This window comes from Chlorocebus sabaeus, chromosome 12 (genome assembly GCF_047675955.1).
Source record: "Chlorocebus sabaeus isolate Y175 chromosome 12, mChlSab1.0.hap1, whole genome shotgun sequence".
NCBI classification, from domain to species: Eukaryota; Metazoa; Chordata; class Mammalia; order Primates; family Cercopithecidae; genus Chlorocebus; species Chlorocebus sabaeus.
In genome coordinates, this window is record NC_132915.1 from 56,952,634 (window position 1) to 57,529,349 (window position 576,716).

Consider the following 576,716-nt stretch of genomic DNA (forward strand, 5'->3'; position numbering starts at 1 on the left):
TAGGGATTTTATAGTTTTGGGTTTTATGTTTAAGTTTTTAATCCACCTTGAGTTAATTTTTGTATAAGGTGTAAGGAAGGGATCCAGTTTCAATTTTCTGCATGCGGCTAGCCAGTTTCTCCAGAACCATTTATTAAATAGGGAATTTTCCCCCCATTGCTTGTTTTTGTCAGGTTTGCTGAATATCAGATGGTTGTACATGTGTGGTCTTATTCCTGAGATCTCTACTCTGTTCCATTGGTTGATGTGTCTGTTTTTGTACCAGTACCATGCTGTTTTGGTTACTGTAGCCTTGTAGTATAGATTGAAGTCAGGTAGCATGATGCCTCCAGCCTTGTTCTGTTTGCTTAGGATTGTCTTGGCTATATGGGCTCTTTTTTGATTCCATATGAAATTTAAAGTAGTTTTTTCTAATGTGAAGAATGTGAATTGTAGTTTAATGAGAATAGCATTGAATCTATAAATTACTTTGGGCATGATAGCTATTTTCACAATATTGATTCTTCCTATCCATGAGCATGGAATGTTTTTCCATCTGCTGGTGTCCTCCCTGATTTCCTTGAGCAGTGGTTTGTAGTTCTCCTTGAAGAGGTCCTTCACTTCCCTTGTTAGCTGTATTACTAGATATTTTATTCTTTTTGTAGCAATTGTGAATGGAGTTCATTCATGAATTGGATCTCTGCTTGTTTATTGTTGGTTTATAGGAATGCTTGTAATTTTTGCACTTTGATTTTGTATCCTGAGACTTTGCTGAAGTTGCTTATCAGTTTAAGAAGCTTTTAGGCTGAGATGATGGTGTTCTATAGGAGTAGGATCATATCATTTACAAACAGAGACAGTATGACTTCCTTTCTTCCTATTTAAATACCTTTATGTCTTTCTCTTGCCTGATTGCCCTGGCCAGAACTTCCAATACTATGTTGAATAGGAGTGGCCAGAAAGGGCATACTTGCCTTGTGCTGGTTTTCAAGAGGAATGCTTTCAGCTTTTGCCCATTCAGTATGATACTGGCTGTGGGTCTGTCATAAATGGTTCTGATTATTTTGAGGTATGTTCCATCAATACCTAGTTTATGAGTGTTTTTAACATGAAGGGATGTTGAATTTTATCAAAGGCCTTTTCTGCGTCTACTGAGAAAATCGTGTGGTTTTTGTCTTTAGTTCTGTTTATGTGATGAATTGTTTATTGATTTGCATATGTCAAACCAGCCTTGCCTCTCAGGAATGAAGTCGACTTGATCGTAGTGGATAAGCTTTTTGATGTGCTGCTGGATTCAGCTTGCCAGTATTTTATTGAGGATTTTGCATTTTTGTTCATCAGGGATTTTGACCTGAAGTTTTCTTTTCTGGTTGTATCTTTGCTAGGTTTTGTATCAGGATGATGCTGGCCTCATAAAATGAGTTAGGGAGGAGTTCCTCCCTTTCAATTGTTTTGAGTAGTTTCTGAAGAGATGGTACCAGCTTCTCTTTGCACTTCTGGTAGAATTTAGCTGCAAATTCATCTGGTCCTGGGCTTTTTTTGGTTGGTAGGCTATTTGTTTTTGCCTTAATTTTAGAACTTGTTATTGGTCTATTCAGTGATTCAACTTCTTCCTGGTTTAGTCTTGGGAGGGTGTATGTATCCAGGAATTTATCCATTTCTTCTAGATCTTCTAGTTTATTTGCACTGAAGTGTTTATAGTATTCTCTGATGGTTGTTTGTATTTCTGTGGGGTCAGTGGTAATATCCCCTTTATCAGTTTTTATTGTGTCTATTTGATTCTTTTCTCTTTATTATTCTAGCCAGTGGTCTATGTATTTTATTAATTTTTTTTTTCAAGAAACCAGCTCCCGGATTCATTGATATTTTTTGAAGGGTTTTTTGTGTTTCTATCTTCTTCAGTTTCACTTTGAGCTTGATTATTTCTTCTCTTCTGCTAGCTTTGGAGTTTATTTGCTCTTGGTTCACTAGTAGTTTTAGTTGTGATGTTAGGATGTTGATTTGAGATCTTCCTAATTTTTTGACGTGGGCATTTAGTTCTGTAAATTCCCCTCTTAGCACTGCTTTAGCTGTGTCCCAGAGATTCTGGTACATTGTCTCTTGTTCTCATTGGTTTCAAAAAACTTCTTGATTTCTGCCTTAATTTCATTATTTACCCAGGAGTCATTCAGGAGCAGGCTGTTCAATTTCCATGTAGTTGTGTGGTTTTGAATGAGTTTCTTAGTCTTGAGTTCTAATTTGATTATTTCTTTGCATTGGGTTAGAACATACTCCTTTAGCTCAGCAAAGTTTGTTATTACTCATCTTCTGAAGCCTACTTCTGTCAGTTCATCCATCTCAGCCTCAGCCCAGTTCTGTACCCTTGCTGGAGAGGTGTTGTGATCATTTGCAGGAGAAGAAGCACTCTGGGTTTTTGAGTTTTCAGTGTTTTCTTTTTTTTTTTTTTTTTTTTAAATCTTCAGTGAGTTTATCTACTTTTGATATTTGAGGCTGCTGACCTTTGGGTGAATTTTCTGTGGGGGCTTTTTTATTGATGTTGTTGTAGTTGTTGCTTTCTGTTTTTCTTTTAACAGACCCCTCTTCCATAGGGCTACTGTGGATTGCTGGGGGTTTACTCCAGACTCTATTCACCTGGGTCCCTCCTGCACCTGGAGGTGTCACCAGTGGAGGCTGCAGAACAGCAAAGATGGCTGCCTACTCCTTCCTCTAGGAGCTCCATCCCAGAGGGGCACTGACCTAATGCCAGCAGGAATGCTGCTGTATACGTTGTCTGGCAACCTCTGTTTGGAGGGTCTCACCCAGTCAGGAGGCATGGGATCAGGGACCCGCTTCACAAGGTACTCTGGCTGCCCCTTGGTGGAGGGGCTGTGCTGGGTTGGGGTGGGGGGGGAATCCTGCTCGTTCGGATTGCCCAGATTCCTCAGAGCCAGCAGGGGAAAGACTAAGTCTGCTGATCTGCATAGACCACAGCCACCCCTCCCCTCACGGACTCCATCCCAAGGAGATCAGAGTTCTGTCTGTAAACCCCTTGCTGGAGTTGCTAAAATTCCTGCAGAGAGGCCCTGCCCAGTAAGGAAGGATGGGTCCAGGTTCAGCCTGTTCAGCCTAAAGAGGCAGTCTGCCCATGATCTGCCAAAGACACTGTGCTGCACTGTGAGAAATTCCTCCTGGGTCCGAACTGCCCAGTCTCCCTGGCACCGGCAGAAGAAAATGGCAGACTGGTACCTCCTCTTCTTTCACTAAGTCTTAATGCCCCATCAACCATGTCTAAAGTTCCCTTTTCCTTTCTTCAGAGTCCTTGAGCCCTTCTAGCCAGGAGGACTCTGGGCCATCTGACTGAGCCCCTGAGGACCCCAGGGTACATGTGCAGATAGAAACCTTGGAAGGCCCTTGTTGCTGAGCTATGACAGATGGGTGTTAATTTGTTTTCATGGCTTAGATGCAGACATGAAATCCATCGGCTAGAGGGACTGATGAGCTGCTTGGGAATAAAATCATTCTCAGAGGAAGAGAGTGAGATGCCCAGGCTTGATTCAGCACAATACTCTCACTGTTGAGGGGCCAAGACCGTTCAATTCAGAATACAGCATGCGTAGTGTTAAATAGAGGCCAAGTTCAAGTGTAAAGTGGATGAAGATAAAAATGTAAAGCTATTTACACACAGGGAGTTCCTGAGGTTTGGAGCATAGGCCAGTGTTGTTTGAGGTCAATTTTAAAAGAGAATAGAATGAAGTTGGGTTGAGGGATTATTTTACTTTTATCCTTGGCCGCCCAGGTACTCAGATGTGGGGGCACCTGGGGTCAGTTAGTGGTGTTTGTTTTCAGAGACACTGGGTAAGGAGGGACTAAAACAGCTGAAGGCCAGGTACAATGAGTGGATAGGAGAAAGAAAAGATCAAGTCAAGAGGCCAAGGGGCAGAATGAGAATGAGAATATCAACAACAAAAGTAATTAGAATGAGGTGTCTGGAGAAAAGTGTAAGAAAAAATTGGAGAGTAGATTCAGGAACAAATCCTGCCAGGGAGCTGAATAGCAGTGTTTCTCCCTTAGTCTGTGATAGGGATCAGATGAAAGTCTTCTAAAGTTAGTAAAAGAATGTTGGTAAAGTTATTTAACTCTGTGCACATGATGGAGAAGTGGAATTAAGTTAAAAGTATTCTAAGAGCATAACGGACAATCATGGGACTCTGAACATGTGACATACTATTTTTTTTCTAATTTTTCCCTTATGACATGTAAAGATCCAATTACACAGAGCAGCAATGTCTGAGAATCTTTGGCTCAAATAAATCAACCAGAAATAAGCTTTTAAAGTGTAGTCTATTTTTCAAGAGTTGGCTTTATTAAGTAAAATGAGAATGACCTACAGATATCTGCCATATCAATTTTTGTGACATGTTTGATAGAAGGCATTTTCTCTCCATGAGGAGTTTTATCTAATCAAATTTTCTTAATGCAGCCCACATTTGTTGCAGTCACAGAGACTCTAAACCCCATCTTTACTGCTTTTCCCCCTCCGAGATTGTTAAACACAGCGCAGCCATCGGCCCTGTAGAAATCTTCATTTGAACAAATGAAAAAACAAAAACAAACAAACAAACAAAAACCAAGGACTGGGAAACCCTAACATATCACATGGGCATTTTTGAGGGGGAGGTAGTTATCACCACAGTCTCTCAAGGAGATCTAGCCTTAGCCCAGCTTGGCCCTCAGATCAGTCATGGACCTAATGAAAACTGACTTAAGACTCAAGTTTCCTCAATGAAAAGCAGAGATAATAATAGTAACAAATGCAGTAATGCATGTACATTGCATGGAACCTTAAAATAAATTTAACAGAAGTTAGCTCTTATTTAATAACTGCATCTACAGCGATTTAAAACATTTCTGCCTCTTTGTCCAAATCAAACTGGTGCAGTTATACCACCAGCCATAAAATCAACAAAAAATTCTACTGGAGAGACTCCTACCTGGGTGGTGACCAATGGTATATATAATTCTGTGTATGTACATGCCTGTGTGTGTGTGAGAGAGACAGAGAAAGAGAGAGCGAGAGAGAGAGAGAGAGAGAGAGAGAATGCAAGTGAAAGACAATGACATCTTTAAAGTACTGAAAGAAAAAAAAACCCTATCAACCCATAATTCTCTGCCCAAATGAATTTTTACTTAAAAAATTCAATTATAACTTTCTCAATTTCTTTGTGTAGATCCTGGCATCATAGTCCTGATACCTGAAGAATTTATCATTTATTGTAGTGCAGGTCTTCTGGCCATGAATTCTCTCAATGTTTCAATGTTTCATTGAGCTGACAAAGTCCTTATTTTGGCTTATAATTGCCCATGGTAACCACCTAGCATGCTCCCTTGTATAAGGGGAGGAAACCCCATCACTACAGGACAGGTGACAATTGACTCAAGGCAGAGCACTATGCATTTTACTCTCTGTTTCTTGTCTCTTAGAATGCCAGGCCCTTGAAAGCAGGAGCAGTCTTAGCACATAGGTCAAGTCACACTTTCCTTAGCAGCTACCACTTCGGCCACTTCTGACTTAGCAGCAGCCACATTCCCTATCACTGTCCGCTTGGCTGCCCCACCATTGCCTCTATATATCCCTGTGTCAGGTGTCACCATTGACCTACCCTATCGCAGCCCTGTTGGTCAAAGGTTGAGGTGACAAGGGCTGTACTATCACATCTGCCCTAGAGACAGCGAAGCAGCTAGCTGGGATTGAGAAGCCAACAGAAAGTGGGGGTGGAGATGAGATGATAGGGTGGAGATATGATAGAGGTGACCCAGGGCAGGAATGGTTGCTTCAGGGATGGACAGGATGGGGAAATGAGTGAGCTGAGGACACCTGTGACTCCCTGGAGGCAGAAAATGCCCTTCAGAAGGAAGAAATATGGGTGCAGAAGTTGGTGGGGAGGGATGGGGACAGAGATGGGGAAGGCTGTGTGTGTGTTCGTGTGCTTAAGTTTAATATCATTTGTTGTGAACTGATAGGCTGGAAAAAGTCTTTTAAAATAATATCAAGCTATTTACCAGCAAAGGACAATTGCATCTAAACTAGTAAGAAACATGTTAGAAAAAACTTAGTTGGAGTCCTGGACCTGCCACTATGGAGCTTCCTAAGCTCTAGTTAAATCTTATGTGACTATTAAATAAAATAATGTATATAATGTCCTAGAACATTGCAGCTACACAGCAAATACTATTACTATTAACCACATAAACTTGGAAATCATGCAGACTTCTGTCAAAATATTATTCACCTGCCTTTCTATTTAAAAAAGAGGTTTTCATATTCCCAACCCCCATGGTTCTTTTGGGGTTTATCTACTCTATGTGAATTCTGTGATATAATTCACCATGATTTTAAGCATGAGCCCCAATTTGCATGCCAGCCAGACATAGATAAATGCACTTATAGAAAAGGCTTGAATAGTCTTCAAAATATTCTAATTATTCTTCTTGGCAATTTTGTTTCATACACACACAAAATTCCTCCAAGGATTAAGCAACATTATCATTTGTCTAAATCAAGTAGACTCAGAATGTTTGGTGGGCTGCTTGCCACTGTAGATACAACTACTGTTGCAGAAATGTCAGAGAGAATAACATAGTCTGTATTAAGTCACCTCCCTGCCTCAGATTTCTCCACTCTCAACATGTGACTTTTACACTTAACCAAACTTGTATTTCCAGAGCACAGATCTGTGCATGTCTTGTCTCTCACCCCAATCCTCCAGGGGCTCCCCATTGTCAAACAGCTCATCTGACATGACTGGGACACATTTCTAGCCTCAACTCTTATGATGCCTCCTCAGAGACCTTATGTTCTAGAAAAACTGAGACATATCTTATTTCTTGTCCCATGCTTTCCCAGTGGGAATGTTTAAATTCTACCCATGCATTGAAGCTCAGATAAAATGGCATGTCTTTTTGAAGCTTTTCCTAATTCCGATGTTTAAATCCAAGGTGATAGTTTTTGTCTCTAAACTATCATGGAACTTTATTTTACCCGTTTTGTACTGTACTGTGCCTACCTGTGTAATTGCTTGCCTTTCTCCCTCCTCTCCTTCCACCCCTTTCTTCCTCAAACACCATGTGCACCTATGCGTTTCATGGGCTGAGCATACAGTGATGAACAACGCAGAAAAGATCCACACTCTAGTGGATGTGACAGTGTCGTTGGGGCAAAGATAGCTACGAATCTCATAACCAAAAAGCAAATTTGTAATTACAAAATGAGTTGAGTACCGCCAGGGAAAGTACAGAGCACTATAAGTGACATGCTTTGGCTGTGTCCTCACCCACATCTCACCTTGAATTGTAATAATCTCCACATGTCAAGGGCAGGGCCAGGCGGAGGTCATTGAATCATGGGGGCAGTTTCTGGCGTACCGTTCTCATGATGGTGAATCAGTCTCATGAGACCTGACGGTTTTGGGAATGGGAGATCCCCTGCACAAACTCTCTTGCCTGCTGACATGTAAGATGTGACTCTTCTCCTCATTCGCCTTCTGCTGTGACTCCCAGCCATGTGGAGCTGTGAGTCAATCAAACCTCTTTCCTTTATAAATTACCCAGTCTTGGGTATGTCTTTATTAGCAGCATGAGAACAGGTTAATATAACAAGCTAGCATAACAGAAGATGGAATTTAGATTTTGAGGTAGAGAAGAAAGAAATTTTGGACAGAGAAATGGTGCGGACCTGTCATAACCTATATAAAGGTACTAACAAAGGACAAAAAACAGGCATCACATATTCAGGTAGCCTAGCCTAATTCACAGTGAAATGGTCAAGCTTTTCTGGAGAATTCGTAAGAAACTGACAAGGTTTTCCTTGATGCTTACCCAGCTGTCTAAGAGCAGACACCTTGATTAGCCTTTCTTCTAGTTAATTATCAGTTTACCCATTTATCCAAATTATCAGTTTGAAAATTATCAGTTTTCAAACTGTCTTTGGTTTTTCCTTCTCCTATCCTCTTTTTATATTCCTGGTTTTGTTAAATAAATTAACAATAAATATTTATTGTTGGTTTTCACTGCATATAATAAATAATATGTTAATAAATAACAATATGCCTGTCAGTTGTTTTTGGCAGAAGTTAGCATTTACTGAGATTTTGTTATGTGCCAAACATGGTGCTAAGAGCTTTAAATTGTTTCATTTGATCCTCATAACATAATTCTAAGATCAATTATTATTCTTTTATCATCAAAATGGAAACTAAAGCACAAAAAGATAAGTCAAGAAAATACCAAATTTGATTCTAGTTCTTTTATTTCAAAACCTGTGCGTCTACTCACAAATCACCACTCCAAAGCCATACCACTTTTTCAAGCTTCTTGAAGGGAAACATAATGTTTCATCCATAGTGAGTCTTGACTGGTGAGATGAAAAATCAGGTAGATTAAACACACCTGGTGCCATGGTATTACAGAACTATAGGGGCTTGTGCTGATCTTCTGAAAACATGACTCTCAAATTTGAGGACCCAAATCAGTCCAAAAGTTAAATGCCAATTTTCCACAATAACATCATAAGTCGGCTCACAAGCAATAATTCTATGTGATTCTCTAAGATAACTGTTAGATGACATTGTGAATATATTATGTTTTCTTTTTTTTTTCCGGCTCACTTTTATCAAATGCATTTTATTTTGTTGTATTTATTTTATAAGGATGTTTATTGCACAGATTTTAATCTATGTTTTCCCTTCCCTTCCCCCCTTCCTTCTTCCTTATTCTTCTTTCTCCCTTTTTATCTTTCTTTCCTTATTGCTTCTTTTCCTCCTTTTGTATTTTCTTTTTTCCTTTCTTTCCCTTCCTTCCTTCATCCTTTCTATTTATCCATGCATCCATCCATCCATCCTACTTTCTCATTCTATAGTAGCAAAATAGTTGTAATTTCCAGAAATTGTAAACATCCTTCTAACAAGAATTGTTCTCCATGTGTTAGCATTCTCATAGCTGAGTTCAGAAATTGGCATGAGTTAGCTTACTAGTGCAAGCATCTCTTGTTGAGGGCGATTTGTAACTTGATTTGAAAAGGATTTTTATTTTCTAAGCAATATTCAAAGGCACTGCTTGCTCCCCACCACAGAGAATTTCTAAAGCTTTCAGAAAGCATTCCACTTGAATAAAATATCAGGCTATATGATAAATAGGTAGACCTTGAAACCTTGAACATTGAGATACTTACCTAATCCTAAACTATGCTTCAGTAGAATAACTTGATTAACTTCCAAGATTTGACACTGTTTCCAGTTAAGCCAGAATGTCTCTTAGGGACAACTACTTAGCTGTCATATTGGTGCTGTGCTTCAAAAAATCAAAATAGTACAGATGATAGAAAGTAATTTTTAAAATTTTGTAATGTACACTTGTGGGTTTACATTTAGATATATGCACTCAGGATTAACCTTAGATATGAGGACATGATGAGCAGGCTAATAATTTGGTATCTCCTTAAGCAATATTCTTTACATGGTTGTTCCAAATTGATTTAGTGGTAAAGAGGAGGACCTAGTTTTCTATTAGTAAGAATTGTATTTTTCTACTATTCTGTCATAAAAAGGAACAAGAGCATTCATTTGCAGGGACATAGATGGAGCTGGAGGCCATTATCTTTAGCAAAGTAAGGCAGGAACAGAAAACCAAATACTGCATGTTGTGGCTTATAAGTGGGTGATAAATGATGAGAACACATGCTCACATGGAGGGGAACAACACACAATGGGGCCTTTAAGAGGGTGAAGGGTGGGAGGAGGGGAGGATTTGGAAAAACTAATGGGTACTCGGCTTAACACCTGGCTGACGAAATCATCTGTACAACAGCCCCCATGATGACACAAGTTGACCTGTATAACAAACCTGCATTTCTCCCCCTGCAGTTAAAAGTTATGTTTTGTTTTTTTCTTTCTAGATTCATGTTGCCTGACATTTCTAAATGTATTGTGTCTCTAGTTCTTTCTCTATTTTTCTATTATTGTTTATCTGAAAAAATTTATTGGAATGTACTTAAAGGTTTTAAATTTAGATTAAATAGTAACATTTCACTACAGCATGCACTACATCATATTTCTTTTCTTGTTTTTGTTTCAGATTTTTCTTTGATTTTATTTCCTTTCAATGGCCTACTCTCAGTGTTGGTATCTGAGCTTGCTGTGTGTGGAACAGAAGATTTTTAAACCTGTAGATTTATAGCAAACAACGAATCTTTAAATAGTTCTTCACATCTGGAAGTGTTCCCACTTATTAATTAATTTGAGAAGGTTTTGCCAGATCTGAGGGAAATTTTCATATTTTTTCTTCTCACATGACAAAGAAGTTCTCAGGCCTATGAATTTATAGAAAGGAAATGAAATCTGGCAAGATCCTCAGAGACTGTTTAATTGGAATTTTTGTGCTTCAGATATAAAGAAAATCAAGCTCAGAAATGAAGTCAGGTCTTCCAAACCTCCCGAAAGGAGTCTTCCTGTTCTATATTCAGGAAGGCATTAGTCACATTGAGGTCCTTTTGGTTTCTCTAGTTTTCATGTTTCAGTGGTAGACAAAGGAGTGTTTGAAGTATCAAGAGCATTTTCGATGTCGCTATTCTCTGTCTTAATTCTCCTGAAGCACCAATTATGATCAAGCTTGCAGTCTGAGAGTAAGATGTGGGAGGAGACAGAAATGAAATGCAATTACCCAAGAAAGTATTTAAATACAATTGTATTAAATACTATTATGGAGAGATACAGGCTACTGTGAGAGTGTACATAAAAACAGAGCGTTCTGATCTGGTCAGGTGGACTGGGGAAAGCCTCCAGGAGGAAGACAAATTTAAGCTGAGACCTGAAGGGTGATTAGAAATTGTGCAACTGAGGAAGACAATTCTATTAATAGCGCTATCATAAAAACATCCCCTAGTGACTGGAATGTAGGGTTTGAGACCTTGGGCTCAAAGACTGACTGCCTGAGCAAAATTCTCTCAGCTCTGTTTTCTGTGGGCAAGACACTGAGGTTTTCTGTTCCTCTCCAGTCTTTTCTGTGAAATTAGGAAGCAATACTATTAAGGTATTGTGCTCTTATAACCATTATCACACAATTTTTATAATCCCATGTGAAACTTAAATGCAATAATGCATATAAAGCATTTCAACACAGTGCCCAACACTCAGTAAACAATCAACAAATATTGGCTATTACTGCAGGATTCTGCAGCTTACAAAACATTTTCATAAGCATCATGCATTATCTCATCACCAATGCTTTCCTATAGTACTAGTTCTCGGGGCACTTCCTCCGCTGATGGTACTATGATTCTATTTGGAGAAAATAAGCAAATGCTGTGAACCCCTTGTTAGCTTTATCAGCAGCTAGGAGTGTTCTATAGGGAGAATCGAGACAGAGCTTGGGTCTCAGAGTCCCCAAGAATACTCAAGAATCCTATGTAGACTGGAAGTTTGCCAATACTTAAAATTCTAGCAGTGTCTTAGACGAATAGAAGCACACATTTAAAGGACTAGGTTACATTAAGGGTTTTGACAACATGACATTTATGGTTTAAGTGCTCCTCAGGAATCATGTCCTCAAACTGTTCAATAATGATGTAAGATGGGTGAGCAAACAATTTAAGCTTTACTCTAAAATAATCTCAGCGGGAGCACAATATTGTAAACAGTCATTGCTGCGTCTCCATTCTGTGAAGTACCCTTTCATTGTTGTCCATTTATTCCTTTAAACTAAAAGTCTTTGACCAAGTTACTTAGCATCTTCTAACAATTCTTAAAAGTTCTTCTAAAGAAATTCAATGTAAGGCAGTGTGAGCTATTATCCTGACTATAAAGAATGTCATTTTTATTGAAAAGAGCAAACTTTCCACTATACACATTTGACCTCCTTCTACCTGGTATTGTGGCTCATCTGAGAATAGGGATGGTGGCTGTATTAGTTCATTCTCATGCTGCTAATAAAGACGTACCTGAGACTGGGTAATTTATAAAGGAAAAGAGTTTAATTGACTCACACAGTTCAGCATGGCTGGGGAGGCCTCAGGTAACTTACAATCATGGTGGAAGGGGAAGCAAACATGTCCTTCTTTGTATGGCAGCGGCCGGGAGAAGTGCAGAGTGAAGCGGGGTGGGTGGAAGTCCCTTATAAAACCATCAAATCTTGTGAGAGCTCACTGTTATCACAAGAACAGCAGCATGGGAGAAACTGCCTCCATGATTCAATTACCTCCCATGACATGTGGGGATTATGGAAACTACAATTCAAGATGAGATTTGGGTGGGGACACAGCCAGACCATATCAGTGGCATTTATTATTGTAATTTGACAGCATTTAACATTGGTAAATTATTTTACAGCTTGCAACATACTTTTCCACATTTGGTCCTCTCAGCAGCCTTTCTCAATTTTTAGTTAGTGAAATTGAGACCCAAAGTTAAATAGATTGCCCAAGTTCAGAGAGCTGGTCAGTGACACAGCCAGGACTTGAACCAAATGTTTCACTTCCAAATAGAAAGCTCTTGCCACCAAATTTTGATTTTTGTTTCATTTTCAAAGCTTGCACATGAACACAAGAGCAAGTATTTTACAGTTCTAAGATTAGTAGAACCCAGAAGAGGATCTTTTGCTAGTATGTCACTGAGGACCCCACTGAACTACATTCAGTTCCCAGGAAGTATTAGGACTTCGAAGACCAGGCAAGAGAATATTACTGTGTCACTGCCAAGCAACAGAGACAAGGTCGCAGCAGCCACCTTGGGGAGAACTGTTGGGGATACAGAGTTACAGCAGGCCATTAGCCTCTGTGACACTTTCTATACCTGAGAATTCCCCAGAGGCCATGAGGGACTAATCCTCCCAAGGCCTCTGGGAATTTTCAACCCTGTGTGGAAAAGACAACCTCCAACCATTTAAGACAGCCAAGAAAAGTTGTTAATGATTCCCTTAGGGTCCCTTGCTTCAGGCAGTTTAAGAATTGTTTCATTTCAACCTAAATCAGGATATCTCTTTAAGAAAATCCAGCTTGCTATTTTACTGCCTCCTTTGGGATTAAGTTAAGGAAACTAAAGCCATTATCTGCTTGTGGCTTTGCTGAATCAATGAATTTTACTCACTATAAACCCACATGAAGTGATTCTTTTTCATGAAAAGATGGCATAGGCATTTTTTGAGCCTTGAGTTTTGAAGGATACACAGAAGGCTCTCTTAGTCTGATAATTAGAGCAGACATCATGGCAGTGCACATGTACAGTGTCAGGGGCTTTTCCATATTGGACATGCTGAAAGACAGAGATACAGATTCTGTTTAAAGTAAAATAATAAAAAGAGGGGCTAAGAAGGAATTTAAAATATTTGGAAATCATAAAAAAAAATGGTTTGTCTTTCTTTGGATGTTGCTATCTAAATTGTACCTTCCCTTTAGACTTTTGAAACATCTTTTGTTAAAAGCAGATACAGATACAACAATTTTGCTTCTTTGGTACAAACCTAATGGACTGGCACACGTGGCTTAGGGTCAACAGTCACAGCTTGACAAAGCTACCATGTTTTCTTAAATCTAGGACTGCATTGATTCAAAAATGCATCGCAGTATTTTTATGCACCACTAAGAAAAAAAAAATACCAACAGCTGGTCACACTAGCCTCTTATGGCTTTGTATCTTGTCTTTTCAATGGTACTGGTGATTTTTCTTTCCTTCATTTCATTGCCTGGCAAGTGAGAGGCACTGTCTTTTGCATGTGCCCCAATAACACAATGTAACACATTTTCATCTACATCTATAAATAACTTGATTGTTGTTTTGCAAGAAATTAGGGAGTTTCAATCATCACTTGGACAGTAAGTATTTATTTCCCTAGTAATACCAAGTTTACATGCAGTGGCTCATTTCAACAAAATGACTTTGTTTCCAAAATGAATCATAGCACAGTCTTTCTGAACACTGACAAGTTATAATGTTTGGTATGTCACCACTGCCACCCAGACAACAGCAATGGTAATAAGACACATTTAAATTTTGGAAAAGTTAAAATGTGAAAAACAAGTGTGATTTAGAATTGATGAACTATGATAATTCATCAGCCTAAACAGCCAAGAGATGAGGAAACCGTCCAGATGTAGGAATTTCCTGTCCAATGATGAGGAATTGAAGAAGTAACCTAGTGACAAAGGACTTAATGTTCCCTTCAACATGACTAAGCTTTAGATAGGTTTCTTCCTGACCTCCCCCTTTCCTTAAAGCATTTACTTTAGCAAACTTTTACATTCTTTCTCTGCCCCTCTGAGGTGTAAATCTTCTATAACTCAGAAGTGTTATTTCTTACAGTTATACATTCTTTCTCTGCCCCTTTGAGGTGTAAATCTTCTGTAACTCAGAAGTATCTTTCTCAAGGTCCTGGGAACCACCCCCTTTAAATGCAATAATCTAAAGAGAAGGGGCCCCTGTCTCCCAGTCTCTGTGGGAGGGTAGGAGCCTAACTTTGATGGGCTCTCATTAACAAACACAGACGGCTTCACACATTAATCAGCCTTCACTCCTAATGTCCTCTAGTGCTTTCCCACTAACTCACTCCAGCATTTACAAATCCTCCCCTCTAGCCTTTTGTTTCAATGGAGTTGAATTTAATCTCTCTCCCCATTGCAACAGTCTGGAATAAAGTCCTCCTTGCTTGTTTACCTGGTCCAGCGCAACTTTTCTTTTACACTAGCAACCCAGTTGTAGAGAAATGGTCAGCGTTCACATGATACTGCTTACACACTTAGCATGTGTTATTTTGAATTGTGATTTTCTCTTTTTATGCATAAGTTTTGGTCTCCCAATTAGCTTATATAGTTTATTTTCGGAGAGTAAAATCCCAGCAATATATATTCCCCTGTAGTATTTTCATGTTGTAAATGCTGAGTGAAAGTGAAGGTGTGTCGAAAATCATAATTTATGATTAGAACTGGTCATTTTTGGCCCGGTGCAGTGGCTCACGCCTGTAATCCCAGCACTTTGGGAGGCCAAGGCGGGCAGATCACAAGGTCAGGAGATTGAGACCATCCTGGCTAACAGGGTGAAACCCCGTCTCTACTAAAAATACAAAAAAATTAGCCAGGCGTGGTGGCGGGTGCCTGTAGTCCCAGCTACTCGGGAGGCTGAGGCAGGAGAATGGCGTGAACCCGGGAGGCGGAGCTTGCAGTGAGCCGAGATCGCGCCGCTGCACTCCAGCCTGGGCGACAGAGCGAGACTCCGTCTCAAGGGGAAAAAAAAAAAAAAAAAAAAAAAGGATTGGTCATTTTTATCGTTTAGAATCATAGGAGTTTAGAGGTGAAAGGAAATTCTAATCCAAATATCAAATTTTTCAGTATAATATTCTGTGACCTAGAGGGATAATATCTTTTTCAAGATCACACAATTAGTTAATGGTTAGCCAAAAACAATCCAGTGCTGTTTTCACTAGACCAGTGATGCCCCACACTGAGCTACCCGTTGAAGAGACCTATGGAGCCTTAAAAAATGCTGACGTAATTTTTTCATCAAGATCAATTGATTAAAAGTCTCTGGTTGTGAGCCCTCATATTTGTGGTTTGTAAAAGCTCTCTAGGTGATTATAAAATGCAGTCAGGTCATGAAACTACTAGAATATGCTTTCTCTCTATGTGTAACCTAAAAAGAAACTAGTTCTTAGTTTGTGGTCCTGCGCTGAGTGGCAGAGGAATAAATTTTTAATGCTTTTAGCACTTCTGAGTGGATTCCCATTTTAACAGCACTCATCATTTATTATTTTTATTCCTTCTGTTGCTTTCATGGCTAGAAGTTTATAAAGTTGCGTGTGTTACAACTGCCTTGCTGGTTATGGTAGCTCACGGAGCCTGGGAAGGTGGCCTTTGTACTAAAGCAAACAGTACTTGATGTGCCTCTGGAGCTGGTCTATGTGCAGATTGGGCTGCTTGGCAGAGGGAAAAAATTTTCAATGAACATTTCTATAATATTACCAATCTATTAGACTGCTGGCCTACAAATCTGTACCAGTGATAGAATTTTTGTAGGTCAGTAAGATATATACACTTCATAGGACTATGAATGCCAAGGAAGAAAGAAATTGGATAAATGCAAATGATTATTTTGGTTATACAAATAAGTGAGCCTAATATAGTAATAATTGCAATTAAAAAGAAAGCCAGGTTCCATTGCACTAGAGAACAACACCTTCATAAAGAAATTTAGCAAAGAAATTATTACATGCCTTAGCTGTAAGCTTTGAATAAGAACCACATTTTTAAGGTTTTTATTTTTAATTCATTAGACATAAATTAAACCAAATCAGGAGATTGAAGTGTCTCCTCCCTCACTCCCACACCATCGTGGGCCTAACCTTAATTTGCTGATGTTCGCAGTATCCGTATAGTACTGCTCTTCTAGAGCAATGGCAATGCTACTGTGATGATTCAGGGAAAGAATTAGAAACTATATATTTTGAAAATTTCCCTTTTATGAGCAATTTAAATTGGCAGGGAAAACACAATTAAGCAATTTCAAAGGTATAATTTCATGGAGATTTAAACATCACATATCCAAACAGTGTTTTTTAAAAAAGAAATTTGTAATTAAATTTTCGTATTATTTATAGTTCTAATCTTTGGGAGATAATGGTGAAGAAAATTACCAAGAACGTGATTTTTACAAAGAACTATTTACAAAGTCCCAGCCTAAAATGTTGAAACAGAAAAAGGTGAGTGACTGGTGATTTCTGAGGCAGAAAACAGTGGAGCCGTCCATTTGGCATTGCTCTAAGGTCATTAACTAGGGGAGATCTGCAGGCTCCGTTCCTCAGCTTAGAAGCCAGTGGCTCATGGAAAAAAGTCCTCCCAGCAAATAAGAGACTGCGCCATAGATACTGCAAAAGGAACAGGGAATTACCAGGTATCTTTAACCCTTCCATTTTTACATCCTATGTTTGTAATCTTCAAATGCAAGGTTTCATTTTACAGTTTTTTTTGTTTGTTTGTTTTGTTTTTTTTTTTCTGACAGCATCAAAGTTTGCTTCTATTTACGTAGAGTCTTGGGAGCCCCTAGTTTTTGAGCAAGTCAGTTCCATTGCACAGCTTTACTTGTTTGAAAATTCTCCAGTGCATCAATAAAAATCTGATTCCAAATGTTTTTACCTGCTAGCCTGAAGTTGCCTGTCTTTCTAGGTCTACATTTGGTAATATCAGGTTAGGGCTTGAAATCACCCACAGTATGAGTATTTATACGGAAGAAATCTGCAAGTGATACGAATCAGGAAATCTCTGGAAAGAGTTGGTTGTTAAACTTTACCAGCACACCGATACTTCTGGAGCTGAGCAAAATAAGTCTACCCCCTCATCTTCACAACAGTCTTTCAAACATATGTAAGGTTCCTTTCCCATTCTCTCACAAGGTAGGAAGGACCCTGGGAGGGGCTCTTGCTGGGCAGTTCTAATTTTGAGCAAATGGTATGTATATTTGCCAGTGTGTGTGTCCTCATCTAAGATACACTGCTTGCTTCATTAAACTGTTTCAGAAATTAAAATAATGTCTGCAAAGTGCTTAGCATGGGACCTAGCACGTCATAAGACCTTGGACATTTTTAGCTCTTATTATCTTTAGTGCAATGGTTTATTGAGCCAGAGAACAGCCTTTGCTTACTCTTTTCTCCCAGTCAAGGAGTTTAGGGAAAAGTGCATCCTAACAATAGTTTTTACTTTTTTCCAAATGGCTTTATTTGACCCAAATTTGTACAATTTTGATTAGGCACCAAGGCTTACATATACATTTACTTTCAACTTCAAATTTAATGTTGCATCCTATTAGCACACTTGGATTGTCAGAGTGGCTATCCCAAAGCCTTCTTTTTGTCTTACAAAGAGAGTGCCAAACCATTTAAAATGTTTGCTTGAACAGGAGCATACCCTAGGGTTTGAGGAGAGGTTGTGGAGTGTGTGGTCATTTCCTATACTATCAACTCTTCTCTGGTTCATCATTCTGTCTCTCAGAGCCTAACACATTTGTCCCTTTGTGCATGATTACTTACTCTTCCTCTCCTAATGTCTTTAAGGCTCATGGTACTCTCCACATGAAAAGGGGAACCCAGCTGTTGTTGTGGCATGCTAAGGTGGTCACCAAGTTTCCCTCCTCCTCATGTACATGTCCTGTATAATCCTATCCTCTTGAGTGTGGGCATGAACTGTGAACATGATGGGATAGCACTCCCTTGATTAGGTTATTCTGTAAGGCACAGGTGGTTTCAGAAAAGGAGATTATCCTTCTTGGGACCGGCTTAACCTTTAAAGGGATTGGATTTTTGCTGAAGTGAGAGATTTGAAGCATGAAACACATTCTGCGTGAAGGAGATTGTCTGTTTCTAGCTTTGAATTATGGAGGGGGCCAATTTGTAAGCACTTACGAGCAGCTTCTAAGAGCCTTCAGCCCACCAGAAATCAGAATTTCAAACACACAGCCTCAAAGAATTGAGTTCTGCCAATAGCCTGAGTGAGCTTTCCCCTATCCTATAAAAGTGAACCCACCTGACACCTTCATTGTGAGACTCTGGGTAAAAGACCCACTTTAACTAGACTTGACTTCTGAACTACACAACTGTGTGAAAATAAATGGCTATTGGTTTTGGCTGCTATTTTTTGGTCTTTTTTTTTTTTAATGCAGCAACAGGAAACGCATGTACCAGCTATCATGTGCCCTCAGAATTTTCTTCTTCAGTCTAAACAGCTTTAATCTCGTCACCATATTGCCAGACTCTCTCAGCAGCCATGGGTGCCTCCTTCTCGATTCTTTCTGGTTTCATCAAAGTTTCTTCTAAATATGGGCTGTCTTTTCTCTACCTCTGGCTCAATATTCACTTGAATCACAGGTAGAATGTCTTAAAATGATCCAAGAGATGTTCCACAATGAGGTAAATGAACTAAGACATAACATTTTGAGGAGGCATGTGTATGTTATATCAACACAGAAAAATGTGAATCTGTTCTGAAACAAGGCAGAGAAATCGAATAAAAAAGCCTCTGACCCATTCCTCTACTGAGGCATTTTTCACACTGCCATGTGATTATTTCCATCTGGGTCTAGTCTGTGAACTCATTGGGGCTGAGAGACTGTACTATTTTCATCTCTAAACTCCAAGGATAGGTGTTCAGTGAATGTCTTCTACATTTACCTGAAATAGAAGCACTTGCAAATGATAGGAAGTACAGCTTGCTTAGATTGATTGAAGATATTCTCCAAAGTTGAGAAGCAGCAGAGAGAACTATCCGTTTGCAAAGATGTGAGCGACTGAGGAATGCACCATGAAGTAAATGCTTTTTCAGGAACTGAAAGCAATTTTAATGAAGCAGTTGTTGGCAAGCTCTTCCAGGGTGGGAGATGAAGAATTGAACAAAAATAAAAATGAGACACCTTAGAATTTGCCATAGAACAAACAAGACAGGATGTGATAACACTGGTAGTTTAGAGCCACTCTCAAAGCATATTTTCTCTAGTTCAGAAGGGCACTGTCTTTCTTTGAGAGAAACTGGGTTATACACACAGACATAACCAGGGGGATTTGTCCAGGGTAAAATAGCCAAACTAATATTAAGAGAAGAAAATCTACTCACAGTTGAAAGATAAATGGAATAAAGAGAAAGAAGCTGAAGAGCCTAGCCTTCTGTAGGGAAGTCTAGGCTCCCAACAGGGAACCCAATTAGTTCTCTCTCACTTGGGTTGCCAGTTCCTCAGAGCACAGTCTGGGGAACAATCATCTGAAGGAAGTAAGCAATTGAGAAATAGCAACAACCAAAACCTAAATTTATGTTGTTACTTGGAGTGCATATGCTGCATGAATACATGTGAGATCAGTAACAGTTTCACCATTCCTTAGTTGGGGAAACAGGCCCAGAAGGTATGTGACCTGCTAAAGGTTGCACAGCTGATAACTGGTAGGGTCAGGTAAGGACTAGAACCTGGTCCAAGAATTTGATGCCAAATCCTGTGCTCTTTCAGAACATCAAATTATCTCTCCAAGGAAGAACAAAGACTAAAAAAAAATTATGTATTTTGAGATCAACACCCAGGTTGATTTTTTTTTTTCTTTTTTGCGAGTTGTAGATGAGTTATGCTCCTGGGAAAGTCATTTAATTTTCTGGAAAAAAAATCCAATAACCCATTCAACTCTAACATCTTTGATTGCCCGATTCTAATAATTTATTGAGCACCTAAAATGAATAAAGTTCCAGGACTGAGACTTTATAGGAAATACAGAAAAACTATGACTCTCTGTTGTTGTATATTCATTTATTTAACAGACATTTATTTAAACATCCTTCTGCCAGGCAGGTACTAGGAAACAATTCTAGATACTAGTATATTTTCCTCCATCAGCCAATTATATAAAGGTTTGCATTGAAAGTTGGCTCATAAATTCCCGCCTACTTTGATATCAATCCTGCATCAGCGATGTTCCTACAAATGAATCAGATGATATCTATTTTATAGATTTCTTTCTAAAAGCAGTTACTTTCTAACTCAATGTTAAAGTGTTCCATTTACCTTGAAGGTACAGATAATGTTTGTTATTTGTTTTCGATAGTTGCTAGGTAACAGAACACTGCCCACCACTTTTCATCACAGAAACTATCAGTCAATTTATTTGTTTTTTATTTTATGTTATATTTTGGAAAGTGAGGAATGTATCTAATTGAGATCCACACCATTAAAATAAAAAGCTTTGCTAGGTAATTAACAGTTTAACAAAATAAACTGTTATGGTTACTCACTATCTCATTACAAGGTATTGTATCATTTCTATCATTTGAAATAGAATTTGCAAATCCATTTAACAAGGCAGACATGAAGTATAAAACAACCCAACATGCTGAAAGTGAACAAGTGAACAAGGATGACACTCACTGTCACCCCCCTGTCTGATGGAACTCTCAAGATAGTTGGCTGGCTGTAAGTGATCCATATTTCTCTAACATAAGGATGAGAAATTATAAATAGAAGTTCTAATATTTTCTCTCATCATTTTGTTCCATCTTATACTATACTACAGTCACCACTGCCCATCTGCCATTGTCCTCCCTCCTCCCAGGTGACTGCAGCTCATTTTGGAGGCACCATTTAAAAACACATGCTAATTACAAAAATATTTAACACACATATGTGTAAAGAAGAAATTAAACATAACCCATAATCTACTACCTCACGACAAATGTATATTACATAATTGGAAGTTTCCTATTTGTGGCAGTTGGTTGTGTGTGTGTGTGTGTGTGTGTGTGTATGTGTGCAGCCTTTACATTTTTAAATCTCAACACTAATGTTAATAACTGGAATATTATTTATGTTGGCTTCTTGTTACTATAAAGAAAAGCTATTTTAAACATTTTATGTTGACATTTCATTAAATTTACTAAATTCTCTTGTTATTTGTAGCAGGTTTTTCTTTTTTTTTGAGAAAGGATCTCTTTCTGTTACCCAGGCTGGAATGCCATGCCATGATAACTGCTCACTTTAGTCTCAACCTCCTGGCTCAAGTGATCCTCATGCCTCACCTCAGCCTCCCAAGTACCTAGGGCTACAGACATGTGCCACTAGGCCTGGCTAATTTTTGTAGAGATGAGGTTTCACCATGTTGCCAAGGCTGATCTCAAACTCCTGGCTTCAAGCAATCCTCCTGCCTCAGCCTCCCAAAGTGCTGGGATGACAGGTGTGAGTCATCATGGCTGGAAGTCATTTTTTTTTTTGTTCGTTTGTTTTTCCACTGGAGTTTCTTGAATTAATTTTCTTGGTGTACAGTAGAATAATCAGCAAAATTTTTCTTTTCAATATTTAAACCAATGGAACAATTCTTTTGTTATATATTATTGAGTAGAAACTTCAAGATAAAAACAAATAATATAAATATATTTTGCAATTATAGTGTAATTGTATTACCAAACAGTCTGTTAGTATCTATTGAGTTTCACTCTCTGTCCTGGTAGTTTCACTGACTGCTGTTCTGTCAGTTTTTCATCTTCCTCTGTCTTGAGATTCCTGTTCTGATACTTTTTTTGATTGGTCTTTCTTTTTTCTTTTTTTTCCAAACTTTTCTTACAATGAGTAACCATTAGGTGTAATCGCTGAATCTGTAATGGTGATAGGTGAATCATACTTGTCTAGGAATAGGTCTTGAGTTCCACTCCTTTTCTCTCATTAGTCCATAAATGTTATTCCAATTCCAAGTGTTCCAGATAAAAAGTGTGATTTCAGCCTGATTCTTTTGCCTATGTAAATAGATTGTTCTGTCTGAAAGCTTTTAAGATTTTTCACTTTAAGAAATCATGAATTTTAATGCTAAGTGTGTGTCTTCAACTATCAAACCTTTCTGGAACTCGGTTAGCCATTTCAATCTGAGACTCAAATATTTCTTCTGGAAATTTTATTATATTATTTGTTCAATATAGCCTCTCATTCATCTTTTTTTCTTTTCTTTTTGAAACTTTTTTTTTTTTCCTTTTTGGAACTCAAATGTTGGGTTTCCTACATCTATGTACCAAGTATCTTTCTATTTTCCTCCTGATATAAATCATGTATTTTTGCTGTGTACTTCAGGAATTTTCTTCCACTTGGTCTCTCAGGCCTCTAATTAAGGCCTTAACAATGACTATATTCACTTTCGATGTATGATAATTTTAAAATATTTTTTTTTGAAATGGGGTTTTACTGTGTTACCCAGTCTGGTGTCCAACTTCCTTGCTCAAGTGATCCTCCTGCCTCAGCCTTCTGAGTAGCTGGGATTACAGACGTGTGCTACTACCGTGCCTGGCTTTTTTTTTTAGTTCTAAAATATATTCTTGACTCTTAACTTGAACCCTTGACTCTTCCTAAACATCTTGCTCTTTCTCCTTCCTCTTCTCTTTCATCTTCTCCATCTCTTCCTCCTCTTCTATTTCTTAAGTAACCCATTTTGGCTAGAGTTGCCCAGATCAGAGTGTTTTACTTCTTCTTCATCTTTTGCATGGCATGCTCATTAAATGCAGCATTTTCTTCCTTAACTGTAATCTCATGTCCACCTACCAGTGTTCCTTAGTAGCCTCTCGTGTGGTCTGGCAGCATAGCAGCAGACAGGTTTTCAGTGCCACATCAAGGCCCTGAGAGAAAGCCCCTGACTTTATCTTCTCCAGAATTAGGGATAAGGAGTTCAGTGTTCCTGTTTAGCTTGGTCCTGGATCCCTGGAGAACAAGGTGATCAGGCACATTCATACTGGCTGAAGTCACCCTTTCCCTTGTGGTTCCACATCTGGCCCAACAAAGAGAAAGTTCACCAGCTTTGTGGGGACTCTGGCAGACCCCTAATGCTCCTGTACACTTTAGTAGCCTGTCTGGCTTAAGAAACGTTAGAAAATGAAATGGAATTAGGAATGGAGGGAAACAAAATTCTACTTAAACCTTCATCTTCCAATAATTCTCTCTTAACTTTTTTGTTAGATAAAGCCTCCCTTATGAAACAAGAAAGGGTAGTGGAAGGACACAGTTTAGTTGAGGAGGGACAGGTCATTCAGAAGTCCAGCCCTTGTCTCCTGTGGTTTCTAGTGTGCCTGATGTTCTCTGATGTCAGCAGCTCACCCATAGCCCCAAGACTCTTACTTGGATGCTAAAGAGTCTCTGTTTAAAAATACAGATTTGATTATTACTTAGGTATGGCAAGACCAATAGATCAGGTGACTGCCACTGGAAAGAGAATTTGTTCTTCTCACAGATCCCAAGAGAAGAGGGAACACTACACCACAAGGGGCTACTAGGAGAAGCCTCCGGGTCAGTCAGGAGACCACGGGAGGCGGTGAGGGGTATGTGGGCAAGAACTTTTATTGTATGGGGAGGAACAGTAAGGCAAGGTAGGTATATTTAGGATTAGCTAGTTTGAATAATCTCAGGGGAGCTCTGGGGCATAGGACTGTCCTTAGTTGTCTGATACTTGTCCCTTGGGTGATTAGGGCAGGGGATAGTGGCCTGAATGTGTGAGCTGATAAAGGACATTGGGAGTATGGGCACTGGTTGGGTTGCTTTGCATTTGAAAGACACGCTCTGCTCTCTAGCTAAGTTGTTTTTACCACTAGGTATTGGCTAACCCTGGGAGGGCCAGTCCCTTCCACAGTCAGCAAGACCCAAGAGGTTGAAGTCTCAGGTCACAGAAAATAAAAAACATAGTTAAATTCAGTCTCCCTCCTAGAACTGCTGACCAGCTGTAGTCAAAACCTCCTTGTCTTGATTTTTCTCAGCATGCAGTTTAGAACATCTAAACAACAGCACGACAAAATGCTTTTCTATGTACTAGAGGAGAGAAACAAAAACAGTACTATAAACCATAGAGAATACTGAGTAAAGGCAAGAATTTTGATCAGACATGGATTTGAATCCAAACTCAACTCTTAGTAACTCTGCTCTTGAGCAAAAATGGGAGAATATTACCCACTTTATAGAGTTGTCATGAGGAAAAAATTATCCTACATGTAAATGATTGTGGTTGTTATTATTAGAAAAATGAACAAATAGGATCAAACTAGGATATTATCCAAAATGGTTATTTTGGGTCTTATTATACCTAACTTTTGTCCTCACACAGTTGGTATAAATTCCTAGATGCCTGGCCTGGTGTCCGTCCTTCACAGATACTGCCTTTGTCAGAGGCATTTGAACCAGGGCAACTCCAGTTTGAGTGAGGACTAGAAAAATGAGGCTGAGACTTGCTGGGTTGCATTCTCAGAAAGTTGGGCATTCCTAGCCTCTAGATGTTTACGGTTAAGGGAACAAATTAATAACGTTTTCTAAATAGACCGAGACTTGGAAGTGTCCAGATATCTCAATATCTGGAGAACAAAGGCATTCCTATATTTGCTTTAAAGATAATACTGATTTCTACAAAATACCATAATTAAGAAAATTATTTATCACAAACCCTTGTAGCAGAACACATATCCCCATATATACAAGCATTGTACCTAGGGTGGATGTGTTCCTCCTCTTACTTTTGGAAATGTTCTACTCTATGGAGTAGCCATCCTTTTATTCCTTTGCTTTCTTAATAAACTAGCTTTCACTTTGCACTGCGGACTTGCTCTGAATTCTTTCCTGCGCAAGATCCAAGAACCCTCTCTTGGGATCTGGATCAGCACCCCTTGCCTGTAACACCTTCAGTCCTGATCTTATCTCCAAGGTAGAGAAGGTACCTAGGGTTCCTGTCCTCTTCACTCACAATCTCAAAGGGGCAGATTCCAGAGCCTCGGACCCTTTGGATCTTTCTACCCAGTTCACTGAGAGCATTGCCTGTATCCTTGGTGAATGTCAGGACATAATGACACGAACCCTGTTTTCAGGAGAGATCTGATCTCTAGTTAGTTTTGTCTCTTAAAAACCCAATAACACAACCTTAACCCCTGAGTAAACATCACATACTATTTAGTGAAGATATAAAGAGTACTTTCATGTTTCTATAGTTTCAGTATGTTATGCGTTTATTTATGGATTTATTATGTATTAGTTCTTCTATTAGTTCATGTATTTATTCATGCAACCAATGTTTATTAACTTTCTACTATATTAAAGCACTGTTCCAAGTCCTGAGGGTATAGCAATTAAAAAATGCTCTATCCTCAGGGACATTCAGTTGGGACTTATAGCTAAACGACATTGAGTAAATTATCACAAAAATTAAAAATGAAATTGCTACTTTAATAATATGTACTATAAAGAAGAGGTAGGGTAATTACATCTTCCCTAAAAAAGCTAAAAATTTACTGGAGATTTAAAAATGGAAAGAAGTCATGTAGGCAAAGGGGACTGGAGAGGGGGAAGAGTAAGAGAGGAACAATAGCAGTGTTAATACTTTGAGTAGTTGTATGGCTGTTAACATAGAAGCTTCTGGAAGGTGGTTGTGGGATTGTTTACTTAGTTGAGGAAGAAAATTTAACACAAATCTAGAGCTCATGTTTTTCCAGAATGATACCAATTAAATGAGATTATTTAATGTTTAAGAACAGAAAAAAACACACTTTATGATTTACAGATGGTCTTTGACAGAGTGGCTCCTTCTGGGGTAGTAAAAAAACCCATTGAGATGTACTATATATATTGTTTTCTTTTTTCTTTTTTTCCTTTTTTTTTTTTTTAAGACAGAGTGTCACTCTGTTGCCCAGGCCAGAGTGCAGTGGCATGATTTCGGCTCACTGCAACCTCTGCCTCCCAGGTTCAAGTGATTCTCCTGCCTCAGCCTCCTGAGTAGCTGGGACTACAGATGCTCGCCAACATTTCCAGCTAATTTTTGTATTTCATTAGAGACAGGGTTTCACTATATTGGCCAGACTGGTCTCAAATTCCTGACCTCATGATCCTCCCACCTCAGCCTCCCAAAGTGCTGGGATTACAGGTGTGAGCCACTGTGCCTGGCTGTATATTGCTTTCTTTAGGTATACTTTCACATGCAGCTTAGCTGACAACTGTCCTGCACCACTTCTTGAACTTAGCCTAAGTTACTGTAATACTCTGTCTTCAAACTTGGAAACACATAGTGAGAAGTTCTCTTTTAGGGCCTCCATGTGAGACTCTGTGGGCTTCCTTGGGTGCTGCCACACACTGGTAAGTCTGGTTCTGGAGTTATATTGTCTATATTAAGAGAAAGAAGGAAATGACTGAGATGCAATCATGAACATATGTCACATAGAATGAATAGATACAAGGATGCACACATGTAAAATATTAGTTTTAAAAGAACCTACAGAATTAAGAAATACAAATATATTACAGAAAAATGAAAACATTTCGGAGGTTCTCAATAGAACTTCCAGGGGATTTTCAGAGGTTACTAGTATTGTTTGTTTGTTGTGTATATCAAGTATATTGTGAATTTTCTATCATTAAAGCAATAAATATTCATCATAAAAGTTTTTCAAAAAAAAAAAAAAAACTGGAAAAAAGAGAAAGAAAGCATTTCCACCACCCAAATATAACCACTATTGGTATTCTGATGTGTCTTTCAAAACTATTTTTAATTATAGTCATGTATGTGTAGTTGTAATCATATTCTCTACATGATTTTACATCCTGGTTTTCATGATCATTTATTATATGTTCCTGTATAATATGAAACTATTTATAAACTCATTTTAGTTGCTGTATAATGTTCCCAAGTAGTGATAGCATGGTTTAAATTTTCCAAGTGATAGATTTCTTACCATTTTAAGTAACAATGCATTAAGTATCTTTGAACATTAGATTTTTTGTTTCACTTTTCAGATTACATACATAGCATAGATTTACAAAAAGCTAAAATAGTGAAAACAACAGTATAAACATTAATAATGAAAAAAGTATGCACATTTTAAGACCTTGAATTACACTGGGAAATTAATTTTACAGAAATTTTACATCAAAAGATTCATGTAAAGCTTAAAATATTGGAAGAGCATGATCTCTCTATCCTCAAAGTGATTCAGGATAAATAGTGGAAAGCCAATGTAAATATCAACAGAGAGAGAAAAATTTAAAATCTGTGTTCCCAATTCTGCTTTTGTGTTCTATTCTGCTTTTGCCTTTGTCCAGTGAGACGATATTGAAATCTCACACACAAGTAAACTTTAGCTCTGCCATAACTAAATGTCGCTGAGTTATTTCCTGACAGTTATTCATGGAACTTCTAGTGTGTTCTGTCCATCTAAGTCCATTCATCAATGCCAAGAGAAATGTAAAACTCAGGAATGTAAGTGAATACTTTGAGTCTCTCCATTCAGCAGATAATTCTTAAATTGTGTGAACTGAATCTGGTTCCTGGCCCGGTCTAGTTTTGTCCTGATTCTGATTTTTGCATAGTCACTCTACTCCCTTTGCTAGTAGTATTAATATAGAAAGTATTGTTTTGCTCTCATCAATTGGTCTTTGTGATTAAGTGGTACAAACACAGGGAATCTGATATCTGCGAAGTGGCACTAGTCAGGAAACCCGGATGTCTCTTAATGCTTGGACTCCTGCATGTTTGTCTTAGTGATTCTGGTTCTCCTGACATTGGAGACACCCATCTCTTTGCACTAAACTTATTACATTTATTCAGGCCTTTGGCTGGTGGTCTCAGTCACAGGGTTGGGAAGTCACTTGTGTCACTTCCTATACCACTGACCATTTGTTTTTCCATTGCTGTTATAGTTTTCTGTGTTGTCTGTCTGATCTGTATGAATCCTGGAAGCCTAGATATGATGTCCCAGCCATGTTATCACTGTTTATATATGAAAGTCTATGAAATTCTCAAAAGGTGAAACAAAATGATGGGCTCACAGGTGTATTTTCTTTTGATATAAATGTGTAAGTAAAGCTCTCAGTTTCCTCTGTCGGTCTATATATGAAAAAAGTTTTTTTTCCCCTTAAAGAAGCCATGTTCAATTGTCTGTTCATATTTATAGCCCTTTTTGTTTCTGTGGCCAGATTCTCTCTCTCTCTCTCTCTCTATCTTTCGGAAGTTAGTCATAATAATATGTCATCATTATTTGCACTGCAGGGATATCTTATTCAGACCAGATCAACTATTCAAAGAGAAGAAACGTACTGCATACAAAGATCAAAGGAATCAATGAATCAAATTACTTTATATGGTTTGGAAAGCAAAGAGATCTGAATTCTGAGCTTGTTTTTTATAATCCTTATATAAAAGAGCATGAATGTGTGTTAAAAAATGCAGATTGGGAATATTACTTCTGGCTTTTTTACAGTTTTGTGTCCCCTCATTAAGTTTGGGGAAATATGAAGTATTCTTAGTGCATGGCCTTTGCTCAACTCCTTGAAAATAATAGAACAGTTTTATAGAAATTCACCAAATGAGCTAAATCAAAATGTGAGAAAAACCTTTGAGTGGCTAGAACTAAGTATAAATAAACCTTGGAGTCACACTTCTATATTGAGTTGAACAAGTGTTAGAGAAAACTGCTTCTCTGGAAGAGAAAGGAACAACCTCTATCTATAAACTTCTTATAGTGGAGTTAGAAAACTATTTCTGGCCGGGCTCGGTGGCTCAAGCCTGTAATCCCAGCACTTTGGGAGGCCGAGACGGGCAGATCACGAGGTCAAGAGATCGAGACCATCCTGGATAATACGGTGAAACCCCGTCTCTACTAAAAAATACAAAAAAAACCTAGCCGGGCAAGGTGGCAGGCGCCTGTAGTCCCAGCTACTTGGGAGGCTGAGGCTGGAGAATGGCGTAAGCCCGGGAGGCGGAGCTTGCAGTGAGCTGAGATCCGGCCACTGCACTCCAGCCTGGGCTACAGAGCGAGACTCCGTCTCAAAAAAAAAAAAAAAAAAAAAAGAAAAAAAAAAAAAAAAAAAAGAAAACTATTTCTGCACTAAGCTACCTACCCGAGAATCAACAACAGGGAAAATGGCTTCTATGCTATAGAGGATAACTACTCCCCAGTTTTCCTTCCTTGATCAAGGGATTGATAAGTTTCCTTTGCTGTGTAGTGTACATGGTTTTCTAGCAAATACATTGAAATACATTTACCTATTTTGAAGGATATTAATAAATCACATTATGAAGACTCTTAAATTCAAAGGAGTTCCTATTTGGACTGGCTTACAGAGTGTAATAAATATTTTTATAAACCAAGGATAGGAAAACTCAAGAATTTTTGAATACGAAAAAAAATTAACTCTTTATGTTTTAAATGCCCTGGCTCTTTCAGAAAGCTTCATGCCCTTGCAGAAGATGTAACTGAAGGGAAGAAAAACTTGGCTGTGAGTTAAATTAATGGATGGTGTTAAGTTATAGCGAGTGGTCCATATAAAACTTGAGGCCATTTATCATACTTTTCTGTCCTCTTTTCTCTGATTTCTTTCACTTAAATTCTTCAGACTCTCTAAATGCACCATTTTCAAACAATTGCAGTGGTTAACAGCAGTCTCACAACTGTTGGGTTTGATATTTGACCCTAGACTCCTCTGGTAAGAATCATATAGCTATGAGTACTGCCACATTCCTTTTTATAGTCAATAAAGAAACGTGGTTAACCACAACAATTAGCTGCTATTATTAGTATCTTGCACAGCCTTAAAGAAATTCAGAAGACAGAGATAAAAATGGACATGAAATTAATGATGCAAGCTATGATCCAATTATTTTTTATACTACACAGAAATCATGACAAGATTTATTAAATTTCACCCATTTGTTTGTCTTTCACTATAGTCAAACCCATTAAGGCCAGAGAGTGATGGACAGAGCAACTGATTATCATAAACAACACATTAGTGTCCCTTCAAGATGTACTCTCAGGCATGCATATGTGTGTATGACTGTATGTTCAGATGGTTCTCCTGTGCTTACAACATCAAAACCTAGCCTACACTTTTGATATGGCCATCTTCCCTTCTTATGTGTTCAAAAGCAACTCCCCTCCCCAATTAATACTGCCTGACAATAATTTACCAGGATGCATCTGCAACACTGGATAGCACCCATTGTATGAGCATTTCTCCCCTGTTTAAGAAGTTCAAACGCTGGAATATGTATCCACAATTTAAGGCTGACTAAGGCCCAGGGAACAAATAAAGCAGCTCAAGCTTTAGAGGCCCAATTGACCAGTAAAAATAGCCCTGGGTCATAGATTTTCTCTTGACTATTTACTGGCCAATCATGATTAAAGTGTGTACAATGACTAAAACACCTTGATACACCTGGGTATATACTTCAGGAAAAAAATGAAGTCATCACTAGCTTGGAGAAAAGGCTAATTGATTATCTAAAGATGACTGCCATTATTCATGGATGTTATTCTCTTGGTTACGTTTAGGCTGAAGAGTAAACTACATACAAATTGGGTTCTAAGTGTTTCTAATGAATTTTTGATTGCCAATAGATTTTTTGGCTTCCTCTTCTAGCTGATATTGTTATTTGTATTTTACTATCATTAACTGGATATCCCTGTGGTCACTCAAGCACCTCATTTGGGATCTGAGGTGGACTTAAGTGGGGACCGAAAAACCATGAGAAAATGGTGCAGACCTAACTTAACTAAACTGCCATGGGTAGGTTACCGGCAGCCAGAACTGAGACAGAAGCATCACGCTCCTGAAATAGCAGTATTTTTTAGAAACTCATCAAATAATGGAAATTGCCTTCCTCCCTTACTCCATCTACTGCTTAAGGGCAAGCTGTCCTCTCCTTGGTAGATTTTAGCCAATTAGTTTTGCAAAAAAAACTCTGTTCAAAAGAATTTCTGTAATGTTTGCTTTTAAAGCTTTGCCTTCGCCTTTGTTCAGTGAGACAATCTATGCATGCTTGGTCCCCCTTATATAGGAGTTAATTTTAGCTGTATTCTAAATCGGGGTGGGGGGTAGACTTTATTCTGTAAAAGGCCAAGTAGTAAATATTTAAGCTTTCCAGGTCATATGATTTCTATTGTAACTTCTCAACTTTACTGTTGTTGGCAAAAATGGGCACAGGATATGAAAATAAATAAGCATGGATGTTTTCTGATAAAAATCTATGTATGGATATTTACATTTGATTTTTATCTAATATTCTTCTCTCATATAATAGTTATAAAGTCAAAAGGAGAAGAATATTTAATATCTTTATTTTTAACCATTTAAACATTGATAAAATTCTTAGCTCGTGGACCATACAAAACAGGTAAAAGCTGGATTTGGCTCATGGGCTGTGGTTTAGCCATGTTCCAATGGAATATTTCTGTGTTGTCCTTTGCCAGAGTGTGACATGTGGACAAAGATAGGGAAACAAGAAGAGCTTAAGGGGAAAATCTTTAAAATAACCTGATTGTGTGAAAAGACAGTTTGCCTCCTGGGAAATGTTAACCCTGAGGACATTCCTGGTAAAAAAAAAAAAAAACAAACAAGAAAAACAAAACAAAAACACAAAACAACAACAAAAAAACAAACAAACAAAAAAAACCAAGAAATTGCAAGGAAATGAAGTGAAAGACAGCTTAGATATTTTTCTCATGTCTTCTTTTCTTTTTTTTATTTGGTGGATTTCAAGCTTCACAATGGAAACCACTATTGCCTGCTTATTTCATAGACTGCAAAGGAAGGAGTTAGAAATATTATTTTGAAGTCATACAACTCCTCTGGTATGCAAGGGCTATAACATATTTATATCTTCCTAATAGGTTTTTTACCTCCCATGCTAATAGTGAATTGGCTTTTTGTTTCAAAGAAGCATAACTGCATAAACTTTTCGGAGAAATTGGAGAAAACAGGGCCAATGTCTTGTGAGTGATTTGTTCAGAGAACTTGAAGGAAGAGGAAGAAATAAATGGACATTGTTGAGTAACTACCATAAACCAAGCATTATGCTAATATGTTCAGGATGCCTAGTATAGTGTTTAGCAGAGAAGGCACTGTATAGAGTAGGCACTAAATACATTTTAATAACTCCTCTAAATACACTGTAGTAGTTGCAATTGCATAGTGTTTTTTTTATATGAACAAGACAATCATGTGCATTAAGTACTCATGTCTGTTTTGCACTTAAGATAAAATACAATTTATGAGATTAAGCATTTTTCTTATGTTACATAATTAGTAAGTGGTGGTAAGGGCTACCTAGTAGGCCCTCAATAAATATTTGCTAAATTTTTATATGAATGAGCCTACTTGGGGTGAAGCCAATTTGCAGTTTGCTTTCTCCTACCTGGCACAGAATATGGTCTATCCAGCTGACCATTTTAATGCTAAAGTGACTCCTTGATGTGCTGCTGAGATCATACCTGATGAATCCAAAAAAAGAAATTCATTAGCAGCTAAGGGAGCGTGAACTCCTGACCCAGAATAGATGATGCTGTTAAGGGATTAGCAGTGCCATGCATAGAGTTATGATTAGCTAAATAATTGGTGACACTTAACACAGGGCTTTCTCCAAGGGGGAAAAATAACACTATTTGTTGTTCGTATAATTAGATTTTTCACCTCAAGTGGAAAAGTAAATTGAGCACAAAATGCAAGCAGGTCTGAAGTGACTGCTCAAAGTTGATGTGGGTCTTTAATTATAGGACTCATCAGATGTAGTACTTTAAACTTACAAGGCTGTGCTGATTTGAACTCAGAAATGTTAAAACCTCTGAGACCACAGATTACTGGTCAGCTCTGCCACTGCTGTGGCCGCCAGGAAATGTGAATCATTTATACTGGCACTTCATGACGATGTGCAATCAAATCCCACTTGAGGTGCCTTTAAATAATTCTACTGCTTTGCTCTGGAAACTCCTGTCAATCAGTAATCGGGGCTGCCATTTCTCCCCCCATTGCTCTCTCCGGCTTGGCAGCGGATGAACCTTTGTGGCCAGAGATTTGCTAATGTATCAGCTGAAAGGCACACATTTCATGTTTCCTGTGCCCTCTCATTTCCTGCCTCTCAAGGCACTACCTCTCCACGGATCCATTTCAGTGTTCCTAATAATTACCCTACTCCTGAGACAGTGACTGTAAGACAGATTTCAGAGTGACTGGCCTCTCATTTTCTAAAATATGATCTTCTATTGCTTTGTCTGAGGGTCCTGGAAAATCATCTCTCTACTGTGCTGTACAATATGACCCAAACTAAGAGGAGTGAAACATTACGAGAGAGCACAATTTTTGTACCTGGGGGAATGAAGTGAATTAAAGGAGTGTTTCGTGTTTCTTTTAAATGTGACTTTAATAACAATTAATCAGACAGAGTTTCCTATAGCTTCTCAATAAAAATCTATTTTCTGATGGAATAATCTAATTCTAACATGCCACCTTTTCCAGGTCTCCCAACTAACTAGAAACTAAAGAGTAAATTCTTTTTGTTGACATTATGATATTCTTTTTGGCATTGTTCCTGAATTTCTACTTCTTAAATTTTATTATTTTATTATTTTTAAAAATTCAGGTAGAATTCTTTTGCTCCCTGTACTTCGTGATATTCCTGAAGTTTAAGTTATCTTGTGAATATATGTTCATATTTTAGTGTGAGCTGCCTCAAACATTTTTCGGAAGTGGGAATATGTAAACTGTACCTTGAAAATGGGTAAATGCCTCAGGCTAACAACATAGGATATAAACATTCAAAATATATATAAGAAGCCTTTCTCTAGTTCGGACTTAATGCTATTTTTTACAGCAAGCTCTGACTAGTTCTTGAATAGTGGGTTTATATTTAACAGCAATTGGATAAACCACAATTTGGTTTACATAGTCCTAAGTTTTAGTCTAAGCAAGTCTACTTGCAGAGATTAAGGTAAAGGGAAGCCTGGCACAGCAGGTCATGTTATCAGGGAAGTGGGCCATGGGCTGAGAAGACACCTTAAGGGAAGCTGTTAGAGATAACCAGATGGAAGAGAGTCCAGCATGGTCCCTTTCCCCAGAGCTCTGTTAGAGAGGATTGGGAGAAGTTGTCTGGGGAAGGAACTCCTCTAGGAAGTATCCCTAATGGAAGAAGAACTTTTTGTTATGAAAAATGTTGCTGTAGCTATTTTAATGCTAATATTGCCATATACATGGAGACCCAAAAGGAAATGGTTTCTTTGGTGAGATTAGTTATACTGTGATATAACAGATCTTAGGAGGAAAAGAAAATGAGGATTTCTTTCTCTTTAAGTTTAATATCTTGTTTTTCTCTTGATTGCACGTCCCTTCAATCTGTCAGCCTTTGTTTAAATTCTGTTTTAATCTACAAATTCTTCTAGGTTTGCCTAGGAGAGGTGTAGTTTATTCCTGTTTTCCTGGTATGATTATGAACAGCATCCCCTTTAACTCTCAAATTTGGATGATAAATTATATATGTACCTCAGTTACGAGGTAAAAGGAGTGGTTGGTAAGTCTCTCCCCACACAGAAAGAGATCTAAGATAGAGTGCATGTATATGGGAGCACTGTGTAGGAACCAGTCTGCTGTTCAGTGGATCATGGGATGAAGAAGGGGAAAGACAAGATGGAGGTGCTTTGGTCCACAGAGCTGAACAAAAGCAGGAGGGCAGGAGCCCATCCCCAGGGGGAGCAAAAGCAGGCTGATTGAGGGATAGGTCCTGGCCAAGCAGAGCAGCAGGAGGGCCTGGCTGATGAGGTGAGGCCTCCTGGGTGCTCTTTTGTCCACTGAGTTTTGTTTTTCCTTTTGTTCCTTTGATCCTTTGTTTTGGTAATTGACTTCCTTGCCATTGCAGTAAGACGTAAACTCACAAAAATTACACATATCAGCAAGTTGTAGAGGTTTAAGAAATCTTACAGAATTGCCGTAGCCCTTAGACTTGCAGCTTTTTGTAGACCTGGATCCCTTGAAGTCCTCTTGAATTTTTGTTCTTATCTCTTATTTCTTAGGGTGGATCTCACCTGATTTCTCTCCTTCAGATCCCACCCTTTCTATGACACATTGATTCATTCCTCCTGATAGCATACTCCCCTGCTACGATGACCTTAGAAGATAATTAGTCCTGAGTCATTGACATGAACATTAATTAGTCCCATTAAGTGCCCACTTTTATCTTAGGGAACACCAGACATAGTGCACCCAATCCCAGTGAATCCTGGTATAGCTCTTCCTGATTTCCCACTTTAGTTGCGAAGGATAATTAATCACTCTAAGCGGGGCACTTTAAGCTGGAACATTGAGAAATGCCAAAGACCTTAAGGAAACTTGCAGGTATCGAATCACCTGCTTAACAGGGAAGATTAGGGAAAAGCAGACTTCAAGAGTTGCCTAGACATATATTTATTTTGATACTCATCACATACATTTATTCTTTTATCATGAATTCAACAGATTCATTGATCACTTATTATGTCCAGCACTATGTTGAGTGTTGGGGTCACAAAGTTAGATACAGTTTTTAAACTTAAGTAGGTCACAGTCAAGACAGGGTAGTAGAAAAAAAAAGATTTGTTACAGTATCACATGATAAGTGTTTCAAATAAAGGTATATATAAAATTCTATCAAAAGGGAAAGGGGGTATTTAGATAAGTTTTGAATGCTTCAGAGAATGACTGTATGTGGAGATTTTTATCCCTGTTATATTCATGAAAGACTCTGATTGAAGCCTTACCACATTTAATTGTTGTGTAATTTGTGTTTTGTAATACTGACAACTGACACTGGTCAAAATCAAGGTTCTGACAGGCTGTTATGACTCCCCAGATCTGATTCTGTAACTATGAAAAAGAAGTAGTAGTATTCTATTCCAATCTGGTATGCTATTATTAAATATTAATATGGGTGTCCCATGAACACCTCCCTGTTTTTAAGACAAATTTATATAAGGAATAACTAGTCTACCTGGCTTGTAGATAAATTCACACAGAAACTTAAGGCAGAGGTTTTCTGGCATTCAGTATGAGCTCACATTTCTGGTATTAAAGAAAGAAAGGAGATGTTGAGGGATGGAATCAATGGACTAGTACAGCAAGTCGAGTTATCGCTAAGAATTTACAACTGCACCTCAAGCAAATCTTACAGTGTGCTTTCTGAATTTGCCCAATTGTGATACTTTGATTAAAACAAAATTGAGTTATTAGTTAGTTAAAATGGAGACCTAGTACTTCAGAGCAGTTGGCTGCATTTCAGAAGGAAGGAGAGGAAGAACATATTCAGAGACATTTACCTGAGGAAAGTTGTGTTTATCTAATTGTTTAGTTATTAATTGTTGGGAGCCCAAACTCTTTGGATCTAAGGGCATTTTTCCCCTCATGAAATCACCAGAAATTTTAATAAAGATATTTAAGTATGTAGCATTTTGCCTGAGAGGATTGGTTGTTATCTGTGCCTAATTGGGAAAATTTCTAAACTGAAATGACTTACTAATTTAATAATCACAAATAAGGAAGTTTGTTTCAGATTTTACCTTCAAGACATCCTTGGGGATAGATGACCCAGGCATCCTTAAGCAGTAATAGTAAGTTGGTTAACACATTCACTAAACAAAGGGAGCCTCCTGTTACAGGCAGCACTCTTAGTGTGAAGTTCTTTTATATGGGAAAAGGAAAGGAGGACATTCATTCACATAACTAGTGTTATTGAAACAAGCCATATGTGCCAGGATCTGCATTCAAAACACTGTAGTAAGACTGAATAGGTCATGATCTTTGTCTAGAAAGATATTACGGCCTAGGGGGAAGTCAGAACTATAAACAAAATATACTGCAATGTCTTAAGTGCCCTAAGAAGGGCCAAAAAGAGTACAATGAGGCTCAGAGGATTGAACTACTAATTTGAGGTTATAAAGTAAGTTCCCCAATGAGCTGGCATTTAAAGGAGATAGAAGAGGATGGGAAGACTCTGAGGAAGCATCAGAGAGAGCCATAGCCTGGCCTGCTGAGTTGCCTTATAATGGTGACAACAGCAGAGATGATGGTGGAGGGTAAGACAGTGGCAGCTCTTGTGTGCCAAGCTAAGGAGTTGGGCCTTCATCCTGTATATATAACAAGTGCAATTTTTCCTTCTTTAAATATAGTTATTGAACAGGAGGTCCTCTTTAGGGTATAATCAGGAAGCCGTTTAATTCCACCATGTCCTCAAAATTGCTCCATAAGCTGAGAAAATTTCATAGCTTTTTGTCACTTTCAGTTATAAATAAAACTTGTTAGAAAGGCCAATGTGCCATGGGTCAAAATTCCAAGTTCTCATTCTACTAAGGACATCTTCCCCTCACCACAGCTAAAACCTGAGCTGGGTGCAGAAGGAGGAGTGGGGAGCGGCATGATTTCTGAGCCGGTTATAGGATGAGTCCCCCACCCCCTTAAATTTTGGTCCCTAAATGCCTCACTTGCTTCACCCTAATTTCTGCCCTATGAGTTGTTCTAATTTTTTCTCCCATCTCCTGCACTACCCTCTTCTCCTTTTCACTATGCCTGTTACTTCCGATTTTGAAGGAAATACAGGTAAAGAAGCGACAGAGAGAAGTGCCTTTTCACTTGGCTGGTGGTGGTTGTTTTCTTGATGGTTAATGCCTTATGTTGCAGCAGACATTCAAATGCTCTTCATGGCCTTTGGAGGCCTCTGACCTGGGAAACTGGCAGTTCCCTTATGTGTGTTGTGCATTCTCCAGCTGACAACTTTGGGCTCCACGCTCAGTCCTGTGCCAGTTGTATAGCCCACACACAGAAGTGGATTTACCCTGAAGCTAATGACGCTTCAACTTCAGCGCCCCTCACTTGCACAGGCTCCTACCAAGGTCCCAGGAAGACCCGTAGCAATGTGTCTGTGTGGTCATATACTTTTGTAAAATTTGTAAGGATAAACTATTTTAACGCAGCTAAGACTGAAGTCTCTTTCCTTTCCAGTTTTTCCTTTGAAATAATTCTCCTTATGTTTGGTGAACTTAGAGTGTCACTGGGAATTTGGGGAAGGTGATTTGGGGATCCATTCAATTAGGATTTGGTGGGATCCATTTGTGTGGTTCCTAAGTCACAAGATTTTGCTATAGATTCCAGAAATATTCCTATCACTCACTATAATAAAAAGGTATAGGGGACAAAGCTTTGTTTTTGTTTTTGTTTGTTTGCTTTTGTTTCTGTATTATTATTATTATTTTTTTGAGATGTAATCTCACTCTGTCACCCAGGCTAGAGTGCAGTGGTATGATCATGACTCATGCAGCCTTGACTTCCCTGGGTTCAGGTGATCCTCCCACCTCAGCCTCCTGAGTAGCTAGGACTACAGGCATGCGTCACCCTGACTGGCTAATTTTTTTTGTATTTTTGTAGAGATGGGGTTTCGGCATGTTGCCCAGGCTGGTCTTGAACTCCTGGGCTCACGTGATCTGCAATTACAGGCATGAGCCGCTGTGCCTGGCCTAGGACAAAGGTTTTATTGACATGAAATGTCCTATGGCATCTGCCCTCAGAAGTATGTGGATAATGAAGAAGAAATAAAGTCTAAAACCTATGAGGCTCAGAGCTAGTCTGTGAAAAATTCTTCCAAATATTACAAATCAGACATGATAAAAACTGGTCAGAGTTTCCTAAATTTGATAATAATCCAAAAAGTTTATATGGCATCACCAAAATAAGATTTGAAGAAAAAAGAAAGTTTCTAAACTATGAAAAACCAAAAAAATTGATTCAACCTTACCCAATGAAAGACTAAGTGATTTTAAAATTTTCTCTACTATCATTGTCACATGAAGCAGGTATAAAAAATATGGAGCCAAAATTAGGGGTAAAACTATTACGAAGAAGTGTCAGACAATTAATTATTAAAAATGTTACATTATCGTGGGGATTTGGGTGTTTATGGCATTTGTCAGCTTTTAAAAATTTGTATTTTGTTATTTATTTTTTCATTCTAAAGCAATATTTGCTTTTGTGATGTAAAAGTATCAGAAAATTTTATATGTGTTGAAGAATCATATATGTTGAAGAATCAGGCCCACAAAACCTAGATTCACGCTTTGAAAAAAAATTCAGCATTTATTTCAAGTTTAGGGAGTACACATGCAAGTTTGTTACTTGGGTTTATTGTGTGATGCTGAGGTTTTGGAGTATGATTGATCCCGTCACTCAGGTACCGAGCACAGTACCCCATCATTGGTTTTTCAACCCTTGCCTCCCTCCCTTCCTTTCCCCTCTCGTAGTCCCTAGTTTCTATTGCTGCCATCTTTATGTTCATGAGTACCCAATGTTTAGCTCCCACTTACAAGTGAGAACATGTGGTATTTGGTTTTCTGTTCATGCATTAAATCACTTAGGATAATGGTCTGCAGCTGCATCCATGTTGCTGCAAAGGATATATTTCATTCTTTGTTATGATTGCATAGTATTCCGTGAGGTATATGTACCACATTTTCTTTATCCAGTCCACTACTGATAGGCATCTAGGTTGACTCCATGTCTTTGCTATTAGAGTCATCCTTTTTGATAGGTGCAACTTTTCAGGTAGGCATTCTCTTGAACAGTAAGCTTTCAAGATGATTTGAGCTTGTTGACTTTCCATGATGCCAGCTGGGCCACAGATATGTTAGCATCCATGCCTTGCCAAACTCTGGAAAGATGGGTTGCTTCAAAGAGCACATTCTCACTTTCCTCAGAGAGCCAGGCCAGTGGGTGTGTGTGCTCTCTCAGCAAACCTCTAGCCAGTCGTGGGAAGAAAGCAGCGTACTCTATGGCAAGGACTCCTCTACCCTTTTCCATTCCGATAAATACAGTGTTGCTTTTGAGGCTTCCTTCACTTACCTTGAGGCAGAGAAGGGCAAAGGGTGGGAGACGCCTCATCTTTGCAGGTGAATACCTAAATCCCTTCAATTAAATCTGCCCTGATTATTCTTCTCAATGATTCTCTAGCTTTCACTTATGTATATAGTGGACGTGCATGCTGAACAAAGGTCTCATAACTGGTTTCACTTTCTCTGGGCAAGTCCTCTAGGGCAGCAGTCCCCAACATTTTTGGCACCGGGGACTGTGGAAGACAATTTTTCCATGGACTGGGGTGTGAGGGAGGTATGGTTTGGGGATGAAACTGTTCCACCTCAGATCAGGCATTAGATTCCCCCAGGGAGCTCGCACCTGGATTGCTCATGCACAGTTCACAGTAGTGTTTCTATTCCTATGACAAACAAATGCCGCTGCTGATCTGACAGGAGGCAGAACTCAAGTGGTGGTAACGCTGGCTCTCCTGCCACTCACCTCCTGCTATGCGGCCTGGTTCCTAACAGGCCACAGACTGGTACTGGTCTGCAGCCTGGGGGTTGGGGACCCATGCTCTAGGGTATCTAGCACCTCTTGTTAGAGAAAGAGGACAATTGTTATCCATTGGCCTCAGCTGCAATTTCAAAAGAAGCACATGTTGGCATAACCACTTTTGTCCAAATATGTAGTCCTTTTTATTTTTTTATTTTTTTATTTTTAGCTTTTGTGGATACATAGTAGATGTATATATTTATGGGTTACATGAGATATTTTGATATAGGTATGCAATGCATAACAATCACATCAAGGTAAATGGGGTACCCAACACCTCATTTATCATTTGTGTTACAGACAGTCCAATTATAATAGCTCTTTAGTTATTTTTAAATGTGCAATTAAATTTTTTTGACCATAGTCACTCTGTTCTGTTAGCAATTACTAGGTTTTACTCATTCTTTAACTATTTTTGTATCCATTGTAATTATTTCTTTGACTTCCATATTTTGCCAGCAATCAGGTCAGTGATCAAACAAAAGAAAGGAATTCCAGGCAAATGAATTGACCCACGCAAAAGCATTAAGGATAGAAACAAAGTGGCTGTGGGATCCATGGGATGTTAAGGCACCTGAAGCAGAGGACAATGTGAGATGAAGCACAAAGAGATGATGTTAGAAAAGGGTCATGTTGTGACTACCTTTTTTAGGATATTCAATTGTTTCCTCAAAGGTCCATGTTTAAATCTGAGGCATCTTTTAAGCCTTCAGGACATTTTAGCAACCATCTCTTTCTTTTATAATTCCCTTAAGTTTTTATTTATTAATCCCTGGTGTCTAATTTTCTACTTTCACAAAAATTTCAGGAATCTGCTGTTATCTCTGGGTAATTGATAGCTAGAACATGTTTCTTTGCCTTCCACATCACTTCCTCTCTGATTTTTTCACAGATTCTGACTGCTTCAAACTCCAAACCTCTTTTTCTGTATGGAAGAATTCAATGGTAGAGAAATTAAGAGACTTTTCATGTTTTTCTAGGAAAATACTAAGAAGTGGATGAGGAAATTGGAATTCTAATGATTGAATTGTTTTCCGTGTTGTGGTAGGAATGTCACCCTCTAATGCTGCAATTTGTATATACTTTTTGGTTAAAGTTCAGAGCAATATATATCAGTATAGATGTTTTAAAGCTAAAAGATACTGGCAAAAAAGTGAGAGTACTTGCACCTGGCACACCATTGTTTTCAGAATGCTATACTGAACCTCATTTTGTTGGATTTTCACAAGGATCACAGGAAATGGGATTCCGACTACTACATATGGGGAAAGCCAGACACAGACAGGTAGAGTAAATTGGCTACATAGTGACAATGTCAGGACTATAATTCTAACCTCTCAATTCTCTTTTATATGTGGTGTTCTTTCCCTGAACACACTGAGGCTGGACAAGGAAACAGAAGAGATCAGAGGGAACAGAGAAAAGGGAAAAAGTGAAGTGAGTCAAGGACAAGTGTAACGTGATGCCTGTCTTGCCTCATGCTACATGAATATCCTGGGTAGCTTAAGGCTGCAGGTGTCAGTTTTGGCCTAAAGGAAACTGCTTGGGGAAATGACACAGTGCATCAATCCACAGAAGGTCCTCCTTAACTAAGACAACAGAGATGATTTCCTAAACAGATCAGACATGTTTAGGGATATAATCCTGCAGGAATTTGTGGGAGCGTTTCAGGGGACTTGGTGTCCTGGTGTGTGTGTGTGTTCTACAAATGGTATTTTGTATCTTTAAATGAATTCTTTTGTTTTGTAAATACTCCCAATATCATGGTTATGTAAAATGATTTTTTCTCAGTGTCATTAGATAGAATAAAATGCCTCCTATTGTATGTTGTTGAAGAAAATGACATCTGGCATGCGATTTTTGCCTTTACTTTTTCTTTCCTACCTGTATGTTGGGCTAAGTGAGCCATAGCAGAGAAGGTACAAAATGATGTAATTTGGCTATCTTTTTGAGACCAAAATATTTGAGGATGGCACAACATAAATGGAGTTTATATTTTGATGACTTGATATTTGAATTACTCTTTAGATATTTATTTCTCACTGCATTTAACAGTCTCAGGGACCATGCAGACTTAGCATCTCACTCCGAGATTATGTGAGTGCATATTCTTTTATATTTATTTTGTAATTATTAGAATGCATATGGCCTGAGCAAATTTAACAAATTATTTTTGTTGCTCCACTTATAAATATCTGAAATCGAAAGTTTCATGAAGCTACTGTTCTATTAGCTATTCTTAGTTATTATGCAAAGAAATGATATTTTATATACTGAGTGAGAATAAAAACTATTATAAAGCATTTTCAATATTTATGCCAAGCTTTTTTCATGAAAAACGATTATATCATCAATTTGCATCATTTTAATAATTTTTATTGGCATATAATATAGTATCTTGGCTGAAATATAGCAACAGATGGCTACAAATTTTTGAGTTATTGATTTATGCATATAGATATTTAAGAACAGGAAGGGAAAAGGGTTCTAGGACACTCATTCAAATGAATGCTAACAAGAATGGAGTTTTAAAAGGAAGGGACTTTAATCTCTTGACTGTCAAATATTAAGACAAAACTAATGAACTCCTGACAGGTTTGAGTAAATTGAACAAGTATCTTTGAGCACCTACAATCAGTGTTTTATTGGAACAGTCATTAGTTCAGGATTCATGCAGTAGGTGGGAAAATTGGTGGATAAACCTCTGCATAGGATAGAGCCTTATGATAAGGGCCTCAAACATCCTGATGTTATTCTAAAGGCAATGAAGAGCCACTGGAGCCATGCAAACAGGGAATTAGAGAAGAGAGAGACTGGAGGTAGAACCATCATTAGTATATCCATACACTATTAGTGTAATAGTACTATAGTCTAGAACTCTAGGGAAGAGAATCCAAGAATTAGAAGAAAGGCAGAAACGTTGCACATTTAAAGGATTGGGTGGGAGACACCAGAGTTGATAGGTACAGAATGTAGCAACTAATTAGTGGTAAATAGACATATCAAAGTTAAATCTAAGTTTTCAAGTACCTGTAATTGGGAATACACTGATCATATTATAAAAGATAGAAGTCAAAGGAGGAAGCATTTGGGAAATATGGTGAGGTATGGGGTATTCATGTAAGGTTATCTAATAGGTGGGTAAATTGTTATTTGTCTGGGACTTAATTAAGAAGATGAGGTATTAGGCATTATACATAATATATAGGATTAGGATATGTATTTGGGAATCATTTGGAGGCATTTGTGGTATTGTAAAAACAAACAAACAAACAAAAAAAAAAAAAAGAAAAGAAAAGAAAAGAAAACCCACGAGACTTAAATGGTAGAGTTAAGTTTACAGACTTTGCCACTTTCCAGCTTTGAGGCCCTGGGCAGGTCACTGCACCTGAGTCTCAGTTTCCTCTTTTCTGAAATAACGATAGGTTGTTGCAAGTATTAAAGGAAAGGCTATGTACATTTTGTAAGTGTCTAGACAAATACAAGGTACAATTACACAGGGAAAGCTGATAGTGAATTTGTGAGAGGAGAGCAAATGAGATTGCCAAGGGAGTGAGTGCAGGGAGATAGGAAAGCTTTGAGAATGCTTACACCGAAAGGGCTTGGGAAGGGGCTACTGGCAGAAGAGACAGACGGGAGTGTCAAGACTAAGCATGAGGTCAATAATGCCAAAAAGTCTCCAGGAAGGATGGGAAGGGGTTTCCTGTTGAAAGGCACCCATCAAATTGGAAAATTTGCTGTTCACCAAATACTGAACCCTCAGAAAAACAGTTTCACTGGCGGTGTGACAGCAGAAATCAAAGCGATAAATGAATGGGAGGGAACATGTCTCTCTGGTAGAACACCTTTCCACTCAGCATCAGCATAGGTCCTCAATGCGTACAACAAGATCAAGATGTTCCTCTTTCTTGCTCCCTGGACTTTTATGTCTTGATACCCTCAGCAGTCAGGTAAGAGGTTTCAGGAGAGATGCTGGGAGGAGCAACAGAACAAAACCTTCATAACTACTTTAAGGATGTGGTACCGTATTTTTACCAAATGAGTTTGCAGTACCATTTATTTTGCCTTTACTATTGTATCTGTAATTACATGAATGTTTCCTTTACTTCTCCGTGTAAATAACCATACTAGTAAATTTATAGGAGGCCAAAAGCCAAGGATAGAGTGCACTGCAATTGCCATTTGTCTCATTCTGATTCTTCACCAAATTCCTCTTTCTGTTTTCTACATGGCAGTAGTCCTTCATATTCTGGATAATAGTTTTTATAAACTTCCCGAGTACTAATAGCCTTCATTTTGATTATTTATGCTCCTTAGTAAATCTTTGAATACCTTGCAGTCTGTGTGTATGTGTGGTAGTAGTGGTGGGGCTGGGACTGCATGTAGCTCTATCGGATTCTCCACTCCACCTTCCTTATAATATTTCTGATTCTTCTCATAGAATGCTTTTCTTCTATTAAATCACAGTTTTAGTGAACCTGAAAGCAAAAAGTTACCTTCCTTTTTCCCAGCAAAATTGTATTCTAATGGAGGAAAATAAATTCTAGTTTTCAAAATTGCCATAAATGAAGATTAAAAAGAATTTCCACCTTACAGTATGATTTTAGTAACACTTGCTGTAAATGTGGTTTAAACAGTCTGTGTTCTTATGTTCTGTTCATAATGTTTTATGAAATATTTGGGGGTCTGGATGTTTCCCACACAATGGCTGGGTTTGATTTCTTGGTGGGTGACAGTCCAATAAGCACAAGTAAGGAGGATTTAACAAGGGGATTTTTATAACTTGCAACAAGTAAGGAGGACACTGGGAATAATTCCCCAAAGCAGTGCCTCTCTGAACAAAGGTGAAGACAGGGCTTTTATGAGGTCGGTTTGCTGAGTCATCCTATGCAGAGGCGGAATGAAGGCAGAGCAGGCACAATTGTCAGTGATGCTTCCACACGGTCGCATGTATAGAAAATGGAGAACAAGCTCCTCCCTGGGCAGGGTTTTTAGCACCATAAAGAGGAGAGTTTGTCAAAGTTCATCTCCAACTCAGGCATTCTGGATTCAACTGTTTTTTGTTTTCTTTTGTTTTGTTTTTCCAGGGATGGGCTTCTTCCTGGACCTTTTTGAAATAGCAAGAACTTCAAGATGCGGCAGTTACAAATGGGTACATTTTCTTTTTCTTTTCTTTTTTTATTATACTTTAAGTTCTAGGGTACATGTGCATAATGTGCAGGTTTGTTACATATGTATACTTGTGCCATGTTGGTGTGCTGCACACAAATGGGTACATTTTTACAGTATGTATTCCAAACCTCATGGACCCTGGGTTAGGAATCCCTCCTGAGACATTCCACTCCTCATTCCTGAGGGTTGAGAGACAGAGTTCATGCTTCTGTATCTATTTCATGCTGGCCAAGTGTGTTGAGTACCCTAAAGTTAGAGGAATGAAACTCCTGGGCTGCTGAGATCAAATAAGTTTTTGGGTCACCTGGAGTTGCTTGAAGGGGCTAGTATTATTGTAATAAAGCTGGAGATGAAACTGTTTGAGTCTTGAGGACACAAAGTTTACTACTGCATTGGCCTCCCAGAGACTCCTGGCAATCTAGATCTAGTGTTGGAGGATGCAACCTAATGGGTTTTTCTTGAGGATTGAGGTCTGGTTTTCCCTACCCTCAGACACCACCCTCAGGATCTGATCCCAGCTTCCAAAAGATTTAAATATCAGGTTAATTATTATGCAGATGTATGATAATCGAGGTTTTCCTCTCAAAAAGCATCTCTCAAAAAACTCTCTAAGGTGTAGATCCAAAGTAAACCAATGTGTGAGGGTGACCCAGTGGTTCCCTAGTATAGTCCCATGAACTTCCCTAAAACTCTGATTGCATCACTTGGTGACCCTCCTGGGTGTCAAGTGAAGCAGCTGCTCCTTTTTTTGAAAGCTGATACTTGAGAAGAACTCACTCAGGTGGTCCAGGAGTGCATTGGTAAGAGCCTCTTCTGTTAAATTTTTCCCAGCCTAGCTGTCAAGACTGAGGGCTTCCAGATGTACCTGGGTCCTTTCCCACTTTGGAAAATGCCCCCTGAATCTAAGGATCTTAAACCTGTGTCCTCGGAAAAGTTGATTTTCATGGTTAATCTGGCTAGGAATAGATTGCTCTTTACTGTGACAGGGATGCCTCCCAATCCTCCAGAGCACAGAGTGGCCAGGGATCAGGATTGCCAATTGCCATGATTGGAGTGTGTCTTAATCCTCCAGGGCACCAACTGGCAAAAGGTGGAAACTAAAACAAGAGGTGCATTGTGGTTAGTCTGGAGATCCTGTTGCTAGATCCAAAGATTTTTCCCTTTTAGTCAGTCCACAGGGTGAAGTCCACTTACCTCCCTGAAGGAGCACCAAACAAAAGGTCTGGACCACTGCTTCCACTCTTTTGGGCTAGATACAAGTGATGGCCTAGTGGGCTCTACCCCAAGATGAAGATCTTTAGGAATTGTACCCAACCCTCTCAGGCAACATGAGCAAGTTAGCTAGGCCAAGCTCCCGCTGTCCGCTTCTTTGCCCCATAGCAAGCCTTTGTGAAGTTAGCATTAGAACTGGAGTCTTTGTCTCATCTGGGTTGCCAGGGTTGTTACCCACACAATGAGTGTGTTTGATTGCTTGGTGGGTGATAGTCCAATGACCACAACAAAGAAAGATCTAACAAAGGGATTTTATTACTTGCAATAAATAAGGAGGGTACTGGGGATAATTCCCCAAAGTAGTGCCTTCCCAATTAAAGGTTCAAACAAGACTTTTATTAGGCTAGTTAGCCTCTACCTCATATGTAGAGGTGGAATAAAGGCAGAGCAGGCATAGTCTCCAATCATGCCTCTAGATGGTTGTATGTATGAAAAATGGAGAATAAGCTCCTCCATGGGCGGGATTTTTAGTATGGTAATTGGGAGAATTTGCCAAGTTTACCTCAAACTCAGGCATCTCTGAATCTAATCAGTTTTTGTTTTGCCAGGGATGGGCTTCTTTCTGGAACTTTTCTGCAAGGATGAGAACTCAAGGTTTAATAGTTTCAAGTGGATACTTTTTCACAGTGTGTACCCTGAAACCTGGAGAAACTGGGTTACATGTGCTTTGAGAACCATGAGAAGTCAAAATTTACCTTCATGTGGAGAAATTTGAATTTCTGTCGAATTTGTCTTTGGAATTTATAGATGAATTCCAAAGAGAAATTTATCCTGGTAATGTTAAAATATCTTATGCTAGGAATTGGCTTGTGATCATGTCAACATCCTAATAATGTTTATTAGGATTCTACACGTTAGTAATCTTTACTATGGTTAAATGCCTTATAGTGTTGATTTTTTAAAATGTCCATTTTGCAGCATAAGTCATATGCTGTTATAGTCTGTTAATATGCATGTTAGTCTGTCCAATCACATGCATTATCACTAATTGATTTTTTTTAGTTAAGACAGGTGATGTAATGCTAAAGAGATAAGATGGACTAACGCATGTGGCATCTCTGATAGTATATTATCTCTCCTTATCAAGTTTTACCTTTACAGTTAGATGGATTTGTGGCACGAATTAAAATGAAAGTGTTTTGCACATAATATTAGACTAGAGGAGGTGACCTAAGGGTTTTCATTTCAGATCTATCATGAACCAACCATGTATGTAACTTTGGGCAAATCACTCCATCTCCTCTGGCCTCACTTAGTTTTCTCAACTGTAGAAAGAAGGTTTGATTAGATTATCTCTAAGGGCCTTCTAAGTCTGTGATCCCAAGTTTTCTTTTCTTTAGAACACATGATTTTATGCATGCTTGTCTCTCTGAAAGAGTTCACAGTATGAGATTCAGGCCCTGTCACCTTGACACATTTGTGTTTGAGCTGGCTCCCTGGTGCTTGTGTCAGCTCTGGGCTTTCCTTCACAAAGAGTGCCTACAGGCTGAAGTACTCTCATCTCTCAAGTGTTTGAACATCCTCTGAATTTGTAATCAGTTTTCCTTTTTTTAAGCACTAGTTCTCATTAAATGAATTAAGTCACCTCCAGTGGCTATGGACTCTTATGTTTCCTTATATACCCAGTGATCCTACAGGAGTCCCATTCAGATTGCTTCAATTCATGCAAAATTGCTCATTGTTCTACTGTGTCCATTTTTTAGTATTATTTTCTTTGTCCAAAGAATATTGATATAGGAAGGTTGTGTTAATTAGGGTTCTCCAGAGAAACAGAGGTCAATAGCATTTATAGAGATAAACAAGAGAGGTTTTATTGTGGGAATTGACTCATATGATTATAGAGACTGAGAAGTCCCACAATAATGCTGTCTGCAAGTGGGAGAACCAGAAAAGCTGGTAATGTGATTCTGAAGAAGGCTTAAGTAAGCAAATTCTTAAGACTGGAAAGCCTGAGGACTGGGAACTTTGATGTCAGAGGGCAGGAGAAGATGGATGTCCCAGCTTCAAGAGAGAAAAAGAATTTGCCCTTATTTTGCGTTTTGTTCTATTTGGGCGCTCAGTGGATTGGGTGACACCCACCCATGTTGGTGAGGGTGAATCTTCTTTACTTAGTCTACTGATTCAAATGCTAATCTCTTCTTAAAACAGCCTCACAGGCACACCCAGAAATAAAGTTTTACCAGCTATCTGGGCATCCCTTAACCCAATCAAGCTGACACATAAACCACCACAAGGATGTTAATTCTTATGCAAAATGGCTTTATTCTTTGCCATCTCATCTTAATATTTTTTCTTTAAAGGTTCATAGGCTCTTCTACCCTCAGTCTTCCAAGGTCCTTCATCCTCTATTCATGACATTCAGGAGACTAATAAACTCATTTCTTTTCAAGGGATAGCTATATTCCTTTCCTTTTTTAGCTGACTTTGTCACAGAGGCACACCAGAGCCCAAGATCTTTAGCATACTCGCTTCTGCTGTAAGTGACCCACTCTCTTAGAGCACCTTGGGCTCTGATATAATTAAGAGTCAGTGCAAAAAGATCAGGTCAAGCAAGGGATTTCTAAATCCTTTTTCCAATACCCTGCCTTCACCTTTTGGCATTTTCATTGTCAATACCCATTAATTTTTGTACTCGTTCAGACTACAGCTCTTTTCCTGCTTCCCAAAGAAGCTGCCTCCTTTTCTTATGCTCTCTTTTGCCTTTCAAGCCTTAATTATTGGGAAGAAACCAAGAAAAGACAATACCCATTGGATGCAAAGGAGATATCTGTCCTTAGTCCTGTCATGGATTCCTCAGACATTCCCAGAAAAAATCCTATAAGTTCTATAAATCTCATAGTAGGTTTTGCCTTCTAAGTAAGCTCATGATGAAGGCAATCCCATGTTTTAGTTATACTCTTTGGAATTTATGATGGTTAATTTTATGTGGCAACTTGACTGAGACAAAGGGTCCCCATATTAAATATTAATTCTGGGTGTGCTGTGAGGGTATTTACAGGTGATATTAACATTTGAATCAGTGGACTGAGTAAAGCAGATTGTCACCTGCAAGGTGGATGGGCACCATCCAATCTGTTGAAAGCTTGAATACGACAAAAGGAGGAGGAAGGGGGAATTGCTGTCTGCCATCTGCTTGATCTGGGACATCGGTCTTCTGCCCTCAACTGCGACTTACACCATCAGTCCTCTGGTATTGAGAACTACTACATCATTGCCTTTCCTGTGTCTCCAGCTTGCAGACAGCAGATCATGGGACTGCTCAACCTCCCTAATCAGTTTGCCAATTCCTTATACTGTAATACATTTTTTCTCTCTGTCCATCCATCCTCCTGGTTCCATTTCTTTGCAGAACCTTAACAGAGTAGTCTTATTTTTATCTGATAGTTTGTGTTTGCCTCTTCTCCAATTTCATGGCCCAAACTTTGAACTGTTCTGGGCTTTAAGATTTATACTGGTATTTTTCCTTATGGAACTTTCCCCTACATCATAAACCATAAGGCATCTGCTTCTAGTTTTGGTAAAAATGTTGACGATTTATGCCTACCATCCCTTGATACCTTGCTTTGCCATAATGGGAATTGACATCTATATTTGTTAATTGTAGGCAGGACATTAGCTGGGTCCCTGGGCTCATCTCTGTCTTCTTAGGTACCTTGCTGGCCAGATCTGTTTTGTGGCAATGACAATGAGCTAAGAAAGGCAGCTGTTTGTAAGCTGGTGATAGATTCCTTAGGAACTTCCAAAGGGTACCACAAAGAAGGTAAAAAGTTCAGCCGAGGTTTTACCTTCGAGAGTAGCTCATTGTAAAGTCTTTTGTATGCCTAAATTACATGCTCAAAGAGAAAAGTTGGTAACTTTCCCTCCTTTGCTTGCAACATATTAGCTGAAATAACACTAACTTCTTTGTCAGACGGAATCTATCTTTTCTGTCTGTGTTTCTTTTTCAGAACATGCATCTCTGATGGGCAAGGTAAATACATGCTATGCTAGTGTTCAGACACTACAAACGAAGAGCAAATATTTCTAAATGCGTGTTTAGACAATATGGTCTCTAATGTCACTTAAAATTTGTAATGTTCTCTTAGGCTTTAGGGAGAGAAAAGAAACATGTGCAAGTGATATGTTTTGGATTTGTGTCCCCACCCAAATCTCATGTCAAATTGTAACCCCCAGTGTTGGAGCAGGGGCCTGGTAGGAGGTAATTGGATCATGGAGGCAGATCTTCCCCTTGCTGTTCTTGTAATAGTGAGTTCTCACGAGATCTGCTTGTTTAAAAGTGTGTAGCACCTCCCCCTGCTCTTTCTTCCTCCTGCTCTGTCCATGTAAAATGTGCCTCCTTCATCTTGGTTTTCTGCCATGATTGTAAGTTTCCTGAGGCCTCCCCAGTCATACTTAATGTATAGCTTGTGGAATTGTGAGTCAATTAAACTTCTTTTCTTTAAAATTACCCAGTCTCAGGTAGTTCTTTATAGCAATGCAAGAATGAACTAATACAGAAGGTAACAGAAGTAGCCCATACGGCAATATCAAACCATCCATCTCCTTCATGTTAGATGAGTCTAGGCTCCCAGGAAGCCCAATGGCAAACTCTAGAAAAATATATCTTCCTTAACTGTGTGAATTCAACCTCTACAGAGGATTTAGGACTCTAAAAACAAACTGAATCCCCCCTAGGCTCCACAAAACATTTTCCTTGGGACCCATGGAGAGTTAGAACTTTATAAGGCTGGTCAGTGAGATTTCCTAAATGGGAACCTCTGGCTTGGCCAGACAGAACATGGAATTATCTTAAGTCTTATTACAAGTAGCCTAGAATTAGTATGCTTCTGTGACATATACTACACTTAAACAGCTTAAATGGAGTGGTACTCTGATCTGTTCCTCTTTTGATTACCTCCAAACTTGAGCCATGTGTGGCCATATCTCAGATTGCAAAAGAAAGCAGGCTTATTACATTCAGTACAAAGAACGACTAACAGAGAAAGAACCACTGCAAGGTAGATGTGTACTGAATAATTCCCAGAACTTAGAAAGGATTGAGAGACATTTGAATCTGATCAGCCAGAGGAGAGAGACTTGGATGAACCTGGAAGTCTTAGTAAACACAACAGAAGGATTACCTTTTTTAAATTTATTTTTATTCATTTTTATTTATTTATTTATTTTTTGGTAGCAGTGCTAAACTATTCCTACAGTGGTATCCTAGGTCCACCTTTAAAAATCTTAAAATAAATCTTAAAAATATCAAGCTGAAATCTGTCTGCCAAAAAATAAATTAAAAAAACAAAAAACACACCAAAAAAACCCAAATGCAGAGCAATAAACCAACACTTAATCCTCTTTAAAAGCAGATTACAAAATCTTGACACTTAAATGAACTTAAAGAGCAATCAAAATAATTTAAACCAAAAGACACATACAAAGACACAAGCTGAAAAACAATGTGAAGAGTCTCAGTGACCTGTGTGACAATGTCAACATGAAATGTATAATTTCTATTGTACAATACAAAGTCATTAGATATGCAAGAAGCAGGAAAATATGGCCTTATCATGAGGAGAAAGCACATTAATAGAAACAGACCCAGGAATAACAGAGATTATGGAATTATCAAACAGGGACTTTAAAACAATATTATAAAAATGTTTAAAGATTTAACGGAAATTATGTATAGGAGAAAGAGAAGATATAAAAAATAACCAGTGGAACTTCAGAAATTTTCTATTTCAGCACTTGAAATAGAAAATTCATTCGCTTTGCATGACAGTAGATGAGATACTGGAGAAAAATAGATAAATGAACTTAAAGAGCAATCAAAATAATTTAAATCAAAAGACACATACAAAGACACAAGCTGAAAAACAATGTGAAGAGGCTCAGTGACCTGTGTGACAATGTCAAATGATCTAACATACATTAAACCTGTGTTCCAGAAATAGAGAGTGGCAGAAAAATATTTAAAGAAATAATGAGCAAAATTACCCTTATTGATTAAAAGTATGTTCTAGAATTCTGTGAAGTTAAAAGATAAATACACACCCAAAACCCATACCAGGACACATCAGAATCAAATGGCTGAAATTCAGTGATAAAGAGAAAACATCAAAAGCAGCCAGAGAGGGGAGAAAGACTTTTTATAAAGAGAAGCAAAGATAGGAATTATCACTGACTTCTCATCAGAACCAATGCAAGCCAGAAAACAATGGAATAGTATTCAAACTAGAATTCCATATCATGCACAAATATCCTTTATAAAAGAAGGCAAAAGAAAGGAGACATTTTAGAAAAGCAAATTATGAGAGAATTCATTGGTAGCAGACCTGTATTACAAGAAACATTTTAAAAAGTTCTTTTCACAGAAGAAAACACCAGATGAAAACTTGGATCTACCAAAGAGTTGAAGAATAAGATCATAAATATGTGAATAAATTTAAAAAGACTTTTCTTCACAAGCTTTTGTTTTTTAAAATATAATGAATTGCTTAATTCAAAAATATGTATTGTGCAGTATATACAAAATGTGGAAATAAAATCTGTAACAACTGCACAAATGTTAGTGGAATGGTGTGATGGGGTTATGGAATATGCTGTTGCAAGATTCTTATATTCAGTATATATGCAGAGATATGATATTAATGAAGGAAGACTGTCATGAGTTCAAAATGAATCTTATAAATCCTAGAGAAACAAATACTGATATAACAAACTAGTAATTTTTCCTCAAGAGGAAATTCTTTAGATGTAAAGTTGATGTAGCCACTTAAAAATAAGTTGTATAGCTAATATTAAATGTACTAAATTAACATGCTACTCGCCTCACAAACACTAACAAAGAAGAGTAGAAGGAATAAGAAACACGCAATGGCCTTTCTTTGCACGATGAATTTGGAATTCTGGAGAGTGAGTTTATCTTCTGTGGACTTTTTGAGAAAGTTGTTAAAAAGAATGGGAAGGGAGAAGAAATATTTCTTCATATTGTAAGGGTGCATCTGAAGATGGAGAGCATGTTTGTGGTTACATTAGTCCACATAGTTGTGCATTTTTCTCCAGCAGTGATTAGCCATTTGAAGGGTAGGGAAGTCAGGTGATTAAACTGATATAAGACTGGCATGTTGGATAGAAAGACTGTAATAAAATTGTGGGAATATATGAGTTCAAATGATAGGTGAGATCTAATCCAAATGTGGGGGGAAATTATTTCACTATGGGGTTGTTTGGAAGAATATAGTTCAATGGACTAGAGGTCTTAATGTCAAAGAATAGGTATAATTAGAGTGATAAAAGGAGAGCAGTGAAGGCACAGAGATTTAGAGTAGAAAACTAGAATTAAAGATTTCAGAGGTGGGAAAGTTTTAGGTGACATCAGGAAGTGAAATGCAAGTGTTGATTGGTGGGGTCGAGGAGGCTGTTATTGATTTTGTGAAACTGGCATGCTTGGTGGGCTGTCCGTAAAGATTTGTATCTTACTCAAGATAATGGTGGGATTTGAGATTCATAGACCCTGAGCCAGGCGACAATAGCCTGTGATCAACAGTATTTTCAGGGCATAAGAACCTTTTTTTACACCTAATGAGGTCCATGATTTTTGACTTCCCCATGCTTTAATTTAGTCAGCTGAACTAACCCTGTGCAGTCCTCAATAAATGTTGAATATTTATGATGAGAAAACTAGGGGAATATTACCAGAAGTGTCCTTGTGGATAAAATCCAGTAGCTACTAATGTTTGTTTATACTCTTTCCAATCATATGTTAAGAAATATAAAAAATAAGTGAATAACTTCTATGCATTATTTAGAAACTTTAAGGAAGGTAGGATTATAAATATCAGCATCTATATTCAGATATTATATTGCATAGGTTTGTATGTGATGCAGAGGAAAAGCTGAGAGAAGCACCAGTATAAGCTGATTTCTATCTGATGTACTTTCTGTATGTTTAGTGAGGTGTGAACTCTTATAATTACTTTATAGATGAGGAAACTGAGGCTCAAAGAGATATCAGCTCTCTGAGTTGAAATTCATTTATAAATTAATTAGAGTTCTCAGACTTTAATGTAAACAAGAGTCAACTGTGGTGTTTGATCAAATGCAGATTCCTGGACCTGACTCCAGACCTCCTGAATGAGAAACTATTGGGATGGGTCACTGATAATGATGGTGTACATGGTATCTTTAAAAGACAAGAACCAAGGAAAAAAAAAAAAATGAAATGAAGGCATACCAGGTTAAAAAGGTAAAATTAATTTTCAGTTTCTTCATCAAATGTTGAATCAACTAACGGAACCACTGATGCCCTTCTGTTCAGGCTATGCTTGGGGCACTAACAATTTTTAGTGTGGTCTTGTGGTGAGTGAGATTAAGAAGTTCTGAGTCATCTTTCCACCATCAAAGCGGCATTAGACGACATGGCCACCTGGCTCCAGGCCTCTGCTGCCTCTCCTGGCCAAGTGCAGTACTGCGCACACCTTGACAGGTGACTGGAAGCTGTTGGAACTTTGAAGAACAGAACTAAGGTGATAAAGCCAGGATAAACTTTCATTTTGTTTTGGAAAGAGAAGAAAAAGGGAGTAAACAAGAGGCTTACTGTTTGGAGCTGGCGGTGTAATATAAACGTATGGTGAAATGGAAGCCATGTCCCTCAAATCCTAAACCTCTTATTCCTCCATTAAAAATGCGCTACAGATTATAGGCTGCAAAACTAATATTATTATAGAGGTAGAGTAGAACAGAGCCACCCCAAAGGTTTTTACTTTCCTGATCAATATTTAATAACTTAAGAGCACTGATGGAACTTTTACGAGAAATTTCTGAACAATACTTTCAATCCAGAGAATATATGTGAAAAACAGGAGAGGCATCAGAAGTAGAGATGGGACTATGTCTTCCTGGTTTTCCAAAAAAGAAACATAGTCGATGTTGTAAGATGACCCAGTAACATTGATTGGATTCCTAGAAAAAATTTTAATGCGGTTTCTTCATTTAAATTGTTTCAAATCTACTTAAAAAGAAAAAACAATCACAACACCATTGTGTCAGGAATGAGGTCAGATATAAGTTTATTTCTTTCTTTTATAGGCCTACTAAATTAGTAGTTCCAGAGAAGCATAGATCTAGGGCATCTCGTATGCACCACTGCATTTGAATTAAACTCTCTAAAGTCATAGGCCTCAAAAGTTTTCTTCTTGGTTTACTTAATTCCATAATTCTTCATCCATCTTCAGTTAGCTCAGGAGTTGTAATGATGAGAAAAGTAGACTGTTCACAGGACAAGTGATCATTGCAACCTTTTTAGGATGCTTGTCTATCAAAACAGACAGAAGGGTCAATGGTTACCTAAGTATAAAATCAATAGTTCTGACATCTTGGTCAGAGATGTGCATGAAGCTGTACAACCTGAGAAGTTGTTGTTTTACAGTATTTTTTCCACTGCTATATGCTTATCAACTATTGTTTCTATTCTTAAAAATAAAATTAATAAATATGCAAGCTTAAAACATTCACAAACTTCATAGAGCTTCAAAAGAGACATAGACTCTTCAAAAGAGACTCTTCAAAAGAGACATAGACTCTTCATAGACTCTTCAAAAGAGACAAAAATGTCACTGGGTCCAGTCACTACCTCTTTTAAGAAATACCACTGTTAACAGTTTCTTTTTTTTTTTTTTCCCCAGAAAAAAAGCATGTATTTCCCTATACACTTATATACACTGGATCATACTATATGTACTGTTTTACGTCTTCCTTTTTAGTATTGAATAATATGCCTGGGCGATCTACACATATCTACACATGTAAAAAATTTATTTTATTCTGTTATTTAAATTTATGAAGTATTCCATACTTGTGGTCTTCAATACCTTAGCAACTAGTCACTAGCCACTAGCTACTGGTTCGATACCTTAGTCACATTAAGTATTTGAAATGTGGCTACTGCCAATTAAGATATGCTGTATGTGCATTTCACTTTGCAAATACATTGTATTTGTTTTCTATTTGGTGGACATTTGGGTTGTTTATAGCTTTTTTGTTGTTATTCCTAGTAGTGCTGCTATGAACATTCTTGAACATATTTCTTCATGTGTTTAAAAGTTTTTCTTGGATGGATATTTTCAATTTTTATTTTTTTATCATAACTCAGTGCAAAACACATCTTACGATATACAGAACATGTGCACACATACAGATATGTCATCAACTCTCCTCTCCTCTTTTTATTTTATAGTGAGGCAAATTCCATACTTCAAGAGTCTGATGGTAATTCTTGACCCTTTACTGTTCCATATAAATTTCATAATAGGCTTGCCAACTTCCACAAAGGGCCCTGTCAGCATTTTGATGAGATTCCAGTTGAGTCTATAGTTTGATTAGTAGGCAATTTATAAAAAAACAACACAAGGGTTTCTGGTCAAGAACATGATATATCTTCCCATATTTTATATATTCATTTTGAGTTTGAATGACAGAGTTATGATCTTTTGTAAAGTCTACTCTTAAATTATCCCTTATCTTTTACAAATTATTTTCTCTGTTTTTGGCATAAATTGATATTTATATGTGCTTGATATTTAAATGTCTCTTGTATACAGGAACCACAAAAAAATTTTAATCATTTTCTTTCTTAAAATGTCAAATCCTGGCTACATTGATATCACTCTGATGCTTTGAAATTTATCCAACTTTTCTAGTTTTTCAGGCTACAAGAGGTGGTCTGATGCAAAATAAAATGACTCAGGCAAAACAGAACATTTATATATATATATTCATAATGTTTTTGTCTGGTATTGGTATAAAGGTTATAGTAGACTCTTAAAATTATTGGGAACGCTTCCTCCTTTCTCTTCCTTAACAAAGTTTGCCTTAGATTCGCTAGAGGTTTCTGAATGTTTGGTAGAACTTGCTTGTAAAATCATGATGGCCTTGTTTACTTTCATGAAAATAATTTATAACTATTTTTAAATAGTGTAGCAGTTATAGTATCAATTATATTTCTTTTGAGTCAGTTTTGGAATTTATACTTTTCTAGGAGTTCCTTGTGTTTCATTTTTCACATTTATTGGCATCAAATTACTCATAGTATTTTCTTTTAAATCTCTACTTAATCTCCAGTTCCTTCCCTTTTAATCCCTACTAATATCATTTCCATCTTCTCTTTTTCTTTTTCAATTTCCTTCAGAAATTTGTCTATTCTATTAGTTTTTTTTCCCCTCAAATAATCAGTTGTTGACTTTGTTGACCATCTTAATTCTTTGACCTTTCATTAGTTTTCATTGTTGGCATTCATTTTTACTTTTCGTATTTTCTAACATGAGCATTTAAAGCTTTGCTGCATTTCGAGGCTGTCGATGGCTTGCCACAGCCCAACTACGTGATCTTCTTACCTGCATCTTACCTTCCTCTTCCAACAGACTGCCAGCCAGGCTGTTCCAACAAAAGCATGATTGAGTGTGTTCCTTAAACATAGGTGCTGACACAATTTTCTCCTTTTTCACCTTTCATCTTCCTCTCATCTCCTAGTTTTCATTTTAAGCTAAGAAATATTTCTCAATTACTTATAAGCTAGCTATATTAAATACACATGTTAGCATCGTAATACAATGCCAAAGTTCTTCTAAAAATAATTGATGTATCTTTCAACATCAAATGCACATTTATATTAAAAAGAATAACATAGCAACTGAAGTTTCTGGTTTACCTTGGCCTCAGAAGAAGTGTATGTAGGTGTAAAAGTCTCAAAACTCTGAAGCTATGATGTGCTTTTGAAAGTTTGAATTGGCTAATGGTGAGATAGCTATTTTTAAGGCTAGAGTTGTTCAAATCTGAATGTTGCCACCAAGGGGAAAACAAGAGAGCCCGGCTCTGTGTATTATTTTTGAGGAAGTATCCTGAAACTTATCTTCAGGTCCTTTGCGGGAATAACTTCTCTTAATATAGTTTCAGAGCAGGCTGTTTCTCATTCATTTAAAATAGTTTAAAATTCTTTATCACAGTTTGATTAAAGAAAAAAATTTAGTGCCCAGGTCGAACATTGAGTAAGTTGATTGAATTTGTTTCTTAAAAATGTATTTTTTCACCTGGTGTGCAAAAGATAAGTTTTCAAACTAAATGCTGAAAAAGTCTGCGCTGACCAGTCTATGCTGAAGTCTGTGTGCCAAGTTTAGATGGCCTCAATTAAGTTTCTGGCCCTATAGCACCTGCTGCTCCTCTGCTCCCCAGGATCCTCCACGCCCTTGCTCAGGGGTCATTTGTCTGCTGCTCTCACTTTGTTTAGGGGCCTGGCCAGGATCTTCCTCAGAACTATTTCCTCCTCCCCACCCTTTCCTCAGTAGCTCAGGGAGTTGGGAGTTGGTTAGGCCCATGGGGACTCAGGACCTGAACTAAATGCCTTATCCAGACTGGCTAAAGTTTCTCTAGGCACCAAGACAACTTAAATGTATTTATCCATAGATAAAGCTATACTTAATTTGGAAATGTTAGCAGCTTATTTGTTAGAGGATTGATGATGTGGCCATTTTCTCATTTAGATAATTTCTACTATTAAATTATATTATTATAATAAAAAACATGTTTGTGGATATCCTGACAGGAAAAATCAACAGATGCTACTTAACTCTTGGTTCATCTCAGCAGTCAGAATGAGTGGGGATATTTATTCTGTATAGCCACTTTTCCTTTTTGATTTATAGTCCAGGGGCAAGCACTGGGAAGGCCCTGAAGAAATAAAGAATAATTCTGCTTTACCTGATATGCAGCTATAGTGTGGGAAGAGGTTAAATTTTGGTCAGATGTCTGGAAATAATGGGGCTAAAGATCCTCTGTGGCCTGATTGAGTTGATTCTGGATTTGTTGAATGTGCTTATATCCCCAGGAAGCCAGTGAATCCTGTAAAGTCCTTAATGGGCATCTAGCTAAAATAGCACTTCAGGTTAACTCTGACATTTGCTGCTCAGTTCAATAAGAGTAGGGAATTCTCATGCAGTTTTTGACAGATGTAGATAGATTATTACAACCACTTATTCAAGGCTTGAGAACACAATAGCATTAGGAAAAGTGAGACCCAAGTTTTAAGAGTTTTCAAGATCTAATGGATTTATGACCTGGAAGCAGAATAATAAAAACAACATCTACGTTAACGTTGGAATCCTTTTCTGGGAAAGAAATGGTGATGGCCTGGGTGTAGCTGTCCCTGTGAAGGAGGCCATAGGGATAACCTGGAATGCACAATCAATCTCATGGTAGAGTTTGGAAGAGGTGGAAGAGGTAGAGAAAATAGTGCTATCATTTTCTTTCTAGGTTATCTATATGTGCCTGTATGCTGAAAGACCAGCAGATGTCCTGGTCTCTGCCTTTTGAGATGCTCTATTCCAAAGACACCTAAAGCCATTCAAAGCTTGGGCCTGGGAAACTTATTAAAGCCATTTATTTATCTTTGGTCATTTCCCATGTTTGATTTACTGCATGTCATCACCAAGGGAGTAAATAATATAATTAAAGACTATATTGTCATCAAGTATTTTCCCAGTCCTCCTGTTTTTTTGTTTTGTTTTGTTTTGTTTTAAAGGTAGGATGGAGGCTCAGAGAACTTAAACTCTAAGGACCAGCAAGTAATACCATTTATTGAAGGGCCTTTTTTTTTTTTTTTCCTAATATGATTGTTTCGATGAGATGGTGTAAAGCAAACCAAGGTATGTATCTCAGCAAAGCATCTCTTGGCGTTTAGTCAGTAAGTAGCTATAATTAGGTTCAAAGTCTCCAGAGGTCATGAAAAACTAAAATGTACTTCCTATTATAAGTGATATAAAAAAGAGTGGAAGGGTAGTAATTGGAGACTAGTACCATCCACCATTCTCAATATATTGAAGACATGGGAAACTTGTGAGAAGTTCCTGTGGACTGTGTCCAGGACCAGCATTAACCCAGATATTGACCTTTCTATTGTGAGTATGAAGGCAATGAAGAAAAATTCTTCATGAAATTTGCATAATTTGAGAGAATATTAAATGTGTGATATTTAGAAATCTACTTAGTTAAGTAAGTCTTTGCATGGAATTGGCCAGATTTCTTAGGAGCCATGCATAGCTTTGTGAGGTGATCTATTTTCTTGCAACATTTTTTCTACCCTACATCGTTGATTCTTGAGAATACATTTGAGACTCTCTTATTTAAACCAAAACAGAGGAAAGAAACATTTGCTCTTAAATTTCAATCTTTTTCAAAAGATCTTTTTTTTTTTTTTTTTTTTTTTTTGAGAGCTAGGCAGGAAGACAAATTCCTCATCCTCGCAACTGCAATAAGTGAATAGAACCAAACCATGACTTTCCTTGCGCAGGTGTTAAAGTGAGATATGGCTGGTTTGCTACAATATTAAACTGTCCCTGAGGTTTTTAGTGATAGGATTGAGAATTTCTGTGGATGGGATTTGGGAATTTTGTCACCAATGAGGGATTCCATCTTTTTATGGTTATTTCGCAGCTCTTGAGGTTTGAGGACAGTAGTGTTCTCGAGAAATCTACAGGAATGTGGGGCCACTCTTAGGGAGATGAGTCTGGAAACTCAGCTAGAATTCTTACCAGTGTTCAGCACTCATGGGCAGACATTGGATCCCACAGGCTTAGCATTAGTTAGAATCTCAAAAAGAATGGAGATATATATCCATATATATCTCCACTTTCCTTAATAAAATCTTCAGTTGGCAGCAAAGAGAATATCTACAAGTGAGAGCTTAGCCAGACTCTAAAACCAGGCCTTGTTTTCTTTTTTCTATAATTTTTCTTGCAAATTTTCATTACCACCATCTTGGAGATGACGGCATGAGTATATGGCATTGCTCCCTTTGAAGTTTTTTGTCTGAGAGACAGTCCATTTTTCTATTAACAGTTAGGCCAAACTTGAGATATTTACATTATTTGCATAAGACTTCTCTGAAAGTTGGGGAATAACAAAAGAGAAGTAACTGGAGAAGGACATGCAACTATGGTTTACAATGGATGACTGGCTTCTATGAGAATATGTTGGATCGCCTAAATTTCAGATGTAAGAGATGAAGACATAGAAGAAAAAAGTCGTTGTCTCCTCCCTAGATAATCAATGACAATTTCTAGGAGTGAACATATCTATGTACAATATTAGAAAACCACACAGTGTTCATCATTTCATGGAAGTCATTAAATCTCAGAGACTGTGACATCTTCCTGTATTACTTAGAGATACTCTTGATTGTTAGAGAGAATAAGTTCTAGCGCTTTGACTGTGCTATTTACAAAAGTCTCTGAGGCTGTTTCAATGTCCAAAAGAGAAATTCTACAATATCTTTTGCAGAAAATATTTGAGACTCCAGAATATTCCAAAATGAGGAAATAGGAGAAGCCAAGGCTTAAGCTGTAAAGGGTGTAAGAGCATCTCCATGCAGGAAAATTTGCTTAAGACCAGGATAAGGAGACTATGGAGGTTGGCATCCAGAATATAAATAATTATTGTGGATTTGATCTTTATCTCTTGAATCTTATCCAGGCACAAACTTTGATGAGAGAGTTACAGGGTTCCTGGGTGAAGTCTAAGAAATATTCTGGTTCTTAAAGTTACATTCTAGCAATGAATGGGTTACCCCAATACTAAAAATGTATTTCCTCACAATAATACGGCTTTTCTTCCTTGCAGCAGAAAAACAGAGGGGAAATAAAGAAACAACACTTGGCAAACCATGACAGAGATCTTACCTAGATATGCTGTGTTGACATCTTTGTTTCTTCCCAGTGGGGTACCATGTAGTAGAAATCAAATAATGTGTAAATGAATCTTTAAATGAAGCTGTAGCTTCTGTTCTATTGTCTTCTGTGTTTCTAACAATAGAGTATTGGGACCCAATTTCTCTGTGGACATTAAAGAAATTGGTGCATATCTAGCAAAAAAAGACAAGTGTAGTAAAGGGCAGTATCAAATGAAAAATGTTTGGAAGTATTAGGAGTATTTAAGTTAGACAGATGAAGACTGGAACTCATGATACAAACAGTGTAAGAATTTCCCAGTGAAAGAAAAGTTTGTTTTATGTGAAGCCAGAGGGTGAGTTCTATACTCATGCCTTCTTAGTCAGATTGAAGCAATTATAGATAGCCCTGCACAAAAGAAACCCAAGTACTTTGCAGCTTATCTGAACTCATCCAGCATACATAGCAAGAACTAAGAATATAGAATTTTCCTTTATTTGTACACCCAATGTATCAAATTATTGACAACAAATAATTATTCAATAAATGATTTGTTGACAACAAATGGTTATTTTGTGCCAAGGATGTGTCAGCTCCGTAGTGAACATAACAGCCATGGTCTCTTTCCCTCACACCTTTGTCTGATAAAATCCAGAATGCCTTATAAATATTACCTCTAATATCTCCTCCCTCATGATCCTACTCATCTCTTTTAGTCACTCCTTTTTCCATTATATATGCCTGTATTAAATATTTTTTCACATCACATTTTATTTTTTATAATTACTCAAGTATGTAAAAATTAATTTTTTCTTTAATTTTATAGTTTTAGCTCCTGACAAATATCAGTTGCTTAATAAGTGCTGTTCACGAAAGAATGGAATTGTAAACATAGTTTTCATGTCCCTGGAAGCTGGGGTTACTTAAGGGGCATCTCTAATGCATTATTCTAAAAGGAAATTTAAATGCTTCCTTTTCTCCACGCCTTTTGCAATCAACGTAGATTATTCCAGTGTCAATGCTGCCAATATCAGCGATAGAAGGATTATAGTGAAAGAGAGCCAATCAAGATTGTTCTTCTTGGCTATTAAAATTAAGTCTTGATCTATACTTGTTTACTTATACTTTCATTCTCCAATAAGTTAAATACAAGGTGTTTTCCAAGCCATGCCTTATGTAATTTAATTCTCATAGCAACCTATAACGTTGCCCATTATTAAAGTGTTAAACCAAATTGTCAGAAACTAAATTGATTGTTCCAATTTTTACTTTTGATATGGCTGCTAGAGTAGAAAATTATGTTGTATCACTGAACTGATGTATCTGAGTAGACAGCTTTAACTGGGACCATAAAGCTTTTAAATGGGACCATCAAATAATTATTTACCATCCCATACTTATTGCATTTTAGTTGGAGTGTGATAATGATTATTGTTGACCTACTTAGATTTTCCCTATAATCAGATTTATCTCAAAGCCTACCAGTTGTTCATATTTGACCAAATGCTTCTCTTATTGGTTAAGATGGCTGTTCTCTGTGGAGTTACCTGAAAGATGTATCCATGTCGATTTCCAAGTCTGGCATTTGAGTCTTCCAAAATGATTCTGTCAGTAAATGAGAGCTATTTCTAGCTCTTTAACCTCTTAATCTGCATCTTTACCAAGGTCATTATTTGTTGGGAATGCATGGGATGGGTAGAACCTTTATTGTTTCCAGTTATTTATGTATTTACGGTATTATTAAATGAAATAAAGACCAACATCAATTTTATTCCAATTTTTCAATTTTATAGATGTCTGAGAAATATTATTTACTGAAAAGTAGATGGGAATGGAAGGAGTTTTGTTATAGCAATGTCACTCACTTTGAAATTCTTCTGAGATACATGACAAAAATTGCATAATGATTAATCATCAAAAACATTTTTTATGAACAGCTGTCAACTGATAAGTTCTTCAATCAATCTCTTTGAAAGCAAATAATTGGATACCCCTTGACTGAAAAGAGGATTTTTAAAGATCCAGTCACTAAACTTCTTCATTTTCTCAACACTAACACCCATATTTAAATCATCCATTTGTTTGACATCCCAGACTGTTAAAAAAGAAGCAAGGAAACATGGTAAAATTGAGATGGATGAGAAGCAAGACTTTACCAACTTTTCTGAGCTTCAGTTTCTGTGTAAAATTGGAATAACAGTGTATCTATCTCTTATGTTTATTGTGAGATATTATAAATGAGTTATGTATCTATCATAGCAATACTAAGAACCACCCAAGAAATAGCTATTACATGATGCACTCAGGCCTGATTTAGGCAGTTAACCTTACCTTAACTTACTACAGGTGTGTGGGGCACACAATGGCCACATATAAAACAGGCAGCACAATCAAGATTTTGTTATACAGTACATTTTGAGGTAGAATTTTATCCAGTGGTAACATCTAATCTCTTTGGGCAGGAGATTGGCTAAGGGTAGGTTAGGTGTCAGGACTCTAGAAACATGGGCTTAGGTAAACCGAAAACTCTAATTTCCAGCAGGAAGGGAGTGAAGGAGAATCTGTTCCAGACTTCCCTCCTATATCCTCAGGCATCTCTTGGGTTGTAGATGAGTTCTCCCTGCGTAGAAGTTCTCTCCTCTTCGTATTCCTTCTGTATATATCTCTCTATGTGTCCACATTTCTCCTTTTAATAAACACATTAGATACAGGCTTACCTTAGTGACCGCACCTTAACTTGAACCCCTCATCTATGAAGCCCCTATTTCTAAATAAGGCCATATTTACAGGTCCTGGGAGTTAAGAGGTCAACATTTTTGCAGAGCACACAATTCAACCCATAACAGTGATATATCAAGTAAGAGATAGGCAGATCTTAGGGACATAAAAACACCCATGGATTTTCCTGGAGAGTAGAATACTGATTAGGAATTAGAAGCATTTGTTGAAGCCCTGCGTTTGTCACTTACTAGCTGTAGGTGACTTTCCTTTAAAAGTCTTAATCTCAGTTTTCTTATCTCTACAGTGGGAGTAAAGCTTCATAGTTTTGTCTAAAGTGTTATAATAAAGGAGGACATGTATGTAATAATGATTTGAAAACTGTGCTACAAAGATACTGTATATAATTATAGTTGTTATTAATGCATTTATTTATTCAATTTCTGGAAAAATCTAGGAAACACAGGACATAAAATAAAGTTGAAAGATCTGAAGTAGCTGAAAGGCAAGTAGAGGCAGGGACCATTATCCATATGATCAGTTTTTGAAATACCAATGAGTGATTTCACTGTAAACATTAATGTGGTTTAATAACTGGCTATCACAAGCATAATTTAAAATATGTTACATGTTTCACAGTTTCCTATATGGAGTTATTTCTTTATTAGCCTATAGAATATTGAGAGGCAGAACAACTTTAAAAATATTTGCTATTGTTTGGAAGAAAAGCACTGTGCTGAATGTCCATGATGGGAGAAACATACCAAATATATATTAAATATATATATATATTACTCTGTCAAAATTCCTCTGTCAAAACAATGCTGATGTAAGACTCTGCAGGGTCAAATTGGATTCTAACTGCTATGAGTTAAACTTCTATCTTTGGCTAAATGAATTTCCTCAGCCTTTTATTCTGCATTCTTGGTAAAAGTTTTGGGGGCTGACAGATTGCTGTTATGACCACTTCAGACATTGAAAAATGACTTAGGAGAAACAGCCATGGCTTGGGAGAGACAAATAGTTTCCCAGAAGAGAGCGATTCATGCAGGGGTCATTACCACATATTCAACTACGTGAACCTCAAATGTGTAGACAGTTCAGTATTTGGCAGAATCAGTACAGAAGTTACCTTCTAATCCCTTCTATTAGGCAACAAACAGAAACCCAGAGAAAATGAGCACAGCCTTTTGAGTAGTCCATGTGGCATGTAACTTCATGAGCACATTCTGTTCTTTACATGGCTCAGATAATTATGTGTAAGATAACAGAATATAAATGCAGATTATATAAACTGGTTGACATGCAGTAAATAATAAATAAACGTGATGCCTGGCACCATTCTAACCCCAGAGACCAGAGCCAGAAATCAGATAAGTAGCCTTTAAAAGATTTATGATTTAGTGAAGTAGTATAATAAGCAAATAACTATGACATGGTGTTAAAACTGCAAGGATTAGGAATCTACAGGATGCTGCTATAGGAGTATTCAGGAGAGCAACCTTACCTGGACTGGAAGATGGGTGTAATAATGGTAAAAAAGATTTCCTGTGGAAGAATTTTTCACTTTTACAGTGTGTTGAAGGTGTAAGCATGGCAAGATTTATTATCTACCTCGTTATAAGAAAGGAGGTGAGGAACATTCCATTTTAAACCGCTACTGAGAAGAAATATTAGGTCTTAATTTAGTTATAAATTGAACACATTCTTAAGGGAACAGAAACTCCTCGCTCTTTCAGTTAATTTGCCTTAGAAGCCAAGTAGAGGTATAACTTATGTGTGAAATGCTGGTATTCTGAGCGGCTAGGACCTGGTGGTAGAGTTGTCGTACTTCTGGAACAGACTTCCACCTGAGAAAAATCTCTCAACAGAGTGTCGGATAAACCCACAGTAGCTCCATATGTCCAAAGCACACAGGACATAATGTAAGGCAGCTGGTTTATTTACATGTAAAACAAAACATTAAATGTAGTAAATAATATTGACGCTTAGTAACTCAGGGTCCGTTGGAGTATCTGTACCTACATGGATTAAGGTCTAACGAGACTTGCCATCCCTGGATGAAAGATTGTATTCACAGCAGAGGTTTCTACCAACAGGAATACTACAATGAAGCCAAGTGGACTCCTCTTTTCCTAGAAGGGTCCTTCCTCTGGAATTGTTGACATGGGGCCCTGCCTCTCTTCAGCCACAGCATGTGTATCATATATGTCAGAGCAACGTATGGGTCCCAAATGATACTTTTCCTTCCTATAGAACTCCTGTAATATTTATGCTATGCTGTTTGAGTGAGGTCAGCCTGAAGTGGTTTTCACTGCTATGAAGATTATTATTGGTAACTTCTCTTGTCTAGAGCCACGTGGAGATATAGCAGGAAGTGACCTAGTTAAAAATAAGTCACAGTAGCCAGGGTAAAATCACTCTTCTTTTTCTCACTTATTCAGAATTCCACTTTTATTTTATTATACATTTTCCTAAAAACAGACATATATGTCTTGCCTTTTAATTTTATTTACTTGTCCAGTCTTTAAACTAGTAACATGTTGTTTCAAATATTGTGTTTTTAAAATACTTTTTAGTAACTTAGTAGTAAAAGTCCCTCTTTATTACTCTTCTATTTTGTATTCTAAAGAATGTCAAACTATTAAAAAGTAGGGGGAACCATGTAATACCCATGATCTCGCTGCCCAAATAAATGTATTAACATTTCTTTATATTTACATTAATTTTAAAATATAGGAAATAAAATATTATAAAACATTCTTTTTGACTACTATTCCCAGTTATCTGACCTCCCTACCTTTTCCCTAAGGTAAACACCATCATGAAATTCAAATGCCGTTTTCTAGGTCATTTAATTTTTTTTTCATTCTTAGGCTTATTAATTTTTTTTAAGAATAGTTGCTAAATCACTTTATTTATTTATTTTCCCATAAGTTACTGGGGTACAGGTGGTATTTGTGGTTACATGAGTAAGTTCCTTAGTGGTGATTTGTGACATTTTGGTACACCCATCACCCAAGCAGTATACACTGCACCATATTTGTAGTCTTTTATCCCTTGTCTCCCTTCCCTCCTTCACCCCAGGTCCCCAAAGTTCACTGTATCATTTTTATGCCTTTGCATTCTCATAGCTTAGCTCCCACATACAGTGAGAACATACGATGTTTGGTTTTTCATTCCTGAGTTACTTCACTTAGAATAGAATAATAGTCTCCAGTCTCATCTAGGTCACTGCAAATGCTGTTAATTCATTCCTTTTTATGGCTGAGTAGTACTCCATCGTATATACATACCATAGTTTCTTTATCCACTCATTGATTGATGGGCATTTAGGTTGGTTCCATGATTTTGCAATTGTGGATTGTGCTGCTTTAAACGTGCAGGTGCAAGTATCTTTTTCATATAATGACTTCTTTTTCTCTGGGTAGATACCCAGTAGTGAGATTGCTGGATTAAATGGTAGTTCTACTTTTAGTTCTTTAAGGAATCTCCACACTGTTTTCCATAGTGGCTGTACTAGTTTACATTCCCACCAGCAGTGTAGAAGTGTTTCCTGTTCACTGCATCCATGCCAATGTCTACTGTTTTTTGATTTTTTGATTATGACCATTCTTGCAGCAGTAAGGTGTTATTGTATTGTGGTTTTGATTTGCATTTCCCAGATCATTAGTGATGTTGAGCTTTTTTTTATACATTTGCTGGCCATTTGTAGATCTTCTTTTGAGAATTGTCTATTCATGTTCTTAGCCTACTTTTTGATGAGATTGTTTTATTCCTTACTGATTTGAATTCATTGTGGATTCTGGACATTAGTCCTTTGTCAGATGTATAGATTGTGAAGATTTTCTCCTACTCTGTGAGTTGTCTTTTTACTCTGCTGACTGTTCTTTTTTTCCATGCAAAAACTCTTTAGTTTAATTAAGTACAAACTATTTATCTTTATTTTTATTGCATTTTCTTTTGAGTTCTTGGTCATGAAACCCTTGCCTAAGCCAATGTCTAGAAGGGTTTTTCCAATGTTATCTTCTAGAATTTTTATAGTTTCCAATGTTACCTTCTAGAATTTTTATAGCCTTTTGTTTAGTAAAAACTCAAGGACAGAAAGCTGGACAAGATTGCATGGTTCTATTCTAGCTGCTTTTTATGAAGAGGTGTGCTTGGAAAAGAGAGGTTTTTGGTCTTTTCTTCTGCTAACCAAAGCTTGATTTTCTGATTGGATAGGTCACACATATAACCAATAAATTGGGGACTCCTTTTCCTTTTTGCAGAGCATAAAATCCATAAGGAAACAGGTCATTTATTTGTGGTAAAGGTAACCTTCAGCTGTAGGTTGTTTGTTCATAAGGACAAGTCTGTTGTTTATCACTGGCACAGTGATGACAAAGGCAGGAAGATTAGGCCAAGCCTACACTTTCAGGAGAGTCTATCATTGGATTGACTTTGGTGTTCAGAAGCAAACTTTCTCAAAAAGCAGGCAGGGAAGGAGCCAGTGATACTTCTGGGCTTGTTGCAGCATATATCTTCCTCTCTCAGGATGGTATTTGTCCATTTTGATAAGTCTCACACGGTACTATCTATAACTTGTAAGATCATTTCAAGTTAGTATAGGTCAGTAAGTTCAATATTTACGTTTATTTGTGCCCCCCAAATCATGACTTCTATGACCTAGGAACATCCCTTGTCCACATTTTTAATGGCATGAAATCTGTCCTGCAATTTGATCTTACAGCATACACTTGGAATAGATTTTTTAAAAACTGTAAGCTTGACAGTAGTGGCTATGCTTCTGAACTTGTACGGGTGATCAAATGATTTATTTCCTTGTGGGATTCTATGGTTTATCTGGACTTTTATTTTGATTCAAGTTGTATTTATCTATAAGCACAAGCAAATTGGACTATATCAAGGGGTATTTTCTGCTCCATTTGCTATGGCTTCTTCCAATAGTTCTTCCAGAGTGTCCTCAGCAGAACCAAGATTTTCTTGCTGCTGGAAATGCTTAACAGAGTCAAACTTCATAGAACGAAGTACACTGATTGTGTTGTCATCAAAAGTTGGTCTGTTAAGCATTTGGGCCATTTATATCAATTTTAAGATGAACTGGGAGCATGAAGAAAGAGAAGATGAGTTTCTCCTCTCACTAATACACAAGTTTTCCAAATGGAAAGAAGCAGGGAAAATACGGGGTAGAGGTTTAAAGAGAGGTTAGGAAAGAAAGTAAGTTGCTCCAGACTTATTTTCCCCAACTCAGAATGGAAAAAGTGGAAAATAAGATCACAGAAAGAAGGAAGAGAAGGAAGGAAGAGAAGGAAGGAAAAGAAGGAAGGAAGAGAAGGAAGGGAGGAAGGAAGGGAGGGAGGGAGGGAGGGAGGAAGGGAGGAAGGGAGGGAGGGAGGGAGGAAGGGAGGAAGAGAGGGAGGGAGGGAGGGAGGGAGGGAGGGAGGAAGGAAGGAAGGAAGGAAGGGGGCATTGAGAATGCAGTAAAGCATATGAATGTGTACAGACATTCAAATATAGGATTGAAGTTCCAGCCTTGCTACTTTCTAGCTGTGTAACCTTGGGCAAGTTACTTAACGGTACTAAGCACCAGTTTCTTTATCTACAAAATGAAAATAACAATAGCACCTTTCTTATAGTGTTGTTATAAGAATCAAACAAGATACTACATAAAGTGGGCTTAGTTCATGGTAAATACTAAATAAATAGTGGTCAGGATTTCAGTTATTACCAATGTTTTCTTTTTTCCACAACTGTTTTGAGATGCAGTGAAATCTTACATATTTGGCCTTTACTGATACTTAATTACTCAGACAGAAATCAAGCTGAAGTTACCTTGCTGAACAACCTTTCCTGTGAAATTAGCATTAGTCAATTAGTATAATTAACATAGTTAATAGACTAGACAAAATTGAAGTAGATTTATTTGTTGAGAAATACTGACTCAACAAATGTCTCTTATGCTTACTTAGCTTAGTTAGCTAAGCTTCAATTAATAGGTACGTCTGAAAATTAAAATACTTCTCCCAAACTGAATTTCTTTTAAAAAATCTACATTTTATACTGTTCAATGAATTAGACTTTCCTCTCCAATTAATTGAAAAGAGTAAAGTTGTAGAGTCTAACAAAATTTTCTTGCCTAAAAAAAAAAAAAAAAAAAAAAAAAAATTCCGTGGGCAGCTCTCTTTTCAGGACAGGGTCACTCTAGACCATGGATAATCGAATTCTGTTGAATTTGCACAATGATCTCTTTAGCCTCATTCATGATCGTAAGCAGTCTGTGAGTGATGACCCAAAGACTCCTTGAGGACTCTTAAACCCTAATGAGGAATGAGAATTTTACCGAGAATGAAACAACTTCCTTAGTACATCCTTCATAAAGTCCTTTGCACTCTCAGAGAGTCTATGTAAAAATACTAACTAGAACTCAACTGGACTTCAATTATGGCAATATGTCATCGAAATATATCTTCCTTCATAAAGTATATAAAAATAATAACTAGAACTTAACTTTGTGCTGCCATAATGTTTGTCATCAAAAGAACAGTAGATGAATGGCCTTTATTCTAGTCTTGGTTTTGGCCAAAATCAACAACAAGACCTTAGGAAAGTCATCAAACCAATCCAGGTCTCAGTTACATCATTGTAAAATGGGACATACCTCTAATTTCCTTTAGCTTTAACATTAATCAAAATGTATCGAGCCACTCACAAACTTCTTGTTTGTAAAAGATACTGTCCTGTACAGAGCAGTAATATACTCCCTCTTTGTGTCTGCAAAATTAGCACAAGGTTATTGTTCTTGGGATTATTACATCATTTTATATTTATCATTTCTCTCTCTCTGTAGACTTTACTGGGACAGACAATTGTATTTTTTAATCATTTTTAAATACTAGTCTTGTGAAGTTGGCCAGATAAGAACAACCTTACTCCATGAACCAGGGACAACCTATTAGCAGTCCTAAAATTGGAGCCATGCAGATAATCACACAAAGAACCAAATATTGTTATAAATGAAGTATTTGTGAAAGGAGAAAATGACAAATAGGGAAATTTTCTTGTGCTCCCAGAATAAAGCAAATGAGGCACGGTCTTAAGAGTTACATAAATTAAAATTTCCGTACTGATCAAAACCATTTCCATCATGAATAATGAGAATGGTACATACACCATTAGGCCAGAGATTGGGGACTGGGAGTCTGAGGAGGCAACTAGCTGGAACAGTCTTACAGTGCGATTCTTTAAGTCAGGGATAAGATCCTAGATTTCAGTCCAAGAAGTTCCCATAATGCATTTCTACAAAGCTTAAAACATACTGGACATTAAATTAGTTAATTTTATGATTTGTACACCAAGAAGGGAAGGAATGGGCACGCTCCTTGTTTGCCTGAGTAAGGAGTGCTCGTTCACATAGAAGCAATGTGATATTCAATGTTGTCAGGTAGGAGGTGTTATTAACCTTCTCTCCTGGTCCAAAAGAATATTAGTTAGCTCAGGAATTCAGATGGATTTCCTTAATATTGCCATATATATATATGGATATATGTATAGCATTACTCAATTAGTATGATTAATTAACATAGTTTATAGATTAGACAAAAACTGAAGCAGATTTATATACTAAATATATATATATACACACACATATATTTACTTAGGACTTTGTAAAGATAGCGAAACAATGTGGAAGGAATAGGACCTACAAAATAAACTAAACTCTGCATATCGAACCATTAAGAAGTATTTTATAATGTGCAGTTATTCCTTCTCATTAGAGTTCGGGTGACCCACTATTTTTATGCAAACTACAGTACAGTCACTTTTCTGGTCTGGTCCTAGTCTCTATCACTTATATTCCATTGCAACCACATTCTGTGGTAGTCATCAATGCTTCTCACAGAATACATCCAGCTTTCCACTTTCCAGACAATGACAGACATTTACTATTTGAATATCTTGTAGTATTAGGATTGTGGCCAATTCTAATGAAGGAGTTTTGAGCAGAAGGGACATGTGTTACTTCCAAGTGAATCAAACTACCTGTGGGAAATTGAACAAAGTATTCTTTTTTCTTAGGGATGACTATTGGATCAGCAATACTCCAGAGAGTGACTTCACCAGACTGGGTCCCTGGATGATGACAGAGTCCCCCTGCAGTACAATAAAAATGTAGTGTGAATAAGGGATACATCTTTGTCTTTTGAGCCACTAAGATTTGAGATATAGTTACTGCAGCATAATCTAGTCTTTTTTGATTAATATCTATGCAGTGTTACATTTCACTCTGGTAGACACCATTTCTTATCAGACAGGTCAAATATATTTACTAGTTATGAAGTGTTCCCAGTCTTTGCTGCTCTTATTTCAAGTTCCATCTTTAAAGTACAGAACCTTTGAGTTCAGACTATATAGCAACCTACTAAATGAATTTTATTCCCCAAGGATTTTGTTTACTACTTGTTGTTCCACAAAAGTATACAAAATACACAAAATGCTAGCAATATGTGTGAGATTATATATTGTCCTCTAAAATAATGCCCTCTGAATCCTAAACAAAGAGGACAAAGCTCAAGGTACCACACTAACTGACCTCAAACTATACTATAGCGATCCATAACCAAAACAGCATGGTACCAGTACAAAAACAGACACGTAGACAAATAGAACAAAATAGAGAGCTGAGAAATAAAGTCACACATCAGCAAGTATCTGACCTTTAACAAAACTGACAAAAGCAATCAGGAAAGGATCCCTGTTCAATAAATGTTACTAGGATTACTGGCTAGGCATATGCAGAAGATTGAAACTGGACCCCTTCCTTACACCATATACAAAAATCAACTCTTTAAAATAGATTAAAGACTTAAATGTAAAACCCCAAAGTATTAAAACCCTGGAAGACAACCTGGGCATAGAAATGAGCAAAGCTTTCATGACGAAGATGCCAAAAGCAATTGCAACAAAAGCAGACATTGACCAATGGGATCTAATTAAACTAAAGAGCTTCTTTTGCACAGCACAAGAAACTCTCAGAGTAAACAGACAACCTGCAGAATGGGAGAAAACTTTTGCAAACTATGCATATGACAGGGGTCTAATATCCAGCACCTATAAGGAATTTAAACAAATTTGTGAGGAAAAAAATCAAGCAACCCCATTATAGAGTGGGCAAAACCCATGAAGACACTTTTCAAAAGACATGCATGTGGCCAATAATCATATGAAAAAAAGCTCAACTTCACTGACCATTAGAGAAATGCAAATCAAAACCACAATAAGATACTATCTCACAACAGTCAGAATGGTTATTATTAAAAAGTCAAAAAAAAAAAAAAAAAAAAAGAGATGCTGGTGAGGTTGTGGAGAAAAAGGAACATTTATACACTGTTGGTGGCAGTGTGAATTAGTTCAACCGTTGGAGAAAACAGTGTGTCAGTTCCTCAAAGGGCTAACAACAGAAATATCATTCAACCCAGCAATTCTATTATTGGGTATATACACAAAGGAATATAAATTGTTCTATTATAAAGACACATGCACCTGTATGTTCACTGCAGCACTATTCACAATAGCAAAGACATGGAATCAACCTAAATGCCCATCAATGATAGACTGGATAAGGAAAATGTGGTACATATATACAACGAAACAGTAGGCAACCATAAAAAAGAATGAGATCATGTCCTTTGTGGGAACTTGGATGGAGTTGGAGGCCATTATCCTTAGTAAACTAATGCAGAAACAGAAAAACAAATACCCGAAGTTCTCACTTGTTACTGGCAGCTAAATGATGAGACACATGGACATATAGAAGGAAACAGACACTGGGGTCTACTTGAGGGTGGAGGTTGGGAGGGAGAGGATCAGGAAAAATAACTAATGGATACTGGGTTTAATATCTGTACAAAATAATCTGTACAACAAACTCCCATGACACAAGTGTACCTATGATATAACAAACCTGCATTGTGTACCACTGAACTTAACAATTAAAGAAATTAAAAATAAAACCAAGTAATGCCCTATGTAATAATCCCATAGCTTTGACTGCATAGGTGTTTCATAGGCCATGATGATATGTAGAGGAGAAGAGAAAAATGTTTGGACTGAGTGCATTCTGGAAGACTGTCCCATTTCATATAAAACCTTTCACCTACTGTTGTTCTGTCTCACACCAATAAATGAACCTTGACTATAACTACTGTTTGTGGCCATCCTGTAATAACAAAAAAGTAGATTAAATATCTACATAGCATAATGTAAACAAGATTGAAAAAATTTTAAGACCATCAGATCTTCTTTGCTTATGTACAATTTGGTAATTATCTTTTACTGTGCTGTTTTTTCTATTTTTGTAGACACCCTCAAAGCACTGGAAAATTACCATATGCATCAGTAGCATATGTAATGATGAAATTATTAAGATACTGAAGTGACTGTCTCTCTTGAACATATACCTACCACTTGCTGTTTCATGATGCTAGTAGGCCTATATTTGGAAGAAAATGTCTTGCATTCGATAGATGCTTCCAACAGATACAATCTTGATAGAGAAAAACCAAGAGTGTAGTGAATATTTCCAAGGAATTAGGAATCGTCATAGTAAATAGAAAAAAAAAGAGACTAAGACTAATATGAGGAGGTAAAAAAGGCTAATGCTGACTACCTATAGTTTTTCATATAATTTTTTTTTTAAATAATAAAATGGAAGACTTTGGAGCAGTCATTGATGTAACTACTAATTGAAAGTGAAACAGGAATGCCATTCTTAATATCCTAATTATGAAAGTCATTCCTATGGAGCTGCCATTTTTTCTTCTCTTTGTATCATTAGTATCTTTTCCATTACCTCCTACAACCAAGGATCATATCTTTAGCTGCTTGTAGCCTCCATGAACTCCCCTCATGCTTTCCATACAAGAATGGGTCCGGGTGATTCTTACACTTCCCAGCCAGAGTCCAGTGGATTTCTTCACAATATTGAGAAGTATGTCTATCATTTCTGGAGTATTTCTGTTTTACCTAATCCATTTGAGAATGAATGATTTTTACGTACTAGTATCTTCCTTTTTTTTTTTTTTTTTTTTTTTTTTTTTTTGAGATGGAGTCTCGCTCTGTCGCCCAGGCTGGAGCACAGTGGCGCAATCTCGGCTCACTGCAAGCTCCGCCTCCTGAGTTCACGCCATTCTCCCGCCTCAGCCTACCGAGTAGCTGGGACTACAGGCACCCGCCACCATGCCTGGCTAATTTTTTTGTATTTTTAGTAGATACGGGGTTTCGCTGTGTTAGCCAGGATGGTCTGGATCTCCTGACCTCGTGATCCGCCCACCTCGGCCTTCCATTCTATTTTTGGTTGTTTATCATGAATCAAATGAAACACCCATTGGGCATACAACTGACTTTTATTGGTGACCCCGTGTTTTTATAGGAGCAGACCTATGAACAAAAATTTGACAAATTCAACCAAATTATTGTTGTTGTCTTATTATTATCATACAATCCACAACTACAGGATTTTGGGGACAATATTGTGTTTATCTAATTATTTTATTTAGAATAATTTATGTAACTTATTACATTAGGAGGTTAAAACTGGTTTGGGCAAATAATGAAGGTAAACTTCTATTTTTTTAAGAGAAATTTTAGGTGCATCACAAAATTAAGTGGAAGATACAGATATTTCCAATGTAGCCTCTGCCTCTACACATACATAGCCTCTCCATTATCACTAAGCTCCCACCAGAGTGGGTAATTTTTTTTTTTTTTTATAATAGATGAAGCTACACTGACACATCATTATCCTTCAGAGTCCATAGTTAACATTAAGATTCATTTTTGTTGTAGATTTTATGGGTTAGGACAAATATATAATGACATATACCTAGAATTGTAGTGTTATAGAGAGTAGTTTTACTTCCCTAAAAATCCTGTGCTCTGCTTATTCATCCCTCTCTCCCTCAGAACTTTTGGCAACCAGTGGTTTTTTTTTTTTTTTTTTTTTTTTTTTTTTTTTTTTTTTTTTTGAGACCAAGTCTTGCCCCGTCGCCCAGGCTGGAGTGCAGTGGCGCAATTTCGACTCACTGCAACCTCCACCTCCCAGGTTCATATAATTGGAATCATATATCACGTAGCCTTTTCAGATTGGCTTTTACTTAGTAATACATATCCAAGTTTTCTCCATGTCTTTTCATGGCTCCATAGCTCATTTCTTTTTAGTGCTGGATAATATTCATTGTCTGAATGTGTCACTTTTTTTTATTCATTCATCTACTGAAAGACATCTTGGTTGCTTCCAAGTTTGGGTAATTATGAATAAAGCTGCTATAAATATCTGTATGTAGGTTTTATTGTGGACACTCATTTTCAACTTATTTGAGTAAACACCAAGGACTGTAATTGCTAGACCATATGGTAAAAGTTGGTTTTGTAAGAAACTGCCAAACTCCCTTCCTAAGTGGCAGTACCATTTTGCATTTCCACCAGCAATGAATGAGAATTCCTGTTGCCTCTCATCCTAGACAGCATTTGGTGTTGTCAGTGCTCTGGATTTGGGCCATTCTAATAGGTGTGGTATCTCCTTGTTGCTTTAATTTGCATTTCTATGATGGCATATGATGTGGAGCATACTTTCATATGCATTTTAGCCATCTGTATATTTTCTGTGATGAGGTGCCTGTTCAGGTCTTTGGCTCAGTTTTTAAATTGGGTTGTTTAGTTATTATTGGGTTGTTGACTTCTAAGAGTTCTTTATATATTTTGTATAATAGTCCTATCTGATATATGTGTCCTGCAAACATTTTCTCCCAATCTGTGCTTACCTTTTCATTATCTTGATGGTGTCCCTTCAGAGAAGAAAGTTTTAATGAAGTCCAGCTCATCAGTTCTTTCACGATTTATACCTTTGGTGTTGCATCTAAAATGTCCTTATTAAACCCAAGATTGTCTAGATTTTCTCCTATGTTACCTTCTAAAAGCTTTTATAGTTTTGCATTTTATATTTAGGTCTCTGACTCATTTTGAGTTAATTTTTGTGAAGATTCACAAAAGCTTCACAAAAGATTCTTTTTTTTTGCATGAAGATGTTCATTAATTCTAGCCATATTTTTGGAAAAGACTTTATTTTCTCTATTGTATTGCCTTTATTGGTCAAAGCTTTCAGTTGACTGCATTTATATGAGTGTATCTCTATGCTCTTTATTCCGTTCCATTGAATTATCTGTCTGTTCTTTTGCTAATATCACACTATCTTGATTGCTGTACCTTTATAGTAAATCTTGAAATCAGGTAGTGTCAGTTCTTCCTTCAACTTTATTGTTCGCCTTCAATATTGTGTTAGCTGTTCTGGGTCTTTTGCCCCTCCATAGAAACGTTAGAATCACTTTGTCAATATCCACAAAATGACTTGCTGGAATTTTGTTTGGGATTGCATTGAATCTGTAGATAAAGTTGGCATATTGGCAATTGCTTTCATCTGAATGTTTGTGTTTCCCCAACATATACATTGAAAGATTTCCCTTATGGTGATGATATTAAGAGACAGGGCCTTTGGGACATGATTAAAAATAGAGCCCTCATGAGTGGGATTAGTGCTCTTACAAAAGGCAGCTTGTTTGCCCATTCCCCATGTGAGTACACAGAGAGAAGTTACCATTTATGAACCAGGAATTGGGCCATCACCAGACACTGAATCTTTAACCTCCAGAACTATGGAAAGTAATTTCTGTTGTTTAGAAGCCTCCTAGTTAATAGTATTTTGTTATAGTAGCCTGAAAGGATTATGGTAACAGTACTGAAAATTCTTATTCATGAACATACACAATCATGGCATCTGTGAACAAAGACAGTTTTGTTTCTTACTTCCCTATCTGTACCCACTTTTTTTCCTTTCTTATCTTTTTGTATTATCTAGGACTTCTATAGTATGATGTTGAAAAGTACTGGTGAGATGGATTTTCCTTGCCTTGTCCCTGATCTTAGTGAGAAAGCTTGGAGTTTCTCACCACTATGTAATGTAAGCCATGAGGTTCTTTTTCTTTTTTTTGTTTTAAATAGCCAGCCTTCCCTCCCTCCCTCCCTCCCTCCCTTCCTTCCTCCCTCCCTCCCCTCCCTCCCTCCCTCCCTCCCTCCCTCCCTCCGACAGCCCACTGGAGTGCAGTGGTACAATTGCAGCTCACTGCAACCTTTGCCTCAGGGGTTCAAATGATTCTTGTGCCTCAGCCTCCCAAGTGGCTGGGATTACAGGTATGTACCACCACACCTAGCAAGTTTTTGTATTTGTAGTAGAAACAGGGTTTTTCCATGTTGACCAGGCTGGTCTCAAACTTCTGGCCTCAAGTGAACTGCCTGCCTTGGCCTCCCAAAGTACTGGGATTACAGGCTATCATTTTCTTTTCTTGTAATATGTTTGTCTGATTTTAGTACAATGCTAATGATAGTCTCATAGAATGAGTTAGGAAGTACTTCCTCTGTTTCTAGCTCCTAAAAGAGAATTGATATAATTTTTACTTAAATGTTTAGTAGAATTCACTGGTAAATCCATCTGGGCCTCATGTTCTGTTTCAGAGAGTTATTAAATATTGATTCAATTTCTTTAATAGATTTAGGTCTATTCACATTGTCTATTTCTCCTTGTGTGAGTATTGGCAGACTGTCTTTCAAGAAGCTTGTCCATTTTATCTATGTTACCTAATTTGTGGGCATCGAGTTATTCACAGAATTCTTTTATTATCCTTTTAATGTCCATGGGATCTATAGTAATGGCCCCTTTTTGTCTCCCCTTGAGGAGGGCTTCTCTGTGAATAAAGCCAATAAAGGAATACAGAGTAAAGAGAGATAGTTTACTAATGTACCACTTAAGCACCTATATCCAACCTTTACTGAAGTTTACTATCTGGAGTATGTGAGTAATAAATTCAATTTTTTGTCATCTAAAATATTTTGAATTAAGCTTTTACACCTGCAGACAAAAAAGCCCTAAGTGATATACTTTATTTTTTATACAAAGAATCTAAGAGCCAGAAAAAGTAAGGTTTACAACCCTGGGTCAGAATCTAAATCTCAATCCATTTAGTCTACAACTCCTTCCATTTCACACCCTCCCCCTCTTTAGAAGGGGTCTCTTAAACTTGCAATTTGAATAGCTGACGTTTTCCATCTTGCTACATGTTCATTTTGCATTCACTGACTTTATCAACTTCCTTGTGTCACATACAGAATGAAGTTCCCAATCATTCATGCTCCTGACACGGAGGCAGTAGAATTGACAGATTCAGAAGGAATAAAAAGATGTCCTTTATTTCTGGATGTTTGTCTTGTCAGAAATAAATAAGGTTGAGCTTTGATAGAATACCCTGTAAATAATTCTTAGGTGGAATATTCAGAACACTCCATTTGCCAAGTCTATGACAGCTATTATAAATGGAATGTGTGCTTTCCCCTATCTAAATGAACTTTATAAATCAAACTTTTAAATTTTTCTAATATGAAGACTTAAAAATATTTCCCTTAGAAATTCTAAAGCAAGGGAATTCTATACAAGTTATTTTGATAAAAATCTGACCACTATGTTTAATTATGTAATTCTGAATTTTAGAAAACACAAACTACTATTCCATAAGTAAAAGGCATATGAAGCTTAAAACAGTCTTTGATTTCCCAGTATGTTCCTATTTTTGTATGAATATTGATTTAGTAGTTTCAATCTCCCATCAGGCCAACTCAAGAAAACCATTTGGCTGGTGGAACTCTGAAAAAGTTCATCTTGACTTAGAGATAAGTATTGCTGAGGATTCTTGTTGCTACATTTTTGATCCAACATAACAACTTGGGGAGGCACTCTGAATATTAAAGTGAATTTGTCTTTTATAGTGCTTGTAAATGAAGCTTGTTCTGCCAACAGCAAAGGCAAATGCAGTTGCAGAATTTCCTGCTGGTTTTCTGCTTTTATAGCGTCATAATCTTCAAGGTGGCTTCAAGATGGCACAAGTGTGAAAGGAGTCAATTGCCTGTGAATACAGCAAGAGTGCCCCAAGCAAAAGAAAAAAAAATCAAACAATAACAAATCCAAGCAACATGAAACACAAAAGCAAAAAATAAAAAATTCTGATTTTAATTAAGAATTTCTATTTCCCATCCCATGTATGGTTGATGGAAGACAAGAAATGACTTTTGTTCCAACATTTTTCCTTATACTTCCATGAATATAGCTTCTGTTGTTTACTTCAAATGCCATTTAAATTCTTTTTGAGATTGATGTTTGGTGTACTTGTCACTGTTTTTTTAAAATAGGGCTGAAGCTGTTCTGCTTTCAAATTGCATTTGTTTTTTATATGAATGGTTTTTCTTTTTGAACTAATATGTAAATCTTGCCTTCTGAATTGGATGTAACACTTGGGGGCTGGTACTTGGCTGGTAACAGTTAACTGGGGAAGGAGGAGTTCATCTGGCATTCGGATTACCCAAAGTTGCAGTCAATGGTTTGGCAGAGGCAGACCTAACCATACTGCAGATGTGGTAGTTTGTTGAGCAGAGGGGTGCTGGAGATCAAAGTGTGCTTTCAATTTACAGATGAAACTCAGTCCTCAAATGAAGTTTCCTGACACTACTCCTGTTTTTGTATTGCCATCATCCTCCGAGTAACATTTGGAATAAGAGTATGGTAGCTTTAAGATTGACCTGGGTCCCATTTGAGCTTCAGAATGAGGGAGTAAAGGCAGCCACATCTTAATGGTTCCATCAGTTTTACGGTTTGGGGAGTCATAGAAGCAGGTGCTCCTGGATTGCAATTGCCACCTTCTGTGAGCTCATTCAGTAGGAGGGGTGAAATTAGAAGAAATATTCCATGGCACTTGAACCCAGTTACTTTGGTAGTGATTAAGAATTGCTGGAGTGTGTGTGTGTGTGTGTGTTTGTACATGTTTGTATGTGTTTTATGATAGTTAAGAAATTTTGATGGAATGGAGAGAGAGGACCCCAGCAAGCAAGCCTCTTTTTTTATATATATATATATACACACATATATATATATACACACACACACACACACACACAACACCAACGTTAACATGTATGTGTATGTATATATATGTGTATATATATTACATGTGTATGTGTGTATATATATAGAGAGAGAGCTCTAAAGATACCTTTTATTGAACATTACCAGCTGGTTTGAATTATTCCTTTTTTCTCTAGAAGTTCATATTGGTTCTCTAAGATCTTAAAACATCCTAAAGGAGTATTGATATGCCTAATTAGAGAGGTAGAAGAACTAATATACAGATAGGATGGAGACCTTCTTTGTCATTGATTGCTTTGATGCCTAGTAGCCAAATCAGAGGCTGCACTCATTTCAGAGATGACAAAATGCAAATCATATGGAAGGAAGAACAATCTTTTGTATTTTGATCCTCTTGTGAAGTGCAGACCCTAAAACACAAAACACCAACCTTAAGCAGGACATACGAAAGGAAATATTTTATATGTGTCTGAGCGAGGAATAGCACAGACCGATTTTGCAAGATCTGAAGAGTAGGCTTGCTCACTTTGATGCATCACTTTTCCTAGAAAAGTGTCGATTCAGGAGATGCTTTGGAGAGTGCAGGAGGCAAAGTCTATGACTTACAATGAAATCAGATGAACATTCAGGCTCGAAAGGTTTAATGAGATCTTTAGAATGCCTTTCTTTGCTTTGGGCATGATGTTGCTGAAAATTATCTTCAGCTGTTTGCTGATATATGCAGGTCTTTGTTAATTCTGGGTAGCTGGCATCATGGCAAATTGGGAAACTGAATTGCTCTAGTAATTTAACATTTTGGCCAACAGTTAGACACCTGTTTTCTCCCAACATTAGGATCACCTCACTCTGTGTCTCTGTCTCTTTCTGTTTCTCTCTCTCTCTCCCCTCCTCCTTCTCTTTCTGTCTTACCTTGCAGGTTTTTCTTTTGGGATGTCCATAGGGAACAAGAACTTTGGAAGAACAAGGTTGCTTGACAAGAAGGACACCTTAGCAAAAATGTATGCTATATATTTTGTAGATGTTTCACAGTCCAATTATAGACCAAAAGAAGAAAATAGATCAAGTAGAACTTCTCAGCAATCAGCAATGAAATAGGCTATCCTAGAAGACTGGGAGTTCCCCCATCACTGGAAGTTCAAGTCATCTACAAGACATTTTGTGGACATGTTATCTCACGTCCCTTTGGTACATATATATATTTTTTATATATATATATATATATGTAATTTATATGAGTTCTATTATTAGTTGTTGCACACTCTCTTCAACAATTGGAACTGTTAGTCTTTTTAATTTTAGGCATTCTGGTGGGTATGGAGTGGTATCTCACTGGTTTTAATATGTATTTCTATAAAAAATGATTATGTTGAGCCCTTTTTTGTGTGCTTATTGGCCATTTTAATTTTCTTCTCCAAAATGTCCATTTAAGATGTTTCTCTATTTTCTGAACTTTTTTTTATTAAAGTATAGGAGTTTCTAATTTATCTTTGATACAAATTCTTTGTCAGATATATGTTATGTGAATATTTCTTTCCCAGTCTATCACTTATTTACTTAATGATGTATTTTAAAGGGAAATTTCTTATTTCAATGAAGTCTAATACATGATTATTTTCTCTCATGATTATTATTTCTGTGTCCTGTGGAAGAAACATTTCTGACATCTAAGTGATAGTCCTATCTCCTTTTAGAATATTTCTAATTTAATCACTGACATTCAGATTTATAACCCAGCTCAAATAAATTTATGAGTATGGTATAAGGTAGGGGTCAAAGTTCATTTATTTCCTTTGTGCTCGTACTGGTTTTTGTCAAGACTGATTTTCTTATGGATTGCTTTGGTGTCTTTGTCAAAAATCAAATGATCATATAAATGTGGGTCTATTTCTAAATTCATTATTTTGTTCCATTTGCCATTGTGTTGATCATTATCCAATACCACACTGTCCTGTAACTTTATAGTAAGGCTTGGCATTGGACAGTATTTGTCTTCCAACGTTATTCTTTTTGAAGATTGCTTTAGCTGTTCTAAGTCATTTTCATTTCTATTTCCCTATAAATTTTAGAATTGGCTTGCCAATTTCTACAAATAGCCTATTGGAATTATGATTGGTATTATATTGATTCTATAGATCATTTGGGGGAGAACTGATATCTAAGCAATATTGAATCCTAAAATTCATAAATGTGGTTTATCTCCTTTTCTATTAAAGTTTTAATTAGTCGCTCTCAGCAGTTTTGTAATCTTCAATGCAGAAGTCTTACAGGTATTTTGTTAAATGTATTCCTTAGTAAGTATGTTCTATTTTTTGTAATAGAAATTGTAAATGAAATTATTCTTTTAATTGAATTTTCCAGTTGAAGATACTGATATACAACAATGTAATTTATTTTGAATATTGACCTTAAATCCTGCAACTTTGCTAAACTTAGGTATTAATTTTAGTAGTCATTTTATATATTTCTTAGGATTTTCTGCATAAGCAATTATGCCATCTGTGAGAGAAGTTTTACCTCTTTTTAATGGTCTATTTAATTTCATTTCTTTTAGCCTTATTGTACTACTAGGATCTCCAGGAAAATGTTGAATAAGTATGTTGAGATTGGACATCCTAGCCTTGTGCTAAGTTTCAAGAAGAAAACCTTAAATATTTCCCCATTAAGTATGATATGAACTCCAGATTTGTTATAGATGGCTTATTTAGAGGAAATTCTCTTATTTTTGTAATAGTTTAGATGTTCTATTATGAATGGGTATTAAACCTTGTCAAATATTTTTTCCAGCATTTGAGATAATTATATAAATTTTCTCCCTTATTCTATTAATATGATGAATTATATTGATTGAGTTTTGAATGTTAAGCCTACCTAGCATTCCTGGGACAATCTTGCTTGCTGATGATGGAATACCATTTTTATATATTGCTAGATTTGAAAATATTTTTGGGCAGTTTTTGTTCCCATAAATTTATTTTTCATTTTAAAACTCCTTTAAGAAAGTGAACAGTTAAACAAAAACAATTATCTGTCATGGGATTTATGACATATATAAAAGTAAAATGTTTAATAACAATAGCTCACATAATGAGGTATAGATGGGACTATAAACCTGTAGAGATCATACCTTTTATATAACATAGATTTAAAGTAAAATTGACATATAGTAAAGATGTATATTACAAAGCACAGCGTAACAATTGAAACACAAAGAAGTAAAATCAATTAGCCAATAGTGGAGAACAAAAACAGAATTCTATTAAATACTTAACCCCAAAGAAGGCAGGAAAATAGGGAAAAGTAAAACACACATGAGTAGAAAACAAAAAACAAAATAGTATATTTAAGCCCAATGAAATTGATATTTATATTAAACACATATAATCAAAACATTCTAGCTAAAAGAGATTATCAGATTAGATAGAAAATACCAACAATATGTATTCCATAGGAAACCCATTTAATCCTTATGGTAATATGTTGTAATTTTTACTTTAAACAGTCATATATCTTTTAAAGAAAAAAAATTCTATATCTATCTAGATATCTATATAGATATCTAGATAGATAGATAAGCTGAAGTTTCTACTTTTAGTGAAGTCCAATATGTCACTTTTTCTTTTTTGGTTATTGTGTCCTGTGTTCTGTTGAGGAAACATTTGTCTATCTCCAAGTGGCACCCATCTTTTAGGGGGGAAGACATATTTTCTGATTTTAACTCCAGCCTTGTCACTATACCATGATGAAATTCTGCATATAGTAGTGCTGTGTTCACTGTCAAGTGCCATCACATTACTTGACTTCAAATTATACTACAAAGCTACAGCAACAAAAACAGCATGGCACTTGTCTAAAAATCAACACATTGATCAGTGGAACAGAAGAGAGAACCCAGAAATAAAGCCACAGACCTACTGAACTTTGAGAAAGTTGACAAAAATATACAATGGGGAAAGACATCTTATTTAATAAATGGTGTTGGGATAATTAGAGAATCATATACAGAAGAATGAAACTGGAACCCTATTTTTCACCATAGACAAAAATTAACTCAAGATGGATTAAAGACTTAAATGTAAGATCTAAAACTATATAAATCCCAGAGGAAAACTTAGGAAAACATTTTCTGGACATTGGTCTAGGCAACAGATTTATGATTAAATCCCCAAAAGGACATGCAGCAAAAACAAAATAGAAAAATGGGACTTAAACCAAAAAAAATTTCTGCACAGCAAAAAAAAAAAAAAAACTCAACAAGAAGAAAACATAACTACACCATTAAAAACTGAGCAAAGGACAGACATTTTTTCAAAAGAATGCATACAAGCGGCCAAGAAACATGTAAAAAACTGCTCAACATCACTAATCAGAGAAATGCAAATTAAAACCGTAATGAGATACCATCTTACACCAGTCGGGATGGCTATTATTTTAAAAAAAATCAAACAGTAAGAGATGCTGTTGAGGATGCAGAGGAGAAAAGGGAACTCTTATACTCTATTGGTGGGAATGTAAATTAGTACAACCTCTATGGCAAACAGTATGCAGATTTCTCAAAGAACTAAAAATAGAACTTCCCTTTGGTCCAGCAGTTCCACTACTGGGTATCTACCCAAAAGAAAAAAAAATTATTAAAAAAAAAATACCTGCACTAGGCCAGGCACAGTGGCTCACGCCTGTAATCCCAGAACTTTGGGAGGGTGGATCACCTGAGGTCGGGAGTTTGAGACCAGCCTGACCAACATGGAGAAACCTCATCTCTACTAAAAACACACAAAAAATTAGCTGGGCGTGGTGGCAGGCACCTGCAGTCCCAGCAACTCGGGAGGCTGAGGCAGGAGAATGGCGTGAACCCGGGAGGCGGAGCTTGCAGTGAGCCGAGATCGCGCCACTGCACTTCAGCCTGGACGACAGAGCGAGTCTCTGTCTTAAAAACAAACAAACAAAAACCTGCACTCATTTGTTGTTTGCAGCATTGTTCACAATAGCAAAGTCATGAAATCAACCTAATTGTTCATCAATGGATGATTGGATTAAAAAAATGTGGTACATATACGCCACGGAATTCTACTCAACTATTAAAAAAAAGAAGATATGAAATCAAGTCTTTTGTAGCAATATGGATGGAACTGGAGGCCATTATCTTTAAATGACTCAAATAGAAACTGAAAAACTGGATGTTCTCATTTGTAAGTGGGAGCTAAACAATGGGTGGGTACACAAGGACATACAAAGTAGAATAACAGACACTGAAAACTCCAAATAGTAGGAGGGGGAGAGGCGGTGAAGAATGAAATATCACCTATTTGGGTCCAATTATTTGTGTATGGGTACACTGAAAGCTGAAATTTCACCACTATGCAATATATTCATGTAACACCAGTGCACTTGTACACATAATTTCATAAAAATAAAAATTTCAAAAAAATTTAAAAAAGGAAATGTGACACCAGAGGCAGTGGCTCACACCTGTAATCCCAGCATTTCCGGAGTCTGAGGTGGCTGGATCACGAGGTCAGGAGGTGGAGACAACCCTGGCTAACATGGTGAGACTTGTCTCTACTAAAAATACAAAAAAGTTAGCTGGGCGTGGTGACACGCACCTGTAGTCCCAGCTACTCGGGAGGCTGAGGCCGGAGAATCGCTTGAACCCGGGAGGTGGAGGTTGCAGTGAGCCAAGATTGCGCCACTGCACTCCAGCCTGGGAGACAGAGCAAGACTCTGTATTAAGAAAAAACAAAAAACAAAAAAACAAAAAACAAACAAAAAAACCCCACAATAAAAGGAAATGTGTAGTTCTTTTAAGGAATCTTACAACTTCCAGTCAGTGGTCACTAGGAGATTAGGAATCATATCGTCAGCAGCTAGGCATCCTTGCCATGAGAGAGTTTCAGTTCAGGTGTCTGACTTCTATGAATGATGCCTGCAGCCATTTTTCCTGTCAGGACCGAGTCTTCAATGGCAGATGCTAAGACTATTTGCCTCTCTCTCTATTCTAGGCCTGTTCCCCACAGACACTACCATTTCACTAAACAATTGATAAAAACGTACTACGTACATAAATGTTTACAGCACAAGTTTGAGTTGGTGTGCTCTCCTCCATCAGGGGAGTGAATATGAGCTGGACCACGATGTAGGAGACTGGGAGTAAGACAAGGTGATGGTAAATGGGAAAAAACCTTCCATGAACAGCTCTTGTAACTCAATTTGGCTTTAGAGTGAACTGGGGATGGTATCATCCGGTTTTCTAAATCACAAGTTAATGGAAGCGAGTTTCATTTTTCCCCCTAACTTAGCAGCATTTTTTTTTTTCCAAATGAATCTTACACAGAACCCTATTACTAGAAGAGATCAAGTCTGACCTGCTCTGTAAAAGAAGGTAGATGGCTTAGAAGCCACTTCTTATCCTTGGTGACAGCCTTGAACGGTCTAAAAGGATAGCAAAGATTCTTCTTTGACAAGGTATAGAAAGAAATCCAGTTAAATCTACATTGAGCTATGTTTAACCTAGCTGATGAGCTACAGTAAAAACAGCAACCAATATATCCCTAAACCAAAACAGAAAAGATTGATAAAGTCACTCACCTACATAAAGTTTCAAATTGTGTAATGGTAACAAAAAAAGCTAAAAGACTACAACACTCTAGTAAAACAAATTTTCAACATATAAGACAATGGACTAACTCCCTTACTTCACTAAGTGCTAATAACAAATCAGTAATAAAAAGATGAGCAACCTTAAAAAACAAACAGGAAAAAGCGGAGAAAAGGTAATTTACAGAAAAAAGAAATTCAAATACTTAAACATGAAATGAAGCTCAACTTCACTTATAATTAAGGATATGCACAAAGTAACAATGAGATATCGTTCTTCCTCTTCCCCATCAGATGGGAAAATATTAAACTGTTTAATGATATCCATAGCTGGTGGTAAAAGGGTTAATAAAAGGGTAAAAGGGTCAAACTTTGTTGCTGGGAGAAAATTGACACAGTCTTTCAGGGGAGCAATTTAGCAACATCTATGAAGATAAAAATAATCCAGCATTCCATGTGCTAGGTATTTATTCTATAGCTATGTTTGAAAAAAAAAAAATTGCAAATACATATCTTTCCAAAGAGCATGTGGATCCTTTCTTCTGTACTTCTCATGCTTTCTCCCATGTGAAGGGACCTCTGCCAACATAAGACTCAGGCCTTTCCTTGTTCCTTCATTCACTCCTCCCCAGGGAAGATGGAGCAATCTCTTTAATTTGTGAGCTTGGAAGGAGAAACAGACATGCGAGTCTGCCCCTGCCTTTCTCCCTTTCTAAGGAAGTTGTCTAGCTGAGAACAGGCATGCCACTCTGCCTCCTCCATGTTGTAATATATGTTTGTGTATGTGTGTGTGCATGTGCTTGTGGGAGAACAAATCTTACTGGGTGGGTAAATCTTCTGATTTGGGGTTGAATTATTAGGAAGCCCTTTGCAGATAGATTTAAGCCACATTCTCTAATACCAGCTTCACAGTATTGAAACAGCTTTTGGCCTTTGTATGCCTTAGTCTTTTTATCTCTTTCTTATTTGACAGAGAACAGAGAACAAGGGAGGGACAAAAAGGTTAGTCCTTGAGAAATATAAAGGAATGAAATTTCAGGTGCAAAAGGAATCAAAGTTATTTGTCTTGGCAGATTAATGTGACCTTCTGTTGGATAATGAGCTGTTTTTCTAGAGTTCTGCCCTATCTTTAATTGCTACAACTGGAATTGATAGGTTTTAAAGCCTATTTTCATGTGGTATTTTAACTTCAGCAAGATGATCCAACTGGTGGCATCTTTGTCCACAGACCAATGGTTATTTTTATATGAGTCACACCAGCCTACTGCAGGCACTTATGGGCTTTAGGGAAGATGCAGGCATCAGTAAACATGCCAGCCTCAGCAAGCACTCACCTCCCTATATCCACAGTCTACCAGAGAGCTAGTTTTGCACAAGAGGGATCATCTTTGTAATAAACCTTGACCCTTTTACAGCCAATATTAATTGAGCATCTACCTGGACACTGGTGATTTGGAAAGTGGTAGGAAAAGAATACAATAGCTTTGGTTAGGAAAGATAATTAACACATACCAGAAACCCTAGTTTACTCAGTTACTTATATGTCTGAGGTGGACTAGACATGGAGCCTAGTCTCCAACATATCTCATCTATGATTAGGGTACTCCTTTTTCTTCCATTATGTATGCCTATGCCTTGTCAGAGCAAATAAGACAATGCTACCATAATTCTGTGTCAGTGTCTGGCTCTGCATTTGTATCACTCTGCCTGAGCTGTCCTCTTCCACCTCTGCCTATCCAGATCTCTGGGATTCTTTAAGACCCAAGTCATATCCTGCCTCCTCCTTGACGCCATTCCTGATTGTTTACACTTGTCTTCTTCTGTGAGCTCAGAAATTCATAACAAAGGGTCTTATATTATTGCTTTAATTTATTATAGACCAAAAATGCCATGGAGGCAGGATTTTATTTTGTATTTCTTACCCTTCTCTCCCTCCACCAACAAATCACTGTGCTTCGTAGCTCTAAGAGTACTCTATGATTATTGGGTATTTTATAACTTCATAATTGAGCAGATTATGAATCAATGATATTTAAAATTTCAAACATAAAAAGAAAATTTTAATTTTACTAGCCCTGATGAAGAACTATTTTTATTTTCCTATACTGTATGACTTACCATTCTTTGGTCCCTGGTCCCATTGCAGATCTACATTGTAGGTAGCAGTCTAAATTTTGCATTTTTCTCCTTAATGTATCATCATCAATGAGTGCATGCATCCCTATAATCTTCAAAGGTATCATTACTATTAGTTGCATAATTTTCTAGCTTGCCAGTAGGTGATAGTCACTATTCCATTCCCGTATTATTGAGTGTAAAGGTTATTTTTAGTTTTTTACCACAGTGCTACAATTAACATCTTCAAATGTGTAGCTTTTTGGTTCTGTTACATTCTGAGGATAAATTCTTAGGGTCTTGTTGGATTCATAATAGATGTTCAATAAATAAAAGCTATTGATTTTGTCCCCAAACATTTTTGAGTAACTTCATAGATTGAGTCAGTATACAAAAGTTCCTAGTTTTCCTTTGGTTGACAACACCATCTACAAAGAACACTTACACTTACAAAGGAATTTTCTCCTCAGCTCTAATTTCCACCTTCTTTGGGAAATACGGAGGCACTAGAATCAAAGTCTGCCAAAATGTGAGTTTTTCCCCTTTGGAACCTTGGGGCACCAGATGCAATAGCAACAAAACCACCCACATTTGACTTTGGCTTGAAAGGATAAAACTTTCATGCAGAAAATCCCATTACCCAAATGCAATTGTCTCTAGACACATGGACAACACAGCTGTGTGTCCAGGGAAATATGTATTGATCCCTCTCGTGTCTCTACCAGCAGTTCAGATTCTGCTGTATATTAAAAATGCAGAAGATTTTTCTGAAATTTATGATGGGCTTACCTAGCTACTTTATTTACAGAAATAATCACAAACTATAAAACATGCAAAGATTGAAACAGAGTGTATGACATTCATATAAAGACAGCTGTGATTTAAGAGGCAGGAAATGTAATTATGTGCTGCTAATATTCTTGTCCTTGCTTATGAAAGGGCTTAGCAAACACAAAGTTCCCATACCCTGGGCGGTGCAAAGTGTTGCTATGGCTTGTTGGAGAGATCTCAAGAATGAACACTGAAAATCACCTCTCCTGACATAGTGCTTTGTGAATTGCCATAAGTAGATTTATATTTATTTTAGGTGTGTGTTGCTGAATTGATGAATAAATGAACCAGATGCCAAAACTGTCTATCTCTAGAACTCATCCAGAGGTAATGTGGTATCTCTGTTCTTTATATACAGGATCTTTGGGTAACGTCTCTTTCTCCTTTTGTTCTGTCTTAAATTTACCTCAATATTTGACACCATACAGACTAAAGGTGGAAAGTTCACCAGCATCAACATATATAATATAAGCAGAGAGAGGAAACAATAGGGAAGAGAAGAAGTAAGGACACACAGGCATATGCATTAGCATGTTCCTACAGTATAAGTCAGGAGGCCATAACTAGCATTTACTATTTTCATGCCCTGTTATATTGGCCTCTCCACCTCCTCCCTTTTCTCTATCCAGCATCTCAGATGGTCAAGATTCTTTGCCTAGTATGGTAACAAATATTTATTTCTGAGAAGGCAAAGTTCATAGTAGTCCTACCTATGTGAAGTTTGAGAGAGTCTGCTCTTAAGGTAAGCAGAGTGAAGCAGGAGGTAGTTTAGGTTATCTTCTGGGTTCAAATTCCTCATGGCCAACAGCAACATTTTCTGCTATTGCATCAATCATACAAAGTCAATCCCATGCCCCCCGTTTTTTATATAAGGCATAAGGTTCCGAAATACCCATAGTGCAAGTCAACTATCATTTAGTGGAAATATTGTCTGTGCTGCGGTAGAAATGTCTCTCCCATGGGAACTAAACCTGTGGACCAGTAGAGTGCTAAGTATGAAATCAAGAGGCAAACACTTTGGATACAGACTATTAAATATAATCTCAAGAGGTACCTTCCACACCTCCACTGTTGAGTTCCCAGGTGTGGTATTTGGGTTGTCAGTGAAAAGAAATGTTTATACGTTATAAAACTAATAATTCAACTTTGTATTTTCTCCAAGCTGGGACTATATCCATTTCTAGTTACTCCTTATAACATTTGTCAATATAGCTGCTTGTGGATGATGAGGTAAGTAATAAGACCAGTGATTATCTCTGGCTTCAGAGTTTAGGATGGTGAGCCTGGTTGTTACAGCAGCCTTCCCTAAAGAATTTACAACTGAGCTGAGAGTTAAGGCATGAGAAGACATTTAATAGATGAAGGAGGAAGGGACAAGTGTGTTCCAAGCAGATGGAAGAGAGTATGTGCAGACCTTGTGGTGGGAGAAATAATATGGAGAAACCTAACATGAATAATAACATAGTGAAGCATAGAGATTAATGGGGAAGAAAAGTATGAAATGAGGGTAGAGATATAGGCAGGGTCCAGAGCACATAGGGCCTTATTGACCATGTCAGGTATTTTTGGTCTTTATCCTAAAAATGAGAAAGAGCCAGGAAAGTGGTTTAAATATTGTGTGTGTGTGTGTGTGTGTGTGTGTGTGTGTGTGTGTGTGTTGGGGGGTGGAGGGCAAAGGGAAATGTTTTGACTTTGCCAAATTTGTTATACAAAATTTTCTCTACCTGTGGCATGGACAACACATTGTTAAGGGTGACAAATAAGATACAGAAGACTAGTTTAGGGGCTGCAGCAATAGTGTGAGAAGAAAAAGGTGGCAGCTTGGTGGCAATGAAGACGGGAGGAGCATATAGAATTCAAGGAATTTTCAGAATGTAATTGAAGACATAGAAATAGATATATTTACCCAAGAAGGAGTATAGACTAAGAATCAAAGAAGGGTTAAGTTTGAGCCTTGAGGGAACTTAAACATTTAATACTGGAACGGAAAAGGATAAGCCTGTAAAGGGGGGTTGATAAGGAGATCATAGAAAGGTAGAAGGAAACCACGAGAGTCTTGTCATGGAAGCCAAGGGAAGAAAGTGTTTCTGGCAATGGATGTTGTTAACAGCATAAAATGCTAGTGAGAGGTAAAAGAGCAGCACTCAAAAAAATGTCCCTTCGATTTTATATTCAAGAGGCATTGGTGATCCTTAGCAAGAGCTGCTTTGGTGGATGAATGTGAACAAAAGAAAGACTGGGAAGTGAGCAAGAGACAGAGACATGGTGACAAATTATTTGAAAAATTCTTCTGTTACAAAAAGGAGAGAGATTAGTTGCTGGGGAGGAATGTGGGTTAGTGGGTGGTGGTGGTGGTGGTGGTGGTGGTGTTTTATGAGAGACCTTGTGAGAAGGGATACTATATAGTGAAAATTTAATTAAATAAGAAAGGATAGGATTCAAATAGGTAGGGGGCTGCACAGCTCCTTTACTGTGATAAGAGGGATGTGAATGTAAATGTGGGGTGTGGAGGTTTGGCAGGAAACTGAGGCCTTCCCATTTGATGGTGCCTAATTTCTCTGTAAAGTACAAGTTATCTGCTGAGAGGGAAGAGAAATAGGGGAAAAGACTGGGCATTGGAGAGGTGAATTTTTGAAATCCGTGTTAGGGGAATGGAAGAATGAGATCATGAAAAGAAGGAAAAGAAACACTAGGACTGCTGGACAGTGAGGATGACTATGCATTTACAGTATCTGAATAGGTAGGCTGAGGGGCAGGTTATGGAGAATTGAGAGCAAGTTCAAATGTATTTATCTTGGCCAGTAACTCTTACACTATATCTAACAGGTTTTCAGTTAAATACCTAAGATATGAATAGATACTTAGCTAAAGAATAGCATGGGGGAAAAGTCCTGTCTACCATCTCCCTCACTTGAAAATTCATGTTCTTCATTTTGCTGCATGGTCTGGAAGAAGTGCTCAAATGAGTAAACTTGCTAAATCGTGTTCAAACCAACTGTCTCAAGAGAGGTCTTCATGATCTGGCCTCTGCTTGCTGATCCTGCCACTTGCTAATCTCCCAACCTACAGTTCCCCTTCCCACTCTCCTGAACTATTTACAATTCTTGAAAATGCCCAGCCCTTCTTTCCTCAAGTCCTTTGCACAGGTTATTCCTTTAGCCTGGAACATCTTTTTCCCATCCACTTTTCATATGACTGTCTCTGGATAGAAATCATTTATGCCAGAAATGCTTCCTTGCATGGCCCAAGCTTTTTTTTTTTTTTTTTCTTGAGACGGAGCCTCACTCTGTCGCCCAGGCTGGAGTGCAGTGGCGTGATCTCGGCTCACTGCAAGCTCCGCCTCCCGAATTCACGCCATTCTCCTGCCTCAGCCTCCCGAGTAGCTGGGACTACAGGCGCCCGCCACCTCGCCTGGCTAATTTTTTGTGTTTTTTTTTTAGTAGAGACGGGGTTCCACCGTGTTAGCCAGGATGGTCTAGGTCTCCTGACCTCGTGATCTACCCGCCTCAGTCTCCCAAAGTTCTGGGATTACAGGCGTGAGCAACGGCGCCCGGGCATGGCCCAGGCTTTGAGTCAGGTTTCTATGTTTATCTGTTCTCCTATTCTGTGCTCAAAACACCTGAACTCCCTGTTTGCTTACCCTCTACCCCACTGCAACTTGAAACATAGAAATACGCCTTCTTCAGATCCCCTAAAGTAGATACAATTATCCAAGGAGGAGCATAGTGTAAGAACCAAAGAAGGGCTAAGTTTGAGCCTTGAGGAACTTAAACATTTAATAGCAGAATGGAAGAGGATAAACTTGCAAAGGAGGCTGATAAGGATATCATAGAAAGATGGAAGGAAACCAGAAGAGACATATCATGGAAGTCAATTACTTAGCACAGGGTTGACACATAGTACACACTTTGTATGTGGCTAGAGAATGTGGCTGAGGAATGAATGATGAATGCCTCTTCCTTTTACCTGGGTGGGGGTGGAGGGAAGGAGGTGATTGCTAGAGATGCTGAATTAGATGAAGATGGCCCTGGGTGAACTTACTTAATCAGCAAATATCTGTGTTAATGCTGGTGTCTTACATTTCTATATATGTGATCGTTACCCTGCACACAATTTGATATGTGTACGTGCTAACATATACATCCATGCATGCACACAGATGTCTATACATACACGTATGTACAGTTTGCACTTCCTATTTTCTCAGTTTTTACTTCCACCTCTTCCATCTGCCCCAGATTCCTTTGGACTCGTGGTTGTTTTCACACTCCTCATGCTTATCTTGATCTCTCTCCCTCCCCTTATAATATTTCCTGTATTCATTCCTCTGGGCCTTTTGGTCTTTCATTTTGTTTTTTATTTCTGCTGCTTCTTTCCAGGCTGCTTAAAGCACCTCCCAACAGATTTTCAATAGGAATACAGAGACTCACTTTGGCAGTGCAGATGTTATACAATGGCAATGTTCAGTGCTTTTTTTTTTTGGTTCCTACAGGGACTGGATGCATACAGTGTTTCACTGCTGATTCTTTGTAATAGTACTGCACAGGCAAAATGTTAATAAATTATAGCAGCAGAACTAATTAAAAGGCATGCATTATACATCTTGTGGACACATTCTTCATTAGCATAAATTCTCAGCATTACACATTCATGTCGGAAGGAATTAAAAGGAAAAACTTAAAAATAAAAAGGCATACATACAGAGACCCAAATGCTTTGGTTTCCCCAAGGCTTTTGCTGAGCATATGCCCTTGTGGATTCAGTAGTTCTTTTAATTTTTGTGTGTTATTTTAAAGGAAATATACCATGTCCCATTTTTATGTACTTTAAAAATCAAACCAGCTTTAAGATGATAAAGTTAATCCTGTCTATCCCCCTTGAAACAAAGTTTAAATAGTATTCAGTGAACAGGTTTCTAGAACTAGAAATAAACTCTTAGTTTTTCCATATTTTCTAATAGGCATTTGATTATAAGTAGCTCAATAACTAGTCTCTCATGTTAGCAATACTGTTGTTTTCAACTCAGTTTTTATTTTAGAGCCGTGGTTGGTAAGACAGATCAAGGGTCACAGGGAAATATCACCATTCAGTTATTCAACTTCTTCCTTAGGAAGATACATTGGTTCAGGCTCTTTGTACAGATCATGCTTAACAATACTGGACCATGCATTGTCCGTGCCAACAGAGTTCCCTTGTGCATTAGCAATCCTCATAAACTTTCTCTACACATAGAAACCAATTTGATAGATAGTGGAAGTGATGATAAGGAGATGACCAGGCATCCTTTAGTCCCTGAGCCAATGGATTCTCCTTTTAAACATGAGTATTCATATCACTTTTAATTTCTTGCCTCCTTCCAAAACAGGATTGAAGGGCTTGAAATAACTAGATGCCTACACTTTTACAAGAGTTTTCCAACTCATCTTCCTACTTCCACTCTTGGCCTCAAGGCTTTTCTCCTCATAACAGTCCAAAGGAGCTTTGGAAAATGTAAATCAGGCCACACTGCATTCCTGTTGAAAGCCCTTCAATGTCTCCCATCACTTGGAAGAAAATTCAAAGTCTGCTAAATAGCCTGCCAGACCCTACTTAATTTGTCCCCTTCTTCAATTTTGTGGCTTACTGTCTTTCTACTTTACTCCAGTAATACTACTGGCATTCTTGCTGTTCTATGAACATGCCATGCTCACTCCTTTTCCAGGACCTCTGCACATTGCTTTTCCTTCTTTCAGATGAAAGCATGGCTTGATCACTCAGTATCTGTTCAGGTGTCTCCTCAGAGGGGGTGTCTCTGAATATCCTATCTAAAACAACAAGTAGCACTAATGGCTACCTGATATTGTATATGTATTAGTCTGTTTTCATACCACTATAAAGAGTTGTCCAAGACTGGGTAATTTATAAAGGAAGGAAGTTCAGTTGACTCACAGTTCAGAATAGCTGGGGAGGCCTCAGGAAACTTACAAAAAGGTGAAGGGGAAGCAAGGCACCTTCTTTACAAGACGGCTGGAAGAAGTGCAGAGCAAATGGGGAAGAGCCCCTTATAAAACCATCAGATATCATGAGAACTCACTCACTATTAGAAGAACAGCATGGGAGAAACCATACCCGTGATCTAATTACCTCCACCTGGTCTCTCCTTTGACATGTGAGGATTATGGGGATTAAAATTCAAAATGAGATTTGGGTGGGGACAGAAAGTCTAACATATCAGTATATCTATTTGCAAATTTTCTTTCTTTTCTATCAAAATACAAGCTCTTCGTGGTTAGAGATTTTATCTATCTGGTTCAATGTTTTCGTATTAGAGTCTAGAAGAGTGCTTGGTGCATTGAAGATACTCAATATATGCTTATTGAGTAAATGAATAACTGAAACTTCTTGCCTACAGTTGAGTGAGTACTGGTATTTTTATTTTACCAGTTAATAAATTAGAAAAGACCTGTTAGGCACATGCCTCTTTAATGCAAGAACTTGAGAGTAAATTACATGACTGAAAAAAACCTTTGCAAACAAATGGTCCAGTATCATTGTAGGGCAATAAATTGGGGTCAGGTGGGATCAAAGTGTGCTTCATGTAAAAGGTAAGAATGACAACGTTTATTATAGATGCTGCTTTCATCAAAATCTAGAATAGTTCATGAGGGGTTAGGGAAGAGAGTCATCTTGTACCCTTCTGGTCAATTTGTAAATTGGTACCTCTCTGGAGGTTAATCTATCACTAAAAAGCCTCAAAAAATTGCATTACTTTTTGACCCAGTAATTCTAATAATTTAACTTAAGGAAGTAATTAGGAGCATGAATGAAGATTTATGTCCTAAGGTATTCAGTACATAGTAAGTTATTATCAGATAAAACATCTGAAACAACCAAAATATCCAATAGTAGTATTTTGGTTAAATTACAATATAATTAAAGAATGGAATTCTGTGAAAGAGATTCACAATAAAATGCTAAGCAAAAATAAAGTATGAGCCCATGAAAAATACATACATATACATATAAATAATAATATATACTTATGTTAATGTAACCATCTAAGTGTTAGCAATGTTATCTCTTCATGTTAGAATGATTAAAAATGTTAATTTTTCTGTTTTTTAAATCTGTTTTTTCTAGTGGTTCTAAAGTAAACATATATTGTATAATTAAAAATTAAAAATATATACCAATAAACTCCACAAAAAGTGAACAATTTATTAAAGAGATACATATAGATAAACTCTTACTTCTTGTCTGTGAATATGATTGGTCACCATGTGCCCTGTCTTTCTAGGTCATGCACCCATTAATCCAGCATACATTTTTTGAACACATATTATATGCAGTGTTCTGTGTTAGGCTCCTCTTCCGCCAAGGGGTTATTGACATCGAGAGCTGTTTACCACCATTGTAAGTAGTTTTATAAGACAGAGGAAGGAATCTATTACATATCACTTTATCTTCATTTTCCAGAAGGTATTTCTAAAATGGAAAGTGTCTGTATCAGCCCAGTCCTAAAAGTTTTCATTTTGGACAGTCTCTAAAGAGACTTTTTGCCCAGCAGAGCTGCTCCTTGGTAGTAAAGCTGAACTTGTGACCAGGTGTTTGTGCCTAAGGTCTTCTTGCTATTTCAAACTGGGCTATGTGCCTGGCCCAGCTTCCCATGGCAGAACTGATACACCAAACTTGTTTTCCACCTTACAAATGTGGCAGTGGCTTGAATAAAAGCCAGTCTGCTGAATGGCTTCCAGATAGAGCAGGGGCTGAAGAACAGGCAGTGACTTGTTGCCTCCTTTTCCAGGTGTCGTGTTTAGTGCAGAAGCCTCAGTGCCTAGTGTGTTAGCTGACAGAGTAGGCACTGAGTAAATACTTGAGCAAATGATTTACAAGGAGGCCAGGTGTCAACCCACTTTCTAATCTCACTGAAAGCACCCAAGAATGGGCCCCTTTCTTTAGATTTTTCCATATACCAACCGGACATGTGAAAATATAAGGAATTTGGAAAAGGTACTTTGTGTGTAATAAGGCTGACAAATGAAAGCATGTGATGGTAAAATGACAGAGATGAGAAGAAACATCAATAATCCATGCTGCACTGTAGAGATTGCAAAAGCACACACGGACAAGTGGCCTTGTCTCTGCTTAACAAGCAAGCGTTTAATTGGAAACCTAAATAATATATTAAGCTTTCTGTGTTGGAATTACTCTATGCCGTTCTGCTTGTCTGTCTCTGAATGAGATGAATTTCCAGTGGCATGCTTGGGTTGCTTTATTCAACACCAGCAGGCAGATATTGTTAATGATCTTTACTCTCCTGGTAGTTGGAAGGGAGTTTCTATCCTCCTGGGGAAGGCAGCTGTGGTGCTTGGGCCAGAGTTGCCACACCGTGTCCATCTGCACCATTAATCTCTGGAGGGAGAGTGGTCTCTATCTCTCTCCTACCCCAATTAACAGAAATTCCCAGCCTTATTCAATACCCAGTCTTTTCTAATTGGGCAAACATGCTCCTTTGTTTCAGTTACTCCAAGATTTACCTCCCTTCTGTGGGAAACTGAAGTTCTGCAGAATGGACAGAGATGATGTCCTATTAAGAAAAAAAAAAAAAGCAGATGTGGTTTTCTCTTCCTATGGGTGACAATCTAGTTTTATCTTTTACTTCAATTCCAGGAAAATTCATTCCAATCATGAAAAATATGTCAGAAGAAAAGCAGACCGCTCTGTTGTATTTGGATTATATGACCAATTTTTCCAAGCTAATAAAAAGGGACTTTATTAACATGAAAGTAGAAGATTTTTGAAGGTGATGAGGACTGAATCTTTTTCCCTGTGTTAGCTGTGCAATCACAAGATGTTAATTTCAGGGGAAGAAAAATGACCCTTTACCCTTCAAGACAGTCAATAGGCTTTTATAAGCAGGCAACCAAAGATTGCACTGTATTAGAATTTAATTTTTAATTAATACTAGATTACAACTGTATTTTCAGAGCATCACCTCCTTAGGCCCACATTAGCAGTAAGAGAGTTCACCTGGATGGATATTATTGCAGAGAACACCAGGGGAATGAATAAGAGATCCACAACTGCTGTCAGTGGAAAGCACAAAAAGGAAATGAATCTCAACTAACAGCAAAGGGAGCTCTGGAAGCTGCATGGCACGTGTACAGCACGATAATCAGAGGCCCCTCTGTGAAATGATTGCAAGGTTTTGTTCTACCTAGAAAAGTTTCAGAGTTGAGAGGCAGCATGGCAGAGTGGAAAGCGGATGGATTTTGGAATTAGACAGCTTGAGGTGAAAATCCTATAACACAGAAAAGATAGTGTGAATGTCTGGGGCTATGGGGAAGATGAACAAGCCAGCTTTTGTAAAGTGCCAGATACATAGGTGTCCAGTAATTGGTAGGTATTATTGCCTCTTGTTTGGATCTATAAATTTCAAAGAGAACTCTAAAGACTGGCCTGAGTAAATTGTGTTAAAGAAAATGAACTTTTAAGGATACAACTCACATCACGATCACTGTAGAGGATTTTCTCAGAACCCTTATTCTGAGGTTCTGGATGAGAAAGTAGGCAAGTAATTTCTGTTTTGGGAGCAGAAGTTACTTTGTTGACATTTTACAAGAGGCATTGGAATGCTTAGTGGAAAGAAGGGGTAAGGAAAGGGGAAAGGGAAGGAGGAATAGAAGAAGCAGGAGGGAGGAGAAAAAGAGCAGAGGTAGGAAGGAGTTGTGGTGTGGTAGTGAAACATTTTAAATCTTGATTTTAAAACCCATTTTATTACTTTGAAAAGACCAAAAGGCATTCTATTATAACAATGGGTGTGATTGCCCTTGAAAGATAGGAGTATAAAATACTTTTTCTGACTTATTTTTTCCAAATTTTCTCATTGAGTAAGCACATATTACTTTTATAATTAGGAAAATCAAAATGGCACCCGTGTTAATTATTTCAGGATCACATGTCTTTTTACGGTCCCTTTGAAAGAGTAATGTTTGAGAAGCTTCATTAACTAATGATGTATACAAATAGGACCTGAGAGGTTTAGGAATTCAAATTCCAGCCTTAGGAATTGCCATCACCAAGGTAGGCCAGGACCCTCAGCTCCTTTCACCTTCACAAAAGGCAAAAGGCAGAGTATTTCATATGAGGGAGTCTAGCTTAGTAAACACAAATAAATCTCTGACAAAGTAAGGTTGTTTTACATGAGGATGCTAACCCTTCCTCCCTGACCTTTCCCCAGTTTCTGGAATTTTTTATTCCAGTGTGTGGGATAAGTCTCTGAACTTGTTTCCAACCCAGCATTTTTGTTCTCCGGGAACTTCAGGGAGCATGAGTGAATTCGACATATGCTGGCTTATCACACTGCGCCTGACACCTGGCTCTGTGCTATCTGCAAAACCAATAGAAATAGCTACAGGGGAACTTGTATGCATCTTGAACAACTTTTAATTTAGGCAGTTATCTTCTTCAAACAGACAGTTTGGGTCTCTACATTTCAATCATCGGGACTCTTCAGGACAAGCAAAAAGCCTCAGTAAACCAGTAAACACCACAGTGCTTATTTAGACATGAACACTTTGATTAACGTTTACATACTGAAATAACCATGGAGAACAACAGCCCATCCCTTGACTCACATAGATGAGACTATTTACATACTGAAAATGGTACAAACTGTCCAGGATAGTGAGTCTATTTGGACCATGAAGGGAATATCACCATGCTTTTTCCCTTGTATTGTGATTGTTTTAGCATGTGTTGGGACATAATCAAAGGAGAACTTGATGTGTTTGGGAGGAGCATCAGATGAGTGATAGGTATTCCAGAAAGAAGTTAGTTGACTAATGATACTGAGTAAGAGAAAAGAAAGAAAGGAATCAAGTGGGAACATAGCCCTGGGGATATGTTGTGAGAAATCAGGACTTTAGTGTTATAGAATGAAAAGTCATATGCCATTGCAGAAAATTAGCAACAACTTGGTCAGAGTCTTGAAGTATCAAGGAGTAATAAAATAAGTACAAAAAAGAGAAGAATATTTACTAGTTGAAACCCTTTTCTATTCCATATTTGCTTGTTTATATTGACTTTAACTTGCCTTCCTTATAACATCCTTCCTACTCATTATGACGTAGCATTTTGATCAATGTGCAGAAACCAATGGCTATGAACTGAATTGTGTCACCCTCAGATCCATACATTGAAGCCCTAACTGCCAATGTTATTGTATTTTGAAATAGCGTTTTAAGGAGGTAATTATGATTAAATGAAGTCATAAAGGTAGGGTGCTAATTTGATAGAATTGGTGGCCTTATAAAAAATGAAACTCACTCTCTCTGTATGCACTGAAGAAAGACCCTGTGAGGACAAAGAGAGAAAGTGTCCATCTACAACCCAAGCAGAGAGCCCTTACTAGATACTACTCACTCTTCTGCTGGCACCTTGACCTTAGATTTTCCAGCCTCCAGAAGGCTGAAAAACTTTTGTTTAAGCCACCAAGTCTGTGGTATTTTACTGTGGCAGCCAGAACTAAGATACCAACAATATTTTAAAGTTTCTCTAAATTAATATGACAAAATCTTGAACCAGAGCACTTAAAAAAATGAAGCTCGGTTATTTTCATCTCATTTCTTAGTTTCTTGACTGACAGAAATAATATCTTGTGGCCATTTCCCGTCACTTATGGTGATATTTTCCACTGGAAGAGTAGGCCTTGGAGGTCCTATTTTTCACAGCCATCCATCTGTCTCAATGCCATTCCATGGTCAGCCTTACATTCAGACCCCTCAGAATGGGTTCTTCATGATTTGCTTCAATTCTACATGTTGAATAACTTTATTTTACTGTTTCCCAAGTTTGTGTAGTAAAGGACTGAGCTATAATAATAGATGTAAGAGAAGGATAGGCTTCTATTATATGATTAATAATGCAACACTATTAATGAAATATTCAAAAGATGAGAGGCATAAATGCTGTTTTAGAACATTCAACAAAATACAATTTTTTAAGAAAGTATTTTATTTTTGTGTCTCGACAGATGAAATTCATAACCTTGTTTTCTGATAAGACAATTCAAACATACAAATCAATTACAACAATGTGCTTATCAGCTCCCCCTCCCACCCCTATATTTTAAAGCAACTGACAGTTTTGAAGGACACCAAGACAATAGGGCTTAGCTAAACAATATGGCAATTAAAAATGGCCCTCTAAGAAAATAATTACAATAGTTGTTGAAAAGAATTTGTCCTTTGAGCAAAACAGACTGAAAAGAATTATCATGAAATGAGAATTATAGCTTCTCTTCCAATAAAGGAGAAAAGGGGATGTATGTTAAAACAATGATACAGAAAGCTGGGGAGTCAGACTGAAAACAGAAAGCCCCAGGTAATAAATGTCTCCAATAAAATGCATCCCCTTGAAGATATCCATTCAAACTCTTGTTTCATATTGAAATAAATAACTGTTCCCCCACACCCAGCACCTGGAAGTGAATCATTTTTATTCTCCTTTGTTAAAATTAATTTAATAATTTTTCCAATCCAGCGTCTCTCTGAGAAAGAGGTGTTGTTATGAATTTTGTAAAAGACAATGACATTAAAGATAACCCAAGCCAATCGATGGCCAACACCATTTTAGATTCTAGCCATTAAGAGATTAGACATATTCTGGCAAACCTGGGGCTCCCAGGGAAAGCAGGGTTCATACTCAATGACATGTAGTTACTCTAATCCTGTAGCACCTTTCTACTAGGTCCCCAATTCTATATACCATTTCCTCATGCTTTTCATGGTAAGCCTCACAGCACCCTTGTGAGGTAGGTAGTGTTATGGTTATTTTGAGAGATGGGGATGCAGAGATGTTAAGTAGCTTGCCCATAAAGAAACATGAATCCAGTGACACAGCCCTAGGGACTCTCACTCCAGATCCTTGTCTTTTTAGTACTTAACTGTTCTGACTCCCTGAGAGTGGATCGTTAAAGCAGGTAGGTCCTTAATGCCAGACTTGTGCCTGGCCAGGTGGACACTAAGGCCTATCTCTAAACCACATGATTTAGATGATAGAATGAGACACAAGTTGCAATCAATATGGAAGCCAAAGGAGTTAATGTGGAGAAACACAGGATTAATGTTTGAACAACAGTTTGATAATGACTTCAGTGATGGGCAGCTTGATTACTATGATAGTGGATACTCAGTAGATGTTGCATAATTAAATGAGTAAATGAATGAAAGGAGATTGTGCTTGGATAAGTGGAAAATTAAATTTTCTGTATCTTTTAAAACAAAGCTAGAGAAATATGATTTTTAACTTCTAATAAAGGATGAGAAGGAAAGAACTGAGTAGATTCCTGAATATTCTGAGGGCATGTATTTAAGCTAATTATTGGTGATATTTAAAAGATATAGACATTTAAAATCATTTTCAATATACAGTGTATTTACTTATCAATTTGGAAACCAACTTAAGATCAATATTAGAGGAAGTGTGATATGTATAAACATCATCCATTTGCCTCTACAATTAAATTCTCTTATATATGCTTATATGATCATTGCCATTTATTTGAAATGCTTGCGTTCTCCAATTCTTATTAAATGTTCTTTTGAAAATATATTCAACCACCAGAACAATGAACTACTCTTCCCTAGACTCACCAGCCAGGATACATTTTTCAGTTACTTTCAGTTTCTGTGAACCCCTTTTTTTTTCCCCAGAAGACTCACAGCAGAAAACAGCTGTCCTGTATTGAAACCAGCCCTACATTAAAGCCAGCAACTTTCTTACAGCAGTGCCATGAAGAGCTCTTGAGACCACTGAAGCACAGACCACTGGATTCTCCAGGTGTTGCTAAAATAGAAGAGCTTATATAAATCAAGGTGGTGGAGCTGACTTGGTAATCTCTTTGCATTACACATTTGTTCTGTGCTCAGTGAATTAATTCCCTGTAGGATGTTTGTACTGATACAGTGTGAGGCTTAAAGAAACTCTGGATGCCACAGTATGGATTTGTGTGTGCGGGTTTGAAGAAGTGTTTGTTTAACTTTTATGAGAGCCCTGCATGTATAGAATGGATGTAACCTATTAGTCTTGTGTACATCCAGCTAATAGCCCATGGCTAAAGGAATAGACTAGATGTAGTGACTTGCCTCTGTGCTATGGTACTAGCATACTTTATCTCTTGTGCTTGGAAATAATATGAATAGTGATGTTGTAGTTAGAAAAGGGTTCACATAAATGTTACTTCTGCCTTAGATGGGGATCTGGTAAAAAAATTTATCTCCCAATATGACAATACAAAATTATTCACTATAGATATAACTTTTACAATCACATAAAAGATTTAGGTATTTCAATCAAAGAGGTATCTAACAGTCTGTTCTTTTTGTAGAGACTCCTTGGATTTTCATCTCTGAGACCCTGACTCTGTAGTGATTCAGGTGAGTTCTTAGTTTTCTTTATTAGCAGACAAACAGAAGTGAGAATCCACATATTTTCCATCTGCCTTATCTTTTCCCTTATCTTTTCTCCAGATGGTTCTTAGTAATATATATGTATATACGTGTCATTCTGCCATTAATACACATATACTATTTTGAGAGTTTGACATATCCTGATTTACCAACGACAGTGTTATGGAATAAAACAATGCCTGCATAGCTATAATAAGGGATCTCCTTCCTAATCCATTTTTTGTGATAGAGGGTCATAATTTTTGCATTTGTTTATAAAAGTTGATGAAAGGCACCAGTGTGACGAGCCCTAGGAAGCCAGTGTTTTCAGATTTTCCACCTATCCGTGGCAGAAATAGTAAGTAAATTTCCTCTCAGGTTTCTCAACTTTCTCCTTAACTTGGCTTTATTCTACATTAATCTTCATGTACTGTGTTTTAGGTCTGATAATGAAGTAATTAAAAAAAGAATATAGGGTTGTACAATAAGCTTATCTGCCTTAAAGGGAGTAGGTATAAACTCCTAATTTTTATTTCGACTGTATCAAACAACACAAAAACATAAACAGCCATCTAGCAAGGGCAGTATGCTCATGACTGAGAAAAATGAAAGAAGAAACCAAACAAACACAAAACTATGATGAACTTCTAAATTTATGAAGTAATACATGACCAGAAAGTCTTTAAAGTGCAGAGCCAGAAGCCAGGCCACTGAGTTAAAAGTATGTTTAGCTTTCACTTCATTATATTATCTTTTTCCCATTGTTTAAGTACAAGTCCTGAAGTATTGGGACCATCTTATCCCTCTGATTGGTGAGTTTACTGGACAAGCTAACTCCTAATATTGATTGGCGAGATGTCTACCCAACACATTCAAAACTATATTTATGGGAGATGGCTCTTGTTTTAGTCTTACTGGTTTAGTAGCATAAAATAAAAGCCCACTGTCAGACATGCAACTCTGACCAGAACAGCTCTGGCCATTAATAGAAAATTTTCAAGAAGAAATTCTCTCTCTAGGGGCAAGCTTTTCATTTTGCAATTAAAGAATAGCAGGCCAGGCGCAGTGATTCATGTCTGTAATCCCAGCACTCTCGGGAAGCCGAGGTGGACAGATCACGAGGTCAGGAGACCGAGACCATCCTGGCCAACATGGTGAAACCCCGTCTCCACTAAAAAAAATACAAAAATTAGCCGGGCGTGGTGGCGGGCGCCTGTAATCCCAGCTACTCAGGAGGCTAAGGCAGGATAATGGCTTGAACCTGGGATGGGGAGGTTTGCAGTGAGCCGAGATCGTGCCACTGCATTCCAGCCTGTCGACAGAGTGAGACTCCATCTCAAAGGAAAAACAACAACAACAACAACAGCAGCAGCAAAGGGACCTTTTCTGATTTCTTGCTAACAGTCTCAGTATTTGTGTGTTTGTTGCTTCCTGGAGGTGAATCCCAGGCTTTCTTGTTATCTGAGAAAGTGATTTCCAGGTACCATGACTGTCAGCTTTCTGCTTCCTTCTCCACCTCCTCCTTCACTGGAAACCATCTAATGAGCCACAAGGAGAGTGAAGATGATACCCTAGATATGACACCTGCCTGAACACATCTCCCTAAAGCCCATTCCCTCAAGTACGGAGGTAAAGAGAGGGCACCTTCACCCGCAGCCCAAGAGGAGTTTAACAATTTTCAATTCATTTCCTCTTTAACACTAGACAATTTTCCCTTTCCCTTTTTTCTATTTGCTTGAAGACTGAAGATGTTTCTCATTTTTTTTTGTTTCTTCTACTTGACACAATGTTTTGAATCGTTTGGCTGAGTGAAGGCTAATTCAGAAAGAAAAACTTGATGGTGGTGTTGTATGTTTGGCTTGCTGAACCCTTCAGTTCTTGCTCAAATAGATTTTAAGCCTTAAGTTATGCCCATTACTTGCTTATGTAATTAATTCACACGAATTTGGATACTTTTGCAAGTGATACATGATTTAGCTCTACTAAAGTAGAATATCTGTAGAGTATGGTTGATATTACATAAATTTGGATGCCCAGCAGGTCGAACTATGACCCCTTTGTAACTTTCTGTAGCTGGATACCCTGTCTTTTGAATCCTCTCTGAGTTGTCTCCACTCACTTTAGCATTTGAATGAGATTCCACTGGACCTGCTTCATCTCTGACAGTATTGGGGATTACTAATTAATACAGTTGTATCTCATGTTCCCTGTGAGACTCATATACCCTACTTCTGCCAATAAGAAAATATTTTTATATGACTCCAGTTGTCTTGTATTGCATTTCATTTCTTATTAATACTTCAATGAATTTAACTGAGATGGCAGCTGCTTAAGCCCTTTCATCAGCAAAGAAAACATGTTTTCCTAACTTACGTTACATGTTAATAAGTTAATTTGTTTTTACATGTTAAAAAACATGCCCACAACAATTAACCAATAATAATAGCTAATGAGATGCAAACCTAAATCAAGATACTTTTGTCATTAGCATCAATTTTTTGAAAACAAAAACTTTCAGGCATTTTTTAGGAAAAGTTTTGCTAGGTTGTTATTAACTTTCAATCATGGGATATTCTCAAAATACCATTTTGATAAAAGACATTAAAGGAAAACACAGATACACATTGTTTTTCTCCTGCTCAAGCTTATCAACTTTTAAAACAGTTATAATTTAAACACAAAAAAATCAAACCACCCTTCCCCACATATTTATATATGTATATATAAACAATAGAAATTATGATTTGGGGCATTCTATACCATAAGGGAAAAACCTGAAGACAACTGTCTTGTGTATGAAGCAACTCAGGTGTTTATGGTATACCTGATTTTATAACTGCGGAGAAAAAGACTATGTTTTCTTCCAAATAGCCTCTATACAAAGTTTGTTCATGATTCAATTCCAATCTCTTATCACACAGATATGTATATAAATCAGTTTGCTGTCGGACATACATTGTAAAGAATGAAAAAATTTTTTTTGCAAGTCTGAATTAATCTCCTGTTTAATTATTTGATTATATTGTATTGATTTTACTGAATATATTGTAGTGTAGACTAAAGATATTAAAGCAATTTAGAATAGGAGGTGTGCAACAAAATAAAGGAAGTTAACATAGCAACCAAATTTCTTTTTTTTTTTTTGGTCCTTTTAGAACAGGCATAAAGTCTTTGACCCATCATCAGTATGGACAGTTATCTTTTGAACTTTATTGGAATTAATTAAGCAATTTAGTAAAACAAATTTGCATTTTTTTGTCTTCTAATGACTATTTTGCATATTAAAAGTAAAGTCTTCTTTAAAATGTGAAGTACTCTCTTGATTATGCCAGCTCTTTTCTCATTCTGCTAAGGCTATAAATAAAGCTTTCTATTTAAGGCTGGCATTATATCAACCCACCTGCTTCTGGAAGGGAGAGGAAAAAAATCAGAATCGCTCAACCTGCACATTGCTGTCAGCTTGTGATTATGTGAATGGTAAGTCTTAACTTTTAAAGTGTTATGTGAGATAGCTGGAGGGTTTTTTTTTTTTTTAAGCAATTTCTAGTTTAACAATTACCCAAGAATCTCAGTTACCAATGAAAGAAGACTTATCCCTGGAGAGAGCATTCATTGATGAGGATGGTAGCAGCTGAGAAGTGACAGTGGTGAGTAGGCAGAACAGGAGAGTGAAGGATCATTTCAATTGCTGCATCAGGAAAGGAGGCAAGTATGTGGGGGAATACCAAAGCTTTTCTCCTTCTGTGGGCTGTCTCAGGGGACTTTAGTTCCTGCTTTTTCTCCTTCCTATTCAGGGTGTTCTCCATGGAGAAGGGGGTCAGGGAGGGAGAAGAGGTATTAAAGACCTTGGTAAACTTGAGAAAGGCAGTCTGGGACGCATGCAAGCTTGTCCTGATCAAACTCCCAAATTTAGAAAGAGTAACATCAGCCCCAGTCCTATTTTAGAAAAATAAGCCTTTTACAAACATCTTAATTATGTATTTTGTTGTTGTTGGAAACATTTCATCCTAGGCCATTTGTTAAAAATCTCACACAAGATAAGGAAGTTCTAGTCCCTACCATTTTTTTGAGAAAACATGCAGTTACACTTAACTGTTCTCCAGACAGACAAACCAACTTCAGAGTCGAAAACCTGTCATTAATTGTTGATTTAAAACCTTGTTTACTTGGCTAAACCTTGCAAGCCTAGCCATATGGCCCCTGAACTCAATGTTTATTAGGTTAATTGAGCTACAGATCACAGCAATCAGCTATCATTTCATCTTGTAGACCTATGTTGTAAAGCTGTCCTTTCCCAGCTGGAGTGTAAATGAGAAGGCTCTTTTGGGAATGGCTTTTGAAGGCGAAAAGGGGAGCATCACTGAGAGATTCATGTCAAGTGTTTGCCAAAGTACCAGAAAACACCCTCTGTTGCCTAACCAAAATAGAAATTCAAAAATCAACAAATCAAATAATATTTCATTCCTCAAGGCTTTCTACACCCAAAGGCAGAATTCCCAAACTCCTCAATCAGAAAAACATCAAGGGTTTTAGCTGAAAGGAACTGAAAGGAGCTCCCAAAGCCAATGGCGGAAAATCAATGGAAATCACCAGGCACATGATGTATGAGTCTAACCAATAGGGAATGTTAATTATAGTAAGAGATAATAAATCTTTACCTAAGTGCTGAGTAGAATGAATGCCTTTGGTTCCAAAGGTTTTGTTACTAGATTCAGATGCCATAAAATCCATTTGTGATAGCTCATGTGAGCTATAGGTTACTGGGTCATAGAAATAAAGGTATAAAAAGGATACCAGTGAAAGTCAAGGAAGAACATAACCTCTGATTCTTCTTCAGGTAGGAGATAATAACTATAAAAATTGGCAAGAAAGAAAACAGGATTAAAATGGATCCTCTAACCTTCCTTAAATTCTTCATATATCTTTATGTTTGATCTTAGACTTCTAAGCTGAAAATTATGTAATTATTTTCTTTCCTAGAAAGCCTCAAAGACATATTCAGTGCTGAATGGCTTCTGAGCACATCCCCTGAAGTTAAAACAAATGTCTTGACACAAAGATGAAGAGAGACCCTGGAAGTAGAAGTTAATTTACATGGGACTCTACTCTTATTTCTCCAAGATCACATTCCCTCTTTTGTTCCTCTGATATAAAAATACATGTGTTTGTACCAGAGTAAAGTGATAAAAGCCAGGCCTCGATGCAAGTGACATTTAAATAATCCTTTTTTAAAGAGTCACAGAAGATTGCAACTTCTAAACTCCTGTAAGAACTGAGGAACACAGAATGTTTGACAGAATAATGAAGAAAAGAATCCATCCTAAATACTGTAGGGCAACTTCTGAATGTGTTTTTCCTAATAGGGAGTTGTGTCAGTAACAAGCAAAATTTCTCAGAAAGTTGAGCAAAACCAGAGTGGAATGAAAACCACTGGGATGAAATGCTGAGCCAAACAACAGTATTTCTTTCTGGGATACTTTGAAACAAAGCCTCTGGGAAGAAAATGACTCAGAGATGTTATATTTAAGCAAGTAAGTTGGCCCTTATGCTGGTATGAGCTGTTATGCTCTACCATGGTCTAGTTGATATAACAAAGAGTAATCAGAAGCCATGAGGGAAAATTCATTAATCCTTTTGTGAAACTGAGTACTAAAGCACCAGCGTTTCAGTCAATGGATACCAGAACTTTGCAGGCACAAAAAGGAACCCAAGATCTGCTCAGATAGTGGGAGTGTAGAAAATTAAATGTCTATTCAATTACCTATTAATCCATTACTATGATGGATGCTTCAGGCAAAAAGGTGCCAGTTCCCCTGAAAATATCTGGTCAATATACTTTTATGATCTAAACACTGACACAGGCAATTTTTTTTTGGTAATCTATCAGAGGCCAATTCAAACAGTAATTTTACTCTTATTAGAAATATTAGATTTGGGAATACTTCAGAAGAGTACTACTCTAAAGTTGACCAATCTGGGTTCTATGGAGCTCTAGGTTTTGAAAATGTTATAGCATGAAAAGAAGTGCTTTCTGCTCATACAAATTAGTGAAGCCCGAAGATAAACAATATTAAACAGGATTCTTATTTACAGGACTTTCCAGAGAATTTATTAGGCTTATATAGATTTTGAATCTCTAAAGGTGGTTACAGAATGCATTTCCCCAATATACTGGTCAACAGGACTTTTTTAAGAAGAATGATTAGAAATATCTGAAATAACTATTGTCCCACAGATCAGAGTATGGGACCTCTAAGAAAATTCATTTTCTTTTCTTCCAATAAAGTGAATAATAACGAAATCTTTTAACTAAATATTTTTCATGGATGGGTACATTTTAATACAATTTCATTTCACTCAGCTGTTTTTGGCCAACTTTTATTTTGCAGTCAAAATCACAAAACCCTCTTGTTAATTGCTCAATGTTTCTCCCTCTTTTTTGACAATTAGTTGAATACTGCTTCACACAATGCTGCCACATAAAGATAGTTTCTATTAACTTTTGGAAGTTTTTTGGAAACCTCTACTTTAACTTTGTTCATTTTCAAATTTGAAAGACCCCATTCCATTTGCACACAATTGGATTTGTGATAGAGTTTGCAGCAGAGCTTGATTTGCATTGTTTGATATAAGGTAATTGGCACAAATGGAAAATAGAATTCTAAAAGATCCGTAATAATCAGAAAAGTCAAATGAAAAATGACTTGAGCAGGCAATTCTTCAATCTTTCATCATATTTTCCACCCTTTATTAGGGGAGAAATTGGTTTAACTCTGTTGCTATCTGACTGGCAAAACAATTTCTGGGCTTGTCCTACTTTTATTGGGATCAATTTAATTTTATTAAAGTTCCTCAAAATTTCAAATTTTCAAATTTCAAACTAAAAAGAGCCAGTCTTTTGAATGTCAACCCGCCAATCCAATATGTCAAGAAGCAAACCCCAGAGACTTTCTACTCCAGCTTACACGTTATTCAAAACATGACCTATTTTCAGATCCCTCTTGAAATGGGAAAAGTATAGATATTTCCTATCAGTTCTATGCTGATTAAATGTGACATTTCATGAACACAGTCCACATTCAATGCTTTCTCAGATCACATAACCATATGCTTTGAAAGTCATTCACTGAACATTTAGCCAAATGAAACTATGCCTCCTCTGAATCAGATCACTGGTGGTCATGGAATGACATCAGTTTTTATAAACTGGAGTGTTTAACTTTGAGTAACAGACATTAATACAAACTGAATTGGACAAGCATCCTTGGGTCAGAGAGAGGAAGAAAATTCAGCACAACTTAACATATTTATAGGGTTATAATCTTGCTTTTTCCTCAGAGGAGAGAAAAAAGAAATCACTAAATGATTTTTAATCCATCTTGTTTTTTCTCAGTTCTTAGAAAACAAGACAAATTTCTCTTTATTACACACGATAATTTTCAAAGTAAAAACCAAAATCTAATTGGGAAGGAAGCAGGAAGAAACCCTGAAGCTGTCTATGCAAGGTAATACTGTGTGTACAGTATTCAAGTAGAGAACATCAGAGTGGCAGTAGTTAGATGTTCCCTTGACTAGCAGCAATCTAGCACGTAGGCAGCTATCATGTTTTAAACAAATCCTTGTTTGCATTAACATGTTATGTATTTATCACCCTGGTTTGTGTTGGCATCTGAGAACTCTTTCTTATTCAGAGAGCTTTTGAATATCTGAATTCTTGATCTTAGCTACTGGTGAATATTATCCTATGGTTATTTGTAACCATTACCTCTTCTTCCATTTTCTATTAACCCGCTAGTAGTGACTGTGGAAAGTAAAATCAAGGAGTGATTAAATGAATCATTTTCATTATTAACACCTACCTTGCATTTTACAGGTACATCTAGTGGTGCACCACCTTCTGGAGAAACCAAGGGCTTTGTTACAGTAAACTGGTCCAGTGTGATATTATCACAAGTATAAAAAATATTCCATTCTGTATCAAAACTAGGCACATGCCTTTATTTATAGTAACAGAAGTTAACAGAGTTGAGCAGTTTTGCCGTGGGTCCTGTTTCTTGGCATCCTACATCAGACAAACACATCTCTCAAAATATCTCCGCCCGTAACTCCAGGGATCTAGTCTCAGGGTCATCTGTAGGTAACGGAAGGTGAAATCACACTTGGATCTATAGTGGTAACTAAAAGCACAACCTCTCATTCATATTGCTTTAAAAACATGTACAGCATATATGTTTCAAAAAAGGAAGAAAAGAATATATTGATCTCTTTGTGGTACTGAACCAACAATATGGTATGATGCAAGGCTTTAACAAATGATAATCATAGATACAAATTTTTCTGTAGAGTATGTTTTAGACAAATGTGTCTTTTAAGTATGTAAATCCTACACTGTAGGTTGTTCTTATTTTTTTCTTTTGTTTTTGCAGTGGTAGAAAATGCTGAATAGTTGTCCATGAGTGTGAGCCAAAGATTCAGGTTCATTACTGAGATCCCCAGAATGCCAATATTTGCAATGCAAACACTTAGTATCCCACTGTGTGAAGGGCTCTGACACATGCCTGCCTGCCTTTCGATGGAGAGTCTCCATTGGAAGTCCTCCTGCTTCTGTAGACCCTGCTTTTGATACAGGGGCAGCTGCACACGGCTGCCTCTTAATCTAGTAATTTACTGTGCCATACTGTCTTACCGATGACCAACATTGATAGAGACAGTAGTGTGAGGGGCGGGCCTTCAAATCATTTTCATGTTGAACCTCCTGGGTCCAGCTACCTCCCCTTCCACAACAGCACCATTGTTTTTCCTGGGCACATACTCAAGGTCAATGCTGTTTTTGTGCTTGCCTTTCCCTCGGCTCCACACAAAAAGGAGAAGAAAACAAAATAAAACCACTCCCAGGAATGTGAAGCAGCCCATAGCTGTAGACACCAGTATTGTTTTAAGGTCCAGGGAAAAAGTATTGGCATTGGTGCCATTGGAAATGGTGTCATTGGAGTCAGTCATGTACATAGGGGTCCTGTTCGCATAAAGAAAGCGATCTGAAGCGAATCCTTTCACAGTTAAGGAGGCTGTGAAGGTGTCATTCCCAGCAGCGTTGCTAGCAATACAAACATACATCCCACTGTCTTGATCCTGGGCAAAGCGGATTTCCAAGGTGCCATCACCCAACACGGTAGCTCTTCCATTGGACTTGGTGGTGATGAAACGCCTTCGGGGTGTCACCCAGGAAATCACAGGCTGTGGGTCTCCATCAGCACTGCATTCTAGCTGGACCGTCTGCCCTTCATCTACTAGCAGATGCTGCAACTTCTTTTCACGGATTTTGGGTTTTTTGCAGGTAAAGTAAAAAGAAAGGGCAGTGCTATGGAAATCCTTGAATGACCTCTCACGGATGGTGTCTGGGCCAGCACACATAGGTTGCTGGCCACCAAACTGCAGGGTGGGTTGTCGCTGCAAGATCCAGAGAAGGCGGCAGTCACAGGCCAGAGGGTTGTTGTTAATGCTCAGGACTTCCAGAGCCCTAGGGGAGGAGAAGACATTCTCTTCCAAAGTTTCCAGCAGGTTCTGAGACACATTAAGCACGCGTAGGAAGCGGAGCCCTTGGAAGGAGTGAGGCTCAATGGTGCGAAGCTGGGCCCCCACTATATGAAGCTCCTGAAGGCGGATCAGGTCAGAGAACATGCCTGCTTCAATAGTGCTGATGGGATTGTAGGAGAGGTTAAGGTGAGTCAGGTATACCAGGTGTTTAAAGGCAAGGAAGGGTACAGTAGACAGATTGGTGTTGGTGATTGAAAGGGACGTGAGGTTGAGACCATAGAGGCTATTGGCAGGCATCACATCCAGTAAAGGCCAATAGTCAATCTCCAGGTGTTTCAGGTGGAACAATCTTTTAAAGGCATACACAGGCATATTGTTGATATTGAGATGCTTCAGATGCAAGCTGATGAGGCTGCGGAGGTGGGAGAGGGCTTCTGTTGGTACTGCTGTTAAGTTGCATTTCTCCAGGGTGAGCTGCTCCAGGCTAAGTAGCCCACTGAATGCCCTATGTGATATATAAACCAAATCATTGTCCCCCACTTCTAGAGACTTCAGGTTATGCAGATCCTGGAACATGTAGTCTAGTAAAATGACAATCTTATTCTCACTAATGTCAAGCTTAGTGAGATTGGACAGCCCTGTGAATACCCCCAAAGGGACCAACTTTAGACGATTGCCTTTTAGGCGGAGGGAACGCAGGTTAAAGAGATTGTTGAATGCTCCTGGTTCCACATTGGCAATGATGTTGTCACTCAAGTCTATCTCTTCCAGCAGAGGATATGATATGAATTCTTCAGGGTTGACACTTTTTAGCCTGTTTTTACTGAGGTCCAAGATTTTGGTTTCGATGGGAATGCCTTCTGGGATGGCGATCAGTCGCCTTCTGTGACAGCTAACAGATTTATTCTGGGCAGAGCACTCACAGCGAGCAGGGCAGCCAATGGTGGATCCCATGAAGATTAACACCACAGCCAGACCCAGGAATGGCTGCCAGCATGATATGGCCGTGTGAAGCATGACTCCACTTCTTAGTCTACACCTTGGTCACGGGCCTGCATGCAAGGGGCAAAAGAAGGGAGGAAGAGAAGGTGAGTTAGGATCTAAATAGGTTAAGGGACACAAATAGAGCAGCAAATGGAATGGAAAGGGTGCTGGATTTGGAATCAATCAGACCTGGGTATAAACCTGAGGGTTGACCCTCTTAGCAACATATGTTCTTGGTCAAGTTATTTCATCTCTCTGTATTTTAGATTTCCTGGCTGTGAAATGGGGATAATGGGGATAATAACAGTAATAGCTTCCCAGAGTTGCCATGACAATTTCAATGTTTGACAAGTATAATGAGATAAAGACAATGTGTGACACAGACTGTGAGACAACACAGTATAAATTTCACACTCAAAGGCTCTATTTTAAATTCAAATGAAAGAAACAGAGGTCAACAGCTAAGAAGAAAGCAGTTCAGTTTGAATCAGTGTCTGCATCACTAATGTTTAGGATATCATCCTCTATTCAAAACAAAGCTAACAGAAGTTTCATTCAATATCAGGCCTTTAGGTGCAACATACAAAACAAAGTTATGTTCAATGCAAGGTGTTGGAATGTTTTTGTTCATGTATACATTTGCTACTTTTAACCTTTGAATGTTAATGTATGTATCTTTCATAATTTAGCAAAGTTTAATTTATGAAGGGATTTTCTTATTTGAGGCAAACAGAAGGTCCTCCAAGTATGCCTGTATTGTTTTTGTGTTTCTCATAGGAATGAGGCAGAATCAAGGTACAGGATGGCTATAATAAAAAATGCCATTTTAAATGATTTTGAGATAAATATTGAGGAATGGGAAGAGAAATAACTTTCAGAAAAATATCTTGTAATGATAAATGAACTATCCCTCTTTCACATTCAAACAAACTCAGTGCACCTGTTAAAGTGAAATTAAATAGGTAGCAAAAGAGATCGGAAATGAGTATGTTTTAAATATGGATAGTTTAGTAGACACTGAATTCAGCTGAATAATAAAAGGTGTATTACTGAGCTCTACTTTTCAACTTGGAGTTCTCAGGGGTAAGCTTTATCCATGAACACCATATTTTAATTAAGGTTAAGTAGTTTGAAACAATACTTTTAGATAAAGAAGTGTTTTATAAACTTCAACATTCATTCCTGAACTATAAAGGAAAAATTAGTAAGAAAATAATTATCCAATTACAGTGTTTACATATATATCTATGTCTACAACCACAGTATGTCTTATATGTAAACAAATTTATGAATAAAAAATAACAAGTAGGATCAAACTTAATGGTGAATCACTAAATCACTAGAAAATTTTCCTACAAATGTAGAAACAAGGCAAAAACCCAGAAAGTGCTAGCATATCAGTTAGATAGGAAGATAAGAGTTATAATTTTTGGAAAATATGTGGCAAAACTATCATTATTCACAGATCAAATTAATGTCTGTCATGAAAACCAATGGAAATCAACTAAAAATGATTAGAACAGTAGAATAAGTGAATTAGCATACTACACAATAAATATAATTTTTTAAAAATTATTTTCTTGTCTACACAAATAAACCATTTAGAAAATACTATTGTAAAAATTATTTCAGTCATGGCATCTCTGAAAAACATCAAATTCCTTAGAATAAACTTAACAAGGAATACATAGAACTAATGACAACTATTAAACCCCATCAAGAATCAAAATAACTTATTAAAAGAGGGATGTACTATGTATTTAGAAAGATTAAATATTATAAAACATTAATTTCTTTTTCCATAGAACACACATTACAAAGAATAATGTTTTAAGCTTGAAAAATTAATTCTAAAGTTCATTTGGAAGAAAATATATATGAAAATAATCAGAAACAGTAAAAAATTTATGAAAATACCTGCCATACAATGCATTCAAACATGAGATACAAAACTAATAATAAATCAGCATGCTATTGACACAAAAATAAAGTCAAGAAAACAAAAAGTAAGCAATTATATCTAAATATATTTGAAAAGTCAGTTTATGTTAAAGGTGGCATTTTGAATCAGTGAGAAAAATACAAATGATTGACTTGATATTTTGTGGGAAAATTTGCATACTAACTTTACTTCTTCCAATAAAGTAAATTCCAGATGAATTAAGGATTCAAATGTAAGAAGAAAACAGGTACTAGAAGAAAATTCAATAATTTTATAATATTAGAGTTAAGTAGCATTTTCTGTGAATAAAGCTAGAAACCAGGAAGAAAGATAATGATTCTATTGTATACATTTTTAAAACTTGGTATAACAAGCAAGCATATAACACACACATGTGATTGCTAAACTGGAGAATATATTTAAAGCATATGTAAGATAACAAGGTGAATGCCAATAGAAAATTAGGAAATGAGTGTAATAAAATTAAAAATACCCAATAAGTATATGAAAAGGTGATTAACTACTAGTAAACAAAGAAATGCAAATTTAAAAATAGGGGTATATAATTTTTGCCTGTCATATTGATAGAGTTTGATAATCATTTTTAGCCAGAATTAACAAGGGTAGAAAATGAACATTCACATACTGATATAAAGAATATAAACTGGACATTAATTGATATACTAGATTTAAATATAAGTTCAATATGTTCATTTCTTTGACCGATTTTATTCCTATTTCTAGAAATGTATCATTAGAAAATAATTGAACCAATATACATATGTTTGTTACAGGTTTGTCTACAATAGAGCAAAATGGAAATATGTAACAGTAGGAATTTAGTTATGTAAGTTATAAAACAGCCATACAGTAAAATACCATCTAGCCAATACACCGTAACCCTTGACTGCTGATATGGTTTGGCTGTGTCCCCACCCAAATCTCAGCTGGAATTATAATTCCCATAATCCCCACATGTTGTGGGAGGTAACTGAATTGTGGGGTGAGCACCCCCATGCTGCTGTTCTGTGATAATGAGCGAGTTCTCACAAGATCTGATGGTTTTATAAGGGGCTTTTCCCTCTTTGTTCATTCTTTCCCTTCCTGCTGCCATGTGAAGGAGAATATGTTTGCTTCCCCTTCAGTCATAAGTTTCCTGAGGCCTCCCCAGCCATGCTGATCTGTGAGTCAATTAAACCTCTTTTCTTTATAAATTACCCAGTCTTGGGTATTTCTTCACAGTGGCATGAGAACAAACTAATGCAACTGTATACTTATTAACATGGAAAATGAAATGATATATACTATACCCATATTTGTATGTATGAACATATTTATATATATATGAATATATATACACATATGAAAGGAAAAAACTGGAAGGATGCAATAAAGATGTTGACAATAGTAACTTTTTGAGCTGATAGGATTAATGGTGATTTTTACTTTCTTTTTATAACATTATTAATTCTGAATTTTTTCAAAAATATACATGTATTACTTTTATAATTAGAAAAATATTTTAATTTTTGAAAATGTTTTCATTGATACATATTTGTACATATTTATGTGACAATGTGATATTTTGTTATATGCATAGAATTTGTTACACGCATAGAATGTGTAATGATCAAGTTAGAGTATATAGAGTATCCATCACCTTGAGTATTTATCATTTTTATGTGTTGGGAACATTTCAAGTCTTCTAGCTGTTTTGAAATACACAATATATTATTAACTACAGTCACTCTACTGTGGAACATTAGAACTTATTCCTTCTATCTAACTGTACGTTGGTACCCATTAACAAACCTCTCTTCCTCTCCTCCCTTGCTCCTGGCCACAGTTGCCAGTGTCTGGTATCTATCATTCTACTTTCAAACTCCATGTTATCAATGTTTTTAGCTCCTACATTTGAGTGAGAACATGTGATATTGCCTTTCTGTGCTTGGCTTAATTCACTTAGTGGCCTTCAGTTCTATCTATGTTGCTGCAAACAACACTTTATACTTTCTCTTTGGTTGAATAGTATTTTATTGTATATAAGTACTACATTTTCTTTATCCATTCATCTGTTGATGGACACTTAGACTGATTCTGTATCTTTGCTACTGTGAATAGTGCTGCAATAAACATGGGGGTGCAGATATACCTTTGATATACTGTGCATTACTCCATTTTCATGCTGATGATAAAGACATACCCAAGACTGGGAAGGAAAAAGAGGTTTAATGGACTTACAGTTCCAGCAGAGGGATTGCTGGATCATATGGGCGTTCTATTTTTAGTTTTTCCGAGAAATTTTCATACCGTTTGCCATAGTGGCTGTACTAGTTTACATTTCCACCAACAATGTTTAAGAGTTCCCTTTTCTGCACATCCTCACCAACGTAAATTATTTTTTGTCATTTTAGTAATAGCCATTCTAACTCGGGTAAGATGATCTCTCAGTGTGGTTTTGATTTGCATTTCCCTGATGATTATTGATGTTGAGCATGCATTTTGTTTTCATATTCCTGTTAACTACTTGTATGTCTTCTTTTGAGAAAATGTCTACTGATGTCCTTGAAATCATTTTGACATTCAACAAGTCAAACATATCCTTCTTCACATGGATATGTTTTATAATAAAAGATAAAATTGCACAGCTTTTTAAAAAAGGTTCAACCAAGTCATTTATTTAAATGTCTAATGCACAGAATAATTCATAGAAAATTATAATTTATTTAGTTACCTTGACATTATTCATCCCTCATCAATTTCTCTACCTCAAAGAAGGTGGACTTTTAGGTATTAAAGAAATATTGTGATCATATTTACCACCTAAATTAAGAAGAAAACTTAAAACATGTCAATGGTTTGATTTCAAGCATATAGCCCAATGAATTTAGAAAAATGTTTATACCTTTGTAAGCACCATCATAATCTGATACAGAACATTACCATCATCCTCTTTACCTCTTTTCAGTCTATTCCAACCTTTGTTACTGGCTTAAAGCACTGATCTGTATTGTCACTATAGATTAGTATTCATTTTATAGAATTTTATATCAAAGAATTCATATAATATATACTCTTATATCCAGCATCTTTCACTCAGCATAATGTTTTTGAGATTCAACCATGTTGTTGCATGTAACAGTAGTTTGTTCTTTATGTCTGGTGGTATTAGGTTTTGTCACAAATTGCTTATTAACTCAACTATTTTTGGAAGGTTGGGCTGTGTCCAAGAGCTGCTATGAATATTAATATAGACATCTTTGTGCATACTTTTTATTTTTCTTAAATATATACCTAGAAATTAGTCTTATAGGTCATAGGGTAGGAATATGTAGAGTATTTACAAGAAACAAGCACATCATTTTCCAAAGAGATTATACCATTCAACATTTCCACTAGCAATGCAAGGGAGTTTCATGTGTTTCATATCCCCTCCGACATGGATACTGACTTTTTTTTTTTTTTAAGATGGAGTTTCGCTCTTATTGTCCAGGCTGGAGGGCAATGGCACGATCTTGGCTCATCGCAATCTCTGCCTCCTGGGTTCAAGCAATTATCCTGCCTCAGCCTCCTGAGTAGCTGGGATCACAGGTGTGTGCCACCATGCCTGGCTAATTTTGTAATTTTAGTAGAGACAGGGTTTCTCCATGTTGGTCAGGCTGGTCTCGAACTCCCGACCTCAGGTGATCTGCCCGCCTTGGCTTCCAAAATGTTGGAATTACAAGCATGAGGCACCATGCCCAGCCAACTGTCTTTTACATGTTATCCATTCTTGTGGGACTGTATTATCTCATTGCATTTTCCTCGTAACTGTGATGCTGAGCATCTTTTTGTCTGCTTATTGCCCATTTAGGTAGATTTTTTGGCATATTTTATGTTCAAACATTTTGCTCACTTTTGTGTTTTTAAATTATTGAGATATAAATGTTATGTATATATTCTAAATACAAGTTCTTTCTTAGATATGTGTATTGTGATACTTTATGCTCATCTATGGTTTACCTTTTTGTTTTCTTCATATTTCTTAAAGAGCAGAAGTTTTAAAATTTAAATCCATTTTAACATTTTTTTATTTATGATTTATCCTTTTTGTGTTTTATTTAAGAGCTCCTTGCCTATGCCAATGTCTTGAAGATTTTCTCCTATGTGTTCTTCTAGAAATTTTTATAGTTTTATTATTTACAATCAAGTCTGTGATCCATTTTGAATTAATTTTTTATATGGTATGAAGTAGGGAAAAAGATTTTTTTTTCCTCCTACAGCTTTCTAGTTTTTTTTTGCAGTGTTATTTCTTAAAAAGACTTTCCTTTCTGGCCAGATATGGTGGCTCACACCTGTAATCCCAGCATTTTTGAAGGTTGAGGTGGGAGGATTGCTTGAGGCCATGAGTTTGAGATCAGCCTGGGCAACAGAGCAAGATCCCGTATCTACAAAAATAAAAAAAATAAAATAAAATAGCCAGGCATGGTAGCACGCATCTATTCCTAGTTACTCAGGAAGCTGAGGTGGGAGAACTGCTTGAGCCAAGGAGTTTGAAGCTGCAGTAAGCTGTGATCGCCACTGCACTCCAGTCTGGGTGACAGTGAGACCCTGTCTCTACAAAAATATAAATAAGTAAATAAAAATAAATAAAACATACTTTCTTTTCCCTATAAAATTACCTGGGGACATTTATCAAAAAAATCAATTGACCATATACGTACATTTATCTCCATTTCTGTTTTTGATTCTGCTCCACCAGAATAGATACAGTACATACAGCTGTACTGGATTACACCAGCACAGCTGTCTTGGTTACTGTAGCTTTTATTTTTTGTTTGTTTGTTGCAAGAGAGTCTTGCTTTGTCACCTGCCTGGCTGGTGTGAAGTGGTGTGATCTCAGCTCACTGCAACCTCCAACTCCCTGGTTCAAGCTATTCTCCTGCCTCAGCCCCCTGAGTAGCTGGGATTACAGGCACGTACCACCATGCCCGGCTAATTTTTGTACTTTTAGTGGAGACAGGGTTTCACCTTATTGGCCAGGAGGGTCTTGACCTCCTGACCTTGTGATCTGCCCGCCTCCGCCTCCCAAAGTGCTGGGATTAAGGGGGTAACCCACGGCGCCCGGCCACTGTAGCTTTTTATCATCAGTTTAATTCTTGAAATCAGATGGTGTTATTCATGAAATTTTTGTCTTCTTTTCAAAAAATCCTTTGGCTTTTCTAGATCATTTGAATTTCCATATAAATTTTGGCATCAACTTGACAATTTCTAAAGAAATTTTCTGTGATATTGACAAAAATTGTGTTGATTCAATTAATAAATCTATGGAGAATAGATATTATAACAATATTGAACAATTTTCCAATCCATGAATGTTGTACTAACTTCATATCTTTAGGTATTCTTTAATTTCCTTCAGCAAATATTTTATCACCTAGAAATAGACAGTTTCATTCTTTCCTTTCTAATTTGTATACCTTTATTTTTTTGTGTCTTTCACATTTGTTAGTACCTCTTGTCCAATGTCAAATAGAAGTGCTGAGAGCTATCTTCCCTCCTTTCCTAATCTTAGAGGAAAATTATTTGGTTTTTCACCATTAAGTTTGATGTTAGCTGTGGGTTTTTCATAGATGACCTTCGTTACGATAAGGAAGTGTTTTTTTCTTAGTTAACTAAGATTTTTTAAAAATGCAAGTGAGTACTGAATGAAAAAATGCTCTTCTATATCTATGGAGATGATCTTATTGTTTTTCTCCATTATTCTTTTAACATGACAAGTAATGCTGATTTTTGAAGATTAAACCAATCTCACACTTCTGGGATAAACCTTACTTTGTCATTTATTGAATATTGTATTTGTAACATATTTTTTAGGATTGTTCTGTGAATATTTGGTCAAGTTTTTCTTCTTTTCTTCCTTTTTTTTTTTTTTTTTTTTTTTGAGACGGAGTCTCGCTCTGTTGCCCAGGCTGGAGTGCAGTGGCCGGATCTCAGCTCACTGCAAGCTCCGCCTCCCGGGTTCACGCCATTCTCTTGCCTCAGCCTCCCGAGTAGCTGGGACTACAGGCGCCCGCCACTGCACCCGGCTAATTTTTTTCTATTTTTTAGTAGAGACGGGGTTTCACCGTGGTCTGGATCTCCTGACCTTGTGATCCGCCCGCCTCGGCCTCCCAAAGTGCTGGGATTACAGGCTTGAGCCACCGCGCCCGGCCCTAGTTTTTCTATTTCATGAGAATTTTTATCTAGGTTTTAGCTTCTTTGTGATGTATCTGTATACTTTTAGTTTCAGAGTACAGTAGTCCCTCCTTATTCGTGATTTTGCTTTCTGTGGTTCATTATAGTGGTCAACTGTGGTCCAAAATCAGGTGAGTACAATAGTTATTTTAAGGGAGACAGAGAGAGACTACATTCATATAAATTTTATTATAGTATATTTTTATAATTGTCCTATTTTATTAGCAATTTTTAAAATCTTGTGTTGTGCCTAATTTACAAATTAAACTTTATCATAGGTGTGTATACATAGGGAAAAACATAGTATTTGTAAGGTTTGGTACTATCTGCAGTTTCAGGCATCCACCAGGGAACTTGGAACTTATACCTTGTGGATAAGGGGTACTACTGCAAATACAGTTCTCACAAAGCCAGTTAGAAAGTATTCCTTGATTTTTGTTCTCTTTTTCCTGAAGAGTTTGTATAGAATTGTTATTATTTCTTTCACAAATATTTGGCAGACCTTACCAGTGAATCCAAATAGAACCTAGAATTTCTGTGTTTGAATGTTGTAAAATACAAATTGATTTCCTTGGCAGATACTGGACTCTTTGTATGTTTCTCTTTCCTTTTGTGTCAGTTTTGGTAATTTGTTTCCTTCAAGAAATTTTGTTATATCATCTAAGCTGTTAAATTTATTGTCTGAAGTTGTCATAAACTTCCCTTATTATTCTAATGGCTGAAAATCTATGTTATCTGTTTCATTCCTGGCATCAGTGAGTTGTGCCTTTCTTTTCTCTTGATAAATCTAGAATTTTTTCAGTTTTATTACACTTTTCAAAAGGACCAAATTTTGCTTGTATTGATTCTCTATTGTGTGTCATTTTTATTTCATTAATTTCTGTTCTTATCCTTGTTATTTCTGACTATTTATTTTGTCTTCAGTCCAGTATTTTAATTCATTTTAGCTTCCTAAGATTAGATCATTAATTTTGGACCTTGCTTTTTCACTGATGTAAGGTATAAAAACTATAAATATCCCTTTCTACATTGCTTTAAGCTACATTTCACAAATTCTGAGTTTTTATAAAATATCATTCAGTCAAAAACGTTTTCTAATTTACTTTGTGCTTCCTTCTTTGTCCCATCTAAATCATGTTCTAAATACCCTCCAAAATTCCCTTCTTTAGGATTTAGTTGGTTTATTCTTAAATATTTAGGTCTTCTTCTAAATATATTATTATTTCTAATTTAATTCTGTGAGGTCAGAGAATACACTATGAAAAATTTCCATCTTTTGAAATCTACTAAGATTGCTTTATTAGACCAGCATATGATCCCATCTTGCTGCCAGGCCATATGCACTTGAAATGGACATGAATTTGTACTTTTTGGGTGAAGCAGTCTTTAAAAGTCATTAAGGCTAATGTGGTTGACTGTGTTGTTCAGCTCTTCTAAATCCTTATTTTTTCTAAGTTATGCTGTCAATTCCTGAGAAACGTGTATTAAAATCTCTAAGAAATGGGTATTAAAATCTCTATGAATGTGAACTTGTCTACATCTTCCTAAGTTCTCTAGGTTTGGGTTTCATGCATGTTAAAGCTCTGATATTAAACACAAGTTCAATTTCTGATGTATCAATCACTTATCATTAGGAAGAATCCATATTTGTCTCTAGTAATGCTCCTTGTTTTTAAGTCATCTTTGTTGGGGTAATATATTGGGGTTTATTTCATTTTGGTTCATTCTTTAATTTTCAGAAAATAAGATATTAAAATATATGAATAAAAGGAGAATATTCAAGAGAACAATAGGAACAACCAGCTTCCTTCCATTTTGAAATTAAGATTTAAAAAAAAAAGCTGTTAAAATCTGGTTGCTCTTCTAGTCTAATATGTTGAGAAACAGAATCCTGGTTAATAAATCTAGAGCTGAAATTATTTTCAAATAATTATGTTTCAGTATTCACAGTCCACTGGAAACACACTTGAAGCCAAATATTTCCTGGCAGCAGAGGCGAAATGATAATATTCAATAAAACATGACCTGAGAAGTATCTAAAAGACAATATTTGCTTTGCCATTGAGGATTCCCTATCTTGCAGCAATAATTTCCCCACAGCAAGTACCCTTTGCCTGGTTCACAGTATAGCTTTCTGCTGTTTTCCTTAAGGTGTGATTCAGTCATCTGTAACACTCTAGCTTTCTTAATGTTTTTGTGGTGTATCTTTTTTTTTTTCTTTTACTTTGTACATACATGTGATTTTGTATTTAAAAAGCTCTCTTTTTGACAGCATGTAGTTATTTGTTGCTTTTGAATCTAGTCTCAATCTCTGCCTTTTGTTATATTGCTTAGTCCATTTAAATTTAATATAGTTATTGATATGGTTGCACTTAGGGATGCCGTTTTGCTATTTGGTGTCTATTTGTCCCTTGCATTTTTTGTTCCTGTCTTTTTCATTTCTTGCCTTATTCCCTCTGATTTTTTTTTAGGTTTGTACTTCAATTCCTCTTTTGACTTTTTAATTTATATTATTTTTATTTATTCCTCTAGGGATTAAAGTATACAGATGGTCTCCAATTTATAATGGTCGATTTATAATTTTTCAACTTTACAATGGTGTGAAAGCAATATGCATTCAGTAGAAACTGTATTTTGAGTGCCCATACAACCATTCTGTTTTCCCATTTCAGTGCAGTGTTCAATAAATTACATGAGATATTCAATACTTTATTACAAAATAGGCTTTCTGTTAGATGTTATTGTCCACCTTTAGGCTAATGTAAGTGTTCTGAGCACATTTAAGGTAGGCTAGACTAAGCTATGGTGTTTGGTAGGTTAGGTATATTAAATGCATTTTCAATGTAATAATATCTTCAACTTGTAATAGGCTCCTTGGGATGTGATCCCATCATAAGTCATGGAACGTCTGTATATCTTCATCACAGTCTACTTCAATATTGAATTACTTCAAAGTAAAATGTAGGAGCTCTGCAACAGCATATTTCCATTTATACTCCTCCTCTCATCCTTGGTGGAGACAGGTACAGGCATAGGGAATAGTGTTTGCAAAGACATGGAGACAATAAGAAACACTCTACAATTGGGGACACAGTAGTTCAGAATGGTTGGAACAAAAACTGAGGAGAGAAAAGAGGCTGACGAGGTAATGAGAGGAATGATTTACAAGGGGCTTGTAAACTGTGATAACCTGTTTACACTTTATCCTGAGAGAAATGGCAAGTCATTAAAGTGTTTTATGCAAAAGAGTGGTATGATCAGATTTACATTTTGGAAAGATTAATCTGATTCCAACATGAAAAATAGACTTGCAGAAAAGAAAGACTTGAAGCTGATAACTCAGGAGACTGTTGTGTTAATTCAAGTCAGAAAAAAACAGTGGTTACTCTCAGGGTTATGGGTGTAGGCTTAGGTAAATGGACAAATTCAAGAGGTATTCTGAGGCACGACAGAAATGCTTCACAGCTGATCCACTGTGGAGGGTGTATGAGAGGATAAGCAAAGATTATTTCCACTCTTTTGACAACTGGGTGAGACCTGGTGTCCTTCACTGAGATGGAGAATTGAAAGCAGCATGAGGAATTCCTGGTTCCCTCAAAGGTGTCCATCAATAGACTAGACCAAAATGTGTGGGGTCCCTGGGCAGATTTGATTTTTCCACTCCTTAAAAAGAATACTTTTTTGTAATAGCTTTTAGAATTTCTTTGGTAAGGCAGGAAAATAGATTTTCAATTATAATCAGATGACTCTATGTCCAACATAAAAGTTTTATGATATACTTCATACTTTCCAGTTCGTTTTTGAATTGATGGTAAAGTGTGAGTCATATTTTATAAATTCCACTGGAGACTACTGTCTTCTTTGGCAGAATTTGCCCAATCTGCCCATCACCAGTTAAATAAAATAATTGGCATCTTATTTGATTTATTTCAATAGTGGTTAAGAGAAAGTTTATTATTTACATTCCTTAATTTTGCTGTAAGTATGTCTGCCGTGGAAGACAGTATCTAACTAAATCATGGGCAAAACTTAACTGGAAAGGAGCTCAACTAAGGTGGATCAATTTCAGCTCCAAAGTGAAGGACTGCCAAAAAGAAGGGTGGATAAGTACCCCGCAAGCCTGCTGTAGACGAGGTCCCTCTACATCTGGAACTGTTCGGCCATTCTACTACTGTCCTTCAGCTAGGCAAAAGTGGATAATTTGGGGCCATATCTCGTCAGCTTTTTGAGTAGCTTAGAAACTGGGGAGGAATGATGTGCTTTATTATTCTCCTCACAAATATTTCTCAGTTTTAGCCCAGAAGGCAAACTGCTGACTCCATTTAGCTTTCACTGTCAACAGAAGTCTTACAATCAAAGCTTGCTCATAATGTCTGACTGTGACCAAGGTTTGACAAGATGAACTTTGTTTCTTTAGGAATAAAGCAGGAAGCTAAAATCTAGAGGGAGTAGACTAGGGTCTTTCCATTAATTCTGATCAAAGGGATTCTCAAAGTACAATGGTTAGTACCTTCTAACACCTAGCATGTGAAGTTGGATATTTTTATACTTACATTTTTTGTATGCTGAGTATTTATTCCCCGCTTATTCTATTCATTAAGAAACACAAATCAAAGCATCAGGAAGTGGACTTAAAGAAGCAACATAAAAGACTAAAAATAGCAAAAATTGGAGCTCACTCATACCTGGCCCAAATTCTGATTCTGACATTTGTTAGCTGTGGGACATATTCATCTATGTCTATGATTCTCACTATTTCCTGTTAATTTTTGATAATAACACAGAATAACTGAGCATTAACAGTGGTATATATGGTGCCTAGCACATAAATAATAGCTGTCATTGTTACTTTTTATGGATAATGGTTTGGTTTGTTGAAGAAGTATTTTTCAGGACAGAAAGCAAACCAAATAAAGGCATAGATTTCCTCTGCGACAGGAGGAGTACATTTCAGAAAGATGTCCTCAAACAGATGATACAGTGATAAGGAGAGTGAAGAGATTGGTAAAATGGAGAAAGAGAAATGAATTTTAAGCAGCCATTATTTTTAAAAACACGAGTAAGAAAGGAAAGAGATCATGGTTGTTGTATGTTGTTTAAAAAGAAAGTTTAGGAGGAAAGAGCTGCTTTGATGGATAAGGTAATGATAAATTGCTTAGCCTGGAAATTCTATGATTAATTTAGTTCTCTGACTGGCAAATGGACAAGGCCACAAAACAATAAATGGATAGCACAGAAATCTCTGTAAACCTTCCAAAGGTCAGTAAAGTTATTTCCCAAATTGAGAGGAATGGGTGAAGAGTGAGTTGAGGTAGGGTTAAAAAAAAAAAAAAAAAAAAGAAAGCAAAAGGTTTTAATGAATAATGGTGTCCAAAATACATTTGAGGCTATAATTTCCAGGTATCTAAAACTGTAACTTCAGAAATCCTGGTCTCCACGAAAATCGGATACTGAAGAGTTGTGAAAGTTGTATAAAATAGTTTAAAACGAAAAGAAATCAATTTTAGTATGAGCAAGTCTGGAAAATCACCAGGGTTACCTAAGTTCTTTGAAGGTCCCAAACCAACTGGAGATGAAGATTAAAGTCCCAGACCTGGCAGGAAACATTGGATTTGAACTCTTTTTTTACAGAAATAAAATATATCTTTATACATAATTTCTAATTATCTTCCAAAGCATTGCATTTTTACCTCTCTCTACTTATTTTTGGTAAGGAAGGAATGGAAAATTTCAATATTGAGGCTCAACTTGGAGAATATTCAAGGGAAAATGGAAACAGCCAGAATGAAAGCCAGACTCGGAGAGCATCAACTGTATTAAATATTATAAAATATTTTGTTTCCAAAAGTTTACAGGTGTAATGATAAAATTATTGAGTAGCTCAGGCAAATAGGTAGACAGTTACCCACTATTGTAGATACCTTTCAATTAGCTATATGCAGATGACCAATTCTGGGGGTAACTGAAGATAGTATTTTGGTCTATAGTTACTTGGCTAGGGACTGATACGTGCTGGCAATTATTATATGGTTTGAAGCCTATAAAGACAATGTAAGATTCTGTCTGTATAAAAATTAGCTGAATTAGCTGTTAATACGATTTAATGCAATGAAATTGATATAAAATGGGCATACGACTAGTAAATCGAGCAGGTGATATAGTCAGATAGCATCTTTATTCTTTTCCTCTATTGTCTCTCTTTATAATTTATTCAGGGAGGTAAGAAGATCAAGAAAATTGTTATTTAATTGGAACTGTGCTATAGACAACTTAGTGTCCTCTGGGACTGGGGAATTTTAAAGCTCACTCCTTTTGTGTAGGGATTTCTGGGGGTTCTTCAGGATCCACAATCAAGAGTTATCCTCCATGTAGTTCCCTTTCATCTGGATGAGTAAATCTCCATTCTGGCTTGTTGAGTAGTCATTCTACAGTCTCTAGGAATATCTTACTTGTGGAGGTCTTGTAACCTCTTCCAGGTGGCCTTGTTATAAAGCAGCTCCCTCGTGTATGTTGCCTTCAAGGACATGGAAAAAACTCATTTGCCCCCCCAAAAAAAACTCTGGAAATGCAGAGCAATCCTAATACAGCAGCAACTTTCTTTACTTTCCCACAAGCCACAAAAAGAGAATATCTAGCTTAATATTTGTTTTCGAGATTTGCCAGGAAGGAGTTAGACAGAAGTCATAATGTGTCTTTAACTACAGGCAAAGTAGTTAAAGATTAGGTAGTTAAAGTAGTTAAGGATTCCAGATAATCCTGTTGAAGCAATTTTCTCCTGATTTCAGGAGAAGGGGAAAGAACTTTTCTTGCTTGATGAGTCATTTGCCTAATGTTATAGTCTCAGTAAAGGAGCAAGTATTTCTATCCAGGATTTTTTGACTCCCAGTATTTTTTTTCAATCCAGGTTTTTTTGAGCTCTTAACTTTTACCTTATACTTCTCCCATGCTTTCTCAAACATTATCACTGAAATACCTCTCATTGCAAATAGATAGCAACTATATTTTAAAAAGCAGATTTTTTTCCAGTAACACTTTCTTTTAAAAATAGAAAAAAAACCACCACACAATTTTCTCATCTTTCCTCTGGGCTACGCTTTGGTATCTTGTCCCCTGATTCTCAATCAGCTCTCCAATGGACTGTATCTATTTGAAAACATCAATTCATCTTGTATTCCAGCGACTAGTGAACAATTAGCAAAGCTTGTCCTAAGTCATTAATTAATAGTTACTGTTTAATCTTTCCCGAAACTGGAGAGCCCTCTGTTCTCATGTTTATTTTGATCTCTTTGAAATGCAAATTATTTGCTCTTCTACAGTTCTGAATCTCCTTTTGGCCTATCATAGAAATACTTGGACATATATAGTATGCCTATTCTACTTAAATTTTTTAAAGATGAAAGAGATTTTTGTCTAGCTTTGAGGTTTGTCTCTTTGAAATTAATATTACTAATTAAAGGGTAGTTGGCTTAAGAAGCCTGTTGGCCTCACAAATGTGATGCAAAATGCCTCTAATCTGTAAGGCAGTCTAAGGTAATGGCTAAAAGCACACATGTGCAACCATCAAACTGTGTTTAAATCTTAACCTTCTATTATTCTCAGTTTTCTTACCTTTAAAATGAGAACAATAGTAACTATCCTACAGGGTTATTGTGTGAATGAAATCTCTCAACTGAAGGAAGTACTGAAAATCCTTTTTGATGTAAACAGCCACAGAGAGGATATGCAATCTGGAGACAACGGATTAATCTATTAAGGTAGATGTTAAACTCTGTTAAGTATTTTATATTACAGCTGAAAACAAAGGAAGTAATCATACCCAGGGCAAAAATTCCTGCTAAGAAGTTATTTAAGTTCCTCTAAAGATACATGCCTCAATACACACCATGGAATACTATGCAGCCATAAAAAAGAATGAGTTCATGTTCTTTGCAGGGACATGGATGAAGTTGGAAACCATCATGCTCCTCTAACACAGGAACAGAAAACCAAACACCGCTTGTTCAGTTGAACAGTGAGAACACATGGACACAGGGAGGGGAACATCACACACTGGAGCCTGTCAGGGGTTGTGGGGAAGGGTGAAGGAGAGCATTAGGACAAATACCTAACGCATGTGGGGCTTAAAACCTAGATGATAGGTTGATAGGTGCAGCAAACCACCATGGCACATGCGTACCTATGTAACAAACCTGCACGTTCAGCACATGTATCCCAGAATTTAAAGTAAAATTTTAAAAAGAGAAAGAAATACATGCCTCACTTTGTGTCAAAGAAAGGTTGGCTGCCTTCTGTGATAATTGTTCAGGTTTCAAAACCCACCCAGGCCCATCTAGATAGAATGTGTGCCCACTGAGAACAACTGCCCCTCCTTCATAAGGTTATTAAAGTTTACTTGGGAAATATCAACTGGAAGAGAATTCTGTTAAGTAGTTTCCCTTTCAGATTCTTGAATTTTATCTATTGTTCCATGAAAAACTGGATTCTTTGAAGTGTGGATATTCATGAACAAAAGAGAATCTCTCTGGAGATTACCTGGTTTTAATTAGTTGGTGCTGAATGCACCTAGACATTTTAGCCTCTTACTTAAAGCTGTTCAGACAAGATAGCTGTCTTAAATCCCTTCTGGAACACTCTGGAAATGAACAAATATAAATTTTTACCAGCTTCTATAACAGATAAACCCTTAAATCTCAGTGACTTAAAACAATAGAAGTTTATTAGTTCTGCTCCATGAAGACATCGAGGGACTTGGGCTCTGTTTTGTGGCTCCTCCCTCTTCTAGGTCTTTGAAGCCCTTTCCATTTGATATGAAAAAAAGATGAAGAGGATAATTATAAGGTTTCATAAACCAGACCCAACAATAAACTCATAATATCTATTCACATTTCATTAGTCAGAACTCAGTCATGTGGGCAAACCCAACTAAATGCAAAGCAGGCAGGAAAATGTACTTTAGCTACGTGGCTATGAAGAAAATAAGGCTGGTAGGTAGCTAGCCAGTACCTGCCAAAATAAATACAAAAATTGATATTAATATGAATCTAGTATGTATGCCTAGATTTATGCTTCTATTTTTTATTTATAAGTTGTTTCAGAGAAGACACAGGCATCTGGAAAATGACCTATTGTCTATTTATCTATGAACTATCTAAATGATCACTGATGCCATTTTGTATTTAACTGTGTGTGCATGTTTTTACACATTAGAGAAACACATCTTGCCGTAGTAAGATTTAACTCTGGCCTTTGTTAATGTAATCCTTTTCCAGATAGAGTGCTGCATCTAAAATTCTCATTTGCATGGCTACTCTTAATTCATACTAAATTATTATTAGATTCCTAGGTGGTATAAATGCAACCTTTAAAAAAATTATATATCAATCAAGCTGAGCAAGAACATGCAATTCTTTACATTCCAAAAATTGTAATAACTTATTTTTTGCCTGTAACTTTAGCAGATATTTGGGAACTTTTATCTACTGATGGTTGCCAACTAATTGCTTGAGTTCTGTCCAAAAGAGTAGAAAATTATCAAAGTAGGAAGTATATTTAATTGAACTCAATAAACACCTTCCGGCTACCTTTTACATGCAAAGCAGAGCTGGAGACAGATGGACATATGCAATACTATTCTCAGCTTATAGTCTAGTAAGGAAACTGTCCAGTAAACAAACTAATGATATTAATTTGACTTTCCCAAATTTGAATCACATAACTTTAAGCAGGAAGATGCACTTTATTATATTATTTAATATATTGAAATACTTAGAAAACAAGGTCCAGCCATGGAAAGATAATTGTATTATTCATTATTCATGACTCATGGTTCCAATGGACTATTATGCAGGAATTAAAATGATGGCTATAGGAGATATTTAATAATTTGGAAAATGTTTATATAAAAAAGATATTAAGTGAAAAAATATACATCTACATCATGAACATAGTTAAGGAAAAATACCTTCATGCATAAAGCAAAAGAATGAAAGGAAATATGCCAAACTTTCAAGTGTTAGATTATGCTATAGGTATTAGTTACTTATTCTAGGAGTTCTGCTTTCTCTTCATTTTTTATTTAAAAAATGTTTTCAATGTGCATTATATTGCACTGATTGAGGAAACAAATGAAAAAAACATAAAAATACAATAAAAGTCCTTCAAAATTCAATCTGTTCTGAATGAATAATGTATATAGATAACTTGCTACATCTTTAGTCAATTAATTGGTCACATTATAAAGTTAGGGAAGAAGATAAGTCTCCTTTTCTTTACTACTTCTATTTTCCCTGTTATGGTACTTTATCTCTACCTTTAAAACATTTATAATATATAACTGTATATAAAATTATAATTTCCCACCTGTCTGTCTACTAAGGAAATTACATGCAGGAGAGGTAGAGAGAAGATAAAATGTGTATATATTCCAGTTTATTTGTATTTTGATAAACATTTTTGGAATCATAGGAATCACATTATTTTAAATACTTACATTTGTATAATATACATGCTAATTATCCTCATCTGAATAAATTGTATTGAAAGAAAACTAATAAATGGCTCAGTAAACTGAGATTTTCATGATTCAAAATGAAGGTGAAAAACAGATAAAGTATGAAAGAGCACAGATAGAGTATAAAACAGCTTACATAATGAAATGAATCCTGGCAATTTAACTTTGTTTTATGGAAAACAAAGTCATTTCAGGCTTTTACTCAGCCACTTCAGGAGTATAATTCACAGGTTATGTTTATGTGAAAGCTTCATTGAGTATATACAACTAGGTGAACACTTAGTTCTGTTTTCCAGTAAGAAAATTGGTTTTGAAGTAGGCCTGTTAGTGTCTAACAATGTGTGGCCAGAAAAAAATATTAACAAAAATTTCTGCAACAAATCATTTATACGGCTATTAAATATATTTCTGTATAATATTTTGAAATAGTAAAATTACTTATGACATGATTATCTGATATCCATTATTTTATTGAGTCCTCAAAACAATCTCCCCTGAGATAGAAACTGTTCTCATTACCATTTTATAGATAAGAAAAGCGAGTCTCTGGGTTAAGTTTACTTGTACAAGGACTTGCAGCAAATAAGTGATAGAAAGGGTATTCAAACTCAGGTCTTTCTGGCTCTAAAGTCCTAGTTACTCTAGTGAAACAAACAAAAACAACCAAAAATTCCCTGAGTGGTAGGTGGCATTATTCCTATTCCCTTAACAGAATAGGCCACTGAGTCGCAGGAGATCTGGGCTACTATATCAAGGTCACTTAGGTAGTGTGACAGAACTACGGTTCCAATGCAGATCTGTCATTGACCTGGCTGAGGTCCCTCTAACCCATCTTTGAAAAGCTGTAGACCTGCCATAGCAGAAAAACTAACTGCTCTCTCTCAATATACATTTTGTAAATGAAACAAGCAGCATTTATTATATAATTTACTAGTTTCAGCTTTATCAAGGTCTCATAATACTATATTAATACATTATATTAATATTGCATGTTCTCAGCATGAAAAATCCAAGGTGAAAGGGAGTACATTTGTATCTGCTCTGGTAATGTAGGTTTTTCTATAAGTACAGTGACCATAGACTGTACCACCCACACTGGGATGCTTCTGTAGGGGTGGGGGCACTGTGTGTAATAATGCTGGGCAGCAGTGAAACAGAGACTGCCTTAGTCAAAGGAGGACATATGGCCACCACTGTTCCTGGGACATGTAAACCCTCCTCCCTCTTGAGGAAAACCAGTCATTGGCTGGTTTTCCCCTTAGGCTCGGGGGTTCTGTTATAAATATTCTTGTCTTTGATATTGCTCTGAAACCAACTGAGAACTTTCAATGTAAATATGAAGAAAAGTATCTTTCTTTGTTCCTAATTGATTAATCTAGTTTTAGGAAAAGCATATTTAAAATCAAGTAAGAGGTTTTGTACTGGAATTGAGCAGATTTTCCTGCCTTTTGGGGGCACTGTCATGTTCACAGCTAGAGAACTGTTACAGTAAGGGGTTTGCATTTTAACCCTGATTTTTGCATTTTAACATTGATTTTTGTGTTCCATTTTTGCTGTAGAAAGAGTGATGCTTATGAAGTCTATTAACACCAAAGGAAGTAATGTTGCCTTTGACTCTCAATCCTTGTTCTGATCTCCATTGTGAGAACTTGGACTAATAAGAGTGAACTATGTTATTTTCTTATCAACATCGTTATAATTGGCAGCCGACTTCATGATTAAAAACTTGGAACTAGCAATTGATTATCAAGACATCAAAGATATAATGGTATGCTATGGAAACAGATATAACCATGAAAATAAATAACATGGAAAGAGAATAGGGCATTTTGAATAGCCATATCTGACACCAATTTCTGATTTTGTAAATGGTGATAACTATGTTAATCACCAGTATGTAAACTCATAAGGCATGAGTTTCCCAATGTCAAGGATAATATCTACATCTTTCTATTATTTGTTTTGATACTTAAATGAGTTGAAAGTACATAAAGTAGCAAGCATAAAGAAAGCCCTTAGGAAATCGTGGTTCTCTATTTTTATTTAAAATAGCAAAGTCATACCCCAAGTTCTATAGCTACACGCTATACCTGTATTTTTCACAATAAACATACTAAAAGGTCACAATCTATCCTTTTTCTTCCCCTCCTATTCCCTCTATTTTCCCTTCTCCTTTCTTTGTCTTGTCCTTACCCTTTCCATCTTTCCTTCTATTTCTTCTAATTTTTTCTTATTATGCCCTCTTCCCTTCCTTCTTCCTTCCCTTTCCATCTTTCCCTCTCACCCAAAGTCTTAGGGTGGCCAACATATTATAAAATGAACATACCATACATCTGCACTTGAAAAATAATTTGAAATTTAACTTTTTTTTTTTTAGATTGAGTTCTGCTCTGTCGCCCGGGCTGCAGTGCAGTGGCCACGATCTCGGCTCGCTGCAACCTCTGCCTGGCAGGTTCAAGCAATTCTCCTGCCTCAGCCACACAAGTAGCTGAGATTACAGCTGTGCATCACCATGCCTGGCTAATTTTTTTTTCAGTAGAGAAGGGGTTTCACCATGTTGACCAGGCTGGTCTCAAATTCCTGACCTCAAGTGATCTGCCCACCTCAGCCTCCCAAAGTGCTGGGATTACATATGTGAGCCACGGCACCCGGCCTGAAATTTAATCTTTTTAGAAGTAATCATTATCATCAAAATAATTAGCCCTTTAATTAAGCATAAGTCAGGTTTGCTTATAAGGCCTTTGGGGACAGATTTCAATGGCATCTCTTAGAAAAGAAACATGGGATGTGTAAAGTGCTGACAAAATTTTTCCTCTGGAGGATAAATTTCTCTGTAGCAAACAGACACATGAATATTACCATTTAGATAGAGTGCTCTTCAATATTAGTTTCATTCCTTAAAACAAAATGGAAAATGTTGATATATGTAAATATGTAAAGCCTTTACTATCCTTATAAGATTGAAACTTGTTAGTGCTCATGTTTGTTGACATTTTTTTCTTTGATCGTCTCCCTGAGGCCTTCAATAATGGGTGCTGGAATGGAACCAAAGTCACAAAATGACTTATAAAAAGGAATTAAAAAAAGAAAGAGAAAGGAATGAAAGGTACATAGGTAAAAGAAAGAGGGGGAAAGTTGAAGAATCAAACTTCTCTTTCTCGGTTTAGGAAATGGTGAGGGCATCTAAGGATTTATTGTATGAATCTGATTTTTCAGTACTTTTCAGCATCAGCAGCTGGGTTCCGGTAATTGAAAGCTGATTACTGTATAAAGGAGTGAAAAATAGATGTTAATTAGATAAAATTGTCTGAGGAGAATAGCAACATTTTGGAAACCTGGGATATAAGAAAGCTAGACTTTTTGCAAGTTTGTTTAACAAGGGCGAGTTTCCCCTTCTTATCCTAATCTTCCTTTCTCTGTCCTAAAAGCCCTCCTAAAAATCCTCCCACAACCTCCGTCTGTCATGAACAAGTCACAGATCCACAGTGCAGGGTCTGGACTAGTGCTGACCTTGACAGTGATGGACACCTTGTGATCTGGACTTGGCTCTCCACCACATCAATCCCAGGTCTATTTAATGTTAGACCAATTTACAGAAAAAAGGGCTTAACTTTTTTGTCCATGCAAGTAGAAATTTCTGAGTATTCCAGGCAGGCTGGTATTGAGGTTTGCCGCAGGAGTCAGAAGTTATTTTTCCACAGGGACTGCTCCCTGATTTCCTCACCACTGCCACAAAGGACACTGATGTTTAATTTTATATGTCAATTTGAATATAACTAAGAGATGCCAAGATGGTTACCAAAACTTTGTTTCTGGGTGTGTCTGTGATGGTGTTTCTAGAAGAGATTAGCATTTGAATCAGTAGGCCAAGTAAAGATCTGTTGTTACTAATGTGGGTGAACACTGTTCAATCTGTGAGGGCTCAGAGAGAACAATAAGGCTGAAAAAAAGCAAATTTTCTCTCCCTTTCTTGAGTCGAGACATCCATCTTCTCTTATTCTCTGATATGGGAGCTCCTTGTTCTCAGGCCTTTGGGCTCCGTCTGTATTATTTCACTGGCTTTCCTGGTTTTCTGGCTTGCAGGGAGCAGATGGTAGGACTTCTCGGCCTTCATAATTGCATGATCCAATGACCATAATAAATCTGTGTGTACGTTTGCGTGCATCCACATCTTATTGGTTCTGTTTCTCTGGGGAATTCTGACTAAGACACCTTAAATAAATGCCATTGTTGGCTTAAAGCAGTGAATTCTCCAGTTTTAGTGAACTAAGAAGTCATTCTGGAAGAGTATAACAGGGAAGAATATTTGTTCTGACTCATCAGGTCCAGGGAGGTACCCATGAGTCTTCACTTTTAATGAACAATATTAGGTGATTCTCATTCAGCTGATGAATGGACCACTCTTCCAATGGAATAATGTAGAACAGAAACTCTGTTCTAAGGAATTCACACCTCATAGGAAGGATTGGGTCAAATTCTCTTTCCGACTTAATAGCAGTAGCTGTGAAACTGAAGCTCTAAAACATTTAAGGAAGGATATGTTTCCACAAGAAAGGAAGAGAAGCCAGCGTGGTCAGTATGTTTCCTAGGGAAGAGAGTCACGCGATGAGATGGGGATGGTCACCACTAGCTTAGCCCAGCCTTTGGGTTTTCAGATGTAGCTTCTGAGTATCTTTCCTGTGGAAAAAGTACCTGGGCGCCCTTGAAGACAACTTGAAGATCCTAGTATTGCCATTGCAAGAAAGAAATGTTACTTTAAAAATAATCAAAGGACATGCTGGTTCATTCATCAATCTTTTGGGTTTTTATTGTATTAGTGTTTTATCAAAAGCCAGATAAAGTGGCAGCTCTGTGTGTGTGTGACCAATGACATTTATATATAAGGCACATTCCTAGATTATGAGTTTGTGGGATAGATAAAATATGTTGATTAACTCCACCCTTTTCACTTCTACTAAAGAGTACAAATGGACTCAGAAGTAAAATGATGGTGTTATATGGAGAGTCAGCGGTTCATTCTGCTTGTTAATAGGCTTCATTTCTCAAACTTCCACACTCAAGCTGTTATTGATAAAAAATGACTTTCATACCCATCACAATTGCTGTGTGAACACACAGTTGGGAACTGTGATGAGAGAGGTGGTTTTCTACTTTATGGCCCTGAGAGGATAAGGATCACATGCTGGCATGTTAGGGGTTCAGGAGAGATGCTACCTCAAGCTGCAATCCTCCATGATGGGTCCTCTCCACACTTCCTGGGATTGCAGAAAAGACCTGTAATTGAAGACCATTTATTTTTCTGCACTGTCTTATTAGGGGTCGTAACAGGTCTTTACAGAAAGGTTTTTTAGGGGGCTTTTGAGTGCTATGGTGTTGGTGTAGTTTTGAAGGAGGTAGGAAAGTCTGAAAAACACAGGGCACAGTCACATTCCTATTGAGTCACCAAAGTCCTGCAGGTACTACTTGGATAATGTGGATTCCCTCGAAGAACCTGCAACACAGTCCATGCAATGCTAGTCACCATGACTGTGTTCATTATCGCCCGGTATTGCATGCTTTTATTCAGGGCTTATCATAACTTCAAGTGTTATCAGGACAAAAGCAGCCAGTATTCCTTCTGATTACTGAATGGACGTTTTGACCATAAACATTTCGGCTTAACAAACAGGGAGAAGGTAATTAAAATACCTTAAAGTCATTTAATTTACTCAGTATTTCAGCCATCGCTAAGATGAGAAAAGAAAAAGTTAAAGTTTCTTATCACATTAGAGAAAGAAAGGGTCGACAGGGCAAGTATAAGAATAATTTCAACCTGTTTGAGGAGTTCCAAGCCTATTTAAATTCTAGAAAATTCCAAAATGCTACTTGGTTTTAGGAAATGCTTGCTATAAGGGTTAAAGACAGGCAGGTTAGAAGCACAATGCTAACTTATCAAACCTGCCTCAGACATACTCCACATTGTTCATTCTGTTGCCAGAGGAGTTATTAAAAATCTAGACCTCTGATTTGCATCCTAGGAATATCACAGTGAGGACTTAGAGGCATTTTTTTCCTTATGATGTGTTTAGCTTTAAGGACTATGCAGAAATCAATATTTAGATCCTTAATAGCAAAGGGATGAGAGATAAATTCTGTGTCTAATTCACATTTTTTGGTTCCTGGCAAGAATTTAGTGATTGAAGTTAAGAACTCAATACTGCGATTAACATGCTATTTAATGTGCCAGTCTTAGTAATGCACTATTTAAAGTATCTTTCTTTTCTAAAAGTCCTTACTATGTAGAATTTGGTTTAGGATTCAAGACCTGCTTGGAATAGTGGTAAATACTTAACAACTGGCTTTCCAAAGGGTGGGGTAAATGGGTGAGCAAGGGCTGAGGAAGCCCTGTTTTCTATCTTTTGCTGATTTCCATGATATAAGTATTTTCTACCATGATCAATTTCTGCCTGACAATATGATATCAGCACATTTATAAAATTTGTGAAAAATTAACAGTTGACTCTTGCAAAGCTGATACAAGTTGGATCCAGCACACACAGTACCTGGACCCTACTGCTGTGAATTAAATAGCTCCATATATATTAGGACACTTTTATATAATGTATATAATTTTGTACGTAAATTTTATGTAACCAAATGTAATACATACATTGTACTGTTAAACCTTGTTATTGGGTTACTGTTAAACACTGTTATGTCTCATTTCATAAAACTGTTTGACAGTTCTGAAAGGCTGCAAGTGCATAGAAAATTTCCTAAATTCATTATAGGTGAAATCTGACACAAGTTTTATTGTCTTAAAAAGATTTCTATTTTAAAAAGTACCTATTTGTCTTCTGTGTTATATTTTCACATTTGATAGTTGCATAGTAAAGAAAGGCAGTTCTCAATCAAACTTGGTGCTGATTATATGGAAGCCAGTGTCTATTAGGCCTCATTTTGAGGGCAGGAAGGTGGCATAGACGGATGGTTAAGTCCATGGGTGTGGAATCAGGCTGGTCCTAGCACTTACCACCTGAAAGAATTAAAATGGGGCAGTTACTTAATCTGTTTGCCTCAATCTTACCTTTGTAAAATGGGATTGTAACAGTACCTACTTCATAAAATTGTTGCAGGCTTAAACAAGTTAACATATGTAAAGTGCTTAGAGCTGTGTCTGCCACTTACTAAGTACCACATGATTCTGCTTTTATGGCTACTAATATATTTTAGAACAGCAATTAACTTAAGCCGTTAGTGTAGAACTCGATAAATGTTGCCTTAGACTAGGGTTCTCAAAGTATGGGCCCCCCCAAATCTGTGTTTCAATAAGCATGCGGGTATATCTGATGAACTCCTGTGTTCTAAAAGAGTGAATGTTCTTTCTGGAGGAGTTGAGTGATCATTTGAAGACTGACTGTGGAATCGTCTGTAGAGGCAGTTTATAGTGAAGATTGACATTTATGTAAAATATGAAAAAATACTTAAACACGTCTTTGCCTATATGTGAATAAAATAGTTTTTGAAGAATACAAAGATGATATTGTTTACTTGACTTAGTAGTAACTCAGTTCTGTTGCCAAAAAGAGAAGAAATCACTCTGCTTCAAAATTGTGGAAGAATTTAACGTCTTCTGAGAAGAAGTGTATTTTCCTTCCCCAAAGGCTTTCAGGCAGGAATGTTGAGTATAAAACAAGATAAAATTCACAAAAAGAGGAAGCAGTTGGGTAGATGGGAGACAGAGGTGGAACAGAAAAATGATATCTAATTTTGTGTCTTTTGAATTTTGAGCCATATGTAACAATATTTAAATATTGAATATACATTGTAAATATATTACTGTATAATATATATTATATATTAAATGTATGTAAGTATAAAGTGCAGATCTGTGGATTTTACCCAAAGCTTGCTTAATCAGAACCCAGAATATAATTTCCCAAATCAGAACTTTTGTGGTAGATTTCCAAAATCTTCATGGAGTTATCATAAGGAGTAGCTACTTCTTAGTTACCAGGAAGACACATAGGCAGAAATCTACCTGTCATAAGAAAGACTTCTGGTGGTTTGATATTGCCTGAATTGCTTTGTCCTCTGGTCCGAGAGATAAGTGGAGAGTTTTCCAAATATGGGACATAACACTGATGGAAGGATTATGGCTTGTAAAACCTGGAAAGTCTGCACATACGGGATATTATTGGGACTATGAGTTAGGAAGACTTGCATTTAATCTGGCCCTGCCACCTGCTGGGTATCTCTGGGTAAGACCCTTAACTTTTTGTCCTCAGTTTCCTTCCCTCTCAAATGGGAACATTAATAACTGTCTTACTTTTTCGCTGCGTCAAATGGGACAAGATCTGGAACTGTTTCTCAAGTTCAGAGTTAGTGTAAAAGGTAATTAAAACCTGGCTTTGCTAGATTGGTTGCACATTTATGACACTTCAGTGACATTTAGGATTTAATTGGGATGGTCTCTTATACAGGGAATGGGATACAATTTTTAAATAATTTCAACATTGTACAATACTTATATCTTATGCCCCTGAAAAGAAAAAGCAGAGGAGATTAATTGCTTGCCTTTAATCCAATTCTGGTTTTACAAACGATGTGGATTTTATAGTCTCTCTAATTCTGTAAAAGAGTGTATTATTCCAACAGAACTGGATGTTTTTGATTGATCTATAATGCCCTTGTGAAAACAAAAGCATTCACTTTATCTGAATTATTAATTAGCTTCCCACAGGCTGTAAGATTGCCACATGTAAATCTGCCCCAACATAAGATGGAAGTAAGTGAAGTGATGGGTTAAGCAATGAAATAAAACAACACAAGGGAGGCGCTTTCCTTTCCTCATCCACAGCCTGTGTCACTGCCCTCTTGTTAGAGCAGGTAAAGCTGGTGTCTGGGTTTGAGTGTTACGCGGATAGCTGCTCGGCCTCCACACACAGGATGCTGTCCTCGACATCTCTGCCTGAAAGTCAGTCATTTGGGAAGAAAAATAGACTTGTTCTCATAAGACATTAAATTTTTCTCCAGTTTTGAAGCAGAGTTATTTCTTTTTTTCTCAACAACAGAATTGTTATATTACTACTAAATCGAATATTCCTTTCTACTTAGGCATGTTCAGAACTTGCTTTTCCTTCCATATTATAGTTTTTGAGACCAAATTGCCTGGATTAAGCAAACTGCTTAATAATTTAAAAATAGCTGTAATTTTATATGCCAAGCATAATGCTAGGTTTTTTTTCTGTATATCATTTACTCTTCACAACAACTCTAGGAAGGAGGTACTGCTATTGTCCTTGTTTCACAGATAGGCAATTGATTTTCAGAGTCCTTAAGACATGTACCCAATGTCATAGTCTAGTAATAAGTCTGGTTCCATCATCTCTACTTTTGTCCACTGCATCATATGGCCTAATATTTCTAAATAGGAACTATTCAGAAATCTCAACTTTCATTTTTTTAAGAAATTAAGTTTTAGGAAGGTGATTCATCAAGCTATAAAAAAGTACAAAATAAATGTTACATCCTTCATAGAGTTTCCAGTTGAGTAGATGCTAGGCTGGAAGTCAGCCTCGCTGGAAAAGAATAATTTGTGTGATAAGAATATTTTTAGGTAAATGGGAAAAAAAAAGTGGAAGCAAACAACTGAAAATTCATAAGATGCTATTTCTCTATAATTATGCAATGTTATGGAAATAGACTCTAGACAACATGCTAAAATTTAGACTTTATCTATGTTTTTTTGCTTTTTCAAAGCGTGGAAGACCAGGAAAGAGAAAAGACACTCACGATCACAGACCACAGAGATAAAGACAAGAGGAGGCATTTCAGGGTTACTCCTAATGCTAAGTATCTGAGTATTAAACCTCCCAGAGAAGCAGGAAGGCTTCAACTGCTGGGAATATTCACACCTTTTTGGATGACTAATTACTTCAGGTGATAGAGAGCTTGAAGGGCACTAAAGAGTTTGTGTTTGTGTGTGTGTGTGTGTGTGTGTGTGTGTGTGTGTGTGTGTGTGTGTGGTGGGAGAGGTCTTACCTTTATTGCCTCAAAACAAAATTACTTTTTGCACTTCCCCAGGTTACCACGACTCCCTGACTACTAGTATAAATAAAAATAATCTATTCAGAAGCATCTATTACAAACAATATTCTAGGGAGAGCTCTTGACTGCATATCCTCAGAAGACAAGTTTTATTGGAAATAAAAAAGGAGTGTGAGCATACTGAACAGCAGCACTATCACTATACACATTTTAAATATTTTACTACTGTGTTAGTGAAATATTTAAAAGTGATCTCTAAACTTTTCTCCCCCCATCACATGGGAGCCTGAATATGTCACTATCCAGTGCTGTCTGACAACCTCACATTGGCACAATGCTTCCCAGAAAAAACAAAAAAAAACAGAAAACAAACAATTCTTGTCAAAGAGTGACTGCAACTGTTTTGATTTTTAATAGGAAAGAAATAGATCTCATATTAAATAAGTGCTGAGGCTAGGCATTAAGAGATGTGGCAAGCCGTTTGTCCCAGATTCTGACTCTGCAAACAAGCCCCGGTAGGCTTCAATGAAACCAATTTTTGGTTTAGTTGAGGGTGTGGCTCGACTGCTCTTAGCTCCCTCTTGCTGAATGGTGTCACTGGAAAGGATATCCAATCAAAGAGCCTCTTGGACCTGCTTATATCGTGTGGCTTTTTTTGTCCTTTGCAGCCTTTGCTCCTGGGATGAAATGTAAGAACACTTCAGCTCCAGAATCAGCTTTGGCACTGATCCTATCCTGAATTCTAAAAACTTTTCAGCCTTCTTTCGATTCTAAATGAGCCATCTTTAGCCGAACTGCAATTCAATGCAACAGATGTTTGGAGGGACACTGAGCATGTGGCTGAAAATGGATCAAACAGATTATAATAACTAGATTTATGTCTAAATGGGGTCTTGCTATAGAGAGAATGTTTGCATTACTGCAGAATTTATATGTTGAATCCTAACCCCCAATATGATGGCATTTGGAGATAGAGCCTTTGAGAAGTGTTTAGGTCATGAGGGTGAAGTCCTAATGAATGAGTTTAGTACCCTTATAAAAGGGACCCCAGAAAGCTCCCTCACCCCTTTCCATCATCTGAGGACACAGGAAGTGGGCCTTTAGCAGATACCACATATGTTGGTGCCTTCATGAAGGCCTTCTTACTACCCAAAACTGTGAGAAATAAATTTCTGTGGTTTACAAGCCACCTAGTCTATGGTATTCTGTTATAGCAACCTGAAAAGACTAAGACAGGTCTCTCCTAGACCAATTTATACTTACCTTTAATATAGAATCTAGCACCAAGGCCTAAGACATCATCAGATACCTCTGTAAAACTCTCCCCACGCACATTTTACTACAGCTAATGTTGCAATGTCGAAAAATGGAAACTACAGAAAAGCTACTGATTCTTTTGGACCAGTGGATTGATACCATTGAGAACTTACTATGTGCTAAGCACTGTGCTAAGCACTTTACATACACTAACAATACTGGGAGAAAAATAGAGTTATCTCTGTTTTATAAAAGAGTTCAAGGCTCAGAGAAGTTAAGTCACTTATTTAAGGTCATACTGTTAGTCAGTGTTAGAATTGGAATTTGAACATTGGTCAATCCCATTCTAAGCCATATATACTTAATTGCTAAACAAGAAATAGAAAGTATGCTTTACACTGTGAGCTGTGAACAGTAACACATGGGAATGGCCACCTGAAGCCACTGGGTTGAGATGACATCTAAGGCTGAGTGTGTGGGCTCAGAAGGAAGGAGGATCAGATCAATCAGCAATGCAGGGGTAGTGGCAGCTCTTGTGCCAGGATTTGCCATCCTTAATTCTATCTTACTGGTCCTCAGTTACTAATCTCTATCTTTTGTTTTTCTATTAGCTTAACATGTATGGGAAGAAAATTCAGTTAAATGGAAAGGCCTAGGGTTGGTATACTCCTGGTAACTGCTTCACTTGGTGATCCAGGAGCAGTCAGTTCTTCCTTGTTTTTCATATATGACCTAAAGGAACCAAACTGAGTAGCCTCTGGAATTAAATAATCGTGTGCATAAATATATATATATACACACATATTTTAATAATCAGTTTTTATGTTATCTTGCAAATTATATTTTATACTGTTTAATATTCTCCTCCCGCTAGTAATCTACCTGAATGAAAAAGGAAACTAGAGATATGGAAAAGTATGTAATCTTCACATAAAGCAGAAGCCTATATTTACTTCCCCTATAGCTCACCCCTACAATGTCACTATAATTTGGAAGGGCATTCCACTGTGATCCTTTGATAACAAATGCCAATGATAAAAGGAAAGATGTATTGTTACTAGAAATGGAAAACCACTATTATTGCATATTAAAGGAAAAACCTTTCAAAGGAAATAGTTCTTGCTCAGAATTAAGCAAACTAAACCCTTAATGTAAATGATAACTGAGAAAAACCAGTGTCATTTTCTGTCCAGAAAACAGAGGAGGAAGAATCATATCTCATATGGGTAGTACCATCTCTCACCTATTATGGAGGCTGGATTCCAGGCCCATTTTGTATTGACATATGAAGGGGACAGGACTTGAGGTGCATAGTAACTATTTCCAACACCATCTGTTCAGAGTGCTTTAGTTAGTACCTCACTTCGAGGCAAGAATTTTGCCTTGATACTGAGAAGCAAAGGTGCAAAGGAAGGATCCTGCTTAGTCAGGAGAAACAAAATAATGTATAGTAATGAAGCCAGTCTGAAACACAGATTGAGAAAGACACAGCTTTAGCTATAGGGCCCTCAAACTTTCAGGATGCTAAGTGCCTTTCTATGCCATTTATTCATTCAATTCCCTGGCAAAAAACTGGTAAGAAAATCTTTAATTAATAATGCATTTTGCAGGTTGAATCTGAGGACTTGAAAAGAGAACTTTCCAGAAAAACATGGTAAGGCACAGCAATTGGAGGCAAACTGTCCAAGCTTCTGACCGTCCAGTATTATACATTTATTTAGTGCTTCCAAGTTCAGGAGGCAGAATATATTGCTACTACCTTTAAAGGGAGTATCTTCAATGTTTTAACTGCCGCTAACAAGATGATTAGCATGTCTTTAACCATCTTTATTAAGCATATGTTTGCCCTGGCATTTTTCCAGCCCTTCTTGTGTCATCAAGCCTATTCTCTTTTCATTTGTTGGTATGCTGTTCATTTCTGGTCCTCAGTGAGGGGACTGCTCCTTGACCTCGTCGTGCAGATGGTTTAGATTTCATATGTGAGAGGTTGGCCTATCTGGGATGGGTGAGGATATTCTCTTAGCCCTTGCACAGGTCATCTGTGAAGCTCAGGCAGCTTGAGGGGATAAGACAATAGAAGTGCTTCTTAAGTGGTACTTTTTCCTTGGTGAGGACTTTGTGTTTACATTTAGTTTCTAATGTGACATAATGAATTATGAACTAAAGGCAATTTGAAGATTTGTGCCCTATGTGCAGAACAGAAATTTAATGTATGAAAGCAAACCACAGGTCAGTTAGGAGAGTTGATCAATATTGATATTGCTCTTTAATGAAAGGAAATAACCCTGGGGGATTTTCCTTGGGATTGCTGATGAGTATGTATTTGTACTCAACACATGGGACTTTTCATTGATCTCAGTCAAATTAAAATTTTATTAACAAGTCAGACACCCATCTGTATTTTTCCAGAAGTTCCACTGTTTCCAAAAGCCAGTTAACACTCCTGCTTTTTGTTTCTCTCTCTCTCTGAATTAACATTTAAATATCCATTATGTGCCAAACACTTTCCCATGTTTTATCTCACCTAGTCCTCTTAACAACCTTGTAAGATAATATTATTTCCATTTACAGATAAGAAAATTGAGGCAGAAAGCAGTTAGGTAACTTTCCCCTTATCACAGATAATAAAAAGCAAAACATGGGCTCAAATAGATTTAGTTTTCTTTGACACTAAAGTTCCTGTTATTTCTGCAAACCTCACACTGTTTCCCAGTGGCAGAATGAGGGTTATTTTGAAGTATGGTTTTGTTTGAATGGAGATGATATGAAAGGATAAATGATGAGGATGGAAAAAAAAGTACCTGTACCAGCAGTTCAGGAACCATTGTAACCCACACAGGAGGACCTAAGGACTGCTGTTGCTCCCCTCTTATTCAGAGAGCAGATCTTCATGTCCATCTAGGTTGGTGAAGGGCCAGAAAGTCCTACCTGGCACCTCCAAGTCAAGTGATAGAGTTTAGCACATGTGACCCTAAAGCCTTCTGAGACCGTTTGGTCCCTTGGTTTTTAGAAGCTATAGTGCAAATACAATAGTAGTTTGAAGTTTTCTACTCCCTATTTGGACATAGTCTTCTCATTTTGTTCAAAAGCTGATTTTAGACATCCAAGCAACATGCACCAGGTTAGATAGTTTGAGGTTTAATCAATAAATTGACCAGAAAAGAATTCAAAAGCTACACCCTCTGATTTCATACTTCATATATGGGGCAGACACCAAGCTCTTGTCTTGTGTTTAATCTACAGAGTGTCTGTGAAAATTGACTTTTCCTTCCTGCATGAAATTTTAAATTTCAACCTGCCTTATATTTAGTGGGCTGTAGGGTTACTGTGGCAATCAGCTCCTGAAGTGTAGGGATTTTATCTGAGAAGCATTTTAGTGAAGATTACATTAGAGGTCAGAGGTTTGTCTCTGTTCCTCTTCTACACATTGGGATCCTTTTCCCAAATGGATGGTCAGATGCATGCTCTCAATCGCCTCATGTCATAAATATATCACACATAATTTATGATCAGCCAGACACTAGGAATGGGCTCTTTTGTATAAAGGAAATGAAATATACTTCAGAAGTAAATGTGTGAGAGATTTCTAAAATTGGGAGCAACAGTTCAGTGTAAACACACACAGACATACATATAAACACATACACATGCATGCATGTGCATACAGGTAAACCCACAGTAACTAATATTTATTAAGTGTTTCTTACATATCAGGTTCTAAACTTCACATGCATTAACTCGATTCCCTTAATAACCATATGTGGTAGGTTATATCCTCATCCCATTTTGTGAATGGGAAGCTGAGGCATATAAAGGTTAAGTAACTTGCTTTATTTAGCTCACACAGCTAATAAGTAGCAAAACTGTGAAGTTAGTACTGAGTAAACTGATTAAAGAGGTTCTTCTGAACTACTCTCCTATACTGGTTCAAGATTTGTGCTGAGAGCAGAGAACCTGGATATGAATCTTAGCCGTAGCTTTGTGATCTTGGATGACAAGTCACTTCAATGATGCTCACTTAGCATCAGCTTCCTATTAGTAAACTGTGGTTAATAATAATATCAACCCTACAGGATGGTTGAGAGGAATTAATGAGAAAAATGTATGTAAAGTGTTTTACATATATTTACTAATTGCAAAGTGCTATATACATGTCATCAATCCATTGTAGAGGTAGCACACAATACTTACTCTGCCTTTCCTACTTATACTCCCCAGTCACCTTGCCTTTCCCCACAACGAACTGAACACATAAAAACACAAAATACGGAAAAATAATTTCCTATTAAATACATTCAAGTAGCCCTTAAAATATTTTCATAAATCCTAATGATTAATAATTGTATACATATAACATTTTATGCCTCAGAGAAAATGAATAATTTCAGAGCAATGGGTACAAATTTTGCCATCTAGTTATGGGAAATGCATGCATCTTAGAAGCTCTATGAATTTATATGCTCACACAAAAAGCATTAGTTAATAGTAGAGATGTTACTGCCATCAAGACAATAAGACTGGTGTAGACTGGTGTTCTGTATCATAAATATACAGACTAGAAGTTCTCATCAATAATTTGAAGTAGGTGGGACATTAACAGAAAAGAGGCACAGTGAGGAAGTGAGACACAAAGTAGGACACAGGGCATTGACCCTGGATTCAGAAAACCCAGATACAAGTCATCATCCATCCAAAAGTCATTGAATTCCTACCATGCGCCAGGTCCCTTGTTAGTAGGTACCAGAGATGCAAAAGCATGTAAAGACAGGATGCTTTCCTAGAGCCATGCTGCATGTCCACTGTGTGACCTTACATCTGTCATTCTATCTTACTATAAAAAGCCTTGATTTCCATATTAATAAAAGAAAGCAAGAAAAGAATGAGAGAGGTAAAATCACTGTTCAAAATTCATACATCTAACTGGTGCCACAATGAGAATAAAACTTCAAACTTCCAATTTGGTACTTTCCCTGACCAGATTTCATCATTCCTTTTGCAATTTCCACCATGGTTTGTTTCACATACTTAAGTTTGACTGTCACATGCCAAGATATTCATTGTTAAGTTTGGAGTTATCCCAGAGTTTCTCTGCTTTCCTACCAGAAACTTCTGGCAAGGTCTACATCAGAGTCTTCCTTTTCTTGTCCTCCAAGATGGGTGTGGTCTTGCACAGTTCCAGGGCTGTGCAGTGGAAGAATGATAGAAAAGGGGCAGAGTCGAGGACAGAAAAAGAAAGAAAACAAGGGCTGTGGAGTTTTCATGAGTTGAGAAAGGCAGCTATATACTGTGTGGGGCAGCGGACTGGGAAGAACAAAAAGAAAAACAAGATTTTAATATTACCAGAGATTTGTTGTCCCTTTCATAATATTGAGTAATGCTAGCTTGAGTAGTTTTGAAATTATTCTTGGTTGCCTGAATTGTAATCATTTAAAAGCACAATTGCTCTGAAATTGATCTATGAGGGTAACAGGTTTACGAGCCTTACAGCAACCATTGGCTTCATCTTCTTAGCAATGGAAGGCTGCATGTGGACCTTGCCAGTGTATCTCATATGTGAGAATCAACCAGGTTTTAATAGGTGAGCAGTGAACTGTAGCTCAACTGGTTGAAATCTAGTGGGGAAATGGTATCAGCAAATGGAATTGGGTCTTCTAGACACTGTCTTGTTAAGTACAAATATCTACATCAAAACCTCCTTCAAAGCTCTGAGTTAGAAGGACAACACACCTGCTGTAATTTATAAGCCTGAGCTCTGGGCTCTGGACTGTGGTCTGAGAGGAATATAGAAAGAGCATTGCTTTTTTATGGATTAAGGAGATGGAATTCTACTAGAGATCAGCATAATATTTAATTCGCTTTCTGTGTTCCTAGCTCTGGAGTAGGGGTCATAGCTGGCTCTTGATCTTTAGAATTTTACATTCTAGAAGCAGAGTAGGGTAAGGAGATTGGCTTTTACTGAGATCTAACATGTGATAATGAGTTTATATTCATCATCTATTTCTAAAAAATCTTTATAACACCTTACGTGATGGCATTAGTATTATCGCCATTTTATAAACGGGGAAAATTTTGAGTTTAAATGACTTGCTCAAAGTCACAAAATGGAAATTGTCACAGTATATTTTAGGCAGGAAAATAATACAGGGTATTTAATTATAAAGTAAATGCTGTAAACAATAGTTTTAGGGGAAGAGGTTGAACTGAAGTAAGCACTTCTGTTTTGAAAAAAGTAATTAGACACATGTTTCTCTTTGGACTCTGAATTATTTTAGTTTAACAGTTTAGGTGTGATATAAATACATGGAAATGAGACAACAGAATTGTTATGACATTCTTCTTTTCTGAATTAGGAAAGAGGGTGTATCTACCAATAGTTCCTCACTCTTCAAGATGAGTGTCATAACACATCAACCACGTGCATCGTGTATATGCAACATGTATTTTTCTTCCACTTCTTTTTGGTTCATTTCTTTGATGTGAAAGTAATCATTTTAGTCAATCAAAATAGTATTTGAAATTAAGCAGCTCCACAACAAGGGATCAAACATAAAATTTACAGTATATATCCAACATAGAAGGTTAGGATATCCAATTTTCTCTTGTTTTCATATTCAGATAAGACATTGCATTTGGATTCAGGAGCCCTTGGCTTGAATGCTAGCTTGAACAGTTGAACTGTGCATCTTTGAGTAAATTAGTACCAAGTTCCTGAATCTTTGTTTTCTCATCTGTGTAATTTGAGGATAATTTTTAGGGGGGATTTTTTGACATTAATTAGCAAAACACAAGAAAAAGTTTAGTACAAGATAAGGCATATAGTAGGTGGTAAATGTTTATGATTTTCAATTAGTGTTTATTATTACTTCTATGATGATGATGATTACTATGATTCTATTGGCTGAGAGAAAAAGGTAGCCAAAATAAGGAAAATAGCCTTGAAATTTCCCAACACTTCCCAAGCCATCCAGCATATCCCAGCAAACAGAGCAGAAGAAAGGTGAATGAGATATCAAGTGCAGACAGACTCCAGTGAGGTGAAAATTGCAATGGTGAGAGGTTGATGGTAAAATCAAACTGAACTTGTTATTTTGTCATTCTGATGGACTGGAACTGAGGATTTTCAATTTCCTCTCCAACCCAAGACACTTCTCACTGGAAAACTCGCACAATCACATTTATAACAAAGGAGAGACAATGTTATTCTCAGAAATTTCTTTTAGAAAGGAAACCCCCTTGTTGGGGAAAGTATTTCTTCTGGGAGGTAGATGACTAGACCCTGAGGAAACTGATTTAGGCAGATTTCTTACTTACAAACCTTGGGGTGGAGCTGGCTTCTGGAGGGGGAACAGGAGAAAAAAACAAAACAGCCAGAGAAGACAGAAAAGAGACAGAAGATGGTCCATTACCCCATGTGACATTTTCCAGCGACCACATCCCCCCTACCCACCCCCCCACCAGACACACACACCAGCTAATCTTCAGGACATCTTTAAAAGAAAACAAAAAAGAAAAGGAAAAACAAAACTAAGAAATAACGGGCAAAGGGACTGAGTACTTTTGAAATTAGCACCTGTGACCTGTGGAAGCGGGAAGTGAGGTAAGCTGTCCACAGCCATTACAGGAGTGAACAGAGTTTGGGCACCATTTAGGAGTAGGGTGTTTAGGAATAGGGCTTCCTAGTACTATTTATTCATTCAACAATATTTCCTAAGGACCTAGGTTAGGCCAGAAAAACTAACAGCCTCTCTCTGCTCTTGCGCGAGAATGCATAGGAAAGAAAGGGACTGCAGGTCTGACGTTGAGGGAAGGCAGGTGTAAACAGATCATGAGATCATGGCTGGAGTATCAGGGAAAGTTCTCATCCCTCCTTGAGCACTTTCTCCACAAAGCCTATAAAACTAGTTTCCCTTAAGATGTAGAGGTATACATTCCAAAATCGACGAGGTAAAGGTCATTTGTGACATGATGTTTAAGACTGGCCAAATGAGCTACAGAAGGCTGGGTTATGCAGAAAGGAGAAAGTACATGGTATCTTTTTGGGGATGTTCTCCTATCTAAGAAGAGCATAAAGAGGAAGTACATAAAGAGGGCTGACTTCCTGCATGTCAGTTCCTCAACTCAGAGTCAGCAAGATCTGTTCCTTGGTCTATTTCCTATGGAGATAAGGTGGGGAATAGTAATTCCTACTTTTTCACTCCATCTCACTTATGGTCGACCTTTTTTGTGTGAGTTTCAGCAGTTGTTAACCTTTCTACATCTCAGTCAACTACTCAATAAATGAAGCTAAAAAACCAACCTTAAAGGGGTACCTATGAGGATGAAAGTAGATGTCTTCTAAAATTAATAAAATTTCTCCCATAGCAGATATTCTTAATAAGTAGCTATTAGTTTTGAGTCTTCCTGGTCAACATTTGCAATGTGGCTAAATATGCCTCTAGTCAGGATATTTCCCTCCCTCCTTTCTTTCCTTCCTCTTTTCCTTGCTTCTTTCCTCCTTCCCTCCTTTCCTGAGACAGGTTCTCACTATGTTACCCAGGCCAGGCTCAAACTCCTGGGCTCAAGTGATCCTCCAGGTTTAGCCTTTTGAGTAGCTGAGACTACAGGTATGTGTCACTGTACCTGGCTGACTTTAAAAGCTAGTTGCTTTAAGTATAGACTTTCAATTCTACCTTTGTAAGTACTGTACCCCAAACAGCTAAGATAATAGCTCTAGATCACTGTTAGATTAAATAAGATATTTTGTTTGAAGTCGTTAGCTTTGTATGCCAAAGTAAAGCATTCCCTCCATCTCACTTATGGTCAACTATTTTCGGCCATGGGAGAAGTGGGGTTGTATATGTAGGTAACTCCTTGGCCTCGTAAGTGAATGCTGTTGTGTTTCTCAGATTGTGACCTTGGAAGGATCCAATAAACTCATGTGGAGCCCTAAAATTCCACTTAAATGAATCAGGTACCCAGATTCATTTAGACTCTTTGAATATATCTGTGTATATATATACACACACACACATACACACATATATATACATATATACACACACATATATACACACAAATATATATACATATATATATACACACACATACACACACACAAATCCCAAACCAAATTGACCTTCCCACAAACCTGTTCTCCCTATCTTCATAACTGGCATCATTGTTCATCTGACCTCCCCACAAACTGTTCTTTCTCTACTCTTCCTATCTCTATAACTGGTACCACTATTCATCCAGTTGCTCAGAGCAGGTCAGCAGCTATCCTTGATTCCTCTCTCTTTCTCATACCACCCTCTTCCAATTAATCAGCAACTTGATTGCTTCATCTTAAAAAAGAAAAAAAAATGAAACTATTACTTCCACTGATACTACCCTAGTGTTCACGCCATAATTATCTCTTGCTGGAATGACTGCAGTAGCCTCTCAGTTTTCTTCCTCTACCACTGCTCACCAACCCGAGCCTTCTATATTTTCCATAGAGTAACCAGAGCAGTCAGTTCACCCAGCTTTATTGATAGTTTCAAAACTTGTCCAAATCTTTTCCACCTTGGGAGATTCGCAATCCCTCTTCTTTCTCCCTGGAAAGCTCTAACCCGGGTCTTTGCATGACTTTTTCTTTCACTAAGTTCAGCATTCCCGTTAAGGGTCTGCTCATCATCCTCCAATTTATTATTATTCAAAGCCTCTGTCACTACCTGGAATTTTACTGCATGCTGATTTGTTCATTTTTGATTGCCTAGTTTCCCAACAAAATATAACATACATTCAGACAGGGATTTTATCCTACCCATTGCCTCATTTTCAAAGCATATAGTTTGTGATAAAGAAGTACTTATTTAATGAGAAACAGAGTGAATGCTCTCTGTGTGTGTGTGTGTGTCTGCAGGCATGCACAGGAATACAGAAAATATGGGAAGAACTACAGAAGGAACTACATCATGAGTGGAAAGTTCTGGCAGGCACTATGGGATGAAATGCTCAGGCAGACATTAGGTCAATCCAGAAAGCTAGCATCATCACCATATATATAGCAACTGCATTATGATTATGCACAGCTGGAACCAAAGACCTATGTCCAGAACTAAAGAACACAGAAAACTATGAGTTAAACACTGTGCTACACACTTTAATAACACATTGACCCATTTAGTTCTCATCCCAGCAAGACTGGTTATTTTTCTCATTTTGGCCAAATGAAGAAACAGAAACCTGGAAAGGTTAAATGACAAAGTTCATGCAAGAAAGTTGTAGAACTGGGATTTGAACTCAGGTTTTATGATTTCAAGTCTTTTGCTCTTCCCCTAAAACTGTTGTTCTATGTTCTTAATAGTTGGAAAGCTCAAAAGAAGGACAAAGAAGAGAAGAGAGGAGGAATGAGAAGTGGTTCCAGCTCTAGGAACCTCAATCAAGCCACAAGTCTGCATGGATCGTTCCCTATTGCGCTAGTGTGTACTAAGCAATCATTCCTTTGAATGAATTGTTAGTATTAAAATCATTCACCTTCAGCAAATAGCACTGCTTCATTTTTACTGATCATTTTACATATACATTGTCCAAGTGTTATGCTGAATCTTATGAAATTGCCAACATTCTACCATTTTTGACCTACAAAAACAGCATTTCAATAAGATTCAACATAATAGAATGAGCATCCCTCGAAGGCAGGTATCACATGTAATGTAGCTTTGCTACTACTAGCTTCTGATTGATTAAATATCTGTTCATGATTGATGATTATACAGAACTCTTACTTAAACAGATAGAGGATAGACACAATGGCTTATGTTCCTCAGCCCATTGGATATATTTTAGAAATGTTCCTGGGCTTCAGTATCTCTGCAAAAAGCATCACTTCAATGGTCTCAATCCCCTTTTTTTAAACTTCAATAGAGAACTTTACCCATCAAAGCTTCCACCCAAAGGAATATAACATATGAAGTAGTAGATTTTAAAAATTTGGAACAAAGGCGTTAAAAAAAGAAAAACTCATAATAAGCTACCACTTAACTGTGTTACAGGAACCATGCTAAACACTTTATTATAATATCAAAATGAGTCTTTTTAACACTCCTGTGGGGAGAAAAAATAATACCCTTATTTCACAGTAGAGGAGGTTATCGCATTCAGTAGTTGAGTAGACTGACCAATGTAAGTGGAAGAGTCAGAATGAAAACCTAGATGTGCCTGACACAAAGTCTGTGTGGTTAACCACTCTGTTATACTACATCATCTCTGCCAAGCAGGCATCAAGGGCTTTGCTCCCTGTAAAAAGAAGTCATTAAAGGTGTCATGAAAATAGGCACACTAATTTGGTATCTGGCATCTATTTTCTCCAGCGTGCCTAAATGCCAAGAGCTGAACTTGCTCTCCTGAAGAAACCAGGGAGTTAAGGATCTCTGGTGTAAACAGCCACTTTCCACGGGGTAGGCAGCCTCTCTCAGCCTAAGTCTTACTAAATACAGCTGGGCAGGACAGGGCCAGCACAGACAAACCTTATACTACACAGAAAGGCCAACAAAAAAGGGAATGTTACTCTAAAAATGCCAGCATTGAAAATCACGGAAAAATTATACAAACCTTAATTATTCCAAGCTGTTTTTCTTTCTCAAAGCACTTAGATTCAGGTACTCACACCACTACATAAGAAATCTGGCTGAACAAAATGAACAGCAACAACAATGACAACACAAAACGATCTTTTCCGTACTGGGGTGAGTTATTGAGGGTTTCTACAGCCTTCTCTGAAGAGCTGAGAGAGTAATTTTTCTCTCCCAGATGATTTGCTTTTGGTCTTTTTACCTCAGTGCAAGCAAGTGGATAGGTGACCCTTCAGGGTTATTCCATAAGCCCTCATGATCTGTGTTCAGATGATAAATCAAAACAAAGACAGTTCAGAGCTTCACTAGAGCTCTTTAGTGGCAGCCATAATTAGCATAGCTCTCTCAAGACCTGGCAGATGCCAGGTGTCAAGGCATTCTTATTTTTAGAACATTGGAGGTGGTTGCCCCCAAAAAGGATATAGACAGAAAGAGGAGCTGACAATGTCAAGGGCAACTTCAAACACATAGCAACACAACTAAAATATTGATCATGCAAACATAGGGACTGTATAACTTTACATTTGGCAGCCATTACCACTAGCTGTCTCTCCCATCTCAGAACTCCTATGGATAGAACATTTTAGAAGACAAGAAGTGAGAAATATGCATTATTTTCTTTATGTCAGAGGAAGTCCTGGTAGGTGTTTGCATTATTTTGTGAGAAATAGGCAGTCATATTAAAATATTTGTTTCAATGCTTGTCACTATTCAGCTGAGCTGTCTTTCATTTTTAAAAAATATGCCTTTGATCCCATTTGCTTTCACCTGTCTCTCAATTTCCACAAGATTCTAGTTGTCACCAACATTGTATGCCCATTTTCACTTCTATCTCTACTTAAACCCATACCCTGACTATGGGAAATTACTACTCTGGGTATTCGGACATATTTCTTCAACTTTTCTGCTTCTGTCAGGTGTTAATGACAACGCTGCAGGCTGTGACCCCCAAATAACTCACTATCAGGTTGATGAATTTTCACTGAAAATACCCCTGCAGTCCTTTGCCCTAACCTATCACTGACAACACTTTGACTTTATATATGCGTGCTTAAATCCTTATATTTTCTAATATTTGGATGCTAATCCCAAGAAAGGCAATGGATAGGTGCAAAATAATTGAAAACCATTTAAAACATAGCCATAGATACAATGGCTACATAAATCATGACGTATTGGTTCAATGTAATGTATGCACTTACATCAAATTATTCAACATTTATTGAGACAACAATTATTTATTGAGATGTGCCATATTTTATGCAAGTTGTTACAGCAGAGGCAAAGAAGACTATCTCTATATGGAAATATTCTCACAGGTAAGGAAAAGAAGCCAAAAAAATTAAAATAGTAATATAATGCAGTAAATGTTATAATGAAGGTGAGACTAGGATGCTACGGGAGAATAGAGGGAGTGATCTGTACAAAAATAATTTAATAATATAAAGAAAAAAAATTTGTATCAATATTATAAACACATTACGCATGCATATGGACAAACATTAGGAAGCAATGAGGGAAAGTGAAGTTATGTTAAGGTGGTGGATTTCTGGTTTTCTATTTTTTCCTTCTATTTTTGTAATAAATGAAAGTTCGGTGAGGGAACATTAACTAAGTAAATGGTGCCTTGTGAAGCATCACTTATAAAATGGATCTTACCAAACTAATAGGAGATACAAAAGGAAACTGACAGACTTTCTATACACAGACACATGAAATTGGTGTGCAGACCAATCCCAATACCACTGAAAAGGCAACTCGTGACAACTATGGGAGCTGTTTTTTCCTTATATTAACTAGAATATATTGTCATTAGATAGGAAATCAACTGCAGAAATCAATCACTGTCTGGATAAAAATCACTTGACCATGGTTAATGCAAAATATTGACTAATATGCTAATTTCACAGATGATGCTAACATTTATCTAATTTTCTGGAGTTTGGTAAGGCTAGCATTCAAATTGCAGTTGAATTTAGAGTTCTTTTATGTCATATATGAAATTGGTAATTTTTCCCCGTTTTTCTTTGCCATTTCACAGGTATCCAAAGTTAAGAAATAGCTTTTTTCTTTGTTGAGGTAGTATTTTGAACTTGGATGTGGATAATTTCAGTATTATTGTTGGTTTCTCATGAACAACTATATCTAAATGAACTCTTCTACCTGTTGAAATCCTATCTATCAATAAGAGCCCAGGTTGGGCATGGTGTCTCATGCCTATAATTCCAACATACTGGGAGGCTGAGGTGGGAGGATCACTTCAGCCCAGGAGGTTGAGGCTACAGTGATTCATAATCATACCACTGCACTCCAGCCTTCCAGCCTGGGCAACAGAGTGAGACGCTGTTACACATACACAAAAGTCCATTATCTAGTCAACAACTTTCTTATGAAATCTTTCCTGTCGAAAACAAATGCTAAATGGATATATTTTCCTCTTTGTTTAAAGAGGCAAGCATTAAAAATAGGTTAATAATTGGTAATTTATTAGTGCCTAAGTATTTATGTGTGCTAGTCTTCACTACTTTATTTATAGATTCCTTAAAGAAAGGTAATCTTATATTTTAACACTTACCCCTAGTACCTAGTAAATGGCTGCAAACATATAAGCAATGGAATCAAACCAACACAGAACATTTTATCCAACTGCTACTGATATACTGAATATGCATTCTTTCTGTGAGCACCTGGAACATTTTGCAGTATGGACCATATGTTAGGCTGCAAAACAAGTCTCAACGAATTCAAAAAAATCGAAATCTTATTACGTGTCTTCTCTGACCACAGTGGAATAAAACTAAAAATCAATAAGAACAACTTTGGAAACTGTACAAAAACTACAGAAATTAATCAACATGCTCCTGAATGACCAATGGGTCAATAAAGAAATTAAGAAGGAAATTTAAACATTTCTTGAGACAAATTAAAATGGAAGCACAACATACTAAAACCTATGGGATACAGCAATAGTAGTACTAAAAGGAAGTTTATAGCGATAAATGACCACATCGAAAAACTAAAAAGACTTCAAATAAACATCCTAACAATGGACCTCAAAGAACTAGAAAAGTGAGAACAAACCAAACCCGAAATTAGTACAATGAGATAATAAAGATCACAGCAGAAATAAAATTTAAACAAAAAAGGAAAACTTGATTTTTAAGAAAAAATTTGACAAACATTTGACTAGACTAACAAAAATGAGAAAAGAAATAAATAAAATTGTTGGAGTGGGCAGATAGCTAGATATGAGCAGGAAAGGGAGTCCCTGAGAAAAGAGAGGTCTGGGAAATCTCACACCCTAGGGACCACCGGAACTAGCATTCTGGATATGAGGAGGGAAAGTACCTAGGCAGAAAGGAACACCCATTAAGAAGCCCAGTCATCATTCACTCTGCATTTAACCTGTCAGAACATAGTTAGATGCATGCCTAAGGAGGGGCAAAAAGGGCAATGAAGAAATTCCTGAGAGAGAATGCAGGAACCATTCATATTCAACATTGGCCCACGCATGTGCACCAACTAATAGTAACTGATGGTCCTACAAGCCTGAGGCAGGGACTAGGCAGGGGGCTGGTGGGGAGAGAAGCAGGGCACTTAAGGCAGGGCTGACATCATAAAATCCCAATGTAGAACTCCCAGGGTGCTGCTGGCCCAATGCCTTAAGCAGCTTGCTTTGTCTTATCTTTTCAGAGTGTACTGTTTCTCTTAATAAACTCTCTGCTCTCTGTTTTCCTTCAATGAATTCTTTTTTGGCTAAATTAGTCACTTGGCAGAATACTTTCTCCAAGTAACACTAAGAACCAGGATTCTTGCACCTCCTAGTAATGAAATTAAAGACAAAATGGAGACATTTTAACTGTTACCACAAAAATACAAAGAATCATTAGAGACTATTATGCTAGCAACACACCAATACATTGAAAAACCTCGAATAAATTTATAAATTCTTAAACACATGCAACCTACCAAGATTGAGCCACAAAGAAACAGTAAATTTGAACAGACCAATAACGAGTGAGATAGAAGTGGTAATAAAAAGCCTCCCATCATAAAAAAGCCCAGGTCCTGATGGCATCACTGCTGAATTCTACCAAATATTTAAAGACCTAAAACTAATTCTACTCAAACTATTACAAAAATTTAAGAATACTTCCAAACTCATTCTGTGAGGCCAGCTTTACCCCAATACCAAAACCAGACAAAGACTAACAACAAAAAGCGCTACATGCCAATATCCCTAATGAACACAGATAGAAACATCCTAAACAAAATATTAATTTTATAAATCAAAATTTGCTTTGCTAATGCAAACCAAATTGAACAACACATTTAAAAGATCAGTTACTATCATCAGGTGGGATTTATTCCAGAGATGTAAGGATGGTTAATCACATTAGTAGAATCAAGGACAAAAGCCATATGATCATTTGATCATTTCAACACATGCCAAAAAAGCATTTGACTAAATTTAGCATCACTGCATGGTAAAAACTTTCAACAAATTGAGTATAAATTTAGAAGTAATATACCTCTAAAACAATAAAGACCATGTATGACAAACACACAGCTAACATCATACTGAATGGGGCAAAATTGAAAGCCGTTCCTTTAAGATTTGAAACAAGACAAGGATGCCCAATTTCACCACTTATATTCAACACAGAACTAAAAGTTTTAGCAACAGCAATTATACAAAAGAAAGATAAAAGGCATCCAAATTGGAAGGAAGTCAACTGTATTTTTCTGCAAATGATATGATCTTACATTTAGAAAAACCTAGACTTCAACAAAAATCTGTCAGAACTGATAATTCAGTAAGGTTGCAGTAAATGAAAAAAATGCTCACCATCATTACTCATCTGGGAAATACAAATTATAACCACAGTGAGATATCATTTCATCCCAGTTAAAATGGCGATTGTCAAAAAGACAGAAAATAACAGATCCTGGAAAGGATGTGAAAAAAGGGGAGCACTTGTATATTGTTGGTGGGAATGCAAATTAGTGTAGCTACCATGGAAAACAGTATAAATGTTCTTCAAAATCTAACATAGAACTATCATATGATCCAAAAATCTCACTGCTGCATATATATCAAAAATAAAGGAAAACAGTATATTTTAGAGATATCTGCCCTCCTATGTTTATTGCAGCACTATTCATATAATAGCCAAAATATGGACTCAACCTAAATGTCCATCAATGGAAAAATGGATAAGAAATGTGGTACATACACATACTGGAATACTGTTCAGCCATAAAAAGAATAGAATCCTGTCATTTGCAGCAACATAGATGGAACTGGAGGATATTATACGAAGTGAAATAAGCCAGGCACAGAAAGACCACTCTCTCATGTTCTGACTCATATATGAGAGGTAAAAAATATTATCTCATGGAGATAAATAGAATGGTGGTTACTAATGACAGGGAAGGGTAGTGGGAAGAGGAGATTAAAAAGAGGGGGTTGGTTAATGAGTAATACACTTAGAATGAATAAATTCTAGTGTTCAATAGCACAATAGGGCAATTATAGCTAACAGTAATGTACTCTATATTTCAAAATAGCTAGAAGATTTGCAACATTCCAAACACATAGAAGTGACAAACGTTTGAGGCAATGGATACCCCAGTTACCCTGATTTGATCATTACACATTGTATGCTTGTAGCAAAATATCACGTCTCCATAAATATGTAGAATTAGTATGTATCAATAAAAATTAAAACACAAAGAGCCCAATAAATGCTTTTAAAAAATTTTCACATACACACATGACATACCTACTATTTTCAGCTTTATGGCACAGGTTTCAAAAATTCTTATGTAAGCATATGTCTAACTGAATTTTTAAACTCCAAAAGAGAAATTTAATATTCATATACACACATTCAGCAAGATTCCTTGCAATACCATCAGTTACTTCTGACATATAATGACTCTTGCTGGCTTTATACTGAATTTAATCAAAGCCCACTACAACTTTCTGCAACATCTGTAACTGGGTGAAATGCATAGGCCACTCAAAGTCAGGGCTAATTACCTACATTTGCACCTACCTGGCAGATGTGAAAGACTTAACATGTGCACGTGCTCATTAATTGAGGGTCAAGCTGTTCTCTGTAGAATTCGGCAAAAACTCCAGTTGAAATATAATGTCATTCATTTTGCGGTAAAATTCCCAGGTTATTAAGCACACTTTGAGATGTGACTTTTTTCTGTCATAAGTGAGAAATCTGAGTCCAGATGAACTTTAAACCTGGCTCTGGTCCTAAAAGCTGTGTGACCTTGGGCAGATCCCCGGCTCCTTGCTGGGTCTGAGACTCCTGCCTATAAGATATTTTTTCTGATGAATTACTATTTTTATGGTCAGATTGTAATTCTTTAACTATTTAATTGAATACTTAGAGCTCATTTTTATTGTGTACTTACTATGTCAGGCAATTTGCTTTTATAAGTTTGCACTCTGTATCAGGCTGAAATTAAGCCATCTTGGGTTTAACCACAATGGAGATATCTTTGCAAAAATATATCTTTTTGCCTTGTCTGTGAACCAATAAGCCAGTGATTTGTTCTCTTTAAGACTAAATGGGTATGAAGCAAGTTCAATACTAATTTAATGCACTTATTTTCCAGTCACCAAGCAAATTATTCATTCCCAAGTCATGTTTGGTGGAGCAGGTGATATCCGTTTCAAAATGTAGGTTTAACTGGTGTATCCACTAAATGGGTTTCAGGAAGGGGATTCACACAATGGGTTCCCACCCCCTGAGGTGGACACCAGCCTGTGAATTAGTTGCTATTTTGAAAATTATAATGTTTAGTTTAATATAATGAACTTGATACCCACTGAGGTAGCTTGCCTCCAAGAAGACAGCCATCAATTCCTTTCTTCCCTGTACACACAGGCCCTTGAAAGGTAAGGTCTATTTCTCTTGCTACTTGAATCTGAGCTAGCCTATGTCTATATTATTATGAGGTGGGTTGTTCTGTTACACCACATAAATTTTAAAAATACTCTAAACTCAGCCTTAAGTGCCTAGGGTTCTACTAGAAGGTGCAGATTAGAGAGTCAGACCCAGAGTTGTCTCTCACTTTTGGTATCTGGTTAAAATCTTGGCACAGTAGAGAATTTATGCGCACCTAGGAATGAAGAATCAAGAGGCAAAAGATTTATAGACCCTAAACTAAAATATACCTGGAAGAAGAAAGGCACATTGGGCCCTGGACCTCATACGCCAGGTTAGTGCACAGAACTAAAAATGAAAACAAACAAAAAACCAACACTGCCAACAACAACAACAACGACAACAACATACTCTCTGAAAAGCCAGGACAGAGAAGCCAAGAGGGTTTAGGACAGCCATAATCAGAAAGCATCAACCACAAAAATTATAATAGAGGAATGCCTGGGTAAGAGACTCAGGTGGAAAAGAGAAAGAGATGACATTTTGTGTGTAGGTGTAACTTGCCAGCTGGCCGACGAACTGCAGATTTGACTTCATAAACCTCTATGACTTAATCACAGTGTCTAATCTTGAGACAGTGTGTGCCTGTGTGATGCACATGCATTTGCATGGATGCTTATGTAGGGAGCTGATAGACCTTATATATAAAGGATACTCACTGGGCTTTTCATCCTTGAGACAATATGTTCATAGTGGGTTACTTCTTTCCTCTGCTGCCTCCCTGGAAGAGACTGCCACCAGGTTTCTGGAGTGCCCTTCCAGAAGTCTTCATTTGAAATATTAGAAGTCAGTGTACATGATAATGGATATCTCTAAGTCCAGTGCAAGACTGACTGTCCAAAGCACTTCTATAGATTAGGAGAGAGGTAGATGCTGACCTTCTAAAGGACTTGGGAACTCCTAAATATATATTATTTAACATAGATATAAATAAAAATGGTACATGTATTAGGTCGGTGCAAAAGTAATTGCATTAAAAGTAATGGCAAAAACCACAATTACTTTTGCACCAAACTAATAAAAGGCAGTAGAATGGATTTTAAATAACAAATTCTCCTGTGAATCAGTATTAGCTCCACTATACATGATGTCAAATAATTGTTGTTACGGTACTTGAAATAAGCTTTTGAGGGGATTGGATTGTTTTCTAAAACCTGTTTCTCAGATATGCAACAATGATGTGATATTGATTTTAGATACTTAACAGGATAAACTCAGTGAAAAGACTAGACATGAGTGAAACAACCTGAATGCCTCACATTCACCGAAGCAGCTCTGTGGAGGGTATTGTAGTAAATTATGAGAGGTGGCAGCAGTACTCAAATTGCAGAATGGCACGACTCCAAAATCAACTTGTAAGCTCTTTTTGGTAACCGGAAATACATTTTCCCACTGAAAGAACATTCTAAAGGATTCTAGCTTTACTGGGAAGCCTTTAGAAACAGATTCCACACATCATGGAGTCACAGAGTGGTATTAACAAGCCGAAAAGGAGGAGGAAAAAAAGGAGGGAGAAAAAGAAAAGGAAGATTGAGGATTATTTTCCTTCTGGCTCTTTCACTATAAGTTTCAAAAGCCTGAGTCAATAGAGTTGGATTAAATTCTTTAATAAAGATATCATGGAAAATTCTTTCTTTAGGCACTGTACTTTTATATAGTTCTATGCTTATCAAATAACCAACTTAATTTACTAGAATACAATCTCTCCATTCCTGACTCCCTAATTCAATCAAACATTTATTGAGCAGTATCTGAATGTCTGACACTGATAAGCTCTGGAGAGCAATAGTTCTGACATTTTTGGATTTCATAGACTTTTTAAAAGTGGGGGCACTCCCATAAAGTTGACTATAGTTTATTATTTGCTAAGAAAGTACACATAAAACAACTGCCATATATTCTCATAATTATTCTTCACTGTAGCCTGGTAGAAACTTTATTCAGACTCTCAGTTGGGAGCCGCTGTACTGTGAAGTACCTAAAATTAATACAAAACATATTCCCACCTGCCTAGTCTCCTTATCCTGACATGGCAGTTCAATTCTTATTCCAACAATGACTAAAGCTGTTATTTCTATCAAGACTATTCCAGATTACTTTTGGAAAATATTTTCAACTAATTGATTACTGCATAGCAATTCAATCCTTCTTATTTCTAGACATCATCTGTTTGGGATTTATAATCACCATCAACGTGTTTTCACACATTTTTACAGGAATTTTCTTAATCTAGTACAGAAGTTTCCAAGCATTTTTTTTTTAACCGTTGAATCCTTTCTTCAAATGAAATCTTATTCAGAAAGACCCATATCTAAAATAGATCAAAGTGAGCTGTTCTGATTGAAGCAGCCAGCTTGGCTCCCCTTGCCCCTCTTCCACATGCCACAGTAGCCCTCAGGGCACCTGCGCACAACCTCCAGGGATCCACAAAGCAGTCCTGAATAGCTACTGATGTAACAGAATCAGACTTATAGAATTTCTAAGTCAGGAGATATGTTAGGGACTATCATAAATTATACAATGCCGATCAAGAAGAACCTTGGAGCTCAACTGGTTTATGCCTCTCAACTCCCAGATAAGAAAACTGAGGATCAGAAAGTCTGCAAAATATGCTCCCAGTCTTCTGTCCCTGTGTTACATTCAGTGCTACTTAATGGCAGACATAACTGCAAATCAAGATTTCTTTGCCCAAGTCCAGTGTTTTTCCTATATTGTCACAAGTCTTTTGGAGGCATTGTGCAGGGAAAAGGATAGGACCATTTGGAAAAGAAATTTACTTAAAGCAGAGAAAGTATCAAGTAGAGAAGAGAAAGCAGGTGGCAGGAAGGAAAAAAAAAAAGGACAAGTACAGCTGAACTATTATATTAGTTTCAAGTTCAAAAAATCTAGGAATGAAATCACTGTTTACAAGAGGCTTACAATCTAGTTAGGTAAAAAGGTGATGCACAAAAGGATGTTTACAACTTCTGTGATGCTCTGAGATCTTCTCCAAGCAGTGACAAGTATTTATCAAAATTTTGATAATTGCTACATTGAAAATTACACTGAGATATGACAAAAACTTGCTGCACCATAGTCACAGTTGAAAATTCAAGTTTATACCAAAATTTGACATTAAATTTCATAAAAGCTGCCCTATGGCAAAACTTTCATACATTTTGGGAAGGAGCACTTACTATTTCACAAGTCACAGCACTCAGGCTAAACCTAGACGGATCAATCAGATTGAATATTACAACGTGAGCACCAGCAACATGACCAATGAACATAAATGGGTCCTGGGAGCAGACAGTGTAGACAGATTTATACACCCATATTTTCTTTGTCCACCATGAACTCACCGTCAGTGCTCAACAAATTAAATTCTCTTTTCCCTTCCCCTCCCTCTATTTCTTTTTTCTCCCCTCTTGTATTTCAATTTGTTTCATACATGACAAACCCAAGCCTATAAAATTCATCTATCAGCAAGTGGTTCTAAATTAGAAAGTACCGCAGGCCGGGCATGGTGGCTCACGCCTGTAATCCCAGCACTTTAGGAAGCCCAGGCGGGTGGATCACGAGGTCAGGAAATCGAGACCATCCTGGCTAACTCGGTGAAACCCTGTCTCTACTAAAAATATAAAAAATTAGCTGGGCGAGGTGGCGGGCGCCTGTAGTCCCAGCTACTCGGAAGGTTGAGGCAGGAGAATGGCGTGAACCCGGGAGGCAGAGCTTGCAGTGAGCCTAGATCGCGCCACTGCACCCCAGCCTGGGCAACAGAGCGAGACTGTCTCAAAAAAAGGAAAAGAAAAAAAAAATACGGCAACTAAGAAGCCGACTTTCTAATTGTGCCAATTTATTTTTCTATTGTTGAAAACCACTATAGTAATATTAAAGGAACGTTTTCAAAAAAGAAAAAATTCTCATTTCTATATTATAACTGTTTCCATTTGTCCAGATTCCTATTCAATCTGTTAATATTCTTATTTTTAAAATAGTTCAAATCACACTGTGCCACATAATTGTGCATTCTTGTTAATTATTGCCCTTTGTAAGAATTTGTGTATGTTGCTACTTAGTCTCTTTGACAGAGACCCTTAAAGTCAGTGTTATATGGAGAGATTTAAGTACAAGTCCTTGAATAATCCCATTTCAGTCAACATCACTTCATCATAACATTGATGAGAAAAAAAATTGATTCCTAACTAGGGCCACGGTCTGTGTGGAGTTTGCCCATTCTCCCCTTCTGCCTGGGTTTTCTCAGGCTACTCTGGTTTCCTTCCACATATTAGAGATGTGCACGTTAGCTTCGTTCATGTGTTTAAATCGTGTGGTGTGTTTTAATCCCAGTGTGAGTGTGAGTGTATGCGTGAGCGTGCCCTACAATGGGATGCCATCCTGTCCATGGTCGGTTGCTGTTTTGAGCCTGAAACTGCCAGAATGGGTTCTGGCCACCTGTGACCCTCAAATGGAAAAAGTGGATTGAAAAATGAATAATTATAAAGTTAAAATTTGTAAAGTATATGATAATCATACAAATGCATGACAATAAATGATGTGGTAAGAAAGTGTTAGTGATCCTGCCATATTTGTGATTATTTGCTTTTGGATTGCATGGTGGTAGGAGGAGCTCCTTAAAATTTCTGCTTTGCAAACATTTATTCCTTGATTTCACTCACTACCACAACAACTGCTGTCACTCACTGATTCACAAAAAATTGAGTAAATAATTATCTCACTTGTTTTTATAAGTTTTTCTTAACCATACATATAGCTCACATTTATTTCAGTGTTTACTATTGGGGTGTTTTGGGTTTTTAGAAGTGCGATGATTTTTTTTTTTTTTTTTTTTTTTGAGACGGAGTCTCGCTCTGTCGCCCAGGCTGGAGCGCAGTGGCTCGATCTCGGGGCTCACTGCAAGCTCCGCCTCCCGAGTTCACGCCATTCTCCTGCCTCAGCCTCCCGAGTAGCTGGGACTACAGGCGCCTGCAACCATGCCCAGCTAATTTTTTGTATTTTTAGTAGAGACGGGGTTTCATTATGTTAGCCTGGATGGTCTCAATCTCCTGACCTTGTGATCCACCCACCTTGGCCTCCCAAGTGATGATGTTTTTGTAACTAGAAATATGCCAGAGAAACTTAATCCTTGATTATATCAATTGGTCTGTGGTAAAATCGGTTTTGTTATATGTCCTAAGTTGCAGTTTCCAGGAACTTATCAACAACATTAGGTGAGGATTTATTGCATATGAATACTAGTCATCTTGGTTGGGACCGAGTTTCTCTTTTGTTTGAACACCGCTATGTACCAACACTGAGGAAATGCAAACATTGCTGGTTGAAATTTTTTTTAAATTAGCCATTTGAAAAAAGTGAATTTGAACCCACTGAATACATAATTTAACCCAAAGGTGACATACTTTCTTTTTAAGAATAACGAAATAATCAAACTAGCCTTCAGTATGAGAATTACAATTTGTATGATATCTGTCTTGGAACAACTTGAGTTGGCTCCTTATTAATCTAGCTTTGACATAGTGGTTTGTATTAAAAATGAAGTATCTACCTAATCCTCTATAATAAAAATTCATCATTTCCCACGATAGGTTTTTGAACTCTGGGTATTTTAAAGTGTATAAGAAAAACAAAGTAAGATATATTAAAGAGTATTATTTAACTTTAATGTATGCTTAAATAGATGACAATAGCCTCTTAGTTCATTAAAAGGTAGAGATTTTTATCTGATTCATTTTTGTTTCTCTCACAGCTTAAAGCACAGTTTTACAAATAGTCTATGCTCAATAAAAGTTAACTGAATTGATCTTAGTTTCAAAATAATTACTAGAAGACATACCCTTCTTGATAAATGTAAGCCAGTTTGTAACATAGGTTCTGAGACTTATTAGATGAGTCATTTAGGGTATTTATCATTTAACTGTCTTGATGGTAAAGAGTGTGATATATTAGTTGATGATATATCAACTAATAGTTGATAAATAGTGCGATAAGTAGTTTTATTCCCAGAGTTTGAAAGTCTCTTGGCTTGTAGTGGATACTCAACAAAGGCATCTGAACAAATTAATAGAGTTCAAGAGAAAGCAGAATTGGGCTGGGTTTTGAAGACAGGTAAGAGCTGATGTACCAGAATGAGAAAGACACCAAAATAGAGTGATGATTTGAAATGGAGGTATGGGTAGAGACAGAAATGTTGGAGAAGACAGCGGGGATCTCTGTTTTGGTGGCAGGTATGTATATAAGAGGAGTTCCTTCCAGAAGTGGGTTTGTGTTTTTATCTAATATGATTTTTAAAACCATCAACCAGCCCAGTAATAATGAACAGTAATGAATATGGGAGGTTTTTTTTTTTTTTAAAGACATATACAGTGAGGCTGCCTTTGTTATGCAAGAAGAGGAAATGTCCCTGATGCCCGTAATTAGGCAGTATATCTGAAAGTGGCAGGATACAGTTGATTCCTTTCCTTGGACAAAGGGAAACAATTAACTAGCCCTCCCAGTAACACATGACTCTCAACTGGATAAACTTTCTACTTCCTGCATGATGTGATTGGCTGAGATCATATCAATCCAGTGATCTTCAGTCAAATAATCACGTCAGCCATTTCCCACTATTCCATAGTGTTATGTGCCTACTGTGGACACTTTAGAAGATCATGTGTAGCTGTTTTAACCTTAGAGCCAATTTGTTTATCATGTTTTTTAACTGCTCTGGTGAGGATGTAACCATATTTGCGATTCCCAACTTCTCTGAGGTGATTCGAGAACAAATAAGACAGGACTGAAAAAACTTTTCTTAGGGCCTCATTTTATTCCTCTTTCCCTTTCCCATTCTCTTGCCAGTCTGTTTCCCTCTACTTTTCTTCCCCGGTTTCTATCTAATTCTCCACATATCCTAAGACATTTGGTATTCAGTGTTCCAAATTGATACTTATTTTTTATGTAAGAAGTTCAATCTTTTCTTTTTAAGTTTATTTAAAGAATTTGGCTGGTTCCAATGTCTTGTTGGGCTGTAGGCTTGTTTCTTTTGAGTGTGTTGTGCTGGGGGTGATTTCTGTCTGAGATTCATTTCAGCTGATGAGGGAAGTAAAAATGGCAATGAGTTTGAATATATTTTTAATATATAATCTTTTATTTTGATTGCAGCTTTGACAGAATTGCATTTTTAAAATCTTTCCTTTATAGGGCCAAGATAGAGCAGAGGAAAAACAGCTTCATAAGAAAGCATCCAAAAATGCATAGATGGCCTTATCATTTTGAGAGAGTCAAACTGGCCCAGTATTCCTTCTTTGTCTGGTTTCTATTAAAGCCATTAATGGATTCAGAGCACTGCACTTTCTGTCTATCTTCCTAAAGATGTAAACCCCAGTAGCATCAGAATCATATGAATAGGCCTGTATGTACTGATAAGCAATTATCACTGGGGTAAAAGGAATAACGATAAGGTCTAGGCCTATCACAGGGCAAAGACATTAAGATTTATTTCCAGTGTTATCAGGAGAGCTTTGCTTCCCATGCAAAGCTCCTTCTGGAAGAAAAAAAAAAAAAGATGGAGAAAAGCATAAGGGGAGATTATATTTCTTGCAAACATTTATCAATCAAAACAAACTCTGAATGTGAAATTGAAACACAATCACAAAGTCAATTTTAAATGGGGAAAAGAGCCACAGAAAACATGGGCCTTCTGAGGATTAAAAAGAAATGCTTACCTAAGATTTAAAAAATCCTTACCAGAGATCACAATAGTGGGGCTATCAGAGGGAGGAATAGTGGAGATTGCCTTTATAAATGATTTGGGATTGAAATAATTTATATGGCTTGTATTCAGCCACTGAGAGCAAGATGGAAAATTTATAGAACTGTATAAAATGCCTTGCATTAGATGAGAACTATAAAAAATAGAACACAAGCTCAACTCCAGGGACACAGAATTTTTTTTATTATGAAATCTAGGTTGGCCATGGAATGTAATTTTAATCATGAACTCAATGATGATGCATATTAATTCCAAGCCAACCCTTTTAACCATGGCATATTTTGCTCCAGTAGGACTATGATAATCTCTCAAGGATAGATGAAAACTCTATTAGGGAACACTTCTCACTACATGTCCTTTCTTAAGGCATCCTCTCAGAAATAAAAATTTTAAGGAGTCAGTCAGCTGAGGAGCTATCTAGCAGATCATGGCATGCTAAAATGATGTATCGTACATTAACCTCAGTGTTGCCGTATCTCAGAAATGCCTTCCACTAAAACTGAAGAGCAATACCTAACAAATGTTTATGGTTAAACAAGTGTAGAGTGCAGCTAATCCGCATATACTGAGCTAGTCTAATTCATTATATCTATTCATGTAACAATTATTTATTGAACACCACCTAGTATGTGTTAGGCACCAGACTAAGTACTAGGGATGCTTCTGATCTGGACTCTTGTGACTAGCAATGGGGCAATCTTGTGTTTCACTAGTCTGCTAGTTTGCTTTTAAACTGTTTTATAAAGCTAGTATCTCCTCTTTAAAACAAAATCACTTATGCAGCATAGAATAGATTTGTACAGATAGAAAAACTCAGAGGCAGTCATCTAGCCCAACTCCGTAATATAAGAAAAAGTTCTATAGTCTATTGTTGACAGCCTCATAGTGCACGTTACAAAGTGGCCCCAAACCCAGGAAATGGTGATATGTACAATTAGTAACAGACACTTTGGGAGAGTCATTTATAGAATAGAAAACAATTGCATGGTAGAAGAGGAGGAGAGGAGGAGAGGAGGAGAGGAGGAGAGGAGGAAAGACAAAAAGCGCTACACATAATGAAAACTGAGAAACAGTCCAGTACCAAGTAAAGGCTTCCTAGCAGAAGTTACTATTTTACTACTCCAAAAATGAACAGTAAACCTGACTGTGAAAATGTCCTTTTAATTGTTTTATCCACTAAGATGACCTCACTTATCTTTGTTTCTGAAGCATTAAAATGGCTCTATTGATAATTAAAATAAAATGGTTATGGTGAACCCTCTCAGTCACCAGATGCCCAGACAAATAGAACGAAACATTGGAGAAAATATAATGGGATTATTTCTATCAGTTTTACAGATAATTCCATCAAACGGACTCTCATACCTTGGAGCTGCAGAACCATCATTGGTTTCCTAAATGTTATTTTTTATTTTCATAATAATCATCTGACCGTTGGATGACAAACATACCAATTTTTATGCTACAGGGAGAACACGTAAGTGACCTGGTGAAAGTCACAAAATAAATCAAGATTACGGACTACATTTTTCTGGCTCCTGGCTTGGTTTTCTTTCCATTTTACCAAGGTATCACTCATAAGCAGTCTAATGTTCAAAAAGTTCAGCAGGTGAGCTCTTCCTCTGCTCATGACAGCATTCATGTGGCATCTTCCACCGAGCTTGGATGGTAAAGATGACCAGTGCATGTTTACTGAATGGTTACTTTTTGTTGAAATCAGGGGCTTTTGTTATATGTCCTAATGGAGCTCCCCGTCTTACATCGTTTGTCATCAGAATCTCCTTCACTTTCAGGAGAGGTCTGCAAAGGTGAGTGGGTTTTCCATGAAAAGTCATAAAGTAGGGAGAAACTCAAAGATTATGTTGCTGAGTTGCAAACTAATGGAAAATATTAAAGGCTAATATGATTCTGTTATGTTTCTCAGCCTTCTGGCATTTATTCCTGTCATAACTTGTGTGTTAAAAAATATACATCTGTTAATAAAGATGATATCTATAAAATATAATGTGTAAAAACTAGGAGGCACAGCTGTATCCTTCTTAAATCACAGTGAACATATCCATTAAATGTAACTCCACTCTTACAACTTCTATTCACCATTGCACTGAAGCTTCTACTCAAGACAGTTACAGAAGAAAAAAAGGGAGACTCCCAGATTGTAAAGGAAGAATTAAAAATCTTTTTGTTGATGACATATTATATATAAAAAATCTAAAATAATCCACTAAAAATTATTAGAACTAAATGAGTTTAGCAAGATTTCAGAATACAAGATCAACATAAATATATAAACACTGAATGTACTTGAATGACCAATCTGAAAATGAAATTTAAAAAAATTTCAATTTCCAATAGCATGAAGAAGAATAAGATACTCAGAACTAAGTTTAAAGACCAAAGTATATGGAAATATATCACATTCACCTATTGGAAGGTTTAATACTGTTAAGATGACAGTGCCCCACCAAAGTGATTTGCAGATTTAATGTAATACATATCAAAATCATGATTTTTTGCAGAAATAGAAAAGCTGATTTAAATTTCATAAAGAATTATAAGGAACCCAAGGTGCCAAAACAATTTTGAGAAAGAAGAATACATTTGGATTATTCACACTTCCCGATTTCAAAATTTACTGTAAAGCAATAGTAATCAAAACAGTGTGGTACTGACATTAGGACAGACATATAGACTAATGGAATAGAATTGAGAGTCTAGAAATAAATTTATTGTTTTTTGACACATAATTGAAAGGGAAAACAGTTTTGTTTCAACATATGGTGCTGAGAAAAATGGATATCCATATGCAAAAGAATAAAGTTGAACCCCTACTTCAAACTATACACACACAAAAAATTAACTCAAAATGAGTCATACACACAAACTATAAGGCTCTTAGAAGAAAACACAGGCATAAATCTTCACGATCCTGGGTTAGCTAAGACGTTCTTAGGTACAATATCAAAAACACAAGTGATGAAAAAAAAAGATAAAATGGGCTCTATCAAAATGAAAACTAGAGATGCAAATACAATTAAGAAAATGAATAGTCAACCCACAGAATGCAATTAAACATTTGTAAATTATAAATACATAATAAAAACTTGTAACAATATATATAGAACTTTTATAACTCAATAATAAAATAACCCAATTAAGAATAGGCAAAAGATCTGGATAGATGTCTCCCAAGAAGATTTAAAAATGACTACTAAACACATGAAAAAAATATTCAACATCATTAGCCATCAGGGAAAGACAAGTCAAAGCCACAATGAAATACTACTTCACATCTGCTAGATGGTTACAATAAAAAAGACAGATAGCAACAAGTGTTGACAATGATATGGAGACATGGGGACTCATATTGCTGGTGGAAATGTAAAATGGTGCAGCCTCTTTGAGAAAGTTTGGCAGTTTCTCAAAAAGTTACTATGGTAACATAGGTGTACCACATAACCCAGCACTTCTATTCCTGGGTACATACTCAAGAGAAGTAACAATAAATATCTGTACAAAAACCTGCATGTGAATATTCATAGCACCATTTTTCATAATAGCCAAAAAGTAGAAACTTCCAAATGTCCATAAACTGATGAATGGACAAAATGTGTTATCCATATCATCATAAACTGATGAATGGATGAGTTATCCATATCTTATCCTTTGACAATAAAAGTGAATGAAGTACTGATACATGCTACAATTGGAATGAATCTTGATATCATTATGAAAAGTGAAAAAGGTCATTCATAAAAGATCACATATTACATGATTCCAGTTATATAAAATGTCCAGAGGAAGCAGAAAGTGTACATCATTGTGAATATTCTAAAAACCACTGAATTGTACACCTGTGTATCTTTAAATTTTAGCAATAAATGTTGTAATTAAAAAGAAAATTTAAGTATAACTGATTTACATAGAGATAGTTTGAGTTGTAACAGCATTGAGTCAGCATGACTCTGCCCTAATATAGTTTGTAACCTAGACACCTGGACACTGAGATCTCACTCTGGGCCCCTTTCCTCACCGATATTATACCACTTGTTTTTTCAAGCATTATAATCCCTCCCTTTTGCTCCGAATAAAATCTTACATGGAAGCTCAATGTATAATGCAGAGAAAAGCCCTGTTTTTCTGATTCAAATAGGGATGGAGGTTCTAGATCCTACCCAGTCAGGCTTATTTTCCAAGTTGCTCCCTGCAATATCCTCAAATAGCCACAGAACACCATGGACTCAGCAGCATTCCCTAGAAATACTGTTTTAAAATCAATCAAGGCTGGACACAGTGGCTTACACCTATAATCTCAGCACTTTGGGAGGCAGAGGTGGGAGGATTGCTCAAGGCCAGGAGTTCAAGAGCAGCCTGGGGAATATCGTGAGAACCTGCCACTCCAGAAAAAAAAAAAATTTTTTTTTAAATTAGCAGGAATGGTGGCACATGCCTGTAGTCCCAGCTACCGGGGAGGCTGAGGTGGGAGGATGATCTCCTGACCCAGGAATTCGAGGCTGCAGTGAGCCATGATCAGGTTCCAGCCTGGATGACAGACTGCCTCTAAAATAAGATAAAGCCAAATGGGTTTAAAGGTACCTTCCAATCTTATCATCCACAGCTTATCACCATGTGGTTTAGCAGTCAAGTAAGTACAACAACATAGGGAACAAAAAAATAGGTGGGTGAAATTGAGCGACATTACATTAGTAAACTGGTCTAGGGAAAGGGGATGCGAGTAGAGAAGGGTTTGAGAGAATGAGAAATAAAGTCAAATATAAGAGGCCAGGTCAAATTGATTTTTAAAGTCAGCAGTAAGGAATGAAGGCTGAATTTCTGTGACATGACAATTCTGGTGCCAGCAATTTTTTTTTTTTTTTTTTTTTTTTTTTTTTTTTAAATCGTAGGGAGGGAAATAATGTTTGTTTGGAAAAATTCCTTTACAGGTTTTTTTTTTTTTTTTTTTTTTTTTTTTTTTTTTTTTTTTTTTAGGAGTAGAAGGTAAGACAGGTCTGGATATTTGGAGAAAAGGAATCAAATACTGTGTACATCGTTTTGCATTAGGAAATAGCAAGAATAGAGAGTACGGGGTGCAGGGGAAAGAGTCAACATGCCTCACTTAGGAACATGGAAGAATAGTTGAATAACTTTTAAGGACAGTAAGCAATTTGAATTTATGTGATATAAACCCCTCTTCATTGTCCTCAAATCTTGACTTCAGTGTGCTGCACACTCAAATATATGGTACTTTAGCAGTAGAAGGTCAGGCAGATGGGTGAAGTTATATGGGCCACTTTTCTACTCCATTTCATTAAAAGTGATGGAATTTTATTTGATGTACATGTTAGTTAGAAGCTTTTAGGACCATAGGGATTGCTGAGTTCTGTGCATTTTCATCTTACTGCAGAGTTTAAATACCCTAAGTGTGGTCACAAACTGTGAGAAACCCTCAGGCTAAGCATTTCTAATGTTATTCCTGGCAAGAGAAGTGGCCTGATAAGGAAGATGCCTCCTGCAGTGGACAGTCAAGAAGACACAGGCAGGGCATGAACTCAGATCCACAGGTATGCCACCAACTGCCCTGCATGTCAAAGGGAATGTTGGTTTCAGCTGTTAACCCCAAGCCTCTGAAGGACAGTTACATTGTGTGGGTCATTCTTATAACCAGGATTAACGAATGTATTTCTTCATCTATGGTGCAGTGGAACTTGGTGATTATGTTCTTTTGCCAGCTTTGTGTCAGTACAATCACACCTTTATTTTTCCCCACAAGAGTTGGTTTAGGACTTTATAAAAGGGAATGAGACTCCTCTTACCACCGAGCAAAATTGCCTTCTCTTTCATTTTGCCCACCACAGGGTAGTGGTTGGGAAGAGTGGAGGGAAAGGGAAACTGAGAAGCATGGATAAGGTCGCATACATGTGAACCACACATGGCGAGGATGTGAAGGTGGAGAGGAGCTGGTCTCATGTGGACTTTATGCCTTCCCCACTTGCGAGAGAATGGAGAGTTTGAAAAGATTCTGGCTTACCTTGCTTTTTTGCATGTGGCCAAAAGGGTTATAAGGCTCCTCATGATTTCCACTCAAGGGTAAAAAATGTTAATCAAAGTCACAGTCTTCTAGGTTCTAACCTTCTCTAATGCCTTTTCTCTACTGTCTCTACTGCCAAGGGCCATTCAAGGGCAGTGAGAGGAGTGTGATGCTAATCATAGTTTTATAAGATGTAGTCTGACTTTCTGTTCCTGAAATAATCCCTTCAAGCCACCAGCCCCTTCTTTACTCACCCTACTTTTCTGATTGGCAATCCCTCCATACTGTCTGGCCAAGACACTTTACTCCAGAAGCCATTAATCTACCATCAGTTATTTTATTTCTTCTTTTTTCTCTTTTTTCTTTTATTATACTTTAAGTTCTAGGGTACATGTGTATAATGTGCAGGTTACATATGTATACTTGTGCCATGTTGGTGTGCTGCACCCATCAACTCGTCAGCACCCATCAACGCGTCATTTACATCAGGTATAACTCCCAATGCAATCCCTCCCCCCTCCCCATGATAGGCCCCGGTGTGTGATGTTCCCCCCTTCCCAAGTCCAAGTGATCTCATTGTTCAGTTCCCACCTATGAGTGAGAACATGTGGGGTTTGGTTTTCTGTTCTTGCGATAGTTTGCTGAGAATGATGGTTTCCAGCTGCATCCATGTCCCTACAAAGGACACAAACTCATCCTTTTTTATGGCTGCATAGTATTCCATGGTGTATATGTGCCATTATTTTCTTAATCCAGTCTGTCACTGATGGACATTTGGGTTGATTCCAAGTCTTTGCTATTGTGAATAGTGCCACAATAAACATACGTGTGCATGTGTCTTTATAGCAGCATGATTTATAATCCTTTGGGTATATACCCAGTAGTGGGGATGGCTGGGTCATATGGTACTTCTAGTTCTAGATCCTTGAGGAATCGCCATACTGTTTTCCATAATGGTTGAACTAGTTTACAATCCCACCAACAGTGTAAAAGTGTTCCTATTTCTCCACATCCTCTCCAGCACCTGTTTCCTGACTTTTTAATGATTGCCATTCTAACTGGTGTGAGATGGTATCTCATTGTGGTTTTGATTTGCATTTCTCTGATGGCCAGTGATGATGAGCATTTTTTCATGTGTCTACCATCAGTTATTTTAGTTGGGGTTTGTGACTTTCTCAAGATGCTCATTTTTGCTCACAGCTGCCACCTCCCTGGGCAACTCCCAGTTACAGTCCCAAGGAGCCTACTTTTTCTTCCCCTTTATGATACCTCCATTCAAAAACTGTCCATCTGAAATTGACTATTAAAAGAAACATCACCTTCTCTAAATTCCTGTTGTTTGTTCTCCATCTTTGGAAAGCATCAGAATCACTTGCAGGGCTTAAGATAGATTCCCGAGCTCCACCCTGATACTGATTGTGGAATGACAAAGAATGCTGCCTGACACTGTTTTTCTAACAACTTCTCCAGTAATACTGATGTTGCTGGTCTAGGGTTAGGATGTTGAGAACTACTGCTTTATGCATTTTAAACCTACAAAATGTTGCAATGATGTTTTAGCATAGGGTACCCTGGGTGTATTTTCTGAGCACTGGGTCCTCCAGTAACAATCATATTTTTAGGGATGATGAAAGACATTTTGACACATAGAATTCCCTATTTCTACCTTCCACTTCTGATCATCTTATTTCTTTTTCTTCTCCTTTATATATATATTTTAAATTCTTCACTTTTATTCTCCTTTTCCTCCTGTCCCAAGCCTGCCTTAGAAGAGTCTCATGATCCAGATGACTGTAATATATAATAGGAGTAGTGTGAGAAAGAAGCCCAAAGGTAAAAGGAATCTGCTCATCTGCTATACTCAGGGAAATCTCGTTGTTGTTAAACTAGTGTTGTCTCTCCTTCCTCTAGCATAGTTATTCAGGAATCAATCAAAATTATCCAAATATCCTGCAAAAATTTGGCTTAAAACTTTTATCAGTATTTTCAACAATTGTCAAATGCTCTTGTACAGAGGAATGTGGCAAAGACGGGTAGTGAATGAGAAGAAGCTGATGGTAAGTAGCTCTACTTTTAGTTTCTTATTGTCTACAATGGCTCTCCATCTTGAAGCCTGAGCTTTGCTTTATGGTTGGTTCCTGGCTTGCTAATAAGGCACAGATGTTTCCCACAAAGAAGGGATTTCTGATTTTTTTTTTTTTCCTATACCCCTACTTTCTACTTGGAGTTGGAAATCAATAAGTTCAAGGGAATGTATTACTTTTATCCTCTTAGCACATAAAATTGGAAGATGATAGGGTTTTAACTAGTTGTCAGATTGTTAGGTGAAAGGATATTTCTGGCTAAAGACTGGGGCTTTCATTGCCCTTACTTTCTTTTCAGTTCCTTCTTCAGTTCCTAGAAATGAAACTAGTTACATTGCTAAAGTGAAGAGGTACATGCTCTGGTATTTTTGCAGTGAAGTTCTTCAGGCCCCGACCCCTCTTCTCAAGCCCAGATGTCAATCATTTCTAGCATGTACAGCCTTTTTTTGCCACCACTATGTAGGATTTGGTTACCACTCAGAAATTATGGCAAGTTAATCTGCAGGCCTTATTAAATAATTCTTAGAAACACATGAACACAGTTGGTGTGCTCGAGCATTTGGAAAATTATTCTTTAGAATTAGCCCACTGAGCTGGAAGAAAATAAAGAACACTTACCAAAGGGAAAAAAATGACAAAAAATTCTAATGACTAATGGTTTTTAATTATAATTACATAATAGTCTCTTGATACAAGTGCTACTCATTGTTTTGATAATTCACTAATCCATTAGGCCTCTCCATACATATGCAAGTACCTAGATTAGAAAAAAGAATAAGATTATGTAATTGCACTCAAGTGCCTTAAATTAGATCAATTCAATGGCACTCTTAACCATCCTACTATTAGCAAATGCTGAGAATATGAGAAATGATAAGCAGCTTCCAACTGATATACTAGATAATTGTCTTATCCTGGATTAAAAAAAGTAAAATTTAACAAAGGTAACATTTAGTTTATAGTAACTTTTAAATTTATGATGATTTATGCATAGTGCTGCCATAAACATTCATCTACTAGTTTTTATGTAGACACAAGTTTTTATTTCCCTTGGACATACTCCTAGGAGTTGAGCCACAAAGTAATTATATTTTGTGATGGTCTGACCTTGAAGGGCCCACATAAGATAATTCTGTGTTGGTGGTTATAAGAATCTAGGTATATGTTAGTCCTCATAGAACTGTACACCAAAAAAGTGACTACTACCTCATGCAAATTAATTTTAATAATTTAGAAAACTCTCCAAATAATCTGTATAGATTTATAAATTGCATCAAACTAATTATTACATGGAACATTAAGATGCTTCTAGTGCTTCAAAAAACTAAAATTTGTACAAAAATATGGTGATAAACAAAATAGTTCCCGAAGTCAATGATTTTTAGTGGGTAAAGTTACATATCACATATACCAAAGTTATATCTCAAATTGAATGTCAAGAGAACTGGAAATTCTTTGATCCAAAAGGCAACCAGGTTGTCCATGCTACTCTAAGTCCTTATCCAAGATCCTTTAACAAAATGGAAATATATTAGTGCGAAGTAATTCTTGGATACAAGCTGGGATAGCAAGTTCCTCTTATTAAACCTACCGATTTCATTCTCCTGTTCTCACAAGGTTTAGCCAAGGCAGGTCTTACATTACAAATTTCTTGTAGGATTGAGAAAAGGTTCCACTTCTATACATGGAGCCTACACATTTATCCAATGGAGAATTGTTAAAAAGTTTTGTTATAAAAATGCATAGAACACACACATAGGACAATAATGTATTGAGAAATTTCAGTTAAATTATAATTTTTACTGTCAAACCCACAAATAAATCATCAACGTAAGAATTCTGAGGTTCAATGTTTAAATAACATAAGTAAATTAGTAATCTTCCCTCTATGTTTAAATTCCATGTTTAACATTGTCTGGAAAAATTTATGTCAATGTTACTTGTGATATTTTCAATTTTAAAAGCAATTATTACATTAGGAACATAGGTTTTGGAAAGAATCACAGCTAATGTCCATGGAAAGGGCAAGATGCCAAGGATAGTTCTGTTTTTAACAAAGTAAGTTAGAATGTACGTCATGACCAACTAATAAATCACAAAACTAGAGCTATCTTTGTCCCTTTTCTACCGTCAAAACAACCTGAGACTCAGATGATAATCCCAGTTTACCTTAATGTTAAGAATTTTTAGTTATTTGTTCATTTTACAAATATATATTGGATAAAACTATGCACCCTGAACTGTGCTGAATGTTTCAGATGCAATGGAGAACAAAACACTTGAACTCTGATTTACAAGAGGAGACCAAATAATCACACAAATACTTCATGAGAAACTGCTAGCCATTATGAAGGAAAAGTAAAAGGGACAAAAAAAAAAATCTCAGGGATATATTAAGGAAATGTATCTATTCTGAAGTTTAATCGAGGCTTCCCTTGGGGAAGTAGCATTTTGATCCAAATTTTGTGACCAATGACCTGCATTTCCTGATTCCAATTTCTTTTCCCTACTCGTTCCAGCTAATATCCAAGAATAATCTCAGGGTAATTGCTTAGGTTCCAAATGGGACCTAAAATTACATTAAAACCTGGCAGTAGATATAATGGCAGTGGCCTATGTGGGACTCTGAGCACACGCTTGGCATTATGTCCAGGGTTTCTGTTGCAGTTCCCACCACTTCCAAATATTTAGGTCAGACTATCTGAGGTACAACATGAGCTGCAAACCCTTTTATCTTTCTAGGATATTTTTATCCCTTGAAAGTCTGAGTTCTTACATGAATTTAATATTATCAAGAAATAGGAAGGAGAACTGTATCTGACAAATATGACGTTTCAAGTCAGGGTCAGAAGTTCTTATATTAACAAAGACAAATTTCTCACAGAAATAACAAAAACTCCTAAGAGACTACTATGAACACCTCTATGCACACAAGCTGAAAAATCTAGAAGAAATGGATAAATCTCTGGAAATATACAATTTCCCATAACTGAACCAGGAAGAAATTGAATCCCCAAAGAGTTCCAAAATTAAACCAGTTAAAAAAAAAAAAAGCCTACCAACCCACAAAAAGTCCAGAACCAGACAGACTCACAGTTGAATTCTACCACATGTATAAAGAGCTGGTATCAATCCTACAGAAAATAGTCCAAAAAATTGAGGAGGAAAGACTTCTCCTTAACTCATTCTATGAAATCAGCATCATCCTGACACCAAAACTTAGTGGAGACACAACACCACCACCACCACAACTTCAGGCCAATATCCTCGATGAACATAGATGGAAAAGTCCTCAACAAAATACTAGCAAACCAAAACCAGCAGCATATAAAAAAACTAATTCACCACGATCAAGTAGGCTTTATCCCTGGGATGCAATGTTGGTTCAACATACATAAATCAATAAATGTGATTCACCACATAAACAGAGCTAAAAACAAAAACCACATGATCATTTCAATAGATGCAGAAAAGGCTTTTTGATAAAAGTCAACATCCCTTCATGTTAAAAACTCTAGAACTAGGCATTGAAGGAACACACTTCAAAACAATAAGAGCCATCTATGACAAACCCACAGCCAATATCATACTGAACAGGCAAAAGCTGGAAACATTCTCCTTGGGAACTAGACCACCACAAGAATGCCCTTTCACCACTCCTATGCAACATAGTACTGGAAGCCCTAGCCAGAGCAATTAGGCAAGAGAAAGAAATAAAAGGCATGCAAATAGGAAGAAAGGAAATAAAGTATCCCTGTTTGCAGACATTATGATTGTATAACCTAGAAAACACCATAGTGTCTGCCCAAAAGCTCCTTGGTCTGATAAATTCAGCAAAATTTCAGGATACAAAAATCAATGTACATAAAACAGTAGATCATAAATCAATATATAAAAACTGTAGTACTTCTATATATCGGCAACATCCAAGCTGAGAGTCAAATCAAGAACACAATCCCATAAGCAACACACAGTAAAATACCTAGGAATACAGCTAACCAGGGAGGTTGAAAGATCTCTACAACGAGAACCACAAAACACTGCTTAAAGAAATCAGAGATGACACAAATTGGAAAACATTCCATGCTCATGGATAGGAAGAATCAATATTGTAATAATGGCCATACTGCCCAAAGCAGTATGATTCAATGCTATTCCTATCAAACTACCAATAACATTCTTCTCAGAATTGGAAAAAATTATTTTAAAATTCATATGGAAACAAAAAACAGCTTAAATAGCCAAGGCAGTCCTAAGCATAAAGAACAAAGCTGGAAGCATAACACTACCTGACTTCAAGCTATACTACAAATCCACAGTAACCAAAACAGCATGGTATTGGAACAGAAACAGACCCATAGACCAATGAAACAGAATAGAGAGCCTGGAAATAATGCCATATGCCTACAATCATCTGATCTTTGACAAAGTCAACAAAAGCAAGCAATGGGGAAAGGGATACCTAGTCAATAAATGGTGCTGTGCTGACTGGCTAGCCATATGCAGAAAATTGAGACTGGACCCCTTCCTTACACCATATACAAAAATTAACACAAGATCAATTAAAGACTTAACCATATAACCTAAAGCTATAAAAATCCCAGAGGAAAACCTAGAAAATACCATTCTGGACACAGGTCCTGACAAAGATTTCATGATGAAGATGCCAAAAGCAATTTCAACAATAACAAAAATTGACAAATGGGATCTAATTAAACTGAAGCACTTCTGCACAGTGATACAGAATGAAATACATTCTCCCATACAGAATCAGAATATATTTGCAAACTATGCATCCAACAAAGGTCTAATATCTAGATTCTAAGAAACTTAAATTAACAAGCAAAAAAAAAACTTCATTAAAAAGTAGAGAAAGGACACGAACAGATACTTTTCAGAAGACATACATGCAGCTAATAAGCATATAAAAAAATCAACATCACTAATCACTGGGGAAATGCAAATAAAAACCGCAATGAGTTACCATCTCATCAGTCGGAATGGCTATTACTAAAAAGTCAAAAAATCACAGATGAAGGCAAGGTTGCAGAGAAAAGGGGGCACTTACACATTGCTGGTGGGAATGTAAATTAGTTCAGCTACTAGAGAGAGCAGTGTGGTGATTTCTCAGGGAGCTTAAAACAGAATTACCATTTGACCCAGCAACCCATTATTGGGTATAATGCAAAGAAATACAAACTACTATAAAGACACATGCACACATATATTCATTGCAGCACTATTCACAATAGCAAGATGAGGAATCATATACACTATGGGATACTATGCAGCCTTAAAATAGAATAAGATCATGTCCTTTGCAGCAACATGAGTGGAGCTGGGGGCCATCATCCTAAATGAACTAACACAGGAACAGAAAACCAAATACTGCATATGTTCTCACTTATACACGGGAGCCAAACATTGAGTACACATGGACACTAGGAAGGGAAAAACAGACACTGAGGCCTACTTGAGAGTGTAGAAGGTGGGAGGAGGGGGACTGAAAAACCTACCTGTTGGGTGCTATGCTTATTACCTGGGTGATGAAATAATGTGTACAACCAAACCCCTGTGACATGCAGTTTGCTAATATAACAAAGCTACACATGTACTCCTGAACCTAAAGTTAAAAAAAAACAATCAGTTTCTAACTATGGGACCTAGGAGAATATATATTTTCCACTCCTTAGTAATGGATAGCAAACACATAATAAAAGCTCACCCCAACTAGTGAGCGCTGGGTAAGGAACCATGGAAAGAAACAAAGGAAGATTAGAACCCTGATTTGGTCTTTTGTTACTCTGGGGAAATACAAAACTCACCAATGAAACAAACTGAAGGCAGTGACAAAGAACATTGTAGGTAATAATACAATCAGGCTTTTAATGAGTAAAATTATAGTAAATAAAAAAAGTGGTCAGACACATCAGAATTTAGCAGTGTTTTAAGTGGCAGGGTCATGGCCTATTCCCAATTTATTCTTTTTGCTTGTCTATGGTTTCTGATTATTCTACCATTCTATTTTTTCATTAGGGATGTAAAAACTTTTTCTAAAAATAATGTATTATATTGCTTATCAAAATTCAGGGTTTAAGCCTCGGTTCTTTCACCAATTTAACCAACTTGCTGAGTAACCACCTTTCGCAAATCCCCCCTGCCTCCTAGACTCAAGTTCTTCCTACTTGTCAAATGAGGAGATGGGCCCGGTCTGTTTCCTAAACTTAGCCAATCTTCAGAATCCTTTCAGCCAACTGTTAAAAATAAAATCCCAAGAGCACCTGAAATCAGCCAAATGAGACACTCCAGAGAGAAGCCTGGGAAGATGTGTTTTACAAGTGCCCCCAGGTGATTGGTAGAAATAGCCAAGCTTGAGAAATGCTAGAGTAGATGATGCTTATGGTCACTTCCAGTTTGAATGGGCTATCTCTGCGTTAACCTTTAGCACATAGCATGCAATCCCTCTCTAAGTGGGAAAATGACTCTTGTTGGAACTGGGCAGGAGCACTCAGAGCACAGCCTTATGCTGGGCTTATACAATCAATTAGAAAATGTTGTTTGGGAAGCTGAGGAGGGCAGATCATTTGGGGTCAGGAGTTTGTGACCAGCCTAACCAATACGGTGAAACCTCGACTCTACTGAAAATACAAAAATTAGCCAGGTGTGGTGGCAGGCACCTGTAATCCCAGCTACTCAGGAGGCTGAAACATGAGAATCATTTTAACCTGGGTGGTGGAGGTTGCTGTGAGCCGAGATTGCACTACTGCACTCCAGCCTGGACAATGGAGTGAGACTTGTCTTATAGAAAAAAGAAAAAAAAAAGAAAATGTTACCCTACCCTCTGTTTCTATTTTGAGGAGATTGTAGAAAATTAGTATCATATCTTTCTTAAATCTTTGGTAGTATTCACCAGTGGAACCATCTGGGCCTGGTGCATTATTTTTTGAAAGGTAATTAGTTATTGATTCAACATCTGAAAGAGGTAAGCCAATTCAGATTTATCAATTTCTCCTTGTTTTGGTAGTTTATGTCTTTCTAGGATTTGGTCCACTTTAAGGTGTCAAAATTGCAGGAGTAGTTGCTTGTAGCATTTCCTTATCATTTAAACCTCCTTGGAATCTATAGTAATGACCCCTCTTGCATTTCTGATATTGGTAATTTGTGTATTTTCCTTATTATTTTTGGCTAGCCTGGCTAAAGATTTATCAGTTGTATTGATCATTTCAAAGAACCAGCTTTTGGTTTCATTGCTTTTCTTTATTGTTTTGTTTTCCATTGCATTGATTTTTGCTCTAAATTTTTTATTATTTCTTTTCTTCTGTTGCTTTAGGCTTAACTTGCTCTTTTTAAATTTCCTATAGTGGAAGCTTAAATTATTTAGATATTTTTTCTAATATATGCACTTGATGCTACAAAATATTTCTAAGGACTGATTTTTCTGTATCATACATTTTAATAAGTAGTATTTTCATTTTCATTTAGTTCAAAATATTTTAAGTTATTCTTCAGAGTTCTTTGACCCATGGTGTTATGTACAAGTGTCTTGAGATTTTCTAGCTGTCTGTTATTGATTTCTACTTTAATCCTATTGTAATCTAAGAACATTGTATGATTCTTAAAGTTTTTGAGGTGTTTTATGGCCCACAGTGTGGTCTATTTTGGTGAATGCTCCATGTGAGTATCAGAAGAATGTATATTTTCCTGTTGCTGGATGGCATGTTCTATAAATGTCAATTAATTTGATTGGTAGTGCTGTTTGGGTCAACTATATCATTATTGATTTTCTGCCTGCTTATCAATTATTAAAACAGAGCTGTTAAAGTTTCCAAACAATAGTGAATTTGTCCATTTCTCCTTGGAATTTTATCAGCTTTGCCTCTTATTTTGATGCTTTATAGTTAGGTACACATACATTTTGGATTGTTACGTACTCTTGGAGAACTGACCTATTTATGTCATGCTTTTTAATCCCAGATAATTTTCCTTGTTCTGAAGTCAATTTTGTTTAATACATTACTTCTGCTTTCTTTTGATTAGTATGAGCACAGTAAAATTTTTTCCATCTTTGTTTTTAAGCTGAATCTTGATCTTTAAAGTGGGTTTCTTGCAGAGGACATGGAGTTGTGTTTTGTTTTTATATTTTTAATTCACTCAAATTCTCTATAATCACTGCATTTAACCATTAATAAAATAATACTGAAAAAACTGGATTAATTTCTACGATATTTGAATTGTTTTATATTTGTTGCATTTGTTCTTGGTTCTTTTCTGCCATCTCTAGATTTAGTTGAATATTCTATATGATTCAATTTTAGCTCTTTTGGAATATCAGTTATATCTTATTAAATTTTATTGAAAACTAAATTTTGAAATATACATAATTCACTAATGAAGTCCACTTTCAAATACCACTATACTGCTTGATACGTGGTGCAGACATTTTAACAGAATATCCTCGAAATTTCTCCCTCCCATTCTTTGTGACATTGCTTTCATTTCACTTGTCCTATGTGCTATAATCACTCAATAAATCATTGCTACTATTACTTTAAACAGTAATCTTTTATATCAATTAAGATTAGAAATAATAAAATTTTATCTTTCCTTATTCCTTCTGTTACACTCTTTTCTTGATATAGATCTGAGTTTCTGACGTATATCATTTCTCTTTCCCTGAAGAATTTATTTTAACATCTGCAGAGTGGTCTTCTGGTCATGAAATCCCTCAGCTTTTGTTGGTCTGAAAAACTAATTCTCCTTTGAGGTTGAGTTTCACTGGATATTCTATATTTGTGGATTTTTTTCCCTTTCAACACTTTAAATATTTTTTTATTTCATTCTGTTCTTACTTGCATAGTTTGACAAGAAGTGTGATGTAATTCTTATCCTTGTTCTTCTGTGAATTGTTTCTCAATCCTCCACTCCCCAATTTCTTTCAAATGCTTTTTTGTCTTTTGCTTTCTGAATTTTGAACACAGTATGTCTAGTCTAGGTGTAGTTTCTTTTTTCTTCTGTTTTTCTCTCTCCTTCCTATTCCTTCCCGTTTTGATATTTATCCTGCTGGTGTTTACTGAACTTCTTGGATCTGTGGTTTAAGTATCTCAATTTTGGGAAATTTTTGTCATTATTACTTAATATTTCTTCTGTTTTCTCTTTCCTTTCTCTTTTAATTATGCTTATACCTTTTGAAATTGTCCTACAACTCTGGATATTCTCTGCTGCTTTATTATTTGTTTTCTTTTTCAGTTTGGGAGGCTTCTATTGACATCTTTAAGCTCGTTTCTTAGCTGTGTCTGTTCTACTAATGAATCCAAAGGCATTTCTTCATTGTATTTCTTATTTCTAACATTTCCTTTTGATTCTTAGAGTTTTCCATTTCTCTGATTATATTAATCATGTGTTACTGTGTATTTTCTACACTTACAATTAGAGCCTTTAAACATATTAGTCAGCTATTTTAAATCCCTTATCTGATAATTTAAAAATCTGTGTCACACAATCAGTCTGATTCTGATGTTTGCATTTTGTCTTTAGACTTTTTTCTTGTGTTTTACTATACCTTGTACTCTTTTGTTGAAAGTTGGACCTGATGTTTCAGGTAGTAGGAGCTGAGGTAAATAAACCTTAATCCATAAGTTTAATGTTTATCTGGCTAGGAGTTGAACTGTTTAATGGTTGCTGTATTTGGGTACCCGAATACAGGAATTTGAAGCCTCCAATTCCTCTAATATCCCTGTTTTTCTCACCTCGTTAAATAGAATCTATGCCTGGCAGTTCTTTCATCTGTAACACATTGTTACTATATTTGAATCCTGTTGATTTGGTGGTAAGGTGTAGAGAGGGGAAATACTCTATACTCTTATGAAGAAATCTCAGTCTTTCAATGGGCTTGTATTTTGTTGTGGTTATGACCTTTCAAGTTTTCCTAGCTTCTCCACAGCCCAGTTGAAACAGGAAAGCTAAAGGATGCTGAAGTCAGAGAAATCTTTCTCCTGGCAGGATAAAGCCTTATTTTCTCTGGAGTTGACATTTGTTAATGAAGAATGCTCTTGGCATATTTCACAATGGTAACTCTTCTTCTCCCCTGGCAAAGCCAAGAAGAGATCTTTCCTAGGTTTCTAACATGAGAACCTGATGAGTTTCCTAGAGATAAAATTCAAAGTATGGGGCACCCCCTAAGATTATGCCACATGGGAATTTCTTTAGCTAGTCCATACTCAGCCTCCAACAATCCATCAAATCTACCACTGAGGTTTTTCTGCCCATTTATGGTTCCAGTAGCATCTGTCAAGGGAAGCAAATTTCATTTTTGATTCTCTGGATTCACCTTTCTGTTTAGATTCTGGGATAGCAGTTTGCCTTGTATCCTCAATTCTATGATGAGTCCAAGAAATGTCACTGGTTTTTCAGTTTGCTCAGATTTTTCTAATTTTAAGAATAAGAGTGACCACTTCCAAGCTCTTTATGTGTGGGAACTGCAACTGGAAATGGTCCTTTAAAAAGAATAACAATGCATTTCTAGTGATACCTTTAAGCAAATCAGCATGATTTTAAAATATTTAAGTACTTTCAGGGCTGCTTCCTAACAGTTGTAAAGGTTGTGCTCTACACAAGGACAACCAGGCTAGGAAGCAAAAAGAGGTGGCATCTAGTTTGTACAAAGGTGCCCGGAGGATGGGTGGAGGGTGGGTAACAGCTGACCCTGTTTTGCAAGGTGGTGCAAGGGAGACTGAAGTCCGAGCTCATCAATTCCAACCATTTTATGAAACAATCCAGTGGCTCTTGTTAGCTCAGTTTGTGGGGAACATTCAGAACTGCTCCAAGAACTCCTTCATCTTGTCGAGGCTTTGATGGAATAGGGCCAGTAGCAGAGAGTTCTTTCAGATCTTCAGATGTTGCATTCATCTCCAGCCTCACTCTTTGAGAGCGCCAAAGCCTCCTTTTGTAATACCTTTACCTTGGATTGTGCCTCCAACTGCCTTATGCTTGCCTGGCTGCCCGGTTTGACAACTTACATTGGTAAGCAACAAGTGAGTTACAATGTTCCAAAGTCATTGCCTCTTCATGGACATCCTCATTGTTCTGAGGAGCCACATGGTGAATGTGAACTTGAATTCTGAACAGTAGGCTTGTGCCAGGCAGCCAACTTCCCCAACGTGGAGCCAAATGTGTTGCATCTGAGCAGCATTTGAGCTGCATCTCCCCAGCCCCGACAATGAAATCGGGTCCTTACTAGAGTAGGGGATTGGTGACTGTCGACTCTGGTAATGATTCTGGCACTGCACCAGTAACAGGCAGCCCTCATTTGTTTTCCTGCCTAGCACCAGGGCGAGATCATTGTTTATTATGGCTCAAAGGCAGTAATCATTTCACATAATGTGAGGATTTTTTTCACTCAATTACTTTCATGCTTTGGGCTGATGAGAATAATAATCATGTGTTGATTACCGGTATCTTGACAGATGATGCTCAGAAATGCAGGTCACTGCTTGCTCCTACCCTTTTTTCCCCTTAAACATTCAAGGTTGTGATTTGGAATTTCATTCAGTCACCACTATTACCAATCCCAAAGTTTCTGATGCTGAGAAGACCAGGACAAAATATATCTTATAGGGGCCCTCAATTCCTGCAGTCTGCCTTATGGGATAATTTATGCTGATTTGTTTTAAAGAGACAGGCATACATAATTCATGTCCTGTGCATTTCGGCTTTTGGCCATTGAAAATACTATCTCTTTTGGCAGCGCTTGCAGGAACTAGCTACAATAAACATTTCATACCTCAGTGGACACTTTTCTCAGCTAATAGAAGCCTGACTTAAATGTAGACTCCATCATGAGAGGTCTGTATTTAATGATGAATTCAGCTGAGCATTTTTTCCTTCCAAAGCATAAAATAAGATTATCTGTATCAATAGTTGGTTTTTCTCAAAAGGAGTCAAGGTGTGAATGGGCATGAAAGGGAAATTAAATTGAAACTCTTGGTGGTTTCATGGTTGGAGGCCAGTTTAAAACTCAAACTCTAATAACTGCTTTTGAACTAAGTCAGGAGAATTGTTAGGTCAGAAAGCATCCAGATTTGAAGAGTGGCATCAGGGCTACGCTTCCCATACAAAAGGCAGAGAGCCAGATAAACTGGAGACTTTTGAAGATATTGGTTCCACTGCTGAGGATGGCTGGGTTCATACCTGTGTAGATTATAGGGGTGTTAAATAGTCTACACATGTAGTGCCAAAGTAGTAATTTAAAAATGCAAATCTCATCAAGCTGTTCTTCTCTTCAAATTCCTTCAATGGCATTCCATTTCACAGAGGATGAAGACCAAGGAGCCTGCATGATCATTTGGGTCTCCAATGCTTCATCCTCATCCAGTCTCCCGTTGCCTTTCCTTATTGTGCTCTAGCTACTGAGGCCTTCCTTTAGCTTCTCTACAACTGTTTGCTTTTACTTAAACTCCTGATTATGTTTCAGGATTCATCCTAAATAAATACTTCTCCTGGGAACTTCTATTTATTCTGGCAAGTTTAAATCCCTTTGTTAAGTGTACTCATGCCCTTTTTGTTGCTAAGGTTTTATTACTTGGGTAATTTTTGATGTTTGCATCCCTACTAGACTGTAAACTCCTTAAAGGCACCTGGATTCCACTTTGCAAATGTATCCACCTAAGGCATTATAGATATTAAATGAATGAATAAGTTAGTGCAGGGTTTCTCAAACATTTTGAACATCAGAATCACCTGGATGACTTGATCAAGCACAGGTTGCTGTGCCCCTAGAGTTTCTGCTTCATAAAGCTTGGACCAAATCTGCATTTCTAAGGAGTTCTGGGATGGTGCTGTAGTCACACTTTGAGAACCACATAATAATGAAAAGTATTTTAATTACTGCACTATTGCATTCTTACTATGGGGACCCCAAGTTAGAAAGCTTGCATCTCAGCAACTAAATGCCTGAAGTCCTTAAAGCAAGTTCTTTTATTTTCTTTCAAGTCAGTCAACACATCATCTTACTGCTTTATTTTTGAGATATTCCCTCCATTTCTTCCCTCTGCCCTGTTTCTAGATGGAAGCATTATAACCTTACATTTGAACTACTGTAACCACATCCTTATTCTCTTGGCTATCATTCTCTGCTCCTTGAACTATTCATTTTTTATTGCCAGTTATAAGTGCCTCAGACATTATTATGACTAAACCTTGCCCTCATCTAAACATCTTGCTGAAAATCTCAGCATTCAAGGATTTTTCACAACCTGGATCTCCTGGTGTGTTGCTCACTTCTAAATTTGCATGCAACTCTTCATAGCTTATTGTAGTTATCTAATTATCCATTTTTCCCGACAGACTGTCAGTTGTATAGGGGCAAGCACCATGACGGTCTCATCCACTTAACATAAACTTGACCTATTGTTGCATCATATTACTAAACAGATGAAAGTCACTGAACACTATATTTTACCTCTTGTATAACAGTAACACTGATAACCCTAGAAGCACTTAAATGGAGTTACTGTATGCCAGAATTCATTCTTCAAATAACTTTACACATATCAATGTACTTAATTCTTACACCGAGTATTCACATTTTATGGGTGAAGAAATTGAGGCATAGAGAAGTAACTTGTCCAAGGTCTCATAAGTGGTGGTTCAAGGATTCAAACACAGGAATCTGGCTGTAGGAGTTCATGATCTTACCTACCATGACTGAGGCATAGTCCAAATAATGCCTAAAATTACATGAAGCACTAAATCTCGTGTGTGCGCGCCAGTTTATTGAACTATACATAATCACAAAAAATTGTTCAGCACCTTTTATTTGTAGGAAGCTACGGCAAATACTGCTGAAGCAAGCACGGATGGAAGACAGCATGTAAGGTGCGAGTCTAATCCTACAGGTGGAGGCAGACAACCCATGTTTCACCACTTTCTTAGCAATGTGACCTTGGGCAAGTTACTCAACCGTTCTGTGTTGTTTCTTTAAAATGGGGAAAATAAAACATTTTACAAAGTTTCTGGCAAGATTAAATGAGAGGTGGTATATGAAGTATTTAGCACAATGACAAACATGTCGTGTCTACTTAGTAGATAAGAGCTATCATTATTCTAGCCGTGCCCTTGAGGAGCTTCCCATATATTCATCAGGAGACAGGAATTGGTAATGATGCTCTTGGATTAAGAATTTAGCTACCATAAATGTTTGCCTCAGCATATCCAAGATGAAATCTCATGTGTCCAGGGTTGGTCCCAAAAGTATATAGGAGTGGTGTGTAATATCCAATTAAAGAGGAAATCAAACTTAAGTCATAAAATGATTCACAACTGGAGGTTTTTTCTTGACCATTTAACTTATTTATTGAGCAGTAGGTGTCAGAAACTGCTAGGCATCAATAATTCAGAGAAGAAAATAGTGTTTGTTTTTTTCCTCTCAAAACTGTTTTCATCACTCATGCTATATTTGAATTTCTGTTATTGACTCCCTTGACCAGTGTTTTAAGATTATGAAGCTAAGTTTAGGCTTATATAGAGCTTACATTGAACAGAATTAGAAGGCTTGGGGTTGGTAGGCACTTAACATAGCCTTTCCACAACTAGGCAGGTGCAATGCAGCCATATCAAATCTATATTTCATTGATTCTCATCTTTCACTTTTAGCTTTTCAAGCTACTCTGCCTGTCATAGCAATAGCGTTACATTATGAGTTGGTAGGATATTACAGACATCTACACTATAAAAGGTGGAAATAGGATTTAGTTTTCTATATATGCTATATTCGCTTATATACAAATGTATATACATAACTCACAGAAGATAACGATATACATTAATCATTGAAATTAACATCTGTATATATATAGTTGTCTTTGTATCTTCAGGCGGTTGTTTCCAGGACCCCCCATGGATACCAAAATCAGAAGATGCTCAAGTCCTTTATAAAATATGGCATAGTATTTGGATATAACCTATGCATATCCTTCCATGTCTCTAGATTACTTGTAACACTAAAATATAAATGCTATCAAATTGTTATACTGTATTTGTGTTTTTTGTTGTTTTTCTTTTTGAACATTTTTGATGAGCAGTTGGTTGAATCCATGGATGAGAATCCACAGATACGGAGGGCTGCCTACACTCATATAGGTAAAGCATATACACCAAGTATACAGACACACACAAGCACACATTTGTAATCATCCAAAATTTACCTCTTCTGAGCCTATGGAACCAATTTAATCTTGGTGCAGCAGGCCCCAAGGCAACCATCAAACACTGCAGACAAGTGCTTATTAGGTGCTTACTAGGAAGACTCACAGGAGCTTTTAGAAATAGGATAGGCGGGGCTAGATGAGAGTGAGTATATAAAAGGCCATCTATGAAGAGAAATTTCAGCACTGTCTTTCTCCCTATGAAGAAATCTGCTTTATCCATATTTTGATGGTATTTAAATATCAAAAAATAAGGTCCCTTTAAGAAGCCAAGTGATAAGAATTTTTCATCTAGAACATTGATTTTCAAACTTTAGTGCATATCACTAGATGCTAGTATAAAACGCAAGATCAGTTCCACAGAATCATTTCTTGGGAGTGGGATCCAGGAATCTGAATTTTAACAAGCATCCTACTGTTCTACTGCCTTTGATCTGTGGCCAATATATTGAGAAACACTAAGGTGTAAATTAAAAACAGGCAGGGTACTTCTCAGAGATACTCAGATAACAGAAAGGAGAATGAAGACGCAAGGCTTGTTGATCTGTTTGGCAAGAGGGATGGTTAAGTCACTTTGAAATTGAAAGGCAGGTGGGGAAATTTAGCACTCTGAGTACCAGCAGCAGGAGCAGCTATGAAAGGAACCACATTTATAACAAAGAACAGTCAAAAGATTATGTCAGATATAAAAAGTGACCCGAAATAGGCAATAACGACAGATACATTTAAGAATTTGAGATAGTCAAAACTAATAATTAGTCAAAACTAATAGAAACTATGAAAATTGTTAGCTGTTTTAGAAATTAAAGATAAATGTCATAGGGTGCTGAGATTATATAAAATAACGTGTGGGAAGTTCTTAGAATAGTTCCTGGCATGTACAAATTCTTCAACGGTTGTATCTCTTATTATTAACGTGCAATTATATAACTTTGAAAGTATTTGTTGGTTGGATCAAGGTTATAGGTCAGAACAAAACTTAAAGGCACAATAATTGCATAGTCCCTAGAGAAATAGGAAAATTCCTACTGAAGGAGAGGACAATTCAAGTGAAGAGCATAAGAAAATGAATCTGGAATCCCAGAAATCAGAGAAGATGATGCAAGGCCACCAGAGATCAGAATACAGAAGTAAAGCTGACCCCAGGGAGAAGGTAGTCTGACTTGTAAGAGCTTCCATATACTTCAGACAGTAACTGGCTATCACTGACGATTCAGGTAAAGCCAAAAATTATAGGGAAGAATCAAACACTGCACAGACAAGTACTTATTAATGGAATGTGAGAACTTAGGCACAAATGACTCATGTTCAACACTAACTTGGAACATGAGAAAACACTTAAGTGAGGCCTTTGAGATTGAGATAGAAAAGTATAAAATGAAGTGTATATTTACTTTTATGTAGATATATTTATCACAATGTAGTTTTTATTTAATATTTATGTGTTGACTAACAAGTCAACATCCTAAGCTAAGACTCACTGGTATTTAATGCAATTTACCTAGAAAAAGTCCTACAAAATTCCTAATAAAAGGTTAATGTTGCACCACAAAGATGAAATTTAAAAAGGCCCAGGGACACTTCACTCACTTATAAGCTAAATATCTGGCAATCCCAAATGTATAAAATGGCTTGGAAGTGGGAAATAATAAGTGTTGGCCACTCAATGCTTTAAGTGTCTAACAGCAGATATTAAGTGTCTGCTCTAGGACCCGGTATCACAGTACTTGCAGTAATGCACCATCCTTTCAGTTTGAGTGACTGAGTTACTCAGATATTTTCTCGGAAGCTAATTAATCTTATTTGAAATAAAATTCTAACATGTTGTAACTATACCATATATTATAAACAGCAGACTACATTGTAGCTTAAGAAGGTGGTACTGTTAAGAGCAAAAAGTGACAAAGTGAATCCAATAAGGAAATGGAAAAACAAAGGCAGACAAAGATTCAAAATGAGACTCTGAAGTCATTTAAGTAAATCCTGTATTCACCCGCATACCGTTGACAAATTGCTGAACTCCCCAAGGCCACATTGCACTTTGAGAGACAGAGACAGAGACACAGAGACAGAGACACAGAGACAGAGACACAGAGACAGAGACACAGAGACACAGAGACAGATTTCCTGAGAACAAGGATTTAAATGATACAATCTTATTATAGAATATTAGAAAAGTATAATTAATGGAGTCTGGATTAATGAGACTTTATAGTGTTAGGCCAAGCTTTCATCATATTGAGGCGTCTCCTTGGCTATAAATGAGCCTTCAAAATGGGAGAAACACTAACTCTTCTTGGAGGCCAGGACTACATAGAAGATGTGATTTCTCCGATATATTAAAAATATCAAGGGTGGGCTTGTGTTAGGCTTTGGAGATACTCACTAAACAAAATGGGACCATCCATCACGTTTTGCTTTGTTTTGCATATATTAAGCAATCTCCATTTCTACTTCAGTAGAAAAACAGGATGGCCAGTGGGTATTTTTTTTAGTTTATTTTAAAAAATTTTAACATTGACATAATTATATATATTTATAGGTTACAATATGTTCTTGATCTGTTTACATTGTGGAATGATGAAATCAATCCAATTGAATCCATCACCTTACAAACTTAAATTGCTAAAAAGCTGATGGATTTTGATGACATCAGATTACTTTAGTAGGAATCTAGGGTCTGCCACTTACTTGCTGTGTGATCTTAGCCACTTCTCAAACTCACTTTCCTCATCTTTAAAGTGGGGACAATCTGGTGTCTGCCACACAGCATTGCTCTTAGGATGAGATTAGTTGAGATAATTATAATCTTCTCTATGTCGGCTATGATTATTGTTTGTCCAGGGCTGATTGGGAATACCTGGGAGAGCTCTGCCAGTTCCCTTTCAGTGCTGTATGGCAGCAAGCTCTCCAGAACACACTCATCTATCAAAGGAAAACAAATCATTACAGAGATATTAGTGATTCTATTCTTCAACTGTTGAGTAAAACCACACTTCACCATAATCTTCCAAATCCTCCTCAAAATACCTTCAATCTGGTGTGTTATTGTGACAGCCAACTGCGTGCCAGCCAGGCAGTACCTATTAAAAGTTGTTTGGAGATTAGGGCTCAGAACAGCTGGGTACCTTTGTTACCGGCAGTCTGCTGACTCAAAATGAGGGGGAAAAAAAGCCTCACTGGGATGAAGAGAGCAAAGAAAAACCAGAGCTGGGGGAAAAATAAAAACAGCTTTGGCCTTTGAAAACAGATTGCTCTGCTGTCCTGTCATGAAGTAGGTATACGGACATTCACAATTCCACACAAGATCTAATTCAATTCTTTTTAAAAAAAATACATGATAAAAACCCAGGTCCAGGTGCAGGCTCTTTTCTCTTGGGACTTTGAGGAAGCATTTGTTGCCCTATTATGAAAGCACCCACACTGCCTGCCCTGGCTGCCCAGCACCCCTTTCAGTCTCCAGGACTACAGGAATGCTGACCACAGATGGGCTCCCACCGCGTAAGTAGAGGGGCATCCTGTCTTTGTCAACAGTAAATATGATTCACGTAAGTAACCGCTCATGCCTTATGATTCCAGGCAATCAATGGTGAATTGACCTACAGCTTAAGAGAACCAGGGGCCAGAAATACCTTCCATCTCTCAGTGCCTCTGGGCATTCTTATTCAGTACTGAAAGCAGCTTGACAAAGCAGGCAACACAGATGTTTTTAAGTCCCTTTTACATAGATGAAAACACAGACCCAAGCATGTTCAAACGACCTGTCATCCCGTAACTAGTTGGTGACAGACCAGAAATCTTGGAATGAAAACCTATAACCCATGAGTGAGCATACATTGACATAGATCCTGCCAGAAACACTCTCCACATTTTCACCCAAGAAAATGGACACTGTGTCCCTGAAAAGTTCTACTTTGGTTTGGGTCGAGTAGATGGTGCCACATCAGGGGAACAGTGTACAAGAGAAGGGATACCAATTTTAAAATAAAGTCTTCCATCAGGCTTCTGCCTTCTTTTGTCTAAGATTTGTGCCTGAAAGTTTTAGGAGACAGCATCCCAGTCAGCTTCATTCTTTCTCTGATAATTTATCCATATGAAATCCTTGCGGCTCTCAAATCAGATGAGAAATGTGCTAGAATACTAGAAAACATGGTGTAGACAGAAGCCAGTACTGTTGCAGCTAATACAAAGCCTGCAAAACCCTCTGCATTTGCTCTTATGATCCCTTCACTTACTTATGTTGTGTTAGTTGTGTATGTGAATTGTGCCTTCCATTCCCTTTGCAAATGTTCACTGGGCTCGCAGTTACACTAAATAGGTGTGCATAAATTCTTTAAACAAATCTCATTGAATTCCTAGCTTGTCTTCAGAACCATACATGTTAAATTCCTAAGTCAAAAGAAGCTCAGTGATGGGGGTGGGGCAAGAGTCAGTACCCTCCAAAATGGGAGCATGTTGGAGACACTGCAGCAATGCTAGGAGGGGGATCTCTTATTAGCAGTCATCAAAGGTTCTTGCCCATTTGCACTGGCCTGCCATTCTGCCCTACTGAAACCTGTGCAGGAGGGAACCATCAACAGCTTTAGTTGGTGGGAAGGGGAGGTGTAGCAGTAGGAGTATAAATTGCCATGGTATGGTTGTAAAAAAGGCTACTGGAAAGTAAATACACCAAAATGTCAATCAGGTAATTTCATCACGGGACTGATGTTTTCTTCTCCCCGAGTTTTTTATATTTTGAGAATGGATTACTTTTATAATGGCAAAAAAAAAATTACTTTAAAATTTTTGCAGTTTCTATTCTCCCCAGTTTAAATATTGTCCTTACAAAGCTCACATCATGTACGAATTAATTAAAAAGTATAACCAGAATAATCTGCTAAATTCATTAGAAAGACAGAAGATTTAGCTGACTTCAGTGAGTTTGGAGTGAATGCAACCCAAGTCATGTATAGTCGACTTGAAGGACATTTGTTCAGTAAACAAGGATTTCCCAGCCCCCCACCACCCCAGTCCCTTTCCAGTGGGCCCTTGTGAGTTTTATTCTTGTAAACACGACTTCAATATCACTTTCTCCAAGAAGGGGCTGTTCATTTCTATCAACTTCTGTAGTTCTCTTCTAAGAGATGCCTCAGTGAAGCTTCATATGCTCTGGAGGCCTCGGGCCCTCCCCCTCCCTGTCTAGGAGGCTCCTCCTAAGTGAATTAGCTTCATTTCCCATTTTCAGTCTACCTTAAACCTGTGAGGTGTTTGTTTCCTGGGGCCAGGGCTTGCTGGGGCATTCAGCTACCTGCACACCAGCTGCTGCTCTGCTCCCCAGTGTGCATCTTGCAACAACGCAGCTCCTTTGCCGGTTGTTGAATAGGTAGAGGGGCAGCTGTGAAGGGCAGAAGAAAGCTGATTATTCATTTTCTCTCTTTTCGAAATTCTGCTTTGGGATCTTGTTCCCTCCCTTAGAATGTTTCCCGAGAAGCCCATTCTATTTAGCTCTCTTTCCAGGGAGCATTTTCTGTCAATTTTTCAAAATGTACATATTCTAGGCAGTTAGTTGGAGGTTTCACACATATTCTAGTTAGGAAAGCTTAGCCTGGGTTTTCTTTGTGTCCCAGAAGCCCAGAATTTCAGCAACTCACAAAGAACTCAAATATCCTTATGTGCGATACTTGAAGGATAGGGCTTTGCAAGTTAGCGTAGAAAACGAGGGTAATCTCTCTTGACTGTAGAACTGAAAACTCATTCCATTCTGGTTTGGAGAACACAAGGATTTCTCTCTCAGAACAAGCTTTCAGGGATGATAGGTAATGACCTGTCATTTTTCTTATGATTTCAAAAAACTATTTAAAGCTAAAATTGCTACTTATTATATAAATTATAAATTACGTGAATTACTTACTTAAGCTTACTTAAAAAATTGCTTTTCTTCAGAGATCTTTTGTTTCATCTCACTTGTTTGACCTGTCTTTACAGGCAAACCAAAATACCATTTTCAGGTAGATCAGTTAGCAATTGCTAATGAAGTGTGAGTTGCAGATTTTGAGTGTAGAGAGTAACTGTAGCTAGCTATGAGCACTGTGTAGATGAGAAATATCTATCACTGTGTCTTTCTCCATTCCACAGCTCTTGCAAACCACAGAACTGACAACATCCAGGCAACTCCTTAACTAATGTGCCTGTTTGGATATTCAAATATTTTCTAAAAAAGCAAAAATTATGCATTAGCTTGCAGCACCTGCACTCTAGAAAAATCAACCCTCAGGGTCTTTTCGTACGGTGGTCTGGAGTTGCTTTTATTTTTCTAGCATTTGTCAGCATACTGCTAACTCAGTTGATAAGTGTTCTTTCTGTTTTATGGATTTATGCTTCAGAGGGATTTGTATAGGCAAAATAGATAAAGCCATGTATTTCCTTATAGGACGTATTTTTAAATGACATTACTTTGAATTCAGAACCTGTGCTCTCACTGTGGGTATCAATGCCTTCCTCAAAACAATAATTTCAAGGGCACCATCTCATTTGTTAAGGCCTTTCACAGTTAATATGACTACCTCAATTACAATAGTGCTTCTGGTATGCTACAGTATATAATAGAATCCAGTGTTAACTATGAAATGAAATAGTTTTGGTAAATGTGACATAATTTGATAATTAGCCACACATGCTATTATCCATTCCATATTCACATAATGGGTATTATGCAGTTTTGTCTTCAATGAAAACATTTAAGTATCTTGTTGACTTTTTTAGTAATTACATATATTTCAGAGAAAACATTTTAAAAATTCTATGAATGTCTTAGGGCACTAGAAATGAAGTGAAATACATCTTTTGAGCATACAGAGCTGACATCATTGTAGGGGTATGTTGAAAATACGTATTTTGTGTATTTTTAGTAGAAAGGTGCTATATGAATGTGAAAGCTCATAATTAGCTTTTGTAAATCCTCTAAGCTTTGAATTCCTTAAACAAGGAAGAAGTGAGGACAGCAGAAATGAACACACACATACACACAATGCTAATGTAATACTGACTCATCAGGTAGTTGACATGATGTGGTCAATATCTAGCCTCCAGTTTTAAAAATTGTTGGAATAGATAGGACTACAGATTATTTAGCAAAGTGCTTTGAGATTTAGGCAGCATCTCTACAGAATGCCAAGAAAGAGTTAAATAATTTAAATGAGACATAAAAGAGCTTTATACTGGTGAGGCAGCAATTATATTAGAAGTCAAAGCATCACATATTAAGGATGATTTTGTTTTGTGTTCACCGTTTGTAGGTGAAAAGGGAATCTTCTGGAAGAGAAAACAAAGAACAGCACATCATGTAGAAATGTAGAAACATTGTGCTGTTGACAATCTTGTTACCAGTAATTAGTTTTTTTTTTTTTTTTTTTTTACTAAAAGCGAAAGGATACATGAGCACTGTGCATCATGGGAAAGGAGAGGCGTCATCAGAACAGGCTGCAGACACGACATCCAGGGTAAAGTTAGCTGGATTATTGTGGGTCCTGGTTGCTCAAACCATGGTTGCCAGGAAAACCAGGAAGATTTAAGTTCTCAATCTAGTTCTAGTAGACCTCTGATTGAGGGTATTAATCTGTCTCGAGGGAAGAGTTTTTAGTCAATGGAGGCAGTAATTTTAGGCAAAAATGGTTTCCATCAGAGAAGTCCAGAGGAAAAGAGTTGCTTTGGGAAATATGCAAAGAATGGCAATTAAGGGGACAAGACTTTAGCCCAAAGACTGGTGCAACCTAACCTGAGTTGACTCATAAGTCCATGATTCAATGGAGGACAGTTCATTTTTAGTAGGGTAGTGAAATATCATGAATGGATAAATGCAAATAGACACATGTGTAAAATAAAAGACAGTTGGGGGAAAGGCTCCTTGCAAAGTTAGCTCAAGAAAATTCAAAAGAAGCAGGAGAAGCCAGACTATTTCTAGATACAGAAAATATAATGAAGGTTCTCAAACTATACAAATGAGAAGTTGAGTGTTTAAATGAGACAAGTGTAATGCTTATTGCAATTAGTTACATCAAGGGCTCTGCACACATCTTGATGTGTCTGTGTATCATTCATCCATGCTGGTGCTTGGCTTATTCTGGATGAATCCCTATTTCTAAGGATCCAAGCTCAAGCAGTCAATTTAAGTGCTGTTAAAGTAGGAAAATGGAAGTATGGGTGGAATAAAATAACCACCTAATTCACAGTCTGTCTACTCCGGGTATGGAGAAAACTCTGAATTGAACCCCTACTTATACAAACAGTAGTTATGCAACAAACAGCAGCTGTCTCTAACTTGGATCTATCTTCTTACCAGGGTGCACTAAGTTGCTCTAGGCACCATCTTTTGCTATTTCTAGACTCAAACTTTATACTCCAGTAGGATTACATTGCTTACTATTTCAGAACTTTGCACACTACTTACCTTGCCCTTGGATCTTTTCCTGCTTGTTTTCCTGTTGGGCTTTCATTCTTCAAAAAAGTCTTCAGCTAATAATCTTCTATCTCCTTTAAAAAGTCTTCTGAGAGCCCCTCAACAGTCTTAATTACTCATTCCTTTGCACTGGCTTTGTCTCTTCTAGGTTTTTTTATTCTCGCTGTTTCAACACTGCAGTTTCATTTGTTATGTAGATATTTTATCTGCTGCGCTTGAACTCTTTGGATGAAACAACTGTCTTGTTCATCCTTTGTGGCTTCATAGCTGGCATACGGCCAGAACTGCCATGGAAGGGACTCAATGAACTAGCAATGAATTAGCGAATGAATGAATTAGAACCCAGGAACTCAAATATGGATCACCAAATGTGGCTGCCTTTAGTTCTACGAAGTTTTCATGCAGTACCTGTAAGACAACCTCTTAAAACACCTCCTATTTGGAGGCAGTTATATGTGAGGTGTCAGCTACTCTACTAGTCCTTTACCTGAACTAACTCATACAGTGTCACCAAAACCCTGATGTTAACGCTATTGATGTTCTTGCTTTAGATATGGAAGCTGAGGCATAAAGAGGTTAAGTAATTTTCCCAGGATTACAGTCAATAGTAGCTGAACTAAGATGAAACCGTGGTAGTGAGTTTCAGAGCTGAGTTCTCAACCACCACTACACCACTTTTTAATGAGAGAATTTATGAATGTAGGCTCTTAGCTAATTCTGAAAAATGAGTCTGGAATTTCATTTTCTGGGATGATAAGAGGCATTTTAGCTGAAGCAACCCAATATTTGTAATGGATTTAATTTGAGACCATGCCAGGACAGACATTTATCATGGTTCATTTAAGTAACCATTCATTAAGTGGCTGGGGAAAAAACCACTATGATACCACAAGGAGCCTCTAATGAGAAAAAGAAGAGGATGTGGGAAACCAAGTATCTGAAAATACTGGGAACATATATTATAGAACATTATAGAGACGTGCACCTGCTCATATTCATAAATTTTAAAAAGGCCTTGCTTATAAAATAACATATGTAGTAGACCCGAGCAGTGCTGAAATCAAAGAAACACACTCCAACAAAATGTACATTCAAAGAAAAGCAGGCTCTTTCCATGTATTTTTCAGACACTGAAGAATATTCGCAAACCACAGCAATATTTTAAAAATTGTTTTGTGTTCACTTCCCTTAGACTCCATAGTTGTTTGCTCTCCAGAAATTGTCTCTAAATCTCTTCCAGATAAACCTTCTGAATTTCCTTCTCTAGGGCTACAATTCTTTTTGATTCTGTAGCACAAAATCTTAAAGGAGTTTGGAAAGAAAAGATCTTCCTTTGTCAGGGAGTGAGGGGGAGAGGAGGAAGTTTAGGGCAAAGCCAGGACCCTTTTAGTAAGCAAGAGGAAGAGGACCTCTATACGAGCATGTTCCTCTGGCTCACCGAATTGAAAAACAAGTATAAGTAGGCTGTGGGCATGTACAAACTGAACATACATAAAGTTTTCTATAAATGTTTCCCAAAGGAATAAGGCTGCACCATTAAAGAAATTGGGCTAAAAGGAAAAGACCAATTGACTATGCAATTTTAAAAAGTTTAAAAAGTTCTATATATAAAACTTTAAATGCAAAGATGATCTGGGATTTTTATTTGGGCAAAATTTAAGAAAACACGTTATTGCATATACTTCTAACTTATAGAGGCACAATTAACAGTGGGAAGACAAAAGGGAAAGAAAAACTTAAAGGAAATGCCATCTAGGTTGCCTTGAAGGATGAGTGTAACAGGGGGGTGTGTGTGTATGTATGTATGTAAAAGGACGAGCAGGACACAGTAAAAGTGGTATCTCTTATAATTCCATTGAGTACATGTAAGTCTTTTGGACTTTGCCTATAAACAACATTACATCTGGGTGGATATACTGTTGACCACAGAGAAGGTAGGGAAGCAAATCTTTAGAGCTTTATGGAGTCTACTCTGAGTGAGGGCTAACTCAATCATGGCAAGTCTCCTGATGTCATTTCACCAGGCACAAACAATTTAGTCTTTAAATAGTCTTCCAATTAAAATTCTGTTCCTTAATAGACACAAATGGCAGTGCCTCACTTATCTGCTGTTAGGCTCATGAGAATGTCCTTTTCTGTTGTCTTTCCTCTTTGGATTGTCCCTCTCTGACCCACCCCCCTTGTGGGATGTGCTGGAGGATCAGCTCCATGGGGTCATAGATGGGCTGAACATTCCATCTTCTATACATTTGCCACACTCTCTGAAAACAAACTATTAAGACATATGCCAAGCTCGAGTCCATGTGCTAATCAGTATGAGATAAGGTGAACTGTTTATTTTCATCCTAGGAGATCTATCAAAACCCTTTTCCTTCCTTCACTGCATTTTGACTATAAATCAAATGTTGAATGATTATCACTCCCCTTCCTTGTAAAGTTTGCCTTTTTTTTGTTGTTGTTGCTGTTAGCAAAACAGATTGATTCATTAAAATCTAGCTGTAGTCTCTTTGATTTCTCCATAGAATGCAATTGCAGCAAAGGCCAATTACTAATAACTTACCTTGAACAATGAGGCTCAGTGTTTGACTGGGAAGCCTTCACTACCAAAAATAAGTCTGAATTTCAAAAACTGCTGAATTGGAAGGTTCCCAGCAATGGTCCAATGTAACTCCCTTCCCAACTTTAAGTGGTTGTTCAAAGACAGCTTGAAATTTTTTTGGGCGACAGGGATTTACTACCTCACAAGACAGACAGCTCTTAATTGTCAAAATTCTTATTTTAAATAATAAAATCCTATTTTTTTCCTCAAAAGGTTCATGGCAGTTTATTATGACATGGTTCATAATTCAGATATTTATAATAAATCCATCATTCCAATACTAATGGAGTGCTACTAATGGTGTGCTATCAACTTCAAATACTGCGGCTGCTGGCTACAATACATTGAGTGTCTACTATCCAATAGCTGCTTTGTCTTGACTGTTTCTAAATCTTAAAAACATTCCAAGGAAGCTTTATTATTTTACTGATAACAGACTCAATTTAACTGACTTTTCCCAAGACACAGACTAATTAGCAGAGCCAGTATTTTGAATCCAGGGGTGTCTGGCTCCAAAATTCACTTATTTTCCCACTAAAAAAATATACCCTGCTCATTTCTTGATCTACTATTACATATCAGGCACTGAGATAGACGCCGTAGCGGTAGAGGAATAGATCTGTGGTATATATTCTACCCAGGAAGTTATCAATTTGGCAGGAAAGACAGTCACATATTGACAGTATCTGTGGCAGAGAGGACTTCAACTGTGTCTTGTCCTCTAGGTAGAGTACCACCACAGCACTGCTGTTAGCATTTCCTCTGTAAAACTCAGGTCCGAAACTTTCCAAAAAGCTACCACTATTGACGACTGAAAAATGTTCCCTCAAAAAGAGATCCAAGATCATCTCTGTCTGAATCTAGCATCTATTCTCTTTCTACTGCCCCTCATAACTTTTCTTGGAGTTATGAGGTGGAGGAGGTCAGCACAGGTTCATACAATGTGGCAAGAATTCTGGACCAGGGTCCAGGTCAACATAACTTAGTTCACAAAAATTGTCGAACAGTGCAGTAGATAGTACAGCATGAACATTAAGACAACAGTCTAAGTGAGAGAGCTGCCTGGAACCACTCTACCTGTGTGCTCTGTGTATAAAACCTACTCTGAATTGTCCTTCCTTGAATAAAAATTCTAGGTATGTAGAATATAGAGGGGGTGCTGGGTGTGTGTGTGTGTGTGTGTGTGTGTGTGTGTGAGAGAGTTAGAGCTACTGAGAGGAAAATTGGCTAACATGGAAGGCTGATATAATTTTTAAAAATCCAGCCCAACTGAGCATTCAGATCTTTTAGTCTCAGTTCTGACTTGAGATGTAAAATCCATCAACAAGAAAAAGTAAATCACAGAAGAAAAAAATTTATATTTGATCTAATCAAATCACTATATTTGGCAGAGATGTGAGCCCAGAGAATATATTAGTTCAGGACCACACAAATTGTTAGTGATATATTATAATTTACATATATTTTCCTTTTCCATGACACTTTACCCTACAACATACAAATTTATAAACTTTGAGTTACAATAAATACCCTAGTACTTGAAATATTTTCAAAACTCATGAACTACTTCAGCATGATCTCCTTTGCAGTAAGAGTCAATGAGGTGCAGTAGAAAGAAAACAGGTGCTAGATTCAGACAGAGGTGGTTTTAAAGCTTAGCCCTGACTTCCTAGCTGTATGGCTTTGGGCAAGTTACTGAACCTTCTCTAAGTTTTCAGTTTCATCATCTGTAAAATGGGGAGAATAAAAATTTACCTACATATATACATACAGACTTCTAAGGATTTAATCAAATACAGTGTGTGAAGCATGAAGCTTAGTACTATTACAAATATTAGTTCCCATCTAAGTCTGGTAAGATTGAAAGATATGGAGTCAGGATCTACATACTATGTAGTTCCTTTTCTTCCATTTGATTTCAATTTAAAACTCTGAAGCATGTCCTAATCATGTCTGTTCTTAAATGAACCAGATTAGAAAATTCACCCCATTAATGTCTATTAATCTCCATGACTATCACCCCTACAACTTGCTCCCTTTGGCTCTATCCTGAGGAAATCAATCAGCTCCATATTAATTGTCAACCTGTATAAAACTGACAAAACCAGTGAAATTTTGGAAGAAGATACGATAAAGTCACTGGTCTATGCTTGGAGTTTGAGGTTGAACTATGTCTTTGACTGTCATATGAATATTTTTTAATGAAATACTGTTTTATTTTAATTTTGTAGAGAAGCTATAGAAGTGATATAACCAAAGGCTACCATCTTTCATCTTGAACCTCATGTTAGCATGTATAGGATATGAAAGAAAAGTATAAATTCAAGAGGATATTTTTCCCTCTTTAATTCTCATGTGTCTTTTGGAAAAATGCATATCTTCAATCTATTTTTAAGTGTGTTGTCTCCATTTCAGACTCCAACTAGAATCTCAAGATAATGTACTCGCTTCATTCGTATTCTGCAATCAATATCTTATTGTTCTTTATTCTTCCCCTCCCCCATGTTATATTTGCCCCTTTTCTTCCTTCTTCCCTTTAACAAGTGTTATAACAAAAGTTTTGATTAATATTGAGAGGGAAAGTTATTAACGAAACATTGCCACTTTTTGTCTCAGTGGAGCGGAACTTTCCAGATACCTGGTTCAGTAGCACAGGGAAGAGAAGAAGAAATCCTGTAAACATTTCTAAAGAAAAACAGGTACACGTTAAGGGTCTAATGCAATGTGACTTGAGGATATTTCATGGATTGAACGAAGACTGTGCCCAGATAGGACACACAGGCAAATTGGGACACCCTGCCTGGGCCAAGCCCCTGGTGTTAATGAGACACTCTGCAGGACATCCTGACTGCACCAATGAGACAGGTAGAAGATGTCAGTGTGTGCCTCCTGGGCATTTGAAGCTAGCACTAATTTTCAAATTTCCATCCTGCCTGGCAGGGGAAACACTTCCTCAGACACATAAAACTGCAGTAAGAATTGGAATAACAAGGCTTTGGCAAGGCCCGTTTCAGACAGCCATTGTGTTCACTAGCTGTGTTGACTGACTGCATGCCCTCAACACTCACACGCACATCTCTCAAATGAACCACTTCTCTTTACTGTACATTGAGGAAGATTTTTCATCTGACGAGGGTCACCCACCAAAAGAATTTGTCAAGTGATGTGTAGTATGTAGGAGAGTATGGCAGTCTCTGCAGTGGTTGAAGGTGAGGGGTTGAGGGACTGGGAACTGAAACTGAAATTACGTAAATGCATGTTTAATATTAGAAAAAGAACACTTCCTTGATCAGAACTCAAAGCATAAGGACTGCTGTTCTAGTTACTTTTATAGAACACTTCAAATACAAAAGAAGAATTAACCCTTATGTACCTATCACCCAGTTTCAACAATGATCAAATTATGCTCAATGATCAATTTTGTTTAATCTACCTATCTACCTCTCTTGCCCCCACCCAATCCTCCACCTCACACCACATGGTAACAATCCTGGCATGACTAATTTCATATATATCTCCAGGAGCTCTTTAAAAGCCTGATAAGCTACAAAATAAACAATTCCTTATAATCAAGTATCTATTTTAGTCAATGTTCAATTTCCCTAATTGACTTTTTACATTGTGTTTATAACAATCTTATTTTGAAACATTGCCACTTTTTGTCTCAGTGGAGCGGAATTTGCCAGATACCGGGTTCAGTAGCACAGGGAAGTTGGTTGTTGATGTATATCTTAGTACTATTTTAATCTGTTTTAACCATTTGAAGTATTCTTTGAACGTGAAGTTCCATGCCTTTGTACTAGCAGTTGTAGATCTGTCTTTAAAACTACTTCAGGCAAATTAAATGTCTACGTATGGAGGAATGGTTGAATCAATAGTATGTGTGTTTGGTTAAATCTTGTGCATATAGTTGAAAGAATGTCCTCTCTGTGAAATAGGAAGTTATATTTGCAAAATGGGAGTAATGACAACAAGGATTAAGTAAAGTACATTCATCACCCATTATGGTGCTCAGTATATAACACCAGAGCATAAAGGGGTATTTGACATAATTTTAACATGTATACCATTTAAAAATTTTAATGAACACATTTCTCCCATTAAATCATGTTAAGATTTCAACTAAGTCTCTTTCTCCAGGGAAGGAGAGACTGAGTACTGCCCCATACATCATGGATCAGCTGTAAGTCTCAAAACAGACTTTCCTAAGAACATAGACAACCTGAAAGCCAGGGTTTTGGAGCAACAGCATGGGTTGCTAATTTTAAAGTCCCTCCTTTTTCATATGAAGGGATAGCCCTCATAAAAAAAAAAAAAAAACCAAACATTTAAGTTCACAGAAAATACAGGAGAAAATGTGGTATGGTAGTTCTAGTCAGGCAAGAAGAGGAAACCACCATTCTATCAATGCCGGTGCAGGGGAGAATCTAAACGAGCAGAGATGTGAACAAAAAGTCCAAACAGGAAGGGAAGAGAGTTAGGGGAAGCAGGTGGGAAGCACGTGTCTTGGCTTCTCTCAGGCAGATGTTATAAGGAATGAGAGACTTCCACAGCTTGAAGAGAAAGCTGAAAGTGAAGGGGTTGTTGCCCTTTTTGCACTTGGAAAATTCCACCTTTAACTCAAAAGGCCACATCCAAAGTAATATAGGAGTGATGGTATAAAACTGATAAAGATGGTTAGATGAGCAAAAGTCAGTTTTCCTGACTCCCCTGTGCATTTTATAATCCCCATGTGCCAGCGGGCCCAGGGGAGTGAGTGGGGGCTCTGAAAAAGCCAGTGAACCGGAAGAAGTCAGGCAATATAATAAAAGGAGAAAAATTGAGACCTTTCCCCACATCAAGATCTCACATAAGCCATTTTCCTGTCCATTCCCACCATTACCCCTCAAAAATAAAAAGCCATATGCTATCTTATAAAGAAACAAGAGATGGAAAACAAATCTAAAAAAACTGAGCATTTATCTAATATGCTCAGTCACCCAAGGGACTATTTAAACCTAACCCTGACAGAGTTAAACTTTATTGAATATTTTACAGAATGCTTAAACTGGAAGAGACTAAGATATTATGAATTGTCAAGTTTTCCAAATTACCTAATAAGAATCAAGTTAGCTCTAGCAACTTATAAAGCTATATGCTCTTTGCATATCTCAATATGTTGTGTAATTTGACTCTAATGCACAATGATACCAGGGAAAAGTAGAACTCAGAATTTTAAGTGTGATCATAAACATGTAAAAATGAAGTTTTAGAGAATGGAGCAAAGATTGAGAATTATTATTCTAAAATGTAAATAGTGTTTGTTTGATTATGGCAGCCTAGAGGATTTTCTACTCTGTTATTTAATACTTTGATTGCATCAAGATTTTTAAACTTGGAATATTGACCAAATTAAACACATTACAATTAATAAGCCGTGATTGAACACAAATTTTCACAGGCACTGTGCTAAGCACTATGGAAGATAAAGATGGACGAGACATGACCCCAAAGCCAAAGGAACTTAACAGCATGAGAGACATATGGGTAAGTGGCAAGGGAATTCAACATTGATTATGTCCTAGCTATGAGAAACTAAAATGTTCTTCCCATCTGCTACAACCCACTTCCCGAGGATTTCAAATTCAGTTTGATAATGAAAAAGCAAAGAGTTAAAACTATGATAACTCAGGTTTCTCTTGGTTTTCTCATCTGTCCTTTGGAAAAAAAAAGTTCAGACTTGTGAGGATGATCCATGCCTCCACTAGTGGACACAGGTTGGTATGATGGGAGGCATCCATTCATTTTTGGGATTCCTGAAGTTCAACTTAAACACTTTCATAGTCCACATGAAGCCATTTATTGGCTAAAAACCACTTTTTAATGAGATCCTTTATACCATTTCAATAGCTAACTTCCCTTAGATGCAGTATACAATTCATATTGTATTGCTTGCTATAAAAGTGTACTGTGTGACAAATAGAGTTTAACTCTGTACAGGACATTAAGAATTTATCTAGGTTAGAAGTTCTTCAATCTTAGCATGTACCAGAAGCATCCGCATGACTTGTTAAAACACAGATTGGTGGACCTCACCATCACTTTTGATTCAGTAGTCTGGAATGGGGTCCACCAATTTGCATTTCTAACTGTGGTTTTTTTGGTGGATGCTACTGGTCCTGGAGTTGCACTTTAAGAACCTGTAATTTAAGCCTACTTCCTTTGCAATTTAGGAGTACTTTAACTTTTTCTTCTGCTTAGAAGGTAAAACAAATTGCAAATAAGTCAGTTTTACTGTTGGACAGGCTAATTCTGAAAGATTTTACTGTCTCCTTGAAACTTCTGTTCATTTTATTTTCCCTCCTGCTCATAGCTCTTAAAATGTCTTAACCACACCTAAAGTTCCCACCTCAACTATTTATTCCACGTATATCTACCATGATATTGTCCCCCGATGCAACTCCCAGTTATATAAGCTACTTGAAAAATGTGGCCAAGAACCAGCATTGTTGATGTTGATCCACTGAGACTATCACCTTCCATAAACTGATATCATATTTCTATTAACACAGGATTTCGCTGGATTTCATTACTTTGTTTAAAGCAGTTGTTGTGGAAATATGTCCTGGGTATGTGATTGAGAAGTAGGTTGTAGGACACCGAGATGGGAGAAAGCGTCCTGGCTGCAACATAAATGCTGCTGCTGGGAATAGGCCTCCCCTAGCACCCTTTAAGTAATGCTTACCAGATCAGATTGTAGGAAACCCAAACAGTCCCTATAAGCAGAGAGTAAATAGATTAAGAAAGCAATCAGTGGCTTAACATGTCAGCAGTGACTCCACTATAAAGGCTAGGACAGGTAGGTATTGCAAGGGTGGAGATGTACTTTGTCTTTTGGCTGCTTTGTATGGAAGTTTCCCCTACGTAAATCTTTGGCTACCCACCAAACTGTGGTGATCTGACTTTGGTCTGAGCTTGCCCTCTTATGGAGGATGGTTCTAGGTTCTGACAAGGAGTTCTCCCAGCAGCAATCATGTCACTTTATTGGGTCATACTGTATGACAAGATCTAACAACTGAGTTCTTTTCCGTATTCAAACAGATATTGGCCTTCCACTTTTCCAATTGAAATATTAACCATAGCACAATAACTTTTTATTCAATCTAAATTTTTAGTTCTTAATTCCAGTTTAATAAATACAGGATGACAGGTAAGAGCATGGCCTTCAGAAGTCAGACAGTTCTAGGTACAAATCATAGCTCTACTGTTTAACAGTCATGTGGCCCTAAACAGCTTACATGATCAATCTAAACCTCAAGCTTCCTCGGGAGAGTTATGGTGATAATAACGGGTAGCTAACCTTGTGGGAGTCTTCTATGAACAACCTGAGATAACATACAATTAGCACAATGTCAGGTGCATGTTACATGCTTAGTAAGTGTTCGCTTTTATTAAAAGCAATAGAAAACACTTGGATTTACACTGAAGAAAAAAGCAAAATATTTACAGAAACCTATAAATCTTCAGTAGAATTTTAAAAAGGTAGGTATAATTTTTGCCAGAACGAGACTAAATATTATGTATCTGCTCACCCCAGGGAAGTTTACAGGTTTAGTGCAACTTCAAAGTGGCAACACGATTTTTTATAACAATTTCCACAAAAATGTGAAAAGGGTGACTATAATAGAAAATAAAAATCTAATCACATTAGACGTTAAACTTAAAGAAGTATTAGAACTTAAAACTGCGTGTACTGGCACAAATACAAAGACACATCAATGAGAAGGGGTAGGAAAATTATAAACCCAAAACAAATGTGAAAAAAATCAGCTTTCCAAAAAAGGGGCAAGAAAGACATTTAATAAGGATTAAAATTTAGAAAACAAAAGTTTAGAAAACAAAAAGATTGAGTTTTCCTGATAAAATCCAAATAACAGGATACAGTCCGTCCAAGAATATGCAAGACAGCCTGGGACACAGCACAGTAGTGTTCGAGTTTCTTATACCTAATAAAAAGCACAGAATATTCAAAATCACAATTGCCCTGGGCACTACTGTAGGTATTGCCTCAAATTCCAAATGTCCTATCTCTCATTATACAGCTGGGGCTGTCTCTTGCACTGTGCTGTGTTGTTATCTCTTTGATATGCTAAGCAGCTTTGAATTAGCAGAGGGTAAACTGGGTCCAGTAAGTGTTTCAGATTTAAATTTTAATTAAAGAAGCACATAGTTCTCTGTAGTGAATTCAGCAACAAAATTATGGATTCTGAATAAAAGAAAACCAAAAACATTCCTATGGCAACTTGATCAAAGTAGGTAGGAAAGTGCTGCAAGTTTGAGAGTTGCTTAATGAAAACAAGACTGGAGAATGGAAAAGTAAAGTGCTAATACCAGTAATTAGAAGTAATGACTGGTTTATTAGGCTATTATCTGAACAACATTATTTCCACTAACACAAAGCACATTGCTCACACCTCGTCCTTAGTAGCCACTGTGGGGAATTTGGTGGTGGTGGTGGTGGTGGGGGCGGTTCCAAGAAGCTAAAGAGCACAGTTCTGGGACTTCTGGTTTTCACTATTGGGCACATATAGTTTCCCAGAGATATACAGGGATTTGCTCAAGCACCATCTGCCAGAGATGACACTGCACAGCCCAGCCAGTTCTTTCCTTTACCTGGAAGCAGGAGAAACACCTAATTTCATAGTAGGCATCTGTCATTTGAACTTATGTCGTGGGTCCTCAAGGATGAAACCAGCAAATCCTAGCTCTTAAAGTTAGAAAGAACCTGTGCTGTTCATTCCCAAGCTTTCTGGCAAGTGGGCTCTCAGAATTACAAGTTAAATCCCAAGGAGGTAAAAATTTTAAGGAATTAAATCTAGTAAGTGGGAGAGAAGAGACATCTTAGTTCTCAAGTATATGAACTTTGGCATGAAAGGGTTTCCTTACAAGGGAAGTCATCATTTGGATATTTTATGTGACAGTAATTTGGGCTTGCCATATCTAGATAGAAATGTACAGTAGCAACTATGTGTACAAGTAAAAGCCTGAATTCAAATAAATTTGAGACATTGAACATCTAGTACATGTAAGGCACTATGCTAGAAAGCGGGGATAACATGGTGACCAATACAGGAATGTTTTGTCCTCATGAAATTTATAACCCAGAGAGTAATACTAAGCAGTAAACAGGCAAGAGCATGTGACAACCCCTATGACAGGGGAAACATAAGGCATAATGTGAGTCATAGGAAGGCTCCAGAATTTGACTTGGATTCAGGAAAGATTTAGTAGAGTAGGTGATAATCTATACAGGGGATGTAGCATTTATACCGAGTCCTGGAGAATGGAGAGGAATTACATGACAAGACAGAGGGGCTCAGGCAGCAGCAGCAACACCGGCAAAGGACAAGAGAGAATATGGCTAACTGTGAAACTGGCAGCAGTTTAGTAATGACTGGGTCTTAGACTGCAAGGGGGAGGAGTCACAAGAGACAAAACTGGAATGCTAAGCAGAAGCAAGATCATAAAAAAACTGCAGAGCAAACAAATTGTGCACACACATTTTCTAAAGAACTCTTAATTGTATACAATCTAACAAATGGTACTTGTTTGTTCATATCTTGACAAAAATTAATAGAATAGAAACTGAATCTGAAGCCTTAATTGATGCTACATTTGGAGTTCTTTCCTGGGATATCATAGCTTGCTGCAGATCAGATAAGGTTTACAATCAAAACACTGGCCAGTCTCAGGGTTTGCACATTATTAGATGAGTGGTTTCTCAGCGCTGGCTGAGAATCAAGATCACCTGGGGAGTTTAAAAATAAACCGATGTCAAGGCCTCGTCATGAAATCTTGATATAATAGGTCTGTGTTGGAACTGGATATGGGTATATGGGTAATTTTTAAAAGCAAGAATGTGTAAATAAATAGAGGCAGGAAAGAATCCAAGTTGCTTTCTATTCTCAGAGATGATTACGTGTTTTCAGCTGATCCATGAGCTGCTTGTACTTTGAGAACACAGCTCCTGCTTTTTCTTATCAATGGCTAGCCAAAGAATAGGTACTCAAAAACAATCGATTAACAACAGATATGGGGTAGAAAGGAAGGCCAGGTATTATATAATCTGTGCTTAGTATCAGTTATTGAGGGCCTGTATATATGCAATTCTGCATCTGCAGAGGGTACGTGGGTTGCAGCCCAGTTGGTAGACTCAATCTAGAAAGTGGATTTGGTGATGCAATAGAGCTGTGTGCAAGTGTGATGTGGGAGTGGGATTTTGTAATGGGACGTGGGGAGAAGCCCGTTATAGAAGTCAAAGTGTGGAGACTGAGAAGGATATTGGGACCTTAGCCTGTTGTGCATTTATTTATTATAAGGCATTAGGAGAAATTTTAATGACGAGAAAAAGTGCCAGACAGAAAATTCCACAGAAGACCTCGGCCCTTCTTTTACCTTTTCACTTTTCTTACTCAGTTCAACCAGGAGGAGCTACAGCTGCATCTTAGTTTTTTCTTTTGACTTTGCATCTTGGTTGGTTTGGCTATTTTTAAAACTTTTACTTAGATGCTACAGATAATGCGGAAACATCAGTAGTAGCTGATAAGCGAGACGTAGTGTTTTTATAAGACTTGCCTGGGTCTCCACGTGTTACTGCTATACTGATATATACATACACAATTTTATCTAGACCTTAACATATTATGGATACTAAGAAAATGTGTTATATTTATTGCATCAAGTTTGAAGTTTGAAGTTTCATAATCTGTATTTTAAAAATTTTAGAAGCTTAATACATTTTGATCATTTTCCTTTCTCAAAAATGAACAAAAACAGCAGGCACTGAGTTTGTCTTTTGGTCAACAGTTGCCTCCCCTAATTCATAAAAAATAAGTTTGTAAGTTAAAAACCCAGAAGCTTGTATTGATATCCACAAATACCAAATTGTAAATCATATTCCAGGCTATAATTTCCAAGAATTTTAAATTTTCAATATTTCCTTAGGTTTCTATACTAAATCTAAGCCTTAGATTTGTACGCCTTATTTTAGAAGCAGAGCCTTTTGAAATATCCAATCACTACTTTCACACATTCCTGTCTTTTTTGTATGCCTCATACTACAAATGCTATATAAATAATGGTGTCTTTCCTCTTAAATGCAAATACTCTACATAGGCTTTACTGAAATTTAATTTGCTTTCTGATTAAAACACCACACACAAACCTGCACTAAAATATATAGCCTCTCAGAGGGAAGCTAGATGGTAATCAAGAATTTCCAAAAACCATAGAATGTTTTACTTACAGAAAGCATTTCAAAGCAAAATGCTGAAGTCTTTTCTTTTTCTTGTGATTTATCCTTATATATGAATTGGCTTAATTTCTTAAGTTGCTGCAGACTTAATTTCTTGTGAATGTGAGGATGACTTATGAATAAGGCAGAGGCCTCAAACGCATTTCCTTTTCCCTGTAGTTTATCACATGTGTTTTAAATAGCTTAATTTCTTGATAGAGCAGGTACAGGTGGAGGGAAAAGGGCTGCTCAAATGGACTCTAAACAAGCTTCAGCCAGGGAGTCCGAATGGTCAGCCATTTTAGAAACTGTCCACTTCTAGTCATACTCAATTTTGTATCTGTTGAGTATAAGAGCATTTGCAGTAAGTCTATTTGCATAAAACAAACATTAAAGGAGAATAAGATTCACTTTTAAGGAAAAGGTGAGGTACTTCTGTGGACTGGCTGTGGCTTCCACTTTGAATTCGACTCTTTGTTGGAAGTCTAAGGCGTCAATTTTCTCAACATGTTTTCTCTCTACCATGGGCTTAAACAAAAAAGGAGTCTTGCTTTTGAGTTTGTCAGGTTTTCAAGGAAGAAAAAATTTAAGAAAATGCTTTGTTAACCACCTGTTAAAATTAATTATCTTTCTTTAGAGATATGTACTCCAAATTCAGTTTCTCTTGAAAGTTTAAAACAGTTCTCCTTAGTTCTATTTGAAGCCTATAGATACATTTAAAAGAGTAAGTCTTCTTGCTTAGTCTATATGGTCACAAACTTGCTTTTGTTTCAGAGTAGGCATATAGCAAATATTAAATGTGGCCGACTGCCACAATTACTTCTTGAGACCCTCACTAGGACAGTTACTACTATTACTACTTGAGACCTTCATTACGAGACTGAACAAGGGAACAAACATAGAAATGAAAACTTAAGACAAAAGAAACTGTTATAAAGGAAGAGTCCAGGGGAAAGAAGAAGAGAGGGGGGAAAAAGAGAGCGCCCTGCTTCTAGTGAGCAAAGGCAGCCCCTGAGCTTCTACAGCCCTCCCTATGTATTGGGTAGCAAGAGCAGGGAGGAGGAGGTAACGATTGGTCAGCTGCTTAATTGATAACAGGTTTATATTGTTACTAACAGGCTTCAGATGTGCCTAATGGCAAGAAACACTGTGCTTGGGGCGTGACTGCCCGTGGCATTCCTTCTAGGTGGCAGACTCAATTTGTCAGTTTGCCAACATTCTGCATTTTTGAGAACAGGTCACTGTTTACTCACACAGCCTCCAGTGGTATACTGAGTGAATCATGACCCTCATTGTTTCAGCCTCCAACAGTTAAATATTGTTTTTGTCCCGTCTCAGCACTCTTTCCATGGGAAAACTAGTTTCCCATACTCTTTAACAAACATGCAGATGAGAATCATGTGGTTCATCTCATCTGCACCACCAGCTTTACATCCCAGGGATGCCTCAGTGATTTGCATACAGCCCAGGCCTGAATACAGCACCCTACACAGTGATTGGCTAAAGCCTATTAGCCCCTGGCAGGACCTATCAAGAAAACCATACTTTAGGGTCTGCAGCTCTAAGAATGATCTTGGATATGTCACCAGCTATTCTGCAGCTGTATGGAGCAGAAGAGACAGGGCCTGTGGCTTAAGCTTGACTTTTGCTTTTGTCACTTGCAACTCCGAAGAATTCTGATATATACAGAGAGAAGCTAAGTTGTTAGGCATTTCTTTTATAATGAAGTGTTGTTGTATCTTTGACATGTGCAAATTCTCTCAGTTCATGCTTTTTTAAAATATAAGAATGATGGAAACTGAAATGACCTTGGATTAAGCATACTACATAATTGTTACATAATTTTATATTATATTGGATTTTAAAGGAGTATCTTGGTGTAGATTAATCATGGAAACACTTTCCATAGTGTTGATGATTCTATATAAAATATCTAAAGAGTACGAAGAAATAAAATGAAACTCTACATGATAATATAATGATTGTTATTCTAATTCTGAAGTTGTGGCTGTTGCGCTTATGAATGAATGCAGTTTGACCAAAAAATTAAAACTGACAATCCAAGATGTCTATGCCTGTTCTACTAAGATATTGGCTACACTATTTTTTTCCAAGGTATTTCAATCGATTTGGGCTGAAATATATTCCACACTTAACACATTTGGCAACCAAGAACTTAAGCAAAAGTAAAGTTTTTCTTTTTTTTTATTGTAGGATTTCCCAGAACCTTGTTTATGTTAATGTGTATTGTAAATCTACAAAAGGGAACCAGCATATTCAGCCTTTCTCAAGCTTATTTAATTATGGAACCATTTGCCACTAAGCACTTTTGGGGATTAGTGTTCTACGAGATACAGTTTTCAAAATTTAGGCCCATGTTATTAAAATGAGCCTTGTTCACGGCTTTCCAGTTGCTAATGCTAATGTATATATAACACATATATATATAAAACCTGTTCAAGTAAATAAGAAATCTCTCTTCTTCATCCACTTTACAAGGTCACATGGTAGAAGATCAAGAATACAATCATGTTAACACCAGCTTTTCCACTGCCTACCTGCTTTTTAAGTATGTTAACTCATAGGTTTTTGGTGACAATCAAATAGGATCTACTCTCTTCTGGCTATCCTTCCCCTACTTCCGTGTGTAGTTAACTTCTACTTATTCTTCAGAAAACAGCTCAAGCATTGTCACCTTCTGTCAGGTCCTCTTTGCTCCTGTTTATCATTATATCATAGCAGATGCCACATTGCATGATAAACAATAGCTTTTCTTTTATATACTATTCTCCCCTATTCAACTTTGAGCTACGTTAAAGCCAAAACCATGATTTGATAATTTTTATTTCTTTGGAGACAAGCATTTGCCTAACATTTAGTAAGTGCTCAATAAATAGTTGTGCCAATCGGAAAGTCATCCCTTTTAGATACTTATGCTTGCTAATAAATAATTCCAGTAGCTAGTTGATACTAGGCTTAATGGATCAAAGTATTTGATGCCATTATCACCAAAATCTCTTTTGGCAGTCTCAAGATGGGGTGTTCCCATCAGTGGTGGAGTACAATACAATAACAATGCCAAAAGAAAACAGATATTCTATTTATTAATAGGCCATTTTACAATTAAGGAAATCTTTAATCTTCATGGATATACAACATGCTCATTGTCACTCATATATGGTCTGTATTGCATAAGGTACCCAATGTAGTTTTACACAAGAGAGGGAGTGCTACAATTCATAGGTATAAAAGTGACATAACTCATTCCTTCTTTTTCAGCAGAACTTGCTTAAATAAACTTACGGGTTCTCTTAGTGAACTTATACTAACTAAATAAATGTGATGAAGTAGATAAATGACTTTAATAAATTTCTTCCAAGCACACCACAGTTTGAAGATAAAGCAAAATGCAAGTTATACAAACACAAATGAACAAGAAAATTAAAGAAATAATTTTCTCTAATTTCTATTATAAACATTCAGCCAATTTATAAGGTAAATACAGTAACAGTCTAATCAGAAAATAAAACCATAAAATTCCAAACTTATCAAAAAATTTTGCACTACGGACTTAAGTCCACTCAGAATAAGTTAGATGGGATTAATGATAGTATAAAGACACCACAATTTCTAAGATATTAAAAATATAGCTAGTTCCAATTTAATCTATACTGTTAAAACTTCACATTTTTCTTAAGTATGAACACTTGTACATGCATGCAATTTTTAAGTAAACAATTATACATAAATTGCTATGCATGCTTATTTCCTCTTATGAAGGTGTATATCAAAAAAGATTCAGAGCTCACAATTTCAATTGTACCAAGTATTTTATAATAGAAGTGTTTTCTAGTAGTCAGACTGTTGGGAAAAAGCTGAGTGTTGGGAGGGAAACTGACGCAGGGCTTGCATAATGTCCTCTGGAATGTGTCTAGACTTGCTGGCTCCTTGCTTCTAGCCCTCCTATGCTCCTAGATCGATTGTATTCCCATTATCTCAAATAGCAGAACATGTTCCATATAAGTGCTAAACCATCACAGCTGTAGATCATGTGTCCTGCCCTTTTGACCTCCACATTCTCACCACCTGTTTCTTTGTTGGATTACCAAAAAATAGCGTGGGCTCCAAGAGCTTGGGGCCTTCACAGCCTCCATACACTAGCGATGGACCCCTGGTCCCAGCTTTACTTCTCAAACTGTCTTTTTCTCAATCCTTTGACTCCACCGGTGTTTGTCACCCCCATGACCTGGTGTTGGATCTGATCACCCCAACACAGGCAATGCAGTTAGAACTCTGCCTTCCCTTGCCACAGGTTACAATCGGGGTAACCAGTGGTATTCTTCACAAGTGTGAGCAGACAGCAGATGATGAAAGAACTATCAGGCTTACTAGAACTCAACCACAGACCTTTTGAAAAGCAAATTACTTATCTCTAGCAACTTTTGTGGGAATATGCAGTTATAGAACACATTTATATAAACGTATTCAATTATGAACAGTGTATTGGAAAGGCCCTATAGCCATCATGTTGACTTTTAGCTTAAATTCATTTTACGAAAGTTATATAACCAACAATGTCATTATGAAAAAATTAATGAAAGGATATTGGATTGACTCTTCTAAACAAAGGTTTGTCCAGAGCAGATGGCAGGAGGCCTAAGTACATGCAAATAGGAGAATGGGGTATGAGAGGAAAAGGGGAGGGCTTTGGATGCAAAAGACCTAGGTTCAAATCATAGATCTGCTTCTTACCATCTGTGACTATCAAAGATTCACTGATGTTTTCTTAGTATCAGTTTCTACAGTTATAAAGTTAAATGTACTCATCTTATAAATTTTAGATAATGGTTTTAATAATAATAACTATTACTACAAAATTAAAAGACATAAATATATAGTCTCCTATATTGCAGAGGATTAGCCAAAATGAAAACTCACAACATGACCACTTGACCAAAAGAGGATAGTTTTTCCCCACAAAAGCAACAAACATCCCAATAGCATCTCCTAGGAATTAGAGGTAAACAGTTGAATTCAGATCAAAGAATATTTGAAGATATTCTTGCATTCTTGGTAAGCTGAAAATCTATCGGCACTGATTTTATTGTAATTATCAACTTCCTATCAGAAAACATATATTAAGCCCCTAATTACACGATATAATTAACGCTAGTAGCTAACACTTGGTTTCTTACTATGTGCCAGGTACTTTTCCAAGTGCCTCACATATTATTTATACATTTAATCTTTCATAAGTAAAACTTTATTACTTGTATTTTACAAATGAGAAAAGTAGGCACAGAAAGTTCAAGCAACAGGATAAGTTCACAAAGCTAGGAAGTAAATCTGGGATTTGAACCCAGCAGTCTGACTTTAGAGCTTGAACTAATTATGATTATACAACCCTGCCTCAAGGACATGCTAACTTTCCCTGCCGTCTGCATGCTCAATGTGTAGAGATGGTAAACTTTCTTAAATGTATGTGCAAAAGTATAATAGAATTTAAACCTGACACCAGCATCTGAAAGGAGATTAAATATGACAGCAAATCATCAGGCCAAGGTTGGGCAAATTTAAGACGGAAGTCCAAAAGGAAATATGTAAATGAGGTTTCACACTCAGGGGGAAAGCCTGGCCTGATTTCAAACTTGTCCTCCTCTTTTCTTGGAAATATTATGCTCCTTTCTCTTCAGGGCTTCCAGATATGCTGTTTCTTCTTATAGGAACACAACCCCCAGCATCCTTCAGCTATCAATTTCAATCCCCATTTCTTAGAGAGGCTTTTCTTCTTCTCCCATCCTCAAGTTAAGGAAGAATCCACAATTGCATGCTGTTATCATACCTCGCAATTGTTCTTGATACAATCATCATACTCATAATTATTTGTTATGGTTATTTTTCAATTTATTTTTTTCCTTCTAGAGGATAAGCTCTGCATTCTTTCTGGTTCTCTAATATACATCACACACCTAGCACAGAACCTGGCATCTAGTATGTTTCTTAATGACTGAAGGAAATAATCTAAATCCTGACTAGTGGATATAAAGGAAAACCATGCTGGTAGTGAGGCCTTCAATGTCTGTTGGGCACAATGCATACTATTTGGGTAATGAGTACACGAAAAGTCCAGATTTTACCACTACACAATATACCCATGTCACATAACTACTGCCTCAGTAGCAGGCTACTTTCTGGAATAATCCAGAAGTTGCAGAATATGGATAGGAACAATTTTTACCTTGTTTATGTGCAGAAATAGAGGAATGTAATAAAATAGCATTCATCACCAGATTTCTTTTTTCTTCTAAGCCTTACACATGTTTGTAAATGCTTTGTACCTCTTAATCCGTAAACATAAAAAAATTCAACAAAATAAAAGGAAAATATGACCATGATGCCCATGCACCGTGGGCACAGGAGCACAAGTGATTGCCCACTTCTACAAGTTTCTCTCTAAAATTTATCTCAATAACCTAGAGATCCTTCTGAATAGTAGAACTTTTCACTCAAGCTTCTTGAAAGCACAAACAATCAAAGAAATGACAGTACACAAAACAGCATAGGAAAGTGATTAAGAACGTTGACTTGGAAGCCAGACTGCCTGGATTTTAATCCTGACTCTAAGGAATCTCTTCAAGCCCCAGTGTTCACATCTGTAAAATAAGCATAATGAAATAACTTATGAGTAGTGTTACAAGAATTGAAATGAAATCAGGAGATCCATATGATGAATTTTTCAGAGTGCCTGGCAATATTACTACCAATAATGAAATATGTATATTTTTCAGTGGGAATAAATGAGATAGAGGTGTTCTGTCTCATTGCCAGAAGGTTGTTAGGACTAACGCTTAGTCTAAACTTCCAGAGGGACAAGCCTAACTAGGTCCAGACATTTCAGCATCGCAGAAACAGAAAAAAGAATCCAGGACTGGAAAAGTGAAGGAGCTAGGGAAGTGGTTTCAAATTCAGATCGAATGCTGATACACTTTACCAGATTCCCATCAAATGCAGTATTGTAGGTTGCCACAGGATTGGTGACTACCTTCTTTTTGGAAGTGTGTGTGCTTTCTTCCTCTTGCCTCCTTCTTCCATAAATGAAATGGAACCTTTCATTTATGGAGTTAGCATTTTCCATTTCAGTTATACATCCATCAATGTCTATTCAATATCACTGCAAATATCTCTGTTATGATATATACTACATATATACTATATATATATAAAATCAAATATATATATTTGTATATATATACAAAATTTCTAAATGTACTTTTTTGAATAACAGCTTTATTGAGATATAATTAACATATCATACAATCTACCCATTTAAAATATGGTTTCTTTGGTTTTTCGGTATGTTCACAGATGTGCGCAACTATCACCACATTTTCATCAATTACTCCAAAAATTATTTCTGTACTCATTAGCTGTCACTGCCTTTCCATTAACCACCCACCCCCGACCCTAGGCAACCACGAATTTACTTTCTATCTCTATAGAGTTCCTTATCCTGAGCATTTCATTTACTTAACATATTTTTATTACTACATTTCCTCCTTACCCTATCTTGCAAGGCTGTACTTGGCTTCAGAAGGATGTAACAACTTTGCTTTCACATTTTTCTTACTCTTACAGAAGGAAATCATAGAACTAAAGCAAAAAGACCTCACTAGCAGGCTAGTTTCTGGAACAATCCAGACATTGCAGAACATAGGTGGGAACAATTAATACTTTCTTTTAGTTTGTGTGCAGAAACAGAAGAGTGTGATAAAATATCACCCATCACCAGAATTTTTTGCTTTTAAGCCTTATAAAGGATTAAAAATGCTTAATACCTCACAAATATTTTTCTGATACATTAATTTTTTAAAACCAGTCTTCATTCATATAATATTAATAGAGTCATGTAATGCATGCCTGGCGCTATGCTTAAATTTTACAACAATTCTGTGGTAGAAAGTAAGTCAATATTATTATCCTCGTTTTTGTTTTTTTTTTTTTAAATATGGGGTCTTGATATGTTGCCCAAGCTGGCCTCAAACACCCGGGTGCAGGTGATCTTCCCACCTCAGCCTCCTAAGTGGCTAGAACTCTTATCCCCATTTTAAAGATAAGGAAATTGAGACTCAGAGAAGTAAACTAAATATTCCCAAATCATATAACTCATACATGGAAGAAGTAAGAATTAAATTTAGATCTTTCCATTTCATCGTGTCCTTTCCACCATGTTACATTTTCCACTCTCAAACAGTCTTTCTGTTATAATTTGGCAAGAGCTAACTCTATAAAAATAGTTTATATTTCTCCAAGCTCATTTTCCCAAGTTACCGATGGCTATAGTTCGGACACTTCTACAGGCAACAGAAATACTTCACTATAATTGATATTGTGGGACTGAGTACCAAGCCTCATGCAAGCAATCCTTTCCAGTTTGCTGATTTCCCTGATCCCAAAACCAGAAAGACTTAAATTAAATATCTGAGTTCTAGAGTATTGTTTTCCTCAGTCACACCTCAACATACAATATTCTCTCCTGGTTATTAAATCCCAGTGGGCTTGTTGCAAAATAAAAAAATAGCATAAGACCAAAAAAAAAAAAAAAAATGTGTGATCATTTTACATAAAGAAACCAAAGCTAGAAATTCAGTAGGGGGAGGAAAAAACGAGGGGGAAAGAACTGGTGATGACAGGTCAGCCACCATTAGCAGTAGTGGCATAACAGAGAAATGTCTAGTCACCTTACCAATCATTGTGGTCTCTTGTGTTTAGGACAGGATATTTCAGGGTAGATTGCCATTTTCCTAGCTTTTAAGTGCCTTCGGGTTAAAGGCACCGACATTTCCATGAGGTGTACCCATTTAACCTGGGGCAGGAATCATCTTCTGCAGTAAACAGGGCTGCTTATAGCAGGTTGGATTTCCAGAGTCACTGGCACAAGTCCTTTCTGAGCAGAAATGGGACCAAGCCAGGCAGGTCTGCATTGATGAATCAGCTAGGCTTGTCTTGGTACAGTAACCTAATAAGTGCCAACTGTGAGAGGCAACACTGGTGCTGAGAATCCTGACTGTTCATAGCAACAGGACTTTCTCCAATAAGGTTGGTGAGAAATCCACGTGGTCCTATCTTTAGTAATATCTAGGGCACTACCTCATCCACTTAATTAACCCCTGGAGAGCTAACCAAGGAATTGCTCTGATTACAAATAATGGGTCCATCAGGCACAATTAATACCCAAGTGGAACATGGCAGTTTGCATGAAAACGACTGAAGTAAACAGTTCCAGGCCCTGAAAGGGGCTCCCTTCCTAATTAACCCTTAGAGGGCTAATCTGTTTGCCCTCTAACAAAACCTAACCTGGTCCCTTTGCCAACTGGCATGTTGGGGAAATGGTTTTTGCATTAAGTCTTGCTAGCATGGCACTGGCAAGTGGAAATGCCTAATCCCTATAGACCTAAACCATAGAACATCTTGAAAACACAGGGTTCAGTGAACGTGTTAAATAGTGATTTGCTAAGGCATTAATAGATAAGAGTCCTAGAAAGAGTCTTAGAAAAACCCAAATTATAGGAAGCACAGCATTCCTACACATATTGCTCGAGGACAAGACAAGCTTTCTTCTATCTGAGCTCCACAGAGCCTAGCATAATGCCCTGCATACAGGAAGTGTACGGCCTATATTGTGGGCGTGGTTTGCTTTGGAGTGGGATTGGGAGAGATCAAACTGTTGGCTTTTCTGATCTCCAAGTTTTTTTAAAAGAACAAAAAACAAAAACCACTGTCTCAAGATCAATTTTTATAACCATATTTTTCTGTATTCTAATGAGGTTTGTATTTATTTTGTTCACTGCCGTATCCATATCCCCAGTCTCTAGAACAATGCCTGGTACCAAGCAAGTTCGTCTCAAAATACTTGTTAAATAAATACATGAATGACCTACAAAGAGGCCATTGTGAATAAGAGGGTCGGGGACGGTCAGCAATCATGTAAAAGCACATATTTAAGAGCTGCATAGTAAAAACGGGCAGTGATTTACATTTGATAAATCATAGTTAGATCTTAATACCTTTTTATTACTTTAAAAATATATATTTTAAAGGCAATACAAAAATATTTTTATTACTTTTTAAAAATATGTATCTTCTAAAAGTGTAAGATAGATTCATGACACCGGTTACTAAATAAGTGAAACTCCTCCATTAAGCCTCAGATTTTGAGAGTCTTTCAGGGATCCGGGGTCCACATGTGTCCAATGCAATAAGGTATGATGGCATAAACCACAGTTTCCTCACCAGTAAAATACGGTTAATACCATCTACCTTTATCTATTTGTGAAGGGCTCAGTAATTGTTAACAATCATAATGAGAATGAGAATGATGGTGGTATTGGTGATAATAAAATAAAATTATGGCAGCAGCTCACAAAAAACATAGAAATATTCAATTATTCACAAGTACAGGGAACAATAGACTCACTTATATGTATGTGTGGATACACATACACACATGCATATAATGTTCTCTCTATATATCTTGACAGCCTACCAAAAATAAAAGCTAGCCAAAGAGGTTTTCTGTGGCTCCTGCTATGCCAAAAACAGCACATTAGAGGGGTGTGTCCTGTACATGGATGCAGTGGTTTCATTTGTTTAAAGTCCCTGGAAGTCTTCAGTCCTGTTACCTTAATTTACCTAATCTTTAAGCCAATGATAACTACTGACTATACCACAGAGAGCCTAAATTTTCTCCATGATTTTGATTGTCAGATCACTGGGCACAAATACTCACAATATATTTGTGATCAGCAACAGAGGACAAAGTTTTAGACATATGTCAGTGGTCGGCTTATCTTTTGTTTGGGCAGAGGAATACTGAGATCCTGGCTTTTATTTGTCTGCTTGCATGATTATTAAATCTATGTTCAGGGGTGGCACCAAAGCAATCACAGAACGAGGCCAAGATCTCATGCTTACAGGAAAAGCTTCTCAGCTGGGCTCTTTGTGGTCCTGAAATTGTATCATGACCTCAGTCCCTACGGGGCTTCCCAGGTGGAAACCTTAGCTAGGAGAATAGGAATTCTCATGAGGACTGAACCAGGTCTCTTTTCACATTAGGCTCAAGAGTCCTGGGTTTAGTCTTCCATTACTGAACTGTCATTAAATGATAAAATTCAGGGGGAGGAAAAATTTGTATCACTCTCAGAAGAAATACCTGCTGTTCTTTCTCCAAGACGGACTTAACAAGATCTTTAAAATTTAGAAGGGGTCTTTAAGAAACCCTTCTGGTCTCTGAATGCCCAATTTGCTTTAAATTCCTGGGAGACAGTCTAGGCTGTCAATATAATCTGAGCAATAATGTGTTATTCATATTTCTCTGAGGTCATCAGTGTCTCTGCTTGCTATTCTTACTATTCTTCAGAATAATGGTGCTTAGTGAAGCAATTTCTTCTTAACTTCTACTGTGTGCCTAGTTACAGGCTATATTCAAAAGCCTATTATAAAATTCTACACCTCCTCACCATCCTTCCTCCAGAGATTTAAATATAATTTAGGTCTCTCTACTCATCTCATTATTTGCTTAATAAGTAGTTCTGCAGATACGGAATATGAACCCCGGTCCTCTTATTTTATGCCAGCACTCAGTTTCAAAATATTCAGGATCACATACCTTTGATATTTACAAGCACAAAATATTTTCACAGTAACAGCCCTTTTAAAAAATCTTTGTGAACAATTATATATCAACAATATGGGTATCCTGTGAATCTTAAGAAGACACCCATTAACAATTACCAAGAGGTAATAGGTAAATTGTACCTTGAAAATAGTTGCCAATAATATTGCATATTTACCAAAACTTAGAGATAGTGTAGCATTTTATAAAATATAAGACATTCCCCTTATGGAATTGAATGCAATACTGAGGGAAACTAGGTTTCATGGAAAATAAAAACAATTACATTTAAAAACCAAAAAGTTCAGATTTTTGTGCTTTAATGGAAGAGTTCCATATCTGGAGTTAATTGAACATGTGTTGAGAACCTAGTTGTGTCTTTGGCAAGCTGTGCGACCTTGGACAATGTACTTTGCCTCTGGAAGATAGTTTCTTCCCTGTAAAACATGGCTCACAGGGTCTGGATTAAAAAATTAATACTCTCAATGAATTTTAGGATGTTAGAAACTTCTAGATGATGAGGAAATCTTGGGTAAGGAAGCCAATTTTCAGAAGCAAAGGATGTAACACAACACATGAGTCTTTAAGGGCATGCTGCTACCGACAATATCTCGCATTTTATCAACATTGAATAATTTACGAATTATTTAGCAACACAATAACTTCTTTGATTATCATAACAATGCTAGGATGTAGATATGTTGGGCATTCTAGTCTTCACTTTATAGATAAGGCAACAGAAGATCAGAGAGTTAAAGTGACTTGCCATAAGCACCCACTTCGACCTCAGTCTTAATACAGTTAAATGCTCTCCATTATATCCCGAACTTAGCAGTAAAGCTTGTCTCAGAAAATGTACTCAACAAAGTTGTGGCATAGTGCTTTTAAGCATCAGTTAGTTCTCTGGAATGACTAAAATCTCTGCTTCTCTAGAGTGCCTTTGTTTACATTTTGATTGGATCCCCAAATTGCTTAGACTTCATGGAATCAAATTTTTTCTATTCATGTAGTGCATGCATATACACTGTCTTAGTCAGCTCGGCCTGCCGTAACAAAATACCATAACTGGCTTAAACAACAGAAATTTATTTCTGACAGTTGTAGGGGCTGCAAAGTCCAAAGCCAAAGTGCTTTAACGGTGAGTTTCTTTTTAAGACCTCTTCTCTTGTCTTGCAGGCAGCCACCATCTTGCTGTGTGCTCACAACATCTCTTCTTTTTGTGCACATGGGGAGAGAAAATGAGCAAGCTCTCTCTGCTCCTTCTTATAGGGGCAGCCATCTCATCATGTGGACTCCATCTAACCCTAATTACTTCTCAAAGTTCCCATCTCCAAATACCATCACATTTTGGTTAGAGCTTCAATATACAAATTTTGGGAGACACCAACATTTAGTCTATAACATATTCATTCATTCATTCAATAGTAATCATTATATACTTAGTAATAACTTTTACTCATTTAGCAGTGAACAAAGTAGTTCTTTTTCATATATACCATACTTACTCGATCTCTAAAACAATCCTGTAAGATAAGTAAAGCAGAAATTTTTATTTCCATCTTACATATCAGGAATTGGAGTCTCAGACAGGGAAAGTCAAATTTTAAGCTCGATTTTTAAATTGGAGCTTTTGAGTTTAAATCCAGTACTCCATATACAATACAACAAGGTACTATGAAGGTTACAAATCCATTCATTTATTCATTCATGCAAAATTTTGATGGCGAGTATACCATGTGCTTACTATAATCACTGCAGATACAGCAGTGAACAAAACACACAGAATCATGTTGCCCTTTCAGAGCTTATATTGTAGATATTTTACCCTCCAGAAACATGCAATTTGGAAGAACACGTGCACAAAAAACTAGAGTACAGAGAAGCAGAAGATAAAAAGTCATCTGAGCATTAAAGGCAAGAAAATGCTATAGGATTTCAAATAACATGCAGACTGTTTTTGGTATAATAAATTCAGGAAAATATTCAGTGAGACAGAAGCCCTTGAGGTGAAGTTTGGAGGGCAGGTGAAATGAGGATGTAAGCAAGAAAGAAAAAGAGAGATTAAGGCTTCACTAGGCTGCCAGTTCCCTGAGGTAGGGTTTGTTTTGTTTTATTTATCTCTTTTAATAAGGGCCTAGAATAGATACTGGCATATAGTCAGTGCTCATTATTTATTGAATTAGCAATAGAGCACTCCAAGCATAGACATACTACGAATGACATGCTGAAGGAAGGGAGACAAAGGTTTGTCTATGGAGCTATTATGGGAAGAGCAGGTTGCCTAATGTTCATAACCTAAAGCCTAACAGAACTATTTTTGTGGTAGAGAAACTATTTCAACTAATCCTTCTGTTTTCTGATAATTTCAGCAGGACTCAGCCTAGAAACTGCTTTGCATTCAAACCATGGCTCAGGGTTTGATATTCCTTCCAAATGCCTTTCTTATACCCCTCCAAAATGGAATTATAACTTCTAGAGTTTCTGGCCCTTTAATCTCACCAGATATTCTGATGAGAGAATGTATTCTGTCTACATTGAGGAGCATACTGAAAAAGTAGCAATATTTAGTGCCCAGGGAGCCTGATGTTGAGTTCATGGAGAAGGCCTGAGACATCCAACTTATGAGGTTTCCCCATTCCTATAGTGTGCTGGTTGGTCCCAGTGGGAATCTCATCAGCAGAGGTTAACAGTGAGGCCATGAAATAGTTTGCTTAACTGCCAAATAGCCAAGTAGAAAGTGAAAGCTCTTCCAGCAATTGCTGGTAAGTGTCGCCATTGCACTGCAAAAATACACACCAGAGCAGGGTCAGCTCAAGAAGCCGTTCAAACATAGTGGGCAACAGCAGATGGGCGGTGCAGAGCAGCATGCTCAGGATTCAAAAGCTAATGTCAGTCCACTCCCTTTAATGTCACAGAGCACTCTGACCAGGCTTCCCCACATCACCTAAACCTGGAGAGACACCCTAGACCCATTAACTCAATAAGAGTTACCCCCTTTAGGTGGTTTAAGGACGCATTTCTACCAGCCATGTTATAAGCACAACTGCATATACACATTCCTCACTCCCTCAACCCATCTATTAGTTAACTAGAAACCAAGTCATTACAAAGACAATTTTTTTCCTGGGGTTGGTTGGAGTTCTCCCCCTTGGTCAAAGCAAATTAGGCTTCTCTTTCCTCCTTAATCCTTTCGACTATCAAGTTTATCTGACTTTAAAATTTACCCATAGCCACATGACCTATACCAAAAACCAAAAAACAAATCCCAACACACATAAACATACATGTACAAATAATCATTTCAGTTTATTTGATTGTCCTACAGTTCTGGCTTAAATCCCAGGATGGCTTTTCCATCTACATAATGCTAGGGAGTGACACTGATATAATAGAGATAACCTTGTTTCCACTTTAATTTCTGTAAAATGGTAAATCATTTATAAACTGATATTATAAATGTTAGAAGTAACAACTTACCGTGGCAAATCTTATAACTACTGTAATTATTATGTACTTGGTGTTATAGTGCCATGGACCAGAACTACTTTATTTTGTTTTGTTTTGTTTGCTTTTTGAGACAGGGTCTTGCTCTGTCACCCAGGCCTGAGTGCAGTGGCATGATCATAGTTTGCTGTAACTTTGAACTCCTAGGCTCAAGCAATCCTGCCGCATCAGCCTCCCAAGTAGCTGGGACTACAGCATGAGCAACCATGTCTGCCTATTTTTTAAAAGTATTATTTTTAGTAGCGACAAGGTCTATGTTGCCCAGACGGGTGTCAAACTCCTGGTCTCAGGTGATCCTCTTGCCTTGGCCTCCCAAAGTGCTAGGATTACAGGCCTGAGCCACCGTGCCTGGCCCCAGAACTACTGTTTATAAAGTATATTGAGGAAGATGAGATAGTTTACATGTCTGAGTACCAACAGTTATCTTATGGAATCATCTAAGGGTGATGCTGCCTTACATGCACTTATAGTGGAAATTTGGAAGCTGTATATTCCTCCCTTTTTCAGGCATGTTGAGAAGTTTACTGCTATTGGTGCCTTGGGGTTGGGATGGGGCATATATTATCCTTGGGTTGTAGGTTTCAAGTGTGGCGCTCAGCTCTTAAGAACTATTGCCAACCAAGTTTCCAGCCATAGTCATTACACTCATGTAACATGATATGAAGTAGGTTATGTTCTTTCTCATTTCTCTTTATAGTCCTTTAATATGGAAACTGCAACAATATAGTCTTTATACTTTTCTACTGTTGGTACCTTTCAATCACTCTGCTACCCTTTGTACTTATTTACACTAGCCTAGCTGCTAGTTAATTACTTTTTATGTGTAAATTTCTCTAGTCCTTACCATTTTGTGACGTTTTTGTACTTTCCCAACTATTCTTTAGATGCTCTTAAATGTATACATTTATAATCATACAATATAATTTTTATCAAATTCCTATCTGTGACAGTAGCCCCTAAAAACACTAGAAGGTGGGTATTGATAGGAAAATCAAGGCTCACAGATATTGTGTACTTTGGCAAAAATTAACCAATAAATGAGTGATAAAAACTGGATATACATCCAGGTCCATTTGATTCTAAGAGCTGTCCATCACAGCTGTTTCTGTGCTTCATTCTCTTCATTCTGACAATAAATACAAATGTAGATATAAAATATTGATATAGATATAAAATATATTTCTGAATTTTATTTATTGCAGAGTGAAAACTAAAAGAGTCAAAGACACTTCACCAATGAAATGACTAACAGTTGGAGGCATTCAGTTCCCAATGTATTTGCATCCTATTATATGCTATATAAGTCTTTAGACAATATACATACAATGGTCTGGTTAGAGCAAAGATTTTGTTGAGACAAGATATACCAATCCCATCTTCATCTTCCTTCTACATATCAGTATTCACTTAACACTTTTTTCCATTCACTTAACACAAAGCGTGATTTATTCTGGATGAATAATAAAGAATGCTGACTCCTTCTATTTTCCTTTTTGGGTGCTTTCTGGGAAGGAGACTCGCACAACATTTGTATGAACTGGCACAGTTGATGTCTTGCACACAACATAGAGAATCTGGAAAAGCTACTTCTCTATTCTGCATTCTGAGACCTGTTCTCTCTAAGAAAACGCAGCTGCAGGCACACATTTCAACCTTTTTCTTTAGGGGGGTGTTCCCAAGAGGTGACCATGCCGGGCAATATTAAGCAGAGTTTGCTCTTGTTTGTCTCAGAAAATTTCCCATCTTTGAGTTTCAGCAGAAACCAAAACCTTCAAAATCTAAACCATATAGCTTACTTGGTGAAATGACAGCTCAGTACAGAAATGGATCTTGATGAAATATTTCAGCTAGACTACACCTGTCAGGCCAAAAGGTTTAATGCAATTTCTCTGGAGGGAAGAACCATACATGCCTTCCCAGTAGGACTTCAAAATATTCCATTTCCTGACTTTAGCTTTTAAACAATAACTACTCAGTAAATGAAGCAGAAATTCTCCCTCTATTATTATTATTATTATTATTATTATTATTATTCTTAGGTAGTGAGGTAGGAACACAAAAAATATCTGTTATTTCATCTGTACCTTCTCCAGTGTAAAATACCCCAGAGTCTTGCTCAAACATTATTGCTAAACATTATCCTAGGACCTGTTCTGTTTTTCAATATATCTGGGGCTGGGCCACTTAATGACCAGAAAGGGCAGGAATGGACAACTTTGCGGTATCCATGGTGCTTTCAGGCACACCAATAGCACAACATGCCATCTGCAGTTTTCTCTGTGGCCCACTTCTTAATTCTGTTCATGCCTATCTTCTCTCTAGTGTTTATGGACTGCTTTGATATTCACTTAAGCTCCCTTGGCCTTCAGCTTGACTTCTCAGTTCACATCTGCATGCTGATTCATTACATCTTCACCAGACACCTTGGTTCTACGCTTAGCTGACTTGGACCTCAGTTAGACACCAACTAGACGGTGTGTCCAGCAGACCACATCTCCAATACTATTCCTGACCACCCACTAGGCTTCTGTAAGGCTTACCAGCAGTTGATGGAGAAGGATGCACCGAAGTCCAACTCTCAAACTTATCATTAGTCAAGGGTTACCCCGTATTAGCTACTGTCCTTCAAATTTAATTTCTTCACGTTTTCCTTGACTGTTAGATGAGGATGAAAATAACTGGCCTATACCAGTTTTCTTGTAGGGATGCCATGAGTTCCTACATACATGAAGGAGCTTCATAAACTGTGAAGTCCCTTGTATATATTAATAGTTAAAACAAAAACAAAACAAAACTCTTTTAGGTTAGTTCTCTGCTGCCCTCTCCTGGCTCCCAGTTTCCATAACTATGACTTATTAGGGGGAATTAACCCTTTAAATCTTGATAGCTTCAGAAACTAGATCAGTAATTAAAGGAACCATTTTAAAAGATATATTCTTGTTCATTTACAGAGAAAATATAAGCTACATACGCTGACTGAGGTTCTCCTAAAGTCTCCTTGCATTTAGAGTCCAACTCTTCTGAATTGTTTTCCTACTTAGATTTCTTTATCTCTGAGTTTTCCCAGTCAATCTTTTTCTTTGGGACCATCAAGAACATTTTGAAGGGGCCAGGCACAGTGGCTCATGCCTATAATCCCAGCCCTTTGGGGAGCTGAAGTAGGAGGATGGGTTGAGGCCAGGTGTTCAAGACAAGCCTGGACAATATAGCCATACCACTCTCTCTACAATTTACTTGTTTTAAAGAACATTTTTGATGGAGGTTTTCTTGAAAGGGTGCTCTATTATTGTCTGCAGAATATTCTTTCAACATACCAGTATTCATTCTAAAGTTTTCAAGTTGGGTTGTCTTGATAACATCAGAATATGTCAATGAAAGCTTTTTGGAGAGGACAAGTAGGACTCACATTCTTTCCTGGAATGATTTGTTGACTAATTGCATTGAGGGAATTCTGTTGTCTAGTCATGGCACCAGTAATAATATTAATAATTAAGTTTGTTCATAATTAGGCAATGACAACTGAAGCACAACTGCTGCCTGGCTGATAAGAGTTTAAAAAAGGTGTCATCTATTGTAAGACCAACCTTGACTTCAGAGAAGATAAAATGTGAAAATTGTACACCCTAAAACTGATGAAGATTTCATCTTTTTGATAATTTAGTACCTAATATCCCTGTAATGATAGTGTAAATCCATGCCATTTGTCATATAATGACTTCTAGAATATGATCAAATTTTAGCATGTCTAGAATTCACTAGCATATAATGCCATTGTTCTTCATTCTGCAGACCTTTATTGGATCATGTAGTACATGCCAGGTACTTCACTAGGCACTGAAAGTTTCGCTAAGAAAGACATGGCTTCTGTCTTCCAGAACATAACAGCTTGTAATATATACTCCTCATTAGTGGAGAGGGTGTTCAAGTCATATACCAGAGGAAGTACATAGAGACTTACTGCAGAAAAATCTCATATAAGTTAGTTGATCCAAGCCATCTTAATGGACAGATGAAAAAACCCAAAGCCTACAGAGATTAGTGCCTTATCCCATGCCAAACACATGCACTAATTGTGTGTTGATTTTCATGTAATATTTTACAAACCAATTTTAGTGGAAAAGCTTAACATGGTTGACTTCAAACTTTTGCTAAAAGAAGATTTATAATGTATTAGTTTTATTTTGATGGTTTTTATTTTATATCAGAATAAGTGATAGGAGTGGGGAATGAAGCATTGTATCTTTTTTCTCTTTGTTCTTTTAAAGTACACATCTTAATTTTTACTTTGTATTATACAATATTGTATACTTATAAAATTATATTTTTAATGTATTATATATAAAATATATGAAAAATGCTAATAGAACAACCACATTCAGAAATAGGGTGTTTTCTACATCATTGAAGGCTCTCATGAGGCCATTCCTTTCTCTTCTACTCGGATGCTATCAGCATTCAGAACTTGTTATCATTCCCTGGAATTCCTTCATAGTTGTAATACATATGTATGTGGCTTGAAATAGTGTTTAGTTTTACATATTTTAAAATTCTATATAAGGAGTATCAAAGCATAGGTATTATTCTTACATCTTGTTTCTTTTCTACTCAACTTACTGTTTATTAGATTCATGCTGATATAAGTAGCTGATTCATTCCTTTTACTGTTGTTTAGTAATCACTGAACTAAAATTTGTCCATACTCCTATGGATAGAAATTTGTGTTATTTCTGGTTTTTATGATTATAATTAATGCTGTACACTTACTCTGTTGTACATATGAAGGACTTTTTCTAGATCATATATCTAGGAAAAGAATTGCTAGTTAACTAATTGCCTATTAGTAACTCTACTGGATAATTTACAGACAGCAGATATGTATGCATGATCTCGTTTCTGCACAATCTCACCGAGATTTGTTAACAAAATTTAAAAATTTTCCAATGTCATATGTATAAGACAGTATCTCATTGTTGTTTTAATTTGTATATCCTAAATTTAAAATAAGACTGAATATCTTTTCAACATTTCTTGTCCTACTGAGTTTTCTAGTCTACGCACTGCCTGTTTATTCTTTTGCCTTTTTTTCTCCTTTTAGGTTGCTTGTCTTTTCTAATTGATTTGAAGAAATTCTTTATATGTTACACATACTAATTCCTTTTTAATTTTACATGTTACAAATATATTCTATTTTATAGCTGCTTTTCTCACTTTTTGTGTTTTCTAGTAGTTTATAATTTTAAGGTAGGCAGATTTGTCCATTTTTCCTTCACTATTTTTGCTTTTTGTGCTGTGCATTAATTTGAAGTAAATATGCCTTTTTCCCAGATAGATTAACAATTGTTCTAGCAATATCTATTGAATGGCTCATCTTTTTCCTAATAAACTATAATATTATGCCTGTCATACATGCTATTTCTCTATTCCTGCAGCAGGATGTCATGTCTTAATTACTATTGTTTTAAAATCAATCTTTAATATTTGGTACCACAATTCACCCCACATTTTCTTCACAAATTATATTTTTCAGAGTCTTTGCTTTTCTAAATGCTATCTTAGAACTGTATTGGGATTTTAACTGAAAATATGTTTGGTTGATCTTTTTTTTCTCATTTCTTTTTATACCTACTGGTTTGGTATTTAAATACACTAGCTCCATTCTGTTAATTGATACCATTGAAGCACGAACATGCATACTTCATAAAGTCTAAAGTTAATCAGTATCTTTAACTTCCCCCCAAATAGTAAACATATCTGAGAACATTTTAATTCTGATCTCTTCCTAGCTTACGTCGTTATAGCTTTTTTATATTTTACCTCAAGCTTTGGTTTTTTTTTTTTCATTTTAGTCCTACAAGTTAGACATTATGATGTTTATTTTTAAGAATAGGTTTAAATCTCCCAACACGTATGTCTCATTTTATTTTTGCTCACATTCCTTTCTTCATGTCAGATTTTCTCTGATGTCAATTATTTACTTCTGAAGTATTCCCTAAGAAGTTAAGGTCTTTTGTTGATTAATTAAAAAAAAATTCTAGAATGAAATTTATTTCACTCTGGTTCTTAAAACCATAGTTTTATTGGGTTTCAAATTTTTGATTGTCAGCTATCTTTGGAGCACATTAAAGATCCATTCCACTGACTTCTGGATTCCACAGTTGTTGGTGAAAAGTTACAGGTCAAACTCATTTCTGATGCTTTGTAGGGGACTCATCTTTTCCCCTTTGGCTGCTTTTAATGGATAAACCAAGGGGTTCATTCTTGAAATTCTAATGTCTATTATTTCATTGTTTATTCTGGTTTCAACAAAAGACACTGGAAATTGTGCAGTAAGGTTGAAAATGGGAATGTATAGTGACAGAAGTAAGTAGGGGTACTTTTTACCAACATTTTGACATGACTTAATTAAGTTTAGCTGCACAGCTTACCAGTTGCTACCTCATATAAAACTACAGTAAGTGACTCTAAAACAAAAACATTTTGGCAATGTGAACATGTGGTCAGAAAAATAAAAACCAGTCTGATATCACAAGAAAACTGACAGTCAACGGACCACCAAGATGTGTTTCCACTAAATGGTATACATACTTATAAGCACCATAAAATCTTAGATAGGAAGTAAGAGTTGAGTAAGGCCCAAAAAAGAGATAGTTTGTTGAGTATGATGAATTATTTCCCAGAAAATCATGAAATATATTTTCATCTAATCAAGTGAGTCTTATAAAAATATGCTCCCATTTTGTATACTATCCTATAGCAAAGGATACAGATTGGACAGCTTATGAATTCACATGCATATACTTCATACATATTTGTCACATTTTATTCACTCATGGATTCATTCATTCACTTAAAATTATTATTAAGTCCATCTGTGTTCTGGGGACCCATGTTCCTATTTAAGTAAATGCATCAAAACTAGTATCTTATTTTTTTTTCACTGAGATAACAAAAACTCTTAGGCTATGAAGGCAATTGCAATGCAAGTATGCTATTTAATTATTTGGGGAAGAGTAGTTTCAATAAAATGTCACTTAAATTGAGTAAAAAAGATGCAAAAAAATAAAAAATAAAAACCCCACTCCAGTGTTATGTAGAGATTTTTAAATGGTTTTATTTTATTATTTGATACGGTTGTAAAAAAGAGAAAAAGAAAAAAGAAAAAAAGTAGAAAAGAAAAGAAAAGGAAGAAAGTATCCTCAATCTAATAACCTCATGCTCAATTTTCAGTTACTTTCCCTTGTCAAAATGATCCTACTCTACTGCTGCTTTGAAGGAAAAGAGCAGGCCTGATTTGATGATTAAGCGTCAACTCTAGAGAATGGTGTGTTTGTAATCTGTCTGCCATATGTGTTATGGTTAAGTGGTGGTTGAATATCTTTTCTTGTAAAACTTAAAGCTGAACAAAGAAAACAAATAAATAATGGCTCTTGCCTTAAAATATGCCGGTAATGTATTGACAGAGAAAAATATAACTCTTTTACTCCTACTTACAGTCTGTCATTTCTGCCAATGAGAAGAATGGTCAGGCTAGTAAGAGGAGCAGGTATTTGTGAGAGGAAATTGAGGCCCAACAAGATGAGTTAACTCTCAGGAAGTGTGTGTCTCCTGCCCAGATGGAGCTACAGGCATGCAGGGCAACAGAGTATATGCAGTGTAGTTTGCAGAGTTGCTATCAGCAATGTTTGAGGAATATGGAGAGGAGAATAGGTATTAAAGGACTGATTAGGACAACATGATTAGAAAACCTTAGAGAACTTAAAGGTCTAAATCTGATTTTTAAATAGACTAATTTTTTAAAAAGATTTGTGAACAAATGGAAAAAGAATAGTGATCCTAGGAGGTACCATATATGCCTTATTGACAAATTATGTTATACTGACCTTGCTTTATTTTGGGTTAAGATCTCTAGACTCTGCCAGGTGTGGTGACTCACACCTGTAATCCCAGCACTTTGGGAGGCCAAGGTGGGCAGATCACCTGAGGTAGGGAGTTTGAGACCAGCCTGACAAACATGGAGAAGCCCCCTCTCTATTAAAAATACAAAATTAGCTGGGCGTGGTGGTGCACGCCTGTAATCCCAGCTACTCAGGAGGTTGGGGCAGGAGAACCACTTGAACCTGGGAGGCGGAGGTGGTGGTGAGCCAAGATCGCACCATTGCCCTCCAGCCTGGGCAACAAGAGCAAAACTCCATCCAAAACAAAACAAAACAAAACACTATAGACTCTTCTGCTATTGAAATCTTATAGGCCAAGTGGGAGCACATTTCAGCAAGACAGTTTGTAGAAAATAATGAAGATAAAGATGAAAATATGGGTTCAAGGCCTTTATAGTTTGATATATGTATAACTGGTGGTACCCAAAGAGAGGTGTGATGTTTAACCAGAGGGAGCTCCCTGGTAAAATGGTCCTCCTCTGACTGAATTTTTTAAATTGAGATTTAAGTGAAGATATATTTGTTAAATTTGCAGGTGGCAAAAAACTTGAGGCCGGGCGTGGTGGCTCACGCCTGTAATCCCAGCACTTTGGGAGGCTGAGGCGGGCGGATCACCAGGTCAGGAGATTGAGACCATCCTGGCTAATGCGGTGAAACCCCATCTCTACCAAAAATACAAAAAATTAGCCAGGAATGGTGGCGGGCACCTGTAGTCCCAGCTACTCAGGAGGCTGAGGCAGGAGAATGGTGTGAACCCGGGAGGCGGAGCTTGCAGTGAGCCAAGATCTGTGCCACTGCACTCTAGCCTGGGCGACAGAGCGAGATTCTGTCTCAAAAAAAAAAAAAAAAAAAAAAAAAAAAAGAGAGAGAGAGAAAAGAAACTTGACATACTACTATTAGGCTTTAAAGCAGAATCAGGTTTTAACACAATCCCCACTGCCTAAAAAGATGAAATTTAATATAGATAACTGGAAAATCTAACACTTGACATGATTTACTGAGTAAAACTTAACTTAGCAGGCAAAAGCACCATGGTTTTAGGAGAGCATGCCCAATATAAGAAGGGGATGATAAAAAGCAATCAGCCACACCCAAAAGACTCCAAGAAAGTCTTGGTCAACACAAGTTAAGTCTGAAGGCACTGTGAGCCGTTCCTTTTTATTTCAGATTTTCAACACTCTCTTTTCAGTTACTCTAAAATAACTAACAATGCTCTTTACCTTTATAAAACTACTTTAACATTTGAACACTTGTGTTCTTTCTCCCCTTCCGACTCTTTTGGTTTGGTTTAGAGCATAGTAAATAAGCATAATAATTTTTCAGATCTCCTCTGCTGCACATAATACTTCTTGTTTATAAAAAGATACCTGCAATTATTTTTATCCAGGATAGACATGAGCTTCTGGAGGTTGAATTGCCACAAGTTTACTTATAAGTCTCTTTATTTTCTCTATAAATATAGGCTTCGCAACTGATCTCATTTATTTCCAAGGTTTTAAATGCCATTTGCATGGTGGAATGCAAGGTTTTAAATTCCAAGGTTTTAAATGCATGGTGGAAACTTCCAAATGCACATCTCCATCTCTGATCTCTATGATATCTAGCTTCCTTTGTCCTGCATCCTTGACATCTTCTGTTGCACGTCACATCAAATACAACATAACTCCAAACCGACCATGTGATGTTTCCTTCTAACCAGCTTAGGTGTCATTACGCGACATACCAGTAAATAATATGAGCCTCAACCCCATTGCTGAAGTGAAAAATGCAGGTATCACTCTTGATATTCGTCTTCCCTTTACACCCTGCCCATCATCAAGCCTGTCAGCAACACCTCCTAAGTGACTCTTGATAACAACCCACTCTGTCCCTTTCCACTGTTATACCATAGTCTAAGCTACCAACATCTCTCATTATTTCCAAAGCCTTCTATCTGATGCTCTGATTTCATTTATGCCTCCCATGGGACATGTTCCAAATAGTAGCCAAAGTTGTCTTTTAAAACACACATTATGTTTTCTTATGTCTTTGTTTAATGTTCTTTTATGGCTTTTAATTGCAATAATAATAATAATACTGAAATTTCTATCATGACATATGACCCCCTACCTGATCTGGTCTGGTCGAGTTTTTCCAGCTTCTTCTGTCACTCTTTTACTTGTTTACTAGAATCAACTCACGCTGACTTGCTTTCTTTTCTTTAAACATTCCAAACTCATTCCTGCTTTAGAGACTAGATTTTTCTGGTCTCTTTGGTTGAAATTCTCTGATCCCAGATTTTAAAATGGTTGTTTCCTTATCATTTGCATCTTAGTTCAAATAATACCTCCCTAATAAAAATTCCTACCTTCCCCAGTTACTATCAGCACATCCTATTTGAATGTCACCAAAGCAAGCATCACTATGGGAAAATTTATTTTGTTTCTTTGACTATCCTCCCTCACAAGGTGTAGATAGAGTTATGGGGTCCTATCTGTGATTGCTACCACTGTACCCTTAAAGCCTGGAACAGAGCATGACACATAGTAGGCATTCAATAAATATTTGTTGAATGATGGATTCTATAATTAGTGAAGAGAGGTCTAAAGTGCAGGTTCTTAAATTCTCAAAAGAGTGTACTGTTACTCAGTCAGGACAAATGATTGATAGCAGATACTTTCAGCTTTAATGGGAGGAGGCCATGAAGAGAACATAAAAGGCTTGGCGTTCTGAAGTGAAAAGGTGTTAGTAGTTGGATGACAGCAAATGTGATAGAGTATCTGTAGCATGAGAAGGCAGCCTGGAATAGAAGACAAGTTGCACTTTTATTAATTTAAGTTTAGAACTTCCTTCCCAGGGGACTCACAAATGGAAAACAATAACACAAAGCAGGGTTTCTCAACCTTAGGACTAGAGACATTTGGGGCTGGATAATTCTTTCTTGTGGGGGCTGTTCTAGGCATTGTTGAATATTCAGCAGCATCCCTGGCCTCTACCCACTAGATGCAGTAGCACCTTCCCTGTTGTGGCAAATAAAACTATCTCCAGACATTGCCAAATGTCCCCAGAGGGAAGGAGAGGTCAAAGCACCTCTGGTTAAGAATCACTACTCAAAAAAAAAAAATTATTCACATTCACATTTTATTCACATCTAACTAATAGATAAAATTTTTTGTAATAAATTACCTCTTATGATGAACCACTTAAGAATCCTCAAGTAGGAAATAAAAGAGGGAAAAAAGTGCCTAAATTTTAGAGCTTCATGGGCTTTCATGTGGTATATAATGGTAATGTTCATTTGGGCCCAACTGTAAAATAACAACATTAAAAGAAGAAAGGTATTCTATTCAATTACAATTTATGGTCACTTCAAATACATAAACCTAGAAAGGTTTTGTGGAATTCTGGATAGAGAAGGAGCTATATTGATGGAAATCTCAGCTCTGTTTTAAAATCTCAGCTCTGCTACTTACCAGCTGTGTGACCTTGGGTGAGTTACTTAATGAAGCTGAACATCAGCTTCCTTTGCTGTAAAATGGGAAAGGCAATCCCTATATTTTAAAGGTGCTGTAAAGGTTAAGTGCAGTAAAATTCACACAAACAGTCCAGCTGCATGTGTAGCACACTCTCTTTGAATGTTAGCAACTGTTTCTTCCTAAAGTAAATTCTTTTTATATCACATAAAAGTAGCTAAAGCAGGTGTATACCATGATACAGAATTAACATACAGTGAAAGACACTAAGGGAATGCCTTCATTATTTTCAGGCAAATAGCTTTGGACAGGAGTCAAGTATCAATTAAGGTACTGTTTTCTGATTACACATGGGACTTCTTGATTGTAAAAACCTCTATTAGACGTGATCCTTTCTGCTTTTGACATATGCTATCACACTCTCAACTTTGTTTTGTTGAGGTCTATCTTCCTGCTAGACGTAGGTGGGGGTAGTCTTCTGTCACCTTGGATTTTGAAGCCCATCAAAGGCAAAAACAAAAATCACCTTCTGAAACCTAACCTAATTAAGACACATGAGATTTTAGGCTGTCACCTTTGTTGATTTTGAAAGATCTCAACTCAAATTGGTAATGGAAACTTAAGTCATTTCATATGGGCACAGGTATGATAACCAGTTTGTGCCTAAACTCAGTACAAAATTACAAATTGTCAGATTTTAAAAAAAATTTGCCATTGGTTGTGCACTTATGGGTCAAACCTTTAACACTATCTGAACACAGAAATAAGTCACATCTTAATACAATTTTTTTTTTCATTTTTACAAAACTGAGTATGATTTCTAGCTGTAAATTATGGGCATAACATTTGGGTAGGAATTTGCAATGAGACAAGTTGAAAGTGGCAGTAAACAAATGGACAAATAATAGAGCCTTTGAAAACTTTAAACTGGGCTTTCAAAGCCTTAGTGTTTCTAATCGGAGTTGTATTATTGAATTTTTAAAACCTAAGTTCTATTCTCCACTTCACAATGAGAAATACCTCAGTTAAAGAAGATGTTCTCTCTCTCACTGTCCCTCCCTCTCTGGATCTCTTTCTCTCCCTCTGGGTTTTTCTGACTCATATGGTTTCCCCTCTGTCTGGATTGTCCTGCCATCTCATTATCCTTCAGTCGTTAAAATCAGAGCCAAAACACTAAATGCAATTGTGCAGCCTTTAAGGCTTGTGTTTCTGGTTTCAAATTTTGCCTCTGTGAGCATCTTAATGACTCACACTGATCATTATTGTCCCCACCTCCAGGTATACTTTGGTACTTCCATAGCACTGGTATTTACCTCTGTCTTTGCACCAGTCCATGGTCCTGTAACTCCTTCCTTTCTTGCCTGATTCTCTACTAAATTGACGGCACTTCTCAGATTTCATTGCCCACCTCTAAGAGTCGAATTATATGCTGAGACTCACATGCATTGCCAAACATTAGCTCCCAAAACAAGATTCCCAGATAGGACCTGCTTTTGGTGAGCACAAGGACATCCCCATGGGCAGGAAGCCCGAGTGTTTGCCCTGGGAAAGCTCTGTAGGACTCTGTCATTCCTGGCTCTGGCCGCACCTCCCTTTTTGACTCTAGACAATCTTGCTCCAAGGAGTGATCAGTCTTCTCACCTGGCTCTGCCTCTGGGTGATGGTGAGAACCTTCTTCAATAAGCTGCTTCTGTTCTAATTTTGAAAAGACTCTCCTGAGTGGTCAGATTATAAGAATAGGGGTGCTACTTCCTCCCCCAATAGGTTGACTATTAAGTATTACCTGTTATTCAATTTCCTTTTTTTTTTATTATTATACTTTAAGTTCTAGGGTACATATGCACAACGTGCAGGTTTGTTACATATGCATACTTGTGCCATGTTGGCGTGCTGCACCCATCAACTCATCAGCACCCATCAACTCGTCATTTACATCAGGTATAACTCCCAATGCCATCCCTCCCCCAACCCTCCCCATAATAGGCCCCGGTGTGTGATGTTCCCCTTCCAGAGTCCAAGTGATCTCATTGTTCAATTCCCACCTATGAGTGAGAACATGCGGTGTTTGGTTTTCTGTTCTTGCGATAGTTTGCTGAGAATGATGGTTTCCAGCTGCATCCATGTCCCTACAAAGGACACAAACTCATCTCATCCTTTTTTATGGCTGCATAGTATTCCATGGAGTATATGTGCCACATTTTCTTAATCCAGTCTGTCACTGATGGACATTTGGGTTGATTCCAAGTCTTTGCTATTGTGAATAGTGCCGCAATAAACATAGGTGTGCAAGTGTCTTTATAGCAGCATAATTTATAATCCTTTGGGTATATACCCAGTAATAGGATGGCTGGGTCATATGGTATTTCTAGTTCTAGATCCTTGAGAAATCACCATACTGTTTTCCACAATGGCTGAACCAGTTTACAGTCCCACCAACAGTGTAAAAGTGTTCTTATTTTTCCACATCCTCTCCAGCACTTGTTGTTTCCTGACATTTTAATGATTGCCATTCTAACTGGTGTGAGATGGTATCTCATTGTGGTTTTGATTTGCATTTCTCTGATGGCCAGTGATGATGAGCATTTTTTCATGTGCCTGTTGGCTGTATGCATGTCTTCTTTTGAGAAATGTCTATTCATATCCTTTGCCCACTTTTTCATGGGGTTGTTTGTTTTTTTCTCATAAATTTGTTTGTGTTCTTTATAGGTTCTGGATATTAGCCCTTTGTCAGATGAGTAGATTGCAAAACTTTTCTCCCATTCTGTAGGTTGCCTGTTCACTCTGATGGTAGTTTCTTTTGCTGTGCAGAAGTTCTTTAGTTTAATTAGATCCCATTTGTCAATTTTGGCTTTTGTTGCTATTGCTTTTGGTGTTTTAGACATGAAGTCCTTGCCCATGCGTATGTCCTGAATGGTATTATCTAAGTTTTCTTCTGGGGTTTTAATGGTTTTAGGTCTAACATTAAAGTCTCTAATTCATCTTGAATTAATTTTCTCATAAGGAGTAAGGAAAGGATCGAGTTTCAGCTTTCTACTTATGGCTAGCCAATTTTCTCAGCACCATTTATTAAATAGGGAATCCTTTCCCCATTTCTTGTTTTTGTCAGGTTTGTCAAAGATCAGATGGCTGTAGATGTGTGGTATTATTTCTGAGGGCTCTGGCTCTGTCCTGTTCCATTGGTCTATATCTCTGTTTTGGTACCAGTACCATGCTGTTTTGGTTACTGTAGCCTTGTAGTACAGTTTGAAGTCAGGTAGCGTGATGCCTCCAGCTTTGTTCTTTTGACTTAGGATTGTCTTGGCAATGCCTGTTACTCAATTTCTATAGTTTCTGGCACATTTTACAATTTCCTTTGTGGCACAGAGGGAAAGCCAGGAGTTACATTTCTCAGAATCACCTTTTCTTTATGGTTGTAGGTTAGATTTGGCCACATAAAGGTTCAATAAAATACCACATGTGAAATGCCAAGCATAATGCCTGGCACAGAGTAAGTAGCTAATCAAATTGGAGTGTCTTTCTTTCTCAACTTTGGTTACCGATGCCACATTAAGGGCATACATATCAAATCTAATGAATTTATAACCTTCAGAAGGCCATCAGATATATTCATTAATCAATTGTATCATTTTTTCTTGAGTTTGTTAACTATAGTAATTACAAAACCTGGAAATGATCTAGTATGAAGTCAAAGTGAAAAAGGAATAAAGAACAGTTAAGAGGATGTCATGTGTTGAGAAATTCATATAATAAGGGTAATTGTACAGTGTGTCCACGTCAAGATTACAATGTTTTTTAATTAATAATTATGCTATAATTTTACTGTGTCTTGCATATCTTCCTAGACCTTCTTGGACCTTAGAGTACAATATGATGAAATATTAATTAAAAGAAAATTTGTGCATTCTGTAAAGCAAGGAAAGGGAACAAGGCAACTATACATACAGCCTTCACAGCATATTTATACTGTTTTAAAGAATTTGATATAGTCTAATTTAGGGTGTTACGTTATTTTAAAAGAGATAACCTTTGTTGGTATTAAAATCATCCTAATTATGTTCTTTGTTTTATTTGGCTTTTAAAAACAATTTAAAAGTACCAGTCGCTTGGTATCTATTATGCACCTGCAGGTACTGCGCTCTCACATGGTGACTTGAGACAGGAGGACAGAAGATAAGTAAAACATTTATAATAAATACAAATTGGATGAGTCTCCAATTTATTTCCAAAGAAATACCTAAATTGATATCAATCACATATGCTAAAGTGAAGAAAGGAAATTACCAGTTAATATATACCTGGTATATGCCAGGTACTTATCAATATTATATTAAATGTAATTCCTCAAATTATTTTATTAAAAACCTATAGGGTAGACTTTCTTATTCCTGTTTACTATATGAAGAAGCTATGGCTTATTTTGTTCAAGTCTACACAGTAGTAGGTGAAAAAGCTAGAATCCAAACCTGCTGACTCCAGATCCTGTTTATCTCTACTATAGTATTTACCTCTAAAACAATTAAACTCTTTGATTAATAGTGTCATACCAAAGGCATTGTCTTGCACCTAGTAGATGTTTCATCCAGCACTCCTGGGCCTTGCTGAGGTCCATGGGCCAGAAAGTCTGTAAAAATAATTTTCCTGGGAAAGGAGAAAGCCAGGAGTTATGATGGATTTGAAATGGGTGAGGGCCCTTGGAGAGGGAAAATATCAGAAGATCTTTTGCAGGAGCTGGCACATTGGCCTAGTTCAAAATTATAGCTACCAGAAATTGCTATATAAGGTACTCTGTGAGCATTTTACACATAGTACCTAATTTACTCTTTAAAATAGTCTGTGGACCAATGAAGCATTCATTATTGACCCAGTGTTACAGATGAGGACTTAGAGACACAGAAAACTCAAAAAACTTGCCTATGGTCATACAGAGTCTAGCTGATACTGAAGTCCATGGTAATGAACATTATACTGTATTTTGCAATTAAACATTAGACTATATTCTACAATGTAAAATGCTCACCAAACATAAATTTGACTGCATTGAGACATAAATGTCATACTGTAGAAAGTCTTGTTTTATCTATAACTCCCAGACCATGGTGGCAATTGGAGCAGAGGGGTCCTTCCACCTGACCCATTCCTGATGTATTCAAAACCTTTGTGATACAGAAATATGGAGAAGATGTGACTTTTACATATAACCTTTAATGGATCTGTCCTACATCTTGGTATCTTTTCTGAGGGCCTCTAGGGTACTAAGGCTGGCTTTAACATGAGTAAGTAAGCAGAGTAATTGTTTCTCACTGATGAAATGTATGTCTGATGTATCAGAAAATAAACATTTGGGTTAGAAAGTGAGAAGCAAAGTGGACCAAATGGACTGCCTTATTGGAACCACTGCTGGCCATTCTCAGACCTCACCGGAAAAGCTAAGGCAGGATATCCTTATAATACAGAAACATTCCAGTGATCCCAGAAAGTGAGGCATGGAAAGAAGGGTAGACATCTCATTACCTCTTGAGCGTGATCAAGATTGCAGGACCCATCTGAGACAGATAAAGTCTTTAACATGAAAATGGAAATCCTCAAGAATAGCATGTGGTTAACACATGAAGGGAGGCAAAGAAAGGGATGCTGGTGAGGTATTTTACTGGGTGGTATGATACTTGAATTCGGGAGTGTCTATAAATAAAATGAGGCAGTTCTCTATGTACTGACATGAAATCTCTAAGATAAATCATTATGTGAAACAAGTAAGGTTTCACTTGCATGAACAATGTGCCTGGGTAGTATGTTTATATTTATATTAAAATAAGAGGTATAAACAGCTGTATAAAAATATTTACATATGCTTATCTGTACATAGGACAGCCCTGGAAAGACATACCCCATTCTATCTGGACAAGGAGAGAGCTAGCAGTTAACAGTGGGAGGGAAACTTACTTTTCACTGAAACACTTTTATGTCATACTATAAGCATATATTGTCTCTTAACTGAACATCAACATTTTTAACAATAAAAGAAAAAATTCACACGTCTCTGAGCTGACAAAGTTAAAACAGCTAGAGAAATGCTGCACTGTATTCAAAATGAAAAGATGATGCTGATTCAGATTTCAAAAAAACGATAAAACTCAGAAACCAGAAAGAATGGGAAAAGCCTGTATTTCATCGCTCTCCATTCAAAGCCACGAGTACAGAGATGCAATCTTTACAAGACAAGTAGCCAATATAACTAAATTTAAATGAAGTTTTTCCTTTCCAAACACCTGCAATAAACTTTCCTCATTTGAAACAAAGAATACATTTCTGGACGTATCCATGTGTGAAAGCTGAACTTCAGGAGATCCCAGTCTCATTTCTCCTGCCTAACAAAAGGGAAAGAAAAATTAAAGCTAATTTGGGCATACTTAATTTCAAAGTTAAAAGCTCTGAATTTGTATTTGTCAAAAAATGTTCTTGATGGCAAATTTTAAAGGAAAACAACAACAACAACAACAACAAACAAAACAAAACAAAAAACATGTCCCAAATGGTATCACACACAATGCAGCAATCCCTGGATGAGTGGGAGTGAAAAACCTGAGTTCTAATTTGGCCACATACTTTTGAGACTTTAGCAGAGTCACTGTTTTTATTTTCTGTGTCATCCATCTCAAGGCTATAATTTTATTGACATTTCCTTCAATACAGGCAAGGCTTAAATAGCAAGTATTCTAGATTGATTATAAAAATGGCTCCAATTCTTTCTTTCCCTGTATCCACAGCACTCACAATATGACTTTGAAGTTACTTTCGTGACGAGAATCAATTTTTCCAACCTTTGGATCAGAGTTAGACTTGTGTGACAATGTGCCAGTTTCAAGCCCAGGCTTCACATGGCCTGGCATGCTTCTAATCACTCTCTGCTGTACCTTTGGACAAGTCCAGACTAGCTTTTTGAAGAAAAGAAAGCATAAACAGGAGAGCCAAGTCTTGTAAGCTGAGGCCATCCCAGACCAGTTAGCTCCTAGTCCACATGCCAGCTGACTACAGATGCATATGAGACTCCAGCAGAGATAAGATGAGATTAACTGAGCCCAGACCAGATTGTTGGAAGTGCCTAGCTGACCCATAGACTCATGAGTTGTTATTTTAAATTACTTGCTTTGGGATTATTTGTTATACAGCATTACTGTAACAACAGATAAACTGTATGGGAAGAAAAGGCACTCTTAAAACAGTATGTTTTACCAATATTTCATTCTAATCATCACTATTAATTAACATTTCCCTTAAGGGCAAAAAGGAATACTTCTAAGCAGAAATATAAGTAAAATATATTCATGAGAGAATTATTTTTCTTTTGAGTTCCGTAAGATTAAAAGGTTACCTGTGACTTAGGGTGAGATTCTTTCATCATTCAATCTTGGTCCTCTCTGGGGAATCTTTTCCTGGAATGATCATGGAATAGATCCCTATGTGTAGTGTTCAGCACCCAGATACAGGAATATGCCAAGTACTCAACATGCATTTCCATTTTCATGCCCCCTCTTACAACCCACTTAGCCGGTTGCTTTGAGCCAAGTACACTGACAGCCCTTACTGAATTCCTGAGACAATCTTACGGGAATTAGCACTTCATTGGTACATATTTCCAGATTTGTGTGTTCACATTTCCAATCCTGTAACATGCGTAACCCATGACATAGCTGCTAGTCTTCAATAGCCACAATTTCCTCCATGGTAGGCTACCTAAGATACTTTAGTACCAGTAAAGAAACTCTTTGGTTTCAGCATTCCCAATCACTATAATGACTCAGTACAGAATAATAGGCATCTGTTCTGATAACCATACTATTCCTTGACAGTTCATTCTATTTGGATGTCCAGCAAAGCAATTAAAGGAACAGATTTCGGAGTTCAAATTGTGGCTCTGCCATTAACTAATTTCGGATAAGAGATTTAATTAATCTGAACATCTGTTTTCTTATCTATTTTCTTTATCTATAGTATTGGGATAACAATACCTCCTGCATAGGGTTTGGGGGGATGAAGAAATAAGATTATATATATATGTAAATATATATATTACATATAATTTACATATATATATAATTATACACACACACGTAATGGCTTAGTACAACTAATGGGTACATAAATGGAAAAAGTGGTGGCACCCAAAGTTCAGTTACATACAAGACAACACACTGGACCTGCTTCTAGTATTATATACATTTGGACCATGGCTAGAACGGCTATGCCCTTTAAACGCTGGCCTTTATTGCCAGACTACCCTGATAAAAGCAAAATGTTAAAACCAAGATCTTCCTTTGCGAACACCATAGTAATCTGCATTCCATCTGATTCTGGCTTTCTTCCCTCATCCCTCTCCCCTACCTTGGGATCCATGGATGAAATGTAGGTATATCCCAGGTCTAAGTCCTCTGGGTACTGATAGAAACACATATTGTACAACATACAGATGACCACAGAAATACAGCCTTAGGCACAGGATTAAGACCAAGCATGAAAAAACTGAAAGGCAGTTTTCACTATCCAAAACCAAGCAGCCTCTTTCCTTACTTGTATGATCAATAATAAGAATGTCACATCCTTAAATAATAGTGAACATTTTATAACACAGTATTATAAAAATAACTACTGTTTACTGAGCCCTTCTCATATACCAGACATTGGACTAAGTGCTTTCTATGCATCATGGCTTTTAATTCTTATCACAACCTTATGAGTTAAGTGCTATCACCATTTCCATTTTATGGAAGGGATGCCAAGATAGGCTAAGTTACTTGCATGGGGTCACAAACTTAGCAAGTTGAACAGGTAAGATTTAAACCCAGGTAGTCAGACCTCTAAGTACACGTTCTTTATCTCTGTGCTAGTTACCTTGGGTGCAATGTGCAATGCAGCCAGGGTTCTGCTTTTAAATTAACTCTTAGACTAGTTCTAAGGCTCTGCTGCCTAAGAGAAAGAAATGTAAGAAGCAATTTATACAGTGCATTTTTCTCCAGAATGAAAGGACTCATTTCCTTGTCACAGAGCTGCAGACACCTCTGTGAAAAAAAATCCCTGGTCATTACCAAGAGCATTAGTGGCAATCTCTGACAAGGAGTAAAGGTTTCTTTGTTCTGATAATGACACAGATGGGCACTTGGGTGAGGCAGTCCGTGGCACTGCAGTGTAACTCACTTTCAGCATAGCAACACGTTAGTTTAGGGTCAGTGTGAAACTTACAGGAAGTCATTCATTGACTGTATTTAGTGTGGCAATTAGTACATAGTAAGTACGCACTAAACATTCGTTTTTTTTAACCGTCACTTTTGCCAAAACTTCTAATATTTTTCTAATTAAATATTAATGTCAGACACATTATGACACCTTTTTAACACTCAAGAAACCCTTTTGTTCCTGGAAAATGGCTTTTTAAAAGCCCCTGCTTCTTCTAGTCTGAAGATACAGTGTGCTGCTAGCCTAAATAATCCCTTGCCATTAAAGTGTCATTCTCACACTCTCAACCAGGAGCATTAGCTTGGCAGACTGAGCCACAAGAAAGCAAGGGCTGCAAACCACACTCTGGGAAGACCTTGAAATGTGTCTCTTTCCCAGTAGCTAAACATTTTTTTATTTAACCATTGACAACCATGCAAAACTTTGGAAATCTGACCAGGGCCACTTTTTAGGAGATTGTAGTGAAGGTACCTGCTTGAGGAAGATTATTATGTCTCATTTATTACAAATTCCAAATCCTCCAATACATCTTGGATCTGGCAGCTAGCAGAGGACCTGGCACATGCTAGGCAATCAATAAGTGTGATTTGAACAGGGAGCTCTTTGAAAAGGCCAAATGGCCAAATGTTATTTATAATTAGCATAACATATCTCCCAAGAATCAGAATTATTTTCACAAAATATGGTATAATGAGAGTAAACTATTTAGGGAAGAAAATGACTGTAAGATGCATAAATTGACTGCCAAAGGAGGAAGAGTAACTTAATTAAAAAACTATCTAGACAAGATGCTGGAGAAAATTTTAACTGTTGTCAAATGAGTACCTTTCTGCTGTTGCTCGTATTTCAGCAAGCTACAGCAAGTGACCCGAAGTAGCTTGCCTATATTTCTGTAAGGTATTTTCCTCACCTCTCTAACCCAAAATGTCCCAAAGTGACTTCAGTGTATGCCAATGCTTATAAGAAAGGCCATCGTGAACAAATCCTCTAAATTTGGTAAAAATCTGTTGAGCTGTATTTTGCATGACAAAGCAACAAACAGAGAAAGGGGATGTGTGTTTGTGTGTGTGTGTGTGTGTGTGTGCGTCAGACAGAGAGAGAATATTTCATTTTATTTATATGTTTTAGACTAGGACAACCTGTTCTTTTTATAATATTACAATGATACCAAGCATTTCATGACCTATGGGAAGTCCTGTGTGTGCTAAAGGTGAACATAGACTTTTTTTTTCCACTGAGCATTTACTAGTACACTTAAAAAGCTACAATTAGAACAAGTGTTCAATTTTCATGTCTTTCATTAAGAACATTTGAGATGAAATCATACCGAAAAGTAGGACTCCTCTGTACCATACTTTTTTCCCACTAAACCAGACCCTCAAAGCTAATTGTGAAGTTCTTAAAGGATAGTAATAGCAAAAGTCCTCTTACTTAAATTAAGATTGCTTAGAAGCATAATGCACTCTACACGGCCTCTTAGAGGACATAGGAGATAGGACGTAGGTGGACGCTAATTGCATAAAATCCACTTCAAAAGTAATTAGAAAGCAATTAGATGCCTCGAAACCAATAACGTAATATTTTAAAAATTTAATAACAATCTAATTAGAATTCCATAATTAAAAGTTTAACATTTACATTGTGTCTGAACGCCAAAATTTTCCATTCAGATTTTTGAAAACAGTTAAATATTATATTTCCCTTGAAAGACAGAGCAACACCTTCAGTATGACCCCCAAAAACCACTGAAGAAAAATATATTCATTAGCATAAAAATATCCTACCCACAGAAGGGCCTATGACCACTGAAATACTCTGCTATCATCACAGCCCAATTAGCATTAGGCACAGGGACAGTTCGCCATATCCCAGCTACTCAGTCAGCAACTGCAGCACCAATGTTGTTTTTCCAAGGAAAGCAGGTGGTGAATGTCATAATAAAGATAAGCTTAAACATGGAAGGGAGCTTATAGGAAAAGAATGAGATGAGCTGGATACCTAGTTTAAGGAAAGTCTGCCAACAGGCCTTGCTTAGCCAATGCTTCTCTTCATTCATCCTATTTTAATAAAAAGATGTTTTTAAAAATTGATACCAAAGGTCAGGTGTGGTGGTTCATGCTGTAATCCCAATACTATGGGAGGCCAAGGAGAGTGCATCACTTGAGGTCAGGAATTTGAGACTAGCCTGACCAACATGGTGAAACTCCATCTCTACTGAAAATACAAAAAGTAGCCAGGTGTGGTGGCATGTACCTGTGGTCCCAGCTACTAAGGAGGCTAGGCAGGAGAATCGCTTGAACCCAGGAGGCTGCAGTTGCAAGTGAGCTGAGATCTTGCTGCTGCACTCCAGCCTAGGTGACAGAGTAAAACTCTGTCAAAAAGAAAAAAAAAAAACAAAACTCTATACCAAAAACCATTGAATTTTACATTTTAATGGGTGAATTGTGTAATATGTGAATTACATATCAATAAAAAATCTATAACATGTCATATTTCTTTGTCACTGTTTCCTAAACCTGCACCACAAATTTGGCTTGCTGTCTGCTTAGTGCTTTCGCATCAGATTATATATTTCTTAGTACCAGGCCTTTCCTGATATAGTGTAGTTACATCCTTAGGGCATAGATCTCTCTTTTTTTCTGTATAAACTAAATATCCTCTGTGTTTTTCTGATATTTTTATGTGTGGATACTGGTTTCTGACCGAGGCACATGTGAATTATAAGAGTCAAGAATGCTAAGCCCCATGTGGAGATGTTAGAGTACCAGTTGGTAGGTGTTACGCATGATAAGATATCAATAGTTCATAAAACAATGAGAATGTTATACAGAACATATCAAGTGGAGCAGCCAAAGCTTGCACCTATCTTGACAAGGATCCACAGCTTATTTGAGATATAGAATGTTTTGATAATGGATGGTGCTGAGACGGGAGGAAATGGTGAACCTGTTTGTGTTATGGAAAAAATGGGGTGAACATCCTGTGTAACCTTCAGTTAGGCTTTTTGACTGATTTTGAAATGTATTTCATGCTACACTGAAGCTGGTGGGTACTGGGAATGAAAACAAACCCAATGAACTTCAGGTCACATTGATTCTGAGTTCAAAACATTATGCTCAAAGCATAGAAAGACTGTATGTACTAGATAGGACAGTAGCAATAATATTAGTATTACTAGTTAAATTAACATAATATCTAAAGGCTCCTCAAGGTCCCTTACAGGTAATTTTTTTTTGGTATCTTTCATCTCTACCTTGCAAAAGCCTAAGCCCCTATTGTGTGTCCTGGGACTGACTATCAGTGGAGCAAAGCATCTAGTGATTATTTTAAAGTGGCAAATCACTGATTTGAATAATTACAACAAAATATCAGCAAACAAAAAGGCTTTTTATTTTTTAAAAATATTCATGCAATTTATCTGTGCTTTCTTGTTTTTTGTTTTGTTTTGTTATAGCCCAATGTTCATTCCATGACAGAAGCTTAAATACCATGTGGACAAGTAGAGAAGAAACTTAGGCTTCATATTTTCCCTTTTTTCCTACATAGAATCAATGAAGAAGTCTTGCTAATTTAGCCCATTGGGGTAAGTTGACACTGTCCAATCTTTCCATCTTAGCTGACACCATCCTGGCCCAAGACACCACTGTATCTACTTGGACTATCACAAAACTCTTCTGTCACCTCAGAATTGAGTTTGTTCTACTCTCCATATTGAAGCCAGAATGATTTTTAAAAAGCAGATATGATAATATTTGTCTTTAACACTCTAAACACCCTAACTATGCTCATGAAATATTGATTCACATTGATAAAATGGCTTTTGAGGCCAAGAGGAGTCTGGTCCTAACAAACCTACTTCTACAACTTCATTCTCCACCACTGTCCCCCAAAGTCACCATGCTCTTGCCCGCCTGTCCTCTTGTCCAACTGAGATCCTTTACTAATGCTGCTCCCTCTGTCCGAATGTTCTTTCGCTCAGTGGATTACTGCACATTTTACACGTGTGATCCTATTACTTCTATAAACGGTATGTTTTTACCTCTGAAAATATACTGTGTTCTCTGCTGTCATAGCATCATGTACTTCTCCTCTTAGCACATAACAAGATCAAATTCAAAATATTACTGTGGAAGTATTTGTTTCAAATCTGTTTTCCCATTAGATTGAAAGCGCTGAGGGCAAACACTCTCTTATCCACTGGTATATGCCTTACACCTAGCATTGTACCTAAAATATATTGGAAGTTCAAAATTATTTGACACATAAAATAATGAATAAAATCAATAGAGTCCCTATGAAAGCTTCTCTTACTGTAAGAGCAGGTGAACCACACAGTTCAGAGCAAGAAAAATCTCTTATTATGTGAGCTCTTAGCACGTGCTAGGCACTAGATATACAAAGATAAATGCAATGCTCCCTGCTTTCCAACAGCTAACTCATAGTTTAGTGAGAGGGAAGCAGAAGGCTTAAATAGATAAATCAGAGTATAATGTAGTAAATGCTAACATGGAGATTTGAATAATGTTATGTGAAGTAGAGAGAAATAAACACATGCTGATGAGGAACTAAAAACTCGCTCTATTGAAAAGATATAAAATGTAGTCACATTTGAGCCCAAAAAGAAAATTAATTCAGTGTTCAGTATTTAGAAGACAATTCTAGTTGGCCACACTACTGTCCAGAATTGTTTGTGGCCATTAATGTTTCCTTGCCAACACAGAACCAAAGCATAAAGACACCTGTGCAAATTGAGGCTGTAGTTACCTTCTTCATCTCAGGGAATATTGCTTCCCATCCTCCACTTTGAATTGTCTTGCCTTCCTTGAGTTGATTCAACTTCTATCCCACAAACTCCTTCAATACCTGACTTATTAGAATTGATGAATTGATTGGGAATGAGCTTTGCTTACAATTTTGTTTCATCTAAGTTCTGTTTTCATGTTTGCTGTCATTTTCCACCCACGAAAACTACATTTTGGCAGTGTATTTTAGAGGGTCATTGCATCAGTCAATATATGAGTAAGTGAAGATGTGTAGGTAGGGGTAGAGTCTAGAGGAAGCTGAGTGAGCAAATGCTCCTTTGAATATCTTCTACAGTTACACATTTTTTTCAATTTTGGGGGAATATGATGTTTAAATGATTTCTTTTTTGAAAGAAAGGATATAAAGAAGTTATGGTAGGCATTGTGAAACTAAAGCTATGAGACAAAGAGAGAAGACAATTAAATAACGTTTGTTTTTTATACATATGGTCTCCCTCTCCACTGCTGGACTATTTCTCTTTATAGTCAGACCTTGACTATTGATGGGGTGTCCATCCTAGATCAAAATCTTGAGTATAGAGCTATGGTTTTCAGCTTTTGATTACTGAATCCTGAGTTTGCTAAAGGCTATATATTTTTACTAACAGAGCAACCAAATGTTAGTATACAAAATTAAAGTAAGATAGCGCTTCAAAATAAACTATTAACATGATTTTAACTAGGTCACTTCAAGGCTATTGCTAGAGGGAGAAAAAGGCTTCTAATTTCTTGCTATTGTAAATGCTGCACAGCCTAATACCTCACAGTGTGAAGAGTAAATTAGAACAACTTTTCATTGACAAAGATTAAACTTTTTCATCATTCCTAAATTCCTGGGGATTTCTCCCACTGCTTCTATGTGTTTTAAGCTTTTCAATTAAATCTCCTGGGTAGTGGTTGCAAGAATGCCCACTGACAAGGGAATATTTGTCTCTGGGAGAGTTCAACTATTGCAATGGAAGTTTGTCTTGGTTACTCCTGTATGGGCTAAATCTCTCAGCAATAGTACCTTATCAGCACACACTGCTAGAAGTCAAGTGCGGATTACATTCCCTGGCCATCAGAACTGAACTCGTGATACATTTAGTTTTGGGAAAAGAAAGAGTTTATGAAAAGTCAGGAAGTCAAGAACAGTCAACCTTGATAACTCACTTGTTTTCCCTGGGATAATTTATTTTGACATTTGGGAGCCGCGCACCAGGAATATAAACCCTCGTGAACATGCTGCCATAGACTGGTGTGACAAATACAAGCTTCTGCCTTCCAATTTTCCATCAGCTTTGCCTCCAACTCACCTTGATCCCTCCCACTGAGCGTTTTGAATGCTTTCTTGGGCTGCTACAGAGACCACATTGGAATCACAACTGTTTTGGTCTGTCCCAGGGCAGGAGCAGTCAATTAAAATCAGCTTAGAAGAAGCCCTGAGAAAGGCTGTATTTTTTTTCTATAAAATATTTCTGGTGGGACTATGGGAAAAGACAGTTTTCAATTTTAAACAGTATATATGCTTGAATGAGAGATCAAAACAGCCATGTGGGAAACTACTAGGTTGGAAGGCTGAGGTGGAAATAACAATAATATTTTAAATTCAAGTATTAATTCTGATTGAAAAACATAAGCCAGAGAAGGGGATCCCTAGCTGCCAGAAATGAAGTAAAAGATGAATTCGTTTAAGAGATCTTTATTTTTTAAAACTCAAAATTGCCTTAAGCAAGAAAACATTTGCAAGATATTACAGATGGGAGAAGAGGGCAAACGGATCAGTAATTTCATTTTAAATATGCTGTATGTGTTTAATTAGTTTCAAAACAAGGATTAATGTGAGAGACTGCAGCTGGGAAGGGAAAGGGGTTATTGTTTTAAAAAATTGAGCAGCTTAAAAATAAGCCAAATTCAGATTTCACAGACACTTACAACCCACAGTAGCAGTTATAAGTTGGGCATCCCAAACCATAAAGAGGCACATAAGTTTGATCCCTTCTTATCACTAATAAGCATAAAAATATTCACTAACCTGTTTTCCAAGCCTTTATTCACAATAGCTTGTACCTACTATGACTATTTGAAAGTGGGACATGGGAGAAATTAAGTGGGCAGACATTCTTCCATGGAAGCCTGGCAGTCCAGCACTTAGCAATGAACTAAGCTTTGGAAATGGAAGAGCTGCTGAAGTAGTATATTTCAGAGTGATTATTCTGAATATTTCTGCTTTATAAGCCAAGCTGGTATATTAACTCTGGAGAATCCACAGTGAATTCAAAATTTTCTTTGGTTTGCCTCACTACATTTTCCACTCAGATTGATTCACAACATACTTGTTTACAGGTCTTTAGCATTCTTCCAAGTTTAGATTAGCCCTGGGTTAAGGAAGACTTTTTAGTACAAATTTCTGTTAACGTAATGTGTTTAAAGGTAAACATATGTAACCTATGAAGGTATAATTTGAGATTCTTTGAATTTTTATGGAAAGTTGAAAAGCATAATTAAGTGAAAATTAAAGAAAAATGCATCTGTATTTTTATTTACATGTGCTGTGTTAGATTACGTAAATGGTCATGATTCTCTGTGGCTCTTTTAAGAGGAGGAGTCTATTTCTCCATCTCTCGAATTGGGTTGGTCCATGGCTCATTTTGACCAACAGTGTTGGAAGTGAGACGGTACAACTTCCCAAACTAGGCCCTAAAAAACTTTGTCTGTTTCTATTTACTGTCTTGAAACTCTGAACCACCATGTGAACAAGCCCAGGTTAGCTTGCTGAATGATGAAAGACACACAGCCTACTTGCCCTCATTGCCCCATAGCCAACAGCCAGCAGTACCAAGAAGCAGAACTGCCACACTGACCAGCAGCTGACCTCAGGCACATAAGTGAGCCCAACAGCCCAGCAGAACTATTTAGCTCTGCCTAATCAAGATTGCTGACCAAAGGACATATTGACAAAAGAAATAATTGTTGTTTTACATCACTAAGTTGTGGGGTGATTTGACATACTATGAAAAATTATTAATACATGTACACATAGAGAATAAATGTGACAAAGCTATCATTTTTCTATTGCACTTAGAACTGCCATTTTAACTATTTTGAATACGCAGAGAGTTGATTTAAACTTAAAAAAATCTTTTTCTTTGCTCTGGAAACAATGAGGAAGTAGGGTGAACTATTCTGGAACTATGTTGACTTACACCAATCATTGGGTAACTTAAATTACTTTTCCTTTGATTGCAGATCTTTATTAAAGGATGCTTTTAATAGCTATCCACTGTAACCTCTTTTTTCTATTACCCATTATTTTGAAGGGGGAAGAAAACTCCTATAAAATAATTCTGCTGGACACAAAAAGCATCTGGCACATATTATGTACAGAAAAATCAATGATTCCTTGTCCCCTACTCCTCTCCGTTCTTCTTGGTTTATAATAAGGGCAGGAAGGGTAAGTAAAGAAGAAAAGCTACCTTAACTGTATAAGAAGAGTAAGGAGTAAGGATTTGCTTTTCCCCAGTACAAAGTTTTTTAATTGTTGTTTTGTTTTGTGTTTTGTTTATTTTTGTTTTGCTTTTTTCCCCAAGCAACAATGACAAATGAGAAACATGATGTATAAATGTAACAGTTATTATCTATCTTAGTTTAACTAGAAGCAATGTGTCTGCATTTTTCAGAGCCACCATCTAGCACACAGATTAAAGTTAACTATTATAAATAACTTAAATTCTCTCTCTATGACCTCATATTTTGTATGAGGCACAAACCTCATTCTCAATCCTTCCTCAGACCTCCCAATATACAGCCCACTGAGGACACTACCTCTAATGACCATTTTGTTTACATGGTTTTTTTTTTCAATTACAATTCCATGATTCTAGGATGGAACACCCCGACTCTCCATCATTGTGGTGAAAATACTGTCAATCCTTTTGTATTTCTGTATGTGTTTTTCTAACTCTACTAAAACATACATTTCTTCTCAAATCTGCCATAATTTAAATCTGATTCTCCCTTGTTAACTCTGAGGCTCTTTCTTCTTTGATAATGCCAGTCTTATCAATTCTCATGAAAAGAAATCAAAGAAATATTGTTCTATTTTTATTTTAGAAATATTTATAATGAGAAGATAAATACAGTATGGGAAAAACATAAGGTAGACTCTGCTCCCCCACTGACCCACATAGACACAATGAATGTGTTAATGAGAGAGTTTCACTGCTGGGCTCACTATATAACTGATCACGTTTCCATTTAAACATTGATCAACTTGCCATATGTACCTTCTCTGAAGCATGGGGACCAAGAATCACTCATCATTTCAACCTGATTGCAATTAGAGTTAGGAAGTCAGATTGGCACACTTTATTCTCTGTGTATGCAGTAATAGATATCTAGAGAGAAAGTAAGAATATGCATGAACAGCTGAAGACAAAAATACTCCACTTCTGTTTTCCCTCTCAACAACTGTTCTGAAACACCAGGGGGTGATTTTTCTTGTACTGATGAGAAGTCATGTTATTAGGAAGTGTTCAGAAAATGTGCTCTCCAGTGAAGTTCTCACAGAATATAAGCTCTTCTCTTTATAAGCAAATGTTTTCTGGTGTCCTGTTTGTGCTAGGCACTGTTCTGGGCTCTGAGTGTATCATGACGAACAAGAAACAACAGTGCTCTAATGGAGCTTGTATTCTACTCTGGGGAGATAAATCATAATAGTGAAAACTAAACAGATAAATATATGAGTAAGAAAAATATCCAGCAGTGATAACTGCTATTCAGAAAATTCAATAGGGTGATTAAATGTAGGAAAAAATAAAATGAAGTGCTATGGACTGAACTGTGTTCCCCCCAAATTCATATATTGAAGCCCTAACCCCAGTGTGACTATTGGGAGATGGGGTCTGTGGGAGGTAATTAAGATTAGTCTGCTTAGCAGACAAAGGTAAAAGGCAAAGGCAAAAAGATTAAGGCAAAAGGTAATGAGCTCATACAGGTGGAGTCCTAATTCAATAGCATTGGTCGCTTTATAACAAGAGGAATCTCTCTCTGTCTCTCTCTCTCTCTCCTCTCTCTCTCTCTCTCTCTCTGTCTCTCCACACACACGCACTGAAGAAAGGCCATATGAAGACACAGAGAGAAGGTGGCTGTCTATAAGCCAGGAAGAGAGCCCTCACAAGAAACCAAATTGACCAGAAACTTGATCTCGGATTTCTGGCCTATGGAACTGTGAGAAAATAAATTTCTCTTGTTTAAATCAGGGGTCCCCAGTACCCATGCCACAACCTGGTAATGGTCTGTGGCCTGCACAGTAGGAAGTGAGGGCTGGCGAGCAAGCATTACCAACTGAGCTCTGCCTCCTGTCAGATCAGCAGCATCAGATTCTCATAGGAGACCCAACCCTATTGTGAACTGCGCATGTGAGGGATATAGACTACATGCTCCTTATGAGAATCTAATTCCTGATGATCTGAGGTGGAACAGTCTCATTCCGAAAACACCCCCTTACCCCTCTGAGTCCGTGGAAAAGTTGTTTACCATGAAACCAGTCCCTCGTGCCAAAAAGCCTGGGGACTGCAGGTTTAAATCACCCAGTCTGTGGCATTTTGTTATAGCAGCATGAGCAGACTAAGGCAAAAGGAAGACCCACACAATTTAAAGAAGACTCTTTAGAAAATTTTTCTCATTTTCTTCCATGTTGGACACAGACAGAAACAATTCAAGCCTGACAACTGTTCTTATTACAAATTTCAGATTTTTCAATTGCCTTCTCTCCTCTCTCCATGCCCCACCCCTAGGGGTTACCATGCAAGAATGAAAAAGTCAGAGGAAGAGGAAAACTTCTTATTTAATCTCATGCCTGACTGAGAAATTTACTATTGAGGCCACATGGCTTTAGAGCCATATGCATATCCCCAATTCACATACGCATTCCAAGTTTACTGCTCTAGTCTTACCTGTTTCTTCCTTTAGCATCTCTTCACACACTCCTTATCCCACCACCCACCATTTTCTTGCCCAGAAGCACCACAGTGTTTTAAAATCCTACAGTCTGACAGTTCTGTTCACTTGCTGTGAAGCCTTCTCAAATTCTTTAAACTTTTCAAACCTTGGTTACCTTATCTGTAAGCTGGAGGAAAAACAGCTATATCGCAGGGCTTTGGGGAGAATTACATAAAATAGCACAAATAAAAGTGTCTTGTTTATGGTAAAATGAATGTTGTTTTATTTACTTACTTTTTCCTTCCCCTTCTTACTCCTGTCTCTCATGCTTATGTGATTACTTACTACACAAGAAAAACATTCTGAGCTTTCTCATGAAGTTTCCATGGTGTTGCTTTATCTAGAATGCTCCATGCAGCTCTTCTCCATTCCTTAATTCCTCCTCCTGGCTAATTCCTTGGCTTCTTTGTTTTTCAGATCTCACTTCGCTCCTCCAGATGGTTTCCTTGTTTTCCCAATGCTGCCTTCTATTATACATTCTCATAGCACTACACAACTCTCTTACACAACATTTAACAGAAGTATGTCTTCAGATTTATTTGTATGATTGTTTGGGGTCTTTCCCCCACTAGCCAAATGTCTATGAGGGCAGAAATCATATTTGTTTTGGTCAATATTATATTCCTAGCACCTTTCACAATGCTTAGTGTGCAAAAGGTACAAAAATTGAATAATTTCTAAATCTTTATTTTGTCCATTTTTCTTTGGTATTACCATTTGAAATTTCATATTTTGGGATATATTCTGACTTTGGGAAAATTACTTTCTCTTGTAGCTCAATTATTTGTTAATCTATAAATCATTGAATTGGGTTAGTGACACTCTGAGGTTTCTTCTACCTCTAAAAATCTATGACTTTCTCTACTGTGCATATTTCTGAGCCACTCCATTTCATCTATTTGTTTCAGTAATTACTGCTGCTTTAGTTCCAATAGCTGTCCACTTACCTCTATTAGTTACAGGACAGAGTATTCTTAAGGGTAATTAGAAAAGCATACTAAGGTAAACCTTTCTTAAGCAACGTAGAGGACAAAGCAAAAAGGGCCAGTGCTAATTCACCAATACAATTTCACATGGAAACCTCAGTTGGATGTTTGCTCAACCTCATAAATGATTCATTTCTAAGGGGAGTCTGTGCATTTTTTGCGATATAAAACACCTCACATGCTTGGCTACTTTTGAAAATAGGCAAGTCATCAAAGTCTAAAATTCATAGCTACTGCAACCTCCCCTACACGTATCCTTTCTAAGAAAAAGGCAGTCATTTTAAAGACCTACTTCATTTTTCAGGACATAGAATTGCAGAGTCTAAAGTAGAATCCACAAGAGTTGCTCTAAAAGGAACACAGATATGAAAATAATAGCAGTGCAAGTTCACTGATGCTCAGACACAAATGGAGGCAAAAAGCCAGCAGCACTGCCAGAACCTCATTAAAACAGGAGTACACATAGGTTTTAGTGCTTTCTCTGAATGAGCCTTCCCTTTGCACTCGATTCTGAAAGCTCTCTCGCAGCTACAATACCTAGTGACTCTATATCAAATGCTATCTTTGAAAGGGAACACAGACTATGAGGTCCCTTTAAAGTTGCAATTAGGTTGTTTCCCCTATTAAAAGACTGGAGGAAAGGGGTGTGAGCTAACTCTTTCTTCTCAGATAAAATTACCTTTGAAGAGTCTTCAGGCAGCCAAGTGTGCTACAATTATTAAACAGCATGTCACACTCGATGTGATGATTTGATGCTCTGGTACTCTTCCATGTAAGGAAGGTGCAGTGTGAAAGTTCTTTCATCTTACACTGGCCATTGATCTTTTATACTCACTTCATGGCACCTTCATCTCACTTAGAAAAGTCTGAGAGTAACATCAAATCCAAGAAGGAGACAGGGAAGGGAAAGGAAAAATAGACTCTCAGGAGTGTAACTTTCTGAGCTAGAGGCCTCTTAGTACTGCCCTCTTTACTTTTCCTGTTAGGTTTTGTTCAGAGTAAAAAAAGGCAATAATACAGAATGCAACCTGGGACTATTAGTTCCTGGTAAAAAGAGCCCCAAAGGATGGAAACCAACAGTCCTTGAATACTTATTAAGTATTAAGCACCATTCTGAACACTTAGTTCTTTCTTATTTAATACATCTACCCTGAGAGATAAATATTTTATCCATGTTTTGTAGATGAGGAAACTCAGTCTCAGAAAGGTATAACAACGTGCTGAATTTCATACATGGAGATTAGCCTCAAAGCCATTCCAAAATTATCTGAGATGTAAGCCTATGCTTTGTCTTCTACTCCATGCTATAAAAAAAAATGGAAAACCCTGATGAACATCAATGAGAAAATCCTCAAGAAAATACTAGCAAGCCAAATCTGGCAGCACATCAAAAAGCTTATCCACCACAATCAAGTCAGCTTCATCCCTGGGATGCAAGGCTGGTTCAACATATGCAAATCAATAAATGTAATCCATCACATAATCAGAACCAATGACAAAAACCACACAATCATCTCAATAGATGCAGAAAGGCCTCCAGTAAAATTCAACATCACTTCATGTTAAAAAACACTCAATAAATTAGGCATTGATGAAACATATCTCAAAATAATAACAGCTATTTATGTCAAACCCATAGATAATATCATACTAACTGGACAAAAGCTGGAAGCATTCCCTTTGAAAATCAGCACAGGACAAGGATGCTCTCTCTCACCACTCCTGTTCAACACAGTATTAGAAGTTCTGGCCAGGATAATCAGGCAATAGAAAGAAATAATGGGTATTCAAATAGGAAGAGGGGAAGTCAAATTGTCTCTGTTTGCAATTGACATGATTCTATATTTAGAAAACCCAATCCACTCAGCCCCAAGACTCCTTAAGCTGATAAGCAACTTCAGTAAAGTCTCAGGTTACAAAATCAATGTGCAAAAATCACAAGCATTCCTGTATACAAACAATAGACAAGCAGAGAGCCAAATCATGAATGAACTCCCATTCACAATTGCTACAAAGAGAATAAAATACATAGGAATACAACTGACAAGGGACGTGAAGGACCTCTTCAAGAAGAACTACAAACCTCTGCTCAAGGAAATAAGAGAGGACACAAACAAATGGAAAAACATTCCATGCTCATGGATAGGAAGAATCAATATTGTGAAAATGGCCATACTGCCAAAGTAATTTATAGATTCAATGCTATTCCCATCAAGCTACCATTGACTTTCTTCACAGAATTAGAAAAAAAACTACTTTAAATTTCATATGGAACCAAAACAGAGCCCATATAGCCAAGCCAATTCTAAGCAAAAAGAACAAAACTGGAGGCATCATGCTACCTGATTCCAAACTATACTACAAGAATACAGTAACGAAAACAGCATGGTACCAAAACAGATATCTAGGCCAATGGAACAGAATAGAGACCTCAGAAATAACAACACACATCTACAATAATCTGATCTTCAACAAACTTGACAAAAACAAGCAATGGGGAAAATTTCCCTATTTAATAAATGGTGCTGGGAAAACTGACTAGCCATATGCAGAAAACTGAAACTGGACCCCTTCCTTACACCTTATATAAAATTTAACTCAAGATGATTAAAGACTTAAATGTAAAACTCCAAACCATAAAAACTCTAGACGAAAACCTAGGCAATACCATTCAGGACATAGGCATGGGCAAAGACTTCATGACTAAAACACCAAAAGCAATGGCAACAAAAGCCAAAATTGACAAATGGGATCTAATTAAACCAAAGAGCTTCTGCCTACCAAAAGAAAACTAGCATCAGAGTGAACAGCCAACCTACAGAATGGGAGAAAAGTTTTGCAATCTAGCTCTCTGACAAAGGTCTAATAGCCAGAATCTACAAGGAACTTAAACAAATTTGCAAGAAAACAAACAACCCATCAAAAAGTGGGCTAAGTATATGAATGGACCCTTCTCAAAAGAAGACATTTATGCAGCCAACAAACATATGAAAAAAAGCTCATCACCATTGGCCATCAGAGAAATGCAAATCAAAACCACAATGAGATACCATTTCATACCAGTCATAATGATGATTATAAAAAACTCAGGAAACAGCAGATGCTGGCAAGGCTGTGGAGAAATAGGAATGTTTTTAAACTGCTAGTGGGAGTGTAAATTAGTTCCACCATTTTGAAACACAGTATGGCGATTCCTCAAGGATCTAGAACCAGAAATACCATTTGACTCAGCAATCTCATTACTGGGTATATACCTAAAGGATTATAAATCATTCTACTATAAAGGCACATGCACATGTATGTTTACTGCAGCACTATTTACAATAGCGAAGACTTGGAACCAACCCAAGTGCCCATCAATGATAGACTGGATAAAGAAAATGTGGCACATATATACCATGGAATACTATGGAGACATAAAAAACAATGAGTTCATGTCTTTTGCCAGGACATGGATGAAGCTGGAAGCCATCATTCTCAGCAAACTAACACAAGAAAAGAAAACCAAATATCACATGTTCTCACTCATATGTGGGAGTCGAATAATGAGAACACATGGACACAGGGAGGGGAACATCACACACCCAGGTCTATTTGTGGGGTGGGGGACTGCAGGAGGGATAGCATTAGGAGAAATACTTAACACATGTGGGGCCTAAACCCTAGAAAATGGGTTGATAGGTCCAGCAAACCACTATGACACATGTATACCTATGTAATAAACCTGCACATTCTGCACATGTATCCCGGAGATTAAAGTAAAATAAAAATTAAAAAAAAAAAAAAGGAAAACCAAGAGGCTGACATCATGTGTTTCTCCTATGTGAGTTTACTGGAATTGCACACAAATAAATGGCTCTAGGAAACTTTTAACTCTGCCCAGCTGTTTTGTTTACTTATAATCATGTTTTAGGAAGGGAATAATCCAAGTGAATGTGGCTAGTTCAGAGTAATCATTCTTCTAATTATTCATCCCTTCAACAAAAATGTGCTCCCCACTTCTACGAGAATCTTAAAATCTATCAGGAAAGGGGAGATTGGGAAAAGATAATTTTAGTATAATAAATGTAATGCAAAGGGCTTCACCCATATTAATTGATCAATGAAGTGTAGTTATCTTCCCTTATTGAAAACAGGAAAGAATGCTGCCACAGAGATGTATAAGGGCTTTTAGAGTCACATAGGGGAGAGTGATGCATTACTTCTGGAGAAGTCACGATATATGAAGGTGATATTCAAACCACATCTTAGATGATAGAATAAATATTTATTAAAAAGACCAGACTTAATAGCACAAGAATGGGGGCAGCAAGAATAAAGGCATGAAGTGTAAAAGAGTCCAGAGATAGGAATGTAAATTAATTCAACCATTGTGGAAGACAGTTTAAGTCTCTTACTTATAAGTGGGAGCTGAACAATAAGAACACATGGACATAGGGAGGGGAACAACACACAGTGGGGCCTGTTAGGGAGTGGGGTAGGGGGAGGGAGAGTATTAGGAAGAATAGCTAATGCATGCTGGGCTTAATACCTAGGCAATGGGTTGATAGGTGCAGCAAACCACCATGGCACATGTTTACCTATGTAACAAACCTACACATCCTGCACATGTACTCCAGAAATTAAAATTAAAATTAAAATTGGAGTCCAGAGAATGCAGGAGTGTGTGAATTGAGTATGGAGAACTGAGAGGAAAATAGTGCCTGTCTTACCTCTAAATGAATAGCAGGTATTATTTAGATTGATTTGAACTTACTTCTAGTAAGCCATGTAACACCAAATATCAAGTCATCTACAGATTTTCAAAAATAATGCCATGTTTTCATCAACATTAGCTAATAAGTACACTATTAGTTTAATAAGGAGAAGGCAGTGCTTCTAACAGTGCGGTAACTTATTCAGTAAGCTATCTAATTTTGTAGTGGCAAGTAGAAAATCCGTGGATATAAGGAATGAGAAAGCTTGACAGTGGGCATTATGAGAAGATAGTTCAGTGTGATTTTTAGGAGAGTAGTAACTAATATGTGATCTTCACAAAAGTAACAAAATAGGAATAAATTATAATTGCAACATTCACATACAATTATATGTACATTCAATATTACTGTAAAATTAACTTATGCTTGACAAGTGCCAATTATTTTTGCTGTTTTGGAGATTTGCTAATACATATTATCTTACTAGTATATGAAGTCTACATCTAGTAAAGAACAAAATACAAATAGACAATAAATATCCTGCAAGATAGAAAATGATCCTTGGCATGAATAACGCAACAAAGAAGTCTGGGGCTTTAATAGTAAAAGAGCCCTCTTCTGACATCTTATATAGGAGTTGATGCTACATATTTATCATAGGACTTTGAAATTAATTGTATAATTTACCCGTGGACCTTGGATCATTGCCAGCCTGGGTTAAATATAATTTTGGTTAAAACATTTTACCTTTGGCAGTTAAGTAAAAAAAACATAGTGTTTTTAAAAAAGAGGCTCACTACTTCTCTTAGACTGTTATAATGGAAATGCACAGTATGAATAAATTCCAGCAAAGTCTGAGTCTTGAAAAGGCATCATAGGTGGGTCAAAGTATTTTAGCATGTAGGTCAGTAAACAACAAACCCAATTACCTTGTGAGGGCTCCCAATCTAGAATACACTAGAATCCTAGAAAACTAGAATCAGAAGGTTTTGAAGATCAAAGGGTCAGGAACCCTGAGTTTATGGATGAGAAAACTGAGATCCAATAACTATAACATAAGCTCACTCCGGTAGTCAGTAGCATAGATGTAGCATCTAGATGTCCTTGTTTCCACTGTGTTTCTAGTCCGCTTGTATTCCTTGCCACTTAGAAGCACAACTCTTTGAGGGTCAGCACCATGTCTGGGCTATCTTGGTATATCTATAAGGGTAAAGCTTTGTGCACATTATGAACTTAGCAAGAATTTATTGACTAAACAAATAGAATTCTTAGGGTTGAATGTACTGCATTCCTATGGAATGAATGCGAAAAAATGTTACTTGAAAACATTCCACATGATAAAATAAAAGTTTTCAATTTATTCTCAGTTGGTCTACCCATACTAATATCGGAATTCCTATGTGTATGCATTAGCAATTGTAATTGTCTGGATAAAATGTTGTCTTGTGCTGATAGCGCAGGGAATTAGAGGCCCATGTTGAAAAGTCTAACGTTAGGGGTTCAAACTCCATGCAAGTTGGTTCATATTAGATGCTCTGCATCCATCAGCAAAGACCATTAGCTGGTATAATTACTATAGAAAAACTGGAAAGAATTTAAGAATTTGGATGGGTTCACTAAAAAATATCTCATCTCTTGACTGGAAAATCGCTTCAAAATATGACTGTTTTTTTTTTTTTTTTTTTTTTTTTTTTTTTTTGAGATGGAGTCCATGGAGTCTCACTCTGTGGCATGATCTTGGCTCACTGCAACCTCCGGTTCCTGGGTTCAAGCAATTCTGCCTCAGCCTCCCGAGTAACTGGGATTACGGCCGCCCGCCACCATGCCCGGCTAATTTTTGTATTTTAGTAGAGACAGGGTTTCACCATGTTCTCCAGCAAAATATGATTATAAGCTGTAATGAAGTAGTTAAAAGCATGGGGTCTAGAGCCGGACTGCATGGAATTGAATTACAGCTTTACTACTTAACAAACATATATTCCTGGGCAGGTTAATATAATCTTAGTCTTGATTTCTTTACCTTTAAAATGGGTACAATAATAATAATACATAACTCATGGGGATATGTTGATTCAGGCATCTAAGTAAAGCTTTCATCATTGTGGCTGGCAAAAAGTAAACATTCAGTGACTAACAGCTCTTACTAATTTTCTCAAACCTTTGCCTGATATATAATTCTAAGAAGATCTAAGAAGATGTAAGTTACTCCCCTCTCCAGATTTATAATTTTAGAGGTCTATTGACATGAAGTCTGGCCCTCTTTTGGCAAATATTATAGAGGGCTTGATTGATATATTTTATTAAGCTTTAATTAATCTGTCTCTAGTAAAATTTAAAATCAATCTCCTGTGTTACCCTCACCTTAGAAGTATAGGGAAATGCACTATGAAAAATAAGCACACAAACACCCTTCAAGATTTCAAGTCAAATTTGAAATAATCCAATCACGATCAATTTATTTCACAGGTCAGACCACAGATTAAAATACTAGAGTTTCTTTATTCCCAACATACATATTGTGGAGAAGATAGAGAAAAGATAGAATAAAAAATGCACCTTAATTTTGAAAGCTCTGAGCTATACTTAAATTTCAATTGGGAACAGCTCTTTAAAAGGTAATACGGCAACTTAACAAGTAAATTTCCTCTAAAACAAACTGGAAAGAAATAGGATTGATGCTAATGGAACTGAGGAGGAAACTAAATAGACTATAAAAGCCTCGGCTGCTATCCCAGGCACAAAAAGATGTGGAAAACCAATCTAAGGTAATTCAGTTCATCACAAAAACACATTGTCCAATTGGAGGTACTGTGAATAATACCTTAACGCCTGTCACAATAGATGGGGATGGTCTTTCTTTTATTCTTTTATTCTGAGGCAATCTCTTTGTGGAACTTTATTTGTATAACTAACAATCTGAATGAAGGAGCTCTTGTGAGGACTTGTGCACCTTTATTGTTGCCAGGGAAACTGGGTCTTAATTTCTAGTGGCTGAATGCCAAAGAAAACAGGCTATACAGAAAGGGAAGAAACTTGGTAACACTGCATTGGTTGGAAATATTCAGTGTTAAAGGGTCCTTTCCTGGGACCCACAATTTTAGTAGATCTACAAGTACCCCCCTCCGTTTCTTCACCCCACTGCTTTCAAATGAACTACCAAATAGCAGTTTGATTTTTACTTGATGCAGCAATATGGTAATTATTATTCACAGAATTTCTTCATGTAAAATGGAAAAAAAAATGAATAATGAGTGTACTTCCTTGTTAAATTCCCGTTGAAGCAACACATACTTATCCTTCTGACAACTCAAGCTAGCTTATGAGGAAAAGTCTACTGTTTCAATTTACAAGATTCTTCTTGCCCAGACCGGAGCTTTACGTACCTTTTTTGATATTGTTTAATAGTTCACGACAGTGATGCTTTAAGTGAAATGGGGGGCGGGGGGGAAGTAAGAAAACTGCCTGGATTTAAAAACAAAACAAAACAAAACACAAATCCTTATCAGACACAAAAATATCTGTTATATATTGATTTAATTAAAATCTATCTGCTTCAACTTAAGAATTTTGGGGGTTAGATTTCCCTCAAAATTATATTTTAGATACACTGATAGAAGATTTTTGGGTCTCCAGAACACAATTATGTATAGATTGTAAATTTGTGGCAGAAAAATACCATAAAACAAACTAGAAAGATATAAGAATAAAGGAGAAACAAAAGTGGTGAAACAATGCCAGGCAGCAATTGTGTACATGCTGTTTCTCAGTGCAGAGGTTTTTTTTTTTTTTTACACTAACGACACAGATTCCTCGGCAAATCTGCTTTTCTGTAACTAAACTAAAAATCATTTTTAAATATTGGTAAAAGCCTTTGGTGGTTTTACTTTATCTATGCAATGTAGGAATAATCTATGTTCTTTGAGGGTTTTTGTTCTTGCTCTATTGTTACACAGGAATTTTATCTCCTTCAAATTTAAATTCTTTATCTTTGATTATCCTTACTTCCTTCTGCATTCTTTTTTCTTTCTTGCTGTTGGACTTGGTAGCACTCCTATGGAACCTTCAGGAAAACAAAAGGACCTAGTCCTTTTTGTGCTTGGAGCTACTGCAGCCAATAGATAGGCAATCTAAATGAAATCAGTCGGGTCTCTTGGCAGAGAGCCATAAAAGACAATAGGACAATAGAGTCTAAAATGTGTCCCTTACAAGAACATTCCTCAGAGAAATACCCAAAGATTTATGAACTATATCTTTGGAAAGATTGTTTTACTTAAGGAAAAAAGCTCTTCTAAAGACCGGTGAAAAAAGAAAAACTGCACACTTAAAAAATCCAATTTCTTGTCATTACTCCACCAGAATATGAATCAGTGAAAATAAGCATGAAGACTTCAAAACTGATGAATTATATATTCAAGCTTGGTGCTATTAAAAATAAATATCTTGCAAAAATGCAATATTTAATGCTCTTTTAAATTCCTAAGAATTGAAAATTTCATAGTATTGCCAAAAATAAATGCCACCATCTCTATTTTATATATGGGAGAAAATAAGATAAAAGATGAATTGACTTATGTGGAAAAATCAGAGCTGGGAGAGGACTTAATTCCCGGTCTTCACAAAACTAGCGCATGATACTACTTTTTACTTAATCTCCTAATTTTAATGTATTCAACTGTCTTGAGACAGTATATAAGAAAGCTTAAAACAAAACATTCAGTAGTGTATACTTTCTCAGTGTCCAGTTTGGGAATAGATTACTAGTATCAAAAGCCATTAAAAATAATTTTCAGGAAAGACAGACTCAGGCTATATGATGTTATTATCAGCAGCACACTAGCACACCAACATGGCACATGTATACATATGTAACAAACCTGCACGTTATGCACATGCACCCTAGAACTTAAAGTATAATTAAAATATATATTATTTAAATGTTTTAACAATTCATAGTGAAATAGGGCTATGCATATAAACACAAGGATTAGAAGAAAGAACATAACAAGTGCTTAGGGCTTCACTACATTCCAGATAAATGCAAAATCTTATTGAAACTCACATGTTACAGGATAACTATCAGCACTGTTTTGTCTATAAGAAAATAGAGAATCAGAAAGTTTTGCTAACCTGTCCAGAATCACACAGGTTCAAATGGAATTAGAACCCAGATGTTTGTTTCCTAAAACCTTATTTTTCCCCACCATGTTACAGAAGAGTAGCTCTGCGGGTTTCAGTATGAAAGTTGTAAAAATCATTCCTCCTCCTGGATTTCTTCCTGGGAATTAAAAGCAAGCTATCCCAGGATGATGCTGACTTAGACTTTTCTTTGTCTTTTCCATTTCCAAGCCACCATCATAGTGTCAAAAGAACCACAAGTTATGTTTTTTAATTCATTTCATATAAGAGTTCAATTACATTGAGAGAATTTTGAGAGTTTTACATTTTTAATTATTGTAATTATTTACTGGTCTAAAATGTGCTGACAAATTGGGTGACGCCTACTGCAGACAACATGCCTACTGTTGACTCATTTATTGTGCTAGGATTACAAATGTCCAATTTGTCAAAATATATTTATGATACCTAAATAATCTCTTTTCTATTTCTTTTATGTTTTTATTTGTTGATTTTCTATCTTTGGACCAAATTCTCAGCATTTGAAAAATACTGAGTTACGTCTCAACATTTTCTTCTCATTCTTGTGCTTATCTATCTTTTGTTTGAGATCAAAGTTGAACCAAATATTTGAGAGGATTGAATAATGCTGAATGGAGAAAAGGGGCCACTTCATATTTCCCAGGATTTTAAAAAAACAAAACTAAGAATGATAACATTTCTTCTAGTTTTGAGGATCTCCTAAAATCATAGTCAGGTTTCAAAAAGGAAATCTAATTAATAAAATATGAAGATGGAAGAACCTCAAAAATAGGCTATATACTTAGATTTACTTGGCTATGTGAAAGGTAAGAGCAATCTGGATTTGATTCCAGCACTGAGTCTGTTCATCTGCTTGGTCAGCAATGTCTTCCTGTTTCTTTCCTTTTCTCTCAGTTCTAAGTGTGTCCTTCTCAAGGCTGCACTCTCACGAATGAAGGACACCTTTTCTAGATAGGAATCTGCCTTCAGTCAAGAGACACTGGTCTATGTAGTCCTCGTGGCACAGAATATTGCTTCTGGAACATATCTGGCATTCAAAAATGCTTTTGTAATTGGCTTTCTGACTAAAATTAAACAAAATGTGAACCCTTCTATAAAAAAGGGACAGGTAACCTTTGATTCTCCAACATGGACGTTTAAAAAAAAATTTAATTCTTATATGGAAAAAGCACAACAATGTTATGTAATATCCTAGGACTTTTTTCAGCCTATATTTGGGAATAGAAAACACAACTCCCACAACAAAGGAGATGTCATTTAAAACTGGCATATTACTGTGGATTCTCTCAAGGAGTGGCTTTAAAGACAACTGGTCTATTCATTGAAGCATTTGCTTGGTGGTAGTCTGGAGGATACCATATGACTTGGTAGTCATTAACCCTGGTCACAATTCAGAGTTTGAATCCCATCTGGATTCAAGAAATCTGATTCCACCATATTTCGTTAAGAAGAATGTTTGAAGTTAACATGTTAAAATCATGCACTTAAATTTAGGAACAACATCTAAGATAAGACTTTGGGAGGACTAAACTACTTCCCTTTACAAGAACAGAAGATTACACTTCAATTGTTTTCCACTGGCAATTTCAAAATCAAACAGGTAAAAAGAAAGGAAGTTTTTCCTCAATCACAGACATACCACATTTATAATGATGCATATTATACCATCTGCACACTCTTATTAAAAGACAGCAAAATACCTCAGAGACAAACTATATTTATCTTGTTTTTTGTTTTTTTGAATAGTTTCACATGCACATATAATTTTTTATTTACCTCTGAGTAAACAGAGATCAACTTATTTTTCCCAGCGAAATATTAAAATACTGCGCTCATCAGAAATTCCCCATTGGTTTCCTGAGAAATGGGATCACCATCAAGGCAGCTGCTAGCATTCATTAGTAATGTTCTGGGACATAGACTAGCTGTTGGGAAGAGAGGGAATAAATACAAGAAAAGAAAAACAGGAAGAAAAGGAAAGCTCATGCCTTTTTTTCAATGATTCTTGCTGTGGCCTTTCATTGAATCAAGTAAATCTCTAGTGAACAAAAATAAATATTACCAGTAATAATATAAGGGAAGACTGTTTAGAAGATAATGACATGTGCCATAAAAGAGCAGGCTGTGTATTATTCACACTAAACACATAGAATGAGACAGATACTCATATAAAAAGAAGGTTGGCAGTCAGCAGTGTCCTAAATGCCATTTCAAATCTCTTGATGTCAAAAGGAATTGTGCTTCTGGTAGGACATTGAGAACTCTGGAGCCAGAAAACACAAAGTCAAGAGGATATATATTCTTCAGCAAAACACTGGGGATAGGAGGAGGAAGAAGAAAAATGTGTGTGCATTGGCTATTTGTCTAAAGCTTCTCAGTACCAGAGGGAAGCTGTGGCTATAAATTTCTTAAGACCCTTCAGAAGCCCAAGCAGCATAACAAAGAGAAATAAAAGACATGTAGTTTCTTCTGTAATTAAAGATCACTATTGATCTAAGTACATCTATTTATTTCAGCAGTCTATATTTACAAGTATATTTGTTTCAGAGGATACTAAAAACAAAACTGCTTATATGCAGCATATATAAAAACTTCTTTTAGCACATTAATTTATGGAATATTTTAGTGGCACTCTGGACAGAGTACGGTAGAATTCTCTACCCAAATGCTGAAGCTAGACTGTTATGATTCTCCTAGTATTTCTCTGCAGCCAAATTAGACCCAACCTTATGAACACATGCTGTAGACTGCAGGGCTTGCTTGGAGTCTCATCCTTGGAATAGGAGAGGTTTCGGTTCCAGATCATTAAGGCGCACTTAGATTTCCAAGACCAGAGCTCAGGGGAAATAAGTACAGGGAAAAAAAAATTGAGTGACCTTCTTTTCTGTGGGAGCCAAAGTGTGAGCTGAGCCCATGAAACTAACTGGTGACATTAATGAAATACTATAATATTGTCAAAGGCTGATCAGTCACTAAGAATGGAACAGCTACTTTCAAATCCAATTCCAGAGGTTCAGTTTTTACATTTCCCAAATGTCTCTAATTGCCAGCATATTTATCCCATCGTTTGTGATAAACACTCTCTGGTGAAAATTGAGTACCAACCAAACTGCACCTGTTATACTCTATACCAATAGGATCTCAAATTCAAATCATTCAAATTAATCTTAACAAGGCTGATTTAAATGAAAGGCCTTAAATACTAAGCAGCTCTGTCATGTTAAAAAGAAAAATTTTGATAAAAGGCCATGGAATTTGCCTTCTCTAAAGTAGTCTGTGATATTAATTCCTCAATATGATTTTTAGAGTCGAAGAATGTGATATATTCTGTGCTGTATTTTCATGATGTGGCTTATAGTAAAATTTCATATCTAAAGGGTTAAAGCTCCAGATAATTGTATTTTATGGGCTTTGGCTACTACAAAAACCTAGAATAAGTACTGAATAATTCCATCTGCAAGGGTATTTATCGAAGGTTCATTTAGAAGACTAGTCAAAGATAATGGCTTTAAGTGGAAGGGGAAAAAAAAGACATCCTAACTGACCACTGAGACCGACATAATGCGTTAGATAACAGAGAGTTGTAGATGGGGCTCTATCATCTTGTAGTGAATCTCCCTAAATGCAGTGATGTTTCTGTTCCTTTCAGACCACATCCTTGTGAAAGCTGCTGCATGACATTCCCAAATGTGACTGACATGTTTGAGATGGCATGACTTAAACTACAGGCCATTAGGCAAAGATGAAGTTCCCTTTGGGGCACCCTAGGGGTCCCTCAAAGAAACAGGCCATCATACAATTAGAGGCTTATGACTCTCCATTGGTGGAGACTTGAAATATGCATTAACAGGCCAGAGACACAGTAAACAAATATCAACTTTAAATACATGACAAATCAAAGTCCCAGGCCATGGCCCCCCTATTTTCAGGTGTTACATTTGTTTATGTGGTTAATAGCTCTTCAACTGGGGATGCACAGCAGTGAGCAGAAGGATATTATTCTCCTTCAGAGAAACAATACTCTCTAACCTTACTTCAATTTGTTCTTCATAAAAGCATTACAGAAAAAGAAAAGGAAATAAATATGTACCTAGCATTTTTAATAAATAAAGTATTTTGTTAGACACATTACATGCATCATTTATATGAGTACACACAATCTTAAAATGAGCTATTTTAAAGATGAGAAAATTGAGATTCACAGAAGTCCCTTAGGTATTAGGTAGATGAAATTTCGCTGGAACTCAGTTCTGCCTGTCGACAAGATAGCCCCTGGCAATTTCTTCCTCCTCTGCACTTGCCACACCTTTCATCTAGAAGTAGAGACGTATGTCCTTTCACTTGAATCTGGTATGGCTTTATGACTGGTTTGGTGAATAGAATGTAGTATAAATGATGTCCAGGGATTTTGATGCTCATGCCTTTGGGGTCTTGGAGTGTTTGCTTTCACTCTTGGAAGACAGTCACATGTAAAGTACAACTGTACTGTTGAAGAGAGGCAGGTCCTGGAGGATGAGAGACTACATCAGCCTCAGTCAAGATGCCCTCCCAATACTGCATGAAGCAGAGATGAGCATTTCCATTAAACCCTGCCCAAACTGCCAAATTATGGGCAAACAATGCACATTATTATTCTTATTCTAAGCTACTACATTTTGGAGAGATTTGTAATAAAACAATAGATAACTGAAACACGACTCCCAGACCCAGGCTATTTTTATTGAATGGTGCTGACTTCCCTGGTTATTCACACTTTCTTAATTATTAATTTGGCAAGGAGACATTTGGCTGAATCAAATAGGTATTTGGGATGTGTCAATAGAAAACAGCAATTTTAAGGGTTTTTGTTATTTCAAGCCAAAATGCATTGAGTACTTCAACCCTGTGAGGTAGACACAATTTTTTATCATTGTTTCACAGGTGAAGAAAGTGAGGTATAGAGATGTTAACTACTTAGCTGCTATAAAGTTGTAGATCTAAGATGGAAACCATGTGGCCACATTCCTGAGCCACATTGCCTGGACTTTCTTGTCACTGACATTTGAATCTGGTCAACTGATACAAGTAGCTGTGACAAGAATTCTACTTTTATAACTCAAAACTGTAATGCTTAATTTGAAAAACCTGTACTACCCTAAAGAACTTTCCTTGAGAAGTAGATGTAGACAGTAAACAAGCAAGTGCATCCTTCTTGGAATGTCACAAATATGGGATTGCTGAATAGAGGATGCTTCCCATGGAATCAGACAAGGCACCTATGAACAGGGAATGCAAGCCTAACAAGTGGCAAAATGTCCTCTGTATGGTGGAAATGTCCTCTCTATGGTGGAACTATCCTCTCTATGGTGGAAATGTCCTCTCTATGGTAGACTCTTCACATATTCTTCACTGTTATCAATAGCAATTCCCAGGTAGGAAAATAAAACTGGCATCTTCACTTTTGATGCCATTTTTGCTATGATTTTTCTGATTCAATGTAGAGTTTGACGTCAGAAAGACCTGGGTTTGAGTCAGGGGCTTGCCACTTACAAACTCTGACTTTAGAAACTTACTTTATCTCTTGTCTCTGCTTATATGAAGAAAATGTAAATTCTTCAAAATACAAGAGAGGAAATTCAGTCATGCAGCCTTTACATTAATTGTCTCTATTTAAAAAATCAAAGCAGATATTTTTCTGTTCCAAATATCCACATGTAGCATCCATTAGTTAGGGCATAGGTACCTGTTCTGGAAAGCTCTGGTTAAAAGTCAGGCTTGCTTAATGGAGTCACAGGATGGTAAATTAAAAATATACCCATAGATATCATCTATCTAGCTCAGTCCCTTTATTTCACAGAAGAAGAAAGATCCAGAAAGGAAAAGTGAATTGTACAAAGAATCCAGCTTGTGAGCCATAGAATAAGTACCAGCACCATTGTTTCCTGACTCCTCAATCAGGGTTCTTTCCACCATAACTGGAGCTTCCCCTGGGTGAGGAAAACATAACTAGAAATAGCCCTAATTGTCATTATGAAAATCATCATTCCCAGATTAAAAATTGTCATGAAAAGGCCAAACAGGTACAAATAAACCAAACATCTTAGATTTCGTCTTATATGTATAGGTGAAAAATACCAGCCCCATCTAATTCCCCCTGCCTCTGTTCCTCTTAATTTCCCACTCATGATAGCACATGGTTCTAAGTCTGGACATAATTTAAGGAGAAAATATTTCTAAAGTCTCAGCTAAAGTTGGATAAGGGTTGCAGTTAAATTGAATTTAACTGCAATGCGTTCTCCCTCAGTACTGCTCCAAAGCTGACCACTGGTCTGTTGGACTCAACCTCTCTACTGTTCTGACCTGAGGCTGAACCAGTGCTGATAATGCTCTGGTGAGGTCCAACCCTGGTAACACAAAACAGATAACAGAGCTACCTTTGTTCCCCATTGTGATGGTTAATATTAAGTGTCAATTTGATTGGATCAAAGGATGCAAAGTATTGTTTCTGGCTGTGTATGTGAGGGTGTTGCTAGAGGAGATTAACATTTGAGTCAGTGGACTGGGAGAGGCAGACCCACCCTCAATCTGGGTGGGCACCATCCAGTTGGCTGCCAGTGCAGCTAGGAAAAGCAGGCAGAAGGTAGAATAAGCTAACTTGCTGAGCCTTCTGGCCTTCATCTTTCTTCCATGGTCTATGCTTCCTGGCCTCAAACATCAGACTCCAAGTTCTTCAGCTTTTGGAGTCTTGGACTTCCACCAGTAGTTTGCCAGAGGCTCTCAGGCCTTTGACCATAGAATGAAGTCTGCACTGTCAACTTCCCTACTTTTGAGGCTTTGGGACTTGGGCTGATCTAGCACTGGCTTCCTTGCTCCTCAGCTTGCAGGCAGCCTATCATGGGACTTCACCTTGTAATTGTGGGAGTCGATTCTCCTTAAGAAACTCCTTTTTGTATGTACATATATCCTATTAGTTCTATCCCCCTGGAGAACCCTGACTGATACACCCATGTTTGGCCCTTGTTTCGTTGTGTAACTGTGTACTCCTATAGCTCCTGAGAAGCTGAGGCCCTGACTCATTTATCTAGCATGGCATTTGGGTATTCTTCACCCAAAAAGAGATTCCTAAGTATAAACTCTTGGCCAGCCTGGAAGTCTCATCAAAGAAACAGCCTATCCAGTCATACTTCTTCGGTCCTCAGACTGGGTCCTGCCCAGGTAAATGGACCTAGGATTACTTCCCTGACTTCCCAACTCACTTGACCTATCTCCCTGTAAGTAAGTAGCTAAAACTCATCAATTGCTTGAACTAAGGCAGTAAGTGGGGGAGAAAATCTTCAAAAAATCCAAGTTAGTTTTTATTAGTGGTCCAATTGTAAATTTGAAAATTTCATTTCTCAAATGTACAGAAATTTGGTATAGACATATTGCTGGTGATTTGAAAAGAACCTAGTCATAAGCTTTTTTTAAATATTAAGTTTATTTTCGGCTTAAGAAAGTGAAAACATTCATAGTAGAACACTTGGAAAATAAAGAAACATGCATAGAAAAAATATGTTGTTCTCTTTATAGAATGAGAAATAACTAAGATCTGTGTTTTGAGCCAGAACATGTGAATCTTTGTGGTATAACAACTTATGCTCCAGTAACTTCTATTTTAGTTGACTTTTTTCCTCTAAAATTCAAGAAGCCACAGAGTAACCTCTTCAGACTACTTCATACGTTTCAGCGTCTCATGAATATAGTTATTGATCTTCAGGTAAACTCTTGGGGATTTTGTCAATTCTGACATTGATCCTCATGTGCAATAGAGGACTTTTCTAGATTTAGAGTTGTGCCTTCATTTTAACCACTGGTTTGAACTCTAGACCCTCTAAAATGACCTTAACACACTTCATCAGATTTTTGAAACTTGCTGCTTATTTTCTGATTCAATTGTATTTGTTCTGCTATGACTGTATTAGTTTTGGATTCAAAAAGGTCAGCCACTGATAAGTCTGATATTCAACTCTCCCTCTAGCTATGAGACTGTATAAGGTATTTAAACATTCACAGGGACAGAGCTATGTTGGGAGACAGTGCCAGACTGCTAAACTTTAAGTTCCTTTTCTTCCCAATTTAAATTTAAGTCAAGTTTTTGTGCATCTCTCACCATTTTACCACTGACAATCATTTAATCTGTGTTAGAGACACCTGTAGAAATAGGACATTGCTCCTATGTCAAGGAGTTTACAATATAGCTGGAGAAACAGGACACCTACATGTAAATATATAACCAATATTATCAGAAAACACATCATAAAAGTCATTAACAAATATAATAATAGTGTTATTGTATGGAAGTCAGAGGGCCAGAGAGTGATCTTGGGGCTAGGATGGGCAGAGTTTGAGATAATAGAGAAGAGTAGGACACTGTTCTTATTATCAGATATTCTGGGCCAAATGTGCAGAAATGGAAAAAGACTAGATTTTGAGAAGTAGTACAGTTTGGCTATGGAAGGAAGTTTATGTATATATGTTCCCATGCATGCATTTGAGGCCCTTCAGAATAGGGCCTCACATCTGTATTTGTTTCAGTTTTCTCTCTCCAAATATATAGCCTATATGATAGAAAACTGGGAAACTTTGGATTTCCCAACAATGTATATGCCTTCCCATCTCTGCCTTTACTGATGTTTCTTCCTTAACTTCTACCATGCTCCCAGCCTCCCTTCCCGTATCTCCTCAAAATGAAGGTTTTTTAAAAATAAGTTTTTTCTCTGCTTTCAACTCTGATAAACTGGCAAGGTTTCTTGAGAGTGATATGAGGGAAAAATTCCAAAATCAATTCATCTTCAAAAAAAAAAAAAAAAAAAAAAAAGAAAGCCATGAGTGATTAGTGATATCAAACCAGGTACGACTTTGGGAGCAGTGGTAGAAATGTCATGTATTTTGTATACTGCCAACACCATTTAAGGCCTAGAAAAAGTATCCCCCTGAGTCATACAGATCTTTGGGGGTCTTGTTAATCAAATGAACTCCTTCTTCCTTAAAATCCCAACTGCATTTTCTATTTCTTTTATGTCACTTAACTCATTCCACTTTATGTTTGCACTTGGCTTATCACTGGCAATAAACTTAATCTCTTTTAACAGTAAAAAATGTATCTCACTCATCTTTTTTATCTCTCCAAAATGCCTAGCATAATAAATACATGCTTAATAAATATTTCATGAATTGAATATAATGGAGGGAAGAAGAAGGATCTAAGGCTGGAAAAGTAAATTACAGATAGATTATAGAAACCTAAATAATAGAGTTTAGCTGGTAATTTTTCTATAATAGTTTCATGCAATTTGGCTGCATTCCCATAATAATCAGATGCTTCTGGGTAGAAGTCCTTAAAACATTCTCACTCACAACCTCCAATAATAAAAGGTTGCTGACCCACCATTCAAGGGCTTGAGTTCTTCAGCTGGAACAAATTAAAGGTAACAAAATTTGTCAATGCATCACACCTCTAAGGTGATTTCAGGGAAATTTACATTTTGAAAGAATAAGGTTCAGTACAGAAGGAAAGATATGTCTAGGGTGAAACCTGACTTAAAAAGAAAGAATGAAAACTGCTCAGCACATTGTGGTAGAAGCAACATAGATTTGGGGGATCAAGGCTTGACATTCAAGATCAGATCTCAACTCTACCACTCTCCAACTATGCCCTTGGGTGGATGAAGTAACTTCTCTGAACTTCAATCTCTTTCTTCGTAAAAGTAGTATAATTATACTTGTGCCAAAAAGTTCAAAGCTAAATATGCAGCCTAATTTTATAACTAGTTTTAGCAAACTCATAGATATGTTAAGCTTGCTTATGTACTATATAATCTTTTCCATATTATATTCTATGTCATCTATGTTTCTACTGACCCTGACTTTTGTTTCTATTTTATTATATTGACTAAATTATTGAAAGCTGCCTCTAATTGTTTTGTATCAGTATATGGGCTATAAATATACAAATTGAGTTATACCCATGTGTAGAGCTATTGAAAGATAAAATAGGATAATGTCTAGATAAAAACCTTTTATGTAGCTTAATGTGATTTCTCCCAACCCAATTGCATCTGCCCATCGAAAACATGACTTAAAGAGACTTTCCAAGGCAAGAGGGCAGATACCAGGAGTTTTAGCTGTCAGAATTATAACCATTGCAGGTACTTCAATTAGACAGCTTTTAGCTCCATGGCCAGTTATTTAGATTTCCTGAGGTTGCATAGCTTGAACAGGTAAAAATTTTGAGCTAAAAAAAATCTAGTAACTGCTTTATACATTTTTACCTCCTTCTGTCACAGGCCATCATTTTAATAAATCAGGTTCAAAAGTAATAAAACTACAGCTGCTTCTGGTTTTTATATGTTGTTTCAATGAAAAGACTGAGTTTTAATCTGTTGTTCCACAAAGTGGAACATACTTTGTGTTATTAAGGTCCCAGAGCATTTTATGCTCTTTCTTTAGATGCTACACTTTCCAAGGGGAAAACAAAGCTGACCTTGACCTATTTGTTTTCAGTGGGCACTTATGCGAATAGTGACAGCAGTCACTGTGGCCTAAGCTGAGACATCACATCATTGTGAGCAGAGCTCCCTTTTCATCAAAAGGTAATTTCCACATTCATGAAGAAAACTCAGTGAGTTGTTGGTAAGGCTTTCAGCCCATACATTTTTAACATAAATACCCTAAGAATAAGCAAGTTAAATGTCACAAAAATACAGGAAGGCAGAAAAAGCTTTTGCTTCATTATATCAAACCACAAAGCAGCTGACATTTCTTAAGAACAGGACTATTTTGAACAAAATTGCTGAAGAAAGCTGAGATCCTATTCACAAGTAAACTTTGTCCTATTCACAAGTAAACTTTGAAAGATTAAGAACTTTAATCTTTCAAAGACTAAACTTTGAAAGATTAAGAAGATAAAATAATGAAAAAGAATGTATTTTCCTGAATATATTATTAAATAAGTACCAAATACATGAATAATATATTACATATTATACAATTATGATTATTTACATGTTAAAAGTTTTGGGTGATCTATTACTATAGTTGTCATCAGAAAATATAATTTCATAAATGTCTGCTTTATATTTATAATTATGAACATATATGTTTGGGATCCTATTAGATATTCACGTAGAACTGTCAATTAGAAGGATGATATATGAGCTCAGCAAAAAAGTCTGGACTAGCGATATAAAGTTAAAGTTAATGACATACAGATGGTATTTAAGATTCAATTGATACTATTAAAATATTACTCACTGGGTAAACTTTCACATTAAGAGTGAAATTTTGAAGTATTATCTTAAATCACTGAGATGAAGAGCAATGTGTTGAGAGACAGGCTCAGAAAGCACTAATGGGCAGCTTGGAGGCAGGGTTCATAGAACTCAGATTTCTTTTAAGTGAGATGAGGCATTCTGTCTACCTCAATGTCACCCCTCTTCAATTTCCTTTCCTGGCTCCTTAATTTCTCTTATTGTAAATGTTGGTGTCCTTTAAGATTTGGTCTTGGGATCTTTATTTTCATTAAACTCTCTCCAAATCTGATTTCCTCAAATTCCATGTTTTAAATGCCATCTATAATTTACTAATGCCCAAATTTATATCTTCAGTCCAGATTTGGCATTTCCTTACAGATGTCTTATAATATTATCCAATATCTAACATATGTCCAAAAAGAACTCTCAATAAATAATACCATCATCAACCCTATTCTCCAAATCTAAACATATAGGACCCTTCCTGAATTGCTTTTTCTCCCTTATATACAACTCCCAATTCACCAATTCCTATCCACTCTACCTTTGAAATATATCTCAAACACATTGACTTATCTCTTCTGCCATACTACAATCTTGGCCACAATCACTGTAGCATGGACTACTGAAGTTGCTCCAAATTCTTCTGCTTATATATATTCTTGTCCCCGAACAACACATTTTTCACTTAGCAGCCACAGTGATCATTAAAAATATAGAGAAAGAGAGAGAAAGAAATCAGTATGAACATGGTTGTAGTTCTTTTATATGGTTATTGTTTACCTAAAAACAACTCACTATTCCTCTTAGAAACCATTAAGCATTAGGAAAACAAACTGACCAACAAACAAACATATATAAAATGTCAAAAATTGCCTAACTTCAATGTGCAGAAACATTAGGAGACAGAAAGAAGCTGTAACTCCAATGATAAGTTAGTGCCACCAAATGCCACCAAGATCGGGGCAGAGCCACCTGGGAGGAAGGGAGGGCACTGGCTGGTAAGTGCATGGAAGACCCAGAGGTAGCTGATTCCGGAGAGCACAACGCAGATACATTCTCTAAGAGCAAGGAATCCCCTGAAATGTGAAAGTTAAAGCTGATGCTGGAGATGTAGTAAACATGGCTGAGTTCTGAGAATGCTGCCATCAGAGAGCAGTTGCCAAGGTGATGAGTCTAATAGCCTTGTCAGATTAAAGACAATGCCAGTGAAAACAAGTCCTACAATGATTTGAAATAAATATTGCCTTGGACAACAGAGCCATTTCTGTTTATGACAATGGCAGTGAAGAAATAGGGAATGTGGCATGCAGGGCTGGCAGTAGAAACTACTGGATATCTTAAAGATAGCTGACTACACAGGTAAGCTCAGAGGCTCTATACAGGAAGAGAACAATCTAAATCCGAGAAGACTAAAAGAGACACTTGAGCTGCAAAGCCTAGAAGACTGCATAAACCCACACTAGGAACCTCTTTCAAATAAATACCTGTTCCAGTAAAATCTTCTACATTCAACCCTGAGTAACAAAACAGTACCAGACATAGCATGGTTGTACTCTATGAAGAAGGTATTGCTATCATATGAATGAATAAAAAACAATCTCAAGAAAAAAATCACAATGAGCATATAAAAATTGTAACCAAACATTTTATCATAGGCTTAAATAAATACATGAAGTGATTGCTATGAAAGAAGACCCTAAAGAGGAAATACAAGAACTCAAGGAAGAGATGTTTGCACGAAAGAAGATGAAATGAAAGAAAGAAGAGATGAAATACAAGCTGCTAGAATTCAAGAAAGAGATAGAAGAGAAAATAAAATGAGTAAAGAAGGCAAGATTAAAAGGAACACTTGGGAGAACAGACATGATAAGAAAACATGGAAATTGACTCAGACAACAGAAATGAGAAAAATTAACAAAACCATCTGTTGTTTTATTTATAAACCCTGTCGGTCTAGTATCTACTCAATAATGAAATTCAAAACAGAAAAAGAAAGTCCTCCCATATCATTTTCATTCTTTAAACCTTTCAATGGCCTCTGATAAATTCTAAACTGAAAGTCAAACCTTGTATCATGGTCTGTTCTATATTACTCCCACTCCTTGACAAATTTCAAGTCTTGCTGATCCCTCACTCAGCCGTGTTGATCTTTTATTTACATTGCTATTCCCCTTCAAGCTCAAACAGTCCCCAGAACTTCCTGCAGCTGAGTCTGAATATATTGTCATAAATGCCTTCCCTCTACTCTCTCCCTGGCTTGTAAAGTATTTACCAGTGATTTTCTCTTCCATTATCCTGTTTATTTCCTTCACAGCCCTTATCTCATACACAACTATCTCATTATTTATATTGTTTAATGAGATATTATTTTTCTCCCTTCACTGCAATGTAAGCTCCCTATGAACAGAGGTCTGTATAGTCCAGCATCTATCTAGCACAGTCAGCAGTGATAAAGTCTGATGACTAGAGGAAGGTGAAATAAATTATTTCTAAGGTTTCTTCTATTCTAATGTCCTAGTTATATCTAGCAATTCACTTTGTAGAGTCTGACAGACTCCACTAAGAACATTTAACCAACTTGAAGTCTTTGTATTCCTTGATTTATCAAGCTAATAATCACATAATTAATTATAGGATTTTTACAAAGTTACTGTGAGACTAATGGTGGTAGTGGTGGTGGTGTATGATAATACTAGTTGATAATCAAGGCTGTTGCTGGCCCAGAGGGAGATATTGCATAAATCAGAAAAAGGCATTCCCTTCCTGCATGCTGATGCAGCTCTCAGCGGCTCTACTCAGGCCCTATACAGGACACTATCCAGACTCCCACACAGGGTCTTCAGTCGTCATCTGATAGAACACAAATCTGTGTATCACTGATCAAGCTAGACTGAGAATCATTCTACTTTTTGTCCAGTTAAGACTTATGGATTTGCTAGTTCTGCCTAGCAGGGACGCTCAGTATTTCAGGGTCACTTTTCTGTGTTCTCATTCTAATCAGCAATTTTTCTTTTTTTTTATGGTGAACATCAACATGATTTGGCTAGGGTAAGCTTTAGAGAGAACTCCTCCAGTGCTTTCTAAAAACCTTCATCAATGTTAGACTTTCTTATGTCCAGATTTTCCTCTCTATATCACATCAGAATATACCATATCCCATCATAATGTACTGTGATGGTAAATTTTGTGTGTCAGCTGGACTGGGCCATGGAGTTCTCAGATAAACATGTGGTTAAGCATTATTCTGGGTGTGTTCATGAGGGTGTTTCTGGATGAGATTAACTTTTGAACTGGTAGAGTTGAGTAAAGCAGATTGCTCTCCCCAATGTGGGTGGGCCTCATTCCATCTGCTGAAGTCCTGAATGAACAAAAAGGCTCAGTAAGAGAGAATTTGATTTTTTTCTGCCTAACGGTTTTGGAGGTTGGGACGCTGGTCTTCTCCTGCCTTCAGACTTGGACTCAGACTGGAACTTATGCCATCATCTCTCCTGTTTCTTAGGTTTTCAGACTTGATCTGGCACTATACCACTGGCTGTCCTGGGTCTCTAGCTTGCCAACTGCAGATCTTGGGACATCCTTCACAGGATGAGCCAATTCCTTATGATAAATATTTTTATATATTCATAGATGTATAGAAAATCCCTTTCTGTCACTCACACACACACACACGCGCGCACACACACACACACAAATTGGTTTTCTCTAGAGAACCCTGACAAATATATACATTTAACACAATGTAAAATGATTGTATACAAGTTGAATGTCAGTTTTAATATCTAATTAAATACATATTAATTTAACTTATTTTTAAGACTTAATTCTGTGCAGCAAGAATGCTTGACAGTTAAAGCAATCCTGAACACCTCTACAACAACCCTGCTCTAGAGAAATTTAAGTAAAGCCAGGCCTAGGAAATTAATCTGACAAGCTAGTTTATTGTTCTCGTGTCCTTCACACTCATATTTAGGGCCTAGAATATTGGATTCAAGTGGGTCATAGTTCTAAAAATTTCCTGGAAGCATGAACCTTGTAATGATTTCATATATATAATTATATATTTTTATTGATTTTTGTACTGGAATTCTTTAACATGAAAAAGTAAACATGTATTTGATAGAAAATATTTTTTCTAAAGTCTGATTTATTCTTATAATAAATGAAAAGCTAGATTTTTATAATGATAGGCATATTACCTTTGAAGATTTTGATCACTTAAATATAGATATAACCAAACTTTTTACAATAAAAAATAGATATTTTCCCATTATTTAAAAACGTATTTTGGTATATCTTTGGTTCTATGAGGTAAGAGGAAGAATTTCACAAACTCAGCACATAAAACTTTATGTGAGAATATTTTTGTTTGTTCCATGAGTTATACATTTTTGAGAAATAGAATAAAATTCCTCTAAGATACATAGCTGCCATAAGCAACTGAGTGCCAAATTCTTTGCTGCTAAATGCTCTACATGCATTATCAAGTTTGTTCTTATAAAAACTCTGGAAGGTAGATATCATTCCTATTTTATAGATTAAAAAAAATCTGTCTCCGAAAAGTTAACAAGTTTGCTTAAGATCACCTTGACACTTAAAAGTAATCAGTGGCCAAGGTTTGAGCCAAGGTTTGATCTTAGCTCCGTCTATCTCAAGACTTTGGTCTGCACTATCAGACTCCCCCAAAGATTAAAGGCAAACCATTTTCAATTTACCTAAAACACTGTTCAGTAATTCTCCCTGGACTCTGATATTTTTCCTTTGCTTTTACTTCAACCTATTTCTAGTAAGAGAAATAGCTGAAACTATAAAATGTGCTTTGTCTACACGTATGGCATATGGGAGGCAAAGAAAGATGCTTTATAAGACAACCAGTCGATGACAAAGCTGGGAATTAAAAGTTTTAATTTTGCCCAGCTCATCAAATGCAGAATTGATGCATCTTTTTTTTGGTGAGGCCACTTTTCATATTTGAATCCAAGATAAGTGATTTAGTGAGATAATGTAATTTTCATTCATTGCCTCTAGTCTTTGATTAAAGAATTATAGCCTTGCTTTGAAAAGTAGGCATTTTTCAGTGACTCATTAAACTAATCATGAATTTTATTCCACTTCCTTTTGTAGTGGAACTCATGTCCTTAGGCCTTCTTTAAGAACGTCATATAAAACCTTAAAAATGCTAATATTAACAAGCATATAAACTGTGTTATAATAACCACTCTTAAAGAATTTACATAGACTAATGCATTCATGCTTATTTTCAATGACTATACAGCAAGTATATACAAGATTGAAGTTCCACAAAGCAAGACCTTCCGCTACACAGATGAAAAGTCAAGGGACAAAGGTGAGAGAAGTATCAACCCAGTTCCAATATGTAAGGACTGTTATGTGTCTAAGAAAAAAAAATGGGTTATTTCTCACTAATGGTCAGTTTCACTAAGAGTTTTTTCCGCCGTATCAGTAAATCTCAAAAAGGCCTGGCTTCTAGGAGGCAGTGGTCTGTTCAGTCATGCCTGAAGCTATTTTTCAGGTTAGTTACATCTAAAAAAACTTAGAGCAGCCCTGCTGAGTGCATCATTATCTGCTACTGCAGAGTGAGAGCCACAATTGTACAACTAAGTGATGCAGGGTATGGACCTCAGCAATGAGTCTACCAGCATCTCAGTTATTACTAAAAAAGTCACCAGAGGCATAACCTTGGCCATTGGCAGTTTGCTTTTGACAAAAACCTTGGCTTCCAACAGCTTTCTACAGCTGTTTAAAACACAGTTTACATATACCTTATTTATATAGTATAGACAAATAGTGGATGCATGTGCATATAGAATAAAGTATCCTTAACTAAAATTGTGTGGGTAGAATGTATCTTTCTTTTTAATTTATTCCTTTTTCTATTCATCCAATTATGACAACAGCCTGGTATATCAGCTACATTCCTGGATATTCACTGGGGCACAAATGTAGAAAGAAAACTGATAAGAGAAATGTAGATTTTAATTAAAGAGCATAAAGTAAAGCATTTTTCCATGGTTAACAATAGAAATGCTTAGATTCTTCAGTTGGCCCCTTCATTGAATTTTTTTCTTCCTACTGTGAGACTTAATTTAAAATATAAAGGAATTCTACAGCTAGAAAGGTTTACAGAAATTGCTTATGAAATACATTGAGATGTGCATATTGAATATTAAGAAAGGTATCACAAAATGAAAAAAATTAGGGAAAATACAATGAATACTACAAATATAAGCACAGAGAAAACTATGTTTTGAGTTTCAGGGGAAAAAAAAAGCAAAATTAAGGTAATCAGAATCATCCAAAAGAACCATTGAACTCACTTATTAATCCTCTTGGATAACATTTAGTTTTGTGATTATTAATTGAAAATATTTATGTTATAACATTCACCTCACCTTACAAGCACGCCTTTTAATTTAAAAAAGTGTCTTTACAGTCAAAAGTATTTTTGCATGAGAATGATGTGCATACAGACATATACAATTAAATAATTATAGGGTAACCTTTGTCCCTCCAGCAAAACAAAACCTTAATCACCCGTCTAAGCCAATCTAAATCTTAAAGACCTAAATAGTTGGACTTAAAAACTAGCAGACATCACAAAACAAAAGAAGATATATAACATTTTCTGGGTTAGCATGAAAAGCGTCTTAATGTACCCTGTAGACAGTGAGGATTGAGGAAGCCAGGGCAATCTACCAGTGGCAACCAGAAACATCTTTCTCCCCAAATTTCCATAAAATGATAGTTCAATTTGCAACACAAATGCAGAGATGTTTACTGAGTGAACCAGATAGGAAATGTATCTGATTGACATTCACAAACTAAATCATTGGTTACTATCACATATACATTTTTATCAGACTTTCTATCACCCAAAGGAGAGAAGCCATACTTCTTATCACTTATTCCTTCAAGTGCACATACATCATTTAAACCTAATTTCCTACTATTTCTTCCTGGTACAGCCTCACTGAACTACTGTTATTTAATACTCCTGTGTCTTTACCCATGAAGTTTTCTCTCACTGAAGGCAGTCTTCATCTGGCAAATTCCTATGCATGCCTTAACATCCAAGTAAAATGAAATCTCTCCTGTGAAGCTCTCTTTAAACCCCATAGATGGAGTTATCACTACCACTTGGATTTTCCCATGGCATTTTGTACATTCATTTTCTGTATCTCTTAGTAAACCATATGGTAATTACTTGGTTAATATTCTGCCTTCTTTACTAACAAAAGACAAGGTCATTCTTTTGTGTATCTCTAATGTCCAGTATAGGTTTTGGCACAAGATAATCATGATTATTTTCTTAAATGAAAAGTATTCCTTGTTAATTTCTTTATTCCATAATATACTTAATATAATCTTTACTTAATATAATATAAATGATATATACTTACTATCATTAATCATCAATATAAAATTACAGTTCATATTGAAAATAGCAAATTATCTTGAGTCCAAACCAGTAATGTTCAAATTAACATTTGGTTGAGTACCCTGATGCAGAAAATTGCCTCAGTTATTCAATACAGATGAGAAAAGGAATTCTTAATAGCTTATTAAGGAAAGGTTAACTTATTTCTGTCATGATATTAGCTGGAGTTGGGGAATAGAAGAGTCCTTCATGTACTAATATTTCTAAAGTTATGGATCTGGCCCTCACTTTGGAATTTTTAGAAATGCGTCCTTTACCAACTACTACACTCATGCTTTCCTTCAGAGGGCAGAATTGCCAGCCACAGGAGGAATATTTGCAAATGTGGTGTGGGAACATTGGTGTGTTTGTAACAAGACTGGCAGATGCTAGTGGCATTTAGTAGTCAGAAGCTAGGGATGCTCAGTGTTCTGCAATGCTTGGTAAGCCTCACATAAAAAAAGAAATCTTTACCTAAAACCATAGTAGCACCTCATTACATATACTTAATAATTTAAGGGATTCAAGAATCATTTTGTATTGATTTTTATTACTAACTTCTGTAGCCTGGGTCACACTTTAGAAAACATTACAGTCTCATCATTAGTCTATGCCTGTAATGGAATTTCACTATTAAACACAATTCTTGGCCGGGCGCAGTAGCTCATGCCTGTAATCCCACCACTTTGGGAGGCTGAAGCAGGCAGATCACAAGGTCAGGAGTTCAAGACCAGCCTGGGCAACATGATGAAACCCCATCTCTAGTGAGATACGAAAAATTAGCCGGGCGTGGTGGCACACGCCTGTAATCCTAGCTACTCAGGAAACTGAGGCAAGAGAATCACTTGAACCCAGGAAGCAGAGGTTGCAGTGAGTCGAGATCATGTCATTGCACTCTAGCCTGGGTGACAGGGCAAGACTCCATCTCAAAAAGCACATAATTCTTAGCTAGAATTGTTAACTAAATGGAACTCATGTTGGAAAACCTAAGAGGAAAATGCATCAATTTTCTGCATTACTTTAGCACATTTCCTGGTTACCATGTGACCAAGTAGAATTTCACTGATGGATTACTAATAGAAAGTGTATTTGTTGCCCAACTTCCTTCCTTTTCTGTGTACGTCATGAAAACCAGCTGTTTTCTTTGGAACTGATTGGGTTTAGTTTTTCTTTTCTTTTCTTTCTTTCTTTTTTCTTTTTTTGTGACAAGTAAGTTAAATACTGTGCATTAGTAACATATATAGGTAAGGTAATAAGGTGTTTCCAGAATTCCTTAATAAGTTTATCCTCTAAGAGAAAAGCAATAAAACCAACACATGAAATTAGTTGTATGTCATGTTTCCTTAAAAATACTGACTTTAAGTAGAGAAAAAAAGTTTAGTAATGGATTTTGTTACTGCTAGATCTGGATTTGAATCCTAGTTGCAAACTATGTAGCAATGGGTGAGATTCTGATCTCACTTTTCTGTAAAAACTTCATAGGATTTATTTTTATTGTTGTTCAGGATTAAATAACATAATATATTTCATGTCCATAGCAAAGGGTCTGGTTCAGAAAAAAAATGGTAGATAAGATAATTCTTTTCAAAGAAAGTAATTACCTTATTAGTTGTATTTACATATCTGAAGAAAGACTAGGCTAACTAATGAAAAGATTGAAAGAGAATCTCAGTGTATATTAGTAATTGGCTAGCATTGACTTAAGGAGATAATTCTCTGATTCCTGTATTGTGGGGATTTTGAGTTGATTGACAGAACTATCCCAACTCTTGATGATTCCATCTGATAGGTTAAGGATGCTAGCCTCTACTATTATTTTTGTTTGTTTGTTTTGCCCCTTTATGATCATTTCCCTAACTGGGGTGGATATACTGACTAGATGACTTAACAGTTGGTTTAGTTGGCAGTCAGTCCTCATTATAAATCAACTTTCTATGCTGGTCTATGGGGAGTTTTGTTATTGAAAAGTCTATTTCAGTAGATTTCAATCTGATCAATTGCAGATGCATTGACAAAAATTAAATTCCTGGAACTGTAAACCTATAGATAGGACTCTAAGTTAACTATTTGTCCACATCTCACATGCAAAGGCCCTAATTAAGTGATAAGTTAGTCCTGCTTAGGAATCACCATCATTTTCTATAACTGCTACAAAAGCAGTAAATTTGAAGAAATTCCAAAATTTGACATATACATTAGATCCTTTGACTTTATGTCCTAGTGGAATAGTTAAAACAATCTGAATTTGCTGCATTTATTGAATAGTCCTGAAGAGTCAAAGAAAGCAAAAATGGTAAGTCAGATGTCAGTTCTAAGGACTGGAAAATGAAGAGTCATTGGAACCTTTTATAGGGAGAAAGGATAAGTGCTATTTTGGATTTGCACAGATAATTTGCATCTTGAAATTGATAATCTCTTTTGTATGAAAGTCTAATAAAATCTCATCTCTTCAGTTTCAAGTAGCACAGGATCAGAGCAGTAAAATAAATTGGAAGGAGCAGGAAAATGAGCAAATGGGCTTAATGTAGTTAAGGAAATAGAAAGAGAAACTAGTGAATCAAATTGCTCAACCTTTTTAATATGGACTGAATAATGACTAAGAAGAAGATGGTTTTCAGTTGGTTTTTGTGTATGAAACATAAACACCAAGGGAAAAGAGGTGTTTAACATAGAACAAACGTGTATAAATAGAAAACCTGGTGATGAAAATGAGAAAAGGAAACTTTAGTGTCAATATCAAGTACATTTTTCTAAGCACAAGAACTGCCTATTGGATTATTTAAATTGCTCATAAAAAAGGAAACCCAATAACTCATGTCTCAAGAAATATTTTAATCCAAAGCAAAAGTTCAATGAAACGAGGTAATTAAGTCTTTTTGGTTATATTTATTTTTATAAAAACTTTGGTTGTGACTTCTTGCAGTAAGCATATGCTTAACTTAGAAGTATAAAGTACTTGTGCAGGAGCACCGAGAGTCCTTATTGTAATAAGGTTAATTATGGATATATTGAATGGTAGATATTGAAACAGGTAGGTAGGTAGGCAGACCGATTGAGATAGATAAATGGTTGAACAGACAGAAAAATAAATAGATAAAATAGTTTGTATCTCTCAAAAAATTAATTGATCTTTAAAATCATTTAATAATTTCATAAAGAGTATTGTGTTTTGGAAATGTATGCTATTCTTGTGAGCTTGGGGGTAAATGGCATACATCATTTCCAATAAGAAAAATATACCTTTTTCTAGGACATCTCAGATGTAGGTTTGTCAGGCCTATTACAGTGTTTCTCTACCCTAGCTACAAACTATAATCCCTTAGGATTCTTGTTAAAAATACAAATTCCCAAGATCTATTCTAACCCATTGAATAAAAATCTTTAAAGAGAAAGGCCTGTGAATGAGAAGTTTTAAAAAGTACTAGTGAGGTGCTTATATAAGATTTCCAGACTGTAACTACATCCTTAGACAACATTCATAATGCCATCCATAATTCCCGGGATAAGAGTTTCAATCTGTAAGCTTCTTCTGACTTAATTTTAGTCTTTGGAAAATAACTTGTATACTCGATCACCTAGAGTGTATTTTCAGTTCAGTTCCCTAAGAAACAGTTGAAAGTCTACTATGTTTAAGCCTTTGCTAAGTGCTAGACAGATGGGGACAGAGTTAGAGGAGGTAGTAACAACAAATGACAATGACAACGAAAAACAGGACTCCTGCCTACAAGGAGTTTACTGTCTGGTTTGGTAAACCGAAATAACAAAGGCAAATTGAAGCCTATGTAAGACAGTATATGTGGGTATTAAAGAAGTACAACAAGGATGTAAAGAAGATTGAGATCAGTGCTTGAGTTGCATCCCAGTTACAAAAACTGGATGGACTTCTGCATCTCATTTAGTCTAGTAGGGTGGATATTTTGCAGTGGAAACTTTTGAAAGGTAAGATTTTAATACCCAGGTATTAAATCCTCTGAAAGAAATGAACGCAATAGAGGCAGGAATGTGCATGAGGTGCTTTCTGGCCATCAAGGAGACCATCTAAGCAGAGCAATATGTCGCCTCTTCTCTTTTCTCCATCCTTCACTGCATTGTCACAGTGTTCTCTGAACCAAGATGACACAGAAAATTAGGCCATAGTAAGAAATGTTCTGCTCTTATGTGGGTTCAAAAGGTAGAGACATGAGAAAGCTTTAAGGGTTACTAGAAGCTCAAAGTGTGCAAGGAAGGCAAGGGTTGCACACAGCGGGGGTTGAATACAATGATAACTGCAGGGAGTTTCTGACACATGGGATAATCTGTAGTCTAAACTATGAGGTACTATGAATTTATTTGCATACTTTGGGTATTTCAGGCAGTTCTCTGATGTTGCAAAGTGGTAAGTAGCCTATAAAATAATATGTTTATGTAGTATTTTCTAAGAACATCAAATTGTTTCCTCAAGACTACCACATTATCTATTTTTAAAAGATGAATTTTGATTTATAGTTAGAGTCAGGACTGGGTGTCTGTACTCTAATTCAGTTCTGAGATGTGTGTCTGACCTATTTTTGTGAACACTTGGAAAACATCTGCTCCAGATTTGAGAAAACCATGTGTTAATTTTTTTCTTTTCTCTCTCCTTCTCTCCCTCCCTCACTTCTCTTCCTCCCTCTTTCTCTCTCCTCCCTCCTTCTCTCTCTCTCTCTCTCATCTTACTGAATGTGAAATTTGAACCAAGAGTCATTAAGCTTCCTGTCTTATCCGTTCATTAAACAGTTTTTATACAATTTTAAATATTAAAAGGCCTTCTTTTTTTCTTTCACAAATAGCTTCAGCAAAAGTGACAGAAACTAATTGATAATCTTACCCAGGCTCAATACTCTTGATCGAAATTCTTCCCCTTAAAACCCCTTTTCTTCCCCAGGCTATCCAGGCCTGAGGCTCTTTGGCTGATTTGCTCTGTGCTAAGGGAAACCCAGATCTTCATGTCTTTGGTGAGCAGACAGATGGGAAGGGCCACAGTTGTACAGCATTGTCAAAAATGATTTAATAAAGTTCTACTTTTGATTTTTAAATAGAATCTCAAGAGAAAGTATTTTCCCACTCAGCCTTGTGTGGTGCCATTCACAACAGAAGCACATAGCCCTCATTGGTTATGAACTGCCGGTTGTACCAGAATCAGCCCCCTTCAGATGTAACTGCCTACAGGTCAAGAACAAGCAGTCAGTCTTAAACTTGGCTTGGATAGTCAACTGAGTTTTTGCTGTCCCTGGGCCCTCAAATCCCTGCTTTCAGGATGTGTCAGAACTAGGAAGGAGAAGAGCCAGTAAAAAATTAATAAATTCAGAATAAAAACTATAGAGTTATTTACCCTAAAAGAAACTAATAAAATAAACACACACTACTTAGACTAATCTAGCATAAGACAGAGAAAGTACAAATATTGATTGTGGTTTGATAAAGGGGAAAGAATTGCAGCTATAGAGGAAATTAAATGTTTGAAAACCTAAAGTAATTGATTTTTTAGAAAAACATAAACTACCAAAATTTACTTAAGAAGTGGTAAAAATCTTAAACAGGTCAATAATCATAGAGCATATTAAGAATGTCAGAGAGCTACTTCCTGAAATATTGCCAAACTTAATTTCAAAGTTAAATTCTTTTATCCTTAAAGAAACACATAATTCCAAGGCCTTTTAGAGTATTTCAGGATAGAACAAAATTAAGGAGAATTCCTGATTATTTTAAAAGCCAGAGTAACACTAATACCAAATCCTGAGAAAGTAAACACTCAAGTGAGAAAATTGTACAAGTTTACTTACTATGATGAGTTAAAAACCTAAATAAGACCCAACAGTACATTGCAATAATAATATATTATGACCAAGAGTTGTTTATTCTTGAATAGCAAAGATGTTTTCATATTAGGAAATCAATAGCTATAATTCACTCTAGTAATAGATTGACAGACAAAAGGCTAAAAACTCATTTAATATACATGTAAGAGGCATTTAATAAAATCCAATATTCTTTCCTAATAAAAATCTTGAATAAGTATGGATTATATTATGCTTTCTTAACTAAATGTGAATTTATATTTATACATACACACATGTATATACAAATTATATACACATATCAAAAGATCAATATAAAATAACAAAGGTCATATGACATTTAGATTGAATGGTAATATTTTAGAAGTACTGCAAATCAAGTCAAGATCAACTTAAGATTATCTTTTATCACCAGTGCTATTTAATATAATTCAATATGTGTCAACAAATATAATTAGACAATAGTATAATGACTATTTAAATAAAGAAGGAAATATTGTAATCATTTGAAGTTGATAGGATTTTGTTACTAGAAAACTCAAAACAATGAAATAAAATTAAAATAAAAAAATTAAAATTAATAAAACTTTTAAGAGTTTTTTATATTCTAAATGATGACTCAAAAATTTACTGAAATAATCCCACCAATTATGGCAATAAGGCTATAAAAATTCTTGACTAAATTTAATAAGAATTATAAAGGTTGTAAGAAGTATAAACTAATGAAGAATTGAATAGATGGATATTTTCAATTTTGGACTAGATGATTTAACGTTTTAAAGACACCAATATTGCCTACATTCATATAGAAATGAAATGCAATTCCACATAAAATACCAACAAAATTATTTTTAAATTGATTTAGAAGAAAGTGTCATGAGGGCTTAAAAACCCTACCAAATATAAGATATACTAATAGTGATTAATAAAGTATAGAACTGGCAAAAGAATAGGCAGATTAATGGGTGCTATAATTTGGATATTTAACCTTCAAATCTCATGTTGAAATTTGATTCTCAATGTCGGAGTTGGGGCCTAGTTGTTTGGGTCATGGGAGTGGATCCCTCATGAATAGATTAATGCCCTCTCTGGGTTAAGGGTTTGGGGAGGCGGTGAGGGATTTCTCACTCTGCTAGTTCCTAAGAAAGCTAGTTGTTAAAAAGAGCCTGGCAACTCTTGTCTCTCTCTCTCTTGCTTTCTTTCTTGCTGTGTGACCTCTGCACACACTGGCTCCTCTTTCATTCCGTCCCTGAGAGGAAGCGCACTGAGGCTGTCCCCAGCTGCAGATGCCAGCGTCATGGTTCTTTCACAAAGCTCTTGTCTTTATAAATTACCCAGCCTCAGTTATTTCTTTATAGCAACACAAACAGGATAAGCCCAAGTGGAATGAAACAAAAAGAAGGAAACTCACAATAAACCCAAATATACACAAGAATGTAACACGTATAAAAATGACATTTTGGATTAGTGGAAAAATAGCTATTTGTCAATAGGACAACTGGAAGCTTTTTGAAACAAGTAAAACTGGAGCTTTACTTAATTCCCTACTCAAAATTCAGAGTGGATCAAATAATTAAATGTAAAAAAATAAAAATGCAACATACTAGGAGCAAACTTAAATGGATATTTTTGAAACTTGGGGACAGAAAATGTTTGAAACATGACAAAATGTGAAAGACATAAAGAAAATAACCGATAAATCTAAATAATAAAAATCAAAATCACCTATCTGTCTTCCTTAAACAACATAAACTGATGGGCAACAACTTTGGAAGAAAAGAATTCAATATAATTAGAAACCCTAGGACTAATATGCATGATATACAAAATGCCTAGATATCAATGAAGAAAATATAAATAACCCCAATGCTCAATATTATTAATAAAGTTATGAAAATTCAATCAGGGTTCACTATTTATCTATCAGAGAAGCAAAATGTTTGCATCCTGTGATAAGACATTTATTGTTCCTGTGAGTTTAAATTTGCACAATTTCCCAAAAGGCAATTTCGCATATCTAGTAAAATAAATATCAATAATTTTGACCTATTAATTTGATTTAATTAACATTTGCATAAGTGCAGAAAGATGGTGTATACTGAAAAATCCTTGTTACTTTTTTGGTCTAATTGTGAGGTATTGAAAATAGCCTGAATCCCTATTAGTGAAGTTTGCACATATATGTTATGCTGAATGCGTATATATGGAGATAGATTTCTATATGCAGCAATAAAAATAATTCTAATACATACAAACCTTGTCTAGATTATTTATTGCTGTAACCCAGAGCCTAGAACATTACGTGCTTATTGATGTCCAATGCATTTCTTCCACATGGAATGAACAACAGTCTTGTAGTTACATTCCAAAAGTAAATGTTAAAATAGAATGCAACACAAAATCACATATTTGTAAAAAGTCTGTCTCTTCAACATTTGACCAAAGTGATTCCAGTGGTCTTTACTTCAGAAATTTCCCATTTCGAGTTTGTCAATTTTTAAACGTTTTCTAATTGCTAAAATAACCATGCAATGATGTGACTAAAATATTGAAATACAAAAAGAAGAGAGCACTCCTCTATCCCTTTATACCAGAGCTATGCTACTTGGTGTTATCTAAACTTACATTCTTTGTGATTAAATTAATAATTAAACAGTAAGCTATTACAGTACAGACATGGTGATATTATATCCTAGGAAGGAAAAAAGATGATTAAAGGATTTTCATTAAGGAAAGCAAATACAGTTGGGACAATGCTTACCTCAACTTCATGAATTAAGGTTTACTAAGCACTTTTACGTACGCATTCTTTAAATTATTATACTATTATTTGCACCATAGTGATGAGATGAATAATGCTTAGAAAGACTCATCATTTTTAATGGAGAATCAAGACTTGAACTTGCTTTAATACTCCATTCATTTGCTATAGCTCTGACAACCATCCTCATAAAGCAGGTGCCTCTAGCTGAGGAGACTATCTTTTTGAGTGATAGAGAAGGCAGAAGGAAAGGAAGTGGGTTGGATGAGGGAATACACATTTCTATCAAAGACGTAATTGTATAGTCTGCTATTTATTACTATGAGATTTTATGTACTTGTCATAGTTTTTGACCCATAAAGAAAAGTTGAGACATTGGGTCTTAATATTAAGACAGTGTTTTTCTACTAAAAATAAAGTTCACCCCCTTCTCTGTTGGGCCACAATTCAATTGAAAAGGTTATAAATCAAAGATGAACACATGCTGATCCAAATGGACATAAATATGCTATTTTCATTTCTGTACTGTTTGGTCTGCTTGGATACATGCCTATGAGTGGGTTTTTATTTATGAAGGCACAGGACAGATTGTATATTATTTTCCTGTAAGGGAGGAAATGAGGGTTTATTCACAGAGTACTGTGTTTCTGGGCATCAAAATTACTTTCTACCCATTAAATCCCAGTGTTTCCACAATGAAGAGAAAACCTTTGTGCTCTGATGAATGATAGTGTGCAGTTTATAATCAAAGGTTATGAATTTCCACTTTGCAGCATCCCCTTTTCAGACACCTATGGACTTTCAATATATGTTGCAACTACACTTACTGAGACAATAATCTCATCCTAGTAATGCCCTAATAGGATTACAAGGAAGAATACAATGTCAGGTTGGAATGAGATAAAGTTTTTCTTGAATGAAGAAATTTAAAAAAAATCAAACTAGTTGTTTTATTTCTTATTTTTGGGAGAACATTTAGAAATAATTTGCTTTATTTTTGAAAAATCATGAATCACTAGCTGTTAGAAGGAAGAAGTGAAAATCGTTGGTATATTGCAACTACTATTGAATTTTAATTCTCACCTGTGAATTCTAGTCAGAAATTCTTGTTATTGAAACTTTATGTATTGGTAGTTTATTGTAGACACATCTTTCTGAGAGCATTAAGACTCATTAAAGAAAAGATAAGGAAAATATGCAAGCAACTGGCACATGGTGCTTTCCACCTTTGGGAAAACAAGGCTTTCTTGAGAATATACTCAATTTTCTGTAAGAATCCAATTCTTCTATGCTTAGACTTCCAGCAAATTCAACAACCCTGGAACCCAGCCAGGAATCTAGAAGTCATGGCAAACAAGGTCTCAGAGAAGCCACATGCTGTGTGAAAGGGTCAGTTATGAAAAGTCATGCGTAGAAGAAAGTCCTATATAATTTCTTTAAGGTCTCCCGGCTTTTTAATTACACACAATCCTAGAAAGTCCTATTTCTTTATGTCTACTCCTGCTTTCCTCCACATTCTCTAGCCAATAGTCAGAATGATCTTTTTAAAACACAAAACTGATCACGCTACTTCCTGCTTGAAAGCTTTGGACATAAGATATGCCCAAGATATGTTTGTGGAAATGAAGTTATTTCCTAAACTATGCTCCAAGAACATGGCAGAATAAACATCAAGTCATATCTGTTTACAATTATGAGACAAAATCAGCCCTGGATTTAGGAAATAGTTGGTATAAGATTAATGCTATAGACTAAATGTGTCTTCCCAAAATTCCTGTTAAAATTCTAACTCTGAAGGTGACAGTATTAGGGAAAAATGCCTTTGGGAAGTGATTAACTCATGAAGTCACAGTCCTCATGAATGGGACTCCTTTCGTTATAAAATAGACCATAGGAAGTGCTTTCTTCCCTTCCACCATGTGAGGACACAGCAAGAAAGTGCAGTCTATGAACCAGGAAATGGGCTTTCACCAGACACTGAATCATCAGGCAACTTGATCTTGGACTTCCCAGTCTTAGAACTGTGAGAAATAATTTTCTGTTGTCCACGAGACACTCAGCCTATGGTATTTTCTTATAGTAGCCCAAACAAACTAAGACAACTTGTTACTACTGATTTTAATCCTTTCTTTTTAATGAATTACTCACTGCAATAGAAAAGATCATTATTGAGACAAGTATCTAAGAAGTTTGGGGGATTCTATCTTTGTTTTCTGGGTCTAAATGATTTTTCTCATTTCCTCTTATGTACTTAATAGTTATTTTTTGAGAATAATAATATAAGACATACATGATTAGAAGGACCAGCATATCCTCTGTAAACTGTGAATAAGATCAGAAAATGTTACTCCTTTCAACGGAAATGTGATATAATTCTGTGAGAGTAACCCCATTCTAAGGAATGGTTTGTAAAAATGCAGTAGATCCAATTAGAATTGTTAAAGAACCTACTATGCACTAGGCAGTGTGGTAGACATTTTAAAGTATTGACTCTCATTCTATCACTGAATATCTACATCCAATCTTATGACACAGGGATTTTTAATCCCAGTTTTGCAAATGAAGTACAGAGAGGTTTAACATTTACTGGGAAAATAAGATGTCTCTAAAATCTCAGGTAGATGGAAACAATAACTGATGTATGCTTTTCTGTGATTTCATAAAGAAAGAGAATTTCTCATTTTCATTGAGTTGAGGAAAATGAAAATCAGAAAAGTATAATTGATCAGGATTTAGCCAATAAAATCCAGAGAAGAGTTACTATGTCAGGTAGATTAGAGCATACCAACTACTAAAAGTTGAACTCAGTAATGGAGCAAGAGTATATCTTTAGCCTGTCTGGATAAACTATAACAATAATAATGATGGTAATAATGATAAGGATTATGTAAGTTAATATTGTAACTTACTGAGGGCTTTCTACGAATCAAACATTGGGAGTATGTTATATGCATTATCTTACTTAAATTTTACAACAATTCTATAAGGCAGTTTTTCTTACATTTTTGGATGAGAAAACTGGAGCTTAAATGACTTAAAGAATTATTTTAGAGAAACATAAAATTTGAAATAAGGCTCTTATGATTCTAAACCCTGTGTTCATTACCTCTAATGAACATACAGCTTTAACAGCTATCCAAATTCCCCATATCCCTGTCTTTGCTATAATTCGGTGCTCACCAGTGACCGCTTGGTTATATGTTTCGTTTCCCAAGTACATGGCCCAGATACTGGCCTAGATAATGGATATTCAAGCTCTTTAAAGGTGGCCACCCTCATTGTACATAAAGCAGTGGCCTTTTCATTTATTAAAATTGTATGTATTTATTGTGTAAAACATAGTGTTTTGAAATTTGTATACATTGTGGAATAACTAAATCTAACTAATTAACATGCATTACCTCAAAGTTAGTTTTGTGGTGAGAACACTTTCTATCCACTTTCTTAGGATCTTTCAAGAATACAATATATTATTCAACTACAGTCACTATGCTGTACAATAGATCTCTTGAACTTATTCCTCCTAACTGAAATTTTATATCTTCTGACCAACATCTCTCCAACCCCCTCCCACCAACCACCCCATCTCTTGAAAATCATCATTCTTTTTATTTTATTTTATTTTTTTTGAGACAGAGCCTTGCCCTGTCACCCAGGCTGGAGTACAGTGGCATGATCTTGGCTCACTGCAAGTTCTGCCTCCAGGGTTCGTGCTATTCTCCTGCCTCAGCCTCCCGAGTAGCTGGGACTACAGGAACCTGCCACCACGCCCAGCTAATGTTTTGTATTTTTAGTAGGGACGGGGTTTCACCGTGTTAGCCAGGATGGTCTCGATCTCCTGACTTTGTGACCCGCCCACCTCGGCCTCCCAAAGTGCTGGGATTACCATTCTACTCTCTCCTTCCATGAGATCAACTTCTTTAGATTACACTTATGGATGAGATCATGCAGTTTGTCTTTCTCTGCCTGGCTTATTTCACTTAATATAATGTCCTCCAGGTTCATCTATGTTGTCAAAAATGACAGATTTTTCTTCTTGTCATGGCTGAATAGCATTACATTGTGTGTAGTTACCATTTTATTTATTCATTCACTGATGCACACGTATGTTGATTCTATATCTTGGGTATTGTTAATAATGTTACAATAAACATAGGAGTGCAGATATATCTTCAGCACACTGATTTCATTTCTTTTCAATTTATACCTAGTAGTGAGATTGCTGGGTTATTCAGTAGTTGTACTTTTAGTTTTTTGAGGAACCTGTATACTGTTTTCCATAATGGCTCTAATACTTTACATTCCCACCAATAGTGTGTAAGGGTTTCCTTTTCTCCACATCTTCTCCAACCCTTGTTACCTTTTGTCTTTTTGATAATAGCCTTTTAACAGATGTGAAATGGATAACTCATTATGGTTATAATTTGCATTTCCCCAATAATTGGTGATGTTGAGTATGTTTTCATATACCTGCTGGCCATTTGTATGTTTTTTTTTTTTTTGAGAAATTTCTATTCAGTTCCTTTGCCCTTTTTTTAAATCGAGTTATTTGTTTTCTTGCTATTGAGTTGAGTTCCTTATATATCTTAGATATTAATTCTTTATCAGATATATACTCTACAAATATTTTCTCCCATTCCCTAGTTTGCTCTGTTGTTTCCTTTTCTGCACAGGAATTTTATACTTTGATACAACCCCATTTGTTTAATTTTGTTTTTGTTGCCTTGGCTTTTTGGTTTACATACAAAAAAAAAAAAAAAAAGAAATCATTGTTGAGATCAATGTTACGGAGCTTTCCCCTTTATGTCTTATTCCAGTAGTTACATAGTCTCACATTTGTCTTTAATCCATTGTTAGTTGATTTTTATATACAGCATGAGACGAGGGTTTAATTCCATTCGTGGCCTATTTAGATTACTAAACACCTGGAGTAAGTTTAGTTATTGTGACTCAGTCCCTTAGAGTCTATTACACTGGGATCAAATTTAAAAATTAAGTTTCTGAGATTGCAGAGTTGAACAGAGAGACAGACACTGCACACATGCAAACTCCAGCAACTAAGATAGTCTCTTTTTAAACATTGTCGTAATTTATAAACACAGTAATGTTCTTACATTCTGTAGACACTTCACGGAAAGCTTTCTGATGAAGTACCCCACCCATACCCCATTCCTGCTAAGTTCATCAACAGGAATTTTCTTCAGAGGAGACTTTTACTTTAGAAGCAAACAATTCTATAGTGTTGTATTAGTCCATTTTTACACTGCTGATAAAGACATACCCAAGGCTGGGCAATTTACAAAATAAAGAAATGTATTGGACTTACAGTTTTACGTGGTTGGGGAGGTCTCACAATCATGGTGGAAGGTGAAAGGTATGTCTCACATGGTGGTAGACAAGAGAAGAGAGCATGTGCAGAGAAACTCCCCTTTTAAAAACCATCAGATCCATGAGACTTACTCACAATCACAAGAACAGCATGGGAAAGACCTGCCCCCATGATTCAGTTACCTCCCACCAGGTCCCTCTCACAACACGTGGGAATTCAAGATGAGATTTGGGTGGGGACACAGTCAAACCATATTATTCCTCCCCTGGCCACTCTCAAAACTCATATCCTCACATTTTAAAACCAATCATGGCTTCCCAACAGTCCCCCAAAGTCTTAACTCATTTCAGCATTAACTCAAAAGTCCACAGTCAAAAGTCTCATCTGAGACAAGTCCCTTCCACCTATGAGCCTGTAAAATCAAAAGCAAGTTAGTTACTTCGTAGATACAATGTGGGTAAAGGTATTGGTTAAATACCGCCATTCCAAATGGGAGAAATTTGCCAAAACAAAGGGGTCACAGGCCCTATGGCAGTCCAAAATCCAGCAGGGCTGTCAAATCTTAAAGCTCTGAAATGATCTCTTTTGACTCCATGTTTCATATCCAGGTCATGCTGATGCAAGAGCTGAGTTCCCATGGTCTTGGGCAGCTCCACTCCTGTGGCTTTGAAGGGTATAACCTCCCTCTCGGCTGCCTTTGTGGGCTGGTGTTGAGTGTGGCTTTTCCAGGTGCATGGTGCAAACCATTCTGGGTTCTAGAGGACAGTGGCCCTCTCGTCATAGCTCCACTAGGTGGTGCCACAGTAGGGAGTCTATGTGGGGGCTTCAACCCCACATTTCCCTTCTGCACTGCCCTAGCAGAGGTTCTCCATGAGGGCCCGCTCCTACAGCAAACTCCTGCCTGGACATCCAGGCATTTCCATACATTTTCTGAATTCTAGGCAGAGGTTCCCAAACCCCAATTCTTGACTTCTGTGCACCCACAGGCTCAACACCAAGTGGAAACTGCCAAGGCTTGGGGCTTGCACTCACTGAAGCCACGGCCCAAGCTCTACATTGGTTCCTTTCAGCCATGGCTGGAGCAGCTGAGATGCTGGGCACCAAGTCCCTAGGCTCCTTGATGCAGCACAGGGACACTGGGACCAGCCCAAAAAACCACTTTTTCCTTTTAGGCCTCTGGGTCTGTGATGCAAAGCGCTGCCATGAAGACATCTGACATGCTCTGTAGACATTTTCCCCATTGTATTGGGGATTAACATTTGGCTCCTTGTTACTTATGCAGATTTCTGCAGCTGGCTTGAATTTCTCCTCAGAGAAACAGTTTTTTTCTTTTCCATCATCTTGTGAGGTTGCAAATTTTCTGAAATTTTATGCTCTGCTAAAACTGACTGACTTTAACAGCACCCAAGTCACCTCTTGAATGCTTTGCTGCTTAGAAATTTCTTCTGACAGATACCCTAAATCATCTCTCTGAAGTTCAAGTTCCGCAACTCTCTAGGGCAGGGGCAAAATGCCACCAGTCTCTTTGCTAAAATGTAAGAAGAGTCATCTTTGCTTCAGTTCCAAACAAGTTTCTCATCTCCATCTGAGACTACTCAGCTTGGATTTTATTGTTGATATCAATATCAGCATTTTTGGTCAAAGACATTCAACAAGTCTCTAGGGAGTTCCAAACTTCCCTACATTTTCCTGTCTTCTTCTGAGTCCTCCAAACTGTTCCAACCTCTGCCTGGTACCCAGTTTGAACGTCACTTCCACATTTTCGAGTATCTTTTCAGCAGTGCCTTACTTTAATGGTACCAATTTACTGTATTAGTCCATTTTCACGCTGCTAATAAAGACATGCCGTCTTTCCATATGACTCGGGAGGCCTCACAATCACAGCAGAAGGTGAAAGGCATGTCTCACATGGTGGTAGACAGGAGAAGAGCGCTCCTGCAGGGAAATATCCCCCTCCCCCTTTTATTATTTTTTTTAACAGTCAATGATAGGATTTTGTTTTTTAATTATCTATGTAGACATTTAAATTTCAGTTTAGTGTGAATCCCAGCTGTATCCTTCCTAATTGCCACAGAAAAAAGGATGAGTTTTTGTCCTTTGTAGGGACATGGATGCAGCTGGAAACCATCATTCTCAGCAAACTATCGCAAGAACAGAAAACCAAACACTGCATGCTCTCACTCATAGGTGGGAATTGAACAATGAGATCACTTGGACATAGTAAGGGGAACACCACACACCAGGAAATTCCCCTTTTTAAAACCATCAGCTCCCGTGAGACTTATTCACTGTCACAAGAACAGCATGGGAAAGGTCTGCCCCTATGATTCAATTACCTCCCACTGGGTCCCTGCCACAACACGTGGGAATTCAGGAAGAGATTTGGGTGGGGTCACAGCAAAACCATATCAAGTGCCAATAAAGAGTTCTCAGGTAAGAAAGTACTAAAGGAAGGTCAGAGAAAGGTGGGCTCTTAAAGTTGGTCAGGGAGTCCGAAGAGAAAAGAAAAGCAGACTTCCTCTCTCCCTAGCCTTTTCTTTCCTCTGCATCTCACATGTCTTTCCTTCAGCGTGTCCCCTCCTCTCTCAAAATTGGATTAAAACTCAATCAGGGTTCAGTGGAGCAAATCTAATAGACAAGGATGTGGGTGGGAGGGAGGCTTGTATTATGATATCCCTAGGGTAACAATGAAGAGCCACCCTGGCACAGACAAGAGGGGGTTGCCCTTCCAATTGCTATTTCCACTTAGTGCTCCTCTGCATGGGTGCACAGCAGCTTCGAAGGATACCCTAAGGATGAGTTTCACAGGGGAAGAATCTGACTGTGCATTCACAAAACAGCTGAAAAACTATCCTTCACAAAGTATGTACCAAGGAGGAATTTGTTCGTTCAAATTTTTACTTCCATTGTAAACACTGAAAAAGGACTATTTTGAAAAACATGGCTTTATTTATTTAGGTTTTCATCATTCCTTTATTTTGTTTCAGAGCAAAGAGAAAACTAAGAATAGAACAATAAAAGCCGAAAGGAAGCTATACACAGACCTGTATACAAAAAGGCTAGATTTGAATGACTGCTAGATTCTTAAACAACTCACCATTTTCATGCCTGATTTGAGTGGATGACACACTGCTTTATAAGGTATAAAAATGGTGATTATGAATATTTTCTTATTTTGTTACCTTACTTGTTAATTAGTTTAAAATATAAGAATTTTAGCTTGTTTTATGAATTATTTTAAAAGGTGAGCTAGATACTGTTTTCCCATAAGTATCATAATATTTGAGGTGAATTAACAGAGAATTAAAATACTGAAACTGTCACTGAATATTTTAATGTTAGTTAAAATCTCCTTACTGAAAAAATGTAACTAGTTCTTTGTTTCAAACAAATTTTAATTAACACATGTGCAGCTTTCATTTTTTCTTCTTTTTAAAAAACCATTTAATAAGCATCTATAATTTTCTGTTTCTCAATTTTCATTTTTAATTGACAAATAATAATTATATATATTTGTGGAGTACAATATGATGTTTTGATATGTACTTACATTATAGAATGATTAAACCAAGCTAATTAATGAGTCCATTTTTATCTTATATAATTGCTTTACAAACCAGTTTTCTGATACTAAATTTTCTTGGATTTCATACTGAATAATTATGAAAAAAAAGATTAGTGTAGAAATCCAAATGAAAATTTAAATTCCTTTATAGCCTTCTGGGATTTCCTGACATTATCTGGAACTCTGATAAGCAAGAACCAAATGGCATGTTTTCTGTTTTACCAGATTGCTTAACTAACTATAAACAATAAACATTATTTCAAATACAGTTCAAATATTTTTATAATTGAATACAGTTTCTTTGCCTTCTCTTAAAAGGCAACCTATTACCCATAGTTATAGAGTAATTGAGAATTTTTTTAACTAAAAAAGTCTGATAGATGTCTGTTCAACAGAGATAACTGATTTGGAAATCCTAACCCAAACTCATTATACATGAGTTTCTTGTTTCTATGTTTCTATGAGTTATACATGAGTTTATTGTTTCTATGATTGCCAAGATGATGTTGTGATTGCCACATTATTAGTAAATGTGCTACCTTATGCAAAGGAATCTATAGCAACTATGAAAAAAAATTAGTGACTCAAGAACATTAAGGTTAATATACGCATTGTCTAATGTTCTGCTAGGTAAGAGACATCTGTTGAACTAAGCAGGTCAGTGCCTCTCTTGTACTAATTGGAGTTGACTAGACTCCAGTAGAAATAAGACCATCTTGTGTGATATCTTGAGAAAGAGCCTGAGCTTGCATTGATATCTGTGAGGTGTCTCCCTCATTAAACAGAATAATGACCCTTGGACCCATCATATTTAAAAAATAAAAGAAACGGGAGAAACTGAAAGAAGAATTCTTCACTGTCAAATTATTTATTGCCTCTCCTGTGTGGAATAAAATGGACAAAATTTCATCCTAATTATCTGCTACCTTTCTGTTCCTTTTATATCAGTCTACACACATCAACTCATATGTCCAGACTGTTCCATAAAAGAAAAAAATCAGAATCTCTGTCCTTTCTACTCCCTTCCTGACCCCCTTCTGCTCTTGCTCTTCATCTCTGTGATTTTTCTACCAATATGCATTGTTAATTACTTCATTCTTCTATAGCCATTCATTTATTCACTATTTATTAATAGCTTCTAAAGAGTAAAGAGCAGTAATTTTTTCCCTATTTTTTTTTTTTGTTGTTGTTATTCTATCCTCAGTGCTGGGAACAGTGTCTGGTAACAGCAGACAATAAATAGTTTCTAGATAAATGAATAAATAAATGAACTGAGTGTCAGGTACTACACTGATTTCTGCCTCTCGGCTCCATATCTCAATTTCTTAGCTCCATATCTCAATTTCTTAGCTCCTCTTGCCCACCAGGATTTCACTATTCTCTCAGTTCCCTTCTTAGCATTTGGGACATCCATGCTCCTGAACAGTGTTCGGTGTTACCCAGCCTTCCAATTTTGACCTCTACAGTGGTTCCTGGTGGGGACTTCCCAAAGTGGCCTCAGCTCCACAGAGTATCTGCTATTGCATCATTAACCAGACCAATACTCCTGCCAAAGGTTGAAGAGCATGGAGGGCAAAATTCAAAGAATAATATGAACACATACTACATTTATAGGGTGAAATTATTCCTAATAGCTTTAAGTTGTATAAATTAACTTTGCTATTAATTGTTGATACCAATGGTCAGTAAGATTTCTCAAGAATATCCAGTTGGGTCTTAGGCCTCTAGGACTACTTGGGAAAAAGCAAGGGGGTAGTAGGAGATAAAGACATTTGGATATATAATGCCAAGGGTATAATTAAGAGGAAAATAATTGTTGGCAATGAAATTTTAGTATCTTTTTTAGTATCAATATTTCATTGTTATTTTGCTTTTGAAAGTGCAAAAGATATAAGTGTAATGACAATTTTTTAATTCAGTAATAAGTGAAATAAGTATATAATTTAAACACAAACTTATTAAAAATTTTTTAGTACAAATGTAAGCTAAAAGATAGTATTAGCCTTATTTTTATTGATGGAAAAAATAAGAAAGAGCAACTGAGTGGGCCTCTTAAGGGTAAAAAGTAGTATAATTCTCCATCTCCATTTATATTGAAAACAGAATGAGAAGGATTCATGTGTAAAGGAAACCAGCTAGCATATTGTATGTCTTATGTTATCAAGTAAGATGCAGAATTCAGTCACCTATAATCTAGTATCTATGATCTAATAAGAAGATCCTATGAGAACATTATCAAATCATACTTCAGAACTTTTGCTCTTCAGGTATTTTTGCCATTTCATTTCGTACCGGTAGAAGCTAACTCACTCAACATTTTCTGATTAATTTAATAATACTAGTAAATAATTCTTTTATGTAATCACTAGCCAACAAAAAAATTAACAAATTTTCTAACGTTTCAATGGTGTCCTTAAAATGGTTCATTGATATATTTTTATAGCAAAGTAGAAGTCAAAGTCTGAGACATCCAGGAGGCACTAACAGTTTGCAATGATTTCAAAATTTCTTTAAAATTTTCTCTTATATTCTAAAAATGCAAGCACAATTTCAATTAATTTCCATGATATATGCATATATTGCCTGCGTTCTTTCAGGCAAATGCCAGAAACCAGTACCAAATTAGGCAAAAAGAAACTTATGAGAAAATGCATAAAAACAAAAGACTCAGTCAGAGGCCATTTCTGTCAGGCAAAATGAAAGACTCAGTCAGGGGCACCTTCAGTCACGGACTTGAATAATATTGTTTGTTCAATAAACCTTCAATCTTGTAAGTTTGCTTACTTACATAACTGGTAGTTCTCATATCTCACATCTTCTGTTTTTGGCATAAAGAAGGTAGTTTTTCATGTCAGAGTCTGGGTGAAAAAATCACAGGGAAAGGCTTTGATTCATCTAACTTGGGTCAGATTTGCACTAGATTAATCAACTAGAGCTAAGGAGGCAGAGACAGGATGTAATATGGAAGCCCTCTCAGAATCATACGGTGTCAAGAGGAATAAGTCTCTTCAATGAAGGATAAAATGCTTAAGAGATCAAACAACAGCAATAGTTATTCTACTACATTGATAACTTTACTATAAAAGGTTATAATATACTTACTATGGATTCAAATTTGTGTTTTAGGAAGATGTTTCATATTTTTTACTAATTATGTGTACATCCTTGTGTACTACTTCCTATTCTGGGAGATGGCTGGATGATGACAATCTTAGTGGGGTGCTAAGATCCTAGTATGTGGCTGTAGAAATTATTACTTACGTGGGACTTAACTTGGACATGATTGTTCATGTATGCTAGTGCAACAAAAATATGGTATAGCATAGTGAAGTTGATGTAGGGATATGTAAGGTAAGAAATTTCCAGACAGAATGAAATGCTTGAGCAAAGGAGCAGAAGTCTGATACTAACTTTTTTTAAGTGTATTGTTAAAACATGGTGAGAATGAACCGGAGAGAGTTGCTTGCAGGAAGCTATGTGCTTGAAAACTCTAAGTAACAGATTGAGAAGTGTGGATTTTATCTTTTGGCAAGAAAGGTAAATTAGAAATTTAAAAGCTAGAGAAGGTTATATTCATATTTGTGTTTTGGAAAACAACTCCAGCAGGAGTGTGTGAAGTTAATCAGAGGAGCAAGAAACCAGAGGCAGAAAACAATTGTATAAGTCAATTATAAATATTCCAGAAAAAGGGGTTAGTTATTTCTCAATTTGAGGAGGCATTGAAAGAAGGTTATCAGTAGAATCTGCAGTAAAATGAGAGTTAAGAAAGAGGGAATAGCCAAAACTGAGGGAGACATTGAGTGTATGAGTATGAACAGCATGCCAAGAGGTTAGTAATAGCTAGACACTGATAACATGAAAGCAATGTAATATGAATGCAAAGTCTTTGTTATTTTTAGAATATATATGAAAGATATTTGAAACAATCCAATAATTTAAAATTTTTCAAAGGATAAAAATGCCTAAAATACATACAAAAATAATCTATAGAACTTAGAAAGGAAGTAAGATAGGAAGAATTGAGTCACATGGCCTAGGAGTAATGAGTGATAGATAATACCATATACTCCACCTTTCAATGACTTTTTTAGTTGCCCTTAAACAAAGACAAAAATAAATAAAAATAAGAATACATGGTCAAAGACTCACCAAGAAAATCAAGAGTACAGATTATGACACCAAGTTACTTTTTTCTTTTTTGCAGATGACAGGGTCTGTTTGATTCAATAAGTATCACCACACACCCTACATCTACAGCCCAATTTTCTGCCTAAACGAGATCCAACTTGCCTATTTACAGTTCACTGGACTTAGTTAAAATTCTAATAATAATTGTTCAAATGATTTAACTTCCTGATATAACCAGAAACTCTTCTGCAATAGCCCAGAATTAAAATATCTTTTGGCCCTGGCTTGTAACATTGATCAAGATGTAAATAGGTCACAGCTTGTATTTGTTCAGGAAATGATTCTGTCTGCAATTTTATCTAAAGTCAAAAATATAAATTAATTAGGAGTAAATTTTCTCTAAATATTGGAAACTATTTTTGGCTTACATGTAATGAAAATAAGTTAATAATAAACTGTAATAGAATGGTATTATCACTTTGACAATTTTTAAGAAGTGTCTGTTACCTATCTATGTTGTTCATTTCATCCTAACTAGAGGTGACTATTTTGACATCTGAAAGTACAGCTAAACCCGGGACTCATGTTCTTTTATATGGTAACTTACTGGATATTTACAGATCATTGATAATGTGCTATACCAGACACTGTGGTAAAATATAAGATGATCATAATAACTATATTAACAAAATATAAATTTGTTGAATGATACTACTTGCCAGAAACTATCCTAAGATTTTTCCACTTATTTACTCATTTACTTTTTGTAAAAATGTTAGGAGATCTGGAAACTTTTATCTCCATCTTAGAGATAAAAATACAGAAAGAGAGCAAGTAAGTAATTTTTCCAAGAATACACAGCTAGAAAGGTAATCCAGGTAATCTGTCACCAGAGCCCAACTATGGTCAAGGATGAAAAATAATGAACTATATTGGAGCAGTACAGATAAATGTCTTGAGAGTACAAAGGAAGCAAAGGTCACCTTGATATCAGACAATCTGAAAAATCATCAGGGAAGGTGCTACTTGCAATGCATCTGGACTGCTTTATACCTTTGAGCTGGCCGGTTCATCCCTATATATGTGGCTAGCATGATGTCATTAGGGTAAGTTATTGGTGTCTTCCCAGTTGGTTCCAGCCCCCATTCTTGAACTGGTCCCTTAGCCCCCTTGCACTTTCCTCCTGACAGGTTCCACGTGTCCTTTGCTTCCTATGTCTTACTTTGTACACAGATAAAGGGTTCCCACTCATCACATCGAATTATTACTGGATATCACTGCTCCATTAAAATTTTTGGTTTTTCCACTTGAGTATGACTACTACAAGGCCTTTGGGCAAGTTTCTCTTTGAGTCACTTGAACTCTGATGCAGTGAAGCACCAACCTCATCTCTGGGCAATGCCTAGATTAGGCTGTTCTTCCTGCCAATTAGTTTCTAAAACAAAAATTAGACATATAGGCCTCTTAATCTTTTATTGTTGCTGCTTCCATTTTAGGACACTTTACATGCAAATCCAAATGCCTAAAATAAGGACAAATACAGTCACAATATTTACAATTCCTTTAAAGAACATTTTTTTTTTAAATGAATCATTTGTTCAAATCAGAAGTGAATCAGTAGTGTGCTTTGGTCTCTTTCATGCTAAACCTTTGTTAATGGTACATTGAATTTTGTTTCCTCACTGAACTTCTACCTCAGAGACCCTATGACATGCTGGGCAGATTCAGGGATTGGGGGAGGTGAAGAATAAAAGGATGGGAGGTAATTCATTGCTGTCCTTCCACTAATTACTCCCAGGTTTTACATAAAAGATGCCTGGTTTTCTTTGTTCAGACCATATAGTAACTTAACGGAAAAAACTGTCCTCGTGGATTGCAATCTCAAATTCATTATTACCATGCTATTTCCCGTTCATGTTTAGTTTTAAAGCAAGGAAAATAAGAGCAAGAAAATGCATTCTGAAATAGAAAATTATTGAACCTGTAAAGCTTGTGGTTTTCCTCATAATTGTTTTCCCTTTTTTCCTGATTCCTTTTGAACTGGTATATTTCCCCTAGAGAAGCTAAGGGAGGCTTCCATTCAATGATTTTAGTTAGTTTCCCTTCTCAATTTACCAAATTTTACCCTACTAAAGGAATTTCATATTTAATGATTAGAATATCGATCACTAAATTTGCTAGCTCTGAAAACACAATCTGTTTAATATATCAATAAGAATATTTTGCTTCAGAATCCTAGCAATAGGAACACAAAGCAAGGAGAAAAGCAGAGCTAAAAGAAAAAATTCTCATAAGGAATTCAACAAAACTCATATTTACCAAACACAAAACCACTCAACACATCAATAATATACCCTCTACTCTGTAGACATCACTTATATCTGAGTATGACTCATAACAGAGTTGCCTTTCAAAAGATACTTAAACAATTTTCATTCATGCATGCATTTACTCATTCATTAAATATCTGCCAATAACTAAGTACCAGTATAGGCAAAACACTATGGTAGGTACAGGGCATATAAGGATGAAAGAAACCAACCAACCAACCGACAAACAAAAAACCATAGCGTTTGTCTACAAGAACACCTAATCCAAAACAACTAAAACACAATCTATCATAAGTCATAGATGGTAGAGTTGAATAACTTGTTTTCTGGAGCCAGATTGCTTGTGTTCACCTCCAGACTTGCCCAGTGCTACTTACCAGCACTCTAAGCCTCAGATTCCTCAGTGGGAGGTACCTACCCGATGCGTTTGTTATGGTTAAATGAGATAATGTGCACAGCCATGAGACATTCAAATGACATCATTCACTGGGGGGATGATCTTTTTGTTTAGTGTTAGAAGGAAGCTTGAGAATGCTTTATGGTCTTTATGTTGGACAGTGAAGGAAGAATATGATTTTAACTTACTGAGATGGGGCTGGAAAGAGTGTACAAATCAAATGCACAAAAAGACTTTTTTTTTTATTTAGAGAAGAGAAGAAGTCTTCTCTTGACATTGTAGAACTTGTACAAATGTCTAGAATTTGACACTGTACAAATATGTATTGGGGCTTTCTTTAACCAATAACATTATTGATGATACTTCCTCTTTTTTTTTCCTGGAATTCCAAAGTTGGGTCTTTATTTCTTGGCAAAACCAAAACCAAAACCAAACCAAAACAAAACAAAACAAAAATAAAAACAAACAAACAAACAAAAACAAACAGAGTGAATTTTTGGATTCTGCTGATTCCTCCTGTCTACTATTACTCTTACTCCCGTTACTCTGTGCTATTTCGCGTACCTACTAAAGTATGACTCTTCTGGGGTTTCTGTGAATGCCACAGATGGTCAATGAGAACTCTCATCAACCCGCAGCCAGAACTCAAACCTCTCGAAGTCCTGTGTGACTCTGGGAATTTTTAAGCACAATAGTTCCTAGTTGGCATTTTTCCAGTCTGTAGAATCTCAATCTATGGGTACATTCAAGGAAATGTATATGCAGATTCCTGAAGCTTTTACTTAATTAATATAACCTCCCACTTCTTTCCCTCCAGCTTTCTTATCCTGCAAATTCCAGCAACTTCAGAACGCTGAAAATCTGCTTCTACTCAACTTTTTAAGATTGCCATGCTCTGTTAGGGATCCCCATTTCTGCGCCATGACCAGTAAAGTGCCTTTAGGCATAAATTCTGTGATCCTTGGGCTTACCTTGCTCATTTCCCTTCACTAAGAGAGCCCAGTCTTTCTCTGCTGTCTAATATTTTTGTTTGTTTGCTTTTGAGACAGAGTTTCCCTCTGTTGCCCCAGCTGGAGTGCAGTGGCGCGATCTCGGATCACTGCAACCTCCACCTCCAGGATTCAAGCGATTCTCATGCCGGAGCCTCTTGAATAGCTGTGATTACAAGCATGTGCCACCACGTCCGGCTAACTTTTTTTTGTATTTTTAGTAGAGGCGGAGTTTTGCCATGTTGGCCAGGCTGGTCTGGAACCCCTGTTCTCAAGTGATATGCCCCCTTCAGCTTCCCAAAGTATTGGGATTACAGGCATGAGTCACTACACCCCATCTATTGTCTAATTTTTAAAGCAGTTGTTTTCTATTTTTGTCCAGTTTTCTAGTTGATTATGGTAGGATAATAATTCTTGTTCTAAGTTACTGCATTATGGCTGAAGCAGAAGTTGCTCAAATTGGCATCCTATAGATAAAAGAGCCCAACAGATGATTCTAACAGAAAGCCAGATCTGCAAACAATTCGATGGGCACAGTGGTCATCTCCTTCCCCACACATTGGGGAGGCTTCTTCATAGAAGTGAGGAGATGAGGTTTTGCCAGCCAGTATCGCCTCAGCCTTTTTTTGGTAACCATTCCCAATTTTTCCCTGAGAGGTCATGTTCATACCACTTCATCCCTGAAAAGACAATTTCTCCGGCCACAGTGACTTGATTCTCTCAAACTTACGCGTGTATTTTTGGGAGAAAACTCCCTTTCTTGCTACCTGGAGGAGAACTTGGTGTGCAGTGGGAGTGTGGTGATAACATCATTTGTGCCCTGACTCCTGCTGAGCCTAAAGCCAGATCTACTCCTGGATAGTTTAGGTCCATTAGCCAATACAGGTTTTGATTAAGCCATGGTTTCTATTTTATTTTACTTGTAATAACTGGAGCAGGAATTATGTCTTATTTCAAAAATCATGAAGTCCTGATGCCTACCGTAGGGCTCTTCTGCACATCTGGGGTAGTGTGAAAATAGCAACAGGAAGGCTTCTTCAGGAAAAATAATCTAGAAACTAGAAAAAATTGTTTCCTTTCCCCTCCAGTCTCTAGAGTCAAATTTGCTAAATTTAAGAGTTCCAACCTCATGTGTTTGTTAAGTAGCTAAAGCACTTTTTATAACAGGTGTTATTGTTTCATTTATTCTTAATTTACATTGCTAATAGCCTGCTTTTCAAAGGCATGTACTTGGTTCTAAATGACTATAAATTAGTTTTCAAAATGGGCAAGTAACGTATGTGCAGAGCCATGTGTATAGGACAGACATATGACACATATTGCTCTAAAGGTACATACAAATGATTATACGAATGGCTGATGCCGAGGCCTAAAGATCTGTGGAACCCACATTGTATTAGAGTCCTTGTAACACGCATGTATTACAATTGGGACAATAAAAATAGGTAATAAATGAAGCTGTCACCTCCATTTTCACACAGTGGGAGTTGTATTCACAAAAGGCACTGGGATGACTGTGTGTGGCTTTGCCACTCAGCATTCCTTCATACATTTTTCAGTAAGTCAATGAATGAATGAATGAATAACAAGCACTTACTGAACAGCTGGTCTGTGCCAGGTACTATGTTAACTGCTTGATATATCTTATTTACAATTGAGTCAAACATCTGCACCCATGAATTCAACTCTTTCAAGCTTTTGATAGGAACACACACACGAAAAAACCACCAAAAACAATGTTCCGACGAATATATGGGCTAAATATTTTGTAGAAATTTTTAAAAGGTGTGGAAACCTTTATTATTTTAATTTTTAATTTGTATGCTTTAACAACCCAATTCACTCTCCCACACAGTTGAGGCAGCAGCATGTAGAACAAACACACGTGATCAAACTCAAACCATTATTCATACACTGAGTTAGTTTTATGTTAAAATGGAAATATTCTTTAAAATGAGTAGAACTGAGGAAAGTTGGTAAAAAATTTTTATAGGATATATTCATTTTCACTGTATTTAAAGTATAGTAGTTCAGAATTTCCAATCAGAATAAGAATGAGGCTTTTAGAAATCAATACTTTACGAAAGCAAAACCAGAAGAAAATATATTCAGTAATAACCTATCAATAAGTATAGGAAGTCTAAGGTTATTCTTTAAAAACATTCACTAACATATCCATTCAACAAATATTTATCAAGTGCCTACTATGTGCCCAGATACTGTTCTAGGTTCTGATGTTACATAGTGAATAAAATGGACAAAATCAGTATCTTCATGGAGCTTAACATTTATTGAATGGACATATGAGAGGCAAATAAATAAGTATAGTACATAATCAAGAGCATAGAAAACATACAGCATGGGAGCCAGAATTGAGAAATGGAAAGGTAGCTGGAACGGATAGTGGGGTAAAGAATAAGCTGTTTTATTTATTTCCTAGATGAGAGAAAGATTAGCTAAACTTTGCACTTGGAATTTTCCCTGTCTGGATTGCTTCTTTCCCAAATATCTGCAATCTAGCTCTTTCATATGTTCTGTTTGAATGTCATCTTTCCAATGAGGCCTTCTCTAGTCATGGTATTTAAGGTTACATCCCTTTTTACCCACCAGCATTCCCTATTTCATCTATATTTTTAAAATTATCACTGTTGCTTTTGTTTTTATCTGCCTGATCCCCACAACAATGGAAGTTCCAAGGAGGCAAGAATAACTCTGTTGTATTCACTACTAAGTTTCTATCACTTGGAACAGTGCCAGGACCATACCTGGTATTGAATACACATATTTGAATGAATGTTTGAATAAATAAATATGTGAGCTAGGAGAGGGCTTGACATATTTTGAGGCATGGAAAGAAGGTTAGTTGGATGAATATAATGTACAGACATTACATGACATTGTTCCAAGTAGCTTTATGTAAATATATTATTTAAATTAATACAAAAAGTTTACAAGGTAGTTATTATTATCCATAAAAAACAGAAACAGCTTCCACTGACATGTAAGAGGAATCTAGTGGCCATTCATTCAGGCTATTTCAGTGGCAGGAAAACAGCTAGAAAATTTAAAGTAAGAAGTCCCCTAAATTTTGAGAAGCTACTTCTGATTTCTCTGAGGTCTTGAGATTATAAGGGTGGTGGCTGGCTGCAATGTCCTTTGGAAACTGCCTCTACTTCTGGAATCAATGGTATATCGGTTTCCCATTGCTGTGGTAACAAATTATTACATATTTAATGGCTTAAAACAGCACAAATTTATTATAGCTGTGGAGGTCAAAAGTCTAAAATGGGTCTCAGGGCTGCATTCCTTCTTGAGGCCGCAGGGGAGAATCCATTTACTTGCCTTTTCCAACTTCAAGAGGCTTCCTGTGTTCCATGGCTCAGGGCCCAGCACCACTCCAAACTCTGCTTTAATCATTGTATCTCCTTCTCTGATCTGCCTCTCTCTTCCCTTTACTAAAACCCTGGGGGCAAACCCAGATAATCCAGGATAATCTTCCCATCTCAAGATCCTTATCTTAATGACATCTGCAAAGTCCTTTGGTTACATATACTAACATATTTAGAGGTTCTAAGGATTAGGATATGGACAACTTTGTTGGGCCATTATTCTGCCTATCACAGATGGTTATGGGCACCATCATTCCCATCCCCAAACTACCTTCTAAATGAGTGGGTAGATAGTCAATCTAAGTTGGGCCAATCATCTTTGTTTTCCAAAAATTTGGTATTTGGTTCTTGAGGCACTGGTGGTAGCTGTGGGACAATGAGTTGAATGTTATTATAACAGCATGACCATAATCTCTACCACAATAAATGAAAACCAATTGCGACATGAAATTGGAAGGAGAGGTGGGTGTAAAGAATATGAAGAAACTGAAAAACCCAGTCTGCATGGAAGGACATGGAACAGACTTGCAGAGGGAAGCAGAGTACTTGGGTGCCTTTCTTTTTTTTTTTTTTTTTTTTTTATTTTATTTATGAAACATCTATAATATAGATCATTATAGTATACACAATCTTTATAACTCATTGAATCTTCACAACAACCTAAGTGGAAGATTTATTTCCCATATTTCTTTTTTCTTTTTTTTTTTTTTAATTTATTTATGAAACATCTATAATATAGATCATTATAGTATACACAATCTTTATAACTCATTGAATCTTCACAACAACCTAAGTGGAAGATTTATTTCCCATATTTCTTTTTATTTTTTTCTTTTTTAAAATTTATTTATTATTATTATACTTTAAGTTGTAGGGTACATGTGCATAACGTGCAGGTTTGTTACATATGTATACTTGTGCCATGTTGGTGTGCTGCACCCATCAACTCGTCATTTACATCAGGTATAACTCCCAATGCAATCCCTCCCCCCTTCCCCCTCCCCATGATAGGCCCCGGTGTGTGATGTTCCCCTTCCCGAGTCCAAGTGATCTCATTGTTCAGTTCCCACCTATGAGTGAGAACATGCGGTGTTTGGTTTTCTGTTCTTGTGATAGTTTGCTAAGAATGATGGTTTCCAGCTGCATCCATGTTCCTACAAAGGACACAAACTCATCCTTTTTTATGGCTGCATAGTATTCCATGGTGTATATGTGCCACATTTTCTTAATCCAATCTGTCACTGATGGACATTTGGGGTGATTCCAAGTCTTTGCTATTGTGAATAGTGCTGCAATAAACATACGTGTGCATGTGTCCTTATAGCAGCATAATTTATAATCCTTTGGGTATATACCCAGTAATGGGATGGCTGGGTCATATGGTACATCTAGTTCTAGATCCTTGAGGAATCGCCATACTGTTTTCCATGATGGTTGAACTAGTTTACAATCCCACCAACAGTGTAAAAGTGTTCCTATTTCTCCACATCCTCTCCAGCACCTGTTGTTTCCTGACTTTTGAATGATCGCCATTCTAACTGGTGTGAGATGGTATCTCATTGTGGTTTTGATTTGCATTTCTCTGATGGCCAGTGATGATGAGCATTTTTTCATGTGTCTGTTGGCTGTATGAATGTCTTCTTTTGAGAAATGTCTGTTCATATCCTTTGCCCACTTTTTGATGGGGTTGTTTGTTTTTTTTCTTGTAAATTTGTTTGAGTTCTTTGTAGGTTCTGGATATTAGCCCTTTGTCAGATGAGTAGATAGCAAAAATTTTCTCCCATTCTGTAGGTTGCCTGTTCACTCTGATGGTAGTTTCTTTTGCTGTGCAGAAGCTCTTTAGTTTAATGAGATCCCATTTGTCAATTTTGGCTTTTGCTGCCGTTGCTTTTGGTGTTTTAGACATGAAGTCTTTGCCCATGCCTATGTCCTGAATGGTACCCATCAAGCTACCAATGAGCTTCTTCACAGAATTGGAAAAAACTGCTTTAAAGTTCATATGGAACCAAAAAAGAGCCCGCATCTCCAAGACAATCCTAAGTCAAAAGAACAAAGCTGGAGGCATCACGCTACCTGACTTCAAACTATACTACAAGGCTACAGTAACCAAAACAGCATGGTACTGGTACCAAAACAGAGATATAGACCAATGGAACAGAACAGAGTCCTCAGAAATAATACCACACATCTACAGCCATCTGATCTTTGACAAACCTGAGAGAAACAAGAAATGGGGAAAGGATTCCCTATTTAATAAATGGTGCTGGGAAAATTGGCTAGCCATAAGTAGAAAGCTGAAACTGGATCCTTTCCTTACTCCTTATACGAAAATTAATTCAAGATGGATTAGAGATTTAAATGTTAGACCTAATACCATAAAAATCCTAGAGGAAAACCTAGGTAGTACCATTCAGGACATAGGCATGGGTACCTTTCATTTACAATCTATTCATTACTAAAACTAGCTTTAATGTCCTTGTCCTGGCAACCAGAACCATTTTAATTACAACAATTCTTGATCAGGCTGGGGCTGTACCTGAAAGGGCCACTTGCACAAGGTCCTTCATGAATACTAAAACCCCATCAAATTGTGGAGAGAAGTTGTTGTCAGCCTCGCAGAGGGCTTGGGAAGCTCTCAAGAACACTAAAAAACCTTTAAGGGCATGGACAGAAGTCCCCAAATCTAGCACCATGGGATTTACATATTACATAAATATGTATTGGGACTTTTGCTACCAAACAATGTATCTTTTTTTCACCAACATTCCAATATCTAAATCTTTTATTGTGGCCAAAATGTAGGCCTCTGGATCCCGGCTGAAACTCAATAAAAACAGCATCTCCTACCACTTTACTGCTGTGGCTACTGCTACAGATGACATAATTAAGGATTCACCAGGCACTAAACTAGAACACTTTCCATACATTATCTCACTGAATCCATGTAAGAACCCTACACAGAAGAAAATATCATTATCGTCATTTTAAACATCTCAAAACTAGGGTAATCTTGACTTAAAGTTTGGATATTTTTGTGATTAAAAACACATTAATTCCTGAAAAATAAATCCATAATCAAATCCATAAAGTTACACATGAAGAAATAGCTTTGGAGGGAAACTTTCAGGGAAGGATGAAGAAAGGAGTTTCAGGAGTTCACAAAGCTAAGCCTGTGTGGTCTTGCTTCAGTGCATTGTCCTTAAGTAAAATTTTCTCAATTTTTTTTTCTCGAAGCTCTTTCTTCTAGTTCTCTTCTCGTTTTTTGTCTTTGACAGACTCTCTTGCTTTTTAATCTTCTACAAATGAATGTTGAGGAAAAGAATGCTGGTTGAAATACTGCTTTTGCCTATGGTCTATTGCTTATATACATGCACAACTCTTATCTCTTCATCATTGATGGACTGGAGTAATGAGATGCCAACCTCCTGGAGTCCAGTATATGTAATTACAAACTTGTTGAAACTATTCTCTTTGACTGTACCTATTAGATTCAGCTCCTAGGTGCATAACCGTCTTAAAATTGTGTAATCCGAAGGCTCCAATTCAGCAGAGGCAGTTTTTGCCTTCAAAATACTCTCGCTGATTGTAGTTTTAACACACACACACACACACACACACACACACACACATACATATAAATGAACTGCTTTAGGATATACTAAAGTTTATCAGTGTATTACACTGAACAATAACAATTAAACATCCAGTAATACCCTGCCTAAATTTTTGCTTCATTTTCCTCATATTCTTCATCTTCTATTCCAAAAGACCTGGCAGCTCACTCTCTTTAAAATGGTATTTATATCTGCTGTTTTCTCTTTTATACTGAAGGACTTGATACTGTGAGATGGATAGCTGAAGTCTAGGGGAATGGAAAATTGGAATGTGAGATATAACATAAGGAAAAAATTCAAAGAATAAAACTCTTCTTATTATTGAATCTTTAAGGGATAGGACCAATTTTTTGAATTATATATAGAGACTAATAGATCATAAGATGAGCAACTCATCTACCACCAGGAAAAGGAGAAAGTAAATCTCCATGGGAGAAGTGTCACAATGGGGATAGGATAATTGTCATTTGAACTTTTGATAAATACTCTCTTTTAAGTGGCATGAGCCATCAGTCTCGATTTAGGAATGCTATGCATTACAAGTGCTCTGCCACACTGTCTTTGTGACCAAGAATGGAATGGTTATAAGAATGTTTGTTTCACTGTGTGTATAATTAGTGAGGAAATTATTTTTCATTAATGCCTTTAGCATAGCATGTAAATATTAAGAGTCTGATATGTACTGTGCCTGTTAGGTTTTATCTTATTTAGCCACTGGCATTTTCCCGTGTCTTTTAGAGGGTATAAATTAATCATTTAAAGTCAGAAAACCTCAATTGGACACAATATTAGGTGGAGCTGGTTATTGCAATCTCTGCTTAAAAATTGTTTTCTTTATAGTCCACCAAGCTCAGTGAGGTTATATCCAAACTGAAAAAACCTACGCTATATAAAGTTGAGGTCTTTTCACTATAAATAAAGGACTGTAAAATAAATATTTTCTAAGATATCAATGTAGATTCACTAAGCTTTTTGTAGAACAGAACAATGGAAAAATGCATGCACCATGTTTCTATTAAGCTATTCCAAAGACTTCTCAGCAGAGGATTTGGCTTAGTGTGGGTGACAGCTGCTCAGTATGAGCTGCGACATTTCTAAAATGAGAATCCACTCAGAATTATAAGCTTCTATTTCTGCATTAATTGTAAAGGTTCAATAAAAGAAATGTTCTCTTCTTGAAGATTGAGAAGCAAGCTATGGAATCAAAGCATAATGGGTCAGACACTGCTATGTAAAATTACTTACTTTCAGTTTACAAAATGCCACTTGCTCATGAGTCTTTGTACATGCTCTGCCTTCCTCCTCTCTCTTCATTTTACCCTTACTCTTCTTAAGTCTCTCCCTCTCTCCCTCTGTCTCCCACAAACAGACATACAGATACACAAACACACACACATATTTCACATAAGCATATGCACTTCTAACTAATTCTTGCCTAACCATCACATTTCAGTTTAGACATAACCTCATATAGGGAGATGACTTTGATTGAGGTCTATATTTTGCATTCTTTTCTTTGGCTCTCTCATTGTACCCTGTACTACCATTGTGATATACATCACACTGTATGGTGAATGCATGAACACTGTTTTATATCTCCCAGTAGACTGAAAGCTCTGTGAGAGTCGGAACCATATATATATTATACATCGAATCCAGTGTCTGCTCCATGAAAGGTACTCAATAAATATTTATGAAACATGTATCTTTCAGATGAATTTCTAAAAGTCAGATTTCTTAGGGGAGGCAGAGAGAGAAAGACAATTTGTGTCTGAGAGAGAGAGAGAGAGAGAGAGAGAGAGAGAGAGAGAGAGAGAGAGGAGACTTATTAGCAGGCTTCATTCTACTGGCCAAGTTTTGTATAAAACTGCCTGCCCATACCAGCATCAGGCAGATTTAGTGTTTAGTAAGAAGAATTTAATCTACTCTCTTCATTTCATGTATAGCAGTTGTTAGCATAGGAACTGGAAGCTTACACAATCATTAGAAGGGCCAAGAAAGTAAAGTTGTGGAAAACTGCCGCCCCAGATACCAGCCTGCAACAACAAAGCTTGTTCAGTAGCTCACCTGAAGCCACTGTGAACCATGACAACCTCTGGAGGCACCCACAAACTTTCTCAGCCAAATGCAGGTGATCTTCAAGATGCTTTCCAGGAAGGCATTTTGAACTCTACACTTGCTCATGTGTCTGACCACAACTCTCTCCAGAGAAGACCAGCCCCTCTTTCTTTTTCTCCTTCCAAAGCTCTCACAACTTTCTCTCATTGACAGACACTGGCACGAAGCCATAGGGGAGGGGGGTTCTCAGAACTGTAGTTTTACCTCTTTGTGATTCAGACAATCGAATACAACATCCTCAATGAAACATTGCCAACTTCAGGAGTGATTTCTCACTATTATAGTAATTTTGTTATTATTCATGTAATATAGATTACATGCCAATATTGGGAACTCTATTCCAGAATGTAATGACTATGAGATATGATCCTTTGCCCAGGAACAGTCTCACTGGGACCCTATCCAGGGATATGCTTTTGCAACACATGTGGTGAGTCATTAGGAAAAATACTGAGTGTTATCTGCTCTGTTAGATAAGGTAGATTGCAAGTTCTGTTCACTCTTATTACAATGTTGATTCTAGAATCTCTCTAGCAGTCTTAGATGTTTGATTTATGTATCAACTGTATGAGCTCCAATTACTCAAGACAACTCAGGATGAAGCTCCTTCTCTGATCTTGGCCTCAATTCTTGTCCTGATGGTGAAGGTCAAGGAGGCAACATGCTTTTGTATATACTGATAAGACTTCCTCAGAAGATAAACACCTGAAGGTAGGAATGATTACCACCTTCACTCTTATCTAATAAAATCTGTGTTGCTCCCTGCTGAAAATATTTTCATGGCTTTCCATAGTATTTAGGATAAAACTCTTAAGTATTCTGCTCAAAATTATTCACATACAACCTTCAAACCTACCTTGTAAGCTCTACTGTTTCTTCAGGCACCTTCCACAGCCCAGTCACAGGAGGCTACTCTGTTATTCTTTTATATTGATGCTCACAAAATCCCTTCCATGTACGATGTTTTTTTACCTAGAATCTTTTTTTGCTGAAAAACTCCCATATAAGCTTTCAGAGCTAGTTCAATATATCATTCCCACCTGAAACTTCTCTGACAAATTTTGCCCTGAATTAAATGCAGCCCTTACTTCTATAGCACCATGGTACTTTGTCTATACATCTATAGTAGCAGTTTTCATGTGAATTTTAATTGTTTAGATAAGATACATATTTTCTCCATTAGATAGTTATATCATTGGGGGTAAAATAACCTACATTCCAGTGTTTGGATTCCGTGTTTGGATTCCCATTACCAAGAAGTAGATTATGCTCAATAATGATTAATGATCTGAATAGAAATATGCTAGAAAGCTTTAGATATAACTAGCTTGTCCAATGGGGCTTACAAAAAAGGGTCTCATTTGGAACTGGCCAACGTTCTGAAAGATTCTTCTCTTTGCAGCCCAGCCATTTTCCAAAACCCCTAGGGAAATCCGAATTTATGCCTTCTAATTTCTGAAGGTCATATGGTATAAATGCGTTAGAAACTTCTGAGTTCATAGATACATGTTCAAATCTGCAATTCACCACTAACCTGCATGAACCTCTCTGATCATCATTATGTTCCCCAGTTAAATGAAAATAAAAGAAGTACCTACCTCATAGGGTTAATTTATCTATTACATGTGATAAGGCATGTAAAGCTTGGCATAGTGCTTGACACATTAAATGTCCCAACAAATATTGTTATGATTGCTATGGTGGAAATATAAAAAGGAGCAATAGATAAATAAATAAAAAGAAAGAAAGAAAGAAAAAAGAATGGATTCAGAACTCCAGAGACCAGGAATCTTGCTGGCCATTTCATCGCATTCTTAACAAAAATTCCATGAAATAAATTTCATTATCATCCCCATTTTATAGATGAGGAAACTCTGACCCAAATAGTGGATTATTTAGAGGTCTCATTCATGCACTATTACCTGTTAAAAGTGACACTGCTGAAATTTATTCTACAGCCTATCAAATACTCTTTACTTTTTCATTCTTTTTTTTTTTTTAACAAGGGCATTTGTTTTAGATCTTCCAAGGTCCACCAAGTATTTTGAAGTCATACATGAATCTATGCAAATAGAGATGTGTCTTTCTTTTACTGCCCTCTGCACAGATGCTAAAGTCCTAGGAGCTATGAAGCCTACTTTCGGCCTTCCATCACTTTATCTCTGCCTTGCCCCTGAGTTTTAACAGGCTGAAACTAAACATTGTCTATCTGCCTGACACTTCAGGGCATAAACCATGGAGTGAAATGAAGCTACAGATACCCGCAGCTCCCACAGTGTTGTGATAAAATTTAAATTGCGACTTAGAGAAGGTAGTGTATATATTATATTAAAATGTCTGGGCTCTCACATTTAGTAAGAGGAAACTTGAAACTGTAGGTTTACAATCTCAGTAAACTTGGAACATGAAATGCCTTATATGAATTAAATATACATTCAAAATATACATCAACATGGCAATAGATGGTTTTGCAGAAACTTTCTAAGTGTTAAATATGGTAAAAAAAAAAAAAAAAAAAAAAAAAAAAAAAAAAAAAAAAAAGTCAGTTAATTTAGACACCAGAAGAGTTTTGGGTTTAGAGTGCTATAAGCATTAATATTCATTACAAAAATAAGATTTGATAACCACAGAAGGAACAGGAACAAAGCTTTGGTGATAACAGGAAATTATCTTCTCGATGTTCACGGAACATTTTGTTCTCCATCTTCAGAAGTTAAAGTTGACACTGAAAGTTATGATTTCTTTAGACTGTGCATTTTCTTCCATAAATGTGCTATATTCATAGCTGAATTCTCTTGTTTTTATTCTGGGGATTAGAACATAATTGATTCTAGCCAAATGCATATCGTGAATATTATTATTGGCAGCTGGAAGATTTCCAATCCATGAAACTTTCCATCGGGAAAGGGAAGACAAGTGAATAGTCCAGTGCAGCAAAATAACTTCTATTAGCTTATTTCTAAGTTGGAAACGATACGCACTTCATTTTCAATTTTTCTGAATCTATGCTCCATTGGGTTATATCAGGTTTCACCTCTAATATCAGCCAAATAGACTTGAAGGGAGACAAATTGAGACTCAAAGGATAATATAGTTTTTGCAGACCTAATAAAATGTACAAAAATGAATTTAACAGCAGCATGGAGCAAGTGTTAAACTTTTTTTAATACATGGACTTGGCATCTGCTAGTTCCACTTTATTTAAAGTTCCTCCCGTATTTTATTGGAAACTTGATACTTCAAAAGATTTATAGCACAGCCAATAGCATCTCTAAGAGCTGATCCAATTTGTGTGGAAGCATTTAGTTTTAACTCATTTTCTTTAATACTATACATATATACTATATATAGTATGGTATATATACCATATATAGTATTTCTTTAATTATATGTGTGTGTGTGTGTGTGTGTATATATATATAGTATTTTCCCTTAAATAATCATTTACAAAAACAGGCGAAATTCTAGATTTGCAACATGTTACTCATTTCATTTTCTCTTTCTCACTTTTTTCCTCACGGAAGGAAAACTTTAGTTTCTGAGTGCCTGTTAAGCAGGCTTGTGCGACTAAAACTCTGGTATGTTAAATTAGAAAAACAAAAGAGTCAAATAATTCTTCAAATAAACCTTTGAAGTGAATTATCTGTTTTCTTCTTTGAATGTGGACTATAAGCACAATTTAGGTAACCACTGCCTCAAAAGTTTATAATGACATTTAGCCTTCATATCTATATTTTCTGTCCTGTCTGTCATTAATCTGCCACTCAATATATGACCTGGGGCAAGGAGTAGTCTTTTGTGCTTCAGTGTGGATTAGGGAAATAAAACCAGATAGGTTTTCTATAAACCATAGCAGGAAAGCAAAGCCATCTGCTTTTTCTGTCACCACTGGGCTGCCTCCATGCTATGTGCTATCTTCCGCAGGTGAACTTCTTTTCCATGGCTATGTGGCCAGGGGTATCTTCAAGAGATAAGGAAGGTCCCCGGTAAACTCAGCAGTACTTTGCTAGAGCATTTGTTGTATTGCCTCATGTAAAGTTTTCTATCTTGTGGATTTTAAAAGAAATTTCCAAGTGTCTATTTTATAACTGAAAGCTACACGTGCATGAAAGACATTTACAAATTCTACCTTCTGCTTTGCATTGACATACTGATCACTAGGGTCATTATTTGGCAAGAGGCAGAGTGAGGCAAGTTCCTTTGCTTCCCCTCCCAATTCTGTTGTCTTTGTCTTGTTTCATTCTCTATTCTCATATTTTCTATCCAGTTTCATCTTCACTTTATCCTCACTCAGGCATGAATGACTGTAAACAGCTTAAAGACCAGCTTTTCTAGATAAAGCAATGTAGTTCAAAAGATAGAGCTGAGGCATTAGCCAGCAAGTAGAACAGGAGTTTGGGAAGGAGAAGGAAGGTTGCCAGTTTATCCCATAAATATTATTTTAAAAAAATGTCCTCTCCCAAGTAAGAGAACCCCAAGAGTGTCACATGCATCAAACATTCACACATAGACCCCCCACACACACAGAGAGAGAAAGAAACGTGCAGCATTTGCCTAAAAGAGGGAAAAACAATAGATTGTTCACTCCTCTAGTTCACATAGTCAAATTGATATCCATATGCCAATGTAGCTTCCAATGTACTTTCACAGAAACAAAACCATATGATAAGAATTGAGGTTGCATCAACATGATAAAATGTACTGTTTGATTTTTATTAGGTTTAGGTAAAAACCCATTTCCGTAAAGCGTCACTCTAGATGCCAGGGTAAGTTGTTACAGCTGGCCAAAAGAGATGAATGGGGCTGAAGGGAGACAGCAAGTACAGGAAGCCTACTAGTCTACAGCTCTTACCACCAACCAGCATATCCATTGATTTTAGATTATGCTCACGGGGCTGCTTCCAGTAGGCACCTACATTGCCAATAGGAGGGATGTATTCGTTGACTGAGTAGAAATATTGTGTAAAAAGTTTTCTATGAACAATGTTTGGAGGATTAACCAATTTCATTGTTGCTTGAATAATGTTGCCTCATTATCATCTCAGATTTTCTAGGCAAAGGCTCAGGCCAGTGGATCTCAAAGTGTGATCTCTCAGCCAGCAGCATTCACATCCCCTGGAAGCTTGTTAGACATGCAAATTCTCAGGTCCCATCCTAGGTATAGTGAATTAGACATGCCAGTGGTAGGGCCAGCAATGGTGTGTTAATAAGCCCTTCCAATGATTAGGATGCACGTTCAAGTTTGAGAACCACTGGTATAGTCAATTTTGTGAAGCCTAATGAAATGTTTTCAAATTGACAGCAAAGACCCTGCTTACAGCTCATTGAAAGTCTGTTTAGATTTCTCTGACAGTGTCAGCAGCAGGGTTCATTCCCTTGTGTCCCAGCCTCTAGCATCACTTGTGAGTTAGTGTGCAGAGAAATATAGTTTTTACGTTTGTTTTGTGTCCTCTGTTATTTCCTTAAGCAGTGGTTTGTAGTCCTCCTTGAAGAGGTTCTTCTATCCCCATAGATAAGAAGAATCAACATCACGAAAATAGCCATACTGCCTAAAGTAATTTATATATTCAATGGTATTTCCATTAAACTACCATTGACATTCTTCACAGAAATAGAAACAAACTACTTTAAATTTCATACAGAATCAAAGTAGACCCTGTATAGCCAAAACAACCCTAAACAAAAAGTACAAAGCTGGAGGCATCATGCTACCTGACTTCAAACTATACTACAAGGCTACAGTAACCAAAACAGCATGGTACTAGTACAAAAACAGATATATAGACCAATGGAACAGAACAGAGACCTCAGAAATAACACCACACATCAACAACCATCTGATCTTCAACAAACCTGGCAAAAACAAGCAATGCAATAAGGATCTCCTGTTCAATAAATGGTGCTGGGAAAACTGACTAGCCATGTGCAGAAAACTGAAACTGAACTCCTTCCTTACAGTTTATACAAAAATTAACTCAAGATGGATGAAAGACTTAAATGTAAAACCCAAAACCATAAAAACCCTAGAAGAAAACCTAGGCAATACCATTCGGGACATAGGCACGGGCAAACACTTCATGATGAAAATGCCAAAAGCAATGGCAACACAAGCCAAAATTGATAAATGGGATCTAATCAAACTAACGAGCTTCTGCATAGCAAAAGAAACTATCATCATAGTGAACAGGCAACCTAAAGAATGGGAGAATATTTTTGCAATCTACCCATCTGACAAAGGTCTAATATCCAGAATTTACAAGGAACTGAAACAAGAAAAAAACCCCAACAAAAAGTGGACAAAGGATATGAACAGATACTTCTCAAAAGAAGACATTTACATGGCCAAAAAAAGTGAAAAAAAGCTCCACATCGCTGATCATTAGAGAAATGTGAATCAAAACCACAATGAGATACCATCTCAAGCCAGTCAGAATGGCGATTATTAAAAAGTCAGGAAACAACAGATGCTGGCGAGGCTGTGAAGAAATATGAACACTTTTACACTGTTGGTGGGAGTGTAAATTAGTTCAACCATTGCAGAAGACAGTGTAGTGATTCCTCAAGGATCTAGGACCAGAAATACCATTTGACTCAGCAATCCCATTACAGGGTATATACCCAAAGGAATATAAATCATTCTGCTATAAAGACACATGCACTCACATGTTTATCACAGCACTATTTACAATAGCAAAGACATGGAAGCCACCCAAATGTCCATCAATGATAGACTGGATAAAGAAAATGTATATATATACCACAGAATACTGTGCAGCCATAAAAAGAAATGAGATCATGTCTTTTGCAGGGACATGGATGAAGCTGGAAGCCATCATACTCATCAACCTAACACAGGAACAGAAAACCAAACACCATATGTTTTCACTTGCAAGTGGGAGTTGAACAATGAGAACACATGGATACAGGGAGGTGAACAACACACACCAGGGCCTATTGAGGGGTCGGGGGCAGAGGGGAGGGAACTTAGAGGTCAGGTCAACAGGTGCAGCAAACCACCATGATACATGTATACCTACGTAACATACCTGCACATTCTGCACATGTATTCCAGAAATTAATTTTTTTAAAAAAAGAAATGTAGATTTTATGCAGGGGTCATAAAACTATCATGTGTGAATGAGATCTAGTTCACTGCCTCTTTTTGTAAATAAAGTTTTATTAGAACACAGCCTCATTCATTTACTTATTGTCTATTATTGCTTTAACACCACAATGGCAGAGTTAAGTAGTGGCATGACCTCACAGCAGGTCATGTGAGAGTTATACAATGTGACTATAGAAAACTGTTGTAAGGACATTGCATGAAATTCCACCCTTATATTTAGATCTAGCCGGTATACATGTAAGTGTCTCTGAAAGGAATTATACAGGCTACCATCAGCCCAAATCAAGACATTTATAGGCATGAGCTTGTGTAAAAATATGCTATTTTAGAAGGCCACAGCTAAAGCCCAAGAAAACAAGGTCAGCATGGTAAAATTTGGTTTGGAAACTAAAGAGAAGAAATAGGTTTGGAGTAAGATTGAAAAATTCGTATGTTGCAACCTCCTTCTCATGCAAATGATAGACATTACCAATCAATCATGAGGCTTGTATTCTCAAAGCCCTACCTGGGCCTCACAGCCCTTCTCAACAAGCAACCATCTAGGCAACCATTACTAATCTTCTGCAATTGGTGCATTGGAGGAAAATTATTGACCATCTTGTCGCTGGATTAAAGATAAAGATCAACAAAGAATGCCATGAAATGCTCTCTAGAACCTGTATGGGGAAGTTCTAAGGGACATAGGAGAGTAAAATAGAAGGGGAGGTCTTAATGAGAAAAGGGGAGGTAGCTGGAAATAAAAGTCCAACAATGTTCATAAATGCTGTATACTTCTTTTGTATACTTCCACAAGTTAGCTACTACCCTTTTTTTTGTTTATTTTGAAAATAAAGAAGTGGTACCCATTCTCTTAAGTACCTTGCTAGAGGTAATGCAGCCAACAAGTGACACTATGAGGCACATCTGGTCTACCATTAAAGCCTATATTTTTCTGCTACCTTTTGTACCACTATATTGTTTTGTCTAAGACTGCACTGTGCCTAAATTTTACCTTTGAAACTGAACTTCTTAAGGTTCAATTTAAAAAAATCCTGCTGGACAAGTATGGTTAATCTATATAAAGGAGGAAAGGAGAGACGGAGAAAAAGAAAGATGTAAAATGGGAGGAAGGAGGGTAAGGGTGGGCCGGGGGGGGGCGGTTGGGGGAAGAGAGAGAGAGAGATGGGGGGAAAGAGAGAGAAAGAATTAATGAGTAAGAGAGATTGACTCTGAGTCTGAGAGACCGAGACAGAAAAAGACAGAGACAGGCTGGAGACATAATTCAGGAAGTATACAGACATTTATTCTAAAAGGAGAAAGTAAACAACAACACACTTTAACATAAAACTTTCAGTAAAAAAGCAAATTGGAAAAGGCCTAAAATAACTGCCCCCTACACATGGTAGAAGAAAACATCTGCTGCTTTGTCTGACCCAGGAGCCAAATATTCATGTACAAATTCTTCATTCTCTGGAGAGCATACTAATGATATGGCGGTTGTTGAAAGAGAGGGGCAATTAAAACAAAACACAACAAAACAAAACGAAAAAATGCTTTTTCCAAAACTTCAGAGCGACAAGAAACAGAGCTGGATTTATGGGTAGGTGGAGTAGGTGATTGCTTTGAGAAATGCCAGAAAGGCCCAGCTACACTGAAATTGCACATATTTCTGGTACCAGCTTCCCCAAAATAGTGTCTTTTGAACACTATTACTCTGGTTTAAGCATTTCCCTCTTTGGACCTCATTTCAAAGGTAAATAAACTTGGTAGTGCTAACACATTCAATCATAGTTCAGCAGTGTGCAGACATCAGAGGGCAAGCAATAATGTCTTGCCACATCAATTTTAATTTTTTCAATTATACATAATGCAAGATGTTTGAAGCATCCTTATGTTACTTTACTATTGTAATACATTCTCTCTTATAAATGCCATAACACTATGTTAGTATTAATCAAATGTGTTTCCTAGAATATTCATTTTGCATAATCATAACCTATGATTAACAGGTAAATGGTTAAAAAAAAACTTTAGAAAATGTGGCCTAATTTATGCCCTTCATGATATATCACACACAGTACTTGTCATAAATGGCTCTGAGAAAGCCCACAGTAATTCTATTTAATCAATTTTTGTCTAAATGCATTTGACCAAGAAAGTCTTCACTCCCAGTCTTCACTATTTGTATTCTTTAGATAACTGAAACACAATTGTAGAAATAGGACTGCAAAAATATAGTTCTTAGCTACACTTCTTTCTCCTCATAGACTTTTTTTTCTTGCTCACATCTGAAATTTTGATGGCTACAGATACTCCTAGGGATTTACAGTCCAGGAGAATGATATGGAAAAATTTAAAAAAACATATCTGACATTCTGAACCAGTTATTCTAGGGAATGGTCAGAAATCTGCATCTTTTATGCTTTATGGTCTGACAAATGACTTACAGGAGTCATTTCTAAGATTGTACTTTGAAATCTAAAAAGGATAAAAGGCTTCTGCTTTTAGGAAGCATAAGTTTTCATCACTAAAAGATCTTGTCTAGGTGGATCTGATAAAACCAGAGAAAAAAGACTTATTATGAGAGATGCTCAATCATCTGGGACATGTCCTCAGCCAACCATCTTCTTCCATTCTCCTTTTATCTGGTCAAAACCTCCTTTCCCTCTCTGGTTCCTCGTCCTGTCATACTACTCTGACCCAGGTTCATGTCCTTGCCTTTTGGTACAATTTGACTTCTGACATCAATCTCATCCTATAGGGGGACTGGAAAAGTTGAGAGGTAGACTCCTACACAAACTGTGATATTTCTTTAAATGAAGGGGCTCATATCGCACGTAGGAAAATTCCTAAAGAGGTGCTGATTCTACGCAATGATACTACGAGGTACAAAAGGTAGATCAATTGGCCCAGGGTCTGTTTAAGTTAAAGTAATTATAAATGAGAAATATGCCTAATTCAGCAGATACTTATACAAGGTCTTTTGCCAGCCAAGTACTGCTCTAGGGCCAGAGGATTCAGCAGTGAACAAAAGAGCAAAGATCTCTGTTTTCACAAAGCTTATATTCTAGACAGATTAGACAATTAACAAAATAAATACAAAAATGTATAATAGCGTTTATAATGGAGAAAAATAAAGCATAGAAAGTGAGTAGGGAGTGTTGGAGAGAGGGGGGAGGTGTGGAGTTGGAATTTCATAAAGTGTAGTCCAGGAAGATTTAGATAAGTTAAGAATCAAAAAATGTGAAGATTTCAATGAGTAGAGAATCAATAAAAGTGAAATGTCATATATACATCTGGAGATAAAAGAATTCCAGGCAGAGGAAAGAACAGGTGCGAAGGCCCTGAGGTAGGAGCAGGCCTGGCATATTTGACAAGCAGCAAAAGGACCAGGCTGCTGGAACAGATCGGCAAGGAGAAGTGTAGTAGCATATGAGGTCAGAGAAATAACTGGGGACAAATCCACCAAACCTCACAGGGCATGGGGATTTACTTTGCTTTTTACTTGGAGTGAGATTTGACATCATCAGGGGTTTGGTGACAAAAAGTGGCACAATCTCACATATGTTTAAACAAGATCCCTCTGACTGCAGTAGTGGGGACAGATTGAAAGGAATCGATAGTAGACACAGGCAGACCCAGTTAGGAGACTATAGGAATCTTCTGGGAAATAAGTGATGGTGGCTGAAATCAGAATAGACATACTAAAGGAAGTTAAGAAAATGTGGGTATATTTTAAAGATAGAGTTATCAGGATTTCCTGATAGAAGATCAAGAGAAGATTCACTAAGGCCAGGTAAAGTGGCTCACACATGTAATCTCAGCACTTTGGGAGGCTGAGGCAGGCAGATCATTTGAGGTCAGGAGTTCGAGACCAGCCTGGCCAACATGGCAAAACCCTGTCTCTGTTAAAATACAAAAATCACCTGAGCATGGTGGCAAGGGCCTGTAATCAAAACTACTTGAGAAGCTGAGGCAGGAGAATCAGTTGAGCCTGGGAGATGGAGGTTGCAGTGAGCTGAGATGGTGCCACTGTATTCCAGCCTGAGCGACAGAGTAAGCCTCTGTCTTAAAAAAAAAAAAAAAAAAAAAAAAAAAAGGAGACAGAGGATTCACAGATTACTCCAAAGTTTTGGGTTTCACTACTGGATAGATAGAATTGTCATCAATGAAGACGAAGGCTGCAGGAGGAAAAAATTAATCAGTAAAGAGGAGAGATTAATTTCCGCGGTTTTATGTTTGCAATACTTATTTCAAGCTGTGAGTTCAAGATAAAAGTCTAGGGCAGACATAAACATTTAAACTTGAGAAGGACAGAGTTGTATATCTTTTGTGTTAGGCAAATGCGTGCATAATTATTAACTTAGACTATAGTGCGTAATTGTTACTTCTTAACATACATATGATAACACGATCTCTAAGGCTTTTCTATGGTCTAAACTTCTAGGATTTAATTTTATACTATGACTTGAATATAATTTTTTAAAGCCTCAGAGCCCCTAATAACTAGGTAATTGCCTTTTAATTCCAAACTATGATTTGCTTCTTTATCTTTCTCCCTTGTTCCCGTCACCTCAGACATTTTCATAGCTCCTGGTCTCAGCTATCCAAGCTTGTAATTAGTTGCTCTTTAGAATAGGTTCATTAATCCTTTTTAATATTTCTCTGCTATTTGCTCTGGACTCTAAATGTTTCTACTTGGCCCTTCTTTAGGCCAAACCATTTCTTCTGCTGTCTAGAGCTCAAAACCTTTGTGTGGACTAAACAACTGACAGGCTTTTCAAATGAGTCTAACTCATAGCTAATTTCCACTTATTTACTCAGGGCTTCTTCTGAGTGAATGAACATTACCTTGGACTACTTGTTTCTCTCATAATCCACATAACTGCTTATGATAACAAGTAAAATAAGCATTTTTTTCTTTAAAAAATAACTAAATTGTTTTCTTCTTTCAGATGCAGCAGCTCCTGACTTGTCAAGATCACATTTATAAAAAGCTCCTAGTTATTAAAGGCCGCCCTCTCTTCAACCACCTACTAAAGTTGAGGCATGGCAATTACAGAGATGACTGGGCCAGAGGGTATGGGAAGACACCTGAGATGACTATCTTTCCTGCAATTTTGCCTGGGAAAAGCTCTGCTTCAGGAAAAAATTACTGTTATCTTCTCTATCACCAAAAGTTGGGACAATACATTTTTTTTCTAACCCTTTTGGATATAAGAGGCAGTAAAAAAAGGCCAGAGATTTCCTAGACATTCTGATGTTTTCTACAGACAATGTTTGGAGTATGGTGACAAGCCAAGTAAAATGCAGAAACGGTCACTATATCTATAGCACCTGCTTCTGTATTCCCATAATTAATAAATAATGCTATTCCTACTGTGATGGGTCAAAGAAGTCTTATAGGCTGCTGTGACAACATCATCATTTATGTGTAATTACCATGACACAATATGCTCCAAGTTTAAAACAAAGGACTTTAAAACTGATTTTGGGAACATAATCCATCCTTGATTGCCTATAAGGGAAAAGCATCTCTTCAGAAACTGCTTAAGATTGGAGAGAGATGTGGGAAGGAAAAAACAGAAGACAAGTCTAAAAGTTTACATCAATTAAGAAGATAATCTGGGCAGCTATTAGAGGATATATCCCAGAAAGTTCACTCTGAGGCAAACTTTTGTCTTAGGTACAGGCTATCCTGAAAATTCGGAACTTTGCCAACTTTTGACTTAGGTACAGGCTATCCTGAAAATTCAGAACAAATTCCTGAGGTTAGCTTTATACACCTTTCCAGACCACTCAGAAATGAAAGCAAAGATAGCCAGAGCAGTGATCTTTTTTTTTCTCCCATACTAGGAAGGAAGGAAGGAAGGAAAGAAGGAAGGAAGGAAGGAGAGAAGGAAGGAAGGAAGGAAGGAAAGAAGGAAGGAAGGAAAGAAGGAAGGAAGGAAAGAAGGAAGGAAGGAAGGAAGGAAGGAAGGAAGGAAGGAAGGAGGAAGGAAGGAAGGAAGGAAGGAAAGAAGGAAGGAAGGAAGGAAGGAAGGAAGGAAGGAAGGAAGGAAGGAAGGAGGAAGGAAGGAAGGAAGGAAGGAAGGAAGGAAGGAAGGAAGAAAGGAAGGAAGATTGGTTCAAAAGATGATGAAAGTTCACTGCTTTACCAGTGCCTAATATTCCCTGGAGAACCAAAAGCTTGAAGCAGTTGTGATCAAGGGCTTAAGGCAGCCACTCTTGTTCTGTGTATGCTGCACATGTGCGTGTGCAACCATGTGTGTATAAGGGGTGGTGAGTAGTGATGGAGATGAGAGAGAAGAGGGGACTAGAAAGGGGGAGAGCAAAAAACAAGGGAAATAAATCAAGTAGAACATAAGAACAGGAATACTTAGAGAGGTCGCTGTTAACTGAGGCCTCTGAATCTTGGCTTCAGGAATCTAGGCAGAATTGTAGTGTTATAAGTTCTTTAAACCTTTAACGAACATGGATATTTTGATGTAGTATGGCCAAGGCAGCCACATTTTCAATAGCTTCCTCAGCTCCATAGTAATTCTGATGCTAGGTTGTTTCGCCCATACCTTCAGAATTCCCGAGATGCTTTGTCCATAAATGGGCTTTAAGGGTGGATAAACTTTCCCAAATTTTACAATTTGGGAGTGTATCTGTTTTTTTTTTTTTTTTTTTTTTTTTTTTTTTTCTAGGAAGAAGTTAGTAGCTTGTGTGGAGTCACATAGTATTTCACTACCTCCCCAATATACTAACAAAAATACTGCATCAAAAGAAGTCAGAGTTGCTGGTTGCAATGAACTGAATGTTTTTGTTCCCCACAAAAATTTACATGTTGAAATCCTAACCCCTAGTGTAATGATATCAGGAGGTGGGACCATTGAGATGTGATTGTGTCCCGAGAGCAGAGCCCTAACGAATGACATTAGTGCCCTTATAAAAGAAACCCCAGAGAGTTCTCGTTTCTTCTGCAATGTGAGGACACGGCAAGAGGACAGTCATCTATGAAGCACAAAGAGAGTCTGCATCAGGCACAGAATTTACTGATGACTTGATCTTGGACTTCCCAGCCTTTAGAATTGTGATAATTAAATTTCTGTTGTTTATAAGCCACCCAGTCTATGGTATTTTGTTAAACCAGCCCAGATATTCTTTGTGGTTTTCTATGTATCCAATCTGCAGGTATAAAGGTAGCTATTCATTAGGAGGCGTTGGGGAAGGTCAAACCACTAGTCCAAACTAACTGATATAATAGATACTCTTGCTGAAGAAACATCTACATTTTAAATATGATATTAAAGAATTATGAGAATTTAACAACTAATATACCAGACAGATGTCAGTTCTCTTTTTGATTTATAGTACAGTGACCAAATTGCAAATGTATAAGTGGAGAAACTGAATTATTTGCTCTTCCACAGCCAGGTGCCAGTTAGCATTTTGAAGGCAGTATGTCTTAAGCATTAAAGCAGCTGCTTAGTCATCGTTTATTAATTTCTTTAAAATAAACAACCAGTCCCAAATCATACTTTCCTAGAGAGAATTTAAGACGAAGCATGAGAAAGGTCATATGGTTAAATTGGCTCTAGGCAGGCAAGCTGGGCTTTCTGACAGGAAACATTTTTGTGTAAAAATAGATAAATGAATAAAATAACTTCACAGTGGTGGAGACTTCTACTTTCTTGACATTTGACTATTTATAGTAGGCCTGTATAAAACTATTCCATCATATATAGTTTATATAGTTCATAAAGGTAAAGTATAGCTCTGCCCCAAACTTGGGAACCCACAAATCTGCAGCTGAGCGTCTAGATCCTATTCCTGCTGCCTGTGATTTCATTTTCTAACCAGCATCTCACACAATCAAATGTTAATTTTTGTCTAGGCAGGAAGAATAAAATAGAATCACTTGGCTCATTTATCTAGCTATCCTTTTCTTGTTTTTCTCCTTCTTGAAGGCCTCCCTCCCCTCCCTCTAAACCCCCTTTCTTCCATCTTCTTTGCTTCCTTCCTCTTTAAAAATATTTAATGAGCATTTATTATGTACATGCTCAAGGCCAGGAACAGGGTATGTGCTCAGAACAAGTGTAAATGTCATCAGTAACCTCAATGATAAACCCAATGGTAATGTATCTATCCATATCTTCCTTGACTTCTCAGCAGAACCTAAAGTTTTAACCTCTCCTTCTTTCTTGAAACATTATCTTTTCCCATATTCAGTACAATGACAATAACCTGGTTTTCTTCTGATTCACCAGCTACTTTCTAATTGATTTTGCCAGGTCTTATTCTCCTACTTGACCACTAAATCTGCCCAGTGCATGCCTTTTTCTATTAGTTCTTTCTTCTAGTCTTAGGGCTTAAAATAACATCTATATTCTGTTGACTCCCAGATGCTTATATCCATCCTTGGCCTCTCCACTTGAGAGTCCGACTTGTATTTCCAACTGCACACTTGATATCTACATATGTGTATTTCAAAGGAAACTCAGATTTAATATAGACAACCCTAAACTCTTATTGCCTCCTCATCACTCTGCCACATTTCAATATAGCACCACAGTCTTCTCATTGCTCAAACCTGATCATGCATCATCTCTCAAATATATATGTATGTATATATATTTTACATACATACCTGCTCATAGTCACAAAGATAAATATATGTTATATATACATTATATATATGAATAGAGTAAATATTTTAGTGGCTTTTCATATTTTTCAAGTGCATAAAACAGCAACCCAGTAAATGTTCACTGAATTAATTAATTTACTTAATTATTTAACAAACATTTAGCATCTTCAGCAACTTTCTTCAGAATAAATTTCAAATTACTGATGCCGTGTCTACCTAGATATTTGGCTCTATATCCCCTGGTTTATCAGTGATTGCAGTTCTTTCCTATTCCTTGGTGGCCTCCTCACCTTTCTTTGTGTGTCTCTGATTATGATACGCCATAACCCATAACCCCCTGGCCTGGCTCTGTGGTGATGTCCTTCTTCTTTGTGTAGACAACTTAATGCAAAGTCAATCTGTTTCTATGCCCTTTTAAATAGGAACACTGCAATGTTCCATGGGTCATAATTTTTTTTTTATTACTACATGTTTAGACACTTTATGCAGAATGCTGGTTTTATTTCTGATTAATCAGTTTATCTGAGTGGCCAATCTGGGTTATCTTTGACACAGTATTATATGTATATAAAGAAAAAATATTTGATATAGGTATTAGGGTCTATATTTTTGAAAATACATTTTTCTATGTGAAAATTTTGTCTTTTAGGCTTCTGCCTCCTTCCCAGGGGGCACAAGATAAAATAATTTCAACAATACACACTGAGTCACATAATAAAGACATTAAGAGAAGAGATAATTGGGGAGACTTAGAAGGCCTAACTTGTATGTCATAACATATAGTGCTGAATAGCTCACATTTGATGGTTACTGACATAGTACAAATTTAATTTATTCCTAGAGGAATCAAGATGAAAAGATAGATTACACTGATGTTCTCAAAGATTTATGCTGGGAGTTCAAATGATTTCTGAATTTTTTTATGTTATAGCTAATGATATTATTATAAATAGGAGTTCAACCCCAATGCTTTTCCTTTGAATAGTCCCATTCTTTCTTAGATCTAGGAACTAGACTCATACTTACCAACGCTGCTTTTCATTTTCCATGTTATTTTACTACAAAGTAGGATTAATTAGAAATTTCTGCATAAAATTCACATATATCTTGCTAGTGGCTTTATTAACTGACAAGTGAAATTAATTTTTTTTTAACTTTTAATTAAAAATTTAAGGATTTTGAAAGGTATAAAAGTAACCACTAAGTAAAAATACATACCAAAATTGGACAGTAAAGAAAGATTATCCTAACTACATCAAGGCTCATAAAGAGCTAATAGATACATTCTCAGAAAATAGAAGATTAAAGACATTATATCAAGCTATTTGATATAAAGGTAACCACTAGAACAAAAATACAAACTTTTATTCTACTTAGCTCTTGCTGTATAATAAGTCACCTCCAAACTCAGTGGCTTACAACAGCAACAATGGTGTTATTATCTCTCAACAGTTCTGTGGGTCAAAAATTGAGAAAGAGCGTTCAAGAGTTCTGGTTCAGAGTCCCTCTTGTGAGTCCATTCATGTGGAGGCTGCAGTGGAAACAATCAGAGGCTGGAGTAACTAGGAGCTGCCCAGGCAGTTCTCTCTCTATGTAGTCTTAGAGTCTCTCTAGGCTAGTTTGGTCTCCCTTATAGAAGGGCAGTCTCCGGGCAGTCAAACTGCTCATATGGCAGCTGATTTGTTCCAGAGTGAGTAGTCAAAGAAAGAAAAGTGGAAGGGCATGGCATTTTTATGACTTGTCTTGGAAGTCACATAGCATTTCTTCTACTTTAATCTGTTGGTCAAGGCAGTCACAAATGCCAGTCTAGTTTCAAAGGGATAGGACATAGACTCCACTTTTCCAAAGGGGGATTGTCGAAGTCAAATAGTAAGAACAAATGAAATGAGAGATATTGTTGTGGCCACCTTTGGAAAATACAAGCTGCCATATCTTCCATGGTATCAGAAGAAATACATAACAAAACAATAGAAACTGAATGTAGACAATATAGTGAAAAGTAAAATAAAATATATGACACAAAATAGAATAATACTAACAAACCTATGTGCCAAGCACTTTTTAAAGTCTTTTACCAATACTAACCTAATTAATCCTCACTGTAATTCTGAGGAAGATACCAGTTTACAGACATGGAAATCAAGGCAAGAGAAGTGAATTGCCAAAGTCTCTGCAACTAATCAATTGTGGACCTGAGATTTGAAGAGGAGTCTGACTCCAGAGTACATTATCTCAATCACTTCATCATATTCTTTTCACAAGAACAGAGCTAAGACTTAAACTCTCTATCCTAAGAAAAAAAAAATGCTAAATTCACTAAAAACAAGGAAAAGCTTTCAAAATGCATGAAAAAGAAAACTCCAAATTAATACTATCTTAGAAATGTATGGAAAACAATGTGACATAGAAAGTAGGAAAAGAAAGAAAAAAGTAAAAACACACCTGCCAGTGCAAACAACTACGAAGCACTGTTAGCTTAATTAATTAAATTAATTAAGTTAAAAATAATTTAAGTTTATTTCAGGGAAAAAAGCAACAGACAAGAAAAAGACCTTATTATGATGAAGGTGCAATGTACAAAGATCTAACAATTACTCATTTCTGTGCAACAAATAATATAACATCAATGTTTATAAAGCAAAACTACCAAATATATAGATTAACTCCTGAAACATAGTAGTAGTAGGGGATTTAAGTCACCTCTTTCTAACCTTAACAGAATAAGTGGACAAAAACAAAACAAAAAGGATTAGTAAGAAAACCTATGAAAAACAAACAAGAGAAACGTAAACATTGGCTTTTTGAAATTAAGGGGAAAATACTCTACTAAATAACTTTTAGGACAAAATATAAGTCAAAGCAGAATGACAGACTATTTAGACAGTAACAGTGGACACCTACATGTTAGAATGTATAAGAATCAGCTAAAATAGATTTGATAGGAAAAGGCATGAAATGTCATAGTTATCAATTAGACCTACCTGAAATAACCATGGGGATTAGGTCCTCTCTATCCTCATTTATATTGTGCCATCTTACTATGTTATGGAACTCATAAAAAAAATTCAAGAAAGTTGCCTTTAGATAACAGTATTGTGAGTGACAGAAACGGAAATAGAAAAATGTATACTTATATGAAAGATATGAAATAATAAAAAAACAGAAACATGGGATATTGTGAGGCACTTAAAAGATGCTTTTTTCTCTGATAAACAATAATTTGTTAAAAATAAATATAATAATTATTAAAAATTATAACAAATAATAAAATATTTTTTTCACAACCCTATATAAACAAATTTGGGAACTTGGATGACATAGATGATTTTCTAAGAAAATAATATTACCAGAACACATAAATTATAGCCAGAAATGATCTGATAAAACTTCCATCAACAAACATCTCCTCATTCCAATAAATAAATAAGTAAATCTCTTATTTATTCATACTTAGTTCATAGCAAAGATGCTTTTACGAAAGGAATTATACCATTTTCAGTAACAGAAAACTGTTTAAATTTCTTCACAGCATGGAAAAAAAGATGTACACATACACGAAACTATACACCATGCTCATTTATTGTATCAATGTAAAGCTTCTATATAAGTTATCAGCAAATCAAATTAATCAGCACAACAAAATAACAATAATCCATGAAAAACTGGTGTATTCCAGGAATACAAGAATGCTTTAACATAAATAAATATATAATCAACTATATTAATAAATCAATGTAAAAAACATTGATTATTTCTACTGATGCAGATAAGTGTGTGATAAATACACAAACATGCTAACATCCTTTTTGACAAAATCTCTTAAAATCAAAATATATGGATACTTCTCAAGATACTGAAATGTATACGTACATGCATTTACATTGTTAAAACACACATTAAATTGAAGATTAAAAAAAGAATGTCTTTTACCATCAAACTATTTAATATTGCCCTAGTGGTATTAGACAAGAGAAGAAAAATTACAGTTTTAAAAATCTGAAAACAAGTAATATAATTATCAGAATTTCCAGACCTATGTTTATATTCTCGGAAGAGCCCAGAGAATCAATTAAAACTATAGAAAGGGATAAGAGACTCATGTAAGGTAGTTGCTCAAAATTAGCATACTGGAATTAATAGACATTATATGTACAAGCAGTACCCACTAACAAGGTAAATTAGAGGAAAATACCCCATTTACAATGGAAATAAAAAGGTATAGTCTCTCAGAAAAAGCACAAAAATGATGAAGAATTGAAATGGATCCAAGTCTTAATTTTTACTAAGAAACAGAAAGAGGTTCTTACAAATGCAAAATTGTGCCATTTTTTTAGATGGGAAAATTCAACATTTTCAGGGTATCAGTTCTCTTAAATTAATTTAGAAAACTTATGGTATCATGATAAAAATACCCACAGATTACTTTTTAAAATTTAGTCAAGTTATATCTAAAGTTTACATGGAACTGGAGGATGTTATGTTAAATGAAATAAGTTAGGTACAGAAATACAAATTCACATGTTCTCACTCATATGTTGAAGCCAAAAAAATATTGAAATGGAGATAAAGGGTAGAATGATGGCTTCCAGAGGCCAGGATGGGGAGTGGGGATTGGAGGATAAAGTGGCCATGATTAATGGGCACAAAACTACAGTCAGATAAAAGGAATAAGATCTAGTGTCTGGTAGCACAATAGGGTGACTATAGTTAACAATAATTTATTGTACATTTCAAAATAACTAAAAAAGTGGAATTGGAATGTTCCTAACACAAGGAAATGATAAATCCTTGAGGAGATAGAGAATTCCTTCCAATTACCCTGATTTGATCATTACACCTTGTATACTTACATCAAAATATCACATGTGACCCATGAATATGTACAACTAGTACGTATCTATTATAATTAAAATTTTGTTTTTAATTTAAAAGATTAAAATGATAAAAATAAAGTTTACATGCAAAATGTAAGCAAAGATTCCTGGCAAATTCTAAGGAAAACAAATAGAATATTGTGGGAAGCTAGTCTACACAATATTAAAATATGTTATAAAGGTAAAATATCTTAAACAGTGTAGTAAAGAGGAAAAAAAAAAGGATTATAACAACCAGAAATAAAAATTTAGTTTATAGTAAAGTGAATATAATAAAGATGGTATTTCAATTCACTTGGGAAGGCATAAATTGCTTAATAAAATGTTAATAGTCACTAGTAATTGGGAAAAATAATAAAGTTGTATTTCTTCCTTCTATTTTTATTAATATATATTCCAGATGGGTCAAAGACTTTAACACAAATAAAAGCAATAAAAAGTGGAAGAAAAGGTGAATGAGTTTTCTTTAAGAACCACAGAGTTGTAAAGGTTTTTCTAAGTATAATACTTTGAAACTATTAAAAGGAAAATGTAAATTAAATTTAGAAAAATTCAAAAAATTTGCATAGCATAAAAATGATCAAATCAAAAGATAAATGGCAAACCAGAAAAACACACTTGTAATTCATACCACAAAGTGTAATTACCTTAAAGAACTCTAACAAGTCAACAAGAAATAGAAAATCTGCATCAAAAAAACACAAAAGACTATGAATCATCCTTACTCATTATAAGAGAAATGTAAATTACAACTACTGTAAAGTGCCATTTTCTGACACACAAGAAAAATGAGTAAAATTTAATAATGTACCATAGTAATAAATGTGTATGTAAATATTATATAAATGGGAGGGAAAATGAGTTAAAACTCTATTGGTGGCAGTTGAGCATAGCAATCAAAATTACATGCACATATTTTTTGACTCAAACAGTTTACTTCTAGGAATTTATCCTATGGATATATATTTGAGGAACAATATCGAGAAATTTCAGGGAAAAAAACCTAAATGTTCATCAATAAGTTGGCTCTAAGTTACAATGTTTTGTTAAAAAATGATGTGTCATTCCTCTGTGGACGAACATGAAAAAAAAAAAAACAAAAAAACTCTAAAAGTCTGTTACAGAATGCTGTGTATACTGTTTTACCACTAGTATTCTGTATAAATTTCCATGTACCTATGTATACGACATGCTTGGATATGCACCGATACTCTCTGGATAAATATACTGTATAAGAAACTGTAGCAAGAGTTTGTGTCAAGGGAGAATGGCAACAGAACACAATTTACTTTTCACCAACCATACTTTTGCTTTTCAATTTCTTTCCTATGCATATGAGTACTGATGCAAAAATGACAAAATATTTTCATTTACAACTTATTCTGCTATTCCTTTTCTTTTTAAATGTGCCAAGTAAGTTTTAAAAATGAAAGTGTCTTGAGGAACTTCCAGCTGCTAAGAGGTCACAACCATCACTTAACAAAAATCATTATTTTTTTCCATTATAATTTTATAATTTTTGATTTCTCATTTTTGAAGAAAACTGTCAAAAAGATCCTTTACACTCCTGGCAGACAGCAGCTAAGAAAAATGATGATCCTATCTTTTCAGGCATTTCCAGTATTCAGCTCAGTAAAGTTTAGGACAAGTTTGCCTTTATTTGCACATCCAATCTCACGGAAATATAGGATCTCAGAGTCAAAATGGACCTTAAATGTCCCATCTGTTGCTAGCTTTTGAATGAGTTCCTGACAAGTGCTCTGGCTTGGCTTCTACTGAAAGATGTGAAAGTCTGGGAATTCTTTCCATTGTAATTAAAGTAAAAACACTATTGGAAGATTTGCTTAGAATGTTATTATGAAGATTTCCTAGGTAATTTCTTTTCCATGTACATCTTGAAAAAGTCACCATCTGTAATACCATTTCTCAACAATTCCCCATAAATACATGTATCATAGTTCTTATTACCCAGCATTGCAAGCTTCTACTTATTTATCTGACTCCTGGTATTTGGGTTGTCATTTATCTTTATTCCCATTGCCTACTTAGCACATTGCCTGGTGCATGGTAGGCAATTCATATGTGATGAGGGCATGCATTTCATTAAGTCCAAGGGTTATTTTTTCTTTAATTTGCTCATAAAGTTGAAAGATTATGGGCTTTCTTCTTCCTCTTCCTCTTCCTCCCCTTCCCCTCCCCCTCCCCTTCCCCTTCCCCTTCCTCCTCCTCCTCCTCTTCTTCTTCTTCTTCCTCTTCCTCCTCCTCCTCCTCCTCCTCTTCCTCTTCCTCTTCTTCTTTCTTCTTCTTCTTTTTTTGAGACGGAGTCTCGCTCTGTCGCCCAGGCTGGAGTGCAGTGGCTGGATCTCAGCTCACTACAAGCTCCGCCTCCCGGGTTCACGCCATTCTCCTGCCTCAGCCTCCCGAGTAGCTGGGACTACAGGCGCCCGCCACCACGCCCGGCTAATTTTGTACTTTTAGTAGAGAGGGGGTTTCACCATGTTGGCCAGGATGGTCACGATCTTTTGATCTCGTGATCCACCCTCCTCAGCCTCCCAAAGTGCTGGGATTACAGGCGTGAGCCACCGCGCCTGGTCCTTCTTCATTTTTAGGTAGCTCAGCTTGCTTCCCATATTTTAAGTGAACGTCTCCCTCCCAGTGTTTATCTCTGCTAAGCTGAATTCACATTTTTTCACAACTTAATTTTCTATTCTGATACTGATATTATATCAATAATCAAGAGAAGTAGTACATATCATCCTAGTGAATATAATACATGACCAATACATTGAAAGATAATTCTTCAAAAACAATATTACCATCGGATAATAACCTTTTAAAGTATTAGTATAGGGCTTTGAAACTACAGGTCATAAAGATAACCAAACAAAGAACTTCCTGGTTATTTTCTGTTAGCTGAAATTCAATTTGAAATACCAATTGAACTTCATTTAGAAAAAAAAAAAAAGACTTCCTGGAAAAATGGAAGCTAATTAAAAAAATAAACAAGCAAACAACAATTACAACAAAACACTTTCTTCACAACAGGGAATTTTTAAAAGAAAAAGGACTCTGTGTTCACAAATAACAGAGCTATTGTGGGATTTACAAAGCAATAAACATTTAAGCTAATGCAGTTCCTGCCAATAAGGGTTTTAAACTGCACAACAGTGACTAAGATAGGTAACCTTGCCTCTGGAGTTATTTTAAGCAAAAGATAGTGTTGGTGTCTAGGTCTGATTTAGACTTAATGACTTTTCAAACTTCCTTCCAGTTTTATCATTTTATTACTTTTAGGGGGAAAAAAAAAAGCCTCCAATCTGGGAGAATAAATAAGATCACGTTTTTAAGATTAATCACACAGGCTTTATCCAAGGTAGCATCTCATCCTATAAAGAAAGAACTAGGTCATGCAGGTTAGAACAATGCTTTGGGTAAAGCAGATATAGTTCTCTGAAGGAAAAAAAAAAAATAACCATTTACATATGGCTTCAAGAATACTTCTAAATTACTTCTGAACATTTAGTATTTAATCAGGACACACTGGCTGCAAAGGTATGACTCTCATTATGGAAGATATTATTGATAAAGATCTGTATGTGAGTTTAGTTGTTTTGTAAAGTTGAATATTTTAATTGTAATAGGGCTGTTTAATAAATAAAGAATAGAAGTAATACATAAATAAGTACCCTCCAGTCATCTACGTTTTACCACAAATTTCTACATGCAGAATAATATCAGCATTTTTAAAGTCCAGTGATAAAAATGTTAGCGAATAAGGCTAAGGCCATGCAAAGTGACTTAGGTTAAAAACAGTGGATCCCTTTATACATATTTAAATACTCAGGTGAGTCTACAAAGAAAAAATTAAAAATAAATAAATCACTGTGCAAGACTCCTGACCTGGTTACTAGCTTTAATTACTGGGCAGACAGATTTACCTTTTTTTTTTTTTTCTATCACCTCCTTAATTCAAAATCATACTGCTCTCCTTGAGACTTGATTCCTTGATGCCTTTTTTCTTTTTTAAGAAGAAAATAATAATGCCATTTAAGTTACCTTGCCTTCTCATATTTAGTTCTTCCCATCATATCCTTTCTCCCTTTCTTTTCCTCCTCCTGCTCTTCCTCCTCCCCTTCCTCCTCCCCCTATTTAAATTCCCCTACAACCTTCATAAGAGAACTTAGAATAAATGAGCCCACTGCTCTAGCAGTTGATGCTACACTTGCTATCTCTCTTTCTCTTTCTCATGAAGGTCAAAATCAAGGTGTTAGCAAGGCTGGTTCCTTCTGGGTGCTGTGTTCCTTCTGGGCCCTATTCTATGCCTCCCACAGTTTGGAGGTTTGCTGGCAGTCCTTGGTGTTCCTTGGCTTGTAGACATCTACTTTCATCTTCACATGGCCTTTTTTCTGTGTGTGTATACCTGTGTCCAAATTTCCCCTTTTTATAAGAACACCAGTCATATTGTAATAGAGTCCTCCACTCCAGTATGACTTTATTTTAGCTTACCTAGTTACATTTTAAATTAGCCTATTTCTAAGGAAAGTCACATTTTAGGGTATCAGGATGAGGGTTTCAATATATTAATTTCCAGGGCGGTCACAATTCAACCCATAATGCTCTATTTGAAAGTCTGACTCCGTAGGTCTGATATGGCATCTAACAGACACCATTTATAACAAATACACTTGCAGGGGGATTTTGCAAGTGTATTTTTGATGCAGGGGGCCATTAGCTATCCACTCTTTGAAAACCACTGAAAAGAGTTTACCAGCCATACCTTCCTGAATGTGCCTGATGTCTTCTGAAAACCACTGAAAAGACTTGGAAACAAAAGCTCACTAATTAGTTTTTAGAGTGACAGTTCTTTCCTGGAGGTGGTTGTAATTCTGTTCCCCTCCCCCAACCAGAAAGGATTTGCAATAACATTTCCTTTACTGTCATATATATTGTTTAGAAAAACAAAACTGAAGAGGGGCTATCAATGCAGAAAAATCCTGGCTCCAGTCATGTGACTTTGTTAATGTTTAATCTTGGACCTTTGTGAGCCTCTATTTTCACAAATGTAAAATGGGATAATGTACCTCACTAGGTTGAGAACACAGGAATGTGCCTGGCAGATATGAAGTGCTCAATATATGTTCTCTTTCCCAAGCTTGAGTCATGGTACAAACTGACATTCTCAAACTTCCAGTAAACAAGTAGGGGATGGAAAGATACATGAAAATAATTCTTAGTTATTTTTCATTTCACAAATAGCACAGGCTTATTGTGAATAGAATGTAAACTCTGTAAAGCAGGTGCTTCGTTTGGTTCACTACAATAACCTTAGTACATGCTTTAGTACTTAGAACCTAATAGGTACACAACAAATATTAAAATTAAAAAAAAGCAAAAGACAGGAAAACAAAAAGCAGGAAATTATTCTTTAAAATTACAATGAAACGTATAGCCTTCCACCTATAATGATGGAGACTATATTTACCATAGCAATATGCAGTGAACTAAATTACGTAACAGTAAGTATTCACAGAAAAGATGATTTTAAATGTCACTATAGTGTTTCAATGTGTTCACTGTTTCAACGTGTTACATAATTCGTTTTACTTGAGAGTACTTTTATGTCATTCTTAATGTTCACTCTGCTAAGCAATGCTTTGATATTGTTGGTAACAGTCAAGGGAGAAAGCACCTATTTTATCTGCAGGGCGTAAAGATGGACTCCAACCACTGAAGTATGACAGTAATAGCAGCAGTGCCTCCTCTTACAAACCATTACAAATAGGGGTATTTCTTCTGGGCCTAGGTTCTGAAGGAGGAATAGGTAGTGAGGCAGGGGAGGAGTCAGGAGCCTGGAATCATACTTGGAAGGATTCTGAAAATTAGTCAATGCTGAATTACAGTAAGCATTGCTTTATTAATTAGTAACTCATCAAAGGTTTCCATAAAGAATGTGATAAACTCATAGGAAATATATTGTGAAAATAAGATAAAATAATCAATAAACAGCATCAAGAAAAATGCCATATCATACAAAGCATTAGCACCAGTGGAAGAAATAGATATATCCACATCATAAAATGTTAGAATTAGAACACAACACTTATTCTGAGCTTCCTGGAAACTAAGAGCACTAGGCCTCTGGGTCTCAGGGTATTTGGTGGAACACTATTTCATAGAGACTTACTGGATGTTAACAAATTTTAAAAAGCAAACACAAAAATGGATTACATGATCAATATGTTTGGGAAACAATAGGCTAAGAAAACATAAGCAAAATTATTTTCCTGTTGTTCCTCAGAGCCTTTCCTATTCCAGTGTGCATTCTGAGTCTCCAAGAAAGGGTCATAGAGTATATAAAACCTTTTCAAAGCTTATGTGATGCTGAACATTTTTACTGAATGCCACAAAGGGCTAGTGTTGCATGGAATACTCTTTAATACTGAATTCTGGGATACCCAAAGCCAGGTTACAATGTTCTTGTAGCAACTATTTGTCACTCAGTTGTAGTTTTCCTAGACATCATGTATTACTCTATCTATATCTGCATCTGTATCTACCTGTTTTATATTTGTACATATACATACACACACGTGCATACACATACACACACACAAAATCTTATTTTATTATATGTATTCCCTGTGAGTCATTCTGAGTATTTTGTGGAATGGATTAATTACTAATATGATTAAGTAATGTTTATTATTTTTGAATTATAACCAAAGGACCTACCCACACACATGCTGATACTGTGATGCTCTTTCTTCAACTATGTCAGTATATTTTTCTATTTTGTAATATCTTTTCCATTATAGTTCCATGGTTACTTATTCTAATCATGCTCTCAGTGAATTGTTAGCGACATTTCTTCTTACATAGTGATGGGTCAAAGCAGTTCCCTAGGCATATCTTGCATGTGCCTGGTGTATGGGAGTAACATTGATTGATCGCCCCTCAGTTCCAGAACCTCGATTGAGTTTTTCTTCATCAAAGTATCATTTGGATTACTTACTTAAAATGCAACTCTTCCGAGTAGAATTTGTGTTTTTAATGTTAACTCTTATGAAACAAAGCAGAGACCAGTGGAACTGGCAAGAGTTGAGTTTCCAGAAATTTTGCAAAAGTTTTTCAAGGAATGGGTGGGCACTTGGTTCCATGACCAGAATCTTCTTTTCCATTAGCTATCAGATTGAGCCGGTTTATTTTAATAAAGGGGACATATTTTCCCGGGTTTGGAGGCCATAAGTCAGCATCAAAACCAGGGACCAGTCAAACAGAGAATGGGCCCACTAGATCTCTGCCCAATTTTGTAACAGGATATTGCTCTTGAATTACAAGTAATGGTCTTCATATGTGACTATTCTTGTCAATTCAGAAATATGTGTCGAGTCCCAAATCTCAAATCTACATTAGAGCCTATTCTAGAGACTAGGGGATATGGAAATTACCAGGACCCTGTCTATACCCTCTAGGAGTATATATCACATTTAAGAAATGTTTGTGACATTAAGAAATATTTATTTTTAAATAGCATATGATATAACCTAATGGTCACATTTGGAGAGTCAAGAATGTATGTTCTTCACCTGAATGTTTTCCTTTCTGACATGTACCTGTGTTTTGCTGTTCCTTTAATCTGGGTTCCTTTCCCCCAGATATTTACATCTGATACTTCCCATCCTCAGATCTTAACTCAAATGTCACATCCCCAGAGATGCCTTCCCTGATCTATCCCAATCCATTACTCTTGGTCATATCATCAATGTCAAATTTATTTCTTCATAATACTCATCACCACATAATATTAACCTATTTAACCTATCACCTCTTTTTTTTTTATCGTCTCTAACTAAAATGTTAACTATTGGGAGACAACAGCCTTGTCAATTTTGAATATCACATTTTAGGCACTCAATAAATATTAGTGAAAATTCTTCAACTAAAAGAGAAACAAAGAAGAAAACATGGCAGTATTTATCCAGCTCTGACCAGGTAGAAAATTATTCATTATGGTGACAGAAATATTCTAGTCACCAGAGAATTGATCTTTATTATAAAAGCACAGATGGTTCGTTAGTCCTCATCATTTTCTGGATGAAACAAATCTTATCTCCATTTCCTTTTGTTCCAAGTCCAAGCTAGCAAACAAGTGCAGTCTAAAGTGTTAGCTTCCAAGGTATGCTGATTTCCAATTTACTCTAGAAAGCAGAAATAATGTTTTTGGCCAGGTGCGGTGGCTCACGTCTGTTATCCAGCACTTTGGGAGGCCAAGGCAGGCAGATCACTCGAGACCAGGAGTTCAAGACCAACCTGGCCAACATGGAAAAACCCTGTCTCTACTAAAAATACAAAAACTAGCCAGGTGTGGTGCTGTCTGTCTGTAATCCTAGCTACTTAGGAGGCTGAGGTGGGAGAATCACTTGAATCCAGAAGGTGGAGGTTGCAGTAAGCTGAGATCGTGCCACTGCATTCCAGACTGGAGGACAGAGTGAGACCCTGTTTCAAACAAAAGGGGGAGGAAGGAAGGAAAGAAGGAAGAAATTATGTCTCAGGAAGCTATGCCTTCCTTTGTAAATAAATCCACTGAAATTTGGTTTAATTGTCCATATCATGTGAATTTAAGTATCTCAAGTCAGACTTCTTGCACTGGATAGCCTCTGGTATAATTGTAGTTGAGTGTTTGACCTACAAATTTGAGAATAAGCTGTTGAAGCACACAATAACAAATTACCCTGGAAACCTTCTCCAAATGATCAGCACATTTCCTTAGCACTCATGTCCAAGAGTAGTATGTCTTCTCCAAGTTTAGTAATATTCAAATCAAGTACAAAAATATGAAAATGCGTAATTTGATACTAAATATAATACTTTTAAACAGTGCTTTGTGATAAAATGTCTGTCATTTTGACAAATGTCTCAGTCTGTACTGTCCAAGGTTTCAAAATGACTCACAGGGTAGCTAAAGGCAGTCTATCTGGATATTAAAAATCACCACCTTATATTAACTTATTTAATTTTTATCTATGGTTTTCTGCAATCTTCAACTAGAATGTCGCCAAAATACCAAGTTAACTTATGTACTTAATAGGTATCTTTCCATAGATAGATAAAAATAGTAGCTCTTTAAAATGCATAAGTCACAAAAACTGTATGTTTTGATAAATTTGAAAAGACAAGAATAATGCCAGTATTTATAATCTGAAGCATTACTATTAAGACCATAAGGATGTTATGTAATCTCTTTCAATGTGATTTTGCAAGGAATCTTCAATTACTAGGTTATAACTGGTTCAATGGCTTAATTGTTTCTGCCAACCCAGTTATCATACAAAGCCTACTATTTCTGAATAGTTGGATAGTTTTTGTTCACTTAAGATGGAACTATTTGATTTCATTTTAGACCCTGGATATTAGTCAACATTAGACACATTATGTATACCTTTTGTGGGCATAGTTAAACATTTCTCTCATTTCTTATTTCTGCTGTTAGAGGTATGAAGCAGTTTTTAAAATTGTACCTTCACAAGTTAAATGTTTAATCATAGAATCTGATTTATGTCCCAAGCATTATGCATTTGCTGTTATTGATAGCACTACAATGAAAATTTTTCACTTTAAGTTTGGTTATTTTTAATATGATCATCTGTAAATAATTGCTATTCAAACTAAAAGTACTTTCAGGTTAGCCCGAAATTAAAGTCAGAGAAAGTACATTTTCCAATTTCCCACTGTAAACATAGTCAGTGGAAGTAATCACAGCCTGTTAAGACGATTAAGGCTGTTTAATATCATTTAGGATTCTTAAAATACCAATTTCACAACTGTCTGTTACTTTACATAAAATTGTAGCAGATTTATAAGGATTTTAGACAGGCTAATTAATGCCTTTAGAAATATTTCCTCAAATTTTATTTATTTTTAAAGGACCTGTTTCATTTCTTACAAGGAGAAGGTATTGGTCTTGAAAATAAAATACACATAACCTATCAATAAATTCCTCACAGAGAGTAAAAAAGTCTCTTCTCTCACTTCCAATATTGAATAACAAAAATGTTCCCCTCTATTCTAAATAATCTTTCTCTTTCTTCATCCTCATCCTGACTCATAACAAGCTAAAAAAGGTGCCTATGGTTGAAGTTTATGTATATGTCTCAGCTCTGGAATATGAGCTTTAGGAGCGCAAAAGAAAAGTCCAGAAACCAATTTTGAGAATTGCTGAGTCTGAAGACATAAACATTTGGTGCCATGCCTAAAAATAATTAGCTATGTTTAATTCCAAAAATAGACTTGCAGTGTCTGCCAATATTTTAAAAATTGAAAGAGAAAGAGGGTTTTTTTTTTTAACGTTTTGCATGAAACTTGGCTCTTCTGTATGTCTCACAGAGACCAGGTAATGTTTCTATGCATGTATGAATAAGTAGATTGGAAATTCAAAGTCTGCTTTTTGGCTTACGCGAATATTACCAATGGCACCTAATTTCCATGCCCATATCAGAGTATAGCTGCTTTTACAGCAGGATGCCACTGTTCATTATTTTACTGCTGGTTTACTTTTTGTAAAAACTAATGTCAGAATGCGTACAGTTTTTCCTAAGAACATGCAGATTTTATAAATATACAATTGTCCATTTATACTATAAGTGTAATTAAAAGAGAATTTTATATCTTGAATTTTCATTTTGATTTAAAAATCACCACAAGCCTTAGGACCAAAAAATAATAGTAACCTACCCCAACTGTTGCCTGTGGGGTGGGGAAGGAGAACTATATGCAACTGAATTTATAGATACAAATCATAATATTGTGTTAAATCTATTTAAAGCATTTTTATGATGATATACCTTATGGCAAATCTTATTTATTTACTGGGCTTATTTCTTCAGGAAATAACTGCAATCTGCTATTTAAGAAAGCCAGAATTATAATCTTTATTTCAAGGTTCTTGGGGGCAGGAGGTAAAGGGGAGAAAAGGGTAGGGAGATAGACTCATAATTAATTCTCATGGCCTGGGATCAAGATGGTGCCTCCTCTTTCTTTCACTGTATTTGGTTTCCTGCAGTACACAACTTTCCTCATTTACTTCTACAGAGAATAAATGTGCTATCACTATGTTGGTTGGTTGGAGAGACCTAGGCCTTTAACTGCTTCTTATTAGACTTCTGAACAATAGTCTAGTTTTCAGTCTCATCATTCACCTATGTCCTCATAGGCATACAATGTCTAATTTCTGAGCATTTGGGGGATCTGTATCTTTAATAAGCTCACCTCACACTTGCTTCATCTTCTGCAGGCATTCAGGCTTTCTTTTCCTCTGCTCTGCTAAGTCCTTAGCACTTGGCCATCTGCTTTCCATTTCCCATCATTTTATTGATATCACTTCTCTACTCTTACTAACTCTCTTCTTTGTCCTTTCTGGGTTTGTTCTTGTACAACCAATTTAATGAAGTTGCAGGAGAGAGTAGAGATAAATGCATGTGTTCTGTATGTCATATTTCTTCCTGTTCTATTCACGACAGAGAGCAAAAATACCTGTAATAAGCTTATGTAATCTTGAAAGCAGTTATGAAATTGTGCTGCCAATCTTCCATCCCAATTTTTTTAAAGTGTCGTTTCGTGATCTTATTTATCCATTCTCTAAACATTTTGTGATGACATTGGCTTTAGTTTTACTACATCAGAGATTTTCATATATCAAATATATATTGAATAACTGATATATGTCATGCCTAGGTTAGGTACTTCTCTCAGACTTGTACGTATCATTCTTTCTGTCTCCATTGGAGTCATCCGTCATGTTCATATAAATTCAAGACACTTCCCAGTAGCACTTAACTTTAATTTCCCTTGGGAATTTCTTTTCATACTGCAGGTGGTCTCATGAACTTTTTGTTACACTAGGTATAATGGCCATATTTTTGAAATAAAAATCAGGATTTACTATCTAAGGGTCTTAAAAATAATTTGTTTTATGACTTGTGTATTTATTTTAATGAAAATACAAAAATAAAATCACCTTTATTAATAGTTCAATTTAATAAATGTTTCTGAATTCTAAGTCAATGTTAAGGTAAGTTGTAATGGTAACGCTCTCTCTGTCTTGGAGTAATTTTGTATAAGTATATGGTTAAAACATTTTCTGTTGAAAGAGTACATCAGAAAAAGGAAATCAGAGCTGCTCTAGAATATACCAGGAGTATGATGGGATTCAGTAATGCTATTGCAAGGTTAACCAGATAATGGAAATATTTCAGTAAATGAACACTTTTCTCAGCGTATTTATATTTTATTTCAACAGATAAGTAAACAGATTCATCCTCCCAGGCTTATAATCATGGAAGGCAAGCTGTGAAACTACTCACTGAAAAATAAAAAATTCCACCAACTTATCTCCTTAGCTTTAGGGTTACAAGTATAAATAATTCAAAAGAATCTCCAATTAACATGGCCTAAAGCCACTTTAATGCAAACAAGAAGAAATACTGAATTAATTTCCTTTACCCTTTAAAGAGGGAAACAATTTATATTCTTTCTGCCATGAGTAATTCACATTGACTTGGTTGTATTAAATTCAAGGTCCAGATATTTCAATATTTCTCCAATTTTTAGTGGCTTTGGGCTCTTGGAGGTGGCTACAGCTCTAGCCATGTGTCTCAATAACTTGCAGCATTGATTCAGCAGATTTTAAGTAAATATATAAAGCTCAAGCCAAAAATACTGAGCAATTTTCTCATACTTTCCTAGTGCGTAGACCACAGATTTGTAAAGTAGAACCTAATAAAGTAATTGGGAATTGTACTGTTTTCTATCCTTGAATTCCCTCACTTTGATGTGATGTTAATATATGGAAATTTTAGCTGTAAGAATAAAAAAATAAAGAATGACTTGGCTTTCTTTATAATAGATGCCACTCATATGAACTAATGAGTTGGGAGAGAGATGCCAATAAATACTGTTTTTGGTGCTTTATAATTAAAAGCAAGTTTTGTAGTTTTTCTTTAAAAAGTTACCATATTACTTTAAATGGAGGAGCTGCATATGTGTACTTAATGTGACTGAATTACAATCTTCTGCACCTATGTAAAATTTGTGTTTTACATGGCTGCAGAGAGAGAAGAGAGAAGAAAGCCACTGGGTATAAAACCGGTAGAGTTTTATGAATATTGGACTCACATCCATGTTCCTGATACAAATTATTTCCATGAGTATTTTGTGATATTTGGAGAAATATTATATTTATATATTTTTTTTTTCATGAGATTTCTATCTGGTTAAACAGGAAGTCTAAATTTAAGGGCAAATATCACATAACCAAGAGAGGAACATTAGCTCCATAAAGACTATCATGAAGACCATAATAAAGCTAATAACTGAGATCCAACCTAGTGGTACCATTCTAAATGATGGTTCCATTCATTCGAAATGATGAAGATTCCTCCCCACGCATTTGCCTGTACTTTTCATGTAAGCTGATTGAGAAAATGCAAATTTCATAAGCAGTCTTAATTCTGTTCTAAATCAATCTTTGATCACATTGTACCTGTAAGCCTTGAAAAATTGCAGCAAATATGTACAGGCTAAATAATATTTATTCAGTCTACATGGACTATACAAATATATGCTACTTGTGCTTTTGCAATTAATTACTCTAGCCCATCAGGGTCAGTTACTGATTGGTCTGTAATCATGATTTAGATTAATTGGATTTACCAAGAAAACTCCAAATTCTTTTTTTTTTTTTTTTAGTTTGAGGACAGTATTTTCCCTGCCATTGAGTTATAAATATAACCCCTCTCATCTCCGGAGAGCACATGTTGAACTGTGTACCACTAAGGGAGTAAAATACACACAATAATTTTAAAGGTGTACTTCCATGGTTTTCCTGCCATTGTCAAACAAAGGAGAAGAAACTTGGACCCTCTTGTGATCAGGCCTTTCTCTGCTCTCTCCACCATAACTCTAAGGAAGAAGGAGCTGCTAATTTGATTAGTCTAAGACTGAGATACTAATTAACAACGGACAGGGTCATGCTTTCTTAAAAATTATACCTTCTGCAAACTTTTGCTTGCATTTCTTGCTTTGAAGAAGTCAGAAGAGACAGGCAAGGCTTGTATTCTCAAGACAGACCATTCATATTCATGTGATTTACATTCTCTCTCTCTCTCTCTTACCCACTCACTCTTCCTCTCTACTCCCAGAAATGAGCAAATGCATATTCCTCAAATATAAATTCAGGAGAGGTTGTCTCCTCCTTTCTTGCTTGCTAACTTTACTCCTACTTTTCTTTCTCTCTCTCTGTCTTCCTTCCTTTCTTCCTTGCTTTATTTTAAAGGTCCAGGTTAGTATCCTGCTTTGTATTCTCACGCCTTTTTTTTTTTTTATCCATTACTTTCAATGGCAAAAACTACAAATACTTTTGCACCAACTAACAGTTTAGACTTTAACTGCAGTTTAGCTGGTTACTAACAAAGAAGACACTGTAGCATAATGAAAAAAATATGTATTTAGAAGTGGACTTATAATTCAAATTTTGGATTAGCTAAGTAAAATTGAAAATAATAACTTTGAGCTTAGTCTTTCCATCTGAGAAATGGAGATAGTATTTTTAATAAAAGTTGTATGACTACTAAATAAGTCAGTATGTATGAAGACAACACCATCATGAACAGCATTATTATTACACTCACTATTTCTCGGTGTTGAGTAATAAGTACATTATATATACATAATCTCATTAGTTTCATTTATAACATAGAAAAATGAGACTAAAAAAAACTTCAATATTTTGTCTAAGTTATCATAGCAAATGGGGGCAGAGTTAGGATTTTAACCCATCTGACATATTCTAAAGCCTAGACTCTCAACTGCTATCTGCTATGGCCTCCTACGTGTTCCTTCTTTTGATATAACTGGTTTCTTTCATTCTGTTCATGTATAATGTACACATGAGCTGGATTTAGAAAAAAATTGTGTATCTTCCTATAGTTCTGGGTATCTAAAGATTCTTGTCTATATATATGTACATACACATGCATATACTGAATATTGATTTTAATCATGTCAAGTATGCATCCATATATCAACTAGATCTGCATTGTTCAATATAGTAGCTTCCAGTTATAAGTGGCTACTTAAATTTAAGATAATTAAAATTAAATAAAATTTAAAAATCAACCCCTCAGTCACACTAGCCACATTTCAAGCACTCAAAAGCCATATGAGGTTAGTACCTACCATACTGAATAGCACAGACATAGGACAGTTCCATCATTGCAGAAAGTTGTATCGACAGCACTGAACTGAATACATTTCGATGAGAATGTGAATAAATTTGTTTATCAAGGTACTTGTCTATAACAAATCCTTTGTCATAGTAGAGAAAGCACTTAATTTAAAAATTCTCATATTGGATCCTTACATACGCATATACAAACTCAATTATGCAAACCAAATATACAGGGAAGTAAAATGTATCTGTAATTTTTTCATGGTCACTCTGAATCTGAAGCTGTATGCAAAGATTTGCCCTGTGCAATCACATTTGTAAGCAAAGCATAGCAAATACATTCTTACGTTATTACTTACTCACTTCAATAGATTCTAATCTTGGGTACTTCAAAATACATGCAGACCTTCAAAGCTAAGCAAACATCAGTCATCCTCATTATATGAAAGTTCCTAGAGAGTTCAATTTGTTGGAGAATCTTCAATAAAGGAGGATGGAAGTAGAGTTATTTTAGGAACCCCTGTGTTTTTCTAGAAAAAAAATAACAAGGCAAGAGAGATGGTATTCTGATATATTAAGCCAATCTTCAGAAATAGTCCATGCAGCCACAAAGATATGGAAAATGAAAAGCCAGAGTGATCAAACAATTTCAAGGAAATAAACAGATAAGCACAAAAATTGAAATAAATCAGTACGCCTTTCTTCTGCCTGGTTTTCTGAGTATCTACTTGGCAACTAGTGATAGAATAATGACTTATTAAGAAGCACATACATTTTTTCCTGGATCCTTTTTTTTCTCTTTAAAAGAAGCAGAGGACATTTATATAATAAACATTTATCTTACTTTTCTTCTTCTCTATTAGTCAATAAATGTAAAACTATTACCTAACTCAGTTTATAAGTAGTCAGTTTATAATTATCAAATACTTAATAAAAATAAATATCTCTAGGAATCACCAGACATTATAAATATTCTCAGTGATTATATATTTATTTTAAACATTTTATGTTAGTACTGGATTCATCTGCCTCTAAAAAAATGGCTTTTATAAACTTACACTCCACACAGTATGGTGAATCTTCTAGTATGGCAATCTTCTAGTTTGCATTATTTGCAATTAAAGTATGCAATATTCCTAAATTCAACCCTCAATGTTTATATTTAAAAATAATAGACCAAGCTTTACTTTTAGCTATACATTTTAAGTGTGCTCAGGAGAAACAGGAGGATTATTTTTGACTTAGAAGATATAAGGAAATTAATCAAAAGAAAAATACATATTTTTCCCACTTGAACACAACTTTGAAATATTAGGAGGATACAATTTTAATATCAGGGTACAGAGAAAGTAAGCGCTAAAGAAGGAAGTTTCAAAAATTAAGTCAGCATCTTTCAAGACTAAACTTTGCTTGAGTAAGAAATCCTTTATACTTTCATGCAGAAAAGCAATGGAATAAAATTGCTGATGGCCCATGACATTCTCTTTGCCTGGACAAAGAGACAGTTGATAATAGTTGAAATTGTACAGATATTCAAGGCAGTCATTCCCAATCATTTGTAAACATCCATTTCCAAGGATGTTGCATCAGTTTGCAAAGTCTTGTCTACACTTGAAAATATACTAAAGGATTTTTCTATCTACCCGAAGAAAATTTGTTCAATTCCAACTGTTGAATTCCATTTTCTCTAGAGAAAATCTTAGAATGTGTTTCAGAAAAGTCCCCCTGGGAGCTTTTCCAACTCCATATCAATGACAGTATAAAGATGGTACTGTAGGTCCATCTGGCCCATTTTCTCATTTTCTTTTCCATTATCCTGTAGAATTTACTAGGAGCCCACAGAGGTGTAGATGTATAAAAGGATTTTTGGGGAATACTAAGAAAATGATGTAACTACTAATGTAGCTATTTTATATATGAAGGAAACAGAAAAGTTGTACGGTATAATTGTCCAAATATAAGTGCAAATTCATTCTCTGCAAGTAGGGCCAATGGTACACACATGCTCCACTCTCTTTTGGCAATGTGGTGCTAGAGTAAAAAAGATACTAATCACAGAATGTAAACAAATCAGCTTATTTCCCCATCTGTCTATAAAATGTAATTTAATTATAAACAAACAGTAAGTGTATATTCCAAAACTCTAAAAACTGCTGTTCAAATGTAAGCACCAGAGGGATTGAATGACATGTTCTGTACATCCTTCTTGTGTCTTTAATGACATGGGGAATTTTTAAAGTGAAGAGATCCTCTTTCTTCTACAGGAAATGTCGTAATTCTTCTCATGGTTTATTGGCCATAAGCAAGGCAGGGATATCCTGAGAGTGGCTGATATTGCTGCTTCTCTTTCATCAGGGCCAGGATGCTACCTGATCAAGATACCCTCAAAAGCCAGAAAATAATTTCAGAGGTGGGTTATATAGCTATGATATCCAACAATAACATTCTGCTTTAGAATTTCTCAATGCATTTAGAAAAAATAAAATACAGAGAGGTCAAAAATTGGCACTTGAAAGAACAGGACATAGTAGAAGGGAAAAGTGCTGGGAAAAGTTTATCTTATAAAGTAGTGGAGGAAAAATATGGGCAGTTGGCAATGATTGTGAAAGTTTCAAGAATCAATGACTAGAAGTCAAGAGGTAAAAATGTTATGCATATAGCAGTGATAAATTGAAATCTATGCTCATTTGCACATGGGAATTAGAACCTTTATACTAAAAAAAGCATTTACTGTGGTACTTAAATCACATTTTGACCTGGAAGAGCAACTGAATATTTTTTTTAATGTATTGATTGGTTCAGTTTAATCAAACAACTGGGAGGCCACAATAAATTCAGTATAAAAGAAATGTTAGTCAAGGGTTCTGTATGTGTCTTTGTGTGTGTGAGCTGAATCGCTGGAAGTGTCTAATCCATTACATCAACATGGTTATGGCAGCTTATAAAATACACAGGAACAGAACTCATCATAGAAACACTCTTCATAGTCACGGTGTTGATTTCAATTATGATATCTTTCTTGCTAATGCATTCTGTGCACCTGTCGGTAGGCAGAGAAAACAGACTTAAATCAAACTGAAAGCCATACCTGCAGCAAAAAAAGGCTTCATGTAGCCCAAAGAAAGAGGAAAGCAGCAAACACTGTGAGCTATGAGAGTCACTCAGAGAAATGTGCTCAACGGCATGGAGTTTTAAATTGCCCATAAAAAATGAACACATTAGCCATCTTTTGCTCTTTTGGAACTTCTGCAATTGACATTACCCCTGTCTGGTGTGTTAAGACTGGGAGAACTAAGCTGGAAAATGTGATAGCAAATCCTTAACTCAAGCAGCAGTATACAGGACAGGCTGTTAAACTGCCATGTTAGTGGAATGCATAAATGCCAACATTATTTTAGAATGATTTATTACATCCACAACTGTCAAAATAAATAAATGTGGCCTCATAGTCCACAACCCATGGATAGCTTTTCTAATTCAGGATTTTGTAGATGACAATTTCAACTGGGATGAAATTTTGGACCTTTAAAAACAAAAGACAGAATTTTGTTGGTATTTTCTGAAGTTCTAAGCATATTATTTCAATGATTCTGGGAGGAGTGGTTGTTAGTAAAAAAGTGCTATGAAATAGTTAAATGAAAAAAGAGTAGAAAAAAGAATGTGTAGCATAACTCACTTATATATCCATCTCTACAGAAACAGCAATTGCAGCGGCAGTTGCATTGTAAAATGTCTTCAATCTGATTTTTGTGTTGACAACATAAGTATCGCTACAGATAAACTTCCACTGACCATAAATTGCAAACGAAGCAAAACTATTTGAGTTGAGAATGCAACCCAAAAATTATACCTATATGAATATTCACTTTTTGAGAATTTATGGAATACAGTACATTATCTATTGGGATTTTTTTTTTCCTACATACAGCAAGGACTTCCACTGGCAGCAATATTTCTCAGAACTAAAATGGCTCATTTATGATCATTATTGAAGTCACTACTTTTTACAGTTTGTCACTTTTAAAATAAAACACCATTTATTCAAATAAATGGATCAGTAAGTTAGAAATTTCCCATTATATAAAAGAAAAAAAGATATCGGGTGATATTTTAAACTTTATTCTCTTGCGCACATAAAATTTCAATTTATAGGCCAACATCCTTCACATTATATAAACCAAACAGAAAATGGCATAAAAAACTGTAATGCCCTTGTTTTGCATCAGTGAGAAAAGCAAGGAATAGACATTTATTAATATAGTTACACAAATCATCAGTGCTGATGTCAATAAATTCATGATAAAATATATAATATGTAATATGCTAAATGTATATATACAATATAAATAATACTACATATTATATGCTGTATATATACTATATGTGAATTGATTGAGTGGTATATTATTTTTATGTAGTTTATTTTTTAAGTCACAATACCTTACTTGGAATGAACTTCTGAAACAAGAAATCCTAGTAAAATTAATTAGGTCATTTACCCTTTAAGTTAAACACCAAATATAAATTAAATAGTTCCTGTGCCTCTTGGGGATAATACACTGTTAAAAGATTTCAAAAGAATTTTTCAAGTTGTGAAAATAAAGACAACTGAAATCAAGATTCACAAAAAAGAAAAAGAAAATATTTGATAAGTTTGTTTCATACCCTTATGCACAATTGTTTTCACAGTTTTCTCTATATGAGCAAACACCACCATAGAAAAGACACTATTTTTGAAGACAGTGTTGGAAGTCTTATTTTTTTTTTCTGAAATATTTTCTTCATATTTTTCTTCTTCTAATGTCCTTATTTTCCCATAGTTTATATTGTCTCCTTTATTGCCTTGATACCCAAAATAGCCTTCACATTCTTAGTCCCATAAAATATATTTGGTGATTTATAATGGGTCTTGGTCCAAAAGACCCCTTCTAACATTTTAGCTCTCAGTTATTGAGAAAGTATATGACTTCATGAAACAGGAACTGCTTTTAAAGTGCAGGATCAACAGCTACAAACATAATGTGTCCACAAAAAGTGGGGTATGTTATTTTGAGATAATTGTTTGCAGAAATAAGGCACCTAGGTTCGAAGAACTAGAATAATTATCTAAGAATTAAGATGTCCTAAGGAAATAATTTGGAAAAAGAGGAGGGAGATATATTCTTAAAATGGTCTAAAATATAGATTAAACATAAAGTCTAATTTGGAAAGGGACAGAGATGAAGATCAAGTTACAGATTTGCAGATATAGATTTGAAGACTAGGGTCTGGATTCTAACTCTAATATAATAATTATATTATAAATATATATAATTCTAATATAATATTATCAAATAATACCAAATATAGTATCAAATATCAAATATATCAAATAATAATATAGTAATATAATAACTCTAATATACAGTTTTGTGGAATTAATAATTTAATCTTGAATTTCTAATTTGTTTTTTTTTGTTACGGAAATTTGGACAGAATCTGTCAAAGAAAAATGAAGTCCCTAAACTAGTTAAGTATGCACTTACAAAGTGGACCATGCCCTCCAGCGACCTGATACAACACGCTATCTAGTAATCTTGGCCAGTCTGCTTCCTAGAAAACCATTTCTACACACATCACCAAAACCAAGCCTGTTCTGAAGTGGAAAAATCACATGTTCTCCACCATGAAGAACAGAGGTGGTGAAGCCATAGCCTCTAAGAATTTTGTATCATCTCGCTGCCCAATATCCTGTGCCACACCTACCTTCTATAACTAGATTTCTGCTCTGGACATTGAGTGGAGAACATGAGACCCTGATATGCTAATGTTTCACTATGTTCTCCACCACGAAGAACAAAGCTGATGAAACCATGGCTTCTAATAATTTTGTACCATCTCACAGCCCAATATCTCATGCCACAACCTACTTCCTATAACGAGATTTCTGCCCTGGGCATTGGGTGAAGGACATGAGACCCTGATATGCTAATATTTCACTATTCCTCACCTGGAATTTAAAGTTCTTCCTGAGGCTCCATTCCATAGCAAATAGCCCATTTGCCATTTCAGACACAAGAATAAGGATTCTACTTCTGAGTGCTACTTATTTCAAATTTTCTGAGACTATAATTTGCATGTTAGCTTGGATAACCTGAAACTTGTCTTCACTAGTGACCATTTGCCAGAAATTCTAATCACTTAGTACTTTAAATACCAACCATGCAGGCAGACACCCAGTTTTCAGGCAACATTTGCAGCCAGATTAGTTTTTGCAGACCAGGACAACTTGACCCACTGAATATCATTCCTTATTGTTACTATTCATCTTGTTAACTATTGCCTGACAATTCTCTAAATTCAACTGAAGTTAAGAAATATTTAAGGATGTCTTTTTGTGCCAGGCACCCATGTAGGGCCTAGAAAGATATAATTCTTGCTTTCAAAAGCTTAATATTCAGAAAAACTAGTGGCTTTCTGCATACTTGCTCTTTCTTTAGCTTGCATAAAAAATAAGGCTTCTTGTTCAGTTATATTCTTTTATATTTCAAAATGATGGATATGCTTGCCATATTTCTTATTTTAGAGGTTCTTTTTTAAGGTCTCATAAATAGCAAGAATAATGCCAAGTAAAATTTCATATTATTGCTGTCAAATTGTCAATATATTTATTTCTCTTGTTGGAAGCAATGTGAATACATATTCCTTAAATTATAATTTTCCCACAGAATGCCTGTCACATAGATCTTTTATCAAGATTATATTAAGGTTCTGTTTTGGCAAATCAGTTTAACTTCTTTCATAAAGCTATCATGAAACATAGTCTAGATATGTGGCTTTTCTCGCTGTGAATTCTTAGGTTTATGCCCTTCATAGTTAGTTATGCATGTTGTAGAACAGCATTTACAAAGTATGTTCTGTTGAACAGTGGAGCTGCTACATAGTCTGTGCAAAGAGATTTTCACAGACAAATTATATTGTGAAATGCTACATACTATGTTTTCCTCTTGGAGATTCATAACAAAGATGAAAATATTAAAATTTCCAAGTGTGGTCAGTCTGCTGTCTCCATGAGTTTTCTATATGCTGATTCAACCAACTATAGATCATATTTTTAAAACTCCAGAAAATATTACTTTGTAGATGACATGAACTAGGATGGTTACATGTATACGGAGCCTGCACAAACTTTTTTTCTGGCCTTTATTATTCCATACACAGTGCAGTATAACAACAACTTACATAGAATTTACATTGTATAAGGTATTATAAGTAATCTAGAGATGACTTTAAGTTTACAGGAGGATGTATGCATGTTATATGCCAATACTATGCCATTTCATATAAGGGACGAGAGAGTCTGAGATTTTGGTATCTCTGGAAGTCCTGGAACCAATTCCCTATGGATACTGAGGAATGACTGTAGTCCTTTAGAAAAGAAACTGGTTGAACTTTGTTTAACACAACACTTTCCCAACTCTTTTAACCATAAGTCCTTTAAAAAGTATAATACTGGCTTTCAGAACAGGTTCAGCATTTAAAATCATCTTGTTTGTCCGTTATCACACAAAAGCAAGTTCTATGAGAGAAGAAGACTCCTGGGTACCAGGAGCACATAGTAGGATATCGTATAAACAGATCCAAACGAATGAATAATAAAATGCTGCTATGGATTTTTTTTTTTTTTTTAGAAGTAGTGTTATTTGGATTTATTTAGAAATGTTTTTGACTAAAGGCTCTGAATACGGCTTAAAAAGAGTTGAACTTTTCAGATTTTTCAGATCAACTTTAAAAAGAATCCCTTTATTGCTAACTTACTCATTTGGTTTGTTTGTTACAAGTTCATTTCTCATATGGGTCAGTTTACATTGTTCCAATCTACAAAGAACCTACATCCTAGAGCTCTGATCTATCAAATCACCAGATATATCAGAAATGCCTACCATTGGTCTCCAGAAAAACTGAGGTGTAGATGCCACTAAGTCCATGCCAGATCTATATCTCCATTGCAAAACAAGCAAGCAAAACAACCAAGTAACACTTCCACCCCAAAGGAAAAAAACTCAAACAAAAATTCTGAGTCAAATAGAGATGTCAATCAAATATGTAATTACAGTTAGTAGGAATAAATTCAAGAGATCCATTGTATAGCATGGTGACTACAGTCAGTCACAATATATTGTATTCTTCAAAAATGCAAAGATAGAGGAGATTAAGTTTTCTCACCACAAAAATAACTATGTGAGGTAATGAATTTGTTAATTAGCTAAATTTAATTATTACACATGTATGTATACTTCAAATCATCATGTTTTACAAAGTAAATATATAATAAAAATACATTTGCTACTCCTAATTGAAAGTAGAGGGAGTCGGGATCCAATTTTAAAAAAAGCATATGATTCTGTGGTTCATAAATAATCAGGCAAGTTTAGAAATTACTGGTAATAAAGGGAGATATTAAACTTTCCAATTACTTGGCTGAATTTAAAATTATAGACACTGAATTGCAACTGAATTGCAGCTATTTTTAGACAAAAGACAAAACTAAGATATTTAATGCTTTACTCATACATCATATAAAAGATGAAGAAATGCTGTGAGTAGATCCCTGATCATTCTTCTAGATTTGGAAAGTGTTTTCATTACCTCAATTTCATTTCACATTCACTGATATACCAAGTTATCCATGATTTTAAGATATATACTTGCTTCTTTCCAACAGGATATACTAATTTACTTTTTATATTTCCTTCAGAGTAAGTTAATATTTTAGCTAAAGCACTTCCACCTCTCAGTATTCCAGTCTAAATTCGTTTTGAAAAACTAGCCCTCACAACATTCACCAGAAAATTGTATTTATATTACCTTTTGTGAAATGTGCTATGGGTTTAGAGATATGTTATGAATCCTACTCAAAAGGAAAAATTCAGAAGTATGAATATATTCATTTTACAAATAAAAAAATTAAAGAACAAAGGAAGATAAAAATATATACCTGAACATTTTTCTCATTTGATTAATTATTCAACTGTAACTTTTTTGTAGAAGAAATATTTCCTATTCAGTAATTCTGAATTCAATTCAACTGTGATAAAAATGTGGCAAATGTGAGGAGGCATTGAATATTTCTTTTTAAATATTGCTGTAACTTGGTATAAGTGTACTTAAATAGTGCATGAAAATAAATGGCATTTTCAGGTGTTACATGACATTGTTCCTTTAAATTCCAGTCTAAGTCATAAATCACAGCTTTTGAATCAAATACCTATGTGTGTAAATGCATTTCTACCAAATAACTCTTTTTAACTATAAAAAACCCATTGGCATACAGAATTTTGTAATCAGAGGTTCCCAGCTGCTCAACTTAAATTAACACTTGACTTAGTTAAAGGCAAAAAAAAAAAAAAAAAAAAAGCATTACCTTAGGTTTTATTTTAACTGAGTCACATTTCGGATCTAGTAAAAATTAGGCATTTGTTTCTTAGTCTGAATCACAGGCAATTCCTAGGATAATTGAGCCTATTTGATTTGGTTTAATAAATATTTAGATGATTCCAAATGTGCACAAATCACTGAATAAAATGAGAGATGAATAAGATCAATCTCCACAGTTAAGGCGCTAAAACATCTAGAAATGAAGATAAGTCAAATATACAAATAGCTTTATATTCAAGTCATACCATAGTAAGTTTCCAAAATCAAGATATGAAGAGGGGGAGATTACACACAGCTTTAAGGATGGTAGCATTCACTGGGGAGAGATAAGCGAGATGGTACCCTAGGGGAACAGCTGGAGTTTACCTAGTTAGGCAGAGGAATGAAATCATTATATATTTCTAAAGAACAAGAATAGTCCTATTTCAAGACACAGTAATGACTTGAAAAGGAGAAGAATCACCTGAAAAGGAGAAAAGAAAAGAAATTGAGGCATGAGAGTCTTCTACATTGAGAGACTTGTGCTCAGTTAGGCAAGTAACCACTGTGGACTACTGGAGGATCCTTAAAAGAAGAGAGATGGTAGCTCCATTTGTGCTTCTGTAATAAAATACCTGAGATGGGGTAATTTCTTTTAAAAATTTTGTTTTCTCACAGTTCTGGAGGCTGAGAAGTCCAAGATCAAGGCTCCAACAGGTTCGGTTGCCTGATAAGGCCTGCCCTCTGCTTCTGAGATCCTCCTGTCTCACATCCTCTGGAGGGGAGGAATGCTGTGCCTCACATTGAAGAGGGCATAAGGGCAAGAGAACTAAACACTGTGAAGCCTCTTTTACAATGGCCTAAATCTCATTCACAAGGGGAGTAGCCCTTATAACCTAATCACTTCTTAAAGGCCCCACATCTTAACATAGTTTCATTGGCCATTAAGTTTCATCATCTGAATTTGCAGGGGGACATTAGAAACCACAGCACCAAATCAATGTTTTGTTTCATAAAGATTAATTAGATGCTTATCAGTCTGATTGAGATGGAAGAAAAGAAGATGGAAACAAAAAGACTAGTTTAATCGCCAATGAAATAATCTAGACAGGAGGTGAGGAGAGCAAAAACTATGATAGTGGTTATGGAAACAGGGAGCGGGAGACAAAAGGATGGATGCTGGAAACTTCATAGATCTGAAATCTTTAAGAACTGCCTGTACGTTGCCTATGGAAAGAAAGAGAGAAAAAAGACAAATATGCCCATACTTTTTAAAAATTTGGATGCATATTGAAATACCATTAACCGAAATATGGAAGTCAAGACTATTCAGCCCACAAAATAAGATAATGGGTTTGGTAGTAGATATTTTGAGTTTGGTGTGGCAATGATAGCAAAGACAACAAGTAATTATATTGGCTGGGTCGATGTCTAAGTGTGGAAGTTCATCTACTTTCAGGTAATAGCTGTAGTCACTGGGATAGATGAAACTGTACAATCAGACTATAAGAAACAAATAAGGTGGATTTTTTTTGTTACATAATAGATGTACATTTTTAAGGGTACATGTAATATTTTGAAACATGCAAATAATATATAATGATTAAATCAAGATAATTGAGATATCCATCATCACCACAAATATTTACCTTTTCTTTATGTGGAATATTTGGATTATTCTCTTACAGCTGTTTTGAGTAGCTGTAAAACAGATTATGATTCACTGTAGTCACCCTACTGAGCTACCAAACAGTATGTCTTATTCCTTCTAACTGTATTTTTGTACCCATTTTTTTCTCTGCTTATCTTTCCTTCCCTATACCCTTCCTGGCCTCTGGTAACCACCAATTTACTTTATATCTTCATGAGATATAGCTTTTAATCCCTGTAAAATATTAATGACATTCTTCACAAAGATAGAATGAAGTCCTAAAATTTGTATGGAATCACTAAACCCCCCAAACAGCAAAAGTAGTCCTGAAAACACAAAAAAGAACAAAGCCTGAGGCATCACACTACCAGACTCAAAATACACTACGATGCTACAGTAACAAAAACAGCAACAGAAAAACAGACACATAGACCAATGGAACAGAATAGAGAACCCAGAAATAAAACCACACATTTGCAACCAACTCATTTTTGATAAAGGCACCAAGAACATACCTTGAAGAAAGGACAGTCTTTTCAATACAAGGTGCTGGGAAGACTGGATATCCATATGCACAGGAATAAAACTAGAGTCCTATTTCTCACCATATACAAAAGTCAAATCGAAATAGATTAAGGATGTGAAGTTTTGGATGTTTATATTTGAAGAAGGTGAAAGAAGAGCAGGAAAGGGGACCAGTAAATGAGAAATTGAATAGCCAGAAACAAATACAATACTTAGGTATTAATTTAACATTGTTATTATTAAAGGATATAACATGTTATTGTAAGATTTTTAAAATTATAATTATAGTGATTTATTATGTTCTTGGATGATAAGGCTAAATATTTAAAGAATATTTACAAATATCAAGTTTCCTCAAATTACTGTATATGTTACATTAAATACAAATCAAAATACCAATAGAACTTTTCTAGCAATTTGATTAAAATGTAATAGATTGTATGAGAATTGTAAAAAAAATCTTTCTCAACATAATGTCAATACAGTCTAAAGGAAAAGGCTAATAGTTTCAAATGCAGTGAAAATTAAAATTCCTTAATGAGAGAAAATATACTAAAAATTACGTAGATTGAAACACTGACAAATATTTCAATAAATGAACAAAATATAAATACCCTTTATATACAAAACATTCTTATAGATCAACAATTTTAAATTTTCTTAAATAGAAATATGAGCAAAATGCACAAGCAAGCAATGTGAAAATCTCATGAAAATTATAAACTTGACTGTAAGCAGGGAAATATATTCAATTTTACTAGTAGTGCAAAAAAATAGAAATAATGAGATTCCTTTTGAAACTTGTTAAATTGAAATGCTGTTAAAATGAAAATTCCATAAAGCTGAAACAAATGGCCATTTTGAATTTCAAAATTAGTACGTGTTCACAATGGACAATCACCAAAATCAGTCATCTCTCCAGTATGGCAATCATTATCACTCTGAAAATTGATGCTAAATGAATCTCCAGGACTGACTTCATGTTGTATCTACATAACACCAGAAGTTCCTCTAAAATTTGAAAGCATAAACCTACTAAATCTTAAATGGCATATTCTCACAATACAACCAAGGGCACAGAAAGATCTGGTCCACTGGAATGCATTCTGAATATATCTCATTGGGGATTTAAAAAGAAATATCCAAAATAATTTCATCAACCTGAAAGGTAAAATCCAGAATGTATATAGTATGAGAGTTGTTGTTTCAGGTTCTACCCTCTGGGTCTGGAAAGCTCAGCTACATCTCTAGCCTATCTGAAGTGTACCAATTTACTCTTCAAGACCCATCTAGTACCTCTGTGAAGATTTCACTGTATTTATCTCCCCCTACTTCTGGTAGAGTAGAAATTGTCTTCCCAGTCTCTTATATATGCCTCCATTACAGTATGTTACATACAATGCACCTCTGCTATATTAATTATCATTTGCACGCTTTTTTCTTTTACCAGGTAGAGTCTTTCTTAAACATAGGATTTTTTAAAAAAGTCTCTGATTCAAGGGCATGAGAAGAGAAATAGAAGACATCATTGAGGAAGGGTGGGAAGAAAGAGAGAGAGAGAGAAAGAAAAAGGAAAGAAAGAAGAAAGAAAGAAAGAAAGAAAGAAAGAAAGAAAGAAAGAAAGAAAGAAAGAAAGAAAGAAAGAAAGAAAGAAAGAAAGAAAGAAAGAAAGAAAGAAAGAAAGAAAGAAAGAAAGAAAGAAAGAGGAAAGGAAAGGAAAGGAAAGGAAAGGAAAGGAAAGGAAAGGAAAGGAAAGGAAAGGAAAGGAAAGGAAAGGAAGGAAGGAAGGAAGGAAGGAAGGAAGGAAGGAGAAAGGAAAGGAAAGGAAAGGAAAGGAAAGGAAAGGAAAGGAAGGAAGGAAGGAAGGAAGGAAGGAAGGAAGGAAGGAAGGAAGGAAGGAAGGAAGGAAGGGGAAAGGAAAGGAAAGGAAAGGAAAGGAAGGAAGGAAGGAAGGAAGGAAGGAAGGAAGGAAGGAAGGAAGAAAGAAAGAAAGAAAGAAAGAAAGAAAGAAAGAAAGAAAGAAAGAAAGAAAGAAAGAAAGAAAAGACAAGACAAGACAAGACAGACAGACAAGACAAGACAGAGGAGACTGCATATTATGATCCAGTGCATCCCTTGGATCCATTCCGTGGATGCATTTGTCCAAAGGTCCTTCCAGGACTGAAAGAACATAGGGCTATCCAGGAAGAGTGTAGTTAATCAATGGCTTTTATCAGGGATAGGCAATTTAAAGTGCAATTGACATTAGTAAGTACTAAGCCAATTTTTCGTACAATTTTAGAACTAGGTAAGGTTTTTAATATTTGTATAGTTTTCAGGTATATATATGGCTCAGCTTGTAGGCAGGCTGCAGATCTAATTTCAGTATCAGTTTGTAGAAAATTTCTAACCCATTGGATTATTATTAAGATTAAATGAAATAATCAATGTAAAGAGCTTGGCAAAGTGTCTGTCACATACTAAGCATTCAATAAATCAAGAGCCATTATTATTGTATGGTATATGCCTTCCAATGTACAGATCAGAAACTTGAAGCTCTGATAATATATGCAAATTCAATAGGAGTTGGCAGAACAAGAAGTAAAATCCAGACACCCCCAGTGGTTCTCAAGCTATCTTTAAACATTGTTATGCTTTTGGTTCTCTTTTACTAAATTCCATGGACCATGATCCCTTATTATTTAGGGGAGATAGAGCAGGTGCTCAAGGAAAGAAAAAGGTTGAACTTCTCTTTGCTATTTTCCTCTAATTTTTTTTTCATTCCATCTGACCCAGCTATAATTTATGTCACATTTTAAAATAAGAATGGTAAATTGCACAATCAGTTGTAGTTCTCTAAAATGGACATGCAGAATCTGTATTGTTCCATTCTTCCCTTCTACGTGGTTGGTATGTATTATTTAACAATAAAATCAATGTTCCCTTTTTTCCTATGTTAAACATTAAATATTTAAACTACATACACAAGTAACACTAGAAACTCAGCAATTAAAAAAAAAAAAGTATAAAATGACTCCTAAAAGACTGTTTAGAATCCCTCTAGTTAACAGCCACATACTATGTAATGAAGTTACAAACAGATCATCCACCAGAGGGCTTTTGCTTTGGTTACTATCCTTTTGGGGATTCCAGTGTGAGCAATGTGAATGCCTAGCTTGCCATCTGTCTGATATTCAAAGGACGGTTCAGGGAAGATGGCCACAAAGGAGCCATAACATCTACAGGATACTGAAATGCAAACTTGCCCTTTCCACAATTTAGCAAAAAGCCACAACTTTTGATGGATAGTAGGGTATTTATTAATTATCCAAAGTAATTAGGGCTTTATTATTTATCTAGAATAAATATATAAATAATAGTCATTCATAATAGATAGATCAACAGATCGATAGATGACAGAAGCTTAATATATGTAGTCACATCCTAATGATTCCATCTAATTACAACTTACAGAGCTTTGAAAACAGATGAATCCTTTATTTTTAGAGTCAGATACTCACCTAAAGAGGAGTTCCTACCTCTTACTATCTAGCGTGAACTACCGTTGCACAATATCTCGAAAGGTAGGCACCAAATCACTGCAGGAATACTTGTATTTTATGACTTTGGAAGGCAGTTCTACCGCAATTTTTAGAAAGTTCTCAGTGTTAGAGAGATCAACGTTTTACCCAGCCAACCTTCTATATAGCTTCCACCTTTCCATCTTAGTTTTGCCCTGCGGAATTGTATGAACTAAATCAGATCCATTTGGCACACAGCAATATCATGAATTTACCCATACATATCTTTCTTCCTTTGGTTTAAGTATCTGTAATTCCTTAGGGGAAAATGTTGAGATTTGAAACTTTATAACCAGAAAGATATTGTTTCTGTTAATAAGCAATATAATGATATTCATATATAAAGCAAAAGTTCCAGAAATATAACATCCATGTGCCATTTTAAAAAGTAATATTTGAATATTCAAGTAGCCTGAGAATGTAAAATAAAGAATAGAGAGAGATGTTATAAAATGATTTAAAAATTACTTACAAAGTTAAATCTAAACAATCACTTACAAAGTTAAATCTAGCTGATTTGTTTACAAAACTAAATGGGTCAAAATTATTCTTAAAACAAAATAATACTTTAATATAACAATTTAGTATTTTGGAATTATTTTTTAGTTTTATGTTTTTATTAAATATTTTTAAATGGAAAGACCTTATTTTTACATAATGAGATGTGTCTCCTTAAAACATTTCCAAATGAAATTTGATTAGCATAGAAATTAAAAATGTTCTTTTCTTATTTCTGTATTCCCGTTATTTCTAAAATGCCAGGTTGTACTCATACGAGCATCCAGTATTTCCACATTTATTAATCAGAATAGAGATCATTCTCATGGATATACACTAAAACCTAAAGCATTATGGAACAAAGGTCATTCTCTTCTGAGAGCAGAACAGGAGAGGAATTCTTTTCTGTGACTGAACTTCTAAACATTGCATACATATTTACAAAGAAAAAGCAGGGAAAATAAAAGGATGCAAAATTCCTCCTCTTACACATAGCACAGTAAATTATATTTTGTTCTTATTTCATTTAAAAAGTAATTTTTAAAAGAATTGTTAAAGAGATAACCTTCCAAAATATTGAAAATAAAACAAAAATACCTTGGGCTGTGACAATAATATATGTTGATATAGACAATTAATAAAAGTCTATAATAACTTTAGAAGAAAAAAATAAAGAATTTTAATATACCTTGTTTACAAGAAAATAAGTTAATAGTAGGAACAAGTATCAGAGGAACAAAGAAAAAGATGAAGAAGAGGAGGAGGAAGGGGAGGTAAAGGACCCTCCCTCTCATCAGAAATGGCTGTGTTAATTTTACACATAAAACATAAGGCATATAGTTAATACAAAAAGAATGACCAAAAGGTATAATATGTAATGACAGAACAGCTGCAAACTGTGAACTGAATAATTTAATATCAAAATGTGTTTAACAAAACTGAAAAATAAAGTTATAATCAAACAGAAACATATTGTTAACAGGAAAATTTAACACATTGGCTTTCAGTTCTTTTATCAATCAATTAGAAACAGAGAAATAAGGTCATAGGAATTTTACTAAAATTGAGGAATAAACGCTGAACTCTATCCCATCCTAATAAATGATTCATCTTTTATTCATGTGTCCCTAGCCCATTTAGAAAAATTGAATATGGAGTTTATTGCAAAATAAAAGTAACTTCATTTCTAAAAAGAACAACTTGTACAAAGCAGCTGATTTGACCTAAAGGCAATAAAAGAAAAATTGACACCAAAAGTTTCAGTAAACAAACAAAACTTACTTCTCAATTATCCTTCTTTTAAAAAGAAAACCAAAACTAAAAATGCAAGTCGTGTTAGATGTGAGAAAAATTAAAATAACTATCAATGTCACATTTTTTGTTCTAAAAGCTTTCTTTGTAAGACAACATACTTTTAAAAAGAAGGAAAAGCAAGCTTTGTATTAGAAAATTTAGAAACATTGTATTCGACAAATTCAATGAAAGGATAAAAAATACTATATGTGTGTGCATGTGGGTATGCAGTTAATTAAAATGTGAAAAACAGCTGAATAAATTGAATAAACTGGTTCTATAAAAAGTAAAAATACAAGTAAACTTCCTTAAGTAAGCTACTCAGAAAGTAACAGTGTTGGCAGATGTCCAAAGCTAGAATCAGATGTAATTACAATCAAATGACAAATGTCATCTTTATCATGCATGAAACTATGATATCAGGTTTGTTTTTGAGGTCTAATACCCTTCTTGATTTAATAGTTTATGTTTCCATAACTGTAGCTTTATAACTTGATTTGATATCTGGTAAGGCAAACCCCATCTTAACTAATTTAAAATATATTGACTACCACCAGCCAGTCATTAATATTTTTTTTTATTTTTTAAATTAAAGACAGGGTCTTGTCTATCACCAAGTCTACAGTTTTTATTATTATTAAATTTTGATTTTACATTGTTGAAAACCACAATATTTATTGAGATTTTAATTGAATTACAAAAAATCTGCAAGTTAATTTGTAAATAATTTACATTTAGGGAATTTCATCTTCCCATAAAGGAAATGGATGTGCATATTCACTTATTTCTGTCTTCTTGCATGTTTATCCACAGTGCTTTGTTTTTTCAACATAATATGCCACATATTTCTTACTATAGTTAGTCTTAAATATCTTTTATAAATGTTGACATCACAGGTTTATCCAATATATTTTCTTACTTGTTTATAATGGTATGTAGAGTATCAAATCAAATACTGTCAAAGCAACTTAACTAATGAAATAGTCATACGTTTTTCTGACAAATAATCTTAATCTCAGCAACGGCCATTATTTATTCAGCACGCATTTCATGAGTTCCTATAAGACAATGAATATACTAATATATAATATAGAGACCTCAATATGTAGTTGGAAAAACAAACCCGGTTGAAGAGTAAAATGTTTGAGAGTGGGATCAATGAGATCAAGGTTTAGCCTAAGCCTCAAAAAGAAAAAAAAAAAAAAAAGACACTACCTTTATGAACAAATAAAAATGGTAAAGATAGGCAGGGATATTATTACACTGGAAGGTGAAGGAGGACTACATGTTGAAAGAGTTCATGATATATGCCTGAATCATTAGAAATAAAAGGGAAGATTCTTCCCTGTATAGGAGCCATTCACTGATAAGCCATTTCCAAGTATATTTAAACTTTTGTTTTTAGAAAAAACTTATTTTTTGGAGCAGTGTGGGAAAATTGGTTTATTTTTTGGTATTTAAAATTATAAATACTAAAGGATTCTTAAATATTTAAGAAATGTTTAATTTTTTAAAGGAAGTATGAAAATCTAGAATTTAATAATCACATTAACTTCTACAATTAAAAAGAAAACAAAACTAATATCTACAGCAATATACATTTGGGAACAAGCATGAGATATTACACTGAGTTTTAAGACATCTGACACTCTCTTCCCTAATGGGTTTCAAAGGACATACTCCCACATAGTTAGAGTAAAACTCTGTATTTATGTAATGGCTTTTGAGGAGATCCTTGAAAAGTCTTATCCCTCACCAAATCCCTGTTAGGTAAGTATAGTAAAGAGACCATTATCTCCATTTTACAGATCAGACCATCAAGACGCTCAGTTTCAATGATTAGTAGAAGGCACTAAGCATGCACAAAAAGGAAAGATAAAAAAATCCTGATTGCTAGGCATCTTAACAAAAGGATACTTCATATGCTTTACATGTATGTCTATACTGCTCTTTTATACTTGTTTCTCTAATATTTTCAAGGTCAATATTTAATGTTTATATTTAAAGTAATAAAAATAAAGTAACAAAAAATACATCATCCTTACCTTCACAAGTTCAAACCCCATGCTAATTGATGACTCTCTAAAACTATGTCTCTTATATATGTCATTTTTTTACCTGTGGAACTTCCCACATTTAAAAAGCTGAAAAGAGGCCAAGCATGGTGGCTCATGTCTGTAATCCAAGAACTTTGGGAGGCCAAGGCGGGCAGATCACTTGAGGTCAGGAGTTTGAGACCAGCCTGGCCATCATGATGAAACCCTGTCTCTACTAAAAATGCAAAAAGTAGCTAGGTATGGTGGCACACACCTGTAATTTCAGCTGCTCAGGAAGTTGAGGCTAGAGAATTGTTTGATTCTTGGCTCAGGGCAACCTCCTGGGAGGCAGAGGTTGCCCTGAGCTGAGGTTGTGCCACTGCACTCCAGCCTGGGTGACAGAATAAGATTCCATCTCAGAAAAAAAAAAAAAAAAAAAAAAAAAAGCTGAAAAGAGATTATGTTTTTCTCCCAGAACTTATTAAGGTAAAACTGTCAAAATTAGATATATTTACTGTATACAACATGATGTTTTGATATATGTATACATTGTGAAATGATTAAGTCAAGCTGATTAATATACCCAGCACCTCACATAACTCATTATTTTTTTTGTGTGTGGTGAGAACATTTAAGAACCACCCTCTTAACAATTTTCAAGTATACAATAATTATTATTAACTACAGTTATTATTCTGTACAGTAAGTCACCAGAACATACTCATCCTGTTTAATCGAAACTTTGTTCCCTTGGACCACCATTTCCCCACTCCCTCACTCCCCACCCCCTGTCAACCACCATTATATTCTTTGCTTCTATTAGCTTGACTTCTTGTTTTTCCCATATAAGTGAGATCATGCATCTGGAAAAAAAAAAGGCACGTCAACTCCATTGCTGTGAATATTAGCTAGTCACCCGTGCGTATGGGAAATATCCTGGTATCATCCAAACTATGGATGCTTTTAGTCTTCTATGGTTCCATAATCAAGAGAATGAATTAAGGACTTATACTTCTCATAAGAGAGACAGTAAACATTTTAAATATATATATGTGTGTGTGTACTCTGTGTGTGTATGTGTAGTCTCTGTGTGTGTGCACACATATCTGTGTGTGTATCTCTATTGATATGAACAACATGTATATTATTCTAAAATCATTATTATCTGTCCCATTCCTTTTAATAAGTGACAGATAAGCTAACTGAACAAATGAGCTCCAATGAGTCTGAGCAATGGAACACATTTTTACTTCCTATTTGAAAAATGTGTAACATTATAAAGACAATTACAGTCTTAAGTCAAATTGGCAGAAACTTAAGTATATCTGGCAAGATGACCTAGCCATTAGTGAGGTATTTCTAAGCAGAGGAATGACACTCCCAAACACCTAATATAAAATCTTATGAGCAGTCATTTAATTTGAACACCTGTAAAAGCCTGACTTGATTAAGAAGCAAAAATAAAATGATATTTATCATTATAGAACAGTGCTATCAGTGTAACTTTGATCTTCAAAGTAACTTCTTTTTACTTCTCATTAAAAGTTCCTGAGTTAGGGTTTGCACCATCTCCTCTCCAACTCCAGCAAGTACAGCTCATAGCAACAAAAGTGACTCCTTCCTTCTGTTTAAGGAGAGGAGAGTGAAGACTAAAGAGGACTTTGTTTTGCCTTTTGGGTGCCAGGTCAGCCACAACAGGATAGGCACCAAATAGAGCTGTGAGGCCCCATTTCAGGCCCTAGCTCCCAGATGATATTTCTAGTCAAGTCCTGGACAAAAAGGGATCCTACTGCCTTGAAGTGAAGGAACTGGTCTTGGCAGAATTCGCCACTTGCTGACTAAAGAGCCCTTGACCCCTGAATAACCAGCAGTGATACCCAGGGTGTAAGCCATTAGCCTTGGGCTCTGAGTTGTGCTGGCTTCAGGTGAGACTCAGCACATTCCCACATATGGTGGCTATAGTGAAAGACTCCTTCTATTTGAGAAAAACAGTGAAAAGTAAAGGGGACTTGGTTTGGACCTTAGTACCAGCTCAGCCACAGTGGGGTAGAGCAACCAGCAGGCTCTTGGGGTCCTGGAGTCCAGGCCTAACCTATTAGGCAGCTTTTCTGGACCTGCCCTGGCCCAAAAAGGAGCCCACTGCCCTGAAGGGTGAGTTCCAGGCCTGGCAGCATTCACCACAATGTGACAGAACAGCCCTTGGGCTTTAAGCTAACATCAGCAGTGGGATGGCAGAACCCCCTGGGGACTGATGGTGATGGTAGCCACAAGCAGAAGTTTCTTTGACTATGGAAAGGGGAAGGAAGAGTGTGAAAAACTCAGTATGGGTAATATTGAGTGTCAACTTGATTGGATTGAAGGATGCAAAGTATTGTTCCTGGGTGTGTCCGAGACAGTGTTGCCAAAGGTGACTCAAAGTCCACTAACATTTGAGTCAGTGGACTGGGAGAGGCAGACCCACTCTCAATCTGGGGGACACCAGCTCATGAGCTGCCAGCAAGGCTGGAATAAAGCAGGCGGAAGAAAATGGAAAGAGCAGACTTCTTGAGTCTTCCAGCCTTCATCTTTGTCCCATGCTGGATGCTTCCTGTCCTCGAACATCAGACTCCAAGTTCTTCAGCTTTTGGAATCTTGGACTTATACCAGTGATTTACTAGGGGCTCTTGTGCCTTTGGCCACAGACTGTCAGCTTCCCTATTTTCGAGGTTTTGGGACTCGGACTGGCTTTCTTCCTCCTCAGCTTGCAGATTACCTATTGTGGGACCTCACCTTATGATCGTGTGAGTCAATACTCAACAAACTCCCCTTTATATATATATATATATATATATATTTTTTTTTTTTTTTTTTTGAGACGGAGTCTTGCTCTGTGCCCCAGGCTGGAGTGCAGTGGCGCGATCTCGGCTCACTGCAAGCTCCGCCTCCCGGGTTTACGCCATTCTCCTGCCTCAGCCTCCCGAGTAGCTGGGACTACAGGCGCCTGCCACCACGCCCGGCTAATTTTCTTGTATTTTTAGTAGAGACGGGGTTTCACTGTGTTAGCCAGGATGGTCTCGATCTCCTGACCTCGTGATCCGCCCGTCTCGGCCTCCCAAAGTGCTGGGATTACAGGCTTGAGCCACCGCGCCCGGCCCCTTTATATATATATATACTACTACTACTTCTGTCCCTCTAGAGAACCCTGACTAATATATGTGGTCTGAGTGCCAGCTAGGAGGCAAGAGAGTAGAACATAAAGTAAATTGCTAAGATATTTAACTCCAATCCCTGGCTTCTACACAGCATCTCTGGACATGGCTGGGCACTGAGAAATTCACCATCCTAAAGGGAAGGCCCTTGGGCAAGTTCAATACTGTGCTGGCTTTAGGTCTGACTCGACACAGTCCCAGTGGTGGTGGCCACAAGGGTGTTTGCATTACCACATATGCAGTTTCAAGGGACTCACCACAGAGAGAGAGAATCTCTATGTTTGGAAGAAAGTAAGACAAAAGAATGAGAGTCTCTGCCTTGTAATTCAGAGAATTCTTCAGGATCTTATCCAAGACCAGCAAGGAGGTACCTCTAGGAGTCTGTAAAAACCATAGTGTTATTTGTTTTGGAGCCAAAGTCCCTTTGAATACCTGGAAAGCCTCCCCAAGAAGGACATATGCAAATAAGTCCAGAATATAAAGACTATAGTAAATACCTAACTCTTCAATGCCCAGATACTGGAGAATATCTATAAGCATCAACACTATCCAGGAAGACAGGACCTCACCAAATGAATTAAACAAGGTACCAGGGACCAATCCTGGAGAAATAGAGATCTGTAACCTTTCAGACACAGAATTCAAAATAGCTGCTTTAAGGAAACTCACAGAAATTCAAGATAACACAGAGAAGAAATTCAGAATTCTACCAGATAAATTTAAGAGAGATTGTAATAAAAAGAATGAAGCTGGAATTCTAGAGTTGAAAAATGCAACTGACATGCTGAAGAATGCATCAAAGTTTCTTAATAGCAGAAATCATCAAGCAGAAAGAATTAGTGAGTTTGAAAACAGGCTATTTGAAATTACACAATCAGGGGAGACAAAAAAAAGTCAATGAAGCACACCTACAGGATCTAGAAAACAGTCTCAAAGGGGCAGATGTAAGAGTTATTGGCCTTAAGGAAGAGACAGAGAAAAAGATAGAGGTAGAGAGTTTATTTAAAGGGATCATATCATAGGACTTCCCAATCCTAGGGAAAGATATCAACATTTAATTATACAAGAAGGAAATAGAACAACAAGTAGATTCAGCCCAAAGACTACTTCAAGGCATTTAATAATCAAACTCCCAAAGGTCAAGGATAAAGAAAGGATTCTAAAAGCAGCAAGAGAAAGGAAACAAATAACATACAATGGCACTACAATACATCTGGCAGCTGAGTTTTCAGTGGAAACCTTACAGGCCATGAGAGTGTGAAATGACATATTTTTAATGTGATGGAAAAAAACCAAAATTTACATTAGAATAGTGTATTTGGTAAAAATATTCTTTAAGCATGAAGGATAAAGACTGTTCCAGACAAACAAAAGCTGAGAGATTTCAACAACACCAGACCTGTCCAACAAGAAATGATAAAGGGATTTCTTCAATCTGAAAAATAAATGTTAATGAGTAAGAAGAAATTATCTAAAGGCATAAAACTCACTCGTAATAGTAAGCACAAAGGAAAACATGGAATAGTTTAACACAGTAATTGTAGTGTGTATACTTTTCCTGACTTAAGTAGAAAGACTAAATGATAAATCAATCAAAAATAGTAACACAACTTTTTAAGGCATAGACCAGTACATATTCAGCCATAAAAAAGAATGAGATTCTGTCATTTGCAACAACATGGACAGAACTGGAGGTCATTATGTTCAATGAAATAAGCTAGGCACAGGAAAACAAACATTACATTCTCACTTATTTGTGAGACCTTAAAAATCAAAACAATTGAACCCATGGACATAGTAAATACAAGGATGTTTACCAGAGGTCAGGAAGGGTAGTAGGGAATGTAGCAAGGGAGGTGGAAATGGTTAATGGGTACAAAAAGAATGACTCAAAGAATGAATAAGACCTAGTATTTGATAGCACATCAGGGGAACGATAGACAATAATAATTTAATTGTGCATCTTAAAATAACTAAAAGAGTATAACTAGATTGTTTGTAATACAAAGGACAAATACTTTAGGGGAAGACCTGATTTGTCATCATGTGATTATTATGCATCACATGTCTGTACCAGAATATCTTGGGTGCCCCATAAATATATAAAATTACTATGTAGTGCACAAATTAAAAATAAAAAAATTTAAAGTCATAGGGTAAAAGACACAGCACAATAAGTCACAAAGAGAAACAAAATAGTTAAACAGTGGGGGATAAAGTTAAATGTAGGATTTTTATTAGGTTTTTTTTGCATGTTTGTTTGTTTATGCAATCAGTGCTAAGTTGTCATCTGTTTAAGGTAATGGGTTATAGGATAGTATTTGCAAGCTCATAGAAATCTCAAAGTGAAAAAGCATACAATGGACACGCACGCACAAAAATTCTTAAGCAAGAAATTGAAGCTTACCATCAGAGAAAAATCACCTTTATTAAAAGAAAGATGGGAAGGAAGAAAATAAGCAAGAGAAGACCACAAAACAACCAGAAAAGAAATAACAAAATGGCAGGAGTAAGTCACCACTTATCTCTTACTCAATAATAACATTGAATGTAAAGAAACCGAACTCTCCAATCAGAAAAGATAGACTGGCTGAATGGATTAAAAAAAAAAAAAAAAAAAAGGCCCAGTGATCTGCTGCCTATAAGAAACTCTTCACTGGCCAGGTGCAGTGGTTCACACCTGCAATCCCAGCACTTTGGAAGGCCAAGGTAGGTGGATCACAAGGTCAGGAATTCAAGACCAGCCTGGACAATGTGGCGAAACCTTACCTCTACTAAAAATACAAAAATTTAGCTGGGCATGGTGGCACATGCCTGTAATCCCAGCTACTTGGGAAGTTGAAGCAGAGAATTGCTTGAACCTGGGAGGTGGAGGTTGCAGTGAGTCAAGATTGTGCCACTGCACTACAGCCTGGGCAACAGAATGAGACTCTGTCAAAAAACAAACAAACAAAAAACCACACACACACACACACCAAAAACAAAAAACAAAAAACAAAAAACACTTCACCAATAAATATGCACATAGACTGAAAATAAAGAAATGGAAAAGGATATTCCATTCCAACGGAAACCCAAAAAGAGCAGGAGTAGCTATATTTATATCAGACAAAATAGACTTCAAGACAGAGACTGTAAAAAGAGACAAAGAAGGTCATTACATAATGATTCATTAGTCAATTCAGCAAAATGATATAACAATTTGAAATATACATGCACCCAACACTGCAGCACCCAGATGTATCAAGCAAATATTATTATAACTAAGAGAGAGAGAGAGAGAAATCCCAATATGTAACAGATGGAGGCTTCCACACCCCACTTTAAACATTGCAAAGATTTACCAGGCAGAAAATCAACAGTGACAACAACAACAACAACAACAACAAAAATGGGACTTAATCTGCACTATAGACCAAATGAACCTAATAGATATATACAGAACATTTCATCCAACAGCTGCAGAATACACGTTTTCCTCACCACATGGATCATTCTCAAGGATAGACCATATGTTAGGTCACAAAGAGAGTTATAAAACATTCAAAAAAGTTTAAAAAATATCAGGCATCATCTCTGACCACAATGGAATAAAACTAGAAATCAACAAGAAGCAGAACTTTGGAAACTATATAAACACATGGAAATTAAACAATATGCTCCTGAATGACAGTAGGTCAATAAAGAAATTAAAAAGGAAATTGAAATTTTTTTAAAAACAAATGATAATGGAAACACAACATACAAAAACCTATGTGATATGGCAAAAACAGTACTGAGAAGAAAATTTGTAGCTATACATGCCTACATAACAAACAAGAAAAATTTCAAGTAGATAACTTAATGATGCATCTTAAAGAACTAGAAAAGCAAAAGCAAACCAAATCCAAAATTAGTATAAGAAATGCTAAAAACAAGAACAGAAATAAATAAAGTTGAAGTGAAAATAAACAATATAACAGATAAATGAAACAAATAATTGTGATTTTTGTTTGAAAAGATGAACCAAATTGACAAACTTTTATCCAGGCTACCTAAGAAAAAAGAGAGGAGCCCCAAAGAAGTAAAATAAGATATGATAAAAGGAGTAATTGCAATGGATACCACAGAAATTCAAAGGATCATTAGTGGCTAGCATGATCAACTAAACACCAATAAATCAAAACATCTAGAATAAATAAAATTCATAGACATATACAACCAACCAAGATTGAATAATGAAGAAATCCCTAAACTGAACAGACCAGTAACAAGTAATAAAATCAAAGCTGTAATAAAAAATCTCCTAGTAAAGAAAAACCCAGAACAAGATGGCTTCACTGCTGAATTCTACCAATAATTTCAAAAAGCAATATCAATACCACTCAGACTGTTCTGAAAAATAGAGGAAGAGGAAATACTTCCAATCATCTATGAGGTCATTATTGTCCTGATACCAAAACCAGACAAAGATACATCAAAAAAAGAAAACTACAGGCCAATAGCTCTGATGAATACTGATTCAAAAATACTCAACAAAATACTAGTAAACGAAATTCAACAATATATTAAAAATATCATTCATCATGACCAAGTAGGATTTACATTAGGGCTGTAAGGATGGTTCAACATATGCAAATCAATCACTGTGATACATCATATCAACAGAATGAAGGACAAAAATCATAGATCATTTCAAATGATGCTGAAAAAGCATTTGATAAAGTTCAATATGCCTTCAAAATAAAAACCTCATCAATTGGGTAGAGAAGGAACATACCTCAACATAATAAAATCCACTTATGACACATCCACAGCTAGTATCATACAGAATTTGAAAACACTAAAAGCTTTTCCCCATAGATCTGAAATACTACAAGATTGCTCACTTTCACCATTGTTATTCAACATTGTACTAGAAGTTTTAGCTACAGCAATTAGACAAGAGAAAGAAATAAAGGGCATCCAAATTGGAAAGGAAAATGTAAATTATCCTTCTCTGCAGATGATATGATCTTATACTTGGAAAAACCAAAAGATTCTACAAGAAAACTACAAGACCTGAGAAGCAAATTCAGTAAAGTTGCAGGATATAATATTGTCATATAAAAATTAGTCAGATTCAGCACTTTGGGAGGCCGAGTCGGGTGGATCACGAGGTCAGGAGATCGAGACCATCCTGGCTAACACGGTGAAACCCCGTCTCTACTAAAAAATACAAAAAAACTAGCCAGGCGAGGTGGCGGGCGCCTGTAGTCCCAGCTACACAGGAGGCTGAGGCAGGAGAATGGCGTAAACCTAGGAGGCGGAGCTTGCAGTGAGCTGAGATCCAGCCACTGCACTCCAGCCTGGGTGACAGAGCGAGACTCCATCTCAAAAAAAAAAAAAAAAAAAAAAAAAAGTTAGTAGGGTTTCTGTATACCAACAGTAAACAATGTGAAAAATAAATTAAAAAGTAACTCCATTTACAATAGTCACAAATAAAATTAAAAACCTAGGAATTAACCAAAGAAGTAAAAGATTTCTACAATAAAAATTATAAAACATTGATGAAAGAAATTGAAGAGGGCTCCCCAAAGTGGAAAGATATTCCATGTTCATGGATTGGAATAATTAATATTGTTAAAATATCCATACTACACAAAGCAATCTACAGATTCAACACAATCCCTATAAAAATACCAATGACATTCTTCACAGAAATAGAAAAAACAATCCTAAAATTGATATGACATTACAAAAGACCCAGAATAGGCAAAGCTATCCTGAGTAAAAAGAAAAAACTGGATGCATCACATTACCTGACTTTGAATTATACTACAGAGCTATAGTAACCAAAACAGCATGATACTGGCAAACAAACAAACAAACAAAAAAATCCCGGACACATAGACCAATGGAACAGAGTAGAGAACCCAGAAATAAATACACACAACTACAGTAAACACATTTTTGACAAACATGTCAAGAACATACATTAGTGAAAAGACAGTCTCTTCAATAAACGGTGCTGGGAAAATTGGATATCTATATGCAGAAGAATGAAACCTGATCCCCATCTCTTCTGCAAAAATCAAAACAAAATAGATTAAAGACTTAAATTTAAGGCCTTAAACTATGAAACCAGTAAAAGAAAACCTTGGGCAAAATTCCAGTAAATTGGTCTGGGCAAAAATTTCTTGAGCAATACCCCAAAAGCATAGGCAACCAAAGAAAACATGGACAAATGGGATCACATCAAGTTTAAAACGCTTCAGCACAGTAAAGAATCAAGAAAGTGAAGAGACAAACCACAGAATTGGAGAAAATATTTGCAAACTACCCATCTGACAAGGGATTAATAACCAGAATATATAAGAAGCTCAAACAACTCTGTAAGAAAATATCTGGCCAGGCATGGTGCCTCATGCCTGTAATTCCAACACCTTGGGAGGCCGAGGAAAGCGGATCAAGAGGTCAGGAGATCAAGACCATCCTGGCTAACATGGTGAAACCCTGTCTCTACTAAAAATACAAAAATTATCTGGGTGTGACAGTGGGCACCTGTCATCCCAGCTACTCAGGAGGCTGAGGCAGGAAAATCATTTGAACCCGGGAGGTGGAGATTGCAGTGAGCTGAGATTGTGCCACTGCACTCCAGCCTCGTGGCAAAGCAAGACATTGTCTCAAAAAAAAAGAAAAAAAAAAAAAAGAAAGAAAGAAAGAAAAAAAAAGAAAAAAGTCTAAGAATGTGGGGTGGGGCCAAGATGGCCAACTACAAGCAGTGGCTATCAGAAGCACCCATTGAAAAGATTCAAACAGTGTGCAAATCCTGCACTGGCAACTGAGGTATTCCGGTTCTGTCATCAGGACTGACTAGGCAGCAGGTATGACCCACAGTGAGGAAGGAAGGGCAGTGTGGTGTGGCTACCCACCTGAGAGCCACAGGGGGCAGGAGAGCCACCCCCAGCCATGACAGATGCTCTGAGGAACCTGGGCAGCCCAGATTAGTGGGTTTCCCCCCAGCGTAGCACACCCCCTCATCACCAAGGGACAGCCAAAATGCATTGTTAAATGGGTCCTGCTTCCTGTGCCACTCAACTGAGTGAGATCCCCCACCAGGGGTTGTCAGGCATCCTATACAGAAGTGTTCCTACTGTCAGCAGGTCAGTACCCCTCAAGGCCAAAGATCCCAGAGAAAGAAGCAGGCACCCATCTTTGTTGTTCTCCAGCCTCCTTGAATGACATCTCCAGGCACGGGAGTGAATAGGGCATGAGGTGAACCCCCAGCAAACTGCAGCAGCCCTACAGAAGAGAAACCTGACTACTGAAAGAAAAACAGAAAGCAACAACAGCATCATCAACAAAAAGTCCACACAAAATCCTCATCCAAGGGTCAACAGCCTCAAAGATCAAAACTAGAAAAAATCATGAAGATGAGAAAAAAATCAATGAAAAAATGCTTAAAACCCAAAAGGCCAGAGTACCTCTTCTCCTCCAAATGATCGCAAGGGCCAGAACTGGATGGAGGATGAGATGGACAAACTGACAGAAGTAGGCTTCAGAAAGTGGATAATAACAAACTTCACTAAGGTAAACAAGCATGTTCTAACCCAATGCAAACAAGCTAAGAACCTTGACAAAAGGTTAGAGGAGGTGGTAACTAGAAGAACCAGTTTAGATAGAAACATCTGGGGCTGAAAAACATAACTTGAGAACTTTGTGAACCATACACAAGTATAAATAGCCGAACTGATCAAGTGGAAGAAAGAGTATCAGAGTTGGAAGACTGTCTTGCTGAAATAAGGCAGGAAGACAAGACTAAAGAGAAAAAAAAAAGGAAAAACAAAACCTCCGAGAAATACCGGCCTGGGTAAAAAGACCAAACCCATGACTGATTGGAGTACCTGAAAGAGACAGGGTGAATGGATTCAACCTGAAAAACACACTTCAGGATATTATCCAGGAGAACTTCCCCAACCTAGCAAATTCGGGAAATACAGAGAACAGCACTAAGATACTCCACAAGAAGATCAACCCCAAGACACATAATGATCAGATTCTCCAAGGTCGAAATGAGGAAAAATTGTTAAGGGCAGCCAGAGAGAAAGGCCAGTTCATCCACAAAGGGAAGCCCATCAGACTTACAGCGGACCTTTCAGCACAAATTCTATAAGCCAGAAGAGAGTAGGGGCCAATATTCAACATTCTTAAAGAAAAGAATTTTCAACACAGAATTTCATATCTGACCAAACTAAGCTTTATAAGTGAAGGAGAAATAAAATCCTTTTCAGACAAGCAAATGCTGAGGGAATTTGTCATTACCAGGCCTGCTTTGCAAGAGTTCCTGAAGAAAGCACTAAATATGGAAAGGAAAAACCAGTACTAGCCACTGCAAAACACAACAAAATATAAACACCATTGACATCATGAAGAAACAGCATCAATTAGTGTGCAAAATAACCAGCTAGCATCATGATAACAGAATCAAATTCACACATAACAATATTAACCTTAAATGTAAATGATCTAAATGCCCCAATTAAAAGATACAGACTGGGCTGGGCGTGGTTGCTCACACTTGTACTCCTTGCACTTTGGGAGGCCAAGGTAGGTGGATTGCCTGAGTCAGGAGCTCAAAATCAGCCTGAGCAACATGGTGAAAACCCGTCTGTACTAAAAAACACACAAAAAATTAACCGGATATGGCAGTGGATGCCTGTAGTCCCAGCTACTCAGGAGGCTGAAGCAGGATAATAGCTTGAACCTGAGAGGCAGAGGTTACAGTGAGCCGTGATCACGCTACTGCCTTCCAGCATGTGCTACGGAGAAAGACTCTGTCAAAAAATAAAAAATAAAAAACAAAAAAAAAAGACATAGACTGGCAAATTGGATAAAGAGTCAAGGCCCATCGGTGTGCTATATTCAGGAGACCCATCTCACGTACAAAGACATGCATAGGCTCAAAATAAAGAGATGGAGGAATATTTACCAAGCAAATGAAAAGAAGGAAAACAACAACAACAACAACAACAACAAAACAGAAAACACCAGGGGTTGGATTTCTAGTTCCTGATAAAACAGACTTTAAACCAATAAAAGATTTTAAAAAAAGAAGAAGGGCATTACTTAATGGTAAAGAGAACAGTTCAACAAGAAGAGCTGACTATCCTAAATACAGGAGCACCCAGATTCATAAAACATGTTCTTAGAGACCTACAAAGATACTTAGACTCCCACTCAATAATAGGGAAAGACTTTAACACCCGAGTGGCAATATTAGACAAACCCATGAGACACAAAATTAACAAGGATATTCAGGACTTGAACTCAGTTCTGGATCAAGTGGACCTAATATATATCTACAGAACTCTCTACCCCAAAACAATAGAATATATATTCGTCTCAAAGTCACAGAGGACTTACGCTAAAATTGGCCACACAATTCGAAGTAAAAAACTCCTCAGCAAATGCATAAGAACAGAAATCATGCAAATCGTCTCCAAACCACAGTACAATCAAATTAGAACTCAGAATTAAGAAACTCACTGAAAACCACACAATTACATGGAAATTGAACAACCTGCTCCTGAATGATTCCTGGGTAAATAATGAAATTAAGGCAGAAATCAAGAAGTTCTTTGAAACCAATGAGAACAAAGAGACAATGTACCAGAATCTCTGGGACACAGCTAAAGTAGTTTTAAGAGGGAAATTTATAGCACTAAATGCCCACATCAGAATGCTAGAAAGATCTCAAATCGATACCCTAACATCACAATTAAAAGAACTAGGGATGCAAGAGCAAAGAAATCAAAAAGCTAGCAGAAGACAAGAAATACTTAAGATCAGAGTGGAAATGAAGGAGACAGAGATACAAAACACCCTTCAAAAAATTACTGAATCCAGGACTGGTTTATTGAAAAAAATAATAAAATAGACCACTAGCTAAACTAATAAGAAAAGAGAGAAAACTCAAATTGACACAATAAAAAATGATAAAAGGGATATCATCACTGACTCCACAGAAATACAGACTACCATCAGAGAATACAAAAACAACTCTACACAAATAAACTAGAAAATCTAAAAGAAATGGATAAATTCCTGGACACATACACCCTCCCAAAACTAACCCAGGAAGAAGTCGAATCCTTGCACAGACCAATAACACGTGCTGAAATTGAGGCAGTAATAGTATGCCAAAAAAAAAAAAAAAAAAAAAAAAGCCCAGGACCAGATGGATTCATGGCTAAATTCTACCAGAGGTACAAAGAGGAGCTGGTACCATTCCTTCAGAAATTATTCCAAATAATTGAAAAGGTAGGACTTCTCCCTAACTTATTTTATGAGGCCAGCATCATCCTGATACCAATACCTGGCAGAGACACAACAAAAAAAGTTCAGGCAAACATCCCTGATCAACATAGATGTAAAAATCCTCAACAAAATACTGGCAAACCAAATCCAGCACCACATCAAAAAGTTTATCCACCAAGTCAGCCTCACAACTGGAATGCAAGGGTAGTTCAACAGAAGTGAATCAATAAATGTAATCCATCACACAAACTGAACCAATGATAAAAACCACATGACCATCTCAATAGATGCAGAAAAGGCCTTCAATAAAATTCAACATACCTTCAGGGTAAAAACTCTCAATAAATTAGGTATTGATGGAACATATCTCAAAATAATAAGTGCTATTTATAACAAACCCACAACTGATACACTAAATGGGCTAAAGCTGGAAGCATTCCCTTTGAAAACTGGCACAAGGTAAGTATGCCCTCTCTCACCACTCCTATTCAACATAGTATTGGAAGTTCTGGCCAGGGCAATCAGGTAAGAGAAAGAAAAAAGGGTTTTCAATTAGGAATAGAGGAAGTCAAGCTGTCTCTGTTTGCAGATGACATGATCCTAAACCTAGAGAACCCCATCATCTCAACCCATAAGCTGATAAGCAATGTCAGCAAAGTCTCAGGATACAAAATCAATGTGCAAAAATCACAAGAATTCCTATATACCAACAATAGACAAGCAGAGAGCCAAATCATCCATGAGCTCCCATTCACAATTGCTACAAAGAGAATAAAATACCTAGGAATATAGCTAAGAAGGGATGTGAAGAAACTTTTCAAGTAGAACTACAAACCACTGCTCAAGGAAATAAGAGAGGACACAAGCAAATGTAAAATCATTGTATCTAAGCCATCTATGACAGGAACAGCACTTATCTAGGGCTTCTACAGATTATGCTCTCATGTAGAACAACACTTACTAATTCCCTCACCATGCATACACAGAAATGTGGAGAGTCCTATATCTACTCACATGATTTGTGGGAAAATGTGGTTTCTTTTTTTTAGAAAAAAATAAGAAGCGAAGTATTATTTTACCTTGGGAACTGTATTTTCAACATACCACATTCAATATATATATTCTTAATTCATTTTGGATCATGAGGCTGTTTTAACCTTGAGAAAATCTTAAGTTTTACCTAAAACCCCCTATAGTAATTAAACCTAGAAATGTTTATTTCTTCTGATGAAAATATATTTTTATGCTGAAAAGAAGTTTGATATATTTGATATGCTCAGACCAGTAATTGAGTTTAGATCAGCATATTAATCTTTATTATTCAAGTTTCTAGAATAACTGCAGCTAAAAATGTGTTTAATGTGCTTATGGTAAGTGATTTGCAACAAGAATTATTTAAAACACAGAATAAAAGTAGAAGAAAGCAAGCAATAAGGACAGTCTTTATTTTTTTTTTCTTTTTCATTTTACAATCACGCACTTTACAAAGAAGTTTCCTTAAATTAATGGGCCTTAAGAATTTTTTCTGGACTGAAGTAGGTTGATTGAGTAATCAAATTCCACAGACTAATGGAAATAATAAACCTCCTAAAGCCCAACCTTGCAAAAAAAACCCACTTGAGTTTTATTGGAGAAAATTTTATAGCAATGCTTAATGAGATGGCAAGTATGCATGAATAATTATTTTTACTTACTGTTCTCATTAAAGAAAAAAATGAGTTATCATTCTTTTAGTCAGAAGTAAAAATTCTTCCCCTATCATTACCATTAACTTGACTTATTTTGTATTTTTTAAAAATCCATTTAAATTCTTCCTTGAAGTGATAGAAGAAACAGACAGTTTTAATCAGACAAAAGGGAACCATTTTTCCTTTGGTCAAACAATTATCTTAAGTTTTCAACAAAAGCATTATAAATATTCAGATAGGAGGGGCAGCATTTGGGTACCACAATTATTAACCTTCACTCTGGTACTCATTCTCAGAGATGAAAAAGCTGTTTATAAAGACAAGAAAATGTTTTATTACTGACACCAAAAGGGCTGAAAATTATCTAAAAGTGAATAAAGCAGCCTCTGTTCTCATGGGTCTTAACAATGAGTGGTTAGCAAACAAAGGGATTGGATTTCTGGATGTTAGTCACATCCTCCTGAGTTCCTGCAACGTAAGTGACCTATGCCACTATTTTCAAAATATGCACAGAGAGACTTCTGCTTCCAGGAAGATGAAGTGGATGTAGTTTTTCTTATTTCTGCCAAGTACAGTTACAAATACTATACAGTGTTTACAAAAGAAACATACGAAGTCTCTAAAAGTTGAAGAGCAGGCTGACTAGCTAGAGAATTTAGCACAGTGGTGAGTTTCCTCAGTTTTCTTTTTGCCTCAGATATCCCAGACTTGGAGCTTAAGAAGTAGGCAATACAGGACATCAACAGGTGCAGACAAGGAAGCCGGAACAAGTCAGCCTTTTCTAGTGCAAGGACCAGGAAGGGGCAGTTTTGCAGGACAAAAAACTTAGACTTTAATAACTCTACTCCAGCTAAACACCACAGAAATGTCTGTGTCCCCGTCCCCACTCATGATGGCTGAATGGGCAGGGAAGACTTCTACCTTCCAGAGGCTATAACAAAGCACCCTAACCCCTCACCAGAACTATGTCATAGAAGAGAAGACAAAGCAGGATCTGGACTTTTTATCCCATGCCAGCCACAGGGACAGCCTGCACTTATACGCTACCTGGCAGTAATACAGCACCCTTCCCACTCCCTATTCAGGGGTTGCCAGAGGAGGACTAACGGACAGAGAGGACTTTCACAGTTACCCAGTGGTAATGAGTCCACTTCCACCTTGGTGTGGATCTCCATCAGTTGGGGAGCCGCAAATCTTCCCACCCCAGCAGTCACGAGACGCCCTCCCCATCAGGTGTCAACGTAGGCTAAGTGGGGAACCTGGAACTCACCTCCACCTGGCAATCACAAGGTGTTCTCCCCTTTCTGTAAGGGTACATTCAAATTTTAAAAAGAAAAAAAATTAATTTTCCCTAATGTAAAATGGAAACAGACTTTTCTTCCTCCCCCTGCCCTTTGCTTAGAACATTTACTTTAGAAAACCTACAACTGTGAATTCTTTCTCTGCCCCCTATGATGAATATAAATCTTTTTGAAAGCTAAATAGGCCTCCGGTCAGTTTTTAAACTCAGGAAACTTTTTTCCCAAGAACCCAGAAGCTACCTATTTGAAATGTAATCATCAAAGAAGATAGTTCCCTTATCTCTCAGCTTCTAGAGAAGGGTAGGATACTAACTTCCTCAGGGTAGTTGCAATATGTCTCCTTTTGTAAAGATATGAGAAGTTTATTTTTCCTTTGGATAAAGGCAATTAGTAAATGTGGATTGTCACTCTAATTATCAGGTAAATTTAAGATAAACTGTGTGACAAATTTCAAGTCCTCTTATTTGAGGATCAGTTGTCATTTATCCTGAAAACATGTATGTAATGGATCATACCTGCCTGACTATACAAAAGGGTAGAATTTCTTTCTCTCTTTGCAATCTCTTTAGCAGATTGTCTGTGGTGGGCATCACATTCTGATTTAGTGCTTATTCAAAAATAGAACTATTTTCTTTCTCTTCTATCTTTGTGGAAAGGTTTTCTGAATTGGCAAAAAATTTACTTTTAATTGTATTTCCCCAAGATTTCAAAGGAAAGCAAGAGTAGCTCTATTAATAACAGGTAGAATTCAGAGTGAAAAAAAAACCAAAAACTATTACATACAGGGAAGAACATTATGTGATAATTAAAGGGTCAATCCTTCAAGAAGACATAGCAATCCTACATATGTATGTACCAAACAAAGCTGCAAATTGTATAACTGGAATTGTACTCTCTGGAGAAGCATAGGAAGGAATACTGGACCTAGGGTTAGGAGATCTTGATTCTTACATGTTCTACCACTAAATAGCTATGTGACCTTGGCCAATTTACTTAACTTCCTTGAGTCTCAGTTTCTCTATTTTCTATAAAATATGAAGTTAGATAATCTACAAGTTTCCTTTCACTCTAAAATTGTAGATATCTCTGGGATCATGTAGTTTAGTATGTTATAGAAATTGATAATTTTCAGAACAAGCACAAACATTTATAGTCACACTTTATAAAATATATTTTTATGTTATGAAAGAATATTTGCAGTGGTCTATACACTGATCATTAAATAAATGGAATGAAGGTTAAAAATCATAGTAACACTTTTTTTTTTTGAGACGGACTCTCACTCTGTTTCTAGGCTGGAGTGCAGAGGCGCGATCTCGGTTCACTGCAACCTCTGCCTCCTGAGTTCAAGTGATTCTCCTGCCTCAGCCTCCTGAGTAGCTGGGACTACACGCACGCACCACTATGACCAGCTAATTTTTGTATTCTTTAGTAGAGACGGTTTCACCATGTTGGCCAGGATGGTCTCCGATCTCTTGACCTTGTGATCTGCCCCCCTTGGCCCCCAAAATGCTGGTATTACAGGCATGAGCCACCTCGCCCAGCCCATAGTAACGGATTTTAAAGCAAACCATATTTTAAACATGTTACTCTGGAGATAGCATATCACTTTAAAAATGTCCCTTACAGTGTACTAAATTGTACCCTAAGTCTAACCCCCAGATTCATAAATGAATATGTAAATTATTTAAAAATAGGAACCATGGTTGAGAGAATTTGGCACACATTATTTCCACTCTAAGCCAACACTTCTGTAACCTTGAGTTATGAGTCATATTTTAACATAAAATTCAGTTAAATGAGAGCAATCATATGAAAATATATAGTATATTTACTACATATGAGAATATACAGTATATATAGCACGAAATATATAATATCAGAAAATATTATCCTTCAAAGAACTTTAGAAATGATTTTCTTCAACTCTTACTTTATACCAATAAGGAAATTAAGGACAGAAAGTTTGAGTTACACAGTGAGTAGTAATAGTATAAGATGTGGAAATCCAGGTCTCCTAGATTTAATTACGCTTATATAGAGGTGATCAAGCACACAGACAAATCATATTGTAGATTGGCCATTAATTTACAGACTTTAATGGACAGTCACAATTTCTCTACACTTAGAAAAATCTGAACAAAGAAAACTAGCATTTGGAGAATATAATAAAGGTTTTGTAAGCTGCCTAACTGCTAAAAGGTAAGCAACAAGTATTTTCAGAGCAGTTATCAAACCTAAACTTCCTCATGTTTCAATTTGCTTAAAAAAATTATTATTTTCTTCAATAAACAGGTGGGAAAGACAAGCCAGAGAAAAATTAATGGATGTTCTCAAGGCATTATAGTACATATATCGATTTTCATGTGGTATTAGAACAGATGTACATTTCTTTTATGAGAGTACAGTTTCATTAAATCTTAAAAGTACACTGTAGGATATTGACAGGTGCCCAATGGGAAAGTCCATCAACAAGCATTTATTGACCACTTAACTCTGTAGGGTAGTGTACTAAACACAATGAGACTTCACAAAAAAAATGGAAGGCATGACCCTTGACTTTGTGGATGTTAAAAACAAAGGCTGCTGCATACCAATTATTTTAGAATTTATGATAATCTGTTATTTTAGATGAGTGAGAAAGCATTCTTATTTCTTTCTCTCAATCCAGAGGTAAATATATTCCTAGGTATTCTCAGCAGTAAGCTAAATGATTCTTCTTGCATTGTATTTTTGTAACCATGTTTTAGTAGTTTCTGTCTGGAAATTAAATGCATATTAAATGAAGAAAGTCTTTTCTCATATTTGAATGACAAGTTTAAGACAGTAGGAGTTAAAAACCTGAGGGTCTAGAAGCAGGCTCACCTGGGGCAAATGCCATTACCACCACCTTAACCTGCGGCCTGGGGCAACCTAACTTCCCTTCCTGGTCTCAAGTCTCGGTTTCATTTGTAAAATGGGGATCATAATAGTTTAGCCTCATAATGAGATAGCCAAGTGTAAGGGGGTCCCTGGAAAAACTCCAACCAGCCTACGCACTGGGAAGAATGTGCACTGGGGTGGACCCACAGAAGTTCCGCCATTTGCAGCGGGGAAGCGCCTGGCCCCTCCTCTTCCTGGGTGGAAGCTGGGATTCAGTCTGGGAGGTGGGAAGCATACTAGTTGAACTCTTGCTCAGCAGAGAGTCCTTGTTTCCCCTGATTTTCCTTTTTGCCCAACAAATTTCATTTTTCCTCACCCTTCAAAGTGTCTGTGAGCCTAATATTTCATGGCTGTGTGACAAGGACCTCCATCTTTAGCTGAACAAAGGAGAAAGTCCTACAATGATAACATAATTACGTGAATTAAATTATATTATTTTTAAGTGCTTGGCATGTTTCCTAGTACATAATAGTTGCTAGGTAAAATATTAGTAATTGTTAACAATATTAATAATGCTACCATTATTTCTAAAACTTGTCAGAATATATGAAAGAGCATTTATATTTAGTGCTATTTCCACTGTATTGTTGGAATATAGCAATGAAATGGTATTAAAATGGAAACTAAAATGTGCACAAAGGTTGCCCCTAACCACTCTCTCTCAACTATTCCTTAATATACAATATCACATTTTTCAGAGAAATAGACTACTTTTAGGGCACTTGATTTATCTGCCTAGAGGAAAGATAAGACACATATGTATTTATTTCATATCTGGTGCAAAGAATATATTATCATGACACTCAGTGAAGAAAAATCTTATAGTTCTCAGCAATTGATAGCTTTTAGAGGCACTTTAAATCCCATGAGAAAGTTCACTTCCATCATATCCATCTTTTAACTTATGTATAAAGGTGCAATAAAATCTGTCCTTTTAGTGAAACAAAAATTTGCTTTTGGCTGAAGATAAAGTTTTCAGAAGGCTCTCACTCAAACAACCATTTTATAAGCAACCAAAAGAAACACCACATTTTTTAAAATTTAACTTTTAAGTTCAGGGGTACATGTGCAGATTTGTTATACAGGTAAAAACTTGTGTCATGGGAGTTTGTTGTACAGATTACTTCATCAGCCAGGTATTAAGCCCGGTACGCATTAGTTATTTTTCCCGATCCTCTTCCTGTTTCCACCCTTCACCCTACAATAGGCCCTAGTGTGTGTTGCTCCTCTCGATGTGTCCATGTGTTCTCATCAAGACATACAAAATCTAATACATACATCCATGTAACACCTAAATTTACTAGAGTTCCTCATTTACTAGAGTTCCTTTGTTACTTAGTGATACTTATTCCTCCCAATTTTATTTCAAAATAGTTGTGAAAATAGATTTATGTACAGTCTCAAGGAAATTGTTTTCCTTTCTTCTATTTTTTTCCTTCCTTCCTTCCTTCCTTCCTTCCTTCCTTCCTTCCTTCCTTCCTTCCTTCCTTCCTCCCTCCCTCCCTCCCTCCCTTCCTTCTTTCCTCCCTGCCGGCCCCCCGTCTCTCTCTCTTTCTTTCCTTTTGTTCTTACACTATTCCTGGCACACTTAAAATTATTTCGCTATTTCTAGGCATATAGTAACATCTGTACAGGTGTTATAGTAGCCCCCACTGGGAATGTCTTTTGACTTCTGCCCTCTTCTCTAGTGATTGAAATCTTATCCTCCTGTTGAGAAATGCTGTATCAGCATGGAAAGACTGAGTCAGACTTGCTAGGCTTGAAACCCTGCTCTACTATTTATTAGCTGAATATCTTGGAGCAAGTTACTGAACCTCTCTAATTCTGTTACTTTTTCTATAAAGTAGGGATACTGTGGGGACTTTAAAAATATGATGTGTGTAAAGGACTTAGTAGAGTGTCTAGCACTTGTAATGCACTCAATCAGCCCTAGCTATTATTTTATTATTACGACTATTCAAGATATAACTCACACATCAGGTCTCCCATAAAACTTTTACTGACATGCTTCAGTGGAATAAACATTCATCTTTGACTTAGCTTCACATGAAATTCTATGATGGATTTCCAACTTTTTAGCAAGTTCTTTAACTTTGCAATTCTATTTCCTGATCTTGAGGTGATAATAACTAAATGTGATCATATTTGCAATGTGTTCTCTCTATGAGAGGCTAAAGTGAAACTTCTGTTGCTGCTCTTAGATACAACTGCAACTTCTTGTGAAGACTTCTAACTATCCTGTACTTTGTAACTTACTATGTATGTCACAAAAGAGAAAGCAATAGCTTTTATTGTGGAAACTATGCACTCTTAAGCAGTCTGTGAATCTGCAGAAACTGCAAAACATCATGTACATGTCCAAATATACACAAATATATTTTTGAGGGAATGTTTCAGATCTTTGATTAGATTCTCAACGGGATCCATACCCAAAACAAAGAGATATGGACCACTGATTTAGAGACAGGGTTGTGACCGCACTCCAGCAGCTGAATAGGAATTCTTGGCATTTAGTTTGTAAGTTGCCCTCACCCCTTGCTTCATTTTTCTATTTTTATTTTCTTAATGCTCATATTTTTCTTAAAAAGTAAAATGCATTTCATCCTGCCAATGCCAAAACATAGTAGGTGGTTTCATTTATATTAGTTCCTTTTATTTCTTCTTAATATAAGAAGAAATCAGTATATACACACTGCCAATTATTGATTAATTCTTTAAGAGCACATCCTTATATTGAACAAATATGTCCTTCATGCCAGACCGAATTCCAGGGGACGCAGAAGTAAGCAAGATAGGAAAGTTTTCTGCTACCCTCATAGGTTTTCTTTCTAATGCAATAGGCAGACATCAAATAAATAATTGCATTAAATAACAGGTTAATGATATAATTTCTGATAGTGCCATGAAAAAAATGAAGAAAGATAATGTATTAAGAATGATGAAAAAGTAATGTTTGAGCAAATACGTAAAATAATATGATGCAGCCAGCTATGAGAGTGGGAAAAGAACATTCTGGACAGAGGGTACAAGCAGCAAAGAACAAGCTTGACATGCTTGAAAAATAGAAATACTTCATTAAAATAAAAACAAAGTAAAAAGAGTCTTCATTGTTTTAGGCTAATTAAAGCAGTATTATATTCTTATTTTAGAAAATGAAAAACATACAAAGAAGTATAAAAATAAAATGTATTTCAAAAAAGCCTTTTAATAATTTTGGTATTTTCATATATGTCCTACCAGAAATTTTAGATATATGTTTAGCAAATGAAAAGGTCTAAAAGATGTTGCTATGTACAATTTTGGTTCTGCCTTTAAATCTATTGTGAGGAATATCTTCCTGGATCATTAAAAATATTAATAAACATATTGCTAATTGCTGCATATTATTTCATGACACAAAAGTATTGACTTTTATGTAATCAATCCCCATGGACTTTCAAGTTACTTTTAGTTATTTTTGTTCTGACACAAATGCTATAATTACTATTTTTGTGGAATTATTTATGTTATTATCTCTGAACAGTTTATTAGATTAGATGACTGGAAGTAGAATTCATTTTGATTTTAAATGTCCAAATAGCATAAACAGTCTCTTAAACTTATTCATCTCAATGTAGATTTAGTATAAAACATGTTTAAAGAGATGTTTTTTAACCTACCATTTTGTCTGTATCAGTCATGTGTTCATATATTTATATGTCCACTGGCCTTTTTAAATAATTCATCAAGACAGAAGACCATTCCAGTGTGCAGGAGAGTAGTCATTAAAAGAGAAAGGACTCTTTGTGATTTAAAAGATGGTCTTCAGTGAAAATAGCCTCCCAGAGACTCAATAAAATTATGACTACTAGAAGTCGCTAATTCAGAGTTCAGAGAAAACAAACAAACCTTAGTTTCTTTATAATTCAGTAACAAAATAATTCCATAAGTAAGATAACATTTTGGCAATGACGGATATCTCAAAATTTGTACTTACAGCTTTACTTGGAGCTACCTTGATCTCCACCTGTGTTTCAGCAGTTCTCTTTGATCCACATGCTTATTTATTGCCTTTCTATCTTATCCTACAGCTATTTCTGCCCACTAGAAGAGCAACATCAATAAACTACAAGATTTTATTAGGTTTATCCAACAAATGCTGATCTCTCCTGTTGGGTTTAATTTGTTCGTCTGTTATCATGGTTGTTCCAATACATCATTTAGTGACCTTTTCTTCTGTATATTCTAGAGCCCATGTAACATTAATCCTTTTATGTACCTATATTGGAGAATTACTGATGTGCAATTGTCATTCCTAATAATTATGGTGTTGTTGATTAATGCATAAAAAGCAGTCACATAGGTAAGCAACCAAACCAATACATTAGAAGCTACAGAATGACAAATTTTATCCTTTTGTCCTCCATTGACTTGGAAGACCAACCTGAGCAGGCAGCGTAACCTCTTTGCTAATAAATGATGAGGTGTAGGCCGGGCGCGGTGGCTCAAGCCTGTAATCCCAGCACTTTGGGAGGCCGAGACGGGCGGATCACGAGGTCAGGAGATCGAGACCATCCTGGCTAACACGGTGAAACCCCGTCTCTACTAAAAATACAAAAAAACTAGCCGGGCGAGGTGGCGGGCGCCTGTAGTCCCAGCTACTCGGGAGGCTGAGGCAGGAGAATGGCGTAAACCCGGGAGGCGGAGCTTGCAGTGAGCTGAGATCCGGCCACTGCAGTCCAGCCCGGGATACAGAGCAAGACTCCGTCTCAAAAAAAAATAAAATAAAATAAATGATGAGGTGTCCATGTTATCTTTCAAGTGTTTATTTTTTCTTAGATGACAAAACAAGTGTCTAATCAGGTTCATTTTAAAGCACTTCATAAATACAAAGGCTATAAAAATATTGAACAGAACTTCTGTGTTCACTGGAGTAAAAATGCTTCCTGAAAAATATATTTTTAATTAAGGGTCATAGGAAAGGAGAAAAATATCCCTCTCCCATCCTAAGAGAAAACTATCCCTTTGACCCTTCCATTATTTTTCCCAAGAGTGAGGCCTGAGGAACAAATGTAGAGCTACTGAAATAAAATAAAGTCATATTAAATTATGCACTTAATTGTCAATATAAAAATATAAAAAGATCACTGCAGAAAACTTTTCTGGACTCTAAATTATTGAAAACACACACACACCCCACAAGATTCTTAGAATTATGCTGTCCTTCCTTTAATATTATGCTCAACTTGGCCTTCTTATGTATGCCTCATTAAGAAATACCTTTTAAAGAATTTTTCCCAGTCTGTTGCGATTAACAGATATCTCACCAGAGAGCCTTTACAGAGAGGTTTAGAAATAACTCTGAATTCCACAGCTCAATGAATGCCGTGAACTACAACACATCTTACAGATGTTGGGATACTGTTTTTACCCTTCTTATCTGTGAGTTCAATGGCTTGCCAACCATATACCATACCAAAGTTTATACAACATGTATAAATCATATCCAAGAGGAACTGCTTTTTCTTTTGAAACCTGAAAGCCTAGGCAAGCATGGTTCTGACTTTTCAAATGGTGTAGTGAATATTTTGTAAGTCAAAAAAAAACAAAAACAAAAACAAAAAAAAACCACATTAAATTTCAAGGCAAGAAAATCACAGAAGGATTGTTCCCATACCAACTTTATTTATATTTTGAGAAGATGCATATGAGATTTTTAAAATTCTCTAATTTTAAAATTTTATCCTTTCCAGAATTAGTATGTTTGCATGTGTGATGCACAGCAGACCCTTACAAGAAAAGGCTTTGTTCTGGTGCCATTTTGTAAGGAGTGTTGCTTATTTGGTCTCCCCAGAATTGATACCAGAGTCCTGACTCAGTCTGCCAGTTAGAATGTACATAATTTCTCTTTTGTTTGGTGGTTTAGGAATCACAGAGGTGCCTAAATTTTGGACTTACCCAGGGATAAAATAAGAATTAACCTGCTTAAATGAAATAAAAATATATGACTGTGGTAGAATTGTGTTTTAATTGAAAACCTATTTTTTTTTCTTCTCTTTCTAGGAGGCACTGGAAGAAGGGCATGGAAATAGTTTCCTTGAATTCCTGGAGAGATTTGTCAATTAATTTCTCCCAGCCCTACAAAAGAAGGGATGTTGATTTTACTTACCGATAGCTTGGGGTCTGAGTTGGTGAGCCATACAAGGTCTATGGAGGAAACAGAAGAGAAGAAGGTTTTTGAGGGAAGAGGAAGAAATAGAGGGAAGAAGAGAGACGAAGCGAACCAGAGAGGAGAGAGAATGAGAGTGCGAGAGAGAAAGAGAGAGAAAGAGTCACGGAAGGAAACAGAGAGGGAGCATTTCCTCATATTAAAAGGAGACCAGTAGAGGTACATTGGTAGGGGAGAACATAAATTTATCCTGAAAGCTCAAAGCAAACTGATCAAGAAGGGAAAGACTAGTGAGGGAAAAACTCAGAAAGGAACACTAAAAGAATGATTATCTGAAGATCTGGAAGCCAAACGGTAGCTGGGTCATTATGTACCAGCCACCAGCCCTGATTAGAGCAAGATCCTCCCTTTCCTACTTCCAAAGTGTTGGTCAGTTGAGCCTCCCCTGTTGCACCAGCAACTAACATCTCATAGATTGACCACCTGGCAAAAATGAAGACTATTTTTTCCACAATTTTTTTTCAGGATGTCAGCAGTATTGTGCTCCGTAGACAACCCATTTTTAAGACAACTTGTTTGCCTATAAGAGCAAGAATGAGCAGTGGGCTCATCTGTACTGAGGTGGAATGGACCTGACTTGAAAAAAACTTCAGGATCCATAAATTCAGAAATTATATGGTGATAACCTCAACAAATAATAAATATGTCAATTGTCCTATGCATAACCATATATACAAAGGATACTATACTACTCAAAGTGGACAAATGATGACTTGTAATTTTTTTTTTTTTTTTCACTTGGGAAACATTTAGGATGAACTGCCAAGAGAACTAATGCTTCACTCTTGAAAACTTCTCTATACCACCTGCTAAAGCTTTTCTATGTTCCATGTTGCTCCAAACTCTATTCTGATCTGTCATAATGGTCGCTTTGACTTCAAACTTTTAATTCTAACTTCAGAGATGTCTGAGGATCTTTCCCTAAGATACCTAGATCCACTTTAAGAACAGTGCCTTAGTCACTGTTTAACATGAATATTCAGTCTTGTGAGACACTCTTAAATGCTTTGTCATTACTAGTAGTTACATTCCCTCACATCAGGATGTGGACCTCACAGAGGCACACAGGTTTAGATCTTGGTGGTAGAAACACGTATTCAAACAAATTTTCCCCAGAGAGTCCTACATATTTAGCAAGCTTTGTACCTAGAATTATACCTATACCTGTACATCAAACGAGCTCTGAGACAGATGAGTTTATTTCTTGAGTTTCTCACCTCTAATGAGTTTCTTACCTCTGAAAGTAAATAATGCCTTACTTTAGGGTAGCTTCTTCCTTTACTCTCATATGCCCCTTTCTCTGCAATGTGGTTGATGCTGGGGTTTTATAAATCAATTGAATATTCAGTGGTACGAGCATTCAGTGAATGCTATCTGAGCAGAATTTAGTAACCCGCTGTGGCATCATCAGCAATCTTTGTGTCACCATCATATATCTTGGTCCGTGTGCTTAAAGATTTAATGTACCAGTATAAGATATAAGTAGGATACATGTGAATCATACATCTAGATAACCTAAAACTGACTATTCCTTAATTGCTATTATTTTTTAGAGCTTAATTACTGTGTAGTTCTGGAACTATATGAGATTAAATTATTCTATAAAAAATAATTTTATACAATTAAATCCCTATATAACATAGTAATTTTAAAATAGGAATTATGCTTTATTAAAATGATAAGCATAATAAGGAAAGTCCTCCACAATATGTAAAGATGCAGAGTTACAGAATTAAAAAATATCTAAATTAGAAGGGATTTAAACATCTTTAGGCAAAGATAAATCCCAGATTACTCTTTTGCCAGCCACGCTTAAATTCAGCCAGGAATAGTAACATCACAAGTTTTTAAAGACACGCTTGACATTTCCATTGTATTCATAACAATATTTGAACTGTTACCATCTATCCTTGGGTTGAGATCCAACAGTACTGCTTTGCTACATAGGAGATTTTTATTCACAAAATCTCACTATAGTCAAATCTCAAAACAAACTAATAAAAAACAAATTTGGCACATAATCCTTTCTGTACTCCTAATAAGATAACTTTAGATTTGAAATTTTAAAATCAAACTAAAGAGTTGTCTTTTATTCCTTGCCAAGTGACAAATACCCCTAGAGACAGAGGTGTACATTCCTATAATTATATGAGAAAAAAAAAAATCCACCTTAACATTAGATGACAACATATTATTCAAGAAGAGAACCATGCAATTGCCCAGGGAAGGTAATTATAGACTGCAATATAGAAAATTAATATTTGCTAAGCAATTGAGAATTTCATATGTTAAGCTGTCATAACAGTGGGTTTTATTATAAGGTGTTGTAAATTAATGGACAAACTTTGGACTTGGTGTTAAAAGGTCATAAATTAATTTTCTAATTTGGCAACCATCTTGCTGGTGACTAAGGACAAGGCACGTAATTACTTTCCTCCATCATCTATTGAAATACAAACACTCTCAGATTTTAAAAAGACAGTTTGAATTATATATTAAATAAATCAATTTGTGTTAATACATGAAGTACAGATTAGAAAACAAAATATTCACCTGCACATGATCTACGTAGAATCTTTCTTTTAGGGTTATGTAATCTTTTCATGCCTTTTTTTTTTTTTTTTAATTATTTCTTTTTTCCTTAAAATGGATGTTGTAATGGTACTTACTTCTTTGAGTTGTTATGAGAAATAATTAAGACAATGCTTATAAATCACTTAGCAAAGCTTGGCATCTACTAGTGCTTACTGAATATTACTTCTGTGATTATTATTTGTTACTTAAAATGACCTACAATGGATGAAACTCTTTCTAATAGTGAGGATAATTTTCAAGATATACCATGAGCTCTCATTACAGTTCTGCTGTGAAGTAAGGAAAAAAAAAAAGACAAAAAAATCTTTAGCCATCAAATCATCTTTGGAATAAAATATAAAGATAAAATGGCTCACTTGGATATTTAAACTTTATATTTACATAGATGTCATTTATGATTGATTTTGAACAGCACAGCTTTTCTATAAAGTCTCATATTTTTCGCTATGCCCTCTGTTAAACAGAACTGCCAAATAGTGACAATGGTTTAAATGGTGAAACCATAAATAATGTAGGTTCCAGGAAAAAATGTGGTACAATTGACCTGTCTATTCTAATTAGGGGTACTAATTTAATACAAAGGTATCTGTGCATAAAAATATTATATCCTAATAAAAGAAATACAATGACTTTAAAACACATTTTTTAACTTAATATAAATCCATAAAGGCAGACTAAATTGTAAAAGTCATCTATTACAATATTTCATTCAAGGCTTGACTAATTTCTGAAATATTCCTATTAGCTAGTCATTGGTGACTGGAAACTCACCACTTCCCGAATCATCCCACACTGAAGTTACGCAACAGGGCATGCCATGGAACAGCATGGGTTTTGGGAATGGGACACACTGGATTTGTATTCTACCTCAGCCACACACAGTGAGTACCTTTAGGAAAAACAGAGGTGCAGCTCTTCATCTATAAAATGTGAGTGATAATCTCTTCCTGTGATAGTTTCATGTATCAACTTGGCTAGGCCAGTTATTACTTAAACACTGGTCTAAGTAGTGTTGTAAAGGTATTTTACATATGTGGTTAACAACTACTGTCAGTTGACTTTAAGAAGAGTGCCCTCACAATATGGGTGGGACTTGTCTAATCAGTCTGAAGGCCTTAAGAGAAAAAACTGAGGTTTCCTAGGAAGAAGAAATTCTGCCTCAAGGCTGCAGCATCAACTCCTGCTAAGTTTCCAGCCTGATGGTCTGACCTACAGATTTAAAACTCAAGATGACAATAGCAAATCCTGGCAAAGTTTCCAGCCTGCCAGGTTGCCCTACAGGCTTTGAATTACCAGCCCCACAATTCTAAGAGCTAATTCCTTAAAACAAATATCTTCAAATATGTGTATATACACAACACCACAACGCACACACATACACACACACACACACTCATCTATCTTATTGGTTTTGCTTCCCTGCACAACCATGTGTACATCACCTCTTCTGAGGATAAAAAGGCACATCACTCACAGGGATACCTCTTCTGAGTATAAAAAGGATAAATCTGAACCCCCATAGCTCCTTTCTAAATGTTGTCTGAAAATTATCTTCCTATGGCCCCTCCTCTTAGTCAGAGTTCTAATACTGTGAATATAATGCATGATTCTAAACTAGATTTGGTACCTGTACTGTAAATTATATGATTGAGACAGTAGACAAATTTCAGTGTGGATTATAGATTACATAAAAGTAGAATAGATAGAATTTAATAAATGTACTGCATTTAAGTAGGAAGATATTTTTGCTTTCAGGAAATATACACTAAAGTAGTAAAGAGTAAAGGGGCATGACACATGCAACTTATTCTCAATGGATCTGAAAAAAAAAATGTTCTAACTTGAGAAATTTAAAGCATATGATAAAATGTTACAAACTGGTGATTCTGGATAAAGGGGATACAGGAATTCTTTGTACTATTCTTGAAACTTTTCTGTATGTTTAAATTTATTTCAAACACAAAGTTTTAAAAAAGGCAAAATAAAAAGAAAAGAAAATGACATAAATGGGCCCAAACCAAAGTAGAGGTCTTATTAGCACCTTTCTGAAAGCACCTGACCTGACTTGCTGTATGCTTTGGTTAGGTTTAAAGGCTCATAGACATAAACAAGCCTGATTCTTACACCCTGTCACATTCAAAGAGACACATTCAAAGTGGGGGCCAGAGCCTGAGATGATAAGGATGGAATCTGAAGATACATAAACACTTAGTACTTTTTTCATCACCAAATGATTTGAATGATTTAATATATAGTCTTAAAAATGGATGTTATTTAAAAACATTTAAACTAAGTATGCCTTTTCTTTAATACACTCACTATGCGTCATTACAAGATGCTTCTGAAGTTCTACCTCCCTAAAGCTTTCTCTTTCGTGAAATGAGACACAAAGATAACCCAAAAGATCCCCATTTGATGAAGTACCCACAGAGGGCCATTTACTTTGGTATATTATAAGGAAGTTGTCATGTACATTTAGTATATGTACTTGAATAGTACAAGTACTTGAATTGTAAAATGTTTCACAAAGAAAGAACTTCACTCAGGATTCCTATAAGAAAGTTACAATTTTCAAGTGAGCTTTTCTGCCATGTTCTCTGATGCAACTAATTTTGACCCTCTAATGGACAAAGGCCACTTAAATCCTGCTCTCTGCTTCCAGGGCAAACCCAGAATTTCCCAGATTTCTCTCTCCAGATTCCATTTCCTAGAAAGCATACATTTGCTTAGACACCCTACAATTTCAAATCAGTTAACAGAAAATTGACAAGGATTTGCCTTCTTTCTTTTCTGTCTCAGAGTTCTTTCTCTTTGGTTATATATCTTGTGGATTCTCTCTTATTTTTTTCCTAATATTGAATGTCATCCTTGATATTTGGACATCCTAATGCAGAGGCAGTTAAACCAGAAAGCCGAAACCCAAATTAGGTTAATATTCTTGCTTTGTGCCTCTTCAAAAAATACAGAGACTTAGGTAAGAATGTTTGTTACTGCTGGCGAATCTCCCATTTCAGCCATTCCTGGTCCCTTGTGCCCGAGTAAGCTATGACCAGTATTAATGCCCATGTCAAGGTAGCATGTACATCATTATTCCACATCACAGGACAGTCGTGGACATCTGAACATAATACACTAGCTGTGCTCCACTGTACATCTATCTTGGGCAAACCTGTCACCAAAGTACAGAGGAAAAGTTAAAGAACTTTGTTATTCATGGTTCCAGGGTGCAGGGGAAAACTAAAGAATGAATTCTTCTTCCGTGTTTCCAGATAGTGCAAAAATGTCCTGTTTGTGTAGGTCGAGGAGGGTGAGCGAGAAAACATTACCTTTGTAACTATATATTTTCTGCTATAGCAATGCAGTTTTGAGATTGTGTGAATTTCTATTTCAGAATTAAAATACTTCAGAACAATGTCTCTTATTTTGTTTTATTGGTGGTGTTCTTGTTAAAGTGTTTAAATCCATTAATACCATAGAATACCATTAATACCATAGAATATCCATTAATCCATAGAATACCACCATTTTTTTTCTATCATTCACCTCTGAAATCTTTTCCAGTTTTTATCTAATTATCTTACACATAGCTGCCAAATTCATCTTTCCTCACTTATTGCTTTGCTTAGGGCAAAACAAAACACAATAAAATAAAACTTCCAATCACAAACATTCACATCCAGAATGAATTTTAAACTATTTTATCTGGGTTGTAAGTTTCTCTGGAATTTGCTACAGCTACCCTTCTAGTAACATTCCTCCTGTACTTTTATATTCACTTTCCACCTCACTCCTGACATGTGTTGTTCTCTCCACATCATTCTGTGGTTTTCCACTTCAGTGCCTTTGCTGCTGCCAATCTGTAGCCTGCATGTCACCTTAATCTTCACCTGACAAAATCCTGGACCCAGCTTCAATTCAATGTTTCCTCTTTTATGAACCCTTCATGAACACCACAAATGGACTTTCTTCCTATACCGAATTTCTAGAGTAGTTCCCATATGGACACATGATCCCCTACTCCTGGAGGTCCCAGTTTCCTTCCAGGGCATGGAGCCTAGCACAGCATCTAATAGCATGAGCTCTAGACTCAAATCACACAAGTTCAATTCTTGGTTCCTTCATTTTCTGACCCATGACATGAGAAAGCTACATATTAATTTCTCACAGCCTTAGTTTTCTTACCTATAAAATGGGGATTTTAATTGGTATCCATTAATAGAAAAGGATTAAATTAGCTTCTATTATGAGAACGTACTCAGAATAATGCCTTACAACATAGTATGTACCGTTTAAAGGTCAATATCAGAGTTATTTGTGCATATATACATCCACACAGCCACACACATAAACACATAATTCTTTGCATATAGGCACTTTAAAAATGTAGGTCAAGCAAATATCAAATAAAACTAGGTAGCTTTTGAAGATGTGCTCTTGACTTTCTGTAGCCATTCCTCTAATGCACTGATGAATTTGGGTAAACTAATCTTTGAGAGGATGATGTCTGGTTGTATGGTTAACAATTTCTTCGGCTAAAGATAGATGCAATTTTGAACTCAATTACAAGAATACCACAATCTGTGATGGTATCTGAAGTAAAGAATGGAAAAGCTTATAAGGCAGACACTCAAGGTCATGCAGGAGAATCTGGTGAACCTAGAACAGAGTTTCCATGACATAACAAAGAAGATAAAACACTACCATCCAGGTTTATAGGTAATTGCATTTATTGATTCAGGTGGTCTCATAAGAAAGTCAATGGGTAGGAAACCAGAAGTTCTACATTTTATTCTTGACCCTGTCAATGAGTCCATTTGACTATAAGACAATTTCTATAATTTTTTCTGGATGTTTTTCTGATTTGTAAAATGATTGATATCAAATTACATGAGAGTATAAAATTAAGTCACAGTATTATGCTTTCCATCAATTGCCTTTACCAAAAGAATTAAAAGTACATGAGGTCAGGACTACATAACCACTGAATAAATATTTCTCTGTTAAAGTTAAACTAGAACATGCTGTAGACAACACAATGTCTTTATTAGACAATATACTGCAGTATTTGGAAAAGCAATTAGTAGATTATTTTTCAGTTATGTGTCATTTACATGGAGGAATAAAATTTTTAAATCCACAGTTTGGTATACAAGTCTTGAGGGATTTTTCTCTGCTTGCCTTTCTAATCTCATCTACTCACTTCAGCCGTGATTATACTGAAGAATTCACATTTCTCAGAATGCATGCTCTTCTTCCTGGACTCCCTCTCTGCACATGTACAACCTCTTTTTCCTCCTGTTATAGTAAACTCTTACACAACCTTCAAGATCCAGTTCAGAACTATCACCTTTTCCCTTTTTATAGATTTTTGTGAGCAGAGTTAAACATGTCAATTTCTTGTGTTTCCATAATCTCTTAATTATACCTCTATTTTCCTACTACTATGATTACTTATTTACACGTCTACCTCTTGATTTAACTGACAGGCCCCGGAGGAGTGAGATATGGATTGATTCATCTCCAGGTCCATTGTATCCAATACAAAATAGGTCTTTAATAAATATGATTTCAGCAAGTGCCTGAATGAACTTCTATCATTTTTCTCAATGGAACATTAAGCTTTCTGTCCATATAAATTTCGTATAGATTCAATACATCTTATCTTTAAATAAACTAAATCTGATTTAATTTTCAATTAAATGTCACATTATCAATGATAACATAAGTTTCCATTTCTACTTTTGAGGACACTTGCTTCTTTCATTCTAAATTCTCCCTAAAATTACGCCAAGTTTTATGGACAAAGTAGCATTTCTCAAGCTTAATATTATCACCTTAAGTTTCACAGCAAGGTAAACTTTTCTAAACTTCAGGAATGGCTTTTGAATCAATACTTTCCCCCACTAAATGTTCTCTGCTAATCAAAAAGTATTCCCACATCCACCACAAAAGACTGTGCTAGATTATTTCCTTTTCCCCAATTTCATCAGCATAGTCATTCATCCATTCATCCAAGCATTCATGAGTCTATGCATTCATGTAGCCAACAATTGCTACTTAAGTCCTGATTGTCTAACAGGCACTGAACTCAGGGCTGGAGATCTAAAGATGACAAAGACAGAGGACTTGCCCTTACAGAACACATAGTCCACAGAAGACAGGAAGATCAATAACAGTAACCACAACAAATAATGACGCTATGAGTTAAGCGCCACTAGAAAAATGTGCAAGGTGCAGTGGATAAAATCCAGGCAGGAAAGCAGGGATTCTCAGATAGTTTGTAAAGAAAAATCTGAAATTACTTCATATGCCATACCTTTAAGGTTCTGAAGATACCCTGGCACTACCCCAGATCATCCTTTTCACTGACTTCGGCAAAGTGACAGAAACAATGTCCTACCCTCTTCACGGTATCTCTCAGCTGCTCTCAATTATTGTTAGGAAACACTTTATTTGAAAACCAAGATCTCTTTCCCCTTCAGCCAGCCTGTGGGGTGATACAAATATGGGAGCTGAGCCTATCAGTGCTTCTATCGAGCAGCTGAAAAACTTGTAGCCATGAGTCATGGCTCTTTTCATGTGTTTCCAGATCAGTGGGAGGAGAGGCCTTTGGCAGGCAGCACTAGCAATCTAGCACCTATGATGATCACTTGGGGAAAGAAAGACACTAGAGCCACTAGGAGGGCTACACTGTCCTCCCACCTCCCTAAAGTATGCATATCCCCGATGCCACCACCAGGCCATGCCTCAAAACAGTGTGAGAGCCAAAACCCACATTTTCAAAATAAGGGACAAATAAATTAAGCTCCTACCACCCACCTCCCTTATGTGCAGTTAAGGAAAATCAAATGAAATAAACAAGCAAATTAGCAGCTGGTATATGAGCTGCAGATCACGATTGAATATGTTTTGAAGGCTCTGCCAACTAGTTCTTCCTGAATCGAATTTGCACTTGTTGGGAAAATAGTAATTAGTAATCATACTACTCATATTAATGTCTAATATCTATTGAAAGCTTACTTTGTACCAAATACCATGCTTACAATTTATAGGCATATCCTATTTAAGTGTTACAAAACTCATGAGTTTCTTCTATAATCCAGACTCTACAGATGAGGACTTGAGATTCCGAGAGACTAAATAATTTGCCAAAGTTTACTCAAACAGTGGGTGATTGAGCAGAGCCTATGTCTATTAACATAATTTAGAAAGACTTCCATATTTATAGCAGGACAAATACTGTGTCTCTACTACAGTCTAAAGGATGCCCATTGAAAAACTACATAGCTTCGTAAATAATTAAGAAGTAAAAAAACTAAGCATTTTCCATGTAACAAGCATTACTCTTTCCCAGAAATAACATAGAATTTCTAAATGGCACTGTCAGGCCTCTGAGGCCAAGCCAAGCCATCACATCCCCTGTGACTTGCATGTATACGCCCAGATGGCCTGAAGTAACTGAAAAATCACAAAAGAAGTGCAAATGCCCTGCCTCGCCTTTACCGGTGACATTCCACCACAAAAGAAGTGAAAATGGCCGGTCCTTGCCTTAAGCGATGATATTATCTTGTGAAATTCCTTTTCCTGGCTCATCCTGGCTCAAAAAGCTCCCCGCCCCAGCACCTTGTGACCCCCACTCCTGCCCACCAGAGAACAACCCCCCTTTGACTGTAATATTCCTTTACCTACCCAAATCCTATAAAACGGCCCCACCCTTATCTCCCCACGCTGACTCTCTTTTCGGACTCAGCCTGCCTGCACCCAGGTGAAATAAACAGCCATGTTGCTCACACAAAGCCTGTTTGGTGGTCTCTTCACATGGACGCGCGTGACAGGCACATGATAGAATAACCTCAAAATATTAAATTAAAGACACTAGGACATAAAGCGATTTAAGTAGCTTCTACCATTTTCAAATTTGAATTGGAAATCTACCAAGAACCAGCCTTGTAAGATGACAATGGTTTCCAGTAAGTCAATAAACAGACCAAGGAAAAGCCTTCATGTGGTATTTTGAATAGTGAAGAAGGAAGTCAAACATGGCTGTACCCACTGTGATGCTTTAAGGATTTAGGGGAATTAGAAAGGACAAAGACATCTCCAAAAATAGCCTCCAAAGCCTTCTTACTCAAAGTGTACACTTTGGTTAGCATCATGACTGTGACCTAGGAATTTGTTAGAAAATAGAAAAACAATCCTTATCTCAGGCCTTCTGAATTAGAATCTGCACTGCAACAGAATGCCCAAGTGATTTCTAAGCACATTGAGGTTGCAGTACCACCCCTTCAAAACACCTCATCAGAATCTGCTGTAAATGCTTGCCAAGCAGCCAGGGCTGATGCCAGTTTAAAACAATTCCAGTCAACTATGACCTTTCCTGCATCCTTACTTCTTCTCCATGTCATCTACTCACCATTTTCATGGCTGCAGCCTTAATAGAAGCTACCCCCATCTTTAATATGGGCTATTTTAGTAACCTTCTAACTGTTCTCTCCCCTTTGCCTGCTGACCCCATGCTGTCCATAGTCCACATAGTAGCCAAGGAATCTCGACAACACGGAGAACAGATTGTGTTCCTCTTATGCCAAAAATACTTCAGGGGCCTCTCTTTGCACTTAGTGTAAAATCAAGTATCAAAGCACAGCCTATGAACTCTAGTTGAATCTTTGTCTCATATGTCTCTTTCTCTTGTTCTTTCTTCTCCTTGAACATGCTGAGCTTATTCCTGCTTCAGAGCATTTGCAGTTGCTAAACATCGTCACATGGCTTTCTCTTTCTCAACAGTCAGGTTTCAACTTGAATGTCACGTCCTGAGAGAGAGCTCCCTAATGACTCTCTTCCATGTTTCCCTGAAATTACTTTGTTAACTCAATTTACAAATCATTAAAGATATTTTATTTGAATAGTTTATGTTAAACAACCAAAATTGCCTTTAACATAGCCTTCCTTCCTTTTTGAATTCCCTTTATTCTTTTTTTCCCTACTTCTGCCCTTGAACCTCAACTTCAACAAACCTCAAGTCTTATAAAAACAACTTTCACAAGAATTGTTCTGACAGTCATTGGGGTTGTATTGGCCCAATAATCACGAGCAGAGGACTAACAACAACAAAAATCTCCTAACTCACCACCAGCAGATTTTACAGCAGTTAACGATGAAAATTACTAACTGAACCAATTTCCAAGGACAGGTACCCCCATCTTCTCCTCACCCTATAAAATCCCACTCCTGCTTTAACTTGGAGAGTTGCCCAGTCTTCAGGTGCTCCCAGTGCACATCAGCTGAATAAAGCCCCCAGCTCATTTTGAGTCACTTAAATTATTATCTTTTGACCTTATCTATTTTTTAGTTCCTTCCATTAGAATGTAAGCTCCATAGAGTCCTTTATAGTTAGGATCAATCTTTCTGATTCACCAGCATCACCAGAACTTAGGACAATGCTTCTCCCATAGGTTCTCAATAAATATCTGTGGGCTGATTTGTTTTTAAAAAGAAAACCACGTAGTCCCCCATACCCAACATGATTATTTCTTGCCTATCGTATAAGCTGACCACATGGCCCCTTCTTCCTTGACCTTGTTCCTTAGAAGAGATTCTTTATTTCATACCCAAGAGTTATCTTGTTATTGAATGCAGCTCCAATAAATAAAGTTATTTATTGTCCTATTCACACTGGTTTTATGGCTGTAGTATCCACTGAATCCTGCCAAGGGCAAAAGCAAAGTGGTCCTTCTGTGTAGACAAATGGAATAGGGCTAAAATTTACTGACACTTCAAAAAGAAAGCCACAGAAACTCTCTGGAAGCTTTCACTCAGGGAAAATGGTCCCTTAGTATTTTGGTAACCAAATAGAGTTAGCATTATTCACAAAGTCCGAAAATGCCCAGGAAAGCGATGTGGCAGGTCATGGAGGACTGCAAAAGAAAATTCCAAGCTACCAACCAGGGGAAGGAGAACCCTAGACTCAACTCTACCACGCAGATTTTACCCATTTTGCGTTTGCTTACTACTTCATCTAATTAATTCTTCTATCAGAGGATACTGGGATTGTTATCATTTGGGGCAACTAACAGTCCCATAAAATCCAGGGAAGAAAAGAAATACAAACAGTAAAACCAAGACTCAAGCTCTTAGCAGTAGCTGTACCCTAATGAGTGATTCTGGTATCTTTGTTCAGAGAGTAAATCTGAAGAAAACGTTGTAATCTTCAGACATGTCAGTCTATCAAAGGCCAGATACTAGGGCTAGAAGTAATTTCCATAGCAAATTTACCAGGCACAGCTAATATTCCCCTACCTAGAGAGCAATGGACAAAAGAGGAACTCCATTTTCCTCCAGGTGAAAAGCCACATATAATGGCACAGACTGAGCACGGATAGACTTGAGTTAAGAGACCATTATATCAACCAGAAGAAGAGAAGATGGGGAGAAGTGGATATATTTGAGAGCTAAAATGGAGTTATAATTAATATTTACTGTAGATGATGGCATCTATGAACATATTTTTTGAATAATTGTTATTATATTACCTCAATAACCTAAGCACACAAAATTAATTCTAACCGTAAGTATCAAAATAATGTTTCCTGGTGAAAAATTTATTCCTAATCATTCTCTCCTCTCTTGTAACACTATACATTATAAAAATCTCTATTGTATTATTCCAAGACCCATTTCTGTTAGTAAATTTAAAAAAGTAACCCAGGTCCACTTATGAGCACATATTTTTTTGCTTCTGGAAATTTAAAATGCATGGCTAATGTTTGGGTTAAACTGACACCAAGATATATTTGATAGCATATTCTAATTTTCTCATTGCATTCATAAATAACTTGGAAATTCCCCTCATTTTAAATTAGGAGAAAATTACATCATGCATAATGCTATCTGAACTGTGAAAATTGAAGATTTTCTTTCATTTACCCTTTAAAATTGGATTTATCTACCAATTATTTCAACCCTCCAAGAAAAATTCACATACAGTTTCAGTAGAATGTGATTTCTTTGTAGGCTATTCTTGCTAAACCAAACTGATTCATAAGATAAAGTGTGGTTAAATAAGTTCCACATAGACAAGTCAGAAGTGGCAGCAGAGCAGCTTGCTTTTTCCTAAATGACTCCTTTTACCAACACCCAACATGACAGGGTGCTTCTTTCTTCCAACCAACTTCAGGAACAAGATATCCAGTTACTACTGGTACGTTTTCTCAGGGTGGGTCATCACAAAAGTAGCTATGCCATTGGCTATTCTCCAATGTATTCAAAGCAGTTTTAGCACAATCACTAAAACTAATTAAGTTAGGTGCTCACAAGTATAGAAAGTTCCTACTCATTCAGCAGTAGAGTAAGCCTTTATTGATTTCCTGTCAGTATGAGTATCTTCATCTCCAAGTTTTAAGTCACGTCTGTTTCTAGTCCAGAATGCTGGTCTTGTCCACTCTAAAGTCCATTTTTTAATATTTTATTTATTTGTGTGTGTGTGTGTGTGTGTTTTTTGAGACGGAGTCTCACTCTGTCGCCCAGGCTGGAGTGTGGTGGCACAATCTCGGCTCACTGCAAGCTCCGCCTCCCAGGTTCACGCCTTTCTCCTGCCTCAGCCTCCCGAGTAGCTGGAACTACAGGTACCTGCCACCACGCCTGGCTAATTTTTTGTATTTTTAGTAGAGACGGGGTTTCACCATGTTAGCCAGGATGGTCTCGATCTCCTGACCTCGTGATCCACCTGCCTCGGCCTCCCAAAGTGCTGGGATTACAGGCATGAGCCACCTACTTCCAATATTTTAATGTAATATTCAAATTTCAATTTTCAGTTGTAATTGATTTCTAAAGTAATAAAGAGGAGAAAGAAGATGCATCTCATTTTCTTTTAACCATTCAATGCCCCAATGAACTATTAAGACCCACTTCCATTGAAATAAATTCATATGCATATTTACTACTTTCTCTATTAAATAATTTACATACATACACACACACACACACACACACACATAAAGCGACTATTGGGTGCTAGATATTTAAAAAATTGAATTATCAACATTTACCATTTGCCATTCACTGTTTTAGGAATGAAGAATGCTATAGTAAGGGGGAAAAATTAACAGTGCCTGACCTTAAGATGTTTATATAGTCTAGTGGGGAAAAGAAATAGAGATGTGGATAGCAGCTTATACAAGGAGAGGTGACATCACAAATACACTATGTTGCTGATTGAATCACACTGTCCCAAGGCTAATCTGGCAGATATTTTGTATCCACTTCTATAGAATCTGGCATTATGCAATTCTGATTTGTGACAGACTTGTTTGGAGACTCAAACTGCAAATGCCTTCTTAGCATATTCTAAATGTAGTTACTGGATTTCTGCATGTGGAAATACTTACTTGAACTTGTAACTGTTTCCAAACAGGAAACAATATTCCACATGGTGAAGGCAAGCTGAATTTGGTATTGATCTTTATAACATAAACACTGGAGGAACTTCAATGCCCAGTCATGGAGTTCCTTAAATCATGCCCCTGATTAAATCTCACAAAGCATGCCAGATGTAGAGGCCGGACGCAGACTCACCTGCGTGGAATGTGATTAGACTTGAGAAGCAGAAAGATACTAAATGCAATTACATTCTGATTCATTAGAGACCAAAGTTTGAAATAGTCAAGTTATTTCCAAGATACAAATCTTTCAATATTAAATGCATCATGTTGACTAGAATGAGTTATGGGACATAGCTCACAAGGGTGAGACAATGATAAGTAATGAGTGAATGATGTGCAGAATTCAGGACAAATGAGATCAAACTGTAGTTTACCATCTCTTTCAGGACAGTTTTTTTTTTTTTTGGAAGGTCTCCAAATCATGTATTTCAGAAGGTTCTGGTTTAAGAATTCTATCTGATGAAAGATCAGATGGAGAAAACACTGCCCTTTCTCCTAGTGAAGTATGTTTTCATTCTGCTGCAAGTTCATGGCAGGAGAAAATATTATTTTTCAAATAAAAAGTATCATAAGTTATCTTAGTCCCTGTACTGGGCTATAATAACTGTGCTCTTTTGGCGTACGTCAAATCAGAGTTGATCATCAATTTTGCATCAACTATGCCCTGGAGATGTTCAGGAACAGGGTAGGAGACTTTCTAGGAGGTATGGATTTGAGAAATTCTTCAAGTTGGAATTCTTGGCTAGGAAATTATTTGATGCCTCTTTCGGTGCTTCAAGTTTGCTAGTAACCAGCTCTAAAAATTTATATGCAAAGATTTTACTTTTAGTTTTTCTATATCCATAACAATATATATCATTTCCAGTATTTGTACTGGAACTCCCAGTAACTGAAAGAATGCACTACTCACTTGCACCTTATTTATTACACAGGAATTTTTTTAAGCATTGTAATCCTATATTTTATACTTTCCTCCTTCAGTTGCACATGTAAAAAAAAAAAAAAAAAAAAAAAACATGTGGCAGGGAAGAATGTTTAAATCCAAGACCTTAGGTATGCCTTACTTAAGTCATAAAATAGTGGGAACAAACTTATTTACAAGTATATTTAACATAATGAGAGGTCAGTTTTTAATTTTCTTTAGGAATTAGATTATAGGCCTAGACACAGATGGTATATATGTGACACTGATTACGTCTAATCCAAGTAGGGTATAGTGGAGACATATTATTCTTTACAGCCTAGTTAAATTCCAGTAACAAAGAATCATGGAAAGGCATTTAAACTCTGAAAACTTTTTAATAATAGTTTTCCATCTACTTTGAATTGCTCATATAAATACTATTATTTTTATGAAGTCACATTTTTGAGTCACATTTGAATACCATCTACAATATTTCCAGTGCTGAAGATAGAATTTTTGTTTTCAATCCTGATCATTTACATCATATTTGCCAGCCCACAACAGTTTTCTAGGTTTTCTAGAACTCGTTATTTTCTCCCATAATGGCATTTCAGCTAAATAAAGGCAAAAAGAGAAGTAGGGTTTGATTTCCAGTTATCAAAATTGACAAAGAATTTATGTGATTTACTCTCGATATAATTGAAAAGAAAAGGCATATGTTCATGTATACATGCCAGCTCTGTGGGAATCAAATGTTTTGGGAACACAGAGATGAATAAGACCTGGTCCCCCTTAGGGGACTCACATTCTAATGAGATGAACAGATGTAGAAGTATGTGCAAGGGGCCAGGAAGGACAAATATAAGCCAGATGTACAGGGCAGGACAGGACAAACATTGTGGGATAACAATGAGACAAAAGCCAAGGCACAGGCATAGCAGGCGTGAGTCTTGAGAGAAAGAAATTTGATGATGAAGAATTTCCCATGACACATTAAGATATAAGTGCTTTATCCCTAAGAGTTTAGTGATGATATATTGTGATTTGCTTTCTGTGTGGGTTTCAAATGGGTGGAAGACAAAATTGAAATCATGGAGACTTATGAAACGAGCACTGCAGGAAAACATTTTTTAAAAGAAAGAGACGATTGCAGGAATGTAGGTAAGAAAGTATTGGACCCAAACTATAGGTGTGGCTTTGGTGCAGGAGAGGAGAAAATAAATTGAAATGGATACTTCAATAACAGAAAGGATGTAGTGATGTTAAGATATGACACGAGAAATAGAGAGACAGAGACGGTTCCCAGGTGGAGAGACTTTGCATGACGGTAGGGCAAGTTTGTGAGGGTACATGATATTTCACTTTTCTCCAAGTTAATTGTGAGGTATTTGAGATATCATTATAAAGACCAACAATGAAACTCAGTACATTTTCAGTTCCAAATAAATGATGTAGTATATGAGTCCTACTACTACTGGATAATCTAGCTCCATGTGGACTGCTCCTGTGTTGGTGTCTGAGCCTCAGGTATAGCTGCAGCAACAGCGGCAAAGATGGGCTTGAGGGCTTCTTCCATTCTATTATGAAGTCTATCTGAGGATATAATTTCCCATAGTAACAACTGCAATATAGTCACCCTTAATGAGTTGCTATGCTGTCTGTGGTATAAGAGCTAAAAGTCCTTGTCTTTGGCTCACCTGGTAACATCAAGCAGACTGAAATTATAACTTGAAGGTGTTTTTTCCAGAAGAGCTCCATGGCTCGTGTATGTGCACATACTCCTTATCAATAAACAGATGAATTGTTGAAACCCATAGCTTCTCACCCAACTCTTGCTACTGCCCTCCCAAATTTGGCTCTTAAACTTCTTTTCTGGATGGCTTCTAATTCCTTACTACTTTCCCACTTCATTCAAACCTTTATCTCAAATTTTATGTCTTGCTCGATCCCTATTGACATATTTATTGAACAAATGATTAAAATGAATAAATAATTAACAAAAGCTACATTTATCTGGCTTAGGTTTCCTTAAATGCAGTGTTCCATTTATTTTCCTCATAACCAAATATTTCAGTGGCTTTCCATTGGATAGATTCAGAATTCAGATTCAGCAATTTTACCCTGAAATTTAAAGGCATTCCACAATCTTCTTCCCAGTTACCTTCTGAAACATCTCTTTCTGTACTTGTTCTTGCAAATGCTTCCATACAATCAAAGGATGTATTTGCTTTTCCCTGAACAAGCCACATGTTTTTCTCCAGAACCTCTGCTCTCATCATATTGTTTGGCTGAAATGTCCCACCACATCTTCCCTACTCTTCTGTATTCTCACCCATTTTTTAAGACCAGACTCTGACTCCACCTTCCTCATAGTTTCCTAATATGGTGTTAGATGGCATGTTGTAGACGAATGCTGTCAGTTATTTCTTAAGTATTATTTTATCATGTTAAATACAGTTTTAATTCTAACTTTTCTTTTCAAAATTAATGACAGTATTTTTAATAAAATACATGTAATAAAAAGGTTAAAGGCATAATTATAGATACTGCTAGATTAATGTCAGGGATTCCCACAGACCATTTCTATGAGTGTACTTCAAAGAGGTATTTCTAAATTAGAGAATTAGGTCAACAGAGAAGGATGATTTGTTTGCTACTGTAAAGATATATGTTAACATTTCATTTAGTTGCTTTTAATGTATTTTATGATCCGAAAGACTATAATTTGATAGGAAAACCTTTCTGGTATTCTATAGTTGTAAAGAAAATGCTATTTACCTCAAGACACCAATATAATATGAACTATATTAGATTATTAAGGAGAGCGTTACCTCAAAGTCAAAACCCTGACCATAACTCACAGAACTGCCACTATTGTAAGATGGAAATTGTTGATAGAAATGGACTAGACCAAGATATCTTCAAAGAGCCTGAAGAAGCAAAATGTTTATAAAGCGAATAACAGTAACTGCTACCACAACAAAACACTTATTGAGTGTTTATGAGGTGTCAGGCATTGTGCTAAGCACTGGTCTTGGATTATGTCACTTACTTCTGGAGATCAAGGTCAAAATATTATGACATTTGGCTTTAAACAAAAGAACTTCTAGGTAGACCTGCTGTATATATAGACTTCACATCATTATCATCGTTGTCATCATCGTCATCACCACAGTAACTTATATATAATATATCAGATACTTGGCTGAGTATTTTAAATCAGTGATCTCATTTAATCCTTACAGTTGTCCCATTGGGTAACTACTAATATCTGACTGGAAATCAAAACTCTGAGAGGATACATTGTCCAAGATCTTTTTTTTTTTTTTTAGATGGAGTCTCACTCTGTCATCCAGGCTGGAGTGCAGTGGCACAATCTCAGCTCACTGCAAGTTCTGCCTCCCAGGTTCAAGCAATTCTCCTGCCTCAGCCTCCCGAGTAGCTGGGACTACAGGCACCTGCCACCGTGCCTGGCTAATTTTTTGTATTTTTAGTAGAGACAGAGTTTCACCGTGTTAGGCAGGATGGTCTTGATCTCTCGACCTCGTGATCCACCCGCCTCAGGCTCCCAAAGTGCTGGGATTACAGGCATGAGCCACCGAGCCCTGCTGCCCAAGATCATTAATTAGTGTCAGAGCTATGATTCAAACCCAGGACTTACTTAAAGTCAATAATACCTATACACTTCATAGTTTATAGGTCAATCACAACTTATTGTAGATTGCCTCCTCAAAGAAGAAAAGGGCAGCTTGTTGGGATGGCAGCATTCTAATAAATTCTACCCACTATCACATACTCAACAGCCAGAAAATGGCAAACCCTACTTCTTTCTCCCAAGTATATGAGACCTTCATAACATGTAGATTTTATTAAGTAAAAATTCAAAGTTCGTGAAAGCTTGTGGAAGAGACCATACTTTATCCATAAAGGCAACATGATACCTAATAAATACTTTTTCTTGTCCCTTTATTTGATATTAAATCCTCTATATTATTATGTATTACAAGGGTACAATTATATGTCACTTTGTGATTTTAAAATATCTATTACTAAATAATGGCACTTTAGTTAACCATGAGAGGATAAAGTAGCATTATCTGACAATGGACAGAATGAACCAATTACCAACTGGTCCCACCAACAAGAGAGAGATACGCTTCCTCCTGTTAAAAATATAGAAGTGTGACCAGTCAGAATGGCTACTATTAAAAAGTCAAAAAATAACAGATGCTGGCAAGGTTGTGGAGAAAAAGGAATGCTTATACACTATTGGTGGAAGTTAAAATTAGTTCAGCCATTGTGGAAGACAGTATGGAAATTCCTCAAAGACTTAAAGACAGAAATACCACTCAACCCAGCAATCCCATTATTGGGTATATACCCAAAGGAATATAAATCATTCTATTATAAAGACACATGCAGACATATATTCCTTGCAACACTATTCCCAACAGCAAAGACATGGAATCAACCTAAATGTCCCTCAATGATAGACTGAGTAAAGACAATGTAGTACATATATACCATGGAATACTATGCAGCCATAAAAAAGGATGAGATCATGTTGTTTGCAGGGACATGGATGAAGCTGGAGTCCATTATCCTTAGCAAACTAACACAGGAACAGAAAACCAAACACCTCATGTTCTCACTTATAAGTGGGAGCTAAATAATGAGAACAAATGGTCACATAGAGGGGAACAACACACAATGGGGCCTTTCAGAAGGTGGAGGGTGGGAGGAGAGAGAGGATCAGGAAAAACAACTAATTGGTACTAGGCTTGACACCTGGGCGATGAAATAATCTGTACAACAGCCCCCCACCCATGACACAAGTTTACCTATGTAACAAACCTACACTTGTACCCCTGAGCTTAAAAGTTAAAAATATATAGAAGTGTGATGTTAGCACAGGTTCTGATATTCATTCAGTCAGTCAGTTACCAGCCATGAGTATGTATGGGGCTCTGGGGTTAAGTCTTACAGAAGAAAGACAAAGGCCCTGACCTCAAGCATATTACATTTCAGTGAAAAGTATCACATGTCCCCAAGTCTGCACATTTAGAAACAAGTTCTTAGATTATTTTCAGGCTTTAAGAGAACTTATCTGAAAATACATGACTCAATCATACAAAACATGCTGACTCTGGTGTACTACTAAGGAGATGTACAACAATGGTGTTTTCAATAAAATAACTGAAGTGAAAATGATGCTCTGAGTTAGGAGATTCCTCTAGCAGAGGTGTTAATGTGCTTCAGCTTATTAGAGGATTGTATCAAAGAAAGCTGAACTGACATTCACTTTTTTGTGTGTTTTGTGTCTTCTTTACGTTCCTTTCCCCAGTTATTTTCTGGATCTTTAAAGTGTCCCCTATTATTTTGACCACACATGCACTGTAATGCAAAGGACATGATACATTCAGCAGAATTACTTAATTAGGTTTTTGTAAGCAGTATGTGCCAAGTAGGCTAGGTTTGCTTTCTAGCCATAAAAATATGCCTGCGATGCATGCCGTGTTCCCGAGGAGGAAACACAGTGATTGATGTGATGATAAAACGATGAAGGGAAGGATAAAGCCAGAGAGAGAAAAGTCTCAAAAGGGAAATAAAGTAGGGTAGCAGCTGCCCTCATCTTAATTGAAGCATAAATTTCAGAAGCAGGATCTGAGGTTTAATTTCAAGCATACACTGACAGTTTGTGTGTGTGTGTGTGCGTGTGCACACTTGTGTGCATATGTGCACTGCTGTGATAAAAAACACACAAGCTCTTTTCATCCTTTGTATGAAGGGTTTTTAAGTCAGTTTTATAAAGGAAAAAGGTTGCAAATGTGTAAACGTATTGATTTTCATTGGAAGATGTTTATTTAGTCAGCATTTAACAGAGAATAACAGAATCCATGAAGGACAAGTGTTCCAGGCACTAGAGATACAATGGGCTAGAAACCACACATTTCTGCTCTCATGGAGCTGAACGCTCTTAGTTTATCATTTCTTTCTGTACTCATCTTCCCTACTTCTACCGCACCCTCTGCCACATCTTTAAAAAATATATATATATATATATATATATATATATATATATAAATGGCTTCATTTTCACATTTAACACCACCATAGCTGTGCATGCAAAACCACTACAGTCTAGCCACTACTTATACGTCCAGCCTCTTCTTGCATCTCTTCCGATATCCCAGTTTCAAGCTTTCCATTCCTCAAACATAACATTTATTTTTACATAATGGTGACTTTGTCATACTGTACTCTGAGCCTCAAATACCTTCATACCAGTTTTCTATCAATTAAAACTCCCTCCATTTGATTGCAGTGCAGCTGAAATGCCTCTTAAGCTTCATGCTTTTTAATATTTCTGTTTTAACAGTCCATCTTAATTTCTGGATAATTTTGCATGGAATGTGTCATTAAAGCTCTCAGTTCATTTGTGCTGAAACGAGCTGTTCATATGTCTGTTCATATGGCTTGTTATTTGTTGTTATTTTTTCTTTGGTAAGTGTGAACTACTTGAGGACAGGGCAGTGAGGGTTGCTAATTTGTTTCTGGCCACATGCTGTTTTACATGTGTTAGGCTTTTAAAAAGTGCTTACAGGGCAAATAAACGTGCAGCCAGAAAGTATTTAAGAGTCACATGAGAGTTTTCATGAGGGAATCAGCTGCCTCATTAAATTTGCAATATTTTATTTCAGAAGGTCTAAGAATGTGAAGAGCTGCACAGGTGAGAATGCCCACTGCTCTCTGCAGATAGCAAGGGATGTATTGGATACACAGGTGCTATTTAAGTGTTTTTCATGAATCACCTTGGGGAAGGCAAAGTCCATTAATAGGGCATACTATTATCAGGAATGTTTTCAGAGATCTCATCTTTTCTATCCTGTCTTTATAGCTTACTGTCGCTTCTACGTATGAGCCTGTAGTAATGTAATCCTAAGCCTGGCAAATCTTTACTTTAAAAAATTATTTAAGAATGAAAAATTGCTTCTAAGCATAGAAACAGTACAAAGTTTTATAGCTTTGTTATAAACTTCTGAGAAACAGAATCAAGACACCTTGACAGTCTTTCTACCTTACGGAGAAGCTAATATACATCACCGTAAAATAATGTAACTGCCATTCATACAACAGAGAACAAAATAAATTTAAAACTAATGTAAACTATAAAACTATAATATATACATTTTCTGTTCATTTAAAAACACTTAACCTTTAACTGTGAAAACATATTAATTCACTGTCAAATCTTTTATATTCCAGATGACACTTCTAATTCATATATTTGTATACAGAAAAGTGGAATGGACTATCTCTGTACATCCTGATTAGCAGGATTCACTTAGAAGGGCTATGTGAAGTTTTGTGTTATAATACTTGGATCAAAATTATTTGTCCATTTTCCCCATACTTACGACTTATACAGTTCAGAAAGATAAAGTATTCCAAAGAAAGAAAGTTCATATCTCACAAACAGGGGAGCTCTTCCTTTGTGACAAGACAATTATTAATTGCATTATCTTATGATTATTTACCTTCAAAACAGGCTTAATTAATTTTATCTCCCTTTTAAAAAGTTTTTCTTTCTATACTTAATTTGAGCTAATATGTTATCAAAATCTAGGGCAATATTCAGGGTTTTGACCTCTAGGGGACTAAGTATTCCAACATTTGAATGGTTTAATTAGCTACTCTTGCACTGAAGCTTCTTCTCTCTCCAGTCTCTCCATTTTTGGAAGTAGTACCCCACTCTCCTGGGCACGCAGGCTGGGAACCAGGAAGCAGGGCAAAGAGGTATTCCCTCCACATTGTAATTCAAAAATGCCAGAAAATTGTCTTCTCTTTTCCTCATGCCCTTCATACAAATTCCTCCTGGTTCACCAAAACATGAAATTCCATCATTTATTGCGGGCTCACAGCCAGGAGAAGGGATGCCAGGAAGCCATGTACATGTCTTCCTTTCTAGTGTCGACCTGGTGCCAGGCACTCTGTTATTGACTCTCCATCATTCTTCTGCATTACCCCTTTTTCTTAGTGAGGGAACCAAAGCTTAGAGAAGTTAAGTAATTTTTTTAGGGTCACAAGGCAGATTGATAGAAGATATGATAACTGAACCCAAGTTGGCTTGACTCCCAAATATGTGATTTAGCTACTATTCTAGGCTAATATTTATGTGGGCCTAGCACTGTATTAAGTATTTGTCTTACTAGATACTTGTTTTCAGGGCAAATCAGTGGAGCACCTGATGAAAGTGCCCTACCCATATCAATTTACACCTCACCGCTGTAGTGCACTGGGCAAGACTTTGGACTGCCCGAGGCCATTCTCTGGCTCCTGCTCTCTCCAGCAACACTAATATGGCAGACTAAAAGTGTTACAGAAACACTGGGATGCTCAGTCTAGCTCCTGCTGCTCATCGCACAGAAAGCCAATCACTGATACAATAGTATTGCCAAGGAAGAAGACTTTAATCAGGTGCTGCAGCTGAGGAGATGGGAGCTCAGTCTGAAATCTATCTCCCTGATTGACTAAAATTAGAGGTTTATATAGCAGGGAAGGAATGTAACAATGTGTGAGAAAACAGGAACTGAGGAGGGGCAAGGAAGCAATCATGAGGAGTGAGGGGCCTGGCATCTCATTGTCTGGATGTAGGTATTTGGTGAGTGTCAGTTCTTTGATACTTTATTTTTTTTTTCAGAGACCTGAAGGTCATTTCCTGAGGAAGGAACTCAGAGAAGACAAATGTAAGTTTCAAGCTTTAAGATCAGAAAGGTCAATTTCTACGTTTATCTTAAAAACTATCCATGGGAATACTGGGTCGGTTTCAAAAGCATGGGAGAATTAACTCTCCCACCCCAACCCCAGCAGCCCTCAACCAATGACTGACGAGAATGGTGTATACAAGCTGCAGCTCCCTTGCCTCTTGTGAGGAAAAACCCTGCACTGACTCTCAGAATTATCCACTGGGATTAAGCTCCAGTTGTCCACTTAATGACACTTTTGATAATACATCCTTTATCAGCTGCCCTTCTTACCCTGTCTCAGTTCCCAGTTTACCTATAGATATTTCCTGGCATCTTTTCCAAAATAATCTAATCTATTTGCACTTGAATCTTGGTGTTGGGGTTCCCAAAGTCTGCTTCTTTGGAACCCAAACTAAGGCTATCAGCATCATCTAAAATACAGATTTTCAGGAAGAGAAGGATTGGTGGACTTTGAGATCATCAGGCACTGAAGTGAACAGAAAAAGAGCTGGGCCACTCTCATTTGTTCCCAAATCATTACTACATCTGCATGTTCCTTAGTCCATCACTTATAGCTCGGGAGATGGCGTCACATGTTTGTCCGTGAACAGATACTATGCCAGTTCTAGGGAACAGGGATAATACAATGAACAAAATGGATACAATGCTCTGCCCTTATGGAAGTTATAGTCTAATAGCTGCCAAGAGATTTTTTAAAAAGAACCAAATGGATCTTCTAGAATGGAATAAGACATATCTGAAATGATTTTACAAATTTTATAGTCTTCACTGCAGGAGAAAGGATGAATGAATTTGAAGACAGATGAGAAGAAATCATTCGCGCTGAAGCAAATAGAGTAAAAACATATTTTTTAATGAACAGAGGCTCAGTAATTGTGGGACAACATCTGACATGTAATTAGAATATTAGAAGAAGAGAGAGAGAATGTGGCAGAATATTTACTTGAGGAAAATGATGGCAGAATTTCCAAATTTGAGAAAAAGTAATTTAACTTGTAGACCCAAGAAACTTGGCAAATTCCAAACAGGATAAATTTAAAGAAAATTACCATTAGGCAAGTCATCAGCAAACTGCTAAAAACCAGAGATAAAGCAGCCAAAGAAAAAAGACACATTGCCTATAGGAGAACAATTATCAGAAATAACCAAGCCAGAAGACAATGGAAAACCATCTTTAAAGTGCTTCTAGGAGGAAGAAAGACCTGTCAACCTAGAATTTCATAACTAGTAAAAGTATCCTGAGTTATCCTGAATGAAGCCAAGTGAGTTATCTGCACCATTTGATCTGTGGAGGAACTTGTTTGGATAAGTTAGGCTACAGCATGTGTCACTGCACTGCAGAGTGTGACTGGGAGCCAGCCTGCCTGAGTCCAATTTCTGATTCCAGCTGTCACTAGCCACGTGAACTTGGGCAAGTTCCTCAGTTTCTCTCTGCCTCACTTTCTCATCTCTAACATGAGGATAACAATAAGGTCCAACTCACATGGGTATTTCATGGATTAAGTGAATTATTTTATTTCCCATAGTCTGAGGATTTTCCCCGTAACTTTCTGTTGTTACTTTCTAGTGTAATGCCATTATGGTCCAAGAACATATTTTGTATAACTTCAATTCCTTTATCTTTATTTTTTAATTTTATTTTTGAGATGGCACCTTGCTTTGTCGCCCAGGCTGGAGTGCAATGGCGTGATCTCCGCTCACTGCAACCTCCACCTCCAGGGTTCAAGCGATTCTCCTGCCTCAGCCTCCTGAGTAGCTGGGATTACAGGTGCCTGCCACCATGCACAGCTAATTTTTGTATTTTTTAGTAGAGATGGGGTTTCACCATATTGGTCAGTCTTGTCTTGAACTCCTGATGTCAGGTGATCCACCTGCCTTGGCCTCCCAAAATGCTAGGATTACAGGCATAAGCCACCACGCCTGGCCTGATTTTTTTTTTTTTTAGACGGAATCTCGCTCTGTCTCCCAGGCTGGAGTACAGTGGCATGATCTTGGCTCATTGCAGGCTCTGCATCCCGGGTTCATGCCATTCTCTTGCCTCAGTCTCCTAATTTTTTTTTGCATTTTTAGTAGAGATGGGGTTTCACCGTGTCAGCCAAGATGGTCTCAATCTCCTGACCTCATGATCCACCTGCCTCAGCCTCCCAAAGTGCTGGGATTACAGGCCTGAGCCACCACATCCGGCTGGCCCTGATTTTTTAAAATTATTTTTATTTATTCTTTTTTTTTATAGACAGGGTCTCACCTTGTCACCCAGGCTGGAATGCAGTGGTGTTATCACAGGTCACTGTTACCTCAAACTCCTGGGCTCAAGCAATCCTCCCACCTCAGCCTCCTAAGTAGCTGGAACTACAAGCACACACCAACATTCCCAACTAATTTTAAAAAATTTTATAGAGATGAGGTCTCACTTTGTCGTCCAGGTTGATCTCAAATTCCTTGTCTCAAGTGATCCTCTCACATTGACCTCCCAAAGCACTAAGATTACAGGTGTAAGCCACTGTACCCAGCCACAAATTCTTTTATTTTATTTTTTCTTATTTTTCTTTATTTCCTTTGATATACACAATCAACACACAAATTCTTTTAAATTGTAAATGTCTGTTTAATGACTCAGGATATAGTTTATCTTGGTAAATATTTCCTATGCAGTTGAAAAGAATGTAGATTTTGTTGTTGGGTGGAGAGTTCTATAAATATCAACTAGATCCAGTTGATTGATGGTATTGTTCAGTTCTTCTAAATCCTTACTGATTTTCTGTCTGCTGGTTGTAGTACTAAGAGAGGAATGTTAACATCTCCAAAAAAAATTTTTTTTAAGTTTTCCTTTCTAACTCTGAGGTTTTGACATATAACCCAATTTTATGGTAAATACTGAAATAAAAATAACTAGGATTAACTCTAAGACTTAAAGGTATAAGACTATGGAAGTCTATCCCAAAGTATTTTCGCTACAATTATGTTAGATGTCAATGCTGAGGCATACAATGGGGTTGCGCTTTCTTCTACTAATGTATGCTGTGTTTTGATGTCCCCTTCATTTACAGACTGTCAGAAGTCTTCTAAATGTGAGTAATCCACTTTGCCACTAAACAGGACAAAAAAATTATACACCAGCTCAGTTCGTCAAACAAACATTACTGCCACGAGATTGGTAATCTACACTATTTCAAAAAATTTTTAAACTTGTAGCTATTTGGGTTTTATACTCTCATGATATCATCTTATATGCAAATAAGTCATTAGGGAATTGAAAATTAATGTTTATTAAACTTTAAAAGATTGTTTTCAAACACTTCAGAAGTCTTCATTTATATCCAAATAATTACGTCAGGCTATAATTTACTGACTGAGTTCCATTTGCTTTATTTTCAGAAAGTATGAAAGCTATATTTGTTAAAAGCTTAAGGTGTTCAAGCATTAGTGACATAGAATAATCTCCATCCATTGCTTTCTAAATAAAGGAATTTTACGTTCTTTTTTCTGTTTCTATACTTGAACTTAAAGAAAATCTTGCCTTGCAATGCATAAAATTCAAAGAAACTGTTAAAGTCTCGACAGTTTTAGAGTCAGAAGACAAGAATACCTTGTAGTTTCTTCAGGTAATTATTGATAACAAATTTAATTGATGTTTTAGGGGAGGAAGCCAGTTAAAGAGAGAGATAAGAAGATCTGACCAAAATATGGTTAATAGTTGAGAAGAGTTTCCAGCATGTAATAGACAAAGTAGATAAAAGAGTACTTGAATAAGAATGCAATATTTTATATCCTCAGAGCCAAAATAATATAGTATGTCATTGTATCACCATCTTAAATAATAGTTGAATAGACTTAGAATGATAAATACTTTCAAAGAAATAAAAGGCAGAACAATGGTATAATTTTCTGAATTGGAGTAACTTTGATGCATATTTATAAGATTATATGCCATGAACTGATATTCACTTCTATGTTGTATAAAATATAAATACTTAACGGCAACACTTTCTCTACTGCACCTTCAAAAGTACAACTTTTTATGCCATTAGAGTTCAGAACAGTAGCTTAAAGAGGAAATCTTTATAGTACCGGCCTCTACAGTATTAATATGCCTGTATTATGTGTATCTTAAAATAGCTCCTTTCTCCTCTTATGAGTAAAGGGACTCAATTATTGCTATATGCATTCTCCTAAATCCAAGGGAGCCCCATTCTTTAACAACCTGCTCAGTGGACTTAGAAAACAAATAGAAAAGCTATACATTATTCATATATCTTGGCAGCACACTAAAGCCCTTAGAGCAAGTGATAAATGATCAGATGTCTCCCTCAAACCTTACCTGGTTTACTCTTTTGAAAAATCCAACCCTTGCCGTCTCCCACACAAAGCTCTTGGCCACTGGGTGAAATCCAAGCTGGGTAGTTGATCATGATAATTCCAGCATGTCATGGGCAGCAGCATCTCTCAGAGTCCCACAAGCCAACTGCTTGAAACGAACCTGCAACAAACAAGATATTTCTCCGTCTTAATTGAAAAATAGTGAACCGTGTCCTAGGTCCAGGAGGCATCACAACTTAATAAGGGTATCATAAAGGAGTGTGTGAGGGACTATAAATGCCTCTCAAGATGCTGATAAACATTAAAACTGGAAGACTGAAGTCTATGTACTACAAAAGGTGTTTTTGCCAAGTGCATGTTCCTCTGCATGTTGTTATTGATCTACTAAGCCATCAGTTATTAATGAACATTATTGATATTAAAACTTATACATGCTATAGTATGTACCACCTCTTCTTCAGGCAGGTAACCAGTTGGGGTACTCAGAGAATTTTTCTACTTTACCTATAATATTCTCAGGGTAACTGGGCAATGGGTTGCAACAGGGCAACACCCATGAGCAGTTAGAGCAAAATCCACAAGATTGCTGATCAAGGACAATTTCCATTGTGATTTCTGATGCTCCATTCAATGTCAACATTCCTTATATAAATGTTGGGTCACCTCTCTAGGATAATGTGTGAGAAACAACTTTGAGGGACATATGTAAGGTGTTGCAAATTGAGCAGCTACCATTATTGATATCAACATACAGACTGTAAGACAGTAACCAATGTAAATGCATTGTAGCCAGAGTCTGTACACAAAGGAATGACCAGACTCAAGAAAGTAATTAAATAGCTAATTTGGGGGCAATGTACTACATATTTAATGATTCAGTTGTTTATGTCCATGAGTAAATATGGCATTTAAACTTAATTAGCATGTTTGACTTTCATTCATACAGAGAAAACCTATGTATAATCAGTAACCTTTATTGGACTGTTACCTGACACATAAGCAACACTTCAATACACGATTCGGGTGATACTAATGAACAAAATTGCTCATTGGTCTTCCCAGGATAGCTCTTAAAAACTATTAGATTTTTTATAACTATAACAACCATATTTAGTAAGAGAAATAGAGAAGCAAATTTATTACTGTTATTTTCTAAGTAGTGCACAGAAAGGGCTTAGAGGTTATTCTAAGTGTGTAGGGGGACTTGTGAATAACTACGTTCTGAAGGTTCATGGACACAGGTGCAGAAACTGATTTTAACAAGCAACACAATAATAAATCCTCATGCACCTGTGATTAGAGCTGCGTGGATTCCCAGAAGTCAGTGTGCAGACTTTGTTAAAAGGCACAACAGTATGATATCCTATTATGCCATTTCAGCCAGAATGCTAAGATGACAAAGGGTTCAAGTTGAACACATGCCTTGCACTAGAATGCAGAACTTCAAAATAACTCCTTAAACAAAGAGGTGTGTATGTGACACTAAATGACCATACTGCCATTCAAAGCAGGAGCGTTATGTTGATGCTATTTGATACTCATAAATACCCACACCCCCTCAACACACACAAGTCTAAAAGTTTTGTATTTGTTAATCCAAGTTGTGGTACTTATTAACCTACAACCTTAGTCAACTTCTAGATGCAAACTGTTTTTATTCATGCCAACATTTTTTTCTACTTCCTATCTTCTCTGAAGATCTTCTGGAAATTATATCACTTATCTTATAAAACAAACCTGTTTTCATGAATGGTAAAGCCTTTTTGGTCTTTTGGCAGCCATGAAGGATATTAAAAGAAGCTGTATACTGGTGGATCAGATGACAGGGAAGAGTTTATAAACATAATTTCTAAGCTTCCAAACTGGCTTTTAAGTGAGAAATTTTTGAAAGCTACTTGCTTTGGAAGCACCCATCTGTGACTTAGTGCCACTGCTCATACTTTGGTTCTGCCACTTATTATAAAAAAGTGAAAATAAGTCAGTATAACTACTTGCTTTATAAAATGGCTTTATTTTATTACACAGAAATGATGCTATTGCTCCCTCCTCAGAAGGGGTAAGTTTTGTGTGTTTTCTTTTCAGCAGTGATGATTTTCCACTGATCTTTGTTCATTTATTTATTCATTAGCCCTCTCATTCATTCCACAAATTTTATTTGAGTACCTCTGTGGTGCCAGGCATGGGATTTGGTGTTACAGGTACAAAACAAAAAGACATACATTCTCTTCATGAAAAGATTATCACTGATTCTATTCTGATTTAACATTTTCTTGTAACCAAGAAAGGCAGCAACATTACATCCAATCAAGATAATTAGCCTTACCTTATGAACAATCTGCTATGTGACCAGAGCCGGGAAATTTATGAGGTTTGTCAGTGAGTAAAGCACTACAGGCCAAGGGAAAATCTACAATATAGAAGGATCAATTCATATAGCTAATGCCTGTGAGGTTGTTATTCGATGTGATAGTTTTGTGTCACTCTCATATCTTCTTCCACAACCTTATGTAGCTGAGTTAAAATGAATCAGATAACCCAACCAATTAGGTTTTGATAGTACAATAATATCTACGGCATCAAACACAAGAGTCACTGCCTTCCAACTGTTGTGTAAGGAATCGCAATACAATCCTGTGTGCTCTGCATCACATCCAAATTAACAGACTCTTGTGTGTGGGAGGTAGGGGGAGATGCTCTTGTACAAGTTGCTTTACACAATTTTTGTATGATTATTCCATTTGTTTTCTGTAAAAGGAGATACAAAATTAAATGCATGTATTCTCCTTGAAGAGAAGTCTATGAGGGGTCATAAGAAGTACCAATTCCATGACTTTGGTTTGAAACTGTATCCTGTCACCAACTTTCATTATGAAAAAATACACTTCAAATAATTTTTCACTTATCTCTCTCCAAATATGTAATTAATGAGAATACAATTAAAACAAAAGGTAGGAATAATTATTATTTAAAATGCTCTTACATAGTAAGTGACTTTTTAAAATAAAATCAATATGATTTCCAAAAGATTTAATTATTTTATATTTTGAAACTGCTATTACGGGATGTGTAGTATGAAAACAAGCTATTTTCTTCAATGCTTTCATTATTTTTGAGAAACTTATTCTTTTAAAAATGAATTCTGGGCTGGGCACAGTGGCTCACACCTGTAATCTCAGCACTTAGGGAGCCTAAGGTGGGCAGATCATGAGGTCAAGAGATTGAAACCACCCTGCCCAACATGGTGAAACCCCATCTCTACTAAAAAAAAAAAAAAATGCAAAATTAGCTGGGAGTGGTGGTGCATGCCTGTAATCCCAGCTATTCAGGAGGCTGAGGCAGAAGAATCGCTTGAACATGGGAGGCTGAGGTTGCGGTGAGCCAAGATCACGCTATTGCACTGCAGCCTGGGCAACAAGAGCAAAACTCTGTCTCAAAAAAAAAAAAAAAAAAAAAAATCAGAATAAATAAATATATTTTCCTGTATGTAAATTACACCTCAATAATGTTGATTTAAATGTTCTAGAATTTTTGACAATATGCAAAGAGGTTCCAGATAGGGGCATGGTATACAGAAGTGATTGATAAATCACTGCTGTACATTAATTTAAAGCAAAACAAGACCAAAATAAAATTTGGAAAACAAAGGAGAAGAAATTCTAACATGTACAAACCCTGTTTTCCTGTTTGTTGGTCTGGCCCTAAGTGCTCTGTGATTGAATTTTGGTATTCTTTGTCTTTCCTTATGCACACCACTACTACTACCCTTTTAGTTTACCTTATTGCTTTGAAGAAAGCTTTCCAAAGGATCCCCTTAGCACTTAGGCACTCATTTTATAGGCTATTGATTTGCACTTGTTGACAAGTTGTTTTTTGTATGTTATCTCAGCTTCATCTTCCCCATGGACACATGTCACATAGCCCTCTAGGTGGCCAACAGAGTTAGAAGAGTACTCAGCATTCAATGAGTTCAGTGCATTTGTTAAATGATTGCTTGCTCTTGGTATATTTTGCAAGCTTTGTGTCTAAGTCACTCATTTTCCCACACTAACACAGAGAATATAATAATCAAGAATGTACAAACAGGTAGATTATCAATAATCAAAGTTATGAGGCTCTCTACTTTAGAAATGTCAAATTTAGCCTTTTCTGTCAGTAATTTTAGGGAAAAGGTAGGTTTGGCCATTTTTTATTCACAAAATTATTGCTTCTAAATTCTTTTTTAAAATTCATTTAGTCTGATGAAAAGATCAAAAAGTACTTCTCAGCAGGCAGAGGTCATTAACAACGAGCACTAATACTTGTAAATGTTGTTGCTATCTATTTTATATGTAGTTTCTTTTTAATGGTCTCCCAAACTATGGGAAGTTTGTACTATAATAATACTCACTTTATGATGATGAAAATAAGAATCAGAAAGTTTAAGTTACTCAACCAAGGATATAGAGCCTTTGAAAAATGGAGCTGTGATTTCAATGCAGTTAATTGATAGTGCTGTACTGTATTAACTCAATTAATAATAAGTTCCTAGAGATTGAATTTGAAAGATTCACTCAATTTATAGATGAAAAGCTTAGTCCCAGGGAAGTAAAGTGACATATTAGAGGCTACTCAGATCTCAATAGGGTCTGGATAAGCATTTAAACCCATTATGCTCCTGTCTTTCCAATACACCCCTTTCTTACCCAGCTTACTCAGCATGGTTTCCAAACAACTTTATAGATTTCCAATTCACTTGATTTTTTTAAAAAATGGTGTTTCTGGTAGGTTTTATTTCATAAAGAAGATACCAAAGCCAACAAACAAAATAACAGGATTTTCAGATACACAGTTTTAAATGAATTTAATTTCGAAAGCAAGAGATGCCCTCTCTCTCATTTTTCTTTTTTTCTTTTTTTTTTTTTTTTTGAGACGGAGTCTCGCTCTGTCGCCCAGCCTGGAGTGCAGTGGCCGGATCTCGGCTCACTGCAAGCTCCGCCTCCCGGGTTTACACCATTCTCCTGCCTCAGCCTCCCGAGTAGCTGGGACTACAGACGCTCGCCACCTCGCCCGGCTATTTTTTTGTATTTTTTTACTAGAGACGGGGTTTCACCGGGTTAGCCAGGATGGTCTCGATCTCCTGACCTCGTGATCCGCCCGTCTTGGCCTCCCAAAGTACTAGGATTACAGGCTTGAGCCACCGCGCCTGGCCTCTCTCTCATTTTTCCAATGAAAAAAAAAAAATCATAGACACAAAGAGAAGACTGTTGATAGACTATGACAAAACCCCTGATTAGATTAAAGTATGAATAGCACATCAGTGTTTTGCTGATGACCATTTTGTATGTGTAGCTACATTATTAGTATTCACAAGCTGGAAATAATCTTGCAAAATACTCATTTGATATCATTTTCATTTCAGAACCCAGCAGGAAGCCCTTCAAGTGACATAAAGCAAGATCTAAGGTAATGTTATCAATCACTGAGAACGCAGTGCCTGATACTCAAACACAATTCTCAATGTTTTAGTCTTTGCTCAAAGATGCCTAATTCTGAATTTTTTATGATCTAGAAACTTTACCAATTAAAATAGGCCACATTCTTGTTTTCATTTTCTTAAAACGAGGCATCAATTTGTCACATTCCCACATTTTCCACAGTTGAAACTTGCCTCTGTCCTTTTTCCTTCCTTTCCTTAGTGTTTGTATCCCATCCCCCCTCCTTTCTTCTTTCTTCCTTTTCTTTCTTCCTCCATTGTCTTTTTTCTTCCTCCCTTCCATCATTCTTTCCCTTCCTTTTTACCTTCTTCATTCTAATAATATTTAAATATATGTTAATTTCTATGCAATATGCTAGTCTCAGAGGACAAGGCAAGACACTTAGTTCCTGCCCAAGTATTGCTTGTAGTCTAGTAGTGTGAATAGAGAGGTAAACCAACAAATTCTGGAAGAAGAGTAGAGGTCCAGCCTGCATTGAACATGTCAGAACATGTCAGCTTTGAGTAGAAAATAATTCATAAATTGATCTTGATTGGTTTGGCTTGGCCTGGTCAACTTAGAACTCACAAACAAAATATAATTATCATCAGGCAGTTTCCAAATACTTCACATACTCAGAGTTTTCTATGATCTAGAAAGAGATCTTTTAAATTCTCAAAGCCCACAAACTGGAATGCCTCAGAGTCAAGTGTATCTCTTAAATGTAAATATAGTGTGGCTGACTTTGACAAGGAGCCAGAGAGCCACCAATGATGAGTTGGAGAAAGTAAGCTTAGCCTAAGGATATTACAAACAACATTTGAAACACCATTTTGCCAGAAAGAACACATTTTTGGACTGGCTTTGGTCTTTGGCCACCAGTTTGAGATCCTCCTTTATAACTATTGAGGAGTCACCACCCACTGCTCTTTAGATATAGTATAGGTCCCATTTCCACTGCCTTCGGCACAATCCATGACAGGTTAAAAACAAAACCAAACCAAACAAACAAACAAACCAGAAACTTCTCCCTGGAAATCCTTTCTAGTGGGGAAAAATCAAAAACAACTTCTGAATTAGCTCATCAAAATTATGAGAGTGTTGTTGATAATGTGGGTTCTTGGACAATGCCCCAGAATTAGTGAATCACCATGTCTGGAGTGAGACTGGAGATTCTGAAGATGACACTTCCCTAGATTACACTTAGACACACTCATGTTTAAGAACTACTCTTCTACAACAAAGCCATTTTTAAATTTTTTCAGTATTTTCCCACAACTTTTAATGAAAAATATTTATTTCTCTTTGAGTTTCAGATAGCCTATTTTGGGGGAAAAATGATTCTTCCATGAATTGCACAAAGTGAGACATGGCCTTTCAATTCTACACAAGAAGATCATCCCTAAGACACATAATCATCAGATTTCCCAAGGGCGAAATGAAAGAAAGAATGTTAAAGACAGCTAGAAAGAAAGGGCAAGTCACCTACAAAGGAGACCCAATCAGGCTAACTGTGGACCTCTCAGCTGAAACCCTATAAGCGAGAAGAGATGGGGGGCCTATATTCAACATTTTTAAAGAAAAAATCTTCAACCAAGAATTCTATGTCCAGTCAAACTAAGCTTCCTCAGTGAAGGAGAAATAAAATTCTTTTCAGATAAGCAAATATAGAGGGAGTTCCTTACCACCAAACCTACCTTATAAGATATCTTGAAAGGAGCACTAAATGTAGGAAGGAAAGACTTCTACCAGCTAAGATAAAAACACACTTAAACACACAGACCAGTGTCCCTATAAAGTAGCCACACAAACAAGTCAATGGAATCAAGTTTTTGTTGGTGTAAGGCAGACTGTGCCTAAAATGGGAAACAAGAAATGATGGAGGGTAAGTAGTCTCATCAGGACTTACGTTCCATGAAGAAGAAATTATCATTTCTCTATATAACCACCCTCAAGAACGGTGCCACCACATGAGTTTGACAGCAATACCATTTCCTGATGGGATGCAGTTAGCATATTTGAGACATACAACCCCTTTTAGGCTGAAATCAGTGGCTCACACCTTTAATCCCAGCATTTTGGGAGGCCAAGGCAGGTGGATTACTTGAGCTCAGGAGTTCGAGATCAGCCTGGGCAACATGGCGAAACCCTATCTCTATAAAAAATTAGCCAGGCCTGGTGGCACATGCCTGTTGTCTCAGCTACTCAGGAGGCTGAGTTGGGAGGATCACCTGAACCCAGGAAGTTGAGGCTGTAGTGAGCCCTGATCACACTACTGTACTTCAACCTGGGCAACTGAGTGAGAACTTGTTTCAAAAAAAAAAAAATTATAGCCCCTTTCAGCAGGGTCATCGTAGTAGAGATGAATCAAAAGTAACACCATATTCTAAAGAAGAGACATGGGAAAATAGTATTCGGTAAGTACACATTGAGAATTAGTGTGTCACTTGTACACTTTACATACATGTTCTCGTTTAATCTTCATAAAAAACCTGGGGACAGGTACTACTTCCATTTTGCAATTGAAAGGCATGGGGTCAGAAAAGATAAGTAACTTGCCTAAGGTCTAAAATATATAAGGGAGAATTAAGATTTAAACTTATGACTTGTTAATTGTATAGGTCCTACGCTTTCTAACACAATAAATGCTCTGTATGTCATTTGTCTTATCAATTTGCTTTTGATTTCCTACATCAAGAATAAAGCCAGGTCAACCCATTTCTTTCTCTATTTCTAATACTTCCTTCCCCTAAACACTATATTCCACTTTATCCCAATATCAGGTATACAGAGACAAAATACAAGAGAGACAATGTCATGGACAGCTTGTGTGTGTATGTGTGTGAATATTTTATTTTTTTGCTTTTATTTTGGCTTTCCATAAACCAGCATGCTCCTCTTCCTTTTAATTCTCTGATTTTTATTAGGAAGTTGTTGCTGAGGATAGTCTTGGAGGGAAAGAAAGGCCTTCTTTCTACTACAGCCTGGGAATGAGAGTAGGTTGGAGGTTACCTAACTCAACTAACATGACCTAAATATGAAAGCATGAGGGAGTGACACAAAGATTTTTTAAACTATAGTTATATATAAAATTGACCCTTGAACAACATGTGGATTAGGAGCACCAACATCCTCGTGCAGTTGAAAATTTGTGTATAATATTTGACTCCCCCAAAACTTAAGTACTAGCAGCCTACTCTTGACCGGAAGCCTTATTGGTAACATAACGTGCTCTATTTATTAAACACTGTAATCTTACAATAAATTAAGCTAAAGAAAAGAAAATATTATTAAGCAAACCATGAGGAAGAAAAATATATTTACTCTTTATTAAGTGGAAGTGGGTTATCATAAAGGTCTTCATCTTCATTGTCTTCATGTTGAGTAGGCTAAGGAGGAGGAAGGGAAAATGTTGGTCTTGCTGTCTCAGGGGTGGCAGAGGAGGAAGAGGTAGAGGAGATGGGAGAGGAGGCAGGAGAACCAACACACTGGGCATAACTTTTACTGACAAAAATCCACATGTAAGTGGACCCAAGCAGTTCAAACCTGTGTTGTTCAAGGGTCACTTGTGTATGTGTGTGTATGTACATATATATTTACATTATACACACATTTTTAAGGATAGACACATAACAATGACAGCTAAAGCACTAGGTTTTCCTGCATTATGATCTAGGTGCACAAGCTTCTTTATTCCTGTCTATATGCCTGTTTTGTGAGATGTGAATCTCCTTCTGATGAATTCTTTTTCTGCTTATGACAACCAGAGTCATTTTCCAATATTTATAACAAAAAATCCTTACTGATACAGAAATTTGTTCTTTGAAAATTTTAAATAATTAAAAAATTTTAAATTTATATATATAATACATAATTTTAAAAATATACTTCACCTGGCATATAAATAGCTACATATGTATAATTTACATAATTAATTACATTATATACATATATACTGATTTATAAATATATACGTGATATGTATATATATGTAATTAATTGTACAGTTTACATAGAGTGAAACATAAGATTTTATGTATACACTTGGATCAGTTTTAAGAAATCACTATATCCCTGAATCCAACACTTCAATCAGGATATAGAATATTTCTGCACCCCAGAAAGCTTCCTCATATCTCTTCCTGTCAATACACACATTTCACAGGCAATTAGTATTCTGGCTTTAAAATATTTGTTTCACCTGTTCGTGAACTTTATATAAATGGAATTATATAGTACACACATTTGTATAAGTCTTTTTTTGGATACATGTTTTCATTTCTCTTGGATAAATACCTAAAAGTAAACTTGCTGGGTCTTAGTTTAGATCTATGTTTAACTATGTTAGAAATTTTACGCAAACAATTCAAATTAATAGAAACCCTACTGGCACCCTGCTCAGGGACTAACTGAAAGTAGCACGGAGTATGTCAAAGAGAATAACAAAAAATAAAGCATAAAAAACAAAATTTGAATAAATAAATTGTAGCTGAGGTTATAATGCCTCTAGTAAAGTTAGCAATAAGATGTAAAGTCTTTATCAGTTATTTTAGAAAATACCTTAATTCTATTACTTATCAATGTTCTAGGAGGAATTTGGCAAATGACTTGCAGATATAATGGAATAGCCAGAGCAACTTTACAATAAAGATACATTAAATTGAAAGAGATTTGCTTCGTACAAAAGCAGGTGATGTAACCATATTAACCGTACTAATAAACTAAAAAATAAAAACCATGATCATCTCAACTGACACACAAAAAGCATTTGACAAAATTCAACATCAGTTGCTCACAAAAACTTTAAACAAACTAGGACTGGAAAGAAATTTATTCAGCTTGATCAAGGATATCTACAAAAACATGGAGCTAAGATTATACTTAATGATGAAAGTCTGAATGCTTTCTTATTAAAATCAGGAAAAGGCAAGGATGTCAGCTCCCATCACTTCTGTTCAACATTGTCCTGGAGGTTCTATCCAGTTCAGTATGGCAAGAAATAAAAGGCATCCAAAGTAGAAATAAAAATGTTAAAACTGTCTTTATTTGCAGATGATTGTCTAAGTAAAAATCTATTGGAATCTACACAAAAAGTACTAGAACTGATTAATATGTGGATTTAGTAATTACATACAAATTACATACAAAAACCAATTGTATTTTTATAGTCTAGCAACAAAACATTAGACATTGAAATTTACACAAAAACATCCCCAATAATATAAAATTAAATGAAATACATGGGGATGAATCTTTCACAACATATATACAAGATCTGTACACTGAAAGCTATAACACATTGCTGAGAGAAATTAAAGACCAAATGAATGTACAGATACACCACGTTCATGGGTTAGAAAACCCATTATTGTTGATGTCAATTTATCCGAAACTGACTAATCACAATCCCAACAGAATTTTTTAAAGAAATTACATACTGATTCCAATTTTTCTTTTTCTTGAGATGGAGTTTTACTCTGTCTCCCAGGCTGGAATGTGGTGGTGTGATCCTAGCTCACTGCAAACTCCACCTCCCAGGTTCAAGTGATTCTCCTGCCTCAGCCTCTCTAGTAGCTGGGACTACAGGCGTGTGCCACCATGCCCAACTAATTTTTTTGTTTTTAGTAGAGAGGAGGTTTCACCGTGTTGGCCAGGCTGGTCTTGAACTCCTGACCTCCAGTGATCCACCTATAGCCTCTCAAAGTGCTGGGATTACAGGCATGAGTCACTGCACCTGACCTGATTCTAAAATTTATTTGCAAATGCAAAGAGCCTAGAATAGCACCCCCCCTCACACCCCCGCCAGACTTTGGAAGTTAAGAAAAAAATTCAGAGAATTAATAATACCTTATTTCAAGACTTTTTAGAAAATGACATTTATCAAGTTTTCAAGTATGGTTTTGTGTCAAAACAGACAACTAGATGAATGAAACAAAACAGAGACCAGAAATAGACCCACATATAGTTGGACAACTAATTTTCAACAAACATACAAATATAATTCAGTGGAGAATGGAAAGTCACTTCAACCAATGGAGCTGGAACAACTGGTAACATAAAAAAATAAAAAGAAGCAAAATAATTTTAATTCCTACCTCACACTATGTGATATAGAAAAATTAACTCAAAGACCATAGACTGCCTTAGTCCATTCAGGTTACTATAACAAAATACCTTAGACTGAGTAATTTATAAACAACAGAAATTGCCATTTATAATGCTGGATGTTGGGAAGTCCTAGATCAAGGAGTGAGCAGATTTACAGATGGCGTCTTCTTGCTGCAACCTCACATGATGAAAGGGGTAAACAAGCTCTCTTAAGCCTCTTTTATAAAGCACTAATCCCACTCATGAGGGTACAGCCTTTATGACTTAATTACCTTCCAGAGGCCACATCTTGTAATACTATCACATTGGAAATTTTCGACATATGAATTTTGGGAAAGCGGGTACATTCAAACCATATCATAGACCTCAAACTAGAACATCTTTTGAAGAAAACAAAGGAGAAAAGCTTTATGTCTTTGGGTTAGGTGAAGATTTATTAGGTACTACATCAAAAAAATCCATTAAAAATTGATAAATCAGATTTAATTAAAATTTAAAACGTTTTGCATTGTGAAAACCAAATTTAAGAGAATGAAAAGAAAAGCACAAACAAGGGGAAAATATATGCAAATTGCATAAAAAACTCATGTATAAAATACCTAAAGAACTCTCAAAACTTAATAATATAAAGAACAAACCAATTAAAAAAAAAGGTAAAAGAGTTGAATTCACACTTCACCAAAGAAGCTACATGGATGACACATCAGCACATGAAATGATGCTCAATGTGATTAGTTCTTAGGGAAAAGCAAATAAAAACCACCACGAGATACTACCACACAGCTATTAGATTAGATAAGATTAAAAAGGCTTACCTTACCAAGTGTTGGCAAGGGTGTGGAGGAAGCTAAACTTTTATACAGTGCTGGTAGGAGAGTAATATGATACAATCATTTTGGAGAGTAGTTTCATGTTTCTTAAAATGTTAAACATACACAACTATATAATCCACCCACTCAAATTCTAGGTATTTACTCACAAGAAATGAACATATGTACATACAAATACTTGTACACAGTTGTTCCTAGAAACATTTTTGACATTTTCCAAAAGCTGAAAACTACTCAAACATCTACCAACATGTGAGTGGGTAAACAAATAGTGTTATATCCATGGAACAGAATTATACTTTGCAATAAAAAGGAATGGACTAATGGCACATGCAACACATCAATGAATCACAAAATAATTATGATGCATGAAAGAAGCCAGATTCTCCTGCAGCCCTCCAAAAAGATGTATAATCTTCAATTCCACTTATATAAAACGCTAGAAAATAAAAATTCAAATTAATTATGATTACAGAAAGCAGTTCAGTGTTTGCCTGAGGGCGCAAAGAGGAAGCAGGAAGGAGAAACTTAAAAGACGCAAGAAAACTTGTGAGGGTGATGGGTATGTTTATTATTTTGACTGCAATGATGGTTTCATGGGTATATTCATGTGTCAAGACATAAAAGTGTACACTTTATGTGTACTTTATTATATGTCCATTATAGGTAAATAAAGCTGATTTAAATAAACAAATGGGATATAAGTATAAAGTTTAATTTGAAAATTTCTTTAAAGTTAAATATCTTCTATCTGTAGTAATTTACAAAGAAACATTGCCCCAAATCTGATCAGGGCAAAACTTTTTTGAGCAGAGAAACTCATATTCTTTTAAGAAGAAATTTTAATGCTGATAAAATGCTAAGCAATTTTAAATAAAGTTCAACAATACTAAGGCTTCTTCTGAAATTAGCTAACCCATTTATTGGTTATTAGTCAAGTATCTATGTTCTTTAGCTAGATGTTTTAGATGTTTTCTTTCTTTTTTTTGTATCCAGATACCACTGTCTAGTCAATCTTTTTACTTCGAAATTGTCCTTACCGAGAAAGAATATTTCAATTGGCCAGCTTAGCCCTCTTTTTGCAAACTTTGAAATAAAACTTTGACATAAACTCAAATTTTTCTAAATTTTTATTTTAAAATTGTGAATCATTTAAATAAAAATGAGAGGGAGAGAAGGAGGGGAGTAATAGAGAGGATGATCAAAGAAAATAAGAAAATGATTAGCGGAAATCAAATTATTAAAAATTTGCAGAAAAAATCATGAAAATTTAACAAAGTGGTTATAATTAAATTTTTTAAATAATGATAAAATTGCAAAAAAGCTAAATGAGAGGATTTCAGTCATAAACATCAATACGCATAGAGTACTATGTAGTTTTATAAGGTTTTATTCTGATTAAGGGACTAGTAGTATTTACAAAATCATTAGATTGGGTTCAAATAAGTCTTTATCCCTTCTAACAAAAATGTATTTCTACCCTTATACAAGACAGAGTGCAATTATTATAATTCTGAGAAAATTTTAAGAGTTTTGTTAGGATATGCCAACATGAAATAAAATCAGTAGTGGCTTATTGTCATTGCTGTTTCCATTTAAAATAATCGTTTATATCACTCTCAACCCAAATGAGATTTCACAGCAGAAATCACCTTGTGCCTTTATTCTTAATCAGAGCTCTGCTGTGTCAGGAAAAAAGGAAAACTTGACCTTCTTGTTTTTAATGACCCAAGGGTAGTTATTTATTACATTAAATGTCATGAAAACCCACAAAATACAAAGGATTTCGGGCTGAGACAATATATCAGCCCCACTTTCATACAGACTGATTAATAGTCCAGGCAGCAAGCGAAATACCAACAGAGAATAATCCTGACACATGTTTCAACAACTGATGGCGAAACTTTGCTGAATAAAAGCTTAATCACTCATTTCCTATATTGTACAGACAGTTTTGTAATGAGACTACATAATTAGTAGAGGATTTATATCCTTAGCTAATACGTAATTATATCTGGAAGCATAACCACTATATTAGGAAATTGAATTATTTCAAAAGAATGCTTTTCACACTCACAGTATTCAGGGAACTATTTAATGAGAGGGGTCTCTGGGCTCCTGCTAACACACTCAAATTCTTAGGTGCAATTTGGGAAAGATCCAAAGGACACAGAGAAAGGGTACTTTGTGTTAGAATAGTTCAGACAAAAGGACAGTATATAATATGTTATAAAGAAGCTTTTGCTAAGTTTCAACTCTACAGGATTCCTTAAATTTGGAAAATGGTTGACTGTGTCCCTTTCTTAATCTAGGGCGATTCAAATTCTTGAAGTTCCATGTGTAAAGATTAGAAGAAATTGAAATCTTTCAATCACTGTCATCCCTGTCTGTAAGACAGCCCATTCTTAGATTGTTAGGCAGAGAAGCTGGATGCTCTCAGAATCACCCTCAAACTTATTCTGTATCAAATTCTATTTCAAAGAAAGTTGCTTCTCAACTTCAAGCTTTTAAATGAAATTAGCATCAAGTAAATTCTTTCCCTAATGCAAACTGGAAATGGGAGAATGTAAGGAGTGCAAATGAATATTAACTAGAAGTCCTATCCACATTATTAGTTAGCTTGATGGTACTTTGTATGTGCCTGTGAAGGGTTCTTGTTTGAAGAGGGCCTTAAAATGTTCATAGACAGACTCAGTTGCTCAACACCTTGAGAATTTCAAACACTGTGACCAGTGAGAATTGATTTTTGATCTTTTTAAGTCCTATAACATGATTGGGGCATGAAATACTACACTTAAATGCAGCTGGATCCATGGTTAGGGTAAGCAAAAAGTTGATCAATAAATCCACAAATCTTTCGATTTGAAACCCAAGATAAAGTTTTAGAAATCAGAGTCAGTAAATTTTAGAGCAGAAAAGGAGCTTAACCATGTACTCTAACACCTTCTTTCCACCCATCTCCCACTCCTTCTTCAAGAAGTAATTGAGTTCCTCTGTGTTCAAGGCACTGAGTTTATTTTACAGATAAAAAGAAACTGACGGCTTAAATATAAAACAGTTTCTCCAGAGCACTTTGCCAGAGCTAGGCTTTTGTTGATGATCATCACAAAATCAAGCTGACAGCTCTTTGCTCCATCATGTCATTTCACATTAAAAATTTGAATTTACATACATCAGTGGAAACAATGGCAAAGATTAAAATATGAGGCCGGGCGCGGTGGCTCACGCCTGTAATCCCAGCACTTTGGGAGGCCAAGGCGGACGGATCACGAGGTCAGGAGATCGAGACCATCCTGGCTAACACGGTGAAATCCCGTCTCTACTAAAAATACAAAAAAAATTAGCCAAGCGTGATGACGGGCGCCTGTAGTCCCAGCTACCCAGGAGGCTGAGGCAGGAGAACAGAGTGAACCTCGGAGGTGGAGCTTGCAGTGAGCGTAGATAGCACCACTGCACTCCAGCCTGGGTGAGAGAGCGAGACTCCGTCTCAAAAAAAAAAAAAAGAAAGAAACAAAATGAAAAAAAATGAAAATAAGAAACATTTCAGGAGTATGGAATGCTTTATTATATTCTAATAATTCCCAAACAATCACTGGTAACAATTAGAGATGGATAAAAAAAAGAGACACACTCGCCTGTAATCCCAGCACTCTGGGAAGCTGAGGCGGGAGGATTACAAGGTCAGGAATTCAAGACGAGCCTGCCCAAAATGGTGAAACCCTGTCTCTACTAAAAATACCAAAAATTTAGCCAGGTGAGGTGGCAGGCGCCTGTAATCTCAGCTATGGCTAAGGCAGAGAATTTCTTGAACCCAGAGGCAGAGGTTGCAATGAGCGGAGATCACGCCACTGCACTCCACTCTGGGCGACAGAAGTCCCCTCTGTCTCAAAAAAAAAAAAAAAAAAAAAAAAAAGAGAGACACACTCTTGGTCTGATGTGGAGTGACTTTCCATAGGACAAATATTTATATACTAAACTTGTTCCCTTTGCCTCATCTTTATTTATGGAAGCATTCTAGCTGACCAGCTGTTTTTACTGATGGAATGCAAATTATTTTTGTCACTTGAAATATTATATTCATATTATCTAGGTTTTAACAAAAAGGAGGGCTGCTTAGTGAAAGATTTTTAAAGTATTGGTAGATGATTTACTAGCTGAGATTATCTCATCAATGGGATCCAAGTGGAATGTGGCACTCCCAGCATACATGAGAACATCCACCGTAATTCAGCAAGAAAATACCAGAACTTCATTTATATATTCAAATTTTATCATTTTCTAATTTCTATTTCATATATTTTATTGGAGTAAAAACTATGAATATGACATTCAAAGTACATAATTCTTAGTACAAGGTATAATAATAGTGTAAGATTTGTGAATATGCAAATTAGTTTATGGGTTGAATCGTAGGCTCCAGGAGCAGATCTTCTGAGTTTCAAATTTAAAAGTGGCTCTGCCAATGATCACTTACCTATGTGATTGTTAGTCAAGCCTCTAAACCTTTCTTTCCCTCAAGTTTTTCATTTACAAATACAGATAATCATATAAAATATTTCTCACTTTATAGAATTGTCATAAACTTTAAATGAGCAAATACATATGAAGCATTTAGTACAGCACTTGTCATATATTAATAATAAGCAGCCAATAAATGTTAGTTATAAAAACAATTATTAAATATATATTAATACATGCATATATACATATTTTGAAAACAGTACCAAAACTTGTTTTTAGTTTTAATGACTGTACAATGAAATATATAGTGAGGAGATATGTATTTCATTATATACTCATCAAAATAAAATAAAAAAAACTACAGACGAAGACAAACAGATAAGGCAATATGTATTTATATAAAAATTGAAGATTACTGTATGCCAGCTCTGGGTTGAGATTTGAGGGAACTCAAAATTATTGAGACACTGACCTTGGCTTTTAAAGGATTTAAGATATTGTAGGAAGTAGGGAACAGAGGCAAAGAAGTGGAATCTGGAAAAGTATATAGCTAATTTGAAAAATTGTGAAAACTTCTATAATACAGGTCCAATTACAAAGAAGTTACAAAAAGGCCATCTAAAATTGAGTTGTTTTAGGATGTCAAGCACGTCTCCAGAGAAGAACCGGCATTTGAACTTGGACTAAAGGACAAGTCACATTTATGAAACCAATATACACAGAGTGTCTAAGAAGAATAGATCAAGGAGACATTAACAAATACACACAAACTAAGTATATAAGATTGTAGAAGAGGGTGTAATTTATATTGAGAAGTTCCAAGAAGGCCTTTCAGATACACATTTAATCTGACACCAGGATGATTAGTAAAAATTAGGATGAGGGACTTTTAAGCACCCTTATCTACTAGCCATCTGAAAATACAGAAAGCTCACTTCCCATTTTGCTTCATTAATTGCCAAAAGTCCCGTTGAGTACATGCTACATGCACTATGCTAACTTGGCTATTTCACCTACATGACAATATATAACCTTCATTATCCTTATGTTGAAGATATTAACTCTCTTTTTCTTAGAAAAATTAAGTTCTTAGAAATATATTCTTTTGTACTATATTAATGTATTCCAATTATGTTTCCTATGTTACACAGGATAATGTGAAATTTTGAGGTCTGAAGATTCGGCTCAACTATTCTTGAAGCATGAATTATAAAGATGCATTCATCATGTGATGCATTTTGTCAGTATGAGTTCCATATATATTTGTGAGAAAAGAGAGATGCAATTTTCATGAGGGAGCTGAAATTCTAGATTGACCTTTCCTTATTTATCTCAGTTTGGAGAGCTAGAAGAAAAGTTTTTGATGAAGATTTCTCCCTAATTTATGTCAAACAATAATGTCCTAAAAAAACAAATAAAAATTTCATAAATGTGACTGAAAAATGTTTCTACCTTAGATTAAACATGTTGCTTTGTAACTTTATTAGTGAAACCTTTCAGAACTTTCAGATCATTATTAGAAGCAAAATACGTTAAATAGCTAAAAATAGAGCTTTGTTCAAGGTGAAATAAGTTTGGTAGAGGCCACGAGGGTTCTATGGATTATAATTGAAACTTGAATGTTGTGAGGATGAAATTTTAATGGATTCAACTGCCACTTCATTATTCTGAAAAACAGAGTGTTTAAAAAAGATATTTTCAAAAGACTTTAATTCTATTTGCTTTCTCCCTTTTCTGCGGTTCACATAAAAGTGGGTTGATGGTAAAAATGAAATATTATATTAATTCATACAGGGTACAAGAACAGCCAGCTGTGTTAGTAGTTACTAACTTTCAAAGGCTCCCTGTCTGCTAATTTAAGTCACAGTTCTGTCTGCCACACAGAGTATGGGCCAACTTTTAGAGTCTCCATTATACAGTCCAGTCAAACGCAGTTCCTGCCTTTGTTGGGACTAAGCATATCAAAACAAAAAGAGATAAAGAGGGAGTTTGAATGGCCATTCTCTCAGACATCTGTGCATGAGTCACATCAAAAGACTATCAGCAAGGAATACACATATGCTGCAGCCATACAAGTAGCAACTGAGTTGAAGCAGGTACCTGGCCCTTCATCCTACCAGGATTCTCATGTTCTTTCAAGGTTCACTGAGTTAATATCAGGCTACAATTGGACTAATTTGCTTCACAATTGGAATAACAATGACTCAAAGCACTTCTGTCATCATAAACACCTAAGAAATGCAAAGGAAAAAATTTCTTTAATTTCACTGTTTCTATAGAACTGAAATACATTGAATGAGAACTCCGCATTGTAAATTAGCACTTGAAAAAGTTAAGTGCAGATCATAAACATCAAATTATACACATACATCTATTTATATCATTGACTCATGAGCATTCATATATCATTTATTCATGAGCATATATTATATTGTATAATCTCCAAATTTCTGTTTGGGAGAAGAAAATTAATGTTTAAAGTGTGAACTATGTGTTCATCTTAGTAGAATCTCATGATAACTTTGGGAGTTGGAGATTATTTTTATCAAGTTCAAAGAGGTTAAATAGCATGCACAAAGTCACTTGCAACGGTCAGTGATAGAATGTGACCCTCTTGTTTGACTGACGCTAAATGTCATACTTTTTCACAACTACAATAAAAACAGTCTACTTAGAAAATGAGCTCCAAAGGACAGAGAGATCAATTGTTCTATTGACTATTGACAAGATTTCTGCCTGACATCACTGTTCATGTGGGTATTTAATGAGTAAGTATGTCCCACAAAAGAGATCCCTATATTTTAAAATATAAAGACATAAGACTACTATTGCAAATGCTTGTTATTAAAAATTGTAATAATAATAAAACCATCATTTCTTGGTGCTTTCTCTAGGCTAGGCACTGTACTAAGCAAGCACTTGACAAAACACTATTTAATCTTCATAACAGTAATCCTTATTGTTTCCCACTTTTTACAGTTAAAAACTGAAGCTTAGAGATGTTCAGCTACTTGCTACATACACCTGGTTAGTAAGTGGCAGAAGGAGCCTTAGAATCTAGGGCTGACTCAACAGCCTCTTCCATTACTTAATAGTTTAAAACTCCTTATAATCAGTGATGTATTGTATTTATTAGAAATAATTACAAAGTATGAACTGCCCAGCAGACAGAAGAGAAACATAGAAAGCAAGAGTCAGGATCTACACATGAACTCAAATTTAACACAATGTATAATGGGAAAATTAGGGCTTCCATATAGATTTCAAAAATAATAGGGATGGCCACCCACATTCCTTGACTTGTGGTCCCTCTCTCCTCCATTCTCAAAGCCAGCAATAATGAGTAGAATCCCTGTCAGTCTTCTAATCTCTGCTCCTTCTTTCATCTATATTTCTCTTTACTACTCTCTTATATGGATTTATATGATTAGATTAAGCCCACTCAGATAATCCAGGATAATCTCTCCATTTTAAGGTTCTAAATCTTAATTGTACCTATAAAATTGCTTTTATCACGTAAAATAAGAGATTCATAGGTTTCAGGGATTAGGGTGTGAACATCTTGGGGGGCTGTTATTATTCTTCCTACCACAACCCCTCAGCAACATACGTAAATTATTAACACATACAATGTGAATGAATCTTCAATTTATGATGCTAAATAAAAGCGTTACATACTATATGATTCCTTTTATATGACATTGGGAGTAGACAAAACTATAGAGGCAGAAAATAGATTGGTTGTTTCCAGGAACTGAGAATGAGAGGAGGGGATTGATTACACAGGAGTTTGAGGCAATTTTTTGGGTGATAGAAACATTTTACATCTTTCTTGTGATGGGATTATACTGCTGTGTGCATTTGTCCAAACTCATAGAACTGAATTCTAAAAAGAGTAAATTTTTGGATATAAATTACATGCAATAAAACTGATTGAAAACAAACAGAAAAGAAAAAGATATTAGTGCTTCACTGAGTCACCGTGAATCTTAAAGTACTAGGATTTTAGGGCTATAGGGAGATGTTGTTAATAGGGTGAGAATATGTACCTAACTTTCTGAGACTTTCCTGATTTAAAACATTTTGTCTCATTGCTCCTATGGAACTCCAGCTATATGAATATTTTAGTGGGCAAAATATACTTTGTGAACCCAAGAAAAATTCCATCACACGTCAGTTGTTCCAGTTTTGCATTGGAAACATACAGTCCCCTCATTCTCCAGGGTCACATAGCTTAGTTCCATTATTTCAAAGCAGCAGCAGCAGCCAGTGAGATTAAGTAATTTGCTTGAGGTCATATATCTTATTAGTATGGCAGCCAGGAGTAGAATTCCTGTCTCTAAGCTCCTGTCCACTACTCTATCACTGAACTGAAGGGTTCTTACAAATCTAAGGGAAACTATAATTGTTTCTGTCAATCCCAATATTTAAGCATTAATGAGACACCTGTGCAACTGCACAAATTGTGAATGGTGCTGCAGTTAGCAGACATAATTGGTGGCAATTTTAGTAGCTATATTTACTTTTCCAGATGTGTGTGCTGCTCTTAGGCCCTGGAGAAACAGTTACACAGCATCAGAGTTACTTACGAATTGGTCAAACAAACAGGTATCTTTAGACATTCACTAGGCAATATGTTCTAGGGATGGGATCAGGAATATAACCTAAGGCACAGGACACAGAAATGGAGAAGACAGAGGCAGTACTATATAGCACAGTTTAATGAGGGGAGCCAAATCACTCTCTCTATGAATGGCAGCTTCATTACCTTCAAAAGATTTCTTCTCAAAGATCCAATTCAATAGAGGACTCTCAATCCAGACTGAGACTAGGGATTTGTGTACTTGCCAACTCCCTCGCACATCTGTTCCCCTTCTGTTTCCTTCTTGATGTTAAAAAGCCCTGTTTTATCATGGCAGGACATTGAAACTCAGAGAGCACTTTTAGCTAGCTTCAAATGGCAGATTCTTATAGTACAGAATTATAGTATGGTCTGATTGACAGCATCAATAATTGAATGCACTTTGTCTTGCAGCTGCCAATCTACGGCATAAAATGATAGCTCATTTAATCATATTTCTTAGGATGAATAAGTTACTTTAATTTTTGTTAATTAAAAAAAATATATTGGCAAACTCATGCAATCACATTTATTCTCACCCTTCTGCCATTGAAACTAAAACACTCACTTCATTTAAAGAAATGCTTATCAAAGGGTTGAATACAAACTATTCCATGTGTTTCTCCATAACTGTTTTGAGAAAATACCCAAACAAATTACCTACTGAAATTTAAGAATCAAGAAGCCAGAGACCTGCTTGAGAAGTAAAACATTTGACAAAGATGTTGTCACAATAAGCTTCTATGGGATCATTCAATCCACAAGACATAACATGTCAGAGGTAGAGAAAACTGCATATAGCCAGGCAGTAACTACACAAAAGACATGCAAAAACCATTGTGCTGAAAATTCAAAGTTAGGAAACCTGAGTTCTAGTTCACCTCAATCACTAATCATAACAGTAATTGAGGACCTATTATGTGCCAGTGAATGGATGTGCTATACTAGTTAAGGTTCTCTGGTTGCAAGCAATTGAAACTGTTACTGGCTAAAGAGAATGTACTGGAAATATATTAAAAGTTTATGAATTCAAAAAGAAGAATGGAGAAGCAGATTTCAAAGAGCTGTAATAGGGCCAAGAAATAGAAACTACAGGACCTGACCCATTCAATATGAATTGAGGCTTCAAACATTCTCAATTTCATTGTTGATCTGCCTTATATTCAAATTCAGATTAGAAATATATGCTGAACATATTTTAGGTCATGTCCTGGGTTGGGACAAGGTCAGGGCCCACTCAATTACACCCACCAATGAAGAGAAAACTTCCCAAAATAAATTCCACTGGATGTTAGGACAGGTGATGGAAAGCTAGATCCCATTCACTGGAATGGAAAAAAAGAGAAAAAAAAAACTCAACAATGTAATTTTGATGCATGATATTTTTATATATCTATCAATGAAATCCATTTTGTAAATACAATTAAATCATATCATTCCAAAAGCTTTCCATGCTACTTGGAATAATCCAAACTACTTACCTCAGCTTACTAAGCTTCATCTCCATTTTGTCTTGTAGTATTCTCCTTACACACGAACCTTGAGACACATGGGTTTTTTTCTTTAGACACATCAAGTTCATACTGGCCTTAGGGCTGTGCTCCAACTGTCCCTTTTGCCTGGAATGTCCCTTACATTTCATGGATGAATCCTTCTTATCATTTGGATGACAGCACAAATGTTTCCTCGTCAAAGAGGTTTTCACTGATCACCCAAGCTAAAAGGAATCAGTGACTTCCTATCATATCATACCATTTTCATTCCGCTTAAAAAATATTACCTGTCCCAAATAAAATATAAGATTTGCTGAGAATAGTAAGCCTCTTTTGTATACTTGATAGTTCCTAGACATACTAGGTATTCAGTACATAAATACATACACACACACACACACACACACACACGTTTACTATAAATAATTTTTAAAATAACCAAACATAATAGATTTTATTTTATTCACTTTATAGAAGAGGACACTGAATTTAATAAAAATTAAGGAATTTGCACATCAGACATTTATGTATGGCATAATTCAAAGTCAGATCTGTTTGGATCCAAGGCCAAGGTCTTAAACACTGTCATGTACTGATTGACTATAACTACCTGTATGATTTGGGGTAAGTCACTGGATGGAAAGATGCTTTTCTAATTTTTTTTAGCAGCAAAATCTATTTTCTTTCTAAATAAAATCATATAGACAACCTCAATAAATTGCTAATATGACATATTCAAAGACACAATGTTTATTTATTGTGAAATCATTCAGTGAAAGTAATAAGATTGCCCTGACAAATATATTTTAAAATTTCTAGCTGCATATGTTAAGAAAATCCCTATTTACATGTACACAGTGAGACACAGTGAGCTTTTAAAAATGGACTTCCTTGAAATCTCAAAATACTCATTGATTGCAGGTATGGCAGGAAAATCTTTATTCTAATTGTGCCCAGAAGGGAGTTAACTTGGAATCATGTGTTTAGATATTGATGGTCTCCAGTGTGTTAAAATCTGGTGTATAAAAATAGTCCCAGAGTGGGTAGTTTATTATTATACTACCTAAAATACAGTTTAACATGCTATATACGCACAGAAAAACTTGTAGAATTTCTAAAGGATCGTCAAAAAAATCACAGTTTAAAATCTGTGGGCCTAATGTTATCCAGGGTTACGTATAGCTCTCACATTCTGTAGGCAAATTCCATGCCTTTTGATATAACTGTATTTGCTCTGACAAAATAATATAAGAGGCAGGCTGGGTGTGGTGGCTCATGCCTGTAATCCCAGCACTTTGGGAGTCTGAGGCGAGTGGATCACTTGAGGTCAAGAGTTCTAGACGAGCCTGGCCAACGTGGTGAAATGTCACCTCTACTAAAAATACAAAAATTAGCCAGGTGTGGTGGTGTGCACCTGCAATACCAGCTAATTGGGAGGCTGAAGCAGGAGAATCGCTTGAGCCCAGGAGGTGGAGGTTGCAGTGAGCTGAGATCGTGCCACTGCACTCCAGCCTAGGCAACAGAGGGAGACTGTCTTAATCAGTAAAATAAGAAGCAAGTCAAATAGATCCAAAATAGTCTCGAAATAAGCTGTAAATAACTCCAGAGCATAGCATCAAAGCAAACATAAGTTTAGAGAACAATGGCAGTATAATGGGCACCGGAGAGTAACCAATCACAATCAATTACCATCATTTGCTTTAAAAGACAGAAGGCTAACATCACCGTATATCAGAAAAAGAGGGTGAGAAAGAATCGTCAGGCACGTAATTTGTAAAGAAGCTGATAGAAATAATGCATGGTATTATAACAGAAATTAAAAGCTACCCCTAAAATACTAATAGTTGATAAGAAAAGACAGGTAGGTTAATGAAGCAATCCAGGAAACCTAACAGTACAAATGCCAAGGCTCTTCCTTTGTTTTGCAGATTCTAGAGAAAGTCACAGCTTTCTATAGCTCTTATATAATAAACAAAAACCTTGGTGTGTTATACTGAGGAAGTTGTTTGTCTAAAGCAAAATGTTGTAGCAGTAAGGCTAATACTTAGAGTCAGAAGGGGATTAACCATGAAGCAAGGAAGTTTAGGATTCAAAGTCTCCGGCTTACATGGGCCTCTGTCAAGACTTCATTCCTATTTTTCCATTAGCAGTTATACATTTGTTGCTGTTTTTCAAAAAATAATAGCTATATCCCTCCCCCAAATTTTATAAGCTTCAAGCCCCACAAAACCTGCATCTACCTCTGGTTTCAGTAATGGGTTTTTAATTGTGAAGGAATCAGGTATAGTCGTCAGAGGCGTTTGAACCAGAGCAACTCCAACTTGAATAGGGCTGGGTAAAATGAGGCTGAAACCTACTGGGCTGCATTCCCAGGAGGTTAGACATTCTAAGTCACCGGACGTATAGGAGGTAGGCACAATATACAGGTCATAAAGACCTTGCTGATAAAATAGGCTGTGGTAAAGAAGCTGGCCAAAACCCACCAAAGCTAAGATGGCAATGAAAGTAACCTCTGGTCAACCTCACTACTCATTATATGCTAATTATAATGTATTAGCATGCTGAAAGACATTTCCACCAGTGCCATAACAGCTTACAAACACCATGGCAACATCAGGAAATTACCCTATATGGTCTAAAAAGGGGAGGAACCCTCAGTTCCAGGAATTGGCCACCCCTTCCCCCAAAAAACTCATGAATAATCCAACCCTTGTTTAACACATAATCAAGAAGTAACAATACATATAAGCAGCTGAGCAGCCCATGCCACTGCTCTGCCTATGGAATAGCCATTCTTTTATTTCTATACTTCTCTGATAAACTTGCTTTCACTTTATCGATTTGCCTCAAATTCTTTCTTACACGAGGTCCAAGAACCCTCTCTTGAAGACCCCTTTCCAGTAACATAGTCTGTACCAAGGGTAACTATGGAGAAGCAAACTAAATGTTATGTCTCTTTTAACTTCTCTCTTCCACATATCTCTCTTTCAGGCTCTTTCACATACACTCCCTCTCTCTCTCCTTCTCTCCCTTTCCTCTCTCTCCCCCTACCTACCCCCCATCTCTGTCATTGACTAAGATGGCCTGTTTCTCTCAGCTTGACTAAACTTTAGACAGGTTTGTTCCTGATTATAGGTCCCTGAATTCTCTTTTCTTAGAGCATCTATATTAGAAAACTTGCAATTATAAATAATTTATCTTCCCCTTTAAGATATATTCTCTCAGCCTCTTGCCAGTTACAAACTCAGAAAAGTCTTTTTTAAGGACCCTTTGAAATAGAATCATCAAGAAAGATAGAACTCCTATCTCCTAGTCTCTGTAGAACAGCTGGAGCCAAAGTTCGCTAAGTACCAATGAATAAACACACATGATCTGATACGGTTTGGCTGTGTCCCCACCCAAATCTCATCTTGAGCTGTAGCTCCCATAATTCCCACTGTGTTGTGGGAGGGACCTGGTGGGAGATAATTGAATTATGGGGGTGGTTTCTGTTTCACATGTCCGTGTGAAGAGATTACCAAACAGGCTTTGTGTGAGCAACATGTCTGTTTATTTCACCTGGGTGCAGGTGGGCTGAGTTTGAAAAAGGAGTCAGCAAAGGTGGTGGGATTATCATGAGTTCTTACAGATGGGGATAGGTGGTAGAGTTAAGAGCAATGTTTTGGGGGCAGGGGGTGGATCTCACAAAGTACATTCTCAAGGGTGGGGAGAATTACAAAGAAACTTCTTAAGGGTGGGGGAATTTACAAAGTACATGGATCTGTTAGGGTGGGGCAGAAACAAATCACAATGGTGGAATGTCATCAGTTAAGCTATTTTCACTTCTGTGGATCTTCAGTTGCTTCAGGCCATCTGGATGTATACGTGCAGGTCCCTGGGGATATGATGGCTCAGCTTGGACTCAGAGGCCTGACAGTTTCCCCCATACTGTTCTCGTGGAAGTGAATAAGTCTCACAGGACCTGATGGTTTTATAAGGGATTTCCCTTTTCACTTGGTTCTCTCTGTCTTGTCTGTCGCCATGTAAGATGTGCCTTTTGCCTTCTGCCATGATTGTGACACCTCCCCAGCCACGTGGAACTATGAGTCCATTAAACTTCTTTTTCTTTATAAATTACCCAGTCTTGGGTGTATCTTTATCAGCAATGTGAAAATGAACTAATACATTGACTAAACTCTGGCCTAGTACCTTCCAGTACTATCCTATTAGCTCACTCCAGGGCTTAAAACTCTCCCACATTTTATTTAAACAGAGTTGAGCTCAATCTCTCTCCCCTATTGCAACAGTCTTGAATAAAGTCATCCTTGACTGTTTAAGTCTGTCCATTGCAATTTTTCTTTGACAATTAAGAAGTACAAACTGCTTTTCTTTGTTGTTGTTGTTGTTTTTTTAAGACAAAGGCTAGCTCTGTCGCCTAGGCTGGAATGCAGTGGCATGATCTTGGCTCACTGCAACCTCTGCCTAGCAGGTTCAAGCGATTCTCCTGCCTCAGCCTCCCAATTAGCTGGGATTACAGGCTCCTGCTACCACACATGACTAATTTTTGTATTTTTTAGTAGAGATAGGGTTTCACCATGTTGGTCATGCTGGTGTGGAATTCCTGACCTTGTGATCCGTCCACGTTGGCCTCCCAAAGTGCTGGGATTACAGGTGTGAACCACCATGCCCCAGCCACAAACTGTTTTTATAAAGCTGTAAAGTGTTTAGTTCTAGTGCATGCCAATGTCGGTTTTTTCCTCAGATTCTTTAACTTTGCTCCTCTATCCTACCCCAATTTTTTACTTCCTTTGTTTGTTCACTTAAATCTTACTTTCTCTGGCATTCCTGTCTATAAAAACTTGCTATTCTATATCACTGCTTCCTGTTTGTTTCTTATATAGCTTTCACCACAAATAGTAATTATTGTATTTGTTGTTCACCTGTCCATTACCTTGTTCCTCCATGAGACGGTATGTTGCATGAGATTAGGAACTATATTTACATTGTTCACTGTTTTGCTTTCCTTTAATCCTCAGAACATAGCACAGTGCTCTAAGACATGGTATATACTTAATGAATTTTTTAAAATAAACAATTGAATAAAATACATCAATAGTATTTTCCTAATCCCAAATCACAGGGGCTCCACAATTCACAAATGTTAGGAAGGTTCAATATTCCCTAGGGATCATAGTCACAATAGAACAGGCACAACAAGTGATTGTGGCATGCTGGTTACATGGTCATCCCTAGACACATAGATACCATTACTGAGAAAAGCACTAGGGGAATGGCTAAGGCCCTCATTCACCTCTTCACATCCAACAGGCTTGCTAAGGTCTGAATGTTTGTGTCTCTCCAAAATTCATTTATTGAAAAATTGATCTTCAATGTGGTGGCATTAAGAGGTGGCCATTTGGGAAGTGATTAGGTCATGAGGGCTTCACCCTCATGAATGGGATTAGTACCATTATAAAAAGGGCTTGTTGACCTCTTTTGCTATGTGAAGATGCAGTAAGAAGGTGCCATCCATGGGAAACAGGCCCTCACTAGACACTCAATCTGCTGGTGCCTTAATTTTGGACTTCTCAGCTTCAAGAACTCTAAGCAATAAATTACTATTGTTTATAGATTACCCAGTCTAAGGTATTTTGTTATAGCAGCCCATGTGAACTAAGAAAGTCTGCTACCATCATTCCCACCTCCAGCTGAATGAGTGTTAAGTCGGCAGGAAGGAGTCCTGATAAAATGTTTAAAATAGGAATAAGCTCAGGACCCACTGGCAATGCATTTCTTCCAGCTCTGAGGAAGAAGGAATGGCTTTTCCAAGCTCATTTTGTGAGTTGAGGTGGAAAATCTCTCTCATTTTTATCTACTTCTAAGCTTAGTCCAACAGCAGTTCTCCCTTAGGGGGAGTGTGGAGGACTCTTTGGCCCAGAGTTTAATTACTACAGGCCATATTCCCTTTACAGTCAAAATGGCAAATTTTATCTCAGAATTTTATATTTGTTTTTCAAAAACAGCAGAAATAAGCACACTTGTTTCTGTCATCTTTGTGCTAACATCTAATTGATATTATACATATATGGGCTTTGTATGGCAATAAAACAGTTGGTTAATTTTAGTTTCATCTGATAAAATATTCTGGCAGCTCTTCTTACAAAGCTGTGATGATAATGTGAAAATCACTCATCAATAAAAAAAGTCATGAGATATTCAATATTCAATAAGTAGACACTATCATTAAATGTCTAGTGTAATGTGATTAACAGAATGAAAGAAATGAAGGAAGGCAAGAAGAAAGGAAGGAAGGAAGGAAAAAAGGAAAGAAAAAAAAAGAGTGGAAGAGTTATGTGAATGTACAACATACACTCTCAGCAGCCAGGGGCCAAGACACTCCTTTCAAACTTTTGGACCCTGTGAATGTGAGCATCAAAAAGCTCTTAACAGGAGAGACAACAAATATGTAGCAGGAAGAATTTCAGTGAAGAATGTGAAAGAAAAGGGAAAATCATGTATTGTATCCAGAGGAAATCACTAGGAAAAGACCCTATGGTTCATAGCATGTGTAGCAGAAATGAGATAACAAAGTAAGCAAAATGAGGAAAGTTAGAAGGCAGCTGTTACTTGCCTTTTGATAAGCAGAGAAGGGATATTAACAATAAGGTATCCAAAAAGTAATAGGCTGTCTGTAATGTTATTTATATCTAACATTATGGAAAAGCCCAATGTGTTGTGATAACTAGAATGAGAGTTGGTTGTGAAGCAAAAAGAACAAAACTAAATGAATAGCAGAAGAAATATGTCAGATACTTTCACAGCCAAACATACGCCTTCAGCATCCTTGTAGAATATGTTGTTTTTATCTCTGCGGGACTGGTTATTATTCTGAAAACCATCGAAGAGAAGAGGCATTTCTAGAAAGATTTTTTTAAAAGTTCATCTTTAAAAAAAAAAAAAAAGCAGAATGATGGCAATAATTTAGAATGTTTAACTTAATCTTGGGAATGGCATAAAACAACTCATTAAGAACCTTAAGGCACTAAGCACAACATTAGGAAAGCCATATTGTGCCAAATTGTCTTAATTTTCTTCATTAAAGGAGTAATGCAATATATATATATATATTATATATATATATATTCCAATGGAACTCAAATAAGTTATAGGATTCTGCCAATTAACTATTTTAGTAATCCAAGAATATCATCTCAATATCATACATTGATCATGTTACAAGATGTTAGTAGTAGGTCATAGTCAAAATTCTGAAAATTTATTGTTGGAAGACAAAAATAGTGAGAGTCGTCCTTCTGGGATTAACACTGATGCCATTTGACCAATATATATCTCTCTCTCTCTCTCTAAGAAAACAGTGAAAACTAATGGAATACATTGAATGGCCTTGACAGAGACTTCTCAGGTTCTCACCCCACCCATATATGAGCTAGGCCTTATCCCTTACAAGATCAGTCCCAGTATTTCTTTGGTGTGTTGCTCATGTTCATGAATATTTTTCCATATTCCTTTGCTCCAGTCACTTACTAAGACAGACAGAGGGCTCCCAAATCTGAAACCAAGCCTCCAATTTCCAAAGGAGCCTAGATTTCCTAACAGTTTAACTGTTCTCAGCTCATTCTGGCTCTGTCCAAAAGTGGGGAGAATGGTTCTCTCAGCTTCTAGTCATAATTCTGTCCCATGGCATAAAGCAGAACTTCTTATTTCCCTGTATCTCACAAATACTGTCTTCAAAGCAGTACCTTCTACCTGTTACTAAACCCCTTCTCTCCATATAGCTTAACTTGACGGCTTGTGCTGATAAGGTGGGGGCACACACCATGCTGTCTCTTCAGCCAAGTCATTATTTCTTGTCATATATATAAAAGTTTTGCTCCTGTTCAATCTAAAATGCTCATGATAATTGACTCCTGGTACAACTTGCATGTTCAGACTTGTTTGAACCAGGGCTTGGGTTCAAGCCAGGATATCCAAGCATACACAAAAATTCTTTATATAATTGCACTTGCTATTCTCTCTGCCTGGAATAGTTTCCTTCCCACTCTCCCCTTCTTTCACTCATTTATCACTGCAACTGCTACCTCCCCCATACGCTTTATCTGGCTAATTTTAACTTGCCCTTCAAGACTTCAAACAGGCATGACCTTTTCCAGGTAAACCACCTTGACCTCACCCTGAATTAGATAGCCATCCTCTGGGGTTTTATACCGCCTTGTGTATATCTCTATTAAAGCACCTGGCCTGTGTATAGCTCTATTAAACTTTATTTGTCTATTTGTGTATTTAGCTCTTCCAATAGACACTTTATTTTAATTTTTATGTATTTATTTCAATACTTTATATTTTGAGCATGCTATTTACTGAACTGTGTGCCCCTAATGTTCATATATTGAAGCCATAACCCCCAGTGCAATAGTGTTTGGAGATGAAGTCTTTAAGAGGTAATCAGGTCATGAGGATGGCACCCTCATGATGGAATTAGTAACTTTATAAGAATAAACAGGAAAGAATGCTCTCTCTCTTCTCATCCACACAGAGATGAGGCAATGTGAACACACAGTGAGATGGTACTGCCTACAAGCCAAGATAAGAGACCTCAGAATGAAATCTATCTTGCTGACACTTTGATCTTGAATTCCTCAGCCTCTAAAATTGTGAGAAATAAATTTCTGTTGTTTAAGCCACTCAGTCTATGGATTTTTTTATGACAGTCCAAGCTAAGACAAAGAGCAGTTTTTAGGTTTACAGGAAAATTGAGCATAAAGTACAGAGAGCTCCCATACGTCACCCATCCTCTCTCCACAAGTTTTCCTCATTATTAACATCACACATTAGTGTGGTATATTTGTTATCATTGATGAGCCAATATTGATACATCATATTAGATGGTCATGTTTTTAATCTCCATATCCCTAGACCCTAAGGGCTGTGCTTGGTACATTGTAGATGCTTACTAAACACTGTATTTAGTAAAATAATTATAAGAATAAATGAGTAAACAATGGCTCTCAAAGACTTGATTCACCCAAAACGGGATCTGTTGTTGTGAATTACTGATCACCTTGACTGTGACACCTGGACGTGGTGGGCAGGTCTAAAGCTCAGCCCCAACTTCATGCTATCTTTTAACATCCTCTTTCTTTTATGCTTAATGCTTTGTGGTACACTCTTCTCCCGCTGTCACCTTCCAGGACATGTGGTGTTCAAAGGAGTGACAGCAAATTTTGTATTAGAAAAATAATTTAGGTAGGCTTTTAATATGAAATTTCATAATTCATTCTGCCTCATTCAAAAGATAAGACAGATTTTTCAAGAGACATGAAGATCTGGTAGGATACTGTTGCTATTTCTATCTTTATTTTTTTAATGATTATAAATTTAAATAGGCTAAATTTTCTTTATTAAACCTGTATGAAGTTGACATTATTTTTAAAACGTTTTAAAGTATTTATTTATTAACTATTCTAAAGCCAATAATTTCATACTAATTTTAAAAAGTATTCAACTGATACAAAATAGTTTATTCCTTTTCAGGCATCTTTATTGGTAGAGAGGGGGGGAAAACCCCCATACTTTCTCAATAAATCTTAAACATTATTAATTATAAATAACCTTTAGTTCAGTCTCATAATTTGTGGCCAAGAATATAGAAGCAAACAACTTCTATATTTTGTATACAAGAAGAAAATAACAAAAACCGAATAAACAAGCAAAAATCTTAAATCTCCATAACCTTAATTAATCAAATAGAGTTGAAAATGCTATCTATGCTAAATATGAGTCTGTTCTAATCACTTCTAGAAACTGGGCTCTAAAATATGCAAAGTATATCTCTCAAAACAGGAGTACATTTCTTGTAGCATATAAATTCTTCCCACATAACTAATATTGTTATAGTTTCTCTTTTTTTTTTTGGAGACAAAGTCTCACTCTGTCACGCAGGCTATAGTGCAATGGCCTGATCATGGCTCAGAATAGCCTCAACATCCCAGGCTCAGGTGTTCCTCCAGCCTCAGCCTCCCAAGTAGTTGGAACTACAGGCACACACCACCATGCCTGGCTAATTTTTGTATTTTTTGTAGAGACAGGGTTTCACCATGTTGCCTAGGCTCATCTCGGACTCTTGGGCTCAAGCAATCCTCCTGTCTTGGCCTCCCCAAAATGCTAGGATTACAGGATAAGCCACCATTCCCAGTATGATATACTTTAAAAATCACATAAAGGAAAAAGAAACTTCTTTGGAATTGTTTATCACCTTGCATATGTCACTAACCTGGATGTGGTGGGCACATCTAAATCTGAGCTCCAACTTCACATCTCTTATTAAAGTGTCTTTTTGCCTTACCTGATTTTTAAAGGATTATCTAAAACATTTGTAGATTATGAAGTTCTTACATTAAAATAATCAACCTAACTGCCAAATAAACTTATGTTAACCTGATACCTAATTAATTAAAGCACATAGTTATGTGCCATTTAGGTAGCCTCTTAGGAAAATTTTCTAATTTTTTTAATAGACTTTATTTTTCAGAGCAGTTTAGGCACCTTCCAATCTCTTTTTAGATTTTTTTTTTCTAGTCCCTGCTTAAGACTTAAAAATTCCTGAAAAGTAGGCCAGGCGCGGTGGCTTACGCCTGTAATCCCAGCACTTTGGGAGGTTGAGGCGGGCAGATCACAAGGTTCCCAGATCGAGACCATACTGGCTAACATGGTAAAACCCGGTCTCTACTAAAAATACAAAAAATTTGCCAGGCATGGTGGCGGGTGCCTGTAGTCCCAGCTACTTGGCAGGCCAAGGCAGGAGAATGGCATGAACCCGGGAGGCGAAGCTCGCAGTGAGCCGAGAGTGTGCCATGCACTCCAGCCTGGGTGACAGAGGGAGACTCTGTCTCAAAAAAATAAAAATAAAAAAATAAATCCTGAAAAGTAGATAGTAGGCCTGGGGCTGTAGCTACTATTAGGTTGGTATAAAAGTAATTGTGGTTTTTGCTATCACTTTCAAAACTGCAATTACTTTTGCATCAACCTAATAATTTAAGGCACTACACTGAGCTTCCTCACTGAAACTTACCTGGCCTGAGACTCACATGGCAGGTTTCTCTGTAAGTGAAAACAGGAATATACCAATTCTCTAATAAATCTAATAGATGAAAAAGACATTGTCTTAATAGAGGCACATATATTCTGTGGTGAAAATTTCTTACAAGGGCACTTCTCAAATCATTCTAGGGTGGTACTATCTATTCTTGAAGTTGGCCTTGTTGAAATGGGATAAAAAATAAGTACAGCAAAACGAAACAAAAAAAAAAGGTTGGGGAAATGGGAAAAGGTTTTGTAAGAGCCAACCTCAAGACAGAGATGGGTTCTTGCAAGAATCTGACTGGTTTCTCTCATGAGAAGAGAATGAAATGAAAGAAAATGAATGGAGTTTGATTGAAACAAGAGCCTTGTTTAGTCATAAGAATTCAACTCATGCCTGGAGGAATACATAAATCCCTAAGAAGGAAAATCTGTAAAACTCTGGCCCAGGAAAAGTCCATAGGAAGTGGATGGTTAAAGCACATATTGGCTTGGGGATGAGGGCTGACTCAATGATCTCTAACTTGTTTTCTAGGTCTGTGATCTGATGATTAAATGTAATCAGAAAGAAAAAAATGGGGATCAGGTAAACATCCTCACTCCTCAAAGCTTAAAGCTAGCTGTTTTAACAGGAAAATGAGAGTGTTATGATTCAGACATATTTATCTTTAATTTCTGCAGTTTTACGGATCAAAATCCTGCTGGTCTTTCCAAAAATCAGTCAGTAAAAAGAAGAGACACATCCACAGGAAACATTACACTAGAAGCTTTCTAACAAGTTGTGAGTCATATAAAAAGAAGAACAATTAAGTTAGGCAAACACTGTGCCCATGTATTTGTGTTTTAACAATTGAAGGCAGAGACTTACATTTTGGAACACAGTTGATTAAACAGGAAGAATGCTTGATTCAATAAAAAATATCTACAGCTGCTGTAAAGCTTCTTTAAAAGAAAGAGACCTTTCAGTGTAAGGGTAATGTAGGTCAACTAGCAATTGTCTAAGGACACATCGGAGACTTTTAAAGGACAGATTTGTATAAGGTTAACCTAGGTGGGAGACTAAGGTACATTCAAATGTAAAATACAAAGGATATTTAGGACAACTGCATGGCAAAGTCAAGCCATTATATAATGGTAACTTGATGGAGCTGATAAGGGAAGGTACATTTTTCTTCTTCTTCTAATCCAGTGCTAACTACTTAGTTTTCAAAACACATCAAATGAAAAATGTACATTATTATTCAGGAAATTAAACCAAATTGAAAACCAGTAAATCCTCAAGTGTGCATATTAAAGCTGTGAGGTACTCTAAGGATATTTTTAATGAACTTTCAAAATCATGTCAGGACCTTGCCATATCCTCTGATTTATGCATACACAGTTCTTTAAAAGTCACGCAAATACTATGTAAGATATTCGAACAGGGTATCATCATTGCTCCAAATGATTTAAAAACTGTACATGAGCAGACATTCTCTCAGTGCATTAAACCTAACATTATATTCATTTGAAAAGAGCAAAGGAAATGAAAATATTGCTTACAAATGACCTTATTATATACTTTTGTCAGTTCACTGTTTCATAAAAGAAAGGGAACCATGATACTGGGGCACAGTAACATTAGCAAAATTATCAAGAATTTATCTAATGCTGATTTATATTTCAGATTTGAAAATCAGATTACAGGCTTCCCTTTGTGCTGCAGTTTGCTTCTTTGTAAAAGCAGGAGCTGTTTCTTCTCTGAAGCCTTCTCTGAACAGAGAGTAGCTTCCCTGGTGGGTGAATGTTGTGGACACATATATGTTACATACTGTAAGAAATTTCATGAAATATAAGAAAGAGGATGGCCTGAGAACTTTCAATCTTATAAGCAAATAAGATTCATAAGGAAAAAAGGTATTATGAGTGACCAAACTCTATTTGTAAAACCTGTATTTATATTTCTTCTGATGGCAAACTAGGGAACTAAATAATGGTACAATTATCTAAAAACACTATTAAGCCAATTATTATGTCTATTTTTCAACTGAAGTCTAGTTAATGAATTCCACTAGAAAAATATCCACAATGTATAGTTCAATAAGATAGTATGGGTTTAGGTACCTAAAATCATATACTTTAACTCTGTGACTGCTTTCTCCTCTACTAAGTGGGGTTTTTATGAGGAAAAATGAGTTAATAGTAATAAGGCACTCAGAACAATGCCTGGTATATAGCACTTTTTAAATAAGTGTTTTCCATAGAGAATGGGACTCTGGTAGGTTTGAGTGGCATAGTGGTTACGTGAGAACTCTCTGTGGAGTCTTATGCTTACTGGAAGCATGAAACAGTGGCAACATTAAAGGGAATGAATTGATGTACTTGAAGGAGCTGTCCTGGCCCTACTCATGCCCAAGGCAGATATTGGAACACCACAGTCATGAACCTGAAATGATCCTGGGGATTATGACAGTGGGCATTGTGATTGTATCCAGAAAGCTATGAAGAGAAGATTCCTGGAGGCCTTGGCCCCATTTAAAACACCAGCATTCAGGCACAAAGACAGAGAAGGGATAACGAGACTTGTTAAGGGAAACCCAGCAATGACTGAGTCAGAATTCCCTGCTAATAAGCCAGCGAGATAGAGGACAGGGATAGAAATTAAGTTACTTTAGAGATAATAGAAATGTGATGTTTCTTGCCTATCCATGTTGGTGGAATAAGGTTCATATTCACTACAATTATAATTATTTTTAACTTCCTTCTCTTCCTCTAGTTAGCTGTTAATTCTGATCTACACTCTCCATCTCTTCTGAGGCAGAGGATCAATGCTGAGGCTTAGGAGGGAGAGCTGATGTCACATTCTCAATACACGTCAAATGACAGGTGGAAAGAACAGAAAGTCTAGCATTTAAGGTATTGTTACATTCCATGCACATTTGTGCTAAGGAGTGCTTCATACACATTGTCATGTAGGAGAAGAATGAATATAGAGAGGTCTTCACAGAACCCTCCAGCGATCTGGCATTGTAGCCCTAGGGCAGTCACTTCAGGCAAGACATTTTGTAATCATCTCTTACATGTGAAAAATATACCCAAATTTCATATTCTACTGCACAAAATATCCATGCTTTCCATATACATACCATGCTAAGTGTTCAAATAAAACAGATATTCCAGGAAGATGTGATTATCCAGAGGATTTGTGCACATTGCTGTGGGGTTTCCTTAACAAGAATCTTACCCCAGTTTGAAAAGTATATTCTTTTGTTTTCCTTAAAAATATCTGAGGACTTTTTTTAAGATTATAGAAACAACTGTCAGTAAGCTGAAAAATGTTAAAAAGTAGTAAAACAAAACAATAAAGTCAACCATGATCCAAGGATAAATAACCGCTGACATTTTTGAAAGCATTCAAATTTTAAAACATGAATTATTGGCTAAGTAATATTGGCATGGATGTACAACAGTTTATTTAACTATTCATCCATTGAAGGACATTTGGGTTGTTTCCAGTTTTTCAGTATTACAAGTAAAACTGCAATTTACATTAATTTCCAGGTTTTTGCTTTAACATAAGTTTACTTTTCTATTAGATAAATGCTCAGTAGTATAATTTTAGATGTAATACTGCAGGTTTAATTTCTTTTTTTAAAAAAAAACCTGACAGATTTCCAGAGTGGTTATACAATTTTACATTCCCATCAGCATTGTATGTGAGATCTAGTATCTCAATATCTTTGCCAACATTTGGTATTATCTTTAATTTTATCTGTTCTATTAGATGTGTAGTAGTGTCACATCATAGTTTTAATTTGCATTGCTCTAAATGGCTGAACATCATTTCATGCGCTTATTTGTCATTTGTATATATTCTTTAGAGAGATGTTTAAGACTTTCGCCTATTTTCCAATTGGATTATATGTTTTGTTAATGTTGAGTTTAGAGAGTTCTTTATATATTATGAATACAAGTCATTTGACAGAGGATTTAGAAGTATTTCCCCCCAAGTTGGTAATTTGTCTTTTCATCCTCTTAACAGGATCATTCACAGAACAAAAGTTATTAATTTTGAGAAAATCCAATTTATTCATTTTTTCTATTTGGATTTGTTTTTGGTGAATGTAAGAAAGTTTTACCTGACACTAGGTCATAAAGATTTTCCATACATCCTTCCCAGAAAATTTTATGGTTTTATATTTTATACTTAGTTCTACAGTCCACTTTGAGTTAATTTTAAAATAACATCAGTTTTAGGTCAAACTTCACTTTTTGGACTACTGCTGTTCAATTGTTCTAGTACTGTTTGTTAAAAAGATTCTTCTTCCATTGAACTACTTTTGTACCTTTGCAGAAAAATCAGTTGGGTAAATGCATGTGCATCTGGGTTTAGAAGCATGGTTGTGATAAGCTGTTTGTTTAATCATTACCAGTGAAAACTGTGGCTAAAAAAATCTTATATTCCATAGTAATAGCAGATTTAAAATATTTTGCTTATTACTAGAATACATTTTTTACACAAATTTGAATATTTAAAAAATCACAAAGACAATTTTGAGCTGACCATACATATCACAGAATTATTTCTTTCAGTAATTCTTTACATAGTCAACTGTTTTGAAGTACTAAAATTTGAGTCAACTTATTAAAAATTTTACATATAGCTTTTCAATATTTTAATAATTTTAATTGTAAATGAATATAATATACTTTCATATTATAAAAATAAGATATAAAAAGCATAAATATTATATATAGAATATGTGTATATAGAAATTCTTGAAAGCACAGTATCATATTTTATAGAATAATAGTAGAATTATGAGAAAAATACTATTTCTCTCTTTGTGCTTTTCTGTATTTTAGACATTTTCTACAATGCTTATGTATTATTTAAAGGTAATTGCTAGGATGTGGTGGGAAAAATGGCCCTCTAAATTAAAATAAAAAATTGAGGTTAAAAAGAAAATATAATTAAACAAATCATTTTGTAATCAAATGTAAATATATCATTCAACAGGAAGCAGTGCATAAAAGTTTGAAAAATTTTCAGCCTGAAGACGTGACAGAAAATACAATTCCATTTTCTGAAGAAAACTTCAAGCCAGCTGCAGAAATTTGTACAAGTAAGGAGGAGCCAAATGTTAATCACCAATACAAGGGGAAAATGTCTCCAGGGCACGTCAGAGACCTTCACAGCAGACCCTCCCATAACAGGCCTTGAGGCCTATGAAGAAGAAATGGTTTCCAGGTCTAGAAGAAATGCCAGGTCTAGGTACCCATTGCTCTGTGCAGCCTTGGGACATGGTTCCCTGAGTCCAAGCTGCTTCATCTCCAGCCATGGCTAAAAGAGGCCGAGTTACAGATTAGGTCGCTGCTTCAGAGAGTGCCAGCCCCAAACTTTGGAGGCTTACATGTGGTATTGAGCCTGTGGGTGCACAGAGGTCAAGAATTGAGGTTTGGAAACCTCCATTTAGATTTTAGAGGACGTATGGAAATGCCTGGGTGTCTAGGCAGAAGTTTGTTGCAGGGGTGGGGCCCTCATGGAGCACCTCTGCTAGAGAAATGCAGAAGAGAAATGTGGGATAAAATCCCCCACACAGAATCCCCACTGGGGCACTTCCTGGTAGAGCAATAGAAGAGTGCTACCATCCTCCAGACCCCAGAATTGTAGATCCACTGACAGCTTGCACCATGCACCTGGAAAAGCCACAGAAACTCAATGCCAGCCTATGAGAGCACCCAGAAGGGGAGATGTACCTGGCAAAGCCACAGGAGCAGAGCTGCCCAAGGCCATGGGAGTCCACCTCTTGCATCAGTGTGTCCTGGATGTGAGACAGGGAGTCAAAGGAGTTTAGTTTGGAGCTTTGATATTTGACTGCCTTGCTGGATTTCAGACTTGCATGGGGCTCGTAGCCTCTTTTTTTTGGCCAATTTCTCCCATTTGGAACAGGTATATTTACCCAATACCTGTAACCCCATTGTATCTAGGAAGTAAATAACTTGCTTTTGATTTTACAGGTTCATAGGTGGAAGGGACTTTCCTTGTCTCAGATGAGACTTTGGATTTGGACTTTTGAGTTAATGCTGGAATGAGTTAAGACTTTGGGGGACTGTTGGAAGGGCATGATTGTCTTTTGAAATGTGTGGACATGAGATTTGGGAGGTGCCAGGGGCAGAATGATATGGTTTGGCTCTATCCCTACCCAAATCTCATCCTGAATTGTAGTTCCTATAATTCCCCCATGTCGTGGGAGGGACCCAGTGGGAGGTAATTTAATCATGGGGGCATTACCCTCATGCTGTTCTTGTGATATTGAGTGAGTTCTCACAAGATCTGATGGGTCTATAATAGGCTTTTCCCTTTTTGCTCATTCTTCTTTTCTCTTCTGCCCTGTGAAGAAGGACATTCCTGCTTCCCCTTCCACCATGATTGTAATTTTCCTGAGGCCTCCTTAGCCATGCTGAACTGTGAGTCAATTAAACCTCTTTCCTTTATAAATTACCCAGTCTAGGGTAACTTTATTAGCAGTGTGAGAACAAATTAATACACCACCCCCTCATCCACTAACACACAAAGCAAAATTAACAAGCAAACATTAAAATGATGCTAGATGGGAGTAAACTCATTCTCCAAGAGAATGATACTCCCAAGTATTATTGCATTGTAGTACAGCCTGAAGCATGCTCCATAAGCATGGAACACGTTTGCAGTCTCTTGTTTTATCTTAAAATCTAATGAGATTCTGTTTACTCTTCAGGCATAACAAAATGTCCCTAAATGTCCTTTTGCTAACTTTCTTAACCTCTTTTTGGAATAGATAAGTTATATTATCAATGATCTTACAAATAAAATTAATGGACTGTGTCTTTAATGGAACTAATATTAATTACTACTAATAATAACAGTAAATATTTACTGCCTTAGACCTAGGCTCTGCTATTTTAAAATCATTATCCATTTTAATTTCTACAGAACTATTTATAGTAGGTTGTATTTAGAAAGTGAAAATTGAAGCTTTGTTTCTACATTTAAAAATGGGATAATAGGACTTACCATATAGATTGTTGTAAGGTTAAACCTAATTGTACATTGAAAGTGTTTATTTGAATGACTGGCAAAATAGTAAGCTCTCAGTAAATGTTCAGAGTTGCATAAGTCCAGTAGTATGGTGGCTGTGAATATTTTTGAGTGAGGATACTTTTTAATGTCAACATATTTTCTGAACCTAACTTAAATTAGGCCCACTAAATAGTGATATTAGGACCTATCAACTGAGAAAATACTTAAATATAAACTCTGAGTTCAATGATGCTTTTAAATAAATTTGTACTTTAATTATCATAATGAAATCTGCATATACTTGAAAACCAGTAGTGAATATTATTTATTGTTTCCAGGCAATGGTAGAAACAATGTGAAGATCTGTTATGAGAACTTCATTCCCACAGGAGTCAAAGTTAGGAAGCTGTGTTTGTGGCAGTGAAAATTCTGGACAACTCTGTTGATTGGAGCCCCTGTATTTAGTTCTCTCCTCTGAGCCTGTAGCCTGTTTAGCCATAGGTGCTTACTGGCTTTACTTGCCTCTAATGACCTTGCAAAACCTGGTCACTTCCCCTCCATTAGCCTCCTTCATAGTTGTATTCTGCTTCAAGAAAAGCCTTGTCTGCAACTCTGCTGCTCAGTAAAACAGGGAAATACTGTATATATATTATTGTTTCGCCATCAGGCGGAATAGAATGATAGCGAAGAGCACAAATTCTGTTATCAGGTAGACCTAAGGTTAAATTCTGACACTCGTTCTGTGACCACAGGGAAACTATGTAATTTATCTGGGTCTCAGTTTTCTTGTATATATAAGATGGAAAATTCATAACTCATAAAGTTAGTATGAGGATTATATTAGATAGTTACATAAAGCTCTGAAGCACAATGTCTTGTATATAATAAACCCTCAACAGTGCTAGCTGATTTTATATTCTTACAACAGAAAATAGCACAGTGGAACACATATGTGTGCTTCATGGAATGCATAAAATTGAGGACACATTACATTCTTTCTAGATGGAGTTTAAAATGTTTGTAATTATACAAAATTTGATTTGAAGACAGAATATTAATATTCCAACATGTAGCACACTAAAATAAATAGAACAGTACTTACTTTTGAATTCTATTGAGAGGTAAGGGGAATCTATTAGCAAAAGACATATTTTTACCATATTGTTTACAAATTTTCCGAACAACAGTGAGTAAAAGTCTCCCCTTTGTTGGTTTATTCAAAACTCAAATAGTGGATGTAAATGAGTAGAGTTTGGCTAATTTCTTAGTAGTGTAAATCAATTCAAGGAAAAAAATACTCTATGGAATAGCAGCTTGTCTTTGGAACATGAAGAAGTGGGTTTATGATGCTCATTACAGAAAATATGTAAAACAGTGAACATTTTAATAGAAAAAGTTGTTATTAGGTTATCAGCACAGTAATAGATGAAGTAATCACATGGATATTTTAGTAACCGAATCATTCCTTCATGTCATTTATTTTAGAAAAATCTAGCAATAAATTCAAGAGCACAGTGTATCTTTTCCCAGTCTCTTTAAAGGGCAAATAAAATGCATAACATTAAAACAATCTAATGAGTCCCTAGAGAAAAATGCATCATGAAACAAAAAACTAAGGCAAGCGAGGACTAATTTTTTTTTTACATACTGTTATCTGGATTGTGTAATGAATGAAGAAAGTTGACTAAGTGAAAAAACAAGTTTTCAGCTGAAATAAAGATTTAACCAATTCAACAGATTTGGCTGGGCCATTTTAAAATCCATCTCTTATACCACATACCAAGAAACTAAAATTTGTAATTTTTAAAATATATTTTTAATATATGCTGACAACAGCGAATCTGGGAAAGGTGTTTTGGCAATCTAATAAAACACAACAGAAAGAAATGTTTTTCCACCTACTGTGTTACCAGTCACTTTGGTCACATGTTATATTATATTTTACTATTCAGACTCACTTAAATTAACTCCTCATTGTTACAATAATATTATTTCACAAAATACAACTCTGTGATGGTGACTTCTAAAACAAAGCAAAGATAAAACATTAGCCAAGAAAAGACACACTTTATAGTGATGAGGACTCAACTTTCTATGAAAGCAGCTAATAAAGCACATGGAGAAAAAATATGGCATTAAATACAATCAGAAAAGATGCACTTGTACAGTGTTTGCCATTTTCTCAAAAGAATACTCAGCAACTAAATGGATAATAGTTATTAAGTATATGTAACTTCACATATTACAAAACCCTTTTTCAAAATTTAACCATATTTAACCACTGTGAGAACCATATAGTGTGTGTTTCTAACTCTCACACAGTAGATAAGTATCCTAGACTGGCCTCCTGACTCAAAGTCTCTATTTCCATTCTACCATAAAGTTCACAGAAACAGGTCAACTTTAGCATCCCTTTATTGGAAATAAAACACTACATACCCACAATGCAGTGTTTAAGTTCTCACTAACTTTAGGTTCTCTCTATGACCAACAACACATTTATCACCTTCTTTTTATACTACAGGGTAGAGTTAGGAGGAATATTAATGAGTTAGGATGAATGCTCAAAGCTTTACAATGTAATTCCAAATACCAAAAAAAAGAGGGGAAAATGTTGCTTAAAACTTATGGGGAAAGTTCTGCTTCTTCTAAGGAACTGTATGTTAACTCTCTTCTCTCTGAAAAATGCTGACTATAAAAAAAAGACTTTCCTTTTTTGAATTCAAGGAAGTGCAAAGCAAAATCTTCAACAAACCTCTGGCTCTCTATACGGCTACTGTGTGCTCTCTTTTGCCTGCTGTGTTTCAACCTTGTCTTCTAATCTATGTTGTTACTTGTCCTTGATCTTTTAGTGTTCGTATTCCCATCGTCATAAGTATTTCTACTGTAAGATGCCTCCAATCCTACATATAGAGAGATAAGAAATAGTCCAGCAAACATGCAAACTTTATTGCTATGTGCCATCTCAACCCCTATGTCCACCCCCAGTTATGGAGATGTAAAATTCTAGTCTCAGTCATGCTGTAGTGACCACCAGCCCACCAGCAATCAGTGGTACTGGAATCTCGAATCTCTTGTCAGGTCTCCTTGTGGCTGCTTTTCAGCTTAAGGCCTTTGGTGAGATCTGGGAATCTCTTGGCTTGGCTTCCTCTCATCTAAAATATTAGAGTTCAACTCTATGATATCTTAGAGGTTTTTCCATCATGTAATAACCTCAGAAAAGTACTGTAGTATATGGGGTGGGTGGCGGTGAGGAGGACTGTCACTAACTTCTCCTAGAGGAGTAAAAAGACTTACAAATGTAGTTTAAATATAATTTAATATTATTTGAAAATGACTCTACCTGGTTAAAACATACTCTTTTTTTCTCCTTTAGAAAAAGGAATGACCAGAATGAAGACATTCTGTAAGTGAGCATTTTCTCCTCATTTAAACAGAACAATAACAAAAACAGCTAGAATTGGTCTTGCTGTTCCTGGTGATCAAATCCCTCCATTTGTTTCAGGTGAGTGGCTTTATCATGAGACATTCAATGGCAGCAAAAGCCTGCTGCTGGGTGGATAGTAATTTCTAAGGGATTGCAAAATTGGTTTAAAGATCTGCTCTCATCAAAACACAGGGTTTCCATATGGTCATTTTAGAAAGCATATGACAATCACCTTTCATAGTATTTCACACTGAGGATTTAGGAAATAGGATAGCCTGAGGTCAAACAGATAATATTGTCTGTTTAGACATCTAGAATATCCCTCAGGGCAATCAGGGTAATGGATCATACAATGAAGCATCATAATAATACAATCACAAGTTTAACCTACACTTTGCTTATAGTTTATGACATAAATTGCCAATAACAGCAAATGCTGTTGATAAACACACACAAACATACATATATACATTCCTCACATCAAATAAACAAGTAAAAAATCATGCTCATCTCTTCCATTTCTTGGACTGCAGAGCCATGGGTCTGCCTATTCTGTATTGAAATTAGTATAAAAAGACTGAAAAGAAGTCTAAGGTAAATATTTTGTGATTTCTGGCAAATCAACATAGATTGTTCTATATATGTAGATTGTCCTGTGTAACTACCGATAGACATCGTGATAAAAGTACTCTTGGAACTGAGATGAAAATGTAAACTCAGCTTTGAGACTAGTTACTGATTACAATCAATCAATTAACATAACAGGAAAAAACATCCATATTCTTGCTGAAAACTAGTTAAGAATCTTACTCAGGTACCTGAATTCTTGAGACTTTAGACAAGAAAGTGCAGGTGAAAAATGCAGGGAAAAAGTTTGGGCCCACCTCTTCTCACCATTTCTATAAGTCACACAGTTTCTATCAGCTGCCATTATCTGTGGGGACTGGAAATCATGGAGATGCCTAAACCTAACATTAAGTTTGGAGAGACTAAGAATTACTCAGTAAGTTAAACAGGATACCCTCCAAATAAAATGTCTCCATTAGGTGGCAGGGAGTAATAACTGAGCCTTTCTAGCTCAAATGTCTTAAGGCAGCCAAAGCTGACTTTCTCAGGGAATTTTTGAACAAGAATGTCTCTCCTGCACCAGTAATGTCCAGTAATGTCCAGTAATGTCAGTCTGTGTGTCTCGTCCCCCAGCTCTGCAAACTACTGGGCCCCTCTAGCCTGTCAACAAAAGTTTACGATAAATTTAAACATTAAAGATGCAGTAAATAAAATTTAACATTATTGGTAACGAAAAACGACAGAACAGTCACCCTACATAATTATTCACAAATTTCATTTAATAACAGAAAAGCAACCTGGATCTTTTTCTATAAGACCGAGGAGGCAGAAAAATCAATAGAGAAAATGAAAAGTCTCAGTAGTTCAAAAGATGGGGATCACATGAACATTAAGAAAAAATATTTCCAACGAAACAGGTATTTAAAGAAGCAGGAGAGATATCTAAAATATATGGTTATGTTATTAAGTGAATAAAGGGGACTGTCATGTTTGTGAAAATAAGTAATGAAAAATGAATATGTCTATTCATTCATGATTAGGACAAAAAGTATCTGAATATATACGCACACAAATATGGAGACTATGTATTCCTGAATTGTGGAATTAGATATTATTTTTATTCTTTTCTGTTTGCTTTTCTGTAGCAAATTAAATTTATTTGTATTAAGCTTTATTCTCAGAAAAAGGGTCATTCAGTTTTAAAATACATAAATAAATAAGTGGCACTAGTAAAAAACATCCATTCTCCGAAAGAAAAATACTTGTTTAAACACAGATGGTTTCAGCTAACAAAGACTCAAGGATTTAAGAATTATACCATCCATCCCACTGTCCAACATTTAGCCTAGCTAACTCTGGAAAACAGCAGGCCTAGCTTAGCAAACAGTTTACCTCTCTAGTTCCCCAACTGCCCCAAAGCATCTTAGGGTGTTGCAATAAATCGACAAAGGTGCCACAGATTATTTTTAATTTTCAAAGGAAACATAGTAATACTAGACATTCTGTTGGATACTGTACAAAATATTAGACAGTGGTAGTTCACTGTCTCAACATAAAATCTGGTGTCATTCCCTTTGATAGTGTCTTATCTTTGTGAAGCTCGGCTTTTAGTGGCTGATATGTTAAAAAAAAAAAAAAAAAAGAAAAAAAAAAGAAAAGAAAAGAAAAGAAAAGCAGGTACCCCTTAAGAATTACCTTAGAACAGGGAATGAGGGTGGCTTCTATTCTGATTCTAAGGTTTGAGAAGCCATGTAGTGCCCAACAGTCACACACCTCCAGCCAGTAATTAATTGTGGCTATTTAAGAATGGAATTAAACATAATTTTTTTCTTTTAATTCATATATTTTTTTTCAGGTGGTTACTAAGGGCCTAAGTGCATAATAAGTAAAACTGTGAAATATCTCCTTTGCCATGAAAATATTACTGAGACACTAAGGGTATCATGAACTGAAAAAGTTTGAAAGCCTTTGTTCAACCCATTAACTAGTATACACATCAAACTGCTAGAATGCCAGAATGACATTTCAAATATAGGGTAACCTATTGCAGCCTTGTATCAAACTAGCAGTCCTGGATCACTTAGTAATTGCAATTGAACTTGATCATAATATAGTGTTGTTCATTATACAGTGTTGACCTACTCAAGTTTAATCCCTCTAAAATTTCATCACAACATAGGCCTTTTGAAGGATGACTTCAGAAAGAAAACAAGTTTTAAATGAATTTTTAGATTGCCTTCAACTCGCACTTGAGTTTTGTCCAATATTCTTTCACCAAAACAAAGTCTTCTTGACTCTCACTGTAATACAATCACCACTGTGGCCTACACATGTGGCTCATTATGTATAAAATTTTAATGCTTCTATGTCTCTTGAGACTGTCAATTGCTCAGTAGTGACAATGAGGAAGGATTAGTTAAAATAAATGTTTCCTAAACAAAAATAGCAAAAGTTCTTATATAAACAACATGGATCATGAAAGCAATCACACTGGAATAGCCTAATTGACAAAGAAAAAGATTTATAAGAAATAACTTTGCTAGACAAAATTAGCACTAAATAATTTGGATAACTAAAGCATCTTCCACAGATATCTGATTTACCAGAAACAAAGGCCATAATTAAAAAAAAAAAAAACTTTTATTTTAGGTTCAGGGGTACATGTGCAGGTTTGTTATGCAGGCAAACTTGTGTCATGGGGGCTTGTAGTAGAGATTATTTTGTTACCCAGGTACTAAGCCTAGTACCCAATAGTTACTGGTCCTCTACTTCCTCCCACCTTCAGTCCTCAAGTAGACCCCACTGTCTGTTGTTCCTCTCCCAATATCCATGTGTTCTCATCATTTAGCTCCTACGTATATGTGAGAAAATGTGGTATTTGTTCCTGCATTGGTTTGCTAAGGATACTGGCCTCCAGCTCCATCCATGTTCCCAAAAAGGACATGATCTCATTCTTTTTTTATGGCTGCATAGTAGTCCATGGTGTACCACATTTTCTTTATCCAGTCTATCACTGATGGGCATTTGGGTTGGTTCCATGTCTTTGTTATTGTGAATAGTGCCGCAATGAACATATATGTGCATGTGTCTTTATAGTAGAACAATTTATATTTCTTTGGCTACATATCCAGTAATGAGATTGCAGGGTCATATGGTAGTTCTCTTTTGAACTGTTTGAGGAATTGCCACACTGCTTTCCACAATGGTTGAACTAATTTATAATCTCACCAGCAGTGTATAAGCATTCCCTTATCTCCACAACCTCATCAGCATGTTATTTTTTATTTTAATAGCCATTCTGACCAATGTGGAATAGTATCTCATTATGATTTTGCTTTGCATTTCTCTAATGATTAGTGATATTGAGTCTTTTCTTTCATATGCTTATTGGCTACATGTATGCCTTCTTAGAGAAGTGTCTGCTTGTATCCTTGGCATACTTTTTAATAGAGTTGTCTTTTTCTTGTAAATTTGTTTACCTTCCTTATAGACATAGGTTATTAGATTTTTGTTAGACACATAGTTTGCAAATATTTTCTACCATTCTGTAGATTGTCTGTTTACTCTGTTGATAATTTCTTTTGCTATACAGAAGCTCTGAAGTTTAATTAGATCCCATTTGTCAATTTTTGAAAAGTCATTTTTTACAGATACAAAATATGTTTTATATTCTTTCCCAAGGGCAAATAAATCTTTAAGGATATAGGATGTGAATCCATGGTTTCATTTAAAAGAATAAAAATAGAAAATCCTACAACAGATTTTATAAAATATAAAAATTTGCATTTAGTTCAGCAAAAATTATTAAACCTACTAAAGCCTTTATTGGATATTTAAATACTCCTAGTTAAGGCCCTTACATTTGAGAAAATAAACGCTCGCTAGACCCATTACAATGGGCGCTCAGGAAAGTCATTTGAGTAAAAGGAAGAGATACATAGCTCAACCCTCTTAATATATATACATACACATTGAAGTTGACCTGGCAGAGAGTGATACACACACACACACACACACACACACACACTCACAAAACCAAGACCTGTAAAGATAAGAGAAGTTGTCAATACAATCCATCAATCCATTTATCCATCTACCCATCCATTCATCCAATATTTAGCAACAGTCTACTCTGTGCTAGATATTAATTTATTTATTGAAGACAAGGTCCCTTCTGTCATTGAATGTGCAGTCAAATGCACAATTTTCTTAGTTACATGTTAGAATAAGCTAAATTGTTCAATTCTGAAAATCTCAATCTCCAGACTCCACTCTGTAATTCATTAAACAAGAATCTCTAGGGTACTACCCAGGCATCATTATTGTTTTATTAAAGGTGTGCAGTAATTCCAATGTGCATCCAAGGTTGAGAACCACTTAAATGGGAAGACAGATGCTGACCATGTAATAACAAATGCCCTGAGTGCTGAGTATTACTGAGAACTGTCAGGTCTCCTGTCTAGCTCAAAGAAGTTTCTACTATGTTGTTACTGCCTCTCTTGATATAATTGGCATTATCATTTACAGAAATACCGATTAAAAAGATTTGGGTGTAAAGAATGTCACTTATTTTCCACACTTTGGAGTACAAGGTATTCTCAGAAGTATTTTAGAAGGTTTCTAGGTAAACAGGTCATAGGATTGTAGGTACAGTGAATATCAGCAGTGATTGTAATCTAAAGAAGAAATATTTTCATGACAAAAATGCTGTTCACACCATATGAGTTCTGAGTAAAATTGTTAAGACTTTTTAAAAAAATGTTGGCTTTTAAGGTGATATGGTACTCTTACCAAAAGGTTTGGGAAAGATTAGGATGTACCATGTTGAGGTTCATTATTAATTTTGCTTTATTTTATGGTAATTATGCAAATTCATGTTAACCTATTGCTTTAGAAACATAAAGCAAATATGACATAGGTTCATCAACACTTCACAAAATCCTACCAATGGCTCCCAAATTACATATTAAAATGATAGTATGTAATAGCTTTAGGTGTTCTAAAACTTCATAATTTTGTATGTGATTTTGCTTCTCAATTCTTTCAAGTCTCAAATGTAGAAATCTTCAAAGAGTAGGAGTTAAGGTGAAATTTCAAAATTCATGCTCAAGACACATGGGGTGACATAAGTTTTTAAAACAATATTTTCAAACCTATTGTTGTCACGTTAACAATCCCTATCCCCTTCAACACAATAGAACAACCCTGTACACATTTTTTCTTCTTGTTTGACCAATAGAAAACAACGTATGCATTTTAAAACATTTTTATAGCTGTTTTTACCAATTCGTTCTACTGTATGTAAGTTCACACTGAAAACTCTTTTAATATAACTTCATACCTATCATCTCTTAATTCACAATAAATTTGATAGGAGGTATGTTGTTGTCAGCAGCTAAGAGCAGCCAAATGAAACCTAATGATATCATACAAAAAATAAAATACAACTGAGACTTGATCAGCTTGCTGTTGTACATTGCTGAATTTGTACTGCAAACTGGAGCTTTTTGAGTGCAGCAGCTTTTATCATGATTTGACACATTTTAAAAGAAATGTGCTCACTTATTAAAGGTGCTAACAAACCTACCCAAAACATTCTAAAACTAAGTCTAATAGAGAGAGAAATTCATTCTAACTTTAGTCCAGAGAACATTCATCTTTTAAACATATCAATCTAATAGACTTCTATAATTCTATTTGCCTGTCTTAACCATCTATTTTTTTTTCTTCATTGCCCCAGGTTGTATTACAAATCTCAGAACCCAAATCTGTCTCTGTCTCTGTCTCTGTCTCTGTCTCTGTCTCTCTCTCTCTCTCTCTCTCTCTGTGTGTGTGTGTGTGTGTGTGTGTGTGTGTTTATGTGTAATGCTTTGGAAAAGTTTTTTTCCCCAAAAAAACAACATTTGCCCCCTAAAGTGCTGAATATTTTTGTATTCTCTAACTAAATGTGTTAGACACCAGCTGAAACACACATATATTTCCACTTCTGAGGTAACAACAAAAGCTTTCTCAAGGAGAACAAGTGAATATGGGTCTGCAAATAATATATGGATCCTTTCTCACCTCACAGGTGGACAGAGATCCCTAGAGATTTCTCTGTACTTCTCTGGAACTTGGTTCTGCATGCTGATCAGCAGACTCCAGGAGGGTTCCCAGTGAAAGATGGAAACCCTAGGTTAAGAGAGATTGCTTTTGTGTAGTATCAGCACGTAATACTCACACTGTACTCTTTGGGAAATGTGACTTGCATTAAGGTATGTGTATGTGTGCATACAGAAAAAACATCTATCACCAGAGGTTTGATTTATTGTTGCCAGCATGAGTATCATCATGCTACACAAATTTGCAAGAAAACCTTAAGCTGGCCAGGTGATGTTGACTTGAAAGAGAGTGATAAACACGAACTGAGAGATTATGTGATTTCCTGGGTCCCAGGATATTACAATGATGCTTATAGCATTTAGTTAGATATTTAATCACTTCTAGTGTCTATGAAGAGCTATTGATCTAGAAATAGATTATGGAGCTGTCTCCAGAAGAAAGCAATCAATTGTGAATACTTCATCCATGCAGTTGTTAAAGTGTCTTAATTGTCATACAACTGCCACAAATACATTTGCTTCTGGCTATTATAAGCTAAGCATGCATCAAAGTGATCCAATATACATTACAGATTTAAAGATTTTTTTTAAAAAAATCATTGAATATCATGATGTTCCTCTAATTCCAACCAGGTCTATTTCTCAATCATTTCTCCCTTTGTATTTTGAAAGACATGACCCCCTAGGTTTGTAGACCCATACCCATGAGATAGTGTAACATGTATAAACTCAATCCTCAAAACTCACTTATTAGATATTGTTCTTTTTGGCAGCTACAGAAACTGTCTCTAGGAAAGTTGAATGAGTACCTTATAGTCACTCTGTTGGTCAGTAGCAACAAGGCACCAACTCCAGGTCAATCTGTTTTATCACAAAATTGCTGCTTTTAACCACTGTACCATGTAGCTGTTTCTTCATGGGAAACAATTTTAGGCTAGACAAGAACTTCCACAATCCTAAGCAAAATCTTTGAGTTGTAAGGAAATTGAGAAATCACATAATCAAATGTTCTACCACCTGAATTATTCCTTTTACCCTATTTCTAAATGATAATCACCCAGTCTCTGCCTGAATTATCCCTATGCCAGGTGGTCACTTCTCCACTGTCAGACAGCTTTAATTATCAGAAAGCACATCCTTCTATTGAGCAGAAATCTTCCTCCCAGAAGCTCTTACTATCAGATCCTATTTCTAACCTCTGAAGAAGTACTAGGCAAGTTTACTTCCTCTTCCACTGAGTGATGATATTATTTCTTAAAACAGAAATATGGGGTAGGGGTAAAAACTGCTCTGAGAGTTTTAAAAGGGCTATACACTAACTTAAAAGTAAAAAATGTTTATTAATTATTTAAATATACATACCTAGGCTCCTATGCAATCAATTTCACTAAATGACTGTGTCACTAATGAATTCAAGAATAGAATATATTAATATCATATGTTGTAATCTATCCCAGAAACAGAGATCCTCGTGAGCAATTGGGATAGCCAATAGTTAAAACAGATAAAATATATCTAGCTTTCTAATTTATGGTTCTTTCGGGTTTGCAGAGTGAGTTAAGCATGCTTATTCTATAGGCTTAAAATCAACCATCTGTCAAATAGGAACAGTTGGAAAATACAACCTTTTATTAGTTAATCCTCTAAAAGTCTTTCAGATACAGAAAAAAAGGCAAAAAAAAAAAAAAAAGAAAAAAGAAAGGACTAATACTTCTTGATCTTTCTGGGGATACAATTTTATTATATGGTCTATGTTGTGACTAATTTGGAGCAAATATTTAGTGTAGAATTAATTATGTAAATTTTGTATAATACTCATCATAGACATGTTGGTTTTTCTATATGACAAATATTCACCCCAAAATATAATCCTAAATTTGTTGTGTTTTTAAAGTGAGACATAACTTTGATTAGAAACAACTATAATCATATAGTATAAGCAAGAATTAGGTTCTAGATAATTATATCAAAACATTTTTACTCAATGATAGTTTTACGTTGAACAAATGAAAAGCAGAAATGTAGTAAATGATATTTCAATTAATAATGAGGCATCATTTTTCTTATATTTTATAGCATTACTAACAGGTTCAGTGCTAACTTTAAGTTTCTGTTACAGTTTTTATAAACATCAGAGTGAAAAAGAGTGGGAAACCTATGATGGAGCACTAATTCTACAAATTTTCTGTATGTGTTTTTCATTCATTATTCCTAGCATCTAGTAGTGAATCAATACATATTAGCTACATTGATCAAATCAATGAATTAAATCAAATAAATCAAACAATTTTAAAAGTGTGTACACATTCCTGGGATAGAAAAGGGCAACTTAATTGAGACTTTAAAAAAGTTATAGGTATTTTATTGTTTTAAAATCTAGACTAACTTCATAAAAAGGGTAGATCTAGAATGATTCATTTTTCTCTCCATCTAGACTATTATAACTACACCAAAACTATTTTATATTTTTTAGCTTGTAAAACAGGTTAGTAATAACCATAACAGTAAAACTTATTGAGCTGTTACTATGTGTCAGGCACTATTTTAATTGATTTGCATTAATTAACTAATTTAAATCTATGAAGAGGATAATTATTATTATTTCATATTCTAGATGAGAAAACTGAAGCCCATGAAGTTAAGTTACATCTTCAGGTCACATAGCTAGTAAGTAAATTCTAATCAAGGAAGCCTGGCTCCATGATTCACCTCAGCCACTGAGCAATATCTCCTGTCATATATTACAGTGCCTAACTCATAGCAGACTCTAAACCATTAGTTTTTAATTGATCAGTCACAAATGGAAAGAATAATTCATGAGACAGTATGCTGAAGAGATGATGAACTGTAACCAGCCCCTTTTCCATGGGTCTCAAGATGACAGCCCTTTAGTAAGGCAGCTCAGAATTCAGATACGCCTTAATTTTTACCCTGACTGGGGAAGAAAAGAGTTGAGCCCATGACCTCTGGAACCAGGCATATGGGCCACATGCAGAAAATGAAACTTCTCTATGATTCAGTTTCCTCATTTATAAAATGGGGATTATAGTGATGAAGGTGGTGGTGACGGTGGTACCCAGACCACAGGGTTGACGTAAAGCACTACATACCTGGCACTTAGTAAACATTCTACAGGTCTTATTGTCATGATTACAGCTCAACTTCTTTACCAGACTTCTTTCTTAGTAGACAACTGATAGAGGCTGGAAAATCTTTTTGTTCATTCAAAAAACAGGTTATTTGGGCTGATTTTCCTGTCTTGTAAAGGTTGAATCCAATTGCTGCTAAGGGGGAGTCTGTGTGAGTCTGTTCATTCTCATTAGCTGTTGTCAAGGCTTGATGATTCCAGATTGTTTTGAGACACCAGAGAGAGTCAGGAGAATTACAGGAATCTTGCAAATTTCCTTATGCAAGATGTCCTTGAAAATTAGCAGTTTTGCTGTCTCTTTCCTTTACCTAACCCAAACTTCTACTTACAAAAGAATTGACTGCAAAGAGGACATCTACGCCTCTCACAGTTTTGGAAAGAGGACGAACAAAGCTCTTCGCTTTGCAATGTGGGGGAGAACTGAGGAGAAAGTCCCCCTGAGTTCCTGTCAGAGCTAGTCATAGCTGCTTCATTTTTTAGTTTTAACCCTCACTGGATGCCGACAGTGAATAGAATCTGGGACTAGATATCCAGAGCATGCTATACTCTCTACTTCTATGCAGCGTAATTTCTGGATCAGATTAACATCAACCTTCTTAATTGCCAAACACAAAACAAACAAAAAGAAAACATTGGTCCCAGAGTAATACCATTTCTTGTCCCCACACACACCACACACATACCTGCCCTAACCCTCGCCCTAAAATTACAAAAATACATGAAACAATTTGTTTTCTTACTATATTCACTGTATAATCCAAAATATATTTTTAGCATGATATTCTTTTCATCTCAATCACTATCATTTGGGTGACAGAATGCAAATATATTTATGAAGCATACCACCAAATTAACATTTAAAAGGGAAACAAATAAGCAGCTGTTTTTTCCACCAAGTCCCTTTAGAATCCACTAAGAAACAAAAGACACAGTTACATACTTAATGTGTATAGTGAAGATGTTGAGACACTGAGCATCTTCAGCAGAGGCTGACTGCCTAATGCACAACACTTTTGTTTAGCCAAATTGCTTGACTTTGCAGGCGAGTTTCCCTCTCAGAAACATATTACATATGATGGTGACCTTCCAAAATCAGTCCATAAGCACCGGTTTGCCCTAGGGGCTGGGGCAGTGAGGTACAGCTGCAAGTAAATGACTGTAGAGATCTGGGTGTGAATTCTGCTTCTAGCCCTTGCTACTCATGTGGATTGAGGTTAATTACTTAATCTCTTTGAGCTTCAGTAAGATTATATATAAAGCATGTACACTAAAACTTTTCCCCTAGAGTTCTGGAAGGTAAGAGATCATGGTTGTAAAGTACTTAGTACAATTCTTAGTACATGGTATGAGCTCACAAAATGGTAGCCATTAATGTACCCACTAAGTAGTGCATACAATGTATTATTTCATTAAGTAGGGCAGTGTTATTGTTAAAATGAGAAAAATGAATTTCAAAATTCACTTTCAGATGCTAGAGCACTATTCCTTTAAACTGTCAGCCAGAGAAAGGACTCCATCTTTTATCATAGCCCTAAACTTTGCTTTCAGTAGAGGTAGCTGGGGATTAGAAGAGCAGCTGATACATCAAGGAACCTATACCTGCAAAGTATAATTTAACTTATACCTGAAAAGTACTATTTTCCCTTACCAGTGTGCTTTATGTTTGGAGTGCTTGCACATACAAACTGCCCCACGTCCTTCAGCTTTTTAGGATCATTCTTCTTTAAAATTTTCAAAGAAGCTGCTCTAAAACTCCTTTCTGCATGATCTTAAAAGTCTAGTGCCCTCCACAAGATATTTGAAGGCACTAAAGACACACATATTCTCCTGACCTTCTCCTGAAAGATGCCTGAAACCCCAGAGAGTACCAAGCCATGTATATGCCATTTTCCTTATACATGCACACCTATGATAACGTTTAATCATATTCCTTTTAACATTCCTTTAATCATATTCCTTTTCATATATTCCTGCTTCCCTTACAATCTCACCTACAGATGCTGCCTGCTTGCCGCCCCATCTTGCCCTTTATATTGGCCAGCACTTCTCTTCTTCTATTCCTAAGTATGATCTCCAAACACAAGTCAGGATATATAGGAATAACTCAGGAGAAGACACAATGGCAAAAAAAAAAAAAAAAAAAAAACAACTAGATTTAAATACAATATTCCACCCTTATTTGTGGTTTAGCTTTCCATTGTTTCAGTTACCCATGGTCAACAGCTGTCCAAAAATATTAAATAGAAAAATCCAGACATAAGAAATTAATACATTTTAAACTGTGTGCCAATTCGGCTCCATCCAACCTGGGATGTGAATTATCTCTTTGTCCAGTGGATCCACACTGTCTGTGCTACCTGCCTATTAGTCATTTAGTAGCTGTTTTGCTTCAAATAAACTGCTGAGGTAAAACAGTTCTTGTATTGAAGTAATGCTTATTTTACTTAATAAGTGATTCCAAAGTGCAAGAGTAGTGATGATGGTGTGTCATTATAATTAATATTTAATTATTAGTTATTATTGCTCATCTCTTACTTGCCTAATTTATGAGTCAAACTTTTTCATAGGTATGTATATATAGGGAAAAACATAGTATATATAGGGTTCAATATTATCTGTGACCAGGCATCCACTGGGCCTTAGAACACATCTCTTGCAGACAAAGGAGACTACTGTATTAGACATCTGATTTTAAACTTCTTCTTATGGGCAATGTGCTCTGACATTTTGCATTGTATTCTATCCTATCCCATTCCATTTTATTCTACTGTATTTTAAGAATGCTGGGGCTACTACCTAACAGATTATACAGTTCCCTGATGAGTCATGACCTGAGATTTAACACACCTAATCTATCTGGAGCAGTCAGAAGTCACAGCAAAGGGCCTTGATTTTTAAACAACAACAAAAAAACCAAAGCTATTTGCCTCTAAAAATTCGTGTGGGTCCTTCTGCAGATTATGAAACCTAAATGTTCATTTAACTAATATGTTTTTTTCTATCTTTGTGACATAATATTTCATTTACTTTTTATAGCAACTTTATAAGTTAGGTTTAACAGACATTTACAACTTTCTCCATCTTTTAAAGATGAAGAAACTGAATCTAAGGTTGAGTGATTTTCTAAGGTCACACAGATTGTAATTGTTTCTGCTTTAAAAGCCAGACTCATTTACATCTCTTGCCTGCCACATCACACAGGCCATTGTTTCTCCAAGTGTGGTAGAGTACTGTCTGAATCAGAATTTCCTAGGTGCATAATACTTGCTAAAACATACAGATTCCTGGCTCCACCTTGATCTAGAGGATCAGAATATCTAGAGCTGGACATGGAAATACGCAATTTCAAAAAGGTTCACAGGGAGCCAATATAGGCCAAACTAGGTTTATCATTTCCCTTAGATGGTGTAAATTGTATGTTTGTGTGTGCGTGTGTGTGTGTGTGTGTGTGAGAGAGAGAGAGAGAGAGAGAGGACCTCTGAAAGTTTAAATTACGATTTCATTGTTTTGCTTCAAAACAATTTGAGAGAACCTAGAAGCCAAATACAAATAAAAACTACATAATTATAGATAAACCAAGAACAAAGATTAATAAAAGAATCAAAAGAAAAGAGGAACTTAGCCTAGAAGAAAAGTTATTTGACTTTTTTTTTTTTTTTTTTTGAGACGGAGTTTCACTCTTGTTGCCCAGGCTGGAGTGCAATGGCACAATCTCAGGTCACCACAACCTCCGCCTCCTGGGTTCAAGTGATTCTCCTGCCTCAGCCTCCCAAGTAGCTGGGATTACAGGCATGTGTCACCATGCCTGGCTAATTGTATGTTTTTAGTAGAGACAGGGTTTCTCCATTATGGTCATGCTGGTCTCGAACTCCCAACCTCAGGTGATCCACCCACCTCAGCCTCCAAAATGTAGGGATTATAGGCGTGAGCCACTGTGCCCAGCCCAGAAAAGTTATTTGACTTCGATTTGGACTCTAATTCTTCTAGCAGTTAAGATAAAAATAAAACTATTTCGAAAAGTGTTTTATTCACAAGATTAATTTGGTTCTAATTCTCCCAGCATCTGAGCAAAAGAAAAAATAGATGTCTGTTGCATTTTTATTTTCTGAGTAAGAACTTAAGGGAACTGCTTATACATATGGTCAAAGTGTAGAGTGTGAAAACCTTCATGTCTCTTCCCCTTCTCCAGCATGATCATATAATTATTGCAATAACATCAATTGAGTATCTACGGCAGGCCAAAACGAGATTATCCTATTTAATATTCATAAACCCCTCAGGATGCATCCTCCATTTTGTGAATGAGGAAACTCAACTTTAGAGATTGTAAGCGTCTCTTTCAAAACGTACACAGTAAGTGGAAAAACTGGGATTCAAGCCCAGATAGTTTGTCTCCAGAGCCTATGCTCTGCTGACTCTCAGATCAATGATAAGTGAAATAGCCATGGCATATACACATTACTCCTATTGAGAAGGAAAACTAAAGCAAGAGTAAGAAAATAAAGAGGAGGAACAGCAAAATGAGAAAACCAGACCTGAGGCTAAGAGATTGTTTATCAGGAAGGGGCAGTGGGCAACTCCTCTGCTAGTATGTAATTCGATTTGAGCCGATCCAGGAAATATCTCTAACTTATCTTCGGCCCCTGATAATAAGCTTTCAGGTAATAGTCACATTGACTAAAGAAGTTTGGGTTTCTTTAGACATATAAAGACATTCATGCAGCACCATCAGCTAAAAGGGGGGAACACAGGACTTTATTATTACTTGTCCTTTGACAAGCTCACAAATTAATCATCCCCACCAATCAGCAGGGTCACTATCATTAGTTAATTAGTCAAGGCTAGATGCATATGTTCACTTGAAAAAAAAAAAAAAAAACCCTTTACTACAAATTGTACATTTACAAAGTTTCTACTATTATCTTCATGATCAATTTCTGAGATTTCTGTTCCATGTTCATTAAATGTCTTTGAGGTTGACAATTATTTTCTCCCAATGTGTCTGTCTCTTTGCTTGTGTTTCTCTTTTAGCCTACATTCACAGTATGTTCTCGGCATTACCTTTGTCTCCAAACAGGAGATGGTTTTGAAGTTACGTTTGATAAAGAAAGCTCAAAAGAGAAAATATTTGTTGTAATTGCATTCATTAGATTACCAAAAAAAAAAAAAAAAAAAAACGGTGGTGTATTTTCCGTATTTGCTTTTTGGGTAAAGATGGCTGTTACCCCTGGTAGTCATGCGAGTTACCAGGAGAAATAATGCTCTGGTTCATTTCTCTCATATCTTTAAATAGTCATAATTCTAAACTCTGTAAGAGATGATATAAAATGAGTTATAGAATATATACAGTCCCTCTGCAGATGATTCTTCATATGATCAGACATAACAGTTTAGTCTATGAGTGCAAAGGATATTTTGCAAGTGACTGATTGACTAGAAATAATTCAACATTCTTTTTTGCAAGAGTCTGCTTTTTTTCAGATGCTTTCTCTGTTCTTAGTATCATCATCTACCGCTGTCAGCTTTAGCTTTTTTTTTTTTCTTTCTCTATGTTGTTTTCTAACAGGGATACAAGGTAAGATGAATACCACAGTCAAAATGGCATCATGCGGCTGAAGCTGACATCAAGCACTTTTGGTGGTCTTCAGAAAACAGCTTTACTTTGTTCTGTGCTTAATATCTAAGATGTGAAATCTGCCGAGGCACCTGCCATTTTATATAGCTCTCTAATCTTCCTTTTTATTAGCTGTCTGGAAACATCATCACACTGACTGCTTGGTTTAAATCGTGTTCACTCTTGTAATGTAAAAAGATAAGAACTGTCCCCAAAGATGTAAACTTAGACTCTTGTATTGTAGACAGTTATTTTTTCAATGTAATTTTCCTTGAAACAAAATTCCTTTATATTTCAACAAGAAAAGAGACTATCTCTTTGCCTCCTAAGTAAATATTTTGCATTACAATTGTCCAGATGTGCAAGATGCCTACTGAAGCTTTCTTTGTTTAATCACTGATCTTTTAGATCAGTTATTTACAAAGGCGAACACTATGGCATATATTCTCATTCATTCACATATTTATTTCATTCATTCAAATAACATTAATTGGGTTCCCGCTACAAACCTTATACTGTGTTATGTACTGTAAATACCAAGAATAATAGGATGCTTTTACTTGAGAAATCAGGTAGGAAAGATAAGCCCACGAAAACATAAATTAAAATACATCATGTTAAGTGCTATAATAGACGTATGAGCAAAAAGTCTTGGGAGCACAGAGGGATTGCCGTCTAAGTTCAAATAAGGGAGTATAAGAAGGTTTTACAGAGGAGGGAGAGATATTCCAGTTAGTCTAGTCAGTGTGCTGCAGAGAGGGGAGAGAGTCGGAGAGGGATGATGGTGGGAAAGGGCATTCTCAATAGAGGGAACATGAAGAATTTAGTGTGGTTGGAACAAAGGGAGCTTTCTAGAGGAAGATCAGGATAGGAGGCTGAAAATGTCACCTGGGCCAGATTGTGAAAAATGTATGGGTCATGCTAAAGAGCCTGGAATTAATTGTCTGGGTATTGGGTGACCAATAGGAATATGACTAAGAGCTAAGAACTGGATCTGTGCTGCAGAGGCAACCGTTTTTAAACACCAGAAAGCAAAACTGCAGCACCCCCTAGTGCAAGAGCTTGGCACCACATTCGTATCCCAGAAAGAGGCTCCTGCAAGCCTGGGTGAGGGCTGATGGCAGAGGTAGCAAGTGAGTAGAAGGTAGGCAGTTAAAAGGGACCTGGAAAAAAAGCAAAACAGGGGACAGGATGGAGAAGACAGGGCCACAGGGAGTGAAGAGTGGTTTTGAGTAGGATTTCTTCACCCGCTTTGGGGTTTACGGTTTACCCTGCCTTTTCAGAGTTAAAGAATAGGGACAAGAGCTAGCAGGTACAAAGGAAATTCCAACCTTTGGGTCTTTTTTTTTTTTTTCTCTCTCCTCCTTTTCTTCCAATGGGGAAATGGATCCACTTTGAGACTACTCTGGAGGCCTTAGAGGCAGAGGGAGAAAGGATGTTAGTGGGCAGAGCATATATACAAGTCAGGGTCTGTCTGTGTGTGACTAAGAAAGGATGGAGTTCATAATAAAGCAAGCCCTGAGTCACTCCTTTCCCAGGAGAGTTGCATTGCTTTCAAATGAAATGTTAGAATTTCACCCTTACTTTGAACTTTTTCACAATGTTAAATCTGGGCCAGAATTTGGCTCAGACCTTTCTAATTCTACTTTTTACGTTTTCCTTAGTATGTAAAGCAGCTGGGGCCTGTTCCTTTTTCTTCTAATCTCCATTGCTACTATATTAGTACATGTAGTTACAGCTTGCTTCCCTGGTGGTTGTTGCATCTCTGGAGTAGTAGCAGGGCATAACACCATCCAGTCTATGGAAAGGAAAGACTTGGAACTTACTTAGTTTACTAATTTAGCACTTGCATTACCTCTGTTTTGTATTTCATCCTTCTTATGTGATCTTTAGGCTGTGTTTGAAAGACTCTACCATAGAGAACTCACCAGTTACCTGTGCCCTGGATAGCCAAGTTTTACAATAATGTTCCTTTGAATATTGAGCTGACCATGTTTTCTTGAACCTTTCAGCTCCTGTTTTTATCACTTGAAACCAAAGGCCAAATTGCATCTCACTTCCACATAAGACGCATTCAAATATGTGAAAGAAGCGAACACATTGCTTAGCTTCTTTAAGGGGGAAATGAAAAAGAATGCTGGAGGACTCACTGCTTCATGTTAGATATTAAGGTAGGATCATTCACTTGCATTAGCTTCCTTATGAAGAAAAGCAAAAGAAAATCCAACAAATATACAAATAAACCAGTAAAAAAAAAAAAAAAGAAGAGTGACTTTCCCAAGGTAAGTGGTAAAGCAGGTATGTAAAGCTAGAGTAAATTATAAATTTTTAATATTAAATACATTTAAATTTTGCTTTATTTTATGAAAGTAATACAGATTCATATTTTTAAAGCCAAGTAGTTCTAATAATAATATATTAATGATACACTAATAGGAAAATATGGTAATAATAACCTGCTTTATTCTTTTCAACAGGCTTACTCTCACCTCTTATAGTTGTATATTTTGATGATAATCTGTTTCTAATGACACAGGCAAAATGCCATTTTTTTTTCTTCCTCTTTCTCCTTCTCTTCCTCCTCATCTATTTCTCATATGGAATATACAGATTTAGCTTCTTAAAACTGCCCATCTAACACATATACATTTATCTTCTCTATATAGTTGTATTATAATTTTGATTAAATCAAAACTAAGCATTTACATTGTTATGACTGTTAATATCAGCTCAATAATATGATGTTCTATACATTTATTTCAATTCTTATCTCTCCTGGAGTTAATAATTGCCCTGTTTCATGACTTGCGTGACTTCTATAAATCTGTCATTAATTTACTCCCAAATCATCCTGCAGAACTGAAAATCTTCTCTTAATATGTGTGAACACATTCATCATTCTTTCTAGTTTTGCTTGTTGTATTGTATTTGGCTTTAACACACTCCTCCTGGAGTCCTTCTTTCTGTATTTTTACTGCAGCTGGTCTGTTGTACTGGCTGTTCTCTAGAGGGGGCTGCATGAGCTGATATTCCAGAACTTCACTGATAACCTGGGAAATGTTAGGTCCTTCTTATATTTGTGACCTTATTTCCTGGGGGCCATTGTTTCCTCTTTCTTGGTGGAGCATGTGGAAATTTGAGAGTATTTCTCGGCCGGGCGCGGTGGCTCAAGCCTGTAATCCCAGCACTTTGGGAGGCCGAGACGGGCGGATCACGAGGTCAGGAGATCGAGACCATCCTGGCTAACACGGTGAAACCCCGGCTCTACTAAAAAAATACAAAAAACTAGCCGGGCTTGGTGGCGGCGCCTGTAGTCCCAGCTACTCGGGAGGCTGAGGCAGGAGAATGGCGTAAACCCGGGAGGCGGAGCTTGCAGTGAGCTGAGATCCGGCCACTGCACTCCAGCCTGGGCGACAGAGCCAGACTCCGTCTCAAAAAAAAAAAAAAAAAAAAAAAAAGAGAGTATTTCTCCATGGAATTGTAGTTTTCAGGGTTGATACTGAGAAGTCATGGTCTAGTCTGGCTCTTACTCTTTCGTAGGTGACTCTTTTCTTCCTCTCTCTTCTCTCTCTGGAAGCTGTAGTGGACTCTTCTGTCTCTTCTATTCTGAACTTTTATGATGATTTTGGTTTCCTATTTGTTATTGGTAGCATCACTGGGCCCTTTTAATCTGAAAATAATTCTGGCTATTAGTTTGCAATTATTATTTATTAATCACTCTCCTCCAACCTCTTTATTTCAAGAACTATTATGAGTCAGATGCTGGGTATTCAGAATTAATTCTGGTTTGTTGAACTTTTTTCCCTATTTTCAATCTTTTTGTCATTTTTTTCTACTTTCTGGAAACTCCTTAAGTGTAACTTCCAATATGTTCCAATTTCTTTCCCTCTTTTTCCAAGAGCTTTTACTTTTTTTCTTTCTCTTTGTCTCTCTCTATGCACATCTACCCCTATCTATGTATCTCTATCTCTATCTCTATCTCTATCTCTATCTCTATCTCTATCTCTATCTCTGTCTCTATCTCTATCTCTCTCTAATCTATCTATACATCCTGTTCTACTTTAGGGGATATAATGTCTCATCATTTTGGGAGTGTTATAGCCTTTCCATTGTTTTCTTTTACACCCTGCATTGTCTTATTTTTTTTCTGTTTGTATTGGTGTTCTTCTTTCATGGTGTACAATGCCCCCCTCTGTTTATAGCAGTTTCCTTCTGTTTATTGCAGGACCTCTAAGATTGATTGGAATCTCTGGGTGTATTTGCTGGACCTGTCAGTTGGTAAGCCTTAGTGCAGCCCACAATAAAGCACTGGACTTTTTCCTGGGAGAAAACAGTATTCCTTTCTGTACTTCTTTTCTTTTGAGTTTTTTTTTTTTTTTTTTTTTTTTTTTTAATATACTTTAAGTCCTAGGGTGCATGTGCACAACGTGCAGGTTTGTTACATATATATATATACATGTGCCATGTTGGTGTGCTGCACCCATTAACTCATCATTTACATTAGGTATATCTCCTAAGGCTATCCTTCCTCCCTTTCCTCTCCCCACAATAGGACCCAGTGTGTGATGCTCCCCTTCCTGTGTCCAAGTGATCTCATTGTTCAATTTCCACCTGTGAGTGAAAACATGTGGTGTTTGGTTTTCTGTTCTTGCGATAGTTTGCTGAGAATCATGGTTTCCAGCTGCATCCATGTCCCTACGAAGGGCACAAACTCATCCTTTTTTATGGCTACATAGTATTCCATGGTGTATATGTGCCACATTTTCTTAATCCAGTCTGTCACTGGTGGACATTTGGGTTGATTCCAAGTCTTTGCTATTGTGGATAGTGCTGCAATAAACATATTTGTGCATGTGTCTTTATAGCAGCATGACTTATAATGCTTTGGGTATATCCCCAGTAATGGGGTGGCTGGGTCAAATGGTATTTCTAGTTCTAGATCCTTGAGGAATCGCACACACTGTTTTCCACAATGGTTGAATTAGTTTACAGTCCCACCAACGGTGTGAAAGTGTTCCTATTTCTCCACAGCCTCTCCAGCACCTGTTGTTTCCTAATTTTTAAATGACTGCCATTCTAACTGGTGTGAGATGGTATCTCAAAAAGACCCCGCATTGCCAAGACAATCCTAAGCCAAAAGAACAAAGCTGGAAGCATCACGCTACCTGATTTCAAACTATACTACAAGGCTACAGTAACCAAAACAGCATGGTACTGGTACCAAAACAGAGATATAGACCAATGGAACAGAACAGAGCCCTCAGAAATAATACCACACATCTACAGCCATCTGATCTTTGACAAATCTGACAAAAACAAGAAATGGGGATAGGATTCCCTATTTAATAAATGGTGCTGGGAAAATTGGCTAGCCATAAGTAGAAAGCTGAAACTGGATCCTTTCCTTACTCCTTATATGAAAAATAATTCAAGATGGATTAGAGACTTAAATGTTAGATCTAAAACCACAAAAACCCTAGAAGCAAACCTAGGTAATACCATTCAGGGCATAGGCATGGGCAAGGACTTCATGTCTAAAACACCAAAAGCAACGGCAACAAAAGCCATAATTGACAAATGGGATCTAATTAAACTAAAGAGCTTCTTCACAGCAAAAGAAACTACCATCAGAGTGAACAGGAAACCTACAGAATAGGAGAAAATTTTTGCAATCTACTCATCTGACAGAGGGCTAATATCCAGAATCTATAAAGAACTGAAACAAATTTACAAGAAAAAAACAAACAACCCCATCAAAAAGTGGGCAAAGGATATGAATAGACATTTCTCAAAAGAAGACATGCATACAGCCAACAGGCACATGAAAAAATGCTCGTCATCACTGGCCATCAGAGAAATGCAAATCTTTTGAGTTCTTTAGTCTCCAGAGAGGAATGCTTTGTTTTCCTGCTTGGCTTCCAGAGTTCTGAGAGCGAAGTCAGAGAGATGTATTGAGGGTCTCGGTTTTTCATAAGCATACTTTCATTTAATCATCTTGCTTTTGTGTACTTTAATTAAATCCTGTTTTCACTAGAGTGCCTTCTTTCTGTCCTAAACTGATCTTAGTATTTCCAAGACCAGTACTTCCCCAGTTGAATTACAGTATTCACAACGTATATCTCAAGTCTTTGACAAAATGAAGCCGGGGTAGTTGCCTGGCTTCACGATATGGCAAAGAATCTGGGAGCCCAATTCCGCCATTTACAAACTTTCAACCCCCATTTTAATGTTTTCAGTCACTTCCTTAATCCCTGCCTTTAATATGTCTAATTTCTTTTTTTTTTTTTTTTTTTTTTTTTTTTTTTTTTTTTGAGACGGAGTCTCGCTCTGTCGCCCAAGCTGGACTGCAGTGGCCGGATCTCAGCTCACTGCAAGCTCCGCCTCCCGGGTTTACGCCATTCTCCTGCCTCAGCCTCCCGAGTAGCTGGGACTACAGGCGCTTGCCACCTTGCCCGGCTAGATTTTTGTATTTTCTAGTAGAGACGGGGTTTCACCGTTTTAGCCAGGATGGTCTCGATCTCCTGACCTGGTGATCCGCCCGTCTCGGCCTCCCAAAGTGCTGGGATTACAGGCTTGAGCCACCGCGCCCGGCAATATGTCTAATTTCTGGGCATTTCTGGGGATCAGCAGCTCAGACTCCTTTTCATTATTATTACTTTTCTGATTGCTTCAGTTACAACCTTCTGTCATGCTACTATGACTATCTTTGTCCATCCACTTAAAATTTTTGAAAATGTGTTTGCCATTTTTAGTCTGGTATTGTCTGTCACCTTTCTTGATTATTTTGTCCTTGGGGGGTTATGCATTATTTATCCTTTATTCTTATTTTAGTTACTTTTGGGGAGGGAGTAGAGATAAAAGCTCACACCATGTTTAATTACAAGTGAATCCATTGCTGTATCCGCTATGCGTGCTGCCACTGCTTACAGTTTTGAGCCCATCACCATGCTATAGAATATACATGGCTGAAACAAGATTCACTGACATTTGGGTACACTCAGCGTTTCCATAATCTGCCTATTAATCCTTATCTCTTCCTCTTTCATAGGAAAATCTAGAAAGACAAAATCAGAGAGGTAGGTGAGTAAGAGGGAAAGTTTTAGTAAGACAGACTAGGTTGAACTACATAATAAAATGCTGGAAGAAAAGAGAGAGAGCTACATATGTAACAAAAGTGGCAAGAACTAGGGCTTAAGTAAGGTTTTGATGAAGATTTGAGACATTGCACTGTGAAAGATTTGACAGGTGAAGAAAAGGATTTGTGAAAAGAGTTGCTGTGAGTTATAAATTTGATCACCTTTAATGATCTTTGAAAGAGTAAAGTGGATATTGGTATTCCTATTTAATTAATAATCGTTGTATAATCTCTGCTTCTTTGACTGACATTCTGTATATTTTGAAGGGCAAAATAGGTTATTTATAGACTTCTAAATGTGTGGTGCTCAAATCTAAACGCAACACTTTCAGTGTGAAAATATTAAACAGCTCTCACATGGAAAGAAGAGCTACATCCTATTTTCAAATATACAGGAAGGACAAAAGGAAATTAGATCTGAGATCTATAATAAAAAGGAAATTAGTTTTCTTATTCCTAACCTTTCTTCTGTATTTAAAAATTGAGTCTATTTATTCTAATGTTTAGCCTCTGGATCCTCTCTATCTATCCAAACATACATTCACATTTTCAGTAGGTATTCCCTATTCTCTTCAGCCACTCTAATGATTTACCCTGCAACTCATTAAACCCACAGTCTCAGATAAATTTAAGTGATTTCTTTTGACCACCTCCTCCTCACACACATTCCAAAATATACACACATGCAAAAACAAAAACAAAACCCAGCCATCTTTATTTGGTTTCTGGTTTCCTTCAGTGAATTTTTTTTTCTAGATCTTCTACAAAGAGTATCAGTGGAATTCACTGAGTTGGAATAGAGGCAGAGGTTCAATGTTATTAATAAGGTTTAGAATAATAATGAACCACACAACATTTACCTAAAATTTATAAATATGGTAAAAATACAGAGAAATGATAGCCATGAGCTTTACCTTCAAGGAGATCATGATATAGTCAGGGAAGTAAAAGGGTTCTTGAGAAATGCTTAAAAATAGAGGACGTAAACAATTTTAGGCAACAGATTGGTATGAAATGTGTTGTTACAGAAATGGTTTCCATTCCAAATGAAAGACTTTCCTATTCTCCATACCAACCACTGTGGGATGCCCTGTGTTAAGATGGTAAACAATGTGATTGTGGTCCCTATTTGGTCATTAGTGAACTCTGATTTAGAACAATTTATGTATTTAACCTCTATAGGCCTGGATTTTATTATATGAAGACAAAAAATGATTAAAATGAATAATAGTTGAAGCATTTTTCAACCTAAAAATCTGTTATTGGGCTTCCCTTTTATAAGAAGGGCATGAGTTTACCTACAGTGGCTAATGCAAGCCATCAGAAGCATCTACATAGTGTATATAAATGGAAGCATGACCATGGGATATTGTAGGGATAGACTAGGTTTCATAGGCAGGTTCAAATTTGGGCCCCTTCACTCAAATATTTAAATATTTCCTGGAGATGGGTCTGCAGTTATCAAGAATTATTTTCCTTTTTTAATTTCTCCATAAGGACATTGCAGATAATTTTTACCATTTATCTATGACCAGTGTGGAGATGATAGTTCCATGTCAACCCATTGATGTTTCAAACTTTTACAATGAGAACACTTGTGTTTTAGTTTGTTCTATCTACCATAACAAAATAACCATCAATTGAGTGCATTTAAACAACAGAAATGTATGTCTTATTGTTCTGGAGTCTGGGAAGTCCAAGATCAAGGCACAGGCAGGAGTACTGTATGCTGAAAGCCTACTTCTTTAGGGACAGCACTTTCTGTGTCCTCACATGCTGAGAGGGGCAAGGTAACTCCCTTGGGCCTCTTTTATAAGGGCACTAATCCCATTTATGATTCATGAATCTAATAATTTCCCAAAAGGCCTCACTGCCTAAGGCCGTCACCTTGGAGGTTAGGACTTCAGCAGAGTATCGCTTCTTGGCCTTTTGGCTAAGATCAAGTGAAGGACTTCAGCAGAGTAATTTTGAGAGGACAAAAACATTCAGGCCATAGTACCTTGTCACTGCAGGGCTATACTATACCTTTATCCAAGGGTGCTCATATATAAATTCAGTTCTGAGTGTTCTATTTCAGAGGCCAGATTAGGACTTTTTTGTACTCCCCAGATTTACTTGAATTACAATATACTTGGTAGTTATCGCCCCGATGATTTCCTCTTTGCCCCAATTATTTGGAAGTAGACATACTGGCATACACATAAGCTGAGGGATGTTGGGGAAACACTGCTCATTTATCAGATACAGCAAGTTAAAATCGAATACCTGTTATAATAGGTGAAGGTTTATTGTTAGTAATAAGCAGAAAGTGCTGGAGCAAGGGATAGGTTTGAGGATCTGCTGAAGGTCAGTCAATGTATGAAGAAAGGAATTAGATGATAGGAGCTTGCACACAATATGTAACAAAGATTCATTGATAAAAATATATGAATAGTAGATGAATTGAATGATGGATAGATGGATCGAGTGAATAATTATTAATATTAAATGTTAATATGAAAATGTTATGTATTTTCAACTTCACAATTTTGCTACAGATTGAATCAGCTATTATAATTGCTATATTGAATTCACTTAAGTCTATGTTGTACTTTTCTGTCCATGAGTGAGGAGAATAAAAACATAATGTTTTCTAATAGCTGTTGGTGCAAAGCTAAGGATATAGTTTGCTCTGCTACTTTCATATTGTTTCATATTAACATATATGTTAAATTCTGTCATTTGTGACAATATGGATAGAACAAGAGAACATTATGCAAAGTGAAATAAATCAGGCACTAAAGTCAGCACCGCACGTTCTAACTTATAGGTAGACTCTAGAATAACTGAAGTCACAGAAATAGAGAATAGAATGCTGGTTATAGAGGCTGGCTGTTAGAGAGAATGGAGTGATGATAGTCAAAGGGCACAAAATTTCAGTTACACAGAAAGAATAGGCTTTTTTTGTTGTTGTTGTTAGTTCTATTGCACAGCATGGTAAATCTAACTAATTATAGAGTATTTTACATTTGAAAATTGCTAAGAGGGTAAATTTGAAATCTTCTCACCACAAAAAATGTTAAAAATTTAAATTAATGGATACGTTAACTAGCTTGATTTAATTATTCCACATTGGAGTCATAAACTATAACATTAGTTTTTACCCCATAGATTTATACAATTTACAATAAAAATTATAAAATGTACCAACCTTGAAAGCTGCATTCTGTTTTTCTCACTTCACCTAAAAAATAGAAAACACACAAAAAAAGGAAATTGAAATAAAAGCCAATTAAAGTAACACAAGAAGTCAAAAAGACATTTTCTTTTTTTCTTTTAACTTTTACCCATTTTTCTTATGGACAGGAAAGAAGCATTTAACTACAGAGAGAAAAAAACCTGATAAAACTCTTTTTCTCCTAGTTTTTAATATATTTTTACTTTTTAAATTTTGTCATAATTTGCTTTTTAAAATTTCTTATGGGTATAGAAATCATGAATGACAGTGAGTGAAAATGCAGAGGGGATGTTTAATAAACATAATTAAATTGTATGAAAGAAAAAATATATAGGCAGCACTTATCCCATGGAAGCCATCATGGTAAGATTTTTGATAAATTCAGGCAAGAGTATTTTAAGGTGCTATTACAATTTATTCTCAGGTTCTATATTTCTACTCTTGAATGCTGATTAGAACACGTGATTTTGCTGCTTCTCTCTCCTCACACCCCTAATAATCTGTTCTCCCTTATGGACCAAGTGATTATTCTGTTGTTTATAATAACTGTTCTACATTCCTTATGGAAATTGTAATTATGATGCTGAATATTCAAACTGCAAGCCACTTTTCTCAGGGAAATTGTAATTATGATAATGCTGTATTTACCCAACCGATGTTTTTTTTACTCATTGTTCTCTTTGAGGAATGAGGAGGTAAGAGAAAAACACTAACATAAAACTTCCTGTTGGGATTTAAGATATGGATTCAGGCTGGGCGCAGTGGCTCACGCCTGTAATCCGAGCACTTTGGGAGGCTAAGGCAGGTACATCACCTGAGGTCAGGAGTTCAAGACCAGCCTGGTCAACATGGCGAAACCCTATCTTTACTAAAAATACAAAAATTAGCCAGGCATGGTGGCGCACGCCTGTAGTCCCAGCTACTGGGGAGGCTGAGGCAGGATAATTGCTTGAACCTGGCAGACAGAGGTTGCAGTGAGCCGAGATCAGGCCACTGCACTCCATTCTGGGCAATAAGAGCAAAACTCCATCTCAAAAAAAAAAAAAAAAAAAAAAAAAAAGAAGAAGAAGAAGATATGGATTCAGACAAGCTTAATGATAATAGCTAATATTTACTGTGGCAGGCATGACACAACCAGGCTTACATGTGTATGACATAGATGCATGTTACAGGCATATGTGAATTACAAAGGTTTCTCCTTTAACTCGCACAACAACCTCATGAGGCAGATAGTAGTATTGTCCCAATTTTATAGACAAAGTACTTAAGGTCTTTGTTCGGCACCACAATCTGCAGGCCTATGGAGTATTTGATACATCAATATACATAACATGATCTTACTTTTGTTATAAATATGTGTATATATATTATGTATAAAATATCATATCCAATTGTGCATAGAAACAAATCTAAAGGAAGAGCTCTCAGACACTTAAAGTAACCTTTTAATAAGAGGTTGAAGACGGAACTTTTTTCCTCCATGATACATGAATATTACACTTTAAGTGTTTATAGTATTTTTTTATAAGCAGAAAACAAATTTTAAAAAATGTAACAACCTAGAAAGAAGGACACTCAAAAATAAATGTAAAAATTAGACTATTTTACAACGAAAGCAAAAACCGAGCAAAACGCAAGGCCAATCACTGAAACAGCTTATTAGATGGGTCCCTAGATCAAATGGGAAGCAGACCTCCAGTAACTCATTTCAGCTGCCTGCCTGTCTTCTAGCTTGCCAGATCTGTACAACCAGAGCCCCCATCTATTCCTCCTTAGCTCAGCAGTAACTGTTTAGGAGTGTTTCAATATTGATAGGCAACTCTTGATCATCCACCATGTATAAGCACTTTATAAGCAGGTTTTAAAATTCTATAATAGCCATTTTACTCCACTTTTACAAATGAGAAAATTGAGTCTCACAAAAGTCATTTATTTTCCCAAATTTACCAAGTTAGCCTGTGTTCTTTTAATTTGACAAATTGACCCATCTTGACCAAAAGTAAAGTAAGATTGAAAAGAAACTCAGAAACTGAAGGCAAACAAAAACAGGACATTAAAAAGATAAGGACAAAGTGTATAAATTAGTGAGTTTTTAGAGGACTACCCTCTTGTACAGCTTAAGAACTCCCAGGACCTATTCTTGGACCCTTTCTGGACTTTGTTATATTTCTAACACCCCACCCAAGAAATTCCAACCCCTTATTGCACACATACCCCTTAACACACACACACACACTAAGCTTCTCTCCACTCCTTCAGCAGCATCCATCTGCTCCAATGGGGCTACTCAATTATCCGTTTCTGATTTTCCACACCTGAAAATGTAGATGAGCTGTTCAACCTAATAGCAACGGGGGTAGATGCTGGGTCTTAATTCAGTATTATTCCCCGGGTTCAGACTGCCACTCAGTAGTAAGCTGATTATCACATCTTCCAACTTAGAAGGAACAGTAACTCATTTTGACTAGAACTGAGCCAATTCCAAATAAGGGTTTGCCTTACATGCCTGCAGGGCCTTGTTTAGCACCAAGATCTGAGGGCCTACAGAGTGTCTGAAATGTGAACACATGATACTGCATAGTATCATCCAGGCCAATGGGACTACTTTGGACTGAGGTAGAACAGTGGGTACATAATCATGAGATCCACTTGTCCTGGTATGCACTGCATGCCGCAGAAGGTGCTGGTCTGATGAGTGATGGACCAGCCTTTCGAATCCTAAACGATGTGGTAAATACTCTAAATCAATGACCATTCTTTGATACTGCATCTCCAACAGGTTGAATACACGGATCTAGGAACAAAGTGGAAAATATAGAAGTGGTTGAACTTAGCATCACTCCCACAATCTTAAATGGGGAAATTTGCATTTCCTGTTCACAAAAGTTTAGGCTCTGTGGGTCTAGAGATCCTGGTTTTGAGAGGGAGGTTGCTTCCGAGAGGGGACACTGCCTCTGAGAGGGGACACAGTAGGAATCTCATTAAGCTTCAAGCATATCCTACACCAAATTACTTTGGGCTCCTGTGCCAAGAGATTGGCAGCAAAGAGAAGGGTCATTCTCTTTACCGGGATAACTGTCTCCTCATCAGGATCTGATATGGCTGCTATTATACAATAAGGGCAGAAAAGAATATCTGGCAAGCAGGTGGCATATTACAAAATATGCATTTTGTAAAATTTCCTTGCTCCTTTTTTCTTTTTTTTGTAATAAATGGACAAGTGTAGCAGCCTAAAAATAAAATGTTGAGGAGGGGTTCAGATCCCTCAGTAATAGTCTGTGTTACCCCACAAGGTAGGCCACATACGTCCATGGGGGTACTGGCTGAGGATGGGAGAATTTTAGAATGGGTAGGAGAAGGGAGGGGAGGGGAGGGGAGGGGAGGGAAGGAAAGGGAAGGGGAGGGGAGGGAAGGCAAGGTGACGGAAGGGAAGGGAAGGGAAGGGAGGGGAGAGATAATAAGTATCTGTTGTGAGCTTGAACAGCAGGGGCCATGGCTCCCCACTAATCTTCTTCTAAGAGGTTTCCTAAAAATGGTGACCTATTCAGATTCTGGAGGAGCTGTTCTCGGATGGGATAAATATATCATATCATGCAAGTAGTGCCAAGTAGATGCCAAATGGCATCACCCCCTTCATGACAAAGACTCACTCCCCTAGCTGCCTGAAGTGCTAGCTGCTGGTAGCCCACAGCTGAGTCCTTCTCTGGGAATTTTCCACCTTCCACCCAAGGGAACTGCCTTGACCAAGACAGGTTATTCACAGGCAGCTCATGCTAATGATTGATTAATAATGTACTACAAAGACTGGACTCCCTTTCCTCAGCTTGGGACACCTATAAATACATTGATCCCAAGTAACTTCTCAATAAATTTCATGCCTGAAAACCTCTGCTTCAGAGTTTGTTTCACAGGAAAATTTACCTAAATCAAGATTTACAAAATTTGGAAGATATGGAGCAGAGAGTTGAAAACAGATATGTCTGACTCTGAAATTCATAACCTTTCCATTATATTTTTCTCCCTCTCAAAAGGAAGAGTTGAAACAATTTTTCAAAACATTTTTGTGTATGCAGTAGACATAGGCAATGATGGTATATTTCAGCCTGTAAGTCATCATTCTTCAGTGTTACACAATAGCTACAATTATACTGCCATTGGAACTTAAACTAATGTATTTACATCTCTTGAAATCTAGACATCTACAGAGATGTTAGTAGATATGTACAAACACACACTGATTTATAACATTATATTAAAATACAGTTGACCATTGAAGAGCACAGATTTGAATTATGCAGATGCACTTAAACATGGACATCTTCCCATCAAAGTTATATAAGTATGCCTGCTTCCCGTTCCACCTCCCCCACCTCTTCTGCCTCTGCCATCCCTGAGACAGCAAGACCAGCCCCTTCTCTTCCTCTGCCTCCTCAATCTACTCAATGTGAAGAGAAAGAGGATGAAGACCTTTATGATAGTCCAATTTTACTTAGAGTAAATACATTTTCTATTGCTTATGATTTACTATTTTATTATAAAAATACAGCATACAATATATATAATACACAAAATATGTCTTAACCTACTGTTTATATTATCAGTAAGCCTTCCAGACAGCAGTAGGCTATTCATAGTTAAGTTTTGAGGGAGTAAAAAATTATACACAGATTTTCAACTGTGTGTGTGGGGGGTTAGCTTCTCAACCCATGCATTGTTCAAAGCTCAAGTGGATATAGTATACATGTACACACGTGTGTGTATCCTACAAAACGTATCTCAGGACTCATTCCAAGGTTACTGTGACCAAAATCCTTAATTATATTAGCCTATTTGCAAAGAACAATATGATACTTTTAATCATGCCATTTTTCTAGGAAGACTATTCAAGACTTCTCTATTTCAGAAAACTTAAAAGATTAGTCACGGAACAAGGGCTTACATTTTCTGCAATAAATGTAAGAATTTTATCAGGCATGAAATGTAGTCAGAACAATTTACAGTCCAGTAAAATGTTACTTCAGGCAGCATTTACAATCAGAACACAGAAGTTGCCTAATTCTATGCAGTTGTGAGAAAATCCAGTTAAGATTTTACAAGATGTGAACAGTGCTTCACACTATTCCTCAAGAAATTCTGCATCACCAAATCTTTTATTTCATTCACAACTCTTAATTCTAGATCAAATCATTTATACTTTCTATTTAAGTATTTCTGGCATCACTGGTTTACTCATATTATGCCACCACTACACTGCGTCAAAGGCTTAAATGTAATAAATACAAACACAATTGTAGATAAAATTCCTCTGATAGAAAAGTAAAACTAGAGCATTCCAAGAAAAGTATTCTAATCTATCCATCGAGAGGCAGAAAATAGTAGCTACATGTCCAGGAAGAGCTACTAGCTTTAGTTTTATCTTTAATTGTCTTCAGTTAGTGGACAAAAGGCTATTTATGCCATTTTAAGCAGGGAGCTTTTGAAAGAGCTCTCAAGTGTCAGAGGGTTGTGAAACTTAAACTTGTGGTCACTGGGATAGGAACCTCCCCGTGGAATCTGCATTGTATGTCCCACGTGGCAATAAATACAGGAAACACTTTAAGTGAAGCATGCAGCTAATGGGGGACTTTCCACCAAGAGGCAGCAGATTTTGCAAAGCACACTCTACTCGGTGAGCTTTAAGTCAAAGATTCTTCCAGACTTCCAGAAAATCTACTACACCATTGCTCCCTACTGACTGATGAGGCTACGGAACTGTCGAGTTAGGCTTTCTAACTTTATTCTGGGATCATTCACTATTCTTAAACAGCACCACTAATACGTAAACCTGGAAACTTCAGAAAGGTAGCATCATAGATTTCCATCAATTCATTCATAATTTAATCGGGATTGTGAAAGATACAAAGATGTATATGACATACTCGCAAGCTTACTTTGACTTACAATGCAAGTACACTTGACACTGGTAAGAATGCACCTCAGTTTCTAGATATCAATATTCATGAGTTCAGGGAAGAAAGTCAATTTTTGCCCAAGAAACCCAGATTCCTATAGCTCAGTGATTGTCAGTACACAGTACATTACCTTTAACATCACAAAGGCACTTACAAAAAGTAGTCTGACAAACAGATAAAGACTGACAAAGGCATGGAGTTAACTTTGAACCACAAAGAGCTCTCCAGGACAGAGCTTATCAGCATGGAAAATAATGTTTTAATAATTTCCTTTCGATATTAAAAATATTAAAAGTTATTTAACTTTTAATTAAATAACAGGGAGAGGTTGGGGCAATGTCATAAAGTCTTTCATATGGTAAATTTTGAAGGAAGTACAGTCAGCATGAAGCCATAAACTGTTTTTCAGATGAGAAGGCATTTTATAAAAATTGCTGAGGTAGCACCTGCACGAGAGTGAAAGCAGGTGTGTTTCATGTGTGTTTGATGGGGCCCTATTGACAAGGCTGGCAAATGTTGCTCAGGTTCACTAATTTGAAATCATGTTTTTTCCCCCTTGCACTGGGAAAGTAGAGTGGTGTGGTTCAAAGAGCACTGTACACAAAATCAGAAGCCCAGGATATAGTCTATACTCTGCTCCAATGGGTTATCTATCTGTTTCTGTTCAACAATTTTACTTGAGTTACAAGTTAAATTTCGAGTACTCCCCTGCCCTCCTCCCCAAAACAAAACCAGCACTCCTTAATACAGAATGGTTTAGGCAAGAGTGCAGAGCAAAGGTATGACTTAGGATCAAAAGGAAATGCGACGTGCCTCCCACAAACACGAATGCTACTGTATGCTTTATTATTATATGTGTAGTATATAGAGGAAGGCAGGAAATGAACCTGCTTACTTTTAAGTTGTCATATCAAGACGGAGCACTGATTTTAGTTTAAGATACTAGATTTTATAAGATCCACAAACAAATGGGACACAATCTGGGAGAAAGGCTACATTAGTGAAGAAACTAAAAATAGTGCAAGGAATGGCAGAAGAAGTTGCATTCAAGTGGGGCCATGCACGTTGTTTTGGAACATCTAAGTAAGTGTCATAACATTTTAGCTAGAGAAATTTGAAGTAACAAGAGGAAGAATACTAACTAAAAGCTGTCTCAAGATGGCTTATGTTAACTTAAGACAGGGGTTCACAAATTATAGGCCACAAACATCCTACTTCTTTTTATTTATAGGTTATTTATGTCCTCTTTGCTGCTACAGTAGCAGAGTTAACTAGATGCCACACGGTCCATATATGAACTGAACATATTTACAGCTGAACACATTTACAATCTGACTATTTACAGGAAAAGTTTGACTCCTGCCTTAAGAAACAGCCAATCCATCAATCATTCACTCATGTGTTCATTCATTTAATAAACAGGTTTCAAACATACACAATGTGTCTAAAATGTACCTGGCAATATACGGATAAGAAACAGTCTGTTTCTTAGCCTACCCACCAATTTCCATAAGGCCACCACACATAAGCTAGGTGACCATTAATAGAGGATAACATAGAGGAGAGTAAATTATTGACTCAATGACTATAAAGGTTTTTTTTTCCAATGGTAAGAGTCTTTAAAAAACAATACTTCATGGAGAAAAAGGCCATGAAAAAGTGGTTAATGGAAAGAGATGGAGAAGTAGGAGGTGGCAGTCCTCAAGGTATGGAAGAGTCAAGGTCAGTGATCAGAGAATGAAAACCAGACAAGTTGGATAAGCATATAGGGTACGAGTGAAGAAGTACAGGATAGATGTCTGGAAAGATGAGAAACATCATATCATGGAGGTCATTCAATGTCAAGCTTAATATTTTTTAGGTTATTTGGTCGCTAATAGGAAACTACAAAGTCTTTCTTAAAAGAGACAGTATAAACAAAGTGAAGTTCAGGAAAGATCATTTTGACAGTGATACGTAGGATAGATTGGAGATGGAATATAGAACAGCTGCAGTCCAGACTTAAAATAAGAACATGGAACACTAAGGATTGGATGGGAAGAGAGAAGCAGAAATGAATGTGTATTTCACATGAATGACAAATGCTAGGTCATTGAGGAAGAAATGACCTAGCATTTGAGGAAGAAATAAGGAGTGGAGGCTGGGTATAACTACGGGCTTGCCCTTGAGTATGTATTTCTTTCTCAGGTCAGGAGCTTCCTCTACACAGGGTCCAAAGGAACACAGTAAACACCATTTTGATTTGCATCAATATCCACTGAAGTCCACCATTGGTTGGTAGAAAGTGGTGTCTTCCAGAAAAGGATCGCTGACAATGACTATGCCTATATAGAATGGGGTTTGGATTCAGGGAGAAAGCCATCAATTTTTCCAGAGTCCTAGTGTGGAAGGTAACTTCAGAGCAGAGTTTAAAAAAAAAAAAAAAAAGCAATTGCAGAGTTTTGACTAACATGGTAGAAATAGGGAAAAGCTGTGAGTCTATGGGTATTTGGGTGCCAGTGGCAGCAAAAATAATTTCAGTCCCCATTGGTTGGTGAATTTCAGCCTGTTAATATAATCACACAGCTTGGAACTGAGTATGGCTACACATGCAGGTAGAAGATCTCAGGAATCACAGCCCCTCAGGGAATACAGGACATAATTATAACTATTTGTGTGGGGTGTTCAAATGTGTCTTTGTAATTTAGGCTGGAATATATACACCAACATATTTATTATCTTGAATATATAAAACCATATTTGTGTTTGAATCAGCACCATCAATAAGAAAATAAAACATATTTTCAAAATGTTTATATATAAAGTCCCTCCATTATTCTTTGACTATAATCTTGGATGTTAAAGGAAATCTTCACCCTCTGGCCCTACTTTATCCAATTTTGTCTGATGGAAGTGTTTAGCTTGGAGAAAGGTGGTCTTGTACTGACACTGAAAAAATTGACCCAGATGGTCATTTATGTTGCACTTCTAACCCAACACTGCAATTTGGGGAAGATTTTTAGCCAAATCATTAGGACATTGCCCTGTGAGTCAATAGGCTCAGGTCATCATTCAAATTTTGTATCTTTAATTTTTTTCTTTTTCTTTTTATACATCCATGGATGCCTGCACACTTTTAATAGCAGCATATTACAGTCAGGATATTACAGTGTAAAGAGCCAAGTATTTGGATTTAGATGGACCTAGGCTGGATCCCAGAACTACTACTTATTAACAGGGAAATTTTGAGCTAGTTCTCTACTTACTCTGAGCCTGTTTCTTTCTCTATTAAATGGGGATAATAACACTTGCCTTTGTTTTGAGAATTAGTGAGGTCATAGATAGTACTTGCCATTTATTAGGCACAAAATAAATATTAGTTCAATTTCTTCTTTAGTACTGTTTCTGATTATTAAGCTATCTCAGCTAGCTGCATTTATATTTGTGACATTCAAAATATGAAAGCATTGTTAGAAACTCTCAAATGTCTAGAATTCGATAAAGATGTTCTCTCACGGAATGATTCACATGGAAAAACTCATTAGATACATCTTTCCAAAATAATCACATTGATAAATTATGTATTAAATGATTTTAGTTAAATACTGACAACACATTATGGACCATTAATAGGTGCTCATTTATTTTAAGGACAGAAACAATACACACAGGGAGAGTTAGCTGAACACCAATTAAACACATTTCATGTTTCCTGTGTTCTATATCAGCAATATTTAGAGCAAAGCCTTGAATCTCATGGGGGGTCATTCACATGCAGTCTGCAGCTCTTCAACACCTAAAGTCTTCATACAGAATATTATGATTCAGTTCTACAGGCCACATGGTATATTTCAATCAAAAACACTAAAGCATAGTGGTCAATAATACTTGCTCTGTTTTTAGGCAGTCGACGGAACTCTTTAACTTGCTGTGCACTCTTTGGAAAGCTACTTGCCCCCATGACTCATTTTTCTAATTTGTAAAATGGGGATAGTAATAAATAGTGTTTACCTCCCTGGATTATTGTGAGAATTAAATGAAATACTACCACAAGAGTTCTTGATACACTGAAATCACTAAATAAATACTATCATTTTTTTCATACCTGTTTCCAAACAGGATTTGTGGAGATTTATTTCATATAACACACATATAACAGTTAAAACAATATGGACAAAAAGAACAAGGATACTATAGTAAAAGGTGGTAAGTGTGGAAGTGAAGTCTTCCACTGTGCTAAAGAGTTGATATTTCTCAAGCCCAATCCAGAGCTAAGTCCCCTGAGTTCATGTCCCCAGTTAAAATTTTTTCATTTATAGCTCCTCATCTGTAGGATGAAGATTATTCACCCTAAAATGCATGCAAGGACCTCCATGGGTGACTTCTGCTCACGTGGGTTGCTGGCAGCACTCACTCTTTCATTTCTAAAATTGAAATACTATAGATCACCATTCATTTTGTGTGTGTGTGTGTGTGTGTGTGTGTGTGTGTGTGTAAGATCCTAGGTTTCTGCTATGCCTCTTGTATATCTACATATAGTCCCTCTCTACCTAGAATACGTTCTCCTATGTTTTTAATCTCTCACAAATGACCATACACTATGAAAAAGGCTTAAGAAAGTCCATGATCTCATTGGAGGAAGGTTTCCAAAAAGGTCCACGTGCTGAAGGCAGTAGAGGCTACTGGTGAGGCAGTAGTTTGTAGAGAGTGGGGAATCAAACTCCTCAGGGAATCCCTACCTGGAAAGGAAGCAGTCCATACAGAGAAATTCCCAGTGCATGAAGCCATAAATATATACAGGAATTTGGAGGTGAATGAAAACCAGAGGGTTTTGTCACTTCCAAGCCCCAACCACTACATTAATGCTGAATGTTGATTTACGTTAATGACATTTAGTAATGTAATTCTCTGTAAGAGCATCTGTATAATATTTCAGATATTCCCAGGGGTGCTTAGAGAAGGGGAGTTAGTCAACCATACAATATTGTGTAACATTAATTAAACAGAGACTTTAATATAAGGAAGCTCTGAATTGGAAAAGACATCTGTTTTGTATATGCATTTTTTTTCCCACCTCACCTGCAGTGCTTAGGTTTGCATAGAGTTCCTGTGTTAAAAGAATTTGGGGTAGAGAAATATATGATCTTATGCTAATACAGAAAATAAAGTTATAAGGCTTGAGGGCAGGATTATAGCTATGAAAGCCTTTTATATATGTTCATTTTCACTAAAATAAAATATTATGCAATACAACATATGTGAAAATCTATAAATATTAAATTAGTGATAAATATTAATATATTACTGATTTCTAGCATAATAGTTATTTAGCTTATTTTAGACAATTTGAAAATTGCATTTAGACAATTACGGATTTTTAATAATATAATGAGCAAACCTGCACTCAAAACAAAAACTAGGAAGTTGACCCTATGCTCCTCTTTAACTCCAAACACATAATCCCCCTCAATCCATCACCTCAGGCAACCAATACTCTGAATTCCACATTTATCACTCCCTTCTTTTCCATGTTATCCACCATACATTATATCTTTCTCTATCTATCTATCTATCTATCTATCTATCTATCTATCTATGCCCGTGTATGTGTGATATTTGTAACTTAAAAAAGGTAATAATGTTGTATGTAATCATTTGGACATTTTTTCAGTTAATATTTTATTGTAGTTACTGATATGTTTTGACCTACTTCATTTTAGTTTATTATTTCAATTTTGTCTCCTTTTTCATACCTTTAAGTAATAATTGTCTCACCTTTTTCTCATTATTTTTAAAACGACCACTTCAGCACACATCACATTCATTGAATTCCACTCCTCAAACATGTCTGTAATGTTGGCATTATCATTCTAGACTTTTATTCTGTTAGTGCTTTCTCCTTTTCTTTGCTCTTATCAATATTTATAACAGTTTATAACAAGGAATAAAATTACTTTAAAAATATATGTTTCTTGCAACACCTCCTAAGATTTTAAACAATTGTCTCATCTAGATTCTCGATCCAAACTGCTCCTTGTATGGGTCTTTGGCAAAGTTTCAGAGGCTTTGTGTGATTTAAAAAAAAAAAAAAAAAGTCTTCACATTTAAACAGCAGTTAGCCAGATACCACATTCTATATCCTAAGTTATTTGAATGCTTTACAAATAGCACTCCACTGTTTTCTTGTATCCACTGTTGCCCTCGAAAAATCTAAGGTTAATTTGATTCTTGTTTCTTGGGTGTGATCTATTTACTCCTATCCATTCATTCTCTTTTCATTCAATTAATATTTACTAAATGTCTACCATTTGTGATGTACTAAGCTAGACACCGGGGTACAGGAGGGCACAAGAGAGGCGTAGTTCTAAATTCTTGGCGGTTGACCTCTAGTGAGATGCATTGAATACTTCTAAGAATATGTTTTTATGACCAGTCTTAAAGGAAGCATTACTTTCCTTTCATTCTTTTAAAGATTCAGTGTTTCGAATCTCTATTCCTGTAACATTTAACCTTACCTAATTTGCTACTTCCAGCTCTGCTCCTTCTATAATATAATTAACCTCACCTGAAGTGATTTAAAATTCACTGGGCTTACCTAGACTAGATTCAGTTTTCTCACAGCTGTTGAAAAGCAAATTCACATACAGGTTGATTTTATATAAGGAGAACTCACAATCAGGTGTGTCGGGGGGAGGGATTGCTATATTCAACTTCATGCCTCTGCTCTGAATTAAGAAATATAGAAAAGGCACAGATACTGTTATGCTTCATAATGCTATTTTCTTCTTTCTAGGCAAATAAAATTAGGCTTTGTGGCTGGAAAGAAGGTATGTGCAGCTTAGGGAAAATTATGAAGCAGAAGGAAATGGAGTGAACAAAAGATAAATATTCAAAATATAATCTTGCCCTGGAAGTCTCAAATGTACTAAATCCTCTATGAATTGTGTTTCTTTCCATAAAAACCAGGAAATGATAATCGAAAAATATATGTGCATGTGCTTCATTAGCATACCTTTCCAGATAACTGCAGCTAGGCTTAGGCACAGATACAGAGAAGGCAAAAGAAAATGGACCCAGAGAGAAAAGAGGGATGGCAGTTTGGATTTATTAGGGAAGCCGGTATATCCTTGGAAACTGTGTGGACTTTATTTTTAATGAAACAACACAATTCAATATATATCTTCTTACAGAACATCATTAATGAAATACTACAGTTCTGGGTCTTCTGGGAACTCAGACATGATAGCAGCAGATAATTGCCTTTGAGAGGAATATCAACAAGCATGAAATCTTCTTTCCAACTAAGTTAGACTTTAATATTGGAAGACTTGCACATAACACAACATCGATGACTTATATCCCTCTGCCTGCCTGAGGATCCCCTGTTCCAAAGATTTGAGAAGGTGTAGTGTATCTCTGTTTTAAAGGGAAAGAATACACAATGTTCTTACAGAGATAAAGAACCGCTTGTTTATCCTGTGAATCTGGCCGTATCCTTTGACACTGATGTGCACATGAAAGAGGCAAGCTTTCTAGTTGGGCAAGTTTTCTAGTTCTTTAATTTGCTACGAAGACACTAAATACTAAAAGGGAGATTCCTGTCTGTGTGTGGAGGGGTGTGTTTACTCAATTTTACTCTGATTCATATTTACCTAAACTGTACATATCTTCTTCCTACTCATACCAATAGAAAAAAACATTTTAAATAATGATGAAGAAAGATTAGAGAATATATAATTCAATGAATGATTCTAAAGATGAAGGGAATGTTCATTATTCTGTACCATGCCAATGAGAGATAACAGAGTATACAACTCTAAAAAAACCCACAATATCTTCAACAAATAAAAACTTTAATAGTCTTTTGAAATAATCATAATTAGTTACCTCAATTAACAGAGCAGTACTTTGTGTGGTATACGAGACTTTCTGTCACACCTTCTCCAATATGGCACTGCTAATTTAAAAAATAAACTATTCTAGATAGGATCTTTATAAGGTAGGTAGAGATTTCTTAGAATAAGTTATGAAGACGAATATGTTAAAAATACTTAACAAAATAATTACTTAGATTTTAACAAAAATAAAGGGAAACAAAGCAGTTATATTTTATATGGGAATAAGAAGAATATCAAGCAGTATTGTGTCTACAGTATCTATAGTTTTTTAAAATTAAGTTTTAAAATATAGTAAGAATGTTTGTAAACATTGCATTAGCAATAAATAATTACAATGCAATGAACACTATGTACCTAATATAGGTACCCAATTTAAGCAATAGAGCGTGCCAATCACTTTTAAGGCCCTCATGGATCCATTACTGAGATCAGTCATTACTCCTACCCACCAAAGGTATAAAATAAAGATAGTGTTTTATCATTCCCTCACTATTCTTTATAGTTTTACTACATCGGTTAGTAACCTCTAACATCCTACTTGGCATGTTTTTAAAGTTCGTGTAACTAGACTTGCTTTTTCTCTCAGTGTCATGTCTCTATGATAGAATCTCTCTTTTATGCACCTGTGGTTTGTTAATTCTCATTAATGTATAGAGTATCCCATTATGTGAAAATACGCCATTATCCCCCTCTATTCAACTGTTCATGGACATTTGGGCTGTTTCCACTATTTTGCTATTATAAACATTGCTGCTGTTAACATTCACCCATGTGTCTCCTGATTCAGATATCCTGGGACACATAAATAAAAGTTTCCCTTAAGTTTATAGCTAAGAGTAGAATTGCTGAGTCATAGGGCATGCATATATTCAATTTTACTGTAATATGCCAATTTGTTTCCCAAATACATTTATTTGAACCAGGGACTTTTCAATTTTATTTGTTCCACATCTTTGCCAAAAATTCGTATTATACGACTTTTAATTTTTGCCAATCCTGTATCTCACCCTTCATTTCAATATGTATATCTCTGGTTATTAATGAGGTTCACAAGATACGATTTCTCATCTGTGGTATGCCTATTTATGGTACTTCCTTGTGTATTGTTTGGTTTTTGACTCTAAGCCGATATTCCTTGAAGCTTTATCTGAAGGAATTATTTGATGCCTGAGCCAAATGTGAACTAAATCAGATATAATTTGCATTTTCCCCTGTCATGCGTTTAGAAGCTTTACCAAACTTCAGCAACTGTAAATATTTGACTTGAGGTTTTTTTTTTTTTTTTTTTTTTTTATTATTATTTCCCAAGTAGAATGAATTCAGCAGGTTGGAAACCATACATGAGAACCTACTTGTGGTTACTCAAATTATTGTTTTTTGTTTTTCTTCACTCATTTTCAAGGCTCAAGGAAGGCAATTATTTTTGCTATAACCTGGTATAGACAGATTATTTATAATTTACCTTAAAACGTAGCTACAGCCCTTTATGCCCTCAGAATCTTGGGCATGTCTCCTTAGACTCTCACCTTAAACCAGTCTTAGGAGATCGTTGTCTAAAGTAATTGTTACACTAATAACAAAAATATTGAACTATAAAACATATGAACTATTCTTCTAGCTTATATTTATAAAATTATATATTTTATATGCCACTTATCAATGTATCTAGGAAGAGCTGTATTATAAAGACAAGATAATCTTTATGTTTTTGTCTCCAAATATTATGACTTTACAATTTCAGAGATTTCTAACCACAGATTGGAAGCTACATATCAGTTTTAAAGTTTTCTATCATAAACATTCTTCAACTCTCCTGACCTGGGTGGGTTAGATCCCCACCTTCAACAAAGGTTTAAGAATTATGTCTTCCATAAATGTTGACAACCATGCACAGAGGCATCATTCCCACCTACCCAAGATCTCTAGGCATCAGCATTCCTAAATTCCTGCCTCATCTCTTAGAGTAGTCACAGTCGGCCCCACTTAGTGCTGCATCATCCTGCAGGGAGCCTCATCATCTTCCCACAGGAAACAAACAAACAACAATCTCACCTTTCATAAATGCATCCAGAAACAAACAAAACCCTCACCTTTCATAAATGCATCCAGAACTTTGCAATCATAGCATCTAGAAACTATTTTACATTCAACAGACATCTAGGGTTGTATTATGTAGTTGAATAATATTTTTATTTTGAATTACCTATGAAGGACACCATAAATTTCTGATTTGAGGGGACATAAAGTCTTAATACAGTCTGATATATTTCTAATATGAGGAGAAATAAAATCTTAATCTGGCCCTGGTTTCATGTTCCAAAATTCATTGTTTCCTTTTCCTGATGTCTGGATTTGGACTACTCCTAAATTGCCCTGAATTAATCTGATAAATCACACTGAAAATATTTTTATTGTCTGGAAAAATGTATGTCTCTTGTAACTGAGCCACATTTTTTCTATGTTAATAGTACCAAACTCAGTGTTTATAGCCTAAAGAGCCATGATACCAATAATAGTTACCAGGTACCTTTTTTTTTTTTTTTTTTTTTTTGGTGTCTACTATCTGCCAGACAACATGTATGTGTTTTCCATACATTTTCTCCAGTTCTTACAATGCTTCATGATGGCTCAATATTGCCCAACTAGTAAATGCCTGCGCTGTATCCTGCCTCAGGTCATTGCTTCCATAGTTTCTGCCTTCTGCTGTACGATGCTGCCACACGTTGTGAGCAAATAGCCTTCCCATTGTTCGCATCCAGCAGATGACAACAAAATTAAACTATTTCTTTCAGTGCAAACAGGTTTAGAGTTGTTTGGCAAATAATAAAAGAAGAACCTTTTACTCTGAAATCTTATTTCACATCTATGCATAATGGATGTTTACCCCAAAGCCATGTATTATTTAATAATTATCTAGTTATATCACTTTATGTATCAATTTATCAAGTTTGGAATAAAGAAAAGGTATTACAAATACTTTCAGCTTTTGTGTTTATGAACATCTTCCATTGTTCTCCTGCTATTAAAATGCTGACATATACACATAGAGCAGAAATAGGTTTTATTTGAAAGATACATAAACAAAAAATTAAAAAAAATAAAACTTCAGAATGGAGTTTATGATCACAGCCCTTGTAGCCCTTGACAGATACTTAAGTCTGCCATCTCCTAAACCTTCCTGTGCTCCTGTTTCCTCCCTGCAAAATGGGGATAATACACATCTGACTTCTCCTAGGTAAAAGCAATTTAATGTAGACATAAATTCAAAGCAGTCTGATTTTTGCAGAGCTAAGAATTTTATAAACAAAAGACATTATCGTGATGCTCTTGTTATTACTCAGGAATGTAGCCACAGTATGGGGGAAAATCCAACATTTCACATCATTGAAAAAGCATCTATCTCTTTTACTCTTCTATCTTAGTAGCATTAGTGAAAAAAAAAGTCTGATGTACTTGACAAATCAGAGAGAACTATTGTTACAGATGGAAAAGTAATCTGCTTGCATGTACTGATCCAATAATATACAACTCCCAGACATGTAAAACCATTAAAACCTAGATGTGGGTAATTCAGAATCATTTGAATTCATCTTTAATTTGTTTGCTTATTGACCTATTAGCTTAAATCTAGTTTCAGTTTTCATTAACTTTATTTTCATATAATTAATGTATTATAATTTACAAAGTTTTCCTGTAAAATTCAATGAAATGAGTCAAATTTATAAATCCAAATAATCAGCACCACACCGATTAAGATATGGAATATTTTTGTCATCAGAGAGTTTCCTTGTGGCCCTTTACATAGGCCCAGTTTTAACTTATTAGAAATTAGATCTTATATCTAAGGAGGTGGTATTATCAGCCCCATCCTGAGATTATCTAAGGGCTTAGTTATAAATCACCTTATTACTTATAAACTCAGGTGTGCTCTTACGGGGTTCATCAAATTCAAAACTTCAGTGCCTGGATTCCTGTCAAGGGGATGTGAATTGGGGCAGTTGGAAATCATGTTTTTCTGTTAGGAGTTATTTCCTTACCAAGGCCTTCCCTGTCTAATGGACTTATTATTCCCTCTTGTCCCTGACTTTCCCTTTTCCTTCTTTTCACAATTTGTATTTATGTTTGTGTGTGTGTGTGTATGTGTGTGTGTGTGCGCGTTTATTTAATCACCTCATCCACTGGACTGGAGACCTATTAGAAATAGAAATCATGTTTTCTTTATTGCTGATATGTCCTTAATTAAAGCCTTACACCTCCTTGTCACATGGAAATTCTTTATAATTATTTTCGAAAATACCAATAAATATCTAATTTATTTATACAATGTTTTTAAATACCTACTCTAGGCAGGTGGGCTACATTGTACAAAAATCTAATGGAGAAAAATAATTCTTAGTAAGAAAACCCTATTTTATGCTGAATCAAGACAATTATGTACCTATAAAACAACACCTTGGCCAAGTGTGGTGACTCACGCCTGTAATCTCAGCACTTTGGGAGGCCAAAGCGGATCACGAGGTCAAGAGATTGAGACCAGCCTGGCCAACATGGTGAAACCCCGTCTCTACTAAAAATACAAAAATTAGCTGGGCGTAGCAGTGCGTGCCTGTAGTCCCAGCTACTCGGGAGGCTGAGGCAGGAGAATCTCTTGAACCTGGGAGGTGGAGGTTGCAGTGAGCCAAGGTTGTGCCACTGCACTCCAGCCTGGTGACAGAGCGAGGCTCCATCTCAAAAATATAAGAAATGATAATAATAAAAAAATACCTTGACTATTGCTATCTTTAGTCAGTTAAGATATTTTGTCTTTTAATTAGGATCTAATTGACAATATGCATGAGGGAAGGAAGGCTACTTCTTGAGAAAAAGTATAAAACTGGCTTTGGAGTTGGGCATACCTAGGTCCTGTCTGTGCTATTCACTAGCTGTTTGCTCACATAAAAGTAATGTAACTTCCTTGAGCTGTGATGTACACACTAGTGAGTAGAAATCATAGTTTCATCTCATATGGGTGATGTTAAAGTTGAATGGAAGAGATGCATAAGGCGAGGTATGAGACAGCAGCAGGTGCATGGACCTTCCATGCTCTCTTCAGTTAAACCACATTCCCAACACCTGGAGGGGTTCATCAACTCTCCTCTCTCCAGGCTCCAGTTCCCCCTACCCTTCCGGAGGTCAGTGGGTGGGGCTAAAAGTTCCAGCCCTCTAATCACTTGGTGTTTCAGGTGACGGTCCCATCTTGAGATTATCTAAGGGTCCAGCTATAAATCACCTTATTACAGTAAACTCAGGTGTACTCTTAAGGGGCCTTGTTATGAATAACAAAAGACACCTGATCACTCAGGAAACTTCAAGGGTTTTAGAAGCTCTAGGCCAGAAGTTGCAGACAAATATCAAAAATATTTCTTATGGCAGTAGTTTAATAGATTGTTTTTTCAAATCTAGATGTAGGAAGTATAACACTATCCCCAAGGGTAAGGCTATGAATGGTGCTGAGGGAGAATATGTCCCTAGGAACGTCTTAATACTTAGAACAAAGTCATTTGACTAATGTATCCCTCAGAAAAAGTCTCTTAGAGTGATGAAAACCTTGTGTGAAATCACACAGCCAGCAAATAGCTGAGCTAATATTTGAAATCAAGGAAATCTACTTCAATGTTTACTTTATTTTAATGGATAATTCTTATATCTCTCCTGCACCTACTATGTGGGATGTATTCTATGTCCTGGGGGCAGGAACAGCAGTGAACAAAACACAAACACTGCTCTCATGGAGAGCCAGTTCTAGAATATAGGATAAAAGGACATATATTTAGTAAGCACACTTTGTATTATCTCATTAAGTCCTTACAGTACTCTTAGAGTTCAGCAGAGAAAATTACATTATTCCCATTTCATACTCAAGGAAAATGAGGTTGAAAGAGTTATTAAGCTGGTAAACTGGACTGAACAGGCAAGAATTAAGCCTGCATTTTCTGATTCAAGATCTGGTGTTTTGCTGATTGCTAAATCAATGAAAACTTCAAATTGTATCCTTCAGGTAGGAGAGGTGGTGATCATATTAATGACAATATACTGAACCACAAGGCAAGACCACACATTTATCCTTAAGATGGAGAAGGGGGATGAGTAACAAGAGGTAGACAAATAGCGATGGAGTGGAATGCAAGGCAAGATCAACTGTCAGAGGTGAATATCAGGCCTTACCAGGTGGAAAACACCAGGCTGACTTCCGACTTCCAGCAAATCCATCTCTCTGCTCGATGTCTTCCTTCAGAGTTTGCTCTGCTCCAGTATAGCAGCGCAGGCCAAAGGTGCCAGGGAATTAACACCCATTCTCCTCTCCCAAACAACCTTCAACTAATGACTAATGGAAGTTAGTAGATAAATACCCTTTGCCCCTTAGAGGGGAAAACTCTGAGGCAAAAGCTCTTATACTAGCTGCCGGTGTTCCTCAACAGGATTCATCCCAGTTACTGAGCGGTAAATTGGTTGATAACTTGTACTGACCTCTTTTTTTCCCTTGTCTCTTTCCCCTATCAGTGTTTCTTGGGATTAACTCCCAAATACATTTCCTACAATATAATCTTTTCACGAGAGTCTCTGCCTGATGGAACCAAGACTAAGACACCAATTGATTTGCCCAGGTAAGGGTAGCCAGTCAGTGCTCATAGGATTAATGGGTCCATACCAAAGCTGTATCTGGTATATCTGAAGATCTCTTTCCAATGCAATGCTTCACTTTGCATAAAGACTATGAACCACAGTTTACCAGGCCTTTTTCTGATGGAAGACTTCACTGTCAGTACTCTCTAATTCTGAATGCAAGAGATACGAAATGTAGTTACTGCTTACAAATCAAATGGGGATTGTTTCTTCCATTGTCCAAACAGAATCAGATGACAGTGAGAAAAGTCTTTTTCTTCTTTTTTTTCCCCATTGCCCTCACTACCATGTTCTCCCTCTCTCTTCCAGCCTCCCTCTTTTCTCTCCTGCTTCCCTCATTTTCTTGCTTCCTTCCTTTTTTCTTTCAGTAAAGATAATCTTATCTAAATTATAGACTTTTTGAAAGAAGACATTTCTTTAGTTGAAAAGGTAGGCAGATACCAGATATGTGATTAACCTTTCCTCCCTTGATGTCTTTTGTTCTCTAAATCCATCAGAAGATATATGGGGGTAGGCAGCGGTAACAGGTAAGAAATAAATTATTTGTACTGAGCTAGCTGTACTTAGAACTCCTTGTTATTACACAGTACTATACACATAGATTCTTATTAATAAATAAAATCCTTTGCAAAGGAAATAATCCATTTCATTTTCCAATTAAGCACAGTGTAGCTAACAGAAATAACAGAATTAACTATAGAATTCCCAGCCCCAAACTATTGTCGTTTCCTTCTTTAGTAAAATGAACACATGTGGAGAATGTATTAATTTCATTATAAGGTAGAAAAGCTAAACTCGCCCCATTTTTTTTGCATTTAACTCCTATTTGGCATGAGGCCATTGCTCTCACATTCATTATATTATCAGAGCTCAAACAATCACCTATCTTGGCACTTGAGGAAAAAAACTTAAGACATTCTTGTTTTATTAAAACATGGAATCATTGGCATAGGAAACAAAATTAACATGTACTTGATAAGGGTCCCAGCCCACCATCAAAATGGTAACTGTACTTATCTGAAATAAACAAAAGAAAGCCCTTTCATACTAGTCCTTGAAGCAAGCTCTATCATCATAAAATAAAATAAAATAAAGTAAAATAAAATAGGTAAACTATGTAGTTATAAAAAACAACGGAGATAACTCAAGTAAAAAAAGTAATGTATTAGTGAAAACCTTCATCAATTAAATTCAGTGCAAGGTGTGCTGGAAAATGTCACTGTATTGTGATTTTACCCAAACACTGGCATGCTCTCTTTCAATGCCCACATATTAGAAGTTTAGAAGAAAGAATATGTATTCGTTGCCAAGAATATGGATATTATTGCATAAAGTATATTTCAAAACCATTTTAACTATGATATGGAAGCAAGTATATGACAGTAAATCCTGAAATAACAGAAGTGAAAAAAAAATTCACGTCCTTGCTGCTTAAAGTGGAAAACCTGGTCTCCCGGGCATGGCAAGTTAACCAACAAAGCCTGCACAAGTCCTGTAATGTCAATTTCATTTGGTGGTAAATAATTTAAAATATCATTTATACATTTAAACAGATATAGATATAGTATAAAGTTGAATGCAATCACTTCTTGAAATAAAACCATAGCTTTCTGATAAGTTTTATACTTCTAGTTGGTCCTTTCTAGCCCTAGCTCAGACCTCAGCAGGGCAAATTCACACTTCTCTGTCATTATGGATACTTTTTTGGAACAGTACTTATTAAGCTTGGTTATTATTGGTGTAAATATTTCAGTAACCCTTTTCTCTTTCTGTGTTATAAATTAATATTAGATCTGAAATTTGGCCCTTTGGTCTTCAATATGGATTCCTATCCATTTGTCTTGGTTAAAAAAATGTTAAAAATAGGAGGGCAGGAGGAAACTAGGGAGACTGCCATAATTCCCAGTGCGCTCTGGGTAACAGAAAATTCCAGATTCCATACAACTGGTTATGGGACACTTCATTTCTGAGACTCCATTTCCTCCCACAAAATGTAGAAGATTGATGATTTATTTCACAGACACTTATATAGAAATGACTAGGTGCCAAGTGCTGTTACAAGCACTGTTCATGTATTGACTCATTTATTCTTCATGACAAAGCTGTGAGTTACAAGTGCCAAGAATCATATGCAAAGTAAATCCAAGTAAGGAAATAGAGATATATGGGACAATTTTAGAGACTCTAGTCAGATATTTTATTATTTTATTTACTATTTTATGTGTCATAATTGGAGTTGACAATTTTGAATAGGAAGTAACATTTAAGAAGTCCTGACTAGGCCAGGCATGGTGGCTCATGACTGTAATCCCAGCACTTTGGGAGACCGAGGCGGGCGGATCACGAGGTCGGGAGATTGAGACCATCCTGGCTAACACGGTGAAACCCTGTCTCTACTAAAAAATACAAAAAATTAGCCGAGCGAGGTGGTGGGCACCTGCAGTCCCAGCTACTGGGGAGACTGAGGCAGGAGAATGGCGTCAACCCGGGAGGCGGAGCTTGCAGTGAGCTGAGATCCCGCCACTGCACTCCAGCCTGGGCGACAGAGCCAGACTCCGTCTCAAAAAAAAAAAGTCCTGACTAAATCAAATTATCTGGGAGAACAATATTTCAGGCAGACAGATCAACAAGTGCTCTGAGAGAGAAACTTCCTTGCGGTTTTGAGAACTAGCAAGTTGGTCAGCTTCCTAGAGAGAACCTAGTAAAAAGTCGAGGAGTGGGAGGTAAAATCAGAGACGTTAAGAGTTCAGATTTACTCCATATCTGATAGAAAGCCACAACGATTCACTATCTTTCAAGATGGTTTTGCAAGTATTTTCCTAATCTAGCCTACTCCTTTACTAACCATAATAAGAGTTTATATGTAAAAAGATGATGCCCTGGGCTCATTATCTTTGCCTATCCATTCTTCTCTGGAATATATGTCCAGTAACTCATCAGTACTTCCTTCCTAATGATCCTAGACTTAATTTTCTAAGAAGAGTTCTATCACTTGGCATGTAGTGAGTCTTGATAATATGTATAACTCCTACTAACTCCTATGGAAGAGGCAGTAAAAGTAGAATAGGATCCATATCCTTCAGTATCTTCTTGGGAGTATAAGATATATAAAAATAAAAACTATCTATTTTTCACATTTATTTATTTTTAAATTGACATAAAATTGTTTGTATTGTGTATGGCATGATGTTTTGAAGTATATATATACATTATGCTATGGGCAAATCTAATTAACACACGTATTACCTCACATTGTTATTTTGTGGTGAGAATATTTAACAGCCACACTTGGCATTTTACAAGAAGACATTTTATTGTTGTTAACTATCAATACCATGCTGTACAATAGATCTCTTATAGTCATTCCTCCCATCTAAGAGAAAATAAGTATTCTTTGGACAACATCTCCCCAAATTCTGTCACCTTTGTACCTCTGTATAGAGTATAGTGCTATTACACATATACTACAATAGGCTTTAATAAATGTCATTTAAATTCAGTAGCAAAAGTCATACATTGAGAATAAAAGAAAATTATTGCTGGAGTTAAATTTGTGTGTTAAAGGAATGCCATTGTAAGTGCCAGGTTGAGAACTGAGACAGAAAAGATCAGTCAGTGTTATGATTACCCTGGCTGATCAGGAACTGGACAGAGATTATTTGCATAACCCATGTTATGTGAGGTCAGACTACTTAATCTAAGGTGGATTACAGCATCAGAGATATATACAGGGACTCTATCACCTAACACTGTACTAGAGTCGTTGAATTTAGAAGGCATTGAATGAAAAGTTTGGTTTTATCCATTGCAAAGAGTTAGTGGTAATTTAATATACAAATATATTCATTTTACTTTGCAGCACAAGTTTAGCAGAAACCCTTTTTATAGTCTGGTTATAAATAAACATTTCTATAGTGATTTCCTGTCTGGTTCTCATTTCATAAATATTACTTACTTAACTTGATTTGATATAAAAACTGGCTTAGATACAGTTTGGCAAAAATGTAAAATAAGATAATTTGTTAACAGGGATTAAAATCTTTTCAGAAAGGAGTTAAGCAACATAGGTAAAGAGAAAAGAGAGGTTTTTGGATATGCAGTTGGGGCCAACAGTCTATTATAAAATCTCACAGCATGCTGAGAAGTAGAAATCTATCCAAATGACTAGAAACTCTATGTTGGAGCAGGTGAGAAGGTGAGTAAAAACCAGATTGAGAGATAGAAGGCCAAAGAAGAGGCTCTATACCTTGCACAATTTTTTGCTTTAACAGCCTGCATATTTCTTTATATTTTTATTGATTTCGGCAATTTAATTTTTGAAGGATGGCATGCAAATGGTGTCTAGGATATTGGCTAAGTATCTCAAGGACTTTCACTTAACCCTTTTCCCTCTTACATTCAAATTCCCTGAGTGACAAAATTCAAGGAGATTCTCATTCCATCTCAGTTCAATCACAGTCAAAAACTCAATGTAGCAAACAGATATATTTCTGTCTTTGTAGGACAAAGGGGATATTATTATTTTTATCATAACATTCATTATGAAAGTGAAACTGAAAGGTATGTAAATATTGGAAGTGGTAGACTAATTACATAAATTATGATGTTTGTCATAATTTGTAGATTTACATGTAAATATTATGCAGTTAATAAAATAAAAATAGTTATATAACTTTAAAAAATGATGAGAAATAGAAACATAGAGAAAACATGGTTAGAAAAATTCATTAAAGGAGAAATACAAATAAACAGAAAACATAAATGAAATGTTCATCCTCAGAGTAATCCAAGAAATGCAAATTTAAACAATGAAATGACCATTTTCCATCTACTATAAAATACTATGTGGTTAATACTTCCTCTGATGATTAGGGAAGGATTCTGGTTGGAACTGGCATAGAGTATTAGAAAGAATTCCCAAGAAGGCAGAGTTCTGAATTACATTAGGTATTATTTTAAATTATGGGATTTGACTTATGGATGTTTAATGTTCATTCTATTTTCAGTTCTAATATTCTACATCTGATATATTTTCAGTGGGCAAATTTTTAAAAGTAATACCTATTTTGAACATATTGAAGGCATCTGTTGAAGAATCAGTATAAATAATTACTTAACTAATAGCATACTTGAATTAGAGCTTAGTTTATAACATTAAAATGAATGGTCTATGGCCCCCAAAAAGCAGTCAGTTTAATTTTGCAGCATTATTTTGTTGGAAGCAAAAAATAGTGGCAGGTTCATCTATGTGGACACAATGGAGCTGACCACAGAACACAATGGGGGTGTCTAAAGCAGACAGAGTGACTCTATTGTGACCCTTTGGCACTGGAAAGACTAGCCCAAGATACAATTATATCTTTGAACTATAGCCTATTTTGTGAAGAAAATTAATTTATGGGGATTCAGAAGATCTTGGATCCAAGTGCTAGCTCTGTCTCTTATGATCTTTGGGAGTTTACAGAATATATGAGTTTTCCTAAGCTCCAGTACCCATCATGTGCAGGAATTGGCTCATACTGATATGTGAGAGTCACTTGTGAACACCTCTTTCCATCTCCACATTCAGTGATGTTATATGAGTAGCTTAAAATTAGGCATGGTAGGTGAATTTACATCATGGAAACCAGCAAACACTACAAACCAGGGCTCCTTCTCCCCAAAAGACCTAGTTGTAAAACATTTACCAATATATCACTGGTTTAAATAATTGGTTGTTGGAGAGTTAAGAATAACATGACTAAAGGATGTAAAAGTGCCTTGTAAAACAACATGCATTGTAAGGTATCGTTAATAATATTCTATGCATAGCGTTTCGATAGCTCAAACCTTGAACAAATAATTATCAAAGGTACCCATGAACGAAGAAGAGTTGATTTAAAAAAAGGGTAACTAATGATGGTTCATAGAGGCTTTCTCGAACTTAAAACTTAATGCAGGTGCAGGAAAACACCAACAAAGGATGAAGTTTAAGAGAACAACACAAGTAAGGTAAAGGGAGCATGTAAGAAGTTCTGAAAAATAAATTAGTTCAACACATGAGGGAGTTTGAATGTTATGCAGAACTGCAAATAATTGGAAAGACATATTTTATTTTTTTATGTTCTGCTAAAGTCTGAAGATATATTTTGAAATCATCTTTCCTGTTTTTTATTTCTTTCATGGACATCGAATCAAGGTGACTGCTCCTAAACACCAACAAAATTAACATATATGGACATGTGTTTCCATTATTAATAATCATATGTACAATGAAAAACAAAATATAATGCTATATATTATAAATAAGTGAAAGTCATGTGACAAAACAAGGGTGCAAATAAGATTTTAAATTTTTTTTCTTTATTCTGAAAAAAAAAAAGATATAAATGTATAGAATGTGCAGATTTGTTTCATAGGTATATTAGTACCATGGTGGTTTGCTGCACCTATTGACCCATCCTTTAAGCTCCCTCTCCTTACCCCCAACCCCCACTGGCTCTGGTGTGTGTTGATCCCCTCCCTGTGTCCATGTGTTCTCATTGTTCAGCTCCCACTTATGAATGAGAACATGTGGTGTTTGGTTTTCTGTTTCTGTGTTAGTTTGCTGAGGATGATGGTTTCCAGCTTCATCCATGTCCCTGCAAAGCACATCATCTCATTCCTTTTTATGGCTGTATTTATGGGTGTATTAATTTATAGTATTCCATGGTGCATATGTACCAATTTTTTTATCCAGTCTGTTACTGATGGGCATTTGGGTTGGTTCCATGTCTTTGCTATTGTAAATAGTGCTGCAGTAAACATATGTGTGCACGTGTCTTTACAGTTGAATAATTTATAATACTTTGGGTATCTATCCAGTAATGGGATTGCTGGGTCAAATGGTATTTCTGGTTCTAGATCCTTGAGGAATTGCCATACTGTCTTCCACAATGGTTGAACTAATTTACACTCCCACCAACAGTGTAAAAGCATCCCTATTTCTCCACAGCCTCATTAGCATCTATTATTTCCTGACTTTTTAATAACTGCCATTCTGACTGGTGTGAGATGGTATCTCACTGTGGTTTTGATTTGCATTTCTTTGATGATCAGTGATGTTGAGCTTTTAAAAATATATTTGTTGGCCCCATATATGTCTTCTTTTGAGAAGTGTCTGTTCATATCCTTTGCCTACCTTTTGATGGGGTTGTGTTTTTTTTCTTGTAAACAAGTTTAAATGTTCTCTAGATTGAAAAAAAGTACAAGATTTATAAGGAAGGACTAGCTTTTTGGCATTATGTGACCAAGGCCTCACTAGCGCAACATAAGCAAGTCTAAAACGCCACCCAGGTGGATACAGTTAATGTAATGCAGCCTGGGATCTCCTACCTTATCTATTTTGTCATTTTATGAGTACTTATAGCCACACAACTACAGAAAAAAACAATAACTTAGGATAGGCATTATGAAGCAAAGAACAAATTCTATTTTCTTTTATTTATAATTCCTCTCTCTTTTCTTTCCCCCCCAATTTGTCAAAAAAAGAGTTAGTATGTGAAAAGAGGAATCGTTGCAGTTAAAACTTCATATTATATATAAATCTAATGCAGAGTAGAAGATAAAACATCGAAAAAATGAGATTAGAAAATAAGAAATCATCATCAAGGTGTCAAAAAAAAGAGTGAATGACAAGTATAACAAAAATCATCAATGATTTTACAACTTTTTGGCATAAAGAATCTTTCCAGCAGATCCGTACACTGCCTCCTAACTTCTCTGCCCCACTTTCCCTCCCTCCCATCTTCCCTCTCCCTCCTTCCCTCTCTTCCTTCCTCTCTTCTTTTCCTCTTAGGTATCTGCTCTCCTCCACTCTCTCCTCCAACACATCATCTCTGTTTAGATCAGAGTTAACTCTACAAAGGTCCTTTTCTAAGGCACACGTCTGACATGACATGCACATAATGAGAGCCAACACTTTCCCCGCTATATCCCAGGCTATCTTTCCCATCACGTTTTTCCTGTTTTCTTTCTCAGTGGACCCCCTGTTTCAACAACATTTCAATAGGATAGTTCCCAAACGCCTTACACTTTCAACCTTTTCATTGAAAAGAAGGTAGAATGTGTAGTAGAAAAAGCAGGGTTTTGGCAAAATCACATCGGTTCTCTACCACTTAAAAGTTGTGGTATGAAGAGCAAGTTACTAGGCTTTTCAGTGCCTCAGATTCTTAATGCATAAAATAATGATACCCTATCTAGGATTTTTGTGAAAAATAAATGAGATGACACATGTGAACTGTCAGTAAGAAACTTTGATATTTAGTCAACTTTAGTGATGATAAAGATGATAATGACTGTGCTGGCTGGATATTTCCCTTCTGCTGCTCCAGATCTGCCTTGTACTTTTCCCACTGGCTCTGTATTCCAAAATGCTGAACTTCATGGACTTAATTAATGGTCTCCTTTCTCTTTGGTGTCTGGTTGGAGTAGTGCAAAGGGAGGTTCCTGTAGGAGATGAATGGAGAGGAAACTTTGGGGTATTTATTCCCAAGGCTCCCTCCCGGCTCCTCTACAGGATGGCAGGGGTTGCATTACTCTGTCAAAGGCTGCAGCTTCCATAAGGTGGCTGTTTCTCATGGCTACAGCTTCTCTTCAGGTCTGACAGCTAGCTCTTCTGGCTCTTTCTGTTCTAGAAATGGTAATGTATATCATTGGAGTGTCACCTGTCCTGCCAGGATTCTGACAAATTCTGTAATTATGATTGTTGTCTTTGCCTGGAATATCTTTATTTAACCTCTTTGAAACTTATCGAGGCCCTACCCTGTTCTCAAACAATGACTAAAATGCCATTGTTTTAAATAATTATTACAATGCCATCCCTCTCCTTTTTTTTTTTTAAAAAAAAAAAAAAAGGATGACCTCAACTTTTCATGGACTCCCAGAATAATCTGCATGAAACTTTAATCTAGTGCAAGAAGCACAGTATACATAATAGTAATCTGGTTCCTGCCTATAAAATTGTGAGCCTGTTGGAGATCAGGGACTGGGTCTTACTCAATTTCATACCCTAGAAGCACTTGGTACAATTATTTACACATGGAATATGAATATAAGATTTTTTAAATGGAATTAAATCCCTTTCTTGGCATCATCTCTATTCTTCTCCCAGTTCCTTAAGATGAAGATTAATTTAGTCTCTCTGCTTTCTTTAATTATCTCTCTAATTCTGTCTTTACCTATTTTTTATACCCAAGGAAGCCCAGAAGCTGACCCAATAAGTCTTTTCCCCTTAAAGACCAAGTGGAAGTTGAGAACACTCATGTATGAATAACTTTGCTTTGCCAATACACATTCATAATTTTGCCCCAAATATCTCTAAAAATATACCCCTATATCTCAACTTACTTTCTTCAAGGGTGTCTTTTTTGTTTCTTTCTTTCGGCACATGCTAATAACTAAGCTTTCTTTCATTGCTTATTTCTGTACTTTTTTTTATTATTAAAACAATATGTTGCTCTTTTCTGTAATAGATGAATAAATATATTCTCCAAATGATTTGTGGTAGAGGTTTAAAGAAAAAAATCAGCTTACTTTAAGTTTATTAACTTTTCTTTTTTAAAAATTATTAAACCTAACAGGTACTCTATTTCAAGTATTTGACAACTGAAAGTCTCACAGATATTATTTGCTCTAAATTGTATTATTAAAAAGAATATTCTGTCAGAAATGAATTTCTACAATGTACCATAAAACGTATGTAATTATATTCAAAAGAAAAAATACACATGAAGTATGAGCCTATAGCACTACTGTGCTGAGCTAAAGCTTGGCTAGTGAGAGGCTAAATGTTGCCTCTCCCTGGAATATCCCTGGAATATTTCTTTTGACATAAATTTCTTTTGAAATATTCCAGGCATACTTGCATCACTTGGGCACCGCATTCAGGCTTGACAATCAGTTCTTTATTGTAATCTCACTTTGCATAATCATTTTTTTTGCCACTGTAGGTATGGCAAGGCTGAATAATTTCATCCATAAGTGAACTGCAGTGACTTTTAATCACAAAATAGTAACTACTGAAATGTATGGAAAAATGTTACTGTGAAAACTGGAGGTTCAGCTGCTCTGTGTGTGTGTGTGTGTTTGTGTGTGTGTGTGTGTAAAATTCCAGGAGGACTACACCTTTGAGCTTGCCAAATAAACCTTTGACTGAGGAATTTCATTTGGAGGAAGACAGCGGAAATTTAATTTTCAATTAAATTTAAAAAGATCAAACCAGGCTGGGCGCGGTGGCTCACGCCTGTAATCCCAGCACTTTGGGAGGCCGAGGCGGGTGAATCACGAGGTCAGGAGATCGAGACCATCCTGGCTAACACGGTGAAACCCCGTCTCTACTTAAACATATAAAAAAAATTAGCCGGGCGTGGTGGCGGGCGCCTGTAGTCCTAGCTACTCAGGAGGCTGAGGCAGGAGAATGGCGTGAACCCAGGAGGCGGAGGTTGCAGTGAGCCGAGATTGCGCCACTGTACTCCAGCCTGGGTGACAGAGCGAGACTCTGTCTCAAAATAAAAAATAAAAAATAAAAAAGGCCGGGCGCGGTGGCTCAAGCCTGTAATCCCAGCACTTTGGGAGGCCGAGATGGGTGGATCACGAGGTCAGGAGATCGAGACCATTCTGGCTAACACGGTGAAACCCCGTCTCTACTTAAAAAATACGAAAAACTAGCCGGGCGAGGTGGCGGGCGACTGTAGTCCCAGCCACTCGGGAGGCTGAGGCAGGAGAATGGTGTGAACCCGGGAGGCGGAGCTTGCAGTGAGCTGAGATCCGGCCACTGCACTCCAGCCCGGGCGACAGAGCGAGACTCCGTCTCAAAAAAAAAAAAAAAAAAAAAAAAAAAAAAAAAAAAAAAAAAAAAGATCTAACTTAATAAGGAGGCAATAAGGAGGAATGTGCCTTTCTCTTTAGGAGGTATAGAAAGACAACACTGAAAACCAAATCCCTGCCGAGGGATCTTATTGTAGAAGCTTTTGATTAGGTTCATTGACATTTTAATATTCTGCAAGTTTAAAACTTTCAAAGAACACTAATATATATTACATAACTTGTATATTTAATTTAAGGCATTTTATTTTTTATTCTCTCTTGAGCTTTATCAACACTGTATTATTATTCAACATTGTTATATTAATATGTGTCCTCTCAATTGAAATAGAATTGGGTCCTTCAAAGAGAGTGCTCATTCTGAAACCTCCTCATAGTTAACTCAAAAACTGTGGCTTCATTCCTGTTTTCTCAGGGGAGCCTGGGCCCATCGCCTCTATTTAGAGGTCTTACTGTCACATCAAATTCAATTTAACTTGTTATTTCTAGTTCTAGCCTCACCAATTCCTTCAGGTAGCTAGCTTTTCCTCCATTAAAAAAAGTATTAAATTTACCTCTATCACTATTAGATTTGTAATATTTACCACATAATAGAAACACACACACACATACATATACACATTCTGGAAGTAAAAGGACGAGAGTAAAATAGAATTATTTATTGCTGTGCTTGTTTCAGTTATCCCTTGAAAATGGTTTTAGAAGTGGTTGTTTTTAAAATATGACACACTTCTCTTTCTATCAAGTTTCCAGACTTTGGTGTCAGTGCATTTTTAAATCTTCTTTCTCTTCATTTCCCACCTCCTATCAATACTTAAGCCTTCTCCATGGTTTTTATATGACTCCGTTTTTCTTCCTTCCTTTTTATTTTTTATTTCACCAACCATGTGTAGACTAAAGGTTACCTCATTCCTTTATTCATTCAACCAAAGAGCATTTATTAAATGGCTGGCTATTAGCAAGGTATTAAGGTACTTTAATTCCTAATTATGCCAATAGCTTTCTCATTTTTCTCCAGGACTCTAGTTCCTTCCTGCACTAACAATGCATTCATATTCTTCTTATCTTTTTCTAATTCCTTGTTTTCAAAATTCCCTTGACATATAATTGTTAATTGGATAGAATTTAAAGTTTTGACTTACATTTGAAATTTCTGGAATGTGCGGCCGGATGCAGTGGCTCACACCTGTAATCCCAGCATTTTGGGAGGAGATGGGTGGATCAGTTGAAGTCAGGAGTTCATGAGTCTGGCCAACATGGTGAAATCCCATGTCTACTAAAAATACAAAAATTAGCTGGGCATGGTGGCACACGCCTGTAATTTCAGCTACTTGGGAAGCTGAGGCAGGAGAATCACTTGAATCCAGCGGGCAGAGCTTGCAGTGAGCAGAGATTGCACCACTGTATTCCAGCCCGGGTCACAGAGCAAGGCTCCATCTCAAAAAAAAAAAAAAAAAAAAGAAAGAAAAAAAAAAAGATTTCTGGAATGTGTGTGGCTACCTGGCAAAAAATGAAATATTTGCCTTTCATTACGGCTAAGTATATTTAATTGATGGCCATTTCCAGCCAGACATTAGCTTGCTATTCTCTTTATGCATCCTCTATTTTTTTCATTTCTACATAATAAAACCATATATTCAGATTAATTAACAGAGCAGGTGAAAACAACTCTCCCTACTCTATCTTCACCAGATTCTGACTATGTATACTTTAGAAAATTTGCTTTGGCATTTCTAGACAAACGTGAATCCATCTACAGCATTCTCCAACCAAATAGTTCTTATTATTTCTTATTTGTTCTTTAAGGACCAAGTTAAATATACAACTAGGGTAAACATGTTTCTAGATTTTAAAAAGGTACTATGAAAAAGCTATTTTAATTCATTCTTCCCACCAACATTGGTCCAGGTAAAAGAAATTTCCAACTGCATTGCTCTACTGATACTTGGCTTTTAGAGTTCATGATGATCCTATAGTCCAGACACTCAAGATAACTACAAAAATCCCAATTAATCTCTTCATTCCTGTGTTGGGTGCAGTTTACTAAAGAAATCTTCACACAACTTAAGAAAGGAAACTTGGATTTGTTGCCAACACTTGCAAATTTTCCTAAGAGTTTCTGCTAATTTGCAGCAGATAGCAAAACAAGTGTGAAAGTGTGAAATGACACATGCTAAAGGGAAGGTTGAAAAAGGGGGGAGAAGGAGAGAATGGTTCTATTTCAGGAGGATGCCTGATTTCATTAAAATCAATGGTTAGCCTTTTCCTTACATTGTATTTACTGAATCACCATAATTTTACAAATAAGTTTGTATCTCAGTCTTATCCATAAACCTTCCTGTGAAGCAAGCAGACCATAAGATTCACCCCAGTGAAGTCTTCTTTGTGGGCCAAGGCATTCTCACAGAATAAAAACTTGTAAAACAATGTGCATTTGAAATAGTGTACAGAAAGTCCAGTCCTTGACTGGGCAAAGTAACTAAAGGAGTAGTAAGAGTATAGATAGAGGGAGGCAGGGAGAGAAAGACAGAAAAGAGAAGCAATCTGATTATTTCACTACTTTGCTTAAAATTTTCTCAACAACCCTGTGATCTATAAAGGGAGGCAGTTCTGAGGGACCGCTGGGTAAAACCAACACTTGTCTTTGTCAGGAGACAGCCTAAGTTCAGATATGGTCAGCAACTTACAAGGTACCCTTGGGTACATCATTTATCTCCTTTAAATTTCAGCTTTTTCATGTGTAAAGCAAGACAATGTTTATGAATATTGTAAATATTTTCCTCTGTATGTTTGCTTCACTGAGATCACTTTACAGAGCATTTAATGCAATGCATGACAAATAAGAAACACCAGAAATATCTTGAGTATTATCACTATTATTAGTTTCAGTGTGAACTGGTAGATTTGGAAAAGCCTCCAGAGGATTATGCTTTTATTTATACATCAGGGAACGCAGGACCAGGGATGCTTCCTAACTTTCTCAAAGTCATTCAAATAGAAAGGTGGCCTCCTGGTCCACAGTCTATAGTCCTCCTAGATGACAAAGAGAACCACTTTATTTGAAGTTCACAAAAAGGGAAGAATTTAGAAAATAGGCCCCACAGTGGTTTCTGAACTTCTAGCATTTCCTTTAAAAGCTTCTACAAACATTATTAGAAATAAATTTCTCCTGCTTTAATGCCACATTCACCATATTACCATATGACACTAAGAACACAGGACAGGTTGTCAATAATCACTCCCTCCCTTCTATCATCTTAACTCCCACTGGGCACCTGTCTAAAGCATCATTTTCATGTAGGCAAATTTTGAACACATGGTTCATGTGTTTAAAATGAAAACTTCCTGAGAACAAGTGAATAAAATTCATATTATATACCCCATTGTGGATGGTAATTATTTTCTGTGATACTGCTACAGGATCATTTGCTTCTGCAAGATACCTTTACATAGAGTTTAGCCATCTCATCTTTCATAAACACAAGCCAACGTAATTTTAATACCCACTTCACATTTCCTTTATGAAAGAAGAAATCAGATCCATCCTATCCATTTCTCGTGATAGCATGCACAAGTGTACAATTTTACAATGTTTCATCTTGAGCTTTGCTGTGGATAGTTATGTACATGAGTCACTTTCATTGAATCTGATGTGGATTTTTGAATAGTATTAAATGATTTAATATATTTCCCTGTTGAGACTCTGATGAATAATACTCATATTGTAGGAAGACTTAAAATTTATATTTCATATAAAATCTGGATTCTTATTACAAAGCTGGCTTAACAGATGTGCAAATGTGTGTGTGTGTGTGTGTGTGTGTGTGTGAGAGAGAGAGATGTTTCGAAGTCATAGTAAAAGGAAAAGAGAGCATCAGGATCACACAGTAATAATGTCCAGGTTATTATGTGATGCAATTTCTCTTCTCCTGAGCCAACCACTAGAATCACAGTCATTGCATATTAGAGGAGAAGGGACCTGAGATACCATCTAGCCCAACAACCTCTTTAAACTAATGAAACTGAGGCTAAAGGTGATGAAAATCATACATTTCACGACAGAGAGGGAGAAAGGGAGGGAGAGTGTGAGCGAGGGAGAGAGAAATAAAGGGAGAATGAAAGGAAGACAGCTGAGGGGAGGGAGGGAGAGAGATAGAAGAAGGGAGGGAGGGACGGAGAGAGGGAAGAAGAAAGAACAAAAAAAGAAAGAAAAAAGTTAGGAAGAAAGGAAGGAAGAAGGAAGGGAAAGAGAAAGGAAGAGAAAGGAAGAAAGAGAAATAAAGAGAAAAAGAGAAAGAAAGAGAAAAAGAGAAAGAGACAGAGAGAGAGAGACAGAAATAGAAAAAGAGAGAGAGAAATAGAAAGAGAAAAGGAAAGGAAAGGAATAAATAGAGGTTATAATTTGATTCAACCTTCTTAAAATTTATTCTCCATCTTATTTTATAATTTGTATATGAATAAATTACTAACCAGGCAAGTTAGGATTTACACGTACTACTCAGAGTTGAACAGTTGTTTACTTTATGGGGGTTTTCTGCTAAAGAATAACAAGCCACTTGCATATTAAAATAAAAACTCTGAGAGTCATTAACAGAACTGCACAGGCATAAAAATAAGAATGTTCCCCTGCTCCCTTAAAACAGTCGAAAGGCTGTTTAGATTTTTGCTCACTAATAAAACAAACATACAATAAAACAACACAAAAATGAGTGCCAGAGCCATGAGTCCCATGAGATTTCCTGTGACTTAAGTCCTGACATTAATGAGAGCATGAGACTGCTGCTTCCTGACTGCCAGTGGCTCGTTATCGCCAAGATAAAGACCAACAAAGTATAGTAAGAGAAAGTTTGTTCTCTATTACAATCCGTATTTGAAAGATTCAGAACAACAAACACAATAAGGGGGAAGTTCACTGTGTATGTTTTACTTGCTTTCTATTGCATCATTAGTTTTGACAATTTACTCTGACATCTTGTAATTCTGATCATTTTTATTCTGATAAAATATGAAAACTCAATCGTCAGGCAAAAATTTCAACACGCTTCGTAGAATACTTTTGCAAATGAGGTAAAAGTGCAAAACTTCACAGTAGTTAGTTGATGAAAAAAGGGTCTGGTTCCTTACAAATTGCTTTCCCCTCAGTGCCAACATGCACAACGACCAAAACTGGCTGAGATTAGAGAAGCTGCTAAGAATTCACAGGTGCCTACCTCTGAAGGCAGCTAGCTGCAAAAACAAATTCTCAAGAGAAGCTGGAACTTATCCTTTTTCCTTTAAATGTGATAGCATATCATTATAAATCAGGTATTAGGAGAGCATTCTAAACAAATAAATGTATGGAATTTTTTTAACAGGCATATGAAAACATGCTAAGATTAGTTATTTAGAAACCAGGCAACTCCAGAGCAAAGTGATATTTAATAAACCACATGTTCCCTTTTTTAGGATCTGTTTCAAAATCTATCAAGTTTTCTGAGTGGCAAAATGATTTTATCCTTGGTTTTTCTCTTCAATTCTTATAATTGTAATAAAATACACATAACTTAAAATATACTATCTTAACCATTTTTAGGTATACAGTTCAGCGGTATCATGTACATTCATATAGTTGTACAATCATCACCACTATCCATCTCCAGAACTCTGCATCTTGCAAAACTGAAATATTTTATGGATTAAACAATAAAGCACCATTGCCCCTTCCTGCCAACCACCATTCTGCTCTCTGTCTCTGATTTCAACAACTCTAGGTATCTTATCTAAGTTGTTGCATAAACCATAATTACCTTCCTTTTTATAGCCAAATAATATTCCATCATATGTAGGTGCCACATTTTGCTTATCCATTCATTTGTTGGTGGACACGTGAGTTGTTCAAACATCTTATCTATTGTAAATGATGCTGCTATGAATATGGGTATACAAATATTCTTCAAGATGTTGCTTCTAATTTTTTTTTGTGGTATGTACCCAGAAGTTATATTGCTGGATAACTGGTAAATCTATCTCTCAGTCTTTGAAGAATCGCTGCACTATTTTCTACAGTGGCTGTACCATTTTAAATCCGATTAACAGTGTACAAAGTTTCAAATTTCTTCAAGTTCTTGCCAAAACTTGTTATTTTTTATTAAAAATATTTATTTCAATAGCTTTAGGGGTACAAATGGATTTGGGTTACATGGATGAATTGTATAATTGTGAAGTCTAGGATTTTAGTGCACCCATTACCTGAATAGTGTTATTTGTACCGAACAAGTAGTTTTTCATTCCTCAGCCCACTTCTCCCTCCCCTCTTCTGATTCTCCAGTGTTCACTACATTATACTACTTTGTCTGCCTGTGCATACTCATAGCTTAGCTCCCACTTGTAAGTGAAAAAAACCCAAAACTGTTATTTTGTTTCGTTGATAGCAGTTTAATGGTGGGGTGGTATCTCATTGTGGTTTGAATTTGCATTTCTCTAATGATTTATGATTTTGAGCATCTTTTCATGCTTAATGATTAATTGGCCATCTGTATATGTTCTTTTAAAATACCTATTCAAATCCTTTGCCCATTTGTGAATAGGGTTGCTTGTCTGAAAGCCCAAGCCAGGGCAATTAGGCAAAAACATAAAATAAAAATTAAAAAACATGCAAATTGAAAAGGGAGAAGTAAAATTATTCCTGTTTGCAGATGATATGATCTTACATGCAGAAAACTCTAAAGTTTCCTCCCAAATCTGATAGAACTGGTATACGAATTCAGCAGAATAGCAAGACACAAGATCAGAACACAAAAATATACTGTATTTCTATAGTACTAATTATAAATCTGAAAATAAAATTAAGAAAATAGCTCCTTGGATTTTTAAGGGTTTTTATTATATTTGGTAGCAAAAAAGAGGAAGTAGCAATGACATAAAATATGCATTTAAAATTTAGATTTTCATTAACAAATCTAAATTTCATAATAAAATTTTAACTCACCTTAAATGATAAGTACAGTTTACATTTCAGCAATATAGGTTTAAATTGCCTGGGTCTACCTTTATTCAGATTTTCTTCCACCTCATCTGCCTCTGTCATCCCTGAGACAGCAAGACTAACTCCTCCTCATCCTCCTCTTTCTGAGCCTACTCAGTGTGAAGATGATAAGGATAAAGATCTTCATGATGACGCAATTCTACTTAAAGAATAGTAAATACATTTTCTCTTCCTTATGATTTTCTTAATAAATTTCTTTTTTATTGCTTACTTTATTGTAAGAATATAGTATACAATACACATAGCATATAGGATATGTGTTAATCTACTGTTTATGTTATTAATAAGCCTTCCAGATAACAGTAGGCTATTAGTAGTTAAGTTCTGGAGGAGTCAAAATTAAACACAGATTTTCGACTGCAAAGAGGATTTGCAACCCTACCCCCCACCCCATGTTGTTTAAAGGTCATCTGAAAACAGAATAATTTAATTTCGGATATGCTAGGGTTTATCTATAATTTCAGCTTTCATTTTATGGTTGGGAAAGTGACTTGCCTAAGTTTTCACATATAGGTCTTTATTCATATTGTATGCTACCTGTTCCTGCTTTCCCTATAAAATACACACACACACAGACACACACATACGTAACCACATGTAAATGTAATTAAAGAAAAGTGGTATGAAAACTCTACAGGCATAAAACACTTTCCCTCCAACTTCTCCCTCTCAGTAGCTCTGTGGTAATGAACAAATCATTGAGCTCTCTGGGCTTAATTTTCTTCATCTGAAGAAAAAAGAAATGGAAGAGACTCTTACTGTCATCTTCTTGGCACAGGGTACCACAATGGCTTTCCAGCCGTGCTCCATTATGCTGAACGGTTCAACAGACGACTTCTGGGACTAAGCTGAGGGCTGAGATGTGGGAGTGGTAGGGGTGGCACCTGCTGTGCAGGTGGAGCTTAGACTGATCCTTTCTGCTTCACATATACTTCAAACAGAGGCTATGCTATGTCTGTGTTATAAATTAATACTTGATTACAAGATACATTTGAAGCCAGGATTCTGTTACTAATGTTAATTATTATGATGATCAAACAGACTGGTGTTTTGAAGAGAGGCTGTAAAAATGTAAGCAGTATTAATATTATTAAATCAAGTAGTATTAATTTATAATTATTATTTAGTTCCCACATTAATAGCATTTCTTAAGTGAATCACAAAATGGCCTCCCCCACGACATCTATTTGCACTGAATCAGAGTTGTACATAAGCAAAGCAGCAGCCTGTTTTTTAAAAAATATTTTTGACAAGTAAGTCAAAGAGGCAGCCTCCCATAAGCTTTCTACCTCAGGGCTTCCTATTCTAGGCTTCTAGCTATCAAAAGAAAAAATAATAAGACTTTCAGAACTTTACTTGTTACTGTTTTGGGATTCAGAAGGTCCCTGAATTTTTAGGATTTTATTTCATTCCATGGTTCATGAGGTTGTCCATTTCATCATTATTTTGTTCTAGCCCTTGAAGCAGACAGAAATCCATAAGGCTATTGATGAGCTGAAACAGTACCTATATGCAAATATATAAAATATATTTTGCTAAATACACATAAACAAATTTATATATATATATATATATATATATTTTTTTTTTTTTTTTTTTGAGACGGAGTCTCGCTCTGTCGCCCAGGCTGGAGTGCAGTGGCGCGATCTCGGCTCACTGCAAGCTCCGCCTCCCGTGTTCACGCCATTCTCCTGCCTCAGCCTCCTGAGTAGCTGGGACTACAGGCGCCCGCCAGAACGCTCCGCTAATTTTTTGCATTTTTAGTAGAGACGGGGTTTCACCGTGTTAGCCGGGATGGTCTCGATCTCCTGACCTCGTGATCCACCCGCCTCAGCCTCCCAAAGTGCTGGGATTACAGGCGTGAGCCACTGCGCCCAGCTTAATATATATTTTCAACATAGTTTCCCTCACCATGTGCTTGTTAGTCTTCAAACCTGCTGCAAAAAGAAGAGAGCATTGAGGGGCTGATATTTGCTAATCATTTTCTAAATCATGAGCTGTTTTAGAAGAAGGAGATGAGAGAAAATATACCTTACCAACTGTGTATTTAATGTTCAAAATTCTAACTATTTGTTTAAAACCTTTAGAGTCCCTGAAACTAATAATATGCTGGACTGTTAAAATATAAATTTGAATCATCTTCTGATGGGGGTGGGAGACACTTTTGAAGGGTATTAATGAGCCATTTATTAATAAGTGCACCAAGCTGATTGCTCTACAGCCTCCTCTCAACTGGGCTTCATTGTTCTGTGTTTTTGCCACAGTAATCATAGATATTTGTTTTAGATAAAGTGATGGTTTTGTACAAATAATATATCCCTAGGAGATCATTCAAGATAGGCATTAAGATTTTGTGAGTGAAAATTCTTGAAAAGTTCTTTATTATAGTAGAGCATTGAAAACAAGTCCAGAGTTCAAAAATAAGGGATTATTTAAATAAACATAGTATAAGCAGTAAAATTTTGTGTCTAAAAGATAACATTGTAGAAAATTATTTAATGGTATAGGAGATTGGTCATTAATTATACTGTTAAGTGACAATAACCAGAACACATATAAAAGAAGAGAGAAACAAAGAGTAGAAGAGGAATAGAAGGACACGCACCAAAATCACTGATAATGGCAAATTCTTCGACATGCATTTAGAATATTAATCAATTCACATGCTAGTTCCTTCTGTTTTTAGTTAAATACAGTTCACTCCCATAGTGCAGTAGAGTGGATAGGAAACTATCAAATCCCTGTCTCAGTAAATCCAGGACCTTGGGTCTTTCTCTTAGCTCCCTCTCCAGCCTGTCTACTTCCACTTCTGACACAGTCAAAATGTTTTTGATGACAACAGGCAGGATAATATATTTTAAATGACATCTGGATGTTAACACTTTCCAAAATGATCAACGGCATCCCATTACATTGACAATAAATCCTAAACTCTTTACTGCAGCCTGCAAGGTCCTGAATGAAATGGCCCTGCTGTCTGCTACCTCATTCCGAGATGCTCTTACTGGAGCTCACTTGGCTCCTATTTTCCAATCTTTTCTCCAATTCAGGGTCTCTGAATGCACTATCTTTTCCCTGGAAGTATTCTTCCAATTGTTTATCCTTCAGGACCCAGTTTAAATATCATCTCAAATACACTCACAACCTTAACTAAGGGAGGCCATGCTATATCTTGTATCACTTTCCATAACAGCACCTTAGTTTTTAATTATTTTTTTGTCTGTCTGCACCTTTACAGAAAAATTGTTATACTATATGTTCCATGAGAGCTGTAATCCTGTTTTACAACAAATTACTGTATAATGACTGGCACATAGCAAGTGCTAAAAAAAAGTTACATAAATGCATGGATGAAAATGATATCTTTTTAGTATATTTATATGAACTGTAGTTGTGATCTCTATTACATTCAGAAAGATCAACATTGTTTAACAGTATTCAAGTTTAGGTTTCTGCAGAATACAATACACCCTATTAAAACAAAGGCTTGAACAAGATTATTTCCATTTATCTGCTCAACTTTTCATTTGTATAAAAAACTGTAAAGATTGAGGATTTTTATGTTTTTTGATTACTTTATCAAAATCTTATGCAAAATTGCTCATTATACCACTATCACATGTGACAGGAGTAGCTATAGCAGATATGTAAACAATCTGGTTTCTCTGACCACACAAGTAAAGCCAGAAAATTATATTCTTTTCATAAAATTAAACATTTTCTGTTAAATAAATATACTTTGTCATTATCCACTTTAATTAAAGATGCTAGATTAATTAGCTTGGGTAGTAATCATTATAATCAATAGCATTCCTTAAAAAGAACAGAATTGCTATGGTTTTCTCTCCTTTGTGGTTCTTGAATTGAAAGCACTCACACAAAACTGATTTCTAAGAATATTTTGAACATCCACAATTTACTAAAGTGTGTCATCACCTCACTATCACTTAAAATAGATTTTTAAATTAAATGTGCTTCAAGAGATATTACCTTTTATGAAGCATTAATTATTATTATTATTATTATTATTATTATTATTATTATTATTATTTTTTTTGAGACGGAGTCTCGCTCTGTCGCCCAGGCTGGAGCATTAATTATTTTTAGAGAGAGATAGGGGAACTCAAGATTACAAAGTGTTCCAAATGAATTACAATGAGTGAATCCCTTCTATCCCAGCACACTCAGCTTCAAATCCCATGCAAGAGACCCTCAAAATGTCTATGAAGAAAAAAATATGACATGTCATCTCCTCACTGTAAGTATCTTAGAAAAGGGCAGAACTTGTCTCAAAAGCAATGAACAGTGGAATGTTTTCATCCATAAAGCTGCAGAGTATAAGAAGATGCTTTTATTAGGCTATATTTAAGCTGTGAATGTTAAGATAAAACATACGATATAGGACAAAGTCCTTTGTATTTTTTAATCTAATGTATACATTTTCCTTCCATACCTACTTAGATGAAGAATTGTACATATGTACCCAATTCTTTGTACTAATAAAATAAATACACATGGACACACATATGCATTTATACACCCTTACAGCCCTTTAGAAATACACAGTTTATTGCAAATATCAAGTACATAAGTATGTAGATTATAACTATAACTCTGACCTAGTGAATAAATCACTAGAGATGGAAACTATTGCAATATAGTAAGGAGTTCAGATAAAAAAGCTGTTTCAGTTATATATTGATGTGAAATTTATAAAAGAAATCATTGTGGAAATGGTTAGTCTGTGAAGGACTCTGGCAAGGCCAACTTGTTTCTGGATTTCAGGCACATGAAATGGGCAGGGAGGAGAAATTTAAACCAAGCTCTGTTAGGAATGACTGCAGTTCAGTGGTGTTCAGTCCCATTCTTTTCCATTAAAGATATTATGAAAGCCAACACAGTCCTAGGTGCTACATTTAAACGTCATCATGAATAAAATCAAAACAGATCACTTTAACATATTTTATTTGTCATTTATGCCTGTAATTATGATAGTAATTATATTTTAAAATGTGGTATTAGCCTGAATAATAAGCATCTGATAAGTTTGATAACATAGAAATAATACACTATGTAATTATTAGGAGATAATTATTCCATAAGGTTAGAAAAATTTCCCTTAATTATGTAATACACAGTTCGTGGTTCCCTGAAGAAACATCAGGTTGGTATTTCACTTTACATGATAAACTCTTATAGAACTCTCACAATCCTTCTCAAACGTGGTCTCCTTCAAGAAGACTTCCCTAAAAATATGCCACTGTTACTTTCAATATTGTGTCATTACCTTGTGTGCAATATGTGTATCATGTATAATTTTTTATTGTTACTTGTGTCATATGATTAAGTTGCTTACATGCTTGTTGGGTCTACTAAACTATGAGTATCTTGAAAGTAAAGACTCAATTGTATTCATCTCCATATCCCTCATCCTGCAGAAAATATATAGCAAAGGATAGGTTCTGAATGGATTTTTATGAGTAAACAAATCAATGAATTTGTGGCCATCTTCTCAGAAAACTCTAATCATTCTTGGGTGGTAAAAAAGGGAACTGAACTATCATTCTTAGACTTGAAGCACCAAACACTAAACTGAACCACAATTTAAGGAAGTCTAAGAGAGGTTCCATTTTTTTCTTTCCCCAGTGGAATACTACTGTTTTTAATGAACAGAGATCAAACTCCTTCAACAATGTATTTAGACTTCCTAATTTTCTGGTGCCATGAGCATATGATTAGTGTTCTTGTTCAGTAAGAAAGCACTGAATATTTAAGAATCCAAAAATTACAAGGACCTAGAATAAGTCCTAACTCTGCCATTTATTACTTATGTAATGTTAGGCCATTTACTATTTTATTTTATTTTTTTTGAGATGGAGTTTCATTCTGTTGCCCAGGCTGGAGTGGGGCAATCTCGGCTCACTGCAACCTCTGCCTCCCATGTTCAAGACATTCTCCTGCCTCAGCCACCCGAGTAGCTAGGATTACAGGCACCCGCCACCACACCAGGCTAACTGTTGTATTTTTAGCAGAGACGGGGTTTCACCATCTTGGCCAGGCTGGTCTCAAACTCCTGAGCTCATGATCTGCCCTCCTGTGCCTCCCAAAGAGCTGGATTACGGGTGTGAGCCACCGTGCCCAGCCGGCAATTTACATTTATACCTAAGGCTCAGTTGCCTCATTTTCTCATCTGTAAAATGGATAAGATTACTTTCTTAAAGTAAATGGCAAGATTAAAAGAGACCATTTAGACTGGGGGCTCAGCACATGGGAAGCATTTAATAAATGCAAATGATCAGAGGCTGCAGCCTCTTGATTATAAGGGAACTTACTTGATTACAAGGAAATTTTTGATTGCAAAAGGAAATGTCTGTGCTGTTTCAGCATTTAACATAATCTTTAATATGGTTTGTGGTAGCTTTCACATCATATTAAAAACTGTCTTTGAAAATGTGGAATGAATATTATTGATTTAAACAAATGTGTTTTTAGTACCAATCGAAATATTCATACACATTTTTTCTCCTTTGATCTATAATGTGATCAATTACAGAAGCCATTTTCTAATTTTGATCAGTCCTAACATTTCCAGAGTAATTTCCTCATAATTAAAGCATATTATTATTTTACTAAATTGCAGAATTAATATGTTATATTTTTTCTCCATTGTATTCTTTTATGTTACTTTTATAGTTCATGTTGTTTTGCTGTCAGATTTAGGCTAACTTAAGCAAATGAAGATGGGGAGTTTCCATCTTTTTTTCCGATCAGCAAATAGTATAAAAGCTATTTGATCTTCCAGCTTTGCTTAGTTTTGAAAACTTCTTGAAATTTTGTTTTTTTCTCAAATGTATGTGCTGTGTAAACAAAGAAAAACATTTATTGGATATTTATTGAGTAGTAGATAGCTCACAAACATTATTTCATTTTTACAATACTAATCTATATTTAGTAATACTATTGCCATTTTCCAGATGTGAAAATAGATTCAGAGGGTTTATTTGCTTAACGTAAGCTATTGTATAAAGGTAAAACTTGTTGATAAGCAAGTCTGACTCCATTAGTCCATCTTATCCCTAAACATGGAAACAGAAAAAGAACAAGCCTGGGCAATACATTTCAATATCCTGTAAGAACAAAGAAACAAATGTGGAGATAGATTAAAAAAAAAAAAAAAGAAAATATCACTTCTCTATTTTACAGTTCTGAAACAACATATATTCAGCAAAAAAATTTAAAAATCAGCCTTAAGACAAATGACATTCATAAAATAATCCTTTGTTTTAAAATTTCTATTCTGAAGAATCTAAATTTGCAACATTGCCAATAACAGAAATACTACAAAACAACAAAATTATGTATAATTTTTATCTGTAAATATAAATTTATTTTCAATTTTAAAAATACAGGCTAAGAAACTGATTATAAAAAGTAATAAGTAAGGTGGCTGCCAATATAAAAGGTTGGGAAATCATAATTTTAAAAAGTGAGAAAATAATTGCATGGTGGAAAAATTGAATATAAAGAAACAATAAAAATCACCAACATCAAACGACACATTTGCATGTTTGGCAGTGCTGTAGTATATCAAAGTTAAGAAGGCCATTGCCTCAAATGAGGAAGAATAAAATTCATACTTTTTGTATAATTTCTTAGAGTCCTAGTGTCACAAGTTTGTGACTTCACAAAGGAAGTCTCATTGCCCAAAGAAAATTATAGCTCCAAAATATCCAAACATGGCAAAGTGCAAAAATAAATCTGCATTTCCAAATACACTAGACGTAATATTTCTTATCGTAAAATTGTCTTATTTCGCATTCAAGCATAACCACTAAGTCTCTTCTTAATTACAAGGTCAATTTTAGAAAGCAGCAGGTGACATTTTCTTCTTGATAATTAGCAATGCCATTTATAGTGAATAGAGGAACATTCCTTCATGGTTATACAGTTTTTAATTTAAACTTGCTGGCTCACTATAAAGACTTGCTTCATCTGTGGTTATACAATTTTTAATTTAAACTTGCTGGCTCACTATAAAGATTCACTTCATCTATTGTACAAACACATTTTTTCATATATCACTTCCCATCTACCATATGCATGTCATTGTTTGTAAGGGAGACAATAAGACAGATCAAGGGGATTAATTTACAGCTATTGCTGGGGAAGGGCCAGGGATTTCTGTATAGATACAGGTCACAGGGCTGAACTATAGTACCATTTGTTCTCTATAAAAGTAATATGACCCATATTCAAAGAGAATAGGCATAAACTCTGCTAAAGTTCAGAAAATTTTTACTGTCACCCCTTTCTTTCTCTGTGTCAAACTCATAGGCTTGCACAAAGTAAGATAGCCCTGTATCATGATATTTATGAAGAACTGACTTGGAATACCTTTTTCTGTATTCAACATTCTTTTGTGGCCATGACGAAAGGGACTAGATTTTCCCACCAGGCATGTAAATTTCTCATGACTTAAGAAATGAATGCTGGAAAAATACTAAAAATACTAACCAAATTTCAAAGATTCTTGAAATGTTTAAAGAAAATAATATAGTTGGTGATTGTATAAATCACTTAATAATAACCCATTTAATATCTCCCAAGGTAAATACCAAATGGCTTTCCTTTTGCCCAGATTGTCATGATCTGTATACACTATAACAAACAAATAAACAAAAATTCAGAGTTGTAGAACACAAAAGTAACACAGTTGCATTTCTATACACTGAAAGGAAATTAAGAAAATCATTTAATTTATAATGGAATCAAGAACAAGAATAAACTTAACTAAGAAGATGAATAACTTTAAGTAAAAACTAAAAAAAAAATGCTGAAAAAATAAAAAAGAACATCAATAAATGAAAAAAATTCTATTTTAATTAATCAGAAGGCTTAATATTGTTAAAATGTCAACACTGCCCAAAGCAATCTACAGATTTAATGCAATCCCTGTCAAAATCCCAAAAGCATTTTTTTCCAGAAATAAAAAAATTCCATCCTAAAATTCATTGGGAATTTCAGGAGACTACAAATAGCCAAAAACATCTTGAAAGAAACAAAGTTAGATGTCTCACACTTTCTGATTTTAGAATTTATTACCATCATCCCTTGGTAAATATGGGGGATTGGTTTCAAGACCATGGAAGTACCAAAACTCACTCATACTCATCGGTCCTGTGTTCAGCCCTGGAGAACCGACATATGTGAAAAGTCCACCTTCTAGATTCAAGGATTTCATATTCTATGAACACCATCTGCATTTAGTTGAAAAAATGTCATACATAAGTGTACTGCAGCTGATCAAACCCACGTTGTTCAAGGGTCAACTATACCAAGCTACAATAATCATGACAGTGTGGTACGTGCATAAAGAAAGGCACATAGACCAAAAAAACAGACAGCTCAGAAATATACCATCTCAAATAAAGCCAAATGATTTTCCACAAGAGTGACAAGATCATTCCGTGGGAAAAGAACGGTCTTTTCAACAAAGTGGGAATACTGGATATCCATATGCAACAGAACGAAGATGGACCCTTACCTTACCTACACCATAGATAAATATTAATTCAAAATGGGTCAAAGACCTAAACATAAGAGCTGAAACTATAAAACTCTTTGAAGAAAACATAGGGGTAAATCTTCAGGACATTGGATTTGGCAATGATTTCTTGGATATGACACCAAAACCAAAGACAAGAAAATAAATGAAATAAAAAATGATAAATTGAATTCTATCAAAATTGAAATTATTCATCAAAGGACACTATCAATAGAATAAAAAGGCAACCTACATAATGAGTGAAAATATTTTCAAATCATATATCTAAAAAGAGGTTAATATCCAGAATATATAAGGAATTCCTACAACTCAACAGCAACAACAAAGCAACCTGATTTTTTTGAAAGAATGGGTAAAGGACTTCAGTAAACATTTCTCAAAAGAAGATATACAAATGGCCAACAATCACATGAAAAGATGCTAAATGTCACAGTCACTAGCAGAAAGACAAATCAAAATGACAATGAGCCACCAACTAATACCTGCTAGGATGGCTACTATTAAAAAGAAAGCAGAAAATAGTAAGTGTTACTGGGAATGTAGATGAATTGAAATGTTTGTATACAGTCAATAGGGTTGTAAAATGGTACAGCGGCAATGCAAAATATATTGCAGGCCCTCAAATACTTAAAACTAGAAATTCCACGTGATCTAGCATTTCTACTCTGAATATATATATGAAATAATTTAAAGCAAGATTTTGAAGAGACATTTGTATATCCATATGTATAGCAGTATTATTTCCAATAGCCAAACGATGGATGCAGCCTATGTTCCCATTGGTAGATGAATGCATTAACAAAATTTGGTACACATATACAAGGGAGTATTTTTCAGGAAAAATAAAAAGGAAGGAAATTCTGACACATGCTGTAATATGGATAAACTTTGAAGGCATCATGCTGAATAAAATAAGCTAGTCACAAAAGGACAAAGACTTTATAATTCCACTTATTATCAGGTACCTAGAATAGTCAAAATCATAGAGACAGAAAGAATGATAGTGGTTGCCAGGGGCTGGGAGGAGGGAGGGATGGAAAGTTATTTTTTTCATGGATACAGATTTTCAGTTTTGCAAGATGAAAAGAGTCCCAAAGGTTGATCGTGGTAATGGTTAAACAAAAATATGAATGTATTTAATGCCACCAAACCATATACTTAAAAATGGTTAAGGTGGTAAATTTTATGTCATGTGTATTCCACCACAATTTTTTTTAAAGTTTCCTTTTTTGAGTAAAGCTTGAAATGGAATATACACTTCAATATTAAGAGAATATCCTAAGACTACATGTCAGAACAGATTCTATCTTTGCTAAATAATCCTGAGACACTCTAGCCCTAACAAGGAAAAAAAAATTAAACAATAAACTATTTAGAATATTCAAGTTAATCATCAATAACCTAAAACATCAAAAAAAGGAAATGAACCCATGAAACTGAATTATTAGTGAATGTCCTTTGTAGTTTCTCAGCCATGGTTAAAGAACTACATATGCATCTTTAAAAATTAAATCAATTTAGGATGCTACCTGTCACTAAATTAGCTTACACTCTGTTCAGAACAAAATTTCCAGGGTGATTAGTGGCAGGGTTTATAATTCCCCATGGTAATTCTTAGAAGGGAAAAATCTTACAGTAGCTCTACATGTTTATAAAACATTCACATGTGAATAAAACTGAATTAGGAAATACTTCATTTACTTCTATTCTATGTTTTATATAAATATGAGCTATCTGTTTTAGAGGACTAATCTCCTTTAACCAAAATATTAGTGCTTAATAGTGGTGCTTCTAGGGTTGGGTGAATAAGGTGTATAATATCTAAATCTTTGTTCCTTTTCAAGATATAATTCAGAGAAAAAGAATGATGGAGTGTTTTAAAATGACTATCTTTAAATGTGGTCTTCCAAGAATTAATTTCAGAACCAGCTACATTGACTGCCCTATTTCCTAAATTAGGTTTAAATAGAAAAATCACAAAGTCCCTCAATCAGAGGGTGTCTCTTTTTCCCAGATCTCTATCAATAGTTTTAAGACTGCTATTATGGGCTCATGCCACCAATTCCCATCCATTGCCTACTCCTTGTCCACACTGTCTGCCATATTAATTTATAGGGAAATTAAGTCACTTGGTAGGATCACCTCTATATAAGCCACGACAGATTGCGAAAATGCCTATAATACTTTTTATTTACCTTCATGAAGAGGAGGAATCTCTTTCTCAACCATTGAAACTAGGCAAGTTTTTCAACTCACTTTGTGTAGAAGAACATGAAGGAAGTGAAGTTATATATACAGCTTTTAGGCCTAGGCTGCAAAAGCCCTTTCAGCTTCTACTCTTAGTTTGCTGCCACCATATGAATAAGTACAGGCTAGCCTGCTAGAGAATAGACAAAATGTAGGAGAACCGAGGTATCATAGCCAATAGCCAGACAATTGCCAGACATGTGAGTGTCGTCATTTGGAATTACTCAGTCCCCAGAAAACACAACTAACTGCACATATATGATCAGGCTCACCGAGATCAGCGGAACTCAGCCATGTTTAAAAACTGAGCAGCAGAATTATAAACTAAATTAATGGTAGTTGATTTTAAGCCACAACATTTATGGTAGCATTTTATGCAGCAGTAGGTAATTGATATGTAAGTCCATGTCATTTAAGTACATCAGTGTAATACCAAATTAATTACTATTTTTTGTTCTATAACTTGATCCAGTATTCCAGTTATTAAAACAAGGCCTGATTTCTCTTTTATACTCTGTTTTGCCAGGTGCTATGTTTAGCTCACTTGTGTCAATGAGTTCCATATGTAAGAATCAAGATTACATAAGAGGCAGTGTTGTGCAGTAGTTAAATGGTCAGGCCCTGGAATTAAACAGGCCTTGTTTGAGTCCTTTCAACCATACAGTGGTTCATTAGTCTTGGATAAATATATTAATTTCTCAATTTTTTTCTTCTACAAAATAAGGGTTGTAATACCTGCCTTATAAAGCTAAAGTGAGGACCAAATAATAGAACATATTTAATGTCTCATGTACAGTAGGTCTTAAATGGGTTTTAATTCTTAAATTTTCTACCACAGTGTAGGGCCCTCATGTTTTTGATTAATATATAATTAATATATAATTTTCAACTCCTTTAACTCCCATGGTCTGTTGTCTTTAAGTGCCTTTACATTTTGTACTTTAATAATACAAGTAAAACTCTTAATAGAGCTTACTATGTGAAAGAAATAATTGCACATAATTATATAATATATATTAAATATAAGTATTATATATGTGTGTATATAGTACATATACATGTATATATTGTATATATATAAACACATACATATACACATATATTGGCTCATTTATCCACACATGAGCTGTAAGAGGTAGAAACTATTACAATATTCATTTTAGAAAAGGGAGGCATCTAACAGAAGATAAATCACCTGCTCTGATAGTACTAAAGAAGTAGTGGAGGCAGCCTGGCACTAAAGCTCATGCTCTTAATACTGTGCTATGCTGCTGGCCTTTTACCTTTTATCATGATCTGGAACATTCCCGTCTTGTGACTGTGTTGATAAGGGCAATATCCAACACTATAGCATTTGTTAGGGATTAGGGGGAAGTAACTTATCTAGTAGAAATAAAATCCAGTGAAAGTCTACATTTTAAAATTAAGAACAACAAAATGAAAGATCTTATCTACTAAGGCATCTCCTCCAAAATGTAATGTCTTCATACTCATTGCACCAGCTGCCTATGACCTGTGCTAATGAAATTTATTTTCACAACATGAGCATCGTCCAGAGAAGCTAAAATGGGAACTCTCTCAAATAGAAATTTCTTTAGAGTTTGACTATATTTTTGTTGTTGTTATTGTTAAACATAGATAAATTACTTTCTTTTTGAAATGCCTATTCAGTTACTTCTTTTTGAGATCTACTTTAGGCGTGTTTTCAAGATTAAATTCATCTATAACTATAATTTGCTTTGCTTCAGAGAAGATAGAGTCATTTGTTTTGAAGTGGAGCACATTTAAGATACTTTGAACTGTATTACTGAAGTCAACTACTTAAAATGAAATTCTTCTTTCTGCCTTTATGAAGATAAAATGGCAGATTAACAGATGACACACACATGCACACACACTTGCTACGATACAATGACAATAATTTATCCTACCAATAAACACTTTTGGGGAAAAACGATAAATAGCACATCCTCCTCTAAAATAAAATATCTCTCCCTATACTTATTGCCTATAACATATTAATAATACATAATATATAATAAAACATTTAATACATGTACTGAAGTAGACATAGGACTTATAATACCAGAACTAATCTCATATATCTGAAAAAGAAGTAACATTTTGCTGATGCATTTTAAATAAAAATATAAATTCAGTAAATTGAAAGTTATATTTACAACCTATTAATTTAGAAGGTAAAAAGGATGAAATGAATTTTGCATGGAATAGCACTACTCTGCCACCATTGGTAGAAAAGCAATCAAAACATTGTTTTGTTTTGTTATTTGTTAGCTTTAAGGGACCACTACCAACAGAAGTTTTTAAATATGCAAGTATATTGTGCTGATGTTTTCATACCCTTTGCCATGTTTGTAAAAGATGAGGGTAGAGAGGTTTCCCTGAGGTACACATAAATGGAGGTTTAGTGTCCATCCAAGAGGATGGAGCTCAATAGATAAAGTCTAAGGTTGTTTAAAGGGAAATTGCACCAAGCATTCTTTACCCTGCTTTTATGCCTGTAGCATTTCTGGTTGTTTTTAGAGAGAAAACACAGATTATTATCTACCTGCCAAATTATCCTTTAACAATCAGGATGCACTTCAGATGTTACTTCTTCCTGTCCTTTCTCTGAAACTGAAAAGCATGAGGTTCATATTTTTACTGGAATATTTATTGATTAATATTTTACTACAATTTTCCTTTCAAAGGTTTAGCTATCATATATCATAAACGAAGACTGGCACTTAGCACATAGAGGCATTTTAGAAAACCTGATATCTGGTTTCTTACCTCTCAGCTGCTTTGGATATCAAATGAATCATGTTTCTCTCCTATTTATTTTTCTCTCTTTAAAAACGCACATGAGCATTTCTCATGCAGTAAACATTAGGTTAGATGCTGCAAGGGATACAAAGATGTTAAAACACAAGAAGACATAGTCTAGAGGAGTTGAAAAACCCATTAAGAGCTCTTTCTCCCCTGAGCTCTACTCTAGATGGATAATGGGACACTAGAGGGGTTTCTTGCAAGTGGTCCAGCCCACCTGCTCTCACACATGTTCCTGCTTAAGAGATATGAAGGCCTGGTGTGTATGAATAAGATCCCTTCACTACTCAAACAACAAGCTATTATTATTTACTGAGGATTCATTGTGTACTTAGCACTTGATGTATATTCTCTCCATTAATCCTCTCCATAATCCCATGAGGGATAATCTTCATTTTATATATGAGAAAACTGAGGCTGTTTATAAAGGTTAAATCATTTGCTTACATTCATACAATCAATATGATACAGATGGATTTTTCACAGGTTTGTCTCATTCTAAAATCTAGGCTTCTAATTTCCATCTAAACCTGTCTCTTTGTCAATCATTTTATGCTTCTATTCCATAGACTTTCAAATGAATGCCAAATTAGTCCAAATCAGCCCTCTGTGGCATAAGGACAATGTGTTCGTTCCAAAGGTATTCCTTTGTGTTACACATCAGGTGAAAAAGCTGTACCAGGAAACATCACCCCTTCTTTGTTAGATGAGGCCATCTCCTCTTAACCACTTCAAGATCTAGGGGAAAACTCCTAATGTATAACTTGGCATAACTGATAATATTATATGAGGACATTCAACAGGTCAACCTCTCCTACTTTTTTCAATTGAGACCCTTGAAATCATAGTATTACATTAAAGATCTTATTCTTTATTTCTCTAAACAGTATCACATCTGTTTCCTTTGCAGAGTCTCTGTGTGTAATACAGTCAGTTACACCCAGGCCAGTAGCAGCATGAAACATCTTCAATCATTTCCCCAGGATTTTTTAACATGGCAAAATATTCCTTAATCATAAAAAGGTAACGGGTCGAAGCCAGTTATAGCCATGTATCACTCCTTAATTTAAAATGATGCCTCACCTAATAATGCAATTTCACAGAAGAGTAAACAAAACAGCCATCTATTTGGCTTTTATATTTCATCAGAGGATCAGGAACAAAGGTTTCTGATATTTGAGAGGATTCTTTGGGCAATCTTTGAGAAAAGTGGTTAAGAAAATCACAATGTGAATAATAAGCAAATGAGGAAAGGGGATCTCGCCTACCTTCATCCTCTGGCTGATGAAGCAGAATCACTGCTTTTCCACAGAGGAAGGAAACTATGAGATTGTACTAGACTGTGTTTCCATTTTCCAAAAGTAGGTTATTTTCATGTCTAATCAATTCTTTGGTTCATCAGGATGGTTAATTGCTGAGAAAGTCATCTGATCAAAACAACCGGACCTTAACAACTGTTTGGCAATGCAGCGGGGTTTTCAGTCATTGACCTCAATTGACTCAAAAATGGGTGATTTATTCAGCTTTAATCAGAGCAGTGATGCTATTATAAAGCTTGACTCTGCTTTTCATCAGGATCATGGTGGGTTCAGATGTATTTGCTGCTGGTTACACAGTACATGCAGAAGATTTGGAATAGACACACCTGGATTTGAAACTGCCTCTGTCAGTTATGAATGACTTTTGACAACTTATTTGAATTTTTCAAGGATGGGTTTTCTCACCTGCATAATAATGAAGTTTATATCTACTGCATTTAGGGAGAATGCAAAGTAGTATTAAGTGGTAAACTATTAGTGCATCCTAGCTCCCTTTGTTCATCCTAATACTCAAAAGGCCTAGCCATATAAACAGAGAACATGATTCTTTATCTTGCCTTAAGTATCTAACTTGTTAAAAAATTTTGTGAAAATAAAGCATACTATTTACTTACATACTTTTTTGACAATTGTATCATAGCAGTGAAAAATAGAAACAGTACTATTCTAATAAATCATCTTAACAGCTCAGTGTTTAATGTTTGCTTAGCACATTTATCTCTTTAAAGAAAAATGAAATAGATACAAAGAGTATTCTGCTATTATCCTGCCCCAGCAAACTTGCAGAACACATTGCAAAGACACTGTACATTAAGAAGAATATGTTGTATGCTCTGGACTGTTTTCTTCCTAAAAACCTCACAGGAGTTTAAAAATTTTAGATTAAAAAAATAGTGATAGGGTAATTGAACAAAGCCCCTTTTTCTTCCCTATATGGCATAATAACAATGTGTTAGTTCCAATGATATTCCCTTGTGTTATGAATCAGGTTAAAAAGTTGCATCAAGAAACATCAATCTCTCTTTGGTAGATGAGGTCCATTCATTCTCAGGCACTCTTTAATATGTAGGAGAGAACTACCAATAATGAGCTCTGCAGAACTGATGATATTATATGATGAAGTTCAATAGGTCAACCACCCCCACCTTTTTCAGCTGAGACACCTGAAATGCTAGAAATGTCCAATGACTCAAGGAATCCTTTAGTTTTAGAGTAGAAGGTGGCAGTAAAAATAGTCTTCAAGCTCTTATACACTAAACTAGCTAATTACTGTACTCATCACCACTAAAGTACTTCCATTTTCTCATTTCTCTATCTTCCCTTTTATGGCTTCTTAACCTCACCAAAGATGTAGCGCCTGGTGTTCCAACTGATTTTGAATCCATGCATATAAAAATTGAGAAGTGGGAAAAAAGAGGGAGGGATGTAAGAAACTGAAGATAACCTAGGTAGGATATTATGAGATTTGCAGTTCAGTTTCACAAATATGTAATATTGGGTCACTGCTTTTGCAAACCCCTATAGCACCTATGAAGATTAGTTAGTTATGTCTTCAAATTTCCTACATTGAATTAGATATGTATGTGTCTGATCCTCAGTTTCATTTCAATGATGGTTGATTGGTAACAGCTGACTGGAGCATAATGTAGAAGAAGATTATTTCTCATAGGATTGGCAGAAGAGGGTCCTGGTCAAAGTGTCAGCCATGTGACTTAGGAGAGTGAAAGATACCAACTTTGTTTTCACTTTACCATCCCAGGCCCTACAGCATAAAATTCAATCTTCCTAGTATGGCATATAAGATTTGTATAGCATCCTATGCTCTGTCATAGCACACAAGCATAACAAAGTACTTACAATTGACAAAATACACCATGCTGTTTCACTTCTCTGAGCCTCTGTTCACATAACTCTTTTCCTAGAATAAGTTCTCTCTCATTCCAATGTCATCCTCCTAGAGAAAATCTCCTTATCTTTTAAATTCAAAATCAAAAGACTTTTGACTTCACTTTATTTCAAATAGATGAGACTTATTTTGTTTCATCTATATTTTTCCTATATGTCATCAGGATACTGTCTTTAATGAACGGGTTGCTTACACTCAATGTTGTATTAGTTATGCCTTGCTGGGTGACATACTGACCTAAAACTAGATACTTAAAACAAAAAATGCTTACTTTTTTACAGTTTCTGTGTGCCAGGAGCTCAGGGCTGGCTCAGTTGATGATTTGAGCTCAAGGTCTCTCATTAGATTGTGGTCAAGGTATTGACTGGGGCTGCAGTGATTTCAGCACTTACTGGGGTCTAAAGAATCTGCTCTCAAGCTCACTTGTGGTTGCTGTCAAGCCTCAGTTCCTTGTAGGTGATTAAACTGAGGGCCTCATTTCCTTGTACACCAGTGGATCTGTCCATTGGGCTTCTTAGAACATGGTAACTTGCTTAGTCCAGCATGAGTGATGAGAGAGAGAGAGAGAGAGACAGAGAGACAGAGAGAGAGAGAGAGAGAGAGAGAGAGAGAGAGAGAGAGAGAAAGAGAACTCAAGGCAGAAGAAACAGTCTTTCTTAATAACCTAATCTCAAAAGCAATATCCTATCACATCTGTCACATTCTATTCACTGAAAGCAATAAGTGTGGCCACATTCAAGAGGAAGTGATTATAGGGAACATAAATACTAGGAGTTGGGAATCATTGTGGGGGGTGGAGAAGGTGATCTAAGAGGCTGTCTACCACATCCAGTATCTTCCTAACTAGACTTAAAGCAATTTGAGAGCTGAAACCAAACCAAACTCAATTTCTCTGTTTTCCTATCATCTGCCTAGTGTCTGGCACAGTAAATATTGAAGAAAGGAAGAAGACAAGAAGGGAGAAAGAGAGAGAGCAATCAAAGCTAAATCACATATTAAATCCCTTAAATAATGGGAAATGACTTATCTATAGAACAATTGTTTGGAAGAAATAAATAGAATTTTAATATTTTAGTCAAGATTGAAATTATATAGAATTACTAGCACCATGGCCCTTGATTATGGCATTGACAGAAACAGAATTTGTGATTTAACAACTCATATATAAGTCTGGAGAGAATCACTGAAGTTAGAAATAAAAAGACCAATTATGGTCATTCTCCCAGTTCATGGCAGCTCCTTGCACTATATTCTGTGACTCTTTCAGAAAGCCCTGTGGCTGAAACATTGACATTTATGGATGCAGTTTTATGTAATAAACAGAAGTTCAATTATCTTAAATGGGCTATTTTAAATGTTTTATCCAAAATGAATTCCAATTTAGGCTGATTTCTCCTCAAAAGCATAGTGAAAAAGTATTCCTTCTCTGTCTCCAATAATACTTAATAGGACATTTTTTCCGCCTTTGAAATCTAGTGCTCTGTTTTTACTTACTCCCTCTCTCTTTCCCTGAATATGTAGGTGATGAGAAATCACATATGATTGAAATATAGTCCTTGCCCTAATAATTCATTGTATGTACATCCAGATGAGCATTTAATCAAAAAACCATAATGTAATATAAATAAACGTGCCATACCATATTCTATAAAAGCACTATAGGATCATAGGAAAAGAGTGATTAGCTCTGCCTGGAAAGATCAGAAGACCACACAGATGAGATATTATTTAGACTTTTATTGTTAAGGAGAAGGTATATACTAGTTTGTCACCTTTTCAAAAATAAACAGTGACTAAGGGGGAGATAGTGTAGTTATGGGTCAAACTTGTGGAAAACAGACACTGAATTTTATTAAAAGCTCATTTTGACACTAAAAGACACAATGTGAGTTGAAGTTGTACCTGAATTTCAACAAATCATTTTCCCCAATCAATATTAATTTAATTTTTAAAATAAGATATTTACTAATATACATAGAAATATTTCAACTGCAATTTCAAGAAAAAGAAAGGAACTGATAATGGAAAAAATCAAAAGGCAAAACTTTCCCTGTTATTGCTCAGAGTGGCAACTATATTAGTTTCCACTTCCTATTAACTGTGATTGATTTTGTGGCAATTTACATGTATTAAAAATAAATCTATTCACATGGGTTAATCTGATTGCAGCTTCAGGACTAATAAAGGACGGTCTGCTTTCAGATCTGAATTGTGCCTCCATTTTCCTTGCATTTATGGTTACATTAATCATGAATTTAGAATAGAAAAATGTTACAAGACACACTTTGTATTAACTGAACATTTAAAATACAGAATTTTGATGTTTGTATTTAATTTCTATTAATTTCCATAATAAAACATTGCAGATAAAAGAGACGTTAACTTCAGCTTGACTACATTTTCAATTTTTTATCAGCCATATATACTGAAGATTAATCACAATTCCACTAGTAGAAAATGAATGTTGTTAAGAAATCTTGTTTTAATTTCTGGAGAGAGTAGAAATGAGGAGGAAATGATAGCAGTAAGCCAATAAGAATATGCATTAAAAATATCCCAATCTTGGATTTTCTTGAAAAAGTATAGTTTCAGAAAGACTAAGCATAGTAATTAATTGCTACTTTTTATCATTCAAAATGGCTTTCACCCCTCATTAAAAGCAGGGTATGATAAAGACATGGAAGAGGTAACAGTAGATGGTTTCATGGGAAGGCATCATTGTATACAATTCCAAGTAGGAAAAGTATGTTAAGATGTGATCTTGCAAACAGGCTTCTTAAATTATAAAACCTAAGCCTGTCATCCCTTTCCCACTCTCCCAGCTGTGACCCTTCACCCCTATATAAAGGGAAGATCTCAGCCACTGGGTATATAGACTAGTCTCTAAAACTCTTCCACTTCTCATTTATTCCGCAAATATAATTTGCAAAAATTCTATATATCAGGCATCATGCTGAGCCAGAAAAGCAGATAAATACGAAAAGTCCCCTCTACTTAGGGACATGCACACCAGAAAGAGGAGATGACCCTCAAAGCCTAGGATAGTGCTGATGGCAAGGAAGGAACAGATTTAAGACATTATTTCTGAATGCAAATAAAGAAATATTCATCAAAATCTGGATATGGTCACAATGAGATATCACCGCACTCCAGCGAGAATGGTCATAATTAAAAATTCAAAAAGCATTAGATGTTGATGTGGATGTGGTGAAAAGGGAACACTTTTACACTGTTGGTGGAAATGTAAATTAGTACAACCACTATGGAAAACAGTATGGAGATTCCTTAAAGAGCTAAAAGTGGAACTACCATTCTATCCAGCAATCCCACTACTGGGTAGCTACCCAAAGGAAAATAAGTCATTATATGAAAAAGACACATGCACACGTATGTTTACAGCAGCACAATTTGCAACTGCAAAAATATGGAACCAACCCAAATGCCCATCAACCAATAAGTGGATAAAGAAAATGTGCTATATATACACCATGGAATACTACACATCCATAAAAAAGGAACAAAATAATGTCTTTTGTAGCAACTTGGATGGAGTTAGAGGTCATTATTCTAAGTGAAGTAATTCAGGATTGGAAAACCAAATATCATATGTTCTCACTTATAAATGGGAGCTAAGCTATGAGGACTGCAAAGGCATAAGAGTGATATAATGGACTTTTTGGGACTCTGGGATGTGGGAAGAGAGGGTTGTGAGGCATAAAAGACTGCACATTGCATACAATGTATACTGCTTGGGTGATGGGTGCACTAAAATCTCAGAAATCACCACTGAAGAACTTATCCATGTAACCCAAAATGACCTGTTCCATAAAAATTATTAAAATAAAAAAAGAAGAAAAGGAAAAAAAAAGAGAGTCTCCAAAATACTAAGAACATTATTCAGCTAGAGGACAGAGACCCTCCTGGTTAGTCAATCATCTGACCCCTGATTGTGTCTGGCTCATGCTACAGCCTGCTGTCACCATAACTATATCTTGTAAGATCACTGCCAGAATAAAGTTCTTGAGCACACACACACACACACACACACACACACACACACAGACAGACACAAAAAACAACTGGAGATGGGACTTGAGAAATGACATATTTGTCCTTCCTGCATTTGGCTTCCATCAAACGAGAGGTCTTCTGTTTCAATATTCTCCTTAAATATCTTATTCTCGTATGCTCTCAAGGCCAAAATTTTTATCACATTTACTTCAAATGATAAGGCCAATACAATCAGATATGAATATTTCTCTTTTGTTTCTTTCCTAATCCATAATTTGGACTCACTTTTATTTTATTCTCTAGTCTGAGTCATAGCTTGGATATCTATTCTTCTCTATTGTTTTTAGAAGGTTTATTGACTATTTTCATGGAATGTTTGTACAAAAGAAGGAGGGAAAATGAAACACTGATATAAGCCATGAAGACTATTTTACCATTCTATTATTAGCTTAAAGTATTCCAGGCTCTCTTGATCCACTATAACCTGTATATTTTTCTTCCTTACACTTTCATTTTACTTAAAAATATTCCCTGTCATAAAACCCACTTTTTTCCCTTTAGCAGAGTTGACTTTTGGGAAACAAAGTTTGTCCCTGGTAATTTTTTATAATAAAGAACATAAAGTGAACACTCATTATATAAATATTAAAATGAACTCACTATAGGAAATAAATAATATAGTCCAAATTCAAACAACTACATGCACTAAAGGCTATGTTTTAAATGAAAACCTGTTCAATTTTACTGTAAAGTAATTCAAGTCTTGTTTTTTGTAAGTCATTTTAACCATACTTCATAATTTAACACTTTAGTACATTTAGAACGTTGTGATCTAAGAATCACCTCAAATTTTATTTAGCGGTATCACTATATATAAGAAGGGTTACTTTGCTTTGTGGCCAAGAAAACTTCTAAATTAGCAAAAATCGTGATGCCTCATATTTCTAGGACAAAATCATGCAATATAATAGAAAAATAGGAGTTGCTCACAAATGTTCTAATTATTTCTGGACTGTGAAGTTTGATGCCGAATTGTCATTCTATCTGACTTCAAGATTACTGCAAAGGACTATGTAGAATGACAACGTAATGGCAGAAAAAAACAATGTAGATTGTGTACTGGAATGCAGGCTTACACATTTGTCCCATTATCTTCAGTCCTGATGGCTAGGATTAGAATGAGAATATCCCTTCCTGCTTTTGTGTATGAAGTAGCTCTCTCCTTGGAGAATGGAGTATCAGACTAAGAAGGCAAGTGATGTGACAAAGGACCATGTGGGATTGTAGTTATTATGAGCAATGCGGTCAATAGAGAGTAATAAAAATCAACACAAAAGATAATAGAATGAACAAAACTTGGAAAATTGTTGGATAAATCAATAGAAAGGATGGACTGGGGACGTGAGATTTTAGAACAGTAAATACTCACTGATTGATCGACAGGTTGGTTTAACATTCTTGCCACTTATTTCATTCTCAGTGTTTCTATTTGTGTCTGCCAGCAGTGATCCACAATAGAAAGCAGTTACCAAGATTACTAACTTGAGAGTTTTATTAATAGTCTGTCTTTCTGTTAACATAATACGTAGCCCACTCTACAGTTTCTCAGAAGCTTTTGACCAAATTATCCATAGCAACAACCTGTAATTGCAAAGACTTCAAATATTTGTTATGTTTTGTTTTTCACTTGGTAAACTCAGGACTTACATTTACTCTTTATACAATGAAAATAGTTTTGAGATCCTAAGAACATAAAATCTTAATGGAAGATTAGTTTCTGCCAAGACCTTTGCAACCTAATAGTTTTAACTATTGGCACTGAACATAGACATACGTCATAACACCTGGAGACAGTGATTCTCAGGATTCTGGCAGGAAACAGACGGGACAGTCTGTTTGAGAGAGAAGAATAAGGAAGAGTATTTACAAAAGTGTGGCAGAGTATAGAGAAATGAATAAGAGATAAGGCAGTACTGCATGGCAGCAAGAGGAGGAAGTCCTTACCACTGCAAGGCCTGATGGGGCAAGGGTAAGGAACGGTTCCTGGACCCTTGAAAGCATAGTTCTGTGGAGAGGGTCATGTGATAAGAATTGTAGCTTTCAATAAAGAAGAAGAGCCACCCTTTGAAGACCTAACAGAGTGAACTGGGGTTCAAATACCTCAATGTGATGCTTACTTATAGGTATCAACTTGACTGCATTAAGGAATACCAAGATAACTGGTAAAGCATTATATCCAGATGTGCCTATGGGGTGTTACCAAAGGAGGCTGGTTTATGAGTTGGTGGACTGGGTGGAAAAGGTCCACTCTCAGTGTGGTGGTCACTATCCCGGGCTGGGGCCCAGATAAGACAAAAAGGCAGAGGAAAGGCAAACACTTTTCTTACTTTGTCCTACAGCTGGGACACTGTTCTTCTTCTGCCTTTGTACATCGTAACTCTAGACTCTTCAGTCTTTGGACCCTAAAACTTACACCAGCAGCCTCCCAACTCACTGCATTCTTGGGTCTTCAGCATCTGACTGAGAGTTATATCTTGGGCTTCCCTGGTCTTGAGGCTGTCACACTTCGCCGCAGACATGTTACTGGCATCCCAGGGTCTCCAGCTTGCAGACAGCCTGTTGTGGAACTTGTCAGCCTCCAAAATCACATGAGCCAATTTCCCTAATAAATCCCTTCTTACACACACACACACACACGTGCAAACAGATCACTTCTATCTCTCTGGAAAACCCTGACCAATGTATCTCTTCTCCCCCTTTCTCATCTCTTGATGCCATCTCCATTTTTTAAGCTCAGGAAGCCAAAGGACAAGGGACCTACATACATCAGACTTCTTGAGACCATACAAAGATAGAGAACAATGGAGAGGGGTTCTGAAGGACAAACAACATATATTTGGCACAGAAGGCCCTATCATAATTTTCCAATGCAGCACAAAAAAATTCTGCCAGGTATATTTTTTCATATCATTTTTAACAGTTTAAATTTTTACTGTTAACACCATACACCCAATTACCTACCCCTCTTCTAAATGTATTTCATACAAAGAAAACAACTTTTTTTCATACAATAATTATCAGACAAGTGACTTAAGAATATGGGGAAACTTATAAGGTTGAAACATTGGCTTTGGCTCCAGTAATCTAGTTTTCTCCTTTCCTTGTCACACCAAAGGCTTAGGGCTTTCATGATGGTTCCCTTTCTGATTATATTGATTTCTGTGGCTATTGAAAAAAAAAAAAAAAAAAAAAAAACACTATCATCCAGCTAGTCCTCTTCTGTCCCAAACCAGCTGGGATGGTGACTTTTATGGGTCAATTTGAGTTAGCAAAAGGATGCCCAGAGAGCTAATAAAACATTATTTCCATGTGTGTCTGAGAGGGTTTTTCTGGAAGCGATTTGCATTTAAATCAGTAGATCTATAAAGAAGATCCACTATCTAATTTGTTGAGGATCCAAATAGAATAGAAAAGTAGAGGAAGGATAAATTTTCCTTCTGTCTTCTTGAGCTGTGACATCCATCTTCTTCAGTCCTCATACATCAGAGCTCCTGATTCTTGGGTCTTCAGGTTGTGGGGCTTAGATATGTGGTCCCACTGGTTCTCATGTCTTCAGCCTCAGACTGAATTATACCACTAGCTTTCTTGGTTCGTCAGCTTGCAGAATGTATATTGTGAGACTTTTAGGCTTCCATGATCACATCAGCCAATTTCTAGCACAAATTTTCTTTTGCATATCTACATATATCCTATTTGTTCTATTTCTCTGGAGAACCCTGACTAATGCATCAGCTATTGGCAAGTAGTGATGAGGACTTAAGTTTACAAATCTTCACTACTGCCATTGAAGGTCATCAAGGGCTAATGTCTTTGTCTTAAATCGCAGAAAGCCAGCTGTGGAAGATAGTTCTGATGTTTAAGAAAGGAAGAAGAAAATATATGCATATATATATAATGAAATATATATAAATATATATTTACACATTATATATGATATATATATAAAATGAAAATGCCCAGTAAGCAAGGATCCTCTGGCAGTCATTAGTGCTGTTCATCAAATATTTATGGTTCTCTTGGGCATATTGTGTGACTGTGTTCCCCTGCACACTGGGGTTTGGTATGACCATGTGATATGGTTTGGTTCTGTGTCCCCATCCAAAATTCATGTTGGTTTGTAATTCCCAGGGTTGAAGAAGGGAGCTTGGTAGGAGGTGGCTGACTCATAGGGGCAGATTTCCTCCTGCTGTTCTTGTGGTAGAGTTCTCATGAGATCTGGTTGTTTTAGAGCGTGTGGCACCTTCCCCTTCACTCTCTCATCCTCCTGCTCCAGTCACATAGGACGTGCTGGCTTCCCCTTTGCCTACTGCCATGATTGTAAGTTTCCTGAGGCCTCCCCAGACATGGTGTACGGCCTGCAGAACGATGAGCTAATCAAACTTCTTTCCTTCATAAATTAGTCAGTCTCACGTAGTTTTATATACAACAGTTTGAAAATGGATTAATATACCATGAAACTAGCTTTGTTCAGTGATACGTGTTACTCTGTGAGGAAACCGTAAGGTCTGTTGTATGATTCATGTTGCCATCACCCATGGGGCTGAGCAATGTTCCAGATAGTGGCTTCTCTGAAATCCTAAATCCTGAATTGAGTATAACTTGATGTGTACATGCCAGTAGCAAACTAAATTTGGGCCGTTGTTAGACTCTGAAATTTGGTGTTATTTTTCACCCTGGCATAACAGAGCCCATCCTGACTGATAACAATCCTTAAGGGAATAACTTAATACCATAAATGTCTTGTTTTTACACAGTGACATTTTGTTTTCCTCAAAATCCTGATTTTTATTATTTTGTTTTTAAAGAGTAAAATTATACTCAGGAGTAATTACATTTTGTGAATTGAAGCATCTGCAATTTAGGATGCTGATAACATTTCTGGAATACTAAGTATGGATACGTAAGAGATTTTTAAAAAATATTTCATAAGTCAAATGTATACAAAAAGGTGTGAATACTGAAGCTATATAAAGTTACAGGTATACTTTTAATGGAAGACACAGGACATTTTTAAAATGTTTGCTTCTGGAAAAATGTCTTTTAGCACTTCAGAAGAATTTGGAAATTGTCCCCCTTTGGAAAAGCAAAGCCATCAATTATGAGGTCAGAAAATTACCTCTGATATTAACATACCATTGGTCTTATGAATTCTTCCTACATTTTTGGCTTCTTAAACCTTCCAGAGCTTAAGTTTAGTCATGCCTTTTAGAAATACCATAGGGTAAAATACACAAAAACTCTGAAAATAACAAAAGTAATTTACCTTTGGATTTAATAACTAAAGGAATATAAATATCTCACATAATGCTTTTCTGTTTCAAGTATGACTGTTCTATGAAGTAGGATGAAAAAAAAAAAAAACCCAGGGATCACATTAGAACAAAATTAATCAGCTGAAACATAGTACATATGCCTCAATGATTAACAAGAATATTTTATTTCTATCAGTTATGCAAATGAGAGCAAAGCATTTTAAAGTTTTCCCAGTTCACATACTTATTCAGAATATATAAAACAATTTGAATGAAAATTACCTAAAGGCATATCTGTAAAAGTGTGTATACAAGCTGCTGTGGTTTGAATGTTTTCCTGAAAAAGCATGTGTTGGAAACTTAATCCCAAATGTAACAGTTTTGAGGGGTGGGGCATAAAGAGAGGTATTTATATCAAGAAAATTCCACCTTCATGAATTGATTCTTGAGACTTCCAGTTCAATTTCTTGCTCTCTCACAGTTTTTTCTACCTTCCTGGGACCGTGCAGCACAAAGGCCTTCACTGGTTGCTGAGGCACCTTAATACTAGACTTCCCAGCCTCCAGAATTGTGAGAAATAAATTTCACAAAATGACCTTAGTCACAAGTATAGCATTATAAATTCATTGGAGGGTTTGTTTGCTTGTTTGTTTTTTGGTGCATTAGCCCATTCTCTCTTCAGAAAGTTTATATATTAAACAAACTTTCAGTTAAATACAGAAGCTCTTTGTGTAATGAGAAGTGTGAAATCTACCACTTTGTTTGTCTTTGATAGATTTTAGCCCATACTTCATGTTATTTCTTTGTCTTTGATAGATTTTAGCCCATACTTCATGTTATTTGTTCTCAAACTTCAGTGAATATAGGAATTAACTTAGGCACTTGTTGAAAAAGCAGTTTCCTAGGGAATGTGACTCCAGATAATTTGATTGGGTGGCCAGGGTCAAACATCCCAGGTTTTCTCACACCAGTTGTCTAGGCATTACACATTGAGAAAACTGCCCAAGACAGGAATTTTGACATCTTATAAGGGCATTGATTTTCTTCCTTTTCATCATGCATTTATAGTTACCACGCTTTTCATAAAAATCTACTTCTCTTAATAACAAAGAAGAAAATAACATATTATCCTATTGATTTGTTTTCCTTGATGAATAGTAAATTATTCTTCCTTGTATTATTCAAGTCACCTAATTACTTGAGATTTATTGCAAACAAATAACTCTCTAGAAGTCTCTGTGGCTGTAAAAATTATATTTTGATAACTTATTGTGTTTAAGATTGTTAGTTGTCTCTGACTTCACTGAATTAAGATACTCCCTAATTTCACCCACTGTTTTCTATTGTAAATGCTCTTCAAAATTTACATTGATTGGATCTTTTTATTATTATATTTTAGAAAGCTTTTCTGCCACAGGCAATGTCTTTGCAATGTATCTTTTTCTATTTGATTTGTTTGAATTTTAATATTTTCCCTGGGATCTCAGAGGTATTTCTTAAATTTCCTGAATATAATAAAAACATTGTTCAGTTTTGCAAATTATTAAAAAAAAGTTTCCTAATTGTCAGCTGGTCAGCTTACTTGGCATTTTTGTTTATTTCATCTTTAAGGACATAAAAAAGACATAGTAGAAAAATAAGAAACTAGTTAGCTAAATAATAAGTAAATGAATGACCAACCCAAATCCTACCACTAAGACATAACCACTGTTAAGTTTTCGGTTTGTATACTTCTTTGATTGTTTATGCTAAGAGTACATCATAATTTTTAACAATAAACAATGGATTAATGATTCCACATTATATATATATATTAAAACATCACACTGTGCCATGTAAATGTGTACAATTATAATTTGTTAAAGAATAATAAAATATTTTAAAATGTACTAAATGTGCCATATTTGTTTCATGAACTTTTTTTATTTCCTTCTTCAATACTTAACAATTATTTTTCTTTGTTATTCTCTCTATTTTTAGGGCCACAGCTACATAAACTTCCATTAAATGCATTCATTTACTTTCTTG

The 576,716-nt window shown here is 36.3% G+C and overlaps 1 protein-coding gene across 1 annotated transcript; it reads right to left on the reverse strand.

The window, feature by feature from the left end:
* Positions 1-109,357: 109,357 nt before the first annotated feature.
* LINGO2 (leucine rich repeat and Ig domain containing 2) lies at positions 109,358-438,950 on the reverse strand. The gene is made up of 2 exons (XM_073021709.1): positions 438,851-438,950; positions 109,358-117,072 (listed from the first exon to the last, which is right to left on the reverse strand). The coding sequence occupies exon 2, from the start codon at positions 117,035-117,037 to the stop codon at positions 115,217-115,219; it is 1,821 nt and encodes a 606-aa protein (XP_072877810.1). The 5' UTR covers positions 117,038-117,072; positions 438,851-438,950; the 3' UTR covers positions 109,358-115,216.
* Positions 438,951-576,716: the final 137,766 nt, after the last annotated feature.

Coding starts and splice junctions, on each gene's coding strand:
- LINGO2 (XM_073021709.1), bottom strand. CDS start 117,037: ATGCTTCACACGGCCATATCATGCTGGCAGCCATTCCTGGGTCTGGCT.